Source organism: Anoplopoma fimbria, chromosome 12 (assembly GCF_027596085.1).
Source record: "Anoplopoma fimbria isolate UVic2021 breed Golden Eagle Sablefish chromosome 12, Afim_UVic_2022, whole genome shotgun sequence".
In the NCBI taxonomy this organism is placed as follows: domain Eukaryota; kingdom Metazoa; phylum Chordata; class Actinopteri; order Perciformes; family Anoplopomatidae; genus Anoplopoma; species Anoplopoma fimbria.
Window position 1 is genome coordinate 5377538 of NC_072460.1, and position 576716 is coordinate 5954253.

Consider the following 576716-nt stretch of genomic DNA (forward strand, 5'->3'; position numbering starts at 1 on the left):
AAATATAAAACATATTCTGGTTTGTTGAGCATTTGTTTGTTTACCACATGATTCCACATGTGTTCCTTCATAGTTTGGATGTCTTCAATATTAATCTACAATGTAGAAAAAAATAAAAATAAAAATAAAGAAAAACCATTGAATGAGAAGGTGTGTCCAAACTTTTGACTGGTACTGTATGTGGGCAGGTAAAGGACCAGCATGCACCGGGGTGGGCCTATGGTTTTTACCATGGCAGGAGAGGTGGCGATAGGATTTCTTTGTTCTTTGGTTCCTCGTCTGTTTTGTTTTGCTAAATAAATCATAAGAAAAACAGAATCCCGTATGGACAATGTACTCTTTTGCCTGATTAAACCACAAACCCATGGTGCGGCAGTGGCCCTTTCATTTATGCTTCCTTTAGATTTTCCTGACAAATGGCCCCTTCAATACACAGCTGTTTCTATACATTGACAGACAACAAACAATGAATATTGCTACACATTAGTTTATTTTATCCAGCTCTGTCAATCAGCAATAACAGGTGTACATCTATTTATTCATACATCTCCAGTTGAATTTTAAAACATTTTCATTAAGTGTGATAAAAATGTACATCATATATATCATTGATATGAAAATACTGACAATCTTCTTTACAAATCTATACCATTGGATTTATCTGGCAAGCAAAAATCATTGCTTGGTCACTTTAAAAAAACAAAATCGTACTCGAAGCAAAACAAGTAGCCTGTTTTGAGGTTGTGCTAATACAACGGTTTCTCTCCCACATAATAATATAGATAATTCACAGTATGGGGAAAAACTAAAAAAATAGTAGTTTCACGTGGGCAGACTCTCCTGTTGCTTTAGCCAGAACAGTAGAATCACCTACTGAAATCATCTCCTATTGGGCTATAACATCTACTGAGAGATTTACGACCAAAACAACAATCACAGAAAAAACATATCAGTTATAAAAATAAAGTCATTAAATGTGTACAAAGGAAGAAAAAAAAAATGCAGACGCATGATTAGAGAATAAATAACAATGTTGCCGTGGTTACAATCCCAGTGTCCGTGTGGTAAAGATAGAAATTAAGAAAATAAATTAACATTGATTTCTAAAAGTCTTCCATTCAGAGTACCATTCATAACTGTTTCATGTTGGGAATGAAAGAAGACAGAATCCCATCAGCACTCTTGTGTACCATAAAACACAGTACCTTATACAAATAGCTTGAAATACAATAGCGGGAGCACATTACGTTGGTTTCCAGTCATCAATATTCACTGTTTGATAAGATCAGAGGATATTCAAGCAATAAACAGAACTACAAAAGGATGGACGTTAGCGTGATGGGGATCTGTGTGAATGTACTGTGTCTCATTACAAGTGCACATGGGTTCAGATAGAGCCAATAAACATTACTCAGTGTGTGTGCGTCCACCATGTTTCAGCCAGTGAGATAAAAGCCATGCTTAAGTCAATGGTATCACTTTTAACAAGAGAGCAAGTAAGGTTATATATATAAATATATATATATATATATATATATATATAAATATAAATATATATAACCTTACTTGCAGTTAGGTGACAGATGACTGAAAGCTTGTCTAAATAGCATCTGGTGTAGACAGGAAAGCTTTGGATGGGAATACCAAATACAGATCCGAGCCAAGACATACTGCACATAAGAGTGCCCTGCCTCGCCTTTTTCAAACACAGTATGGGAACAAAATTCCCATACTGTGTTTGTGTGACCAGTGCACCTGCATGTGTTTTATTGTTTAAACATGACTCAATCTGAACAGGGCATACTTTGAGATACAGGCGGTTTCTCTCTTGTCACTGAATGCATCACTAACTAATTTGTGTGGTTGTGTTTGCGAATAGCGTTACAGTCCAGCTATTGATCCGCCGTTTAGGCCCAAAGTCAATATTTAGTAGCATTGATGAATACAGTGGTTGCGTTACATTCTCTTCTAGTGCGTCATTGATTGAATTCAGTGAGAATGAAGATACAAGAAGGAAGTGGTGCAGAGAACACTTTTCATATGCAAATGTCTCGTGTCACATCCAAGTGGACTCTGGGCCTGGCGAGAGAGATGAGTGTATTGTACAGTGCTGAGATGAGATATATTGAGTCATGGTCCGGAGAGAATGGAGAGGGAGAGAACTGAAATATTAAAATCACGTTCACATTTTGTCATTTTGTATACATGCAGCAGGGGAAATAGCCCTTGTCGTGGCAAAGTAGAGGGAGTGCAATATGAAGGAAACATGAGAGGGAGATTCATTCCGAGTCGTCCCATTCCCAGTGAGACGCGAGTGACTCGCAACCTCCCGTTGGTCGGATGGAAACTGGTCATACAGTCACTTGTGAGGTACAAGTATTGTGTAAAAGAAAAGAGGAAGAAACAGAAACAAAATGCTCAAATAATATAAAACACAGGCCTGATGGTAAAGAGATTTTCAAAAGACAAGTTAACCCCAAAGAATTATAAAAAGTCGTCAAGCTTTCATTATCAGTCATTCATTATCACGGCAGGTAAAAGAGGGGAAATAAAACAGCTAATAAGAGCGGTTAAAAGCATCCGAGTCAACACAAAGACCACAGACTTCTTTTCTTCTTGTTGTTTTTTTCTAGGTGTTTTTTCCTCGTATAAAAACTACATTATTATTGCAGATCTCAGCACTCGGACGATTGCGCGGGGGAAAAAACCGCAACTGTTTACCGGTCACATGCTGTGGTCACCAGGGGGAAGGGGGGAGGTCAAAGTGGGGTGACAAGGCAAAAATAAAGGAAGAAAAAAAAAAAAAAAAACAGCTACAGATTGTCAACAAATGCTTGAGCTAACATCCTACTTCCGTGTGTGTTTGTTATGATGGGGGTGGAATGAACCTGTTGACCATCTATTCATGGGACTGATGATGAGGATGTGGTGTCTCATCTCTGCCCTCTAGGGGAAGCTCAGCGGAACAACGGTTTCCAGGTGCAAAACAAGTGCTTGTAGTGGTTTAGAAAGGAAGTGGAGGATGAGGGGCATCAGATTACACTTCTTCTACACTTTTTGTGCCTGCAGAACTGGGTGGATGGGTGGGTGGGGGTCACCACTATGGCACGCATGCGTGGTTATTGGCATGTAGAGGATAAAAGTGTTTGACGCGTAAATGTTAGGATGTACAAACATGTTGTGTGTCAGTGTCGTGTGATTTAATGAGTACACATTGTGCTTCTCAGGTGCAGTCGTTGTATGATGGTGCAGGGTGTTCCCGTGTTTGATTAGCGGATCACCATGACTACCCCAGGTGTGAGTAGAAGTTTGTCTCTCTGGTTTCCAGTGTTTCGTAGTGTGCGAGCGCCCGTCCTAGAGAGTAATGACAGTGCCGTCCTCCTCCAGACTCCGCCTCTCAGTTGCTCTGTCTGGTGACGGCGTGGTCGAAGAGGGGTTGGTGTTGCTTAGTGATCCGCTGCTGCCGCTGGCCTGCAGGGTTCCGTTGGTGTTGATGGAGAGGGTGGAGGCGGAGGCGGTGCGGAGGTTGAGGTGCGGCTCGTAGCGGGGCAGCGAGGGCATGCTGTAGTTGGACGGGTCGCGCCTGAGGGGCACGGCCTCGCCTCCCACCTCGATCACCAGGTCCTCGTCGTCCTCGTCGCTCTCCAGCTCCCCGACGGGGAAGTTCTGGATGATGTGCGACGGCGCTGACGCCGCGGCACCGACCCCACCGTGTGATGAGTAGCCGTAGTAGCTGGCGCCGCTGTCCGAGGAGCGTCCCGAGCTACCGGACGCAGTGCCGCCGCCTCCTCCTCCTCCTCCACTGCGAACGACATTGTTCCGCTGGTTGGCGGGCTTGACGGTGATGATGAGGTTGTGACTGTTGGCGATCATCATGTCCGTCACCTGGTCCAAAGACTTCCCAGCCACCTCGATGCCGTTCACCTCAAGCACCTCGTCGTTGACTGCCAGCAGGCCTGTGCTCTCCGCCAGCCCGCCGGGCACCATGCGGGAGATGAATATCCCCGGGACCTTCTCCAGGCCCTGAGGGGTGACCCGCACACTGGAGCCGTCCCGGATGTAGAAACCCAGCGGCTTCTCCTGGCCGTGCTTGTACAGGCGCACGCGTCGGTGCGTCTCAGGGAGGATGTCCACATCGATGATGGAGGAGACGGGGCGGAAGTCCCTCGGGAGGCTGATGATCACCGGTGGTTTCTTCCTGTTGGCGTCGGGCCGCAGGAGAACGGCCGAGAGCACCGTGTTCTTCTTCCTGGTCAGCGAGTTGGTACCAAACGTGTAGTCGGCTTCCTCTGCAGAGCACACGATAGAGGAAGTAGAAGAAAGAGAAGTAGGGAAGAGGAAGCAGAAGAGGGGACAAAGATGTTGCATGGAGACAGAAAGAAAAAGGGAAGAGAGAAACAAAGAGGATATAAATAAAACAAAAGCTGGTTAATTCTCTATTAACATCACACCAGGCTGATTACACATCAAGGCTGACACTCCGTTGCATCATGTCGTTTTCAGGAGAATGAATAATGCTTTGCGATGGATCAGCTCTCAGCCTGAGGCGTCCCTGCAGGGAGTCTGTGCTGAACACACACAAGTCTACGTTGATCCCCAGAACCCCCCCTCAGGTCACACTGATGCAAAACGCCCCACCAGCCAACTGCAAGCCATTCACCGGCGCTCTTTGACAAATAACCATCACATGGTAACGAGTTAGTTGGAGATCTTAAGAAGTGCTGGTGGGCAGATCTGTTACCCTGTTGTCTTAAAGTCTTAATGCTAAGCTAAGCTAAGCATCCTCCCGGCCGTAGCTCCATGTTAACGGACGGATGTGAGAGTGGTGTCGATCTTCTCAGCACGCTCCCCCCAAATATCCAACTGGTCATTTAAAGATATTTTGGAATCTCTGTCACAGGTGAGAGTTGGATAACAAAAAGGTCAAACCAAGAAAATAATGGTTACATTTTAGCTGTGTGAGTCACTGTATGCCCCCTTTTTTTATGTGCGTTTTGTGGAGTGTGTACACTGTCACACTGCTGTATACTTTAACCCAGCTTGGCTGATATTAACACTAGACAAGGGAGAACTTAGACCTTGGTCTCACTAATAGTTAACCAGTATAATACAAGCAGCTAAACATTAACATCTTTGTGACTTTCATTCTCTTTTTCAGCCTGCTAATCTTAGATTTTTGTCTATTTCTGGTGTTATTTTCAACATCTTTTCTTCTGAATATGTCCTCAACTTTTTCACCTTTTCTATACTCCTAACTTTTTGCAGTTTTCACAGCACTTTGTGAACTCTATTTTTAGATGAAAGCGCTCTATAAATAAAGCTCTGGCAATCTTCACTGAACACTTCTCAGCTCGCTGTTTGTCTCTCCCTTCTGAGTGTGAATGAGTAATCTGGGAAAACATCCCTTCGGGTGGCTGAGAAAGATTCCCGGCTCTCAGGTTCTGACGGGTACGCGCCCCACCACTCCCCTCTCCATCTTTAAAACCAAAACAAAGGATCAACTGTCCCGAGAACGAGCGACGGTCTCGCATTTCGGTTCCCATGAGGCACGAGTCTAGTGTATACACACACTCACTTACTCTATACCAGACCTGACCTTAGGGGGGCAACTCACCATGAGTGGAGAGAAAAAAAGATATAGCAACAATAGCTTCATAAGAACCTGAGAGGTGAAAAAAATGCTAAAACACAAGTTTCTTCCTCCGCGCTCTGTTCCTGTTCTGCATGACTCACCCCTGTCATGACCGTAAACACTGCCATAAAGAGGAGCATTATGCAAAAAAAAAAGGGCGTACAGGTGGATGTTTCTCATACACACAAACACACACATAAGGCTCCCTTCTTAGCCTGGTTGTTTGTGCAGTGCAATGTAATGCATGGGACGAGGCGACGCTCCGCAACGCACGTCGCTCTATCTAGACTCCTTTTCCATCCAAACCATCCCTCCATGTCCAGCATATGAAAGGCCAGACCTGACAATAGAGTTATAGTTGAGCAAAGAGAGTAGGAACGCCCCCAAGGGTCACTCACCGGCACACACACACACACACACACACACACACACACACACAAACAAATGGCCCAAGCAGGCATCTTCCTGACCACCATGTGGTCCCAGCAAACTTGCGGAAACAACATATGTGAGCACACAGAAGCAGGTGTTCATTCACACACACACACACACACACACACACACACACACACACACACACACACACACACACACACACACACACACACACACACACACACACACACACACACACACACACACACACACACACACACACACACACACACACACACACACACACACTATGAGGTTGATCTCTGGTTAGCGATGATGCCTGAACACTAATGAACAGCAGCCCTCAGTAAAGCCACAGCTACATTATAGCTCATTAGAGCACCGAAGCAGAACTCTCTATCTCTCTAGTCTAATTGGCTACAAAGGCCTATAGGGGAGCCACAATACAAACGCACACTGTTCCTCATTTGGTACAGTAAAAATGACCCTATTTTGTGTCCACACAGGGCTCGAGAAAAACACTAGCCCACTTGTCCCAGCGACACTAAAAATAAAACGCTAGACGACATAAACGTTAATATTTTTGTTGCAAAACAGACAACCGAATTTGCTGTAAATGGCAGGTACATAGCAAAGAAAATGTTTATTTTTTGATGATGGAAGGAATTTACTAGCAATTGTATTAATTGTTTACTAGTGCATTCCATAAGAAACTTTCAAAGCACACTGCGGGAAAAATCTTGTTTTAATATTATAAATCATTTTATATTATATTAAAAAGCTAACAAAAGTGTGCAGTCAAGTTATTGAAACTTCTCATTTTATATAAATATGATTTCGGAAGTATGATCTGGTTTTCTACATAATTGGAATATAACAGATAATCATAGTCATAGTACAGCAAGTTGAAAAAAGGTTGTTATAAAGTCATAGTAGAGTATGTCGAAAAAAGTCATAAAAAATAATTATTATCGCAGTTTGAAAACATTCATAATATAGTTTGTCCAAAAAATGTATAAAAAAATCTATAAAAAAGTCAAGGGATGGTATAGCATGACAACAAATGTCATAAAATAGTCATAAATAAGTCATGGTATAGTATGTTAAAAAAGGCATAAAAAGTCATTAAACAGTAGGTCAAAAAAAGTAATACAAAATTAGATAATGTCTGTCTGGAAACGTGAAGCCCATCAACCTTTTTGTAGGATTGGCAGGGGAACAAATCAGGTCAGTGTTTCTTTTTTATTTATTCATTCATCATTGGCGCAACCAACCAGCAAAACTCTTGTTTTCCCCCTTAAAGGGACGTGGTGATAAAAAGACTACTCTGAATGAAGTATTGCAGGTCTCATGATTCTACAGAGTCTTCACACTTTAATCTGCCACTTTAACTACCGCAGACTAACTCTACATACAGTAGCTCTGTTGGCTACCTTTGCCAAAAGCTTCTCCTCTCCTCAGACGATAGCTATGATATGATGTATACACCTGCAGTGTATCAGGAGAAGTCACAAACCTTGAATAAAAAAAACACCTTAACCCCAGCCCTGCGCTTGCCATGGCTCTGCACAGCTTAGGCATTCCAACTATGCAGAGGCTGCTTTGATTTCCCACACTTTGAATGGAGTCAGCGAGGAGCAAAGGAAGCGGGGCAATGGAGGAGAAAACGACGACCCAGCGCACATCGTCACAGGCGAGGACACACGCAGCGATGCTTAGTCATTCCTCTATGTAGTATGTGACACACACACACACACACACACACACACACACGCACACGCACACGCACACACACACACACACACGCTGGACAACTAATGCATCTCTATACGCGACTCCTCTGCCTAAGGAGAGGAAAGCACTTGCTCAGACTGGTGTGCATCGGCTGAGCACATCATCTTTCTCTGTGCTCTATTCTTCACACACTCTTTGATGCATCACTCTGGACTTTGGCTTTTTTAAAAAAGGAGCCAACATTAATGGCTCAGAATAAAAAAATAAAAAAAAGGCACAGCTATTTCAATGTGACACCACCTACTTATCTGGAACAAAGAATAAAAGCGAAAATATGTTTTTTTTTAACTAATAGAAAATAAAAATAAAAAAGTTGTGCAGAGTCGTACATTTTTTAGCACCACTGACTCATGCGTGCATCTGCTCCGGAGCTCTTGTTACACCCACTACATCAGCAACAGCTACTCTCCTCCTGATTACATGGCATTACAATAACAATGATGCAGGAGAACAAGGGCCCGGCCTTTCCCTGAAATATAATGATCCCTGACGACAGCGATGACACAAACCATCCATTACTTCCTGGTACTTGTCCTGCCCGGTGCTGAGTCACGGACACCTGACACTGTGTCCAGGTGAAGGAGCTACATGACGTGTCATAAGTTCTGCCACTATCGCTTCTACGAATGCTACCGTTACTGTCAAGCACCACTGACTCTACAATTACATTTCAGGGACTTACGCACAGCTGCTCTTGGAGTGATAAAACAAATGTGAATCTTTCATTGTGTGACACAATAACTCACCAATACTGTGAGTAATACAATTACAGCTAGAGACGTATGGAGCATTAGAAACAAGGCCACAGCACACGGCTGTATTTATCTCTGAAATAAATTGTATAAAATGTTGTCCAGAGACATGCCGGAGTAGAGCTCTAGCTAAAAGCTTCCTGAAAAAGGGTTTTATTTGTTTGTAAAGAATAATAACTGCTGTCTTCAGTATCCAAACATGACACATGTCTCCAGTTTGAAAAACGCAAAGAAAACGCTGAGCCGCTGAAAGGTTGCGGTGTTCTGGAAACAGTCAGGTTTGTTGATGAAAGGCACTGGACGTTTACCACACAGCCGGTGCCACGGCGTTCCTGACACAGAGCGATACAAGGAGAAGGGAGGAGGGGTGGGGTGGGGGGGGAGGAAAGGGGGAGTGTAAGTGTGTGTCAATGTGTCGATGAGAAAAACCAGGGGCAATTTGAAACAAAACAAAAAAAATACTTGAAACCCGCAGGAGAGACAGATATACAGATATACAGCAAATACAAACAGTGGAGGGAGAGGGAGAGAGAGAGAGAGAGAGGGGAAAGAGGAGGAGGGATAAAAAATAAAAAAAAGAACTTTCAAAGGAGGAAATTCCCGGAGGGTTGCTATTCCTGGTGTGGTGAGCATACCTCCCCGGCACAGCCCAGATAAAAAGTGCCTTAATGCTCGCTGATAAGACGGAGGGGAACGATACGGGAGGAAGGAGGGAGCTCAAAGGGAGAGTGCTGAGAGGAAAGGACGCAATAAGGACAATAAGGAAAACAGAGGCAGTGTTTGGGAGATGATCTGAGCGGTGTGAGTCCAGCCGGAGAGAAAAGACAAAGCCTCGGCGTGAGAACGAGCTGACAATTTGAGGAATTGCTTATTAAATCCATAATTCAAAAAGACCTCAGACGTGAACATTAGCCTGCTTCTAAGCCTCCTCATGTAATCTCACTCATGAATTCTCTATTACACTCATGTGTCCTGCTTTACTATTCTGTCTTGGCAGGAGCCATTTATCAAAAAAAAAAAAAAACTGAAACTTATCTCCACTGTAGGGGAAATGGCTGTTAATGTAGCGGTATGCGGTGCACAAAGTAACACAGCTTACGAATGGGGTTGAAGCAGAATGATAAGACTTTATTTGCCCGTCTACACACACTCTACAGCACTCGTCTGCATTATGAAGCCATTCCATCAATTTCTTTGGTGCTGACATAAGCTCGTCTCTCCTTCCTGCATTGACTCCTCACCCTCCCATTTTTCTCCTTTGTGTCCTTCAATCAATCTGTCCCTCAGTGTCTTTGGTCCACCTCAAAGCACGGGCCTTTTTCTTTTTGTCTGTCTCTCTTGGTCTTGCAGATTCTGCTACAGCTAGAGGCCAGCATACGGTCAAAAGATGTAGCACCTGGAAACGAGGGTTAGTCTAGGACAGTGAAAGGCTGCCCAGGACTGGGACTGGTAAGAACAGTATGGACTTGATGGGGGACTGAGACATGTGAGGAGTCGGTATGGGGCATGTAGACTGGAGCGGGTACGTGCCTTGGGCTGAGGCTGGATCTGCGCTTGGGACAGGGCAGGGTAAGGGACAGGGACGGGTCACTCTGGGATGTATGTTTCAGTACCGGGTAACGGGGAGGAGTCCGGGGTGAGGACACTAGATCTAGGTCTGATAAACCGAGCCTTCTACGCAGCCCCGCTGTGTACGTCCTCCAGGGGGAGGGAGAGGAAGGACTAGATGACGGGGAAGACGGCGGAGAAGAAGGGAGGGAGGAGCAGCCTGGTGGGCCGGGGGAACCCAAGTCTAGTCTCACAAGCCTGTCGCTCATGCGTCTGAACAGGGACTTTACAGGGGAGGGACGAGCGGGGGGACTCTGAGCTTCTGGCTCTGTCCTGCCGTCAGCATCCGGCTCTGGAAGACAACACAGCCAACCTGCAGTTAGATCAGGCCACTGGGGCAAATTTTCTCACGGCCAAGATGAACTTCATCTTGGCCGACTGCAACGTAGCTAGAGCAATGAAAGACTTAATAGCATTATTACATCATTAAGAAAATGCAGCAGTTCAATTAAAACCATACTGATTTGCCCATATGTACATTGGTATGAAGTCCACTAAGTATGCGAAGCATTGATTCTCCCGCTCGGCCCATAGACTTTATATTGTAATGAGGTTACAGATCTTTAAAAAAAAAATAAAAAAAAAAAAAAAAAAAATCGCTTTTTTCAGCTAAAGTAAAAGTTTATAACAGAAAGAGTCACTAGTTTTCAGTTTCAGAAAAAAATTGGAAGCAGGGCTAAGCGGCAGAGCATCTTATCCAGTTATTATTAAACAGCCAAGTCAGTGTAGCATGAAAGCATGGTGGAATTAGCAAGCTAACGTTAGCTAGCTTACTAGCCAGGCGCTAAACAACTTAATGCTTCATCTACACACAGCACAGAAAAGCTATTTAATATTGCTAGATAGTAAGTCCTCAACACTGATCTCCTAGATGTTGTAATGTGCTGATAGCTACATTTCCAGTCCACAGAAAGGAGAGAACAGGTTTGTGCTGTGCTGGGATTGTGTTGCTACACAGAAAGTAAAAACGAAAGACTGTGTGGGGAGAGCTGAGGGGGGGGGGGGGGGGTTGATCAGTGGCATTAATATTCTTTTATTCTTGACGTAGATTAGTACCTACCTATCTCAGAATTTGCCTTGAAAGATTAGGGCCGATTTAAAACTGGAGATGGCACTTTAAGCCATTTTCAACCATGGAATGCAAATTGTATAAATCTGGCAAGAAATGTCATTATTAACACCAGATGATTGCGTTTCATCAAAGTACAGTCATATCCATTAGTTTACAGCTTAAGAAACATGTTTGAGTCTGCAGTACTTCTTTAATGGTCACCCTCCATACTGACCTAAGTTCTATACATGTTTTAGAACTTTGTTAAAAGGGTCTGAATGTCTGAATGTAGAGAGGATAAGGAGCAGATAAACTACAGTGACCGTAGTTAGGCAACAGTGTTTGGGAGCTGCATGTCAAAGCCTGCTGACTACTCGCCGTCAGGGTGAATACAGTGGAATGAGGCGCTGGAAGAAATTCACAGATAAGCCTTTCAGTTATCGTGCTTCGTATCAATATCGCTGTAGCACCGAGCCCAGGGGAAAGAAAGAACGCTTTTTAATTAAAACATCTGCAAGAAATACATCTGTTTGCCCGCAAGTCAAAATCAAAAAGATACCACTGATTATTTATGTTTTCCAATGCGTCTTTACATTTGGGCGGAAACCAAGTCCTTTCTTTGGGTGAATTTAATTTGTTTGAACTTTCAGTGTACATCCATGATTTTAATTTTAAATACAAATGAATGACTATATCCTCCTCTCTTTGTTCAGAAGAATCTACCATCCTTGGTCTTGCACAGCATTTTCAAAACCAGTGACATGAACTAAAATGACCAAAAACAAGGCTCAACGTTGGGAGGCAACATATGAGCTAGCAATTTATGACACGTCTTTGAGTCCCAAGTGTACAAAGTTCTACATTCTCTGTTAAAGCACGTCACACATTCCCCTGACACAATCAGTGTACACTCCTTCTTTTCCTCAGCTGCATTTATAGACCCTTTCACAGCTTGTAAACAATGATGACGTACGAAAGCGTGCACACGTAGTTAGCAACAGAAGTACGGCAGAGTGCAATAGCTTATCAAGCTATATAAGGGCATTAACCACCAAGGACGGCGAATGCAACCTTAACAAATTGACTTTCCAGATCAGTGTGATATCAGTGAGTGGGTGGGTAGAATACATTAGCATGTGACCCATATTTAGTGGGCCAGATATGCATATGTAATTGTTGGAGAAACCTAGTGGGTGACGCAAGAAATTATGAGCATGTAAGACACCAGATGACTAAAACTATTATATCTGTGGTCATGTACAGAACAACACATACCATGACATATAGAATCAGAGGTCTGACTTTATAGAGTCTTAAAACTGGCGCTACAAACACAAGCATTTTGGATCAGTCCAGCGGTAGTCAACACGTTTGATAGCTTGCAGCAGGTGTTTGGGTTGAACAAGTGACTGTGTTTACTGGTGACTCTCAGACATGTAAAAAAAAAAAAACTGAATAGAACATGTAGGTGGCCTTGGATCAGTTCTAAATACATACTTACCCGTGTTTATTATCTACGCCAATAGTTTATGTTAGTTACTACAAGCAACCACGGAAGCATTCGGCTGAAAGTCACCTGTTAACACGGTCACATGTTAAACTGGAACACCTGTCGCTTACAGCTCGACTCGTCTGAATGGCTGGGGGAAATGCCCCTTCTGTTACCAACATACGCAAACAAATATTTTGGATGACATCTGTGGTAAAAAAGGGTCGACATAGCTCGCCTCCTTTCCAACTTTCCCTCCCTCCCCCCCCGGCCATCTTTCTTGTATTTCCAGTCTCTCTTTATGATTTGCAGTGGTCAACAGACCCACCAGTTTGCCCACTGCCTCAGCCTCCCCTTTTTCAATGCTCACCCTGTGTCCTTCCCTCCCTCTATCCATTCATCTTCCCTCAACAACTCTGTTATAGAGACTGTCAGAATTTCTCAGCTCAGAGAGACTGGGCTCCCCGTGCTCCCCCCCCCCCCCACCTACTCTTCTTCCATCTAAGCCACCCTCCCTCCATCTTCTCGCAGCCTGTATAAAGTCTCATCTAGCTAGGTTTCAAATGGAAGAGAGTAAGGCTTTTTAGCTTCCAAGGCTGTGTGCTCTCGCTTGTTTTTAAATTCTTTCGCTCATTCTCTTTCGCATCTCTTTTTGCATCCCCCCCCCCCCCCCCCCCTAGTTGACGGAGCCAGGCTCTGGAGCTAAGGGTCCAGTCCGGCCTCCTGTCCTGTCTAATCTAGCCAGCAGACGTGATCAGAGGCTGGCCACATTCCACCCAAAATGCCCCCTCCCTCCATCTCTCTCTTTATTTCTTTCTCTCTCTCTCTCCCACCCTCCCCAGCTTGGGCCTCACTCTGCATTCCTCCCTCACTAATGCTATTCCCACTATCCTCCTCTCTCTCTCTCTCTCTCTCTCGCTGCATTCCTATCACACTTACACTACTCCCTCTCCTTTCCACCACATCTCTAATTACATGACTTGCCTTCACAATGCCTTATACATTACTCCCTCTTTAATAAGGTTTACTCTGTCTCCCTTTCATCCCTCCACCTCTCTTATTAGGCCTAAGATATGTTCCTCCTCCACACATTCTTCCTCCATCGCTTTGAATCAATCGTTTCCTCGCAGCATCTTAGGGAACGATTCTCTGTGGAAAACTTGAGATCTATACCAGCGGTGGGGGATTTCTATTATTCTTACACGTCGTGCTACTAAACTTCTCCTGTGCTTCCTCCATTACACCTGCCAGCACTTTGTCTCTCTCTCGCTTTAATCCTTTTATCTCAAGCTTGCAGTTTAAATCTCTCCCTCTTTGCATGTTGTGACGTCCTCACTTATTCTGATTGTTTAATGCCGTGTTTCTTACATCCAAATATGTTTCCCTCCACCACACCGTCTTCCTGGTTTCATCTGGCTCTTTTTGACGGCCCCATTCTCACCTGATCTCTTCCACTGTGCATCTACCTCCCCTCCATTACTTACCAGACTCGGTACATTGCTTATCACACCTAAGAGTTGCTGCTGTTATCCTGCTCTAATGCTTGCTTTGCAGGGTGTGTAGACTTTGTCCGTGTTGTACTTTCAACACTGTACATCACCTGTTCCCTGGCTGTATGAGTCATGGGCTGGTTACTAATTACAAAGGCAGTCCCTGCTCGGATACGCAAATACAAGCATTCCTGTCCCTCTCCATACCTTTCTTTCCTCTACCATACAGGGGAAGAGTTACAGGCCGTTCAGGACTGATACTGTGTGAGCGATGAGCAACATGACAAAACAAACCCACGCCCTGAGAGAGATTGCTTGAAAAGCTGCTACCGCTACATGGGTGACAACCATAGAAACTCTGTGTACGTTGTGTACCAGTGCTAACGTTCTGGATGACTGGTGCAGGCAAACATGACATCACTTCTGACAACTATGTTTACAGCCAATCGAACACAAACCTGGGCATCGCTCAGTTTCTCAAATGCTAATATGACATGAGGAACTTTTAAATTGTTATGTAAATGTCTTTGTTTAATACTGATGCTTATAGGGAACAAGAAAATTGGTTATTTTCTATATAGTTTATCTTAACGCGTGTTATCGGCGCCACTTGGTCGGATTCTGCGGTAAATCTGGCGGAATCAAGCAGGTTCCCCAGATCTCCGTCAGCTCAAACTCCTGCCTCCAGCAGCAACCAGCCCTCCTCGGACCAACCCAGATCCAGCTTAGCCCCGGCGGGAGGAATCCTCTTCCGACTAGGAGCAGACTAGGCGCTGACTGTCAGACCCTGCTGCAGTACAATAAGAGGTTTCCTACAGGACTCTTGTGCTTGGAAACAATACAGCATTTGTCCGCATGGGCCGAAAAAAATCGGAACAAGACGAAAGTTCCTCGTAGAAGCTTTAAAAAGAAACTAACATCGACATTATTCAGTTGACCACTTTGTCTACAACAGCTGACTAATGACCACAACAGTCTCCATTTACACAGAGCTTAGCAAAAACAGTGAGGACCAGGAAGTAGCTCTTAAAAACTATCATCTAATGTGCTGCCTGGACTAGGTGTCATTTACATTTTATTGATTCTGGTTCAGATGGTTTGTGTAGTGTCTCTGACACATACACAACGTAAAGTAGCTACAACTACATGAGGATATCAGACACATCCAAATGACAGATTAAGTTACAAAAAGACCTTTAAAAAAGGGACAGTTCACCCCAAAATCAAAAATATATATTTTTACTCTCTTTTACTCGTCCATGAGTAGATGCATGCTTCCTTCCGTGCACCGATATGGTTGGAAGGTATAGTTTGGTAGAAAGAAGTTCCTACACGAAGCTGCTCACAACAAGACCTGTGGTATTCTTAAATAATAATCGGGTCATGATTTCTCAAAAGAGACCCGACTGTTGAGTTTTTTCAAATGTATGTTTTGGGTGATTTGAGCACCACAAGCCAAGTGACATTTAGTCCCATTATATTGCTGAGAAGTCCGACATCTATACAACCAATATCTTCTAACTCACACCCAAAACAATCTAGATTGATAAATAGCACAACAGGTAAGAGGAAAAATATGTTTTTCTTATTTTTGGGTGAACTGTCCCTTTAAGACAGTCTGTGTTCTCAAACGCTAGCAATACTGCTCCCAGCATGCTTTGCAGCTCCCATCAAGCCTCATGCAATGTTAATCCAACTATGAACAGGCCTCTTCACTGCTGCCATGACAACCGGTAAACAGTGGACACCTCACTGCCAGCTCAATAATCATCAACACTTTGCTCACAGATGGGGGCTGTGGGGTGTAAGGGATCCCCCGGTGCTGTCGAGTTACATTGGTGTGTGTTGAAGCAATTTTTTTTTTTTTTTTTTTTTTTTAATAACTTGGTCCATACTTAGTCCACAGACAGGCACAAACAGTTACTCCATTGGTGAGCAGTGAACAATACGCCGTTAATGTCCGGTCAGTGATGCATAAACAACAACAATGTGGGCATTATTCAAGAACCACATCACAACAGTACGACAACAGACACTCACAGCCTAACATCCATCCCTCTATCCATCCATCAAACCATCCGCCACCTAGTCTAGGATATACGTAGGATTTAAGACTTCCAGACAAAATAAAACCACACTAGACACGCATGGAATGAACCGTGCCGGGAATTGACAACCACACACAAATTATGTCAATGGAAATTGTCTGTCGGAAACCTGGTTGCAATCACTGAGCCTGGAGATTTAGTGTTGTTTTCATTAGCACCAAACACATTTCCCAGATATCTGTGTAATAAGATTGTACCGCACTGTTCCATGAAGGCCAAGTTGTGTCAAACTTCAGCACACACACACACACACACACCGCTGCCTTGTCTGAAGTCTTGCTATTATGCAATAATGAGCGATCCTATCCCATCTGACCACCCAAGACATTTACATAATCGCTCAGTTCTCATAGGACATAGCAGTAGTCTAATGGCTACTGGATCATAAGCCAGTTTGTTACCGTAGGACTGAAGCGCTGTGCTGCACTAAACACAAACTGGTGTAAAGCAGAAAACTCTGGTAGGGTTGCACTGGGGTGACAAAGTGTGAAAAAATGAAGGACCACTTTTGGTGTAGGGTCATCCATGCTGATGACAACAAACAAGATCGTGGAGGACTTATTATAGCTTGTCATCCACTGTCAATTCAAACATCATGTTGCCAAGAGTGCAGATTGCAAAGATGTGAGATACTTTCCACGTACACAAACAGAGCCATCGCTAGAGATAATAACTACAGAAATATAATGAATGATCTATAAGCTGACAATTTGCTGCATCTGCACAGTGCAGAGTCTTTAAAGCCGCGACCAACTGGAGCTCAGCATTGGGGTGAAGGGGGGGTGGGTAAATCAGGAGGGAAACCGGGGAGTGCAAGGGGGTCTACAGGAGGCTGTGGCTGCATTACTGTGTGTGTGTGTGTGTGTGTGTGTGTCTTCTGTCTTTGTGCAATCTTGCTGTGTGTGAGTGCCTGACTGATGTGTGATGCCTGCTTGCCTGCATGACCGTGTGTTTCCATGTGTTTTGTTTGTGTGTGTGTGTGTGTGTGTGTGTGTATTTGAGAGCAGCAGCGAGCCCAGCGTGGGGCTAGCGTCTGGGGCTTGTAATTGAAACACGGTCCCATGCGGCGCTGCACGGTGACCCCACTAATCTCCTCCTGACAAAGTGGCTTAGCTTCTATAGGGTCATATGGCACAGCGAGACAGCTTAAACACAACAGAGCACACGGCCCGACCTGCCCCGGGGCCAGCACAGCCCGGGGGTCCTCCCTGCATTCAACAGGTCACACTCTGCAACTCATTATGCACACGCCAAACATCATTTTAAACCAATCATATTTCTGTTGTCCGATATTAACAGGTTTATGCTAATCCCTAAACACGTGCAAACAACATCTAGCAAACTAACAGTCATGAGCAAATATTACAGCAGCCAAACAGTCTAGGTAACCAGCCAAAGAAACAGGATATCCTAATAGGACAAGGACCTGCTGAGATGTTTGACTAACAGTGGTCAGGGAGAAGTTCTGAGAAAAACACTGAAAATATTCATCTGCTCTTTAAGTTGATTTGACTTTTTGTTTTGTCCAGCCCTTGCAGGGAGATTGCCTTTTGAATTAAACACTGCTTCTCAGTAAGGTCGCTGACCTTTAGCTATGTGGGTCAGAAAGGGACACCAGAAGAAATAGCTAGAGAACAGGGGTGATGACAGCTCAATGAGGACAAAATACACAAGCAGCTAGGAGCCTGAAAAACTGAAAAGGTAATGCGATACCATGGTCTTTCAAAACTTTATCTTTTTGATTATCTTGATGAAATACACAAAGCGTAACAGCAAAATTTCCCGTTCAATGGCCTGTCTTGTATTTCTGGGCCAAACTATTCAGAGATAACATAAAACTTCTGTTTGTGTACCCATCAGAAAGCAGATCTGCCCTAACAAACAGGCGGAAACTAACACTCTCTGTCCAAACGCTCCCTCTTTGCTTACCTATCCTCTGCAGGAACAGTCTGAGCAGAGGGCTGGCAGTGGAGATGGCTTTGTGGTAGTTATCGTCATTGTTGATGGGCAGCAGGTCGCCGTGGACGTCGGCGTAGCCAACCAGCAAGTCCACGTTGGGGATGCGATGCACGTGCTGCAGGAGGCCGTAGAACTCATCGAAGCGGCCCGGCTTCGACCGATCCAGTGAGAACCGACGAAACTCAGCACCAAACTGTGATGGAGCAGACAGGCATACACATGTGAGCGCACGTTGATATGAGATCGATTGAGAAATTGATTAACACAAGGCCAAAGAAACAGCAACGTAGCTGATATGTAGTAAAAAGCCAATGAACGCAAGCGTGATCAAGAAGCACTGAAGGGGTCTGAGATGTGAGGCTGTGTTCGATAAGTGCACACTGTATTTCAAAACCACTGTAAGCTTTATGCAAGAGTCTGTCATCCATGTGCACAAGCCAACACGACCACATGGAATGAATTATTAATGCAGACTTTGTGATACAGTATGTATGTGTGTGTGTGTGTGTGTGTGTGTGTGTGTGTGTGTGTGTGTGTGTGTGTGTGTGTGTGTGTCTCTCTATGTTTCTGCAATCTGTTCCTGACTGACCAGCATTGTCTGATCAAGCTGCCTGACTGAATGTTTGGTGTTGTAAGAAACACTGTGTTTACAGCACACACACACACACACACACACACACACACACACACACACATACATACATATATATACATATACATATATATATTCCCACAATGCTGGTTTATGAGCAACGTGGTGATCAGTGCAGTCTGTCTGCAGATGCATACTGTTGAAGCAACTGTTTGCCTGAGTGTTGATGTAGAAGCACCACGTGTTGTGGTCACTGTTGCCCCACTATTCACTCGTCACCCCGGACACACCCCCCACCCCCCCCTCCCCCCTCTCAGGGAGTGTGGGGCATTAAAGTGGAGGTGCAGGCTCTGCAGGTTCTTGAACTTGACTTAAAACTTTGAGTCAACAGCGTCAGAGGAGGCTGTGACAGCTGCACCTCCGCCTGCACCACCTCCTCCTCCTCTACCCAACTCCACGCAGACCCGACTGAGAGCCCACATGACGTCACTGTGGAGGCTGAAGTTTCCCGGTGGAGAGGTTAACCTTCACGGTGCATGCGTTTCATTCGTACCTTGCTCTTCACCTCCACGGCACTCAGGGATCGGTTGCTCGGTACTCGGTGGTTTTTGTTCATGTTTCGCCTGCAGCGGGACCGCCGCGGAAGCACTGGTACTCTCTCTATGTCTCTCTCTCTCTCTCTCTCTCTCTCTCTCTCTCTCTGCTCCGTATCCACCGGTTATTCCGGTAACGAGGTCCCCGTGACTTCTTCTCCTCCTCCGCCGGGTTGCGTCGCTTCTCCAAGAATATGCGACACCGGCCCAGCTCACCCAGGAAACTTATCTCATACTTGCCGCTGCCAATGAAGCGACACCACTACTACGTACTGTCTCTCTCTCTCTCTCTCTCTCTCTCTCTCTCTCTCTCTCTGTTTGCCTGGAGAGCTGGCGACGCGAGACTTCAAAATAAAAGCCTCGGTGTTTCGCCCACCCTTGACTTCACAATAAGAGTCCTTTATTTCCCAGCTAACTCCATACTAAACACTTTAACATTTATTATATGATACCAACCAGAAAGTTGTTTGAGCTCACGACAAAACATAATTATTAAGTGAAAATAAAATTGAATTTGGCATTTTAACCTATTATACCATGTGTGTAATTGTTGTACAGTACCAGTCAAAAGTTTGGACACACCTTCTCATTCAATGGTTTTTATTTATTTTTCATTTTTTTCTACATTGTAGATTAATATTGAAGACATCCAAACTATGAAGGAACACATATGGAATTATGTGGTAAACAAACAAACCAGAATATGTTTTATTTTATTTTTTCTATTTTCTTCAAAGTAGTTGAATGAGAAGGTTTGTCCAAACTTTTGACTGGTACTGTACATTGTTTACACATGGTGTAGGGGGAACCTGTTGTAAAATAATCATTATTAGGTTAAATACAGTTATAACATTTATGTGGGAGTAAATGTTATGGGAAGCGAATTATTTCTTATTGCACAGTGACATCTTCTGGCCGAAAGCCATAAAGGCCCCCTGCTGTTGGCCACCTGCCCAGCAGTGTACGCACACACTTATATATGTTTACAATGAAGCTATAAAGCAATAAAGCACTCCTATCCATAAAAATCAGTTCAGTTTTCTCAACAAAAACATTCTGTTGAACATTTTTATCTCATACTATAAAATGAATCAGATTTACGGCGGCCAGTCAAATGTAAGTGCATAAATAGATGGTTAACCTGGGAAGCTTATCATTATCTATAAGCATTGGCAGCTGTCCCCAAACTTCATGTAAGGGCCAGTAACATTACTGTAATGGGACAACACTCCAGCCAACTCCATACCCATTCATCCTCTTTTCTGCTCTGTTTTCCCTGCCACACTTTTAAATAACATGCTCTTCTCTCTGTAATGCATCTGATTTAACACCTTGTCATCGATTTAGCCTTTACACACATTCCAACTTGATAACATTCCGTTGGGCGGCATAATCAGGCCCAGAAACATATGATAAAAGGACATTCTTGTTTCATTAGGCAAGGGATTTTGGATTTGGGACAACTTTGGTTTGATATTGAAAAAAAGCTATTGCTGTATGGTTTAGGTGAACAGTTCCTAAAATGGGTTTAGCATACATGTATGTCTCTTCAAACCAAAGTTGGGATTAGACATGGTACAAACCACTTACAATCTCTAAATAAGTCATTCAAATGTGTGTATTTATTGTTCATATGTATAAGAAGAACTTGAACCATGACATTACAAAAAAGAAAAAACAGCTGCATTTATAAAGCACTTTTCAAACTACTATTTTCCTCACATGGTGGCAGAGTTTACATGCAAGGCACTGGTCTGACCATCTGGAGCAACTTGGGGAATCAACGTGCTGCTCAAAGACCTTGTTATTAAAGGACGACCCGCTCCACCTCCTGAGCTAAAGTGACCCCTTTTATTTTTTATACTTATTATCCTCAAAGCTGGCACAGCGTGTTGAGAAAATGGTGACAGCAGGTAATTTACCTGACAAAAAGCTTAATCTACCAATTTTTTTGAAAACGTTCGGGGCATTTAGTTCCAGATAGAATTAGGATTGGTCAGACCCCTCTTGGGCCAGTTTATCTCCTTACTTTACCCTTACTATTTTTATTAACTCTGCCAGGAGGATCATGTGATTGGTCTCGTGTGTGCATGCGTGTATCTAGCTGTGAGTGAGTGTGCAGCTCTGTTTCTGTCCACGGCTTCTCTCACATTCCGCTTCAGCAAACTGCATTATATTTTCGATGCCCAGTAATGGCTGCACGCTCTGTAACCTCTCGTGGCTGGAGTGACACATGCCTTTTTCAAAACACCTTTTCTTGCCTGTTTCATACTTCCATTGACTCTCTGCTACTCTTTACCCACCCCTTACCATCTGCTCCTCTGCGCCCAAAGACACATGGGGATTTTATCTTTTTTATTGTTTTTGCCAATGTGTTTGGCTAACAGCTAATGTAAACACCAGTACATACACTGCTAAGTACCTTTCAGCTAGTCATCCACTGCTAATCGGGCAGACAGCTTGGTGAGTTTAATTTTGTTTTTGCCAAGACTGTATGACGTGACTTAAACAACAACTTAGAGCCGGGAAAAAGGTCTATTTCTACTCCATTGACCCACCAGACATATTTTAATTTCCTTTTTCAGTCATTCAACAAGGTACAGGATTCGTTGTGATTAAAATGTATTTTTTCCCCAAGGCAGCTGGCAGAGAGAGCATTATAAAACACTGCTACAACAACAACTAAACAGGGAGGCAGAATTTTAAGAGCTTTATTGCCCAACGCTGTCCTCACCTGGGGTACCAACATCTGTATATCACTGTGAGGATGCCGGGCATATTGGTTTTTATTTGTACACATATTGTGAACACAGGTAAGGAGGAACCAGCCCAGGGAGATATTTGCGTATGAAGGTCAATCAGTAGGGTATTTTACAAATATCACAGCAAAACTACATATGAAAGCTTTGGTACAATGATCACTAATAATAATAATAATAATAATAAACTTTGTTTGTATAGAACCTTTCATACAAGAAATGCAGAACAAAGTGCATTCCCATCAGGGAATAAAGACATAGAATAGAGTAAACATAAAAACAGGGAATATAAGATGGAAAAAATTATTATTATTATTATTATTATTATTATTATTACAGGACCAGTGCACCTATTTCCACAATGCACATCAATAAACACTGTAGCAGCATCTAAAGGCGTTTATTCTGTTCTTTCCTTTCCTACATCAGTGGAGGAGATTTGAATTTTTAAGATGAAAATTCAGAAAGTATTTCGCCTCCAGTGCACTCTGCCAACCGGCACCGTGAAGACAGCTGAATGGTCATTATAGTGACTTTTTTCTTTTTGAGACAATGAAAAGCCATCTATGTCATATTATTAGAAAGCCAAATCATACATATTTAATAATATCCGTTTAGGACTCAGGAAGAGTATTAAAGAGGATTAAGAGCTCCCCCATATAAAGAGCGGGGTTTTAGGGTCAAATGATTCTCTGAAATCTTAATCCTACCGAGGCCGCAGTGGCATATGCTAATGAAGCATGCTAGCAGAAGACAACGCTCCAACACTAGCATAGAAACAATGAAGAACACTATCCACACTAAAGTGAGACTACATAACCTTTGCAGAACAAGAGGGCCAAGAGTGTTAACGAGCTGCAACATAATGGCGCACGCTGAATTTTGCCTTAATTTACACAGATGTTCATGATACAAGTGTGAGTGTGTGTGTGTGCGTGTTTCATAATTAGTAACTGCCATGCACTCGATGAAACTACCTTTTGCAACCGTACCTGTTGTTCCATCACTGTGAGAGACCTCTTTTAGATACAATTAGTCATGTGATCCATTATAGTAGTTTAAATGTCAGTTACCCAGCATCTGTCTAATGCTGGCTTACATTAGCCACCAGAACTTGTCTGGTCACACTGCATAGGACCAGTTAGTACGACCAGTATAACAACAGTGGTTCCAGTACTGGTGTTCAGCAGCATCAACCATCGGTTTGATGAAATGAACAACGGTGCATTCTGTAAGCAAAATATTGTGTTGTTTCTTTTTTCTCATATGTTACATAGTCTGGTTTTAAAGCAAAAATGATTTCACAGAAGCGCAAACTGACATTATTTTGTACCTCTAATTGTGATATCAAATCCATCACCAACGTGCGATAACCATTGACTTTCTCCCCTTTCTCTCCTACCCACACAGCTGTTGCTTTCCATTAATGTACCGGTAGGTGCCTTGTCTGAGATCCAACACAGAAAACATCCCTTTAATATTTAAAAAAAATAATAGCAATTCAGTGTCAATTTGTAGATTATTATTTAATTCAAAATCACTGTATGTATAAAAAACACTAAGTAGAAGCTGTTCATGAGTTCGATGTTATGTCATGCAGAACTCCCACTGACCCCGCAGAAAGAGCCGAAACATCTCAGAGGGAAGAGAAACAAAATATACAGAGGACACTGTCCTTCAGCTGGACAGAACAGGTTCAGGTACAGTGCTGGCAGACATCCCTTAACCTGAAGTGTTCTTGAACGAGACTCTGCTCCAGAGCCGCTGTTTGGTTTCAAAACTTGACCTCTGACCTACGGTAGTTTCTTTTCTGTGCACAGACATGTCTCACCCCTCCCACCACGTTCAATGTGATGCAGCAGACTTCCTCTTTACGCCTACGAGGGGTGCCAGTAGCTGCCTCGTCCTTTCCACGGAAGTATTAGCCTCCCAGACACACACACACACACACACACACACACACACACACACACACACACACACACACACACACACACACACACACACACACACACACATGCCCCCATTCTGCTTCTTCTACCCTTAGTGCACACACTGTTGCAGAGGAGGCCCTGATGATGATGATGATGATGATGATGATGATGATGATGATGATGATGATGTCAGCAGCTGGGTTTCTGCAGCTCTATTCATGCAACATCCAGGAAAGTTTGATTCACATTTGACACAGGCAAATTGGAGTCTATTTGCAACATGTGTTGGCTAAAGGTAAAGGTAAAAAAAATGAGCCACTCTCCGTCCCCAATGTAAAAAACCACCCACTGTAAGTTTGTCCAGTAAGAAAATAAAGACATTTCCCAAATTGTTATCCTATTTAAAAAAAAAAAAAAAAGATATACTCTATTCTTTGACCTTGACTGATACTTTTGGCCTCTGACCTTGATGAGATAACGTGAGAATTGCAAGATAAATTATCACACAAAAATCCATCTTGTCAGGCTTCAAGGTATTGCATTTGTGTCCAGTGAGCCAGAGCACGGACCAATCGGCGTCCTTTAAAGAGCTACTGGCAGCTATGGGCGTGGCTTAGGTGTGTGAGCGATGACACAGATCAACAGTTGGCGAAAAAGAACACCATCTGATTGGCAGTCTGATTGACAGATAGTTCTTTTTTTTTTTTTTTAAGTGCCTGCCCTTTTTAAACAGTTTAAAGGACGGCTTCTCTTTGTAACAAACCCTGTGGCGGGTCAGGTAAGTCCCGATTAGAGAGGGGGGTCAAAGGCCAAAAGTAGAGTAGAGGGTTCGGGGACAGCGGTAGGGTTGCTAAAATATTTGAATCTTTCATGACTTTAGTCAGAGTGACCTCTGTACTGACCTTCGACCCTGACCTTGTCGATGTCCTATCAAGAGGATAATGCCACTATGTATTTCCACCAAAATGGGACTTCTTTTCACCTCTTTCTCCCTCCTTGTGATTTCCTCTCCTCCTTCATGTCTCCTCCTTATTCCTGTGCCATCTCCCCTCTCACGTATCATCCTCCTCTCAGTCTCACCACCATCGCAAATGACTTCCCTCTGTGAGCAGCCGGCCACAGGTCTCCCTCCTCTTTTCCTTCATTAGCTCGCTCTTCTCTGTCTAATGAATCATTCAATTTCATCACATTTTTTTCCCATTAATCATTTTTGCACTTGCCTGCAGCGAGGCCGTTTGAACTGCAGGAGGCGCTAGCAGTGGGATAGGTGTGCAGTCCATCTCTCTCTGTTACCCCCCCCCCCCCCCCCATCTCTCTCTCTCTCTATCTCTCCAGTCCACCCTTCCCACCCTCCTCTTCCTCCACTCCCCCCCATCACCCAGCACTGCAGAAGAGGCCTCTTGTCTACCCCGCAGTCTGCGAGGCCATTCTTTAGGCTCCACCCCCCCCCCACCACCACCACCACCACCACCTCCACCTCCTCGCCATCCTCTCTCATCCTCTGTCTCTGTGCTGGTGTCGTTGTCCCAGTTTGTGTGGCACCCTGATCCAGATGACCTCCAGCGACATGCAATATTCAGAGGATGAGGAGGACATGATCATTATTTGTAGCCACGACATCGTGAGGTCCACATCCGCCGGCACACACTTGTACAAATTTTTTTTCATTATTATTTACCCCCCCTTTAGCTGAAGGGAATATCATGGAGGTTCCTGCCAGTTTCCAACGGGGGCGCCACCAGCTACTCCAACGCAGCCGCTATGTCGTTGCAAACTGCGCACGACCCCCTCTATGTGTCCCCTCTCCTCTTTCCTCACCCCACCTCCCCCTCTCTCACTCTCCACCTGTTCTCAACCTCCTCTCTCGTGTCCTGATCCTCGTGCGATCCCAGCTCAGGTGGACGCGGGCCGCGGGTCAGCTGGGGGCCAATGCTAAACTGACCTGAGGCCAGTTCAACCAATCAGCCTCCCCACTGTGAAGTGCAAGTAGGGCTGCTCTGTCTCGGCAGCCTTTTGTGTCTGTCAGGACGCACACAAACACACACACACACACACACACACACACACACACACACACACACACACACACACACACACACACACACACACACACACACACACACACACACACACAAACAAACAAACCAGGGCCTCTCGGTGTCTCTCCTCCGGCTACAGGGGGCGCCAGTCTCTACACCACAACCACCCATCACCTCCCCTCCCCCACTCCTCCTCCTCTCCTCTCCCTTCCCTCCATCTCTCCTCCTCCCTCTCCCTCACCCCGAGCACCCCTCCTCGATCTGCCCCTGCCACCTCCTCCCCCTTTTTCTTCTCTCCTCTCCTCTCTGCTCACCCTCCCTCGCGCTCCCATCCCTCTCTGACTCCCCTTTTTCCTCACCTTCCCTCCCCCAAGCTCCTTTCCCCACCCCTTCCTTTTTGCCTCCCTCCCTCTCTTGTCTCCCCTGCCCTCCCCCTCCCCCTTTAAAGGCTGTTAAGCGTTCCTTCTGCACACAGTACTGCAGATGAGGCCTCCGCCTCCCCCACAGTCTGCCAGGCCTCTCTCTCTCTCTCTCTCCCTCTCCTTTAGCCTCCCCCACCACTCCCTCCCTCCCTCTCTCTCACTCCTTACAACAGCATAGCAACACTGACTAGCCAGCCAAGGAGAGTCTTGCCTCTCTCCCTCTTGCACTGGGGTAATTTCCCTCCATTTTAGATTCCTCCTCCCAGGGCGGCACAGGATGGCAATTTAATTAAAACACCCAGAGGATAAAATATATAAAGCTAAAGTACACATCTGACCTCACTCAATTCACCTGGGTTGGTAGTCAGTCCGGTCTGATTGATCCCTACTGTGAAGGTGCCATTCATCCAGCGGTGCACCTCTGCAAAGGGGTTAATAATGTAGCGTTCCATCTCCAACCAAAGGCTTTTCAATATCCTATCTTTGATAACATGCACACAGGCTCCAATTTTTGTTATAGCTGTGTAACCAGACCACATACTGTATCTCTTTGAAAAAAAAAACCCCCACATCTATTCCGTTTCATATTTTCTCGAAAAAACACCAAGAATTAAGGGACGTTCAAACAAGGTTTACTTCAAACGTTTAGCTCATCGCAGGCAACCAACTGGTTATGGGCACTGGACAGCAGTGGTATAAACAGTGGGTGAGGTTTTACACAGGTGTATTTTGAGGCACAGTTCTTTTTCAATTACCTACTCCCTCACCTGTCATTTCTAGGGTCAAAAAATGACGAGGCTCTATCTGCAGAATCATCCCCAAGCACAGTTAATGGCTGTAAAACTCTCCTTTTCAGTTACACCTGAACACCTCTCTGATGTTGTGAGGCTAAATTGGTGGGCATCTTAATCCTGGTTACCAAGCAATGCTGGATATTACTGGAACTATTTTTGGCTGCCCATGGATAAAACATCAGCATCCTTTATGCTAAGATGGAAGGATATTTTTTTTTTACGCCACTGTATCAAAAAATGACAAAGCAATGTAAAATATCATTAAGATGTGCTGATCGATATTGATGTGTAGAGACGTGTCAGGCCTGATCGGTAGAGGAAATCTTGCAATTGGCTAATTCTCACAGTTCCTTACTTTCAATACATTTTGGGGGAAGGATCACTTTCATAGCTGGAGATTGCTTTGGTTTTGAGCACAACAAATGAGAACACCATCCCATTATGTCACTTATAGACGGTCAATAAAGGGCTGTAACCTACAAAAACTTCAATTCAAAGAAATTGAAAAAACACGACAGCCATGTCTTGTGGCAATGTAACCATTTAAGATCCATTGTCCTTGAGCTAATAGTTTAGCTTTAAGAAAAAAAATGATTTATTTAGGTAAAAAACTATATGGCTCTTTAAAAATCATACTTTTCTATTCACTTTGGATGCTCAGTGTATATACATACTTTAAATTAAAATTTAAATGTAAAATGGATTTTTTTTTTTCAATTCTTGCGTTGCTTTGATGAACCTGATCACTGTACTTGTGTACTAACAGGCATTTTTGACAGTCTCGACCTGCTGCCCTCCAACAGTATTTTTATTTTTTTATTTTTCATATGTCCCTGATGTCCCATTGGTTAACACTTTTGAATGATCCCTCCGTCCATACAACATTGCCTATTCAATGAAAAAAAAAGTTTTTCTAGTTGCGCAATTGGTTTCATCATTGAGCCTCGTCACGGGTTGTGTCCTTAGTGTCAGAGTGGGCAGGACGTTTAGAGGCCTGAAACCCAGCCGTCAATGCACCGCAGCAATACAACCTTTATCCTCCGCTGACAAGTCCTCTATAGCCCCTTTTCACTTCATTTAATGGTGTAATAGTTAACTAATACAACACTTTGAAACTGCAAATAAAACAATACTTACAATACTTATTATCTAAAAGAAATATGTCATCCTTTTTCTAACTACTGCTTGTGCATCAGGAAGCATTTTCACTGCTGTCCCTAACTTTGAACAAATAAACTGGCGTGGCCATTAGTTCCGTGAGAAGCACAATTACAGCACTTTATTGTTCATAAATGCTTAAGTGGAAAATGAAAACATAAAACAAATACACACAATTCAAAGAACACAAATTGAACTCTCTCTTTTTTGAAAAAAAAAAAAAAAAAAAAAAAAAAAAAAAAAAAGAAAAAAGAAATGCTTTCACTTTTGTGGATGTCAGTGTGGTGGTTACTGTCCAGTCTTGTGGGGGCAAAGAAACATCATCAAGTTAAAAACTGTGAAAACAGAAAGCAAGTAGAGTAAAGGCTAATGAGCATAAAGGCTGCAAAGGGTTGATGAAATGCTCCTTTAAAACTGAAAAAGAATAAGAACGAATCGGCACCACTATTCTTTCAGAACAGAAATCATAAAAAAAAAAAAAAAAAAAAAGAAGAGGAAATTAAAAAAATAAAATCTAAATCAAGTTTAAAGCAAAAAACAAAATCAATTCTGTTATTTCATTTATATATAGATATATTATTTTGCAAAAAAACTAGGTTTTCGTTAAAAAATAAACTTAAACGTACGAGAAAATACCAGCCACCAAAGCGACAACTATCGTTAAGCATACCGATGTAGAACATATGAGGCTACCTTACATACAGGTAATAGCAAATATTTAAGGGTACATGTACGGCAACGTCTGTCCAAACATGTCTAAAAGACTGTACAAATTTACACTACCCATGTCGGATATAACTACATGAAAAATGGTGGATTATCTGGTCAGCTTAAAAAGCTTTACCTCACGACAACTCAATATTTTAAACCACATTCACAAGTTCAGTGGCTAAATCAACAGTAATAACTCCTTATCTCAATGTAATAAAGTATACAGAAGGCAAAAAAAAAAAAAAAAAAAAGTGTTTTGTATTGTTTGGTGTGACTTCTCTGTCGTCCTCCCATTCGGGGGAGGAAACATTAAAACTTTGTTCACAAATCTTTACATGGATCCTAGCTGCTCGTTGAGTCCTGCCTTTAGAAGTCACTGGATGGCTTGTTTTTGAGTTCTCTCCGTATCGCTCCCTCTTCCGCAGATACCCAATGGAACTGGGCCGTGTCCTTCGGTTCAGGCGAGGCAGATTTGTTGGCGTGGATCAAATCTAAAGCGTCTCTCGGACTGTTTGAGTCTTTTGGGTTTCTATCAGTTAGACCTGCTGCTTGCCCAGCTGGGCCCCGTCTCTCCTGCTTCTTGCAGACGACGGTACGAATTTGGGAATAATGATGGGATGAGCGTCTCTTGCTTTAGCAGTCTGCATTCCTGGACCCTCTGTTGGCCCAAAGCCATTCTCCACATGTGCCTCTTCGTCTTCATCCTCGTCGTCGTCGTCATCCTCGTCGTCGTCATCGTCAGACGTATCCTGTAGATTTGAAACGATCTTAGGCTCTGTCTCCAGCTCCATTCCCTCCTTGGCTCCAGTAAGCAGTTGGTTGCCATGGAGATGTACCTCTCCCTCTCCCTCTCCCTCTCGTTCCTCGTAATCCTTCGGCTGCTCTTCCTCATCACTGTCAGAGTCAATGGCGATGGGCTCTGAAAGGTCTAGAGGTATTTTCTGTGGTAAGGTGCTGTTGATTGTCTTGGTTTGGTCTTCGCTGGCACTGTTGTGTTTTGGGGTGGATGGCGGTGCTTTAGTACCTACCATAGTCCCCCTTGGCTTTCCCCTCAGTGGCGGCGCCACGCCACCATTGGCAGCCACGAGCTCCCTGTGTTTCCGGAGCGCCTGCTCTGACACGCCTATGTGCGTCCTGGATGTCCGCCTCTTGCCGTGTCGGCCCTCGTACGCGCCGTCAGGGACAAACGCCAGCTCGTGACTCACTTTGCTAAGCTCGTGCATGCTGAACCCGAGCAACACGCTGGCGTTCTGGGTTTCGCATTCCTGCACGCATTTTCTCCTCTTGTTGCCAAAGTGGCTGGAGATGTCCGACTTCCACAGCCACAGACTAGCGGCCAGCTTCTCTACCTCCCGCCGAGTGGGATACGGCGCCTGATTGAAATACTGTGTTAGAAACGCCTTCCTCGACTCGTACGACTCGTTCTCCTGTCCTTTGGGGTCGAGAGCCAGAACTACGGGCTCATCAGGATTCTCTATGAACGCCGATGGACCGTTGATATCCCGCGGGTTGGCCCTTTCCCCGGGCGGCCTCCTTCGTTTCGGTGCACTAGTGTCAGAGCTATCGAAGCTGGCCCGTTTGAGAGCACCGCTCTGGGCCTGGCCGACCCGAGGAGAATGAGTCGCCCGGCTGTCCTGCCCGTTTTGGGATTTCCCCACACCTCGACAGTGCACCAAGTGTAGTGTGATGGTGGAGGCCGTCATGTTACTCGTGTAAACCCCCAAGCAGTGAATGCACTTGTAGGTCAGTTTCTTTTCTACAGGGTGGACCGTCTGTATCACCTGGTGCCTCTCTCTCAGGTGGTGGGCCAGTGAGTCTGAGATTGGGCCCTTGAGAATAGAGAAGCAAAGAGGACACAGCGTCTTGCCCACGTCCCTCTTGTAGGGCACAGACGCCTGTGGAGCGTTCTTGGCTGTCGCACCGTCAGCAGCCCCCGAGGGCGTTTTAGGCGGATGCTGCGGCACTAGCCTCTTGCCTGATATGAGGGAGGCATTCAAGGCTGATGACGCGGAGGTGTTGTTGTTCTGAGCGTGAAACGCCACCGACTCCTCCGGCGCGTCCCTCATGTTGTACGTCGTGACGATCAACTGAACATTCTTGGGATTGCCCTGCTGCAGAGTGAGGTCAAATGTCAAGGGAGAATCTGTGCGCGGGCCGACACTCTCGTCCGGGTGAGACAGCCGCATGTGGGCCACCATCTTCTCAACGTCATTGAAGGTGGCCCGGCAGTGTGGGCAAGACAGGCCGTGGATCAGCATGTGGTTCAGCAGCGTGTCGCTGGGGAGATAGCGGTTGCAGTACAGACACTTGCTGGTGAAGTTGTGGATCTTCATGATGTAGTTGGCGACGGCGGGCACCTTCTCCGCTTTATGCTCCTTCTCAAAGTGGGCGCTGTACACGTTCTCCGGGAAGAGCTCGTTGCAGATGGTGCAGATCTTCCACTTCTGGGTGTAGGATGTGCCGAGGACTGAGGAGCCTTTTTTGGCCGTGACGGAGGCGACAGTGGTGGCTGCCGCCTGGACACGCGACCCCAGAGGGTTGGATTTAAGTGAAGAGGAGGCGTTGACCACAACTTGACTCCGCAGGCTGCCCCCGGAAATAAGCTGCTTTGCTGCGTGTGAATGCTGGGGCACAGAAACCTGGGCGTTTCCAGGTAAAGTAACCCTCACCTGCTGGCCCCCAATAGAGAACGACTGGGTGGTGCCGGCCTTTAACCGTACTCCGTCGTGTTTCATCCCGGACAGGAAGCTTTGAGCGTTGAACCCCGTCTTTGAGGAGACGATAACCCGACCCAGCTGCTGTGAGCCGGGAGACCTGGTCGTGGCCATTACCGCGCCTTTAGGGCCCATCCCGATGATGGTCTTGTCCCCCTGGGTTTTGGGGGGATCATGATGATGGGTTTGGGACGGGGTACTATCACGCTGGTGTGCCCGATCATGGCTGTCACCTGGTAGCCGATCCTCTCGTGGTCCTCTATGACGTGTTGGACCAGTGCCTCGTACGTCCTTGGGACAAACAGACACTTCTTGCAGTGAATCTGGTTACTGTTCACATTGTTTGTGTTATTGCTCTCTGTGGCTCCGGCTGAGCCACCGTTCTGAGTCTTCTCCCCTGGTTTCACAATATAGGGCTGGGCCACTTGCTGGAAGTGTTCCCGGTAGATGTGCTTTCGCACCACATTGTACAAAGGGTCCCTGTAGGTGCACTTCTTGCAGTAGTACACCGCCTGTTCCACGCTGTCCCCGGTCCGTTTCAGCACCCCGTCCTTCATCATGAGCCCGCCGGCACCCGCCACCATCCCACCGGGGCCTTGCCGCACAGTGCTGTTGGGCATGTGGAACAGCTTGATGTGTGTTTCCAGAGTCTTTTTGTTGCCATTGTAAGTGCAGTAGGGGCAGTTGAGCAGAATGTTGTTCTCAAAGTCCTCGCTGTGGACGTTGCGGAAATGGCTCTTGTATGCAGAGAAGTACTTGGAGGAAAAGAGGCAGCCAGTGCAGCAGAAGGGCTTGGATCTGTAGTCCTGGAGACACAGGTGAGAAAAAGAAAAAAGCTTAAGACGTTTGAAGTTCTTTATCTGAGAGAACAACAAATGACTAGCTTTATACATTTTCTGTGTTCAGACACAATCGATTCAAATATCAGAGTTGCAGAAAAAGGACATTTATGTGAGAATTCATATACATTTGAGTGCGTCACACACCTGGAGTTTGGTATGTGATGGTTCCCACATGCACACATCTTCCCAGGAAGTGTGCTTTATGTACACCTCTGGAGGAATAAAGTCTTTGTAGTCCTGAACAAAAAAGGAAATTAATGTTAGAGACACAATCACAACAAGCTCTTTGTCCTGGATGGAAAAATATTACTATATTTATAACAGGTATTAGACCAGAGGAAAATGAACACAAGACTCACAAGATTTGGAGACATATATGTTTAGAATGATGTTAATAATGATTAAAAAGGCTATTAACAGAAACCGGAGAGAAATGTATATCGCAAATCAGATCAGACTGTATATGAAAAGGTGTGTAAATATGAGAATCCCCTGGTTCATCGTTACGGATGTTGAAATGTTATTTTACTTGTTGTACTGGCCGTCTCTATCTCTTGTTAGTTAAAAGGAGGGGGGGTATTTTTAAAGTGTTTTCTTGTTTGTTTTTCTTTGGATCACTTAAAAGACTGATTGAAAATGTGAGGAAGGATATGCGAGTACAGGTGTGTATGTTTATGTATGTGTGTAGGTGTGTGTAAGTACACACATGGGTATATGCTTGTAAAAGGGGAAATATGGAGAGAAATTAAATATTGACATGCAGATGTATGTTCGTGAATAGGATCCTGAAACTACTGTTTTTATTTTATTCTTCGTGTTATTTTACATGTTTACATAAGAATTACCTTGTTATTGAGTAAGATGATACAATATTTGCTCATCTTAATCAATAACAAGGTAATAAAAAAAATAAACTATCAGAAAGGAAAATATATGTAATCCAAATGTTAAAAAAAACAAAACATTATTCAGAAATATGTTACATGGTTGAAATTGTGCTCTGTTCCCAGCTTTTCTTTTTGTAAATGAATGACAATGACATTATTAACCAAACCTGTCATTAGGAACACATTAGGAACTGTAACAGAAACCCCGTCTAACCCTAACATATCTGTAGATGCTTCAGTCTGTGCCTTGGCCTGGTCGCTGAATTATGTAAAGTCTTTAGTTTCTGCTTTTAAGCCTGAAGAGTTCATTTCTCCTACATTAAGTGAGATATAACAGAATGAGGGCAGAGTGTTGATGAGTGTAGAAAGACAGATCTGTAGGCCTATTTGTTTTGGTACATGAGTCCAGGTTATAGACTCCTGTCACCATACATCATCTACGTTTACGCAGCACTGTCAGACACACAATTTATGTTATACGCATCCCACACTGAGCCAAACGAAAGAGCATTTTCAAGTCCAAGCTGACCTTATTATTAAACCAAAACAAATTTCCCATATGTACACCAATGCTATAAATATCCAAAAAAGAACCATTCTCAAACCTCAGCTGGAGATGAAAATAATGGTTGGAATATGAATTTGAAGTCAATCAAAGTCAATTTTGAGAAAAATGCACGGGAATGCGTATTCTACATAAGGCAAAGCCATGACCACAAAGGAGACATGCAGAATGGTTGTCATCATCATCATCATCATCATCATCATCATCATCAAAACACCAAAGTCTGGGCCGGCTCACCTCTATGTGATCCCTACAGAACTCCAAGCCGATGTCTCCCAGTACCCTCTTGACATTTTTCCTCGCTTTCCGCAGACTGCTCAGGTTATTGACAGGGAGCTGGAACATTCTGCCCACCTGAATAGAAAAAGACATATAAACAGCAGTTATTAACAGGTGTTGGGTACAATTATGACGAATGTGTGTCAGCTGAACCAAAAGACACAGTTAGCTGTAAAGGACATTTAACTTGTCTGGTATGACGCGCATAAGGAAAGTCTTGATAACGGCGCCTTTCAGACATTAAATAAAAAACAGTGACGGCTTTAAATATGTCCGGTAATGTCATGGCTTTTTGACATTTAGACAAAGTGGTCTGTTTCAACCCACAATCCAAGACTTCAATGCTGAAGGGCCAATGGATCTTTGTTGGGAATCAGCACAAAGCTTCAGAACAACAGCGATTTTGTATATACCAGGAGTTGAGAGTGGACAGGATAACTGCTAACGCAAGAATCAGATAAAACACAAACTACAGAATTTGTTTTCTTTACTGTAATAACACTTTTATTCTTTCATGTTCCTTTTTTATTATAAAGCTGGCGTATGACTACTTACACATTAATTACAAAAAATATGAGCTCAAGCTAAAAATGAAAAGCAGATTTACAGTTTCGCCGACAAAAAGCAGGTGTTCTGCCCTTTTAAAAGTTACTGTTGAGCCCTGTTCAGATGTGGCCACTCGTCACATTTTAAGCAAGACTCATGACTATAAGAGATGAAGTCGTTCCCCAGTAGATTATCAATTCAAAGTGCACCCTCTAAACAGGTATTCAGAGCTGTTTTAGAGCAGGGGGCCGCCTGGTGGGAGCGTGTTGTTCAAGGTACCGATGAGACTATAAAGAACGTTCCAGGAGGTCCAGATACTCAACCAGGATTTTACAACTCTGTAAAGTTATCACAATGGCAACCATTTAATCTACAGCGGCACCCATTTATGCATGTGCACAAGGACGCACATGCACGAGGGCAACCGTGGAACCAATGGGATATCGGTCCGACGACAGTAAGCCTCTCGGGGCAAGGGGCTACATTTCTCAGGTTCCGGTGTATCCAGCGACTATCCGGGTCAAACTTTCAATCTCGTGCGCTGCTTGTTGTTAACTGTTGGATTAGCAATTTGAGATATGAGACTGGAGAAGGAGTTGAGAGGCGACGTGTACGACCGGATTGTTTTACAAGTAAGACAGTTTAGTAGCTCATTTTAAACCAATAAAAAGCTAAATCATCATCATCATCATCATCATCATAGCTGGAGGGTTTAGAGTGAATCTGGTTACTGTTCACATTGTTTGTGTTATTGCCCTCTTTTGTTCTCTACACGTACATACCATAATTCACTAGATAAACATCAAGCTGTGTTGAAGAAGACTTGAAACTAGAGCTTGAGACCATAAGCTTGTGTTTACAATGTTTACTGAGGGAATAAATCAAGAGAGAAGTAGAGTCATATTCTCAAAGACTTCCATACAATCGAATACTTCTTTTTGCAACGAAAGGAGTCGCCCCCTGCTGGTCGGAGAGAATTTAGGTTTTAAGACTTCCGTGTGGCGTCCATTGGCGGAACCACAGGTTGCCACCTGGATGTAACTCTCTACCAAAACACAGCAATGCACCAGCAGTGAGTTTCTGTGAGAAATACTGAATCTAAACATTCAAACATTAACAACTTTAATTTGTTTCAAAGTCAAATGGCCAGTGCTCAATGTGTTATTTGCGACAACTACAGTTTAGTTTTTGCATGGTCTGTACTTAAGCTAATACCATAATTATTATTTTTGTGACAGTCTATTCAAAGCTGTGTGGAGTAGAAGGAAAGGTTGCTCATTGTCAGACAGGCCCACTTGGTCCTGTACAAAATAAACCACCATCCAACCATTCATTTAGTGTTATTATCACTACCCTTAAGTTCAGCATGCGTAAAGTCACCTTTTAATGCGGGGCTGTTTGACTTACGGTTCAAAGTGGCTGCCTCTTTATGTTTCTATTCAGATCAGAGCTTCATGAAGTGGGGTCAAAGGTCACTGATGCACTTTGACATAAAAGGCAGCTCAATGACGACAAACAGCACGGTCCCCAACAATCCCTGTTAACAACTCAGCTTATTTCCCTTCTAGAAAACACCAAACGTAGACAGAGAACCGAGCGTGTGTGGTTCTACCAACTGTTGGCCTAGTGAGGAGCCGGGAGAACCGGAGACATCACTGCTTGTTCCTCTCACTGTTTTGCCCATCTGTCTGTCTGTCTGTCTGTCTGTCTGTCTGTCTGTCTGTCTGTCTACCATTCAGAAGTGTGCAAGTGCTGGAGTGAGTGAAAGAGACACACACCCGTGTCCACTTCCCCTCTCTGTCTCCCTTTCCTGCTTCCTCCCATTACTTGCAGATGGCGCTAGAGAGGAGCTCCATTATGTAAGCCTCCCTACACTCTCTGCCTGCCCCCTTTTTTCTCTCCCTGCCTCGCAATACCATCACAGAATGGCGCCTCCTATTGAGTCAGCAGCAGCCTCTACAATATGTCTGCAGTGGAGGGGGAGGGGGGGGGGGGGAGGGAGGGAGGGAGGGAGGGATGTTGGAAGGGAGGAAGGGGAGGGACAGAAGGAGCGAGAGATCAGTGAAGGGGGAGGGGAGTGCAAGAGAGGATGAGGTGGGGTGAGGGAGCTGGGAGGAAGGGGAGGGGGAGGGGGAGGGAGGGGGGAGGGGGAGGGAGAGAGAGGGGGGAGGGAGAGAGAGGAGGGAGAGAGAGAGGGGGGAGGGGAAGGAGGGAGAGAGAGAGGGGGGGGAGAGAGGAGGAGGAGAGAGAGAGAGGGGGAGGGAGGAGAGAGAGAGGGAGGGGGAGGGGGGGAGGGGGGAGGGAGAGCGAGAGGGGAGGGGAGGGAGAGCGAGAGGGGAGGGGAGAGAGCCAGCGAGCGAGGGGAGAGATGAGAGGAAAGGAGAGAGGACAGAGAGTGAGCGACGGAAGTGGAGTGGGGGGGAGGGAGGGAGGGAGGATGGGGAGGCAGGGAGGTCGGACAGACAGGCTCAGAGGAGAGGGGAGGGGGGTGAGGGAAGGAGGGGAAAAGGCTGGGGGTGTGGGGGGTGGGAGAAAATGGAAGAGGGTGAGAAGAAGAGGGGGGCGATGGATAGGCAGGGACGGGAGGGGGAGGGAGGAAGAAGGGGGAGAGAGAAGGGGGAAAAAAAGCCAAGGAGAGGCTGAGTAGGAGGGAAGGGAGGGAGAGAAGGAAGAGGTGAGGGAGGAGAGGCGATGGGAGGCTGCTCTGCTCTACTGAGGGCTGCTGGCAGAAAACAGGTTTCCCCCCCATTCACTGTGTTGTGAAAGAAAAAAAAAAAAAAAAAAAAAGGCCTACGAACCTTCAACCACAGATCTCATCAGCCCTCCACCGGGACATCATGACCTATGCTCTGCTTGACTGCTGCCGTTTACATTTGTTCAGCGAGGGGAGAAGCTCCTGGTGACACCCATGTACTCACTCCCATGTACTCACTCCCATGTACTCACACCGACACAAGGAAAAGTTTGGGATGCTTAAAATGCACCGGGGTTAGTTGTGACAGCACCTTCAACACCTGACTGAAGCCTCTGGACATAAAGGTGAGGGGGCTGTCTCTGGATCAGTGCGTGGGGTTGATGGCAGTGATTGTGAGCTGACATTTGCCCTGACCATGTGACAGCCCTGCTCACCCCCCTGGACCAAACAAGAGATGTTAGTGCATCACAACCCCCCCGGGGTCACCTGGCTGAACTCTGGTCACCTCTGAGGTTTTTTTTGTATTTTTCAGGCTACAAACATCCACAATCTAACAAAAGACTGGAAGACTCCTCAGTCTGTGTGTGGTCACGTGTCCCCAGGACAACAACACTCATTGTACAGTAATAGTGAGGAGGCTACACTTCCAATATTCGGAGAAATCGCCCGCATTTAAGAAAGAAAAAAAACACAACTTCCAAGATCTGCTGTGGGAGCTTCGGCCGGGGACGCGAACAAACATCGTGCGGCGAAGTGACGCGGTGGTCGGCGGCTCTGAGCTCTGATCAACATCTGGCCGCGTCCGGATCGATGGGTTCGGGCAGGGGGCTGCTGACAAAGAATGGGGGACTAAGTTAGCATGCTAGGCTAGCCCAACTCACACCAACAACACGGGCTGTTCGCTTTCAGTCTCCAGTCCCCCCACAAAGGATGTTCGTCCGCATTTCAACCCGGGGGGGGGCACCGTCACCTGGGTGGGGGTGGGGGGTCACGTTGATGTAATGTATATAATGTATATAATATAATGTATGTAATGTATGTAATATATGTCATGTAACCCCCCCTGGTTAGGTTATTGACAGCCAAGTTACCGTGGCTGTGCGGCGGGTTCGCGGACACCTATTCGCGGCGAACAGCGAACCTCCTTCGCTCTGACGGGCGACGCGGCGACAGACGAGTTTACCTGCTTTCACATCCAGGGAAATGTGTCAGAGCCGGAGTGTGTACGCTCCCCCGGTGGTGTCCGCTCAGGTGAGGACAGAGGAGACGACGAGCCTCCCCGGGACGTCGCTCGACCCTCCGAACCGGACTCTCGCTGGCCGAACTACCCTCGTCCCTCTGGTCGGCGAACGGGGAACAGAAAGCCTCCGAGCCGCATCAGAGAGCCACAGCGTGCGGTCCCCGGGGTGGAGGAGGCAGACACATGTCCTACCGTCGGGAACAGCTACTCCTCCGACAGACAGCCTCGGGTCTGCCTATGATCGCCGGGCGGCCGACAGCGTTGAGCCCATTCTTCTCCCTGACAGACAATACACACATCCAGCCTGGAAACTGCCCGATCCAAAATGGCGCAAATAAAAGGGGCGGAAGTGACGTCGACCTCATTAGCATAAATCATCTCATTGTGAGAGAGCTCTGGGTCGGGCTCGTCAAAACCCTCATGATTGGTCCATCGATCAATTTGGCCAATTAAGCGAACGTCAATTGAAAAAAATTATTTAATTAATTAATTAAATAAATAAATGACCTACCTCGTGCCTGAAACTGAGCGCGGGCCTTTGGTGCTCGAGTCTGTGAGGTAAACAACCCGACACAGTAGTGGCGGGAACTGGCCGGCAGCGGGCGTCCTCCTGGAGTGGGCTTTCTACCATTACTGCGCATGCGCGGTGTGGCTACATCTGGCCTCCCCTCGGATGCACACAGTGCCTCAGCACTCATCTGGAGTGGCATCAACAGTTAGGCCAACGGCAGGTGGCGCTGTACTACACTACTGTTAGTAAATGCCCAATTCTGCCAAACTGACCGGGACTACTTTCCTGCACATTGCCTGGGGAAGGGCAAGAACTATACTTATTGTAGTGTGAACCTGCGTTTCAATGGTTAAACTCATGGTGAAATGTTTACATCAGCTGAGATTCATTCTTGCCCCATTAACCCCCTTCATCATCTGTTTTTTTTCACTTATTGCACTGTTTTGCTGCCTTGTCTGTCGAAGCATAAATAAAGTTATTATTATTATTATTATTACTCATCAAATAGTACCGACCATTCATTGGTGAAAGGAGTAGTTACAGCAGGATGTTAATTGTCACTATTCTTTCAGGTTTGATCTTGGCAGCTGGTTGCTCTCCATAACCCATTTAAGGTTTTGACTAATTGTGTAAAAAAAAATAAATTAAAAAAAAGAACACAATCAGAAAATAACTGAGCCAACAATACAAACTGTTTAATTTTTTACAAACAATCACAAGTGTAGCAGTATACTTTTTCCCATCTGACAACCGTGTTGAATGTAGAGTTCAGTCATCTGTCTGGACTGGGAATGATGAGATACTGTGCTATGTTCAGGGGTCGATGGGAATGTAAAGCACTGTGTTCCTTCAGTATTTGGGACGACTACTGACAGCGAATTACTTTATATTTACTGCTAACGGGGGAAGACTCCGTTGTCGTTAGCCGTCATGTCACAGTCTGACCATCAGCAAGTGGAGCGTTTCCCCTTCTGTTTAGTTTCTGATACTACTGTATTAAAGACAGCGACTTTAAGACTGAAAAGTGCACTATATGACTGAGGGTCGTCCCAACTGATTACATTGCTGATCATGTCGTGGCGAAGAGTGTGATCAGTCCTTTCACGAATGACACAATCTCGTTCCCTCCGAGTTTGGACTCTCCATAAACTCGATCCACGAAGGAAATGGGTACCTGTTGTTTTGGAAGAAGAAGAGAGAATTGGTTTTTTTCCAGTATCCATCCAAAATCTCGGCTGCATGGTCACAACGCTGGCTTCAGATTTAGAGCTTGAGGGGTTAAGCTAAACTGAAACGTAATATCGTGACCAGATTGAGAATCATAGTGAAAGCCATCACAGTTAAAAAAAACACCGTCATTAGACCAGTTCTTTCTTAAGTTTTAGAAAAGTCAAGGACATTTCTTTTCCACAGACACCAGTATAATAATGTTTAAGTTTAGCAGGGTGACGTCTGACTCCAACCGGAGTTGCAGATTGACATTTTTGATGATATGGAAATATTCTCAACGTCAGGTCTCCACTTGGACTGGTAAGTCACACGACATGGTTTGAAAAAGACCTTGGGGCCCGTTCCATCAAGTGCCTTAAGCCAGGCTTATTTCAGTAAACCTGACTCCTTTTAAGTTTAATCTGTTCCCTGAAGCAAATTCAACATAGTTCAAGCTTAGTTACTATGGCAACTTATTTGGGGAAACTAAACAGGTCCAAAGCAGGCAATCTGTCAAGTTATAAGCCTGAGTTCCTGTAAAAATGACCTGTTGGAAAAGCAATGATTTTCCCACTGGCTGTCTGGAGTGATGCCATATCATTTGACTTTATTAACTACTATCAGTCCAAAAAGTTAAAGTTTAGAGAAAAACTTAAATTTATGATAAATTAAATACAGAAAATATACAACAAGAACTGATAAGATATATAATACACTTTATTCTAAATTACCCCAATAAAATGATAATAGCATCATAAATAGTTAATATATATATTTACCAGAAATTTTAGTAACTGAATCCTCTATTTGGCAGATAGGAAACATTTTTAAAATGTATTGTTTGATGTACTGCTTTAACTTTAGTTTATGTTAAGGCTTTACTCAATTTCTTTTTTTAAATAGATTTTTTTTAGATAGATATTTTAACCTACAGGTTTTCTGTTCCTATAGTTTGACTGTACTGTACTGTTTTAATGTATTGTGCTTAAGATTTAATTAGGTTGTATAAATACGTTATTACATTTCAACCCGTTTAAATACCGACTGCTCTAATGGACATAACTTTTCTACGATGTCTATATTATTATATTTCTATGATTACTGTACCTGACTCCACCCAAATCCACAAACCTATTTGATTTGATATCTGTAAGCCAATCACAGGGTTCTACGTCATCTAAAGTCTTTTCTCATCTTTAGCCCTGACTGATTTGTAAGGTTTATTCAAGTCATGTTTTGGACTTTAAGACACTTTTTTTTTTTTTTTTTTTTTTTTTCTTAGCTTGCTTTATGGAACAGGCCCGTTGACCCGCCACAATTGGGTTAACTTGACATTGGTCTCGGTAGTTTTCCAATGCTGGAGAGCAGGGCGTCTGGGTAAAACATTATTTCCCCAAAACCCAACAACAAAATTGTGGCTGGTGAGCAAAAAGTTAATGTCAAGCCGTGCCTACAAGTCATGTGACAACACAAGACAGCTCTTTCAGGTCATATTCCCCAACAGCCAAAGTTTATAATTAATTTAAGTTAAGAAAAATGTGGGTAATCTTGTTTCAAAAAGAGTCTGGTCATAAAAATCTGCCTCCGAGTCATGGAAATGTCTTGGTAAAAATGTGTAAAAACCCTGCAAGGACTTGAGTCTATTCATTATTCTCACACAGATTTAATTGTTTATGTGTAGTGGGTTTTAAGATAGACCAAGACTAATGTGGCATGGATGCAGAAAAAGCAGTGAAATCCCCTTTTCTTTTAATAAAAAATTTGAAAGTGGGTTTAAAAACGGATTCATACTATTTGTTCACATCCATAAGTGGGGTAAAAACAGAGAATCTCGAGAAATATCATCACTCCATAACTTTATGTGTACTAGCTAAATATTCTTCCCCCCAAAAAACATAAATACATTAAATAATTAATTAAGGCCTCACTTCTCCAATTGTGTAGTTGAGCTGTCTGGCGCGGATGATCATCTCCATCTGAAAGACGTACCCCTTGGACACGCACCGCTCTACCAGACTCTCCAACACCGCCTTCTTATACAACCTGACACCAGTGAGAAAACAACAGTGGGTGTGTGAGAAAACACATCATGTTGAAAAATCAGTGGCACTCATTTCACAACACTCGCACCACTTACCTGAAGCTGCCTGTGAGGTCTGAAGCACCGGGTCTAAGCAACACTTGAGTCAAAAAGTTGGCTCCCCGACTGTGAACCAGAGAAGGAGACAAAAGACAGAGAGGAAAATCAAACCTCAGCCTCTTGTCTCTCTTAAGATTGAAGACCAAAGCGCTGTTGATGACGTGCAGCTACCTGATGAGTTTCCTGCGCAGGTCCCAGCCGTACACGCCCCCGTTCCCTTGGTAACGAGTACCAGATACCAGGTCGTAATTACCTTCCTTCTGCTTACTTACAAACAACACAAAACGGTTTTGAATATAACATTTCCGCACAATTTTTCTTCCAACTGTCATTTGTGGCACCATAGCTAAATGCTATTGTTTATATATTCAGAAATTCATATTCTGTATATAAATTCAAATATGGTAAAAAAAAGAATATATATATATATATTCAAATATATAATATATATATATATATATATATATATATATATAACATCACATTATAGGAAATGGAAATTAAGTAACACTTACTTAATAAATTCTGGGATGAATTTGGGCTGAAAAAAAAAGACAAAGAACGATCAAACAATATTCTGTCCAAAATGAAATCAGTTATATTTCACATAATAATGAAATTACATTAAAGAGTATTTAAATGTTTAGGGATGATAGAGATGAGAGTGTTGATAAAGAAAATAGAGCAGATAAACTCACATCTCCGATCCAAATACTAACCCTATTGCAATTCAGTTAACCAGACAAAGAATCAGCTGGGGCTAAAATGATAAGCTGGTTAATGGATTTTGTCGTTTGAATTAGACGACACACAATTGAACAAGCTCCACTCACATGATGGGAAAGGTCTGCGTCCATGATGATGACAAAGTTCCCAGTGGCATGTTTAACGCCGTGTATGTACGCAGTGCCTTATGAAGGAAGCAAAAGAGCTCGTCAGTAGTTGGCAAAGCTGAATAGAACGAATACAGTTTGTTTTTTTTACAGTTTTGAACTTACCAAGGCCTAATTTTTTCGCTCTTGGTCGTAGAAGCTGAACCACAGAAGAAAAAAAAGATTAAGAGTCTGCATAAAGATCCCATGCACCATTCTTTTACTAGAACCATTGGTTATTGACAGAGACAAGCTCTACATTAAACATTTTAAATAATGAATTAGTTGTTGTCTCTATGAAGATGTTACAACAGGTTAATCAATTTAAATAAATTACAAAATTGTATGAAATGCATTGTTTGGTTCCTCACAGAGGAGGGGTCATCACTGTAGGGCGGGGCTGTCTTAACTTACTATTTTGTCCTCTCCATAGATTTTCTGCAACTGCTTCGCCACCTCCAGTGTCCCATCTGGGCTTCCGTCGTCTATGACAATTATCTCGTAGTTAAAGCCACTGTAAACACAACACATTCATTGTTGTGCCTTTAATACAACGACACACACACAAAGTCAATCAAAAACTACAAAAGTGAGCTGGTTAACTTGAAAGTAAAGATTCTTCCTAAACACAACACATCTCTCTGGTTAGTGACAGCTCATCACTAGCATTAGCGTTAGCTCACCAACACAACAGGTACTGTAGCTAGCTATAGCTGGACGGCTCCTCCTCACCTTTCACCGAAGTATTTCACCAACAGCCACACTATCAAGGGCAGGTTTTCCCTTTCGTTGTAAGTAGGTAACAGTATTGAGTATTTGTCCTCACTGTCCCGGGTTGGGTGCGGAGTTTTTCGGCTTGCCATAGCGACATGAATCTACCCACACGGCGGAACTTAAAACGTCCTTTAGCATCAAGTTTATAGTTTTCAAAATAAAATGACGCTATGACCTCGCAGCCATGATAATAGAAAAATACGTATCAGTGATGCCCTCACAGGCTCATTTCTACTAGCCTAACTTGTTTGTTGTCCAAGAAGCTATTCGCCATTGATTTAGGGCAGTGACTAAACATGGTTGCCTTTATTTTGAAAAGTAAACTAAAACCTCTGACCAAACCGGAAACTGAATGTCCCACTGAGGCTGACTTAACGAAGCCACCGGGGAAGGAACCGGAACTTCCGTTGTGCTCTTCAAAATAGTCCCGACTGGAAACAATTCTCTCTTCGCTGCCGTTCCGACAAACGACTACGGCATTATCATTATTAATTCCTGCAAGCTATTTTATTGTATTCTTGCCCTCCACAGGAAGGTTGGAGGTCACGTTAAGCCTCAGAACAGCAACCCTTGCACGGATTCAGTGTCTTACTAAAGGACAATTTAGCAAGACAGGCTTGCTGTCCTGCAGGAATAGAATTTTACTAAACTAAAGTAATCTGTCTCAGTATAGACACGTTTAGAAATAAAACAGACTTAATTAGAGAAATATTAAGGACATTTTATTAACAGGATAAAATATTTTCTCTCACACACACACACACACACACACACACACACACACACACACACACACACACACACACACACACACACACACACACACCATGTATTGTATATCACCTAAACCCCATTGAAACCAGAAAATGTAAACATGAATTTTCAATACAAAAAGTTTCAGTATAAAATATCATAAATGAATAACTGTATACAGTAAATATAATAAACAATAAACAAATCATCATAAACAAGACAACAGACATTCTCACAGTATCGTTTATACCACAGAACAAAATGAGGCTTTTACACCATGGATTATGCATTTTCATTAAGATTGAGGCAGTTAAGGTTAGAATGCCAAAAGAAATATGTAGAAATGTAACACAAATGGCTAAACTACTTGGCATTGACACAGTGCATGGATACATAAACATAGTAGTACAAAGTTTCAGTGCGAATATGGTGTATAAGACAACATTTGACTGATCCCCCCAAAAATATTTCCTTTATGATGCTATCTGTATCTATCTGAACACTATTCTATATTAGAAAGCTTCCTACTTATTCTTGGTTCATTTCTGTCATTTTAAAATCACACAAGGACCAACAGAAATCCTTCCTCTTTAGTTTCCTTTTCCATGATGAAGCTTGTCAAGCTTCCGCATCAGTCAGTGGCCAGTTCATCACGGCAAACCTCTTCAGTGGAGCGTTTTTTCCGCTCCAGTCCTCGTTTGCCATTCAGTTCCAAAGGAACCATAGTCATTTCAAACCAACCTCAATCACCTTAGCGTTGCTGCCTGCTTGTTAATATCCACTCAGGGCTGGTAGCCATAATAAGGATCTTCTGTGTGAAGAGAGCACACAAAAAGAGAGTCAATGTGTAAGTCCACTTACATAATGTACTTGGCAGTGTTGGCAAATTGTTGTAAAAATAAATGAATAAGACATAATACACATGGTTTTAACAAACACAGGGTTACGCCAATAAGATACATTTTAAACTACTCTAATTCACTTAACCATAACTTTAAAGCTGCTTTAATCAATAGTTTCATATTAACAATAACTATGAGTAATGTAAAAGTGGTCGCTTGTAGTGACGAACCAACAGAGATTTATCACCTGAGTTTGCCGTTACCCTCAGCCAATCAGAGCTTTTTAAGCATCTCATTGCTTTTGGCTTGTGCGACAATTTTTACAACTTTTATTCACTTTCACTCTCTCATAGCGTCATTTTGGGGATTTGGTCACTATGAAGGCCAAAAACACCATCTTAGACTACCTGCTCAGAACCAAACAGCAGACAGAAACAGTTAGCGACTAGCCGGTAAACGTACAGGATTGTTTAGCTACTAAAGAGCCAGATATTTCCCTCAGGAGTTGGTGGAGACCAAAAATTCATCAGGTGCACACAAACACTACTCCAGTGAATGCTAATGTTTCTCTGTGTCTGCTGGAAATTGTAATTAGGCAATTGTTTGCTAACAATTTCACCGTTATAAAACTGTATAAGGTCAATGTCAATGTTGCATTTACAGCTTGTTGTGCTGCCCCAAAGTGCCCAAAAAAATCTACTGTCTGCCTGTTATGAAAAAAACAAAAACAATAGTAAATCTAAAAGTAATGGTTTGTTCTAGAAAATGGACCCCATGGGCCGTCCAAGACGTCTGACGTAAATGTTGAGCAGTTTTCCAACAAAGTTCTTGCTTCGACTGTATTATAATTATACAATACAGAAACCTTTTTAACCACCCTCTGCTAATACCTTCTATTGGACACACCAGTGCAAGGCTCCTGGACCTGGATCCTCATATCTTAATATTACCAGGTGTGTCATTTGAGCTCCTGGTAGCTAACCTGTTTGCTGGGGAACCCGCTGGCAGCCTCCACTGCTGTCACACGCACCCGGTGGTCCGCCCTCGCCTGGCTGTCCAAGAGGTCCGGGGATCCCTGGGGGTCCCTGCGTACCGTCGTCTCCTTTGGAACCGTTGCTCCCCAGCTTGGACTCACCTGGAGGACCTGCAGACACAAATAGTACACAATGTACATAAGTACAGGGTTGTGTGCTGGTGATTCACGATGGATGCATTATATTACAGTGATATAAATACAAATGACTCATAGAGAGGTACCTGCAAATCCTTTGACCCCTATGGGCCCCTGGACATTGGGCCCTGCATCACCTTTCCCCCCTGGCATACCTCTTCTTCCTGCAGAGAAAGACGAGACAAATCCGCATAGTCAAAGCTTATAATAACATTACACTGGAGGCTAAAAATCGGACAGTTTATAAATGCCCAGACTTTTGTTAAACAGTTGCTTAACAAACAATGAGAACTTACCTTGTTCTCCTGGATATCCACCCCTGCCGAGATTCCCCCTTGTGCCGACACGACCCTGGGTACCCCTGTCGCCCGGTGGGCCCCTGGGCCCCGGTATACCAGGTTCCCCGGGGGGCCCCACCGGCTCCTCAATAGGTGCAGGCTTACGACTCATCTCGGTAATGAACATGTCGAGCTTCAACACCTCATCTGAAAAACAGACACGACTGGGGATGAAATATGTTTGCATTCCCGTCCCTTTAACAGTCACAATGAGTGAGTTAAATATACAGATAGCAGTGCTGGTTAAACAGAGGACCTACTATGCACTAGCTGCTCACAGGCCTGTGTGACCAGTTGGTAGATCATGGCCATAGACTGAGGTTCCCCCTGTTAAACATCAGCAGATTTAAACGTGAACCAACTTATTTTATGAAATGTAACTTATGTACATACAGACAAAAAAGCAATGACAAAATGTCGCCCACTGTAGTGAGAAGACTTACTTTACAATAAGCAATTTTTTTTTACAGCTATAACCCACCTTCTCTCCTCGCTCTCCTTTACCTCCTGGCAGACCCTGTGAAGCAACAGATACACGAGTATGAAGATGATGAGCAGTGCTTCTCCCTGATCTCTCACTCCTCTCACACACACCAGCGACCCACAGGATGCTGGTGTGTGTGTGTGTGTGTGTGTGTGTGTGTGTGTGTGTGTGTGTGTGTGTGTGTGTGTGTGTGTGTGTGTGTGTGTGTGTGTGTGTGTGTGTGTGTGTGTGTAAGAGGAGGACAACATCTGACATTGGATGATTACTTTTTTGTAAATTTCCCCGCTGCGGGACTAATAAAGGATTATCTTCCAGCTTCAAAAGCCCTGCATGGCTCCGGGCCTCTGCCATAAAACCAAGTACTAGAGGCTCATCATGTCCAGAACCTTCATTAAACATAGAATGGTTCATGTATATTTGTACGTAATCATATTTGAAGAGCTGTAGGGTCCTAGACTCTAGTCTGTTTGTGCTCATTATGTGTGTAAATATTGTCCTGACTCTTTTGTGAATGTACATTTTTTCTTTGAAGTTCCCAAGAACTAAAAGAGTTACTTAGTGTCTGGGAATATTTTGCATAAATATTTTGAGACTGACATGATTTGTCCCTCTGGTCTTACCGTAGGTCCCACAGGTCCTGAGAAGCCCCTGTCCCCTAAAGGCCCCGGGTGTCCGGGCATTCCCTGGAAACCCTGGAAAATACAAATAGATGGATGATTAGAACACAAAGACAAATGAGAAAAACATGACATACAGTCATAAATAACGTTTCCTGAGCTCCCGAGACAATTGTGATAAAGGAATTATCAATTCCAATATTAATCGTCTGTACAGTCCTCTGTAGGTTTTGACCCCTCTGGAGTTCCATACTGTGTTCTACGGGGCAGTGCAGCTCAGAGAATCTCTGCTATAGACACTGTTACTGCTGGGGAAAACAATACAGACTTCATTGGTCAGAACACATTGACTACCTTAAAAAGCCACGCCAGTAGGTTGTCACAGCAGACAATACAAGAGTGGACAACATAAAGACCATTCTGAGAGCCTTTGCCAGCAGTGGTGCTCAATGCAAAGCTTATTGTTGTTTGGAACTACAATAACATTGTGTGTATTACATGTCAGGTTTGATCTCTCTCCAGAAATCTTGTAAACTCATCATGGGTCCAGTAATGCCGGGTTTAGCCTGAGGGTGGTGCTAGAGGAAAGCTCAAAACCTGACCAATATGGAACGGCTTGTCAACTTTAAGTAAATTGAATGTGTCCACATATCCACAGTAGATTTCATGGCCATTAAAACATAACTTGTTCAGATTCCATGTCCTGGACCAAAATGTCAGTCATGTTGAAATATTGACACATAGTTGCTCTAAAATGATATCCAATCTCACCCGGGGTCCAGTAACGCCGGGTCCACCGATGTTTCCCTCGAGCCCCCTAATGCCCTGTAAGCACACATCAAAGAGACATGAGGACAAATGAAAAGGGTCGGAAGGTCACTGCTGACATGTGCTGTTTCAAGCAGCTCACCTGAGGGCCTGGAATCCCCCCCTCTCCTTTTGGACCTGGAGGTCCTGGTAAACCCTGCAGAGGAGACAACAGCGAGGTTTGAGAGAGGGCAATAAGAGGCAGATGAATGCGTTTAGACAAAACAGTACGAGAAAGAGGAAGATTAAAAATGTTCTCTCTTCTATTTCTGTGTTTCGGTGACTCAGCTTAGACTCACCTGGACCCCTGGTCGCCCAGGATCTCCCTTTACCCCTCTTGCACCAGGTGGACCCTAAAAAGGGAAATTAGAAAACAAACATTTCATACAACATATGAAATGTTTCATAAGTCCATAAGACCATGGTTAATAACACATATTCAAAGCTATGAAGGTTACTCACCGCTTTACCCTGCACGGCTATGCCTCGGGGCCCTATGCTGCCCAGGGGTCCAAGACCTCCCTCAAATCCAGGCTTTCCTGAAGGACCCACCTCCCCCTGAAACACAGAGAAACTTAATTGAAGTCATCAATTTGGAGCTCCAATGCATGCACGTAACTAAACCATGAAAACAACCAGAGGATTTAACTGTTAAATCAGCGATCACACTCATGTGGATGGTGTTGTTGCTAATAATCACACTGGTGATTGTATTGTGATGCACGGATCAATCTGCAGTAGATGAAAGAATAACCTATTGCAAATTCAAATTCATTTTGTGCCAAAGTGAAAACCAAAGTTGAGCTGTGCCCCAAAAACACGTCCCCAGCTGCTCCTCTGCTCCCGCGCTGCTGCAAACACGTTTGTTTGGTGCGTTGGAGGAAAACTGCTTCTAAGGAGAACCTTTCTCACCCCTTATACCCCGACATACAAACTTTTTTACCAAAACTAAACTAACTAATTAACTAAAATGAACTTAAATAAACTAAACTATACTAAACTAAACAAATCAAAAGTAAATTAAACTGAACTCAAATAATAAACTTAACTAAACTAAATTGAAAAACTAGGCTAAATTTATCCAAACTAAAACAAATCAAACTAAAGTAAACAAAAAAAATAAAACAAACTAAAACAAATCAAAACTAGACTGAACTAATAAATATAAACCAACTAAACAAAAAAACTAACTAAACTAAACTAATCTAAACTAAACCAAATCCACTAAACTGAACTGAACTCATAAACAAAGCTAAACTAAATTAAATCAAACTAAACTAAACTGAACTAAAAAACTAAACTAAACCTGTGTTTACTCTTGTGCTGGCTTTGCAGCTAAAGGAAAATAAGAGCCCTAACCATTGCCCTCCAACGTTCTAGTTTCTAAATCTAACTAAGCCTGAAGAAATATTTTCATCTCACCTTTTGGCCTTGCTCTCCCTTGTTGCCTTTCTCTCCCCGAGGACCTGGCTTTCCCTGGGGGAAAAAAAGCAAGAAACTTAAAGTCAACACGTTACCAAACAACGGGATCACACATAAAATGAGATCTCGTGGTGACGTACAGTTGGTCCAGGGGAACCGGAGGCTCCGGGGACGTCGGAGGAGCAGGTGCAGGCGTACGCCGGGGCGGGACAGCTCTCCTCATCGCTCTGACACACACAGACAGACATCAATCACAAAGGAGCATCGGTCGAGATCTCCTTTGTTACACTCGACGTTAAGTTGGCCTTCTTATAGAGCGCGGTTCTCAATAGAAGCAAATGACTAAATTTAAAGATTAATGGGCAACTTATTGAACAGAAAAATATTTCAGCCCACCTCAAATTTGAGAAGCACGCTAAAATGGTGAGCAAAAGGCTAACTGTTCAGTGACCTTGTGGTTCCTCCAGAGCTTCGGGCACAGTGAAACATGGAGCATCCAATGGGAATAGTAAGGGGCTCCTGGGCAAATCCCCATTGGGACAAACAAGCATATTCTATTCAGGTAATCAACACGTGGAATTCCTTACCTTCAGAACTCCAGCTTGCTCCTGACTGAGATCATTTAAAGCCAAAACTGAAACAGTTTTCAGTCATGGGGCCATGAATGAACTGGTGTTTCTGGTTTTATGCTGTTTTAATGTATTATAGTTGGGTTTTTTTGATGGATCTCTCTGTATTTTCTTGTTGAGTTCTGAGTTTTGTACACAATCATGGTTGAGTTTGTGTTTAGCATTGTCTCTTGTGTTCTTGTTGTGGAGCTTTGTGTATTTTTTTAGGACCCATCTAGGGACAGGCATTGCAAATAAGCTGCGGGTTTAAATGCTGTGTTGTGTGGCATCAGTTTATGCTACATACTGGTCCCTATACAAACAGACATTAAATAAATAGAAATTGGTTAAAACACAGCATCAATTCTCAATATGCCTGTACGAAGATAGAGCGGAATAAATGTAAATATAAATGGCAACAGACTGACCACTCCGGGCAGGTCACAGCAGGTGTCCTCTGAAGCCCAGGTGGTGTTGCAGACGATCTCAAAGGACTGCAGCTGGAACTGGAGACGATGAAGAACACAGGGTGAAGGTTGAGATCAGGACAGAAGAAAGACCACCATTGTTTTTTTAAATTATATATATATATATATATTTATGTCGAATCAAACAGAATGAAACATACCGGTGCTGATCCACTACTGGGTCCTCTGGTCTTCACCAGTTTTCCCAGCATCTCAAAGCCGTCTGTTGGCAGGCTGCCTAGCGGGCGGGCAGGTCTCTCACCCACACGCTGGCAGTCCACAGACAGGGAAACACTCACCTGGCTGACCGACAGGTGTACCTGCCAATCACAGTTATTATATTACAACCAGGTAGTCAGACTCAATAGGCAGGGGTTCCCCTCTGCCCCAGAGCCCCTCGTTCCTCCTGTCATACCTCTTTGTCTTACTTTGATTCGGGTTTGGGATCAGAAATAATTTCTCCTGTAAGTCGCACTGAATCTAAAAATACGAGTGTCTGTGTGTTCGGATTTGACTGAGCTATGACTCAGAGAAAGTTCTGACTCAACTGCTGATCATGTTAATGAGAGGGAACAAATCAGCAGGACGAACTACGAATATAACTTCTTCTTGTTTTTAAAACTCAGACAAAGACATGCCATTTTCACCTTGCACTCTGCCTCACTTCTCTTGCTATTTCCTTTTTTGCAGTTAGTCTATATTACATTATTTATTTTCCTCAGCCCCTCCTGGAACAGCTGCTGAGATTATACTGTGTGCAGAGTCCATCTCAAAAACTCTCTTTTATGCATTTCCAAAATGGTCTTTCCTATTATTTCACGTCTTGACATTTCTGTATTATTTGAGGGTGCATAAAGATGACAAGATAGCTAGATGGAAATAAGTTCCTAAAAAAACATGAAAACATGAAATCTATGTCAATTTTTTGGGCTGAATGACGGTTACTGTCTTATTGTCCTCACAGGCTTGCTCAGTGTTTGTTATCTCACCTTGTGAAAACTGCCATAGAACAGCCGGTGGACCTGCTGCTGGTCAAAGGTCAGCTCCTGCACTTCTCCCCTGTAGTCCAGACTGAAGTACATCAGATGCTTGGTGGTAGCTGTGGAAAGCACAGCAATAAAGGAAGATCAACCTCTTAACTTAACATGATGTCGTGCATAAACCACAGGGACTCCAAAGGAAGCTAAGTCTGCAGCAAGTTGTTTGATCTGGCTGGGTGTGAGGAAGAGACATAGATCATTAAGACATAATCCCACATACACCGTCCTACTGATGGAAAAACTGAGTACTGCGACAAATATGTATTAAATAGTCCCCAACAAATCCAGTATTTTATTTATCAATCTATTTATCAATCTAGATTGTTTTGGTGTGAGCTGCTGAGTGTTTGAGATATCGGCCTTAGAGATGTCTAACTTCTCTCCAATTATAATGGATCTTGATGTCACTCGTGGTCAAAAGGGCCCAAAAAATACATTTGAAAAACTCAACTGTAATGTGTCTGTTCAGAAACCATGACCCGGTTATTCAAGATACTCCACAGACCTTGTTGTGAGCAGTTTCATAAAGAAAGTGCTTTATTTCTACCAAACTACACTCACCAACCGTATCACTGCGCAGAAGGGAAGCTTCCAAAAGATAATTATCTTATTGTTACATTCCACATAGAAAAGCAGCTAATCCATAAAATTGAGAAGCTGGGAACGTTTGGTTATTTTGCTTAAAAAAAACAAAACGTAAGCAACCAATATCAAAATACAATGTAGATTATTTTTAAATTGATTACTAATCAATTCTTCGTTTAATTGCTTCAGCTCTATATAAAACCATAAACCATTCTCAAACAATAACAAAAAGTCAGGTCTCTGAGAAGAAGTAATGAGAGTTGGTCCAGTTTCTAGAGGCCCTGATGACAAATGAAGATCTTGTGACAGAATATGAGACTAAATGGATCATGAAGTTGCTCGCTAGTTTGGGAGACGGAGGGATGCAGAGATGGAACTCACGGTCGAGCACCACCCCCATCTTGGGCTGGAAGTCGTTGTCAGTGAGCTGCCAGAGGGCGAAGGGCTCTCGGGGAGTATCCTGTAGAACCCGGAAGGCGATGCTGATGGTGTGTTCTGGAGAAAAACCTGCAGGGTGGATGAACCTGGAAGGGGAGAGGGGAATAAAAGGTAAAGGGACCTGCTCCTGATTATTCTTTTAAAGATGCAGTAAACATGTTTGCATTCGCTGGTGGAAGATGTTGAACAAGTTCACGTCAGTAAATTGCACTCATGTGCCGTTTAATATTTGGTCAGCTGATGTGATCTGCAGAGTGATCCTCGTTGGAGGATCATGTGTCAAACAACATCAGCTTAATTTTTTATTATTTCCTGAATAACTTAATAACTGGAGTGACCGAGGTTGTTTCATTTCCTAAATACAATTCCATTGAGAAGCATGTGGGTGTATAAATGCACCCACAAATAATAAAAGAAGCAGAGAGGGAATCAGAAGCAGCAGGAGCGATGATCTCACTTGGTGCTCTGTGTCAGCTGGACGTCTCTGTACAGAGTGTAGGTGGGGAGGGTGTTGAAAACAAAGGACTCGGCCGCCACGCCCTCCACAGACGAGTGAGCTCTCTTAGTCAGCCCGAAGGCTTCCATCATGTCAAATCCTGAGACGATGACAGAAATAAAATGAGGTGAAACTTTTAGGGGACAGTTTTTCATTTTTCTAACACTGATGATTTCAATTGTTCAAAAGTAGCCTTTCAGTTTGACAGTTTTTGTGTGAGGACAGCTTGTCTCACCTTTAACAATGTTGTTTCTGATGGTGACTTCAGGGCAGACTGTAACACAATAGGGCAGCGTTGAATCGTGATGAAAAAGGCAGGTAAACTGCATTTTCAGTCCAGAAAAATGAATTTCCCTCACATCACCAAAACCACTCTCTAAATGTGTTGATGTCCAGGGCTGGGCACTCAGGCCATGAACAGAAAAACAATATTTTGCAATTTCTGTCTGTTTCAAATTTACTTATTATTAGATGATTTACACTGATCATAAGCAGACACTTTGGCCATGCACTGTATTACAAATTAAATGTGTTGAAATAATTTAGATTAAATTTGAAGGCAGCAGATACAGAATTACTTTTTGTTTTATGTGGGAATACCAATAAATAAATGTAATATCAAATCTAAAACACAAATTTTCTTACAGTGTAATTGGTTCAAAACTACACATTTAGCACGATTGGCCAGTGACTCATTACATTTTTCTGTATATGGCCCACAAATTAAGAACATCTGCTACCCCTGGTCTAGAGGATGAACGAAATATTTAAAACAAATTTGTCCTCAGGACTGCTGTGGTCGTCTAAGAACCCTGCTGGGAATTTCTGGACTCAAGAATATATCAAGTCCACAAATAATTAATGTGCTAATCAGACTGATTTCTACGGAGGAATATAACTGCAATATGACCATGATTCACCTTCGTTGTGGATGGGGTACATCCAGGGATGGATGGGAATTCTGACAGGAGCTGTGGCTGTAAAAGGAAATCCAATTATGACATATTTAATAAACAACTCGAATGTTAAGAATTTTGAATATATATATTTGTTCAAGGATCATGTATCAAGGTTTAGTATTAATCTATGACTACAATTACTTCTGAGTAAATTCATCACATTCAGAAGGGAAGCACTCCCATATTTTTTGTTTTCTTTATTAAACTAGGGAATTTATAATAAGCAGGTGTTGGCCTTTGAGGTAAGCCAACTTAAACACATCGTCAGCGTAACTGTGACCGGTCCGGACCTGTTGGGTGGAGAATGGAGACGGCGGCGCCCTCTGCTGAGCCGAGAAGAGAGTGCACGCTGATGCGATACAAAGTCTCTGGTTCCAGATCAGTGAAGCAGTGACTGCTGCTGGACTCATCCACAGTTTCTTCCTTTGCTTGCTTGTCTATACACAATGCACACATAGACAGGTCATCAACACACCAATGAGTTGTTTTTGAGATTTAGATTACTTATAACTATATTGTCGTTGCATAGAGTACAGGTACTGAAACAACAAAATGCAGTTTTGCATCTAACCAGAAGTGCAAAAAGTAGTACACAGTGATGTAGAGATTATATTTAGAATAATATCTAAAATAAAGAGAATGTCCTTTTTTATTCCCTAGCTTTTCCTACAAGGGGATGACTCTAATGCATTTACAGTACAAACTGTACAGGCACAAGCGATGTGTCTCACTTCTGTAGGAGTTTTGTCTCCTCTTTGTCTCTCCTGAATACTCATGTATATGTAACCACACTCAGTATAGGTTTTTAAAATAGATTATGACCTTTGACGGACTGGATGACAATATGATATCCATCAACAGCAGACACGGGCCTCCAAGACACACAGATACTGGAGTGGTCTGACCTGACCACACTCACACTGCTGACCCGCAGACTTGCTGGAGAGAGAAAGAGAGAGAGTAAGACAGATAGGTGAAATGGAGAGCCGATAAACAGAAAGGCGGACACCCTCATTTAACATTTGAGTTTAAGATATTCACCAAAATGGTCCAAAGAATGGTCTGAAACTTTGACTTATGAGTAAAAAAAGAATCGTAGCTGTGTGTATTCTTTCAGTGTGTATGACTCACTGGTTTTGCCCTGAGCAGAACCGCTGCCTCCTTCTCTGTTGCGGTACTCTGCGGTGACCAGGATGCTGTAACGAGTATCTGGCTGCAACGCCTCTAGCAACACCCGCTTTTCACCACCTGGGACCAACACCTGTAGACAACAAACCCATCTTTAGGGTCACGCTTTTAAGTTAAACATATGTGTGTCTTCACAGTGAGAAGCACTATCATTTACTATCCGGCAGGATGAAAGACAAAGAGAAAGAGAATGTGACAATTACAGCCCACTCACAGTGTTGTCCTGGGATTCAGCTGCAGTCAGTGCAGTGTAGGTAACGCGATACTGGAGCACGTGAGCGTTCGGAGGTACCCAGCTGACCACCAGGCTGACGGCTGTCTCCTCGGTGACTGATATGCTGGATGGGCCTCCACCAGACACTACAGGGACAAAATACAAAAAACAAGGAGACTTATGAGCCACCAACAATCCAACACTCACTTTGAAGGAGCTTCAGAGTTCAGTGACTGAAAGTGAAGTTAAGTTGCAACAGCCTACTTTTCATAAAACTGGCCTGTATTGGAGGATGGCTGGAAACAAGTCACTACTCGAGACAAAAACACATCCGAGCATGTCTGGAGAAAAGATGAGAGCTATGCAGCTAAGACGTCCAACATGGTTTTAAGGTCAGATAAGAGACCAAAATAGAGAGCTTTTTTGGCCAAAATTCAAAGGGCTACAGCATGTTTGGTGCAAACATAGAACTGCCTCTGCTTCTCCTCAGCAGGGACTGGGCCTCTTGTTAGAACTGTCTTCAGTCTGCCAAAGAAACTAGGGGCCTGGGAAAAAGTTTACTTTTCAGCAGTACAACGACCTCAAGCACAAGGCCAGCTCAACACAGGAGTGGATAAACAACCAAAACGTGAATGTGCAACAATGGCCAAGTCAAAGTCCAGGTCTGAAAACCATCAAGAATCTGTGGCAGTTTGAAAATTGCAGTCGACGAGCAAAAGTGATAAAGTAACACAGCGAATGACATACCTTATTACTTTTGATACCAAGTAATGAATAAAGTAATATCATTACTTTCTAAATGAGTATGAATTAAAGAAGTAAAAGTCACTGATTGAAAAGATACTTTTAAAAACATATGGGTTTGCAATAAAAATACTAAATGAAAAGATATGTGAAGGTCATCATTTGTAATCCAAACCTATCTGATCACTGTTAGCCACTGTAGCTCTCCACCTTTTCCACTTCTTGCCCTATAACAATGGTCTGACAAGATGGATGTCATGTTTTTTCTGAAGTCAATAACCTTATCTTTGGTTAGAGAACTACAATATTACGAAGCACATTTACTTCAGTACAAATATTAAGTACAATTATGAGGTACTTTACTTTAGTGTTTCCATTTTAATGCTACTTTACACTTCTACTTCACTACATTTCAGAGGGAAAATTTGTACTTTTTACTTCAATACGTGTATCTCACAGCTTAAGTTATTTCAATATTAGGATTTCAAGTTAAAAAATATTATCAAAATAAGGTGCAAGATCGATAAAACGACCAAAAGAGCATGTAAACTTTAGCTCAACTCATTATAAACAAAGTTCCCAATAGTATATGAGAAATTCTACTCAGTTATTCTTTTGAGACTTCAAGTATCTACGGCTTTCCTGTCTTAATTGTAGAACATATACAACACACACAGCAACCCTGTTGGAAAGTCCACAAACCCACCTGGAAATATTAAAAGAAAAATAATTCAAACAAAGTCTTGTTTTTGAGCGTTTTTTCCCCCAAGTTCATATTTAGCGACAGAAATGACTCTCCAGTGCAGCTTTTAGTGCGTGGGTGTGATGTGACTCACAAGTGCTATAGCGTGTGGCCACAGCTTCACTCTGAGCTCCATCTCCATAAAGCGCAGACAAAGAGATCTGGTATTCCTTATCGTCCTCCACCCCCTCCAGGATCGCCCCTACACTCTCACCACTCGCCCTCAGCTAAAACAAAACAGACAGAGGGAGAAAAGACTTGTTTGTTAATCATTATAACACAATATACATTCTGCCCGTCCTTTAATCCATCCCCACCTGTCTCAGGTCTCCTCCACTGAGGGAGATCCACTTGATGAGGTAAGAGACGACATCATCAGCTGCAGCCTCCCAGCGCACGGTGATGTCACTGCCTGAGAAATTAGTCACCCTGAGGTCTGATGGGGAAGGCACCTTCACTAGGAGAGAAGGAGAATGTGTCAGGAGAGGGAAACAAAAGAGAATTTAGCCTGATTGGATATGATTTCATTCACATTTAATTAAAATGTTTCTTCTCACTGCTTAGCTGTTACACAAGTAACATCATCAAATGTTGCCTTAAAGCACTAAAGAAGCGTGCGTGTGTGTGTTTGTGTGTATGTGTGTGTCTTACGTGTGGTGACGTTACTGGTGAGTGCTGCAGACAGGCCCAGTGGGTAGTGAGACTGGATTGAAACCAGGTATCTGGAGAGGGAAGAGAGGTTCTGCACCACCACTGAGCTCAGTCCTGCTACCTCCACCTGGAAAGAGATTTAATATGAATGACTGACTGACTGTGGCTGCAGGGATCTCAAAACATACTGGCTATCGGTCTGACGTCAGACAAACCTCTGGAGGCGACGGAAACATATTTCTGGGGTTCCAATGCGGTCATTTGAAATTAAGGTCAAGACTTCCTCTTTTGTTCGCCTCTCGTTGTTGTTTGAAAGTGATTGTTTGAAAGTGGCCAGTTTACACTCGGTTAACATTTTAAACTTTAGCTAATAAAAAGCTAAACATCGTCAGAAGATAGCTGGTGGGTTCCCAGATTGCATTTCCAAAAAATGTATAAAACGTATTAAAGAATAACTTTGGTCCACTACTACTGGTAGGCAGCTTTGACTTATCTCAAATGGTTGATCAAAGAAAGTAATTAGAAATTCCAAATGCAAGGGATTGGATAGCTCAATCTGCTTGTGGAATGTGACATGTTCAATCCTCAGCCAATGAAGGTTTTCATGCACATTTGCATGTTAATTGATCTCTAGTGGTACTGAACCCACTGAGAGACAAACTCTGCAGCTCTACTTTCTTTTTTCTAGTCTGCACATGGATTGTCTGGAGCGTCAATGTTCTCATTTGCTCTTTGTTTCTCTGTGTCGGTCCCCTTGTTCTCAAAAAGGGCCTCATACAGCTGTAAAAAGCCTCACTCTATTTGACTATTAATGATGAAAATCTAAAACTATGAAAAGTTAAATCTAAAACCGGACACACATTGTAAGTATGTCCTTTTAGTTTTAATAGTAAATTGTCTGCTACTACCACTATTATTATGAGTCACTTTACTATTACTATTCCCTATACCATAACTGCTCTTATTGTTATTAATAGTCTTCATTATTTTCCATCATTATTCAGCTTACTACTCTTAATATAAGAATCATTTATGTCATATACATTGAATGTGTTGTATCTCTGTTATGCTGTTCATTCTGTACACATGATATCTATTGCATTCTGTCCATCCTGGGAGAATTTTTTCCTGTGCCGATGTGAGGGTTCCGGGACAGAGGATGTCGCATGTGTACAGATTGTAAAGCCCTCTGAGGAAAACTTGATTTGTGTTTTGGGCTATACAAAATAAATTGAATTGAATTGCTCAAAAGAATTAAGCGTATATGTCTCTATTTTAAAATAAAGATGCATTCTCAGTTCTGGAGATGGTTTTGGAAACAGAAGGCTTGCAATTTGACACAGGTTGGTTTACCTGCTTGACGTCACTGCCGTGGTTGGTGCTGTAGGTGATTCTGTGGCCAGGGACATCCACAGCTCCGGGCACCCAGCTCACCCTCATCATACTGTGGGTGACCACCGGGAACTGAACGCTCGCTGGCGGTGGGAGATGTACTGGTAGGGTGGGAGGACGGTAGAATAAAAAGAGAAGGAAGAAGAAGATAAATGTGGTGAAAGATAAATGATTATTCAGCGTTATGAAGTAATTGATTTTTTTCATTGCCATTCAGAAGTTACTGTGTGAGAGGTGTTTATAAAAGAGACGGAGGAGGAAGTAGTGAGTAAGAAAGATCTGTAGGAAATGAAGAGAAGGAGAAAAAGTGACTCTCAGGAAAAGGTGGAGTAAGATAAAAGAGATAAAGAGTGAAGGGGACGGAGGAGGGAAAAGTTACTAATAAGGGGTGGGAACATTGTGGGGAATGTCTTACATGTGGTGGCGACAGCAGTGACAGGGTCGCTGGGATCCTCATCATACAGAGCATAAAGAGTGACGGAGTAGTCTGTTGCCGGCAGTAACCCTGCCAGCTCCACCGCCGTCTGGTCTGCACTGAATTTCTCCTGCAGCAACACAGAAACAAAACGCAAATGTCCAGTTCTTACTGTAAATGTACATCACAATGAGTAACGGGAGAGCAGCGCTTACATACAACAGTATCAAAAGAGAAAGAATAAACGGCACATGTTAAACTACATTTTAGATCATGTTGGCTCTTTGTTTGCATCTAAGACATGGACATGATGTAAGGAAAGAGGAACTGAGTTAAATACTTATATACATCATCAATGTATAGTGCAGATAAGATTTCATTTTTAAAAACCTTTCTAAAGTGTAAAGAAGACAACTAGCGATACAAATAATTTTACTTGATTTTCAAGAGAAAATTATTATTATTAGTGATCAATAACGTATCTAGGGCGTTTGATTAATCTCAAAACCTGCACACGTAAAAACCAGGCAGGTGCACAAGCGCACAGAACTGAATCTGCGAGTGGAAAAAAGCATCCTCGCAAGGGAGCATGTCAACACAAACACGGTCCGCCAAGCATTAGGCAGTGAAGAGCAAACCTCCCTGTGCACTCGCATCGGCAACACTCGCTGACTCGTCAAGTTGACCTTGGAGACTTTTGTGCATGTGGAACAGAAATGCTTCCTGTCAAGGATGCTTCCCAGCTTGTGGATGCAATTAAAACTCTGCACAGAGAGAAAGAGTGATCCACTTCTCACCTCCTTGGCGTCATCAGGCTCCCCGTGGTTGAGTGCTGAGTACAGGATCATGTACTGTGTTGCACCGGTAGCTGTGTCCCAACTCACCCTCAGCCTGCTGTAAGAGGAAGGAGTCACCTCCAGGTTGGCGGGCATGGCCAGGGGCACTGAGTGAGGGGTGAGGAGAGTAGAGAGATCTCAGAGGTGGTTTGTGGTACACAAACATGGTTTAAAAAAAAACAGCCTGTGAACTTGTGACAGGCACGTTGAGTACATCTCCGTGATTTACTGATGACTCTTTAGACAACTTGTGTACTCAATATAGTGGAAGTTTAGTCACCAACATGAGCATGATATGTCCCCTTTAATATTTGCCTCTTTTTAGTACCACAGTGATTGAGGGCTTGATGGAGGCAGGGCTTCAGTGTCAAGCCATGCTTCCATTAATATATTGTGCTGAACAACACAAATCTATTTGTAGGCGCAATACAAACTGTCATAAGGACGGAATACAAAAGCCCTGCTGAGTCACAAACGAGCTCTCTCATGAGCATGCTTTCCTTTGCTCACCTCGCCTGATTAGCTGATTATTTCCTCTAAGCCGATATTTTTGATAAATATAGTAAGAACCATGCCAAATGTAAATTGGAAAACACTTCAAAAATAGGATTGACTCACAATACAGCCAACACTGTAGTGAAAAGGGCGATTGAAATAAAAATGTGATGCTGTTTTGTTCAGATACAATTGTAGCAGGTCTCCAATTTAGAATTTGGATCACGCATTAACCTTTCAAGCTAAAATGTAAAAAATAATGATAAACACATATTAGTGAACAGAGCCCGGACTGATGTCAGTTACTTAGCCTGACCAGGACTCAAGAAACACAAAAAGCAAAAAGCATGCAACAGACCAATTGCATCTGTGAAACTGTAACCAACACATTTTAAGAGGGAAACAGTTATTTTGGTATTGTCAAATAATCCCAGACCAAAACTAACAATGTATTCCCCAGCAAATCCCAAGTGAAGCTGCAAATCTTTGAAACAGGTTATGATAAATCCTTTCATTTAGAAAATGGAAAGAGTGCATTTGTTAGGGACTATTTTCAGCTAAAGATTTTGATGGAATAGTGAGTATTTAAAGCAGCAGGACGGTACAGTGGAGACAGTCTATATAATCTACAGCATGTGATTTCATTGTAATGTTATTGATGTGTTTTAATAGTTTTTGGACAACAATGTAGCTTATGACAGTGATCTTTGACCTCTAAATTCTAATCAGTTCATGCTGGTCCAAGTTCCTGAGATATGCGTTCACGACAATGAGCAGGACGGACGGACATGAGATCCTTGACCCTTGACCCTTGACACTGACAAACAAAAACCTGTGACATGTGTGAGCGGTAAACAAACAAATGAATCTCTTGAAACATAATATTTAGCAGTGATGTCAATCTTACATGTAGTGACAGTTCCTCTAAGCGCCAGGCCAATATTGTCTTCATACACAGGGAAGATGGACACGTGGTACAGTGTCTGAGAGGACAGGCCTTCCAGCAGCACAGTGGACTCTGAGCCGGCCAATACCACCTAGTGACAAAGCATCAACAATCAGACCCAAACATGCACAAAACACTTGTATTTTGACATAAGGATATTCTGTAAAAATATGTATTACTTCATGTAACATTTTGGCTACTATGTCCTTTCTCTGGAAATGCAAAAGCTGCTGAAATCTGCCTGTCTTCATGGTAGGGGTCTTACTCTGCTTATATAACTGTGCGTATGTCTCAAACCTGCTGGGTAATAATTCACAAGAGGGAGGAGGTTGCGTTCTGACCTCCTGTGGACTCTGACCCTCGGCGCTGTGGTAGACAACTCTGTGCTGTTGGACTGGCTTCGCGGGATTGGTCCAGTGGAGCTTGACTTCTCTGGAGCCCAGTTCAGAGAAGCGGAGATCAGTGGGACTTGGGTAGGAGAGGGCTGGGTCAGCTGTGGGCCCAGGCTCCATTCCTGGAGACGCAGCAACGAGGAATAAGCACATTCAATCCCAACAAGATATTTATAATTTCCAAAATTTAATGCCTGCCATTTAAAAAAAATGTAAGGCTGTTTCCGAAAACATTCACTCATTCCCTACTCACTATATCGAGGACTATATAGAGAGGTCATAGGCCCGATGAAAAAGCACTTTTGGGCACATTTTCTCTGCACTGCTAATCACGTCACTGCTGTGGCGCAATAAAAACGTGCCGGATCAATGTCAGCTGGTGGACCATCCATGATAAATACTGCCACGCATTCTTGTGTTGAATACTTATGGTAAGCTGTTTTGTTGTGTTGCCGCTTGGTGAAATGCTCTGTTTTAAGATCCTGATGGTAAGCAGTGATGCAGCATATACTGTATGTCTGGGGCTTTTATTGTGAAAGGTAAGAAGGGACGAATAAAGCAGTTAGTGCTGCCATGAAATGGAGGTTATTGTTATATTTTCCTAAGTTAATAAATACAAAGTATTGTTTGTGTTGTGATGTGCACATCACATATATTATTTTTCGCGCTACAACTCATGGATTTGTGACAATCATGCTGCTCCACTCCTCAATCAGCCATTTTTCCTTCAGTGCAATGCATGATGGTATATACTGCTAAGTTAATGACCATCGGTTGCATAATGCTTTTCAAGATGCATTGTTGGAAACTCTGATTCCAGTATATAGGGTATAATAAATCTCACTTTCCATCTGGACAGCACTACAACATACTACATAGCGATTAGTCAGAGATTTTTCGTTTTTTGTGTCTGAAGAGAAGACAGAGAGCTAAATATCTAGACAGATAGATGGGTTACGTTTTGAGATGCCACGGTCCTGTATCCTCCCACACAGGATGTGAACCAGTCGTGCCACCAGTTTGCTGAGCAGAGGGAAGTCGTTGACATTGTAGACGTTCAGATCCACCGGCTCCGACGCCACTTGTCTCAACTCGGCCTCATCGGCATTCTTTACACCTGAATAATACAGAGTTATAAAAATAGTTCAATCCATATTGCAGGAAACACATTTAGCGATTAGAACAAAATGCCTCTGAGAGCCTAACAACATGAACATAGCAGAAACTGCCTAATAACCATTAGGCCACATCAGACTGTGATTACACTACATGGTGCAGAGGAATGCAGGAGATGAATGACAAACTGCTAAAAGTTTTGATTCTCTATGCGACCTCTCTCCTTCTATTATTTCCAGTCTCACCTACAGCGATGATTTCCACGCCGGCACTCTTCAGTCGGTTTGCTGCGGCAATGGCGTCATCCTGAGATTTCCCATCGGTCAACAAGACCAGGAAAAAGGGTGCGCCCGACCTCGCGCCTGCCTCAGCCATCATGTTCTCCTCCATGACATGGAGCAGCGCCTGGCCTGGGACACGGCTGCATGGTTACCCACTGACAGACTTACGGTACATGTACTCTACTGTGTATGTATCGTTAAGCATCATGTGCATATATTCTAGAGACAGATGTTGGGGCTCGAACACGTGACAACTAACAGTGTCCAAGGTGACGTGCGTTTACCTGTAAATGTGTTTCCTCCCTTATATCTGAAATTCCTCACTGCTTCCAGCAGCTGGTCTTTTGTAGTGAAGTTGTTGAGCTGCCACTCTGTGCGGGGGTCTCCGCTGTACTGGGTCAGACCTGGGACAAAAACACACCATTCAACAGGGTTTTATTTTTTTTTTTTTTGTGGGACAGGCCATTAGGAAAGTTTTTGGTTGCTAAAGATCTGTTTAAAACCAAAAGCAGACAGTATCTGTAAAAGCTTTAGAAAGGCTATATCTTGATTATATTAAATCAGTTTCTTAGTGTAGCAAAATGAGCATTTATTAACAAGCAAACAATGCAGATCATTTCTTAGGAAATAAAAAAGCTGAGAACAGAGAACATTGGATCAAGTATTGCTGTAAAAGCTGTGAATGAAGGTGTGTGTCTGAGTGCATGTGAGCAGCCATGTGAGTGTGGTAACCGATAACTCCCCACAGGAGGACCAATCAGCAGAAATTAAATAATTCGTCAATAAATTCACATGTAGCTAAGCAGTTTAAAAGTCATAATAATTGCTGTTGTCTAAAAAAACGTAAACAATCTGCACCCCTGAAACATCCACTTCCATGAACACACACTCTGATCCTCACCGATCTGAACGTGGTCCGGCCCGATGTGGAAGGGTGTCATCAGGCCCTCCAGGAAGTCTCTGACCCGTCTGAAGTTGGTGCGTCCGATGCTCCAGGAGCCGTCCACCAACAACATGATGTCTGCCGCTGCATCGCTGTCACACTCAAATGGTTTCCTTGGAGACGTACCTTCATAAAAAGGAAGCAAATATACTTGATCAGAGGTCCAGAGACTTTAGCCAAAGAGCACTAAAGCTGTTCTGGGGGCTCATGGTGGACAAACGCTTTACTCACGCCTCTCTGTATTTAATAACCCATTGGCATATATGCTAAACACATTCGTACCGGTTTATACCTACTTATATCACTTTATAGTGTTTCTTCCTTTCATTTGTCACCCATCTGTTTATAACAAGGTTAAATCAGGAAACAGATGGCTCTATAGTTACAGGCAGGCAAAAGGTAGGTGTAGGTGTTAAAATGTAGGCGTAAATACCGTGTGTACATGTGTCGACGTGGCGCATACGTGAAAAAGAGTGAGTTTACATGCACGTGAAATGTGTGTGTGTTGCTTTGGCTTATGAGGGAGAGAGGAGTACACATGTGCCCTGCAGCCGAAGGAGACGGCCTGTCATTATCCTTTCCTTTGCATGTCCCTCCCTTGTGTAAACACTGTCATCCCATTTCAAACACTGCTCTTAAGCCTCTTGTTCCTTAACTCTTAAGAAGAGCCAATGATGGCGGTGGCCAGACGTTCTTTAAGATATCCTGCTGAACTTCCTGCTTAGAAGCTAGTTGCCCGAATCGGTTCCATCATGTTTTGGTACTGGGGAGCACAGGTTACCTGTCACCGGTTGGGTAGTGAAGGGTGTCTTTCGGGGTTTCTCCTCGGCTGCTTTGCCCTGTGTTGTCCCCTGCTCCTCCTTATTCTCCACTTTAGAACGATCCCGCTCTTTTTCCTTCTTCCTCTTCCTCTTGGTGGTTTTCTCTTTGGCTTCATCAGGGGGCTGAGAGGGGGTTTCTGTTGCTGGGGGCTCTGGAGGAAAGAGCACATGGGTGGGGTTAGAGTAAAATAAGCAGAGACTGTTTAATGGACCAGTTGAGGCTGTAAGTGTCACATCGTATGCAGTAACATCTATTTATTTGCTTGATGGATAAAACATCAACCACTTCTAAAATCCCCCAGGCCCACCTTCTTTATCCTCCTTGCATCTTGTTCCAGCTTTTGTTTCCTGTGTTACACCCACTGTAGCTGGGCTGTCATTATTGTGTGTGTGTTTTTCTCAAAGCACTTTGCTGTAGGCATGTGTAAATACAATATACTATACTTACAGTACGAGTGTGTACTAGCTTGCTTGTATGTGTGTTTGGTCAACATTTCGCTGCCTTGCACCCTCTCAGGTCAAATAGCGTTATAATGACAGAGGCCGTGGAAGATCCGAGCAGAGAGATCAACCTGTTTTAATGTACTATACCAAACAGACTAAAACAGTGGGAGGGTCACTTTTTGGAACAGCCTATCCTATCATTCAAACAGAAAAATCTTAGTTTAAATTGATTCATTCACATCATCAACTGTAGAGATACATTTTCTTGGGCTCCGGGGCTTCGGTAGTAATGAACAGTGAATATTGAATTAATATATTGTAAACAAGCATTTCTTTTTTTTTTTCAATTCAAACCAAATGTATTTTTATTTTAGAGAGTAGGGTTAAAAAAAAATGTTCATATCGATTCTCATTATCTACCCAAGATTTTCCACATTGTGTGGAATAAAATTTGACACCAAAGAATGGTATACATTTTGTACTACCTTGTCATTTGCAAGCGCCTTAACCTTTTCAAGTGTTAACTGTAAAAACAAATGTTATCTTTATCCACAATTAGCTTTTATCATCATTATCATTATGATTTGATGATGATTTTTATGATTATACTGTTGCTAGCAGATCTGCCTCACCTGTTTCTCCAGGAAATCTTCGTTACATCACAAATATGTCACATTCAAAGATATTTGAAATATACGTTTTTTGACCCAAGTCATCAAACTGAAATAATTGTGTTTGTATTTGGATATAATGTTTTTATCACTAGCAAAACTACCTGTAATAGCAGCAGCAGCGGTGGTGGGGTCCGGATACAGAATCGTCGGCAGGCCCAACAGAGCCTCGTCCAGTTCTCCTGACCCTGACCCGCCTGGCAACGTCTTCTTCTTCTGCTCTCGACTACCGCTGCGGATCGTTTCCTCTTCCCGCAGACCCTCCACTGGAAGAGGGAATCACATATGAGTTATGAATATCAATTCATGTTAAAGTCAATAACATCACTGCACACGAGTGCAGGAAATGTGAGGGTCCAATCTACTAAAAAGAAGCTCCATCAAAATGCCTATGCATGTTTCAAAACCAACTGAAGATATACCAATATACTGCAACTATGAAACACTTTTACCATCCTATAATCACGACATAATACACAGAAAAAAACAATCCCTCTACATCTGGTAGAACTTTAAGCCGAGGTTTACAACACAGGCCAGGACTAGAGCTGAAGCTATGACAAGATTAAACAAACATCACCAATTTCTATAGTTAAAGCTCATTTATTTGATATATAGAGGTTACTTCTCTACATTTATCTGGTAACTTCAGCTACATTTCAGATTCAGATTTATTCTACAAATCATAATTTTGATGTATGATTATTATCATTTATCCATTTCTGGGGGAAAATTCACAAGCTACTGTACCCAACAGTATATGAAGTATTTAAACGCTCACCTTAACCAGCTTTAACATTTAACTGATGCTTCATAATTAATGCATCAATAATAATAATTCCACTGATGTGATGTACAAGATATTTCCAATTGGATCATTATGCATAATGAGTACTTTTACTTTTGGTACTTAAATGTAATATTTTGATGCTAATGTTTATGTACCTTTATTTAAGTAAAATAAATGTATATTTCTTCCACTGCTAGTAATTAATGTTTATAAATTTGTCACAAAGTTACATCACCATCGGTAGAAATATTGTGCCAGCAGCATTTTATCAGATACCTGCCAGTAGGGCTGCAACCAGGCGGCAACCTCCAGTTCTGCCGAGTGAGGCCAATGCGGAAGTTTCTTAAAATTTGCATTCTATCTACTGACCATAAGGGGGCGACTCATCCGGTTGCAAAAAGAAGTCTATGAGAAAATGACTCTACTTCTCTCTTGATTTATTCCCTCAGTAAACATTGTAAACATGAGTTTATGGTCTCAATCTCTAGTTTCAAGTCTTCTTCAATACAGCATGATGTTCATTTAGTAAATGATGCTCCATTTAGAGTCAAATAGATCATAAAGTGGAGTATGCTTTGGGTCGGGCTTACTGTGATTGACAGATGGCTGTCTTTGCCAGAGCCGTATAGGGCGTCCCCACGCCACTCGTCTGCATTCCAAATAGGTAACTTTCGTTAACCGGTTGTAAAAAAAAAAAGTCAACATGGCGACGGCCGTTAATCAAGATGGCGTCAGCCAAATCGCCAGGCTCAAGGCTTCAAAACCGCAGTCCACAAACCAATGGGTGACATCACAATGACTACGTCCACTTCTTCTAAACAGTCTACGGCTGATACTAACGAGCCATTTTCATTATCCATTTATCTGAGGATTATTTTTAAGATACATTTTTTGGTCTCTAAATTGTCAGAAAATTGTAAAAAAAAAAATGATGTCCATCCCAGTTTTTCAAACTTCAAGGTGATGTCTTTAAATGTCTTGTTTTGTCAGTCCAAAACCCAAACATATTCAGTTTGATACGGTATAAAACAGAGAAGCAGGGAGACTCATTGTTATGTAAATACTTACTTCAAAAAACTTATGACCACAGTGAACACAGAATATAAAGTGGTGCCCTTGTATGAATCTTTGTGGAGACAATCTTTTGCAGATATGTCCATTAAATCCAATAATCGATTAGTAGACAAAAATCGTATGAGTGTAAGTCGACTAAGAAGTCCTTCAAGGTCAGCTGTAGACTAATTGTTGCATCTCTACCTGCAAAGAGGACGTATAAATAAATGGGTCATTCTTACTATCATTTCTGTTAGCCCCTGTTCCATTTGAGATCAGCGAGGTAACAGTGAACATTCTAGAGATAAGAAGATAAAGTTGTTTGTGTTGTATGTTAAATTACCCCTCTGGGTTATCTGGTTCACCAGATCCTGTTGCCAAATCCTTGCCTGGAGTTAACATACAAAGTCAACACCAGCAAATTAAGGGTGAAATTTTCAAGGGAGGAGATAAGTACTGGGCCCTGAGGGCGTTGAAGAACATGGGAAATGCGACGCATCAGGAAGGAATTCCCAGACTGCCATCATTCCAGAGAGACAGCCGGTGTTGCACATTTTCCAAGTTAACATGTTTTTCAGACCTGCCTGGACACGCTCGTCTCGACACAGTAACCTACTATCACTTTGCGGACATCCACATAGGAAAGTATCAATCAGAGTACCACAACAAAATGTCAAATGTGAGAGGGGCTCACAGATCAGGGGGGGGATCAACGGACACAGAGCCGTGATGGGATTCATCTTCACTGCCGTAGGAAATAACAGCGTTGGAGACAGAGACGGAGATGTCTGAAACGACCTGAGGGACAATAGGTCTGATGGTAATTCCCACACGTTTTTCTCCTCGGAAATAACTGGTAAACTCTCCTCTCTGCAAGCTGCTAGTCCTATAAACACAGTCACACAGTGTGGGTAGAAAGCCATTGTTGACTGTGTTATTAAACTGGTAAGGTTGCCTTTGTGAGAGCCAGAGGAGCAAGAGTTGGTGGGCAGATTTAGTACCCAGGAACACGCTAAACTCAAGTAAGTATACACAGCAACTTCAAACAAAGCCCACTTTCAGCCTGTAATATAGCTAGAGTAGTATTTATACCCAGTCGCTGTGTGTGTGTGTGTGTGTGTGTGTTTGTACTCGGTCTGATGGGGTGGAGACTTCGGGGGAATCACTGCACACTCCAAGAAAGTGCAAGAATGTCAAAAATGCAACACTTCCTACAATATGGCCTTTGCTGTCTTCCCAAAAGTTATCTCACAGTTACCAACTGAGTCAACAGCATTTCTTTTCTTCTCTGGTCAATGTTTTGAATCACATCATGCCTGTGGATTAGGTCGGTTGTTCAATCCCACAAAGAACTGCAGCTTGTTTTTGTGCATTCCGGTTTATCAGAATGAACATTTTTAAAGATTAAAATAGAAATCTTACACTTTATCATATAAAATGGCCTTAGTTCGCTCATACACGCACACACACAAACAGCCTACCGCATGTCTCTTTATCACTCAACACCTTGTGTGGTCTAGTTCTTTTTCCAATACTTCCTGTCTGTCTATATCTCTGCCTGCTCACTATACAAACCAGCCTCTTACTTTTTACTGCAAAATCTTTCTTGCATATCTTAGGATTTCTTACTTTGATATTATTATTGTTCGAAATATGACGTTGGAAGAATGTTTATGGTCGGAAATAAATGGCAAATCAATAATGGACAGTTGAAAAATCTTCCTAATTTCTTCCATCCTGCTTGCTGTGTTTCTTACTGGTGAATCGTCGTTTTGCGAGAACTTTCTCTGTCGTCCCATTGAGCACGAGGACTTGGAGGGCGTATTCCTGACTGGAGTCCAGTCCTGCCACCGTCGCCCTGCCCCGTGTGGTGGTCAGCATCAGCTCTGGCTGTGGCACCTCTGGAAAAAGACAAGCATTTTGGTTGAGAAATGACATAGGGTTAAGTCTAAAGGCAAAGTCAGGCTTCCTGACATCACCTAAGGTATTGCCGCTGAAGTATTCAGATTAAGCAAGAGGGAGTCTATATTTTAGTTTTCAGTTGAGCTAATTTAACTTTATTGCCATTACTACATAACTCATAATGCAGAAAAGACAAGACAACAATCGTTTGCATAAAAGATAATATACACAGAATATCGTGAATTTAGAAAAAAGTGAAACTGAAGTTACAGCATCTTTAGCTTCTATACTGTGTGGGTATTAAAATCGGTTGGTACTATCTTACCTAAGCACACTTCATGTTTAGTTTTTTCTGTAAGCCTTTTTAATGCAGCAAAAAGTTGGTCAAAACTTAAAGAGTAATTCAAATTCCATTGTTAAATGGTATAGTTTATAAACACAATTGGCCAATTACCAATATCCGACCTTGGTGCATCCCTACTACGTAAAAAATTCTAATTCTTTCATATTTTCTACAGGTTTGCCAGCGATTTCAAGAGGTCGTTTCCCACATTTGCCTTTCCTGTAATCTATGATCATCTCTTTAGTTTCTCCACTATTGAGCTGAAGGCTATCACCGCTGCACCATCTTACAAGATCAGACACCTTCCTCCTAAATGCTGATTCATCTGATTATGTTCCTAACCCAAACACTGTGCTATCGTCAGCAAATTTACTGATTTCAACTGAGTCAAATAAAGCAGTGGAGAGAAGCTGGCTGGTTCCTATATTCATCGATATAAAGATAAAGCATGTTTAACACAAGGACCGCTATAGCCATGACATATCATAAACAATGATGGAATAATTGGAATTACTCCGTCATTGTGTTGTATATGTTTCCCCTCTGCCTCAACTTTTCCAATATACCTATTCTGCACATGCCTGTGTCGACATAATCGTGGACGAACATTTAAAAAACTCAGCTTCATTCTTTCCATTGTAAAAGTAAATATCATTTTTTGTAATAGAATATTTAAAAACACTACCACATTGTTATTAATAAAGCACTGAGCTTCATCCCTCTCCAGTTCACAGTCTACTGGTCTTGGATGTCTGGGTCAGATCCGCTTCACATTACCTCAAGAGTTAAAGTTGCAAAAGTCAGCATGTAAGCAATAAATAAGTGAACAAAAAAGTCTAAATGTTCCAGCATCAGTCTGCAGGTCTAACTGAAGTTAATGGAGTAATATTTCCCACTGTGAGAGACAATAAACCTGCTCCAACAGCCGCTGAAATACTAAATGTTGAAATACATTTTCAAGGATTTTACTTCCTTCCCTCTTTAATCCCATCTACACCACCTTTTCATCCTTTTACTGCCCCGTCCATCCCCCCCTTGCAGACCCTACCCCTCAAGTCTTGTGTTGGACTGAATTCTTCTTCTAAGCCCCCCCCCACTCCGTCTCTCTTTTAGACGTGCCTGGGCTTAGCTGCCCAGTTCGGAATGGGAGCGAAAACAATGTTGAGGAAGAAGTTTGGCAGAAAGAATGGCAGAAAGAATAACAGATGTGGAGGAGGAGGTGAGGAGGGAGGGAGCTGTGTTCTTATCCAAACCATCACCTGTGAACCAAGAGGGCTGACACATTCATGGCAGCCTGGATTACAGTGAGCAGAAACACTCTTTTTCGCCACAGTTATATGCTGTTTCAAACTAGAGAGGAGGGAATCAAAGGACTGATATAAACAAGTTAATTATCAGAATGGGATTGGATTTTTGCCAATCCATTCTATGATATTTTTCTATAAATGGAAAAAGAATAAACAGCTTTAATGACTTACACAACGTATCTCTTCTGTAAAGTAGGGCTAGGTGATATCTGAATATGATAATGTATTGTCCTTCAATGGAATCGTATTGTGGTGAAATTATATATTTTGAGATATGATTAGGCCTTCAAAATTGATAATAACCATAGACTGTATAAGAAGTGGACATAGTCATTGTAACGTCACCCGTTGGTTTGTGGACTGTTATGAAGCCTCGAGTTCGGCGATTTGTCCGTCGCCATCTTTGATTACTGCCATCGCAATGTAGTTGTTTTTTTAACCGCTGAACAGAAATGACCATATTTGGAATGCGGAGGAGTGACGTAGATCACAGTAGGCCCGCCCCAAAGCATACTCTGCTTTATGGTCTATTTGACTCTAAATGGACCATAATTTACTAAATGAACATCATGCTGTATTGAGGAGACTTGACACATACGATTGAGACCATAAACTCATGTTTACAATGTTTACTGAGGGAATAAATCAAGCGAGAAGTAGAGTCATTTTCTCATAGACTTCTATACAATCTAACTTCTTTTTGCAACCAGAGGAGTCGCCCCCTGATGGTCAATAGAGAAAATGCAAGTTTAAAGACACTTCCGCATTGGCTTCACTTGGCAGAACCGGAGGTTGCCGCCTGATAAAGACGAGCACTTATTAACTCGAATTTCTCAGAAAATCTGATGTGAAATATTTTGAGAGAATAACATTATTATTCATTTTAAATTAACTTTTTAATTACTGACAAAGCGTTGTGCATTACGGCTACGCAAGTAGTACTCAAATAGTTAGGGGTTAGGGGTTAGGGGTTGGATAGGGTTGAGATCATTGCTCTATGAGTGCCAGGTTCTTAGTACGCAGTGTCATTGTCATGTCGAAAGAGGAAAGGGCCCTCAACAAACGGTTGTCACAAAGATGGAAGTGACTAACTACCTTCAACACAGCGAGGAAAGTCTCACCTGAGATGGTTTTCACTCGGACCTTGTAGCCCTGGACGGGTCCGTCAGCCTCCTTCCATTTCATCTGCAGTCTGTCCTCAGACAGCACCGTCAGCTTAAGACGACCTTGAAATTCACAGAGACAAAAGGAAAAAAACAAAAGAAAAATCAGGTTTTCATAATGTACGTGTGTGCATGTGGTCTAGTTGAGAATTTGGGTCAAGAGAAAGTGGACAGCATTTCAGTTGCAGGCTTTGCAAAGATCAAAGAAACAAGCTGTGAAGCCTTCTTCATTCCTCTCCAAGACGGCCTTCTCCCCAAATAAAATCTGTCTCTTGTTTCCACTTCATCTACATAATTTCCAGCAGGGGCTTCCCAACAAGCAGTGTCTTTCATGTCTCCATCCATCCATCCCTCTCTCCAGCTGCCCCTTCATCCATCAAAGCATGCCCTGTCCCCCCGTCTGGTATAGAAACAGGAACAGGACGCTGGTTGGGGACTGGAGGATCAAAGGTCATGTCAGAGGAACAGCACAGAGTTACAGTCTGTCAGGGTTTAGTATGTACTATGTGGCAGGGAAATGGATGGAGAGGAAGATGAGGGGAAGGGGAAGGGGGGGGGCGGAAGCAAAGAAGACAGAGGAGCATCGACATGAACAGCATGAATCACAGAACTTTGTCTTCATCGCTTCTGTGGACGTATGACCCTCAGCACTCAACAGATTGTTCTCTGACCACCATGTATGCGTGTTTGTGTATAACTGTGTGTGTGTGTGTATGACTGTGTGTTGGGTCCAGGGGCCTCTGGGGGGCCCTCATCTTCTTGGGGGCCTGGCAGCAGATCAGATAGGGTCTGACAGGGATTTAGAGAGACTGAGGTCAAGGTCTTACAGAGCCACTAACAACAACAACAACCTTTCCACACAGGCGAGCAGATATGCAGACGAGTAGAGTGGCTGTTTTGTACTCACTGGTGAGTAGGACGGGAGCAGCTGGCTGTGGCCATCGTTCTTTAGTTTGGTACTGAAATAATAAGCCCTTTGAGTCTCGCCAAGTGTTTCTTTTACGGAATGTAGCATTAAGTAAGCAGTAAATAAATATAAGAATTGCAAATTTTAATAATCAACTCAAAATTGTTGCAAAGCACTTCACTGTGATGTATGGATATTAGCATTTTAGCTGTTAAGCATATTAACTAAATAGGTGTCATTGATTACATTACAAAAATCCCATCTTCATGATGATGAAAACGTTTCAGTAGCCAAATAGTATAGCCTGTGCATCAGTGATTGTTTCACTATTTGTTAATATCTAAATTACCTCTTTACAGTAGAGCTTAGAACACTCACTGTTTTCTTTGAGGTTTTTCTCAAACGAGGAGCTCAATTCCCTCTCACAAAACTCTCTAAACTGCACAAACTTGTTGATAATTGCTTGTTTGATCCTAAGCATAACTGATCTAAAATTGACATGTGCGGCTGCCAGTTTTGCTTTTTATGTGGGCGATGGTCTTTCACAAAGAAGTTATGAGCAAGTGAAAAGCTAAATTCTACTGCTGTCGTAAATCAGCATACAAAAACAGTGTCAGCAGGGTCAGTATAGTAGTACTGAAACAGCAAGATAATATGAATAGCCCAGCTGCCAACAATGTGTCATCGGAGCAGAGCTGTGCTGTGACAAAGAGGGAATGGTTTGACATGAAGTTAGAGGCCAAAAAATGTCTTTCCAAAGCAAAGCGGTCCATGACTAATGGTACTCAAGAGGATGTGACAGTCACATGGATAATGTATTTTCCTAGCAAATACTGAAAAGTTTTAGTTGCCTTGCTTTTTTTGGCAAACTACATGTCACTCTAGGATGATGAACTACTGTACACAACATAATAAAATAAATAGTAAACATGCATTAACTATTGAGGGGAAAAATACACCATAACAAATGGCGAGGCTTGTATTACACTTCATCAAATGATCGATGTTATGACAGAATCTATGCTAACGATATTGGTTACAGTCATTTATATTTTCTTTTAGGATTTAGGTAGCTAACAAGCTAGCATTGCCAGCATTTCTTAGAGATATTTGCCACCCAAGGCTAGCGTTAACTACAATAACACAACACAGATTTTTTTCGAGACCCCAGCATCATCTTTATTGGTGTATGGGACATACTCTCGTGTTAGTAGTAATCAAATGGTTATACATTTGGTCTTAAGAGGCAGAATACCTTGTGCATGGACCCCTGAGGACAGCAGCAGGAAGACACTGACCAGGAAACACAGCATTAGCCCGAAAGATGATGATGATGACGATGCAAGAAAGTGAGGAGACATGAGTGGAGCCTAGGGACATGAAAAACAATGAACATTTTTACATACTTATTTATTTATTTATTTATTATAAATATAGTAGTTATTTTACCCAGTTGAGTAAAATAATCTGCATTAAATAGCTCAAATATTAAGTAAAAAGAAACAATACTCTCAATAGACATAATCTTAAAAACACTTTTTTGGACTGCTAAAGAGGGAATTAGAATTTGTCAATTTGCAGGATTATTCATGATATTTTGATATATTGAAACCAAATCATTAATAAAATAAATAATCAGCAGATTAAGTGATCATGAAAATAATAAAATTGTCTGGCATTGCGTATTTCTAAAATGGTTCACTGGGTTTTGAAAAGGTTTCATGCCAGTTTTTTGAATTTTTTTATTTTACCTGGAACCAACAAATGTAACGTGTCACCCTTTCCCATGGGAACTCTTTTATGGCTGACCCAGACCACAGGTGCTTCAGTGCTGGTCCCTATTAGAGACCTTAAACTTCACACAGCTAATGACACACACAAGGCTGTAATATTAACAGACACGCAGTACTTTCAGAGGCCATAAAACTAACACGCCTCACTCTGAGAGCTCGCACATCTACACTGAATGCCTGCAACTAATTCTGCATCCTTTGATTGCATTTAGTACATCATTAGAACGTTTGGTGCTTATTCTATCATTAAAACAGAATATTTGCAATCTTGGGGTTGTATATACTTTATAAACAGTTGTTTAGAACCATTTTTTTTAAAACAATTTTATAACATTTGTTGAATGTGAAATAATATATTGTTACTTCTGCTGGAAGTCAAGTTAAAACATAATATAACATATTAAATCTGACCTATCAATCAAAGCTTTTTTTTTTATGTGGAATCTATGTCATTTCCCATTTTCTGCTTTAATAATTTGCTTTAAATGACATTTCCATCAGTCCAAGCCTTACTACTTATATTTAAGACAGGCCCCCACTGAAGTGAGAAACTTCAAGCCTGCCTTAAAGCTTTTCAGACTCCCTGATATCCAGCAGTCATGTCCAGTATGTGACATGGTAAATGGTAAATGGACTGGACTTGTATAGCGCTTTTCTAGTCTTCTGACCACTCAAAGCACTTTTACATTACTAATCATTCACCCCTTCATACCCATTCATACACTGATGACAGGGGCTACCATGCAAGGTGCCACCTGCCCATCAGGGTCTCTCTAATCATTCACACCCATTCATACACCGATGGCACAGCCTTCGGGAGCAACTCAGGGTTAAGTGTCTTGCCCAAGGACACATCGACATGGACTGCCGGAGCCAGGGATCGAACCGCCCATCCTCTGAGCCACAGCAGCCGACCTAACTATAGAGCTCTTGTTTGTATATTTTCTCATGTTTCACATGTACCGGCTCGCCCTGAATGTTGCCAACTCTGACTTTATACTGTGCCTGAGCCGCATGTCGCACATATCTGTCTCCCGGCCCGTCAGACTGAGACGAAAAGATGGGCTATGTTTTGCAATGTCTTTTTTGAAAGAGAACGTTTTTCCTCTGTGCACTGGTAAAAAAAAAAAAAAAAGATAATTATAAACTTTTATTTCTAACACTTGTGGATGTTTCCATGTGAGAATTACCATATCCAGTGTGAAAGACATTGTATTAGTTATTAACTAATACAATAACACTGATGTTTGTTCGGTTATCCCACACTGGGAACCAAAGTGCTCTCCAGTCAACGCCATCATTTATTTATTGTGCCTTTAGGCTACTAGAGTGCCCTTGGAGTGACCTCACCAGGAAAAAATGACATCACCACAAGAGGAACTCTAATGAACCTTGCCAGTACCAAAGCAGATGAAGGAACACAGTAAAATGTGAAACATTTATTAGACTTTTACTTTTGACTAAATACTGCCACCTATTTTTTTTATTTTTTATATGTATATATTAAAAATAGAGGTAGCATATAAACTAAGCCCCCTTCCTCAGGTGGGCTATTTTACAACAGTTTCGAACAATAGACGGCAACTAAACTCTGCAGCAGTAGTTCACCTGAGAACACGAGAAGAGAAGAACCGCGAGAATTCTGCAAACAGCCTTTTTCACGCCTCGTCTTAGGAGCACAGGTGAGGTCTTACCTGGCGGTTGGGTGAGACCACGTTATCCCTTCAGAGAAGCCTCCACACGGGCATACCAGAGCTGTGGGAATGTCAACAAGCACCAGTTCCGCTAAAACTGTGAGCCAGTGCTATCCTGCTACATCAGCTTGTATCCGAGCTGAACTTCTCCGGGTGAAATCCGAGAAGCAGGGCCCTCCTGCCGCTCCGGGCTGGGCGTGGCACCCCGGAGAAGAACAGAAACACACCCGTCTGTCTACGCAGCACACAGGGCCGCTGCTAGTGAAAGCACACTGGGTTTGTGATCATAGAACTTCTGCTGCAGGACATTCTGGACACTCCATTAATGGGTGGAAAGGTTTTTGATTTGATTTGATTTGATTTAAATTTATTTCGAACATGTAAAAGAAAACAAAAAATATATATCATACACAAATTATTGATGTTAAACAAAATAGAAAGCATAATTCGATACATAAATGATAAATACTTGATAATTGTAACATGTTCGAAAAGGGGTGGGAAGAAGTTTACACTTATTTAATCCCATCCCTTCTCCGTAATTCATTGAAATTAACATTCCTTAGTCATAATAATTATTAACATTTTCATTTATTAATAAATATATATATATATATATATATATATATACACATATATATATATATATATATATATATATATATATATATATATACATACTATTCCGTAACGTATCCAAACATATATATTATTATTATTATATCTTTTTTTTTTTTTTAAATAAAATGTGTAACTTATATGTTCATATCAGATATATACTATAATTTCTTACACATTTGTCAAAAAAAAATAAAAATTAATAAATAAATTAACAAAATAAACAAAACAAAAAAAAACATTCATGAAAATATATAGATATTATCTCACTCAAAGGTCACTGGTCTATCTCATACACTTACTTTTCCTGCAAGACAAACAGATGTGTTGGAACTTGACCATCCCTCTTAAAGCTAAACCACAGGAATAGGCCGGCAGGGTTGGTAATTCAGCATTTATTGATGAAAAGCATGGCTGTCTAATCATAGCATAGATAACCACCTCTAAGTGATGAAACATTTACTATAATCCAAGATTTATTCTGAAATGAAACATGACTTCTTAAACAGGCTTAAATATCAAGTACTTCAGCTTCATAATCAGAGATTCAATTATGATGGATTTTGAAAAATAGCCCTTTAACGTAGACTTCTCGACTGCTGTGACGTAAAAAATAGGCACATTAAGGTATTTATAGTACTGATAATAATTACATATAGCCATTTCACATCTTCTTTAAATAACACAAAGCACTGGCTGGAGCCAATTCAAGTTGAGATTGTGTGAACAGTCTCCAGCCCTGAAGCGTGCACTTGAATTAAAGCTGGGGTTGGTAAACATTTTTTGCTACATTTGTTAAAATTCTCTTCACATTCGGACAACAATCAATGAATCAAATGCTCTGACACAAAATAAAAGTCCTGTATCTTTGGCTGTCATAGGACTGTAATAACCCCGTCCAATCATTCAGTTCGTTACCTGCCTGCCCTTGAACTCACTGTGAGTCACCAGACTTCCAAATACTGCTAACTTATGATCATTTTGGGGGAGTGGCTTTAGAGGGAGGTAGTGCTAGTTTCTCAGGATAACCAGTGAGCAGAGCTAAAATGAAATTGGACTAAAAATGACACTACACTACACTATAAAATCCCACTCAAACGGCGTTTCTGCCGCCAAACCTCCTATTAATTAATTAAACTTTAAAATTAATCAGCAATAATTTGGTAATCAATTTATCTTTAAAGTGATTTTTCAAGCAAAAGGGCTAAACATTCTCTTATTTACTTGCTTCTAAAAAAATGTGAGGGTTTGCTGCTTTCTTTGTCTTAATGTGATAATACCTGAATATCTTTGGGCTTTGGACTATTGGTTGAACAAAACCTGCAACCTGAAGACCTGAACTTAGGGTTTAGAAAAATGTGATGGGCACTGTATTAAATGGGAGCCCATAAAGAAGAGCAGCAAAGCCGTTTGCACAAAATAGGAATCTGAAGAACTATATTACACATCTACTATTAATCCAGTTTTTACAGGCTACATATTTCAGGAAGAGAAATGATGTAATCAGAAGGTATGGCAGGGTTACCGTGACACTTTAAATTCTAGTCAGTTTTTCCTAAACCAGATTAGTCTTTAAACTGTTTCTACATTTGGCAGCTTATTCTGCAAAGGCCTGTGTCACTTTACAGAAAGCTATAAACACACATATAAATATTGGCATATATAACAAAGTGTGAAGATAGTCCCACTGTGTGACAAGTCCCTAGCCAAGACAAATGACCCACTACAATTCAAGGTGTCAAAGTGTCCCTTTAACACCCTCTCTCTCCCCATACATCATACTTGGTTGACACTTGGATGCGTTAGTTACATTTTCTTAGCTCCCTTAAGGCAAAAGATCATAACTTGTGTCAAGTCCAGAGTTAACGTACAGCTACATAATGAGGCCCAGGCCTGGCCCGAAGACATGGTCGGTGGAAGAAAAGAGGAAGAGCTGAGGAGGCTTTTCCCTCTTCTGGTGGCAGTTCAAACGTTGCAGTTCAAACCATATGGTAGAACAGTTGTAAAGGAGCGAGTATTGTGAAGACAGTCTTTTAGTGACGCGTATCCTTAGTGCATGGTGATTTCCTGTTTCTCGTCTTCAGAAGCCGAATCGTCTCTGTCGTCTCCGTTCTGACGCAGTAATGGCAGCTCAAGCTCTGGGCTCTTGCTGTTGAGCTGCCTTAAAGACGGTCCCTTATCTGATGGAAAATATCACAAAAACAGACAGCAGTCAGCATTTCTGATCTAATGAAACATATTTGCTTATGGTGACTTGATTTGGGTGTTCTGGCATAATTTTGCGTAACCATGTAGGTGCAAAGTTTGACAACAGAACAACATTTATCTGATGAGGGGGGGAAAGTTTCTCCGTTCACCTTAAATCTGATTTTTAAGATTTGATAGTACGAACGGGATTCTGAGACATTGCAACGAGTTTGGAAGCCAATCATCCTCCTGTATGCAACTTACACAGGTGTGATGTGGGAATGTGAAGCCTGAGAAGCACAGTCGTAGACATCATGTGTCAAACAGTTAAACTTTTGAAATTAAAAAATATTCCACCCTCAATTTAGAAAAATGCAAAAATATGGGCATGTGGTTGAGAGGCTGCGGCCACTTCTGTATGTCAAAAGCCCGGACGCAGCATCAACTAACATGACAGCCACAGCTGATGACAGCTACCTACAGTAGCTTGGAAAAAGCGATATGGCATGGGGCAATGAATTTGATGAATTGATGGTCTGTTCAAGATGTTTACAACATTAAATGGCATTTAGAGCCATTTTCAGTCATGAAATGCCAATTTTCATAAATCTGTTAAGAAATGTTTACATTAACACCAGCATTGATGGGTTTTATCACAGCACAGTCCTATCATTTAGTTTACAGCTTTAAAAGAAAACATGTTTTATTATGCAGTTACTCTTTAATATTAGATTTGACTGATTTGACTTGATATATTATTGCCAATAGAAAGTTTAAGAGTATTGTGATTGAAAACAATAAAAAGAACACTTACTTTTGGAATAATATGTCTTGATTCCTACATGCAGTGAAATGCCACACAGACACATGGTGAATCCCAGCCAATTAAGCAAGCTCATTTTGTCTCCCATCAGAGCTGCTGCCAAAAGCAGAGTACACACCTCCTACAGGAAGACAAAACAATACATGGAATGAAAGAAAGGGTCTGTTAGAGAAGTCTGAACAAGTAGAACACTGCAGTCACAGTCAGCAAAAAAACAAGGTGGTTGGAAAAGCAGAGCTGCTAACATTTCAAAGCATGTCCAACTGGATTGTTTAAATGTGTGTATAGCGTCCCAAAAGAATCAAAAACTCACTTCTTAAACTCAGGTGTGTTATGTTCTTTAGCTTTGCAGCATCGTTTGACTGACTGATTCTTAAAGAAAGTCATATTACGCACGATTACAAAGTACCTTAAAGATCCCTGATATGGATAACGTGAGGCTGGAGGTCCGGGAGACGAGCAGGAACTCCGAGAAGCCCAAACCGAAGGCCAGTAAGCCGCCGATGCTCAGTGTGACGATGGAATACATTAGAGGATAGAGCTCCTTTGCCCGGAATAACTTCTCTGAGGTACTGAGGCTCAGCCCTGGAAACAAGACAGAAATCTACAATGATGTTTCCATGGGTTGGTTACGTGTCATTTATATCCATTCTATACCAGGATAAACCTAATTGACGAGCTTATTATACAGTAAGACAGACACCGCAAGCACTGCTTGAAACGGTCACGGTTTACATGTAAACTTACATTGGAAAGGAAAGATGCTGAGAGAGGCATCTTACGAATGTGAGATCTTTAGCAAGCAATGTTTAGCTGATGGAACGCCGTTTGTGTCAACAGTAGTCTGATATCGTATCATAGCTGGATTAACGTGTTCATAGGATTCCCTTTTGGTAGTGTGACTAAAATGACACTACCCCAACATATTTGTATGGTTCTGTCCTCTTTATTACTATGAACATAATCGCATTAACACAGTCAGGGTATGATGCTCACTTGGGCTCGGCCTCACTAAAGTAACGGCCGTGAAATCACGTTATGCACATTACGATTATTAGAGTGCAAAAAAATGTAGCTAAGAAATGATCAGCTTGGAAAGCAAGAGTAAAGAAATGTAAGTAAATGACATTTATTGCAACTATGGCTCTGTCTCAATACCAACACTTGGTAGGAGTAGTGGGTAGTTTGGTCACACCTCTGAAAAAATGCCTACATGCATTAGACTGAACCCACACATGATGCAACCTACATTTTGACTTTTGACAGGAAAAGCACTAGTGTTACTGATAATATTAACCGTGGCTCTGTTCTGCCATAGTGTCCCTATGAGCCCACATAAACCAGCAGCAAGGAGTAGCGCATGGAGTAATTTAAGGCTGCTCTCACACCGGCAGTTCGCTTCATTTGGTCCGGATCAAGGGAAACAAACTGACACATTGTTGCATTTTAGTTCTGATCCTGGACCTGTTCACGCTGATTTTTAATAAAAAAGGGACCAAGAGGAGTAAACATGAAGTTATACAGACTCACAGGTAGTTGAGTGGTAATGGAAGTTTATGCAACAACGCAATGCTTCTGTGTGTTTATGTTCGTTGGTGTAACAAGTAGCTCACGAAGACATCGCTGAATATAGGCAGCAATGATTAGACTGCAAGTGTTATGAATAATGGCTGATAAGACGAAAAACAGCATGTTCTAGTATGCTCTGATAAAACACTTGGGAGCTGTTGGCAATTACTGGCAATACAACACACAGGAAGACCCTTGACTATTTGCATATACCGTATTTTCCGCACTGATAAAACACTTGGGAGCTGTTGGCAATTACTGGCAATACAACACACAGGAAGATCCCTAGTTTGACTATTTGCAATTATTGTTTTCGTAGTAATTTGCCTGCACTATATTTTGCTCTGGTTTATGCTTTGAGATGCTTGTTTAAGAAAGGAGATGCTTATGACTTCTGGTTAAAAGCCTTTAATTTTCTCTTTGGATAAAAAACTAAATGACTGTAATGTAATGTAATTATAATCCGGAGCGCCTTATATATGGATTAATTCTGGTTGTGTTTACTGACCTCGAAGCGATTTTGTGTGGTACACGGCGCTCTGTCAAAATGTTTTAGTACGACTTTGGTAAACTACAAAGCCGCACCGCTTGCAGCATTACGGCGGAGTAATACATACTGTGCTTCACCATAATATTACAGTGTGTGTGTATAAGGACCCAACATGGCACCTGTCAAGAGACACGCTTACGACGCGGACTTCAAACTCAAGGCTGTCAGTCACGCAGGAGAACATGGGAATAGAGCAGCTGCGAGAGAATTCAACATTAATGAATCAATGGTACGGAAGTGGAGGAAGTTTGACTGACTGACTGTTTTGTTAATGCGCCTTATAGTCCGGTGCGCCTTATATATGAAAAAAGATCGAAAATAGACCATTCATTGACAGTGCGCCTTATAATCCAGTGCGCCCTATAGTGCGGAAAATACGGTAATGTAGTTGTGATAATTGGGACAGACCTTGTTTTTATAAAGACAATGAGAAACAGTCTCAGATTGAGACTAAACTCACCTTCATTATATAGGAAGAGGGGAAAGAGGCCGATGAACATGAGGGGCTGTAGGTGGAACAAAGCGTCTATTGGGTTCTGAAGGCCTGGTGGGGAGCACAGCACACAAAAGCAACTTTAAGAAGAGGAACATGTGGTTATAAACTTGCAGACTTTCTATCTCGGCGACATTAAACAACGTATTCATTTTTTAATTTGTATTCTATGGAGCATCTTTGGAAGGTTTCCCAGTAAGCTATCAATTCATTTTTATTCAGAATTGCCTCTGTTTTAAAAGAAGTGGTTAGTTCTTTTGTTCAACTTTTTTGAATAATTGTGAGTTGATTTCCGCAGGTGTGGGGAAGCAAAATTGTCATATTTGAATTTAGCTGTTTATGTGTCTAAAATGACATCAAGCAAAGCAACTATAACAGGACTGCTCCACACATATTCATGACCGAACACTGACCCAGCTCTGCTTTCTGCATGAGGACCTGAGTGAGGGTCCAGCGGATCCCGCCTATGAAGGACGCCAGCAGCACCAAGATGAAGCCCTCGAGGTTGAACTGGGTCGACTCGAATGTAAACATAAACAGACCACTGGAGATCAGCAGGACCACCAGGATCAGGAATGGGTTCTGGTAGGTAAGGTAAGGGACAGAAGAGAGAGAGAGAGAGAAAGAGACGGTGAGACACAGCAGAGAAAATAATGGAAGATGACAAAATGACAAGAAATCGAGAAAAAAAGACGGATAGAAAACAACATGTGAATGAAAAAAATAATAATAAAAAAGGTAAAAAGCACACCGATGTATAGAAATAATAAAGTTAAAGATGTACAGTACCAGTCAAAAGTTTGGACACACCTTCTCATTCAATGGTTTTTCTTTATTTTTATTTTTTTCTACATTGTAGATTAATATTGAAGACATCCAAACTATGAAGGAACACATATGGAATTATGTGGTAAACAAACAAATGCTCAACAAACCAGAATATGTTTTATATTTTAGATTCTTCAAAGTAGTTGAATGAGAAGGTGTGTCCAAACGTTTGACTGGTACTGTATGTCCTGTAGCGTCCTGTTTAACTAGATATTTCAGATATTAAATGTGACCATATTTGTGACTATCATATACACTTTTAATTATACTACATGCATTAAGATTTATTTTTACATAAAAGATTTGGAGCAGGGTTTTCATTGATGTATCACGTCTTCTGGCTGCCATGTTGCCGTTCCTTAGCTCTCTCGTGTCCATGACCGTAACTGAATTTGCCACTAATGATGTAATCAGTTTAACTTGTATCAGCTGTCCACGCTTTGCTGCTTGTGTTTACACTATAATCTAGTGGTAATATAACATCTATTAACTAATTAGCTAAACATCCTACACATGTTTGCAGTTCCTTCTTAAGACCCTTTTATGTTAAATGAATGTGTAACTTTTAACATTACTCAAATTACAGACTGCGAAAGGAACCATTACTTGAGCTGTGTACTTCGTCTTCTCATAAAAAAGTTAAAAATTAAACATTTTACCTTCAAAAAGTATGCTACCAGTGATGAAGGAGTCCTATTTCTCCCCTCACTGAACAATTTGCGCTTATTTCAGCTATCCAACTATATTTTATATTAAGAATACCACAAATATCTATACCTAATCTGTATGAATTTAAGAGGCGGCCAGAAGCTACATCAGTAAGAGAAAAAGAAACTTCAATCCATGATGATTACAGTCAATACTGCTGTTCACACAGTCTTTATACAGACAAAAGAAAATTAAATCCATGATGATTACAGTCAATAATGCTGTTCAGTCTTTATACAGACAAAAGAAAATCACAGGCTCCCTCGTAGAACCATTAGAAAGGTGCTCACAGCAGTAAATTACGCAGAAAATGTTCCTAATGGTCCCCATTACTTGAGGTACTGTAATGGCAGCAAAAGGATGTATTTTAAACTAGCTTACCTGTTGCGCTTTTGATTACGACTTCAGAGCTTGCGGCGACCAACTGTTAAGGTTGAGTTCATTAATGCTAAATAAGATCAATAGCCCTACTTATAGCTCACAAATGGAAGGTTCTATATTACCTGATACAAATTAGCAAGCTGTGCACAGTTAGGTGTGATTGGAGTAACGCTGAAATCAATTTTACTGACCACGAGAGCAGAGCAAAGTTTTTATCACACTTTGCATTTGATCACAAATGCCAGTTCCTCTGTAACTTGCATTATGCATTTCCTCAAAGTTGCAGGGACAGAATTATTTCACTATAAAGATTGGTTTAGTTTGGGCATTGTGTTGTCAACACATTATTGTGTAGAAGTTTTGGGTCACTCACCGGTTCTTCTAGTTTAAAAACCAGGGAGAAAAATAGGATAAAGAGAACCGCTGAAGACTTGGTCATGGTGTACCTGGAATGAAAAGAATGGAACAATCCACTAGCTGGGTAAATACAATACTGATATCCTTAAGTCTGTCAGTTCATATTGAAGTGGTATCCTCTTATCCGAGCGATAAACTTACAAGCTAATGGTGATGAAAAGGAAGCTCCAGTTGGAAAGTCCAATATCCAGTGCTGTTGCCAAGGCTGGGGACAGAATTTAGGACTTTTAGCAGAAAAAAAGACCTTGTAATTAATTATGTTCTTGTATCACTATGTTGCAAAAATTGATTGTTAATAAGAAGATAGCATTTCAAAAGGTGAAAAGAGATGTTCAAAATATCACATTTTGATATAATAGTGAAAAATATCACATTTGATATAATAACAGTGAAACCTACTCATTTTAGGCATAATGGCTGGAGAGCTACATTGGGATATTTACTGATTAAACAATACAGAAAATGGATAATCCAATCCAAAGTGTCTAGAATCTTCAACTATCCCCTCTGGTGTGATTAAATGTTTCTATCAATATGGACTTAAGTCAAAGTACACTTCACTGTGAGTGAAGGTGATAAGAGCTGACTATCAGTCCCATTTTCTCATTCTCTGTTCTCTGAAGACTCTGTTTTGCCTTCAGTTAGGTAAAACTCTCCACTACGATCTCACCTGTAGGAGCCACTTTACGGAGGTAGTCCTTCCAACCCAGAATGATGCGGGGTTTCCCTGTACTGCACTGCATGACCCGTCGCGTCAGAGCCGACAGGCAGAAGTTGATGGTGAGGTGAACCAACGTCATGAAGAGGGGATAGTGAAAGTCCTAAAAGAGATAAACGGACAGGGTCACCTAGGATGGCCTAACAAGGCCAGATGGTCCGGTGTCTCAGGGTTCTCTCAGGACCCTGAACCCCGAGACACCCGGAGAGATGACCAACCTAATACCTCCCCCAAGACACAACACTATATAGGTCACACATCCATGCGTTAAGACACCCTTCACTTACCTTCATCAGCCATTTGTTATAGAAGGTGATGCCTATAGAGAAGACATAGTAGAGGAGAACTAATCCAAAAGTGCGAAGCCCCCGGCAGAAGAACTGGACAGGGCACGCCATAGAGGGCTGCCAGCCAGGGTCAGCGGTCCAGAGAAGACAGCTACCATGGAGAGGTCAGCTCCAAACTGAATCTGCACCTCTTCCTAACACCCATAGCTGAGAGAGAGAGAGACACAAGGTTAGGTTTGGTTTCACTTCTGCAAAGTCAGTATACAGCCGAATAGTCACAAACGAGTTAAAGACAAAGTCAGCTGCCATGTAAGCTTAGTTCCACCAATAGTGTCAGCAATATCTCTCATGTTAACCAACAAATGAGTCACATCGTTATTTACACTGAGCTCACAGGCCAGCAGCAGAGGTATGGGTGGAAGTCACCAGCTGGTTGTTTGCTCCAAGCCTGACAGCTCCACATATGTATCTGCAGTAACTGTACGTGTCATATCCCTATGCTGACACCCATGTGCCAAAAGCTGTCTTTAAGTCGGCATCACCCTATTGCATTTACAATGGACACTGGCGTTAGCTGGACGGTGAGCGACAGAGTTCAATTGTCACCTTTTTTGATGTGACTTTGGCCTTTCCTCGTCTCCAAATGTCATGCGCGTACCTGCAGCAAAACAAAGCGAAAGCGCGTATCCGCTCCTGGATCCAGCTACCGTCAGAGGAGCGGGTCAGCGCGGCTCTGCGCCGGACTGTGAGGGACGTGTAACGGGCTGCAGGAGGGACTCGCAGGGGGGCAGTATTTCCTCCACAGACTACTCTTACTTCAAATTACTTCCGCAGTCGAGGAAACAGAGGCGGAAGTCAACAAAAGACCGCACAGCCTGTTGTGTTCCTGCGCCGAGAGGACAGGTACACTCCTCTGTTCATACCAGGTTGTTTCTGCACTTATTGTATTTATATTAGTTTGTTTATGCTTATTGTATTTATATAGTTTGTTTCTGCACTTATTGTATTTATATTTGTTTCTGCACTTATTGTATTTATATTAGGTTGTTTCTGCACTTATTGTATTTATATTAGTTTGTTTCTGCACTTATTGTATTTATATTAGTTTGTTTCTGCACTTATTGTATTTATATTATTGTATTTATATTAGTTTGTTTCTGCACTTATTGTATTTATATTATCCAAAGCGACTTACAATAAGTGTATTCAACATAGGTATTCAAGAGAACTACTAGTCACCAGAAGTCATAAGTGCATCTCCTTTCTTAAACAAGCATCTTAAAGCATAAATCAGAGCAAAAGTATAGTATACGAATACAATAAGTGCTACAAACTACTTTCAAATACGAATACAATAAGTGCACTTAGTTTGTTTCTTATTGTATTTATATTAGTGTTTTGAACACTCATTGTATTTATATGAGTTTGTTTCTGCACTTATTGTATATTAATTTGTTTCTGCACTTATTGTATTTATATTAGTTTGTTTCTGCACTTATTGTATTTATATTAGTTTGTTTCTGCATTAGTTTGTTTCTGCACTTATTGTATTTATATTAGTTTGTTTCTGCACTTATTGTATTTATATTAGTTTGTTTCTGCACTTATTGTATTTATATTAGTTTGTTTCTGCACTTATTGTATTTATATTAGTTTGTTTATGCACTTATTGTATTTATATTTGTTTTCTTATTGTATTTATATTTGTTTCTGCACTGTACTTTTGCTCTGGTTGATGCTCTTATGACTTCTGGTGACTAGTAGTTCTCTTGAATATGTTGAACACACTTCTTGTAAGTCGTTTTGGATAAAAAAAAGCGTCTGCTAAATGACTGTAATGTAATAATGTAATGTAACACATTCTGCTCAGAAGAAAGTAGTCCGTCTAACTTTCACGTTGTCCCACTTGTATTGTTTGTTGTGTTTTTCCAGCAGAATGGCGGACGAGGAGGACGATGCCGGGTACGACGAGGAGCTGGATGACGGGTCGGGCGGAGGGGACGGCGGCGGCCACGGGAAGAGGAAGAGGCTCTTCTCCAAGGAGCTCCGGTGCATGATGTACGGCTTCGGGGACGACCAGAACCCGTACACGGAGTCCGTGGACATCCTGGAGGACCTGGTGATCGAGTTCATCACGGAGATGACCCACAAGGCCATGTCCATCGGGCGCCAGGGCCGCGTCCAGGTGGAGGACATCGTTTTCCTCATCCGAAAGGACCCCAGGAAGTTCGCCAGAGTCAAAGACTTGCTGACCATGAACGAAGAGCTGAAGAGAGCCCGCAAAGCTTTCGACGAGGCCAATTATGGCTCATAAACCCACATGTGTTCAAAGCTACATCAAATTTCCTTTGATTACACTTGAGTCAGTTATTTTGTGATGTTTATTATCTTGTGTGTGTGTCAAAGTGTTGCACAGATGCCTGGGTAATGGTGTCTGGGACTGTCTCAATAAAGAAACTTACATTTTGGTTGAACATGCCCAGTCTCTCATGTCTATTTTCAGTACCAGAGTAGGTTAACGTTACCCGGACAGTGATATTTACAGTCTCAAAGTTGGTTGATCAAACCATAGCTCTTCAGTTGTACATGAAGTCTAGACAGTGTCTTACCTCAACTTGGTTACAGTGTTTTTGAGAGAGAAAAAATAGTTAAATTCTCTTCTTCCAGCTGTTTTTAATGCAAATGTTTGCTGTTTTCCCTATTCTTCTATGATTGCAAAACTGAATATTGAGTGTTAAAGACGTCACCTTTGACAACGGATGGAAAGATTTGACTCTTTTCTGACATTTTTATAGATAGCATGAGTAACTGATTGATCAATAAAGTAATCTGGCCATCATATGATACTGATACTGAATTCAAGAGGCGGCCAGAAGCTACATCAATAAGAGAAAAAGAAAATTCAATCCATGATGATTACAGTCAATACTGCTGTTCACACAGTCTTTATACAGACAAAAGAAAATTCAATCCATGATGATTACAGTCAATACTGCTGTTCAGTCTTTATACAGACAAAAGAAAATCACAGGCTCCCTCGTAGAACCATTAGAAAGGTGCTCACAGCAGTAAATTATGCAGAAAATGTTCCTAATGGTCCCCATTACTTGAGGTACTGTAATGGCAGCAAAAGGATGTATTTTAAACTAGCTTACCTGTTGCGCTTTTGATTACGACTTCAGAGCTTGCGGCGACCAACTGTTAAGGTTGAGTTCATTAATGCTAAATAAGATCAATAGCCCTACTTATAGCTCACAAATGGAAAGTTCTATATTACCTGATACACTTTTAGGAAATTAGCAAGCTGTGCACAGTTAGGTGTGATTGGAGTAACGCTGAAATCAATTTTACTGACCACGAGAGCAGAGCAAAGTTTTTATCACACTTTGCATTTGATCACAAATGCCAGTTCCTCTGTAACTTGCATTATGCATTTCCTCAAAGTTGCAGGGACAGAATTATTTCACTATAAAGATTGGTTTAGTTTGGGCATTGTGTTGTCAACACATTATTGTGTAGAAGTTTTGGGTCACTCACCGGTTCTTCTAGTTTAAAAACCAGGGAGAAAAATAGGATAAAGAGAACCGCTGAAGACTTGGTCATGGTGTACCTGGAATGAAAAGAATGGAACAATCCACTAGCTGGGTAAATACAATACTGACATCCTTAAGTCTGTCAGTTCATATTGAAGTGGTATCCTCTTATCCGAGCGATAAACTTAAAAGCTAATGGTGATGAAAAGGAAGCTCCAGTTGGAAAGTCCAATATCCAGTGCTGTTGCCAAGGCTGGGGACAGAATTTAGGACTTTTAGCAGAAAAAAAAGACCTTGTAATTAATTATGTTCCTGTATCACTATGTTGCAAAAAATTATTGTTAATAAGAAGATAGCATTTCAAAGGTGAAAAGAGATGCTTTTGTAATAGTTCAAAATATCACATTTAACTGATATAATAACAGTGAAACCTACTCATTTTAGGCATAATGGCTGGAGAGCTACATTGGGATATTTACTGATTAAACAATTCCTTCAAATTACTTCCGCAGTCGAGGAAACAGAGGCGGAAGTCAACAAAGACCACACAGCCTGTTGTGTTCCTGCGCCGAGCGGACAGGTACACTCCTCTATTCATATGAGTTTGTTTCTGCACTTATTGTATTCATATGAGTTTGTTTCTGCACTTATTGTATTCATATTAGTTTGTTTCTGCACTTATTGTATTTATATTAGTTTGTTTCTGCACTGTACTTTTGCTCTGGTTGATGCTCTTATGACTTCTGGTGACTAGTAGTTCTCTTGAATATGTTGAACACACTTCTTGTAAGTCGTTTTGGATGTGTGTTCAAAACTGCATCAAATGTCCTTTGATTACACTTAATTATCTTTATTATCTTGTGTGTGTGTCAAAGTGTTGCACAGATGCCTGGGTAATGGTGTCTGGGACTGTCTCAATAAAGAAACTTACATTTTGGTTGAACATGCCCAGTCTCTCATGTCTATTTTCAGTACCAGAGTAGGTTAACGTTACCCGGACAGTGATATTTACAGCCTCAAAGTTGGTTGATCAAACCATAGCTCTTCAATTGTACATGAAGTCTAGACAGTGTCTTACCTCAACTTGGTTACAGTGTTTTGAGAGAGAAAAAATAGCTAAATTATCTTCTTCCAGTTATTTTTAATGCAAATGTTTGCTGTTTTCCCTATTCTTCTATGATTGCAAAACTGAATATTGAGTGTTAAAGACGTCACCTTTGACAACGGATGGAAAGATTTGACTCTTTTCTGACATTTTTATAGATAGCATGAGTAACTGATTGATCAATAAAGTAATCTGGCCATCATATGATACTGAAAACAACATGACATTTGAAAATAGTTCATTCTGAGAAGCATACATGCTTAAACGCGTATTAAATTACATGATGGCATTACTTAACCAAACTCAGGGGAGCTAGACAGGAATTCCGTGCCTGAAAAAAAGTTTGGTCCTTTTATTTTAAAAAAATAAGTATATTTTTCAAAAAAGATGGACAAAAAGAAGAAACAAACAGATTTTATTGATATTCCTCAAAACAACTTTTTTTTTTTTTTTTTTTTTTACATAGACCATAAATATGATAGACCAACTACAAGTGAGCATGTGTTAATTAATTTATTCTGTTCAAGCAAGTTACTTCTTTGTACAGTGAAGTGGTTGACTGAATTGGTCTAAGCAGCAGGTAACAGGCTGCCGTTCTATCAAGATCTACATCTAGATCAGATCTTTACCAGCGTGGGGGGGGGGCTCACTGGTGACGGGGTACGGTGTCAGCTAAGCATCCATGGGCTGTTTGCATTCCCAAGAGAGCGAGTGAGTTTAGCCTCCCCCCAGCGACCCACGACGGGCGCCCTAGCTGTCTGTTGAGGATGTCTATGAGGATGGAGAGGAGCGGCAGTGAACCAGGTGGACAGGAGGGAGTGTGTGTGGGGGAGGAGTGGGGTGGGGGGTGGGGCAGTTTGAGTGGTTTAGTGGGGAGTCGGATGCATTCAGAATTGGGGTTCACAGGGACGAGGAGGACGAGGAGGAGGAATGTCCATGAGTCTTTCTGGTTTTACTGCACATTCTCCATCATCTTGAGGAATTCTGGGAAAGAGAAGCGAGATGGGACGGTGTCATTGAGACGGGAAGTTCAAGTTACAAACTGCACATTATCTTTACAAATACTTGCTGATTTTCATAAATTTCCAGAACAGAAATCTGAACATTGTATAATGCCAGGTTCAAAATCCTTTTGTTGACATATTAGATAGAAAACAAATGCTTTTTACAGAGGGCATTTTGGATATCTCTTTATATCACTTAATAAATCTGGAAAAAAAAACCTCAACAGCCACAAATACTACAAAAATAGTATGATTTTCTATAAATACGGCTATGAATGATACATGAACACAGCCTTCTGTTAAAAACCTTCATAATATAGATAAGAATGAAACTGGAAAGCTGTGTGTATGGAAGAGCCATATTCACTTCCTAAGACCTTAATGAGAAAACAAAAAAAAACTGGTAACGTAACACCTTCCATCATCATCATCATCATCATCATCATCCCACACGTACCGTCAAAGTCCAGCATGCCGTCGGTGTTCTTGTCTCCATCCTTCATCAGCTCATCGATCTCATCCTCTGAGATGGGCTCGCCGGTGCTGCGGATGATGAGGGCGAACTCCTCTCTGTCGATGTATCCATCGCCGTTCCTGCGCAACAACACACAAACGCACAGGATTGCAAACACGGGCAAATACTATCACACAAGAACATGATCATTACTGCTTGAACCACGCTCTGTACACAGTGACGTCGTGACGTACTTGTCGAACACACGGAAGCACTCCGCCAACTCTTCCTCGCTCTTGCCGGCCTGGTCCTCCTTTAGCAGCCTCACCATCATGACCAAGAACTCCTCGAAGTCGATGGTACCGCTACCTGAGGGGTTACAAAGGAGCCATGTGACCGATTAACAAAAGGCCCAAATGCCCTGCGCTCCTTTGCGACACACCACATGTGCGACAGGTTTTACGCACAGTTTTACGCACGAACAGTAAAAGGGAACACATGGATATAAGTGATTCCCGATCATTATCATATATTCCTTTTTAAGTTTTCAAGTGTTGCAGCAGCTCAACTACACAGACACAGACAATAAATACACATACTAAATACAACTACACACTATACAACTACACAGACAATAAATACACATACTATACAACTACACAGACAATAAATACACATACTATACAACTACACAGACAATAAATACACATACTATACAACTACACAGACAATAAATACACATACTATACAACTACACAGACAATAAATACACATACTATACAACTACACAGACAATAAATACACATACTATACAACTACACAGACAATAAATACACATACTATACAACTACACAGACAATAAATACACATACTATACAACTAAATACACATACTATACAACTACACAGACAATAAATACACATACTATACAACTACACAGACAATAAATACACATACTATACAACTACACAGACAATAAATACACATACTATACAATACACAGACAATAAATACACATACTATACAACAAAATAAAGATAGAATATAATGATTTGTATAATTCAAAGCAAGACCAAGACGAATTGTCAGCTGATGGGGGTCAATATTCTCTCTTTGCACATGTGTGCCTATAACCAGATGTGGAGCACCTAGAACAGCTGTAATTGCGCACTAAGTTGCCGTCACGCTGCGTTATCCGTGGCTCACCGTCCTCATCGACCTCCTCGATGATCTCATCCAGCTCCTCTCTCGTCGGGTTCTGGCCCAGCATCCTCATCACGGTGCCCAACTCCTTGGTGCTGATATCACCGCCACCGTCGGTGTCGAACATGTCGAAGGCGGCCTTGAACTCTGGAGCAAAAACAGATGAAAAACTGTGGCTCATCACTCGAAATATTATATGATATTATCACCACGGTCATAATGTTTCTAATCACTGCTCTTAATGATCAGGAGTTGTGGAATAAGAGGTGAGGTAGCTGAAAAAAACTATAGGCCTTTTGTCATTTGATTATTACTCAGTTACATTACAAGTACTAAAGTAACGCGTTACTGTAGCCTGTACTCACCAGCCAGCATTTCCTCGCTCAGGTAGGAGCGGGCCTCTTGTTGGGCGTCAGTCTGGAAGAGAAACAGATCACACCTTCACTACACAGGCCTCATTATCAATCCACTTAAAACCATTCACACTGAGCCAATATAAAAAGGAATATTACTAACAGCATGTGTAAGTGTTTAAAACATAACCAAAGCTCAAAGGAATGGTGCAGTTCCAGATAAGATAAGATAAGATAAGATAAGATAAGATAAGATAAGATAAGATAATCCTTTATTAGTAAAGTGCACACAAGAGACATAGTAGAAGAAGACAAGCTAAAAATACAAAAAATAATAAAAAATGAAAAATAAAAATAAAATAAAACAAGTATTATAAATAAGCAATAAAAAAAAACAGTAGAAAAAACAACAATAACTGAAATATTATATTTACAGACAGAGAAAAAAAAACTATTTTAACTATTTTTAACTTTTTTATTTTAACTATTATTGCACAGTGTAATGTGTAAAATATAACATAGGAATATTATTTACTGTATGATAAGTGTCGGTGATGACGACATGCTTTCACCAGAGGACGGCTATTTTCAGGCTCAACACATTAAGCTCGCTCTATATGGCCTGCAGACACCTAATCCTTGAGAAATCTGTCGCCTCAGCACAATCCGCACCTCCCCAGCTGACCCCCACCCAGATCCCCGTCTCCACTTACCACCACCTCCCAGTAATGTATTTGCAGCAGATGACTGACTTTAATCTTTTTATTTTATTATGAATTATATTCAAGTAAAATATGTATGCATATATCAGGTGTTTACAATAAAAAAAATTATTATTTGGTGGAGAAAAAAAAAGTCAAGCGATTTGAAGAGAAGCCAACAGATTCACACCCAGTGGATCTGTTGGCAGAAGGAAACATGCTTCCCAACAACTCAGCTGATTTGTTTTGTAAGACTTTCATATGTCTTGATTACCCCACTCAATAATCATCATTATTGCTTAATATCGAACGGCTGGTAGAGCGACAGAATTTGAAAAAAAAAAAAAATTGGTTCAATTGGTCAATTTGCTGTTCTTACCATGTTTGTGAATTTGCTTTTTCCCTCCTCAGTTATCCAAGGAAACAGAAAAAAAAGCCCAAAAGGAGTGGTCAATCCGTGTGCACCCCAACAGAGAGACTAGACGCAAAGTGAAGATTCAGAGACACTTTAAACGGGACGGACAGGTCCCGCCCCCCGCCTCTCCCAGGCCTCCAGATTTAGTATCCTGAACTTTTAGGGTTCTGGGGCTACTGCAAGCCAATCACACTTTGGAGAGGAAAAGCACCTTGTTTCTTTGAGTTGCTTGTGGTTGGAAAAGTAAAAGTTGTAAACTCTGAGTTTGTTTTTTTCTGTCTGACCCTGGTCAAGGTACAGGAATCTACAGGAAACAATGGAGATGCAGCTTTTGAGGAGAATGCAAAGAGAATATTTCACTGCCTGTCTTGTGGTTTTGTTAGGACTGAGATGATCAGGAGGTGGGGCGTGAGGAAGAAGTGTGACATTCTGTGAAAGAATCCACATTGAACAGCAGAATACATTCACAAAAATCCAATGAATGCCTTATGTTTCTCCCTATATGGCCTCTATATCTCCTAAAAGAACCAACATTTAAAAAGATATAACACTTAAACTAAAGGTCTTAGGCCTTGTAAATATGAGACATTGGTCGGGGAGCATCAGATTTTAAAGCAGGCGATGGGTTTTGTTATGATGGCGTTTCAATCTAGGCGTGTAATCCAAAACCGGGTCAAACCCCCCTTCTCTCTCTCCCTCCACTCCCTTTCGCTGTGAATAGCAGGCAGATTTTTAGGCTGAGAGGGTGTACAGGAACAAGCACTCGCTCATCCCGATGCAACATTGCCCGATGAACTCAACCCGATGCTCCTTATACGGTGGCCGCTTCCTGGAGGGAGGGGCCCGAGGCAAGACACATCAAAGGAGGATAGGATGCTGAGGAGGGGAGCAGCCATGAAGGAAGGGGAGGGATGTTGGCTTTTTGAGATGTGTGGTGGGGGGCCTGCAGGCTATATACCCAGAGGGAGACCTGCATGTTCCAAAGGGAGAATCAGTTCTGTGACCGCAAAGAGCCTCTAATGCTGGCCGGCTGCTTGGCTTCACCTCCGGCAGTGGGGATGAGCCACTGGCGGCCTTCATTTCTGAGCTGGGAGACCACGAGAAGATTGATGACAGACGGAAAACAAGTTGGGAGGCTATACATTTAAACTACATGACTGAAAATGTCCTCCGATCTGACAGGGAGATGGGACACAGCCCTGTCTATGCAAAAAGAGGCAGCTCAGAGCGCAGCGTGGAGGCTGGTTTGAAGTTTAGGACTGGAATAGGGAGATAAGACCAAGAATCTGTGTATGGAAAGGTAGAATGTTGGCGGGTGTAGAAAGTGCATGTGCTTGTGTGTAGGTGTGTGTGTGATCCCTTCATGTGTGGTTGTGTATTTGAGAGTCCTAAGGACAGACAGACAAGCTTTTAAGAAAATAATGAAAAACAGACACAAATCGATAAGATGTGTCGGGCGTGCACGGCAGAATAACTGGCAAAGATGTACAAGGAGAAAGTGGATTTATTTAGAAAGCACAGATCAGGGTGGAGCAGGTATTAAGTTTGGAGGAGGAGGAAGGTGGGGGTGGGGTTAAGCTAAGTGGTGTAGCATTTCTGGAGAAGCAGCAGCTGCAAAAGGGACAGCTGGCTCAACGGAGGCGAGTCTTCGTCTTCGTCTTAAAAGGATGGAACGGATATTTATAGAATTCCTCACCGAGCCACTTGGTTTCATATGAGAAGAGGATGGGGGGGGGGGGGGGGATTTATAGCATTTAGTTTTCTCCAAGCAGTTTCTAGTCAATCAGCGTGCTTTGTATTCTCTCTGAGGGAGGGTGACCAAGGAATGTAGAGTTAGCCCTCGCTACTGGACGTTCTCCATCATCTTCAGGAACTCTGGGGAGAAAAAGTTCAACGGTCAATCAACCCACAACCCACCAATCCATCACATGATCTAAACCACTGAACAGATGAACTGTACGCTGCAAAGTGTGTGTGTGTGTGTGTGTGTGTGTGTGTGTGTGTGTGTGTGTGTGTGTGTGTGTGTGTGTGTGTGTGTGTGTGTGTGTGTGTGTGTGTGTGTGTGTGCGTGGACAAAACCTCTGTGTGAGCTTTTGGGTTGAATTGAAATCATAGAGAACCCGTGATTGCGATGCATAAATACTATATATATATATATATATATATATATATATATATATATATATGTTTATTTTCCAGAATGCAACAGTAGAAATATTCATTTTATTATACAAGTCCCTGTAAATAAAATAGTTTTTGGTTGCCTCAATATTTAATATAAATGCCTCTTATCAGAGGAATGTTTAGAGTCTGATATTACAACCATCAAATATAATTTTCTTTCCTATTTAGAGGAACTTTAACCTTGATTTATTATAATTATCTGTGCTGTTACAAAGCAGAATGATTGTGTGATTCACCTTTCATTAATCTAAAAAACAATTCCAGCTTCCTCACAAAATTATGGACTACGGTTCAAACCGTCACACGTGGACAGATTCCTCGTATGTGTGTGTATATATAGATATATATATATATATATATATATATATATATATATTTGTGTCCTAGCAGAAGTGAGATGTAAAAGTGAGAGATTGACACCACTGCCACTCTAAAAATCTGACTGTTGATTATAAAGCAGCTGGTTATCTTAAGATTTACAATAAAATAGGAAACAGAGGGAAACATTTGTCGACCTTCTCATCTAACTCTGAGAAAGAGAGTAAATAAGTATCAAACGCTCCTTTTAAAACACTAGAGTCAAGTGCAGACAACGTTTCTAGCGATCAAATTAGGCGTGCGTTTAAATACAAAAATATACATGCAAAAATATTATCTCTAACTGAAAATGTTGGGATACAGATGGGATGTCCAGTCTCTCCTTATGATAATATTGCAAACATTATGGAAGACGCTGGTAGTCCACAGGATAAATGGCTCGATAAATAGCTTAATCTTACCATCAAAATCAATCTTTCCGTCTTTGTTTGTGTCCCCTTCACCAAACATCTCATCAATATCCTCCTCCACCACTGGCTCTCCAGTGAGATGGAGGATTTCTCCAAACTCCTCCCGGTCAACGAAACCATCTCCATTCCTGGGGATAAAAAGCAATATCAAATGAATACGTGTGTAAACTCAGATCTCACCTCCCTTCTCTCCTACATAACCACACAAACAAACACTGGACATATTCAGCAAAAACAGGTTTCATTTATTTTTAAAGTTCAGGCCAGTTTTCATCAATACTGTGGCTTAACTAAGCCCAACGGAACTGGACTTTTGAGGCTGATACGGTAGGGAACTTTCCGGGTTGACAAAGTCAGATGACAATAGTTTTCCGGATATGGCTTTTTAAAAATAAATGCATAACATCAACAACATAAGGATCCCTTAAATTTGTTTGCTAAAGAACTGTGACCAATATCCTTAGCAGGACATTTTTGCAGTTATAAAACGTCAGTGCCAGAAAAAAATCTATAATGGTGTCACAAGTTATAAATGGCCTCTTTCTGTGCTGCAATTTACTTGTAATCAGCCAACGTATCCGCTTATACAATATATCTGAAATGAGATAAGATTGACCGACGTATTGGCCCAGATGCTACATTGATCAGGCTCTAGTCCAATCTGTTATTATACTGATGGGTCAGTCCTAGCTCACATTTTGGACTTGTTGCCATGGTGAACATGTGTTCATATTTACACATCCAGCACATACAGAGCATGGATTAAATTTGAGTTGTGTTTGTGGTCCCCTGGGGAATGTCAGTCCCCTTACAATCAATGTACTCCTTCAAATTATAGCTGTTTATTTGTCTTTTTAAAAAAAAGAAGAGCTAGCTTATTTGAAAAACAATAAATCGCCTAACACATTTATACACATTTCCATAACACATAAAAAAACACGACTGTTGTGGAACTCAAAACGTAACTGTACCGGTATTAGCCTATGCACATCGCATAATTTGTGACATTACTGTATTAAAAAAAGAAGAATAACTAGCCAACTATGAGTTGTCAGTGAGATGTTCACAATGAAAAAACTGTTATTGCAGGTTTAAGGATCAGAATCCCTTTTGTTTGCTACTAAATTTGTAATTGTAACAATTAGCCAACAATGTTGAGATACACTTTTTTCAAAGTGTTCAAAAAGATTCTGCAGGCCATTAAAATGTTGCCTATTTCATAAAAAAAAAATCTAATTTATGGGCTTTTCAATTCAGCCACAGCACAAACTGACGGACACTGACTGCTGTTACACGTGGTAGTTTGTTTTTGTCTTTGTATCAGTATTGCGAGTCGTACTTGTCAAAAATACGGAAGCATTCTGAAAGCTCTTCTTCACTCTTTCCAGCCTGGTCCTCCTTTAGCTGTTGCACCATCATGACCAAGAACTCCTCGAAGTCAATTGTACCGCTGCCTGAGAAGGGGGGGAGAGGGGGGGTTATTAAGTGAGCCATCTCCACTCTTGATTGTTTGATCATATCATCCCCTATAGCATCCATTTTAAAAACGTATCAAATTCAAGCAAGTGGTTTAAGATATGCAACGTCAAGTATTTCTTGCCTCCTCCCTGTCTTATCTATTCCACTTGTTAATTTACTTTTACTATATCCCCTCTTCCCCAGACAGCCGATGATAAACCTTGCTTAAAGGGCACTGCACCAATTTTACACTTAAATGTTTACTTGTCAATAGGATTCCTCCTCTGCCTTTGAAAACCACTGCGTGCCGTCTTTTCTATCTCTGGAGGTAGTCTGAAAATAACTCTGATGATGTCAGCACGGTAATGGTTGAGACTTCCAAAATTTGACAGATGATCAGCGTCAATAACTGCCGACAAGTTCAAAGATGAGGGTATTTAACAGGCAGGTAGAACCTAATCATAATGCTATTGAAATGCATTATGGGAATGGTAATATACAATGTTTCTGACTAATTCTGGGGACTAAAAGTCAGGATATCTAAGCCTCTGCTGCTTTGATTTTTTCTGTTCTCTCTTACAAGGACCTAATATTGGTGTATGGAGAGTCATAAAACACTGTTTTTTGTCATGGCTGCCTTGCTGCATGGAACTGAGGCCAGAGTGAGTGGAGGAATAAGTCATTATGCCACTTCTGAACTGAAAAAACACACAACCCCCCTAAAGAACCAGTGAAAATTCAAGCTAGAAGCTTGGTCCCTTCCACCATCCGTGAATGTCTATGCATTGAGATGCCTCTCTATTTGTTCATCACACAATGATCTCACCGTCCTCATCGACCTCCTCAATGATGGCATCCAGCTCCTCCCTTGACGGGTTCTGGCCCAGCATCCTCATCACGGTGCCCAACTCCTTGGTGCTGATGTCACCGCCACCGTCGGTGTCGAACATGTCGAAGGCGGCCTTGAACTCTGGACGAGAGACATTAACAGATAACTGGCAAAACCAATAGTTCTGGATCTTGTGTTTGAATGTTAGGTAGGAAGGTTAAAAAAAAGGGCCAAATGGAACAATCCATCGATGGAATTTCAAAGAAAAACTTTCAGAAAACCAATTTTAGAGCTGCTCATTGATCTGCCACTCATCTCGGAACCAGCTGTAGTAGAGGAAACAATGTGTAATACACTAACTAAATGAATTAATGAAGAGTTACTTAAGGACTGACCTGCAATCATCTCCTCGGTCAGGAAGGAGCGGGCATCACTTTGTGCATCGGTGGGCTTCAGAGAGGTGAATGGAAAAAGGTGGAAGATTGACAAGAGCGGTGATTAGAGAGGGAGAAGTTATTAACCCTAACAGTTGTATTCCCTGGCAGCTGCATAAAGACATGTCATTATTAAAACATAATTGTGGTAGAGTATAAGAAGATATTAACCCTAACACTAACCCTATTAGCATTCAACCACTCACACAATCACAGACATTTGGATTCTGCTATAGGTGCTATCATTTACAAACTGACGGCCAAGGACTGGAAATAGCCTCGTGTCAGGTAAGAAGCCATGTTTAATCCTCTGCCAGCTGTCTGGACTTGTTGAATCATGGTTCTTAAAGGGGAAAGACACTCCCTTTACACATTTAGGTCTTGATCAGAAACACGTGGGAAATGTTGATTGGTTTTATTCTCTGCTGTTGCCGTCTGATCCAACTTCATTCCCACTGGTTGTTGTTCTCTCATTTTTACCATCTTTACCAGTTTGTTCTTATATCCAGACATGATGCTTGATGAAATCACAACTTAACATTGCACTGTAGGACCTACATCCAATAGGAATCTTTCTTAACGGGGCTAGAATTGAATTTCAATTTGGAAACAGCAAGAACCCCCATCAGTGCTTGTACCAAGCATTGTTGAAAATGTTGACTGGAGTTGATCAAAGCATTACACTGCTTAAACTTACTAGGATGAGCTTTCAACTTGGGTTGAATTGTTTTAATTTAAATTAGTATATTTTGGGAGTCAGATCTGAATCTGCAACGTAACTAGTGACATTTCTCTGTCATTCAAAAGTATTAGTAACATGTTTTCCTCTGAAGTACTAGTACACAGTAAGTAGCAGGCTAAACACGTTTAGGTGCTTTCTGGGCCTTTGGTAAGTTATTTCCAATGAGTTAGAATAGTAGTAACATGATTCAAAATATTTTATACTAACCATCATAATATATCTATAGCTGTTCGGGGCCCTTTTAGTTGTGCGCCCAAGGGACCAGGTTGCATACCTTGCCTAACGGTAAAGTCTAACCCTGGTTCTGAATGAACGAATGTCATGGCAGGTGTATCGCTGAGGACCCAGGACAGGTGACGTAGTATAATAAGCAAAAACGTCCACATAGGGAAAAGAATCAAGGTGGATGGGCGGGTTTAAAAACACCTGACTTTCACCCAAGAGACCACTGTCCGAGTCCTGAGTGAAACAAGAAGTCAATGTTGACTTATTCGTCAAATAACTTCCATACTTGAGTAATGCCACTTCCAAAGTAATTTAACCACAATCTTTTCCTGAACCTAACCAAGTAGTTTTGTCACCTAAACAGGTTCTGCACTGCAGGGACTTATGCAAGTTCACTGATCGCAAGTGTCAATGGACATTTCCTAGGTAACGCTCCAAAAAACCTTACTTAACCCTTTGTAATAAATCATACGAAGTGTTGTAGGAGAATATGTTGTTGGCTTAAATTGAGTTGTATTCCCGATTAAATGCTGTTTAGACCCTTGGTCCACGGTAGTCCAAGAGGACAGTAAATTATTTTCCCTCTGTCCCTATCTGCTTGACAGAACCTCATCAATATCCGCAATGAATCAAAGGTCACACAAACCAGGCCATTAGTTCACTATACAGCTATTTGGGAGAGGATTAGAGAGGGATTTTCTCAAGGTGAATGTCCTAAATCAGGACACTGAGAGAAGGCAGCGGGTCTACTCAGTTTACTCAGCTGCGTGCTTCCTATCTTTAGTAACTCAATTCTAAATATCAAACAAAATCACATTAGTCTGTAAACAAAACAGCAAAGAGAAGGTAAAAGAAGTTGGACAAGTAAACGGTTGTCCCCAACAGCAGGTTACAAGTAAGGTAAATCTGTCCGTCTGTAGCAAGCATCATAAAACAGACAAAAGAATGCCTCAAATTAAGTCCCCCTCCAAAAAAAATCCAGAATTCCAAGTGATGAAACACCATTTGTAAAGAAATCCATCTGATAACCCAGCTGTGCGGCAGGTGAGGACTTGGTACAGGGTGTAGTTTGTTTTTTGCTTCAGATAATGATATCCATCTTCTGCCGTCTGTCTTTTATCCTCATCAGTTGGCAAATGAAGCCAAATCCTCAAAGATTCTTAAAAACTACATTGCCATTCCGTTTCCCGTTTACCTCCTTCACAGTATTTGGTTTCTTACCATGGCGGCTGGCTTTGTTGAACAACAGACACCAGTAGAAAACGGCAGACGTCGGGGAAAGTCTCTCTGCAACACAGTTCAGGCGGCTTTACTCCCCTCCATAAGTACCCTCTCATCCCGCTACACTTTTAGTGAAAATGATCAGGATTGGGCAAGGGGCCCCCCTCCTCAGACAAGAGACAACCAATCAAATCTGACTTTAGTTTGTGCCCCCTTACAGTCCCCTGATGGACACCCCCTTGTGTGGCACTCTCCCCAATCCCCCATATTTAGATAACAGGCAAGCTTAGTGACATTTATTAAAAAAAAGAAAAGAAAACAGTGCAGGCATCAGGCAGCTGGAAGCTATTTTGGCAGAGGATCAACTGAGCATCTCAGTGCAGACGGACAGTTGATTTCACATGCTGCGCGAGATCAGGAGTGCACGCTCACACACATCACATGCACTAACACACACACACACAGATTAACACCTCACAGCATGCACAGATTCTCTGATCCATTCGCAGTGTCCGTTAACACATCTATCTGGCTGTCTCTCTGTCTTCACTGCTGCAGACTTGCCCTTGCACTTAAGACATCTGTAACTCAAGAGGTGTGCAAATGTACTTGTGATCTCACACAGCTGTACTCCCTTCTTTAACTATTTTACCTGTTGGTTTCTCTCCCTGTCAACAGGTAAACAAACAAAACCCTCTTATATTTGTTTAGACCAGGGGTTCCCAAACTTTTTTATGCGACAGCCCCCTAAACAGCATTTTGAGATAAGTCTTTTGAGATAAGTCTTTACAAATCCCTTAACTTCCATTAGATTCACTATTTCTTTTTTCCATTATAAGCATAGTTTGTCAGTTTAGTGTAACGACATTCAACATGCATTGTGTGTGCGTCTGTGTGTTTTTGTCTGCTTGTCAGGTCTAAAAAAAAAATACATTTTTTGGGAGTTAGCATTAGCTAGCTAGATGCTTGCAACTAACTTAACAGAAGCAGTTTACATTTCAATTACAAGGGAAACGTATTTTCTGCCTGATTACGGTCTTAAACACAGGGGTTTAAATTGTAACAGAACACAACAGAAACGCACCAAAACTACTTGGTTATGTTTAGGGAACAAAACCATTTTGTTTGGTTAAATTGGCTTATTTTAAGTATGTTTGTTATGTTATTTCAGTTAAGGAAGTGAGTTATGCAGCCGCTGCGTCAGGAAGGGCATCCGGCGTAAAATGTCACAAATTTTGCAAAAACTGCAATGTTGACTCAATGATGGCACTAGATGGAGATCTGAAGGATCCCTTACGTTTTTACTATTCTTTTTGAGGGATACATGAATGTCTGAGCCAAAGTTTATGGACTTCCATGGAGTAGTGGGTGAGACACTTTAGTTAGAACCAAAGTGGTGAACTGACCAACATCCCTTGTGTGGGCCACAAAACAAACACGATAAAAAAACAAGAATGAGACGTTTTATTTGTAGGTTAAAGCACTCTAGTATCAAATGCACCCTCGCAAGGATTCCTTTTTCCACTATAGACCACCAGGTCAGCTGACAGACGTGTCAATCCGGGAGTCTCTGCTGTTCTATGTTCCACACTCTGGAATTTTAAGCAGTAAGGCTCTGCAGTTTCCCAATTCTTTCTCTGGAAATCTATTTATGCCCTGCAAACTGTCTCATTGGCATGGAAACAAGAGCAGCTGTGGTATAGCCGTCATACTGAAGAGAAAGTCGGCCTTTTGGCAAGAGCTCCAGAAGGCCTACCCCTAGCATTGAAAAGTACCCAATGCAGTTCTGTACAAACTGCAAGAGTACATTATTGGCTGCGCACAGTGGAAGTGCCTGATATAAAGGATCATATTAAAATGGCCAGATAGCAATATGCAGTAGCTGGCAGACAATGTGTCAAAGTCCGCCATAAGGCCGGCAGCCTGCACTTGTGCGCACTGACAACCTTGCATTTAGTTCCTAAAAGGTATCTGACAACCAATAAATATGTTATATTACCGCAATGCAGTCCTTGTGTTTTGTGTTTACTAGTGTTGTTGTACACTTTTTTGAATAAACTATGCTTTGGTGGATATTGGGAGACAAACCTGAATTTTTCTGAGGCTCTGTCCATGGCGTTGAAATAACAGTCATCCATCCTGGTGAACCCAGGAAAACGCTTATTGCTAAATGATATATCTCGTTGGGTTACTAAGCTAGTGGAATAGAGGCTAGCTCGGATGTAATGTCAGCACTTTGGTTCTGTATGTAAATAACAATATGATTAATATGAATAACATAAATTCCTTAATTGTCATCTGGAAATAATCAAATTAAAGTGGCAGTTTAATGCAGTTGCAGTTTAATGGTCACTAGAGAACGGAAAGGTGTTAAAATAAGGTGAAAGAACCACCAAATCACAATGTTCAATATCACAATCTTAAATATCTAGCGGACACAGAACAACATTGGCATTTATTTGGAATCTGTCTCGGCCATCTAGTGAACGAAAGTCACCATCCTTTTAGCCCCATTTTACTCATCACCAGAAGAAAATATATTTTGTTTTAAGCTGCAGAATGCTCTAACTTTTACACTGATAAAGGGAAGTTCAATCTGTTTTAATCTTGTAGAATTCAATTAATCTTGAGGGAGGGATGTATAGTCCATTAGTCTCAAACATGTTGAGAGGAATGAAATAAGTTGCATTTTGTTAAAGAAGTTATTTTTTAAGCATAGCACTCCAGGTATTTATACAGTACCAGTCAAAAGTTTGGACACACCTTCTCATTCAACTACTTTGAAGAATCTAAAATATAAAACATATTCTGGTTTGTTGAGCATTTGTTTGTTTACCACATAATTCCATATGTGTTCCTTCATAGTTTGGATGTCTTCAATATTAATCTACAATGTAGAAAAAAATAAAAATAAAAATAAAGAAAAACCATTGAATGAGAAGGTGTGTCCAAACTTTTGACTGGTACTGTAGATAGGTAGGGCCAGAATTAACGTTCAGGGGAGCAGTTCATAACTAGAACCCAGAAATATCTGACGCCTTATTTATGTGAACAGTTATTAGTGGTACAATCAATTGGTACCAAATCACACAATCCAAACCGTCCGAAACAAATAAATTAAATATTAGAAAACAAGTATTTTTTCATATTACGTACAATAGATCATTTTCAACTTTCTCTTTCAGTTGACTCAGTTCTAAGTTCTCATTTTAACTCAGTTAGGCCTTTTCAAGAGTTTAGTTCGTCCTTCTCGATAGAATTTACAGTAACACAAACCATTTGCATTATCAATCATCACAAAATAAATAGAAAAATAAAATAAATTCACTATTGAATCATTACATTACAGTCATTTAGCAGACGCTTTTATCCAAAGCGACTTACAATCAGTAGTATATTACATATCATTCACCCATTCACACACTGATGACAGGCTACCATCAAGGTGCCACCATCAGACTCTAACTAACATTCATTCAACATCCAGTCCACACCGATGGCAAGCCTTCAGGAGCAACTTAGGGTTAAGTATCTTGCCCAAGGACACATCGACTGCTGAAGCCGGGTATCAAACCACCGACCCTCTGGAGAACTACCTTGCTCTCCACTACGCCACAGCCACCCATCAAGGCCCAAAACCCTGAATTAGATGACTATATTATCAATAAACTTCAATTTTACAACTCGGCGTGTAATCAGTCCCTTTGTTAAGCCCTTTATAAGTCCCAAAGAGCTCCAATTTGGGTTGCATCAAAATACTGAAGGTTAAGTCGCACCACAGTCCAGGCGTGTAACAAAATGACGTGACGATGACTGGCGCCTGATTACAGGTTAATTGAATTTGAACCGCACCCTAAAAAATCAAATGTACAGGAAAATATATGGCATTTAATTCAGTCCGTAAACCAAATGGCAGCAAAATATCTAAAACCTTACTTAAATTTGATATAGAATTATTGTACTAATTTGAGGCTTAATTTGATTAGTCTGCTAATGTCTTTAAAGATAGTGGTGTTTTTTTGTGATTGTTACTCGTCATTTTTAGTTTTTTTGCAATGACGATAAAAGCATTCTATTCTATAGCTGTTCAGTTCTACAGAGATGCTAGCATGGATTTTTAGTCTTTAGTGTGGAACAGCAAAGGGATGTTTTACTTTTCCTCATGTGTGCGTGATATGGGGCAAGGCAGTGCATAAGGCATTCAATGCATTATTTATTTAATTAAAAATAAATACAGTGGCGCAATTATTTGAGTAAGTATGACAAATCTGGTCTCTAACCGTTTCAGTGTGGCTATCCGCCATAACAGAAAAACCCAAGACCAGTTAATCATTCATTAAGAAAATACACATTAATGCACCAGTGGGGTTTACCTGCTCTCAGCATTTAGTTTCTAATAACACACATGTTCTTCTATTCACTTCCTTTCCCCTCCCCTTTCACTTTCCTCCCTTGTCCCATTATATCCATCACACTCTACACCTTTTATTCCTGCCCCTCTACACAACACTCCTTTTTTTATCACCCTTCCACTGTTCTACCCGTTTTGATCCTCACCATCTCCTCTTTCCATCTTAACCTCCTCTCACCCCTCTCTGTCATCACCCCTGCCTTCCCCCTTAGGGCCACAGAGTGAGTTCAGCTTCCATGGCGTCCAACTTGTATCACTGCCTTCATTGAGTGACAGCACCAGCTGATGCTCTGCCCGGCTCAAGAGTTTTCTCCGGTTAGATGAGAGAAACATGTTTGAAGTGTGACGCAACTTTGGTTTGCCGAGATCAAAATGAAAGACCAGGAGGAAATCTCTTGTCCTCCTTCTACTATTTTAATTTTTTCTCTTTCTTTCTTCTCCTCTTTCCACCTTCTTTTCCTCTATACCCCCTTCTATTCCTGGACATTCCCTGGAGGAGCAGCTGAGCCATGTAGACAAACACACCCTATATAAGGCTGGGGGTATGCAATCACTCCTCCCCCTCCGACCATCTATCCCTCTATCCTGATCCCTCCTTCGCTCCTCTCATGCCTCTCGCTGCCCTTCTTCTGTCCCCTCCAGCTCCATTATGCCAACAAACATGTCATTCTAAGTCAAACAATGTTAAATGTTGAAGCCGGTGGTCCTGCGCCTCTTTTATAAGCGTTAATGTTCAGCGGTATTTATTATTAAAATTGCAAAACATTAATTCACTTATAAGAATAGAGAAAGATATTGTTGTGGTTTGTCCTCTTATAATGCAAAAAATATCTGGTTGTTGTACCCAGTACAGCAGAAAAGCAGTGGATTTTTCAAGATAGACAATCTTATAGCACTTAATGATGGTGATAGATCTAATGTGAATAAGGTGAACAGTGTGTGTGTGTGTGTGTGTGTGTGTGTGTGTGTGTGTGTGTGTGTGTGTGTGTGTGTGTGTGTGTGTGTGTGTGTGTGTGTGTGTGTGTGTGTGTGCGTGCGTGTGTTTCCAGTTGAACTGTGTACTTGTGTGTATTGCGTTGGAGAGAGAGGCGAGTGTGCTGTGTGGCCTCCAACGGGAACTTCTTAATGCACTCAGATGTACGTTGTGAACTCAACTGTTGTGGTGAAGTACCCTACTGCCAGCCAGTGGACCTTATTTTTGTTAAAAAATGTATTTAACCATCTGGACTTAGTGCTGCACTGCTCCCCACAAAGCTTGGACTCCAGGGTGATCCCCCTCCGCCTCTCTGAGTGTCCCCCATACCAAGCCAGAAACGAAAAGGCGAGGAGGCTCACTATATGGCAGATGTGAAAGCTGGGGAGGATGGGAGGGTCAATGTTCAGGTTTTGCAGTGGTTTGTGTGTTGCCGTTGAAAGTCAGGAACGCAGTTGATGGTGGACCAGAGGTACTTGTAGGTGCTAACCCTTTCCACAGCCTCTTTTTTGTGCGTTATCTTGTTGGATAAGGCATGAAGGTCTAAAAATCGTATTTTGAAAATCATTTAAATTGGGTTTTCATTTTTGGTCTTTTTGTTGTATTCTTTGAAACATATGAATAAGGCATAATTCCTGCTGTCTCTGGGGCAGGGGTAGAGGCTGGAACCCTTGCACTGCATTTACCAGTCTTTAACACCAGGTGTCAGTCTGACCCTGTTAGTCACTCGGTAAAGAGATACTGACTTGTTCAGATGAAAAAAACAACTCCAGGGCTCCTGTTCCTCAAAGCAGGCTCAGTGAGTTAAATAACCCCAAGATGAGGTCAACTTTAAGTTCCAGAAAGAGCCGTAACTTAAACTCTGGGTCGGTTGCCGGGGTAACTGACTCTGTGAACCTAACCTTTCTTACAGAGACAGGGACACTGTTCTTTTTCCTAATTTATTTAGTCTTTATCAAAGGTTTGCTGTATGTCAGAATCTAAATCCAGGTTCACACTCAGCTCAGAATAAAACTTCTGCATGTCCTCCTTTTTGCAAGGGGGAGTTCATCTTTTATTATCATTTTTGACGCTGTGCCTTTGTGCACACAGTTGATGTCAGCTGTCACCAATGGCTCACAACTCCTATAATGTGGGAGATTTCTATTTCTGAGTGAAAAGGACCAAGATCCAAATAGATGTCTACAATTTAAAAATCCACTGTATTTTAACCTTTAAATCACCAAACACATTATGACTGGATCAGATTATGAGTTTACAGTCATGTGACTATTTCTTTGTAATTTTCATCTTTAGAGTGCTTCTGTGTTTTGTCCTTGTCAGATTAAAGCTGAACAAATATATTTAATATGTTATGTAGGCTACATCCTTATACAATGTCAGATTCCACCACTTTATCGTCCATTAAGGTAATATAAGTACGAAAGATACAGATTCAAATGTATTGACTCTTTCCTCGCTCTGACTCAAGCTGTTTTTTAAAGTCCCTATATAGCCTTGATGCATTAACAGCTCAACCGACTCAAATGGATTAAAATGGAGGCCCCGCCTTTTACTTATCTGTTGCCATGGTGAATCGGAACACCAGGGCTCCATTGATGGTGGCTTTTTACATTGAAACTCAGAGTTGACTGAACAAAATTTGATCAACTGTTCTGGAAGTTTACCATCTCTGGTTTAGTCAACGCAAATTTCAGAGTTCCAATTTTTTTCTTCTGCCTGTGAACTTTTTCCCCTGCAGGAAAATCAGACAAACGCACTCTGAATGTTGTTTCTATATGACATGGAAAAAGGGAAAAGAAGGGAGTCACGACAACCATACTAACAAGTGTGTCCCAATTCCAGAATTGTATACTCTATATACTAACTTACTTAGTATACTGTTTCTACTGTTAGTATGCATAAGAAATATGCATACTCAGTAGATGTACTGATGCAATTTTGACTTTTCAATGTCACTGCCAATTAAATTATTAGAATCAATACAAATTACCCGCCACAAACTATAGGTGTGCTGGTCTCAACTTTTCTCAGCATTCCATGAAGTGGTGGAGCAACATTAAATGTCCTAAGCCATTTTTAAGTGCTCATTAACGACATAACTATACTTTCTTTTTTTAAAGAAAACAAAACGAAAATATGGAGGAAATATGTGTAATATTGTTTGAGAAAAATAACTGGACATGATTTTTTTTTGACATTTCTGATTTATGCTGAAACTAAGGTGACTAGAGGAATACAAAGAGTATATACAGAGAGAGAGCATTGCACACAACCTGCAGCCTCAAGGTCCTGAACTGGAGTTATGTTGTGTGCTGTCAAGCATCATCTACAGAGTGACATGATAAAGAATAAAGCTGTAAAAGAAAGAAAATGTGAAATAAATAATAAAAGAGAAATAAATAAAAGAATATATAAGATAAAAAATAACAATGCACAGGATTATGTATATATGCACTGAATGAATTTGTAAGACATAACACTACAATATTAATGTTTTCGCAAGATGCATCTAAAGCTTTTGACCGAATCATGCACAAGCGTCACTTAAAACATTGTTTATTAATAACATAAATTATAAATCGGTGTATTAGTAGGCGTGCAAGTGAGCCGTAATGTACAATACACACAAAGGAACCCTAGATCATCAATGAAAATATTTTAGATTATGAAATTCAGAAGGGAAAAAAAGAGTAGAGCTGACACCAGAAGACAGAATGCAATCTGTGACCAATCAGTGGTCACTCCAACTATTTAGGATTTTTTAAAAGAAAACAAAACGAAAATATGGAGGAAATATGTGTAATATTGTTTGAGAAAAATAACTGGACATGATTTTTTTTTTTTTTTTTTTTTTTTACATTTCTGATTTATGCTGAAACAAAGGTGACTAGACATCCAACTGTTTCATTTATTTGTGTTGAGTGAATAAAGTTTTGCAGAAAACAATCCTTTACATTTTTATTTTTAAAAGAAAAAAGATGATTATATTGATAAATCCAGGATCTTTTTCCCTCCTCATGGTATCTAACGAAGTAATATATCACATGGACCAAGGAGCTTGTGGTGGACTACCAGAGGAACAGAAGCCCCCCTGTCCCTGTTTTCATTCAGGGAGGGGAAGTGGAGAGGGTTGAGTCCTACAAGTACCTTGGAGTCCCCCCCCCCATGTGGATATACTGTACATTTTTTATTTGTATTCTTATTTTTTATTTTATTCTATTTTTATTTTATTGTATAATATGTGTATTTATTATCTGTTTCTGTGTAGTTGAGCTGCTGCAACACTTGAATTTCCCCCATGGGGATCAATAAAGGAATATAATAATAAAAGAATGTTATTCATCATTCAAATTCATAGCCTATATTCCACAGGTGCGTAATGAAGCTCCACATAGGTCGTGGTTCCACATCTGGAACTTCATGGAACACCTGGATGACAACTTCGATCATGCGTAAAATGTAGAGGTAGTAACGGAGAAGTGTGTGTGTGTGTGGGGGGGGGGGTCATATATGGTGAAGTCATATATGGTGGAGGCACATGCTGGAGGATGACCAGTCACTCAGATCAAAATGCCAACAGCACCTGTGTTGACCACCGGGCAGTGCGACTGGTCCAGCGGGGACAACCTGACCGAGCCTCGCGTCACGGAGCAGCTGGACTACGCCGGCTGCCTCTTCCTGTCCATACTTCCCCACGGACAGGCAGTGACCATGCTGGTGTGGATCTTTGTGTTGCTGACCCTCTCCTCGTTTCTGGTCAATGGCTTCACCCTGTTCGGACTCGGGCGGTCCGAGGACCTCTCCTGGGAGCCGCGCGTTGCTTTATTCAAGAACCTGATCGTGAGCGACCTCCTGCAGACCATCACCTTCGGCCCGGCGGTCATCCACTCGCTCGTCCAGCGCCGGACGATGGCGTTCAGCACCTGGTGCAACGTCCAGTACTTCGTGGGGACCGTGAGCATCTTCTCCGTCCTCCTCACCATCACCTGCATGGCGTTTGAGCGCTACCTGTACGTGTGCCACGCCATCCACTACCTGGTCATCCTCACCCAGACGCGCCGGCGGCTGGCCCTGGCCCTCATCTGGGTCTACTCCATCTCCGTCGGCACCGTCAACTTGATGCTGTTGCACAAGGGGACCGGGCAGAAGAACGAGCAGGCCACCCGTGGGCTGCTGTGCGAGCCGGACATGGTGGAGCAGTACATGGGCTTCCCCCGGGCCTCCGCCGTGTTCCGCAAGCTGATGGGCTCCGTCACGCTGCTGGTCTGCCTGCTGGTCTACGCCTTCTCCTACCTGAGGATGTACCAGGACGCCCGCAACGCGATGATGCCGTTCAACACGGTCAACACCACCGCGCGTAAAACCGTGTCCTTCTACTGCGGGATGCTCCTCCTGCAGCTGCTGCCGCTGCTGCTCAAGGTGGCGTCGGACGCGTTGTGGGAGGTGGAGGGCACCGCGGCCATGGTGTCGCTGCTGGAGCCGACCCCCTCGGACACGGCGGTGGTGTTGCACATGTCTTTGTTGGTGATGCTTCTGGTTCCGCCGTTCATCAACCCGGTGGTGTACGGGCTGAGGAACGCGGAGATGAGGAAGGCGATGCTCGGCCGGTTAGGGATCCGGACGGGGAGGAGAGGAGCGGAGGAGATGAGACTGGAATACATTGTGCCTCAAAACAGAGCTCAGTGACCAGGGTGATCAGGGGCGCCGAAAAGGGGGGGTAAAGGAGACGGATTCTAGGGGCCCATGATGGAGGGGGGCCCAGAGAGGCCCCTAATGATGATGAAATTATAATACAGAAAAAATAATGACACTAAGTTATTAACTAACATATAATCACACATGTTTTTTCACTGTCATGCTGTTCTTCTTTCACAAATATGGTAATGATAGTCAAAAATACCATTAAAATGCATAATTGTATGTAAAATAGCATCAAAAAATTTTGCCGCTGTGTTGGGGGCCCTGTAAAGATTCTTTTCATGGGGCCCAAAATCCCTAGCGGCGCCCCTGACCAGGGTGATGTTGACATTGATGAATGTGACTCAGATGATAAAAGCAAAAGTAAAAGTAAGGTTAAAGCTACTTTGAAAATCTGCAGAGGCTGGTAGTGTCCAGAGAGGAATACAAAGAGTATATACATTACATTACATTACATTACAGTCATTTAGCAGACGCTTTTATCCACTACTTACAATCAGTAGTATATTACATATCATTCACCCATTCACACACTGATGACAGGCTACCATGCAAGGTGCCACCATCAGACTCTAACTAACATTCATGCAACATCCAGTCCACACCGATGGCAAGCCTTCAGGAGCAACTTGGGGTTAAGTGTCTTGCCCAAGGACACATCGACTGCCGAGGCCGGGTATCGAACCACCGACCCTCTGATTGGAGAACTACCTTACTCTCCACTACACCACAGCCGCCCCCATATACAGAGAGAGAGCATTGCACACAACCTGCAGCCTCAAGGTCCTGAACTGGAGTTATGTTGTGTGCTGTCAAGCATCATCTACAGAGTGACATGATAAAGAATAAAGCTGTAAAAGAAAAAAATGTGAAATACATAATAAAAGAGAAATAAATAAAATAATATATAAGATAAAAAATAACAATGCACAGGATTATGTAATTTGTAAGACATAACACTACAATATTAATGTTTTCGCAAGATGCATCTAAAGCTTTTGACCGAACCAATCATTGTAAATTGTATGTCTAACTATAAGAGCAAGGGGTAAATCCATGTTTGATAAGCATTTAGGAATTTTGGTATTCGCATCAAACCATGAAAGCTAGATGGGGTAAGAGTGTATCTGCACCCTTCCTACCGACCAATGGCGTTTGACAAGGTGGGATATTGTCACCTGTTCTTTTCAATCTATATATATTGATGATTTTTTACAAAGTTAAAAGAAAGTCTTATTAACCATCTGATCTATGCTGATGACTTAGTGGTCCTGTGTCCTTATAGCACTGGTTTACAGCAACTGCTCAGAGTCTTATCAAGTTATTGTCTGCAGTATGGCATTAAATCCATCTATAAAAAGAGAGCTAAAACCAAAGAGGATCAGAAGCTAAATTCTGTGGTGCAGTTATAGGAAGGCAAAAATGAAAAACACTCAGGTGACATTTAATGATGCTTTTCGAATCTTGCTCAAGCTCCCAAGATAGACAAGTGCAAGTCATATGTTTGTGTCTAGTAATGTTCCCACCTTTCTTGCTGTGTTGAGGAATTGTATGTACAAATTTAAGTGTTGATTGTATTTGTATTTGTATTTTCATATTTTATGTATGTGTCAAAAACTACGTTAAATATAATATATATACTTAAATAAAAAAAATGTGGAAAACTAAAGAGGAATTTAAAAAAAGAATACATAAGTGGATAGAATTGTAGAAATATAAAGATGATAAATCCACGCAGACCCTTTCCATCCTGGACACAACCTGTTACAGCTTCTCCCCTCTGGCAGGCGCTAAAAGACACTGTACGGCAAAACAACCAGATACAAGAAAAGTTTCTTCCTGCAGACCGTCACTCTGATGAACAGTTACCACAATCATTAACCCCCTAACACAAAAATATCCACTGCTGCAGTTATTGATTATCATTTTACAGTGTTTAATGCACAATTTGCTTTTTAATACGTGTCTGCACTGTCAATATAAATCCTACACACTGTATACAGTTTATAGACATCTTTACATGTAAATACTGTACATTTTCATACAGCCTTTTCTTTGTATGTGCATGCAAACTTGGCAAAATAAAGCAGATTATTTTATGACTTACTTGTTCATTTATTTCTCTGTCTATATATATATGAATAATATTTTTCTGTATTTTTTTATTGTATTTGTTATTTATTTATTTTAATCTATTTGTTATCTCTCACTCTTTTCGCTATTGCTTTAGCTATGGACCCCTTTTTTCTGTTATACATGATCACCTTCTTTTGTGGACCGAGCGTAAGTGGAGGCAAAATAGTTCTCTGAAAGTGGCCCTATTATGCTTTTCCACTTTTTCCCTCTTCTTTAGTGTGTTATATATATTATTAAATGTAAAAAGTGTAAAACCTGAAGTCCACGCCTAAAAGGTGTTACCCTCCCCCTCAGAAGCTCATGAGCTGCCTGAAACGGCTCCATTGAATTCTCTCCTTCACTTCTGTAACTTTATGAGGTCATAATGTAACTTTATGAGGTCATAATGTAACTTTATGAGGTCATAATGTTACAGAAGTGACGTAAAACTCCTTCCGGCTAGTTTGGCCCTCAAACAACATAAGAGAGAGACGGAGCTGGAGCTCCGGAGGAAATCTTTTTGAAATGTGAAATGTTGACCAATCACAACAGAGCGGGCTAGCTGACCAATCAGGGCAGACTTTGCTTTCTGGAGGGAGGAGCAAGCGCTACAATGGAGCATTTCAGAGAGAGGGTGAGAAGTGTCAGTACCCGATCCGTTCCAGTTGCCCGATCCGTTCTGCTCATGCGCGTACTTATTCCTGCCCGATTTGTACGTGTATGTGTGAACATTTGAAGGAGTTCTTTTTCTGAGTTGTTTTACGTTCATCGGCATCCATAAATCCTGACATGGATCACCACGAACTCCTGAACTAAAATTTACACATATGTGGTAAAGTTAGCCAGGTTATATATATACTGTATATATATATACACACATATATATATATGTGTGTATAACCTGGATAACTTTACCTTTTAGGATGTTGTTAGAAGCCACCAGGGTTAATTTTCTTTCGCGCAACCTTCTCAATTATAGATTTTATTTTACGATCCCTTAGATACTGCCGGAGGGCTGCATAGAACACACTGAATTGATCAGACATAGCTTCAAATTCGATCGCCAAAAAAAAGTATTAAACAGTCCGTTTTTTGTCGGTCCGGTCCATAGGGTCGGTCCAGGTCCGGTCCTTCTCAGTCACAACCAACTATAACTCAAAGCAAATAAAAATAACGTTAATATTTTAGGCATGCGTGGAACGGATCAGACAGTGTCACAAAATAAGCATGCATTGACTTTTACGCATGCGCAGAACGGATCGGGTACTGACAAGAAGAGGTGCTGCATGACAGCCAGGATGAGAAAAACATGGCGGATTATGAGCATTAACGCATGTAAACATGTTGTAACTGTAACTTGAGATAAAAATATGCACCCAGAAAATAGCATTATAGGGCCTGTTTAAGATTTTAGTTAAAGTTGGCTAGCAAATTTTATCGGCTTTATTTTTATTTTTATAATGCCTGAAGAAAAATTTCTCTCAATATGTGCAGTCCCTCACTCTCCAGGACGCCGTGTTTTACTTGAAAGTTGACATTTCTAGTGTCTTCATTCAGTTCTTTGTGATAGTAACCTTTGTGTCTCCTCAAAACCTTTTTTTCACAAAGAGAATTACAGGCATCATTTGATTTAAGCTGTTATTATTGTTCTTTTTGAATCCATTTACTGTATATTCTGCTGTATAACATCTCAATGATTCAAACACAACCCAGTAGATGCTCGGCTATCTCGATATACCACGCTACTAGAATTCAGGTGTACAGAGACACAGGAACTGGCCAGTGTCAAACTTTGAAATTATGCAAAGAGATTGAAGGTCCTGTGCCTGTCTTTTGATGATATTGCTGCTGAATAATTCAAAGCAGAACTGCAGTACTTCCTATTCTAGGTTATGCTTCTATAAATATATATATATATATACATACAAGTTTACAGCACAAATTCTCCAGTACACTCTACTTCCCTTTGATGACACAAAGGCAACGATTATTGTGAATGTTGTATTGAACTATTGCAAATGAATGTTTCACGTCAATGTTTACTGACGACATATTTCACTTGATTTCTCTACAGTGTTTCTACAGTAACTAAAGCATGAATAAACTTCTTTATGGCTACTATTAAGCTCTTACAGCAAAGAATGCTGCAGGAATGCGTCCTCAAACCCAGAAACGAGTCAGCATTATTGCACATCTTGGTCTCCAGGTCTAAATCTTTTTTTTTTTTTTTTTATTGTGTTATGGAATGATGCCTTAGAAAAGTTATTTTTTTATCAAAAGATCACTAGAACAATAGATTTTTATATTTTATTCAACAATACCGTGCCGTACAAGAACATAGCACTTCATTCCCTGGACAAAAAAACACACCCCACAACCAACATTCTGGCAACAACTGACTTGCTAAATACATTAATAATGTAAAATTGTAATTTTGCCTGTGCAATAAAATAATCTGAAGAGGGTAATGGGGTAATGTTGGGTTCAATGTTCATGCTGGAAACAATGATCTCTTTCATTTAAAATCCAAACATCAGTCCTCCGATTTACACCATTTAGATTTTTGAACAGTCATTTTTTTCTTTTGTACATGTTGGTTTTCTGGTTGTACTAATCACAGTGGTAGATTGTAAATCAGAGGTAAACCACTAAGGCTGTATGTTTGAATAGGTTTTGATTGTTAATTTTGATCTTGTGTTAGGCCCTTTGTCATAAATTATTGCTTCACATGCCTTTTTGTTACCTTTCAACCCCTGTCACACGGAAAGTGCTGTACTGATTATTTTCAATAGTGTAGTTGTGTACCGCAGAGAGCTTAGTGTTCAGAGACCTAACATCAGCTGTAGAGGTCAAATTAAATTGTCAGGCTGTCATAAGAACAACTTAAATCCCCACTGATCCATTGTGGCACCTGAGTCCAAAGACCCAGTAATAAGATTTATTCCAACTTTCATCTCAATTGAAGGTGCATCCATAATCCATTCTACAGTGCCTCAGCAGAAGGGCAAGTCAAACCACCCAAACAGGTTTGGTGCATTCCTGCGAGACATTAGCACTATTCCCATTTGACACACTGTTGTCATTGTGGTTTTTTTTTTAACAAACGTTGACTGGTAAACAAAGAGAAACACTTTTCATTTTTAATACAGTTTGTTTTAAAGTGGAACACTGTAAAAAGTACCCGGCCTGTTAACTGTGAACATGTCAGAAAGTGTTGACTCCAATTTGTTATCTAAGTGCAAAAAGGGAACAAGACAAGTCAACATGTTCAGTGTCAGTCAAGTGTTTTGTTGGTATTCATGTCTACGTGTTTGAGAACTGTGGTATAAAAGAATGAGGAAGTCCCCGAGCAATCACAAAAAAAAAGGAAACACACCAGTCCCACACAGTCAAACAGGTAACACACTCACACGGACTGCACCCTAGGATCTTTAGAAAGCAGCACCTGTACATGTAAGAAATCTTTTTCTTTCTTAATGATTTCCTTCATTTGCGCGCTGCGTCTGCAATGCCTTACTAACAACCTGTGAACCACAATGCAGAGATGGATCTGGTAATCAGTAAGATTCAGAGGTCTTAAAAAACTGTTTTTAAGTTTGTGTTTTTCTCTCCTAAGTATCGATGGATGCCTCATTGCTCTTGAATCCAGCTGTCAGTCCTCATGCTGTGGACTCTTTATCTGCGTTGCCAACTCAGGGCGGCTCTGAGAACAACCTAAAATTCATCTGTGAGTTTAAGCATGGGCCCTGTCCAACGCAGGCGTCTGGCGATGAGGACTACAATGTCAATATGGCTTGCGAGTCAGTGTCGGTCATCCTCCCTGCGCAGTGCAGCGTCCACCAGCTGCGGCTACGCATCTGCATTCAGGTAGGCAAAACCCTTATGGATCGTCTCTTGTTTTAAAAAATGTATATACTTTATGCACTTGTGAGTGTTTTATGCACTTTTTTTTCAATATATGCACACATATTGACCATTAGTTCAGGTGGTGCTAGTGGTGGTGACTGAGGGTTAGAAATGGAAAGCAGACAGGGTCAGGAAAAGTCCTAAAATGTCTCAACAAGCAGTGATGGAAGTATTCAGATCCTTAACTTACTTAAAGTACTTATACAACACTGTGAAAAAACAAAACCTTACTTAAGCTAAGTATGTAAGTTTATTATCAGCAAAATGTACTTAAAAGTACCAAAAGTAAAAATGTTCCAGTCTGTGCTTACTACTAGATATGTTTCTGGATTACAATCACTGCCTCATTAATATGTATGTTGCAATTTACTGCTTTAGAGTTTTTTTATTCCTTTTTCTACTGTTGGCAAGTTTTATCTACAGTAATGCATCATATTCTCTTGTGTTTGTGGCGTCCCTGTCCTGTGAGATCCACATATCTCTGAAAAGAGAAACAGCCCTGTTTGTTTCGATGCATTTTCCAGCTGATCCAATAGGCTTTTCTAAGAATTTATTTTGCTTAAGTAGTAGGAGAATTTTCTCAAAACTTAAAAGGAACACTTCATCCTCCAGTTTTTATCAGAAACAATCAAGATATGTGGTTTTCACTGTTCAGGAAGGATATGGATATATATCCGAAAAAGCAACTAAAGCTTTCAGATAAATGAGGTGCAGTAAAAAGTATAATATTCGTCTCTGAGACGCTGTGGAGTAAAGCCTAAAATGGAAATACTCAAGGAAAGTACCTCAATTTGGTTTCACACATTCATGTTCCTCTCAGGATGAGTTGAAACTGCGGTGATGCTACAACTTTTTATTTAGTCCGTTATCAGGTCAAAATTTGTATTCGTCTAATACTACACCAACTACCTGCAGAGCTAAATAAATGCCTATAACACGCTAAACTAAGTGGAGAACATTAAAAACATGTAACACTGCTACACATCATCATGTCAGCATTGTTCTTTTAAGTATGTTAGCATGATGACAATAGCGTTTAGCTTAAACCAGCACTGTGCTACATGCTATCTACAGTTTATGACATAACCACACAGAGCTGCTGGTGTGGCTGCTGAATTTTGGTTCAAAAATATATAATCAAGCTGCGACCATCAACAATTTTCCAAAAATCTTTGTCTCTTTGCCTTCAGGCACAGGAACAAAATTGCCACCCAGACCCACTTGCATTACTGGACCCGGAGAAATACACTCTGCTGTATGCCAGGGAGGACGACTGGTACGAGGCCTACGACGACTGTCAGGTCATCAGGACGTTGGACATCCCTTGGTCATGTGACGACGCTGGCCGTCTGTCGGCTCACATAGTGGTAAAACCGCTGATGGCAGTCGATTCGGAAGAGAAAAAGAAGCAACAGCAGCATCTGGCTTACCTGATCGGACACGACCTGGAGAGAGAAGCCTCTGACAGACTCGGCGAGCTCATGTTCACCCGCCGGAAACTGGCATCTCCGAGAAGACAAGAGCTAAAGGATCGGGATGACAAGTTATATGCCACAGAACCTTGGATAACGAGTGCCCCCATTCCAAATGACCTTGAGGACCAGCTGAACAGAAAGCTCCCCGTCACCCTCCATTACATGAGCAAGATCAGCTTCAGCATACAGGTGGACTTTAGTGCGACACCAAGTGTTCTTCTCACATTTTTTAGAAGGGTGGCGGCAGACCAGGGGCTTGATTATGACACTTCGGATAGTTTGGTGTTGAAAGTCTCGGGGAGGGAGGAGTTTTTATCTGGAGACCACCCCTTGAGCAGTTTCCTCTGGGTTCGACAGTGCTTGAAAACAAACCAAGACTTCCACCTCTCCGTGGTCCCTGTGTCGCAGCTCGTCGACGAGACTGTCAAGTTCGTGGACTGGCCTCTCGTTGACAGTTCCAGTGGCCAGTTCAGCTCCCATGACGATCTTCGCCTCGAAGGGAAGGATTTGGACGACATCTTCATGATATCCTTGTGGGACTGCAACAGGAGGCTCCGAGTGAAATTGCTTGGCTTCGACATCCCAAACCTTCCGAGCAAATGCCCTCAGTCAGTTTACGTAAAAGCCTCCATACTCTACGGAAACAAGGTTCTCTCTTCGGTGTCCTCCCTCCCAAAGACCTTTGCAGAAGAAGTGCTGTGGAATGAGTGGCTTGACTTTGACGTTCTCCTCAGCGATCTGCCACGTGGAGCCAAGCTGGGTTTCACTATTAATGCTAGTGGTGGTGAAATCCCCCCAGTAACCAAAGACCCCAAATCTTCAGTAACCAGAGACTCAAAGCCGCAACCATCTTCAGTCATTAAAGCACCCAACCTGCAGAAAGGGAAAGGAAAGGTGCTCTACTTTGTCAATCTTCTCCTCATTGACCACAGGTTGGGTTTTTAACATAATTCTTACATAAAATTCCTCTGCTTATCAAAAAGCGCCTTGGTTGGAATTTCCTACTGAATTTTTTACGTCCGATTTTATGGAAACTATGCTTTTAGCAGAAATTTTGAAGATACAGTTGGTGCTCGTATCAATTTTATTTACATTAATATTAATATTAATATTAAAGCAGAAAGGGAACAATTTAGGAACATCCATTTAATCATTGTAATGGCAATGATGCAGAAATAATCATTTCTGCCAGGAGAGTCATGAATATAGTGAGTCTATAAGTGAGTCTCAGTATTGTTCACTTGTTTGTCCCTGCAGGTCCCTCCTAAGCCAGGGCCCCTACACCATGCACATGTGGTCATACCCAGACGTGGATGAAGAGGCCATCACCTACCAGGCGGACAAGCTGTCATCTGCCACCAACCCAGACATAGCAGACTCCATGGCTATCAGCTTCCTTCTGGACCGCTACAGCTTCCCTGTGGTTCTACCAAATAGCTTCAGCGCCTCTGAATGCTCCGGCATTCCGTCCTCCAGCCTCCCCCAAACCAAATCCGCCGCCTCCTCTAATGCAGCCTCCCCCTCCTCACCCCCTTCCACCTTACCCAACACAGATTCTCCCTCTCTGCATGTGAAAGATGGCCAGGACTCATCGACAGACAATGTGACTCTCAGAAACCCATCCTCGGTCACCAACACAAACCAGGCTTGCCTCAAAAGGTTCCGGGAGGAGAGCATCCGCTACGCCTCAAATCTACCCCATTATCTGCGAAATGTTGATTGGATGAACCGCAGAGTGGTGGAGGATGTCCACTGGCTACTGGGAAACTGGGATCCTGGAGAGCTGGATGTGACGGTGGCCCTGGAGCTGCTAAGCATGGACTTTGCTGACGGGACGGTCAGGAGACTGGCAGTCCAGAGATTGGAGAGCCTGTCAAACGATGATGTATTGATGTATTTGTTGCAGCTGGTGCAGGTATGTGTTTGTAGAATATGGCGAAAGTGTGTGTTGTTGAACTGAAAAAGAATCCAGCCACATACAAAGCGTGTGTGTAGAGGAACTGGGACAATAACAAAATATTTGACCATACTTTGCTATTGGAAGCCCCTAGCAATATTATCCACTCCAATGCAAAAAAATTGTAATCTAAGTGCAAAAAGGGAAAATCCTAAACCTATTATAAATATAATATAAATTTATAATCCTAAACCTATTATTCCTAAACTAAACAATTGGTTCCAGACCCCCTGGGGCCCCTAAAAGCTCCAGATCCACTGCTTCATATTGTGTTAAAGACTGAGGCTAATGGCCCTTTCAGACATAATGTGGTCTGGGCTTTATTCTTATTGTTCATATTGTGTTTAAAGAATATATTTGACATTTGCATTTAATAAAATATATATTTTATACTTAATACCACCACTACAAAATAACATGAAAACCTGTTGCCTGGTGGTATTCCAGGAAAGGAATGCTGTGTCTCATATATGTGCTCTGCTCTCCATGGCACACTAAACCACAGTCAGAAAATGGTATGACGGAGGTGGTCGAGTTGCACTGCATTATATTGCAGATGTTGATGTTCCAGTTTGGAAACATTCAGTATGACGCAAAACCTTTTAGCCTAGCCATTAACCTTTTTTAAAAAAATTTCTCTTTCCTGTTTACTCATACAGACCCTAAAAGTGGAACCTTACCATGACAGTTTCCTTGCTCGGTACCTCATCCAAAGAGCTCTGCGGGTGAGTCAAGCAGCATCTTAATATTTGTAAGCAACACAACACATGCCTATATTATATTTGGATTAATAAAGAAAAATGTTAGTGGTACATCTTTCTTTTTGCGTTTTTGCTGCTGCTACAAAGAGGCTTGTTTATTCAAAGTGTTTTAATATTGAACAGGTATGCTACCTCAAATTTAAAAAAAGCACTCAATGGGGTTCCCAACAGCACTCCCGCCAGTTCGGATCGGAGGAGTTCTTAATATATACAAAGGACAGACAGACAGCGATTTCCTGCTTTGTAGTTCATCCATCCATCCATTTTCCCTAACCTGCTTATCCAGTTAAGGGTCGCGGGGGTGCTGGAGCCGATCCCAGCTGTCAATGGGCGAAGGCAGGGTTCACCCTGGACAGGTCGCCAGTCCGTCACTGGGCTGACATATATAGACAAACAACCATTCACACTCACATCCACACCTACGGGCAATTTAGAGTCTTCAATGCACCTAAGCTGCATGTCTTTGGACTGTGGGAGGAAGCCGGAGAACCCGGAGAGAACCCACGCTGACACGGGGAGAACATGCAAACTCCACACAGAAGGTTGTCCAGCCCGGGAGTATCAGTTTCACACAGCTGGGAAGATTACAGACTGAGCATCATGTACAAATTGGGAAAAACATTTATTTGCCGGTCACAAAAAGAATTCTCCTAAAAATAGCACATCATAAAATCAACTAACTTACACAGTTAACTTACATTTAACTGTAAGTCTGCGAGAGGTGATACACTGTATTTATGGAATCATACGTTTGTGAAGGCTCCCAGGGGAGGCAGACAGACGAGCAGATGGTCATGAGGCAGAGGGGGCAAGAGCAGTTTTAATTGTGTCCATGGCAACATGAGGAAAACACAAAACCTGCTGAGGCCAGTAACTGCGACAATAATCTGGCTATGGCTGGGAGAAATTGCAGGGCTGAGGACAGGTGTGTGCAGAGCAGGGAGAGGTGACAAATTGGTTTGATGGCAGGTGTGTAGGTACACTGGGCCTAGATTGACTGAAGGACACACTAATGATTTGCGTCACGCAGCTTTTCGCGCCCCCACCCTTTTACCGCTCCCGTCTCCTAGCAACCAGCTAGTCATAAAAGACGTAAAGCTGAGTTAAAATATTAAAATGGACGAGCTGCTATCGGTAGCGTCAGCTGGTTAGTTAATAGTGTCACGTAAATTAACCGTTCATTTTAACATAAGTGTGATCTGATCAGGTGCCTTGTTTTTAGTTTTAACACTTGTATCTGTAGATATTCACTTGAGTTAAAACCCAATAATTGCATTTAAATGTGAATTCTCCCGTTGCTGGTCCACTAGTCGCCATGTCATAAAAAAAAAAATCAACTTCACCGGCACGCAATGAATCTTGGGATATGTTGGGCCGCGAAGGATCCATCAGTTGTATCCTCCGAATCTGGGAAAAGTGGGCTGCATTTGTCGGCCGCATTAGAAGGAGTCGTTGAAATGGGACGTAATCGGTCTACAAATACACCCTCCGAAGGATGCAGCCGCTGGATTGGGACACAGCTATTCACACACACTGAATATAAAGAGTGATTTGGGCAAAAGGACTTTCCAAAAGTCTGTCAAACCATGGTTTAAAACTCATCATAGTACCACGCTTATTTTTATTACAAGCTGGCAAATACTCAGGGAAAAAGTTTCACTGAGTGTGCGCCACTTCCGAACTTTCTTCCTGGACTCCTACTTTAATCACGTACAGTAGATCAACACTGTTTAAGGGTAAATGTCAATGTGTATGGTCTCAGCAGAGGAAGAGGTGTGATTTTATGTCAAAAGAACATGTCTGAACGGACACCGTCTCTGTGACAGATAGAGGCTCATTAAAACAGTGAATCTTTTTTCCCTGACCTGCCTCACTGGAGCTACATCTGCATCTGTATTCTTAACTCACCTCACCTCCATTGTCTCCCCCTCCACCGCAGAGCAAGAGAATTGGCTACTTCTTCTTCTGGTATGTCCGCAGTGAGGTGGCAGGGTGTCTCTACTTCCGTCAGCGCATGGCTGTGATCTTGGAGGCCTACCTGCTGGGCTGTGGTCAGGCCATGCTCGACAACTTCGCCCAGCAGGTCCAGGCTGTAGAGGCTCTGCAGGAGGTTGCTTTAACCATTAAAAAACTCTGTGACAAGTCTGACTTGCCTCCTACAGGTGAGACACATCTAAGAAAGATATTACAGTGGATAAGTATACTATAGATATACTTTTACAGAATGCTGGAACAAAGTCAAAATCCATCCACCAAACGGGTGGAAACGGGTGGAATCAGCCAAGAATGAGCTGCAGCGTCTTTATAACAGTGTCTTTATGTTTCTGTTGCTTTAGCATCCCTCAAGCTTCAAGAGCTCCTTAAAAACAGTAATCTACCGGATGAGTTTCTGGTGCCCTTTGACCCCCGGATCAAAGCTGGAAGGATCCTGGTAAGCCTATCTAATGCTGCTCTTTTATGTGTATAATTTGGGATTGTGTTGCTGTTGAATAAAACATGTTATTCAAGTTTTTCTTGGTCTTTGTTAGCCATGTTTAGTCTTGTGTGAGTTGTTCCTCCTAATGGCCCAACCTCCCAGTGGTACATTGTTGAACACATACAGTGATAACACACTTATATTCATTCTCCGGTTAGCTTTAAAAATCTGGCCTATTATCTACTAAGTGCTCCTCTATGTCCATCAGCTAGGAGCTTACTTTTTCTGTTGCTGTTTGGGACTGAGCCGGTTGTGCCAATGGTGTATAAGAACATTGTAAATGATATGATAAAAGGATTTGGCAGCACAGTGAGTGCAAATAACTATTTGACACTGCTGGATTTGTAGTAATCACCCGGTCAGTGTCTGTTTCTGTCTCTCTCTCTCTTTGATTCGGTCTCGCTCAATTCCTCGTCCCTCACATTCACGTTTTTTTAAATCTCCATCTTCTCTTTCTCTCATCTCTCTGTGAGCTTGTCATGCCTTGTCTCTCCTCCCTTCCACTTTGCTCATCTTTTCCCTTCCATTTCTTCCTCTTAAATTCAAATATCTGCCCATCATTTTTCATTTTCTACTGTCCAATCCAGCTACTCTGACCTGCAATAGTCAGAATGTGAAATGAACGCTCGGTTAAACTTTTTCCTTGTTAGAGCGTGTGGTTACTACATTACATCCTACAAAGATGCCAATAAACATTTGACAGTTAGTGATATTAAACTACCCAAACTAATTACGACTTAAATATTTTGTGTGCAGGCCTATGTGCTCAGATGGATGGATCTGAGAAGGACGACACATTTAAAAATATCTATTAAAATAATCCAACTTTAACAGTTTTAAGGCTTTAGTCCATGTCAGACCTTAAATAAAACCCATTTCCTATAAACTGTCAAGCTCATCATAAACAAATCAATTCTCTTTGTATTCCTCTCGTCCAGCTGGACAAATGCAAGGTGATGGCCTCCAAGAAGAAGCCACTGTGGCTGGAGTTCACTCCCATGCCGTCGCCCACCTCTGCTACACCTGTAGGAATAATCTTCAAAGAGGGAGACGACCTCCGACAGGACATGCTGGTCATTCAGGTCGAAGAGAATTACTTTTATCGTTAATCATTCATCTCACTGCAAAATAAAGATTGTTGGTATTTTATGTTGGTGAATATATTCTTTCCTTTTGGATAAAGTGACACCTGACTCCTTGCATCTTCCTGTTCAGACGCTGGTGGTGATGGACTCTATCTGGCAGGAGAAATCTCAGGACCTTAACCTTGTTCCGTATGGCTGCATCTCCACAGGACACAACATAGGTCATTTTCAAATTTGTTTTCGATTGATTCAGTTAGCCGTTTAAGTGTGTTATCTGAAAGTTCCTTTTGCATATCAGCAACTGCTTATAAAGTCATTTGACTAATTAAACCCTGCTTAGAGTAATGAAGAGTGTTGTCTACATTTTCCCTATTGTTTTTACCGGATTACATAGTTTTCTTCAGCCAATCTCTTGTAAAATATAGACCCGTATATAAAGCGTTACCGTTTTATTTACAACATGAAGGTCTAAAATAAATGTTGTTTGAAGGTCCGAAGGCTTGAATTGAACCCAGGATGTTGCGGTTATTTGTGGCATGCCCTTTACTCAGCTAAGCGCATCTGGAATCATGCCACTGACGTAGAAAAGAAAAGAACAGAGTAGAGGACAATAGAGACTTTTTGATGCTGCTACGGTGTTTATTGATTTGCATGCTGGAAACATGGCTACTGGTGCTAATAATTTGATTGTTGTTATTAGTAGGTAGGTTTTTTATTTTCCTTTTTCTGTTATGAATACGTATTCATTTCATCTTATTTATATCTAATTTTAATTTTGTTTTTGAGTTATTGAGGACAATAAGCTCTGTGGCTCTGTGGCAAAGATAATTTGCTGAATTTTGTTCAGCAAGATAATCTTTACAAATGAACACCCCCTTTATGATTTTCGAAGCGTGTAAGCAAGCAGCAGAAGTAAAAAGCGACTTTATGTCACCACTGCTAAGCTAAAGGGGGACATTGTTCAACATGATGAGGTTTTGTAGGCACATTTAGACAAAATCTCTTAACCAAAGACCTTATTTCAGGCTTACCAAAATCACATGAAGAGAAAACATGACTTTGAGATGAGTGTCCAAAGACTCATTTCCATGGTTTAAGACTCATTCCTACAGCTCTATTCTGGATTAGTGTGACATGGGGTGTGTTTGGTCTTAAGATATTTTTTTGTCTGTTGCTATGAGTCAAAAGTCCCTGGCAGGGTTTGTTTTCCCTCTTTTTTTGTCAGTTGTATGTTGGAATGTAATTAAGAGATAAAGAAGAACTAAATAGGCTAGAAAAAAAAGCATGTGTAAAACACTTTTCAACACTGTTCTTTAAACGTATATGTGTAATTTACAGAACCCAGGACACAATCAGGGTGTCCCATGGAAAGTGACATGAACAAAAAACAACAACAACAACAACAAAAAAGAGTGAATTTAATCAAGTTTCTCCTCGACAGGTATGATTGAGATTGTGAGAAATGCAGCGACCATCGCTGCCGTCCAATGGAGCCAGGGAGGAACGTCGGCAGCCTTCAGGAACGATGCTCTATTTGATTGGCTCAAATCCAAAGGTCCACTCCAGGAAATAGTAAGTTAAAGGCGGGGGGTTTTCGACAAGATGTGAAAAGGCCTGCTCCAGCCAATATTGGCTTAATGACAGGATGTCCCTTTGGCTGACCACTTTCAACCCAGAAAAACCAATCTTTTTTTTTTTTTTTTTTCAGTGGACACATCTTGTCACTAGATGTCCTGTCTTTACTATACTTTCATGTTTACCTACCAATGAAACCTTTATAAAGCTTGTCTAAATTAAGAGTGCAGACCAGTTGACTTTTATTCCTTTTATTTCACATATATTGTTTGTATAGTATACATAGTTGGTATCGGCCGCACGCTACCGATTATGTTACTGCACTGCTGTGATCTCATTTAACCACAGCACTACAAGACCGTGGAGAGATTTGTGAAGTCCTGTGCCGGTTACTGTGTGGCCACCTATGTTTTGGGTATAGGAGATCGACACAACGACAACATCATGATCACAGACCAAGGTATGTGCCACTTGTTTGGTTCACATCGCACAAGCTGTTAATTGACCTTAGCTGAGTAAACCTGTCTACATTTGTGCAAATATAAACAATCCAGATAATGTTAATCTCACTGAGAGTGACAGAGTGATGGAAAAGATGAACAAATGAACAAATCACTGAGTTGTGAAACCAACATGAGTTGATTGACAGACTGATTTAAATGCTTTCGTATTTCCCGGGCCTCTCAGGGAACCTGTTTCACATCGACTTCGGTCACATCCTGGGCAACAGGAAGCACTTCCTTGGCGTGAGCAGAGAGCGCGTACCATTCGTCCTCACACCTGACTTCCTGTATGTCATGGGAAGGGGCAAAGGGCGCAACAGCCTCTACTTTCAGCGGTTCAGGGTGAGAAGCCCTTATTCTGTGCATGTGTGAACAAAGGGAATAGGCATACACATACTTTTTTGTAGGATCTTTGATGGTTTTGGTCTTTTCATGGGATATTTTGACATTTTAAAAAAATAAAGAATAATGCCAGTGTAATCCTTTAAGCAATTTACAGGCAAACTTTTGAAATATTTCAAAATGTGCCTCTATTGAAGTGACCTTCAGTAGTTAAACTTCTCACTTGGCTGCAGTGATGCACAGGCAGGATCATATTTCTAATCTAGTTCTGAATTTTTTTTTTCCTCACCTGCCACTCGTTAATGTTACTGGAGGCGGCCTGACATTTTAACCTGCTATGGCCAACAACTACCCTGTATTTGGCAGGTGGCAGCAGCTTATTTTATCTAAACTAACCAATGACGCGGGGTGTAGTCCGAGTTGGCTTAAATCTTTCAACCAGGAAGTGCAGCAAAACACTGCCTGGTGTTAAGTTGAAATAGCAGTGAATACATGCGTTAAGTTCTAAGCAGTGGCGGACTCATTCTGTCTGAGGGGCAGCCAGGTGGGAAGAAAAGGGGGCCAGCTGCTTGCATCTTCTCTACTGGAAGGTCCCCCAAAATAGCACTCTGAGTCCACACAGTAAAATGGTTACATGCCAATTAATATATGATCACTCGCTGAAAGAGAAAGGAATAAGCACATCATTTTGTGACCAAACTTTTTTAATTTTTTGGGTCACATCTTTCTTTAAATAGTAACTTCTATGGTATGGATGATTATGTCTGTGTGCATAAGTTAATGTACAACGGGATCCACAGTGCCTGTGTATGTGCTCATATGTAAATGTGCTGTATATATTTGTCAGATATTGTTTCCGATTTAATATTATCTTTGGTCCGTATTTCCTTATGTTCCTTCTCTCGTCTTTCTCACCTACCCATATTAGGACACCTGCATCCAAGCATACCTCTCCCTGCGCTCGCACTCCCGTCTGCTGGTCACTCTTTTCTCCCTCATGCTGCTGACGGGCATCCCTGAGCTGAGTGCTGCAGAGGACATGCGCTACCTGCGGGAGGCGCTCCAGGAGGAACAGGGTGAGGCAGAGGCCAAGGAGCATTTCCTCCAGCAAATCACTTTGTGTGAGCAGCAGGGCTGGACCGTGCAGGCCAACTGGTGGATCCACATGGTTGCAGGCATCAAGTAGATTGTTGTTGGGATTTGAAGTTTTGAATCATGCTGCCTCATGTGGGGATATATATATATATTAACGTCTATATGTTATGTTGTTTTGTTTTTTTTGGTTGTTTTCATTGTATATTTTTAGGTATTATTTCTATATTCATGTACTTCCTCATCGATTTACTCTAAAGGTAAGGTGAAATTAGCCTTCCATGCAACCAAAATGAATAACCTGCAGGTGATAGTTAATTTTATATATATATACATATACATATACATTTATAGCAAATATAGTGTACGGTAACGTGAAAGGGGATATCAACAGATTTTACATATCAAGATTTTAAGGTGTTGGAAACTGCATAACTAAAAAAAGTTGTATAAACCTTATCTGTGCCTGTGCTGCGAACTGTTGGAGGTCCAGTTGCATTGTGGGTAATGTAGGCACATGGTTTTGACAAGGAAGAAGAATGTGTGGGATAAAAAAAGACCAATACTCTGCTTTTTTAAAACCCTTTTTCTAAACTGTCACTGTGAGTCAGAGTGCAACATTGCTAAATTGAGTACTCTTTAATGGTAGAACGCACCTAACACAGCCAGCCGGGTAGAGCTGCCCGCTTCCATTCATTACATTACATTACATTACATTACAGTCATTTAGCAGACGCTTTTATCCAAAGCGACTTACAGGAAGTGTATTCAACATAGGTATTCAAGAGAACTACTAGTCACCAGAAGTCATAAGTGCATCTCCTTTCTTAAACAAGCATCTTAAAGCATAAACCAGAGCAAAAGTATAGTGCAGAAGCAAATTACTACAAAAACAATAATTGCAACAGACTAATCCGAATATAGTGAGTGCTACAAACTACTACGAATAGGATAAGTGCAGTAAACAAATACAAATTCAATAAGTGCAGCGAACTGATACAAATACAGTAAGTGCAACAACTAATACGAATGCAATAAGTGCTACGAGGAAGGCTCAGGGTAGTACTTCTTGAAGAGGTGAGTTTTCAGCCTGCGCCTAAAGATGGGCAGCGACTCTGCTGTCCTGACGTCGGTGGGGAGTTCATTCCACCACTGAGGGGCCAGGACAGAATTTCTAAGAGAAGCAGCAAATCCCTCTTGGGGAGCATGAAACGCGGCAGCATTCAAATAAATGAACAGGTCTTTTTTTACCACAACCGTGTGGATTTTTGGCGTAAGTCTGGACAGAGTTGCTCAGGCTCTATGTGCACATGAATGGGAAATGTCATGTAAGTTGTAATCTTTTTGATTATGTAGCACTAATCAAAGAACCCAGAGTTTCATCCGGTTCCCAGGCAACTCATATCCCACAATGGATTTTTACATTCATGCGTTAAACAAGAGTGATAGACACTGATTGACACTGAGTCAGCCCTAATTTACAAGAATGAGGACATGTGACTTGACTGCCTTGCAATATAAAAGGTTGATTAAAAAAATTAACCATATTTATAAGAATAATTTTGAATAAAAATGTGGAGACTAAGAAGGGTGACGTCCACAACGGCACGCTCCTTGTCTTGTTAAACCACTTTATTTATCCACGGCTGCTGTAATGAGGCTGCGTGAACATTTTATACATCATAAAACTACTCCACATCGTGACTTGAGCACTGAATTGTTCATAAAACCAGATTTTATTTTTTACTTTAAACTTGTATTTTTATCCAAAATGTGTAATGTATGTGTAAGGGGTTTGCAAGTTCAAATGGGCTCTCCCAGGGGCAAGTCATTTCACTTGTGATGAAGAGAAGTGCTCTGCCTGTGAAACTAAGTGGTGGAGGGTCTCATGAAAAGATGCTTTTGAGTTGCATCATGGGAAATGTTAGATTCAGAATTTTGGAAGTATTTTATTCTGCATCTCACTAGTACCCCAACTGCCGATGGAGGTAAAATGCTAAAACACTTGAGTGCCCTTTTAATTTTTTTTTGCAAAGCATGTGGAAGGTGACTAGGAAGAGTCTGACTTCATTTGTCTTCATATCCTCAGAAGTTGTACTGCATTGAATAAACACCTCAAATACGTAATAGGTCTTCTTTAACATTTTCTCATCTCGTTACTGCAGACCTTGTGGTTTCACAACAACTCTCATCCTGATGCAAGTAAAACACATACTGTACATGCATGCATGCATAGTACTGGTGCAGAGAAAAAGTACATGGCGAGAAATGTAGTGGAGAGGAGGGAGCAGGGGTCGTGGTGGGCTTCAGGGTGGACAGACAGACGGACAGCGGCAGTACCATGGCCATCCATGTGGTCCCCCTTCACGGATTGCTTTGCTTACTGTTGCCTTTCCACCCTGTCTGTCTCCCCAATGGTCTGCTCTCTTATCTGTTGGTCAATTGTCTTTCTCTTGTCAAAACCATGATGATTCATTTGTCTTTCGCCTTTAATTATAATTAGTTGATAAGACCCAAAGACAAGGCAACCCACACAAAACCAATATACAAAATCGGTTCCAGGTGCATGAAAACAAAAGGGCTGAGGAAAGCATCGCTAAAAAAAGATGGAGAGAGGGCTCATGATAGATACTCAAAACACACACAAAGACGCTGTTTTAACACTGGAAGGGAGAGTATGTTGAGTGGCAGGGAAACAATGAGTGAAAGGTCAATTAAGCAGGGACATGGCATCTGTACCAGAGGAGATTTTGAAGCTGATCCCCTTGAAGAAGCTGGATAATGAAATTGCACACTCCTTTCCAAATAAGAACAATTCGTAGAACTGGATCTACTTTGGAGCTTGGTAAATCTTTAGGCCTCTTTCATTCGTATGTCATTATGAATCAACTTGGTGAGTATATGCTACTTATGCTGGACATGTCTTGACTGACTGGAACTTAATTATCTATTCCTCTTTTTAAGTGTGTAGGCAGGGTCCATTTGTAGAGATGAGGATTTACCAATCCAACAACCAGCAAGGAGGAAATAAAAAAATCTTGTATATCGAAGCCCAGTATGTTTTTTGTTTTTTTTTGTCTGTTATTTATGTATTATTTTTCAGTTCAAACTTCATGGTGGGTCTTGGTTGCATCCTGTGTCAAATAAAACATGCCCACAGCCTCAAATGTTGGTTTTACAAAAAACAACGTAAAGATAAAGTCCCTGTTTCGGCATCCAGAACTGGTCGGGATGCACAGTGAAGAGTTTGTGTTGCCTTCAGGGCCAAAGCAACGGTCAATGGGGAAACTCCAATTCGACCAGCGAAGGGTGTAACTTCATCACTCACTCACTCACTCACTCACTCACTCACTCACTCACTCACTCACTCGCTCACTCACTCACTCACTCACTCGGTGACATCCAGGTGAAGCAGGACTGACCAGTGATGTGAAAAAGAAAAAGGGAAGGGTTGAAAATTGAACATTTTCACCTTCTTGTATGGGTGAAATGTTCACCCATACATGATTTGAACTTGTGTGAAACTTTAAAAAATAAAAACATTACATAGTGCTGACGAAGGTCATTTTGATCATTTTAAACACATTACCACGTAACAAATAAAGGCACAATCATTTTGCAAAACCCTTTTGATATTTTTTAAAGGAGACTTACATGTTATTCTCTATTGAGACCATATTCCACCCATGCAATAAGTCCTTCACAAGATTGAGTAATTACGTAATTTAATATTCCAGAAGCAAATGGGCTCTTTGGGGGCAACTGCAACAGTAGAGCTGTTTTCTCACTAGAGGGCAGACCTTCACCATCATTATGCCTAAATACAAAAGGAATACTCAGGCTGAAGTAACATCTGTGGTGTAACTCTGAGGTACATCTTCAAATAATGTGGATGCTTCAGTCATTACTCTGCAAGCATGTTGACAAGACCTCAAATCAACTTCTACAAAAAGCAGTCTTTATGTCAGGAATCCAAAGTAAATGCTGAATTATTTATTTTGTCTCAAAGGGTTTTTTGTATGTCACTTTTTTGTTAATGTCAGAACTTTTGCATTACATACTGTAGCAGAAAAAAAATGTTTACAGGTCGAATTTGAAAACACTTAGAAGAATTGATTCGCAGAAATGGAAAATGATTTTCATAAATATGTTTTCATTAGTGTATAATCACCTAAAACTAATAAACGTTGCGTATCGGTCACTTTTGATAACCTGATTTACACTCTTTTTTGATCCACTGTTGGTATACCCAGTGTTTACAGTATACAGGATTAAAAGATGGAATGAATTACTCACTGCTGGTGACTGTGACTCATAGACATCAGCTCAGGCTACAGATTTCAGCCAGCTGGCAGCCTGTCAAACTCAAATGAACCGAAGTAAACGAGGCCGGTTAACAGTAACATTTTTAAACCACAAGACTGCATTAAAAAAAAAAAGGTTTTGACTTTTGACACTGTAACGCTTCCCTCTCCTCTCAGACTAATGTTGGGTAACTTGAACCAGTAAAACTGATCGGACCTTCAAACGAAAACACACATGCATGCACACTCACTCAGCAAATTACATGAAAGCACGTGTAGAATGACAAGCAGAGGGTAACCCGGCTTTTTCAACTGTTCATTTTCGCTTTCTGAGCGTATGTAGCAATCAGCTAAAACACCTCCTCCAGGTGTTTTCCCGTTCAAAGAGTATCACTCTGAACAAATTACAGCCTTCGCTTCCAACCAGAACTCTTCTTAAACTTTGTCTCTGCTGTTCTGTCACAGTTTTTCAGGCCAATCTATAAGTTGCCTTCTCTCTCTCTTTTCCTTATATTTCTTTCGCTGAACCACTGCTTAAATGTTGTGTGTTTTCGTTGATCACTGTCCTCAGTGCTTGCTTATACAGCACTGTACAACAGGCCTCTATTCACCTTTAAATGTGCAGGTTTTGTACTTGCTGTTTACTTTCATGTTTGTATTACAGGAGAATACTTCTGCACGGAATTGTTGATAATTATGGATTCCAGCCATTCCTGGGCTACACCTTGCCCAACCTGCACACTCCTGACCGCATACTTTACTGCTATGCCGCTGTCTCTCTTTTTCTCCCTCACACTCTGCCTCCTTTTAGTTTAGTTCAACCCAGTCCCAGTGTGTGAACACATTATTTTGAACAAAGTGTATGCCCTTTTCGTTTCCATTTCTCATTTCATTAACAACTTACTTTATTGGTCACATGCTCAAAGATCCCATCAGACCTTGACACAAACACACACACACACACACACGCACACACACACAATCACACACATAGACCTCTTGTAAAGGAGCCTGTCTTCGTATTAGGCGTCTGCTGGTTGGGGATATGTGATACGTATCGGTTCACTTGGCTGGCACCACATAATGAGCTTGGCGATGGAGATTGTCATCATCTCTTGATAATTCCCATGGTACAAATCCTGTCAGCGATGAGTTCTCTCACTATCTTCCCCCCATGAAGCAAAACAGGGCTGCACGATATTTTGCTATATATTCTTTGCTGCCACTTCAAAATGGGAAGGAAATCACATGGGTCAATAGATGTAAAAGAAACCAAAAACAACAACAGTCAATCACATGGGCTCATCATGGACAGGAAAAAAAAAATTCTATATTAGTTAACCAGTGGGTCACGCTCACATGCATGTACATGCACGTACATGCACTTAGGCCCAGCTATGTCAACTATTTTTTTAAGAAATGACCATGTGCAATGTATAATCAGAAATTAAACTTGGGATACCAGTGTAAAAGAACGCGAGGCCAATGGCACAACTTCTAGAAATATAAATTAAGGTTACAGCCGCGTGCTGTGTAAGTAAAAAGTGTGTGCTGCATGTTTAATAGACAGGATTATGATTTAAAAAAACACAGGCGTAGCTTACGAAATGAATCACTACTTCAGGGTTCAGGGTCCTTGTATTGTTCATGCCGACACTATTACTTACTGGGACAATTCAGCAGAACTGATCCTTAATGTCCTCATTAATATATTTAGTAACACCTTTGCTTCTCACAATGGCAAATCCAAATGTCTTCTGTGAAAAGGCTTCTATTCTCGTCATACAGCTTTTCTTTCACCTTTATGCTTTTAACCTAAAATCCTCTGTCTTGCTTCCAGGTGAAAAGTGATGGAAAAAAACTGAGATTCCAAAAAGAACGTGCATGTAAGTTGAGTGTGGTATTTTTTCTTTTTCTATCCATCAAATTGAAATGTACAGTACCAGTCAAAAGTTTGGACACACCTTCTCATTCAACTACTTTGAAGAATCTAAAATATAAAACATATTCTGGTTTGTTGAGCATTTGTTTGTTTACCACATAATTCCATATGTGTTCCTTCATAGTTTGGATGTCTTCAATATTAATCTACAATGTAGAAAAAAATAAAAATAAATATAAAGAAAAACCATTGAATGAGAAGGTGTGTCCAAACTTTTGACTGGTACTGTAAGTTCAGTGTGGTATTTTTTCTTTTTCTATCCATCAAATTAAAATGTATGTTAAAGCTTTTTCATTGAAGTTTGAATTCTAAAACCTGAAAGGACAGCATGTATGAATCAGTGGGTAATCTTTAACTGGAGCAGTGGGATTGGCCTGGTATAACTGGGTGGGGTCCAGCAGGGTGGATGGGACCTACCTGCTCCTGTTCTCAGTCACAGACCAGCGTTAAACCCGCCGGTGACACTCGGGCTCCACCTCCTCGCCGGGTTGAGCACCGTTCTGTAGCCGACCGCTGCGCACCGGAGAGCGGGCTCATTCAGAGGGAGAAGCCGCTGCGGGACGTCGTGTGTGTGTGTGTGTGTGTGACGAGGAGAGAGAGAGAGAGAGAGAGAGAGAGAGAAAGATTGATAAAGTGTGTGTGTGTGTGTGTGTGTGGGACAGAGAGAGAGAGAGAGAGAGAGGAGTCGAAGAACACTGTGAACAGGTGAGCTCCATCGTCTCCTTCCTTCTTTATTCTCAAGAACACAAAGTCAGTTAAGAACAATTACGCAACAACAAAAAAACACCATTGTAAAGTATATTACCATGATATTCCGACAGGGGCAGCGAATGTGTTTCTGAAGTGCAATATGAACCATTATTACATTACATTACATTACAGTGATTTAGCAGACGCTTTTATCCAAAGTCAGTAGTATATTACCTATCATTCACACACTGATGACAGGCTACCATGCAAGGTGCCACCATCAGACTCTAACTAACATTCATGCAACATCGACACATCGACTGCTGAAGCCGGGTATCGAACCACCGACCTTCTGATTGGAGAACTACCTTGCTCGCCACTACGTAGCCACCATTATCAGTGACGTAGAAATGTGAGTTTTGAGGGACTTTGTGGGTGGATCACTTGTTAGGTTAAATAGTTTGTTGGTGAGTTGCAATACTTTAGTCAAAATGAATACATAAATACATATGTGAGTATATATATATATAAGCTGTTTAATCTTAATTTGCTGCAGTAAGACAGTTTTATTAGGTTAACCTTTCAGAGTTGATGTGTATTAGGATTTTGTGCCATTACAACTACTTGGAAGCCAATCGTGAATCCAATATGCAAATTGTGAAATATGAAACATTGTGACATCCTAATCTAGTTGTCAAATTTCTTTTAATGAAACAAGTTTGCATTAAGACTTGGATAAATTTGTTTTTACCTAGTATTTCAACTTCTGTGGGGAAAAAAGACATAACAGAGAGAAATTCATATTATATGTCTGGATGGCACACATTTTAGACCAAAGAAAAGAAAAGAGTAAGAAAATAAAATATAGCTCTACCAAAAGTTTTGTCTATCTACAACTGAGGTGAAGAGTTGAAGCTGGGATACTTGAATGATGAATGTGTGTGTTTGTGTGGACCTGCTCTGTCACTGACACCAGTGGGTCTCTCATGGCTGGGAGGCAGATTTCTGACACACATTCCTACCAGATTAACCAACAGCAGAGATTAATGGAGAGCAGAGCTCAGATTCACAACCTCAAATAGTTTGAATGGTATTTTTTCGCTGCAGGTGAAGAACAGGCAGCATCATTGAGACAGTAGTGTGATGTTTCTTCATCACTGTCCGCTCACTCTTAGCAGCAATAAAGATCTATAGGCGTGACCTTGGAAAGCATGTTTCCCTGTGGGGCTTTTTTAGGTGTGGGTCATTCCTAGGAATGTGGACGGCTTTATGTTTTACATTCAGTGGGGTAAAGTTTTTAGGATTCTCATTATTTACCCACTGAATGTCTTTTCACTTGTCAGGGTATTTAGACGTGTGTGCTTGGAGGTGCATGTTCCCATGGCTCTTAGTCTTGCTTTAATCAGCTCAAGGACCTGGCCTCTCGCCCTGCTGCTGAGATCAACTCTAACCTGAAAGGTTAAGAGGATCCACGAGGCCGCTCAGCCTGGTAGAACTGGCCATGTGGGAGAGAGGGACTGTGTTTCCTCTTTTTTAATTTTCTTTGGATTGACCAATATTTGGACCTTGCTGTTTACCTGCACTCTTTTGTAACTGTCACTACTTTGCAGAGTTACTTCATTGTGAATTGCTTTTTGTTTGCCGAGTTTGATGTAGAGGAATTTTGTGTATTTTTTTTCGTTGTTGTGAAGCACAATTTTAAATTCCTATTGAGGTAGCAAGTTTTTATTCAATAGCTTTTGAATAAAAAGCTGCTTGGCAGCCGAATGGCAATGCTCTCTTGAAAGACCTTGACTTCAGCACTTTAATACACCACCAGGAGGGATTAAGGGATCAGTCTGCCATTTTATTGCTATTAAAACTCTACAATTAAGTAACTTTAATGGCAACCAGTGCAGGCATGTGTTTTTGGATGACAGATGGTTTTCAGTAATGAAAATTGTAAGCAAAACCACTGGTATGGCCCTTCACTTGTCAGGTGTGAGTGCTCAGCTGCTTACGTGATAGAGCCACTGATGTTTTTGTATGTGATGGCAGTTCTCAGATGCTCCATTGTTGTTTTAGAAGAATAATTGATTAAGTCAGAGCTTCTTTAGGGTCTGTACCGGAAAGAGACCAAGATCCAGCTTTTCTGCCACTTTAGACCTGCAGTCAGAGCTCTGGTGGGAGGAGAGCGCTGTGCTTTGGTGGCAGCGTGACCTCCTCATACCAGGAGCTGCTTTGCTCCTGGTATGAGGAGTTTTTTAAATGGACTCTGATGCTCGGAAACAATACCGCTATTATCCACAGGGACCGGCAAAATCCTCGTAGTAGCTTTAAATAGTTGCACAATAAGACTGGGGGATGCAATCTAAAAGGGTTGAAAGGCATCTTTCATTTCCTCTGGACTTTAACTGTTATTTCACTGGTGATTTGCGCTGAATAGACGGCCAAAGGCAGAGATCATGTTGGAGTGTGTGCTTCAGTGTAAGCGCTGTGTTTGTGTCCCTGTGCTTGGATCTTCTGTGTATCAGGAGGCCTCTCCAAAGATCTCTGGCTGCCATCGGCCGCCTCGCGCTCTGTGTGTCTTTGATATCTGAGCCTCTGTCAGGGTCTCTGCAGGCTGAGACGCTCATAATCATGTCCCCTGATACAAATCAACCCCTTGTTTGCAGCACACTGACAAGACAGACAGATTACCGCTGCACATCCTTTTCATCTCTGTCTCTTCTGCTCCTTATTACCTGCCTCAAAGTTGTGTCTGGGGAATAGTCAAGCTAACTTAATTCAGACTCAGAGTGTCTACAACTAATGATTGTTTTCATCATTAGGCGATATATAGATATTTTGTTTAATGATTTATTATTAACTACAGACAATTTTTAACTTAAATGTGCCTTAATGGAGTTTTTATTTTATTTTATTTACTTGGAGTCCATTTATAGCCCTCATGTATTTGTCTTAAATATCAAGAACAGTCAGTTATCATCAATATGATACATTTTTCTGTTGATTGACCAAACAGTCCACTAATAGTTTTAGCATATAGTAAGTAGTTGCATAACTTGGTCATTTGTACTGTCAGTGGGTAGAATTTTTTAGTTTGGGATTAATTAAAATGCAATGCATCCGAATCTCTTTATAAAACTTAAACTTCTGCATATTATCTTTTCTCTCTCTCTCTCTCTCTCTCTCTCTCTCTCTCTCTCTCTCTCTCTCTCTCTCTCTCTTTCTCTTTTTCTGACCATACACAGTACACTTAGACACTCATTTAACATCCAAACACCTTAAGTCAAGAAAGCATGGGACTGAACTTGTTTTTTATATCTGTCAGCCAGATTTTGTCTTTTATATCTGTCAGCCAGTCTGGTGAGCTGCAATCATTGCAGGTAAATCAGGATGTAAATCTATAGGTGTCTCTTTTCCCCTCTCCTGCACACACGAACAGACACATGCACATACACAGAGGGGGGTTTGTACTGGAAACAGCTGACTGCATGCAAATCACACCCCAGATGTCTTATTAATAACAGGAAATGCCATTTCCTTCACTGAAAAAGTTGATATATAGACAGGAAACCTCTCCCAGTACTGTTTGCCCCTCTGCTTTTTCGATAACATGTCCTATCACTTTTGGTAAAGTGCCATTGTTACACTTTCACTTTCTGCAGTGATTTGGAGTTTGGCCTCAGCCTGTACTGACCTCTCCTCTACAGGACTTAATGCTGAGCAACAAACTCAGAGGTGCCCTGCTCACCTCCACCTCTCGCCTACTGCCTCTCTGGCTTTCTAGTACCAACATGTACTTGGTGATTGTGTTGGCCGGCGTGTGTCGGCCGGTGTGTGTCTGCGCTGAATATAATCACCTTAAAGGCCCGGCTTCAGTCTGGTCATGCCCTTGCATGAGCTTTTTTTGTCCGAATCTCGGGTGTATCCCTCTGTGTTGAGCTCAAGGTTAATTTAGTTTGATACAGAGTGTTGTTGGGTTGAATAAGAGGGTATAACATAGCTAAAGAAACTGTTCTGGTTGTGTATTAACAGGTATGCACATAGACAATTTCCATTGTGTGTGTGTGTGTACATAGGTGCAAAGGCTACAGAAAGTAATGCCAGCGGTAGATGGTATTAGGTGCGCTTTATTTGAGGTCTGGGTCAACAGCAGTGAAAATCTGCAGTGCGTCTCACTCTGAGGGATTAAACTCTCTCTGCAAACCTGAAATGGAGAATTATCTTTGATGGCAATCTTTGCTGTACTCTTAAAATGCCGGCAGAAATGAGGTAAAAATCCAGACAGTATTATGAGATTTCCTTCGGCTCCACAGGTGATTATCTGACGATGGATGTAGTGGATTAGGACGTTGTTTGAAGGGAAGCTGTTTCCTTGTTTGACACTATGGTTAAATGAAATCCCTTTGGTTAAAGGTTGCGTTTGGGTGGTCTGTTTCCGTCAAGTCAAACAGATGGTTGAATTGTAGAATGGTAAGGTGCCAATTGTTAACTTTTTGCTTTTATAATATTAGCTTTTGTCTACCAGTAATATCAACTCAGAAGTGTTTCTTAAAGCTCTAGGTGTAGACCAGGGCAACCTTCTCCATCAGAGTGCACGACTTAAAAAAAAAGAAAAATCAATGTTGAAAAGAAGGGCACAATTTGCCTTGATGATTTCTCTCTCCATATCATTTCATAAAGATCATAAACAATTTTCCCTCAGTCTACTTTAGGCAGACGCACTAATTGTGGCTTCAAGGAATGTTACAATGATTTACGGCTGCTTTGGGGTTTTTTTTGCAACACGGCACAAATGTGCAATAATGTATGTAGAGTGTCAAAAGAACTGAGTCATTCTGATCCGGTTGGCAAAAATGATCTCATTACCGTATATTCATATCTTTAAAATAGACAAAGAGAGAGTAAAAGAGAGTATTTGCAGCTTGTGCAAAAAGCTTGTCGATGTGTTCGTGGACACAAGAACTCAATGAAAGAGGCAAGCATTCGAATTTCTTTACATAGTCAGACCAGCATCTAATTCAGATCTGCTTTTATGAGTGAAAGGATCAACACTATGTCTTTGACATGGAAAAAAAAGAAGTGTTCCCGGTACCTACATACTGCTATAATTACACAGCTGGTTTATTGGAGGCAGCTGAAAGCCAAAAGTTGCTTATAGCAAAAAATTCACACCAATGTGTGGGTGACTGCAACGTGTAATCAAATTGGAAAATGAACCCTGAAGATGCAGCATTGATTTATGTGTTCTCAATAATACAACATGTAATGTGACACATCTCTCTGTTGTGCGTAATTTGACAGTTTGCCCAGGTTTGTTGAGCAGTCAGTAAGAGTTTGACTGTGCGGTACTTTCTTTGGGTTCTGTCTGAGCGTTTCTTTGTTTTTTACTATTCAATTGTGTAATTGTCTACTGTAAATTACTGTAGATATTTCCCCCTCACAGTGGTACAGGTAGTAGCAGCTCTAAATATTGAGTCACCTGCCTGTAAAAGGGAAGCCAACTTCCTCCATGAGCTCACCTGAATGGTCTGATCCCATTCCAAGCCTTAAGCAGCAGTGTTTCAAGCTGCAGCGTGTGGAGTGGTGCAGGAATGACTTTTAATACTTGTAGATCAGTCATTTTTGAATTACTGGTTCCCTCGTCTCCAAAGTCAGTGTTTTTTTGTTTTTTTTATAGGTTTTTGGCTTACAATGCCTGAGACTATGTGTCTTTCAAAATATGCTCTATAGTTAGACTAGTCCACCCTTACAGCCTGATTGTATGTACTTGCGGTTATGCAACTGTTGTGTTGTTTGTTCCAGGTGGCAACCACGGGTTCTGAAAAGTGAATCTTATGATGAAGTACCTCAAATTTGCATTCTTTCTAATGGCCATCAGGGGGCGACTCCTCTGGTTGCACTAGAAGTGAAATTGTAAAGAGGTCTATGAGAAAATGACTCTACTTCTCATTTGATTTATTACATCAGTAAACATTGTTAACATAAGTTTATGGTCTCAATCTCTAGTTTCAAGTCTTCTTCAATACAGCATGATGGTCATTTAGTAAATGATGGTCCATTTAGAGAAAAATAGACCATAAAGCAGAGTATGCTTTAGGACGGGGCTACCTTGTGATAGACAGGTTGCTACCATGGTGTTGTATTGTCTAGGTGATGTTTGCGTTTTTGTCTTACAATTTTAACCCTTTCACAGTGTGTTTTCAGTTCATGATGATAATTTATACATTTTGGAAGCCTAAAAATGTCTTAATAAGCGTTAGGTTGCACTCCACCCTCTCGTGTCACTTTTTGTTAAGAAAAGCCAAACTGGGGACGACCAAAGTTCAAGATCGCGACGGCAAAAATGCTGAAGTCGAGGCTTGAAAACAGCAGTCCAATGAGTGACGTCAGAGTGACTATGTCCACTTCTTATACAGTCTATGGTTCGTTTATAGACTACTATAGTTAACTTTTTACTTCTGCCAATTGCATTCATGCTTCAAAAATCTTAAAAGTGGTTTTCATTATGTGAAGATTATCCTGTTGAACAAAATGTGTTAGTATCATACAGATTTGTCTGCCACATATATTATACATCCCATTATACATCCCATTGGCCAATTTCCAGGTTTGGCCTTCAAAAATACATCATCCCTGCAGCACTTTATTGGCAGTGTTTTCGGTAGCTCTGTCTGAAGCCCGTTATTTGATGTGTACACACACACAGAGTCAGGCTTATCGTGTTATTGTGTTCAAGGATATGGGAGCCTGGGATTGTTTGGACTAGTGTCTTGAGATTTCTTAGCTTTGTCTGACAGCTGTATAGCGGTGGCACTGAACTTTCTACAGGTTTTACTCTTATCTTGGTGTTTGTGTGCGTGTGTGGTTACGTCAAAGTCGTTGCCCAAAGGTCTAGGCTAACTAGGTTCAGTCTGACTTTTCTCTTCTGATTTATTCTACTTGTACAGTAATTGTGTGGACATGGTTGCCTGAAAAAAAAGATACATTTTAAAATATTTGAAATTCTTCATTGCTCAGGCTTTTTCTCTTTAGGTCACATATAGCAGTACTTTTGATGAAGGTAGTACATTTATTCACCAGGAGGACTGCATTGTCCATCCAGCCTGAAACTTGCACCAACAGCTCTGCCGGCCCTCTTCAGTGGCCGCCGTGTGACATGTTGAGTCAGCCTCTCCATCTCCCTCTTTAGCAGAGGTCAAAGGTCACAATCACCAGAGAGCTGTGAATGTGAATGCTGCTTTGTTCTCTCCTGCAGTTTTTTAGTTTAGTCCATCCTGAATCACACACATGCATGCACATAACCCACACATGCATATATCTTACAGGCACAGGCACAAACACACACCCACCCACTCCCTTCTTTTTCTCTCTTCTCTAATCCAGTTTTTGCACCAGTTGCTTCAACCTTTTGAATTTTTTCAATAGGGTTGACCTCCATGGCCCCGGTCTTATAGCTCAACCCAGTTGATTTGTCACATCTTTTGTTTTTTAGTCTTACTGGAGGTGACAAAGACGGAACAACACCAACTTCACATGGTGAACTTGAATGAAATTGTAAAAGCGCACTCCACCAAATTTCTCCACCATATACAGTTCCACACTTTAGGGAATACACCCATTTTTTCGCGGCGAGTTAGATTAGAAGATCGATACCACTCATGTCTATACACTAAATATGAAACTGCTGCTAGCTTAGTGCAAAAAAACAATATACACGTTATTTGTTTAATTTGTACAAAACTATAAGTGTAAAAAGTGTAGAAATGCCCAGTCGTTTAACAGTGGAGCTCATGTATTGGTTGATAGCCTACCGCACTGTAGGACAAACTCAGTCTTTGTGCTAAGCTAAGCTAACCGGCAGCTCGAATTCAGCTCAGCGAGCTCAGCCGTTTTTTTGATTAAAAGTAGAGGGTAGTTTCACTTTTAAGAGAATACCTGCAGCCAATAAGTAATCAAAGTCCTGTGACTCCTGTGACACGTTGACCTTTGTTACAAAGAATTCCTCCTTCCTGAAACACTTGACAACGCCTCCTTGGTCGCAGGAAAGTGTAATTATTGCCAGTCTACTTTGCTGCTGCTCGGAGTGTTTCCAGCCTAACTCTCCACAAGAAAGCAAATAACTGTTTTTCCAAAAATGTCCATTAAAGCTCAGACTTGGTGCTTTTGGACAATTAGATTGTATTATTTATTATTCATCACAGTTTCAGCCAGAGAGCCACAGATAAGTTGGGGCTCCTCTTCTGGTTTTAGGGCGGTTGCATCCAGCTTATTGGTGCATTTCCACCAAAGAGGAGTTGGGGTTTGTTTGGAGTAGAGGTGAAGCTTTGATCCATTATGCTGCTCCTCTTGCTAAGTGCCGTGAAAGTGGTGTTGTGTGGTTGTGCGGTGGAGTGGCCGCTGGTGGTGCTGCACTGAAGCACTTTGGCCTAGTTTAGCCCAAAATGTCTCTCCATCCCTTCCTTTCTTTCCTTCTTCCCTCATCCCTTTTTTCCAATAAATGTTCTCCTTCTTCCATCCATCTCTCCTCTCGTTCTCTCTCTCTCTCTCTCTTTTCTCTGGTCTGCTCTCTAGCCCTTCACTCTCCCTCTGTGTCCAGAAAAAAGAGGGGTGGTGCATTCCAAAAGCTTGGAGACCGTTCCCCTCTTTCAGCCAGTGGCCCACAGAGTGACAGAGGCATTAGAATAAGAATAGCTGTCCATTCACCCCGGTGCCCCAGTGACGAGCTGGAGGGAGTGAGGGAGCCGGAGGGAGGAGAGGAGTGAAGGGGGGGTCCCTCACAATGGGTTCCCATTGGCCGGCGGTGTTCCCTCTGTTTTTACATCGCTGCCGTCAGTTGCGCTTTCAAGTTTGTTTTACACATTCTGGCGCACATACACGCCACACATGTGCATGCACGCGTAAATATACACATTTGGGGTTCAGGGCCCACACAAATGCATGCTCGGATACGGGAATCTGCACACACACAAACACACGCACACACACTGTCAGACGAAATTGCCAACGGAGACAGAGTGAGTGATTCTGACCACGCAGTGCAGAGGAGAGTGAGGTGACCTGTGGCTGTGTGAGTATTAAACTTGAATCAGTTTTTGCTGCTAATGAATATTACAATTTTACTTCATGGTTTTTTACTGTTTAACACGTTTTGTTTGACATCATCTAAAACTCTCTCTATATTATTGTGTTTTTAGTCGATAAGTTCCTTGTGGAAGATTTTTGATGAAAATGTGACCTTGTGCTGTCACCACCTCTGTAGGTTGCATTTGGCTAAACTGTAAGCTATTGTAACTATGTAGCAGTTCAAATGTGACAAGGCTGTTGTGGTCAAGTGGTTGTTTAATTTCTTGGGAATGTTAATGGCTTTTGGCATATGCATTCATTAAAAAAAAAAAAAGTAAGTTATTGTTTTAAGTTATTATTTAAGATAACATAGGATTGTAGTATTCAATTTTCCAAGTCTCAATGCTTTGGTGATCTCTCCACCCTGTAGTAGTAAAAGAGGGTGGGTTTACCACCCTACCTTATCTTAACTACTCTATTACGAGCCAACGAGGGCTGTAATGGATGGAGAGATGGACCCATTACCCTCTATCTCAAAAAACAGTCTCCATACACAACAAGATAAGCAGAACAAGAATACATACGCATAATAACATTTACTTGACTGTTAGTGTTAGTTGTTTATTAAGATACCTGGCAATCATTTTATAGCTGGGTCCAATTTTGCGTTTTGAATTTGGATTAAGGATTAAGTTTAAGGATTCTCTTTTCTTTTCCCCTTTGATTTTGCATCCTACATTATTTCCTCACTCGTGTCTCCTCTCTCCTTCGCGCTCTAGAAATTTTAAATGCCTCTGTTTTGGAAATCTGACAGTGCGTGTGCAGCACTTTAAATCGTGTTATAATATTTACAGCAGTTGTAGATTAACAACTTAATCTAATGTGTTTGGGAATAAAAGCGATGGATTTCACATTCATCAAGCTACAATTAACCAGCAACAAGCAAGATAAACAAGCCGGCCTGCTCCCAGGTCTCACTTTGATTTGACAATAGGAATGTTATAGTAGAAAAGCATGAACAACTACATCTACAGAAGTGATTTGTAGCATTCTCATAATTAGTTCATGTTTTAGGGAAGATTGTGTTTTGCACATTTTGAAAACCACATAAAAACTCAAAAAGAAAAATTTTGGAATCATTAAAAGCCTGGTTTTCCTTGGTCAGCAATAGTACGTTTGTATTCTTTCATATCCTGCTCATTTACTACATCACTTTAATGTGAGTATGCATGAACGGCCTAGTCCGAATATTAGCATGAACCACACGCAAAACAAATTCAGTTTGATAATGAAGTAACAGGTATTGTCATCCCTCAAGGTTAAAGGTGATATTAGCACAAAGCAGCTGCTTTACACAGGAAGTTGCTATCAGAGGTTTTCCGATATTGCTAACAGTATCCCCGGAATGCCCCGATCCAGAATGCTGAATCTGTTATTGTCTATGCACCGATCTGATAGCTAATTTACGATACTTAGGAACAACAACTTGCTACCAGATCCGTAATTCCTGCTCCAATCAGTACTCGGTATAGGCCAATACGTAAGTTCAGTGACTTGAATCGGTTTTGGAAAGGAAAAAAATGGTCTTATAAGATCTCTAGTGGGGATACAGGGTTTTTCAGGCTGTTATATATCGAGAAAAAAAACACCTTATTGTTATGGATGCAGTGAACAACTTAACACACATGTTAATCCGTTGAACTGAGTGTTTAAGACGTTGTGGGGTACCTCCTCTGAGCCTCTGCCTTTGACAGTGTGAGTGTGGGGCCACATCGACCTCTTATTGCCAAGCTGGGTGTGACCACTGCTTTCCAACAGAGTACAGCTTAAGGGCCCAAACCTGGATTAGTGAGTAAGGTCAGGCTATTTGAGAAAACTCTTTAAGATTGAAGACATTTGATTTGTCGGACAACAAAGCACAGTCCTTTCATTAAGCCTGTCCTCTTGCCTTCCTGTAACCACCTTTGTTTGTCTCTGAGGCCAGATCGGTTTAGTACGTGACACAAGCAATGTGTGTTCTCACCTGTCAACGTGTGTGCCGACACACGCATACATGGCGGTCCGTCCTATTCATTGAGCAGATGTCTATGTTTGCGGAGCCTAAGTATACAAGTGATTTTTTTCTCTTTTCAGTGTGGAAACATAATCAAGATCCCTACTACCACACTGGAAACCCTTGAACTACAATAAGGCAGTGTTTTATCCTTTAAAGCTGCTTTGTGTAGCCCTGTAGCACCAGCCATTACCACAGCACTATGGAGGCATAATACTATTAATATTAACTGTAAATGAACATGACAATTGTTAAGGCTTGTATCAAATCTGACATTGGCAAATAATGAATCGCATTTAAGGTTAATGGAAAAAAAAAACACACACACATCCAGTTTCTGATCATTTTGCAGTCAATATTCAGAAACAAATGCACAAACAATATCTCTGCTGTGAGACTGCCAACTGTGATGACCCGAGGTGTAAACGAGGGTATTATACTGAATGAAGCTTCTTAAGATGTTTTATTGATTTCTACGTACACACTCTCAAATTCGTTTGTGTCTGTTTGTTACAGCCAGAGAGACAGCCTGGTGTCCATGCGTCCACCAATCAAGATGCCCTTCATGGCCGTGCATCTGAGCCTCCTCATGCTGGGTGAGTAGAAGATCAGTTTTGTTTTTGTCTGTTCCGGGATGCTTTCACGTCCAATTTAGGCCAAGGCTGCCATGAAAGAAGGCTTTGGTTTGGTTCCAATATGACTCTGGTGCCGTTTGATTGTGGTGTGAAAGCAAAGCAGAGCAACCACAGAATGTTGTTATAGCAAATACAGTACTATGTAAAAAAGCTAGATTATTTGGTAACCCTGGTAACACATATAGGCATCAGCAAATTATGGTGGGGACTCGATCGATCAGAAAGTGAAAAAGATCTAAAACAGCAGTGTGTTTTGGCCTACTCCATCTTAATAAAAGCAGGTGAAACATAGTGAAAGCTGTCCGTCATTATTTATTTATTACTTTACTTTATTATTTATGAGGCCCAGTTACAGTCTAGCCTAATAATGCTCCTAACTAATGTCCTATTGTTTATTAATGAGCTCATAAATACACACACATGGTATAGTTAAGAAATGGATGACCTGTTGTCAAGTCGATATGTGAGCTGGTATTGGTGTTTGATACCGAAATGCTCGTACAGAAATGCCAAACTACGTTTAAGGTAATGTAGAGATAGCAGGGCTGGGTGATGAAATGATTTAAAAAATGTTCACAATAAAATCTTACCATGATAACGATGTTAGATTTATATTTATTTTTGATAGTTATTTTTGAATCTATTTCCTCAACCTACTAAAACACTAGTCGAACAGCCTAGTCGAATACGGCGTAGCCTACTTCGTAGCCTAGTCCGTCGCTACTGTTGTGGCTGTAAAACGATGGATACATTGTTTTATTTCACCATCAACATTTAATCAATTCGGTCTGATAACGTTTGGCAAGTGTAGAAGAGTTGCACAATTAAAAAAGGTTATAATGTTGCTGCATGGATATTATGCTCGAAACATAGCTTAACTTAGGCTTTGCTAAATTTATGTGTATAATTATCTTCCCAGTAATCACAAAGAGCTCACAAAGAAATAACTGTTTATTACTAGTATTTGCTTTGTTTGTCTTGTTGCTAATCAACGTTGTTATATGAACAGGTAGGTAGAGACCAAAAAGAGGTGCCTTTCAGAGCAACATTATGGGGTGTTTACTGTAGGATTACTATGTCACACACCTTTTGAACTGCCATAGACTAAGAAGACAGGCACAACACACCACAAATTAAACTGCTCGGTTTCGGCTGTTGAGTCCTCTTCTGAGTTTGATTGAATGAACCTCACCAAAAAGGGCAAACTCTCTGGAACCACTCAGTTCTCACAGCAATCCAAGAAACTGAGCTGACAAGTGATGACACGTTTTTTATATTGCACAGAGGACAAAACTAAAGAACAAGAAAAATAGTGTTTGATGTCTGGCCATATCTGAAGCTGCCTTGTCCTTTTGATGTGAAATATTAAACACACTATAAATAGTTAAGACAGACAAGCCTGAGCTTTTATGACGTTTGTGATAACTCTGTGTTAAAAGTGTGAACAAGCCTCATAGCAGTCTTGTTATTCAGACCCATGTCGGGTGTCATGTCACACACCAGACAATTCCTCCTCAGCAGTGCAGCAGCAGCAGGGCAGCATGTTAAATGTAGTTATTATTACGGAAAGCGTTCTGATCATACAGTACATGTATGTCCTCTCCTTCTGAGCCTACAATTCCATCATATGTGTTTGTTTTTGCTTCAGTAGACTCCAAACAGCCAAAGGAAATCCTCACAGACTCATACTCTCCCTGCACATTGTTATTAGGTCTAATCCATCATTATTTCATACGCGCTAATCACAGGATTGAGCTTTGTCACGCAGCTGTTTGTACGGGCTTGCATTTATGTCGCCTTTCAGTCCAGTAAAAAAGGACCAGTAGGCAGAACTCTAAATGATCATAATTTTGTCATACCTGATTCGCCACCATATAGAGAAGAATACCAGTGCATTGCCTGTTTGAGTACCTTAAGGTTGCTTACTGTAATCACACCTCCTGTGAGCTGTTTTATTTGTTATACAAACATAATAAGCAAAGCAAAAACCCTTTAATATTGTAGCGAGGTATCTCTTAATCAAAGTGAAGATATTAATTGGCTCCTAAACTGGGTGTGAGTGGTGCAGAGTAGGACCAGAGTACCATGGAGTGGCTTTTCTTTTGAAAGTTTCACTGTCAGTGTTCTCTCTCACTTGAAGAAAACGAGCAAGCTGCATCTAGTTACAAAGTGAAATTAACGTTCAGCTGGCTTTGACCGCTGGCTTTGTAGTCTCTATCTTTTGGCCACAGTAGCCAATGGGTGAGTCTCCTACTGACTGACCGACTGACTGACCGACTGACTTACCGACTGACTGACCAAAAACGACCCTCTCCTGTCTGCTCCTTTCTCTGTGCAAGTGGTATAACATTTTCAATTCAAGTAGATGTGTCTTCGCCTCAGTCCATAGAGCAAATCTGGTTCTGTTAGTCCCAGATGGCCCCATTGACTTTATCATGCTGCCTATAAATATTGCTTCATTACCCCATGGGATTTATCCATGTTTTCGTCTTACAACTTTCACTCTTTCACATTGTTTTGGAGTTTATGACAGTAAATTGCAACATTTTGGTCACTTAAAAATGTTTCATTCAGCGTTCGGTTGTACTTAACTTCACCATCTGGTGTCACTTCTGGTTGCAAAAAAACCCAAATGCCAAACTTAAGGCTTCAAAACATTAGTCCACAAACCAACAGTTGATGTCACTCTGTCCACGTCTACTTCTTATATACAGTCTATGGTTTGGAGACTGTTAGTCCAAATAAATTATGACAAGTGTTGTTTATGCCTTTATCTTTGGTGAAAATGCTGGCGATATTCTAGATTATATTTTCATTTCTCATGAAGAGACCAAAACCCGAAAATGTGTTAGTTAGTCCATCTCCCAACAACGGCCCGGTCTGTGGTTCCCCCAGTGGTTTGAAATCAAACCGTGCCTTCTTCTCTCATTGGCTGTAGCTCCCGGACAGATCATCTGACAGGTCCAGACATTTAGCCCGCTAGATATCTAGAATGTGCCTGCGATGTTTTGCTGATCAATTCTTTGTTGGTTTTGGTCTTTTTGTGGGATTTTTTGACAATAAGAAAAATATGTAGAAATATCACCAGAGTAATCCTTAAATAAGTACATTCTAAATTTGTGTACTTATTCAGTTAAAAAGGGTCATGCAGGAGAGTCAAGATCCCCACCAGGTGGGTCTGCAACCACCCTGCTGTACTTGGTGATTGAATGAATATAGCCTACAGTTGGCTAACCCCCCATCTAGATACCAATGGGCTGTAAGGCGTCTTAAAACTGACTTCATTCAAACTCAAAAACAAGTGGCAGTGTGTATGCACTCTGATAAGATTATAAGATTTGTACTTTGTGACTGTCCCACTATCATCAGTAAATGTCGCCTAATTAGCCAAAGAAGCCTCCACGCCTAGTTTACAGCGCGGGCAGCTCCAACTCCATCAAACTCATGATGTTAAAGCTCCCGTTGCCATGCAAACCCAGGTTTATTGGGACAGCTTGTAGGATTGGGAAAGACTTTTAGAATGGGATATTTGTGGAATGTGTAGTAAATTATGGGCTACTGACAGCAGCGCTAGATTTGAGGCAGAATGGGCTCCCGCAGGGTCAATTTGTGACTGGGGGCACACACACACACACACACACACACACACACACACACACACACACACACACACACACACACACACACACACACACACACACACACACACACACACACACACACACACACACACACAAAGTGCACTGTTAAATGGGCTTTAACTTGTCCCCTGATCACCTATGTTTCTGTGTTTGGGTTTATCAGAAGATTTAACAGTGATTCTATCAAAGTTAAAGAGAAACTCTTCACTCTGACTCAAGCCATCCGCACACTTTGAAATTGAGACCGATTCATGGCATTGCACTTGCTCCTCCCAACTTTCCTCCTCACAGGTATCTGGGTCAGTCCGTGTTACTTATTAACTGGAGGAAGACTGTACTTGTATGTGTGAGGGGGAGCAAACTGCCTTCTGAGGTTGAGGTTGGCTTTGGCCCTTCTATTAATGAATGAATGAAAGAATGAATGGTTAACTGAAAGAATGAATGAGCAATGGTAAGCTAGTATGAATGACTTCCCTTGACATGTCAGCATTTAACATGAAAAAACATCAGGTTGTGTTAAATTCTGTTGAATTTAGGTTAATTGATGGATCGGGAGAACAGCAAAGAAGAAACACAGAAAACATTATTTTCTTCAGCACAGTGTTGAGTATTACATGCCTTTGTTGTTGTTGTGATGAAATTAGTGCTTTGGAAATTAATGTTTACCATGTGAGTTAGGAAGTTAGAGCTACAGGTTTTTCCACCCAAAAATGTTTTTAAGCTGCCCTTGAATTACTTGAGTTGAAAGTATTAACAACTTAAACTTTTATCTGCTCCTCTTAATTAATTATTGATAAAGCTAAGCTGTCTCAGTGCGTAATGGTAAGAATGTGAGATTAACTGGTTGGTTAGCAGTATCGATGAACAATTCGAAGCATTGCTTGACAGAAATAGAAGATAATGTCATCTGCAAAACATTGAATTTCATTTAAATGACATTCAGACATTTGAGCCCTAAGGATAGCAGTGCAGAGACATCACTTTGTCACCAAGACAAAGCAAAAAAAAAAACTTGGATCTTAGAGCTCGCCACCAGTTACTGAATGTGAAAATAGTCACCATCAGATTTTGTTGACATTCCTGCCTCCTCCTGCACTGCTGTTGCACTTCCAACAGAACATAGATTTAAGATGGGGAATTTAGTGACATTTGTGCCTTTGAAGGCCTATTGACTGGCCTTTAGTTGAAAGAAAGTGTGTGGACAGGTCCTTACATACTCTTTGCATGTATCTTTGCAGAACCAAGCCTACGTTTGCGACTACAACGCTGACACCTGGAATGTTTTCTTAATGAATACCATTTTCCTCTCCGTCCCCCGCATTCCTTCCATAGTGCTGGATACAGGAGGGAGATGCCCCAGGCTGTGTTTACCTCTTCCCCTTTGTGTATCTGCTTTGTGCGCATGTGAGTGTACGTTACATTGCCACGCGCTACGCTCTAATCACACACTGGTAAACCAGCTGGTGTCAAACAACATCTGCCCAACTGGCTTTACTTCAAGTCACACTCATGCATCTCTGCCTTGCTTTCTTTTTTTGACATTCGGTAGTCTCGCGCGAAGAACACAGTAACTATTCTTGCGTTCTTTTAGTTTAAAAGATTCCCACCAGATTTCACCCTTTTACCAGACAGCTACATTCTCAGTGTGGAATAGAGCATCTTAATTAGGGCTGTCAAAAATGGCAGTAAACTTCCCAATACTTGACTTCTCGAGATGCACCCATTGATCCGCAGCAGTTCAAGGCCGTTTTTCCAGCTAATCGGATGACCAGCGTCCGCCTGATCAGTCTAATGTCTCACACACATGTGCCGCAGGAGAGTTTTATGTCGGCACACAGCATCACAGACAGTAATGTCAAAGTCACACACACCAACACACAGCTTGACATCTTCGAGGAAACGCTTTGCCGTGAGTGGAGAAGACATAAAGTTTGCAATTTGTCATAACTTCAAGTCCACAATAAGCTTTGGAGGACAACCCTTAAACAAATGTTTAACAATAAACTTAATCAGACACTTATTATATTAATAAACATTCCCATCATGCGGCTTAAAGTAATCACAGTGACTGGTAATCCCAGTCTGGAAGTGCCTTGCTGAATCGCACTTTTGAGAGTCATCTAATAGATTGATTTTTAAATTGATCTTTTTATTTCGAACATGAACACACAAAACAAGAACGATTAAATAAACTTAAAACTAACTAAATAAATACATTTCATTATTATTACGTTTGAAAAGAAATAGGCAGAAATAAACACTTAACATTCATTCTTAACAACCTAGCCTCAAAATGGAAACTAGTCACTTCAGCATCTTCTCCCCTCTGATCTTACATGATCCTTATTGTTGAGCTGTATTGTCATTTCTGCAATCAAATATGTTGGTTTTAAAGTTTAAAAATATCCCACAAACACACTCTAATTGCAAAACACACATCTATACAATATATGAATGGACTTAGTGTGGAAATGCATTAACAAACCCAAAAACAGTCACAAACTAAATACTGTAAACAATGACATCAGTCTGTCACGGCACGCACCACTAAAGTAGTACAATGCACGCATGCTAATACACATTCTGTCGTTCCCCATGCTAGTCGGGGCAGGTGGGAACCAAGTAAAGGACATGTTTCCAACAGCCCACACAGAGAGGGGGGCCAACACCACTGTCACGCCTCAGATGTCAGTAGCATCGTTTGAAAATGAAAGCCCTTTCACATGCAAGAGTGTGCCTAGATGATGGCGATGCCGTGTAATTAGCAACACAAACACCATTCTTTTCTGTTTCAGCACAGTCCGACCACTTTGGAGAAAGCCATTAGACGGAGAGAGCGCTTTGTGAATGGCATTTATTCCATTAGCAACATTCCATGCATGTGTGGTCTGATTTTTAAAACACAAGTCACAGTCATTAATTAAAACTGAGGGTAAATTATGACTTCTGAGGGGATACGTGCCCAGACAGAGTGTCGGGAGAGGATGTCATAACACATCTGGATGTTACTTCTATCACTCTCTCTGAAACTATAACTCTAGTGTGATTAACTGTGACGACACACAGACTGGGTAGATCAAAAAGTGAGGTAAAGACAAAGGCAACAAATGGGCTTTTTCATTTCAATAAGTTTGGTGTTTTCCCCCTTAAAGTATCTTTTACTCTGACATTTCTGAAGTCTTGAAGAAAATGCTATCATCAGAAAATATCAATTGGTTCTGTTTGTTATTATTTGGTCTAAATATTTTGAGATAAAAAGAAAAAAGTCATAAAGTTTCCATGATAAAAATGGCAGACAAGCAATGATACAAATTATAACGGTTTAAAAGTTTCACAACGTTGAGAAAAAGGAGTTACATATGAAAGAAAAAAAACCCCAATATTGCCTAATGAAATTAATCAACAAAGTTAAGAGGGTGCCTTTGTTTATTATTGGGTATTGAGAAGTGTCTTGACAGGTAAAATGTAAGTGCAGGCCACAAACCTTGTGACAGCACACTTTAAATGAATAAATGTATGATTTAAGAGGGATTAAAAAGAGGATAAAAAGCTCTCTTGTCTGATCTCCTCAGGGAGGTTGTGGTTTTTGATACTCTGTCATAACAAACACATAATATTGGAGACCCACAATTTTGCACACATCCTGTAACTTGAAGTGCATATTAAATATTTTCAACAAGAAGATCAAACGTTTCTTTACAAATCAGCTGCTTTTCTATGACCCAGGGTAAGGTACACAGTTAATACTACTGACCTTGGTCATTTAACCAAGGTGGTTGAATGACAACTCATGTGACTAATTTAGCAACCCACTGGATTGGGCTACTGGTTTGGCTGGTCATTAGAAGCCACCAATGCAAAACTGTGCTAACGGCAGCCACCATCTGATTGGTGGCAAAGTGTTATTATGGACACTGTGACGAGGATATAGCCTCCGCCGACTTCTCGGTAGTCTTAATTTTATCCCTTACCCTGAGCGCCATACTTTTTCTCATTACTGATCTGCAAAGATGGAGGAGGAGAATCAATCCAAATCCAGATGAAGTACAAACACTGTTGTTTTTTGCTCACTGCAGGAAGATTTCCATGTATTTCACTGTGCCCCATCTAGGGAAGTGAGTATTTGACCAGTGAGTGAAGCCATTGTGTAATGTCATACCTGTACAGTGAGGTCAGGTGAAACCCATTGACAGCTCAGTTTCTATGGTTCTGTATTCTTGAAGGGGTTTGTTTGAGTAGAGGGTTGGGACCAATGGGTGTTATTTTCGGCTTTCAGAAAAACACATTTGGACACGTTTATTTTGCTTCACAAAAAATGACTTTACTTTACTAGGAAATGCATTCTTCAATTTACCTTAATTAAATTTTCTTTAATGCCATTCTCTTTCACGCAAAGCCTTGCGTCTGTCTGTTATATCCGTTTCCGTATTGCAGCACTGCCTTGTGTTTTATGTTTGGTTAGGGTGTGTTTGATCTTTATCTACAGTCCACAGGATTGTCTTCTAACCCATTTATGAGCAACGCAGCATGTGCACACCTGCCTGTGCAGCATGTGTTTAAAAAAAAAGTGTCTCATTTTTACTGCAATCTTTCTTTACATTTGCTATTTCGTATATCCACTCGGTGGAGTAACATTGCAGGCTGATTGTGAGGTGTATTTTTGGCTTTATCAGTAGTATTGCTAACGGTGTCAGCCAGGCGTTGTTACTGCCTCACAGGAATTCAGAAAATCTGCTCAGTTAAATCTTTGACTTGAACTGGAGCCAAGAAATTTATACACACATAGACATTGTGTTAGTGTGTGTGTGTGTGTGTGTGTGTGTGTGTGTGTGTGTGTGTGTGTGTGTGTGTGTGTGTGTGTGTGTGTGTGTGTGTGTGTGTGTACACACAGGACTGGAGGTGTGTGTGTGTGTGTTTTTTAGCATTTAAGATTTAAGATTTTTCATTAAATGATTTACAGTAGTTAATTGTAGTAGTACAAAAAATGTTTAAAGTAATATATAATATATATACAGTACCAGTCAAAAGTTTGGACACACCTTCTCATTTAATGGTTTCTCTTTATTTTTATTTTTTTCTACATTGTAGATTAATATTGAAGACATCCAAACTATGAAGGAACACATATGGAATTATGTGGTAAACAAACAAATGCTCAACAAACCAGAATATGTTTTATATTTTAGATTATTCAAAGTAGTTGAATGAGAAGGTGTGTCCAAACTTTTGACTGGTACTGAATATAATATTATTAAATAAATCAATTTAATTTCAAAATCATTAAATGGTTCAGACAGTGGGATTATGTATTTTGTCTCCTTCAAGGGTGACTTGACACAAACACATCTGCCTTTTACTGTTGAATATGAAAACGTCATTCTTGGAGATATGGACAGCTCCATACAAAGGTAGCCTCATCACTACACTATACCAAGGAAACTCGACTGAAATATATTCCTCTCCTCTAAAATTTGGTCTGGCCAATTCCATAGACTTTTTTGTCCGGGGATAGTCCCCTTACTGTGGTGAGGAGGCCTATCAATTAGCTCTCTCCAAAACCGGTGTTTAAAATGAAACCCATTTATTTTAACAATGACCTACACCACACAGGCTCATATCGTTTAAAACAGCATTCTGAAATACCGACAGCTCCTTGTGACTGATCTTACCACTTCAAGGGTCCACCTTTGTTGGTAGCCTACAAGCAGTCGAGAGTTCGTATCGTACGTATGAAACAGAATCCTGCTGGCGCCTTTGTACAGAAGGAGCACCGAGTTGTAGCGTTTATCTGATCCCTGATCAGTTCAATCACTGTACGATCTTGGTGAAGCAGCAGTGTCCAATAGAGCATGCAAACACGTTTGCCTGGGTGGGCAGCATCAATGAATTTAAACTGTGGGACGGAGCACCAGAGCATGCATGCCCAGGTGAATTTCACTTGATAATCCAAAGATTACATTTTAACAAGCTAACACAATCATTAGTGGCATATATCCACCATCAGGAAACAATTACAGCAGCAAATAAGCAAATATTACAATCATACATTGATAGTGTTTAAGATTTCTCCACCATCAGAAAGTCGTCTGTTAAATGCGGATATGCCATTTTTTTGTGCAGAGGATGCTTATGATTCCAACTCCAACCAGCCTGCCTTTCCAATCATGCCTCAACTTGTCGCTGCTCTGTTGCTTTCTGTAAATCAACAGGATGAAAGACCCTCAGATATCTCTCTCAACATCTCTCATCCCCTATCACCTGGTGTTCTGCTTTTTCAGGCAGGCACAGAAGTCTTAAGTGGTCCATAAATTTGTTTTTAATTTTCATATTTTTATCAGCATACAACATCAACACATTTTTCTCCTTCAGACTCCACATTCTTTCTCATGCAGCTATATACATTTATTTTATTTTCATATGGTTTCATGTTCATTCAACTCTGGTGGTTGGTTTGTAAGCTCAGGGACAGTGTGTGTCAATGTAAACATCCTGACTGTAGTGTCTCCACCATGTCTTAAACGGCTACTGGTACTTCTGAAATTGGTGCGTCCACATAGTATTTCTTTCCATGTTTCATTCACTTCTTTAACATAATTTTGTCTCTTGTCTCTCTCTGCCCAACCCCCCTTACTCTTGTAGTCTGTGTCTCCCACATATCCTAGATGACGCCTGTTATTCAGACTCAGTGATGCAGAGATAGTGTTTACACGGGTGAGGGAGAGAGTTGGAGGGAACATGACCAGAACATTTTTAGAGAGTTACAGTTTATGTGCTTCTTCTTAGCTCATTAAGGTAATTACTTTCCGGGATGTCAGGCAGTGTCTAAAAAAGAGAAATGACAATAATCATCTTACTTTTTATAATCTACTATAGGAAGTACTACAGTACTTCATATACTTCCTTTCTACTTCCTCTTGTTTTTTGCTACGTTGTGTAAAATCAGGGTTTCACCACAAAGAGCATATATTTGTATTTCCTACATAGAATATTGTTGTTTTTTTGTTTTTTTATATATATATAGCCCGCCATTGTTTTTTTTTTTTTTTTTATATATATAGCCCACCATTGTTGTTTTTTGTTTTTTTATATATATAGCCCGCCATTGTTGTTTTTTGTTTTTTTATATATATAGCCCGCCACCACAGAGGAGCCAAAACAATGTTACACAACCCGTGGTGCAGACTATTTACTATTGGAGTTGGGAACATCTACAAGGTCTTCTTCTTATCTTAATCTCCAGACACCCGGAACGAAGCCTCCCAACTTAAAGCATGCCAAGGGTGAAGCATTTTAAAAAAGCCTCTTTGTTAACCATGAAAGCACATATTATTTTCCAGCAGTGGACAAAACATGTAAAGGTGACGCTACAAATGACCTCAAACATGTCTTATTTATAGGCTGACTTATTCTCTATGCCAAGAAAATACATCTGTAATAAACTAATGTATAGCGTATTTGACTGGCTGATTTGTCATTTTAGGGAACATTTTACATTTTTATCAGCTCTTGTTTCATAGTGGCAAGTGCTGGGAATCACACTTAAATGAAGTGCAGTCGGCATATGAGCTGCAAGTAGATGCTGTGGTTACCTGTAATATAATCTCTTTTACAGATTTAAAGTGTTACCAAAGGCAGAACAATACCTTGAATACAGAGCCAATTAAAGAGAGAGCCCCGTCAGCGGAAGTTCAAAATGCTTGATCGTGACGTGACTCGTGTAGACCTCAGATAGTTCCAAGAAGTACTTTTTTGTATTTATATGATTTTGTTAAGTTCATTAGTTTATTTACATCTGTGACCATGAACAAAAATACATTATTCTCAAAAAAGAGAAGAGATGTTGTACTGGATTTAGCTACAAGCTGATTTCAATCTGCAGTCCCTGGTCAGGTGAAAGGAAACAATACAACATAGAGCAAAAACCCTACATGTCCACTACAGCTGGACCAGCAATGCACACACACACACACACACACACACACACACACACACACACACACACACACACACACACACACACACACACACACACACACACACACACACACACACACACATAGCCACCCACTTCATAGGAATAAACATTACACACAATACAGGTAAGAAAGCATTCCATACACATGTCATACAAAGTCAAATGTCAGATGTCAAATATTACATATTGGTTAGAGTTGTGAAAATGTCAAGTCAATGCTCGCAAAAGTGGTTGCTTAAAATAAAAAAAATTAAACTCCTGGGAAAAAACACAGAAATCTGGGCAGGTTTTCAGATTGACGGGTCATTGGGTTTATTTGGTTTTTTTTAAGTAAAAGGGAAAGGCTTGCAAAACCCAGGGAGCTGTTGGTTGTTGTCTCCATTGAATTCTGTGATTCATCTGCTGAATCTTTGATCTTTTCTCAGAGAAAATGACAGGATAAAGGGCCAGACATACCTTTAAAGTTCAGACAGGGAATCACCTTGGGAAATGAGGCGTGGACTTTGTTCCCCAACTTAATTTATGGCACTTAATTAGTTCATCAAAAGTTTAACATTACTTGTTTAGTTTTTTACATCACCGCAGCACTCCTGACATGTGGCATAACTTCAGTATGATTCCTTATGATGATATGTTGGACATAATCAGTAATACAACTTATAGAATAAATATAAATATGAAATAAGACAAAATTGCTGGTCTATTTTAAACTTCAATCTCACATGGTCCTCCAACTTACTTATCCCATATCCATCAATCAAAAATCAGCTGAGCTGCAACATGATATAGACACATAATAGTCAACATGCCAAAAAAAATCCTGAAGATAACTCAACCATATGTCACTTCTTGTTTAGTATTTAGAAGTCTCAAATATACACTCTAAATCCATACCAGTAGCACAGTATCACAAAAATATCTCTCTTCTTTATTATATATTTAGATTATACTTATTATAATGGCTCATATTCAAAAGTTGATATGCTCATTCCATCACCTACATCAACAACTCTACAATCCCACGCCCCAATGTTATATTTAGCTAATAAAATCAATAAAGTCAAATGGGACCCTTGATAGAGATGGGAAAGATTGCTATAGTTCAAACTTGTGAGCGCTTGCATGGAGCTCTGATGGGCAGGTGCATAGTGTATGAATGGCTCATGTAGCATTGAAGCGCTTTGAGTGGTCGGAAGACTAGAAAACTGCTATGCAAGTACAAGTCCATTTACCTTTTACCATTTTACTTCCAGCTCTCAGCGCATTTGGGCAGGAGCTCCCATCAGGCCCTCACGGCTGCACGGAGGGAAGTTGTTACCCTGCGACAGGAAACCTTCTGATTGGACGAGCCATTAACCTAACCGCCACCTCTACTTGCGGCTTGAACGGGCCGGAGCAGTACTGCATCGTCAGCCACCTTCAGGTCAGAACACGCATGAACACAGGGCGAAATGAAAATGAAGGCTGATTAGCACCTTCCAGCTATTGACAGCTTAATCATACACATTAATTTGTTCCCTCATCTACACCCATCACATTGTGTGCTGAGATTCACATTTCTTTCCACAATTTTCAGTCTTTCAGGTATGATAAAAAGTCATAAACTCTCAACTTGACTCTCCCACTTGCCTGTTTCCATCTCTGTCACACACACCCTTTAAATACATCACACCCTGTCGTAAATGGAAAGGTTGGTGTTGTTTGTTTACTCTTCCATGAACTCATCCATCCTCATCCTTCAGTCTCCCCTCTTCCATCTTCATTTGTTCATCTGTCTGTTTGTTTGGAGCAAGGTTTCCATGAGCAAGCCACTCCCCCAACGCTACCCAGCCTTTCAATATCTAGCCCAGGTGTAGACACATGTTAAACACACCTTAAACACACAGCTCTCTCACCTCATCTCTTTCTCTCTCACTGTCTCTCACCTGGCTGTTTTTTACCTTGTATAGTGTTCTCTTTTACAAAAATATGATTTTGGTAATATCCATCATTAAGGGGGTTTCCTTCATTCTAAGGCAACACAGATAGTTTGGCAAGTGTGTTTAGGACTTTAATCTCTTGACTTCTGATGCAGTCGGGATGTTTGTGTTTTGTTAATGGGCGTTTCAGTTTGACATCACACAGGAGAATGATTTTCAAACTCTAGGCTTAGAAACAAAGGTGTGTTTAAATTTTGATATTCAGAAGAGTATAATTTTTCATCAGATTTGCAGGATAACACTGACCGGTGCACCCAGGTGTTGTTTTTACCCATCCAATGGGAAAATGATAATCTGAAGTTAGGTTCTGTCTTAAAAGTACATACAAGGTGGCCATGATTCTTTTTCAGATCTTTGTTTAGAGCCTTTATTTCTTTTCATAGACACTTCAAATCCCGTTATTGTCATCTGAGCCTCCTCCCATTATAGACACAACTTTCAGATTTCCAGTCAAATTCATGCAAAATGGTTTCTCGTTTCACAATTAATTTCCACCTGGACCACTAACAGTTCCACAGCTTTGTCACTCAGGCTTTGCCTCGTTTGCACTGCGTTGTTGGGTTCGACTCAACTCAACTCACCTTTTAAAGTCGGGGTCTATAGGTATAAAAAATTGTCTTCACGATTCTCTCTGACCAATCAGTGATCTGAAATGTTTTTGGCTCGCTCTCGCTTGGAACCGTGAGCGAGGTGGTACAAAAAAGACAGAGTGGAGTTGAGTGGAGCCATGCTGTACGATACAGTGGAAATGCTGCATCGGACTCAGTTTCGACTTTTCTTCTCTTTTTTTTAGAGTTGGGGTTTTGGCAAAAATCCTCCTACATTAATCCAAATTTTCATATTTTTGTAATATTACCAGACACTTACAGCTATAGATACAGATAATAGCTCTGCATTACACCCATACTTCATCAAGACAAAATGCTGTTACATTCTCTTCTTCACCTCTACAGAATGCAGCTCGTACTTGTTTATGCTCTTATGTGACACAATGTCCACCATCACGTTGACGTTTGACTTCCTCTCTACACTACATGTATTTCTGTGCATCTACGTGTTTGTGCCTGCACCTCCATTGCCTCAGGGCAGGAATATTCAACAGTGTCAACTTCCTGGTGAACATGATTGACACTGTCTGATTGGTGAGAGGCCCTCTGCTATAGAACGGGGTAGGATATGGTGACAGCCTGTTGTAACATAAATCCAGGTGAGCACCACTGTTGCTCTGTCAGGAGCTACTTAAGAGGCCCACACCAAACATTTAAATGGCCAGAAGTTCATCAATCATTTGTGAAAGTTCCGAGGTTGTTTTTCAGACTGCATAGTTTTCATGCCCATTTGTATCCCAGGAAAGGCGGTGCGTTTAGGGAGCAGCTGCTAAACTAATTGTGTTGAAGACCTTTTAAAGGGTTCCCGGTTTGGCTCTTAGACAGACTTGGTGGATTGGAATTCAAACTGTACATTGCAAGTAGAAGGCACAAGAAAAGTGAAGAAGGAGATGGGAAAGCAGGGAAATGGAAAATGAAGAAAAAAGAAAGGGAGGATTCCAGGGATGTCAGAGACACAGAGGCTGAGAAAAAAAGCAAAAAGAGGGGCAGGCAAATGAGAAGTGATATAGTGTATTAAAGTCTGGGAGATATCCGTTTCAGAGTCGTAACTGAGGTGAAAAGCAAACTGAATGAGGGTGGTGGGGTGAACCGCCATCGTAGTGTGACAAAGAATGATTTTAAAATCAACATCAGACTTACATCAGTGCATTGTGGGAGCAGAAAGCCTTATAGTTGAGCTGACCAGGCTTGACTAATGCGAGATAAATAAGAGCTCAGAGGAGGGCGGGAGGTTCTTAAAGCCACCCAAGCTTATACCAAGCACCAACTGACATTGAAACTACAGTTTCCTTGAAAGAGAAGAATCAACCTTATTTTACTCGTGTGTCCTGTACATCCAACCTTAAACTTTTTTTAACAAAAATTGTAAAGCCTTAACCCTATTCATAGGGGGAAAAAAATGCCTAAAATAACATACCCAAAATTTATCAGGAGTAGCACCACAACTATAAGGCATATTTGCATTACTAGTAGTGTCCTTTGGAAGGTAAGACGCTAAGGAATATGGATACATTGAAAGAAAACCTTTTACCATTACAGAGTAAATAGAGATGCAAGAAAGGAAAAAAATAATATTTTTATCCTTGCGTCGTATATAATCTAAATTTCAAAGACAATATCATCATCATAACCATAATCAAATGCATAATCATGCAACTGAATTTCTTTTACTACTCTTTACTACAACTGGGACCGTGAATCTGATGAAAATACACTCAAATACAACATTGATGATACAATTTATAAAGATATATAGGAGGCCTCCGTGTTTTGTCCATGTTGACTGTTTGCTGGGAGTTTTACTTCAAAATACTATTTATATCCTGTTAGCTATGCTACAAATAACTATCATCTTCCCAAAACATGGAAATAGTAATAAACACAATGAACATTGATCAATATTCATGTATGCCTGAAGAGCTCCATGCTATACAGTCAGAGAAAAATAAATTGTCGTAAAGAAATTCCCTTTAAAGGATACCTGAAATGTTGCTCTTGGATCTTAATACTGCTGTTACACAGAGGCTTTCTAATGATGACACTTTGGGGTTGGATGTCTGTGCTACTGTGTAGAAAGGAATGTCCTTTTTTCAGCAGCCGGGCTCTGGGATGAAGGCTTGGGCAGATTTATGCCGGGATTAGGGAGGGTAGTGGAAAAACCACACACACATTCACCGACTCATGTACAAGTGGGCGTATGTGCACCCGTGGTCACTCACATCCCCATACCTGCACACACAAGCACACACACTCACCACTTCTAGCACACTTTAGGCATTTCTTTTCAATTCCGGTCCGAGTCTCTTTAACAGCCGTGTTGTTGTTAGCAGCTTAATCACCCTTGACAACAACCTAATTAAGAACTGCTGCCCTGGAATCCACTGGTTCTCTGTGCCAACTTACCCTCATCTGCCTGTTTAGCCCTCTTTCCCCCTCGCTGCTCCCCCCTCCCTTTATGGCTCCCTCTCAAATGCAACCCCCTTTTACCCTCTCTCAGCATCTCCCTCCCTCTCTGCCGGCCCCCTTCTTTGTCCTACACCCCTGCTGTGCTGTTTGAGACCCCTCTCTGCTGTATACCCACTTCTCTCACCTGCACTTTCCCTTCTCTAACAACTCTTTCAAACTTGTTTTGTTTTTCTAGTACTCCCCTCAAGATGATCTTGGCCTAGGTGCCCTGAATTCTTGTATCTTTCCCATGATCTCAGCCTTTCGTGCTCCTCCTCCCCGTCCTCTGCCCTCTGCCTCCTCAATGTCATCAGCTAACTGCATATTCCCTTCATTCGTCCCTTCATCTTCCCCATCCAATCATGTCTTTGCCTTACCATGCCCTTTTTTGCATCACTCTCATATTCATGGAAGTATTTTGTCAACAAAAGACTTGAGAGAGCCAAAAACAAAATTCTGAGCGCTGCTCGGTCTGCAAGTCAACATTTGAGATCGCACAAGCACAGACTTGAAAGAGCTGAATCAGATTAAAGCGTGCAATCCCAAAAGCAGTGCAGCCATGGCGTTAACATTTTGGGTTTTAGTGAAATACCTCAAAAACTGTTAAATGAATTGCCTTAAAATGTGGTATTCAAGGTCCCCTAAGGATGAATTGCAGTAACTGTGGTGATAACGAGACAATTAATCTATCGGGTCAAAGTTTTTACTTTTCCAGAAATATATCTCAACATCCACTAGATGGATCAGACCAAGATGTTGTACACACATTTTTGGTCCAAAAAGGATGGAGCCTGATGACTCTGGTGATCCTGTGACATTTCTTTTTGCGCCAACACAGGGTTGAATTAGTTTTTCTATTTTTATTAAAATGTCTCAACAAATATTGGATGGATTGCCATGAAACTTGGCACCGACGTTCATGTTCCCCTCAGGATGAAATGTAGGAACATTGATGATCCTCTGACTTTCTATACAGCCTCATCCTCAGGTTTATTTTTCGAATACTTTGGTTGAAGGCCAAATACCTGCCCAACTAATATACTTTAGATAATCCCATCAGCCACAGCTGTGGTTTGTTTTGTGCTAATTAGTAAATGTTAGCATTTTGCTTAAAGCACTGCTGTGTCTAAGTGCAGCCTCACTGAGCTGCTAGGATCTTTTTTCTCCCTTGATCCTTATCCTCACATTTACCTCCGTCTCCCCTGCTGTCTGTCTTCCTCTCATGTGCTTCTCCTTTCTCCCTCTACTCATTTTACTCCTTGCTTCCCTCCCTCCAACCATTCTTCTGTTTTAATCTGTTGACCCAGTGGAGACAAAATCCAGTCCCCTCCGGCTTTCAGTCCCATTCACACACAGGGACACATTACCCGCATTATTACAGCTTGGCAGATGAAATCCCTAATTCTGAGGAAACAGCTCTATCACTGCGACTTGACTGACACTGTACATTTGTCCAAGTGCCAGAATTTTTCAAACCGCCTTCCTGAATTCATTAATATTCTGCTGGTGGGATGGGAAACCCCCAGTTTACAATCATTGCTACAACATGTACGAGACACAGCCTGCACACGCACTGTCCATTTTTAAAGAATTGTTTCATATGTAGTACAACATACACACTAAAAATGCTAAAATAATTTTTTTAAAAATCAGCATGACTGCTAATCATTTCCATTACAAGTCTAATGCTTCTCCATCACCATAAACAAAACTTGTGAGGAAACTTCTCATGACAATAGCAAACGTGTGCTTTCTGCTTCAACAGGAGTCAGACAAGTGCTTCGAGTGTAACTCCCAGCATCACTACCACCCGGACCGCCACAGAAACAGCCACCGCATCGAAAACGTGATCTACTTAATGGACAACAATGGAGACACCTGGTGGCAGTCTGTAAACGGTGTGTGTGTGTGTGTGTGTGTGTGTGTGTGTGTGTGTGTGTGTGTGTGTGTGTGTGTGTGTGTGTGTGTGTGTGTGTGTGTGTGTGTGTGTGTGTGTGTGTGTGTGTGTGTGTGTGTGTGTGTGTGTGTGTGTGTGTGTGTGTGTGTATTTGCTCTATAACATACCCCAAAAAAATGCTCAGTCTGTCTATTTTGCTCATCACCCCATTCCTCCTACATGTTGTTGTTGTTGTTCTTTGTTGTTTTGTTGTTGTACGTAATTCCTGATGGTAAAGAACTTATACACATCACAAAATAATGAAGTCAATATAAAAACACCTGAGAATGCTGTTGAGACGCAGTGACATGAGACCTAGCATAAACGTATGATGACAAAAATGCAAAGTACGATGATTTCTGTTGTTATGACACTGAGTGACGGCTGTTTCCTCCACAGGAGAGGAGAATGTCAGCATCAGACTGAACCTGGAGGCTGAATTCCACTTCACTCATCTCATCATGAAGTTCAAGGTATGAACACTAATTTGCACGTTTGTCGTTTGTTGGTGTTGGTGTGTTTGCACAAACTTCTGCTTAAGCCTGTCAGAGTGCTTGACTAAGTGTGTTTGTAAAAAAAGGACTGATTTCTGGTTTTTGCTCCTCAGACGTTCCGACCTGCAGCCATGATCATCGAGCGTTCGTCTGATTTTGGCCGCACGTGGCGCCCCTACCGCTACTTTGCCTCAAACTGCACCAAGACCTTTCCTGGCATCTCAGCCAAAGGACTGCACCACATCAACGACGTCATCTGTGAGGAGCGCTACTCCGACATCGAACCCTCAACTAAAGGAGAGGTAGGAAGTAGAGGAGGCGCTGGTATCAGTAATAGTAGAGACAATTTGGACTGGGAGTGTTTTGTTCACAGTCAAAACTTAAGGCTGGTAATAAAACTAAATATTTACTGTTTTTAACAATCAAATCCCACAAAAAGACCAAAACCAACAATGCATCGGTCCGCCTTTTAATTCTTTGTGACTTCCCCATCCTGTTTGTGACACACAAGCCCAAATGGACTTTGTCACAAAACTGTCTGACACTGATGGGACATGCACACAAAAGGTGGCGAATCTTCACTTTAATGAAAATATTTTAGGATTATAACTTTGAAGAATACATTGTAAAAAGATAACTGTCTCACTAGAATGAATAGATGAAGTCACCACAAAGGAAACAGAATTGTAAATATGTATTTAAAATAATTGCAAAGTGACTATGGGAATGTGACTCTGATTTGCTCATTATAACATACATTTATTAACTGAAGCTCAAATAACCGATTCCTTTCCAGCTCAGACCAGATGTGTTACTTTTTACACAGAATCTAATGGGAATATTCTCTTGTGTATTCAAGGTCATTTACAAGGTTTTGGATCCTGCCATTCATGTGAAAGACCCCTACAGCTTGGACATTCAAGGTCAGTGGAGACTTTAAATTCACAAACATTGTTATTAGCAACACACAATAGAGTTTTTTGAGAAGGTGACACAAAATGCTTAGCTTCAAAGACAGAAGTATTGACAGCAGTACTGCTTTTAAAGTCATTAAAAACATGTTTGCTTAATAATGAAATTCCACTTATTTTCAAGAAATAGGTTAACTTCACAAATCAACCCTAATCTCGAATCCATTTGTTCTCCTTTACAGAACTTCTGCGCATCACCAACCTGCGCATCAACTTCACCAAGCTTAACACTCTGGGAGACGACCTGCTGGACCGACGCTTTGACGTGCTGCAGAAATACTACTACGCCATCTATGAGCTGGTGGTGAGAGGGAGCTGCTTCTGTTACGGACACGCCTCAGAGTGCGCCCCGGTACCGGGGGTGGACGCCCGGGAGAATGGCATGGTGAGCTAGTGGGCCACCACAAGAACAAATTATTCCAAGAATCCTGTTATCTGTTATCATCACCACATGTGACGAAGACTTAAGTGAAAAATGTTGCATAAAAGACTAACTTTAACTCGTCTAATCTTTTCAGTACACATTATCATGCGGTCACTATTGACAATGCCTTCATTAACCCTTCTGCTAATCATTTTGCTGCATTGTGATTGACCAGATCCACGGTCGCTGTGTATGCAAACATAATACAGAGGGCCTAAACTGCGAGCGCTGCCGACATTTCCACCACGACCTGCCATGGAGACCAGCCGAAGCAGAGAACCCACACACCTGCAGAGGTGCACACACACACACACACACACACACACACACACACACACACACACACACACACACACACACACACACACACACACACACACACACACACACACACACACACACACACACACACATGCTGTCTGACAAACATTCTGATGTGAGCATGCAACCATTAATGCAGATGAGGATTGTTGCCTGTTAGTAGCTGCAAAGATTATTTGAAGGATTAATTTCTACAATTATACAATTTATTTTTGAGACCTTATTGCACAATGACACACACACATTGCAAGTGTAGTAATCCTCCAGTTATTGATTAATTAAGAAAGCAAAGTTTAAGCCAAGCCTGATGTTGCCTTGCACATAAAGAATAATCCCAGTCACTTCCACACAGTGAGGCATACAGCTTATAATTTAACACTGGTATTGGATCGGTACTCGATATCGGCCGATAACCAAAGCACAGGTATTGCAGGACAGAAAAAGTCAGATCAGTGAATCCCCATTACTGCTGCAATTAATCTTAGAGGAACTGTAGATTATTGCCTCCTGTAGAAAAGCAGTTTCCCTTCACAAAAGAAACGTTTAAAGTGTTGAGGAGAAGAAAAGCTGATGTGATGGGCAACAACTGCTAGAGAGGAAATTGTGGTTACCTCGTACAGTCAAGGTAATGTTCCACGTGAGTCTAATTAGTCTTTATACGTTCAATTTCTCGCTTGTGTCTCCAGAGTGCAACTGCAACAGCCACTCGAACCAGTGCCACTTTGACATGGCGGTGTATTTGGCCACGGGTAACATCAGCGGAGGAGTGTGTGACGACTGTGAGCACAACACCATGGGACGCAACTGTGAGACGTGCCAGCCCTTCTACTACCAAGACCCCGTTAGGGATATAAGGGACCCTCGAGTCTGTGTTGGTGAGTGTTTTCCTGTTTTGAACGAAATGTTTTTCATCCGTTATGTGGAAATGTCCACTGCAGAAATGCAATAAATGGCATCTTAAATAACCCAAGAATTGAGTGGAACATTGTATTTTTCCTAAAACATTAAGTAAAATTCTGCCAGCCACTGAGTTGAGGATATTTTGCTTGTTTGATACTTTAAAATTACTTTAAAAAATGAATATGAACACTGTAACCAACCAGAAAGGTGCCGATCTCCACCAGGTGTGTTAAATGACCACTGCTGTAATGTTTGATTGAACTCCTACCCCCCATCTAGACTGCAAGCATTTTTTCACTCAAATGTCTCCACATGAAAAGATTCACTGTCATTTTCTTAAGTGTCAGTTTGCAGATCTTACGTTAATCTTGAAGCTAAAACCTTCTCTTCTTCTCTGTCTTTTTAAAGTTTCCCATTTGGTAAACAAACAAATGCTCAACAAACATGTAGTTGAATAGACTGTATGTGTCATTGTAGATTAATGTCGATTCGTTTTACATTTTTTTTCAAAGTAGTTGAATGAGAAGGTGTTCTTTTGCCTCATTCTTCCCCTCTTAACTTACGCTCTCTTCATCCGACCTCTGACCTCCAGCCTGTGACTGTGACCCAGTCGGATCGATGGAGGGAGGAGTGTGTGACAGTCACACCGACCTGGACATGGGGATGATCGCGGGCCAGTGTCGCTGCAAAGCTCACGTCAAAGGCACCCGCTGCGACGACTGCAAGGAGGGTTACTACGGACTCAGCCAGAACGACCCGCTGGGCTGTCAGCGTACGTACGAGTGTGTTTGTCTGCCACTGGAAACGCCTTATGTTTGAACAGGGATGAAAATGGATTCCCTGTCTTTTGTAATACAAAACCACATAATCTGCATCAAGATCTGTAAATAGCACATCAGCCACTTCTTATTCTACGTGTGTGTGTGTGTGTGTGTGTGTGTGTGTGTGTGTGTGTGTGTGTGTGTGTGTGTGTGTGTGTGTGTGTGTGTGTGTGTGTGTGTGTGTGTGTGTGTGTGTGTGTGTGTGTGTGTGTGTGTGTGTGTGTGTGTGTGTGTGTGTGTGTGTGTGTGTCTCATCAGCTTGCAACTGTGACCCTCGCGGCATCATCATGATGGGGGCTCCTTGCGACCAGATCAGCGGGGACTGCTCCTGTAAAAGATACGTCACTGGTCGTTACTGTAACAAGTGTCTGGTTAGTAACTGTTCCTTTCTTAAAATAATATTTTGCTACTTACAATCAAAGTCAAAGCTCAGTTTTGAAGAGGTGGTTCTCTTTTAATCAGCCAAAGGTTGCATTTAAATATCTTGTGTCATTGATTAAGGAGCATTTTACAAAGTAACGACTATATAAGATGTACAAGGACGACAGAGCTTAAGACACAGTGTGTAGAAAAGAGTGGAAAAGAGTGTTATACCGACACACTTGAAATCCAAATATTGAGATTTATGTATCATCCCTGTAGCCTGAGTACTGGGGGCTGAGTAACGACCTGGCCGGCTGCAGATCATGTGACTGTGACTTTGGTGGAGCCTTGAACAACAGGTATAGATTTTTTAAATGTCTAAATGCTTTTGAGTAAGAGAAGTCTCTTGCTTTACAAGTCTAAAGTTTTCCTCTGTCTACTTCAGGTGTGTGATGGAGAACGGCCAGTGTGACTGCAGGAGGCATCTGATTGGCCGACAGTGTTCAGAGGTTCAGCCCGGTTATTTCTGCGCTCCGCTCGACTACTACAAATACGAGGCTGAGGACGCCACTGGACACTCCCCCGGTGACTCTGCTCTGCCGGTGAGCGCACCGCTGTGATTCAGTGTAGCTTGCATATTCACATTAAGGTTACTATGATCCAGACTCATAACAGATCTCCAGCAAGAGAGTGTAAGCCGCTCCTCCACAGGGCACTGGGGAGGAGGTGAAATATAATCCTGTAAGATTTGTCTGAAGGAACTTTAGAATCAGACACAAACACATCCAAAAAAGTTATTTCTCTCTGAGAGTTAGATTAAAAGATCAATACCACCCTCATGCCCAACTCGATCCACGTCCTTTAATAATCGGTATCTACTTTTTTTTAATTTATTTATTGGGTTTTGCATGAACATACAATTGTGTCATCAGGCCAGTCATAAAAAGTAAGGTGTATATTACCTTTATACAGAGACATTGTAAAAAGTGACATATTGCAAAACAGATAAAAAGAAAGTAAAAAAACAAAAACAATAAGAAAGATTGAGAAAAAACAACATCAAAAAACAAAACAATAGCAATAACAAAAAAAAATGGTAAACAGGTTCCTTAATAGACGATTTAATATGTTTCTGACAATGAAATAACAGCTGTAACGACTACATTTTCTTCTTTGCGAGAGGAGATGCATCACTCTATAGGAGTAGGAAGTACAGAAACAATCTTTACCACTCTTAGAGATAATATGAGCCTGTGTTTCTTTCATCTATGTCCTCCTCCAAGGCCCTTTGCAACATTAACCTTTGATTATTTTGAATCATTTTTTAACAGTTTGTCTAAACTGAGGCTGTGCGTGTTATTTAACCTGTGAAGCCAGTAAAGGGATTTTTATTTAAAACATTGAATCTATTAGTATTCTCATTAAGGTCACCCGATCCAGCCTGTTACAGCTAAGAGAATGCCACAGGCCTGTTCCTGCTGTCACTGACTCATCTCATCAGTCTACTGATCAGTATTTATCTTTCCTCGACCATCTCCGGCCACCCCGCTTTCTCACATTCTTTACTGCCTCTGTCAGTCTACTTCACCGCCCTCCACCTACCTCAGTCCTCTCCACTCTTAAGGATACCCCCTGCCCCCTCCACTTCCCCATTCAGCCCTTCGGGCAAGCTTAGACAATCCACTTACACTTACACACTTACATAGTGATGGCTGCAGGAATGTCAGGAAAAAAAGGCAACTTCAGAATGTTATGAGAAAAAAGACACTGGGCGAGAGGAGATTGTGTCTTTGACAAATGAGGCTGTTGTCTTTTGGGGTTGTTTGAATGTTTAACCGACGCTGGAAATTGAGTGTCCAGTACAGATTATGCAGGATGAAGTAAAAATCCTGCATTTCTGTACAGGATTCAAACTCTACAGCTGAAGTGACCCATAAAACACCAGACAGTGGCACAGACACCAAACTGTCAGAACTAGTTATTGCTGCGCAGTACACACACTTACTAACACAAGTACAACACACACACACAGGAAAACACACTCTCAGCCTCACATTCTTTGTTTCCTTTTGTCACGCTCCATCAGGTTTAGTGTTGTTCTCACTTTTCTGAAGGAGAAAGCTTGGCAGGATGAACCCCTCTGTGTGTAGTCAGAAGTGTTGCTGTTCAAAGTGTTGTCTCCTAGTCTCTCCTGTCCTCTCCTTTCCTCTTGTTTCCTCTCCTCTCCACTCCTCTCTTCTCCTGTCGTCTCCTCACCCCTTGGTTCTTCTCCGCTCCTTTCCTGTCATCTCCTATCCTCTTGTTTCCTCTCCACGCCTCTCTTGTCGTTTCTTCTGATCTCCTGTCTTCTCCTCTCATCTTGTTTCCTCTCTCCTATCCTCTCCTGTCGACTCCTCACCTCTCGTTTCCTCTACTCGCCTCTCCTGTCGTCTCCTCTCCTCTCCTGTCATCTTCTCTCCTCCCCTCTTCTCTCATCTCCTCTCACATCTTCTTCTCTACTATTGTCTCCTCCCCTCTTGTCTCCTACTCTATCGTTTCATATCATCTCCTCTTGTCTCCTACTCTATCGTTTCATATCCTCTCCTGTTGTCTCCTCTCCTCTCATCTCCTATCCTCTTGTTTCTTCTCCTCGCCTCTCTTGTCGTTTCTTCTGATCTCCTGTCTTCTCCTCTCATTTTGTTTCCTCTCTCCTACCCTCTCCTGTCGTCTCCTCTCCTCTCGTTTCCTCTACTCGCCTCTCCTGTCGTCTCCTCTCCTCCCCTGTCATCTTCTCTCCTCTCCTCTTGTTTCCTGTCCTTCCCTCCCCTCTTCTCTCGTCTCCTCTCACACCTTCTTCTCTACTATTGTCTCCTCTCCTCTTGTCTCCTACTCTATCGTTTCATATCCTCTTCTGTTGTCTCCTCTCCTCTCCTGTCGTCTCCTCTCGTCGTCTCCTTTACTCTTGTTTCCTCTCCTTCCCTCCCCTCTCCTCTCATCTCCTCTCACATCTTCTCCTCTCCTTTTGTCTCCTCTCCTGAACGTCTTCTCTCCTCTCTTCTTGTCTCCTATTCTATTGTTTCATCTCCTCTCCTGTTGTCTCCTCTCCTCTTAGGGCAAAGTTCGTCCTCAGGCAGAGACTGACTGTGTTCAGCACCTCAGCAACCAGTTGAGGAGGCACCGCCGTCACCGTCGCACCTCCAACTCACAGCAACATCGGGCAGCACTGAGACGCATCCGCCAGCTTCAACAGACAGTAGGATATTTGTTTTGATTGACTTTACGTTTATATTCATGGTTTGACAAGATATCAATGAATCCAAGGGTTATTAGCATAGCAACTGGGTTGAATAAAGTATCCCGAAATGTTAGTTGATAAAAGTAATTGAAGTTAACTGAATCTGTCAGCTAGCAGTAGTTTATCGAGGTATCATAGGAGCCAAACACCTGAGCAACTGTGAGAGGTGAATTTGCAGTAATAGAAAATAGTCACACATGTGTATAAGCAAATTTGAAGTTACAGAGAAAAATGTTTGAGTAGTTGTATGCAAACAGAAAACAACAGTTACAACTTCTCAAATTCTTCATTGCAGCTGCACAAAACTTATTCTACAAATCACACATTCAGAAACTCACGCTCACATTTTTGCTACCTTTACCGCAGTGAATATGGTGCAAAACACATTCACACACCTGTGTCAAAAATAGTACGAATCTATCTTCAAATTTAAAGTTGTTAAACTCTATTCACTCTTTTAAGTTGAATTACTGATGAAATAAAAGCAGCCCTAGTCTTCATAAAAGCTGCTTCATTAGACTCTCTTATTTCAAAGAACCTCTATAAAGTATAAAGTGGTGCTGGTGAGAATAAAGAAAATGATTCTTGGTGACATGTCCTTCTCTCGTAGCCGGATGTGAGGACCGTTCACAGAGAGCGCTCTCCCAACCACATGGTGACGTGGACAGGACCCGGATTTGCCCGTGTCAAAGACGCCGCCGGCCTGGTTCTGACTATCGACAACATCCCCTACGCCATGGAGTACGACATCATGATCCGCTACGAACCTGAGGTGTGTGAGCACGTGGGTATCGTTGAGACCTGCAAGATACATGTAAAAGAAAAACTAAGCCTGGTGTGTGTGTGTGTGTGTGTGTGTGTGTGTGTGTGTGTGTTTAGTCCACAGAGGACTGGGAGGCTATAGTGAGTATTACATCTGTACAGCTGCCGTCCAGTCTCCGGTGTGGAAACCTCCTACCAACTGAACAGCTCTACACAGTGACTCTGCCTCATCGGAACAGGTATCAAAACTTGTATCTAAGTGTGTGTCCGTGTGTGTGTGTGTGTGTGTGTGTGTGTTTGTGTGTTTGTGTATGAGAGAGAAAGGCCATTGTAGCCAGTACAGTATTTTCGTTGAAGGGTTTCTTGAAGAAGCCCAGGTGTTAATAGGGTTTGTGTTTCATTGCTAAGAAAGAATTGCATCATCACATTGTTGTCCGTTGAACCTGCCTTGGCTTGTACGCTCCGTACTCTCAGGCCTGTATTTGTACTCTAATTTCACAGTGCCCTGCGGTATTTGTTATTATTGATGCAGTGATAGGAAGGCAGACATACCTGAAAGCTTGTGCACGACGGTGATGTGGAAGGAAGGCAGCCTCTTTGTTTACTGTAATTTTAGAGAGGGGAACAATGAGGAAACCTGTTGGAGATGAGCAGAGACTGGTACAGTCTGGCAGAGAGGTTGCATATCCAACCTCAAACACCTGATCCTGGTTCATTGGACCTTTCCCTTATCTTTAGAGGATCAAATCCTCCTTCAGTGTTACACTGAACCACAACATTTTTTAGTTAAGAATTCCCCCATAAATTCCTGTTATTTTCCATGGAAACGTTCTACCTTGAACATTCCATTTTTAATTTGAGTCACAATAACTTATGACTGTTCTTATGTTGCTCTCCAAAGGCTCGTCATTTTATCTTCCTAAACAGTAAGATCATTAAAAGCAGGAAATCGTTACAGCGCCTTATTTATATCACGTTGAACTTCTGTTATGAAAAGCTTATTGCACTGATGCAAAGTCAACACCTCAGACAGATTACTGCTGATTTGATTAAGTATTAATTACTCTTAATATTCTTGAAATCGAGGAAGCAAAAAGACATGGGGAGAAGCTTAACACTGAGACTGTTTAGGTTCAATCAGCTGAAAAGCCTTTCAGAGTCCTAACTGATCTGGAACTAAGCGGTCAGACCCGTCCCGGATCCGGCTCTCAGCGGACCGTGGTTTGCCTTCCGTTCTCTGCTGGGCTTGGTCCATCAGCCAAAACCAATTAGCAAAGTGAGCCCAAAACACAGAGAGAGGGGTTGAAGCTAAACACAGGTAGAGGGTGGGTCTAGCTGCCTCTGGTGAACAGTGGGTGCTTTAGAAGTCAGATATGGAAGTAGGAAATAACCTCCCACCAAAAACCTCAGAGTCAACAGATACCGAGTTGAAATGTACTTTTTCAATCCACTTAAAAATTCAATGTTTAATTTAGCAAAATCAGAAAAGATAAATAAAATGTTATTGTCTTTTTTACAATGTATTTCTCTTGTCAAACATATTTTCATATCTTAGATTTTCTAAAACTTAATATATGCTGTCATAACAATGTTACTTCGGACATTTCGGCAAAAGTTATGCTTGGCATAAGTTAAATTCTGCTTTTGTGTTTGTTGAACTATTCCATTTCTTTGTCTATTTGTGGAACTTTTTCCTTTTGTGTTTGTGAAACTTTTATAGAAATAAAAATATATATATATAATTGACCATGTACCTGTTGACAAAACAAGGCTGTATTTTTAACCCTTTCTCCCTATAAAATGAGCAACATTGAGGATGTGTGAAGAAAGGACTTTAGACTACTTTGCTTAGCCTGCTGCTTACGTGACACTGCCCCCCAACACTAGGGCACAATATCTACTACTTTTCCACTTCATAAGCCCTGTGATTATCTTTGACTTTGCCATGTATGAATATATATTTCTAAGTGTTTCTGTATATATTATGTTTGTCCAGATACATCCTGATGCCCAGGCCATTCTGTTTCGAGCCCAGTAATCGTTACGTGGTCTCAATCAGGTTCCAGCGCCATGGCGTCTCACACAGACACCTCACTGCCTTCATTCTCGTTGACTCGGTGAGCTAACCGTCAACCTGCCATCCTCATTATCAGCCTCTATCTGTCTCTATCTGTCTGTTTGAAAGGCTGCAGTAGTGGTGGAATGTAACTACTACATTTACTCAAGAACTGCACTTCGGTACAAATGTAAGGCACTTGTACTTTCCTTGAGTATTTTCTTTTCATGTCACTTTATACTTCTACTCCACTACATTTCAAAGGGAAATATACTTTCTACTTTACTTCGATTATGTGACAGGTTTAGTTACCAGTTACTTTACAAGTCAAGATTTTTGCATATAAAACATACATAAAGAATATGAGCAGTACCAACAAAATACACAAGTGCAACTCAAACTATAAGTCGAATAATCGATCAGTCTGTTGAAAGAAAATGAATTGGCATCTATCTTATATGTCATTTTACATGTAAAAAAATCTCATGTTTTCAGCTTTTTCTTTATTATTAAAATTATTTTAAAATTGATTTTTTAATTGTTTTGAACTTTTCATTGGTTGGATGTTGTGAAGGTGTCACTTTGGGCCCTGAGAACATTTATCCCTATTTTCACCAAACAATCAATTGATTGATGGAGAAAATGATCATCAGATTAATCTATGATGAAAATAATCTTTTGTGGCAGTCTGATAAGACTACAGCAGTTAAATCTTGCTTTTAAATGAATGCATGAGTAGTGATAGTCAGGTGATATAATAACACAGCCACATTCCTCTGCATTGAGTGATTTTACTTCTAGTTCAGGTAGATTTTTCAGATTTTGCTTTTAGTAAAGTAACATTCTCAATGCAGGACTTTCACTTGTTACAGTGTGGTTTTAGTAGTCTGATTTAAGTTAAGACTCTGAATAATTCCTGGGATAGCAGTAGTCTTTTTAACATCACCATGTCTTTAGTGAGTTATCTGCCTTCACTCTGGCTCCATGAGTGTAGCTGTCACAAGTAAAAGATCTGAAGAGCTAAACCACGAGGTTTCCCCCTAGTGGTTAGAAAATACAAATGTAGAATTAATTTAGGCTTTGGATCGGCTTTGTAAATAAATAAATAAAAGTCCCTTTAAAGCACCTTTAAATACATTAAAGTTAATTCTTTAAACATTAAACAGATTTTGGCAGGGCAGAATGTATCTGTCCTTCTTTAAGTCAATATCATTTCCTGTCAGTATAAAGCACATTTCTAGAAAAGACCCAGCTTTTTTATATCCTATAACTCGAGTTTATCCTTTCCTTTTTTGAACCTTTGCCCTTTTCCCCCCCTTCAATAGCTGGTTCTGATCCCCAAATACACTGAGCTTCCTGGTTTCCAAGGTGCCGAACCAGAGGCAGAGCAGCGTCGGGAGGAGATGATTCGATACATGTGTCTGGATTCCTTCATGATAACACCGATGCCCGTCCTAGCAGAGATGTGCTCCAAACTCATCTGTAGCATTTCATCCATCATTCATGATGGCGCTCTGTGTGAGTAGATACAGAAACACACAAAACAAGCACAGATTCAGACAGCACGCGTCCAAACCCACTGGTATTTAAAATCATTGGTGGCTTTTTAGATAATAGTGATTGTCTGATGTTTTCTTTCTTGCGTTTTATTATGCAGCCTGTCAGTGTGACCCTCAGGGCTCGCTCAGAGGTGAGTGCCATAAGGTGGGAGGTCAGTGTCATTGTAAACCCAACGTGATGGGTCGGCATTGTGACCAGTGTGCCCCGGGAACCTACGGCTTCGGAGTGAACGGCTGCACTGGTGAGTCTGCTCTCTGATCAGCAAAGTCTGTCACATGATAACACCTTCACCCAACCCTATTTGTCCGAACAAGGTCAAAACAAAAGTCAAATTTTGTTGCGGACGTCCTTTGTTGATATCTCAATTCTGTAAACCAGATTCTCCCTGAAATGTATTTACATTAATAGCCTGACTCTGGTTTTGAAGTAGAGTCCGACACAACGTGTTGTCTCAATACAAAGCTGATATCATCAGCTGAATCCACCACAGCTTCTCTAACATCCACACACTCAGACAAAATGGCTTGTTAGGGTACAAGCCTTCTATCTAGAGGAATAGTGTGTATGATTTGAATTGCCTGCATAAAGTGCCGCTTGTTCTTTTTGAGTTTGAGGAAAGTGTGTTTTTCTACGACTTAATGCCCCAGTGGGTGTGCCAATTTTGGGTTGTACTCATTCGATCACACAATACAGCAATAAAATCTTTCTAGTTTATATATGAATTACTCACCCTGTTTTTTTTTGCTTGCATCTCTCCATGGTGAACAAAGAATCCAAAAATGGAGAAAATTCTGGATGAATTTCAATACAGCCTTCAACACTTGTACTGTATCAAATAGTAAGGTTTTAGCTAAGAAGCATGTGCTTTGGAAGTAGTGAGTATACGACTGGATCAACAAGACTTGGATTATACTGCATCATTTGTGTGAAAATTTGTACACAGATGTTTTGATATAGTTCTGCTGTTGTTAAACGCGGCCGCCATTTACTTCAGTTCATCAAGAGTTTTCTCGGTTTTTGGATTCTTCGTTTACTCTGGGAGAAAAACAAAGTTTTCTTCAAGCATTCAAGGTAGCATGGGGTGAGTAATTCAAATGATAATTTGGGGGCACAATTGTTCCTTTAATGATATATATTGCACTTGATATTTTCTTTGGTGGAGCGCGTATCTGCATGTTTTCAGTCCCTTAAACTGTGGCAAATTTCTGATGTGGCCTTGTAAGATGCAGAAAGTTATCGGCTCCCCTCCTCTTAATGTCCCATTTCCCCCAAAGAGAAGTCAAAGTGCTGCGTGCAGTTTAAAGCCAAAAGAGCGGATTGGTTTGGTTTATAATGATAAAAACAGTAGTCACCACATTGACCACGTTTTTCCAGGTAAAACTAGTCCCTTACCGAGTTCAGTATTTTCTTTGTTTCTGATTGTTCCTAACAATAAAAAAAAACACTGAATAAATCCTAATAATGTCCCGTTTAGCCTGTGACTGCCACTCAGAGGGCTCATCGAGCCACCAGTGTGACCCAGTTTCAGGCCAGTGCCAGTGCAGGCCGGGAGCCACTGGGCGTCAGTGCGCAGACTGCCAACCAGGCCAGTGGGGCTTCCCCAGCTGCAGCCCCTGCCAGTGTAACGGCCACGCAGACATCTGTGACCCCCGCACCGGGGAGTGCCGAGACTGCAGGGACTACACAGCAGGACACCTCTGTGACCGGTAAGGGTCACTCCATGTCAGACTTTACTTACCCGGTCCCTCACTGGTTATCAAACTGACGGTAAATGTCTCCCTCGTTCGTTCCAGCTGTGTTGATGGGTTCTTTGGAAACCCGGTGCTTGGTTCAGGGGAGCACTGTCGACCCTGCCCCTGTCCCGGTAACCCTGGCACAGACCACTTTAACGGGGAATCCTGTCAAGCTGACCTCACCTCCAACCAGATCATCTGCAACTGCAAACAAGGCTACACTGGTGAGTTATCACACTACAGTGAAATACACATTGTCTGATATTTATTGATCGCTTTTTACTCCTCTGTGTGTCAGCTGTCTTTGTTTAAATAACAGTGTGCAAAATCATAGAAACTGTGGTTGATTCTGCATTGAAATATTCAATAATTACTGGTTTCACATCGGTGAATAGCAGTCTTGTCGCTAACTGCCATATTCTCCCTTTTCTCCCCTAGGGCCCCGCTGTGACCAGTGTGCCCCTGGTCACTATGGCAACCCAGAGCAACCCGGCGGGCAGTGCCTCCCCTGCAAGTGCAACGGAAACATCGACACCCAGGACTCTGAGTCATGTGACCCCAGGACCGGCCAATGCCTCAAGTGCCAGTACCACACCGACGGACCGTCCTGTGCTCACTGTCAACACGGTTACTTTGGCAACGCTTTGGTCCACGACTGCAGACGTGAGTGTTATTAGTAGTACATGTGTATATATATGTATATGGATATACTAAAGCCACCTATGCTTTCTTCAAAGCCACCAGACTACATGTACAAAAATAGTAATTTCATCTCTCAGAACAAGACGTCTAGCACTGCCTGGATTGATAAGTAATGTGATAATGTTATTGTTGGACTTTGGTGAATCAACAATAATCCTTTAAAACACCAAAGTCACTCAACAACACAAACAAACTGGTCGATGCAGAAGTACACTCTGGTACTCTCCTGAAGTACTCTGGTGTACTTCAGGGGAAAACTTTTTGTGGCTCCACACCAGTACATCGCTTTGCTCCCGCGTTCCCAGCTTGTTTAAAGACAAAAAAAAAAACATCCACAAACAGTCAGTCTTATTCAAAAAGTTCTGCGTCCATATGTTACAGTGCCGTGGAACATATGTCACATACTGTATCCACACATAGAGCCGTACTGTCTTCTCTCCGACTGAACATGGAACATATATGTTTATTTTCTCAGGCTGCACCTGTGTGACTGCCGGCACCGTCCAGTCCGCTTGCAGTGAAGGACAATGTCACTGTGACCGGGAGACTGGAGCCTGCACTTGCAGGGAGAACGTGGCCGGACATAACTGTGACCAGTGTTCTCCCAACCACTGGAACTACGGTCAGGACCGAGGCTGTGAGCCCTGCGGCTGTGACTCGCAACACGCCGATGGGAGTCACTGCAACATGGTGAGGGAGCACAAAGGCCTCCAAAAGAATTGAAATGGATCACGCAAAAGTGAACTGGAGAAAAAATTTATTTTGTATTCTTATTCGCCAGATATTCTTATCTGTCTGTCTTTCAATTGTTGTCAATCTGTGTTCTACAGTTCACTGGACATTGCCACTGTCATCCAGGCTTCGGAGGTAAACACTGCACTGAGTGTGAGCAGTTCCACTGGGGAGACCCGCAGGTGCAGTGTCAAGGTAACTCATCTTGTGACAAACACTAGTCAACAAATACCGCTTGGATCACAAGAACGGACACTCGTTTTTTTACGTTATGGTTCATATTTTTACGACAGTCATGAGTGAGTTCTCTATTTAGTATTATGCAGAAACATTTAGTGATGCTGTCCATCAGTGTATCATGTCAAAACACAGCAGAACACACACAGCGTCAGTCTACAGCCTTTGTTCACACAGAGGCCTGACCTCTTTCAATGAATAACATAATACAACTTAAATATTTTGTCTTTGGACCTGCCGACCATCTTTTCAGTTTCTTTCCACTGTGCCCTCCCCCCTGTCTGTCTTCCCTCCCCTCCTCCCACTCAGAGTGTAACTGTCATCCGCTGGGCTCGGAGATGGCCCAGTGCAACCAGTCAACGGGGGCGTGCGAGTGCAGGGAGGGCGCGGCGGGGAAGCACTGCGACGAATGCGCTCGCGGTTTCACTGGCGACTTCCCCAAGTGTGTCCAGTGTCACCCTTGCTTCCAGCTGTGGGACGATGCGGTGTGCCAGATCAAACGGGACCTGGAACACATCCAGTACACCGCACAGAAGATCCTGGAGAGCGGGGCCACGCCGGTAGTCGGGGACACGCGCATCAGAGAGCTGGAGAGGAAGCTGAAGGAAGTGCAAGATCTGATCAGCATGGAGGACAGAAACAAGATCCACCAGCTGATCGGACAGATCATCGATGACCTCAGGTGATGATGTCACACAGTGGTTGGATGTTTGTTGACGTTGGTCAGGAGGATTTGTCACCTGACCCCAACTGCTTGGATATTAAAATAAATATCCCCCTCTGTGTGTGTGTGTTCCAGGGCTGAGATCGCCCTGACCGACGGGCGTCTGATGGCCGTCGGCCAAGAGCTAAATACAACCGCAGTAGAAGAAGAGGCACTGAGACGCACTCTGACTGTCCTAGAGAGAGAGCTGAGGGACATCAACACAACTGTGGCTAACAAAACAAACCTGCTGGATGACTACCTCACCTCAGGATTTGGAGGTAGCAAACTCGATAAAGAAAACTCATATGGCAGTATAGTCTGTGTAAACACAGCAAAAGCTAATGTGATACAAAGTCTAAGGCCAGTGAGAAAACTCAATTCTGGTGATCCATTTTCTAAGTCTGATCTGAAGTTTTTGTTGTTTGTTGGGAATGTTATCACTAAAAACATTCATGCTTCCTTTCAGGTAGGTGTTCAATTTTATAATTTGCCATCACACATAAATGTACCCGGTGTTTTGAGTGCATGGAGAAATTAACCCTCTGAACCCCAAGCAGTTACGAGGCGTTTTTTCCCTCCTGTCATATTTCTCTCTCTGTTCTGCACCTCTAGAGAAACAGCACATGCACCGGTAGAAGTAGAGAGAACTCAAAATGTATTTTGTGCCATATAACAGAGTAACAATGTCATAAATCATAACAAGTTCAATTTCTTTCATCATTTGGTTTACAAATTTGGCAAACAATGGAATCATATATCCAACATTGTTCCTAGTGTTATCAGGTGTTATCATTCTTGGGGGGAAAAAATGGTTAAAACTGATAGTGGTGCACTTTAGCCTCTTGTGGAATTGAGAATTACAACAATAAAGAAATACATATATTTCTTTCCACCTGGCAAAACTTTTTTTTTTCCTAAAACATTATGTAAATAACTTTTTTTAAATTAACCTGGTGAAAGCCTTTTTCTTTACTGTTATTAATACATGAACACAAGAGAGAAAACTATTTTGATCAGACTTAATTCTCAATTGCCTCTCGAGCTTCAGTGAAAACCTCGGGAATGCAAACAAAACCAAGACAAAAAGTTATAAAGATGCCTTCAGATTTAGAGAAACCTCAATCAAACAACTCCAAAATATTGTGAAAGAGATTCTGATATAAGGTATTATACATAAAACTACCCCTGTGCCTGCTTCCTCACAGATCAGTTTGATAAAGTGAAGAAATACTATCAGGAGTCAGTGAAGGCCGAGGAGAAATGCAACGCTTCAATGTCCGGTCCCCTCAGTCCTTTGGAACAGTCCAAAAAGACCCGCGCTGTCACTGAGGACCTGCTGGACGCCACTAAAGATAACTTCCTCCGTGCTCTGGCTGCTCAGAACAAATCATTAAACGAGCTGCAACAGAAATCCCACGACCTGGACAAGAAGGTCCATCACCTCAGCCATAAGGTAGGACGCGCTGGGGGTTTCCTTTCTCTGTCTTCATCTTGAGGTGGATAATGTAATAAACAAGGCATTATGTAGAATCTGTGCAGAATCAAACAAAATATTTGAGAATAAATTGAAATTGCTGATTATTTTTTATTAAGGAAGTCTTACATATATATGTGTATCACCTTTAATATAGTTGATATTGCATATTTTTTAATTACATTAATAATATTTATACCAACTACAACTATACATGAATTGTTATAGTCCCAGTTTGCAATGGAAAAGATTTATAAGATATAGGAAGTATATATATTTTAGTACTCTTTATGTCTTTTATTTTCTGTATACTTTCTCTATAAAAGTACTTTCAGTAGCTGACACAAAATCTTTATTATATTTAGTGTATTTCTTTCATTTCATGTGAATGACAATGCATCCTCACTCCCTCCAGGTATGTGGTGGGCACAGCAATGCCAGTGTCAACGGCAGTTGCCCAGACAGCCAATGCGGCGGCGCCGGTTGCCGTGACAACCAGGGCAATCCTGTGTGTGGAGGGCAGGGATGCAACGGGACAGTGAGCGCTTCCGTCGGAGCGCTGAATCTCGCAAAGAACGCCACCGACAGTCTGAACGCTGCCAACGAGGAGCTGCAGGGCGTGGCCAGAAAGGTCATTTTTATTGAATAGAAGTTATCTGACATGACAGGAGACCATAAAGTATAAGCTCCTCTGTTGACATCTCTGTTTCCCCCGTGTCCAGCTCCAGGACATAGCCTCTCTGACACAGGATGTGAAGAACCAGGCGAAGAACACGCTGGAGAAAGCGCAGAAGAAGAAGGAGGACTTTGAAAACAACAACAAGAAGCTCAAAGATTTCATCAAGAAGATCAGAGACTTCCTCACCGGTATGTTGATGTTGGAACTGGTAATATTTGCTTTGCATTAAGGGAATGTCTGCTTCCAACTTTAGTTAGACTTTAGATAGACTTGCCGTGGCAGAAATGATTTTCAGGTATGTAATGTGTTGTTTGTTCCTGCATTTATTGTCTCTCCGTCCTCCCTCTCGCTGTCCAGAGGAGGGAGCAGATCCAGAGAGCATAGAGAAGGTGGCTCTGCATGTGTTGGCGATCACCCTGCCGGTCAACAGGACCACTCTGGACAAAATGGTCAAGCAGATAAAAGACAGCCTTTCCAGCCTCACCAACGTCGAGGGGATCGTCAACCAAACCGCACAGCACATCAGCAAAGCCAAGGAGCTCCTCGACAAAGCTAAAGAAGCCAAGTAAGTTACGCTTCTGTCGTTTTTACATTTCCCACAAACCATCTTGATTCAAGATTGCTTGTTTTGTTTACTGACAGTATTGTTAAAGTATCTGTGACTTTGTGTTAGTGTAGAAATGCTACATATGTACCATTAATTAAGTTCAATCTTAGGTCTATTACAACACAAACTCGTTACTAAGGACTGTAACAACAACCTGTTGTATCTGTCTAATAAAGATAAGATAATCCTTTACTAATTACTGGTGTGATTGTGCAGGAGCCGAGCAGAGGGTGTGAAAGACATAGCCAATAATACCAAGCAGGCGCTGGACATGTCTGAGAAGGCCATAAAGAAAGCAAGTACAGCCCTGAAGGAGGCCCAAGACAACCTGAACATCACCAGGAATGCTACAGTCGCGGTACGGATGTGTGTTCCAGAACTTGTTTACCCTTTCTCTACTTCCATGTTTGGGTTTCAGGCGCTTTATTTTAGGTGCTGGTTTGTGTTCTTTCTCCCATATTTGTCCATTGTGACTTTTTTTTTACATTTTATTCATTTCTAGGTGGATGAGAGGCTGACGGAGCTGGAGGAAAAGCAGAAGGATGTCATGATGCGTTTAATCAACCTCCACAGGGAGGTGGAAGCTCTGAGGAACAAGACGGAGCAGAACAGACTGATGGCAAAGGACGCCAAAGCGCAGGCTGACAACGCCACACAACTAGCATCCTCACTGGAGCGGGTAAGCAGTGGGCGGAAAGTGAAACAAAGTGAAGGAAGCAAATGTAGTGGACGATACCAAGTGTTTCTTTATGGTAGCTAACTATTGTGTCTTCTCACTCTCAGAGCCTCAACAACACAGAGGAACAGTACCGGGATCTGCAGATGAAGGTGGACTCTCTTGGCGGGCAGGCTGGAGGTCTGAACAGCATCAAGCAGAAAGCAGAGGACATCAAGAAGGAGGCAGTAGACCTCCTCGGCAAAGCCAGCAAAGGGATGGAGCAACTCAGGAGTGAGTACATGAGTATCAAGAATATAGTGATAAGAGCTGCATAAATGAGATAATGTATCAAGGAAAGTGGACTGAGTTGTAGTTATTCAGTGGTTATCTGGCACAGCCTTAGATATTCTCTTAAAGGAATAATATGCCACTTTTTCATATTTAAATGTCTAAAAACGACTAGACCTATGTTCTATATTTTTACGAGTTGTGAATTAGCTCTTCATCCAGAAGCAGCCCTGACAAAATATTTGTTAATATTTTTCAGCAGCACTTCATATTCTTAATGGTTTAATAAGGAAACAGGAAACAAACTGAGACACAGCCCTCATGGAGAAAAGAATAAAGAAAGGGTGTTCTGGGAATAACTCATGCTGCTCTGGAGACCAGTTTTAGTTTTGATGGACCTGCATCGAAGCTCACACTGATCTGTACCTCGATGTGTGCGCATTCTCAGACAGAAATTCTATCATAGAAATTCTGTAGATTGTGTCATCTGATGTATAAACCTCCAGGTACTTAACGATTCCTGTGGATACTTGCTGACTACTCTCTTACTCTCTGTCTTTGCAGAATTGGAGAAAAAGTTCAAGAGTAACGAGCAGCGGATGCAGAAGCAGCGCATGGAGCTGGACGAGCTGAAGGAAAACGCCACTCTGGTGCGGGATCAGATCCGGGAACAAGTGCAGAAGTACAGCAGCTGCGTGTGAGGACAGAAACGGTTCCCCGTTTTACCATTTGCTGCTGTAGTCCAGAGCAGAGCTGCATGACTAATGCTGTGACCGGGACAGAAAAAACTACATCGCCCATGAGGATAAAGCGCTGCTCTGGTACTCCCATTCTTTCACTGGAACATCAAGTTTCACACATTACCCGTCAAGTGTTATATCACAGAAATGCCTTCCTCTGTCAAAGTACTGAACCAATTTTAAACTCTTTGATACAAACACTGTCCTGTGTGGCGTTTGTGTCCTTAAGCTATTACAACAAGTGGATGAGAGAGTATTTGTGTCAATGCATAGTCCATGATAATCGATTTTTATGAATAATAAACAGAAGAAATATATCAGAATATGCTATCAGAAACGTGTTTATTTTGACCAAAAGTGCTTTTATGATGTGTGTGTTCACTGTAATTTGACCACATTAGTACGATATTTACAATATGACATTCCTATTAAGAGATATGTGGGGAAAGTTTGTAATAAAATGCTGTTTATTATTTTTATTACAAAAGAAACTATTTGATCGAATACATATATGAATGCATACGTGAGTATTCTTATAAGGAAAAAAATATTCTGAGGTGCGATGGTGGAGATATAATAAATTTGATACCGTTAATGTACAATTCGCCATGTCCTGTTTGTGTGAGAACTTGAGGGCAAAGTTCAACTCATTTGTGAAGAGCATGTTGTTTCAGTTCACTGTCACAAGGGGGCGCCGTATACTCAGCAAGACATCATTAACGTTACCAGTTGCAGCTGTGTATTTCCTGCTCTGACAGCCAATTAAAAACCCTTAAGGAACCCACACAGGTGTTTTCACTTCATTTGATTGATTAGCCTGTGTGGCCATGGACAGACTGCGCTTTGTGGACATTTCTCCTGTTCTCTGTGAAAGTAACATATTTATATTAACAGGTGCATCTGTACTGACCACTGACTGTATTTATATATATATATATAGTAGGAGTGATTCACTCTCTGTATGTCTGCTCCCATGCACCTCAGTATGAAGGAGCTCTTGGCTTCTGGCGCTGTAACAAAGAGAGGCTGTCCTCCAGCCGCACAGGGAATGTGTAATATGACAGATTTACAGCAGGCTTTGTCTCTGGAGGACACGCAGCACCTGCACACATCTGACACCAGGCTCATGGGCAACGGTGTGATTAAATGCACTAACTATGTGATGGATTGCATGTCGTTTGTTTAGTCAAAAAGCAACATGAAGGTCTGTTGACTGCATGAGTGTGTGTCCTAATGGACATCAGGTCTGATGTTATGAGGCTGTGACCTGTGCGCGGCCACGGGTTGCTCATTGGTTGTAATCAAAGGGAATCTAATCCGTCCAGCAGGGAGCGCGCATTCCTTTCTGCAGACACTGGGGCTCGATGGAAAACATGGATAGGGATCAGCTTCTGTTTATTTTTTATTTTTTGTGGAACAGAATGCAAATATTGCCATGGAATACACCGTTTTTATATAATAAATTGTATGTAAAAAATTGTGTATAACAGATTTATTGGCCATTTAAATATATTTTTAAATGAAAATACAGCCACCATGGATATTCACTGCTCAACTTGTCAAGAATAATGCGCCAAAGTTGTAGCTATAAACCTACTCACTGAATACTCAGTTATTCTTGTAATACATGATTAGTTAGTGGTGGTTTTGTAGAAAAACACTAGAAAATGAACCATTTGGGCCCCAAAAAACTGTTCTAGTTCTACAAAGATTGCACAGCACATAATATAGCTTTTGTTATTTTTTATTTGAGCTTCCATTATTTTAAGATTTGATGTCTTATTTTTGACAACAACGTGCTTTTTAATAACTTTATTTTAACCCAACATGAGGTCTTATATGGGGGTAGATCTAGACAGGTTGGTGGGAGTGCATTTGTGCTGTTAATAACAGGCTCATAATAAAAAAAAAAAACAACAACAGGGGAAAAAATGTCTATTATCTGTGTTTGTAGCCCACTTCATCCTTCATCCATCAAAAGAAAAACACAACAATCCTCATGGGTGTACAGCTCGTACCCTCCCACCTAGCGCTGTTCCGCTCCGCTCCGGGAGTCCAGCACGGGGTTTCCAGCAGAGAGCCGCAGGAGCCGAGGACTCTTCAACACTGGCTCAGCCTCGCATCCGTCCGGCTACTCCGCAGCAAGTGGACCGACCCGGGGAGACTGTTACCGCAACACAGACACTCACACCCAGAACAGAACGGTGAGTGGAGCTATGTGATCAAACACAGTCCGAGAACGAGACCCATTCACTGGGGGGAAAAAACAAACTTCACTTAAAGTCTGCTCTCTTCTGCGTGGACAACAACTTATATTCTATACATGTCTATCTTTCTGTGCATGTTGACTGTCTCTGTGTTAAAGCACTTGTTGTCTGATTCTCTATCTGTTGCCTGCTGCAGGTTGTTGATGAGCGCGCAGAGATGCACGCCTCACTGGTAGCGCTCCTTTGCGGTAAGTGGAACCCTTCAAAGTCAGCCCATGTTCTCTGCTCCATCAATACACATCGTCAGAAGTGATTCAGTGAACTGACGGCTGTCTCCAGGTCACCGGGCTTCTCTTTGATTAGTCTCTGGAAAATACGGAGATCATGGATCCACCTTAAGCCCCCTGGATGCTGATGAAGTCTCATTTCACTTAAAAAAACAAGTGTAACTACTGAGGTGATTCAATTGAATCCGTATTAGTTAGTTATTTAATGTCTTCAAGATCCTGAAACCCTGAGAAGAGGTTTATCTCATCCCCACTGGCAGCAATGATCACTTGTTTTAAAGATAATATGGGTTTTTTACAATGGGTAAGAGGTTACTTTGGTCTTAACATTGTTTCAGTGAAGTGGTTTGGGGTACAGAACAATTGCTTCACATCTTACCTTTGCGAATCTTAATCAAAACTACAGTTTTTTTTTTTTGTCCTATACAAAACTGCCCTTACACTTCCATGTATTTAACTTTTTCTGATGTAAAGAAAAAGAGTGAATTATATAGTCCAAGTAGATGCCAAAAGAACATCATATTAATTAAGTACGCTTCAAATAGTAGGGCTACGACAGTGTTTGCCAGGTTGCCACTGGCAATCGTTTGGAGAAATCTGCAGCCAATTCTTGGCTTTTTTTTTTTTTTTTTTTAAATGCAGAAAAAATACAGATCATGGAAACAGAGCAAAACATGCATGCCACAATAAATTAATATTTTTAACATTAGTGATATTTATATCTTACTCTTACAGTAAGAACCTGAACAATGCAGCGTTGCACATATATTGGTGCATTTACTCGTGCGCACAGGCATCTGTGGGGACTAAAAATGGCAAGCATATTTTCCGTTTCAGCAACCAACTGCTGATGCCTCGTCGGTGTTGAGCCCTGGTTCGTCACACTGACTTCCAGAGCAGACCTTATTTTAACATCTCTTATTCTCTGTCAACATACAGAACAGTCTCCCATTTAACAGAGTAAAGGACAAATCTAAACCTTGTGGTTGGAAACAGTAGCATGAGCATGTTGGACGTGAGGATGAGGGAAGTGTTGGCCCCCATGCTAAGAGATAAGATAGCTGATGTGTCTTTTTTAGGGCCCCACGGTCTCTGGGGTTGTCCCGGTCTCTCGATCTCGCTCTGTGGGTGGTGTCTCTCTGTTTATGGGCCTCTTAAAACAGCCCAGCTGAATCCGCAAATAGAAGACACCCACTCCACACCTACCTCTTCCGGCACTGTTTGAGACCCCTCTGGATGTGTGCTGCTCGTCAAGCGCCTGTGTGTGTGTGTGTGTGTGTGTGTGTGTGTGTGTGTGTGTGTGTGTGTGTGTGTGTGTGTGTGTGTGTGTTTGTGTTTTGTTTGTCAGGGATGAAGAAAGGCTGAGAAATGAACTAATTCAAAGAAAACACAGTAAATGGTGTTTTTTAACCAAATTTAAAGCCATAAAATCACACCAGAAAGTTCTTAAAAATCATCAGTATTGCTGTCTTAGCACCTGCACTAGTCAAAGCAAAGTGGACATGGGCTCAATACAGTCAGTTAGCTTAAGATTTATCAGAGTAATGACCCTCAATAAAACGCCTCCCAATGCTGTGTTCCCTGTGGCCGAAGACAATGGGCTCGTTGCTCCAGTTAAAGTCTATTAGTGTCTGCTGTAAGCACCCAGGGTGTCCCCTCACTTACACTATATACCATAGAAGTGCTGCTCTTTACGACGGCTGTGGCAGTTCTTCGGGACACACAGCCCCCTTGACAGCTTTTTCTTCAGTTTTTTTAAGTCACGTTTCCTTCCATAGATCAAGAGGAAAGACTTTGTAGAGAAACAGAAAAACACGTACACATTTAAAGGCCTCGAAAATGATGCTTTTTAGCTCGAGTGATGGCGTCCTCTTAAATTCAAACAGATTGGGGGATTTCCCGTTCTGTATTTGAGTTAATTCTCTGTTTAAAGGACGCAGGGCTGAGCAGAGCGATTTAAAAAAAACTCTTTGTCATTGGATCTGGTTTTCATCTTGTACCTGAGCCTTTAACTCAGGATCCCATTCATCTCTAAGATCAGTATTTACAGTATCCTATAGATGTGAGAGAACGGCCTCTGAGCGGTCTGGAGAGGAAATAAGTAAAAGGAGCTACAGAGAGAGAGAGATAGGATCAGCTGAGAGCATATTAGAGGGGAAATCAGAGGAGGAAACGGGGGAAGAGCATGTGTTTCAGGGCAGAAAGGTGAACAAGTGTGTGTGTGTGTGTGTGTCTATGAACCTAACACACCGTAATTATAGAGACAGGGAGCTGTCCATTCAGTCTCCTGACGCCTCTGAGGACATGCTCCAAGGTCAAGGGTCGCGTTCAAAACCCCCCAGGGCAGAGACGGGGTTAATTGGCGTGTGTGTGTGTGAGTGAGAGAGAGAGAGAGAGAGAGAGTGTGAAAGGACTCAGGCTGATCACAGGGGACAAAAGAGCCAGCAGGGCCTCCTCTCTTCTCTTTCTCTTTTCACTTTCTATTTCTGTTCTTCTTCTCTGGGGGGTGGGTGGGTGTGGAAGGAAGACCTGTAGGAAGCTGGTTGTGTGTGTGAAAAGGTCGCCGTTCATTTAAATTTTTTTAGCATTTACCATAATATAACAGCTACTTATTTTTTATTAATTGCTTTTTTATTTAGCAAATTACTTTTCATGACGTTATTAATTTCAACTGGGGCAAGGAGTACCTCATTATTATTTGAGAAGAAGGAAGGAAGGCAGGGAGGATTCTAACAATTAGGAGGGAAGCAAGGAAGGGAATCTTAACATGAAAGAGGATGGAGGTAAATCCTCTGTAATTCACCTTGCTTTGAGGTTTTTGTACGGAGGAGCAGGTTTGAAGTACTGACGTTCATCTCAGATGTGTGTATGGGTGTGTGTGTATGTTAGTGTGTGTGTGGGCAGGTGAGGCCTGGCATTAGGCAGCAGTGGGAGTGAGAGCGTGTGTTTCCCGAAGCCTTTGTAAGCGACAGCCTCCGGAAATGTGCGGATGCCAGAACAATGGTGCGGTAAAGCCTACAAACCACCAGCACGAGAGAAAGAGAGGGAGAGAGGCTGATAAATTGGAGGAGGGGGGGGGGGGCTGAAAGAATCAGGACAAAGAGAAAATACTTTAGGCACAGGGGGGAAGGGGTGAGGGAGAGCGGAGAGGGAACAGGTTTGTTTCTTTGAAAGGACGGTGAGTTAGGTTTCCCCGTCCTGTTGGCATGCCAGGGCCTCTTCTGGATGAAAAGAGGAGGTGGAGACGGAGGAGGAGGACTTGAGGGGGAGGATGAAGGGGCATGGAGAGGAGGAATAGGAAATGGAGATGATCTCATTGAAAACAGTGGGTTGGGTGGCTGGTACAGTGGTGAACCCGAGTATCTGCCATGTGCTTAATTTGTTGAGCCAAACATGCGTGTTGGTAAACCACCAGAAAACCACACTGAGAGCATTTTCACTTTTGGGTGTAGTGTGTGTTATTCAGGTGGCAACCTCCAGCTCCAGATCCCGAAGTGTGTTAAAACTGGCATTATCGTTACTGACCAGCAGGGGGCGACTCCTCCAGTTGCAAAAATAAATCAGATTGTATGGAATTCTATGAGAAAATGACCCTACTACTTAATTTCCCTGCTGTGGGACTAAGAAAGGATTATCTTATTTTATCTTATCTTATTTATTCCCTCAGTAAACATTGTAAACATGAGTTTATGGTCTCAATCTCTAGTTTCAACTCTTCTTCAATACAGCATGATGTTCATTTAGTAAGTCATGGTCCCATTGAGTACAATAGACCTTAAAGTGGAGTATGCTTTAGGACGCTTTAATTTCGCTTTAATTAGCCAACATTACATAGACGATGTCTTTATACCCATTGATGAAACAAACATTAAAACAATCACAGCAATAGACCTTTTCACCGAGGACTCTTTAACTGTTAAAGAGTCCTCGGTGAAAAGGTCTATTGCTGTGATTGTTTTAATGTTAAAGTTTAACACATCACAGTAAGAGAAGCCAGGGGTGGAAATGATAAAAAGAATAATGGCTGAATTCCATTTAGCTGCTTCAGCTCCAGGGTCCTGGTACTGTGCATGCTGGCTCACTGTCCGTCACACCAAGTGCGTTTTCCATCCAGCTATTTGTATTTGCACATTCAATTTGAAATATTGAAAAAGAAACGTGCACACATTTGCATTTTCAGGAGTTTCTTCCAGTTTGTAAGACTGTGGTTCCATGTTTGAACACACTAAGTATACAGACAGAAATGTCTCCATGTCACAAGTCTGCCCTCTTTACCTCTGACATGTTTTTCTTGTGATTCTTTTATTGCCACAGGGCACAGGCCAAATCTAATAACAGGTTGTGTTGTGCAGCTTGTGAAAACGCACTCTGACACCTCTAATTATCTAATAGCAGCAATTAAAGTGTGATACTACAGGAGGGAAGGAGAAATAAGGAAGGAAGGATAGATCGATGGATAGAAGGCAGGAAGATAAGAAGGAAGGCAGAGACAGAGAGAGTAAGGAAGGAAGTAGGGGAGTATACAGTTAATGTGATGGTTATTTTCTGGAGATATTCAGATGGTGTTGTCATGGAAGATTCCCTGACCTCTAGCCACAATGTGTAGTGGTGTCATCCTGTAGCCCTGTAATTACACATGTATAAACACAACGGTCTAATACAACCTTGTAAACGTAGGCCAGTTGTCTCGTGTTTCAGGTCACCTGTATTTGAGTGATATTGACTTGAGAAGAGCCTGCATTTGTTGTTAACTGCATGTGTAGCGTATCATTAAGAAAAAGAGAAGAGGAAATAAGACTGGAAGTACTGTGTTTCATTTACTTCAAATCACTTACACATACTGTATTATTATATAAAATGTAGTTTCATTTTGTCGCACCCGAACTCTGGTTCCCCCGCAGCCAAACACTGTTAGCTCTGTCAGCACTTTTGTCATAGTTTGCAATGTTTTTTCGCTGTTAGCACCTTAAGGTGCTAGCCATTAGCTCCGTCGTCACCATGTTGAGAGCCGTATGGAGGCAATAGAAATGTTTTGAATTCTGTATTGAGCACCTTTAAGTGCTCAGACTCGACAAGGCTCCTGCAGAGCAATAAAATATTTTCTCAATTTAGCTAGTTTGGGCTGAGCGTCACTTGAAGATGTGGACTGACTCAAATATTTCTCAAAGCTCTCCAGCTAGCTAGCTGGCTAATAAGCTAAGCTAAGCGGCAGCAGGAACGGTTCGTTGTGCTTTAAGTGAAGTAAATGATTAATGACAAATTAACGTGATGCGTCACAAGCATTTCAGAGTCCCTGTTGGACCTAAGCTAACGTGGGTGGGCGTGGTGGACACAATGTAGTTGTTTCATTGGCACAAATGGTCCCCAACTGTATATTTGTATTTTGTAACTATTCAGCACCATTTTATCATTATAGCAAATTATTACACGGACCGTCTGACGGAGTGTCACGGATTGCTCGGAGAAGTTGGAAAAAATGTATACATCATGGTTTGATCTGCTGATACTGAACAATGAGACAAACAAGAGACCTTTTTAAGCATTGTTTGGTAGATTAGTTTTCTCCCACTCTATTTCCCCTGGCTCCTACCATAGGGTCATCACCAGTTCAAATCTAAGGCTGGAAAATGACTTTACGAACAAACACACATGCAGTACTCCCCTGTGTATTCTAAATTATACTCAGAGTATGTGGCCTTTGGCCACATCGAGGTCACCCTCCTGTCTCCTACACAGGAAATTATTATGTTATTATGCTCATAGGTTTGCATACAAGCATGCTGGAGAACAAAAAATGCCCTTAGATGCACATACAGTTAGAGAAAACACAGGCACACAATCATGAGCCAGATCAGCACACGGCTCCAACAGGTCACCATCAACACACACATGCAAACACACTTAGCTGCTTGCCTCAACTAATGACTCGTGTGCTGTAGTTTTCTCGGCACTTTCCCTCTAAGTGGAGCCAGACTTTCTTCACCAGAGGCTCTGATTAGCACCTACAGTGAGCACATCTGCACTCCGCTCAGCGCTACAAGTCTCCCAGAGCAGCTGCCAAGCACCAGGGCAAAAACACGCATCACTGTAATCACTAACCAAACCCACAGCAACCGGCTCTCTTCGGATGAGTGGCTGATAGACAAGCTGGTTGACCGACACGCTGCACCCAACATCTGCTGACCGTGTGTGGGCTTCAGGCAGCATGGTAGGCACTTTGTTGCCAGTAGCTGAGAATCTTACAGATAGGTTCATTGTAATCATCTTAGCCCCACTGTACTTTTTGTGTGCTGTGGCTGCACTATTGTAGTTTTTTCAAAATATGGTCTGTGGATACAAACTTGCAACCTTCTAATCATAATCCTGCATTTTCCCAGGGTGAGCATAGAGGTCAGACAGAAAACGCTGTTTCACATTGATCTCTTTTAGAATGATAGCGACTCATCAGTTACTGCAGACATGTGGGAACGACGGCTGGTCAGGGGGCAGGATGGGCAGTGAATGTGCTTGGCGTGTTTGTCGAGTTTCCATCCAGCCCCACGCTCCACTGTCCACCTGTTGCTGATAATATTCCATGTTTCCTCTCCAACATGGAGTGATTCAGACGTCTCCGGGACGGGACAGGAATGTGAATGTTTCCTCCAGTGGGACCAGCTGTCTCTCAGTGCCATGCCTTGTTAATCTAACAGTCTGTGTAATGGTCAGCGTCTGGCCGCACTCACTGAAACCCTCTGTCTGTTACACAGCCAGGCCGTCAGTGACAGAAACAGCTGAGGGAGATTCAAAGACCATGTCAGACCAAGACAATATATATTATAAAGTAATATTATGTAATGAATGCAGTCCAAATACATCATCAATGACAGGTTGCTGCAAATAGGCTCTGCTCTCTGGGTTTTTTTAATACAAATCCTTTTCAAATTCAAATTTAAACATATCTGGGTCATCAAGTTCTTTATATATGAATTTAGAATTTAATACAAATCCTCATAAGCCAGAGAACTCATATTTCTTAGGTAGATTTATTTATACATTTTAAATTGGTTCAGTTTAGGATTATTAAAAACACCAACATCACGTCAACTTTTTTCAAAAGAGACAAGGAAAAGTCAAGGGGAGCAAATTGAGTGGAGATAGAACAGAATTATCTTTTTGATGAGATGATTGTTGAATACACTTATTGTAAGTCGCTTTGGATAACAGCGTCTGCTAAATGACTGTAATGTAATGTAATGAGATCCACCTTTACAGTACAGAGGTCAGTTTTGTATTTGGGGGAATCCTTCTTACTGTGTTTTGAAACGGGTGTAGATGTGTGTAGGAAGGCCTCTGAACAGAGTGTAACAGAAGAGACTTTGATGAATTGAGGTTGTCTATTTTGGCCTTTTCCTTGTTATCTAATTTCTCCTTCTTTAATGAAGAAATGTTTGAGCCATCCAATTATAAACAATGTGCAAGAATAAAAGATAAAGCGCTGTGATGGATACAAAATGGTTAGGAATGGATAGATGGTTTTCAGTTGATAGATGGCAGCGTGTACAAACAAAAAACAATAGGGCCCAGGACTAAACCATGGGGCACATCTCAAGAAATAGTGACAAAAACCCTGGAGAACCTTTGTGTTTTATGTATACATTTAAGCCTATAGTCAAGCCACCGGTGGTAGTAGTTATAACCACTCTCTGTGATATATCAAATGCTAAAATTGCTTTTGTCATCTCCCAAAGTAAGAATGTTATGTGGAACAGACCTGGGCACTTCTTGATATTTTATGTTATTCCTCTCCAGCTGTGCGTCTGGAACCTTGTCCCCGCCTTTCACACCATTAGCCTTCATATTCTTAAATAATACATGACATTAAGGTTAGCGATAATTTTTGATAAGCAAGGCTCTCAGCGCTGGAAGGAAGGAAGCAGAGAAGGTGAACAGCAGGGCAGAGAGTGGAGTCAGCATTAGACACTATAAGAGAAGAGAGACGGGTAGGGAGAGCGGAGAATAATAAAGAGGCGAGGAGGGAGGAGAACAGCTGGATGTTTGGCCGTGGGAGTTCACCATCTATCAGCTAAGTGCAGAGCAAAGAGAGGACGGAGGCTGCAGAGGGGAGAATGTAAACTAATTAGCTAGGGGGAGTTGAAAACAAAATATATCTGTACTGCCTTCTAGTCCCACACTCACTGAGGTCAGATGTCTGCAAATGATGCTATTCTTGTCTGCTCACTGCTGTTGGCGAGCTGATATTGGATCTGTCCATGCTGTCATTTTAATATTCTTGGCAGCATGTTTTGTTTAACTTTAAACCATCCTGCTGTCTGAGTAAATGTGTGTGTATGCGTGTCCACAGTGTCCATGTGTGCTTTGTTGTCCCATTTGTTTGTCTGTTATTCATTGTTTACGCTGGTAGATGTGACAGCAAACTGTGTCTCGCCAGCCAGTCCCAGTGGAATGTGACATGTGAATGCCAATCCCCCCACCCACCCCAACCCGCACCCCCCAAACACATAGAGTTGGAGGAGTTAATGACAAATCAAAGGTAACGCCGTCCTTAAATCACTAAGATATTGAGCCACCACAAGCCTCCAGAACAGCTTCAGCTCATCATCATTGATTATATCCTTATTCCTACTGCATGAAGGAACACCTTTCTTCCAAACTATATTTCCTCAGAGGTTCTTTTGATGGTGGTGGTGGAGAATGCTATCTAACACATTGGTCCAAAATGACATCCTGGATATATCCCTCAAATGCTTCAATGTTATAGAACTTTCTGTCTGCTTCACTTGGAAATTTTTTTTTTTTCTCAAATGTTAGATAATATTTATACAGGGATTGCAGTTAGTGACAGTGTGGGCTCCATGGAAGCTCTGACAGCTTGACTGAGTAGGAGCAAGGGGCGGGGCTTAGCAAAGAGTCAATTGCTAAACTGTTTGGAGAGGGGTTTAGCAATTCAACTACTGAGATGCTGTAATTGCGAAGGCCACAGAATCTGTATGATTCACACCATAATAATAATTTAACCATTCAGTGACTCCTTGTTTATAGAACATAGACTGTATATAAGAAGTGAACTTAGCAAGTTTAAGACACTTGCGCATTGGCTTCCATCTTTAGAACCTGAGGTTGCAGCCTGGTATAGAAGCATATGGATTCATTGTGTTTCCTCCACTCTTTTATAAATAAAACCCTCACATTTTTAACCTGTGTGAAGCTAAAGTAGATACAACAACAGTACACATCGAATGGAAACTGGTTACATAATAAAAATCCTCTTATTGCCATCTACACAGTATGATCCGAACAAACAAAGCGACCAGGCCTGGTCTGTCTGAGATTTTATTATGCTGCATCACATGAAGTAGCCCTTTTATTTAAAAGCAAGGGGATTCTTTGTAGATGCTGGCAACAGAGGAACATTTTATAAAGCTTTGTGAAGGCCACTCTTGGCCACTCGTGAACTGTACTTTCTGTTTACTGACTGGTTGAGAGCAGAGAGGAAATCAAAGGCAGGGATGAAAGACCAGGATTAAAGGCAGAGCTCACCTGGGGGAGACGGGTCAGATCTGGAATTCATCTGTGCTACTGAAGCTTGGATGCCCTGCAGACTGCACCCTTCGTTCTGTATCGCTGCCTCTGACAGTTAAAGCATTGCCTCATGGGAACAGGTTGGTGGATAGTTTCTCACCTGCTTGATGTCATAAGCAGCGTGACTGCTGCCACAGTAGTAATTGACATCTGCAGAAACAGCTGTCTTTGTGTTGTTATATGAAGATTTGTCACATATATGATACGAAAAGCAGCTCAATGATAAACCCTCATGTGGTGAGACTTACAATTGCCTAAACAAGCTGAGTAGAGCAGAATATGGTGCAGGGCATAGCCTGCTGTTCGAGGCTAATGGCTGGTTGAACAACAGTGCTTTGTGAGCTGAGAGAACCCCCCCTCACACACACACACACACACACCCCACCCACACACACACCAGCAGCACCACCACAGCCCCCTTGTCTTTTCTCAGCTGTCGGCCTGCATTCCTTCCTACTTCACCATTTATGGCTACAGAGGAACGAAGAAGTGAGAGAAACTGACACCTTATCAACAACAGCATGTTAGCTGTCCTCCAAGCTACAACATTAACTTCTCACTTAGAGGTTAACAGCATCTCTGTCAGAGTCCTGACTATTTCCTCAGGGTTGACAACATTGCCCATATTCAGCATCTTGTGATTTAAAGGACTAGTACAATCCAGAGCGCTAGCCTCCCTGTACCGCTGCTTGCAGCATTGTCATGTGGCGTGCACGTTCAGGACGCGTTTGTCCCGAACGCGTACCCTAAAGTGAAAAAGAAGTCGTGATAACGTTGTTGTTGTTTTTTACCCGCATCCAGCAGCAAAGCAAACTGCTGTTAATGAGCAACGGCCTGATTAGGGCACACTGAGCCCTGAAGCTCCTCCCCCACCGCTTCACAAAGTGCTTTCCCTTGTTTATTGATATTGAACGCGTTGCATGTCCAAATTGCACCAACGTTGACACAGCACGTCTTACACACACACACACACACACACACACACACACACACACACACACACACACACACACACACACACGCTCGGTAGTTCATGAGTGCTGCACTTACACATCTATAAAGCCTCTGCCCTAAAATTATGTTTTTGCTCACTGCACTGTAAATTGCCTTGCATAGTGTCAACCAAATGATAGATATCCCTCCACTGAGCCTCCGTCCCTGGTTTACATCAAGGCTGCAGAGGCCTGATCACCGTCAGCTACTGGACCCATGACGTCACCCTGTCAGACTTATTTGTTACAGCCTCTTTGTGCAATGCTATGTCATTATCGTTTGATGTTCGGACTGATGAAGTTGTTCTGGATTGTAGTACACGGGGGGGGGAAAAAAGTGTGTTTTTAAAGGTGAAAATGCATAAATCCAATCATAATACATTTGTGTGTAATTATTAGTGATACGCAAATCATTGTTTGTATATCTTGTTTTCATGAGGCCGTAGTGCTGTCAGGCCGACTCGTGTTAATCCTGTGTAGATTTTCACACACAAACAGAAACACGGAGATAAAAGACGACAAGAAACCTGTGATTATACGACACATCAGACGTCTGCTTCGCTCCACCGCCCTCCCTGGTTTTTCTCTCTCACACTCACACACACACACACACACACACACACACACACACACACACACACACACACACACACACACACACACACACACAGACCTTTGAATGCATGCCAATGGTTTCCAGAATATACAGTATATCAAGTTGTGTCTAGATGGGTCTTCCCACTGTCTGTACCAAGACTCTGCACTGTGTCACTCTTTCACCATTCTGACCCTCTGTGTTTGTGTTTTCACTCTCTCCTCCTTGGTGTTAGAGTCAGATAAAGGATAACAACCTCAGGTCCTTTTTTTTGTTATCACGGGCCATTATGTCAGTCAGTGTCCTCGCTGATAGTGATAAATGTGAAGCAGCTCAGATTGTTACCTGATACCCGAAACAAATCCTCTAATAGGTTTTTTTTGTTTTGTATGTTCACCTACTTGACGCCAACATTGGCTTGGATATTGTAGCATCAGTACAATGTTTTGTATTGTTCAGGTTTGAGTGTCAACTATGAATGAGTGGGTCTGTGTCTCAGTATAGATGCACAGGCGCACATAGTGTAGGCGTGCGTTTGGGACCTACAGTGGGCTTGTTGCTCACTTGGCTGGCACCAACCTGAGACTTGTCCAGATGCCAGGCAAACACAGGTTTCCTCTAGAGTGAGTGTGTGTCCATGTGAAATCCTCCTCTGCACTGTTCCCAGCAGGCTGCCTATCTACAGCTGGCCTCATAGCAGTGTCAGGCTGTGATAAAGCACCGTCTCTGTGAGTGTAGACCTGCACAGCGCATGCAGACACTACCGGCCACAACAAACCTGTCTCGAGGGCCGCAAATATAAATTAATTTTAGAAATCAAGTATTCGACCGATTATTCCATCAAGTGGATGGATAAAGAATACTTTTGCTTTGTTAAGGACCATAGAAATAAACAAAAGACAAAACAACTGAACAACTAATTGTAGTAGTAGTTTTATTTGTGTATTTTTAAGATGCTAGTGTCAGGAAGATAAACAGATCATGATTCCATCTCTAATTCTCATTTTATATTGGAGGAAAAACTTCTCCAAACAACCATATTCCACTAATTTGTAGTGTTGTGAAATTGCGCATATGAATATATGAATATTACATTTTTTTCTTTAGTCGCTGTGCTTCTCTCTTACAACAACTTAACCGCTTTCCCCATGATAAACCTCTCGTCCAACGTGTTTCCATCTATAGAGAAATAGGGCCGTGGTGTTTTGCTGAACGCAAATAGCCGGCACGCAGCTCTCAATTTAGAATGATTCTGATTCAATAACATGCTTTTGTAAGAACATCTCTATGCACGTATTAGTGAATGAGGCCCATTATGTTTACCAGGGCAACAAAAATGTGTTGTGCTACTTTGTAAAATTACCATTTACCAGATTAGATTTTAAAGGGTTGCTAAGCAAACTAAATTGAAGATAAATTATCACACAAGTAACAAGCAATACAAAAATGAATTTAGTGCTCAATTAATGCATATGCATGTTCAGATAAGCACACAATTACCTTTCAATTTCAAATGATCTATGCAGGCTCACTGCACAGAGCGGCATGTTAAGAGAACACAATGAGTGAAACTGAGAGAGAAGGGGTATTACAAATACATCTGCCGAGAACGGAACAGACTGACGTTTGCTCAAATTTAATGCGAAATAGTAATTTCTCTACAAGAAAAATAAATGTGTTGGCAAACTGTCCCTTTAGCTGCTGCAGCAAGTTCCCTGGAGTAAGGCATGAAGCCCCCAGATGCTCAGCTGAAGCTGTGAATAGAGACTTTGTTGTCCACCGTTGGTCACCAAATGTTACCTTTGGTCTCACCAGATGCAATTGTTCATCTTGTCATCTGTTGGGTAATTGGAATATAAACCTTTCTTCCAAAGTTTGTGGAATCTCCCCCACAGTGTAGGAGTGTTTTGTTGAGAAGTTACATGTTGCCGTGTAGTCTGCGTGCGTATGGAGGGAGGATTAGAAACACCTGTTGTGGACAGACCACAGATTGACAGCCGGACCTCTGGGTCTCTGCTCTTCTGACTCCCGTCTCCTCACAGACCACAGCTTCCCAGAGACATGTAGGAAAAACTCACGTGGTGATGTCCGGTGGAATGTGTGGCGGTGGCTGCTGGTTGTCATGAAAGTTTATAAGGTTTATTTTAACTCCCACACATAGCACGGCTATTCAGTCACACCAAGGCTCCAGTGCCGTATCGCAGAATGACACACTATCTGTCCACTCTGTGGTTCTACATTTACACCAAGTCTATGAGCTTTCCTGTTTGATATTTTCAGTAAATATTCATTCATCTTTTTCAAAATGACGTACTTTGTCTTAGTTGACCTCTGTATGACCTGCATTGGTTGGTTCTCAGATTTAGCCTGTAGCTGGAGCCTCTTGTCAGGCACTCCTGTGGGACTCCTGCAGACAGCAGAGCCTGTTAACGTGCCATGGTAGCCTGCAGATTATCCCCCTCCCACTGGATGTTGTCTCAACATTGAATCGGCTCTTGATCAAGCAGTAGCTGTCTAGTTGCAGGGGGGGCAGGTTCCAGCTCAATAAGCAAGAATTTTGTGGGGGGGGTTTTTGTATAACAGATGTTTTTTGTTTTTTTTGTTTTCACGCGAGCTATGACAAATTAGATTACCAAAATGTGCCTTTTGATGACCCCAAAAACGCTAACATACAAATACAGCTTTTTCTAGTTTCTGTGTTTCCTTTTTAAATCTCTAGGAGGTCAAACTGAAATGGCTCACATGTGATCTCACATCAAACAACAACAAGCTGCACCATGTGGCAACAGGGAGGAACCATCTTTTCCAAAAAGATTGTTCACTGTAGTGAAGTCTGTATTCTTCCAGCCCCTTAACATAACCTTCCACCCAACCATAGTGCCATATCTTAACTAGTGGGTAACCTAATAAATGCAATTTCGGATTAAAAATTGTCTAATTTATAGGAAGAAAAAAACCCAAGTTTAGCTAATTTTAGTTTACTCTTTTTTTCCATCTTTACATCCTGGAGTCTGTCCTCTAAAGTAAGCGATAAGAATGCTTGATGTTTTCTCTTTTTTTAAGACGGAAAGAAGGGTACTGATTTCAAGATGTTTATTTGCCAACACAAGCTTGTGAATGGGTGCTGTAATGGGAGACGATGCCCCTCTGCACTTCTGTTTCCTGTTAATTGTAATCTATTTCCTGTTTCCCTCCCTTTAGTCCTGGCTGCTGCCGTTGGCCAGGAGCCTGACCACAGCTATGGCTGTGCCCAAGGCAGCTGTTACCCGGCAACGGGGGACTTGCTGGTTGGACGAGAGAAGAAACTGAAGGCCTCGTCCACATGCGGGATGAGGAAAAAACAGCCCTACTGCATTGTCAGTCATCTGCAGGTCAGTATATGTGTGTGTGATAGTAAGTCAAATTAGAATTAAAATATTTTGTGTTTGCCCATCTCTGTTCTCTACTTCCTGTCTGTGGTTATGGGTTTCTCATTGATCCCTGGAAGGCCTTTACCTTTGACCACGTAACACTGGCCTTTTATTGTCCTGCCACAGGATGAGAAGAAGTGTTTCGACTGTGACTCTAGACGACCATACGACCCAGTGTACAACACCATCAATCACCGGATAGAGAACGTTATCACCACCTTCAAACCCCACCGCAAGAAGTCCTGGTGGCAGTCAGAGAATGGTGAGGAGACTTTATGCTCACTCTTGTCCCGCATTTAAAATAAGTACTTATTATTGTTTTTGACTTCTAACTTGTCCACATCCATCTGTACCTGTCTCTCCCTGGTGGACTTTTAATAGTATGATCAGCAAAACCCAACAACATCAGAACAATATCTTATGAGACTTTCTTATTAGGGACACTTTATAAAGAGTTTATAAACGGTAAATAGAAGCTTTATTACTGGCTAATAATCCATTTACTAATACTGTATATGTTATTGATAAGCCAAAATAAAAAGTGTATAAGTAAAGAGCAAAAAAAGCTATATCATTTTTCACGACCTTGCAAGCCAGAAGTTATAATAATCTGTGATGCATTAGTAAATTATCTGTTATCATTAATAAATCCATTAGTTACAATGTTTAAACTCTTTATGTGTATATGTATATTTATATATATATATGTGTATATATATATGTATGTATATATATATAAAACTGTGGGAAATTAAGGTCTTTAGCGAACATAGGTACCCTTGGATGGGAGAGGAAAAACTCTAGTTGCTCCAGTCAGGTTCACATTTATGCATTTACAAACTATCTTGCAAGAGTATACGGTTATATTGATATATATATATATATATATATATATATATATATATATACAACCTAAATGTGTTTTGATTTTAACCTTCCCCTTAATGACTACAAATTTGCACCAAACCTTTACTTAAAGCTAGAATAATTGCTTTGAATTGGTCCTAAAAGCCTTTACTCATAAGATCTCTTTAAGAAACTGCTCATGCTGTTTTAAATCGCTCCTGTACTCTCACAAAGTAGGTTATGTGACAGACTAAATACAGCCTGTACTTAATCGTGCTGGTATATGATTAAAGTTATAAATATTTGGGAGAAGAATGGAGGGTGGCGAGATAGAGGGGAGAAAATGAAGGGATATTTAAAAAATGAGATAGTGGATATTTTGAAGCAGAAATAATTCAATTAAAACGAGGAAAATAATTGGAAAAGGAATAAGATCCTAAAAGTTCACTGACACCACTAGCATTAAGAAAGTGGTAGCTATGGAGAATTTTAAAAGCAGTATTGCATTTGCACACTCACACACACACACACACACACACAAACACACCCTCTGACCAGCTACAGATGGGCCTAATAACAGAGTTGGCCCTGCTCTGGCATCTCAACAGAGAGAGAGAAAGGGGCATGACAGGGTAAGGAGAAAAGTACTAGCTCTGATGGCAAGATGCAAGAGAAAGTTGGGGGGAGTATTCCAGACTAAATGAGAGACAGTAGCAAGGACAGGGAGAGGGAACCGGTGTATTTCCACTCACAGTGACAATGAACACTGTGAAGGCTTATTTCAGCTGTGTGTGAGCCATGTCTCTGTAACAGAGTGCTGTTGATGACAGCACTGTGCAGCAGCGTCAGACCCAGAATAGAAGAGAGAGAAACAGAAGAAGAAGAGGGACAGGAAGTATTCTGGCTATTTTTACTCCTGGTTGCTACTGCTTTTCCATGCCATCTCTGTGGCATGTCCACGATGGTGGTGGTCACACAGTACGTCCATTTGATATGTATAACAGATGTTTGATTGTTAGGACTTATTAATTGAAATTACAATTTCATGGGATTGCGTGCATAAATGCAGGCATTATGAGGCACCGCAAGAAGGGTCTTTTCCATTACAAATGACTTGCACAACAAACTTCTCTGTCAGCAAGACTTAAGATTCACCCTTTGAAATGTCCTCTCTCCCTCTCTTTTCCCATCCGCCGTAGCTGTGTCACACCCCTCCTCCTCTTTCTTTTCCATCTATTCCTGTGCTTTGTCAGCTTTTGATTTGTGGTTGAAGATTGAGGATTTTTGTGTCAATGTTTGTGTGTATTTGTTGTTCTAGTTTGGTCAAATTCAACCACTGCTTATCTAAACCCTTTAAAGAAATGATCTAAAAGTGTAATGCCTATCCTTTTAAAGGGACCCCAAAATTCAAACAAATAATAATTTGTCCTCTTACCTGTAGTGCTATTTATCAGTCTATTTTGGTATGAGTTGCCGAGTGTTGGAGATATCAGCCGTAGAGATGTCGGCCTTCTCTCCAATATAATGGAACCACATGTCACTCGGTTTGAGGTGCTCAAAGTGCCCCAAAAAAACATTAGAAAAACTCAACCTTAATGTCTCTTTCTAGAAATCATGACCCAGTTACTCAAGATAATCCACAGACCTTGCTGTAAGTAGTTTCACGTAGGAACTATTTTCTTTCTACTGCCAAGGGTATCACAGCGCAGAAGGAAGTGTACATCTATTCACGCATAGCTCAGTGGTGCTAGGTGAGCTAGCAGTATCGGTAAGCTATAAGCCTTTTGTCCATGAGTGAGGCACGCTTCCTTCTGGGCGGTGATACGGTTGGCGGATGTAGTTCGCTCGAAAGAAAATAGTTACCGGATAACCGAGGGTTAATTTCAACGAACAACACATTTTACATTATAGTTATTTGAGCCCTTCGCTTCCTAATACTCTCCAGCTCTCCAACATGCCTCAGGGAAGAACTGTGTTCCACACCACACACATTCACACTGTCATTACCTGGGAGTTATGAATGTTAAAAAGGTGATTCCCCAGGATACATGAATGTGTGTAGTCACATGCGTTTTTGCAAAACATGTAACTGAGTAGGCGTCAAATATATTTTTCCTTTTGCATGTGTGTATTACAAAGCTGTGCCATGGGTTTGTCTTCAAATCACCAGTTTTAAGCTTGGTAGGCAACATCAGAGAAACCAGCAAGAGTACACTATCCAGCCAAATAACCCAGCCCAGTGTTGCGACAAAAGTTGCCAAATCAAGTCGGCAACATTGGAGAATGTTGCCGACTTGATGTTCATAATGAACATAAAAACAATCTTGGCTAATGTTAATACTTACAGCTGTCAAGCTAGCAGCCATTCTTATTATTTGGGCCAAAATAAATGTTTGGACGAGCGCTTATTAGAGTCCTGTGACAGCCACATATACCAGATTTTAATTTGTTTTATTGATTGATTTCTGTCGGGAGCTAAAGAGAATTTCTATCCTAGCTTTAAAAGTTATCTTTAAAAGTTATCTTGAGTGTCTAGTTGTAAAACACAAAAGTCTTGTGGTGCCACATAATATGTTTTAGTATTAGAATGGAAAAGTCCTCTTGGCTCTGTGCTGTACGTTATTCATGACCCAGGAGAGTGAAAGTGGTCCTAAGGAAGTGCGTGGGCCTTTCCGACATGCTCTCTACATTTCTCCTGCCAAGACTGAACGCCTTTTCCTGTCAAGATGCCATTCCTCAAGCCAAAAGCACGGTCGCTACTTCACTTACTGCCCCCAGCCATTATTCTCTGTCATCCATCTGTCAGAGTGCAAGCAGTTTATAAATGATCAATGCAATCTAAGTGACGGTCGTCAGCTGTAAAGTTAAATGTATGCATTATGTAAACATCTTTCTCTCTGTCACTTTCTCTCCCAGGAAAGTCGGATGTCTTTATCCAGCTGGATCTGGAAGCAGAGTTTCATTTCACTCACCTGATTATGACCTTCAAGGTAGGAGAAAACTGGACCCCCACGTAGCTGAAAGAAAAAGTGACTCAGAGCTCCATTTGTATCGTGCAAGCAAATACATTGCTTCATTTTTGTCAACTACATTCTTCTCTTGCAGACCTTCCGTCCGGCGGCCATGCTGATCGAACACTCTGCAGATTTCGGTCGCACCTGGCAGATCTACCGCTACTTTTCCCATGACTGCGCTACAACCTTTCCCGGAGTCTCCCAGGGACCATTGCGTAACATTAATGATGTCATCTGTGAGTCGCGTTACTCTGACATTGAACCGTCAACGGAGGGAGAGGTGAGCGATTGGTTTAAAGAATAGGAAGAGTCAAATAAGTAGATCAAGATAAACATTAGAACGTATTATATTTTAGAGGATAAAATACAAATTTGACACATAAGTTGTATAATTTCAGAATAAGTGTTTTTTGTTGTAAAAGTAAAGTGTTTAAATTTTTTGGGAGCTAAACTTTCTGATGGCCGTTGCCACACAAATGATCCCAAGGATTAATTCTCTTTTTGTAATCAATGCTTTTTCAAAGAATGAGAAAAATCATTGGATAGGCCAGCTACAGTACAAAGTCTGACTCATGCTGCATATGTTGCTGCTTATTTTATTGCTGTTTCAAGTTTCAGATAGTTCAAATATGTAATGTGTGTGCATAATATGTGTGTCTTGGTCTAGATCATCTACAGAGTGTTGGAGCCAGCTATCAGGATTGAGGATCCATACAGCCCGAGCATCCAGAGTAAGTCACGCTCATATTTTCATCAGCATTTTGATTGTGTATAACATTAATAATCACCGAAATGTTTTATAGGAGCCATGTTAGTGTGTTAATGTTGATTTTCACTCAGAAGGCTCTTTTATGTAAGGGGTTATAAAAGCTCGACAACCAACTGAAGTACAGCACATGTTGGAAACAATAAGCTTATATGACAAATATGTCATAAAATACATAACACTAACAATGACAGTAAACAAGCCATAATATATGAAATACTACATAAAGAAATAGTTAAAGTTAAAGTTTGTTGAGGAATCAGAATATAAATCCTGTGTACTTATTTGGTCAAAATGATAATAATAATATGTAGGCCTTGGTTCAGACAGACAATGAGGGTACTTTAATCCATACCATTAAGTAATGCACCAGGTGTTGAGGTTACATGGCTTCCTGCTCCTGTACATTTTAACAGTCTAATCTTGTGCTGTACCCCCATCTGGACCGGACGTTGACAGCATGTCTCCTAGCAACGGCGGCCCTCAGGTGCCAGTCAACCGCTTCCATGAGAAAAGCCCACCCAGAGGCTCGAGGCTAGGATGCCCTTTCCACAATTATTATCTTTAGGAAAAAAAGAAAAAGAAGCACAATAGCTCCAGAATAATTATACTTTCAATACAAAAACTTAAATGTATGGAAAAACTTATGGAAATGAAAAAATGTACACTAAGTCAGACACAAACACAGCAGTTTCATCAGCTTGTCACCTATAAATTATGGAAAATACCTGCCCTGAAGTACACATATGTTGATTTGCCTAAATAGGTTATATAGCTGATCTGTGTATATACAGATCAACAGATCGCATCTTGAACAGATTTCACAATCAGCAGATGGATTTATTAGTTGTTTTAGATTTTGAAATTGTGCTAAAATCACAAATCTGCTGCCATATAATCCTGTGGTTTGGCTTGTGTGCTCTCAAAATCAGAACCACATCAGAGTCCACTTAGAACGGACCGAGACTCACCTTTCCGAGCGGTCTTGTTTGTTGTTTGGTCCGCACCAGGGTTCAACAGACTCCTTTCACATCAACCGTACCAACCTCACAAACGGACCTGAGTTTGTTTCAAACGAACCAGACGGGTCAAGTGTGCAAGCTTGTCATCCTTTCCCTTTACGAGCTATAATCACATTTGTCATCACATATCAGACTTGGGCCGACACAATTAGGTGCGGTGATCCAGCTATGACACGTTACGGACTGTAACAGCCCCTCTCTCTGGGGCGTGAAACATGGCCCGCTGAGTGGAAGACCTGTAGAGATGTGAAAAGCAGCTGTTCCTCTCCCACACAGCCTCACTGTCCTAGCCCTCGTGTTTAGACTGGCAGGACATGAGAGCTCTTCCCAGAAACCCGAGCTCGCTCTCCAATGCAGCAGCAGAGGTTGTCTTGTTCTTGTTGTTTAATATCTCACTGCAACCGGCCCACATGGAGACCCCTGACCTCCTCACAGCTGAGCAATCCATATTTACTGTCTGCTGTTTTTAACACAATGAATCTATTCCTGCTGGCTTGCTTTTTTATTTCATTCTGCATCAATTCTCTGTACATGTTCTTCCTTTTTGATTGGTGGACCTTAACTAAAATCATAGCCCTGACTTTTACCTCAGCCATCAATAAACTAAAGCATTTGTCTGGTAGAGCCTTTTGGGGATAATATACAGCCTCACAGGCAGCATGTTTAGGAGGCTGTGTTGAGAGCAAAGAGTCGTGAAGAATCATCTTCTGTCCGACTGATTCTCTGTGTTACAAAACTATTCTTTGTATCTTACCACCAGCATTTCCCCAAACTTGGTATTTAAACCAGTAAGTTATCCGGTGATGGTTGTCTGTACATCCGTGGGTGTACTGCGAACAGGAACTGCTGTTGGCTAAAGTTGCCCATCTGGAGAGAGGAGAAGGAGACGGTGTGTTAGTGGAGCTGGAGGGATTAGCTCTTGTCTGTCAGAGAGGGATTCTATTACTGCAGATAAAGTCAGCGGGGCAGGGTCAGAGCATGGACGAAAATAAAGCCTCCCATAAAACATTTCATCCATCTTATTGAAGCGCTGCCGCTTCAGCTCCAGCAGGATTTGAAAAATGACAGGAAATTCAGAGAGCTGGATGTTATGTCCTTTTTTGAGCTTGTAAAGAGGACTCAACGCAGGCTGCAGCTGCTCTGGTGTGAAATTATAAATCTTCATAAGCCTTATAATAATATTCATCATGTTGATAAGGACGGTGATACAAGTTTAAAACTAAAATTTCCGATATCATTTATCAACCCCAACCCAGACTGTAACAGCGGAGGATGTTCTGACCACGGCTGTTCCGGCAGATTGACAGGGTGAAAAGACAGACAAACCTCTACGGAGATGAGTTATCTTTCTCTCTAATAGGATCTCTCTTCAAATAGTTTGAGAGGATAAAGAGGCAGGATGTGTCTAGAACCATTTCAACACCACATTCCACTTTTATTTTGGGATTTTTTTCCCCTGCTTGGAAATGTACTTAAATTGTACAAATTACATTTGGATGGTGTCAGTTGAATGAGGACATTTGGCTTTAAAGTATGGAGACACTGCTCAGTTCAGCCATAGACACCTAGAATTGACTATTTATAGCAAATAGTTGTACAGTGACATTTTTAGAAGTGGCTCTCTAACCATTTAAGAAGCAACAAGGATACTGCTGGAGAGCTAATCCTCAATAACCAAACATGAACATTAAAGTTTTAGCTAATACCAATATCAAAACAATTTGCACATAAGGATGGAGTTGCCCATATGATGGAAATAGCTCTACATGTCATCGGTTTGATGACGTGTTCAACCCCCGTTCACAGTATCCACAAATTGACTTGAAACTCAGAGGACTAACTAATCCTCTGACCATCCAGATCATTAGCCGTTGTTCACCCATCATGCTTTGCTACACACTCCTCCTGCCTTGACTCGTTTTTGTTAGTATTTGTTTTTTTTTAGCATTTTTTTTTTTTAAGCTTATGTCCTTCATCGTATAGCTTACCTTACTTGTGTCACACCATCCATCATCAGACAACCAGTCTTCATATAACAGAGAACTCAACTAAAGAACAGAGCCTTATTATGAATACATTAACCCCTCACATATTCTCTTCATGTCCTCTCTCCAACAGACCAGCTGAAGATCACCAACTTGAGAGTGAACTTCACCAAGCTTCACACACTGGGAGACAACTTGCTGGACCCCAGAGCTGAAATCAAAGAGAAGTACTACTACGCCATGTACGAGCTCGTCGTACGCGGAAACTGCTTCTGCTATGGCCACGCCGCGGAGTGCGCCCCCATCGACGGCATCAGGGACGACATAGAAGGAATGGTGAGTGTTGAGGCTTCAGTTATAGTACAGACGTTTAATTAGCACTCTTCCTCCTATAATTTGCTCTCATAATTGTAAAGCATTTGATTCCTCTACCCATATACGATTGCTTCAACTCCCCCTCCCGTTTCCTTTCAAGGTTCACGGCAGGTGTGTGTGCAACCACAATACCAAAGGTTTGAACTGCGAGCGGTGTGACGACTTCCACAACGACCTGCCCTGGAGACCAGCCGAGGGACGCAGCACCAACGCCTGCAAGAGTGAGTACAGAGGAGGAAGGAAATGCCTGTGGATAGCAAACACTTGGTGAAAGTAAAAAAAACAAACTACTGAATAGCAACGCGTCAGCAATGACTAATTTGTCTGAAATGCACGTCTCGTTTTCTAGAGTGCAACTGTAACAGCCATTCGAGCCAGTGCCACTTTGACATGGCGGTGTATTTGGCCATGGGCAACCTCAGCGGAGGAGTTTGTGACGACTGTGAGCACAACACCATGGGACGCAACTGTGAGATGTGCAAACCCTTCTACTACAAAGACCCTATCAAGGACATCAGAGACCCACGAGTCTGCATAGGTGAGTGTGTGTTTGTACACTGTGGTTTTGGCACAGATTAGTCAATCTAACTTTTCAGCAGAAAGCCAATGAGAATTTTCTTCAAATGTCAAACTACTCTTCTAAACTAATATTAACTAAACTTATATTTGTACTGTAGTACCACCTATAGGTGACATGCCATCAAATTGTGCACATTTCCCAAGTTTGGCTTCAATTGCATGTTGAAATGTACTGCAGTACTTGCCCCTGAGGCTAGGTCTACTAAATGTTGGCAACCATTTATGAAAAACAGTATGGAATATGGAATATGATAGTCACACTGCAACGTACCATAAACCCCAACCCCAAAAGAAACTCACCTGGCACCCGTGTCTCCCGTAGCTTGCGACTGCGACCCGGATGGCTCTCTGAACGGAGGGATGTGCGACACCCACACCGACCCCTCCCTCGGCATGATGGGAGGTCAGTGCCGCTGCAAAGCCAATGTGGAGGGGCCGCGCTGTGACAAGTGTAAGACTGGCTTCTTTGGCCTGAGCGCCGACAACCCTCAGGGCTGCCAACGTGAGTACAGTCTCAATTCAATTCAAACATTAAAAAAAATATATATATATACACACGTCATTTTGGATGCATTTAAATAAATCGTCATCCAACAAATACAAATATATCATCCTCTTCACAGTAATACTATCATACAAAAAAATGCTGTGTACATTGTTTGTATTAATGCAGCTCTAACCCTATAACCATCTACTTTATGAGTTATAGAGACCTGATGCTATATGATAAATAATTTAGCTAATAAAGCTATATAAAAAATGAGAGGAGCCAAAGAGGATGGGGCAAAACACTGAGCAAGAAAAGTCAAAAGATGACTCTCCAGTGCTCATGAAGTTGAAAGCAACTCTACTCTCCTATCTGGATTCTGTGACTGAACAGAAATACTTTTTTTTTGTCTTTTCGATTTTAGTTAATCACACAAACAATGTAAAAGAGGTGTTGTAGAGGAATGGGAACAGTTTCCTTTGCCCACTAGGCTTTATTATAATCGATCTGACCATCAAGTCCACAAATAAACTGATTTAGGATTTTTTTTGACAGTGGTGGTAGTTTGTTTTTCAATTTAAAATACCCTGCTTGTCAGCGCTCTACAGTAACTAATAATCTATCTTTGAGAAACCTCATTCATTTTGCCCTCCACTGTGTGCCACCAGCCTGCCGGTGTGACAACAGGGGAACAGTGTCAGGCAGCTCCCAGTGTGACCCAGTCAGCGGAGACTGCTTCTGCAAGCGTCTCGTCACTGGACGCAGCTGTGACCAGTGTTTGGTAAGACAGTGCATAAACAAAAATGTTGGCTTGAAAGGAAAATATCTATATCTGTCTTTTTCTCTTTCACTCCCTACCACTCACTCTGTGTTCCTGTCAACAAGCCCTGTTGGTGGTAATGTGACGGTTTACAAAAATAACTTCAGATATATTTTATATTTCCCTTGCTGACTTTTTTTCCTTACCCCTGGATAACACTGTCTCATCCTTTTGTCTCTTAGTGTTATAGACCACTTCTGTCACTTTATCGTCCTATGTTTGACCCTTAACATGATACAATTACATTTTTAAGCGTTGAATCTCATTCCCTTACATTTTACTCCATGACTTTATATTTCCTTCTCTTTATTTTCCTTTTCACTTCTTAATTAGTTCTACTGATTTTCTTTGTTCTCCCTTCCACTCCCTCTGCCCAGAATACCAAGTTATTAGTTGGTGATCAGCTTCCTGTTATGATTCATCCTCTTGTCCCAAAGCTACTCAGCCAGGAATAGTGTAGGCAGGAATGTGAGCTCCTGCCTGGGCCCTGTGTCTACATTTAGCCAGGGGATTTGATGCTTGTCCAGTTGGTGTGGGTTACAGCAGGCCTAAAATGGTCAGGGCCTGGACCTGGTCCGAAAGTTGATCCTGTCTCTTGATGAGATGAGCCCTGTGGAGCCTCATTTTAGTAGCAAGAGTGTAATGTTAACATTGGATAAGAAATCCTCCAGAAAGGATCTTCCTGTCACTGTGCTGAGAGTGCATTTGAAACAAAAAAAAAAATATCAGTATAAGTACCCGCTCACACACAAAAGAAGCCGCCTCGCCAAAGCACATTAATGTCATTATAATGACATTAACCTCATAATGTCATGCCTCAGAGTTTCTTTTGTTAGCTTTCCAAATAGCTGTCAAGGCTAAGAGGCTTGTAGTAAAACAACCAGACCACAGACTGGTGTTACTGGATGAATGATAAAGTTTTGTCCACAAACTTGAACGGGATTGATGTAGATACATGGTGACCATTAAGGGAGAAACCACAACATTTAGCAAATTACAAATACCTCAGCCAAAACATACATAAAATAAAATGTCAAATTGCTGACTGCAAAAATATCCAGTAGTCACATTACCAAGTCAGCTCTTTTTGAAAGATCTGAACATCTCACAGTGTAAATGTAAAAAGAATGGAGCAGTTATAGTATGCCCCAGAGCTATGAATGTGTTTTATTGGATTAGACAGACTTCTGACAGTCAAACCGCCCTGGAGTTCCCCTCTCACTCTGTAATATCACGGTGGGTGATGCATCTTGTCTGGAGCCAGACGTTCAGCTGTCTGTCTGTTGTGTGCTGCTCTGTCCTCCTCTGTTTCTGTCCGTCAGTCACTCTGCCCTCTGTCTGTCCTTCTGTGCTTCTAGCCAGAACACTGGGCTCTGAGCCACGACCTGAACGGCTGCCGAGGCTGCGAGTGTGATATCGGAGGAGCCCTGGACAACCAGTGAGTGACGCTGTAGCTTTAATCCCGAGTCACAGGTCACTAATGAAGTATGAGGCTGATACAGATGAGATGATAATACTCCATAATAGCAGCATAAGCTTTGTGTGTGCGCTCAGATTCATTAGCCTCCATCTTTACCCTGGGAACAATCATTTTACAGCTGTTGTCATATCAATTCATTAGTGGATTCCATTTCTGTGCCAGTAGAGGTTGATATCCTCCATTCAAACATCATACACTAAGTCCCCCGATGGTAATGGAACATTCACATTTGTCACTTTTTTTGATTTGTATAGTCACCCAGTCAAGCACTTTGGTCCAGACTGAAATATCTCAGCAACTGTAAGATCAATTGTTGTGGAATTTTATACAGATATTAATGGTACCCAGAGGATGAAGCCTACTGACTTTGTTGATCCCCTGACTTTTCCTCTAGCGCCCCCATGAGGTTGACATTTCAGGTTTTGGATGGACATTTGCTTCATTCTTTAACGTTTTCCCCAACACCCTAGAGATGCGCCGATCGATCTTTGGTCTCTTATTTCTGAACGTTTTTTTGGACATTAACACATGTGTAATCTTGTAAAATGTTGTTTTTGGTGAGAGACTTGAATAAACACAGTTGTATGAAGGAGATGTTTTCACAGCAATATAAAATAGATATTAAAGAATTAATTATGACCTGTTTAACTTCCTAACATAAGCTCTAAGCGGCTTATAATACATCATTAAACTACTAATGCCCCAAAAATGTTTTGCTCAAAGAAATTATTTAAATAAAAGAACAATCATATATTTCTTAATTGCAAATAAACTGTTTAGATTTCAATAACAAAGTAAAGGATAAAATTTAGATATTTTCCTCTCTAGCAACCAGCTCATCATTTTAAAATGTTCAATACATTTGTTAACCATAAAACATGCTGTGCTAAAATGGTGAACATGGTAAAAATAGTTTGCGTTGTCATTGTGAGCATGATGATGTCAGCATTTAGCTAAAAGCACCCAACAATGGCATCCAAGCCATATAATATCAACTGTAGCTGTGAAATAACAAAGCTATTTATGTCTCCTCTGTAGCTGCTCCATGGAGAGCGGTCAGTGTCGCTGCCGCAGTCACATGACAGGGCGCCAGTGTACGCAGGTGGAGTCCAGATATTTCTTCATGGCTCTGGATCACTTCCTGCATGAGGCTGAGTTCGCCAAAATGGGGCAGGTGAGCGCACAATTATTCTTCATCAGCACACATTTAATTATTGTTAAGTCATTCTGTGGCTTTACTATGGAACTATATTTAGGAAAACATCTGAATACATGTGTATATTCCCAGGGCTGTACATTGGAGACCAGGGAGCACCAGCCGGGTCGCCCTGCCACATGGACGGGCATCGGATTCGCTCGGGTACCTGAGGGCGGCACCCTGGAGTTCCTCATCAGTAACGTCCCCTACTCCATGGAATATGACCTGCTCATCCGCTATGAGACACAGGTCTTTGAATTTATAACCTCTGCTTGTAGTACACTGCTAAGACCAGAATAAATACCTTAAAGCTCTCTCTCTTCCTGAGCTTCTAATGAGAAGACTGGGCCTAATTCACCAATGTCTTCTTAAGTTTGTTCTTAATTTATTTTTAAGAACAGTTGGTGAATGAGGCCAATTGATACCACTGTCATATCTTTTATTGGGGCTTCTATTTCTTGACAAACTCACAGACAACTCCAGAAAGTCACTGCGACCAGCCAGGAAATAGTTCCGCACATCTTCTCACAGTATATTTACTCCGGGTTGCGTAGATATAATGTGACAATATGTAATTGTGTTAATTAGGGATTGAGAGTTGCTGGTTGGCAGATTCAGAGAGAACCTGGCTTTCTGTTTCCAATCTTTATGCTAATCTAACTCTGAGTCTCCTGACTCTAGCTTCATATTTGACGGTTATAGAAAGTGGTATTGATCTTTACTTTGACAAGAAAGCGAATAAGCAGCACTGTGCAGCCTTCCCTGTACTGACGAATGTCCACTTACTATAAAAGTAAAGAAACGTGTTGGTGGCTTTGCGTGTTTCAGCCCTTTGTCCAGGTTTAATTTACATTGTAATCATTTTCCAAAGCATTTGTGATTGACTTCCCTTCATCTAGGAAGCCCTTACTTTGTGACTGTCATTCTCCCCTTTTATAAAACTCATCGTGACTATGCTTTTGACTGCATATTAACCAAAAAACACTATTGACACTCTCTATACCCAGATGCCACGAGACTGGGAGGAGGTGCGAATAACAGTAATCCGTCCAGGGCCGATTCCGACAAGCAGCCCCTGTGGAAACACCATCCCGGATGATGACAGACTCACTGTCTCCCTGCCGGCTGGAGCCAGGTCTGTGGCTCAAACACACTCACACACACACACACACACACACACACACACACACACTCACACACACACACACACACACACACACTCAGACACAAACAGTCACACATACACTATCGCTGATATTTACTGTGTGCTGCTGACTGTGTTTGCTCCAGGTTTGTGGTCCCTCCTAAAGCTGTGTGTCTGGAGAGAGGTGTGACCTACACCCTCCGCTTTGAGTTCAAACGCTATCAGGACGCCAACAGTATCCTCAACGGAGCGGCCAACGCTGTCCTCCTTGTTGACTCTGTGAGAAATATTTAATTTTTTGGCCCTTTTTAATAATAATAATAATCTGACTCATGAAGAAGTTGCTCTATTAATTCCATGCACAAACATCTCCCTCCCTCTCCTTCTCATAAATCCCCATTCTCTGCACCAGATTGCCTTGATGCCACGCCATTCCTCTATGGACATGTTCAACGCAGGCGACCCAGCCTCCAACAACAGGAAGCAGACTTATGAGCGATACCGCTGCCATGAGGCGGCGAAGAGTGTAACACGCCCACTGATGAGTGACACCTGTGCCAAACTAATCACCAGCATGTCGGCCATCGTAAATGACGGGGCTCTGGGTGAGTGAAAAATGCCTCATTGTGCCTTGTTTTAATGATGTTTACAATGCAGTAGGTTACATGACCTTTACCCTGACCTCTGAATTCCCTGTGGAGGAAAAGAAAACAGCCTCATTGTTGGGAGCAGTGAAGTTAACGTTATTAATTAAACATTTTGAAGTGTGGAATTTCCTAATTGGTAAAAATGTATTTAGATTTTTCTCAACTTATTGTCTACTTCACTTTTTCCTTACGCAAAGTTCAAGAGTTACATATTTGGGTGACTTTAAAAACGTATGCATAGTAACATTAGCCTGACTTCAGCTTTTGTTCCCAGAATGCAATATGCTGTTCCCATATATAAGGGTTCGGTGACCTCATGCCTGTTTCTTCTCTGTCCTCCAACAGCTTGTAATTGCGATCCTCAGGGGTCCATCAGCTCCATGTGTGACGTCCGCGGGGGCCAATGTCAGTGCAGGCCCAATGTGATTGGTCGACGCTGTGACCAGTGTGCTCCGGGAACTTACGGCTTTGGACCCTCAGGCTGCATAGGTGAGAAACTCTTTTCTTTTCATAGAAGAGCAGACCTATTTATGGAGGATATGGTTTATATTTTACACCCCTAATCCAGTTGGATTTTTTCCATATAATGTTTAAACTTTGCTAGGAAGTGCTTAGTAGGGCTTTAAGGTGCAGACGCTGCAACAGCTAATAAAGCAGTTACACTGGAAAAGTTCAATTGAAGCTCTTGGATCTCACACAATACAACAATTCGCATTGTGTTATTTTATTCTATTTGGTTATAGTGACAAAGGCCTGCAGAGAAAGTCAAACTTTATGTGTAGTGCCTTTGATAAATGACATGCTATGCTGCTAGCGCCCTCTAGTGCCTCTCAGTGCACAAACAAATCAGAAGCCCCTTTAACTTCCCAAACCCTCTTTTCCCCTTCTCTCTATGATTCCTTCTCCTCTCCTCTCCACTTATTCCTATCATCCCCCTTCCTGAACACTTCTCCTTGTCCTTTTTCTCCCTCGGTCCAGCCTGCGGTTGCAGCTTGGAAGGCTCTGTTACCCGACTTTGCGACAAGTTAACCGGTCAGTGCCAGTGCCGTCCAGGAGCGTTTGGTCAGCGCTGCGACGGATGCCAGGCGGGTCACTGGGGCTTCCCCAGCTGCCGACCCTGCCAGTGTAACGGACACGCAGACCAGTGCGACCAGAGGACCGGAGCCTGCGTCAGCTGCAGGGACAACACAGGAGGAGACAAGTGTGACAGGTGATGTTTCGCTGTGGAGGTTACCACGCTGCATGAGATCAGGTTCAAATCAAGCATAGAATAGGATAGGATAGGGATAAAGAAAGGGATGATTAAAAGACAAAAAAAGTACAAAGAATGATTCATGATATGAATATGACAACTGAAATTGGTATATATATATATATTTATATATGCATACTTATTCTTTGTTGCTGCAGGTAACAGTTCACAGGATTTTTCGACTTTGTTATTCCTGTAGGTGTGCCAATGGTTACTATGGTAACCCAATTTTGGGCAAAGCATCCAGTGCTCAGTGTCGCCCATGCCCCTGTCCAGACGGCCCCAACAGCGGACGCCACTTTGCTGCGTCTTGTTACCAGGACAACCGTAACAGACAAATTATCTGCAACTGTAACCAGGGCTACACAGGTAAAACTAAGACGCTGCTTGTAGCCTAATGTGCATGTATATTTCTTCTTTTGTACTTTCTGTCCCATCAGTCCTTGCTTTGTGCTCCGTGTCTCCTCCTCATCCTCAGCAAGTGATGCCAATGACATCATCGCGAGTCCAGATGTGTGTGTGCGGGTGGTTCAATTTCTATAGCACGAGTGATGGTGTGCAAACCTGTTGAAACTGTTGCACACCTGAACTGTATAGCACTTTGTGTCAGTGTTTGAGTTTTCAAACATCACTGCAAACCTCGTCTGTGGTGCTATTATGTGTTGTGATGTATTTTATCAAGTCAAATGCACCTCAGAGGATCACTTTGAGCTGTAAGATACCTTATACCTTACTTAGAGAAACTGAATAGTAATATTTCATCTCACGAAGTTTCAGTGCATCATTATTCATGTTTGTAGCTAACTGGAGTTTTGTCCAAAGAGGAGCTGATGTTACAGTATAGATGAACCTTAAACCAAGATTTAGAGTCTCTAGTGGCTAGTGGCTCTGGACTCGGGCACAGCGGTGCTTTGACCTAAATGCGTTGCAAGCACCCAACTTAACTATTGTCCTGTACAGCCTGCACAAACATCAGCTACGCTTAATTTGCATACAATAATACATTGACAATCACTCGTGACTGCAGTTTAATTTTATATTTTGGCACCAAGAAACAAGTAATAAAAAACAAATCATTGTATAATCAATCCTCAGTGAAGGACACATATACAAAAGGTATACTAAAGGTAGAGGCCAGCTCACTGTAGGCCAATATCCATCTTTCTCTCACACAGAAACATATGCAAATGCTTACAATTAAATTAAAACAAACATTCCTCCCAAGCCTTTTATGTCATCGTTGTAAGCCAGTGCATTAAAACGGCGGTGCGACTGATATTGCAAACTACAGCTTTACTTGTGTTTGGTGCTAATTAGAAAATGAAAAACAAAGATAGCAAACACGTTAAACATGAAATCTCCTAAACATCAGCATGTTAGCATTGTCATAGTTTCCATGTTAGCATGTTGACATTGGCATTTAGCTCAAAGCACTTCTGTTTCTAGATGCAGCTGCACAGAGTTGCTAGCATGACTCTAGACTCTTGTTTTCCATGGAACAAAAGGTTGTTCAAAGGGAAATGTTTGGCCTGATGGTGATGCTGGAGGAAAGGTCAGGGGGGTCATCAGAAACACAAGGAGTGACCCACTGGGGACCACGGATATTCATACCTATTATCAAGTGAGCCAAGCAGAGTCCATCGTTATTGACTTCTTGTGTCAACCACTGAGGTTCTCCTCCTCCAGAGCAGCTCTGTTAGTAATACAAATCCATGTTTTTTCCTTAAGTGACAAAGGAAAGGATTTAGCTCAAATGAGGAGAGAACAATGTTTGTCAGTTGTCTATGGTGAATGGTAACCTGTAATTTCCTTCTTCCCCTGTTTTACTGGCACAGGGATTGTTAAACGCTCTGGGGCGACCATTTTTAAGCGTGAGTAATGGTGGTTGACCCCGGTCCCTTCCAGTCCTCCTCCTTTATTTTACACCAACACTCCACTTCACCATGCATGGCTTCAGTACCCTTCCCATCAACGGTGCTGTGCCACAGTGCACTCCTGCCCATGTGTGAGACCTGGCTCAAAGAATAATGTCAAACCCTTTCCATGGCTTTTCTGTTGCTGCCCATGTTTTAAACGACACTGTAGGAACAAATAAGTGTCCCTAAAATTATAATAAAAGAATATTATAAGAGGTAAAATATTTTTTTAAACAAGATTTGAACAAAGTCTGTGTAAATGTTTCTAATACAAGGACCTGGCCCAGAATCATTATATTTCAGTGATTGTGTCAAAAGTGTGGTTTCCCAATCATAAAAAATGACCCTTCAAGATAAAAAGGAGAGAGTGTTTATACAAACGTGTTGCTTTATTCTGAGTCTGGGTTAGCTTCTGTCTCTTGTGTTTAAACTGGTCATGTTCATCTGTGTATGAAAATAGTTTGGGAAGTGGTTGCACAGTCATTTCCAAAATATGAGCTGAAATAATACAATAGTATAGAGACAGAGAGTCACACTGTGAATACTTTGAAAATACAGTTGATGCCACATTTATTTTAGCTGTGTGTTAGCCAAGGCACTTGCAAACATAATACTGCATTTCTTTCTGACTAATCAACAATTTGCATACTGTTAAAATGCTTTAGCCTAACTTTCAGAAAAGATAGTTACCCAGTTTTCCCATTCTTCCTACTGATGCCTCAACTTTGTTTTGGGTTCTTTACCCTGTTGGTAGTGCTTCCCACCAGGCATGTTTCTGTTGTTTTCTAGCAGACAAAGTGACAGGCACCTTCACGCGATACAAAGTCAATGGAGAGCGAAGATTTATTTTCCCCTCCGGTGTGGGCACGACTTAAGTACACTCCATCTCTATGGCCATACAGCCAGGATAGGCTGATGCTTTTTCTGTTTTCTTTTTTTTTAACCAGCCAGGCTTTTCTGATAATGCACAACAGAGAAGGCTACTGACCATCGGATGCTCACTGTATAACTATGACCTGTCTGTTAGATTAAGCAGGACAGTTTAATGACTTTTATAAGTACAGGAAGAGAGAAGAAGTGGACCTGAAAAGCTCACAGATATTTTAGCTGATAAACTCAATACTCTCAACTCATTGATGAAATGATTTGAAAACATGTTTTTGGCTGTCTCTCGAGAATTCATGTGCTAATTATGACACAAATGTCTACATTTTGAACAGAAATGGATGTAACCTGCAACTTGACTGGTTGGCGGAGGCATACAACCGCGAGGAGTAATTCTAGTAGTTACACTATTGTGCAAACCAGGATGTGTCCTTAGAGGTTACATCTGTCGGGGGTTTCTTGAAGCCATTATGGAAAAATCAAAGAATGTAAAAGACTGCTGTGTAATATTCTAGTCTATTATGTAATCAAGTTTAGTAATATGCTTCATAATCTTGTGTGATGACAAAGACTCTCAACTAACCCGACCCCATTGAGTGATGATGCATTCACTAAACTGGAACTAAATTCTAGTAGCGTACTGTACTAATATGATAACGTTCATAAGGGTCAGAATAAGAAGGTCTATCAAAACAAGTATCCACTGAAAACATTTCAGTCGCAGTCCAGGCAATAACTAGGAGGGTCCACTCCTCTTGATTAGTTAAAAGAAGACTACCTGTTGACTGTGCTGCTGTAGTTTCCTGCTTCCTGTTGTTTTTATACATCCTGAAAAATTGCTTGGGAAATCCTGTAGAGCGCTTCACCCTTTCTAATTGCAAATATATTTCAGTAAAAATGAAAGTCTCAATTACCATATCTCCTGCCACGCTCTTTTCTTATTTGAACTCTTCTCTTTCCTTTTATCCTTTTTTTCCCAATGCAGGAGCCCGATGTGAGGAATGCGCTCCGGGTTATTATGGCAACCCCTCTCAGCCTGGAGGGCGCTGTCAGCCGTGCCAGTGCAACAACAACATAGACATGTCAGACATGGAGTCTTGCGACAGGCAGACCGGACAGTGCCGGAAATGCCTTTACAACACCGAGGGCCCCAGCTGTGGCATCTGCAAGAGCAGCTATTTCGGCGACGCTTCCCGACGCAACTGCAGGAGTGAGTGACATGTTCATTAAAAAACAATCTTGTGTTTTAATGTAATAAAGAAAAGCAATATCATGATGATGCGTGACTGTTTTTGCCCCTCAGAGTGCACATGTAACTTCCTGGGTACTGACCGTGGCCAGTGCATGGAGCGTGAGGACTGTGTGTGCCAGCGAGCAACAGGGCAGTGCCAGTGTCTTCCAAACGTCATAGGTCTGACATGTGACCACTGCGCCCCCAACCACTGGAACCTGGCCAGCGGGACAGACTGTGAACCCTGCGGCTGTGATCTCAACAACTCGGTCACCTCCTCATGTAATGAGGTAGGGCACACTTGGGGCCTGAACATGTTCAGATGAGCCCGTCTCATGATGCTGTACAAATGTGATGTGTGTTCACATTCATTCACACTTCTCTCTGCTGTGCAGTTTACTGGGCAGTGTCAGTGCCGTGATGGCTTCGGCGGGAAGACCTGCACCGACTGTCAGGAGAACTACTGGGGAGACCCCAGGACACAGTGCAGAGGTTAGATACATAAAGCACAGTGCAAAAATACCTTCAGCTCATTTCGGCTAACCCGCACAAAGGCTAATAACCATAGACTGTATGTATGAAGTGGACGTAGTCACTGTGGTTTGAGAGCCTTGTACTCATAATCAAATAAATGCAAATAACGTAGATACGCACGTGTAAACAAATGAGATTATCTCATAACAAGCTAGGTCCTGATTTTCCATATTCACTTCACCCTCCCTCCTTCCCTTTCTCTCTCTCTTTTTCTAGCTTGCGACTGTGACTGGCGGGGCATCGAGACCTCTCAGTGCAACAGGTTGACCGGCCACTGTGTTTGCCAGCAGGGGGTGTCAGGTGTCCGCTGTGACCAGTGTGCCAGAGGCTTCTCTGGCCAGTTCCCTAACTGTCAGCCCTGTCACAAGTGCTTCGGGGACTGGGATCGCATCGTGCAGGTGCAGTTTCATGCAAAAGAGCTTAAGGGGTTGAATCCTCAGTCAGCAGAAGCCGAATGTGAAATATTGAATAACTGATTATGAGTCAGCCACAATCTTTCTCTTCACAATTTCGTCTCATTACTAGGACCTGGCAGTGCGCACCAAGACTCTGGCAGAGCGGGCCCATGATATTCAGACCACTGGGCTTACTGGGGCCTATGAGAAGGCCTTCAGGGATCTGGAGGAGAAACTGGCACAAGCTCGGGGAATTGTCGACGGACGCAACGCCACTGCTGCAGCTGTCGCTACCCTAATGGAACTTATTGAAGAGCTTAGGTACAGCTGGTACATGCCACTGCATTTTAAGAGTTACCCAGGTGTAGTGTTAAGATAACAATACTTGATTTAGGAACTGTTTTTGAAAGGAAAATTCAAGAAAATTCTCTTAAACCCATCAGCAGATTTATTCAATTTGTCTTAGACAGTATATTTATAGTCATAGCAGGATTACAATTTACATCCCAAAACAACTGCTTGTTTTACCTTGCAGAGAGCAGATCGGTGACACCACTGACACCCTGAACCGTCTGGAAGGAGAACTAACCAACGTCCAGGACAGCAACTCTGAGGCAAGCAAGGAGCTGAGTGCTCTGGAGAGAGAAGCTAAAGAGCTAAACCTCACTTCAGAGCAGCTACACCGCCAACTAGATATCCTGAAAAACTCCAACTTCCTAGGTGAGAACAAGTGGCAATGTATTTTTAAACCATTCACTGCCTTACCTCAAACGTTCTGCTCCTGACTGCTTTAACTGTCCACACTCTTTTCCTACTCAGGATCCCTCACATGCAGCATCATTATTCCTGAATCCTTTTCTACTTTTAATCTTTGAGTCTAGAATCTAAAATCCCTAATAATCCTCAAATTGACTCCAGCCTCAGTGAGATTAATCTGAAGTGTGGTTTCGTCCAGGTGCGTACGACAGCATCCGTACCTCCTACAACAAGTCTCGTGATGCAGAGCGCCGTGCCAATGAATCGACAACCACCAGGCCCAGCACTGTCAGCCAGTCTGCAGACACCCGCCGCCGAACCGAGCGCCTCATCACCGCCAAGAAGGACGACTTCAACCGTAAAAATGCAGCTAACAAGCGGGCGCTTTCAGACCTCAACACCTGGTCACAGGGACTGGACTTGAAGAAGATCAATGATAAGGTTTGATCACATTCTTCATGATTTGAAGCAGCTGTTGGCTCTGATAAAGTGAGACAGTATTTATGTTTAAAGACATATAGAAAGAAAAGTAACTACAGAAGCAGTAAAATTGTGAAAAACAGCACATAAAGTTGGTTCCTCCTCCCTGGTTATGGTGCTCCCCAGCAGTTGGCGTCTCTCCTCGCTATATTTCTATTTTTCTGCACTATGTCTGCCACTTTGGTAGCTTCCTCTTGGATGTCTGCTTATGATCTGGCCCCCGGTTGCTGTGTTTTTATGGTTGAACCCCAGAAATATCTCAAACACAGCTAAGTGAATAGAAAAAAGAAGACACTGCCACACACTTCTAATGGGTCATAAGTGATGATTGACAGGGTTTATTTGTGTATATCAGTCTACACTATTGTTTTTTAGGAAAATCTACTACTAAAAAATGTTTTCTTATTATTTATTTTCATTGTTCATTGGAATTAAAATGTATCTCTATCTCTTTGCGTCTTTTCGATCTGCCCACTTTATATTGAACGCCACAGTATAGTTATCTTCAACATGACATGACAGTCCAACAGTCCAAGGCTGAGATGGAAGGAACTGCTCCTCAATTAAGCTAGTTATATTTTCCATGATTGATTTTAGCAACTGCTTAATTTCATGGAAAACAGAAATGAGGATGTTGGTTGTTCAAATTGATTATTTTCTATATGACAAACAACAGATAAGTAACTTTAGTTTTAGATTTGTCTCACTGGCTTTCTACTTGTTTGTCTTTTTGTGACAATTTCACAGAAATGATACATTTGTATGGGGTAATATATTAATTTATATGATAAACATTGGAAAAAGTCACTTTTAGTCTTGACCAACACAAATAAAAGAACATGTTAACATTTTCCCAACAGGTTTGCGGCGCCCCAGGTGATGCCCCCTGTGGGGAAAGTCCTTGTGGGGGTGCGGGTTGCCGCGACGATGAAGGGAACCGTCACTGTGGAGGCCTAAACTGTAACGGCGCTGTAGCAGTAGCTGACAACGCCCTGGAGAGAGCCAAACACGCAGAGAAGGAGCTGAACAAAGCCATGGGAGAGGTAGAGGGACTCTTTACCAAGGTACAGAGTTCAGCTGTTTGACAGATATAACATCACATCTGTTAGGCTCATATGGATGTTTGGGTTTTTGTTCCAACATATTTCTAGAGCCAAATATTATACAGGGGAAGAGGCAAAATGGCTTTTTTTCCTCTTGTCACTACTCGAGCTGAATCCAATTTGCAAGTGTTATATGTCCCTTCTCTTATCCACTTTAAGGGAAATTCCCTGCAATCATTTCTTTTAATTATACTTTTGACACTGTGTGCAGTTCTTATGGGGTGGGGTTGTGAATATGAAGCTTTCAGAATGAAGTGAGCTCTTAGACTCAGACGTCTGTTTTGAATAAGCAATGCAGCTGCTTTCTGGGAAGTATGTGCACTCAGACCAAACAGGTTTGAGTGAAAGTGGGTGCATAATAACTAAGAAGAAAAAAAAAAGACTATAAGGGTGCTTATCATCCCTATGCACATGACACCCAGATTTATTTAGCACTCTCACTGAACGACTACGGTCCTATAGACTCACTATGTCTTCGCCTTGAGACAGTAAACAATTGGATACAACATGATGTCCTTCAATTGAGTAAAGAAAAAAACTAAAACAAAGGAAGGATGGCGCTTACTGATTTCCTTGATTCAAGAGGACTACAAACTAACGAAGAAGTTTTACATTTCAGTAGCCACATTCAAGCGATAACACAATCATAATTTAATCACCATCATCTTAATAACATCATCATCTTAATAACATATCTAGAAAACTAGAAAATGTATGTCAAAGTAAGATTCAGAAAAGATCATTCACACTTTTATTTCTTGTGAGTGGTCTGCTGTAATGCACTCCCTAATATGACCATGCAGACACTCCATGCACTGGCTCCCAGTTAGATATAGAATTATTTCTAAGACCCTACTTACGGATATGTTTAATGAGTACAGGCGTAGCCAAAATGAAAGTAGTTTATAACATAAAAAATTCTGGGAAAATGCCATTTAGTAACCACAGTAATTGTTAGTAACTGCCAGCCTTTTGGGTCCTCTATAATCATATCTGCCTTTCATTCAGGTGGCAGATGCCAAGACCAAGGCAGAGGAGGCCAAGGGTAAAGCCCAAGCAGCTCTGGACAAAGCCACCGCCACCAAGAACAAAGTGGAGCGCTCCAACAATGACCTGAGAGACCTCATCAAACAGATCAGAGACTTCCTCACTCGTGAGTCTGACAGACTGTGCAATCTGTACATAATACTATGTTGTACATTTACATTTAGCCAAACCAAAAACATGTAGAATGGTTATGTTTCCTGTGATTCAACCCTCCTACTTCTTATTTCTCAGAGGAAGGTGCAGACCCGGACAGCATCGAGGCAGTGGCAAACCGCGTGTTGGAGCTCTCCATCCCCGCTTCGCCCCTCCAAATCAGACATCTTGCTGATGAAATCAAGGAGCGCGTTCGCAGCCTTTCCAACGTGGACGCCATCTTGCAGCAGACACAGGAAGATGTCCGCAAGGCAGAGCAGCTGCTGCTGGATGCCAAGAGGGCAAGGTAATCTGAGAAGAGTCAGACTAAAAACAAACGAACAAAGAGCATTACATATTTATGCATCCTCTCGTCTTTGTTCAGGCACAGTGCTGAGGAGGTGAAGAACACAGCAGAGACAGTGAAACAGGCTCTGGTGGGTGCTAAGACTGCACAGACATCAGCAGAGAAGGCCATCGCGAGAGCCAAGGTGGACATTGGGGAGACTGAAGCCCGACTGGCACAGGTAACCAACCCCCCAAAAAACTAGAAAAATGTTAAACTGTAATAGTGGTTAACTGGGCAATAGGTAAGATTTTGAATGCCGCATACAACAAATAACCATATCTGTACAGGTTATTGGGGTTATTTATTAATGCCAGTCACTCAGTGATTGGCCAGGAGAGGCATATATTTAAAGTTGGACTATTGTTACAAAAAATTGGGTTCACCAGCCCAAGAAAATAACAGTCAATGTTTTATATTGTTTATTGTTTAGTTACTCCTTCTGGGGCCCTGAAAATAGAAACACAGTACATGCAGACAATAACAGTACAAACAACTGAAGATATATACAAATCTGCAAGCTAAGCAGATAATCAAATGAGATAAAGTAAGGATGTAGTAGTAACAGTCTAAGCAGTACAATTATACATGAAACAGAGAGAGACAGACACTTAACAGAAAGTGATACTGCTGCTGTTGAACTAAGGATGAAGAAAATGTGTTCTTGGAGCCGGGGGGCATGGTGTGATCAAAGGCTGCAACCTTGTTACATCTTGTGCTGTAGCCATGCTCAGAGGCCATATGATCTGGTGAGCCGAGCCGGACAAGTTGTTGGTATGAATGTCTCTCTGCAGTAATATAGGAGACCCAAAGACATTATTCTGTTCCAGCATTTACTTTAAAGGTGATAACATGTCAGTGTTGTGTTGCGGCTTTTTTTTTCTACTGTTCCCAAGTGGCAAAAAAAACCTTTTAATGCAGGTTTAATTCATAGATCCATCATAATTTATAGTTGGATGAAAATTATTTTGACTTCTCTCCTCAGATTGAGTCGGAAACATCCAACAGTGAGAAGGACCTGAATGAGGCCATGGACCGCCTGGGCACACTGGGACAGGAGATCACTGCCCTGAAGACCAAACGGGCCAACAACAGCATGGCAGCAGCCCGAGCCGAAGAGACAGCCACCATGGCACGAGACAAGGCAAACGAAGCCAAGCAGGTGTGTGTGTGTGCGTGCGCACTTTTCCTCATAAGAAGCGTACAGAGCTGTTAAAGAAAAACCTCTCCTGTCTTGATGCTAAGATTCTAGACGGCCAGCTGACGGATAAATACCATGAGGTGCAGCAGCGGGTTGACACAAAGGCCAAGGCTGTGCAGGATGCCAAGAAAAGAGCAGAGAGCCTCAGAGATGAAGCAAAGGGACTACTGAGAGATGCCCAGAACAAGCTAAAGAGGCTAGCAGGTGCTTATTCATTCATATTTTATCTCTGTATGTGCCTGTGTGTATGTAGATGAGCATATATATATACATATTTCATAAAAAGATTCAGATAAAGATTTACAAAAATGTTACTATTTGTTTACTATTCACATTAACTATTTAAGACTTATTTAGAGTTAAAATTATTTAATATGAGACAGAGGGTCCAGATTACATAATTATTTGTATAGATATTCATACAGGTTAGTGCAATTCAAAGTACTTTACAGCTGACTGACATGCTAATAATAAAAAAGTACGCATGTAATCTCACTGAGACTAATGCAGACACATAAGTGGCAAGACCATAATGTGCTTTGTAAAAAAAGTAAAATAATTCTAAAATAAATACAGACATAAGTATCCATTGTTTTAAATACTTGTGTGTGAATTAAATACACAGTATATTCTCAGTTAATTCATAACTTTATTAATGGTGGACAAACTGCTCCAGAGTTCCAAGTCAAAGGGTTCCCTCTGTCTATTTAAAAAAATGTGATCATTAGTGCCATGATCAATAACTCAAGAATGACAAATGCTGCCTGGCTGTGTAACCATTCCTGACACTCCTGCTGCCCACAGAGCTGGAGAAAAACTATGAGGAGAACCAGAGGAGGTTGGAGGGGAAAGCTCGTCAGCTGGACGGTTTGGAGGACAAGATGAAAGCCATCCTCAGTGACATCAACAAACAAATCCAGATCTACAACACATGCCAGTAACTCACGACTCCATGTCCTAAAAAACAGGTGCACCATAGTCTTGGTCTGGCATTTTTTCCAGACACAGAAACTGTACGATAGACTTTTAAGAAACAGTTAAAGAAGACATGGCTTGGGTGGTGATTTTCACACCCTGCAAGGCATTTGCATATTTGGTGTGCAAACTGTCTTTAGGTAAGAATTTGAAAACGGTATCACAATTATATATAAGTATATAAACATACCCATAACTGATCATATCGGATATCACATATTATATTTGGATTTTAATTTGTGCACATTATTTTTGTTTGGGATTTTCAAAATAATCTGGAAATGTATCTGCGTTTAAATTTGTGTTTTGAACATGAAAATTATATTTTTGAATATGTCAATAACACTCAGATTTAGGAGAAAATAATGCATTGCAAACCATCTGTAGTTTTGCTGAGACTTTGTAAGTCAGTTTTATAATCAGCGGGTCGATATCATTTTCTCCCCTTTATCAATGAAGTCTCTGTTACTACTGGATTTATATTCGGAGCTGTGCTCATCGCAAGAGGACTTAATTTAAACTGCATTGGACAGTGTCTTCTTTCAGTACGAAACACATAAAATCCGATGTCTGTTTAAAGTTAACTGTTAATTCTTTTTTGGGTAAAAAATAAAACTCTTAATTAATTATGGTTAGGCAGTAATCTTTTTTTTATATTTTCAAATAAGCCAAAACATTGGAGACAAGGGTATAGTCACCACTGCTGTAGATCTTTGTCCCTGTGAAGTTTTAAGGACATCTATTTTCAGGAGAATGGAGAGATGGACAGAGTTGTTGCATTCATGTGGGTTTTAAATGTATTTGTACCAATTGTGGTGCTAGGAATGTCATTTTTTGTATTGTGTCTACCTTTTTACAAATGACCATTTTTACCTGAAAATAAAATCAACTTCTTGACTTTGCTAAACCAATAGATATAACAAGCCCAGAAGTCACCTCTGCCTGGAGTAAGAGGATTTCTGTACACCAATACTATACAGGAATAATGTAATAAGGAGAGCAGTGTGAATGGCATTCCCTCTGGAACCACCCTCATAACAAACTTCTCTTTTTTTTACACAGCATATTGTTTTAGCCCTGGTCCAAGAGTTGCCCCCCTTTCACACACACATTGTTAACACAGGTTTAACCTGAGCCCAGGGCTATACTATTCACACTGCACTTCTACTAGCCTGGGGTAGTCTTAGTTGCTCTCTTGCTGAAAGTAAGATGAGAGGATTGATACAAAACTGTACGATGAATATGACACTACTGCCAGGCAACCAGTGGAGACTACAGCAAGTCTCTACCACTGCCAAAAAAATAAGTCATAATGATATTCTCGGCAAGAAAGCAAATAAGTGTAAGTCCCTAAATGTTGAACTAGAATTCATTTTTATGGATGCCAAACTTGTGGTGCACAGCTTTTGAATGTTTGAATCAAATATGGTTTCATGGAATAAGATGGATGCCTCACTGTAGGGATATAGGACTCTATACTTTCAGTCTATCATATGTACAGTCTTTAATCGTGCCTTATTGTATGCCAGTGTCTTGGACATTTATGATATATACTATTTGCATGACAATTTGTGTTTAAGTAATTTGTACACATATTTCCCTCAGTCCGTCTATCAACTGACAGCCACGTGGTTTTGATAAGTAAATGCCAAAGCAAAAAATACCAAAAGAAGTTTGTGTAAAGTTTAACAGTGTACAGTTTTGTGAATAAAGGTTGGATAACTTAACATTTCTCTGGGTCGAAGTAGCTTGTTTGACCATCATATTACTGTATCCATGCTGGACACTCCCAATTTATAACCTTGCTGTTTTGTGGCCTGAATGTGCATGCGTTCACACCAGCGTCTGCAAGAGTGTTAAGATATCCTGTTTCTATTTTGGTGTTGTGCAGGGAGACTATTGAATGCTTTCATTAGTCCTTCATGTACCCTTTGTCAAAGTCTGGGCCGTTGCAGACTTTACAGCTGTCTCTTAGCAGAGCCTTTAAGGAATGTCTGATCACTGTAAATGGCAGCATTAACAGTTTTGGCTATAAAATATTGTCTTGCTTTGATGATGTTTGGAACCTCAGTATATTTTATCTTTCAAATTTTGGAAATAATTTAAAATACATATTTATACATCTCAATGATTAGGGTGATAACGATTAACAGTGTCCACCTTCAATTATTAGATTTTATATATTTTTTACTCCCATGTAAATTTGGGGAAATCATGCAAGTAAACACTGATGAGGCCAGATATAAAGAATCTTTATGTAGAAAGTAAACAATATTTGCAATCTGGTGCTTCTGATACAATACAAGACAGTGATCTCTTTTTGGGATGCTCGTAGCCTGCAGTCATGTTCCACCACAGGGGTTGCACAGGTTTGCATCATCACTGTCGACATCATTGTAGTTCAAACTTAGAGGATGACACAGGGCCCAGGGTGCCATTCTGGACAAGGCCTCTGTCTATAAATAGTAGGTTCTTTGATGTTTTATGGCCATGGACCTGCCAGCCCCCTCCTTATATAGTTAAACAAAATATCTGTGGGAACATGGGACATTTTAAATAGTCGACATATGAGCACATTGAATGTTGACTGGAGGATCTGGGATGGTCTTCAGCTAAAGCAGAGGTTCCCCCAGTTCATTCTGGCCAGAGCTCCAGAAACCAACCCTACACTTGAGTCCTATCCTGCCAAGGTTTGCTGTACTGTTGGTATTTGGTGATAATTTAAATAAAAACTGTATTCACATATATGTTCCATATGCTGCATCCTCCATTCCACTATCAAATGAGATGTAACCGATTAGTCCCTAATGAGGAGAGGGACTCAAGATCGGGTAGAATGCAGAAACCACTACAAGGCCCTCTTTATTTCAGCTTTTGTTTATGTGGTGCTGCATATTTCCCCCGGCCCTTTTATCCCTGTTAAATGAGCCATAGCAAAATATCATATAAGGTAATATTGGAACATGTGTGCAAACAAAACAATTTCAGGATTAATTAACCCTTTCATGCATGAATTATGACAACCTCAGTCAGGATTTTTTTACCAAGTGTTTTTATTGCTCTTTATGCATGAAAAACAAGATTTGAACTTTAGTTGTTTTTTTTAATCCATCTTTTTCAAAGAGATTGAGATTACATGTCCACTTAGGTGGACAGCATGCGTTTTTGTTTTCAACTGAAGAAATATGTATTTAACAAAGAAATGAATATAATGATATATAAAGATGTGAAAACTATAAAATAATATATGTACATACAAAGAAAATGTGCAGACTATCTTTTATGATAATCGGCAAAGCAGCCAGGGTCCAAAGCCACAAGACACTGCATGCAGATGTACTTGGTCCTTCGTGTGCATGCAGCATCATGGCATCTGTTTGCATTTGTTTTGCTTCAGTGAGCTGGGGCCAGTGGCTTCCAGAACCAAACCTGATCTCAGGGGGAGCCTTGGATGTGCAACTATGCCATCAAAACCCATGCATATTCAAGAAAACAACATTTGAATAGATAAGATAAGATAAGATTACATTACATTACAGTCATTTAGCAGACGCTTTTATCCAAAGCGACTTACAATCAGTAGTATATTACATATCATTCACCCATTCACACACTGATGACAGGCTACCATGCAAGGTGCCACCATCAGACTCTAACTAACATTCATTACATTACATTACAGTCATTTAGCAGACGCTTTTATCCAAAGCGACTTACAATAAGTGTATTCAACATAGGTATTCAAGAGAACTACTAGTCACCAGAAGTCATAAGTGCATCTCCTTTCTTAAACAAGCATCTTAAAGCATAAACCAGAGATAGTCCTTTATTAATTTACAGGATTACAGCAGCATAGAGTATAGTGCAAAACAAGAGACATAGTAAAAGAAAAACAAGATTAAAATAAAATGAAATAAAAAACAAGTATTATAAATAAGCAATAAAAAAAAATCCACAATAACTGAAATATTGTCCACTGTAGTGTGTGTGTGTGTGTGTGTGTGTGTGTGTGTGTGTGTGTGTGTGTGTGTGTGTGTGTGTGTGTGTGTGTGTGTGTGTGTGAGAAGTAAAGGAAAGGAAAGGCTACAGATCACGTGAACGCGCCAGCCAGGAAGTGGACTATGCGCGCACTCGCTTCACGTTCGGCGGCGTAATTTGTTCCAAACAAAGTAGGAACCACCGCGGAGGCCGGATGACACCAGCACGCCGCACCGCGTCCCGCACCGCCGCAGTCCGCCTGGTCGTCCGAGCTCAATAGTCACCAGAACATGGGTCCAGGATAAAGGAGAGAATATCCCAGAAGCCGTGGACTGCGGGGGTGTTTGGAGGCCCGCGGAGCAGCCGGCCTTTGTGCGGCAGGAGCGGAACCGGAGAGAAGCCCCGTAAGTCTCCCGTTATCACGACGACACGAAGGCGGGGGGGGGGTGTGTGTGTGTCAGGGGTGACATGTTGTTTTAGTGCGAAACAGATGACGTTACTCGTGTCCGCTAGCGTTAGCTTCGTGCTAATGACGTTAGCTTCTCCAGGAGAGGAGGAGCGCTTGGTTGTGCCACCGGCGCCGCGCCGCTCAGAGGGTCGGACGCCTGCTGCGGGGAGCGGTAACGTGATTGTCTGATGATATGTTGTCAGTGGAGCTAAGGCGGCTCGTTCACTTTAATCACCGTGGCGTCACTGTGTCCCCGCACACGTGCGACAAACACGGACAGGCACGTGACGGCCCGCAACACGTGTGAGGTGAAACAAGCGAACCTCTGCAGTCGGCTTGGCTAACCCCACCAGCGAGACCGAGATAACTCCTCCAGAGACGGAGAGCTGCGGTGTTGAGCCAGCTAGCACCGCCCGTGTAAGATGGCTGATGGAGCTGGTGTCCTTTGTTTGTCAATGGACTGTCCACGTTAGCAGCTCGATGGTGCTATGCTAAGGAAACGAGGCAAGAAGTCCCAATGTCGGGCTGACGTGATGGGATTATATAAATGTGTGTGTGTGTGTGTGTGTGTGTGTGTGTGTGTGTGTGTGTGTGTGTGTAAGACACCATGTCCATGTCTCCTTCAGCATGGTTGTAGTTATATGAAATGTGCCTCAGAGTAGTTTTAAATAGTGAAGCAGTCTCCCTTCCTCTGTGTGTGTGTGTGTGTGTGTGTGTGTGTGTGTGTGTGTGTGTGTGTGTGTGTGTGTGTGTGTGTGTGTGTGTGTGTGTGTGTGAGAGAGAGAGAGATACAAACACAGTACAGGCAGATTGTCATAAGTTATATAGACTTTACAAATACCACATATTGATGTCAGACAATAATGGACATTACTACTTGTTGTTGTTTCTCCATTTGACTGTTAAATGTCTCTTATGTCCTTTTTGCCTCAGGTCCCCCATCCCTAACCAGCTTTCCTGATTCTATTCTGGGAGAGTTCAGACCAGTATCATCGCCAAGATAGCTGGGCCAGGCAGGAAGAGGCACACCTCAGATCCAGACCCCAGCAGCGGTAGTGATTCGGGCGACGGGCGGCCTGTCAGTGCCAAGTGCCCGAAGATGGCCAGCAGCGGTGGAAGCGGCGAGGCAGTGGGCCGTCGCGGAGGGGCTCAGCAAAAAGGGGCCAGCGGCAGGGACAACAGCTCGGACCTGGCCTCGAGTACCAGTAAGAAGAAGCAGAAGGACAGGGCCAACCAGGAGAGCAGAGAAGCCAAGAGGGCAGCCGCTGCAGCAGTGGACGGGGTTATAGCAGAAGTCAAGAAAGGTGAGTAGGACTAAAGGTGTTGTGCAAGTTAGTTTGATGTCAACAATGCACAATGTGTGTAGTTTATATTCACTAGGATGAGCGAGAAACTAATGGCGGAAAAGTGTTGTGCACCATACAAAGTGGTCAAAATATCAAGTGCATGACCAGTAGTAGTGCTATGTAGCATTGTTTTCCAGAGTGGGTAAAACGTAAGGTTGCTTATAACATGCACAGGCATGCAGGCGACCCCATTAACACCCTCTGCCAGTGGCATGCTTTTCCACTGGTCAACAAAAGGCAAGGAGGAAGGAATAGACTTTAGGAAGGAAATGGATTTAACACTTTCTTGAAAAAACTTACAATGATTTTGGGTGAGAAACACTGAATGCAAAAATCACTTTTTTTTTTTGAAAACTCAACAGGGCACCTTTTATTAAACATTTTTTTTTTATCCTCACCGTTTGACCAGCAACAGCTAGTACTAGTTACCTGCTTGAGGAATAACCTGATTTATTGCTCTTCACATGCAATCGCATATAGCATAGCAAACCAGGCATTGTCACATTACATTTGTGTGTACATTTTACACATGTAGTATTGTTTTGAATTTGTTATACAGACTCTGAATTTATTCTCACCGTTGTTGTGCTTTTACATTGTTGTATGTGATTGTATGACACATAACGCATAAAACATCACTCAGGAGTTGCCCTGCCTGGACAAGCCAACATTGTTTTTATTTTATTTCAGGTGTCGTCACCATTCTATAATAAAAAGCCTCTTATGTAGTGGCAATGTTGTCCTTTTGCTGTTAATTGAATTCCTTTGTTGCAGTTCATACCTCTGCCTGAAGGCCTTTTGTATGAGCTGAACATTCTGTACATATTGTACTTTCCATTTATTGTGGTGTGTGTGTGTCTCAGTGGAAGTATTTTTTTCTGTCTGCAAATTAACATGCACATGTTGATGTGGATGACTGCTTCCTACACACACAAAACATTTGACATAAAGAACCTTTTTGTGGTTTCTACCTACACTTCTAGTGGTAGTACTCAGGAAACCCTCCTGTGTTGTTTTTAAAGATACAGGGAATATCTTTACAGCTGTAAATTATAAAGAACAAATCTTCTTTTTTTGTTGAGTATAAAAATAAAGGGAAATGTTGGTTGTCATGCTTGACCAGTGATGTATTTATTGTTAAATTATTCAGCATAATTAGATTTGTGTTTTCCCTTTGCTCCAGGTATCTATCTTTGTATATTCTCTGAGTTGTGTTCCTTAAGTAGGAGAAATCTCCTTGCTGATCCTTGTAGGTGTTCAAAAGAAAAACAAACACAGGAATCATTGAAATATTGAAATAGCATTCATGTGATGGATACGCCTGACGGGTTCATCCCTAGAGGTAGAAATGCTGATGAAAGGAATACCACATTCCCCATAAGCCCTTGACCAAAGAGCCATGCTAATTCACAACCCTATCTCATACAAGTATAAAGTCAGTGAAGATACAAGTCACTCAAACAATGCAAAGCTGTGCTCCCTAAATTATTCTGCCACATAACTGGTTTAATAAATGAGGAGGATCTGCCAATACTGAACACTAATCCAGGGTTGTTAAGTTAACCATAGTGTTTTAATACTTAAAGTAAAGCACAGATCAGTTTACTGACTGTTAGGTAATGCTGGAAAGTTGTGTATCTAACACTTTGTGTTTATATTTCTTGAACTGACATTTATTCCAAGTGCTGCTTAAATGTGTAGTAATATAAAAAGGTCAGCGGCCAAATTTAAGGCTTAAGTAATTGATCTTATGTTGATGTCAGCACATAGCTGATAGGGCACTTGATAATAAACCAGGAGTAGTTCCAGTATGGATACTTGATATTGGATCTATACATTATTTTATAGAGGCTCCATCATGATGGATTTGCTGTATGTTTTCTGTATTCCCTTTCTGAATATCACAAGAAGGCATTATGAACAAACAATAGACCAGGCCAGTTAAGAAGTGAACAAAGGAACATGAGAAGAATAGAATAGGCTTGTTGTGTTTGGATTGGTTGATGCTATGTATTGCTAGTGGATACACGTTATTTAGCTGGCACTTTGTTTGGGGTTTATCAACAGTATGCCTCATTATGCTGTTTATGTTTGTTATTTATATTCTGGTCATGCTGAAGTGCTGTATTTTTAGCTGAGAGTGTCAGCCCCTTATCTGGGAGACTTTATCTGGTTTGTCAAAGTCATGAGAATGTCCTTACTCTGTCTTTCTCTACCTCTCTCTAGTCTGTCTTCTTCAATACCTGCCAGAACTAACATAAGGCCCTATGAAATCCATTTTTATATCCAAGTAATCCAAGTAATCTGCGAACGCAACGCAAGCTGTCATGAATCTAATCTTTTTCTCAAGCTTGTTCGTTTCTCAAGCATGCCCCGGACCCCCCTAGGGGGTTCGGATCCTTGTCACCTTTTTCATCCCTGATGAGTTTGCACCCCTGAGTTATAAAACAAAGCACTCAACAAATACAGTCTTTTAAATTTAGCTGTAGGTGTCTACTGACTGAGAAGCTCCAGTGTGCCTGTAAATGAAACCTAAACATGATGTCATACTTTTCATTAGGCTTAGCTTTAGGATAACCCCTGATTTCATAGATCGCATCCACGTTTTGGCAAATTCCCCAATCGTCCAGGAATAAGCGCCAGGCTAATTAATCACCCAGAGCGATATATCTGCAGGTTTTGGTCATGCAGATATATTGGTATTTGCATTTCACCCAATAAGTAACAAGAAATTGCAGAACAGAAATGGGTTATAAGTCAAAAGTGTCACCGTTACAAAGTTTGCCCACCAACGCGCACTGACGAGCTCAGCTTGTATGCTGGTCTTTTATTTTATTTTATTTTATGAGCTTTTTTTATTGAAGATTTGACAAAGCATTGGAATCAGGATTGTTTATATCTTGTATATGAAAATATTTTTTTTCTTTTTTAATATATATATATATAGATATAACGTTATCAGGATTTCCAGATCATTATTGTCTTCGAATATCAATGGAAATATACAGGTATTATTATTCATCTGAAAGGCTGTGGTACTTTTGAAGTGTAATTGATGAGGCTGACTAGAGACACAAGGAAATGTTATTGTGTAGGGCTTTATAGAGCACTGTATTTTTAATTGAGATGCAGTTATATTTCTTATCCTCATTTTTATTATTTTACCTTCAGGTGCAGATAGCAACAGCAAGTCCATTGTAGTAGCATCGATTATGTTAACCTATAAAAAGGTCCATTGCATTTATGCTGTTATCATATTATGAATGTCAGTGTGGCGTTTAACCTAACCATGAGAGTACACTGTGGTGTAGCTCCACTAGAAATGCTTCTGTCACCAGCTGGAAGGGATTGGGTGTTGCTGTTGACCTTTCTAGAACGATTAAGTGTGAGAGAGGGGTCGAGAGAGTGAAGTAGTCGACGCCCTCGGTCGAGGCTCGCTAGTTGTTGAAGACTAAATCGAAGTAGGAGTGTATGTAAGATCTATACATGACTTATTTGCCAGCAGGGAAACTGGTGCTCACTGTATTTCTGGGATGAGATCTTTTTTTTTTCATTCACTGCTTCGACTTTGAGGTCACCATGAAAAATGGTACGTGTTTGTTTTACTTTTGCCATATTTTGCCAAAGTTTCCTCTCTTCCATTCTACCTTGTGTGTATGGCTCGGTGGCGTGTTTCCTAAATAAGTCGATCATTTGCTTTAACGCCGTCGTTTTGCTTGGTATGCAGTTTGTGTGGCACAGACGATTTTAGATGTCCCATCTGTGGTCTCCGAGTTCACTGTGCTGTCACATACTGTTACAGTCTGTGCCTGAACCCCCCCGGCCTGACCCACTTGAGCACATGAGTGAGATGGTATGCTGTGTGAATTTGCCAGCAGGTGCAATTCAATGTGTGTGTCTATATTCTCTCAGGGAAGTAGAGATACACTATGTTCACCAGCGGTTACTTCTAAAGTTGGTTTGGAATTTTGCGGTTGTGCTTGTGTTTTTAAATTTTTATTCTCAATGTCCACATTTGCCAAATGCAATTGACTGCTTTATCTAATATTAGATTTTATGCAATGGAGAACCATTTTGGCTGAGGCCTGTGACTAATATTTTTGAATGCATTGTAATGATAAGGATGGAAAAGGGAAGAGTTTTTTTTTTTTGTTTTTTTCACAAATATACAAGTTCCTTCTCCGGTTTAACATTTATGCGACTGTCCGTTCCTTTGTGTTTTTCAGATGTGTTTGTGGACTGGAAGCAGAATGTCAATGAAGTGACTGTCAGACTGCGCTGTGGGGAGGGGGTGCTGAGGATAGAGGATATCAACACAACCTTCACTGATACACACTGCCATGTGTGCTTCCCAGGTAAGTCATCGTAAAGCATGTAACATAAAAACAAACTACTATGGTGTGTATATATCTATATCTCTCTGCCACAAAAGAAGAACAGGCACATTTGGGTTGGGGTTAGGCCTTGTTGAACTTTGAACCTGTCTGCCAGAGTTTGCCGCAGGTTTTAATTTAGATATACTGCACGTTGACTCGTATATTTTGTCTTTACTGTCGAGTCCCGTTCTGCTCTAATAACACCTGTGTATATATGTTTTCATTTTTCAGATGGACGCGAGTGGAGCTGCCAGTTGCAGGAGGAAATAGAGGCTTCATGTAGCAGAGTGCAGTACAAGGAGAAGGGAGGCTTCCTGCATGTCATCATGCACAAGAAGATTCCCTTTCACATCTGGCCTTCGCTTAAGGTGAGTCAACTAAGATAAGATGGGGGGGTTTTTTGTGGTACTTCCAGGAGTGGATTTGTATTTTTATCTGCACTGGTACATGTAGCATTTTGTCATAATATTTAGTGTTTCATGAAAATGTGACCAAAGTTAGTTATGAGTGACACCTTAGTGGCATTCCCGCTGTAAATGCCATCTTCAGCTCAGTCTGCTTTTCATTAAATATTCAAATGTTTTTGCCTCTGTATTCTCTGCTTCAGTCCAACAAGAAGGAGAAGGAGGTAGTACCTACAGAGACCAAAAAGGACAAAGAGCCTGAGATGAAGCCTGTTGCCTTGGAGTCATTAGAGAAACCCAAACTGACCTCCTCGCAGCAAAAGCCCCAGCCCCCCTCCCCACCTGCACCCAGCGAGGCAAAACGCAGTGGCGGCAAAGCCGATCGGGGTGTCAAGCGCGGCCTGAAAAACAAACCAGCGTGTGACAAGGCCTCCACAGGCTCCGTAGGGGTTAAATGTGGAGCTGGAGACGGCTCAACCACCACCAGCAAGCCTGTTCGAGTCACGCAAGGCGAGCCTCAGGAACCCAGTGCCAAGCGCACCATTGGACAGCCGCCCACAACCACCAAGGAGGCCACGTCACCGGCTGACAGGGACAAGCATTCTGTCAAGTCCACAGCCGGTGTTAAAGCTCCACACACACACCTGCCCGCTGGTCGGAGCCCGCAGACACAACGCAGAGATGGAGACAACAGAGAAGAGAGACTAGGCAGCGTCAAGGAACAGAAACTAGGAGCTGCTGTTGCTGCTGGCAGCCAAACCAACAAAACTCAGGTGAGGATAGTTGTGTTATCTTTGTCGCTTATATGAGCACTTCAGCTGTACTTAATTATTAATAGTTAGCATTTTTTTGTTTCAATTTTGGATATGGCCACTGAATATTTGTGCCTGAATAATAGCCATGCTGTAATGTGCCACCATACAGTGCACCATATAGTTCTCAAACATTAAAAACATAGAGAAGTCTGCGAGGCTAACGTTGGCTTTAGCATCTGGCGTGCAGAGCTGTCAACAGTAATATTCTGCAACTCAATGATTTATTTTTGTGACCAATTGACTCGAAAATGCAAAGATATCCAGACTCACAAGTGTGAGAAAACCCCTGTTTCATTTTGTTCTGTCCTAAACCAATATACACCAGTATCACCTTACAATTTGACTGGTCATGAAGCCATTTTTTGAGTTTCTTAATTATAATTGAATATTATTGATGTTTGATTATTGTATATTGGCATCACATCTTATTTCAAACCACGTAGACCAAAACTTCAGGACTGTAGTTTAGTTAATAGAAATCAGATTACAGCCAATAACACCATCTGGACTGTCTGGGCTCTGCCTTGTCAAGAGCTTGGAAGAGACTCATTTTCTTAAACATTTATTATTTATTTATTATTATTACAAACACAGCTTCTGAAAATGAACTCGATGCTATTTACAGTTTGTTCACACAACAGCTCGCGTGATGAAGAGGAGTGAACCAGATGAGATAACGGTTCTGTGTATAGTGTCTGTAGTGTAGTAAGGTGTCTTTACAGCATCTGGTGTCAAAAAAAGTCAACTTTACAGATGGTTCAGCTCTCATGGAAGAATGAACTGACTGATATTTATACAGTACATTGCATCGGTCGAAACTGAAATGAAGTTGTCAGCTGTCCTCTTGATAATTGCAGCAATGACAGTGAGGAATGGAGTTGTTGAGACAAGTGGTGTAACGGACCCCGGCCCATCCGTGATCCGCATGGAACCCCCCCTTGTGGTTTGGCACGCACGTGTACCGCTGATTAATTACAAAGCTTAACGTTAACCATCACAGTGTGAAATAAAGTTTTACTGACGTTGTCCTTCGCTATTCAGTAAAATATGCAATCAGGTCATTGGCATTTATGTTTTCTAGTTGCCGATCTCTGATAATGTTACATGTAAACAATTCCTCTGTGTTTAAATTGGCTCTGTTCAGTAAAAATTAGTATTGGGCAAAGGTAAATTATAACATTTTCATGATGTGTTCACATATAATCTCGTAAAATATAGTTGTTGGTGAGAAACTTGAATAAATCCAGTTGTATGGATTTTCCAAAAATAGATATTAGAGATAGATTATGAGCTGTTTACACTACCTCTAAGCAGCTTACAATACATAAAGCTACTAATGACAAAACATTTTAAAATCTTTTATTTCATTTACTTTTGAATTGTCATTTTTGATGAGGGAAAAACACTATAGGTAGAGTAAAAGGATAACATTTAGAATTTTTGAAGGTTGGATTTTTGGGATAGGCCCAATAAATGAGTCAGGAGCCTTTTAGACCAGCTGCCATAATCAAACAACAATATAGATCAGCGAAGATCGGCAGTTAGTCATTTGTGGCAATAAAACGTGATCAGGGATCTCTTAAAGGTTATATTTACTCCCTTTTGTGCTGATCCGATCCGTGACTGATCCGTTATACAATCCGAACCAGAGTTGATGATCCGTTACACCACTCGTTGAAGCTCTACCGCAGATGAAGAATTCCTTGTTCCTAGATATTTACTTGGTCTCCAGTGCCTTCAAGGACTTAGAGAGCGTGAATTGTGTTCTGTAGGATTTGTGGTTTATTTCCTGGTGCTTCTCTGATTCAGGTGGCAGACAAGCCAAACCAGTCGTCAGACGGGTGTGGAGCAACAGCACATGGCAGCGATGGCCAACCAGCAGCTCCAGTCAGCGCCAGCGTCTGCCTGGAACCTGTCAGCTTCAACGACGAAGTGGCCTCCGCCGCTTCTCCAGAAACGCAGGGAGATCGAACTGACTCAAAGCCAGAGACTAAGCCGATTGAGCAGGAAGCGGAGCTGGATACTCCCATCTGCCAGCAGCTTGAATCAAGAGAGGCGTGTTCGATGCCAGCTGTTGGCGTGGCTGCCATAAGAGGCCAGTCACCCGGTCTCACCCAGAGGCAGGGCAGCTGTGACGGGGAGGAGAAGCGGGACCAGTCGAAGGAGGAGCCTTCTCTGGAAATACAACAACAGGAAGGTTAGTTCAGAAGGTTCTGGGAATACAGGGGTTCTTACAATTGATCTTTAAATCAATTCAGTATAAACAATGGATGTAAATCAATGTAGCAAAAACAAGGTATTGTATGTATACAGTCAGGTTTGTTGCTCTTTATTTTTCAGCAATTCAATATGAGTCTATTGTTCTTTACTCCCCGCAGTCCCAGAGCCGATGGTTAACTTGCAATCTGTGAAGAATGATTCGTACGAGAAGGGCACTGACCTGATGGTGGTTAATGTTTACATGAAGGGGATCTGCAGGGACACGGCCAGGGTCATCTTCAGGGAACAGGACTTCACCCTCATCTTTCAGACAAGGTAGCAAATGGAAATATGCTACCATCAAAGGGATGGTTATGCCATTTGGGAATGCTTCAATTGTCTTTAAACAACAACCAGCTAATGATCTTTCTTTGTCATCCTTTCACAGTGATACTAACCTTCTGAGGCTTCATTCAGACTGTGGACCAAACACAGTATTCAAGTGGCAAGTCAAACTCAGGTAATTGTTGCAGTCACTGTTGTCAGTCATGTGTTTTTTTTTTGTTTTTTTTTATCCTTCAAACGCATATTGGAGACCCTTCTGTCCGTTTCTCTCTGATGTCCCTTTTTGTTTTATCCCGAAAATGAGATGATATTTATACAGGCAGTGAGGTTAGTGACAGTGTGGGCTGTGTAGCGTCAGGGGGCGAAGGTTCAATTGAGATGTTTTAATGTCTTTTAAATCATTCAGAATGTTAGAATAAAAAAATCAACCTCAACCTTAGCGGTTTCAACTCTGACCCTTTCCATCTCTCTCTCTCCCTCTCTCTCTCCCGTGCCTTAGGAACCTGATCCAGCCTGAGCAGTGCAGCTACTCCTTCACCCCGTCTCGACTGGACATCACCCTGAAGAAGAGGCACAGCCAGCGCTGGGGGGGCCTGGAGGCCCCCGCCCCACAAGGTCTGATGCCAGGCTTCTAACACTATGGGGTTATATATTTTTTATGATGTCGCAAGTGTGGTGAAATTTTATTCTCTTGTTGTTGGTAACGGCAACCACTTACTACACAAATTTGAAATCCCGTGATCTGAAAATCAATGTCAAAATCAAATCTTTAAACAATTTACTTAAAGTAGGATTTAAAGAGTAGGTTTTATATCTATGTTGACTTGTTTTTCTCATACAGGCAGGTGGCCTGTATACCTTTGTTTGCATAAGAAGTCATACATGGTTTTTCGTTATTTATATATGCGTGTTTTTACTGTATGCGAACCCTGTTCTTTAGGGTAGCTCTCACCGACAGGAATTTGAACTCTGTAACTTAAGCTAGTAAGTAGATAGGGCCTCAGTCTATCCTGCTAGCCTTATGTGGCCTGCAGACTGTGTGACACCCAACGCTGGGTGCCCTTGAGAGCCCATGGAATGGTTCCAAATGGGAATACAGAAGATTTAAGCGACAGTTTCAAACTGCTTTCCAATAAGTTTCTTGGAAGTGTAGTTGGCTTCTAATTCCCCCAAAAATAGAGAGTGTCCAATTGGTACACACAGGTCAGCTGGACATGTAAAGATATATGTAGTAGCAACATTTAATTCAAAATATATGGATAATAAAATTTCCTAGAATATATTAATATTGGTTATAGTTTATGTATAGATATGTATTTTAATATTATTATTAAAATACTATATGTTATATTTTTTGAATAATATTTCCCTCTGGAAATTAACGGGTAACATTTCTCTATTAAGTAAATGTAATACTACAATATTTTCCTCTTAAGTAGAAGTACACAGAAAGTACTAGATGAGTTTCTTATTTTTGTATGTGCTTTTGTGGCCTTTATTAAGTTATTTCAGGGTAAAATTAGTTAGAATAGTAACATGATTGAATATTTTACATATCTAAACATCTTAAGAAATCTATAGCTGTGTGGGCCCTTTTAGTTTGGGGGCCCAGCAAAGTCTGCCCCTGTTGTTTTTTCCCATGGATTATTCCACTGGTGTCTCTGACCACGAGTAGCTGCGGTTTTGGGTGACTGATGCAACTATGTAATGGCTGGTTTATTGCTCAGGACCAAAGGTGTTGAGTGTGAAGTCGTTTGACATTGTGATGTGTCACCACTGTTATATCAAGTAAACAATAATGATTGGTAGTGGCTTTAATTCTATGATAAGATTTCAAATAATGGGAAAGTAGTTTTTCAAAAGTATGCCTATGAAAAGGCCTAACATTCTTTGTTATACAGTTTACAAATATTCCTGTCCGGTGCTATCCACTTACGTGTTGTAGACCTTCATCTTCTATACACAAGCCCCATTCTCCTCTGTTTAAGGTGCAGTGGGTGGCGCCAAGGTCGCTGTGCCCTCCAGCCCTTCCTGCATGGAAAAGAGCCAGCCAGGCAGCAGCCAGCACAGCCTGCCAGCCAAGGATGAGTCTCCGAGGGTCGGGGAGGAGAAACCCAAGCCCCCTAAGGCCTCAACCAGAGTGGAGGATGGCGGTCTGGATACTGTGGCTCCTCGGACTGTCTCTGAGCATGTTGCTATCACAAAGCCAGAGCCCACCGTTACCGCGGTGAGCAGAAAGATTAATAACCACCAAACTGAAGAGATGAGGCAAAGGAAAGTACGCTGGTCTGTCTGGCAACATAGCAGAAGAGATATAGACAATATCAACCGTTTGGATAGTTGTGTAACAAAGCAAATTTAAATAAGATCAATATTGCAATGTAGGCCAATAACAAGAGATCCAAAACTGAATTGTTGTAATTAGTAGAATTGATGTGCATGTGTGTACATCTTTCCTTTCTCAGCCTAAACCGACTTGTATGGTGCAGCCCATGACCCATGCACCACCTGCCAGCAACGAGCGCCATGAGGAAGAGGAGGAGAAGAAGGTGTGCCTGCCTGGTTTTACAGGATTGGTGAACCTTGGAAACACCTGCTTCATGAACAGTGTCATCCAATCCCTGTCCAACACCAGAGAACTCAGGGATTACTTTCATGGTAAATAGGGTCTAATTTGTTTGGGTCAGACCTATATCATCAATAAATTCAAATTAGTCCAGGTTACATTGTAATGCCATTCTGATTTTTTTATATTTTTTTTAAAGTTGTTGAATGAGGTCTCTGTAACTTTCTGTAGTTTATCTGAACATACCCACACAACTGATGTGGAAGCATTTAAAACATTTCAATAATTGCTGCCAGATCTAGGTCACTGGTAAGACAGTGTATTAGGGCCATTGTAGGTTAAAAAAAACATTATACAACGACAAAAAATATTTAATATAAATGAATAATAAATAAGATTTTCCATGTGTCCATGCTTGTCGGATTTAAGCTCCCAGTGACTGATGTGATGTCTGGCGCCATTATCTCATGGATGTTTCTGTGCCCCTGCAGATCGAGCTTTCGAGGCAGAAATCAACTGCAATAATCCGCTGGGCACAGGAGGCAGGCTCGCCATTGGCTTTGCTGTGCTGCTCAGGGCCCTTTGGAAAGGAACACATCATGCCTTCCAACCCTCTAAACTCAAGGTATAAAACAAGCACCTGGAGATTTCTCTGCAGCCTTTGACTGCATGGATCACAATTGTAAATTTTTCCCGAATGTTTAATCTCCCTTCTTTGTCGTTTGTTTGCAACCTTACAGGCAATTGTGGCCAGTAAAGCCAGTCAGTTTACAGGTTACGCCCAGCACGATGCCCAGGAGTTCATGGCTTTCTTGCTAGACGGGCTCCACGAGGACTTGAACCGCATCCAGAATAAACCTTACACGGAGACGGTTGACTCTGACGGGCGGCTCGATGAGGTGGGTGTTTTTCTAACGGGGATTTTCTTTTATTGAAATAACAAACTTCCGCTCCTCCTACAGTGCAGTCAAGCCCTGGCCTTATGATGTGTTTTGTCTGTCGGTGCAGGTGGTGGCTGAGGAGGCATGGCAGAGGCACAAGATGAGAAATGATTCCTTTATAGTGGACCTCTTCCAAGGCCAGTTCAAATCCAAGCTTGTCTGCCCCACGTGCTCCAAGGTAACACGCACAAAACAACTTTACACAAAATTTTAAATGTTTGCGTTGTTTAGGTCATGACTAACCTACTTAGTCTAACCTTCACCTTTCTTCTCACTCTTCTTCAGGTGTCGATCACCTTTGACCCTTTCCTCTACCTGCCCGTGCCCTTGCCCCAGAAACAAAAGGTGCTCTCAGTTTTCTACTTCGCCAAGGAGCCTCATAAAAAACCCATCAAGGTAAGATGAAGCAACCAGTCTCCACCTAAACAGTTAAACTACTCACAGTGTCAATCAACGATGTAATGCAGAAATGTGGCTTTGCTTTGTTTTGAGAAAATGTAAAGATATCTTCAATGTGACCCACTTTAAAGCTTTATGTATATGTATGTCTCAGTTTCTAGTGAGTGTGAGCAAGGAGAACTCAAGCACCGCTGAAGTCCTCGAATCCATCTCCAGGAATGTCAGGGTCAAACCAGAGAACCTCAGACTGGCAGAGGTTTGTCAGGATTTCTTTCTCTGACAGAGATTTCTTAAAAGTTTCACATGTTCCCTGTATTCATTATAGACGCAGTTCTGAATAGTTCTAAGCTTTGAGGCTTTATTCCTAATGTTGACATTCAGATTCTAAATCAACTTCATTCTATTTGAATTAGATGTTTATGCATAGTTGGAGATAAAGATCAGGCTACACTGGTCAGTGCTTCATTCTGCAGTTGCACAATAATGACCGCTGCCGCGAAATTGTCACACGGTCATTAATATCCTCTGCTCTCGTGTTTCATTGAGTGTGAGGCTTAGCCACCACAGACGGACCGGAGCAGAGGAGAGACGGATGAAGTGAAGATGAAGTTGTCTGTACCGGCTACAAACAGTCCTAGTAGTTAGTAGTATAATAATATTTGTAGAATTAAATTCCGTAGGACTGTTTCTGACGAGTGTGATCCAAACCTGTCCAATAACTCCCGACCGTTCTGTAGGTTCAAAGGTCAAAAATCATTGAGAAATGATAGATGTAATCATTTCCAAAATTCACAACATGTTTTAATATAACCTAATTATTCAGCTTTAATCCATATTCATTAGTGTTTAACCTTTTCACTGCAGTCAAAAAAGTGGTTGCTCTCCTGCTCGCCCACACAAAGGGAGGCTAGCAGTGACGAGGCATATTCATAAAAGGAAGTTGATTAAAAAAAGACTGACTCATTTAATCAGATGAATCACCTTATTTAACCTTCATTAGAAAACCTCAATAGAAGCTTTGAATGTATACCAACGACATTCGGTACAGCCCTAACTCATCTTGTAGTCGTAGAACTCAGTAGAATCCTGATAGCTTTAGAGCAGTGACGAGCGGTGGTAGTCAATGAACACTGTTCACTTGCAGAAACAATTCGAGACGGCTCACTTGAGGACACATCTGCACTTGTTTGTTTCCTCTCAGGTGGGGAAGAACCGCTTCCACCGCATGTTCTTGCCGTCCCATTCCTTGGACACAGTGTCCTCCTCTGACATGTTGTTCTGCTTTGAGGTGCTTTCTAAAGACATGGCCAAAGAGAGAGTGGTATTGCTCCGAGTGCAACAGGTATTTAAAACAAAAGTCCTATTTTTACATTTTGACAGCGTATTAAATAAGTCAGTGTTTACAGATATTAAGAGGGGTTTCTTTGCCCTCTGCTTTCCCTACAGAGACTCCAGGTCCCCAACATCCCCATCTCAAAGTGTGCCGCCTGCCTGAAGCCTCCAGTGTCTGAGGAAGACAAGCTGAAGCGCTGCACTCGCTGCTACCGTGTGGGCTACTGCAATCAGTGAGTTCTAGTAAACGCTGTCTCAGCACTGCTCAAAATTACACATGAAGATTGTTAGAAACCAATTTGTAGGAGGGTGGGGAGGATGTTTTTAAATGTACACTGAGGCATCTGTTGTTTTATTCTTCAATTAAATCCATTAACTTTTCTATGAACATGTTAACTCCCTTCCCAGAGTGTGTCAGAAGACTCACTGGCCTCATCACAAGGGTCTGTGTCGACCCAACTCAGAGAATGTGGGCCTGCCCTTCCTGGTCAGCGTCCCGGAGTCCCGGCTCTCTTATGCCCGTCTCAGCCAGCTACTAGAAGGTTACTCCAGGTACACTGTCTAATTTACACTCCTGTGTTCATCGTCATTTAGAATATAACATGGCCCACACATATTATCATTATGTGCCTAGTGAGATGTAAAAAAGAAGCCAGCAATGTCACTGATTTCATATCGAAACACTTGATTGTTTTTTTCTTTCACCTCCATTTTAAAAGACAGGAAATCCCAAAACACAACTCATTCTATTAATATCTGTTTTAAAGTGTGCCATGTATAACAACATGAAAAAAAATATTCAAGCAATGCTTCTATCAGCAATTGATTATGTTGATATTTTATACATGCGTGCAAGTTAATCGTCTTTGAAAACATGAGATTCGGTATATCATGCTGCGTTACGATTGGTCTCTAATTCGTGTTTCCGTAAAGATCATTGCAGTTTGTATGAAAAAGTCTGTAGTCCTCACAGAAAACAGACATTGGTATATTTTTCTGCATCAGGCCATCTTACACGCACTGCCTTCTTACGTATGTTCTCTACTGTGCAGGTTTTCCGTCAACGTGTTCCAGCCTCCTTTCCAGTCAGGCAGGACATCCCCCGAAACATCCCAGTGCCGGGTTGACCTCCCCCCAATGCCAGCAGGCACCCCTGAGGGTCTTGGTCCAGGAGAAGAGGCCATGGGTGGTAGCGGTACTGTTGGAGCAGGTGATCCGGAGCTGGAGAGTCCCTCCCTGCTGCCTGAATCCCAAGAAGAGTATGCTCAGGCCTCGGCCCTCCACTCTGGGGAATCCGATTCCCTCTCCTCCTCCCAGACCTCACTCTCCACCACGCGAACTGCAGATTCAGGATTTTCTGAGCCGACCACCACCACCACCACCTCCTGCTGTTCTCTGGACCCTCATGCAGAAAAAGAGACGTCCTGTGAGAAGGCAGTGCGACCAGAAGGTAATGTCATATCTGCTAATGGACAGATGCTTCAGTGTTTCTGATGGTTATTGTTTGTCTCTACATCCCTTAATTCCTTATTCATTGCAGCTGCAGTAACGGGGTATCAGCATCCAAGTGAATCAGCATCAGGTCATGCCAGTCAGTTCTACATAGCTCTGTTGGACTCCAACAACAAGGAACAGAGGCTGGATGAGAGAGGTACGGACAGAATAATCCTAAACACTGATATTCAGTTGGATTCCTAGTCATCCAGTTTTCGATGCTCAAAATTGCGAGCACATTTTTAATAGACTTTAACTGTCGGAGAGTTGTTGATCTGATGTTACTCTATAATAATGTTAACGGCAAAAGTTTGGAGTGTATTCCACTATGTAACAAGATGTAGAGAGGTTATCTCATAACTGGGTAGGCTAAAAGCTTTTTTGCTGTGCGTAAGTCAAGTTTATAAATACAGCAAGTTTCAGCAACAAGGCAATTTGAAAATGCTTTACATAAAACATCAAAAGACAAAGTGCAAAAGAAAGGCATTATAGAAGGACTTTTAAATACAATTAAAAACACTCCTTGCTTTATAAACCAACAGTTGTATTTTCAAAACCATTCTTAGCCCAACAGGAAGTCGGTGTAAAGACCTCAGACCTGATTAGATGTTGTACACTTTCTTGATCTTAGTGAAGACTTGAGCAGCAGCAATATGAATCAGCTGCAGATGTCTAATACATTTCGTAGCAAACTACTGTGCCACAAAGTCCCACCAGTACTGTTTTTTAAGATTGTACTAAAGGAAAGAAATGAAGTCTAACACAACAACGCACTGTTTTTTCCCCGTCCCTCCCTCTCCCCCTCTGCAGAGGACCTTCTGGCGGACCTCCCTGAAGACACAAAGCTGGAGCTGGTTTGGAAAAACAACGAGCGTCTGAAGGAGTACGTCCTGGTGAGCTCCAAGGAGCTGGAGTATGAGGAGGACCCCGGCTCTCTGAGTGAGACAGCCAGAGCAGGACACTTCACCCTGGAGCAGTGCCTCAATCTCTTCACAAAGCCAGAGGTGCTGGCACCAGAGGAGGCATGGTAAGGAGCTTTAGTTTGTGATAAGAATTTAAAAGAATGCAGCATTTTCTCTGTCCTGTCTTTATCTTTCTGGTTTCTTACTTATTGCCTGTTTTAAGGTTGCATTCGCACCAACATTTTTGTTGTAATATATTAAAACTTCAGATAATTTCATACATTTATGGCCAGATGGCCAAACACTGATAGCATTGGGACTCTGCTAATTTCTAAATAATAATACAGAAACTCGTTTTCCTCTAAAATGACCTCCAGAGGAGTCCTCGATATGTGAGATGACAAAATATGAACCAACTATAGGAAATGAGCCCAAAATGGAGACTGTGGTGACATCTGATAGCAGGCAGGCTGGTAGTTGCTCATGAGGATGAGACTAACTGAAAGAATGAAGACTAACTGTACTCTGGACTCATGTTGATATTGCCACTGAAATTAACTTTTTTTTATTTAACAATCAGTGACTCTCCCGATTATTTTCTTGGTCTGAGAAAGGTCATCATAACTTCTTAAACCATTAGTGGACATCTTCAAATTGCTTGTTTTGTCCACCCAAAGCTCAGATATTCATACAATACAATGATATAGAACAGAGAAGCAGTAACGCCTCTCTAAAAGAAACCAAATACACTGGCAATATTAGATAATTAATATAATATATCATATAGTTAATAATATTCTTATTTTTCTCCAGCTTGAAGATAATAGATATAAAATATAAGTTATTCTGTGGTTGGTTAAAAACTTAATATGTTCATGTTCTATGTTTTGCCCTTAAGGTTGTAAGTGAATTGCAGATAACAGGACCTAAACTAGGCGACAATTTATTGTTTGGGAATGAGGTGGAAAATGATTTGTTGTGAATGGTTTTGGTGCAGACAAAGAACCTGTCCGTATGTTTTTAGGTACTGTCCAAAGTGCCAGCAGCACCGAGAGGCCTCCAAGCAACTGCTGCTGTGGCGTCTGCCCAACGTTTTGATCATCCAGCTCAAACGCTTCTCCTTCAGGAGCTTCATCTGGAGAGATAAGATCAACGACATGGTTGACTTTCCCGTCAGGTAAATGCACAGTAAAAAAGTCGACCTTCCGCCCCATATCAATCTGCACCACATCACTTATTTAGAATTACTTTAAAGGAACAGTGCGTATGATTTAGTGGCATCTAGTGGTTTGTGTAAGTACCCCTTTGCTCAGTCCCTCCCTTTCCAAGCGTGTTGGAGAAACTACGGTGGCCTGCAGGTAGGGAGAGTTATCTTTAGGATTTTAGGAGGAGCTACTCTGTCAACTCGAGTTATCTTGACTTCACCTTTTTCACTTCACCAGTGTGTAGTTGGAGGAGCTCAGCCCGACAAAGAGGCTGCAGCATGATAATTACTTACATCAAAACATTAAAAAGTACTAATGAAAACACCGATAACGGCTTATAAATACTACAATCTTTAATTATTTAGCACCGGGGCCCGTTTTAATACCGGGTTTTGGAACGCATCCCTACCTTCAGATAACGTAAAAACACGAAAGACTCTCCCTGGAGCCTGTGGCTGATCTGGACTGCTTTAAAAACATGGCGGTGCAAGAGGCGGATATAAATAGCTTTTTCTAAGTTAAAACAAAACACCACGATCCTTAGTTTCAGGTCATTCTACACTGATGAAAACATAGTTTGCATATTGTAATCCATTTCTGCCAGTTATTCCCCCCCAAATGTTACACACTGTTCCTGTAATGTTGAAAGATGTGATATTTTTTACTTGCAAAACATTAAACCCTCATGCAGTACCTACAGCGCCGTGTCCTCCCAATTATAATAACACAATCTCTTTATATAATCCTGTCTTGTAGGAATCTGGATCTAAGTAAGTTCTGTATTGGCCAGAAGGAGGAGATGCAACAACCCCCTATCTACGATTTATATGCCGTCATCAACCACTATGGAGGAATGATAGGAGGCCACTACACGGCCTACGCTCGGCTGCCAAGTGACAAGAACAGCCAGCGCAGTGATGTTGGTGAGTCAGCCAGGTTTATTCCCACCTGTATATGTAGTTCTGACACAGGTTTTTCTTGTATTTTTCAACCACCCTGTCTCCAACCTCTCTTCCCTTCCTCCTCCATCCCCCCTGCCCCCCCTGTCCCACAGGCTGGCGTCTGTTCGATGACAGTACGGTGACCATGGTGGAGGAGAGTCAGGTAGTGACGCGCTACGCCTACGTTCTTTTCTACCGACGGAGAAACTCACCAGTGGAGAGGCCCCCGCGCTTCCTCAGACCCGTAGGAGCCGAGTCACCCACTTCTGCAGGAGCTACTGCCAGCCAGGTGAGGGCGCTACAACACTAAGACACAGAGGATTGCACCCATAGGAGGCCTTTTCACATTGAGATGTAATAGCCAGGGTTAAGATTTTATCCAAGGTTATAATATCTTGGCTAATTCACATTCACATTTTTTTGTCAGGCTTTAAGTGAGAAGTAAATCCCTGATAATCGTTTTTAATTTTCATAATTTCACCCTGTACAAACATCATGTTCTGCTCGCAGCATTTCTGGTGAACAGAATCCAATTTACCAGGTCATTAAAAAGCAACACTAGCTTTTTTTATAATGTACTAGTGCAAAGAGTGGAAGTGTAGTCCAGGCTGAAACGGATTAGCTTGGGTATGAAGTGTTTCGGGAAAATAACCAAACTGCAGCATCGCAGTTCACACAATGCAAGTTTTTCTCACCTGTGCAAATGGAATTGAAATAGTTTGAGGCATCCCAGTAAAGTTTTGCCGTCACATGTGTTTGTTCATCATGATAAAGAGTCAGATTGTGCCTGCTATGTTGAAAAATGATTCCAGATACTTCACCAGACATTGTGCATTTTAATCGGATGAAAGTATGTACTTGAATGCAACAAAAACTCCAAAGTGTTGAAACCCACCTGTCATGGGGTTTGGGAAGATGCTAAATGTTACAGCAGGCATAATCAGGAATATGCAGTACTTGGCGAGTCTTATGAGAGAAGCCTAAGTGTCACCATTCAATTAGTCTTGACAGGAGCTCCTGCTGTGAGATGGTTTAATAACTGCAGCTCAGTGGGTTCATAATTGAAAGATCCTTCACTCAACAGCTCAACAACACTTAGCTGTCAGGCAGCATTAGCGTCTTCAGACATTTCCTTTTTTGTCGCTCTAGCGGAGTGCAATGCTTCAACGTTAATCGAATGTAAGGATTTCTGTTCAGTTGATGAGTGCTAGAGAGCTGTGGAAGGTCCTCAACGTTTGCTCATCCATATGGAGTCCAAATTGCAGAGCATGATCGCTTTCACTCTGGATGTCTCCATTTTCTGACTTCTGTCTCTCTGAAGATGCACTTTAATTTCTGTAACCAGATGAGATCTCTACCAAAGTCACACAAATTCTGTGTTCAGTTTTTTTTTTTGTGTTTTTTTTAAATATGTTTTTATCACATAGGTTGTCACGTGCTGATATTGACCTGAGTCTGTCAGTTTGCAGCTAATGTATTTAATTCCACACAGTCAACTTACGCCTTAACAATTTTTTCTGATATGGATCATGGTGGTGTAGCATGTTTGGATAAAAGCTACATTGTACCATTGGATTTGGCAGGAAAGGGCTTGAGGAGAACAGCTAAGATTTTCATGAACTCAACTGTGTGTTTTGTCCCTAAACTATCAACAGAGGAGGCATGTCATTAGCATGTTACAAGTCACCGTTGATCTGAACTGTGGGGTAGACTGGCTGAATGTTTCTAAATGTGATCATAGCAGTTGTTAGACATCGCCTGTTCCCAGAAGCTGACACCGGTTTCCGCCAATCGCAGGCCTCTCTAATATGGCGGGAACTGGAGGAAGAAGAGGAGGGGCTTGACGAAGGCCCCCGCGGACTGTTCCGCTCTGCGCCGCGGAGGCGTCAAGCGTCCAGGAACCAACATGTGGAAGACGACAGAACGGATGGATCGGTGCGACAGCACCGCAGGCAGCGGATGTCGGACTTCCCCGACGACGACTATGTGCGCTATTTTGTTCTGGGCACTTTGGCGGCTGTGTTTGCCCTGTTTGTTAACTTGGTCTACCCTCTCTTTAACAAATCCAACTGGACCTGAGCAGTGACTCGGGTGTGAACGGCCGCAGCATTCAGAAGTATGAATGAGGTTGGTCAGTTTGATAGGGAAATCTGGAAGAGGCAGTTAAAGTTTTAATGCCTAACTGTCCTCTTGTGGAAGAAACAACTCAGCGAGTACAATGATTCTACCTACAACACTTGAAGAGTTTGAATAACTTTACATGACTCACCCCTTTAAAATACTTTGGGCACTACTAGTGATTCACCAGTCAGACCTTTTCAGTCCCGATACCGAGTACGGATCCGATACCAGGGTTCTTTGTGTTCTTTATGCCTCACTGTATGGAAGAGACTGGGATCATTCTTCTATGTGCATGGCAACATCAGGCTGAAATTAAACATTGATATCCTAACTTTGTAAAACAAAATGTAACGGATAAATGCATAGATATAAATGTATTGAATTTTTCTTAAAACGATAAATTCTACATAAACCGTTGAAAAAAAAGAAAAAAAAGCAACAAATTGGTCAAGTATCGGTATCGTAGCATCCCTACACACTACATCACACATTAGAAGACACTGAGGTGGCTGAAAAATATGAGAAAAGGTCTGTTAAAGCTGCAGTAGAGTGATGCTACCAGCACACGGTACAGCAGCATCGAGTGTAAACTATTCACTTCATTGCGTCTATGCATTGAATTGAATTGCTTCCAATATATGTGTGCTTTCCAACAACTTTGCAGTTTTTAGTGTCACATTTTTAAAAAATAGTTCCCATATGATCTTACAGTTTGATTTATTTGAAGAGGGGTTGCATGAGGTTCTTATCCATAGTCGGGGTATTACCACACACGGGCATGGAAGCAACACAATGTGCTGCTTTGGATGTGGGCAGCAGCAAAACGTATGTATGCCACCAGTTGAAGTGTTCATTATATTTAGAATATTTACAGCCCAATCAGTTGGGGAACTGAAGCCGTTGTATCCATCTACGCTCTCGTCAAAGCCACCAGACTCCTTTGGCATAAACAGTCATTTTACTTTGTACAACAGTTAGTTAATTCACATCTGCCTCAATCTGTTCGTTTGTTGTTGTGTGACTTTGTTGAATAAGAACTAACCCTTTAAAAAAAAGAAAGTCACACAGTAACACAATCTAGCTAACCTATCGGGTCGCGTTACACCGGCAACTATAGAGCTCTTTGAGGTAAAATAACTGTTGTCAAAGGAGTCCTGTGGCTTTGAATGGAGCATGGAGAACACCTTCAGTTACGTTTAGCTGCTGCTCCTGTCCACAGCAGTACGTTGCTACTTCTGTCTGCTTCTTCAAACTGTGGACATGCTGACTGTCATCTACTGTTGATACTACACAGACTATAGATAAGTACCTCATACAACCCCACTTCAAATATTGCAAACTATCCCTTTAATCCCCTACACTGGTATGTCACCATGGAGCTGTATTATTCTTCACTTTGGAAACAGTAGTTTAACAAAATTAAATAAATCATAACTCTGGGTGTGGGTGAAAGCTCTGGAAGGCTAATAAATGGGCCAATTTAGTCAAGACATCCCCCCCCCGAAAGAAACTAAGGTTGTACAGTAATGTATCTGAGAAATGACGATGTATTACAAAAGGAAACGATGAAGCCGCTGTCAAAGGCCTCCTTTTGTTTTTATTGCACTACACTTGTGAGAGAGTGATATAGTTAGGACTACACACTGAATGGAGTATATATATCATGTTGCATCATGAAGAAAAGACAACTCTAGATTTTGTGTATGACCAATTGCTGTTGACTATTTATGTCTTTTAAATTGAACAGAAAGTGATTTATGGGCCTTTTTTAAAATTTCTGTTTGCCTGCATCCACCCCCATGTTTTTAAATGGTCTCTTTGAGCAATATGTACTGCAGTTCACTGTAATGTGTTTGGGGTTTTTTTGTCTTTATTTTCCATGATGTTTTTATTGAAATGCCTGTTAAAGTCAGTGATTTTAGTTGCTATTTATGTTACATGTCGAAGCCATAGTGCAGGTGAGGATTTAGAATTCTCAGGATAGAATGTTGTGAGCAAATTGTACTATATTTTTAAAGTCCTACATAATAAGATGAGTGATGTACCGTCAATACCGTGTTGTCAGAGCCGAGTTAAACTAGGAGAGTTATTGATTGAGGAATTACCGTCCACCTCTGAATGTAATGGTTTTAACCTGGTTCTCTGTTTTGAGTGGAAAGCTATTGATTATGGACCGATATGGAGCTCTAAAACATAAGCTTCAACATTATTTTATATTGCTCAAATAATTTGCTAATGTTTGTTCAATCTCAATGGACCTATTCTTTATTAATGGCATAAATGCTGCGGATGATTTTATTGATCAGCAGTTTGAAACAAGTTAAAACAACTTCAGACTTTAGGTCTTAAACATTTCCTGGGCCTCCAAACTGTCTATAGAGCATTTGTTTTCTGTGCTGCTGCAGTGATTGTGTGTGTGTGTGTGTGAGTGAGTGAGTGTGTGTCTGCATGTGTGTGTGTGTGTGTCTCAGGGAAATCCTCCTGGCAGAGCAGAGCGACCTGTGTTAGCCTTAAATGCTCTGCAAAGCTCAGATCGCCGTCAGACTGTGTATACTTGACTTAGGTATATGCAAGGTTCGATATAAGATAGAGATTGTACTCAACATACACTGCTTCTTAAACTGTGAAACCTCACAGTCCCCAACACAAACGGTAGTAGTGGAACCAACTCACTCAAAGGGGTTTACGGCTCAAGCTGCTCTGTGTTAAACATTTAAATGCTGTCGGGGTTTTGTTGAAATGTAAATGGAACGGACTGAAGAATGAAACGGTGTGTCTAGGCTGCTATGAAATGTCAATGACTTGTTATTTAATCAGGAAATGATTTAAGGTCTCTGTAATGTACTTTGAATCACTGAGCTATTGATAATTGCAAGTGCTTTATTTAGAATAACATTAAAATTTCCCTGCAATAATGTATCTAGATACCTCCATCTAAGTGCTGCTTTCTAATCTACATAACTCATTGTAACCCTTTTGGAAATAAAGTCTCGATCTGTTTCTAGTCTTAATGCATGTTATTTATCACTTCCTCCAAACAGAAACTCTCCCAGAAGAATAACCCAGAGACAGTTATTATGGTTAACACTGGTTTATTTTTTAAACAGGCCTCTAGCCAGTCGCTGTTTGGGACCGACCTGGATCCTGAAGGTCCGCCAACGCTGACCCAGGAGGTCCCCTCCGACCTCTTTGCCCACTCAGGAGAGTGCGCCGCACCATCCTACAGCAACATGGAGGAGGTGGACTAGTGGCGGAGAGAACCGAAGGGGACCCAGAGCCTAGTGATCCAGGGAAGCTCCTCCTCTGCTAAAGACACGTTGGTGCTCGCTAATACCAGTCATCAGAGTGGGACCGGTGCAAAGCTGGAAGATCCGGAGGTGGTCTTTGAGGAATTCTACTGCGCTCACTTGTGAAAGAGCTTCAGATGCACATAGGAGTGAACTAACTAGACACACACACCATTGATATACTCACATAAATATACTTACCCATTGATACACACTTAATAAGCTAGTTATACTCATTTGGTGTACATAGTGACACACACACACACACACACACACACACACACACACACACACACACACACACACACACACAGAAGCAAACGGATTTATGTGATCTCTGAGCTCCAGTGAGCAGCTCATTATAAATTACTGCTGAGACAGCAATTCATCCACAACCACCTCCACCCAAGAGGAGATCAGTGGAGCGGCTGCCGGGCTCCCACACACCAACACACCTTGTGGTCTGGAGACTAAAAAGCTCACTGCTAACCTTGACAGACCTGCTAATCCCTGGCTAAAGCTACAGTCGATTCTTAAAGTATGTTTGGGGAGTAAAGATCGTTGTAATGTGTGTACATTTTTTGTTTGTTATTATTTTGAGGGTATTACCCGGGTTGTTTTGTTTGTGGCAGGGTATTCTGTAACCTGGATTGGAATTGTAGCAACTGATGTAAAGACAACACAATGAGACGGGTGCTGACCTGCTACTTTTTTTCTTTATTTTTTTTTTTTTACATTGAGGGCACATCGCTTCTGTCTTTTGTGGCTCTATAAACTTCCTTTGGCTTCTGTTGCTGTAGCGTATTCTTTTGTTTTTTTTACTCGTTTAGGTATTCGATCCTGTGGATGCAATTGTCAAAGGCTTCAGTATAAACTGAAACGTGCATGACTGCATGTTCATACAGGCTGTAACCCAAGCCCCTGTTGATTATCAGCTCTCCCCCAGAAACTTTTCATTTTATTATTTCTGTTTTGCGTGACTTGTCCCGTCTCACCCCTCCTCTCCTTTGTAATAGACTGCGTATATAATGTGGGGCTCGTTAAGAATGCTGCTGTGGATACATATAAATGGTTAATATAAATAAAAACAATTTTGAGAACTGCTTACATAGGTGGGTTTGTTCCTTTTTTTTAATAAATAAGAATACATGAAATAAATGTATAACATTTTCTCATAGTATAGGTTTGTCACACAATGCCTGCCAAGTTATTTTTTTCTCTCTTTTTGCCATAATTCTATATCTGTGGATTATATAGTAGACAAACATGTTCTAGTATTACACAGGTATTTTCAGTTATTGTACCTGTTTTGGTCTTTCCCCAGAACCCAAAGGCACCAGATTTTGGCAATTGGTTTGTGGTCATTTGGTTTATCTCAAATGTGTTTGGTAAAATGTACAACTAAGGATCATTCAAGATCTAATTTAAACTCATTCAATATTTCACTATATGGAAAATAAATGTGCGTTTTAATCAAATGATCACAAACTAACTTGGCTAGGTGGTCCTCCATCGTAGCAGTACGATGAATCTAATAAACTGATGCACCGATGAACAGTGAATTGTCCTCAGGCTACGGGGCCCTGTGACGGTTACTTCTCACCATTTTCAAAAATTTCATACAAGGAACAATTGAGAGGAAAAAAGTAAGCAACATTAACCAAAAACAATCAACTGCTGTTCCTCATTGTTACTTAAAGACAGCAGAACACATCCACAGAGGAGAGGAGCAGGGAGGCCAGTCAGGGCTCCATATTGCTAAATATCATTAGGAAACATGTCATTTCCCCCCAAAAAGATCGACAGTTTATCAACCTGAGGGTCTAATCTGACGTAATAACTCAAATATACTGTATATATCTTGCATCTCATATCTACTGTTCATACTGTTTATACTCTCATACTGTTATTTTTCTTTTTTTAAATTATTATTTATCTTATTTATACTGTTATTTATCCAGCACATTGCACTGCACCTTCTTTTGCACTTCTGGTTAGATGCTAAAACTGCATTTCGTTGTACTAGTACTTGTACTCTGTGCAATGACAATAAAGTTTAATCTAATCTAATCTAATCTAATCTAATACACCTGTGTGGATAAAACGTCACCTGACGCTACTTTGACGTCACGACTCTAAATACCTCTCATCACCGGGAGAGGGCGCTCTTTCCTCCGTCTGGTGGAATAACGAGCCACTATTGAGCCGCAGAAGAAGAAGAAGAAAAAAGGAGGAGGCAGCATGGAGGAACGAGGAAGTAACTCACCGGTAAATCACAATGGCAACTGAGCCGGTCAGGGGGCAAGTTTTTAGTTGAAATATTCACAAACCAATAACCGTCGTCAATGGCGGAGTCCGGGGAGAACAGCGGCCGCGAAGCTGAAGAGCATGCCGGGAGAGACGGCGGACACGTCACCGAGCCCGTGTTCGGGACCGCAGGTGACCCCGCGGGGACCCCGAACCACCACCAGAGGAAGAAGCTGGTGCTGCACATCGACCTGAACAACACCGTGCTGGTGTCGGACACCGTGACGGGCCAGGGGCCGGCGGCTGCCCTGGACTACTTCCTCTCTACTGTCACCTGGGGAGGATGAGCAGACAGGGTAAAGCGGGAGATTACTGGATAGTAACGTTACTTTAACATTTAACATTTAACACAAAGACACGAAGTCTCTGTGGTCTGTGTTGTGTGTTTGATCCATCAGCCAAGGTAACAAAAATGAGATAATGTTGGGATTTATTAAACACACATATGCCTAAGGATAAATAAAGCCTGACAGCTATTTCTCAGTTATTAGTTCAGTCTCTAGTGTTTGTGCAGGTCATGTTCTTTATTCTAATGTGGAAGTAAATATATATATTATTTATATATATATATATTATATATATTTATATATATATATATATATATATATATTATATATATATATTATATATAATATATATATATATTTATCCACATTAGAATAAAGATTATATAGTAACGTTACTTTATTTAACACTTTAACATTTAACACAAAGACACGAGGACTCTGTGTTGTGTGTTTGATCCATCAGCCAAGGTTAACAAAAATAAGATAATGTTGGGATTTATTGAAATGGAATTGGAATGACACATATGCCTAAGGGCAGGTCATGTTCTTTATTCTAATGTGGAAGTAAATATATACCTATATACATTAGAATAAAGATAATATATGGATATATTTACGTTATATATTAGAATAACATTTAACATTAAATAGTAACGTTACTTTAACATTTAACACGAGGACTCTGTGTTCTGTGTTGTGTGTTTGATCCATCAGCCAAGTTAACGAAAAAATAAGATAATGTTGGGATTTATTGAAATGGAATTGGAATGACACATATGCCTAAGGGCAGGTCATGTTCTTTATTCTAATGTGGAAGTATAATTTATATATATATATATATATATATATATATATATATATATTATATAATCACCTTATAGTTCATCTCATATCGATATAACTACCTGCCTTAATATCACCATACAGCAGGTTTTGTGGTTATTCAATAAAATGTATTTAATCCTGTTTGAATTAATTATTTGACAAGAACATATTTTCTCAATTAATTATGAATGTAAGTACAAAAATAAGAACAAAATGAGTACGTGGTTGTTATTATCCATTTAGACGACATTATTGAGTATTACGATATCGTCATGTATGATTTCATCATGATGAGATTCCATTGACAGGCGATAAATCCTCATATTGAATATTGGCCCAGTCTTAGTCTAGGGCCATTCATTAGAGCCTTCATCTGTTTGTTGGAGCATATTAATGTCCCTATGTATGCGTGTGTCAGGCTGCCAAGAAGTCATCAGAGACAATGAAAACCATGAATGCCAATGACTAGACATGTCCTTTCCTGCTGCACTACTGAATTTTTATCCTATAAGAGATTTTGAATTGCTCTGAGAGCCACAGAACAACCTTGGGAGCCAGGATACTGCCCTTCCATCGTCCATAAAGTATGTGATGTTTTATGATTCACACAAAACACCTTCTTCTCCTCACCCTCCATGCAGGACAGTGGGAATGGCTGAGCGACTCGACCTCCCTGCTCCCGCCGTGCAACGGTGCTGTAAGTTACTACTCTCAATTTGGACGGACGCCGGGTTTTACATCCGCTGCGGGGCAACGTTTCCGCAAGATTCTGGATGAGCATCTGGACCTGTTCCGCTGGCCCGAGGGCACCAAGGCAAGCATCATATAAGAGATGGAAAGTGTCTGTATAAAGTTCAACAACTGATCTCAGAAATCATTTCTTCTGTTCCTCATATTCTTTATTGTTTAAACCAATGTATCCTCCCTGATCCCTGATGTAAGTACGTGTCACTGACCTGTCTGACTCTGCTCCCTGCAGGCGGACAGAGAGCTGTCTGTAAAAGACGAGGGAGGACGACTGTACCACTGGATCCTCCCCTCCTTCTTCCAGCTGCTCAAAGACCTGGTTCAGGAGGGGAGGGAGTTCGCCGTCGTGTTCCGTACGTTTGGAGCTGACCTACCTCGTGTGCTGAGTGCCGTATCCAGAGCACTGAACGAAGGGGCTCATCCACTGTTCCCTGATCTGCCCGATCTCAAGGTAGAAGTAGGATCACACTTATTTATTATTATGCCACAAGTGAAATACAGTGGTGTACCATGTTTTTTTTCTTCTAAGTTAAAGGGTCAGTTCTTTTAACAACACACTAAAGTCTAGCGGATGGTTTAGTGTAAATAAACAGGGATAAGGTAATGTCTGGTTTACATTTACAGTATTGCCCGTCGACACACACACACACACACACTGCCTGAGTGGACTTTACAGCAACTCTATATAACGCTGTCTTAAAGGGACAGTTTGGATGGTTTGAAGTGGTGTTGTATGAGTTACTTATCCATAGTCAAGTGTTTTACCTACGCTATATTTAGAACATATTTATCTCTTTACCTCATCATCAGACAGCCCTTTTGTGTGTGTGTGTGTGTGTGTGTGTGTGTGTGTTCGTGTGTGTGTGTGTGTGTGTGTGTGTGTGTGTGTGTGTGTGTGTGTGTGTGTGTGTGTGTGTGTGTGTGTGTGTGTGTGTGTGTGCGTGTGTGTGTTCGTGTGTGTGTGTGTGTGTGTGTGTGTGTGTTCTATTCAAAGCCACAAGACTCCTTTGACAAATACAGTAATTTTAATAGCTTGTTGACTTAGTTATATTGTTAAAGAGCACTAGGAACTGGCTAACTGCGTTTTTTTTGTGTGGAAGAAACAGAACAAGGTGATTGATTAATGCTTCACTGCGTCATTGGAGCGCTGAAAAAAAGACCCGCTCCACTCCCTGAGTTGTAGCGCGTCATCAGTAGCGTCTGGCGTCCGTTTGTAGCTTCGTGTCAACGGCTCCCAATGAAAACGACTTCTGGAATGGTGCTGTGTCACTCAAAGTGTTCACAGCACTCCATTGTTAGACAAGCTTCAGTGTCTGGTTAGGGCTGTGTGACGGCAACAAAGCAGTGAAAATATTCTGAATAGTATGTCAGAGAAAAAGCCTATAATTACCATGAACTTTGTCCTGGTCTTTGTTTACAACCGTGCCTTATTTGCTCCAGAAAAGTCTCTTGATGTACATCAGTGTGCATCAGTGCGACATTGTCAATCTAAAGGACTCTTTTGCTCTTAAATGCATAGAAGCATAGAAAGTACTCAAAGTGTAACTTCACCCTCAGGTCTCAGCATAACTCCATGCAACGCATCATTTAGAAAAATGCAAAAAAAAATAATACAAAGTTTGGCAAGGGGCTGAGGAAGGAAAGGGCAGTGCATGGATTTATGAGAAGGAGTTTCTTAGTTTTCTCTTTTTTTTAATATACATTTTATGATCTAGATTAGTTCCGACCAGTCAACATTGCCTGCAAGGTCCATAGCTGATTTAAAGAGTAGATGGCGTGTTGAGACATTCTAAACCCATGAACTACAGATTTTATACTTTTGGAAAGAAATGTCAGTGTTAACACTGATGTGTTTCATCACAGTGCAGTCATATATTTACAGCTCAAAAAACCCATTTAAGTGTGCTGTACCTCTTTACTGTGACACAACATTGTGTTTGCAACCTAACTGCAGTAATAAGAACAATAGTGTGCTATAAACTGTTCACTTTTTTTATTTTTGGATGGGCTGTAGGGTTCTGCAGTGAATGTTTGTGCACTGGTGTGTTTGGGTGACTGGGAAGATGTTTTCTGAACAGCAGGGCTGTCTTTGCCTTTTAACAAAGACCCTCCCAAGATTTGATACCCAGACTTGTTAGCGCACTGGAGTAGAACACTTTGATTCTCAGCGGCGAGTGGGATGGACGGATGCTGGGAGGTGGAAGAGATGTCAGAAAGTGAGGCTGTCGGGCAAAGTGAGCTGTCTAGTGAAGAGCATGGAGGCAATCTTATTCAAACAGACTCCTGTCACATCATGCTCTTCATATATTGCTTCAGACAGACAGAGCGGACGTAACTCACAGGACATAATGTGAGTTTATTTGCAGATATTGAATATAATATTCATAGCCATGTTTTAATCACCCCGGAACTATGAGTCTTTATGTTTTCCATCGCTTAGAAATAGCCATTCATATAGAGAGCGGTTCCTCTACCATGTTGTACTGCCATGTCTCTACAGCAGCCCAGAACAGACACATTCAGATGCTACACGCTGTACATACCGTTCATATACATGTACATACTGTGTTACCAATACATGTATATAAAGGATTTATTTCTTTGCACTTTTTGTAAAGCTTACGACCTACAGAACACTTGACTTGTATATTATGTTTTATTCAAATTTTTGTTTTGGTCATTGGTACTATTTATCTATTTATATAATATTTATATACACATCTATTTTTTCATATACTTGTACTTGTTTTTCCAGAAAGATGTATCCCTTCCCTAAAGACACAGAATGCCAGAGTTGTATTTTATGTAGCTGGCACATCCTTTTTTTTTTTATTGTTTTTTTTTTTATGTCTGAGAAAGTTTGGCTCTGATATCACAATGAATCTGGGTCATGTCTGCCAGAGGCCATTCATTAATTATAAAAAAGTTAGTCTTGCTTTTAGAGTTGAGAGTGATCCTCCCTCTCTGTTTCTCTCTCTCTGACTCTGTCTTCCTGTCACTCCCGGCTCAGTTAAATGTGAATATGACTCCGGGCAAGATCCGCTGCAGCAAGAAGGGAACCGTCCTGAGCCGAGCCGAGGAGCGCCTGTCCACTCGCGATGGAGACAGAGGCCTGTACCAGTACCTGAGCTCAGTCCAGGACCTGGGGGGCTTTCAGGACCACTTTGACTGGTATGTAATGCACTCAGCCAAGCCATCACGGACGTGGGTTTAGTGATGTCCATCCTCTATCTATATGGGCCTGTTTCTCGTTCAGGTGGGCCAGTAATACCTTCTCCATCCGTGGGGGGAAGCCGCTGTGGGTCGACCCCTTTGATCAACATGTTCAGCACATCTTCATAGACGACAACATCCGACAGAACGACGAGGACACCATCGTTCATCCCAAGGTAATGTCACGTCTTCTACGTCGGGTCATTATAGAATACATCAAGCACTACTGGCAATCATTATTGTCGTTACTGCATTCACAGGTTTGTAGCACATCTCAAATTGACTCCAAACAAATGACGAGTGCTATTTCCACTCTGAAAATGATTCAGTGTTTATATTGGAGCCGTGTAAACACGTGTTAGTAGCACTGCTGTGTCATTTCATTTCATGCTCTGAGAGCGAAATCCCAGCGCTCTGTTACATAACCGTTGAGTCCGTGTTGAGACCTGCAGCTAGAAGAAACCTTCACACAGATCCCGTCATTTTGTTCGACTAGCTGCAGTGGATGTGGTGTTTCTTTCTTGTCGTCTACAGCTGTTTTTAAAGGAACCCCATCTGTCAGTGGATAAAAGCAGGCAGTGGAACTCTTTTAGCATCACACTGGCTCTGTGTATAATGAGCTAGAATTGCAACTTGGTTTATAATGAATGAACCCCCCCGATGCCCCACCCTTTCTCTTTGCTGTAATTATGCGTTTTTGCTTTTTTGTCTTTCTAACTCTTTGACAGTGCAGCCTGATTTGTCTGATGCTCTACAGTTATCAAAGAAGTGATCAGCTGCAGGAGCAAAAGTCATTTGTATCCTCATTATTTTCCAGTTTGGCTCCTCCTCACAGAATTGATAAAACGACTGTATTCATATCAAATTATCCTGTCCGTATTTCAAAATAGATCTACTTACTTGCTCTAGACGTCCTTTATTCCCTGATGATGAAGTTATGTTCTGAATGTTGTCTGTATTTTGTTTTATGTCTCTACATCATTCAATTATTTAGTGAAGGACCCTATCTATCTATTTTCATATAAGTTTTACATGTCATAGTAGGGAAAGCACAAGTGTTATGCACACTTGATAATATGAACGATGGCTCCATTCCATTCAAATGTCCTTGTAAAACAAGACCGTGTCCTGTTCAAGGACCCTGCACCTGGAGCAGCGAAATGGAACTCAATTCAATATATACATGATATACATGATCAATATGAACACTTAAGAGTCACTGCAGGTTGCTCTTGAGTATTACACATAACTTACTTTTAAGCTTCTTTAACCAAAGATTGTAAGAGCTATTTCTCACTAAGACCTTTTCAACTTTTGGGAATCATCTTGTGTGTGTCAAAACCAACCATCATCTCCAAGCATGCACTCTGTGCAATGTTTGCTTACAATTCTCAACTATTGTGTGTGTGTGTATATGTATCTGTTGTCAGTGTGTTGTTCATGCTATGGTCTCTTTAGATACTATTATGTGTATTATAAGGTTTTTGGTACTTTTTTATGCAGCTATGTCACAGTAAAGTAGCTCTGACAGACGCAGTGTTGGCAAGACTACAGTTGGTCCAGAAAGCTAACCTGATGTCCCCCTCTCTCCTTTCCTTTGGTTTCTCCCTTTCTCTCTGTGTGTGTCTCAGGTTTTCCTGGACCCAGGTGGCGCTGAGACTCGCACAGCCAGCACCTCTGAGCTGTATGACCTCGCGCTGGTCCAGACCAACCTCCTCCAGGCCATTTCTCAGCCGGACTACTTCACTCAGCGCGTCCACATCTGCCTGGAAAACTACGAGAGGAATCTCCAGCAGGGGGCAGGCTAGAACACAGTTCACCTGTATGTCTGCACCATCAACCTCCAGTGTAGGGTTCCATTAACCCAGACTCCACAATCCCAGTAGCCATGTAGGTTGGGCTATTAAACACAAAGGCTGATGACGTACTGAAGGACCGGAGGTCATCGGACCACTAATGGAAGAAGTTTTCATATGGAGGAAGGTAACAGGAATAAATAGGCAGATAAAGAAGGATCAGTTATTATGGAACAATGGCAGCTAGATGAGCAGTTTCATCTCACACTGTTCATCACTAGCATTGTATCTCCTCCAGGGGAGCAGTCAAAGGATGTCAGATTAAACACAGGGCACTTCACAAATAGATTGTACTTGTCTACTGTCCTGAGGTGAACCACCACAAAAAAGTGTTATTGGCTTGATTAAGCACTTAAGTGGCCAGACCAGAGTCTTTGATTGCATCAAAGACTCAGCTACTAATCACGCCACGGGATAATTGCCCCAACTCTCTGACATTTGTGTCAGACAGCATAATTGGGGTCAGGTATGGTGGAAAAAAAAAACCTTCAAGTCTTGCGTTCTTGGCTAGCCAGTAGAATCTTCGTATGCCATCCTCAGGGTGTGATGCTCTCCTGTAGCTTCTCCCTTTAGATGGTTTCAATTTAGTGTTGATCATCGTCTGCATTGTTTACATCCGTTTAGAACTGAAAGGTTATACTTGAACACGCCTCGATGACTGAAAAAGTATGTTTTCTAACAAAAGGGTATTACCTCAATGCCCACTATAAACACATTCTAAAGACATTGCATCAGATACCGACTTCAACTGTAATCTAATGTGACTGTATTTCTGGTGGGAATAACAAAAGACACCTTATTGGATACATAATTATTTCCTGATGTGATCAGGTTAGAGTAATCCATATCCATGATGGATTAGTCAGAGCAGTTCATACAGTATGTATAGAGTGATCTATAGACATATCATTAGGTTGAACGTGGGTTTTGGATGTGTTTTTAATAAAAACATCCTTGGGTTACACATTAAATAAGTTGAATGTGTGTGTAGCTTATGGTTATCTTTTGCTTTTAAGGGTTTTTAGATTTATTTATTGTTAAGCTTTCAGGGAGATTTTTAATATCCATTTCTTTCCTCAGGTCAAAATGTAGAGAGACAGATGAATGGAAACGATATAAATAAGTTGAGGAAAATACTCTAATGCAGGTTTAAAAGTGGAGTGATGATATCAGTGATGTACCTTTTCATTACATGGATTACCGTTAATGGAGAAGATGCAAGTGAATACATTAATAAGACTAGAAAGGAGCACTCCGTAGAGTTCAGACCTCTGGCAGTGCCAGGTGTGTCTGCAAAGACCACTGCTGTGTTGTGTAATTGAATGAGTACAACCTTAAAATCCTAATGATACCTGTCCCTATTGATCATGCAGCCATAACCTGGCACCCAAAAATATATAATGCAGTTTGCTGAAGCAGAATGCGAGATAAGCTGACTCACACAAAATGAAAACATCTGTAATAAAGTATGCAATACACCACGCAGTAGGTTTGTCACAGCATCACAACATTGACTTTGTAATATTGATTTTATATTGCCATGCTTTATGGTCTGTAGGCTTGGTAATAACCACTGAAGCTAATCATCACTATGTTTATATGAGCTCGCAGGAGGACTGAGTTTTGCACTGGATATGTTAGGACGCCATTTAGTTGTCAGCCAGCTTGGCTCTGCCCATGAAGAGTTTTGCACACTCAACTGTACTGAAGCAATCTCAAATACTTTGATATTGTGCACTGAAGTGTCATCACATCATGTGGTTACCATGGATTCTGATGCTGCCACGAATTTGAATGCGCATTGCATAAAAAAAACTTGAAAACTGTCATTTATTTATTTTTCTGATGCTAAATGTTTCCCTTCACTGTTAAATAAATTGCTGTGTTTTCTGATGAACTGTTTGTTTTTTTGCATAATGACAACTAAAGCCTGACGTGTGTGTGTGTGTGTGTGTGTGTCCACTTGGGTTTAATTAAAGACATTACAAAGTGTGGTCAGTGCTTTAATTAGTGTGCTTTGGCATGTTGTAATGAACATTAAAAACATCTGTTTAACCTTCCAGCTGTTATAAAGCAAATATCCAACACGTCTAATCAACACCCTGATACAAAACTGTTCTGGTTCTCTCCTCAAGCATTCGAGTAATTGACTGCTTCATTACAACGAGGTCAAACACATTATGGTCTGTCCCAGGCTGATTGAGATTGACGATAGCAGCGCTGCTGGCAATTAACTGAGCATTTGATGGTTTACTAACAAAGATGAGTCAACAGTGGCAGCTGAGACGAACAGAATGAGGACGAGAAGAATATTACTTCTGTTATGTTCTACTTTGCTCTGATCTGTCAATCTTCAGTATTGACAGTGATACCACAGAGTTGCATGTATGATAAACGCATCACAGTCACACACACACACTTATATAAACACACACACTCTTACAGGTGCTTTATCCCATCGGTCATCTTTGCTTTCCTATTTAGAATTTGAATTACTGCTGTAGTCTACTGTGCTTCTTCCCACCTGTTCCTCCAGTGTGAAACAAGACTTCTTTTATTTAATACATCGATCATACAAGACATGCAGCACAAATTAGGCAAAATACAAATAGTAAAAAATGCACATTAAACATATTGAAAGTAAAACACACTTGATAAAAAAAAGACAAAATATAAAAAATATATGTAGAATGCATAACATAAAATGAAAACTAAAACCCACTGGATAATATTAATACTATTAAAGCCTGTGAAGAACCTGTGGTTCCGTTGTGTTTGTGTGGTGGTCAGTGTGGTCCCCTCAGACCGCACGAGGGCAGCAGCGCAGCTCCGTCACCTCCGTCACCTCAGAGGCAGCAGCCTCACCCTGCAGGTGAGCGCGGACTCACCTGATACCGCCGGGGACGCGCGAGCACCTCAACACATCACAACACTAAAGCAGCAGCGCGTGCATGTAACACGTTGGAGTCAGAGGGGTGATGATGATGATGATGATGATGATGATGATGATGATGAGGGTGATGATGATGAGGGTGACTGGTGATGGTGATGAGGTGATGATGAGGGTGAGGGTGACTGGTGATGAGGATGATGATGATGATGATGAGGGTGATGATGATGAAGGTGATGGTGATGAGGGTGATGATGATGAGGGTGATGGTGATGAGGGTGATGATGATGAGGTGATGATGATGAGGGTGATGATGAGGGTGATGATGATGATGAGGTGATGATGATGAGGGTGATGATGATGAGGGTGACTGGTGATGAGGGTGATGGGTGATGATGATGAGGGTGATGATGATGATGAGGTGATGATGATGAGGGTGGGTGACTGGTGATGATGATGGTGTGATGATGATGGTGGATGATGAAGGGTGATGATGAGGTGATGATGATGATGAGGGTGATGATGATGAGGGTGACTGGTGATGATGATGATGAGGGTGATGATGATGATGAGGGTGATGATGATGAGGGTGATGGTGATGAGGGTGATGGTGATGAGGGTGACTGGTGATGATGATGATGAGGGTGATGATGATGATGAGGGTGATGATGATGAGGGTGATGAGGGTGATGATGATGATGATGATGATGAGGGTGATGATGGTGATGAGGGTGATGATGATGGTGATGAGGGTGATGAAGGTGATGAGGGTGACTGGTGGTGTCACCTGAGCATGGTGGAGGGACAAGCTGGCACTGCGACTGTTTCTGGGTTGTTTATATGCGCGCTGGTGAGAGAGAGAGAGAGAGAGAGAGAGAGAGAGAGAGAGAGAGGGGAGGAGACGAGAGGAGGAGGAGGAGGAGGTGTGGGGGGAGTACCGTTGAGCCAGTGGTTGGGAGGACGGAGGTAACTGTTGGTTCCGTCACTGATCGGGAGCCATCGGGAGCGGCATCTCCACCGCTCACCGCTCACCGCTCCGTGTCCAAACGTTTACGCGGAGCCGCTCCGACGCACCGCCGACCCCCCGCGGACATAAACAAGGTAAGACCCCCTCTGGGTCTCACGTGTGACTTTTATTGTTTTTAAACCTGGTTTGTCCTCGGAGGACTTCGCATGCGGGAGGTCAACGCGGTGCGCCTCACCTCTCCTCCGTGCGCGCACATGTGGTGGTGGGGGGGGGGGCTGCTAATGGCCATCAGCTGAGGTGCGAACAGGTGTGCGTCCTAAGTTTGATGACGCGGATGGAGCGCAACAGCGGCGGAAATCAGTTTAGTATTAAGATACAATAATCCTTTTATTAGAGCCTCAACAGCGGCAATAAAGAGTGTAACAGCAGGTACAACACACAAGTAAACAAGGAAAGTGATGCCATATCCATGTCAATAATAATAATAATAATAATAATAATAATGCAGAGCTTTTTGCAAGTTTGGATGGCTGAAGTGACGGTGCCACGGTGTTGTGCCGCTGTAGTTGGAGGTTGCAGGGGGTGGGGGTGGGGGGGGGGGGTTGTACATCCAGCTGTTTGATGAGATGCTCTTTTCCTAGAGGAGCCCGATGCCATCTGCTGCTGCATGGACAACATCTGGATGCAGCTGTGAGTCACCACCGGTAGATCGGCCTGGAGTCTTTATTCCGGTTTTTGGAGCAACTTTTTTTAACTGAGTGGAGTCTCCAGGTGTTGTGGTTGCTTCACCCTCCCTCCCTCCCCTCCCTCCCTCCCTCCCCCCTCCTCCATCCCTCCAACCATCCATAACGCTCCCCGTACTGTCTGCTGCATGCTGCTGTCAGGTCTGCTTAAAGAGATGTTGCTCTCCTCTAAATCAGATTCCAACTTGTCCCCTGCCTCCCTCCTCTCCCTCTGCCTCTGTAGCTTGTTGCTATAAACTGTTCCCACCAGACCTGCAGTGATTGCTCCTAACTTGGTGTCAGTCCATTTGCATAATGAGGATTACAGCTGACGTGCGGCGTCTGGGCCTGTCTCTCTGGATCCGGCGGAGAGGCGTAGTGCTGCGTGGCAGCTCTCATTGTGAACACCAGGACTCAGCGGGGAGGCTGCTCTGCCTCTCTGCCGTCCCCGGGGTGAGGGACAGTGAGGGACAGTGAGGGACAGTGAGGGACAATGGCAGAAGGACTGTCGGAGGATAGAATTATCCATGTATGAAATTAGCTGTTGATGTTGTAGCCGGCACAATGGCTTGTTAGATATGGATTAATTAAAGTGCAAAACGTTTATTTTCCCTTCCCCACACGATGTAAGCAGTTTAAATTGAATTGCTTCATCTATTTATAGCTTTAAGCAGCGTCAGTTCCATCTGGAGGAGGAGATAAAATTCTTCTTGTTAGTGTTTGTTGATTGTTAATAAAATCTTGCTTTATTTCGCTGCATAAACGATTGAGCCGCAAACTTTGCAGCGGAATTTATACTAAAGTTCAAACCACGGGTCAGAGACCACAAGAGGACACAGTTTTCTTTAACGAAGCCGTTTCCCTGGACGAACGACTGCATTTCACATCTGTTCTGCCCGTTTTGTATGCCTTCTCTGCTCCACCTCCCGCTGCTCTCTTGTAACCATCATCTTCTGGTCATTTCATGGTGATCTACTGGAAGCAGTGTGGCTGTTGTCCTTAAATGACCCGCTCGGTGTTATTTGTGATGGTAGCCTGGGGCCTCATCCATCAACCATGCCTGTATGCACAGTTCAGTGCATAAACCATGCTGAGCTCTTGTGGCCCCGCATTCATTAAGAGAACCTGTTAATTATATTCAATCATCATTCATTTGCCATAATGAACTATTACAGTTTGGTACCACTGATTTAAAGTGATGCAACTAAACCATTTCTGTTGTGCTGTATTTAAAAAGCACTTTGTAATCTATGGATCCAACTGAAGTTGTGCTGTGCTTGATTTCCTGTTTTCAGGCTGTTCTCATACATTTGTTTGTACTTGTACGAAAAGTAATGCACTGTAATAAGTATATTACCCTCGTAATCATGAGCCAGGACGTGTGAGGCTCCCTCTAAGGAAGTCGGCTCGTAGTAACTGACACTTATCTGTTGCCCCGGTGCATGCTGGGAAGCTGATACAGTATCTAAACTGCAAAAAGTCCTGATCATCCAATCATTTTTCCCGTAAACTTGATGAGGTGCAGATGCTTCATGCAGTGTCGCTATGGCGATCAGCTGAGAATCATGCCACACGGAGGGGGTTACAAGCTGCCACACACACACACACACACACACACACACACACACACACACACACACACACACACACCAGCACACCAGCCAGCTACAGACATTAACCGCGCGGATGAGTGTGGAACTGAGCCAATATTCCCATCAGAGGATTAGTGGGAAGCTTACAGTGGACAGTTTGGACATCCTTCTTGCCAACTCAGGGCACAGAGGATGGCCTGGGTGAGATGTCTGAGTGGGGGACAGAGAGAGAGTTTGAGAGATGGAGAAAGAACCGGTGGTGCATGTAGGGAAAATAACAATTAACCTGTTAAAGCCGGCAGAAAAGGATTTAGTAGAAATAGTTTGACGTTTTTGCGAGAGTATGCCTATAACAGTCTGATACCACGCTCACGTCTCTGTGCTAAATATGACGCTACCGCCAGCGGTCGGTTAGCTTTGCTTAGCTTAGCATAAAGACAGCAGGCAACAGTTTTCAAAAAAATCTCCCTCCAAGCTAACACATTATATGTCATTTGTTTAGTCCATCAAACGTATGCTAACATGCTAACAGGTTAGCTAGTCGGCAGTAGGTTAATATTTAATATAGTGTGGTGTCAATCTTCTCGGCGAACTCTCAGCGAGAAAGCCAATCATTTTATGTCCCAAAATGTTAAACTATTCCTTTAATGGTCCTATTTTCAGTTTGATATGAGACAGAGATAAAGTGAGAAAAAAAAAAAAAAAAAGTGATGACCTCATGTCTGTGTTTGTTCCCTCCACCTGTGAAGATGTCGACGTATCACAGCGTGGGAGCCCGATTCTCCTCGAGGCCGGTCCAAATGTCAGCAGGACGCCGCCATGTTGAATCAAACGAGTTAGGATGATTTCGAGTGCACACAGTAGCTCAGGCAAACAGGTTTGTGTGTTTATGTGTGGGTGTGTGTCTGTGTGTCCCAGCAGCTGTTTTATCGTTTATTACCTTTTATTGTTTACATGATTGTCCTTGATCGGCCCGTTGACCCAGTGGGGCTGGTGGGACTACAGAGAAGGTGGAGGACTGTGGAGTTCTGGGAAGCTGGGTTTGCATGTTGTAGTTTTAATGTCCCATTCATCTATTTGGCAACAATTGGTCCTCTTGGGATAAAGCCAGTGCCTTGTTTCCAGCAGCAGTGTGTTCGTAATAACAAGCACAAGCGCACATTTGGATGATTGCTCATTCCCAGCTTAGTGCAGCAAATTGTAGAATTGGAGCAGGGTGGTATCATCAAAACCATGTTTGTAAGTTTATGACGACATGCACTATGTTGGTGTAAAATTCTGTTTATAATGAGAGTTTTTTTTTTTTAGGTTTTCTTCAGATGATGAGGCATAATTGACCTTTTTCTCTTGGGGGCATTTTGACATGTCACATCAGGAACATTTCAGGTGGCTTAATAACATTTAATGATGGCTGAATTCTATTCGCTTCAGATGGTTTCTGGGCCGTATTGAGCAGGATGGCTTCCTGTCACAGCTTACTAGGCAGTTAGATTGAATGATTGTTAATGTTATTAGTTACACCTGTTCATTCTCTGCTCAGACATGTCTAAATGTCTGCTGTGGAAAAAAGGTCTATAACATGGAATCAGGATCTGGCTGAATGGCTGAATGGCACTGCAATGCTCAGCCCCACCTCCCTCTCTTACAGTCTCACACACACACACACACACACACACACACACACACACACACACACACACACACACACACACACACACACACACACACACACACACACACACACACTCTCGGAGCATGTGGAAGTGGCACTGCATGCTGCAGTACTTCACTGATTCAGCATTGCAGTCGTATAACATTGTAGGACTCACAACATGCAGCTTCTTTTTTTTTTTTTTTTTTTTTACAAAATGATCAAAATTGTTGCAGCAGAAGCAGAGAAATCTTTCTTCTTTTTAAAATTCCAGACATTTTCCTCTTCTTCCCCATCGAAACCTGGTGTCTACATTACCCACAGTGGAACCCCACCGCTGACTGTTTGGTCAGAGATTTGGGTGTGTTACGCCGATAGCAGATAGCCTCAAGCAGAGATAAGGAGCAGGCTGCAGAGGTCTAAGCTCCTTTTTTTCTAAATCAACACACCAGTGTTTTTTGTTTTTTTCAGACTTCGTCCCCTGAGGACATTTATCAGGCTTCACACAGCTTCCTGTTCAGCCACGAAATTATTCATACAACTTTTATGCCTCCTGGCAGTTTTTGTTCGTCCGTCCAGTCATTTAACGTGAACGTGATATCTCAGGAAACGCCTGGAGGGAATTTAGTCAAATTTTGACGCAAACATCCACTTGGAATCAAGGATGAGCTGATTACAATCTGGTGGTCAAAAATCACTGTGACCTCACAAATACATTTTTGTCCTTAATTCAAGGATTCATTTGCTATGATGATTTCACCCAATTGTCTAATAGTATAAAATGATGAAGTGATGACAATGTGGACGACATTTTTAACTGCCACATGACTGGTTGGCGGATGCATAAAATTGTGGTTCAAATATGCAGTAGTACTCCCAAACTTCTTTAAACAGACTTAGAAATGTTGGCGTTCCCCTTTATCCACGCTTCCCCACTCCTACCCCTCTACATCCGGCGCCCTTGGTCTGACTACACCCATAACTCATTTTGATCTCAACCACACTGCTGTGAAAGATTCTGACTGCATCTTGCACGGCTGTGTTAAAAGAAAGAAGTATAAACACCTGGTCAGTTACTCAAATCTGCCTAGTTCCTACTACAGTAGGCGTCTCCACGACGACATTTTTGCCATGAAGACTCTAGAAAATGAGAACAATTCCAGTCACACGCTGTCACTGCTCGTAACAAAGCAGATTGATCATTGTCAACCAAATTAAAAACAGTAGCAGTGAAACCTGGACAGCTATCAGCACTTAGCGCCAACCATGCAGAAGATTCATTAATTACTGGAATGGCTTAAAGTTTTATTTCAGCCCTGAGACAATCCAGTTCAGTAGCATACAGCTATTTGACTATTTGCTATGATTGCTTTCCACTTTTAGAATTGCCAGAAGCACAGACTTCCGACTGGAGGGAAACAAATCGCTGTATGATTGCTTTGTGTGACGGCTGCCACATAGAACAGTGAGGATTATTTCAAGTTTGGCACAGATATACATCAGCTGATGGAAGCTGATTGCTCTTTGATCGCTTCATGAGATTGCTGCCACCAGAAACATTGGCTCTGATACAAGCTGGGGAGGTGTAGTGAAAAGTTGACACAATGGCTTAAACCCTTCCACCCAGGAGAAAGCAGAGATTCATCTTGTACACACTAGGCACGTCAACTATGGCTGCAAATGATTATTTTCATTAATCTTCTCTTTTAGTAGAGTTATAAAGGTCAAGCCATCGCGATGTGACAGAATGCTATTTTCAAATAGCAACAGCTGCTGATAATGTTACACATAAAAAGAAGATAAAAGCAAAAGAAAATATTATTTATATTGTAGAGTAGGATCTGGATGAGGGGCTGATGGCAGGAAATGGGAATATTGTGGCAGCAGTGAAGAATGGAGCTAATATAGAGCAGAGCTGACAGTCAAGGTTGTTTCAGACCGAAACACGACTCATTTCTACGAATAAATCACTCGGCAATTTCAAATATGTCACGCGACAAATAGATTTTCTCAGATGTCAGTGTCATAATTCTGTTCATACCATCACACAACAATATAGGTATGGATCGCCGCAAATCAGTGTACTCTTCGACGAACAAAGGAAAGATTTAAGAAAATAACAAACATAAAATAACAAATCTGGGGAACTAAAGCAGTTGAACTTGCTTGTAATGGTGAGAACGTAGCCTACAAAAGAGGTGAGCCAGAGAGCAAACTGTTTTTTTATAACAGTTTAATGTTTTTGAAAGGCTAAATGCCAACAAATATTGATTGAAGCAGAATATTTTGTTGGATAAAAACATGTCGGGAATATATACATATATATACCTCTCTAATATTTTTTTTTATACTGCTGTGATTCTTTTTTTTTCATGTGTCTCAGTGCATAGACTTGCATACTTGGCGATACCCGATCCAGCGTTTTAGGTCGTATTGGAGACATTTACGATGTTGATACCGGTATCGAAACACAACTCTAAATCAGACCCTGATATGACCCGTCGTATCCCACTACAGAGAACACGCCGTCTTTCATTGTAATGATTGTAATGCAGATGTCATAATTAACTGCAGATTAACTGACACTGCAAAGAAGTGTGAGGAGAAAATCTCGGCCCTGGAACCGCTCTGTATGCAGCTAACAAAGTTCTGGTTTCAACACTTTCCTGAAGACTTTTTCGGTATCTGTGATTCCTTGGCCTTACTCTACCTCTCTCTGCTTATTTTGCTCTCTTACTCATTATGTCCATGTCCTCTTGACACTTCATTACTGGCTCCTCAGGTCCTATTCTTTCCCACTTGTTGGGGGCTGATTGGGTCTGATATGGAGGGCCAGGAAAAAAAGGAAGCAGGGAAACAAGGATATATATAACAGCTTCAGTGTTTGATGATTCTTCAGCTGTGTTTTGGCCTTAATTGCATGACTGCTTTTATTTGCCTTTTTTTTTTTATTGTTTGCAATGACACAGTTTTAATAAGTCCCTTGCCAAGAAATCTGTAGACTCTACACCAACATATAGTCATATTTGATACATTTTTAATTTGATTTAATTCATTATTATAATTCAAAAGTAAATCTAGCACCAAATGAAAGATGAACAATGCAGATAACCACAGGCTCCTGTTAACTTTTCTGTTATTATATTTAAACAAACCCTTTGTCTTTGAGTGAGCTCCAGCCAGCACACAGCTATCAATCGCTGCAGGCGCTAGCTTTCCGTCATGCTGTTTTGTGGAGGCCTCAACTCCAAAAAATCTATTTTCTTAAAACTGCCAATATTCTCAAATCACACGGTTGAATTCTCCCCTCAAACGTTCTCAGAAGAAGTGAATTTCATGATGAAATAGTTTGAAGCGCCGGTTAGCATCATAGCTCTCCTTAACGTTGGCATTCAGCAGCCAGTAGCCAATCAGAGGCAGAGAAGGGTACATACTGGGTAGCTGGGGTGGATCAGGATCTTATGTGCAACAATTTATGACTCCAACCTTGCCATCAACCCCTCATTCCTTCTGTTCCACCATTCACAATAAAAACCCCTGGACACATGGACACAATAGACTACACTTGGACACATAGACTAAAACTTCCCCTGGACACATAGACTACACTTCAGAATAAAACCCCTGGACACATAGACTACACTTCAGAATAAAGAGTAGATTAGACCAGAGTAGACTTTGTAGTTCAAACAACTCCAACAGAGTTATACATCTTCTCTGGTAAAACTGTCATCTGATAGCAAACCTAATAGTTTATAATCAGGACTTTCAGTATCTGGATCGGTGTGAGTCTCCTCAGACCCTCTGAGCTCTCACTCCTTTTCCTAATCGTGCTTGAAGAAATTAAACATAGCGGGGCTCATTGGTGTCAGGCACTCACGTAATTGCAATCTTAGCTCTACATTTATATAACGAGTCCCCGTGGCTGAGCACATCGCTAACTTTATCACCCTTTTTCTTCTGCTTTTTGCTTTCTCATTCTCCATCTTGTCTCATCTCTAAACGTCGCTGCTCTTTCTGGGCTCACATTAGTCTCTTCATTACATTGTGCTTTTGCTGCCACGGTACACATTAGTCAACATAACTGTCCAGCTGGATATATTTTTGCATTTTTGCACTGCCCTATAGCCCACTCATTCCGCTCTTGTTGTTTTTTCCAGCTCTTCTTATTTTAGTCTTAGCCTTCACCCTCACTGGCTTTTTCCTTGTTTATTCTTTCTCTCTTCCACCATCTACTCTCCCTCCCTCCCTCCCTCTGTCCCTCCCTCCCTCCGCTGCTTCTTCTCTTAATTCGGCCCTACATCCTATCTATTTAAGGAAGAAAGCAGCATCTGCTGGGAGATTGCTGCGCTGGGCGGGGGGATTTAGCTGAACGGCACAGCAAGTCCCCAGATGCCCTGTTGTGGCTCACGCTGCAGTGGATGAAGGGGAAAAATGAGATGGAGATGGACTGAGGCAGATCGACAGATATGGACGGGGCAACAGATCATATAATAGACAACGGAAGAAGTAATTCTTTTTTTTTAACTTTCATTTGGGCCCTTTAAGGAGCAGCGGATAATTTACTGACCCAACAGTTCAACTTTGACCTTCTGTACTTGTCCTAGTGGTGCGCACGCAGTCTTCCTGTGCCAAATAAATAATTTAAGGTGCATTCTCTTTCATTTTTACTTCCTAAAGAAAGGGTTCAGATAACCTTGGTGTTGTAGAATTGTCACCTCGTTCCCAGAATACTTTTGGTAGATATGTTGTTATCATATACCCGAATAAATATGATGGCAATGCAACGTCCGTGCTCCAATGAAGCTTTCTGCCTTTATGTGTACGTGTGTGAGAGACAACAGCCTCGGAGAGGGAAATCAAAATCAGATAGCAGCAGGAGGCAATTACGAAATAAATTTGTGCGCTCCAAGGGAGGTCACAACGGCGCCAGTCGTGTCAGGCGGGTGGGGTTTACGCGAATCATTTAGATTCTGTACACGTGATGTTGTGTAGCCAAACAACAGAGATTGGATAAAATACAGATCATTCATGTGGGTTTGGTTCTGCAAGCTCTTTTTATACTTCTGAGATGAGTCAATCAAAATGGGAAATTATTGTTCTGATTGGGGGCGTGACTTTGAAATCACAATTTGAATAAGACCACAGAGCTTAACACCTCACATAACTTAGTGTTTTAACAAGCTGTAGCAGTCAAGTCACAGTATCAGCTGGCAACTGTTGATTTTCTGGCTTTAAAGACAACTGTCACCAGCAGAGTCACTCAGCTGTAGCTAATGAACATTTAGTGTGTGAGTTGGCAGAACAACAGAAGTTACACTCTTGGCTCTGGGCCTTTTAATTATGGTCTCTGCTGTCTGTACATTTACGCTTGGCCAACTCACTTGTCATGTCTTATGTTTTTGATCCCAAACAATAAAGAGTGGTCTGTGTTGGTTATTCATGAGCAGCGAGACAACCCAGGGTGATTGGCTCTCATCAACTTCAAACTGATAGCTCACGATGGCTTTGAAGTTGTCAAGAATAAATGACATACAGCTGGGGAAAAGAGTTGTAGGAATCTTCCGTATAACATTTCATATCATCATTCTAAAATCTTCAAAGCTCTGAATTAGGCATGGGATGATAGGATATATTTCATGTCACAATTATACTGGCCAGAATACTTGCAATTATTGCAACTATTTTAACTCTAAAAGCGGCACTAAAACATAATGGAATCACTTTCTTACATTGAGTTAAGAAGCAAACAGTTATATTGCATCACACATAGGACACAGATCTTTTTAAGTGAGTATCATTTTTAGTAAAGAGCCAACGATCAACCAATCTTAAATAAGATTACCGTGAATCATACAGATAAAATCATCATCGTGAATCATACAGATAAAATCATCATCGTGAATCATACAGATAAAATCATCATCGTGAATCATACAGATTGTATTTTTTCACTCTTCTAGCATCATAGCAAGCTTTATAGATTTTTCAAGTGACTCGTGACGATAATCACGATTATCCAAAAGCGAATAGTTTTTTTTATTGCAATGTGCGATAGTGCGCTATATCGTCCCATCCCTACTCTGAATTGAGAGGCTGCAGATTTAAGTGATAATTTAAAAATAAATACATTCACAATAAGAAAGGGATGTTTTCTTTTGACCGTTTACCAAAAACAAGAAAGCTTCTCCTGGCTTTACCTCTTATCAGTACCTGATAAGAGGTAAAGCCAGGAGAAGCGTCTCGTCCCCAAAACGAGAACAGCTCTTCCACCTTAAAGGTCAGTCGACCTTAAGTGAGCCTGGGCTGTCGCTATCTTCGGGGCTAACCGCTCTTCGCTTTAATCAGCAGGTGGCAAGCAAGACATGAGAACTTGTCTTGGATCTTGAGGAGTTGTAAAAATGATTCACCGATAAATGAGCTTGGGCCTTGGGGTTTTGCAGTACACTGGTGGAAACCCTTACAGTTTATGCTAGGTAGACACACAGCTGACAACCTCTCAGAGAAACTAACAGGGAAAGTGGCTGCAATGTGTCCAAGACAAGGCAAGCAACATCGTGGTTCTTAACTCTCCCGTACGAGTGAACTGGGAGCCAGTGGTTTTGGGAATACACTGCAGCTGGTGGTAAATGATGAATACAACCGCTTTGTGAATGCTGTCCTTGTTGCAAGTGAACAGCTTGTTCGATACCATTCCCACAGCACCCTGCACACAAGGCACTGTTTAACAGTTAATGATCAGGTAACGAGAGTCGGCCATTGGTCAGAAAAAAAAAGAATCTAAATTTAGCCTACAGGTAGATATTTTTCTAACTTCTTTACAGCCCTAGTTTTGATTCAGGCTTTCAAATTGCACCTGCAGAAGACCTTTAGCCTTGGTTTTAAAGATGCTCTAACTGGCTTATTAATATGAATTATCTTTTGTCCTCCTCAATATGCAGTATTCAGTCTCACTACCTGCAGCAGTTTGACCATCAGTTGAAAAGCTTTCACACCATTTAATTTATTTTTTCCACCCTTGCTGCTACACAGCATGCTGTATGCCAGGAAAGGTTGAGCTGAGTGCATACACTGGAGGTGTGTGACAATCAGAGGGGCATTCATGGCCATAAAGGTGGTGAACAGTTACCAAAGGTACGTGCCCCACATACTGTCTGTCTACAGCGTCATATCTAACAATGTAGAAAGCCCCTCTTTGTTATTCTGAAGAGCTCATTGCCGTTCTCTCCTCGTTTCTTACTTGTTTGAGTCTTGTTTCCAGGCAACCCTTCCCCAGAGGAAGGAAAAAAGCTGTCAGTGTCAGCTCCTAAATCTGCCGATATATCTCCGTTCATGTAAACACCAGGCCTGTTCTCCCGCTGTTCATGTGTCCACCTGTCTTCTCTCTTCTCCTCATCCCACCGCCCCAAACTTTCTTCAATTTTATTAGCAATCTGACCCACTTCATGATTTCCCTTGGTCGCTTCGAGGAGGAGGTTTTCTCCCCCCTTTCACTTGGTTTTTCATTTCAGAGCGATGCTCCTGCGTCTCTTAAGTCAGAAGAGTACACTGCTGTGTTCTCAGAAAACTTCACATGCAATATGAGCTAAGGGCTCCGCTCTCTCTCCTCCCTGCAGGAAGGCGCACCACTCAATACCACTGCAGGGCGAGACAGTCACAATGAATTAAATAACAAAAGCCTGCCCGTCATTGTGAGCTTCAAATTATACCCAGAAGAGTCGGAGAAGTAGAGATTAAAGGGTGTCAAGTGTCATGAATAATTTGAATATCAATCATATTTTTGATTTCAAATGAATATTTTCATCTTGCTCTACACAGTAATGCTGCTTGCATATATTCATTGTGAGAATTGTGAAGTGCACAGCTGCAGGATGAAGACACTGTACCGTCCGAGCCGAGGGATTTGAAGAAAAGTCAAACACACCCAGTATTCATCCTGTTCCAATTAAACCAGTCAAGCATTGGTATTATAGCCAGCTCAGTGTGTGTGTGTGTGTGTGTGTGTGTGTGTGTGTGTGTGTGTGTGTGTGTGTGTGTGTGTGTGTGTGTGTGTGTGTGTGTGTGTGTGTGTGTGTGTGTGTGTGTGTGTGTGTGTGTGTGTGGGTGTGTTTTACCCGTGTTGTGAGGACAACCATCTGTTGCCTCAGTCACATTGTGGGGACTTTTCTTATTATGGGGACAAAATGCCTCATAGTCATTACATTTAAGGGTGAAGACTTGGTTTAAGGTTAGGTTTGGGTTAAGGTTAGGGTTAGGATAAGTCTACAGGAAATTAATATAAGTCAATGTAATGTCCCCAAAAGTCAGGAAAACACCACTGTGTGTGTGTGCGTGTGTGTGTGTGTGTGTGTGTGTGTGTGTGTGTGTGTGTGCGTGTGTGTGAGAACTATGACCTCAACCCAGTTGCAGATTAAAACTCAAGGCTGGCATTATCAAATAAACAGATGGACTTGGAGCATGTCATGCTGGTGTAGCGTGCACCCATCGCTATGATGGTGTGTTACATCAAACATCATTTTAAACACTAGAAGCCACCCGCACAGCTGTCGAATACAAACACATTCAAGCCACATTTGAGTGCAAACCACATAGCCAACAAACTACGTTGTAGAAAATAAGGTTTTATTCATTTGCACATACCGTAGTGGTTGCTATGTAATGGCAGTTGCTATGGAACATACACAAGACATAGGCTGCAGAGCCTTGAAGCCCCGCTACATCACAGAATGACGTCCCTGATTTATTCCTGGTTTTATTACAACATGGTTAATAACATTTCCAAACTAGTTCCTCTCCGAAGTGGAGAACACTTTAAATGACTTATTTCTCACGACATGGTACCATTGAGAACAATTGGCTGCAGTATTATGAGCTCAGTTGTAGCCTATTCTCAGTAGTCCATGAGGCCAATTGGACTCAGTTGGTCTCCTCAGACTAGGGCCTCTGGGTATTAATTAGAACATTAGTCAGAACTCACTCTAGTCAGGAAAAGGTCATGGTGGTTAGTGCAAGTTAGTTGGAGACATCAGTGCTGAGGAGTTTTCCGCGTTGATGCTGATGGATGACACCGGTGGTGGAGACACGGCACTGATGGGAAAACTGACAGCTTATACGGGTATGAGGCAGGGTTAATAGGAGTGGAGCTAGGTGTAGGTCATAGAGTGTGTGTGTGTGTGTGTGTGTGTGTGTGTGGGGGGGGTTTAATGGGTGTGTATTGCTCATGGCGGTAAATCCCACGAGAGGCAGCTGGGGTAAAAACCTGTGTTGGTAGAACTCTTATTAATGCTCTCAGGAACTGTTACACTGCAGTGTTTAAAAGATGAACACATTTTTGTTATTGTCTGTAGGAGACTTTCATTTTATTTGAGTTTCGAGCTTTCCTAGCGGCTATTATCCATCAGCTGTTACAGGGAGGGGAGAAAAAGAACGTGAAAGCTGGACAAAGAGGATTACAGAAGATTAAATGTTACAGATTGAGGTGAAACAAGCAACGCAGCACTGGCGGTCTTGTACGCTCCCCATGGGGTCACGACACCGGTGACGTGGCTGTTAGCCGTGCGCTACTGGCCTTCACCCCCCCCCCCCCAGCCCCCACTTCCCGCGATGATGTCATCGAGGCTGTCTCCGTGGAGACGGGTAGCGGAGCGTTTGATCTGACAGTTAACCTCAGGGGCATTTGTGCCAACTGGGCCTGCTGTGCCTCTTAGTGGGACTGATTGGGAATGTGCGCCGGAGAGAAACGCCCTCATTTAGCCGACAGCGTGCGTTGGTATAACTCCCATGCAAACATATTTTTCTTCGCTGTTATGTGCCTCATGGACTGTGACCGTCCTCTCTCTCTGCTTTCTGTGTCCCTCATTCCTTTTGTTCCATCTTCTTTTATCTTTTTCTGTCATGCAAATTGCAACTAGTTTGCATTTGGTGTTCTCCCTCCTCCACTGTTCTCCTCTCTCTCTGCTCGTCTTCTTCTTGCATGCATGTGTCTCTATACCGTCCACCGGTTGACCTGATCTGTATTGAAATCCACCACCTCCTGTTTACAGTCACTGGTTCCAGTATTGAATCCTCGTCTAGAGGTGACTCAAGCTTTATGAGGAATCGGATGACTGAGCCAGAACCCATTCACATTTCAATACACACCATTAAAGTCGCTTCAAGGGCAGGCTTTTTTTTATACTGCTCATATTGACTGGTAAAGGATGACACACTGCCAGCCTTTCTGCCTTCGTCATTCATGCCTCGTTTTAGCCATTTTTAAGTTAATTTGCCCTGCCATAGTTTTACGTATGTATCGCCTGCATATAACTGACAACTGCAACAGCAACAGGCGCACACACACACACACACACTCATACACACATGCACACACACCGAATATATATATATATATAGGTGCTGAGAAAAACCAGGCGGATTATGAGCATTAACACATGTAAACATATTGTAACTATAACTTGAGATAGAAATATGCACCCGGAAAATAGCATAATAGGGCCTGTTTAACGCACTTTCACACTGTCCTCATCTTTCTCTTCTGGCAGCAGCTGCTTGATACAGATGTAATTGGTTTTAGATATTCACATCACGTTTGTTTTGCGCTGATGTTAGAAGAAACAACTTTTATCCAACAGATTATGCCAGAACATTATGTCTTGTTCTGTTATTGCTCAGACTCTATTGCAGGAGTACCACAGAGGGTATCAATTCCGTTCCACTCGGCATCCACAATATTGCTTCAGAAAAGCATTTATTGCCATTCTGCTTGAGCCAGATCAGAACGGAGGTATTATTGTATCAGTACACTATTGGAACACACTGAAAAAAGAATTGTGTTTTCTTAGAGCGATGCAAATAGCTGCAGTGACAATCCTAAAAAATGCAGCCCTCTATCAAACCGCCCGGTGGTGTTACAGGGATGATTCACAGCGTAACGTTGGGATCCAATTTAACACTTCAGAGGGTATTAACAGCTCGACACAAACGTTTTCAACTAGGCCCCGCAGGAAATAAGTTTCCGAGTTTTCTAGAGGCTTCTAGGCAGTTTACATTTCTGTGTAGTTTCCACGTGAAGAAGCTGACTTCAGCTGCACAGGCTGTTGGCTGCAGCTGGTCCTAAACAACATTTATCTTCTTGTACATGGCAGCGCATTGTCCTAGGATGACAGCTATACACACACCCAACTGTGCTAGTATACTGTTGAGATGTGCATTAGCTATATTATGCCGAAATGTGAATTATATGTGAAAAGGAAATGTCTATGCAAGAGTAGCATACGGCTGAGCCGAGCTAGATGGCATAATCCTGTTGACTAGCCTTGATGGAAATGCCCGTCAAGCCTGTCACCGTAACAGTGAAGGCCCATTGCTTCGGGCTTTTGGGTAATTACGATAATTCAACTCATTTTGTGACACATAGGATTTGATGGCTGTAAAAAACAGTGTTTGTGTTTGTCCCAAGGCAATAAAAAACCAAACGGACTTGCTTTTGATAAAAACCTGTATACCTGCAGTGCCTTGAAATGGTGAAAGGAAGAAAGAAACTCACTTTAACTTCACCAAACCAGGGATGTCAGCGCCCATGTGACACACTCATTATGTTTAAATCATCTGAAGAAGATACATGCAATTTCTTAATGTCAGTGAGCACGCTATTTTCATAACTGATGCAAACAAATAAATAAACGAAGACTGTTAGTTTAATAAAATGTGCACGAGTTATTGGACACGCTGAACAGCATTGCTGTTGAGGTGCTTAAAAACCCTGAGCTGTTAGTGCCGCGTCAGCCACCTGTTTATTAGGAACGATTGGACTGTTTAATACACATATTCGTGTTCCCCTCGAAGTTGTTAAAACTTTTGTGATCCCCAAATGCTTCATTCATCAGGTCAACTTTCACATTTTTCCAATACTTTGCTTTATGACTGAATACAATGCAAAAACGATGATATTCCCTTCAGCCTCAGATGGACTTTGGAAACGTTAGCGTGCTAACACGCTAAACTAAGCTGGTCAACACACCTGCTAAACGTCAGTGTGTTAGCATTGTTAGCATGCTAGTTTCAGCATCTAGCTTAAAGCATTACCCACTTGTTAATTTAGATGTTTGTTCATTCTTGGTAAAGAGTAGAGCTTTGATTCTCTACCCTAACCTGGTCGGGTCGGCTGAGATATCATTTCTCAAATTCCCTCTGACTTGAATCGGGTCTGGTTTGTGCTAATTTCCCGGGTCAAAAAAAAAATTCAGACCCTATGGTCTGTGATACGACATATGTTTATCCACTGAGCTGAACACTGGTAGGATAAGGTGCATATGGGAAAATGTTTTCCTTTACAGCACTGAAAAGACTTAAGTTGACTTAAGCTTGTAACTCATTTTTTTTATGTATTTATTTTTACTGTTGAAATTCAGGTTTTCAATCTGGCCTAAAACTGGCGTGGTTCGGGCTCGGTCGGGCTTGGTCAGAAACTAGAAACTACACAAGTTCATGTAGGGTTTAGCCAGATTTCTTTGGGGACCCTGTCATCAGCTCTAATGGCTGTGGCGTAGTGGAGAGCAAGGTAGCTCTCCAATCAGAGGATCGGTAGTTCGATACCCGGCTTCGGCAGTCGATTTGTCCTTGGGCAAGACACTTAACCCTAAGTTGCTCCCGAATGCTTGCCATCGGTGTGGACTGGATGTTGAATGCATGAATGTTAGTTAGAGTCTGATGGTGGCACCTTGCATGGTAGCCTGTCATCAGTGTGTGAATGGGTGAATGATATGTAATATACTACTGATTGTAAGTTGCTTTGGATAAAAGTGTCTGCTAAATGACTGTAATGTAATGTAATGAAGAAATCTAATTTTCAGGGAACTTAGCTCCTGTTTTGTTGATGTGGTTGCCATGGTCACTATGTGAGCTGTGGCAGCAAGTAAAAAAATAAAGCTAGTTCATCAACCAGACTACAGCAGCCAGATACAATCAATGAAGTACATTGCCATAAAATACATTGTTTTCCTCATCCACAAAAGAGTTTTACTTAGAACCAGAACACAATTCAGGCAGACAGAGACACAGACTGAGCCTCCGCAGCCATCCGCTGTGGAGATGCTCAGACCCGGCTAGATGTGTGTGAGCTGAAATGTTATTCTGTCCGTCTCATTTGGTCAAACATCACTTTGATCAAAGATCCTGCAGCCTGGGAGGACTCACTCTACTCAGCTTCCTGAACAATTTGTGCACTGCGAGAAGCAAACACAAACTGAAGGCTTGCTCGAGTTGTTATATCAAAGACTGGAATTTAAATCTGTAATGAAGCGCATCATTTACACCATGCTCACTGGCCCTGATCTGCCGGGAGTATTTTGGGCTAAACAGCACTGTGAATACAACATCTCATTAGATCCCATCTCATGCTTGTACTGCTCTCTAAATGTGTGTGTTTACATGAGGTAGATGGGCCCCTTCCCAATTCCTACCCCTGTACTTCCGGCGCACTTGCTCGGACCACACCTATCTTCAAACTCGGTCTTTGTTTTGATCTCAACTACACGCCTCCAAAATTTCGCGACTGCATTCTGAACGGTGTTGACGCTATCGCAGTGACAAAATCTGTCCACAGACAGAAAGACAGACAGAAAAATAAACACCTAAAAACGGCCTCTGCAGTAGTTCGTGCTGCAGTGCTGCAGTAGGGGACTTCAGCACCACATTTTGCTATGATGAGATGCACACAGACTAAAGGAGAAAAAAAGGACCAGCCACATGCTGTCTTTGTTAGTCAAAATCACAGGCACCAATTTATTAAGAAAGACAAGTACTTTTAGCTCCCTTACATACATAAATACTCCAAAACAAATCAACCAACTGACCTTCCTCTAAACCCGTTCCCCAAACACTGATTATCCAATTATATGTTAGTCATAACCAGGCAGGCCAAGCTTTGGATTTCTCCACTCTCATTACAGTGAAAGTGGGGCTGTAGTAAGAGTCACACTCAAAAGTATATATCTGAGTTTTTTCTTCTCGGAAGGACAGAGGATGTCCATAGCTGTAAAGATTGTAAAGCCCCTTGAGGCACATTTTTTAAATGGGCTGTATGAATAAAATGACTACAACATTTTACATATGCTAGTGCGATAGATTACTAAGGCTAACTTGCTCCTTTGAAAAAAACTAAAACTGTAAACTGTCATAAAACTGCTGATTTATTTCTATTCCATATTGAGACGTGTAACCAGCTCCAGTCTGATTGACATTATGTATGTCGCCATGTAAGACCCTTTTTACAGGGTTACAGGGTCAGCCGTAGACATTTCCAGCAAACACGTGGAGTTAACTGCTAACGTTAATTAGCTAATTTCAGCTGGCCGCATTTTAAATACAATATTCAGTCGTAATTTTAGTCGACAAAATTGACGGTTGCCAGCATGAAAATAAGAGGCTGCTGTTGTTCTGTTTTATAATCAGGGGTTTGGTTTTTTCAAAATGACTTCAGGATTTCAAGGTGCTAATCCAACACTGTGAATTTGCATATGTGCCATGCAAGACTGGGAAACTGACTAGGCATAACAAATGTAACTAAGAGTCTAGCAAAGAGACAAATATAATATACACCTACAGAGTTTGCCATGATAAGGATTTATTAAATAATAAATCAGTAAAACTCAGTAAAGCTCTTTTACTATCAGCTTCCAGTTTCAGTGCAATGTGCCATCACGACACATTGCACTGAAACTAGAAGCTGATAGTAAAAGAGCTGAGGAATAGCAAGAGGAGGAGGAAATCTCATGGGAGTAATGAACCAAGGGAGGAGGATGTGGAAGTGGGAAACCAGAACACAATGTCATGTTTAAATTATGAATGACAAGCAGCATCAAACTTTCAGACTGAATGTGGGATGCAGCAAGCAGCAGGGATGCAGGAGGAGAGGAGGAGAGGAGGAGAGAGGGGGAGGAGGGCACAGTGAAAAGCTGTCATGTACTATTTTGGGTTTTGGGGTGGACTTGGATTTTCAGCGTGTTAGAAAAACAGCAATCACGATGGAACAGCGGAGAGGAAATTAAAAAAGGCTTTTAAGCGCTAGCAGAAGAGCAATCTGCTGTGATGAAGTGCCCGTCTCAGCGCTCTTCAAGGTTTCTGCAGGGAGAGTCTCTCCAGCTCTGAGTTGTGGGAAGTGAAACACAAACATACTTGACCTTTTTGTTGCGCAAGATGTCTCAAGACACATTGGCACAAATCCTGTTCAGAGCCGAGATCTGCTGGCACGACTCAGCTTATAAGTCGACTGACTTATAGTTTCAACTCTGCATATGTGATTTCAGGTGTTATTATATCTGGTGCGTCTGTTTTGACCACATAGGAAATATTTTACCCAGTGCAGCTGTAGAGCTGAGGAACATAACTTAATTGTACCCAAAATAATATTATGTGATCTGTCTGTTTCTGATCATAAATGTGTTCTTACCCCACACATATGTTGTATATTTCGCTCTGCGTGTAGCAAGATAACGTATCTTCAAACAACTGAAGTGAAGTTACTAAAGGCCTTTACGCACTGGAGGCGTTTTCTTTTTTTTCTTTTTCTTGCAATTCATTTGCAAGTAGATATATATTTTCGAACTGCTGTTTTTGTCATGAGTACTTTTTTATTTTTTATTGGAACAAGGTAGGTTTTTCTCAGCGGTAAAGCTTCAACCAATCACGTTGTGCGGAATGGACACATTTAAAACTTACACTTGGAGGGGCGTGGTCCGAACCAACAGGGATCAACCGTTATCACTCTCTTCAACCTTGACAAAGACAGCACAGACCGGATCAACCCCTTCCGTCCTTACCTTTCAAAATAAAAGCCGTAGACATATACACTGTATAACTGTCTACCAGAGGGAACTTAAAACATTTTGCTTAAAGGGAGGTCAATTATATAGCTTGCAGTAGATTATGCTGTACAACAATTTTCATTGAAAAGTGAATGGGTTTGCAGAAATCGCGAAAAGAAAAATCTTCAAAGCCTTGTAGTTCGCAACTTTGAGTTTTTATTCGTCAGGGCCACAGTGTGTAAAGGCCTTTTAAGTACAGAAGTTATGTGACAAATTAGTAAAGTTTGGGTCAAAATAACTATGAAAGTGGTGTGACAGATGAGCGACAATACATGGAAACAGTTTAATTTGCCGTTTTTTTTGTCACTTGAATATATTAACATTGATGAGATGTTAAAAGAATCTTTCATCCTCCTTTTAATGTTGTTATCGTCAGCTTACAAGCTTGAATAAATGAGCATTCATTTGTTCAAATTAATTTGAACACAACCCATGTAACACTGAAGGCACTGAGGCAGACATGGTGTTGCACTTAATTATATAAACAAAAAGTGCCTGAAGTGATTGTGTGAAGAGTGAAGAAAGAGCTTGAGAGAGAAGCTCAAATCCTCAACCTCTTTTTGGATGACTTATACTCACATCCTGTAACGCGTAAATGCAATATTCTGTTTGATAACCATGTCGTTCCTGTCAGAAATTCTCCCGTCTCCTTTTTTGTTTTGAGAAAGAATTCCAAAACAGCCAAGTTTTAATTGTCTTCTTTTACTTTGGCATCCTGTCTTAAAACCGTCACCTGGTCCTCCTATGTTATATTAAATCACAGAAAAGTTCATGAGCACTTCTTTTAATCGCTAAACCCTGTTCCGTATCCTGATGCTGGTGCAGTACTCTGCCTTTACCAGGGTTTTTGCGTAAATTTGCGTACTTTGTTCTCTTTCATGTAAAAAGGCGTTGGCAGTTGAAAAAAAAAAATGGAACACTGTGAACAGCCCGTAAACTGGCAAAGGATTATTAGTTTCTGAAGATCCAGGTGTAGGGAGATTTGATCATTTGGCCCTCAATGTGACTTCGGGACAGTAGAGAACTTGAATGCCGTTAATGAAAGAGTCCCACAAATGCATCATCCCTCCGTATCATGTAGAACAAATAGGCTATGCAGAACATGGAGGGACGTGTGACTTTTTCCACTGTGATTGGATGTTTCTTTAAGTCTTTAAATTTACAGGCTTGTGTTTTACACATTATTTTTTATCAAAGAACCAGATATTTTCTAACGCAATTTGTCTAATTGTGTTAACTCTGAAAGTTTAAATGACCAAGTTTTCCAAAGGTGTGTCATGTAACGTCAAAATAAATAACTTACTTTAAGGTTAAGCTTGTAAGGATGAAAACATAGAAACATAGCAGAAAGGCAGTAAAGAGCAAACGAAGAAACGTAAAAGACATACACACTCAAGGCAGGCTTGCTAAATTGGTAGATACATGTCACGATGTCGTGCTTCATTATTCTTTTACTGTATCTCTAGAAAACAAAAGACGCATCTGTCATCTGTGCTGCTGTGTGACTGATATCCATATCTTAAATATACAAGCCTTGTTCTTTTGTTTTCTTTATTGATATCAACTGACAAGAAGCCAACGCTCCCTCAAATTGAAATACCATTTGATGAATTTGAAATGAGATTATGTATAAATGTGACATTCGGTACTGATGCATTGTCAGCATTTGAGGCTTAAAGCGTTCACAGTATTATTTCAGAATTAAGTCACTCTGTGATTCATATTCACATCATTCACTAGGCAGTAATTAAAGATTCACCCTGATCTCCATTAGAATGTGAGGAAATGAAATTTGAGGACATGACAGGGGTAACGATACCAGTGGAGCCACTGGGAGCATTGTTCACCAGCATTTTGATTTGAAGCAATTCTAATCCCTCATTATCTCTCTGCACCTACCTTCATCATCACCTCTACAACTTCATCCTCCATTACTTTGGCTGTTAATTAAATGCTAGTGTCATAAACATCTATTACTACTTAAAGACAATAAAAGCACATTTCTACATTAACATGAATCAGTGGGATTTTCATTACCACTGTCACATCTTCTGTCGAGGGAAATCCACTTGTTTCAGAGTGTGATCACAAACTCATCCTCTTGAATATGTAGGCTACACATTAGCAAGACAGATCTCTCTCGCTGTGAGCCATTCCCACGATGTGAATATGCATAAAAGCAAATGTGTGCTGTTAGCATATTCCTCGACAGATTAAAAAGTTTGCCGACATCACTGGAGACTGGAAACAGCCATGATCGTTTTGATTGTGAGGGACATAAGGGACAGAAAAATAGACGATTTTGTTCTTGTTGGTCGACTTGCAAAGGTTTCCAAACGGCAGTGGAGTCTCTTATTTTGTCTGATTAGCAGCCAGCTGCTTTTGCCTCAGTAAATGCTATATCCAGTTTGTTAATTGTTATTTAAATTAAATGGCAAAACACAGCGCCAAGCACTTCATGGCTACCAACCGTGTCCCTGGTGATTGTACCATATGGAGAATGAAGAAAAGAATCACTTGGCAGATGTTGCACAAGAGGGATTTTTCATTTCTTTGTTTTTTTTTTCAACCATATTTTCAACTAAAATCCTACTAAATCATTTATAGCTCTTTATCACTGCTCTGTTTTATTGTTATTCCAAGAAAGACAACTGGAACAAACAGGCATACTGACGTGATGCTGTTCTTGCCAGATTGTGTTGCTTAAGTTGATAAAACAAGTGCATTTTCTATACAGTTAACTAGTGCAGCTCTAATTAAAAGACACTCTTGCCATGTATGTCAACAACCCAGTCATAATGTGATTAAAACAGTGATGTGAGCCCATGTTACAAGCATACTTCTGTCATGTTAATGTATTTATGCTCATCATAGGAGTAGTCATAATCACAAAAAGATTTCGAGAGTACTTTTATTTAAGTGGCACAATTTCATCCAGACACATTAATCTCTCTGATCTCTTCACCACATTTTCCTTGACACAGAATTTTGAGAACTAAGTATAACATTGTTTGGTAAACAAATTTAAGACGATGTTTGATCAGCACTGAGAGAGGGATAATGGTTGCCAAGCTTTTATTGAAAGAAGTTGTTGAAGTGAAGGTCACACAGACAATTTCTTGAAAGTTGCAACAGCATACACATCATTTAGTTCCAGTTGCACTTTTATTCTAAGGGTTCAACTTTAGATCTCTTAAATAATAAAGTAAATTGCTGGGTGATGTCTCAAAGCACAATACTGCCAAATATTTTACACTGGAAAGAAATAAACTCAACAATTCAATTTCAGGACAAAGACATTTTTATTTGTTTTCAAAATGATGAGAAGAAAATACATTATTTATTTTGTACATTTAGAGTTAAACTACTACATGTGTGATATGTTCTTATGGACCGATGACATATATATTTAAATAAAAAATCTCTCTCTCTCTCTCTATATATATATATATATATATATATGTATATATGTATGTATATATATATGTATGTATAATGTGCTTATGTAGTACGGACAGTGTTGTGTGTACATACTGTTAATACCTATGTCTTTTGAAATAAAGCAATGGAATAAAAGTTATTCCACCTAACCTGACTGAGGCTCTGAACCCCTGCTAATTTGAGCGGGTCACCCCAAACGTTTTGACCATGTGGCCATGACCCAATGCCATTCTTTTACCCTGTGGTAGAGGGTCTGTGGTGTACTGGTAAGCTCAATTAAAATACTTCCATACATTTATTTTTGCGACGAAAGTGCATTTTTCTTTACTTTTTAATATAAATGGCTTTTAACTACCACCTAAATGTTTGTGTGACTATGTTGGCCATGTGTTGGGGAGTCCCTTATGGAGCACACCACACTATTAGTGACTTTGCTAGCTTAATAGGTTTAATTTCTTAGGTAACTCTGTGCTAGCTGAATTATTTATATTAGCCTATTGTTATCATTTTGGAAGGTGTTACAACTGTTCCTAATGTTAGCTAGCTCACTAGCTAACATTAGGAACATGTGCTGACAGTTGGTTTTTATTTTAAATTAGACATTACCAGTCAAATGTACCGTTTATGCTTTATCTGTCCTTATCAGGAAACACAACTTCTGATGGTTTTGTTCTTCGTTCATTAACTTTACATTTCACAATAGATCTGTTGGTCTCTGGTCTCGGTTGGATTCTGATCTAGGCCAAGTTGTGAAAAATTAAAAAACTCTCTTCACTCTCTTATGCTTCTCAACTTATTGTACAAAGTTGTGTTTGCGGTTCTAAAGCAAATCTCCAAACTTTGGCGCTCTGTATAATGAAACAATAATAATAATAATAATAATTTAAAATACATTCTGTTGTATCAGCGGGAATATAAAAGGGAACTTGCAGTTTATGTACGTGTAAAATGATTTAAATAGATCTGATCTGTGTAAAATGATCAAGGTCCAGCTTCTATAAGTGACTATGGTCTAATAAAATACTATTGAACCTCAACTCAAGGAAGTAGTGTTATCCAATTTCAGGATCTACTCCAAAATGCTTGTCATGGAATTACATCTAGGTATTTGTCTGTGGCATATCTGTGCCAGCCAGACCTCATAAAGGATTTCCGAAAAAACACAAAAGTCTTATAATTCCATTTCTTTGTCAAAATGTGTAGACTTCTGTAAGGTTGATTAGATTGAGGTCTGGCTATGTGACATTGATACATCGCAAACAAACACTCCTCGCCAAACTAGATCAGAAACCTTTTCATGCACAAACATCTGCACTGTAAGTCACTTTCTGGCTAGAGGCTGAACTTAAATTAGGTCTGATTTATCATGAGTCAGTGTTTTTATTAGCCAGAAGTTCTAGCTAGAAGATTAATTTGAAAACCTCAATAGAAGCTACGAATTACAAACAAAACAAAAAACATTCTGTGCAGCCGTACAACTTATTGATTTCAGCATGTCTTTAAAATAGACCTTACTACCATAATGTTGTATGACGTTTTTCAGAAAGCAAAACTGTCATTAGGGAAATATTAATATAGCCAAACCCTAATGTTAGTTAAGGTTTCTGTGGTTATTGTCTTTCTTCATTTCAAAAGAAGCTCTGTAAACTCCTTTAAAACATATTGAGTGCAAAATGAGAAATAAAAAGTTTCTGTTATAAAGGCTAAAATAAGATAAGCCATTTAGATGCAGTTGCTTCATATTTAGCTAGTTGGTGAATATTGTGGAGTAAGTAACCAGTCTCTTGCTGTTCATTATCACAAACATGTTTGTATTGACTTGGATTTAGTCTACACATGGAGGAATTTGGTTTGAATAGTCTTAATATTTAATCGATACAGGATATTGGCTGCCCGCCAGATCTGATCCCCTGATCTCCCAGAGACTGATTGGAGAACAGGGTCGTCCTCCAATCAGAGAATAGGCAGTTTGATCCCGGCCCGGGCAGTCCATGTCGATGTGGATTAGAATAGCGCTATACAAGTATAATACATTTACTTATATTACTTATTGTAAATCAGCAGTTCCAGCAGTCCCTACCACCATCAGCTGTATCGGCTCAATAACTTTTGGAAGCATATTCTGAAAGTATTCCCGGGAGGGTTTTGGCAGTTTGCCGCTGACCTTCCTGTTGTCTCCCGGGATGACTCCCAGATGATGATTATATTTCCTATCTTAGTAAAGACCCTGGGGCCAACTTCTGCAAAGTCCCTCCCTCACAGTTATGCTCTTTATTACAGGAGCAAAGTCCCAGGATGAGTAAAAGTAAAAGTCCTATTTTGGTTTTATGCTAAGAAAAGATTTAGGAGTGCCTGGTGTAGTCTTTGTTGATGGCACTTTGTGATGCAGAAGACTGCTTGTCTGGTTACTTAAATGCACATTCTGATCAGTTGTGCATCTCAAAATCCATTAGCCTGTCTTCCACCCTCATTTCTCGTACAAAACAAAATACCCTTGTGACTGTATCACTGATTGATGAAATGGCTGTTTTTAGTATCTCAGACTAATTTACCAGTATTTAGTTGCCACTGTTTCTTGTTAGCAAGGACAGACCAGGGCCCTGCAGGGTTTTGATAAGAACTATAGAAACCAGAAAGCCTTTCTATAGACCTTTATTGTATTCCCATGCTAGTGTGGGGAATTAGATTCTATAAGACTTCTTGATTGTTTACAGTTTTCATCAAGCGTTCATTATATGTAAGGCTGCTGCAGGCAAGATTTGGATGTAAACATAAACCCATATTCAGGCTCCAAATAGGACACATTTTTAGCTCAAGAGTGTCATGGTGCAAACTATGCTACATAAACGCACCTCTTCTAGTGAAGCTGTACTAGGCAGTGTTGATTATGCATTAAGTTGGTTGTTTTGTAAAACGTTTTCACCAAAAGTAAAAATCGGAAGTTCAGGATCTGGGAAGAGCCATACTGCTGTAAACGTTTTTTTAAACTCCATCTTGACTTCGTGTTTTTGGCTCACTGTATTAGGCTGTCTGCATGTGTTACTAGTAGGGACACAGCACCCGAGGGAGTCTCGGTCATTGTCACATCTGCCACGCACGCTCTAACACGACACCGTTTACAGCTGAGAGTATGATAATGTCTAGCAGCTGAGCATTGGGAGAACGTTGCGTACTCTTTAGCCTACTGGTGTTTGTACAACGAGACGCTCAGTTAGATCCTTAAATGAAACACCTTAAAGTGGGTGCAACACAAGCAATTAAACTTAATTTTGGCCTTTAAGTCACCCGTTTTTGGCATCATCACGCACACAGCCTAAGGGCAGAGAGATATAAAGACTGAGAGTGAGAGGAGAGAGAGAGATGATATTTTCCAGTAATGAACTGTGAACCAAATAAGACACATTTGCATCATTTTGAGCTTGCTAATCTCTCTGGTAGACTCACTGGAAGTAAGAGGGATCCACAGGAAGGACTGATGTTCTTGGAGGTTGTGAGGAGGTGGGTGCATAGCATTTATGATATGACAAGCTTCAGATGTTACATTTAGCAGCCAGACTTAACCTGCATATTGTACATCAAATGTTACCAAGCTGCCATGAATATTTCCCTATCTTTTAGAGTATGTTTGTGGCAGAATCCTTACATTGTAACAAAGCATCAGAACACTGATTAATAATATAAGAAGAACTAAAAACGTTTTTATGTAGTTGTCTTCATAGGCATTGCAATGCTGATGCACAACAAATACTCTTCAAAGACATCACATGGTGGCAACAGTATTCATACAATTTCTTGAGATATTGACAGAACACAAACCCTACACATTTTTAGTTCTTCATTGGGGCCTTTAGCCTAAAAAGCTTGGTAAAATCATTGTTTTGTGCACCATAGAACATGAGGGATTATTCACTTTCTTGCTGAGAGTTCGATGAAAAGATCAACACTTCTCATGTCTGTATTGTGAGTATGGAGCTAGAGGCAGGAGGCCATTAGCTTAGCTTACAGTAAAGACTAGACACAGGGGGAAACAGAAATATAAACATTTCAAGTTGTTGTGTTGGAGGGAGCTACATGTTGAATTATTATTATTATTATTATTATTATTATTATTATTATTATTAACTTAAAGAAACATTACATTCCACTTTCTCTTTCCCTCTATCTCCCTCTAATATTACATCGGGAAAAAAACATCAGAAAAAGTTTAAAGAAGCACTACTTTATGGTAATCTAGGTTAATTGTCTGTTGGCTCTTTATGTTAGGTAAGTTCTTATCTAACCCTTGACAAGTGAATTGAAGTGTAAATTTGTTTTTGGATCAATTTGAGGTCAGCTTTTAGTTATTGCAATCTAACAGTTATCAATCCGAGAGGAATAACAAGTAATTCAAATTAAGTAAATTTCAATCAAGGGTACATCTATATATATGATTGGCTTTATAGTGGGTTGCTTATGTTAAGATCAAATATGTAACAATATTTTAGAACAAATACAAACTTCCTCATGTGTTTATGAGAAAACACTTTTTTTTTTTATTATATTTTTGTTCTATTGATATCAAACAGGAAAAAGGATTAGCCAAATCCAAAACGTAGTGCATAATAGTGTAAATGGTTTTGTGAAATTGTTCCCTGGTTAGCAGTTATCCATCTTTTATTTGTTCACAGCCGTATTATGTCTGTACACAAATGACTAATAATGGCTAATAATGGCAAGTACATGAATGGTGCCAGAAATGGTTGCTAGGAGATTTGCGGTGCAGTCGCAGTGTGTTCCCTGCATCAGATGTCTGTATCAGATTACATAATGCCTTTTGTTTTTGGTGTTCAACCCACAGTCGGGGACTCATCATAAGGGGATTACTGTATACTGGTCGGTCATCCACATTCACAGTCTCACATCTTTGATTTGCCTTTATTGTCTTGCCACCAGCATACAGTTCATTCAGCCCAATCACACGAGGGAGAAGCTGAAGATAGAGGCATTGACTGGAGACGCGTATGTTGCAATATCCATAAGTGGGCACATTGTAAGCACTATTTTACACAATGAGCATGCTGGGATCAATTAATCAGATCAATCAACTGGTAGTAACTGCTCTTGTACAGTCTCACCTTTTGACTGTCGCGTTTCTATTCATTTGCAAAAGCCCCGATGATTGAGGGTTGATTGGTCACGGTGATGGGAATAATTCATACCGGTGTATTTCCATACCTTCCACCTGCTGCTAAATGTCATTGCTTCTCCTAACAATCCTCGGGTCACAGTGCCTGTCAGCCTCCTGCTGTGTCTCTGCCGGACACACACACACACAGAGACGCATGCATGCACACTTTGAGAGTTAGAATCAAATTTGATAACTCAAAATTGACCGAATTTATTCTGCGACTCATTGAATTCTTGTATCAAGTGGATATGATTCAAGTAACATAAAGGCATTCCTCTATATAAGATATTTCAATACTTAGTCAGTGATTAGCACAATTAGTTTCTATTTGATAAGTTGTTTGATTAGCTGAGCGACGCTGCTCTCCTGAGTTTGCGTATCAAGTTGTTGAAAGCTACTGTGTTGTGTCTTGTAAAAATACAGATTATGGCTGAAACATTGCTTTAAAGAAAGGTTCAGATTTTGTCGAAATACAATAATCGCCACCATTCTGTATTATCTGATCTGTTAAACCTTTAAATTCATGGATCTTTTACTCAAACAGGACTTTCTGGATTGTATTTTTTGCACCCCACACCAACGCAGCCTCTTGCCTTGTTTTAACGCCGGGTGGTTTTTCCATTTGCTTCCTTAGTAGTTAGTATATATAGCCCAAGAAAAGAAAAAGACATATAATCGTTTGTGATTCTAGCTCTTAATTTATACTCCAATTCCTCATCTAACTCTGTGCTGTCTTTTCTTACAGGTTTGGCCCCACCAAGGGACCCTCATCCTCTCCAAAGCTACTAGGAAGCTGCGAAGCACACAGTTCACAGGGCCCTGTGCCTGACAGCGAGTCAATCCTGGTTTAATTAAGAGAAGAATTAGTATTGCAGTTATTAAACTCCAGTAGAGTTTTCATTTAAAGACTTTAGTTCCTTTATTTTAGTTTTTTTTTTCACTCTAGGCTCTATCACCAGGGTGCAGATAGAACTGCAGAGCTGCAGCTGAGGGGGACTGATAGCCCTGGATAAGTTCCTTTTGTTTGAAGGTATAACATTCTCTGCCGTAAAGGCTTTCCCTTGGATTAACAGGGCAATAGTGAAGGTCAGTGTTCCTTCACTCCCTCCTCCAGCGTCTTTGATCCAGTGCCATCTCCCTACTGGTTCATTTTTTTCTCTTTTTCCACTCTTCCACTCTTGACGTTGAGGGTTTTCTGGGATTAAGTATTAAGCCCTAGGACACCCTTTTCAAGAATCTTTTTATTTTTTCCTTCTCCCAGGAATTTACTCAAGCCAAAACTTTAACCAAAATACCCTCCAGACAGGATGCAGTGAAGGAGAGAAGAGAGCCGGAGAGAAAGGAATAGAGGGGGACTGAAGGGCAGATGGCTTCGCTGCTCGTGAAACACCAACAGCCGGATGAATAAAACATTTGAATAGAGAGGGAGTCGTGACATCTGGTTGAGGAGCGAGTTAGACATTCTCCTCATTCCCTCTCTTTCTTTTACCTGTTCTGTCCACTCTTTCACTCACTCGCATCCCTATCCTCTTCGTCCACTCTTCTTCTATCCATCTTTTACTTTCCCTCGTCTCTGTCCCTCTGTGGAGACGAGGGTTCAGGGGGTCAGTCAAACAGACAGAAGCAAGCTTGTGCCTCCACTAGTTTCTTCTGCTCTCGCTCAGTTTGGTTCCACCTTTGCGAGCACCGTAACACAACCCCCTCCCTCTACCCTCTTCCTCCTCCCCGACGCGGTGTGTGATGGTGTGTCCCCTCCTCTCTGTCCTGGAGACATGCCTGTGCAGGAGATGGCGGTGAGTCCTGTCAAGTCCCTGTACTGGGAGCAGTTCCCCCCCATGTCGCAGCGCCGCGTCTACAGCACTCCCGTCTACCACGAAGGCCTGCTCTACGTGCTGGGGGGCTGCAACGAGACCGGCACCCCTCTGGACAGCGTTGAAGCCCTGGATGTAGAGAGCCAGACGTGGAGCCAGCTGCCGCCGCTGCCCACTGCTCGGGCGGGGGCCTCGGCTGTGGCATTAGGGGGCCAGGTGATGGTGCTTGGGGGCATGAACCAGCAGCAGACCCCGCTGGCCTCAGTGGAGATGTACCACCCCGACGAGGGCAAATGGGAGACGAGGGCCAGCCTGAGTCAGCCATCCATGGGAGTCACCACTTTGGAGAAAGGTAAGAAAGTGGACTGCATGCGTGTAACACGGCTTTTCATCCCAAATGTGCAAGTGCAACGTTGTTCTCAGAGAGCAGCTACGCTCACCTGAAAACGGGGAGACACATTACCCCTGTTGAGCTGGTTATTGATATGATTTGGGTGTGACGACTGACTGGATTTGCATTGCATATAAACGATGCCCGCTGCTGGTTATTATGTTTGGTTTTTTTGTTACAAGAACATGCAACAGATGGCGTTCTTGCAGGATTTGCTGTGTTGTCTGACACCAGAATTCCAGTCGTTAATGACTAGTCTTTCAGTGTATTGTCTAGTCATAAAATGCTGTTTCCTGACCGTCAAAGCCTAAAATATATGTGTTAGTTTGTGAAATAAGTCTTAATGTGGTCTTTGTGGGATTCAACTTTAGGTTTGTCCAGATGTAGGGGGATGTGGTTCAGTGGAGAGCAGGGTCGTCCTCCAATCAGAGGATCGGCGGTTCGATCCTTGGCTCCGGCAGTCCATGCCGATGTGTCCTTGGGCAAGACACTTAACCCCAAATTGCTCCCGCAGGCTGTTCCTGCGGTGTATGTATGTGTATGAATGTTAGTTAGGGTCCTGATGGGCAGGTGGCACCTTGCATGGTAGCCCCTGTCATCAGTGTATGAATGGGTGTGAATGGGTGAATGATTAGTAATGTAAAAACACTTTGAGTGGTCGGAAGACTAGAAAAGCGCTATACAAGTACAGTCCATTACCATTACCATGTAGTGGTGTACACAGATATTCCAACTTTAGACTTTAAACCCAAATCCACTCCATAATGGGAGTCCATTGTTCACGCATTTACAGAATGAAACTATGAAAAACTAACAAACAATTTCCATTTCTTAAACATCTCCCCCAAGCATCAATGTCCAATCAAAGCTGGGCAACTGTGACCGGCAACAGCAGGTTTTGGAATTCGTGCACATGTAGTAGGAGCAATATTTGGCATGTTAGGAGTTTGGATGGTTGGCTAACTGGTTACCTACAGTGCCACCATAGCGTTACTCCAAGGGACAGTCCCAGGAGTTAGTTATTTGGTTACATTATAAAAAGCCCCATTGAGGACCTTAACTTAAACTATTGAAGTTTAAGGAAAGGCAGCAACTGCTCTGATCTGCTCTTATTTGGATTTGGGAAAGTTATTCTCAAGATGACTTTGCCGAACTCTGTAGAAATCAAATGCATATTTGATTAACCTGGAAACTAAATAAGTCAGCTGGCGATTTAAAGTTGAAGTTTTTAACCCACTCTAGCTAGCTCGCTAGCTAGCTACAGATGATAAACTGTCTGACGAAGAATGAACAGAGACGCTCAAGTCTTAAGTCAAGATGCCATTGTAGAAAACAATAGAGGCAGATTTCATTTTGGACATTCCTGAACTTTCAATATCATACTTCTGTTTAGGTAGAAGGATAGGTAGGGCTTCCATTCTTTATGTCGGCCTGAATATTTGCTTTTCCTTGGATGACTGGTAGATTGTTGATGTTTGTGAGTAACGAGTTGCTCTCTAGCATTCCTTAATATTAATCATCCACATCCACATTAAATGTATACAGTTTTTGTTTGACAGGTTTACGTGATCGCAGTGCACTCATTCCATTTCCGCTCTGATATTGTGAATTTGTCAGCGCTGGACTACTGTTCCTTCACCCCCATCAATTACTGCCAAAAACTTTATGCAGGCTCATTAAGAGCGGATTATGAAGCTGCTTTGACATATCCGCAAGACTTTGAAACAACAACAGCAACAACAAACTCATTCATCTGAAGCGGCTGAAGTTAGCTAATTAGCTGTTCATTTTGGAAGAGGCCCCTCCAGGCTTCTTAGTGACTGTGGAGCTGTTAAAGTGCCTCTCCAGTTGAAGCTGCTTGTGATTAAAGCTGAATGGTGTTGAGGTCGATGGCTACTCTCCAAAATCGTGAAGCCGGTGCTCAACTCAGGTTAAGGAAATATTGGAGTGAGGCAGTCCCAAGATTTTGCCGATGTAACCGGTCGATAGGTTGTATGTGTGCGTTTTTGTTTTTTTTCTACTGCGATATCTCTGTCTGTGTATGTGCTACCTCATGTGCTTTAGCCAAATGTCAAACATAGCTCGGGTGGAGGAGGCTGGCGTCACGCAGTCTACCTCCACTGCATAAACATACTGGACTTAATGCTCATTCCCCAGGCGTGTGCAGGCTGTCAGAGGTTGTGTATGTTGGCACAGAGGAAAGAAGAGAGTCGTGAGAAAGCGAGGAAGAGAGAAGAGTGGGACGAAAGTAAATGAAGTGATCACAGGCCTTAATATGGGAAAAGAAATACCGAGAGATTGAAAATATTGCATTGACACAGAGAGAGAACAGAAGTGTGATACGCTTGTTGAAATTCTTCCCCGCTGCAGTTTCCTGTGTTTACGTCTCAGGCAGCATGCCGTCGAATGCTGCCGTGATAAACCGGGGAATCAATTTGACCTTTCAAGGTAATAGAGACAGAGTGACATCACTTCCCACATTTATGGGATGTTGTATTCAGTGCAAAGCAAGCATTGTATCTTGGATTAAAGGGGTATAAAAAAAGGTAAGAAACCACAAATCTTTAAAACTGCTTTTTTCAGTGACAAGGTTAAGTGTCAACCAATCATATGGATTTGCTTCACCATGCCCCGTTCCTTCTCAAAAAAAAAAAAAAAAAAATAACAACATCAGCCAGTTTTCCAGTGCTATTAAATGACATAACTAACCCTTGAGCAACACTCAAGTGTGTCAACAGCTTGCTTACTGCTGACAGGCCAGATTCTGGACTGGAACGGCCACTTGAACTGTCCAGAATGCCACTATGCTCTATCACAGGTTGCCTACCCTGCAATACGAGAACAATGCTGCTCCTTTAATTTCATGTATTATACATGGATCAGATAGATAGATTTGCCGGCTTTTTTGCCAGAGACATGTAGCTCAGGCCTCAGTCTTTTACCACGGTATCATTTATGTGTGTATACTTACCAAACAGAGCAGTGCTTTTGTCAAACCATCAGCGTGCAGTCAGCGCTGCATCGTAATGAGCACGGAGACGGGACGTGCTTTCGTTCTACAAAGCTAGTGCTGCAGAAGAGCTCTGCTCTAAAGCCCTGCAGTCAAAACACTTGCCGAATTGGATGTTGTCACACTCATTAAAGAAAAACTCCCCTTAAAGAAAAGCTTAGAATGAACAGCTCAGGCGCTCGTGTTTTCATGTTCGGTGAGTGCTGCAGAGGAGATACACCGGAGCGGAGTCTTAGCAGCTGTAGTACGAACTGGAAACAATATAAGAAACAAACATTGGACAGGGTCTTCATACTATTCATTTACAACGATTTGCTTCATACTTACTGTTGTCAGGGATTATGGAAGGAAGAAGATATTTGATGTAGTGGATAATCAACACCACAAGGAAATCCTATGGAATGTATCAATCTGAGCCAGTCCAGGTCCCAGTGTTAATCTATTAGGAATTTGTCTGCGCGTGTGCATGTTGATCTTTAATTGACGTAACCTAATTGTTTATTACTTCAGGAAATCTCTGCAGCCAACTACATGACAACAGTATCTGTGTGTGCTATGTGTGTAAAGCCTACATCTGCATGTGTGGCGCCTAGGAAGCTGTATGCTGGCCGATAGCTATTGGGCACCAACGGCTGTTAGTGTAAACAGAAGAGAAACGTGATTTAATTGGATACTGGTCTTGATTGTTGCGGCTGCAGTCCAGAGTAGAAAAGTAATATACGGTTTCTTACTCGTTTTAAGAAAGAGAAGAAGGGTTCCTCAGCTAGATCCTAACCAAAGAAGTTTTCTTGTTATGTGTGGCAGACTACTGATCCAGCAGAACACCCTCAGCACCTATAGTGTTTACATCCTCCTACCAGTCCTGTCAAGCTTTCAGGACTTGTATCTTTTTATGAATGTCTGTATGAAGACACAGAGTTTTATACACTATCCTGTGAGCCTGGGATAATGTTTATATCCAGTTTAAATGGAAAGGTCTCCCGTAACTCCATGGAAAATGGAATGATAATCATCAGAAGTTCATCGTCTGCTTACCAAAAGGTTGACATAGCATTATTTAGAAGAGACCGAATCATCACTGCAAGTTAAGATTTTACTTCACTATGAAAAAGACGCCAACTAAGAATTTAAATCCCTTACGCAAAAATTCAAAATAAACATTATAACATTTAGGCCTTTTGTGTGGTGATTGCACAGTCTTTATGACCTAGTCATCAGTACTATCATCACCTTCCACACATCACAGAGTGGATCGGATAGAGCCAATAGCGCTCTCCTGAATTATGTCATTTTTTTTTTTTACAATCAAATCATAAATTTATGTATTTGAAGGAAAGTAATACACTACATGTGTTTGTATCATTTTTGTGTGCGCCGCAGCAAGCGGGAGAGTTTTTTTGGCTGCTGTGAAAATGTTTTTTTTTTTAAAGGCTAAACGCCAACAAATATGGATTGAAGCAAAATATTTGTTAGATATAAACATGTTGTGAATTTTGAAAATGATTGCATCTTTTTTGAATGAATCTGGACCTTTGGACGTAGGACTGACTGAGACATTAACAGAGATGTGGAGGCATCGTAGCGCTGGCTTGGCGCTAGAAAGAGAATGCTATGTAGACACTCAGCCTAAATTATTAATAATAATTTGAATGTCAATGTTATTAATGAAGCTTTGACACATTTGGTACAGCCCTACAAGACACACAACATTATTCCAACAGGGGAAAGGACATGCAACTATAAAGAGACAGAAAGTGAACGTGAAAGGGGCCACACTTTTTGGGGCTGTTGAGTTAAAAAATAAACAATCTTTCTCCATAATTGCTCTCCATCCCTCGTTGGGCTCTGTGCAAGAACAATGTTAAAAATGAAACTGGTCCGCAGTGCAAAGGTGGGGAGGGGGCTCAAGTTGCTCCCATCTTCTCTGACATATTGAATAGTTCTGTACCTTGTCTAGCAAAAGATGAACCAGCCCTCAACCTATCTTTACATAAGGAACTAGGTTTTTTTGGCAGGATTAACAGCAGCAAATGTGTAACTAATGGTGGCTAAGTTGTTTTTGTCCTGTTGCTTCGTTTTTTCCTTTTGTTCCTGCAGCCAAGAGGCATAGGTGTAAAAAAATGTTTAAAAATACATAAGCTCTGTGTCCGTGTGTTGGTGTGTGTGTCTGTGTGTGTGACAAACAGAAAAAAAACTGTGTGTGTGTGTTTCAGATGGTGGTCTGATGATTGACATGTCTTGGCCAACACTGCAGCCCTAGAGCCTCCTCTCCTCTCCTTCTGCTCTCTCCTCTCTTCTGTTTTTCTCTTCTCCTCTCCTCTCCTGTTTTATATTCTTCTTTTCTGTTTTCTCCTCTCTTCTTCTGTTTTCTCCTCTCTTCTTCTGTTTTCCCCTCTCCTCTCCTGTTCTCTCCTCTCCTCTTCTATTTTCTCCTCTTCTGTTTCTGCTCTCCTCCTCTGTTGTCTCCTCTCCTCTCCTGTTCTCCTCTCACCAGTTGCCCCCCTAGCTGTTTCTCTGTCTGTTCCCTGACTTTCTCGACTGATCAAGCGAGCGTTGCTGTTCCTTGGTAACATGTGTGCGACTGCCATGTTTGCTTTTAGACTAATCAAAGGGAGCAAGCCGATTAGTTGTAAATGTTGGTATTTTTGTGTCAGGCAGAGCTACAGACAGAGCGTTTGTTTGAATTATTTCTGTATTCCTATATTGACAGAACATGCATATATGTGTGTGTGCGTGTGTGCATATGTGTGCATACTTGTGGTGCATTTTGCTGCCTCTACTGAGGTGAACACCATGCATGTGTTTGGATTTTTCTCTCTTATCCTTCACTTCTTTCTGTCTCTTCATCATTAATCCAAAATGCTGCTGTATTGAAATCCCCGATCCCTCCGTTCAATCCTTAGACCACTTTTTGTTTTTCTTTTGAGTTTTGGTCTTTTTTCCCAGGGGTGTGAATCTGTCACTCTCAAGACGATTCGAAACATATTTCAATTCATGGCCTGTGATAAAATACGGAAACGATTCATTTTATAATGTAACGAGTCAATACAGTTCTAAATGGCGCTGCTTCGATCCAATTCAGGTTAGACTGAGTCAATTGAACTTCTTTTGTAGTATTCTCGTATCAAATACAGTATTTCCTGTACCAATATGGCTCTGCAGCTCATTGGCCATTGTTGTAATTTAATGGTATAACATTTAATTTCAACGGTTGTTTGCCTTATATATGAAATGATGATGTGATAGACCACTATTATTATTATTATTAAAAATGATCTTTTTATTCACAGGCGATTTACCGATTCCCCTCAAAATCTTTATCTAAGACTCTAAGGACAGCTTTTCCAATATGTATCAGTTAATATTTACACCCCTAATTTGGCATTTTATATTGTTTTCCCCCCTCTCACCTCTTTTACTTCATGGATCAGCTAACTGTGAAACATTTATCTTGTTCCTCTAGCTTAGCACAGTTTGCACAGAGACATGAAACATGGTGTATAATAAATGCAGCCCCCCCATTGCTCCCTCAGAACATCTAGACTATAGTCCCCTTCATGCAGAGCCAACTTTTTAATTGCTGCTGTAGTGTGACTCAAAAGTGTCATACTCCCACTGCACTGATGAGTATAATTTCCTTTTTTCCCTCACTCTGTGATTAACCGCCGCTGCCCTCTCCTCAGTCAACAGTCCCTCTCTGCGGCTGAAAAAGAAGTGTTCCAAAGTGCTGTCAAGCCCCTGAAGGATATGAAGTATGTTTCTACCAGCAGGAAGATAAAGGCATGCTGTCATGGCTTCAAAGTGGTGGAGGAGGTGTGAAGTCAGTTACAAACAAAATCCCAGGAAAGACTTCACTCTCTCTTCTTACGAGAGAGAAGACGGTTTGAAGGCAGCCGAGCTGCAATGTGCTTTTTCAAATTATTAACAGGACACTAGTCGCCTGGATTTTTTGAATTTAACTAAATATGTATGTTTCTGGGGCTGCACGGTGGTGTAGTGGTTAGCACTGTCGCCTCACAGCAAGAGGGGCCCGGGTTCAATTCCCGGGCCAGACAACCTTCTGTGTGGAGTTTGCATGTTCTCCCCCCGTGTCAGCGTGGGTTCTCTCCGGGTTCTCCGGCTTCCTCCCACAGTCCAAAGACACTGAATTTCAGACTCTGAAATTGCCCGTAGGTGTGAATGTGAGCGTGAGTGGTTGTCTGTCTATATATGTCTGCCCTGTGATAGGCTGGCGACCTGTCCAGGGTGTACCCTGCAGCGTGAATCGCCCATTGACAGCTGGGATCGGCTCCAGCACCCCCGCGACCCTTAACTGGATAAGCGGTAACGGAAGATGGATGGATGGATGTATGTTTCTCATTCTTTGTGCTTCAAAACTTCCTATAGCAACATCTTTTTCTCTGGCTTGCTTTTCTTGAATAACCTGCGATCGACCTGGTTTTTGGGCTCCTGGAGCCTCAGAATGCATTATGCAAGAGTCTGTTTCATTCTGTTACAAGCACGGTGCTGTGATGTTCTCTGTGAGATGGTGATACGCTTTGGGTCAGTTTGGTCATGTTGTGTATTTGTGATTTGGTAAAAAACTAACTTTCAAATATGGAAGTGGTAACATAGTGTATGGATAATAAAATAATAATAATCTCCGTAATCCGCGCCAAGATGGACACAACTTTATTCCCTTCACAAGTCACACATTTTTCTTCCTCTCCTTCCGTTCTAACTTTCACAATAAAAGCTCCAGACATATATAATGGAACACTGTTTCCTAGAACGATCTTGAGGTAATTCAGAACCTTCCCTTAGCAACTAACAAAATAGCTTACAATAGCCTTGCAAATGGTAAACAGCAAAGGAATAAATATCTTCAGGGGTCGGGGCCTTACGTTGACTTTCTTATTGCACCTATCACTGATGCTACAGTAGTTGAACGTTTTCTAGCAGCGTAAATGTATCAAGTAAGTCCACTGTAGTTTGAGACTATTAGGAGGTCGCGGAGTATACAAAAGTACAGTTTAAAAAGTCATTTTTAATTACCTTTTAAAGGAATATAGTCCTAAAAAAGAAAATGCAGACATTGTTTTAAATACAGGCCTATGTATTGATGCTGGAAGAAGGGCTACTGAGGGGGTCGCAACAGTCTCACACCAATGCATCCAATAGCTTGGCCAGTGCTCTTTGACATCAAGCTATGACGCTCTACGTACCCCTAGAGCAGACGTGACTTAAAAACTTTCTTTGACCTCGAAGCTCAGTGTTAATCAACGGTTCTGAAGTTCATGAACTACACTGCAGGCGGATACTCTAGTGGGACACAGGGTGACGGCTGATGCCTAATTTATAGTTTTGCGAAGACCTTGCAAAGAAGAAGCTCGCTGAGAGCTGCAAACACACAACTGGCATCCTACATTTTTTTACCACATGCCAGGCACCGCGGACTCTGCAGAAGTTTGATTGGACATTGTTAAACTATTCAATCATGCCTATTGAATAAACCAAAGACCGCCTGACAAAGGATTTGAAAACCACCGGTCCAAATCAAAAAGAAATGGCGTGCTACACGCAATCCACTGAAGTACCATTTTTACCCCAGAGTTGCCCGCACAGAATGCGTAGGCCCACAGCCGCAGGACTATAAATCAGGCAGGACTCAAAAGAACGGCTCCAGTGGGGTTGAATGCTTATCAGCACGTCCGCAGTATATAACATCCGGTGTGTGAAATGGCTCTACTGTCACCGCTCTGCCTTTTTTATAGAATAAAATAAAATGATCATCTGCCCTTATGTCACATCTCTCGCCCACGTCCAGGCGCTGTCTCACTCCCTCTGCCTGAGTTGCGACTCTCGTACTTCACTGAAGTAACATCCACAACTAATCATTTTCTTCTGTGATTCTATTTCATTTTTTTGGATGGAGGGGTAGAGATGAATGGGACCTGCAATTTAATGCTCGATAGTCTACAGAAACCAAGTAGAATGGCGATAAAAAACAAAACTCCTTGGAGGAGGAGGTGGGAGAAGAGACACCTTTCCAGGGTTTTGAGAGCTTTCTTTTATCAACACTGATGCCAATTCAGAGTCTGTCTCTACATTTCTGTGTTAACAAGATAAAGCCGTGCCAGAGGCCACAGCAGAACACATTGCTCAGCCGTTTCTGTGAATAAAACAGTTGCTCTTGAAATTCGGGTAGCTTTTGTGCAGGGTTATCTATAAAAGCCGTCAGTGTTTCCTCTCAAAGGTTTTTGGTTGCGGTCGGTTACATTCCTGAAGTTTGTTTCAAGACCTGTTCTGCTGATCACCTCCTGTGACTGTTGTGCATTTAAAATGGATATTAGTTGTAGTGGTATGAAAAGGAAACTTTCCTCATGCCTTCTGTGTGCATCCTGTGTGGAGCCACAACTGTGTAGTGCAACACAACATTCAAGTTTCTTTCAACCAACTCATGAACCATGTTTTCTTTGTCAGTTAATTACACCATAATTTCCTGTGTTATCATATATAAGCAGATGACTGTAAGAGGCTTTCAAAGAATTGCAGTTATCAAACTTTTTCCCTTTTATCTGCTCTTTTTCTCTGTCAGACAGAGACCATCTATATCCAGTTAACTTAACCACCCATATTTGTTTCATTTTGTTTTTCAGTGGAGTGAATGGTTTGACACACAGTGTACTGGAGTAAGCTATCCTAATCACATTAAATATTAAATAAAGAGATTCTCAAAGATTGCCACTCCTAACGACAGTATTGGTCCACCCTTGGGTCGTCTGTCCCACCCGATGTTGAGCTAGTTTTTAGCGGCTCCATTAGCAACAGTGAACGGTGGGCTTGATTGAATGCTAACGCGTCCAATAATGGATTGAGAAAATTGCTTGACATTCGCAGCCCTAATATGTTGTGACCAATGACACCAATAGGCATGTGACTTGTAGAGGCAACTGCAGTCACAGATAAGTGGAACATGAATTGAGTGAGTGAGTGACATTAATCCATTTGAAAAGGAGTACACAAACCTTTGGTGGCCATTAAGATTAGGAAATGGATTCGTCCCGCTCAGGTTTATTTTTTATGTTTTATATCTGTTAAGTGCTACTGTGCACATTTTACAACAAGATAAGCTAAGAAGTCCTGTTGGATCCAGAATTATAGAACATTATCATGAAAATCCGAATAAAGCTGGGACTCATTTTAATCATGTTCCCACCTGGAAGACTTTTGCAGAGCCATTCTCACACACATGGTCATCGCTGTAGAGGTTTAGTTTTGTACTTTTGCTTGTACTTAAACAAGAGCTGTGTGTGTGTACTTTTCCCCTGTTTTGGTGACATGTACTGTTTGTCTTCTTTAAATATAACGCCTGTGTTTCAACCCCTACAAAGCAACACACCGCCATTGAGACTATCTTGAAACGCTATTCGGATAATACTCTAAGCAGCTTGTTCACATCAAGTAACTCAGCATAAAAACCCCCCCAAAAAACGAACAGTTATTTTTTAAAGCCATGCGTTGTTTGTGCAAACATGAACGGTCCTCTTTTTAAAAGGGATTTCTTCAGAGAGGTTTATATTCATGAGAGCAGAAAAGCCTGAGATGATGACATCAAAGTGTCATTTCACTGTGGGACTTTGCACTCATACTCAGTCTGTTTTGCTCAACATTGCTTTTTGTTTCAGCTTTGTGGACTTTAAAGCCTAAAGCTTGTGGACTTTAAAGCCTAAAACTTTTTCGGTTTCCATGCACCTTAGTAAAGCCCTCAACTCACAGCGCTGAGCGAAGTGGTTTCTATTCTAGGTGTGAGTCTCAGATGATAGAAGCCTCTGATCGTGTGGCCCCACTGAACTGAAACTGAGATATTCTGCTGCAGGGCACAAGCTGGAGTTTCTGCATATTAATCTCTCACCCAATACTGTATCACTTATTACCAGAGCCGCGCAGCTGAGAAAAACATCTGCATTTACCTTCCACTCACCAACTCTTATCTTCTGTGTTAGTCCAATCCTGATTTGCTTCTCTCTGTTCTGCCAGAGCAGCTTGGTAACAAAGATAATCAAGGAAAACTACCGGGAAACGCAAGCAAAACTGATGAATGATGAAACATAACAGTATTCCTCTACAAATTGAAAGTTGAATTTATAACATCTCAACCCTGCTTGGTCTTGTATGACCACAAACTTGGCTAGCGTCAAACTTTCTATAGATATTTCTGTATAACTGATGTTACTGATTCAGTTCACTGACATAAGGATGTTTCTCTTTCTACATAGGGTTGTTTAAATTGTGCTATATATAATAATTTGAGCACAAATGCTAAACACACCATTTGCTCTCTTTACCATGAATAAAACTAGAAGATATACCGAGTACTTAATAATATCATGACAGTTATAATAATAACTTTGTTGCTGTCATTTTAACATTCAGGATGGTGTTTTCATGATACCAACAGAGCGCAGTGTGGATGCTAATCATTTACTGTCAAACTGTTGAACAGTTCAAATAAATATATATATAAAAAAAAAAGAGCAAAAATCACACATAAAGCTAGAGTTATTTCTAACTTTGGGGCTAATCCACGTGCATTTAGCTTCGGCCTCCTCAAACTGTACACACACAGCACTGACACGTTCACAGCTGTAACATTACTGCTGTCTTCACACTCATCGTCACACACACACACACACACACACACACACACACACACACACACACACACACACACACACACACACACACACTCTCTTTACAGTACACTTGCTAATGTTATGACGGACTTCCTATATGGCAGTGGGGTCTGACTGTTTGTGCATCAGGTAATTGAAGCAGCTTGGCGGTTTATTACGCTTAACTGACGTGAGGTTAACATCACACTGCCGCCGCGTTATCTGGTGCGCTTGTATCTGTGTAGTTTAGCGGCTACGAGCATGTGAGCACCGTATCAGGTACTTTGGAATTTTGAGGTCTGTCCATGGATAGCTCAACAAGTGTAGATGTTACACAAAATTGACAACATATTGAATATGTTAGATAGGAGGAAAACTCTGGGGTTAGTCACATCGAAAAATAAGAAAATTGTTATTTCTGGACTCGTACTCTTGAGAGCAATACACTTCTTAGCACAGCTCGCTATCTTTTGCTCAACTGGAAAGACACCTTCACGCTTAATGCTTCAAGTGTGATTGCTCTCACCTTCACAGACTGACTGCAAAACATTCTGTCAAAAGACACACACAGTAATGTACGAATGTCAAAGCAGAGGTAGATAGAGCAGTAGATCAAAAGGGGATGCGGCTTAAAAAAAGTAAAAAGTGGAGATAAAATAACTCCTGGAAGTGCAGTGAACGTGACAGGATGATGATGCATAACCGCTGTAGATTATCTGAGAGTGCTGTAGCCTTAAAAAGGAAACAAGGTGAGGGCCTTTGGCAGTGAAAACATCATATTCTGTGATCCCAGCAGAGCCATAAGTCTAGACTTCAGGGGCTTTGGCCAAAGACTGGGTGCTGACTCTTAAATGTTGAAGCCTGGTGTCTGATGATACTCCGTAGACGCTAGAGGCGGCATCCCTTCCCCCCCAGTGAAAGCGCTTTATCAGGGGAAGCCCGGAGCCCTGCTGAGGCTGTCATTAGAAGCTCAGAGAGGAGCATGATTACCGATGAAGACCTACACAAACAAGAGCCGGCTTCCTGACAGTGTTGAAATCTGATGGCATAAAACAACAACATTCTCTTGTGGGATTCAGGAGAAACGGGATGGATGACAGTGATTGAGAGAAATGAGAAAGATGTAGGCCTTAGGCAGACATTCATAATAACATATGAGATTGTTATGATGGAAATCAATTACTTCAGTGGGCGCTGCAGTCTCCAGCAACACGCTGGCGGGAAGCGTTTAAAAGAATGAGAATAAGCCCAGAGGTTAAAAAAACAGACGTCAGTGGACTTTGTAGGGTGCTGCAATTTTGAGCCCACACTGTGCTTCATACTGTAAGTTTTGATAATGGAACAGCTTTACGTTGGCAAGTAAAGCACTTCTATCAGTTTCTACATTCAGACTGAGTTCATGTTTTTGCTCTTATTACACTGCAAAAACTGGTCTCATTACCAGTTGCAGGCTTTCTGAAAGCCAAATACATGTCAACATGGAGCTTGGTTTTAAGGGTGATTGTACTTATTGTACAAGAACATGCTACTTTATACTTGCTACTTTATACATGTTGCATTTTTCCCAACTTGTAATTCTAAGGCCCAACACTGACTCAAGTGACATTACTCCGGAGTCACAAAAAGCTTTATTTTTCACATGTGTAGCAGTTCTCCCCAATCGGAGGACGGGGCTGAGCTCACAGTTTTACCTGATATTGATGCATTTCTCTTTTAAAGCTACAAAAAACAATCACATTTCCAGTCAAATTCATAAACCAGAGTTGCAACAGGAATGAACTAAATTAACTCCAAAATACATAACTTTACTGCATTTGTACTGCTGTCCTAAACAGAAGTCAATACGTCCACACAAAACAGGTTAGAGAGAGAGAGAGAGAGAGAGAGAGACCTGTAGCTGAGAGGCCTCTGAAAAACAGAAAGGTTTAGGAGACCTGAGGGAGAACCTCCTGTACTTCTGGAGACAGTGGGTCCTGACAGGCTGATATGGCCACAGGCAGTAACACACTGTACCATCACATTTCTCACTCTCACTCTCACTCTCACTCTCCGTCTGACCTTCTCACTGTACCACATTTTGGCTACGTTGATACCACCCGATTTTAATGACTTATGCTTCAGGCTAGCATTCGTTTGTATGTGAGAGTGAAAAATAAATCGTCAGCATTGTTTTTTTGCAGTTAAGAATGACAAGTAATTCCTCAGTTATACTTTGTCACTGCTGTTTACTGGAATATTACATCAGAGTATCCTGGCTGATTTATTTTTGGCTCAGTGCTGCTCTTCGGTCCCAACAGGCACATTGACAGACAGACGCACTGCTGGAAGGCTTGTCCTGTGCACACCAGGAAACTTTCTCTCCTATGTGGTGTCACTTTGTGTTTTGCAGCTATTTCCCTGCAGTCGTTCATCATCCTGTCGGCACAACGCAGACTATCGACGGCTCCATCACTGGCTGTCAATGCACACCCGGTGGTGTTGCAGCAACAGGGGGGGGATGTGAAAGTTCAGCTTTACATCACAGAGGCATAAGGACACACAACAGCGGTGGTCATCATTGTCTCCAATTCCTCCTGTCACATTTCATTTAATGAGACGTTCTTAACGTTGTCAAAAAAAGTAGTTTCAAACTTAAAAATCTGTGTGTGACAACTTAAAGGTCTGAAATGTAGAAAAGTAAAGTACAGAATGCCATTTACTGTTAGATCCTCCTCGTTACTGGCTCTGTGATAGCTACAGGTAACAACTGTATGCAACAAACAAAACTTCAGTAGGCCTTTTAAATGTCATGGCAGTCCTGGATTACATGACTTGAGGAGATATTATTGGTGAGTCTCATCACACTTACTTGTTACAAACTCTGCCTAAACCGCATTAAAAGATGTACTTTTGTGGACATTTAAATTTGTGATGAATGTGAAATTGTAGTGCAAAGTGAGATCCCCCAAATATACCTGCAATTATCACATATCACCACAGGTGCCGTCAAAGAGAATGAAACGGAAACCTTAAAGATTATAATTTTAAGTAATGAGATAAAACTTGTAATTTAGTCATCTTTAGAAGCGTTGGTAGACAAAACATTTGTCAGGCTATTGGTTTTCCCTTTGCTTCTCATGCTAAACCAGGCTAACCAAGTCCTGACAGCAGCTGTGTTGATGCTGCATCCACACAATGTCAGCAGAATCAACCTCGGAGTGTTCACACATTATTCAAATGGGTTACCTCCGCTGCTAGCCTTGCAGTCACACCATTTAAATCAGCAGATTTTGCTGTGTTATGTGTTTGTAACGCTGCATTGACAGGTGAATCGAGATGTTGGCAGAAAATCGGTGGCACTAGTTTACAGAAATTGGCTTGGTGTGTAAGTGCACATGCTCACTGTGTGGATATAATGAGCCTGATGGACTGTAGGGGAGCCTTCATCTTATCCATCGTATCCCAGATAACTATGGCAGCTTGGATACAGTAACAGTCAAAAGTTTGGACACACCTTCTCATTCAACTACTTTGAAGAATCTAAAATATAAAACATATTCTGGTTTGTTGAGCGTTTGTTTGTTTACCACATAATTCCATATGTGTTCCTTCATAGTTTGGATGTCTTCAATATTAATCTACAATGTAGATTTTTGACTGGTACTGTATGTTACTTCCTTGTTAAAAGCATGATAAAATACTGAAAAAACCTTAGAAACATCACGATGTGATAACTGTAAATATTAGGCTTCTGAGCTGTTAACCTTGTGCACAGTGATTGTATAGGCTAGTTTTGTACTGAAGGTAACAGCTTGAACCTGCAACAGACTGAACGTATAACTGAACTGAAGCCAGTCAGAATCAGTGCTGTTGATAAAGTATATCTGAGCGGTGATGTCTTCACTTGTTGTTGTATGTGCAAGAGTTTATTTCAACGCTTAGGCGTTCACTTGCTGTTTTTGAAGTCTCTCTGAATGGTGATGCGTTCACTTCCTGTTGTACGAACTGTACAACGGCAGTTTTGTTGGTAGGAATGTACAAATAAGAGAGAGGGGAAGGGAAGGGGTGGGAGAAGAAACCGAGTTCAGTAGAGAAGTGGAAGAACACAAAAATAAAGACACAAGCATTCAGCCACATGAAGAGACTTATAGTACAGAGGAAATAAACAAGGCCAAAAGATTTGATAACAGCCTTCATTATCCAGTGAGTCAGTGAACCACACACTCAATACTTGACCCCACAGTTGTTTTTTATGTAAATAGAGATCGATGTGTTCCTCGGTTATGCACCATTAGATATTGTAATGACGGGGAAGCAAGGCCGTGGGTTAAATACATGCGGGGCACATCCACATACACACACATTTTACATTTTCACTTTAGCTGCTTGGCTGATGCTGTCACATGAATGTTTTGATGTTTCATTTAGGTGTTTTCCAGGAGTGCTCTTCCAGGAAGCACATTGAGTATTGCAGGAACCAAAGTCGACATTGTTTCAATCATTTTCTTTTACCGCTGGTCTGTCATGCTGCCAGGTTTAATTGTTACTATTAACTACCGGCTACCAGACTTGTCTCCTCATTTTCCAACACATTCTTGTGTTGTGGTTTGGGAGTTGTTTTCAGTAATTGGATCAAATTGGGTTTTTCACTTCTAATGAGCCTCACTGCACAACTAAAAGATGAGAATTCTCCTGTTTAAACAAAGTGTGTGTGTGTGTGTGTGTGTGTGTGTGTGTGTGTGTGTGTGTGTGTGTGTGTGTGTGTGTGTGTGTGTGTGTGTGTGTGTGTGTGTGTGTGTGTGTGTGTGTGTGTGTGTGTGTGTGTGTGTGTGTGTGTGTGTGTGTGTGTGTGTGGCTGTGACTGAACCCTGTAAAGCAAAGTCCAATTCTGCTCATCCAAATTTGATTGTCCGACACATGTCCTCTGTCCAATAAATGTTCATCTTTTTTTCTGCTGTTCCTAAGTTTCTTCCTCTTGATCCTTTCCCCTTTCCTTTTCTCTCTCTCTTTCTAATTAAACATTCTCACTTTTATTATTGTTCATGCCATCTCTTCTCCTGCGTCTGCCTCTGGCCATTGCTGCATGTCCACTGGCACTCCATGCATAATAATAGAGAGCTGAATAACAGAGTATCAGTGTTATCTTGATGACACGGTCTGAATATGGATGAGTCATTATTGCTCAGGGTGGGTCGGGGGACAGATAACGATGATTACATTGAGAATGATGAACACTCGTCTGAGAATAAGCTCTAATTTAATCGGCCTAACCTGATTCAAGGTCTGTACAATAACTGAGGTCAGGACAACAACAAAAACAGTTTCTTTGACCACGGTGACATGCAGGTGGAAAAAGAAAAAGGGAAACATGCTGAAAGATGTAGAGCATTAATGTTAATCCCTGTAGAGGTTGTTTACTTTCGCAAAGCAATGACTCATAACTGCAATGGACGTCCTAAAGCAAACCAAAATATACCCTGTTAAGATAAGATACAAGTTTATTGACCCATTCGGGGAAATAGAAGCATTATATGAGCACTAGTGGAAAATCTATGAGACAAACTCAAACACAGAACAAAAGCACTTGCAGCAGGGTCATATAAACATGCACATACTGATCTCAAGCTTAAAAATGAATATGGACAATCAAACAAAGTTTATGGACACGCAGGCATCACACCCATATGTGCTTTATATATATCAACTGCCACTCTTCTACAGATCTTTTCCACCTAATTTTGGATCCTGTCTGCAGGGATCTCCTCCCATTATTTACTTAATTAATGAGGTTGGCCACTGATGCCAGGGGATAAGGTCTGGCTCATGGTCAGGTTTCCAATGAGGGTGCAAGTAGCAGCTATTCTTTTCAGCATGTTAATTAACCAGCAGATTATATTTTGAGTAGTTGTTTTGACCATGAAATGTCAGAAAACAGCAAAACATGTCAATCAACAGCCACAGACATCAAATTATAATTATGATTTTTTTTGTCAGAGCATTTGATTTATCGATTGCTGTCGGGATGTAATGAGAATTTCGACAAATATAACAGAAAAGAATGTTACCAACCCCAGCTGTGAGGAATGACCAATGTCTCAGGGGAGTATGACGTGTAACAATGATGGCTGTAACAAATATCATGGGTAACCATCTAAAACTGTTTAGACCTTTACTTCAAAACCAAAAATGTCAACCTGCTGGTGGCGCTAGAGGAGAAGTCAGGGGATCACCAAAGTCATTAGGATTCCTCCTCTGACTCAAGCGAATGTCATGGCAATCATCTAATTATTGAGGAGATATTTCAGTCTAAACTTAACTGACCAACTGGCATTGCCAACCCTATAGAGCCCTGGCGCCAGCGTGGCTAAATAGAACCCAAAGTATTAATTGATAATTAAAACAGTTGTTTCAGCTTGTTACACTCAGAATCACTGACCTGTGAGAGCATAATTTCATCTAAAATACTATTGGTGTTAAACTACATGTTGACATGGGCTACTTCACATGACAACGCCTCCAGATTAGGTAAAAATGCAGGAGCCACCTTAAATCCCATTTTAACGTATATTGTACATTAGGGGTCCATATTACCCATAGACTATATATAAGAAGTGGACGTAGTCACTGCGACGTAAAACGTTTGTTTGTTGACTACGCTTCTGAAGCCTTGAGTTTGGCATCTGGGCCGTCGCCATCTTGGTTTATGGCAACCAGAAGTGACACGAGAGGGCGGAGTTAAGTACAAGCGAACGATGAATACGACTTTTTAGGCGACTGAAAAAGTTTCAATTAACTTAAACGAACGGAAAACGATCTGTGTAAGGGTTAAAGTTGTACGACGAAAACACGGACAACTCCTAGACCAGACGCGCTGTGGTAGTGTCCTGTCAATCACAAGGTAGCCACTCCCTAAAGCATACACTGCTTTATGATGAATTTACGCTAATCTGGACCATCATTTACACAATGAACATCATGCTTTTTTTTTAGCTCCTGCTGGCTATTTGAAAGAATGCAAGTTTGTCGCACTTCCGCACTGGCTCCACTTTTCAGAGGTGGAGGTTACCACATAGTGAAGCTGGGTCTTCACCTTTACCACACCTTCCTCACCTCAACTACCTGCCTGACGGCTCTACTTCATCTTGGCTTCACCTCGTTTCAACTCTCTGCAGCACCTACCACTTAAACTCATTATTTTGCCCTTAACCACTTTTCTCAACAGCATTCTCAATATCTCATCAACTTGTTAGAGATGTGACTTCATGAGTGCCTTTTCTGACCAACTACTCATCCAAACCTCTGTGGACAGCAGGAGTCATTTGCTTTTGCACGTAGCCTTTTTATGTTTTTACATAAAATACATCCAATCTCACACACAATCCTGCATATTCTGAATAGTACGTGCCCAACAGCACATGCAGAAGTGGTGTTGTCCTCTCTTTTTGCCGTGCTATGATGGTCGGTCATTACTATATTCAGAGCAGAGTCTGAAATTGCAAAAACACCTGCAAAGCAGCAAATGCGAGTACAGTTTTAATTTGACAATTAAATCAGTGAAGGCTATCAGCCACAGTATCATGGAAAAATATCCCATAGAGGTCGTCTGCATTTATGGGCATAGAATTTCACTGGTGTTGGTATTGGCTATTCAATTATTGATATTGACACCCCTAGTCCCGAGCGCTCCTACTTTAGCAGCGCGCTACATTTCGGCTGGTGAAAGATATACTTATATACGCTGCTGGATTATTCCTGTTTATACTTCAAAAAATGTAGCCATCGATTAGTTGGGTATGCGTTATGAAACATGACACTCTCGCTGTGACAAAGTCTCCATGGGGACAGTAAGCCAGCCAATGCAGCGACTTCTGATGCTCGAGCGCTAAATTACAGGAAAGGACGGCGTCTCCTGGCGTCGTTTCGTTTCTAGAGTAAACATTTGCAAAACGTTGGAGGCAGAAAGTGACGATACAGCGGAGAAAAGCAGGGTCGAGTTACAATGAGCTGCAGTTAAGCTGCACGTTGTGGTGCATACTGCAGCATAGATAGAAATCACAGCATTTCTGTTGCATGAGATGTGCATGTGACATTGCAGTAGTTGTGGGTTCAGACACACCTTGCAGAGATCTGAACCCTGCACTGAGTGTACCTATTCACAGTTTGTATTTCCTTACACAAAGAGTGAGGGGAATTCAAATTTTAGTTGGATTAAATATATTTTAATATGTGTACTTATGTTTAGCTTTTAAGCAGTTTCATTAGTCATTCAGCCCACGTGTTCTCTGGCTTCCCAAACACGCCTCTCTCTCCCTCTCTCAAATCACCTATTAAGTGGCCAAGGACCCATAGAGGTAGGACGATATATTCTACTCTCATCCACACACACACATCTGCTACTGTCCCTCTCTTAATGCCGTCTGTACTCTTTCTGCCACAATGACTGATTTTTTCTCATCTTAAACTCTTCTCCCCCTTGTTTTTCTGTGGGCTGTTCCATCTTCACCATCCTCCCACCTGTATTACCTGAATTCCTTTATTATTCAGATATTGGTTAAATCCAGTTTTCCCTCTAAGGGCTGACGGCAATGTCAGAGTGTGAAAACCAATAGAAGGCTCTCAGGTAGCCTACTGGAGATCTGTGACTCTGGGGTAACATTAGCTATGGAGCACTAACTGCATTTTTAAATGCACTGCATGACTTGGACATCTCCTCAAATAACATATGCATGATTCCTTTTGTTGGATTTGACAGATCAATAACTCTACTGATGGAGGTGATTATTGGGATGATGCATTAAAAACCCCATTGACTTCAAAACAAGTGAATCAAGAGTGCCAAAATGCTGACTCATTTTGGGGTTTTGGACTTATTCCTGCAGCACTCTATTGTCATGTGTGGAGAGCTGGTCGGCCTGGTGGGAGCTGGTCTAGTGCTGGTCTCCTTCATTCTGCTCCATTCTGTCAACCCCCCCCAGTGCTGGTGGCATCCTTCCAATCATTTAATGATCCAGATATTTAAAAGCCATTACGTGGAAACCTGGAAGAAAATCAATTAGGATCAATGTTTTTCTGTTCCATGACTGAACTTGCCAAAAAGCAGTGCAATAATAAATTACTGGCATATATCTATAATGGTAGGACTCCGCGGCGGATCCGCCGCGGAGGTATATTAGATGGTGGAGGTCTGTCTGGATGGAGTGTATGAGGACATTTTTCAATTTTCTGAACAGCAGCTATGTATCAACTAGAAACTGTGTAACCCTTTGGATGGCAGTCCGGAGCTTCCGGAACGGACCCGCGAAACGGACCCGTATCGGAGTTCACTTGCACTCAGGGACGGATCCGCTACGAAGGCGGATCGCGGAATGGTGACTGCAATTTTATACAACCTAAAAAGCTCATGGAAAACTTCACAGCATGGCTCAAGGAATTTTGTCACATCTAATATACTCAAGGGCTTTTCCAAGCCTGCTTGGATTTTTCGATCCAATATCCGCCTGAACTGGTGTAATTCATGACGGATATCATCTGTATTGCAGTCATAAAGTTCTGCAAACGGAAGCAACGCTTCCTCATTACAGAAGTGATCACTTTTGGGATTTAAGGCCTCAATGCCGCGCATGACATCACAATTTGCCCTAGAAAACCTTCGTTCAATTTCACTCAACATCACATCGATGGTTTTGTAAAATATCTGGCTTCGGAACACGTCTTTGTTTTTTTCTGAACGACCACCTAGTGTGGACATCACATGTGAATTATCTAGCCTTTTGCTCAGTAGTGTTCTTCTTTGGCTGGGCTGGACTTCGATGTTGCACTGTTGTGCTGTATCAATGACTTTATTCCATAACCCATCGAAGTACTCTTCATTTCTGAAAGTTTTGAGATTATGGACCAGTGCCTCAACCAAGTCTATAGCTAGACCAAGGTCTATGTTTTGACTCTGGAGTGCCTCTGATAAGCATTTCACCTCCCCAAAAAGCTTGGTGAGCATTACCAGGAGTACCACAAACTCCAGGTCAAATAAGGCCAAAAGGCTCCGTGCCTCAACTGAACGGTCACCACTTTCACTGACATCTATCTCCTCAAGTACACAAATGATGGCTGGAAGCCTATCAAGGATGGTTTGGCATGCCTTCTGCCGACAGGCCCAACGTGTGTCACTCAATTTTTGTAGCTCCTTAGGAGGTGCTCCTTCATACAAACGTTTCTGTGTATCCAGCCACTTTGAGTGAACGTATGACCCGGACATGAAATTGTACAATTTCTGTACAGCAGAAAAGAAGTTTTCAACCTCAGGGACAATCTTTACAGTGTCTACAAGCACTAAATTCAGACAATGTGCATTACAATGCACATAGAAGGCTTTACTTGCCAGCTCCTTCATGCGAGCCTGAACGCCACTGTTCTTTCCGCGCATGACTGACGCCCCATCATATGCCTGTCCAACAAGATTTTGTTTATATTCCAGGCCATACCGCTCTAGTATGTTAACTATTCTCTGAGTCAACGCAGCAGCATCGAGTTCTTTTAATGCCTCAAAGTGAAGAAAGCTCTCTTTCACTTCTCCACGATAATAGTATCGTAGCACAAATGACATCTGTTCCTTCTTACCAATGTCTTTGGTTTCGTCTGCCATAAGGGCAAAGACCTGGGACTCTTTCACTTCTTTGATGATGGTGGATCGCACCATCTCAGCCAACGTATCCAAAACCTCGTTTTGGATTTGATGGCTGGTGTATTTTGCATTTCGCACGGCGTTCATTTTCTTTTCAACTACGGGGTCATGATTGGCAAGAAGCTCCAATATTGCAAGAAAGTTCCCCCTGTTGTCAACTTCCTCACTTTCCCTATGGCCTCTTTGGGCAATGTTTTGTGTGGCGGTTAACAATAACACCTCTGCAACACTTTTAATGTAATGACGATTTTCTTGGACGAGTTTTGAGTGGTCCTGCGACAATATGTTCAACAGAGAGGTGTTCTCTTGTCCAGCCTTCTCAAAATCTCTCCAAGCCAACACTGCATTGCTGTGTGCCTCTGATTTTGCATGGGCAGCAAAGCCCCCATCCTTGTACATGGCCTTTTTCCAATTTCTAAACCCTATACCAGTGAAGGTAATTTCAGAATTTGGAAGGCCAAAGTGCCTACAGGCGTAACAAAACACAGCATCCTTGCACACAGAGTATTCAATCCATGAGTGTTGCGCATACCATGAGGCATTGAAATTTCTTCTCCTATCACCAAATGGGGTCCTAGGAAAGTCTTTGAGCTGTGGCTGGACGGGGCCATCCACTCTCGATCTAGAAATGTCTAAGACAAGAACAAGATCTATAAGCCATCAACCATGTCACCAATTATCTCTATATTCAACATGCACAACATGCACACATATGAATGTGATTTATATACCCGAAGGAGCCTCTTCCACCACAGGATTAGTCATCTTGTCCTGTTGATCATCCAGGCACGGTCTGATGACACCTGTCGGTGTAACCACAAGATAAAGATATAGCTGCGAGCAGCAATGTGGGTGTCAAGCAGACTAGGACTCCATAAACTTATTTTGGTGGACAGACATAATCGGTTAGGGGGCTACATGATGACCGTCTCAGTAATTTCACCTACAATGAAAGCTATTGAAAAATGGTTATCACAATGAAAATACATTGAAGTTGCTTTCTAAGGGCCGGAATAGACTTGCTGCGAACAACGCCCCCCCAAGGCGTTGATGCCCAATTATCATCGGGCATCACCAGGATAGGGTCATAAGCAGTGTGAAATGTTATGCACAATGGGTAACAACATGGGCATACTATTTACCTTGTGAAGTGCTAGGCATGGGCTGTGTTGCAGCATCATTGTCAATGTCTGAAACATACAGTTGTCATGGTAAGTCAACGGTCATCATGGCAAGTCTTAGTGTTTTTATACAGGTATTTTAAGTACATCAAGCACAATAATATATCATATAACACATATTGTCTGTGGAAGACAGAATTCTGCACACATGGAGGGCTTACAGTCAGAGTGAGTTGTACCTGTAGGTTTGTTTCCTTGAGAAATTAGGAAGTCTGACTCGCTCTCACTCTCAGGCTGCACCTCCCTCTCAGTGTCTCTCTCCCTCACTCTCAACCTCTTACTCTCGTCCTGTCTTGCCACATCACTGTCCCTTGTTTCCTTACTTGGCTTTTTGCTAAAGTATGAGGTAATTTTTCTTTTCATTCTGCCTGACAGGTGAAGAGAGCAGATATATATCAACCACATTATTGGGGTTTAGATCATGCCCACAGGCAGCTTGCAAGTTAACATACATCATTTCATCTTGGAACAAAACACTGATGCTACTTCTGTTGGCCACTCAATGATACTTTTTGTAACAAATAAACAAACGAACAGAAATATTCATTCTATGATACAATTGTGAGGCAACAGATATAATGAATCAATACATGGGTATTATTCTCAGAGCCTTATCTAGACACACAACATGGCGATTTGTAAACCAATAGTTTTTGCTTAGCATGCTAGCGCTAGTGAGCTTAATTACATTGCTAATTTAAGCAAAATCTTTCAACACCGTCGTTTTCAAAAGAATGAGCTTACATATACTTACCTCACACTCTGGGTGGAAACCTCCTCCACACGTGTTAGATAGCCTCTAGAGTTGCATCCATCCATGTGGGATCCCGCACACACGCATTGGAAGCTCCCGTTTTGTGTTGCAGTAAAATGCGTCCTCAAGGGAACGACAGCTATGCGAAAATAGCGTTCCGATTTTTTTTTTTTTGGCCCGGTCTTAGGGGTGGCCAGCGTGGTGGCCGAAGTTTGACCAGGGGTGGCCACGGCCACCCCTGGCCACCACGTGGCTCCGCCACTGCATGTACTTGGCTCACATCCTCATGGACCTGTGCCACCTTTACACACAATGTCAAACCAGGGAGATTGTCACTCACTGACTGTCCACTCGGAAAAGGCGGTTCAGGACAGGCCTGTTCAGGGCTGCTTAAATAGAATATTTGCAATAATCATGGGCAATCAATAAACCTAATGGCACCATTCAGATTAAGTAAGAAAACTCACCACTCTCTGTCGAGCTGGGCCATTTGACGGTTCCTTTAAAAACATTTCAAATGCCTCCACTGCCTCCAATTGTTCCAGGGGAAACTGAAAGCTGTCTGGCATCTCCGCATCTGGCCCCGGGGTGCTGTTCATCCTACTGGTGAGCAGGTTCACCTTAGCCACAAGCTGGTCGTTTTGCTGTTTGATGGTTTCCAGCAAGCTAAGGATTTGGAACTCGGCCGCTGTTGACAAACATGAAATATAGCTAAAATGTAGTGTATCAAATATATCACGTTTCAGTGTTTATCCTCATTACTCATAATACCGACATTAGCTATTGACATTATTAATTAATGACAAAAGTTATAGACAAAGTTTGAGGAAAATATGTGATGGTTGTCAGAATTTTTTCCAAAATCTGTGGCACAGAATGACCCTCCAGTATTTGTCGGTTATTGCTCACCAGAGCAGGGAATGGTATCGGCCATTCTTCCCCCTCGCCATGTTGGTCTGTAGGCCAGGCTTGAAGAAGGCTCCATGTTGAGGGCTGGTGCCGGGGGTGGAGGGAGTTGAGGAGGGACTGCAGTTCCTGGCCCATAGTGAGGTGGGCGGTGTGCGAGAGTCATCTGTTAACCATGACTGATAATACCAATAGGGCCTTTCTATTCACTAATATTTCAGATTTCAATATATCAGTCCTTACCTTGAGTAACTCTCTGCATGCTCAATGCGGGTGCAGGGTGATGCAGTCCTGCCCCATGGTGAGATGCTAAGGGAGATAAATTGGTATTAAATGTTTGTGATCTGTTAACCATGGTAGGCTGCGAGCTACAGGGCCAAACAATGGCAAACAAAAAATCTCCATTGCGATACAGCCACCGTAAACAGAGCGCATGGTACTGTGGCTACAAGCTGCTCAGGGCCACACCCCCACCCCCCTCCTTGACCTGCCTTGACACGCCCACCGAAACAGCGCATTTGGGGGAAGCTCAATGTGCGACTGGTTCGGAGTGGCTGTAACTGCACCACGGCTGAATTTCGGGGACGTCTTTGAATACTGGGTTTGTGGCCCACTAATACCTATATTAAAGCATCCATAAAATAGCATGGCATGGGATCTTTAACCATATCTCTAATATTAATGTTATGATTTTGTTATTTAGATGTTAAGAGATTATTCCTTACTCTGCCAGGGAAATTGGCTTGGGCTTGGAAGCACTGGTAGTGCTTCCAACTGAGACACTACATCTTCCACATCTTCTTCGCTCTGGTCAGAGTCTCCGAAACGATGGCTGTTAAGTAACCTTATCATTAGGGTTATTGCAATCTCACAATTGCCAAATATACATTTAGTACAAGGATCTCTGGTCTATTTTTAAATAACCTTCCTATCACTACAAAAACATAAACAAGACAGAACACACTTACACTGGCCTCCTTTGCCTCTTATCTGGTGGCCCACACTCCTGCTCTGCCTCAGACTGTAGGTCAGAGGTGTTGCAGCCGGTCTGATACTGCTCCATAATCCTACAGGCATCTTTGTAGTTGTCTAAAATATAATATGTTAAAATTATCATAAGGTTGAAATTAGCTGTAGACCTACACAGAATGTTAATATTATTACTAAAGATATGAAAACTAGGCACAGAAAGTAAGGAAACTTGTTTGGTTGATTTTTTCATTGCTGTAAAAATGCTTTTTAGCAAGAAAACTTATATCGTTGGAAAGCCTGAAGCCTCCCCTTTTAAATGATACCACATTTGTAAGGAACATGCATTTGTGGTATGCGCAGCAGAGCTGAGTATGTAGATTGTGGCCAAGAAAAATGTGCCAAACAGCACTCTGCCATTGACTCTTATTTTGAGCTTTTGGTACTCCAAAAGTGCAGGGGTATCACAGACTACCGTGTGAAGCTGAATCTTAAGGTTCTTATCTCCAAAACAAAACCCAGCCTCTAGCTCCTGCAGTTCTCTGACAAAATCAAATAGGAACTCTGTGGCCGAACTAGGTTTTTTTGGTCCACAGTAAGCCCCAATGACCACAGGTTCCTTCATGGGGACGCTAACCAGTAAGCCAAGGATGGGCCACAGCTGTACAGTGGAACTTTTAAATAAAGGTAGACCATCGATATTAATCTGCAGCCCCAATGTCATGCCCTCTGCCAGTGTTTTGGCATATTTGCTTAGGGTGGACTTCAAGGAGGAAAGGATGCCAAAGTGATGGTAGTTCCCCCCAGCCTTCTCCTGAATAGCATAATGCATTTTTGTCTTGAGAAGGGTCCTACCATCCTTCGGCAGATTGGGATGGGTTATATGGAGTATACTCAACAGTGCAGTCAGGGCAACCATGGAAATGCCAAAACTCACTGCCCAGTTGGCAATGTTATCAGAAAGTGATGTTGGGTCATCATCATTTTCAGAATCTGAACCTGATGTCCCATCCCCATCACATCCATCCCAATGCACATCATCAAAATCTGCCTCAAATTCCATGTCCTCTTCAGTAAGAACTTGCACCTCTGGCATTGCATGTGCACCTGAAGAGGGTTGGGCAGTGTTCTCAGAAAGAACTCTGTCATCTGCCCCTATTCCTGTCATGTCAGTCATGTCTGTCCTAATTTGATTAAGCCTTTTTTGAACGTCTGCACGTGTCCTTCGTCTTAAGGCTGATAAGGAGACAGGCACAGTCTTTCTATTCATTTTTGTTCTAAAAGACATTTCAGAAAAAAAGAAAAGAAAGTAAAATGTATCATTAATCATTGTTTCTAATGTTGTATTTAAATAAACACATTGTTGAATGGTGGTGTTGTCTGTTTCATTGCTACAAACTAGACAAGAACATAGAAATGTGCCATTTTCTGCAGGAAATGCATTGTGTAGTTATTATTAGTAGTAGTAGCAGTAGTAGTATCATTATTTGTTCTGTGGCCAACTGCTCCAACTGCTAGAAAATGTATAAGCAACATTACATTTTAAGAAACCAGAAAGTATCTTACTTGATCAAGCGAACCCAGCAGAGGAAATTGTAGCAACAGTCAAATCCAGAACGGGCAACAGTCAAATCCAGATGCTGCAGAAAACACAAAATAGAAGATGGGGACCAAGTTCCATACAGTAGCATAACAGTGATTAAAATGGCAAATTTTCATTATAAAGAGGATGGCAGATAACCACTACATATGAGACCAAACTTGCCAAAATGTTAACTTGCTGCGATCTATTTGTATGGTACGCATGCCTGGAATTTCGTGATATGAGGGGCAAGGCCACTTGGCCTGCAGCGGGGCAATTTTTTTGAGGGCACAAAGGCCACATGCCAGGGCATCAAGGCCATAACATGATTTTGATTTCACTAATAGACAAATGCATTTCTCAAAGCATTAACGCCTTGTTAATAAACAGTCTAACACTTCTCACTTCTGCATCTTGAAGAGCACTTTTGTGATAATTCTTCAAATCTTTTTCTTATTGTCTATAAGATTAGAATTAGAATTAAGTAATATATATTTTTTAATTACACATAATTAACATTATTTCAAAATGATAATAACTCTCCCTCTGCCGTCATGGGGGTCGCCAGTGTTGCAAGATTCCGGCCCAATCTAGCAACACTGGGGGACAAGCAGTTTTATTTGTTCAGAAATGCTTGAAAAAATGTAACTTTTATGGAGATACCGCATTAGGCCTACTTGGTCAATAAAAGAGCTAAGCTACTCAAAAGCTATTTTATTCAGAAACGCTTACGATCTTAAGTATAATTGACCGCTGTCAAGGACAGGGGATCTTTTTTTTTTTTTATCCCAGCGTACTCGGTGACCCAAGCGTACTCGGTTGCTAGGCGACGCCAAAGACGTTGGTGTTTGGCGGACTATTTCTCTGCTAATCAACACTACGAATGCTGGTAACAGATAAATTGTAAAAAGACACACCGTGTGAAGTTATTTTTTTCGTTTTGGCAAGTAGCCATGTAATAAGCGGGATAATGTATAGAACGTCGCCGGTCATTATCGAAAATAAGCCACCAGCACCACCTTCAGGGTGAAGCAAGCCGGTTCGCCCTGTCGGGGCTTATTTTCCCGATGACCGGCGTTTTATACATAACAGCGACACATTAAAACAGAACAGACCAACCCTAACCCTAACCCAATGAAGGATAACTTAACTTAACTACCATAACATATTCTGCCGTAATTGCTATTCCATTTTAAATCAAATAGGCTACAGACTGACATGATTATCGCCTCTCAGCTAACAATAGCCTGGTGCAAAAAATGATAGCCTAACTGAAAAATTATTTAGGCCTACTGCTAGTCCTAATATCAAACAACGTCATTACAATCATACGTAGTCTAAATGATGATTACAAAAACACAAAGGCCAATGTTTACTGTGAATGTCGCAATATAGGCCTATCAATAAATAATTAGGCCTACATAAATCAAAATCAATAATAAATCATGCTTACGTAACGCAACCGTGTTCCAGCAAAGAAAGAAAGTCTCAACTGAATGATCTGCTCTTTATAGGCTTTCAACGTGTTGGCGCGTCCGCGTTCGCGGATCAGACACGGGTCCGACACGGGTCCGCTCAGGATCCACGACAATATATCAACAAATAAATCAAATAATAATAATAAATCAATAATAAATCATACTTACGCAACCGTGTTCCAGCAAAGAAAATCTCAAATGATATGATCGTCTCGGCTCTTGGTGATAGGCTTTCAAACGTTATGGCGCGTCCGCGTTCGCGGATCCGACACGGGTCCTCTAGGCGGCGCCAAAACGGATGTGACAGTAACGCGGGTTTGGTGACTCCTATGCGGATCCGCATAGGAGTCTACTGCTGTGTGGGAAGGTTGGTAAAACAAGGTGGAAACAAAAGGCAGAACCTAGAACCCTGTTACAGGTTCTAGGTTTTGGGTTGTGAAGTTCCAACAGGAGAAAAAGACCCGTCCTTTCACACGTATTACAAAACCACATTTCTTTTTAGATCATGCTTTGTGATATTTAGCAATGCAAGTTCTTTGATTTGGCAAGGGTTGAGATCTTAGCCAATAACACTCTCCGTTACCATTTGTTGATGGGCATAATTATTTTGGACACATTCCTATCTTTTATTGTAGTTTTGTGGACACTACAGTTCAATATAAAAACTCAGACATATTTCATCAAAAAAATAAATAAAATAATGTTATTAGCTGGTGTTCTGTTGCAACATTGTCCGCAGCGACTTTTGGGCTTTGTTTGGGTTTTGTTTGGGTTTTGTTTGGGCTTTGTTTGGGTTTTGTTTGGGCTTTGTTTGGGCTTTGTTTGGGTTTTGAGTTGTGGGGCATCAGCAATCCTGGTTGATTCTTCACATTTAAGATAATGTGTCCACATAGAGTGCCAGGGTCTTTTTTCAATTGTTCCTTAGGACCTGAACTTTTCCGTGCTGCTGCTCCGAGCTCTTCAAGTGGAAAATCTCTGAACTTTTGTGAAAGGCAGATGACATCACTGTAGAAAAATGGAGGAGAAGCTTGTTTGACAGACACTATTATAACAAAGACTGAAAAGCCAGGTTGTTGGAGTAGACCGGCCTGGCGGACACAGATCGTTGCTGGTGATTGTATGCTTTTTTTCGCAGTACACGTTGTCGTCCTCCTAGCGTAATAGCTGTCAGATGGAGCAGAGACACGCTCATCCATACAAAGTACGATGGCAATCAGCCTCCGGTTGGTGCTCATGGTGAAAAAACAGTCAAACAAATAGATAGTAGCCTAAATAGATAATGAAAAGCAAAGACCAAGAGAGAGTTTATCATAAAATGGTTTGGGTGGTGATATTTGCTAAACATTGTTGTAATAGAAACTCTTAAGCTCTGAGTGCTAATTTGATGAAACGGCGCCCTAATGGCACTTTTCTGACAAAAGATCGGCTCACAGGCACAAGCAACAAACTTCCCTTTCAGGAATGACATGGTCTGTTTTCTTGTGTCTGCCTGTAAAATAGATAAAAACAACACTATTTTGTGATGTTGATATTAACCTAAATTGAATAGCAAGCCTCTCAACCAAAGCATGCCCTGGCAAAATCCTCTTTGGTTTGGTTTACATCTAAAAGTTTTAACCTGCATCCAGATGAGGTCAAGTACATCTTTGTATCTACCATACATGAACTGGAGCCAGCGTGGCGATCACTATATTTGGAGTAATATTCCCAGCGCTCACACCTCCCCCTCCATCTATGTTAGCTCCAAGCATGTTCAACAGAGATGGCACGAGAAAGTAGGACCCAGTGAGTCAGTCGGTGTATGTGTGTGTCAGATGAGTAGGGAGATTAGAGGCTGTTAATGCCGCTGCTCTGCTCCAGTACGGTCATGTGTGTTAGAGGAGGTGTGCACGTTTGTGCATGCATGTAAAAAAAATGACAGTATCTTATATAATATTTTGCATTCCATGAAGCCCTTAGGTGATGTGGCGGTGCAACTCTCTTCACAGCCTCCACAAATAATTTACTTATGAAAGCGAGTCTCACACACACACACACACACACACACACACACACACACACACACACACACACACACACACACACACTATTTATAGCCGCACAATGGGATGCTCTGAGCGCAATGATATCATGTTATTTTCTACTAACTTCAGTTTTGATATCACAGTATGCCATTTTCTATAGCCCTCTATCATCATCTGTCTTTCACACTGTGGTACGTGCACAGTTTGCAATGAGATGTATCTTTAAAACAACACTTACATTTCAAATCTGGTAATTCCGACAAGACCTAGAAGGTCTTTACTGGCAGGGTGTTTAGACAGAGAAAGCCTGGAAAGACAGGAGTTCTATACAGGAGGAAAAGTTTCAGCAAAGCAGAAACATGAGTTGATGTGGTGTTCACTAGCTATATTGTCGACATAGGCGTATGCTTTGTTAATGGCTTAGGTGAAATAGCTGAAGATCATTGTTTTGGATTATTTGGGGGACTCAGGCAGCAGACCAGTTAGCTTAACAAGATATCAGCATGCTAGTTAGTCTTGCACTGGTGGTTGTTGACTATAATCGTGTTTGGTGTTGCCATAAGCAGGTGAGACTGTAACAGGAGTGTATGATCTGCTGCTTAATGGGTTGAGCAGGTTGCTGCCGATGATAGCGACATGCTAGTTAGCTTGGTACCTTGTTAGCTGCTTATTGTAGCCAGCATGCTAACTGACGATGTTAGCTGGTGATGTTGTGGAACATAGACTACATATAAAGATGGACGACATGTTAGATTCCCAAAAGTAGGGGCGAAAATAACATGTTTCATCCCAATATGATATGATATTGATGTATTTGGACTTGGATGTGATATTTGCTGATATCACAAAGTCTGCTACGATACGATTTCAATTCAGGGTCCTGCGATTAATATGATGCACTATCATAAGCCCATTCAGCACTATCAGTTACATGTATATCAACTTACAGATAGATATATTATGGCGGCCAGTTGTGAGCTCAGAGAGACGATCTGCGCATCACTTGTGTGAGTGCAGGGAAAGAGGGGTGTGGTTCTGGGAAGCTGGAACATACTGTTAGGCCTTCTCTCAGGAACTCAACAAAACAACTGTTTTTGAGAGGGCACAATGTAGATTTGAGGTTGACTCAAGATGTTGAATATCTGCTCTTTGCTTGGATGGGAGAAGAATATATAGGCGACTTAAAGGGCGGTTGGGACAGAGATAGAGAATGGTGTCGACTGTCAGAGGGCTCAGTGAAGTTATGACAGCAGAGCCAGATAACACTGCAGGGCCCAATGAAAGGTCAAAACATCATTTAACATGACTAAGCTTATTGGGCTTCCATAGGAACGCATATCTGACTTTTGACACATTTTACTGTGTTTAACTATGAGAGAAGTGTGAACATGGATGGGGTATCTCAGAGAGGAGCATAAGTGCCTGTATGTTTGGATGTGGATAAATGTGTATCGTTGTGTGTGAACATCCTTGGTTTATATGCCACCACAGTAGACTAGGCATCAATACAGGAAGTATTCAAAGTTGTGTTTCTGCCAATGTCATGTAGATGAATGAGTTGTCATGAAGCTGAACCAAACCAAAATAACTTGATATAAAGTCTTGTAGCTGTTACACAACTGAGGTGTAGCTGAAAGCTTGGCTGGTCTCAGATCTGTTTCCGACAAGCTGAGGCACAAAAGTCAGAGCCCAGTTCTTGAGCTGAAACCTTATGGGGCTGCTGCCAGCTGGATTTCCCTCAGTGAACCCACATTGGACCATTGCCCCCGCTGTTATATGAAGCTGGCCTGACCTGGCCTCGCAGCTTATCTGATCCCATCGCAAGATGATCCCTACGTTTTTTTTGTTCTTGTTTCTCATATGTCATTGAGGTTGACGAAAATGTACAAAAATAATAGTTCACCTGACAAGGCAAGTTAATTATCAGCCGCGGCAGCTTGTTACCTCGGCCTGGCTTTAAGGAACCCAAGGGTGCTGTGATTCTCACTTCTGGGAACGGTTGAATTAGAGGCAGAAGATGAGAGAGGAAGACACAGCGCTTGTCTGTGTGACAAATGAGTCTACCTACAGTAGAACCCGAAAAAACTTGTCATCTTGTGGTTTCCGACACATACTGTAGAAACAAAGTCTGATGTACTTGCTGGAGTTTAGAGGCAACTTCTGTAACTTTATTTTTCCATAAAGCTTACCTTAGTTTCTGTTGCCAAGACTGACAGTTGAGAACTTTTTATCCCAACACTTGGTATGCTGTGCTCAAGCTACAGTGAGATCAGCCCTTCTGATAGTGTGATACTGCTTTAGATCAGAGACTCTTCCTCCTTTTTATATGAACGTATTCCCAAGATTGTGCAGTGACAGCTGCTCTACATGCTGAGATATCAGAATTACAGGGTGAACGTTTGAAGACACCCACCACTTTTCTCCTCAGGGGGTCTACGTTTTCCTTTTGCAGTGCTCATTCATTGCATTTAGATCATCGCACACTAAAGGGTTTCATGTCCTTTTTTATTTTTTAGATCGGGGAACAAGTTAAGGGTTTGACCTGTGTCAAAGTTGACAAGGTGACGAGCTCTTCTGTCCATTTTTCTTCTTGCTATCATGCTGTTTCTGCCGGCGTCTGAAGAAATCGCTTTATTTGAACGCTGTAACACATTTTTACGGTTTAACAAGATCTGTAAATTGTGTGTCTGACAAAAACTGACATGAATTTGAAAACCAGTGGGTTACAACACTGCAGGGCTGCAGGGATGTGATGTTGTTTGTTTACACTTATTCAACTACTTAAAGGCAAAAAAACAGCTTGTTTTGATAGTTTGCATACATATATATACATACCTTATTTTTTTTATCTAACTTGCGCGTAACGGCTTGTACTTCAGTTGCGTATCAAACTTACTTATTCCAGGTAACAACCATTCTTATTTTACCATTCTTACCTAAACCCTAATGTTTTCCTAAGCCTAACCAAGTAGTTGTTACCTAAACTAACCTAAGCCTAAAAACTTAGTAAACATATGTTGGTAGTTTACTTTGAAAATGCACCGTATCTATGTTAGGAGCGAAAACTGAATCGCCGTCCCTGACGGAACTGACACTAGAGGGGTACTCGGGCATCATAGTTGGAACTCGAGGGCTACTGAATAAAAAAAGCTCCTTTTTACAATGACCATGAGCTCTCTCAAACCTTTGTTTCTAAACTCAACCAAACCATAACAACAGAGCTTGCCTGTCAGAAAACACTCACATAGAAAATGACAAACAATTTTAGAAATGATTACACCTACCGTTTTCTTTTTTTTCTTCTTTCCTGTGGAGCTCTGGAGTTATTGGAAATGTTCGAAAGATACGGAAACAACACAGCCACCACTTAATGCTATGATTCTCTCTTTTACAAAACTTTCCCCCTTTCTCCATGATGGACCCTTTTAGCAAATGACATTAGCAGAATGCTAATGCGAAAAGTGGGCAGAATGATTCTGATTCCCTAACATACGTACAGGGGTACACAAAGCTGGCCGCTGCGTACATGTCATGAATCTGACAATAATTTCGCGTGTGCACTTATTCTGTGCGCAAAGTAAGAGCATTCCTACGCACACATTAGTGAATTAGGCCCATTGTATACACAGTGCTTGACATTGACTCGTACACATAGAGGATAACAGACTGATATGAATATCAGGCAACAGAAACTCAGATCAGTTTCGTCCTTCTTGCCCTGATGTCCTCAACTGTGTGTAATGTGATCATTACCATTACTATGCTGTTCATCAAGAAAAAAGCTTACACGTCTTTGAGGGATGACCCTTGTGGACCCTACAAACCATAAAATCTTAATGAAATGTACACATGGTAACAAGGGCCACGGAGGGAGCTTGACTTTGTCTTCATCATGCAAACGATCAAATCATTTTAGGAAGCCTCTGTGAGGACATTATCAATCATCCTGTCAACAGACACTACTTGTATTTGAGATAGAGAAGTTGACCTCTTGAACCTGCTCGTTGCCACTTTATCTCACCTTCATTTTCCAAATCGATCCATCATAGTTAGCTTCCACTATTGCACCAACGTGTTCTAATGTTTAATGCAATGCTGCCACACGTCACAGCGAGGCATCAGGTGTTGCCTTACCTCTCTGCTCTCCACTCATTTGAATTGCAAATTTTCTGATAGGTAGAAACTGGAGGGGGGGGCTGGACAAAGCTTGGTGAGAATAGACAGAGATTATTGCAGGTAAAACCACCCATGCAGTTCACTTATAGAACACAGAAGGCACACAGGCTCACATACAGAATATGCAAGTGCAATGAAAACAGACATACACACACAAACAACACACACATGATTTAAACTGCTTGTTGTAGAAATGGAAGGATGGGGGAACACAGGACAGAAAAAGGAAAGGTGGTTGTATAGAGATGATTCCTATTTCTCATCAGGACAGTAGCACTGGCAGATTTCCCATGGTGCCTTCTTCAAACAACTCCGCTGTAATACATTTGAAAACTAAAGATTTTGAATATTCATAGCGCAAGATGGTGCAGGCCGTGAGATGTTGCAAGTCTTGAATTTAGAAGTAATGTGTATTTAAGAATGTTTTTTACAGCGTGTCCTTGCGCACTGCCTGCAGAACTGGTACAGCTGAAACCACTGTGTGGTTGTGTGTGAGTGTTAGCAAGTCGGTGAGGAGTGCTGTTTGACTGATGTCAACAACTTGACCCATCCAAAAACTTACATAACGCCATTAAATCAATTCTTTGATTTGATCAAAAGAAGACAATGTGTAAATACCTTAAACTTGCATTCTTTCTAATGGCCAGCAGGGGCTGATTGTATAGAAGTCTACTATAGTTAGTTTATGTCTCAATCTCTAGTTGTGTCATAAAGTCTTTTCAATACAGCATGATGTTCATTTAGTAAATGATGGTCCATTGAGAGTAAAATAGACCATAAAGCAGGGGGTGGGACTACCTTGTGATTGACAGGTCGCTACCACAGGTATCAGTCTGTGAGTTGTCAGTGTTTTCTCCTTAACCCTTTCACGTTGTGTTTTCAGTTCATGAAAGTTAATTGTAACATTTTTGTTGCCTAAAAATGTATTATTCAGCGTTTTGGTTGTATCAAGCGCCACCCTCTACTGTCACTTCTGGTAGCAGAAATACAAGATGCCAAACTCCAGGCTCTAAATCCGTAGTCCACAAGCCAATGGGTGACTATGTCCCACAGTGACTAGGTCCTCTTCTTATGTACAGTCCATGGTTTTGGTAGTTGTTGAGGTTATGTCACTCTTTCATTTCAAATTCAGAGCTGCAGTACAGAACTAAAACAATAGTGCCATCGTCAGATACCTATCCACCGCTCTATTAAATGTTATGAATTCCATCAACAAAGGAGCAGCAGAATTGTCAGACCCAATTTAATTGTATGAAGTAATTTATTTCTCTCAAGGCTGAAATTAACAGTTAAACAGTTGTGAGTCTCTGTCTCTGACAGATAAATTCTTATTATACGACGAAGTCAGAGCCCAGCAATTCAGACAATTATTTCTTGATCTATAACTCTCCTTTTCCTGTGCTGATTAACATTCTATATTTCTCAGTTCCAAAACCAAAGCAAGAGACTCCCCCCCCCCCCCCCACCTCTGCTTCCACACAAAATGATTAAGGAGACCTTTTTAATGGGATGGAAACCAATCCCCTTTTGAATTCATCACATTTTTCATTGTATGTCTCTTTATGGTAGTTTTTAATGTCATTGTAGTCAATTTGTGTCTCTTTGTATTCATTGTGTGTATTTGTAGTAATTGTAGAAATCAGTTTGTGCCTCTTTGTAATCAGCTTGTGTCTCTTTGTAGTCATAATGTGTCTCTTTGTAGTCATTATGTGTCTCTTTGTTATCAGTTTGTGTCTCTTTGTAGTCATAATGTGTCTCTTTGTATTCAGTTCGTGTCTCTTTTTAGTCATAATGTGTCTCTTTGTATTCAGTTTGTGTCTCTTTGTAGTCATAATGTGTCTCTTTGTAGTCAATTTGTGTCTCTTTGTAGTCATAATGTGTCTCTTTGTAGTCATAATGTGTCTCTTTGTAGTCTATTTGTGTCTCTTTTTAATCAGTTTGTGTCTCTTTGTAGTCATAATGTGTCTCTTTGTAGTCTATTTGTGTCTCTTTTTAATCAGTTTGTGTCTCTTTGTAGTCAGTTTGTGTCTCTTTGTAATCAGTTTGTTCCTCTTTGTAGTTGGTTTGTGTCTGTATTTGTTTTGAGAGTCTCTGTTGTCATTTCGGGTCTCTTCATGGTCAGTTCGTGTCTCTTTGTAGTTGAGGGGCAAACGAGAAAGGAGTGCTGTTAGATGTGGGAAGTTATCGGCAGAGGATGGACGGGGAGTGTTCTAGAGGGAAGATAGGAAGTCAAGGAAAGAGAGAGTTGGTAGAAATGAGGGGGGAGGGAGGGGATTTCACATTTTGCTGCATTGATGACCTGCTGTGCCTGCACCACTACACTCCTTCTTTTAGTCACTGAATTTTTTAATGTCTGTGACTGGGCTAGAAGTCCTCAGATTGTTTTTTACTTTCAGCTCATCTGTCACCATTTCTTTTTGATCAATATCTTGTGTTTTATTGATAGGATTAGAGTCATCTGCTTTATTTATCTCGCCAAAAGAGAATTATTCAGACTGCATATGCTGGTTGACAAACTGACTCTGAAGGAGAGTTGAGGCGACAGGAGAGACGTGAGGCAAAGATGCTGCGTGAGTAGAAAGATGTGGGTGTGTGCTGGCGTTCTAGGATATTGTAGCCTGGCCGCTCATTTGGACCGCTCACAAACAGTCAGCAGTGGATGTGACACACAGATCAAGGAGGCCATTAAGGTATTTTAAAACACACATACATGATACATACATTTTTAGGATAAGTGTGACTTACTCTTTCTGAGGATATTATTGTGAATAAATATCAGAGAATCTGCCTGTTTTTAGGCTTTCTTCAGTATTAGTAATCCATTGATAGTTGTATGTACATAACAGACCGCTCTCGCGCCCAAGTCGGAAGATACACTAGCTTGGTCATTGTGGCCTCAAACGATGCAATGTTTGCAGGACTCTCACACACCCAGACCACAGTGTTGGCGTCACCACGGCATCATCAATGGTGATGGACAGGTCTCGGTGGGCAACCCTTCCCCGGGAGGAAGAGTAGCTCGGTTTTGTCCAGGTTCAGCTTCAGGTGGTGTGTCGCCATCCACTTCGAGATGTCAGCCAAGCACGCAGCAATTGCCTCCACTTGGGTGTCACGGGAGGAAATGACAAGACCAGCTGGGTGTCATCGGCATAACAATGGTAGGGAAGTCATGGGACACTAGCAGAGATGTTGGTCATTGTGGCCCAGAACTCTTGTGGAAACGTCAGGACTCTCACCCAGCAGACCGGTGTTCGTGTCCTGTGTGAAATTTGACTTCTCTTAAGTCACGTTTAGGTTGAGTAACGTTACGTAGGTCATGTAACGTAGCCTACTTAACTACGTAACAAACATACTTATTTTAACCCAAACCACAATCTTTTACCCAGTAGTTTGCCTGAACCTAACAAAGTTGTCTCCTGTGAAAATGTACATTTATTTTGAAAAGACAGTGTGTGCATGTAACTGGGTCATCCTAAACTGACACTAAAGGGGTTCCTAGAATTCCTAGTCTAAAGTGAATGGCACCTGACAAAGCTGCCGTAGTTGTTGATTTGGGAGTGAGAACACGTTGTACAATAAAAGGTCAATTTCAAACAAGAACTAACAGATAAGTCGGCAAAAATGAAATGGTAGCAGTTTTCCAAAATGTAAACAATTCTGGGCTAAAAACACAGGACTTAATAGTATCCCAAAACTAACTCACTGATTCAATGGCAACATGGCATCATCAAACCCATCAGTATTAATATTTTTTTCGCTTTAGTTAAATCAGCATGGTTCTTGTATTCCGGGAAGACTGGTGGTCTCCATATCCATTCATATACAGATATCTGCCTTGTGTTGAGAACAAGCAGACAATAAAAAACAAGCAATAAGAATAAATGACAATGGCCTCTTGTGGGCCGTTTAGGGGCAATAGATATAATTACATTATTTATATTGTCCAATATACCATATCAGTCCTGAGCATGGGGTGTGACTGTGTGGCAAATGGTCCATAGTCAGGTTCTGTGGCCATGTTAGCAACATTTTGCTCCCCACAGGGAGTCCAGAGGGTTTCATTGTTCCCATCTCCATCACATCACTTACACCTCATCTCTGCCTGTCCTTCCTCTCATTCTTCCCTGCTGCCTTTCCTGTTTCTCACCTGTCTCTGATCTGCTCCTTCCTCAACACCCTTTACATCACCTCTTTGCTCTCTGTCTCTCTCTGTGTGTCTCCCCCCTCCTTAGGTCTCACACGGGTACGTCAGGATTGATCATACAGCCTCTGGCTGCCAAGCTGTTACCGGAGCCAGCAAACACATAATGGTCTCCCACTGAACCCTTAAAAACGCCCACGGCATTAAAACAAGAAGGGGGAACGTGATTGTTTGTGTGCGATCCATGAAGTCTGCTTGCCCTCTTTCCACTTCCTCTTACTTTTTTTAAGAACTTCAAACCACACACGCACACGCACTCACACAAAGACAGGTGTTAAGCCGTTCATAAACACATGAAGCTGCAGTTGCCATAGTTCACCATTCACAGTACTAATGCAAAGGTAAAAACAGGCTACTACTAATTCTCTCTTTAGCTCTTCTTTACTATTGTTTTCTGCTACGTCACGGCCTTGTAGCATTATAGTATGCATTTCACAGAAGGCTTTGTGTTGTAATTTCATTTAACACAGGCTCCCTTCATTCCAGTGCTTAGGATCATTATAGAGCGTTGGCTTAGGACTGCTAGAGCTCAGCATGTGAAGATAAACAACTGTAACGTTCTGGCTGCCTGGCTCAGGGATGCCTGCTTAAATAGGCCGAACACAAACACAACGGCATGAGAGGAAAATCAAACGCACACCCACACTAATGCAAATTCACATGCTGGAGTGCACTCTACCAAAAAAAAGGGGAGCACACACACATATATACATCAATAAACAAACTCACACACATACACAAGTGCATGCCTGAACACACCTGCTCATACAAATAACTGGAGCACAATGACAATGCTGTGTTTTGAAGATGTATCTGGATGTTCTTCCAGCATCACGGTGAGCTGCCAAATATGAAGGTTGACAGCTTTGGCTGCAGGCATTAAGTTTTTCCGGTTGTCCGTCCTTACTCACATATGTCCAGTCCATGCTTGTGAACAAGATATCTCATGAACAGCTAGAAGAAAAGGGTTTAAACTTGGAAACAAACGTTCACCTTGACTAAGAGATGACCTGATTAGACTTTGGAGGTCAAAAGTCACAGTGACCTAACGGATCCATCCCATATTTGTGATGTCTTGGGACTGCTTAGCGCGAATGTCTTCAAATGTGGCACAAACGTTCACTCGCTCCCAAGGATGAAGTGATTTATATATACTTTGATGGACAAAGGTCACTGTGTACTCACAAAACACTTCTTTGGCCATAACTCAAGAAGGCATACGCTAATTATGACAATTGCACACGGACGTCTCATTGTATAAAATGATGAAGTGTTGACATTTTGGACAGATTTTGTAAGCTGCAAGGCGGTGATTTTTAGTTTGGCATTTCTGCTTTATTCTGATGGTAAGAGAGAGCGAGACAGTCAGGAAAGGCAGGGGAGAGAGAGAGAGGATGATGCAGCAAAGGGCCCCATGCCAGATGAACCCAGTCCCCTGAGTTAAGGACTCTTATCTGTGGGTGCTCTAACCGGTGAGCTACCTGTTCCTTTTGAATTGCATGCATATAAGTCCAGTGTAAAGACTCCCTGTATTCCTCAATGACGTGGAAAAGTTTGCCTTCTCAAAGTTGTTGGCTGGCTCTGTAGGTCAGGACAAATGCAGAGGAGTTGATGACGTCATTGCGTGCTACACAATGACAGTGATATCATTTACTTAAAGTTAATACCGCTCCACCATTGCAATCATAAACACTGATTAATTATGAATACATTAAATCATGGTAGGCTTATCAAGCAGCTCTTTAGATGTACCGCAAATCAGTCAACTTTATTCAAATCATGATATGAATAAATTTCTCTATCCGTTTATCCGAGATTACCTAAAAGGAAAAGGCTGGTGGTATTCAAATTTTTTCTATTTTCAATAAATCACATGAAAAGTCTCAGTCTGTCTCTCAATACTTTTTAGACTTCAGACGGAAGCTCATTAATTCATATTTAAGATGAGAACCTTTTGGAAGACGATACAGTTTTTTTATTTTTACTTAGAAAATGAAAACAGTTGGGCACTGTTGTTTTAAGCAAATGTTACTCAAACAGGGGTACAGTGTAATTATGTTGGGGACTATTTTCAGCCGCAGATTTGATGCGTCACACAGTATTTATGGTAACAGGACGGCTCTATTAGACAGAGGAATAAGATACATGTCACTGTGGACACACACACACACACACACACACACACACACACACACACACACACACACACACACACACACACACACACACTACAGTATTTATTAGCAGGATCGATTTATTCATGGTATTAGAAATAAATAAAATATTTAAAAGTAAATATTTATTGAAATAACCGACAATTTTCTGTCTTGTCAGTAGGGCTGCTCCTCCTTAGTTGGTTAGTTGACCAGTCGGTTGTTTTGGTTTTAGTTGACAAAGATGTCTTTAGTCACAAGAGTTTAGTTAGGCTCTTTCTTGGGGCTCATCTCCTTGTGAATAAATCAGTTTTACAGATCTCTCGATTAAATTAACTAGTCAATTAGTCAACAATATTGTATGAGTGTAAGTCGACTAAGCATTTCTTTAGTCAAGGACAGCCCCAGTTGTCGGTATGAATGAATAATCCAAAATGCTCATATCTTGGTAAGCCATCAGTTGAAATCCTTCATTTTCAAAGGTACATGTCGGCACCGTGTCTTTCATCATATGGAAAACAACAGCGTGTATGATGTAATGTGTCCATTAACGCTGGGAAACGTATAGTGATAATAGAAATGTTGCAGCTTGTTGCTGTGGTGTCTCTCTGACTGCCTCACTACTCATTCCAGGTGATCGAGCCTGTAATACGTTTCACTCTTGAGCGCTTTTATGTTTCAGGTGATGCACATCTTTGTCGGAAGACTTCACACAAACCCTTACGTACACAGTCAGCATCATGTGACTCGTGAGCTTCCACTTAAGTTGCCTGTGAAGTAGTACTCATCTCTAACAATCCACTTTAGATACTAAAACAACAACATGTGACGTTTTTAGCTACCAGCCAAACCTACTGTGCCTGTTATGGGAGGTGGGCTGTCCATTCTTAAAATACTGCCATACGATTGGCAAAAAACAACTTGTTTTGTTATATTTTACATTGTCAAGCAATGTAACTAATCAACAGTAAGTTTAAAATGTCTTGTCAAGGGTACTTTCTACCCCAAATCAATGTTTATATAGTTTATGTGACATTATTTACAGTTTAACTACATGAAAGGCAATGGAAATACACAGAAGCGACACGTCTCTTTTTCTAAACATTCCTTTTCATAGATGAGCCAGAAACTGACCAGTTTTCCCTAAAATATACTTCCTACTGTGATCTCTGGATGGAGTAACAGGGACATTGTTTCTGCAAAAAGAGTGTGATAACCTATGGGGTTTTCTAAGAAATGGTGGAGCAGAGTTCAGGTCTTGGGTTTAGTTGGGTCTGCAGTGTTCTGCTTGGCCATGAGAGATTCTCCCAAAAACGTTTGACAGAACAGTTAAAATGGTCCAGCATGTCATCCTATTAACACTGAGGAGAATGTTTCATTTCCCCGGATGAGCGATTTGCAAAAACAAAATATTCAGCACACAAACACGCCACAGCACACGAAGGCTGACCCAATATAAAAACACCCAATTAACCAGATATCTGTACTGAAACAAAGATTACACTGTTGCCCAACTGCTGCAGCCCACAGGAAATGAGATGCACTGATTTTATCTCTGTATTTGTCACGCCGATTTTAGAACAGACTTTTGAATGGAGACGCCCGGGACTCGGCAGAGCTTTTAATTGGCTTACATCATCTGCAGGTCCTCGTAGGAAACTAGAAACACAGGCTTAATGCTTTAGCATAGAGCACGAGGACTAGACAGATCAGATGCAGCCTCTATCTATGCAGATGAGAGAAACACATCTGAAGATGAAATAAGTCGACAAGCGAGAGGCTGCATTGTCGTGTGTGTGTGTGTGTGTGTGTGTGTGTGTGTGTGTGTGTGTGTGTGTGTGTGTGTGTGTGTGTGTGTGTGTGTGTGTGTGTGTGTGTGTGTGTGTGTGTGTGTGTGTGTGTGTGTGTCAGTTCCGGGATTATCCCCTGTGGGTACTGAATGTGTGCGGGTGTGAAGTGAGAAAGGTTTGACCCTGAATCTCCTTTTCTATCAACACAGCTTTATCTCCCCCTCCCTATTCAGTGTAGACATCTCTGGCTGCCTCAATCCCTTTTTGTCTCTTTTGTTCACCCTCACCCCTCCATCCATACACAGACCAGAGAGATCTGCGTTATATAACCAAGTCCCTGCTGTTTTATGTGCTCTAATGAGGCAGACTTGTTTGCAGTGGAAAAGAGAAATAGTGAAATATGAGAGCAACAAGCTCTGATCCCCGGAGACTGGCTTTGTATTCCTACCTGCATATGTTAATGGTCGTCTGCCTCTTTTCTGCGCTGAGGACCAACTTCAGTGCTTCGTCTTTTTTGGAGGTCATCAGTGGTGCACATTAATAAATAACTCACGCAGCCTCAACGGAATATAGAAAAACAAAGAAATACAGTCCAATGACGCACATTGTTATATGTGTTTTCTTTAAAGTTTGCATTAACCTTTTTCTTTGTTTTCTTTGTTGATTTTAATGTGATATGAAAAATTCATGCAATCATTCAGTTATAAAAAAAAAAGCACACATTAGAAAATGTAACTTGAATTCATTGTTTGACTTTTCTTTAGTCTTTCTACCATTCCCTATAAACCAAAGTGCACACACGCTATATCACAGAGAACCAGGTGTGCTGGTCACTTATGGATTAATAATATCCTTATTCCAGAGTCAAAGCTAGCTGTCTGCTTCATGAATAAATAATCTGTTCCAGGGAACCCAGCCTGGGATCGCATGTGTATTTACATCATCACAGATTTGCATTAAATATAAATAGGGGCATCCGGAGTGTTAGCACGAGGGGAAACACACAGAGCTGCCTGGCATGGAAATGTAGGCCAGCATTCAGAATGCATATGGAATAAACGTATCATATATATACTTAGTGCTATCTCTACTTTCTGTTTTTTAGTTTGTTCTCTCTCTGCCGTCTCTGGGTGCCAGATCAAGCTGCAGGCAGCAGCTGAGAGAGAAAACCGGCACTGAAGGAATGTTTATTTATAAGCTGGTGCACCTATGCATGCTGCAACACGCTTCTTACAGGAAAGAAAAACATATGTGTACACCTATGAATATTTATATATATGATTGCAGCTGCGGTGTGTGTGTCTGTTAGATCCGTTTTTTTGATTGCTGCCAATTCTTGGACTTTTTCTGTGTGTGTGTGCATGCCATGTACTGTGTGTGTTTGTGTGTGGTGTGTGACTGGTGAGCCTCCAGCTGGGTGGGTGTGGATGTCTGTCAGCACCAGAGAGAGACAGACAGAGAGAGAGAGATCTCAGCTCTAATGAGGATTGTGATGTAAGGTGTCCTATGGGACTCAATATGGCACTTCCACTCTCTCCCTTCCTGCACCATGTGCTAACAGATAGCAGAGGGGAGGCAGGCCGGTGAGAGAGACCAGAGAGGCTGGTTGCCAGCGCAACACGCTTTTATGTCGCCGATCATACTCAGCTGGCTAGTTGCTGTTAGCCTGGGAACGCGGTGTCGTTGGGAAAGAGGAGACCAGAAACCAGAGCAGTCGGATGATCAGAGCAGATCAGCCGCCCAGAAGAAACAAATGTCGACTGCAGTGAATACAGACAATGTTTTACTTTAAAGAACCCACACTGCATGTGCCGCTACAGGGCTCAGAGAAGAACCAGCCAATTTATCAGTCCCCATGAAGCAGAAAATCTGACTCAAAAACACAAGCACATTTTCCCCCTAAAGTCATAACAGCACCATGTCTAAGAACTTAACTGTGACTGACAGCTGTAGAACGTCTCACTGAAATACTTCATAAGGTTACACAGAACCTGATACTTCTCAATGATCCTTGATCACAACAAACAAATGAACACAGTCACACGCTGTCATACCTTAGACTTGACTTGTTTTCTCTACAGATGCACCTATTGCAATTCTCTTGGCCTATACCGATTTTTGCTGACTCCAGTTTTCTTACTATGAACCAGGAATGACACCAAGGCTCCAGACTAACTTTCTTCACCATTGTCCCCCAAAAATGATTTTGAACCGTCCCAAATTCAGTGTAAAACAGTCACAAATACTTAATGTTATCCTTTTACTTTGATATTGTCATCTTTAGTGGTTATTTGCAAATATATATTTCATATTGCTGTGAAAACATCTCCTTCAAACAACTATATTTATCATTTATTCAAGTTTCCTACAAAAACTACATTTTGCAAGTTTACATTTTTAAACTTCATGATAGGGTTATAATTTACCTTTGCCCAATACTCAGTTTTACTGAGCGGAGCTTGAATGCATCATAATGCAAGTTAGTTAGCTGTTTGGCTCTGTGCTGTCACTGTGATCGCTCTGAGCAGCGTGATGGGAATGAATAACAACACCAGTAGCTGATTAAGTTGGTCGTTCCAAATGTTTTTAAGGCTGTTCCTCCACGGCTTATTTCCACGAGCTTTACTTCTTCACTCACACTAAATGAAATATGAGTCTGATCGGCTTTTCAGTTATAAAACATGAGTCTGATTGGCAGCCGATCAATGAGTGCATCCCCAGTGTTCTCACCTTCTCCTGGGCATTTGTGATATTGAAATCCAGGTCTGATTCCTTGTTCATGTTACAAACCCAGAGCCCTGATTCCCCGATAACAATATTAGAAGTTTAGAGTGCACATGCATTCCATGAAGGCTCCTTAATTTCATCTAACGGTGATGCTGGGGATAATGTTAAAGTGAACACATCATTCTAATTAATAATTTACCTTCGCCTAATACTCATTTTCACTGAACGGAGCCTGAACGCATCATAATGTACCTGAACCGAACCTTTCTTTGTTAGCCGTTAGCGGTGCTGCCATGGTAACTAGCTCTCCTCCTGTCAATTTAAACACGGATTAGTTGTTTACGATGTAAAATGATCAGAGATCGGCGACTAGAAAAGAATAAATACTGATGACCTGACTGCAGACGTTAAACTGTGTAATTAATCCAATGAATCTATTGTTGAATTTACATGTGTGTGTTTGGTAGCTTCCTGTTTTCTACTTTAAACATAATCACACGCTACTCACTTATTCAAACATAATTTAACATAAAACCTGAGTGTTCATTCTAGCATAGAATGAACACTGAACAGTTATGAACCAGATATTTCCTTTAACCTTCAGCTGCAGCTCGTACAAAAGAGCAGGAAGAAAAGGAGAGACAGTGCGAGCGACTGGGCCAATGTGTCAAAGCTCCGAAAAGGTTATAATCTAATGTTATGTTTGTGCTCGCTGTCATTCAGTCTCACTGTGGATTAAAGAGTTGTTCTCTGCTGTTACACACAGAGCAATGGTGTGGATGACGGCAGAGTTCAGAGCTCATTTCATGGCTGTCATTATGAGTGGCACTGATGCATCATCCACCTCGCCATTCGTCTACTCATCACTTAAACTCCTGGAACTCTGGTGATTACGTGTAGTAACAGAGTTTTCAGTTTGTCTGTCCGTACATCCTCATGAACACGATCTCTCAAGAACAGCTGGAGGGAATTTTTTCAGATTTAATTTTTATTTATGTAGATATGGCTGGTATAATTCAACGACAGATGGTTCTCTTAATTCCCTTGTATTTATTTTTGAGCTGTGTTTGGAAGTTCTATATTCATCACGTTTTTAAAAAAAATGACAAATCATCATCTCCTCATTAAATAACATGCCACATATATGCCAGACAATGCTCCCTGTCTGTATGTCTCAAGGGTGAGCAATTATTTTTTATATATTCATATTATAATATCATGTATACCAATATGTAAATACCTCAATATGTAAATAACTAATCCCATGAGTAAATATTTCTTTCATTAGTTTTCATCTTTGCTTGTTGTCCCCTGTATACTTTATTTGGAATATTAAACATCAAATCGTGTGCATGTGCATAGTAGAATAATAGTGTCAAATGTTTGAGGCTAATTAGAAGATAATGCTGCAATGTTCATAATGAATTACAAATACAGGTGTGGTCACTTCTTCACTTTGACATGAAGAAGGCCATCTGTGGTTAAAACGAAGTATCAGTCATGTCCACATGAAATAAAAGCATTGTCTTTTTTTTCACCTGCATAATTTGGTGTCACAAAGCATTATTATTTAAATCCACATCATTTGTATATTTACATCACAGCGGAAAGTGTAGTAGTTGTGGTAGTTTTGGAGCATGCAATACTGCGTGTATATGTTATATAGGCGTGGCTGCAGTATGGATAACAGAGCGCCGGCAGACATGGGATCATCTGACCACCTGCCTCTTAACGGATAATAAATGCATAAAATAATGGATAAAAGTAGCATGATGATTGCATCCAACAACATCCAACGGAGTTTTTTTAAAATGCATTAAAATTTCTCTGACAAGCACAATTCATTCAAAAAAATTACTTGAGTACATGTAGCCGAGTAAATGGAACTCTGCTCAAGAACTTTTGTGCTAATTATGACAATTTCACACAAATGTAGATGGATTAGGATGAAATGACAAAGTGATGACATTTCGGACGGACGTGGCTGTAAACTGCAACGTGACTGGTTGGCGGAGGGATACAGCTGCTCGGGGTTAGTTCTAGTTTCTCTGTACTGTTTGAGGTTTGTAGAGAAGATTTTTTTTTTTTGGAAGCGTGACATTTTGAATCATGTAACAGCGGAGATGACAAAGGTTGCCCCTTCTATTTTGGAGCAGCACCAATGTGCCCTTTGGCATGGCACTGAATAGCGGACAGCTCTGTGGAAGTGTGCTGCTGACTTGTGAATGTGATGCAGCATGACGTAGCAACAGAGCCCTTCACAGTAAAAAACCCTTTGGACAAATTAAAGGTTAACAAATGCACACAATATGGCCTCCTCCATGAGCCAATTAAGCCACGGTTCAAACAACTGCTGCCACTCACTGCCACTGCTATTAATCTTCCATACGGCTGCTTGGGTTTATCCAACACTAAAGTCTAGGGTTTTCAGTGTTTGAGTCCTTGCAATGCTCAATATAAGCTCACAAAAGAGATAAAAGACTCAGGCGTGACGAAGAAATCAAGGCCAAAATCAATAAAGAAACCCAGCACACGAGATACAGCAGTTGCTCTCTCAGTGAAAAGTGGATGCTCGTGTCATGCTGGATCACGTCCCGAAGGACTTGTGGAGGAGCTTATAGAAGTCTTTCATTGCAGGAGGAAGGAAAAAAAGGAAGTGTGTGTGCAGGTCAGTTTCTCTCCACAGCCCTTTGTCAGGTTCTGTATTGAGTTATCCATCACAATAATATCTCTGGATCTACGTGAGGCCTGAGCCGTTTGATCTTCGCTCCCGTCTTTTACCTTCACGCTTGACCTGTCTCTTTCTTGATCTAAAAGACTTTTCCCCATGCTTATAACCGAGCTACAAGGGGCGGGATTGAAGGATTTTGGGGCTCTCTCTCTGGTCTTTGAACCGGTCTGCTTGGCTTTCTGGTTAGTGAGAATAATTAATAATGAGAGTGTTTCATTCAATAATGAATCATGTTAAGACCCGATATTCATCTTTCTTACAACTGCAATAGTAGTTGTAATGGGTTTTACTCTGATGTTGGAGCGATTATTGTAAAAGAGAAAAAGGCTGAAATCTAATTTTAGAAAATAACTTGATTTAATTGACTGTATAATCTTATAAATGCTCATTATGGGCTGCGTAAAATGTGACATCAGTTGACCTACAGCTGTCTGCCTATCTTCTACACAACTGTCCCTTAAACTTTCATTTTTTAACAAAGATTAAGGCTTTTGACCTATTGTGGTAATATATGATTTAAGGTCCCTACTAACTGGATCTAGATGCTTTTAACACGTCTGCATCTCAAGATTCTTCCACGTCATATTTACAGAATAAAACATAATCTTCGAGAAGGCGAATGAATGTTTGGGCAGATTTGGGTGCAATAACTTATTAGCTTTGCAAGTATTATGCAAATACTTTGTATTTGCAGGTTAATGTTGGTACTGTAGTTATACATGTACTACTGGTACCCGAAATAACAGCCTCACCAACGCAGCATAACAACGATGGCTCTGTTCTATTCAAGTGTCCCGGTTAGAGTGACAATGAGCCAGCGTGCATAATACCTGAAATCAAAGCAGCTAAATGGAATTCAGCGGGTATTGATTTCATAATTTACACTTGTGCTTTTCCGACTGTGACAACACTGGTTATTGTGAACCTGGATGTCATTGCACAATCGAGCCTGGTAGGAGAGCGTTGGTGTACAGGCACTAAATGAACACCTATTCTGTGCCGGCAGCTCACTCTGGTAACATGGAATTATTCTGCCTGCCTTCAGACACAGATGCAACATTATTTAAATTAGATCTCTGAATCTGATTTTGTCTTTCTGATTCTGTTGTTATCAACTACCCCGATGCGCAGAGTGCGATATTTCTGGTATTTTGTTGGGGGAAAAACAGGCGACTGAACTAGTCAATGTCAGACATTGTGTGACGGGTGAACAGAGAACGGGTTTGGGATGCCAAAATTCACCATTGAGCCCTCTGCTAGCATCGTGGGCTAAACTGACTGAAGTATCAGTGACAGGAGCTGCCCACTCTGCAACCTCAATAATCTAGCAGCTCTCACCCACCCTACTCCCTTTATGACAGCCAGTCCAGGCTTTATTATTGGATTTGAGTGCCATATAATCGTCCTTCACTTTGAAATCAGTTCATTTCCTTAATCACATCCCACCTGTGTGAGACAATTCGTCTACTATTCTGAAATAGTTTAGGTTTATGGGATGTAAAAGGACACCCTTCTCTCACATGTACAAGCATGGTTTTCCCCTAACTCACCCTCTGAGAACATGCCCTGTATTGGACTTGGTCTGTAAATAACACCAGTGTGGAAAGACCAGTAACCTCCCTGCTCATGCTTTATTGTCCACTTCTCTGTCCTCGCTGATTTGGAGGGAAACTCTGAATCAGAACAGACCCAGGGTTGTTGCTGTTGACCGTGTGGGAGCAATGTTGCCACATGGTCACCTACCTGCGTTTCTACCAATTATATCATTCAGTTATCTGCAGATAAAAAGACCCAATTTGTTACATTTCCCATAGCCTTCAGAGGAGAAATGTTTACTGTTCCCCATCTTAGTTCCCGCGGGGGATTGGAAATGTACTGGTTTTTGCAGGTATTTTTGCATAAATATTTTATCTGGGCCTGATGATGGTGCCAGTTGAAAAGTCAGATGATCATCAAAGTCAGTTGGATTCAAAATCTGGGCACCATAAATTATTCTACCAAATTTTCATTGACATCCATTCAGTTCTTGATGAAATATTTCAGTCTGGAAATAGAGTGTGGTGAGATGACATCACAGAGCCGCTCCACTACCAGGGCGAAAAACTTCACAGAAAGGCAAATTCGGTTATCACATTGCTGGTTAAGAAAATGACAAAGTAGGCAAAAAAACCAGGTAGTATATATGGCAATGAAAAAGGGGCGAGTGAAGAGGAATTGTCAATAGTTTTCTGTTGGAATGTGGATATTTTAGATCAATTTGAGGATTGCATATGGTTTACATTTTACTTTGAAAGTGTGTCGTGCAGTGTGGGACTCGCACTGGTCTGGTCTTTGTCTTGATTTGGCCTCAATACACTGGTCTTGGTCACGACTTGGTCTTGGTTTAGGTGGTCTTGACTACAACACTGCTGGAACCGATTTCCAAGAGGCAAAAGGGCATAGACCAAAATGCCTCTGGACACATTTGGAAAGACATACAACCAATTAAAGCGATGTAAAATGTGATGTAAAGCTGAGCTACGGAAAAATGTAAACAGACTGCAGCTTGCAGAGATGAACTGTGTTGGTGTAGAATCAGTATGTCTGTGAACTACTGTTGCCGTATTTGCCAACAGAATTTGAAGATAAAATGCTTTTTTCCCCCTTAGCTAAAATATTTGAAACAACGGGACGGCCAAGCGATGGCATCAACATAAGTGATGATAATTTTGATTTAGATTTCTCTTTCTGACTGAGTTATTATTGGTCCGTCAGATCACAACTTGCTGAAAATCTGTCTAGGCGTGTAAAACATCAGCTCGCAGATTTGTCTGGTTCCTGGGGACAAATAGGGGAAGGCTAAATGGGTAAAACTGCTGACTCTGCCAGAGTCGGTTTTCTCTCAATCAACCTCTACCAACCACTCAAACATGCTCAGTCTGCCGAAACAGCTACCAATTGAGGTCAATAACAGCCGACTCTGCCAGAGTCGGTTTTCTCTCAATCAACCTCTACCAACCACTCAAACATGCTCAGTCTGCCGAAACAGCTACCAATTGAGGTCAATAACAGCCGATAGTGCTAGACACACAGGAACAACTATGGCTGATTATTGGCCTGATGGCTCCTGGTATGATACCGTTGGCTTGGTGTGTCAGGGCCCTTAATCTGGTTGATTTGGAATATTCCATGTAATAAATTATAATTTAAACACAGAAGCTGTTCAACCAGATATCTGACACCTGATTAAGTTCAATAAGAAAAATGAAAAACAGTTTTGCAGGGCAGACATCTAGTCCTGCTGAGTCCAGCGAAGACTTTTCTGACAACACTTTTCTGACAAATGACTCAGACCTCCCCCGAGCAAACAGAGCTGGCAGCCAATGAATTCATAACAGCGTGTCGTCCTCCACTAATGGCCTATTGTCAAGAAGCACATCACCATAATGGAGAATAATTTGTTCTCTCCCAAATTGCTACCTGTTATAGTGTCTTGCTGTAGTGTGTTATATGAGGCAGTTGTCTGTTTTCGATTTTGTGCTTGTGCCTGTGTGTGTACTTGTGTACTCTAATTTAATTATCAGAATTAAACATAATGTGTGCCCTGTAATAGGACTTCTTTGAGAGGAGCGAAAGGAGCGGCTCTGTAACATCAAACTGGGACATCATCGTGGGCTGAAGACAGCAGCTGCCTTGTCCGCAACCTGCTCTGCTGTTGGGGGAGAACAAGAGTTACATGTATAACTAGAACGTTTCGCAAGAAATGTTGACTGTGTGGCTGCTACTGCCCGAAGACGATGGATAACAGTTAAGACAGCTGTATCATTGAGGTTGATTTAGGGTTAGTTTGGGGTTCATTTGAGGTTAATGTGAAAAAAAACGTGAGTCCAATCGCCAAAATGTTATTATCAACAGAGAGAAAAGACTCTGCCTAACGCGTTGATGTAACAGTGACCATGAGGAGCTATCGCTTCTCTCATCTCTGTATTTGAGATTCATTGGTTGGAGTTCATTTTGCTTTCAGGCTCAAAGAGTCAAATGTGTAAGTCTGTTGGATTCCATATACACATGTCTACCACGAGCACAACATCTCCTACGTCTGGAGGAGAAAATGGTGGAATTGTGGAAATAATTACAGAATATTTTTCAAACTGTTCATCACTCTGGCGATGAAATCCCCCACTCTAGGTTTGAACATTCTATTATAACAGTACACATTATAAAATCTGAAATGGTCCCAAAATGTTCCTAGAACTTAAACAGTGACTGCCCATTTGGCCCATTAAAGTCCAGAGTAGTATCAAAGTTGAGTGTTTTTATAGCTATCTTCACGCCAAAAACGCTTTCATGTTTATGAGGAAATTTCTCGCAGTTTTTCACGTTTTCTATGGAAACCACTAGGAGAATCTCAGAGAAAAGTCATAGCACACGATTCCCGATCAGGCCGCACGTTTTGATGACGTGCCCCTGAACCATCCTGGTACCAACGCTAAACATCTGGCTCACTGATCTGCCAGAAAAAAGCTCTTGGAGAGCAGCTGCAGCAGGAGCTTCATACTGCCCCCGACGTGTTAAAGCTAAAGCTATCTGAACAGCTGGCTTAATTGTGGCATGGCCAGCCTCTGATCCATGTAAAGACCCACCATCAGATGCCTGGGAGGCTGTCTCTATCATCGTCCTGCCCCTCATCTGTTAACAAACTGCAGAAGGCAGCAGTTGTTAATATGTCATCCTCTTGACAAGACGAGTCCCTTGTGGCAGAGTCACCACGGGGAGCTGACCCCCTATCATCAGGCTGATCATGGCCATCCTCTGTGCGGAGGGGGGCCAATCAGGAGTTAACATGTGCGAGTTCAACGTGTCATGAAGTAGGTCATTCTTACTGTCACTGACTAGATGATTAACAAAAACAGTACACAGCCAATACTAAGCTGTTACTTTTAAGAAACTGTGTTCAAACTCAACAAAAAATGTCTCAAATATCTACAACGCTAGACGGCCGTCACAAGGTTACCCCACGTAACCTACCAACTAACGATGTACACGCCGCTGTTGTTGTGTCCCTTGGAGAGTAGAGAGCATACAGCACAACATTACAAAACACACCCGTTTAAGTTTAGCAATGAACTCGGCGAGCCGCAGTCCGTCTGAAAGAAAACAGATGACTAAGCTTGAAAACGAAGCAGCTTGCTGCAGCCTCTGGTGGGCGAAAAAACGAAGCACCAACCCTCAGGTTACCAAGAATCGAGCCAAATTGACCCTCTCTCTGTTTCATCGATTGTGAGAAGATCAAAGAACAGATTGCGTGATGACATGATGGCATTGTAATGGGGCGTGTGCCCTACAACATTGCATGGTCACAAGTGAAGTTGTTGGTAAAATGACTCGACCTGCGCATACTTGAGATGGAGATATCTGGTGCTAAAGCAGTGCCATCCGGCAGTCAGGAAGAATGAAAAAGAACTTCACTTTCTGTTAGCTCCACTCTATACAGGAGTAATCTGATATATACCAAGGTGGCTGTCAAACCATTTATCATTTTAATAAGGCGGAGGTGGTTCTGGGGCCCTGAGTTGCTTTTCTCTCTTCGCTGCCATCTCCAGGGTGATTCTAAGACAGTTCAACGCTCCAGTTTCTGGGCACTATGAAAGATTACTAGTGCTGCTAAAAAAACCTCATCTCACTCAACCATTTTCTTCGCATTTTATTAATATCACATTTTAAGAAAACATCTGTTTTTCATGTTTTACATTAATACAGACTGCTGTGTACACACTGCGGCAAAACATTTTATCGTTAGGTTGAGAAGTCGCGAGCGGCGGGACGAGTGCATATTCAGTCAGAGTTTGAGGTGCGTTCAGGGCTGTACAAGACGACTGGTAAAGGTGCAACATTCATTAAACTATTAAATGGCATGCTGTCGAGCCTGCAGTGGGAGATAAATATATACATAATACATAATAAATGTACAGCTAGGCAACATGGGGTCATCCAGAAATATCCTTTAACTTAAAAGTAATGATTTACTTACAAAAAAAGATAACACAGTGGGCTGCAACGTAAGATCACTTTCACTGATCACTCTGTCTATCAAGTATGTCATTTAATTTTAATATTGCTGCATATCTGATCAACAGGGGAAATCTCCTAAAAGAGCAGAGAAAATCTGCAAATTACTCCATTTGAGAATGTTTAATGAGCAAATGTTGAATTGTAGTTTTAAAGAAAAAACTTTGATTTCTTTTTTTGATTCATCGATTATCGCTACAATAGCTACATTTAACTAATCAGTTAATCATTTTGGCTCTAATGCCATTTTAATATGAGAAGTTCATGGGGATGTTGTATTCACTCCTCTTAAATATTCTATATTCTATATTAGTCTTAATACTGTGTCAAATGAATTAATTAATTTGAGCATATAATCTAATGTTAATTCCTTAAGCGAACAAGTTTTAGTTTGGTTGAAAGTCTAAATACATTTTGCACTCATTCCTATTGAAACACAAAAGATAAACTTCTGAAATATCTCTTCAACCAATGCGTTTATGATTTAATTATTTACTAGAGCACTAAGTCCTTTACAAGAGCACACTGTTCTTCAAAGATTTAGCCTATTCATTTTGTTATCAAAGTGCACCAGATTGCTGCATTTAACTTTTAAGTGTACCAAATTTTTCTAACTAAATATATGATGTTAGTAATAGCGATCTCAATGTTGACCAAAATAATGGTGATTATGATTTGGTATTATTCATGTCATCTCATCAGTTTATTTCTCATTTTTTCTTTTTTTTTTTTATCAGCTCTTTGTCCACGATAGAACAAAGGCCGACAGGGCGGGAATGAAATCATTCAACTGTTACTTTAACTTCCTTACCAATTAGGGGTTCTCTCTTCCTGATAATCCAGACACGTAATTACCCATTGATGAAATAAGATTTCATAATATAGGGTCCTTTTTGCCCTGGGAATATGCACAAACATTATTGATTTGTAAGAGTGGCATTTAACAATGTAACAGACGCTTTGGGGGGAGACACATTAGAGAAAAACATTGTGTGGAACCTGCACTTTACAAATGTAACTTTATGAATTATGGGTTTATTTCGCCAAATTGTTGGAACATTTGGAAGAAGACGGTGTTGGTGAGTTTAATTTTGCTTATGTCCATTTTGAATGAAGTGTATGTTATGTGGCTGAGCTTCTTCAACACATCTCCCAGCCGGAACTTCAGAGGCGTCGAGCCGCAGAAACTCACAAAAATATAAAAATAAATATATATATGACTTTAAAGACAAGATGATAGTTGCATACACTATTCAACTTTTCTTTAAATAATTAAATGACTTTTTGAAAGTTCCCAAAACCACGGCCCATCCCTTCTTGTTATTACTTTAAGTTTGATGTTCAGTTCCAGATTTGTCAGATTTATGTAGGCTATTCATGTTGGTATTTATTACTTTGAGTGATGCTGATCTGTTTATTTAAGCATTATTACTTTTACTAAGATGTTCAACAGTTATCAAGTTTGTACACTCTGTATCAGAGTAAAAGATATATCATTTTCTCATTCACACTGATTGTTTTTTTTTTCTGCTTGGAATTATTGGCTGATTAATTGGCTTCCCCTTCTCCAACCTATCGTTATCATATCGGCCCTTAAAAATCCACTATCGGTCGACCTATATTTTAAACCCCTGTGTATTCCTGAGGCCTCTGTTGTCATCTAACACAGACCAAAGGCTAATTCTTCCTTTATTTACCGATTCCAAAGAGGGATGTCATTTGCCAGCTTCCTATTCATTTCTCTTGTTATATATGCATTGTGGTTAGCAGTGTGCTTGCTGGGTTTTCGAGAACGAAGCACTTCACATTGACTTTCTGTACATTTGCATAAAATAAGGGTCCAGTCTAATTAATGCAAATCGGGCAGGATATAAAAATGACATATGACGTGAAACTCAGACCTCTTATTCAAAAGCTATAGTTACCATACAGATTTGGCAATATACAAGTCCACATCTGTCTTTCTTTTTCAGAGTCAGGAAATGCTGAATGACTTTCCTTTCTACCTTTAAAGAGCTGCTCAATCCCATGTTTTTTTTTTAGCTCCTACTTTAAAGGATCATTTCCTTTCTATGGAACCGCCACTGTGGGATAACGTGTATTCCTGGGGTGTGTCTCTGTGTATTGTGGGGGGGTTGTGTAGGAGCTCCTGTGGTTTGTAAGAATCCTAGCCATCTGTCTGGTTACGCTCCGCTGTACCGGCAGAGCTGTGTTACCTCGGTGAAATCCTCAGCGGTGTATTAGCTAACGATCCCATCAAAACGTGCATTGCCACCGAGCTTACCCGAGATTACAAACCGCAGAGCACACCAGAGGAGCGCAATACACCGTCACACACGGTGAAATAACACACCAAGGAGAATGGTGTTGACAACCTACAAGCATACCCCCCCCCCACCCCCACCCCCATAGACAACATTGAGTGGGCTTCTATATTCCCCAAGAGATCGGCAAGGTTTTTCGATAGATGTTTTGGGTGATAGCATCGGGAATTTGGTTTGATTTATGTGACTGATGCATTCTGCAATTTCTTCCTGTCAGGGTTGTAGAGGGACCGAGCAGGCATCCATTGGTCAAGAAGGCAAGGACAGTCTGTTTCTGGGCCAACAATATCACATCAATGAGCCATTTGAAGGCTCCAATTTGTCTGATCTGCCCTCTCCATAGGCTGTTTCCCTTATATCTTTGAGCCATTGCGCTAACTACTGTGCTAAACTGTGCCGCCTCCATCCATTTATCTCATCTTTTACTGCACACTTTTCTTTAAAGAGAAAGAAATCTCTTAAAGCTGACTTTCTCAGATTGCTGAACATGGGGCCTGGCAACGCTTTAGAAGGAAACAAACCACGAGTGATTACAGTAGATTAAGGAAATCTTCAATTCCTCAGAGGGGACATGAAGGGGACGTGAGGAGGCAGCGATCCAATTCCAAGACTGGCAGAAACAAAAGTTAGAGCGAGAAACTACAGCCCTATCGCGAGGTAATTAGTGTGTGACACCCCTCTGTGTCGTAGATGAAAAAACAGAATACAACTTGGCAGCTGAATGTGAGTCAGACCACTGAGGTTCTCAGGCCGTCGTCCCTGAAGAAATATCAGTAACAACAACCAAACTGTCAATTAGTGAACTGTGTTTGGGGGATTTTGAGCTATTTTTTGAAACACAGTGACGTTCATCCCCATAGTAACCAATTGCAGGGCTGGTTGGTGAACTGCTGCAGTTGCCAAGCGAAATCCTAACCCAGAGGTCATGGTCTAATATTAGTCCCGTCCAAATCAGCATTGGCTGTGATGTGGGATAGAAGTTTTGACACCATTTTGGGTGCCAATTCAGGAGGCTCATCTTGAAAACCCACTCGCTCTAGAGCAAGAGCTCTTTGTGAGTGTAAACATAGAAAGCCTCATTAAATATAGCAATGTTAAATATAAATAACATTTGGAATTCATTTAGGTTTTTTTTTAAATAAGCGTATGATAAACAGAGCCTTGACATCCTACCCGGGGATAATGTCTGTAAATTCAATTAAAACACAGATCCCGTGTGAGTGCGCTGCACTAAACACAGAGGTGTGGGGGTGTAATTTTGAAATCACATGAGGTCCCCTGGTAATACTAGTCCCGTAGGAATAATGCTAAAACCACCACACACAGAACTCCATTTACCTCCATTGCATTGTGGTTTAACAGGAACCTCAGAAACTGATACCTTAAAATCTGAGCAAAGCATTTTTGAGTTTAGGTGAACTGATCCGTTAAAATGAACAGATTGTATCCTACACACTCGTCTTAGTGAGTTTGTACTTTGTTAATGTTTCTGATATGCCAAAGAAAGAAAACAAATCTTCTCAGTAGTCCTCAGCGAGACATTAACGCGCACAGGCGGCGTTTGTTTTGCAGTCAGAGGAGACGTGCCGCCTGCCGCCTGTTTGTGCCAGTGTTGACGCTCGCAGAGTGACGGGTAAAGTTGTGGTGTTGTCACTGCCTTTGAACCTTGCGAGGCAAAAGCCTGCCACCACGGCTCGCTTTGTCGCAGCCCTGTCATCAGCCAGCTCAGCTCAGGCAACATGACAACAAAACCCCATCGCTGCTGGCACATCTGCAGAACGGGACAGATCAGAGAAATCAGAGGCTGTGTCATTATGCGTATGTCATCAAGAGCAAGACGGGGAAAGAGGAAGATGAATGCAGCCGCTGACTGATGGAGAGCGTCCGGGAAAAAGAGCATGTGTCACTGGCGTGTCGTGTGCTGCAAGTCGACAAAGCTGTCACTTTTGATTTATGGCCGCCACAAAGAAGGACTAGCCTGCACCAACATCACAACTGGCTTTTCTCTTCATCTCATCATCATCATCATCATCTCACATACACACACTGTCTCACAAACATGTACGCAGTTGTCTCTCGCTCATGTACACACACACACACACACACACACACACACACACACACACACACACACACACACACACACACACACACAAATGAGCACGGTGAGGTTTACTCAGAAGTGTGAGGGCAGTGTTTGCATTGATCACATAGTTACTTCACCACCATCAAGGCCAAACCTGAAATGTTCTAGCACACTAATTATTACTGGGTACAAACAAGGCTTTTAGCATTGGTTTAGAAAAACACTCAAATAATTGTCACAATTGTAAACTGCCATTCTCTCCGGTGTAGCCTGACAAAAAAAAAAAAAAAAAAGCTGTCCTCATTCTGTTGCTGAATACACAGACTCCGTGCTCGGCTTTGTACAAGGCTCCCAAATTAAAACAGCGGTTAACAAACAGGCACGCTCATTACAGTTGCTCCCAATCATTGCAACAGTGGCTTTACAGGAAATGTGATTAGTGCGGTGTGCAGAAGGAAGCAGCGACCGCAGACTGCGGAGAGGTAGAGAGAGACTGCGGAGAGGTAGAGAGAGACTGCGGAGAGGTAGAGAGAGACTGCGGAGAGGTAGAGAGAGACTGTGAAGAGGTAGAGAGAGACTGAAGAGGTAGAGAGAGACTGTGGAGAGAGATCAGCTGCTCTGGAGGATTAGCATCCAAATGGAAAGGTGCTTTCTGGTGTTAATGACAGAGAGAAGTTTCTCTTGTGAAACAGCAGGATCGTGCATTTCAATCAGACTTATAACAGGATGTGTACGATGTGTAAGAGCAGCACACACACGGAAATACAGGGAGCATGTTTATGTATACAAGAGAGAAACTAAAAATCAGTGACGTTGGGCCTCATGCAAGAACATTTTTTTTTTTACTTTATCCGAAACCAAATTTAGCAAACTTGTTGTAAATTGATTGTTGTAACTTGATGAAAGCCATCTGTTCACTAGCAGCTGCACGCTTATGAGATTTAACAATTGATCATAATCCAAAAATTAAGCTTTCCGTTTTGCTTCAGTTGTGTTCGAGGTCTATTGAAAAAAATGTAACTCAAGAGTAAAACAAAAACAAAACACTTCAGCCTTAAGTACTGTTGTTTTACATAAAAAAAAACAAAAAACATTTAGTAATGTCAGGAATCATAAAGGCGACCTGAAGAATTGACAAATTAAAGCTGCAGCTGTGATGTAATCGCATAAGAGATGTTATACTTTTGGGTGTTATAACAGTCAGCGAACTGCATAGACTAAGTTGAAACAGTTTAAATATGAAAATGTTTCAAAAACTTTAAGAACTGATTAAGCTGTCATGCAAAACCCCTCATTCCAATAAAGCAATAAAAAAAGTAATCTCAGAAAAATTGACCAGCCACGATGCACATCACGTTGATATGGGGAACGGAATGTTCCTTTTATAATAAGTTGTGTTTTTCATTTTTATTTGAGCAGATTTTAAAACCAATATCCTGCAGGTTAAAGGTCCGGTCACAGTGAAGTTCATCCACGTGACCTTGGGAAATAAGTAGCGCTATAAATGCTTTGTAACTGGCAGAGCTAGCTGGTGAACCGCTGTAGCTTGCGAGCTAACGGCCGATGGAAGAGTGGTGGCACTAGTCAGAATGAAAGAACTCTCCAAGTTTCTTTTGCTTTACCCTGTACGATGCTGTTCACTCCTCCCTGACATTTTGTTTTCAGTATCATACATCATTTCATTCAATAAAGAGGCCCAATAAACCCTGAATAGCTTCCTCCATTTTGGACTTTCCAACTGTCCTTCGACTCGCAATACAGCATTCCTGCTGATAGTTTAGCTGTTGCAATAAATCACTTGTACGTGATATTAAAAAAATAATTTGTTCTTACGAATTTTTTTTTGCACGAGGCACGTCGTAGTTAAACCTTAATTTGTACTGTTATTTAACCAGGGAGGTTATTTAGCCAACTGAACTGCAAGATCCCACAGGTATCCTGCACTGTTGCCGATCAATCAGGTGCTCTGGACCCTGTAGGAGGGGACATTAGGGGTATCTCTTGAAGGAGGGGAAGAGCTTTTTCTGTCTACCTTTATTAACCTTCACAGTCTCAACAACAAGTGAGGTGTAAGCGCCTTGCTCATGGCTGCAACAAGTCAAAAGCATGAGGGACTACAACAGATTCACCAACCTTGTCTCACGTTTTCCACTCAGCTCCTACTTAGCACAACGCTAACTGAATGTGCAGAGCAGTATGTGCAGAGCAGTGAACGTCACAGCACAGTGGGGAGTATCAGGACGCAGATCAGGGAACTGAATGTTCTGGGTGCGTTTATCTGCAGAGAGGCGAGGCTGCTGCCAGATCATCAACGTCAACCAATATATCCTTGACTTGTGAGCTGATAGATGCTTCATTGTGAACGTAAAGAGGGTTTGGGATCACGAGAATAAATCTTTTCTTGTTTGCTGACAGTGTACCTTCAGTCTTCAAAGACAAAGTTTTCACATAGCGCTGCAGTTTTACTTTGGAAACACCTTATATAGGTAGTGGCGGTTTGAGTCTTTAACATTCATAGTGATTCATACTCACTATGAATAGTCTGTTTTTTTTTGGTTTTTTTTACTTTTTTTTTTATCCAGGATTCTATTCCCTTTCTTTCTGTGTCTGCAAAAAAGTTCAAGAAGCATAGATCTTATGCTGTTCACCCTGTGAATTTCTTATCTTTATCTTTTGTTTTAGTGCTTCAATTATTTACAGTACCAGTCAAAAGTTTGGACACACCTTCTCATTCAATGGTTTTTCTTTATTTATTTTAACAGTCTGCTGAGTGCATCACTTTACTGTAATGTAGCCATTAAAACCGTGCAATAGAAAACACTTTTGCCTTATTATGATATTTTATACAGTACCAGTCAAAAGTTTGGACACACCTTCTCATTCAATGGTTTTTCTTTATTTTAATTTTTTTCTACATTGAAGATTAATATTGAAGACATCCAAACTATGAAGGTCGTAAACAAACAAACGCTCAACAAACCAGAATTTTATATTTTAGATTATTCAAAGTAGTTGAATGAGAAGGTGTGTCCAAACCTTTGACTGGTACTGTATTTGACATAAATTCTCTTTTAATTGTAATACGAACATGTAAAATGATGACGTTAGTTTAAAACATATTTCACTGGACCCCTCAGCCTGAACTCGTACACTAATGTGATACTTCTGAGGTTTTTTAGTCCATTTAGCTTTTTCACAGCTCTTTAACCAATTTGGTTCAGTTACTTTAGGACCCGGACTCTGTCAAGTGAATAACACTGAAACCAGAAAGCCAGAGTAGTAATGGCTGTAAAATTACACTTCAAAACTGACACATTCGTTTTTAAACTCTGAATGACTTTCCAGCCCTGCCTCCTGTGAAATAAAGCTCTTATTTAGCTCTTATTTAGCATTTTGCTGTGATAGGTGCAGCCTGTCAGAACTGCTAGCATGACTGCAGAATTTCAGCTTTAAAAAAAAGAATTAAGCATTGAAAGACTATTTTCAAGGTGAAATAAACAATGCAAAGATGAAAACAAAAAAGATGATTATTAATAAAAAAGGAGGAATAATCTATAGACTATAAACATTTTCATGGGGCCCTGTTGTTGTCATCATTTGAGTATGATGGCATCGGATATTAATCAAATAGATGTGATCAGCTCTCATGGGATACTAACGTTATAATCAAGCTTGTATTTGTTGGAACTTGTGAAAAGACTCAAATAGAAGCCAAAGAATCGTTGCACATTTACACACAAAAATTGCTGCCAGTTATTGATGGGATTTTCCAGTCTGATGCAGTAATTTTACGGATTTTTCAGGAAGCACTGATCCTGTTAAGCTACACTGGAAGGGCAGTGTTCAATCATCTATAAACATTGTACAGTAGGACTTAATGGGGTAACGGATCCGTACAGATCTCCAATCAGACAGAAAGCACAGGTTTTATGATTTAAGTCGAATCATTTCAAAACGTCAAGCACAATTCTTTCATTTCAGTGTTACAGCAGCAGTAATTAACACAGCCTTTCTCCAGCTAGCACTCTTTGATTCCTGTCAAACCGGATATAATCTCTACTCAGCCCCTCTTTGAACCACAGTGCAAATTGAATACTTTGCTATTAACTTTTATACTGCGCTTCAAATCATAAAGCTAATTTCCTGAGTGCCTGATTTCCTCCACCACAGTTTGAAGTGTACAGAGAACATTGGCTCACTGCTGCCAGGTCCCTTACATAACAAGTGCAGTAAAACAGCCTCATTGAGTCTGCTAATTATGACTTTATTTAATTTATGTCAAGAAGACCCTTAAATGTCAGTAAAAGTAATGGGTAAAGTGGAAAGAAAAGCTTTTGTGCTGCAAGATAGTGAGTTAAGTAGAAGAGAGAGCAAGACAGCTGTGAAGGAAAGGAAAGGTCAGGAGAGAGAAGCTTCCTCTCCGTTGATTAGTCTGGAGGAGACTCCTGAGAGGACTGAAGTTGCAACTTGAGAGTTGTTTGTTTGGAACAGTAACTGCTCTTTAACGCTCTGCCCTCCCTTTTGGTGCTCTCGACAAAGCCTCACCACCTCCAACTGCTCTTGTTATTAGCTTTAGATGTCCTTGTATGGGTCAGTTCCTCGGTGGTTAGGAACTGACGGACATCGCTCCATCGTATTGGATTAAGGAAATGTGTTAGCTTTGGTCTCAGAGCATAGAGGATTTTTTTCTTTGTTTTCTGCTACAGGGCCGAATAGTAACCGCCTTCCCTTCACTCAGCAGTTGGCAAGAAAGACCCGGAGACTCGTCTTGGGTCTTGAGGAGCTGTAGCATTTATAAAACTGTGGCCTAAACTGCACATTCACTGCTACATTGACAGCTTTCCCGCTAACAACGCCACAGGACACACCAACCCTGTCCACCATTTTCACCATATATTCATATCATATACTCACTTATGTGTGTCAGCTTCTTGAGCCGTGTCTTGCAGAGAAACATGTCGTAGTGGTGCCTTACAGTCCTGCAAGCTGGATGTGTTAGCTTCCGTTACTTTGCTTATAAGTTATGGAAGAAAACTTCTCACAGCTAATTATGTTTGTTTATTTCAATTTTTGATTTGCTCCCAAGTCTGCTTCATATCTCCGGGACTGCAGCTGAAGGAATGAGGCTAAAATAATGTCATACACGCCATAGGAATACATCTAAGCAACACATTCGTTAAACTGAATACATGCATGTGATTTTAGTCATATCTGTTGTGGCCGAGATGAAGCAGTGATATTATACATCTATTATTTACTTTAACTTGAACATGTGAAAAATGGAGAAATGTTTTCACTATATGACTTTACTTCTCCATCTGCATTTAATTTATTCATTAAATGCAAAAAAAACAACCCACTGTTGTTATGCAGCTAGTTGAGTGGGAAAGGTCATAATTAACATTTTTCTTTTCTAATTAAAACTTGGTTACTTCTTCTGCCCAAGAACAATTCACCTGTGACTCAAACACTAATTAAACAACATAAATCTTACAAATAAAGGTTTATATACTCATTTTGTGTTTTCAGGGAAGCAAAATTGCTGTTGCAAAAGTAAATGCTTTTTTTTTTCGGCACAGTTTAGGTACAAGAACAGCTTGAATAGGGAAACAATCATGTTTTGCGTTAAAACAAGAACTACCTTGAGGTTAGACGACCTTCGTCATCATGTTCGAAATGCTGAGTACTTTATCAAGGTTAGGGAACCGTTGTGTTCATGGTTAAAATAAACAAGCATTGACTGTTGGTAGAGGAAGGGAAAACATCCCACATCAGAGTCCAATGTTTTGCCTATTGCTCTACAATGGCACACCATTTCGTCATTTGCTACCAACCCTCATCATTTCTATGGACACTATATTTGTCACTCGAGCTTGTTGAGCTGATCATAATAATGTGCGGGGACACACATCATTCTTTACTCATGGAAATGACCTTGGCAGATTGCCCTTGTAGTTGCAACAGCTGATGCTGCCGTTTTTTCCTTGGAAGTACATTTCCATTGACCTAATGCATTTAGACTCTTTCTAGCCATCTAGTAGTTGTAATGAGTGCATCACAGTTGAGTTTGCCCCTCGCGTTGATGGATCATGTGGTCACTGTTATCCCCCACATTCTGTAAGTGGGCGTCGTGCTAAAGCAATTTATACCGTAGCAGTAGCATGGACTATTTTTGGACTGACCTTCAGTGTCCACCCACGCTCTTAGCTTTTGACCACTTACCAACAATGCACCACTGGCATTCAGCTTATGTTGTGTGTGTCTCAGCGTGTGATGGTTTGGCGCTGTATTAGGCCAAATGAGAAGTGGGGCCAGCTGCAATATAGTTTTACATGTTAGTGTTTTTTTTTCTAATTAATCATCAGTAATTGATAGTAGTAGTGGATAAAATGACTGAGTGGGTAAAGAATATTAATAGAAAACTAGAACAGTCTGCTGAGTGCATCACTTTACTGTAATGTAGCCATTAAAACCGTGCAATAGAAAACACTTTTGCCTTATTATGATATTTTATACAGTACCAGTCAAAAGTTTGGACACACCTTCTCATTCAATGGTTTTTCTTTATTTTAATTTTTTTCTACATTGTAGATTAATATTGAAGACATCCAAACTATGAAGGAACACATATGGAATTATGTGGTAAACAAACAAATGCTCAACAAACCAGAATATGTTTTATATTTTAGATTCTTCAAAGTAGTTGAATGAGAAGGTGTGTCCAGACTTTTGACTGGTACTGTATATCCAACATGTTGGACTATATCTGGTCTCATACCACGACATCGAAACAATATTGATGTATCGCAGAGCCCTAAACTATTCTTTGTTTTATTAATAACTTCATTATCTGTGTTTAGAAGAAGTGTATTTAAAATCTATTTCTGTCAAGTCAATATGGGGCATGCAGAGATAGACTAAACACTTAAACTTTTACTGCAGGTCTGTGTTCTCTCCATTTACATGGCCAGCTGAAATATACATATCAGTACAAATCTGAACTCTTTTGCAGCTGGTATTTGTGTTTCTTGTCCTCTGTTATGGGTCTGTTTCTTTCAATTTAATGACCCCTTTTGATCTTTTACTTCCTCAAGGTCTTCACATGAAGGTTCTGGCGGGCTTTTGGATTGACCCTTTGCCTCACTATTGCCCCCTCTGTTAGACTGTGTGTCAGGGAGTGTGAGCGTTACACTAAGCCCACAGTACCATTACATTCTGCCTAACACCTGTCCCTGAATTGAGATCGTTGAACAGTTTTGCTCATCTGGAAGAAACTGTGAAATAAAAAAAAGAATCAAAAAGAAATAAGCAGAGAAAGTAAGAAATATGGAAAGTAAAGAAATAAAGAGAAGAATAAAATGCGGAAGGAAAAAGTGACATAAAGATAGAAGAAAGGGAAGAAGGTAAAGATCAAAACAAGAAAAAATACACCCTAGGCTGGTTACTGGGCCCACTGTAGGGAGAAATAAAATGAGAGGTTTTCTAAAGGGATGTGAAAATGAGGTAGTGCATGGTTTCTAAAGGTTTTTATTGATTCAGCATTGACAAGTGTTCATTAAGAGGAACACTGTGCCCTTTAAACTTCACTGTGGGAGGTCGTCTTCCCTCTATCACAGCAGTCAGGGCTGACTTAACAGGAGCATGGGACTTTGTCCCTGCCGGGTGTTTCCAGAAGTGAAATGTAACATCTTGCTCTTGCAGGGCTGGAGATGCAAAGCTTTTTTGTGCACATTGTAGAGCGCATCCCCCAGGTTCAGAAACTGTGAAATGGACTTTTGAATAAGAACTACACCTTTACACAAGGAGCTTTACAAAATCTAACCATAACACTCTTTTTGTGTAACGTAATAAGCCGGGGCTTAAAGGATTTGTGTTTTCAAGATGTCCCTCCGTACATGCCTGTAGATGGCAGACATCTGTCTGTCCATAAGGACGTCTGTCTGTCATCTGGGCCATACTTGTTAACACCTCGATGGAATTTCTTCGAAATTTGGCACAAACGTCTACCTTGGCTTTAGGATGAACTGATTAGAATTTCGGGGGTCAAAGGTCACTGTGACCGCACATCCTTCCCATCCTTGTGAACACTGTATCTCGAGAACACGTGGAGGTCGTCCACCTGGACTCAAGGGTGAACAGAAATACTCTATGACAAAGATGATGCATTCCAAGCTCCGCAAATGGTTTCAAATGGTATACACTGCCAATGGAATTATATTTGCATAATTTATTTATATTTTCTTTAATATTAGCTATTAACGCAGTCATATTTAGCATTACGAAAATTGGTTTGCATGGCGTTTCTGAATGTTTTTTTCCCCAGATCTTCCGTGAGTGCCTTGCTGAGACAGCGATGAGTCTTGAACAGTTAGTTAACTTTCTTCTGTTTAGCCTGTCCAAAAATATTCCACTTTAGTTTCAGAGTTTTTGGAAGAAGTTTGGCTTGTGAGAAAAGGGTTCAATATGTATGTACTGGGACAAAAGAATCGGTCATATCTGTGCTCACAGTCAATATCTCAGGAACACCTTTTTAGTAATGTCTTAAGATTTGGCACAAACATCCAATTGGACTCAAGGATGAGCTGATTAGAATGTGGTGGTCAAAGGTCACAGCGACCTCACAAATCACATCTTAGCTCATTGTCCTTGATAACATTTTGGACAGGCATGGATGAAAACTGCAACTTGACTGGTTGGCGGAGGAATACAAGTATGAAGTGGAAGCAATCAGGCAGCAATCACATTTCCTCCAAAGTGTATTCTAAAATGCAAATCAGTAGTATATAAAATAAGTTTCTCTCCTATTTAACTTTTTCCATCTTCTTTCTTGCTCTAAATGTGTTTAATCCAGCCTCAGCCTGGATTCAGGAGGCCTCTAAAAATAGAAGCACTGGTCTGAGGATTCATCACTGGTCAGGTTATTATTATATAAGCGCTCCACTAACCTCACTAGAACTCAAGAGGCCAACGGGTTGCCAGTAAACAAATGTTTCAAAACAAAGTGAGCTGAGCATCTAGAAAAATGATTTAAAGACAAAATGAATGAGTTACTACTAATGATGAGAAAGGGCTAAACTGTGTCATGTACTCCAACGTATGCATCAAAATGAAATCTCGCAGGTAATAAATGTACTTTTTTTAATTATGTTTTTTTATATATTATGAAGCTGGTCTTAGAGCTCTGCATTAAGGAGTCAGAAAAGCCAAATGTGACAATTCTAAGAAAGAAGCGTAAAAGAAAGACTGAAAGAATAAATATTAATCATGAATAAATTTGACTCACATATTGATAATCCTCCTTATAGTTTAACTGTAGCTTCCTCGCTTTTTTCTCCCAGTAGAACAACTAGAGTTACTTTAGTAGAAACATTATTTAATGCAGCATGCAAATGATTCATTTTCGAAGCAAAAACACACTTAGATTCATACTGCGATGACTGGCTGTAACAATTAATAATATATATCCCAAATGAATCTTGATCTCGCCGGAGTTACCCCAGCAGAGGGTACCATACCATACCAGGGCTGGATGCTGAGTCCAGGAGGCTGAAAATGGTTAGGGAGTTAAAAAACCCCAAAAAAGAGATAGAGAGAGAGAGAGAGAGAGAGAGATAAAATAATATAATGATAGCCAAGAGAAGGAAGAGGGTGACAAGAGACAGATGGAATCTGAAAGAAAAATGATGAAAAGTAAAGTGCTAGTAGCAAAATTGATGAGGGGACAGGCAGCGAGGTATCAACTATAGAGGAACACAGACACGCAGTGATGAAAGATGTTGTGCTGTGGAGGAGACCCAGTTTGTACATCAGAGTTATGGCAGAGAAGGACAAACGTATAAAGCATAATTATGGATAATAAGTCACATACATCTACTTTGTCTTAAATGTCCGCCGTCCCGTCGGTGCGTCATCGTTTGTTGATGATTTGCATATGTTCAGTACGGAGCGTTATGCACACATTTTCTTTTTGTTATCTCTTGGCTCCAGGTAGTGACTCAGCGGTCAGGCTTTGAGTGGTGACAGATTCTTTGCTCCGAGAGAGCCAAACAGCCACCCCATAATAACAGTCGCTGCGGTTGCCATGGAGTCTCCCTGGGTGACTGGCAGAGAATAGAGCACGGTTTCTGTAATTAGAGGAGATTGCGTATGATTAGGCGACGGCCGGGCTAAAAAGACGAGAGCGCGCACGCACACACACACACACACACACACACACACACACACACACACACACACACACACACACACACACACACACGGTTATGGTGAGATGCTGCAGGTCACAGGTAACCGTGTGGGCGGACAGTTGAATGTCAAGCATGTCAAGTCAGTTTTATTTAGCTCAATATCACAAATCACAAATTTGCCTCTGGGGGCTTTAGAATCTGTCCTTAAAAAGCTGGCTGCAGTTAAGACAAAAAAAACCTCCCCAAACAAACTTACTTAAACTATGAAGAAATGGAAGAATCCTGAGGAGGAATCCCTCTCCCAGAATAGACCAAAACAAATGATAAAATTACAATCTAGACGATCCAAATGATAAAAATGGTGCATGGAATGTGTACATGTATGAAAACGATGGATCCAGGAGGCTTTAGAGAAGCTTCCATGTGACCAAACAGCTGGAGCCTGAGCCACATGAACTCCTCACCACCATATAACCTAGAAAGAGGACAAGCTATACAAACGGAAGCACACTGTTCACACAGATAGGACTGCAACCTCCGGTTCTGAAGTCAGTTCACACGGTTTGCGTATCCGTACAACTTGCAGCGTTTCTTTATTTGAAATTTGTTTTATTCACAGTCACGTGACTGATGTGTAGTCAAAGTGGTGGTGATGTTTTCCTCGTCTGTTTGCTTGTGTTCTTCACAAACTGCCGTTGAACTCTGTCAGCCTCCGTACTTTTGACATTAGATGGAAACTACAATCCTGTCCCTTTAATCTATGTTACATCATTTTTATCTAGATCATTATGTTTTCAGGTTGTTCGTGTTGTGAACAAGTTATCCCAGGAAGGCCAACAAATTAGGCAAAAAACATTGATTCAATGGATTCAAAGAGGTCAAAGGTCATTGTGACCTCAGAAAACACGTTTTTGGCCATACCTCAAGAATTCATGTGCTAATTATGACAATTTCCCACAGAAGCCAAAGAGGATGAAATGAAACGTTGACATTTTGGATAAACAGAACTGCAACACGACTTGTTTGGCGCAGGCATAAAAAGGCAAGGCGTCTATTTTTAAGTCAATAAAGTTTTACTCTAGTGATCTCTTTGGATTACAATATCACTTTGATCCTCTGTGCAAACGTGTACCCCTTTGTGAACTGGGAACATAATCATATGATTCATTAGTGTTAATTATGCACTAGGTGGAAACTGGGATGGGAAAATCTGCCTTGGTGATTCAAATATATTTCTTTTTTTACCTTGATAATTATGGATGTGAAGTTTTATAAATAATTATTATTAATAATAATAATAATAATAATACATATTATTTATAGAGCACTTTTTTAAAGTTTTCATTAAAAGAAGAGAAAACTTTAACCTGTCTTTTCCTGAACATTTTTGGACAAATGTGTCAGATCAGTATTAACATGCCACATCTTGTGATTTATTGCCTGATAGAAACCCACGTAGAACAAGCTGAAAAACTTTTTCAGGCTCTCCTCTCAGCATGTAAATGCTACATTTAATCAGTGAAAACAGCTTCCCATTTCATTGTACATGGGAAAGCTTGCCCTACTGCTGTGACAAAGGAGCGTTTGGAAGTGTAAAAGCTCAATTAAAAGCAATTTAGTCTGACAGACGTTTTGACAGTTATTTCCTTTGTGAGGTTTTGAATTGGCACAGACACGCATCCCGCATGTTAAATAATTATGGACACTTACTGATACGTACACACTGTTATCTCTCCTATTTTCCCTTTTGACTCACACACACACACACACACACACACACCAGCTCACACACACACACACACACACACACACACACACACACACACACACACACACACACACACACACACACACACACACACACACACACACACAGGAGTGGACAGGAATGCAAAACGCTTTCAATTGTCACTGTTTTTTTGCCCATTACACGATAAAGTGGTGATTAAGAAGATTATCATTCAAAATTCAAATAAGTAATGTTGTTCAAATTTAAGTGCACATCTGTCCATCATTTAAGGCTGTGAAGTGCAAATGATGAAAGCTATTTAAAAGTTGGCTGAAAGCCGATGAGGAGAACATCCCTCTGGGCCATTCGAGAAAACTGCAAAGTTGCCAACACCCATTGACATTTAGAACGACACCCATGAAACGAGAATACCTTTGCATTTAATGTGCTCAATATGGAATTCAGAGCATATCTAGTGCCTTCACATGGATCTCGACGTGGACACAGCGCCCATCAGCTAAGCAGAGAGAATCACATGCACTAAAAGACTTCATCGTCTGCTCAGGTACATCGCTCCACTATATCTGACATAGGTCATAATTGTTTGCTGCTCTATTGATCTGAATATGCAATTTTAAAACTTTAAGCTGTGCACTAAATGTTCTCACAGACATTTATGATCTCCATGAGACGGAGCCTCCTGACTATGGTGATCCCCTTCATTTTCTTCCATGAGGTTGACATCATTTGTTTCGGATTGAAATGTTCAACGTCGACTTACACGTCATTCTATGGATTCCCCACTGGTGTAAATACAAATGAGGCTCAATTAGCTCATTACAGCACCAGACGTGCTTACATTTTAATAAGTGTGGCCTTTTGCAATTACAGTATTAGCGTTCTGCTAACCCACTGTGCTCCCTGAAGATTTGAATGGAAAAAAAAAAAAGAAGTTTTTACAAGCCGTGAAGTGTGTGAATATTTCCCTCCGTTCCCGGCACGCTGCTGCTCCTCTCCACGCGGATGCACTCAGACAAGCTTTATGGGATGAAAGTGTCCTTGCGCCGTCATTTACTTTTATGTACAACAGCTACATTTGATTTGCCGCCATATCTGCTGAAGTGTGCGGCAATCACACACACTGGTGTTGAGCTGCGTTCAGAGTGACAGATTTATTATCGCTCTATTCTTCACAGCTTGAGTCACACTTTGTGGATCTGGGTGACTGAGGCGCTCGCTATCTCCCTGTCTCACCCTCGTCTTCTTTCGCTACATGTCTCTCAGTTCCTCTCTCTCTCTCTTTCTCTCTCTGTTCCTCTCTCTGTTCCTCTCTTTCTCCCTCAGATTTAAGATGCCACAACTTTCAGAGAGCTAATAGGCTGTTCACCTCTCCCCCCGTCTCCTCTCTTGTCCTCTCCTCTCCTCTTCTCCTCTGCTAATGTTTCCTCTCGTCTTCTCTCACATTCCTTTCACACACACACACATCTCCTCCCCCCCCCAGTAATTCAGCAGGAGTGCCGTGTTTGCTCGCTCAGCACTTTTCCCCTCCTCTTTCCCTCACTTACCCTGTATATTGTAAGGACACTGCAGTGGTGATGTTTGCGGTGTCCTTGTGAAAATGTTCTTCAAAGGGTTCCAAGGAGTTTCTCAGACTCGGGGCATAAATATTTCAAGTTGTTTGGATGACTGTGGATGGCTGGGACAGATAGCAGACATGACAGCTGGATTAGAAATGGTCGGACAAAAAGGTTTCTGCGATGCGTCACCTACTCTGGTTGTTTGAGAACTGAACCTTTCCTCACCTTGCTTTGACAACAAGCTTGTGAGCAAATGTCTATTGACTACCTCGTTGCACCAAGAGAGTAAATTATACCAAGCTCTTGGAAAGCTGCTAATATACGCTGCGCCTCCCTTGTGTGTGTCTGTGCAGATGGAAAGGTGTATGCGTTGGGAGGAATGGGAGCCGACACAACGCCACAGGCCCTGGTGAGGGTGTACGAGGCGGAGAAGGACCAATGGCAGCCGGTGACCGCCATGCCCACGCCGCGGTACGGAGCCACGCCCTTCGTAAGAGGAAACAAAATCTTTATGATGGGTAAGAAATGAGATCTGGATCATCTAATTTCTCTTTTTTTTTTATCTTGTTTAATTCACCAACACTGGCCTTTTCTATCCCAGTGTTTTCTATCCCAGTGTTTCTATCCCAGTGTTTCTATCCCATGGCACCCCTTTTAAGTGGCTGTCCCCCCCTCCCCCTCCTGTTGAAAGTGAAGATGTATCAGCATTTGCTTTAACTCTATCCACAGTGACACATTTGTCCACCTTTTGTTCTGACAGTTAATATTTCCGACCACTGTGTTCCAAGAAAATTCATGTTCCAGAAAGCTTTTTGTGTTACTATGACGACCGTTACGGTGCATTGACCTCACTCCACTTAGCTGTGGCAAAACCCCATATTCTGTGAGGTTTTTAGTGCTAAGTCAAGCTTTATTGATTTTATAGCACCTTACATCCAGGTTAGTGCAGGTAGGAGTGCGTCATAGATGACTGATAAGACAGCACAAGTGTGGACCGTAAAAACAACAGAAAAGGCAAAAGTTATTTATTTTTACAATTGGAGACCAATGCACACAAGATAATACAAATATAAAAAGGTCAAAGTCAAACAGTCAAAGTAATAAAACAGTGTGAAACGAAAACTAGTTTAATGAAATAAAAAAGGACACAACTTAAGTACAATTAAATATTTTTTTTCAACTACAATGCAATAAGAGAGGTGAATTAAATGTAAAAAAAAAAAGACTACAAACCATTCTTAATCAAGGGCCTGGCTGAGTAGGTACGTTTTAAAGTTAACCGTTGAAGACTTCGGCCCTCCAGCAGCTCTCAGATCCTCAGGTTGTTCCAGTGGCATAACAGCTAAAACTTGATTCACCAAAGGTTTTAGTCAACTAACAGATCTGTGCCAGATGACCTCCGGGGGGCCAAACCATTTCTTACTTACTTTAAGCATGTCAGACTATATGCTTGTGTACAACCATGACGTCCTTTAAAAACAAGTAAAACATTTAAAAATCAATCCGTAAAGTGACTCCTTCTGGTCCCGGCTGCAGAGTTCTGAATCAGCCGGAGCTGATTTATAACTTTTGTTGGATAAACCAACATCCTGTCACACTTCAGTACCGGTATTTTGATGCTCATTGCTTCATGGCGTAACTTAATGTCACCTTGGTAAAATCTTGTTAAACATGTTTGGTTAAAATGGAAATGAACAAATCAGCACCCTTGGCACGTTTTCTCAAAGCACCCTTGGGAACCACTATTTTATCCCACTAATTATGTCTCCCTCCTTCCTCTCACGCTTAGTTTAGGGATTCAGATGAGCGAGGAGGGCCGGTTCAGTCACCATCTCAAGGACATCTTTAGCTGAGGACATATTTGAAGTGGCTCAATCCTCTGGCTCTGGTGTTTTGGGACCATTTTCTACCTGGAGGATACTTTAATGCACATTCACTGCTTAGAGAGGGCAGATAAAGGGATTGTCACTGTTAGTCTGCCCAAAAAGTCTCCCTAAAAGTTGTGGCTGTACATAGTCCAGTCTGTCTCAATCACTTAGCGGTGTCTCTCTGTTTTACACTGTGTGCTTTCACCACGGTGACCTCTTCTGCCTGGCGGTTTTAGAGCTGTGAAAGAAACTGATGGAAAGTCAAAAAAATGTGTCTCTCAGGTCAGAAGAGTCTCACAGTCTGGGTACAATATTGATCAGAAGGACAGAGTTTGAGGTAAAAGTTGCTCTGTAGGAGAGAAAAAAGGAATGTGTGTGTACGCACCGCAGTACGGATGCTGTGTTTTGTTTGTCTGTCACGCTCTCCTTTCCCATCCACGATCAGAGGTTACATTTGCTCTCACTGTGCCTCTTTCGGGGGCTTTTATTGCTCATTGACACTTGGTCAAAATTTCTCATCGCTGCTGAGAGAGAAATTGGAATCCAACCAGGCCAGGTGCGATCATTTCATCTCGCCACAGAAGCGCTTTGCAAAACAGATGAATTCATTTCGCTACACGCTACCGGCAACAACACAGTCGTCATTCAGCACAAAGTAGCCGTGCCCTCTTGAGAGCAGGAGCAGAGAGCGGTGCTTTGTTTCTCCCACGCGCCGCCAGAGGGGTGAAATAACTCATTGCTTATATGCAGAGTCTGAAAGAGCTCGACACACCGTGGACACTCAACACAAGCGGTCGAAGGAAACATATTCAACAATTTGGCAACAGGCTTTTAAAAAATACTGCAAATATTGAAAATATGAGCTAGTTGAAATGTTGAGGTTCATGTTTGTTACCGGAGTGTTTTTATTCTACTTTATCCACATTAAGTGAAATATTGTACTATGTACTGAATTTCTTTAACAACTGACACAGGGAGTTGCAAACTTTGCAGAAAAAAGATTTAACATTAAGTGAAAAAAACTGAATTTACAACTAGGAGTTTCTTTGCAGAAAAAGATTTAACAAAAACATTTAATAAGTTAATAAAATATGATTCATTGATATAGACTGAAATACCAAATGCTATAAAGTTGTTTGAATTAGCATAATTTCCTCCAGCTGCAACATGATAAGGCAGTTTTCTCACTAAAAAAAAGATTTTGGGATGAAGCTTCAGTACACTACCGGCTGAACATCAAACAGACGGTGAGAGAACACTGTGGGGCGTTTAGCAGCTAAAGAGATAATTAGCTCAGGAGTTGGTAGAGACAAAAAACTGAGCCAAAAGTGGACTGATTATTGGACATCAGGACTGAAACTGAAACATAACACATGTTGCTTCCTATTTGTTTGATGTGTTAACAGGTAAATCTTTTCTAAGATGTTTGCTTCATGAACTTTACTGGTGATAATATGTCGACCTTTGACCCCTAAGTGAGTTAATGCAGGATTAAGTAAAATCTGAATGCTTCTTCTGAGAAACACTTCCATAAATATACACAAACTGTAAATAGAACAAAACATGTAAACACATACAATACCGTTATTCTGTATTACTCCTTTTGTTTTTCCCTTTCGCAGTTCAAATTTATGGCAAGAATAAGTGGAAAAATAAGACTTTATCTGTCAATCAAAAACGTATCTGTCCACATAAGGGCAATTGGTTATTCAGCAGTGGGATACCTACATTTAGAATAAACGGGGGGTGGATAAATACAACACTAAGATCAAAAAGAAAAGAAATACACAGAGAGATACAAAAAAAAAAGCCAATTATAAATATTACCATTTTTTTGTAGTTGTACTTTGATGATACAATGAAATGTATTTGCCATGTAGAGTTTAGGTGGGAATTGACATCAGGGAGTGTTTGAATTTATTGGTTTTGAGTCTGAGCAGCCCCTGGCGTCACTATAATGAAGCACTGTCACTATAATGAAGCACTGTGTGTCTTGCCCCAGAATTGACAGAAAATGGCTGTTAGGTTCAGGTGATCTATTTGTAGTGTCAGAAAAAAATCATGGTTTGGCTTCAAATAAGTACGGTTAACGTTATATCATGACTCAGTGACAGTTGACATTGACAGAAAATGTATCTTGCCCCAGAAGGGTCCAATGTGTGAAATGTTAGGTTCAGGCAATAAATCTATTTGGTTAGTGTCAGAAAAAGCATCATGGTTTGGCTTCAAATAAGTACGGTTATAATGTTATGTAAGTTACGGACCTAATGACGATTGGGGACAACAGGTTTTGAAATCGGTCCAGTATTGAGTGAGAGCGCTGTAACCAGCCGCCGCCCAACGAGCTGCGAGGGCATTTAATAAAACGGTACATTCACAAAAAAAAGTGTGGTTTTTTTGTCACTGACAGGCTGATTTGTATTATTAGTGTCTGACAACATTGTGGAAAGGACCCTACAGAAAAATAAAAAAATAAAAGCGTCTTACCGGTAGCTTGATCCGGTCTGTTTGTTGTTGTGATCCCACTCAAGAAATGTGAGTATCAGGCAGCAACAAGTTTTCTTCCTCTGGGGTTATAAGGTCGCAGCACCCACAGGAACACCACCTGAACTTCTCCTGAGCTTCCCCACCTTGCAGCAGCTGGTTCGCCCTCCCCTGCCTGTTGACCCTCACTCATTCTCTTCGTTCACTCTCCCAGTTTGTAGGAGCTCTTCATCCGCACGCTCTGACTCAAATACATACAAGCAGCAATCGAATACAAGGACATTAATAAAGGATTAATATTCAAATAAAGGATTATCTTATCTTATCCTATCTTATCTTATTGTCTCTCTCTGCCCGGCTACAATATTACGAATCTAACCACGTTGAAGACATGACCCGCCCTACTGTTTTATACCCTGATATTCCCATAGTAACCCGTCGGTATCAAGATGCAGAGGGCCACTCAAGCTTGGTATTTGACGCCCTCTGAGCGAGACCAGGCCGCTTGTGAAGATTTTGCAAGACTTTCCTGTACCAGTGCCGGTTATTTTGCTGCAGCCATTGACCACTTTATTGAGAACATTTTTGTGTTTGACCTTGAGAGAATGATGCCAGCGCATAAAAAAGAAAGTGAGCACAGGCTCGATAGAAATTTTGCTAAAATATTTGTCATCAGGACACTGTCAACTTGATCTTTCTGGGTACAAAAGGAGACACTGCTTGCTTTTTCTTGTGCAGCATGTCATCATTACACTCAAATGTCAGTTTATTGTATTGTTCCCAAATAATTCCACTATTTCTGTATTTTTTGCCATCAATCACCGTACCATCAGAAGAGGGCTGAGAATGGCTAAAATCAATGCACGTCCTCGTCTTTGACACATTCAGCACGGAGAAGATTCACAACATCAGTTTGGGAAACTGTCAACAACAGGACCAGGAGAAATGACTTCTCTGTATATCAGACTTATCAGAAATCTTCAAGATGTGATGGTTTTCATACATGCTGCTGCCGTCATTAATGTACAATGTGTACACTAGAGGAAAGAGGACGCGTCCCTGGTGAGAGCCAGTAGATGTTACAGACAGTCAAGAAGACCCACGAACATTAGTTAAATATTAAAGGAACAGGTCACCCACTAACAATATAAATTGTACATAGTACTTATCTCCATTAACGAATGGTTTACCATTGACAAAAGCTGTGAATAGTACTTGGTACCTGGTCATCCTTTTGGTATCGCCTCCATCCAGGTTAAAACACTGCATAGGGTCAGAGAGTATCGTCTCCAGAACCCTCCATTTTAAAATAACAAACTACAGTCAATAGTGACGCATATTTTTTAATCACTTGACTGAGATTCCAAAAAAATGACAACCTGCTCCGTGATTATTTGGCGAGGTGCTGACGGGGCTCTGTCTGGTTGTCGATGTGAGTGTATCAAAAGTTAGTGAAGTAATGTTGAGTTGAGCTGCACCCCGCAGTGGAAAAGAGGCATATATTGATTTTGAATGAAGTATTCCTTTAAACCTTCAAAAAATCAAAGAGTCTCTGAAATGTAAAACTTTGATTTAAATGCAACAGTGTAAAAAAACAAAATATGATTTACTTTGTATTATATACAGAGAGCCAGTCCAGGGTGGTCCCATTTGACCAGGTTAAAAATGTAGAGTTGAATAAAAATGAAATTATTTTGATTATTTTGGAACAATTAACAAACTAGTGCTCTATTTCTAGAAAGAGTAACAATACAGGCAAACAATCAATAGTTTAGCTACTAATATTTTAGTAGCATATTACTTGAAACGTTTTATGTACAGGTACATGTATGTGAAAACACTACTGTAAATATGAATGTATTTGTACAGTGCACTAACATTTAGAGCCCTATCACTGCAGGAAAAAACATTGGCGGGTTCTTCAATTCAGCCATTACATTCCAAACGTTATATGTCAGCCTCCTTCTCATCCTTAAGTACTAATGCCACAAACCTACAGAGTACTAATACCACACACTGCTGTCATTGGACCTGCAGCTTGGTTAAATCCTAAGGCCTGAAAAAAAGACTTTAACTTGTACTTCTATAATCCACTGTATCCAATATATCTGTTATCTCTAATGAAGACTATTAATAGCAGCCCGTCTGATTATTACAAAGAATTTGTGATACTAAAACATAGACATGGGTCTTCTCAGATGAGAGAAGTTTGCTATTTTATTTGTTATACTGATTTTGTTGTTTGCTCTTCTCTTAAACACAAATATATGTTGAAATGTACATATTATTTTTTTACCAAATCATAATTTCAAACATTTGAAATTAGCTGAACTACTCCATATGCTTTTCAAAGATACCCGTGGTTTGGGGCCACAAGTTGATTTAACAATTTTTGTTGTTAAAGACTAATATTGCCCCTCTTTTTCTATTAACTTATTTTGGGAAATGCGCTCATTCGCTTTCTGTCAGAGTTCGATGAGAAGATTGACTCTGAGCAGTTGCTAGGCAACCAGCGGGGACACCAGGAAGTTAATATTCCCAACCCCTCAAAACGGCAAATTGTTGTTTTTCATTGGTGAGCTTAAGGTGCTGCTCGGTGGATTTTACTGTTGGACAGAGCCAGGCCACTGTACGTGTTTCCCATTTGTTTCCAGTCTTTGTGCTAAGCTAAGCTAATCGTCTGTTGGCTGTAGCCATATGATATAATACTATTCCTTTAAGAATCAGACACACAAACAAACATTTGGCTTCAAACACACATCAGCTGAGCCTTTGCACTTTTGATTTATAAGCACATGTCAAGTCTGCAACTGAAAGATTTAAGTGGTGCTTTTTCTGGCTACTTCAGACAGTCAAATGAAAATCTCATGGACTGACACAATGCAATGAAATAATTAAATAAAACGTGTCTTTTTTGATTGTAGTTCAACACCAACATAAAAATATAACATGAAGCAGTGAAAGAAAAAGTGATTCCCCCCACAATTGAATGCAGCCTAGCACGCTGAATTACAAGAGTGTGTGAAAGACACAGCACGCACACACATACACATATGGGAGTTCAATAGTAGGATGTCACATATGGATTCAGAGTTACGAGTCATGTGCAAACAGAATGATGTGATACTGGTGCTTATAACTGGAAATCCAGGTCATTATTTATTCATCCCTTCATACCTTGTTAATTCAAGCCGTTTCTCATTCCACGGCTGTGTTTGGATCAGTTGGTTTAAATGCTGTGTGTTCCCAGGCAGCAGCAGATTTACCGGCATATGACGTCACTCATCAAGGTTCATTCTCTTTTTTAAATTCTTTTGTACAAAATTTGAATCGAGGATTTCGGTGCGGTGCCAGGGCCGGTAATCAGCACACAAGCGCAGCTGAAACGAGGCCGTAAACCAATCAAGGCTGATCAGAAATCATTGTGTGTAACAAAATGATTTGGGTCTAAACGCACATCCTGTTCAGCTTTTATTGCGTGAGTATCTTATTGGGTGTTCTTGAATGAGCGAATGGGATTATACTGTACATTGAGACTACAGCAACCTGCTGCAGCTGCAAAATCAGATAAGGAATTAGCACAAAGACAAATCACAGCTCACTCTCTGCAACTCTTATACTACTGAAGCTATGTGTCAGGTAACAGCATAAATCAGAAATGATGTGTTTGTACCAGCCAGCATCGTGTACCTTCATCTGCAAGGACAATCTCATTCACACAAAGCAGGAACAGCAGGTATAGTATTGTACCAAAAAAGCAGCCTGTAAGAACACAAACCATGTTTTCAAACAGGATTTTGCCTGCTTACTTTCTTCTTTTGCTGTAGCAAAAATAGCATATGGATTCAAGGGTTAGGGTAACAAATAAAAAATAAAAAAAGTAAACCACTTTTTAAGCCCTCCTGGTTCTGTTTAGGAGGGGATGGTGAGATGGGAGAAAGACCCATGCAGATATATACATCTTTGCCTTGTTCAGAAACATAAAGAAGACACAATAGACACATGAATACATAAAAAAAAGGGCTGCGCTACACGTTTCTTGAAACACCTGAAATACTTAAAAAATGACAACAACACATGAAATGTAAAGAAACGCACTCTTCAGGTTGTTTACAGAGAAAGTGTTTATCAAAGAGTGTCCAATCAGATTGCAGTAAAACAAAATAGCTTAAACATGAAATACATGTCTTTTGGTTTACAAATACACAATATTACTCCAATTTGAAAATAAACGTGTATTAACTTTTCTTGAGCGTGTATATTTGAGTCAGTTATACAAATTAGACGGATGACTTATCAGTGATGAGCTGAGTTTTGGATACTGACTTATAAGTCAATTATTACAGTCAATGCTGCTGCACAGTTTCTTTTATTTTTGAATGGTAGTGTCTCTGGAGTATTGTGGTAACACTCAATGACTACCTTTACATGCACACTGATATTCCACTATTATTCTGAATATGACATTAGTCTGAATTTGATATGGTTCATGTAAACATCATATTCCATTTGGATATATATTCCGTGATAGCCCGGTCGAACAAGTCCGTTACCAGTGGAAAACTGAAGCAAGAAGTTAAATGGCACAGTTCCACTTTTCCATAGTTTGACCTGATAAACGACATGTTAGGGCATCGACCTGTCAAACACAGCAGAGAGGGGCGTCGAATTGGTTATTCCCTATCCCCGATGATGAGGATGCATCACGGGGTCGTTTTACGTTAATCGGAATATGCACAGCTGGATGTAAATGAAAATATTAGTGGAATTTTTTTTTTTATTATCCATGTAAACAGCCTATTAGGAATATTGTCTTTTTGGGAATAAGGGCAAACACATTAATGTTTGGTGCATGTAAAAGTAGTCAATGTGAACTATCCAATCCCACAGGAAATCCTATACAGAATAAACATACGGCCTATTTTAATTATATTTGACTGTGTTTTTTAGTGCCTCTGTATACTGAACATTTATATTCTAATCAACACATCTTTTAGCTCCAAAACGTCCTCCTTTCTCTCCCGCCTCTCCGCCTCTCGTGCTTCCCACTCAGTTGGACTCTTTGTCTCGCTGCTGTCATCGATCTCCGTGCCACCCGGCCCACTCCAGCTGACCCTCTTCCACTTTCTTCTCTCACTCCTCCGCACTCTCCTCTCTTCCGTGGATTACATCTTTCACAATGTCTCTTGTGTCATTGTCTCATTCTCCCATCTTGCACCTCACTCCGCCTCTTTCTTCTCAATCATCTGTTTCTGTATTCTTCTCTCCTTCCAGTTCTCCTTCCCTCCCCTTGTTTTTCTCATGTTTTTTTTACCCTCAACACCCCTCTCACATGGTCAAGCATCCGCCTCAACCTCCCTCCTTTTCTCCATCATTCACATTCTGGGGAGCCCCCCCCCCTACTGCACTCTGCTTCCAGTCTGAAATGAGATGTGGTCCCAGCACTGGCCTGCCCGCTCGCCAGACTTTGACGTAAATGCCAAGGAAACTTAGTGACAGGAGCAGGGGATTAAAAGCAATGAAAAGAAAACAGGACGCGGGAAGCAAGGACCAACCGTGTCACACAGAAAATCTGAATTTGCAACTCTCTGGCTGTACTCATATAAATGCTAATATTTCAGGGAATATATCCCATATAGATGATGGATCTTTATCATAATACAGAAGTTATTTGTTAATGATGATGTTGAAGGTTGTAGCTGTAAACAGGGCTGCGTCTATCAACTAAATCAAGTGATCCAGCAGTTTATTACAGCCTCATATTACCATTAATATTATCATTAATGCACCTGAATTTGAATATTCTCCTGCCTCCTCCAGGCGGTCGTCAGGGAAAGATGCCGGTGACGGCGCTGGAGGCCTTCGACCTGGAGACCAAGAGCTGGACACGTTACCCCTGCATCCCCAGCCGGAGGGCCTTTTCCTGCTGCGCCACCAATGAGCGGAGCCTCTTCAGCCTGGGGGGGCTCCAGCAACCGGGGCCACACAACTTCTACTCCAGACCTCACTTTGTCAGCACCATGGAGGAGTACGATCTGGATCAAGGTGAGCGGTGACTTTGCTATACATCAAACTAATACTTTTAAGGCAGGACTCGAGGGCGGAGCTTTCATCTGGAGTATCTGGAGCTTAACAAGTTGTGCTGGGATGGGAAAGAAAACAACCTCTCTGACACACACAGTGTTAGTAACAGTCTGCCTCTTTACTGCTTGTCTTTAAACAACCTCACATAAACACTAATGGGGCTAGTCGTTGGCGGTCACTGACTCACTGAAGTTGAAATCCCAAGAAGTAGAAGAAACTCAATGCTGAAAAATGTCTAGTGAATGCATTTAGCGTCGCTGGTGGCAGCATGAGGGGCCGTAGGAGTGGCTGAGTGAATTCAAGATCATTGAGGGTTTTAGCTAAAGTTGTGGTTGATATTCCAATATTCTAAATTACCAAAGTATTAACTCAAAGTATTTTGTCTGGGATTTGTATGTATAACTATCACTTAGCAAACGACAAACCGAACCCAGTGCTGACTACATGTCGGCAGGAGGAGAGCTACTTAGCTGTTAGCAGTCGATGGGCAGCAGAGTCCTGGGATGGGATTGGCTAACAGAGCTCACAGCGGATGGAACTAAACACACAGCATGACTGCCAGTCAACATGAAGTGTTACACAGTGAATAGAATAATAGAATAGGTGTCGACACAAAACAAAGGAAAACACAGGTCATACTTGCAATCATCATTTTTCTGTATTGTGCTTTACTTTGCCATCACTTTTATTATCTATCTTTTCTTTTTTTATTGTAACGTAAAAATGATGCAATAAATTCATCACATAAATTACAGCGATAGCCCAAAAAAAAAAAAAAAAAAAAAAAAAAAAGGTTTTGCTCATAGGTCTATGAACAGATGTATATAAATATACTGTAGCATATGCCAACACAAAGGCGTCCAATAAAATACCTGGCTTTATTCAAACTGCCTCTCTCTCAAACCAGGACAGCAACCAAACGACACGCATGCACCCTCTACACAAAACAACCAGTGCTATCCATATGAGGATAACTCACAATAAATAACCTTAAAGCATAATGAATAATATAAGATTACTTCTTTTTATTTGATGTGCTATTCGGGACTTACTGGGACTTTTCTATTTTAAAAAAACAATTCATTAGAATACTTATTTATACGATCGATTTCCATGGCAAGCCTTCAAGCCTTCAAAGCTTCAAAGCTTCAAAGCGTTTGGATCCGCCGTAATATTTAGAGAGTTAAATCCTTCTTAATTTGATTCTTTTGGATTCACAGGAAGAGAGAAGCTGTTTTGTATGCAGCCCAAAATAATAGTTTGGTTCATCAGAGTGCATGCACTTCCACCCTGTAGCACTTTGAATAAATCTGTTCTGTGCACATGAAACAGTCAGATCTTATCAAAGCTGATGGTGATGCTGATGGAGAAAATCATTTCCTGCACCAGATTCCTCACCAGTAAAAGAAATGAGCAAAAGCTCCAACAGGGCTTTTTGAAATATGAGTTATGGCTCACATGAAATGTAGCTGCATAAAACAATAACTGAACGAATGTTTAAATGCATTGTGGGTAATATGCCTGTCGATTTAGAAGAGGGAAACACATCAGTTGCTGTAACTCTGTGAATGATTTTAACTGGATGCTATACTCATACCTCCTACTTAAAGGCAGCGTTTTGCTGCACTGTGAAGGTTTAAGCACCTGGAACAAAATGAATCATTGTGGAGAACAGGATGATTTGGGCTATGATGAGCTTTAATATTCACTGCTATTTTCTGCAAATCCCATTTTAACCACCTCAGAATACAGAACAAAATGCATTCATCATGCTGAATTTATGTCTGCTATTAACAAGGAGACATCTGATACTCCAGATGGATTTCAGCAGCTCTCTGAAAAAGTATAATCTTTTTGAGAACGATGGAGGCGTATCCTGTCCCTCTCGGTGCTCTGAAAATGTAAGTGAATTTTAGGGGATTATCATTGTTTATCTTTACGTAACTCAGCAAGTGGGCAGCTGGCTAAAGGGTGAATCAACACCGGAGCCTCTAGTGTGATAGCAAAAGGGTTAACCTTGCTTTTGTTCACAGCAGCAGTATTGATACATATAAACATGTAGATATATTTAACAGTGAGTTTATGGTATCAGCATAATGTTGTAGCGTGTCTGATGCTTGAATTTTATTGCAATTTATGTGGCCAAGCCTGACAAGTGCGTCATGTCCAGAAGTCCTGTAAATGATAGGAATTGAATTAGTTTGCCAGTTTGCTGTCGCAGATGGTGAGGCAAAAGTCAGCCTGGAAAGCTGTCATTAGACAATTCATAATGGCCCATTTACACATGGCAGTTCTGAGAAAAACAACCGTTGATCGTCAGTCAAAAGCAACAGTTGAGGATCGTTCTGTGAGACACTAACCGGTGGCTGATCTGGAGCTTGTGCATGCAAACACATCCATCTATCCATCCATCCATCCATCCATCTACTTTCCTCATCTTATCTGGGCCGGGTCAACGAGGAATGATGTTTTAAAAATTGCATTTTGCATTGCACTACAATAACACTGTGGGAATGTTACTATCAATCGTGAGTAAAGATCAAAACGGTCGTCTAACCGGAGATAAAAATATATATATTTTCAAAACCTTGTGTCTAAATGCAAAACGGCATTTGGAGCAGTTTTTACACACTTTTTTATGATAACCTTGGAGTACAAGCTCCTACATGAATAAGCTCCCGATAATATAAATTTAGAATGTGTGGGCATGCAGCAAAATACTGTGTGTGAGTGCACACTTCAAGGTCAGTGTGAAGTATTCACGTAGGATGAATGAAAAACAGGGTCCGTCTACTTGAACATACATGACTGAGCGTTGTCGTCTGTGTATTTGTCATTTAATGTAGCTTCTCACACAAAATTGTTTCTTTCCCCCAGAGCCTAAATGCTGTGGGATTCAGTCAATGACTAAAAATATTACTGAAACCGTGATGATTCATAGTCTTATAGATGCTCGGATAAATAAATGGCCTTTGTTTAAAGCTCTGTGCAGTGAGTCGTGATTTGATGCAGCTTGAGTGCAATTAAGAGTTGAGGAAAGACAGTTGGACTTGAAGAAAAACACGAGGAGAATCCAGGTCCCGGAGCTCCTCTACCAGGACTGTAGCTAATGGTTGTTTTGAGCCCATTTATCTAAGGAGCAAGGTGTGTGAAGTGCAGTGAAGTGTGCCAAGCCCAGGGCTTGCCAACACTCTTTTGATAATGTCATAACCAGAGGCACCTGGTGCGCCCAGATACGGGGTAGGATCAGAAAGAATACCTGATCACACATTGTGGTGGGTGTTTTAGAGGCTGGGACAATCCTGGCCAATCACATTCGCTGCTTTCATCCGCTTAGAAACACGGGGCTGACATCCTGACAGTTTGAAAATCCTGCTGTTGTTGTCTTAAGAGGAACCTTTTCCCTCATACAGCTGCTCGTCTTTCTTCTGGCTGCCATGAATGCCATGAATGGAACAAAACTGTAGGTGTGATCTGGTGTGGGTCGGAGGAAGAATGCAGAGTAAAATGACGGGGGTTTGTGGGATCTTAGAGAGATGTCAGAGGAGATATTTCATGAATCTTTTTGCTTCCCTAGAGTCCTTGGCAAGTAGGAGTCAGCGAATCCATATTTAAAAATATCTCAACATCTACCGTGTGCATTGGCAAAAAGGTTGTCCAGACATTCACGGTTCCCAGATGATGAATCCTTCTGATTCCCTGACTTCTCCTACGAGGTTGACAATTGTACTTTTGAGAGAAATGTCTCCGTGAAATTTGGCACAGACATTCTATTCCTCGTCACGATGAATTATAATCACTTTGGTGATCCTCCGACTTTTCCCAGTGGCGTAATCAGTTCAAATTCTGTATCTTAGGTTTATGACCAAATGTTTGCAAAACAATAACTTTCCCGCCAGCCTCAGTTGCACATATTGTTTGGTGCTAATTAGCAAATGATAGCATGCTAACACGCTAGGTTTAACATGTTAGCATCGTCATTGTGAACATGTTTCTATTTAGTACAGCCTCACAGAGCCGCTAGCTCGGCTCTAGATTCTTGAGGCCTTCAATCAATTCACTGTTTTTTGTTTTTTTTCACGAGTACTTTTACGCAGAATTTGAATATTGCTGCTGTGGGTCAATAGGGATCTTGGTAGTTGGTTCATCTGCCTGCTATGAAACTATTCAACCTTGATTGAAAATGTGTTGCAACTGCTGCAAATTTGCGTTGCTGCAGGTTCGATGCGACATATATTCGCAGGCGAGTTGTTTTGCATTTTCGTGTAGTTTATGCGTTACACCCCTGGAATGTTAAGGCCTAAAATCTTGTGTATTTCTATTAGTGAAGGCAGAAAAAATGAATCGACCAGCTTAAAAAATGAAAGCTCCACTGAGCTCTCATTTTCTGGGAACATTTGTTAAGACTTGGAAACTGCAAATGTCTTGAATTTGTACATCCATCAATAATGCAAGTCATTCAAACATTTAACATTGTGACTCCCGGTCCTTCGGTGTGTGTGTGTGTGTGTGTGTGTGTGTGTGTGTGTGTGTGTGTGTGTGTGTGTGTGTGTGTGTGTGTGTGTGTGTGTGTGTGTGTGTGTGTGTGTGTGTGTGTGTGTGTGTGTACATCTATATGTATTTGTATAAAAAATGAAGCCCAAGAACGGGAAGTGTTTCAGTGTGTGCAGACATGTTGATCTTTTGGTTGCTCTCTCGTTAAAAAGATCTCCCCCTCTGAGTGTACACTTCTGCATTTACACGTGCATTTAGGTGTAAAATCAAGCGAGTCTAACCTCCAGCCAACCATATTAACAAAACATCCTTTACACACACACACACACACACACACACACACACACACACACACACACACACACACACACACACACACCCCCCTGTGAATCCTTCCAGTCAGGTTTAATGTGTTTGGCCTTAAAGGATAATGGCCCTCTTCTGTACTATCAGGTCTCATTCTCACTTCGCCCTTTAAGAGGAAGCCCAGACCTGAAAGAGAAGTGATTGCGACCTGTGTGTGGTTTAGTTGTGAGCGCATGTGTGTATATGTAGTAACACAGTGAGTTAACTACTACTAATGATGTCATCAGGGTTATCTCGATTTGTGCTTCAGGATTTCCAAAGTTTTAACAAATTGCTAATGAAAGTCTGCCTTTTAAACTGGGAGCATGATGTTTGAAAGGCTGTTCACTAGGCTGGGAGAGTCTGAGGAAAAGATGCTACTGCTTGCATTGTGGGAAATGTAGGATCCAGCGATTGTTCCCTTTAACTCTTTCTCTTTCCCCTGACTTAAATCTGCATTAATTGATCACCTTGGCCACTCGGGGACAGTGCAACAATCTGGAAACTCAATATGAACATATTATCAGTTTATAAAGTGTCCATGGAAAATGTGTTGGAAAGCCAGCAGGTACTTTACAGTGGATTGATCTGAAAACGATGATGATGAGAGGGAGTCATGTGACCCATTCTTAACTATATTAAAAATATTGATTAAAGCAACTTTAAATGCAAGAAAAATAGGCTTTAAACGTTTTAATTAAAAGCCATGAGCATGTTAACAGTCTGGGACAGTATTTGTCATTATAAGTGATGGACAGTTGGCAGCTGGTTGGGACATATCACATAATCATATAAATGTTTATTAAAGGATGAACTGGACTCTTTCCCGCTAGTTTGGTTGAAGACTTTGTGTGTTTACCAGACAAAAGGCCATAGCAGTCGTCCAATCTGGTTGATTAAAGAGCATGGAAAAGATTCAGCAAAGGAGAGGAAAATGTGATATAAAAGCTGGATTCCAAACGTGACTGCTGTGATTCTTGTAAGCCAAAACGTGTTCCTGTTTTAGCTTCAGTTAATTCGAAGATGTCCTCTAGATAAAGTGAGAGTACGCTGAGAATGTACTTTAATGTACGTTCAACACCAAGTATGATCTCTGTGTTGTGTTTGTTCATGTGTGTGCGCTTTGTGCATGATTCATTTCCCCATATCACAGTTGTTGCTCTGTTGCTCCCTCTTTACATTTCTGCTCCTTTTGAGCGTGTCTTGCCAATGTCCTTTGAGGGGGGGGGTAACCGGCTGCATGGAAGCACTGTGATGGACACATGGGAGCAGATAAACAATCGAGCTATTAAAGCAACAACAAATACAGCAACCGTGTCCTCCTGACAGGTGACACATCAGATACAGATAGAACCACAGACTAGAAACGAGGAATGAAAAGGACAAGGGAACATGAAAGGGCGAACCCCCTTGCAAGTAGATTTAGTGGCACAATGAAGTGTTTGCTCAAATGTGTCCAGAGGACAATCATAAGCTCGAATGTGAAAGAGAGCTGCTCTGTGATTATGCTCCTTAATAGAGGTTATGACCCTCTGGGCCTTTAGCTAATACCAAGCAGGTTCATTACCTGTTCATTTTTGAACAGTCAGAACATTTTAATCAAGCTGATTTGAATTTTAAATGTTCCCCACATCAGCTCACAGCGCTGAGGAGAAGCAGAGCGGCACGCGGGGTTAATGGCTGTACCGGCGTTCACTACGAGTGGTTGCTGTGTGGCAGACAGTGTCTTCTACTAAAAGAAGCCAAAGAAAGCTGTAGCTTTCTTAATGAAGAGCATTCTTGTTTGAACGATTAGGATATAACCAAGCTTAAGTGCATGCAGCCTTGTTTTGGGTCAACATGAGCTGTAAACATGGGAAAGGTATTAGAGCAACTGGATGAATATTAATTAGGACAGACGGGCTAAAATGTTTGGCTTGTTCTGACGTTAAACCTGTGTGTAACCAGCTCACTCTTTTCACTTTTGGGTTGACGGACAAACTTTAACCAGAGCTTTCTTCCACATTTTGTGGGGTTTCCGTAGTGGATGCAGTTTGCTCAGTTGGTTAAGTTCTTATGAGGTAACCTAAGTGTTGGTCTATAAGTATGACTACACAGTATAGCCTAATGTTGGCTACCAATACAGTAGAGATGCACTTTTCAATTTTCTCGGCAGATTTCTTTATTTCTTAATTTCTTTTAATCTGATTTCTTTTTTTAACAACTAGAAATTGACAGCAAGGATCCACCATCGCACCGAAAGCAGTCAGTGCAAACGGTCAACATTTCTAAATGTCATCCTCTCATGTTGATTAAAGAGGCTAAATTGGTACAGAGGTGCCCAATGAATCAAGCTGCAGTCCTTGTAGCAGAAGCACTGGTTCAAATCTGTTGCTCAGTGGTAAAGCAGGGTCGTCCCTCAATCAGAGCGTTGGCGGTTTGATCCCCGGCTCAGCTAGTCCATGTCGATGTGTCCTTGGGCAAGAACTCCAAATTGCTCATGCAGGCTGTTCGGTTTATTATTTTCTCACCCTCGATAAGAAAAATGAATTGTAAGCACAAGATGGTATTCACACGGACTGTGTGGGCGTCTCCATGCACCTTCTGTTTTGGTTCATGTATGCGCAGCGGCGCAACGTTCAAAGCAGCTGGTTGAAGGTGAATATCGATCGGCAGGTGTGGTTATTATTAAACACTCTCAGCCAGTTGCATTACTGGTCTCGTAGTTGGAAAATAGGCATGTAACCTGAAGTCTGAATATGGAGATAACAGGCTAATGTGTGTAAAGGTCTCTATGGTTATACTGTGCTAGCCAGGCGTCGTTTCCAGACCATTTCATGAAGGTAAACACAGTGAACGTCTGCGTGTAACGGCTCTGCAGATTCATCAACACGTCTCTGCTACCTTCAGATGCTGCATGCATTTCATGAACCCAAGGAGAAGCCTTTCATCCAATGTAAAGCAGCAGATACTGCAGACTGATATACTGATTGGATTACTTTAAATACAAAGTAAAAAGTAAAGTAATATTACTTTTTAAAGAACCAAGTAAAAAAAATACACTTCCTGAGTAACTTGTCCAACACTGTCCCCTGTCCCTTATTTACTAGTTTATAAAACATTTTTAGTACCTGTCCCATCCGGCTCTGATTATTATAGCCCTGATTATTATAGGCCACTAACTACAAAGAAAAGGACACAACATCTGTCTATACAGTAATTAAAAATCTAATTAAATAGATAAATTCGGACATTGTTACATGGACATGAATAATGAAAGGCAATCCCCTAATATGTTCTCACTGGAGCATAGCAGCACAATATACTGTGACATTTAACAGAATCATTGGTGTACATTTACTGCTTAATTGTTGTTTAAGTGCCGTTATAATAAGGATTATCAAGTACCTACTTTTCCTTTCTATAAATTCGCAGGTAATCATGTAAGGAGTTAATGATGCATTTAACTTGCCCATATTTTCCAAATGCTCTCCGTCTCCTTTGTCTGTTTCTTGTTCTCTTTAAGCTGCGTCACAATTCACTGAGCACCTGAAGGTGGTCCGCTGCCGTCCCCGGCTTAAAAATATCCTGCTCCTGTCTCTGACATCTGAACCAGGTCACCGGGTTCATTTGATATTTTCCATCCGTCTACTTTCCCGGCCTTAAAGTCTCACAGGGTTGTTCGGCTGAAATTCATGATAAAGTCAATGTGGATTTTTAAAGTTCACGCAGGCGATGAAGCTCGAACCCTACATGCCTACAGATCCCCTCCCCAGAAATGACACGCCAATAAAGGACACCCGCTCCTCGGAGGGTTAGGATGCAGGGCTTTGAGCCGCCAACAGATTGCTTATTATATATCAACCCGTTCATCTAAGATTCCTTTCCTCTTCCTAGTCCCTCACTTCCCTTTCTTCCTTCCTCCCCTCGCCTCCAATCATACTGATGAATCTAGATTCAGATTCCTGAGAATTTTTGCACTGATTATACATGGATCATTTATTGATTTGCATGTTAAGATGAGATAAGAGCTTCATACATAGCATTGACAAACAGGATGTACAGGATAACCTTAGACTGTAGATAAGAAGTGGATGTAGTCATCGTGTCGTCACCTATTGGATGGTGGACTGAAGCCTAAAGTTGGCCGATTTTGCCATTGCAATCTTGGGATATGGCCGCCACCATCTTTGCTTTTTTGCATCTGATGAACGGAAGTTACCATATTTGTTATGTGGAGGAGTGACGTAGTGACACCTTCTACGGCTCTGGTAGTGGCAGGGTACCTGTCAATCATAGCAAACCCACCCTAGAGCATACTCAGCTTTATGGTCTGTTTGACTCTAAATGGAGCATCATTTACTAAATGAACATCATGCTGTATTGAAGAAGACTTGAAACTAGAGATTGAGACCATAAACTCATGTTTACAACGTTTACTGAGGGAATAAATCAAGAGAGAAGTAGAGTCATTCTCACATAGACTTCCATACAATCTGAGTCGCCCCCTGCTGGTTTCTTAGCTGACATGATAACTGTTTTTAGCAGATTGTATAAATTCTAGCTAGCCAGCTAATGTTGCTCATGTAACTCCATGAATTGCTAGAAACTATTTTTTTCATGTATCAAGCTGACTTGTTGACGGCCACATATGTGATATGGTGGTAACAGGCTAAAGTATCTCTCATACTACAGCACCACTAAGTTACTAGCTATGACTTGACGATCGCTGTCAATCGTCCTACACTTGAGTCGTATCCAGAGAGATTGAGTGAATTTGAAGATTAGTTCGGCCTTTCAAAAAGTCTTCCAATAGTCTTCCCAGCCATTTCCTTTCAGCTTTTTGCTCTCTCATTCTGTCCTTTCACACAATCCACCTCTTCTCATTTCACCTCCTCGTCCAACTCCCCTGGCCTCTCACCTTTTTTTGTCCTAGCTGTCCATGTCATTGAACTCACAATTTCCTCTCACCGCTGTCGTCTGTGGCCCTGCTCTGGTCACACTTCTTCCACACTCTCATCCTTTCGGGTGTACACCTACTCAGGAAGCAGAGACACTGACCACAGTGGATCTCAGTGGAAACTGCTCTCAGTGAAACTTCAGTCCATGTCAAATCACTTTTATTGGATGATTTTTAACCAGATTTGTTACTTTTTGTTTTTCTTTATTTCTCAAGCAGATTACCTTTGACTTTACAGTTGTATATTCATTACGTAAAGAAATGGAACGGACAGCTTCGCTATTTACCGGCGGTGCACGCTGCTGAACGGAGCCCTTTTTGGCGCCGAACACTTTGCTTATTTTTTGCCAGCGCGTGAGCACGGAGCTCTGGGCAAATGAATGAAAAAATGCCACTGCAGCACTGGCATCACATGCAGATGAACGGCGCCTGCCTCCCTCATTAGTGCCAGCGCCGCAGTGGCATTTTTTTCATTCATTTGTTTCCTTTAGACTACACAAGGTAGCCTGAGGAACACCAGGTTTAGCTGCTGCCTCTCGTTGGCAGTTTGTCATAAGCTTCGAGGAGACTGCCGTTCTCGTTGAGAGAAAATGGCTTTCTTTTTACTCGTCATTATCCCAATGTTCACGCAGCATCAGCCTCAGGCCACCAGCCGATAAGCAGATGGGCTCGGCGAGGCAAAGTATCAACGCAGTCAAGTAAAAGAAAAAAAGAAAACATTATGCACCTCTTGTACTTTTGCACCTCTTGTGCATCTTTCTAGTTATATAACCTATATGTTTATATATTTACCACAGTTTAAACAATTTTTTGCCCCATATTTTGTCACGTATAAAAGAGCAAAAATGAACACTGTTAGCATTCTACATGATCCTATAAAAACAGCATTTTTATGGGAATGATTCTGTCCCAAGCTGAGAAGCAGTTGATTACTGTAGCCGTGATCGCTATGAGCAGTTTTCACTGTATAAACATTTTATATTCCCTAAAAGCACGCTTATAGAAAAGAGCAGGGGAGACGTTGGAAGGTCCTACTGCCCTAATCTGAGTTCTCCCTTACTGTATAGCAAGATAAATACACTAAACCCATCAATACAAACAATCATTTCACAAACCATTTCACTACCCGCAGCGTTATTTATAACTGATCCACGTTTCACTGCTCTGTGTCGACACTGATTACCAGACAATTACACAGTAATCAGCTCAGTTGACATTAGTGCTTTTTTTCTTAAGGGTGCCTGTTGATTAGGATTTCAGCTTGTGAAATGTCAAAGAAGCCAATCTAAATGTGGTGTTTCTTTTTTATAAATTCTGTTTTCCTTACCTTCTCTTGCTCTCTAACATCTGTGTCACTCTCTTTCCACCACATCCCCCTCTCTCTACTGATGCTGATAATGAGTTTCATTTCTAAAAGAGTCCCTCCAGCGATTGATTGGGGGAATATAGCGCAGGTGAAAATGCAACAGGTCATCGCGCTCATTAGGTTTTTCCCCCTCCTGCGTGTTTAGTCACAGCGCAGCAGGGCAGCAAAGACGTGGCGCCGTAGAAAGATCGCTACGCAGCCCATTGGCTTTATGGTAATTTAATTCCTGCATATTTAACTGATCTCCTAACCGACGGGCGCCGCAAACAACTGTAATTATATTAAGTGTGAAGCCGAGTAGGTGTCGCATATCTGTTGACTAAGTATGTGATTAAAAGACCGGCTTCCTGCTCAGACTCTTATTGGTTAGGACATGCTGCCTATAAATAGACCCAAGGGAGTGCTGGTGATGACGGTGTGTGTGTGTGTGTGTGTGTGTGTGTGTGTGTGTGTGTGTGTGTGTGTGTGTGTGTGTGTGTGTGTGTGTGTGTGTGTGTGTGTGTTTGTGGTGTGTGAGCTTTATGTTAACAAGATGATTGCAAAGGTGTGAAGATGTTTTGAGGGGACAGGCAGCTCGGGCAGATAAACAATAGATTTCTTAGCCAAGCGATGACATAAATCTTCCTTGTTTCTTATTATTTGTAGATTCCCAGCTGTGGTCAGATGTCGCCGGAGAGAGGAAGGGGGAAATAGATTCATTATGTGGTGCTGTATGTCAATGCCAAGGAGCCTGAAACCAAAGCTTGTCTCACCATAATGCACAGAACATGTCGTCTGTGCTGGTGGTGGAAGCTGACCCTTTGCTGCAGTGACATTCATTTCAAATTCATGTCAGGCTTTTCATAGGCTTGTTTTCAACTAAGCGCTTCTATGCTTGTGAGTGCCACCCTGTGTATGGTTGTTTGCATTCTTAGACGTTAATGCTATGTGCCCGCACTACCCAACAGTCAGGGCAATACATCAGGATGTGAAGTAACCAACGACAACACAGTGTTCTGAGGAGAAAACAATATGGCTCTCCAGTTTTGTTGCTTTTTCTGCAATGATCTGAGCATTATCGTTACAACAACTTCCATGAGTTTCGACATGTTTAGTTACATTTATGTTGTTCAGAAGTCCTGAAGGATGATATGCTTTTTAATCCTACAGTGTATGTCCGCACCTCAGGATTTATGTCCAACAAGCAAAGTTTTGCAGAATCATCCAACACAAATGTAATTCCAAAGAAAGTAGGTAACACGCCTCAAAATTGACCAGTTTGTACAAAGTGTTGTTTGACTACGTTTAAAGGCAATAGCATTTATACGTGTTTTGAACCACTACAAGATGCAAAATAGTTTAAATGGGTATTCATAGTGCACACTATTGGACAGTTTTTCTTCAAAGTCAGCCATGGAGAAGTGACAGAAGCAGTTGTGTGAACAGGGAAGTTCAAATCAGTCTTTTCAACTTTCTCCCTTACACACATCTTTAGAGTTGCTGTGTGAAGCGGATGTCCTTGAATCACTAACTTTTCGATGATCCGACAAGACTTTTATTTGAAGCACACTGACTTGATATGCTTCCTCATTTTATCCTCATCTACAGCTTCTCAAGAATGAAATATTAAAAAATGTTATGAATATCTACTGAGCTGGTACCAAACTGGTAGCAGCCCCTCTGTCGTTCAGCTATGAGGATGTGTTGAGTTCTGTGGATTTTGACGGGAAATGTATTTGGGATAAATCAGAAACGTATGTAATCCAGTAGAAAACAATGCAGTTGTTTCAAATGAGAAGTAATTATTTGGAGACCAGGCTGCTACATGAAGGGCACCATGGTCCGGTTCTTTCCTCACCCGCCACTGTGGAAGGTCAATGAACATTCCTACCCGCCACTTAATATTCATTTCTGAAATCTATATAGAACGTTAATTGTAAACACTGAGTCAGTGGTACCAGACTGTAGGAATCGAAAAAAATGTATCCTTTTTGAAAATATTTATTTTCTAAATATAAGGAGAACCAATCTAGCCTTGTGGCAGGTGACCTGAATTTTGTACCTTCCAGAGCCAACATTTACCTGTATTTGGCAGGCGGCAGATGCTAATTTCATTCCCTGAAGGGCACACAACTTATCCACACAAACATCAGGCATCCAATAAATAAACCTCAAGATGTTCAACCTGGAAATAGATAAGGTGTCTAATCAGGACCTGGCATTTGAAGTAGTCATCACTTCAATCAAACATAGCAATGCATAATAGCACGAGAGCCAGAAGCACCACCTTCATAATCACATAAAAAGCTAAATGCAGTGATTTTGTGATGCAATGTTATTTTGAACACTGTACGCTAACATGGCGCTCTAATCACTGAGTCACTAACTTATATGACCTTAGGGACATGAATCCCATCTTATTAAGCTTCCGCACCGTTGACAACCACGGCCGGAGGGACTATGTCTTTGGGTTGTCCGTCCAGTCCAATCTCGTAAATGCCATATCTCAGTAACGAAAACGGGAAAAGGGTGAGCTGATTATAATTTGGTGGCAAAACACGTTTTTTGGCCGTTACTCAGAATTAATATACTAAACATGACAGTTACATTACATTACATTACAGTTCAAATGTCTAACAGGATAAAATGGAGGTATACAACCACACGTTGGTAAAATGCATTGAAAAATCCAGAATTCATCTTTTGGCGGCATAAACACAATGCCTAAGTTCTTTTGACAGCAACTTAGACAGAAATACTTGGAATGACCATATTCCATTTAGTGTCAGACTTTTCATTCTTTTTGGTAAAATACTTTACTCATATCAAAGCCAACATTTCCGCGTTGAATTAAAATTTAAATTATGAGTTATTGACCACAGTTGGTTCAAGGCAAAACTATAGAGTGATTATATCACCTGTCAAGGTTTTATCAAGAGGTTTGGAGACACACTTGACACGCCCCACTGCCCCAAGCACTCATTCAAAGAAGCACACCAAGGATCACACATTGGATTGAACATGGCCTCGTAAAAATTCTTGAAAACAACCTTGTCAGGGTGAAGCCATTTGCCCCGGCGGTGTGTCCTCTACAGTATGCGTGTTTAACAGACCATCAATGCACCTCCAGGCTCCGGTTCTGCAGGAATATGACTGACACCGTCGGCTCTCTGACCCTCTGCTTCTGTGGATGTCCTTTTTCGACCCAATCTCTGTCTGTGACAGAAACAGACACACTGAGAAAAAAATTCTGACTACTTCTTTATCACTTTAAAGTTCCATTTCACCTAAATAACAAAACAAGATGAATCTTATTGGATCGTCTCGGCATTGTATGTGTATCCAAAGCCTGATATATGTTATTCCTCTGTGCCATAGACCTCCATTGTTGTCCAAAAACTCTTAAAATGAGCCACAGGTACAGGTGACATTTTCCTTCACTGTGGGCATTGTACCTTATTTTAGGTCATTACCACTTAAACCATCTTCATGTCTTGGATTGTCACTAGAGAACTGTAATTATGGCTGAAAATAGTCCACAACCATGTCCTTATTCTTGCCTGTTTGAGTAACATTTTAGAAGATAAAGTGCAAATCAGTGATACTCTGCCTTGCCGGGGGTAGAGAGGAGACCGTAGAGATGTTGAACGATGACTAAAAAACCTGTCAGAGATATCTGTGTACCTGTCTTTTGTTGGCGTTTTGCCTTTATTTGATAGCGACAGCAGAGATACAGAAAGAGAAGTGTATGACATGCAACAACCAGCCCCGGCTGGACTCAAACTGGAACTCAACGCAGTCACATGGTATGCATTTCAATGACCAGGCCATCAGACGCCCAGCTGTGACCTTTTTTTTTTTAAAAAGATGGATGGAGGCAGTCTTCCCAAGAAAAATCTGTAATTGTCAAATCAGTCATTTCAGAAATTGCCCCATAATGACATGTTGAGTTCATAGGATAAAGTCCTCAAGCGGCCTTAGAAATGATGACTCTTGGGCATTGGGAGCAAATAAGGAAATAGTGGGACATTGTAGTTCACAAACGAAGGTCCTGTTGGATGGATTGGTCAGTAAAATGTTGGACCCAAACAATGGTCTTTCTATTCAAAGTCCTTGTTTCTGCAGTACACTAACCAAACCTTATACACATCTGTGTCAGATCAGAAAATTAAAAAAATAAATTGTTCTTGAAAGTTTGTTATAAATGAAGAAACTAATCGACTTGAGCCTGGATGCTGCAAACTCTTGCATCTGCTAGCCAGATGCCACCAGGAGTATGTGAGACTAGATGTTTTGTAATGTGGTAGAAGCTGTGTTTCTCTCTGACTCATACACGCTACAGTATGTCTCATATCTGACTTGAGCTCACACACATGCTGAGAGGATATTGGACATGGACTCTGGTCTCAACTGCCCCCTGTGGGCTTCTGGCCGCACATTAATTGAGCTGCCTTCAGCTTTATCCACATTTGTTGGTGGAAAATAGAGTGGCAGATAGAAGAGTGAACCTTTTTATGTGACCGACCTACAAAAAAACAGAATCGGTCAGATGAGCGAGCGTATTTAAGTTGGAAAGAGTGGAATGGAGACAAAAAGAGGTAGAGAGACAGAATAATATTGTTTCCGTTTGTGCCTTTCAGCCCACGGTGGCCTTCAAGCAGCAGCTGTCATCTCCGCTCTTGTTATTCTGCCGGTGCTAAAGCTGATAGACTATCACAGGATAAATAGGTTTGTTAAGCCTCCCACTGATTACTTCTCTTTAAAGCACTATTCACAGAATAATTACAACGTGCAAATCAGTGATACTCTGCCTTGCCGGGGGTTGAGAGGAGACCGTAGAGATGCTGAATGATGACTAAAAAACCTGTCAGAGATATCTGTGTACCTGTCTTTTGTTGGCGTTTTGCCTTTATTTGATAGTGACAGCAGAGATACAGAAAGAGAAGTGTATGACATGCAACAACCAGCCCCGGCTGGACTCAGCCGCTGCCAGACCTTCCAAAAATCAAAACCTGTTGTAGTTTTCCCCTCTCTGAATCATCTCTCTCATGTTTACAGCCTCCACTCTGTGTCATCTCTCTGCTACTCTACGAGCAGATTTCAAGATTTGATGTTCGGATATTGAATGTTACATTCTTTACTACACTTTTTTTTTTTTCCCCTGCTGTTTTGGAAGCTGCGCGCTCTCACTAAGCTCTTTCCTTTCAGTATGTTTTGCTTCACTCTTTTGATCCCTTTTACCAGGCAGCGCCGTGCAGAAAGGTGATAGTCAAGAGGTGGCAGTGAAAGAGAGCGGATCCACAGCTTGTGACCCTTGATGGAGCTCCCTTGACTGTTTTTTGTAGTCTCGATCTCATTGTGAAAACATTCTTTGAAAAATAGTCATTTTTTGTATGCAAGCTAAAACAATGACCTTATGGATCCTGACAACCGACAACCTGTCGAGTTCCTTAACCCTGCAGATATCAGCTAGGTTGACCTCCACACCACTATGCCTATAAATGATATGCCTCACTTCCGCTGCATGGTTTGGCACTCGATTCTACTCGACTTAATTTTGGTGCCAAGTGCTTTTCTTCAATTTAATTTTCCATAGCAGATAAGTACCCTGTCAGTGTAGGTGGAAACCTGAGCCGATCGTCATAGCAACAACACACGAAACTGCCGTGACATCATCTTAAACCAAACCCAGCTCTTGCTGGATCCTTTTATTGGCAACCAAACAGAGGAATGGCTGCACCCCGTCAATTAACAGCGGCACAGTTTAGAGGGCTTAAAATAAAAAGTGAATGTGATTTTTAAAAATTGTTTGTGCAGGATGTCCTGCTGCTCTCTCTGACCAATCAGTGGTCTACATTGCTCTCACTCCACCTTTTGATACCGACTAAGCTCGCTTGGAACCACGACCGAGTTGCTACCAAAACAAGTTCCATGCTAAAGAGAACAGCTGTTTAGTCAGATCTGATTTGCTCTGCTGTATTTTATTTGGAGTTAAAAATATTAGTTATGTGTTGATGTTATTCCACATATGAACATATTTGCATTCATTTCAATTCAACTATTAATAAATGTACAGCTTATTATTGCCAAGAACCAGGGGCTTTACATTTTTAATTCTCTGAATCCTTGCCACATTCTGGCCTTTCCAACTCAAACGATTCTAGATCCGCCATCGGTTGAGTCACACGCATTGAGACGTGATGAACTTGCAGTTGCTCTGTTACGTACCGTCCTCTCACTACCTGCTGCAATGAAGTCTTTTTAGAGTCCAAGATTGAGCAATCTCTAGCACCCACAAGGTTTCTGGATGAGTGCTCTTCATCTTCACGTAGGCGTGGTTGATGAGTGCATCCACTTGCGCTCTGCTTTCAGTGGGCGAATGTTCACATGCCGTCCAGCAGCTGGCTGACTGATCGATTGTTTTCTACATGTTTGCATACTGGAAGGTCATTCAGAGTATGCTTTATTTTTGTCTCCACACACCAACCACCTGAGCAAAAGGGGAATTTCTAAGAATCAGAGCGGAACATTGATATATCTGTCAGTAGTTCAGAGATGTCAGGGTATGGCCGTAAAAGTCCAACTCATTAGAGCCCACACTTACGTTCATGCCCACGCACTGAGCATGAATATTTATAGGATTGCTGAGAGGCAGAGGAAACTCATTAATGTCCGTAGTAGAGACTTGCAGTTTGCATTTTCTGCCCCTCCACCACTTTGCCCCTTAAAGCCCCGCTGGATCAGACTGAGCCGCAATAATCGGTTTTGTCCAGGATCATCTCCAAAATGAGTTGGGTAATAACTCCCCTCATTCATCAGATCCTCATTCAGCTCAGGCAGCTGTCGTCCCTCTGTTGGTGGAGCTGTCCGATGTACTGAACTCGTGCATACTTCATGTTATGAATGAACAAAAACTCTTATCTCTCGCAGGACGTTTGCTGTATGGTGCATTGTTTTTCCCGATTGCTTTGCACATCCCCTCAATCCTCATAAGACGTGGATTAGTGCATTGATCTTGTAATCAATAGTTGAGCGCTATTAATCAAACCCTGCATTGCAGAAAGTGCTGCAAGCTGTAGTAGATTCACTAGTGTGTGTGTGGTGGTGGTGGTGTTTTTTTGGGGGGGGCTCTGTGAGTGGATGTGATTATCTGTCCTTCCAGGATGCAAATCCAGTTGGGGAATAAATACTCACTATCAGAGATCCAGATAAAGAGATGCAGAGAGGGACTGAGCCCTCCAAAGGCTTTGTGTTGCTCCAGCAGAAAACCTGGTTAGGTGGAGAAAGGACAGGCGGACAAAAATAGTTTGGAAGGAGAAAGAGAGAAAAATGTGGACAAATGTATTTCTTAACAGTTTTTAGTACCTATGGGGAGTCATATTTACCATATTGACCATCCCAGTAAAGCATGCTAGCATGCTAACATTTGCTAATTACCACTAAACCCAGCTGAGGCTGATGGAGATGTCATTATTTGTGCAGGTATTTGGTCATTAAGTAAAGTTTTAGGATGTAAAATTGGAGAAATTAAAATTTTCAACCGATGATGTATTAAATAGAAACTCAAGTCATGGAATGTCATCGGCGGTTTTTCCTGCGTAGAATATTACAAGGCATCCGCCTCGTCAAATTCCATCCCCGCTTCCAGTCCTCAACAAAACTCGAGTGTCTTCATGGAAAACAGTATTGTTTAACGGGTGTTGCCCTTTTTAATTCTATTCTAAAAGTTGTTGATAAATTACAGTCTGGACCAAAGTGGTGGACCGACGGACCGATAAACCCAGAGGTTCTTTTTTATTTTTTAAATCAGCCTAGGAACCCTCACAAGATACAGAATACATCATGTATGTCTCAAAAAAATATTTGACTTAACACATTTTTTACAATCATAAAGTCTTACTTATGTGAATGTATGTAAAACAATTTAAATGTATTAGAAAAATATAAGTCATGTGTTATAAGATTTGTTAGATTAGAACTTATCAGTTAACTATTATTATAGATTCAAAAAATATATATATTTCATTGAACTGAATGCATATATATGTCAAATATATCTATATAACGTGTATATATATTTTTTTTTTGACATAGAGATGGCTCAATATGGTACAACCAACTATTGAACACTCATCATGTGCAGTATCAAACAGTGGAGGAACTGAATGGTGAAGAAAAACCTGCATTCCTCTGCATCTGCATTCCTCTGATACAGATGCATTAGTTTTGCCAATTGATATGCAGCCCTGCTCCGCTTGCAGCAATCTGACTGGAATTTGAAACACTGCATTACTTCTTCTTTTCCTGCACGACAGCCTGTATCAGTTCATTATCAGCAGCAGCTTGTATGCCGCAGCATTCAGTGTGGTTTCAGCTGGCTTGTTGCTGTCTGAATGACTGCCAGAACCTCAGAAGCAGCTCACGCCTTTCTACATCACACCGATGAAATCTCATCCCACCTGCCTGTACAGGTCGCTGTGGATTCACCAGCAGCCTTCTCAGACAACAGATGCAGATGTGCTCGACCACATGTAGTCAGCTGGGTCTACCATACACATTGTAGACCTTGATGTATCTCAGTTGAGTGTGTTGCACAACATGCTTATTTTTCAGCACCTTGGAGATATTAAGGTAATTTCTCTTCATTCTGCCAACACATTTCAGCGATGATTCAGATGCTGTGATGTGTTGCGTGAAGTGTTGAGTGTGTCTGGGTGGTTGTGGAATACCTAAACGGTTATATATTGCATTCCAGGTTAGATAATGTGAAATTGTATCCTCTTAAAGTGGATCATTTTTCAAATCAGCTTGGTTGGAATTTTTCACAAATGGAATTTACGAGATGTAAGATGGATATGTGTTCTGTAATAGGGGCAAGCTTCACCAGATAGCTTTTCATTATAAAGGTTATCTTCATGGCAGCTTTTATTTCCAAATGATAGATGTTCTATTTTTAGCTATGCACAGTGGTGTGGTGGCTAACACTGTTACCCCACAGTTAAAGTGGGCCTGGGTTCGATTCCGGAGCTGGACTGCCCTTCTGTGTGGATTTTGCACGTTCCCCTTGTGTCAGCGTGGGTCTTCCCACATTCGATAAGCATGCAGCCTAGATTAATTGACTACTCTAAATTGACCGTATGTGTGATTGGTTGTCTGTCTCTACGTGTCGGCCCTGAGATAGTCTGGCGACCTGTCCAGGTTGAACCCTGCCTTCGCCCAATGTCAGGTGGGACAGGCTCCAGCCCCCCCCTGTGACCCTGAACAGGATAAGTGGCTACAGATAATGGATGGATAAGAAGGGTGTTCTTTCAAGTCTCTAGTTGTTTGAACTGGTTCGTTTAAGATAAGAAACTGTATTGAGTGTATCTCAATTTTGCTGATTAACCGTGTAGCTACCTGTTTGGACAACAAAAGTACTTGGTCTTGAAAAGATTGTGGTTTAGGTTAAAATAACTTTGTTGTTATGTAAATTAAGCATTTGTTATGTACCTAGCGTAACAAAAGTAAGGTGAAATAAGTCAAGGTTGACTTTTTGTTTCACATGGACGACAAGTAACGCTCTCCTGGGCGAAAGTCCTGTGTTTGTTTGACCCATCCACCCACCCAGACCTTCATGCATCATGTTGCTCTTTATTCTCCGTCACCTGAACTCCTCAGAGGCAGCCCTGCGCGCCTTGCTCTCACTTATATGTTGGTTATATATGAATGAAAGGGCTTTATTTGCTTAGGTATAAGTACAAACAGTGAATGGAAGTGGTGAAGGTAACTAGGTGCAGTGGGTACAAATTCAAGGTGCTTTTCTAAAGCCCTTCAAATTCATGCTACTTCATACTTCTACTCCACAGTGTGTTTTAGATCAAACTACCCAACAGCATATAAACTACTTATTAGAACTATGTCAACAACTTACAACAGCAAAATCCCACTTGCACATTCTTTTGTTCAAGTAATACAAACATGAAATGAAACAATATACAATAGTCGATATGATATAAGACTCTCAGGGAATACTTTTTGAATTGAGTGTTTTTAAATGTAATATTTTAAGTACATTTTGCTCATAATTTTCACATTATTTTACCTTCCGAACATTTTGGATGCCTCCTGTAATGGATTATTGGAGTATTGTTGCTTTTTCTTAAAGGATCTGAATACTTCCGCGACCGCTTTTTCCGAGTAAGAGACTGCAGTAAAAAATGCAATGCAATGAAATGACACATTTGCACGGCATAATACTTTTATTTGTTGCAATAAGTAACAGTAGTTTTTAGTTGCTGCACTTTGGCTTTAATGTGATGACATTTGGAATTGGGGGTAGTTGGGGTGTAACTGTATTCTTTCAGTGAGTGGATGTTGCCTGTGCATGTGCAAGTGTGCTCACAGAGAGTGAAAGATTTTTTTCTATGCATGGGTGACATTGTGCATATAAAAGTGTCCACATCTGCCTACATACTTTTAGAATCTACTCATTTGTGTCTTGGTGTGCATGTGCATCTGTTTGAATGCTTTTGTTTCAACGTGTGTGTGTGTGTGTGTGTGTGTGTGTGTGTGTGTGTGTGTGTGTGTGTGTGTGTGTGTGTGTGTGTGTGTGTGTGTGTGTGTGTGTGTGTGTGTGTGTGTGTGTGTGTGTGTTCAATCTCTTGAATGTGTGTTTGTCTTATTGAGCTCGGCGATAGGCATAGAGTGAAGTGCTGGTGTATGGGAGGGCGAAACAGGAGAGGGAAGGGGATTGATTCTGAGCTTTAAATAACACTCTCCTCTCCTCCAGCTGAGTCCACCAGACACAGATCTGCCCTACACCACTCAACTCACGGCGTGTGTGTGTGTGTGTGTGTGTGTGTGTGTGTGTGTGTGTGTGTGTGTGTGTGTGTGTGTGTGTGTGTGTGTGTGTGTGTGTGTGTGTGTGTGTGTGTGTGTGTGTGTGTGTGTGTGTGTGTGCGCTAATCTGTCTGTGTGTGCAGCCAATTGGATTGGATCATTCCTTTTAGTTGCCCAGGGCAAAAGAAAGAACCATTTGTGCTGATGAATGGCAGCATTCCTTCCTCAAAGCGGCTCAGTTGTCCTCTTAATAGGTTGATGCCGTAGTGAGAAAATGTTGCACAGGATGTTTCCTTTTTGTATGAGAGGTGGGTTCGCTCTGTCTCTTGGTAGCTTTCTGCTTGACAAGCTCCGGGAGAGGCTGTGTGTCAGAATACACATGTGAAAAGCACACAACATTTCTCTCTTACTTTCTCATTTGATAGAGTTGATGTGGCCGAGGCAGTTTTTCTGGATATTAAAAGGACATGTAAAAGCACTATGGCTGTATCATAGCTTTTTCCACATTTATAAACTCTTCAAATGTAACCATTCTGATAAAACTCTACAACAGTTCAGTCTGCTCTTTGTAACTTAGAGCGTTGTCATCATGAGGTGTCCTCTTTTGTAGACAGTGAGGGCTGAGGTTTGTAGAAAGTGACAACCGACTATTTCTTCAAGCTAAAGTGCTTGTTGCTGTTCTAAATGGCCACACTGGAAGGCAGGGTGAAAAGCTGATTTTCACAGAAAGACACGAGACGCAATAATCATTTAAATATTTGGATGACAGTGTACACTTTAAGTCTCTCCTTGAAGACGTTTGTAGTATTGTAATCTTTTGTACACATGGGAAGTGACAGAAGAATTTACTCAAAGAAAGAAGGCCTAAGGGCAAAGTTCAAAGATTTAGGTCGAGGTATGCTGGCACTCTAAACAGGAATGCCTCAGGGTTCTGTCTTTGGCCCACCTTTCTACAGTTTATAAATAAGTGAACTACAGGATTATTTTATGGAGCAGCACTGTTTAATGGACGATGTATTTCACCGGTTTAAAAAGTAAAATGTCTTGGTCTTACTAACTAGGGTTGGGTATCATTAGGATTTTATCCATATTACTACTGTTATCGGCACTCCTTATCGGTTCTTTATCGATTCTCATTAAAAGGTTATTTTTAATAACTAAATAATTTATTTTAAAATACATATATTATTTTTCAAAAGAAATTATTTTGTTTACATATCCATGCTTGTTGAACCATTCTATTGCGAAAATATTGGCTTTTTACTTTTGTATGTACTATTGCACAGTAGCATCTTCAAATGGTTCATTTCCTCCATGCTCACTGACTTGCTTCCAATGTGTGTGTTTGTGTCTATGTGTGTGTGTAGTTGGAGGAGCTCAGCCCCGACAGAGAGAGCAGAGGACATGTGATAGTATATTAGCCTATACACCAAAACGTTAAAAAGTACCAATAAAAGAACCGATAATGTATCAATAGCTTATCAATACCCACATCTTAAATTATTTTATTTTGGTTGTGTATTTTCATGGACTTGGAATCTACCGTAGGCTGTATATGCTATAGTATGTGGCAACTGTGCACGCTATATATGCTTGTTCATGTGAAAATAAACATTAACTAATAAACACACACACATTATCAGTCAATCAGAGAAGTGCAGAGGCTGCACTGAGCACAGACAACAACACTGTCATGGCCATTTCTGCAAATTTATCTAAAACCAGCGCCGGTGAGAAGAAGCCTGCATTCCTGTTTGAAAACTCAACTCCTCACTCCTCCCGTATATCTGCACCACATTTGCATGTTATCTGGCCCTTCCATTTTCCACGGCTGAATAGCTGATCTGTTGCAGCCGGCATATCTGTGAGTGAGCTGCTGGTGGCTCTGCCTTCCCCTCCTCTCACTCAGAGATTACCATTTAGCTGCTTTCCCTACAGCCAGCACTACAGCAGCTCTGATACCCATTTGTGTTATCTCACAGATACGCCTCTCCTCTCCTCTGTCCTCTCCTCTGTCCTCTCCTCTTTCTTTTCCTCGGCCCTCTCTTTTCCTCTCCTCTATCCTCTCCTTTCCTTTTCCTCTGTCCTCTCTTCTTCTCTCCTCTGTCCAGCCTCTCTCTTCTCCTCTCCTCTGTCCTCTCTTCTTCTCTCCTCTGTCCAGCCTCTCTCTTCTCCTCTCCTCTGTCCTCTCTACTCCTCTACCGTCTCCTCTGTCCTCTTTACTCCTCTCGTCTCCTCTGTCCTCTTTACTCCTCTCGTCTCCTTTCCTTTCCTCTCCTCTCAACTCCTCTCCTCGTCACCTCTCCTTATCTCTCCACTCATCTGTCATCCCCTCTCCTCTTGTCTCCTCTCCTCTCCTCTCCTCTCCTTTCCTCTCCTGTCTTTCCCTCTCTTCTCCTCTGTCCTCTTGTGTCCTCTCCTCTCCCCTCTCTGTCATTGTGTGCAGGAAACAAATTTACTAACTGTCTCTAATTTCTGAAAATCTTTGATAATGTGTCGATCCCGTCATTTTTATTAGTGCATATTCTATGTATCCCGCTAGGCTTCTCCGTCATTATTGCTGACTAACAGAAAGAATCATTTTTACACCAAAGTGTCTTTTTCTTTGAATTCTCTCGGGCAATTTTTAACAGTGGTTCAGATATTGTTGTAACGGAACAGTATCTGCAATATGTATGCATGCAAGTTCAGAAAACAGCACCCGCCTTTTAAAACTACATTTTTGTAAAAGTATTGGTAATTGGTGCTTTTTCTGTGGCCAGTGTCGCGCTCAGTGGTTGGTGCAAAGAGGAAATTGTCAGTCCGTTTGGTTTCCCAGTGCTGGGAGACTTGGCTTCAGCAGAAGTGCACTTACAAACACACATCTCTCTGTTGGGTGAGATAACTGCTCTCTGGTGACCATTTAGTGCCCTGCACCTGTGAGACAATGTGAAACTAAGCTCCTGACGCCACCAAATTACAATTCACTAGTTCACCGATCCATCTTTCCACTGATCAATACCTCCATCATGCTGCTTATGGTGGCAGGGAGAAAAGAGTAGAAATCCCTCTAACCCCCAGCAATGTCCTCCACTATTTTCTTTAGAGTGCCTCTGGGATTTTGTGCTCTTCTTTCAGTGAAGAAAAATACTCTCCTGTTCCGATGGAGCTGATGCCATTGCATCATCTACGCTAAGCTCTTTAGGAGCCACCATTGTTTTAACAGCCATCCCCTCTCTGTGTCGTTTGGCGCACACCTAAGCCACGGCCATAGCTGCCACTAGCTAGCCTGAAGTAGAAGCCTGACAGGATTTTCGTGTGATATGTGACCCGGGATTCTCGCATGATCTCCTGACATCGCGAGAATCAAGCTGCCGTGCAAGGTAGGACCCCCTGACCTCTCCTCTAGAGCCATCATGAGGTCAAAATGTACTTTGGGTTAAGTCTTAATGCCTGCAAAAACATCCCCATCAACCCCAGCCGTGCCTGGTGTTAGTGCTGATCAAAAGGAGCAGTGCATCGATTTAGCATTGCAATTCTATCTTATTGTCTGATTGACAAAAAAGATGCAGCAGAACCAGAGATGAGGTCTTTATAATACATGACACAATATTAATGCTAATGTTAGCATGCTACACGCTAAGGTTAGATGGGTAGCACTTTATCATTCAGCTCAGTGGACAGGAACAGCCCGACAGCACGCCTGGAGACATCATTTCTGGTTTGTCTAGATCTGATAAAAACAAAGACTCATTTCAGGAAAGCTGTTCAATCCTACAACACTCAGTCCTGTTGGGCCTGATTTCCACATGTGATGAGGGGGGGGGCGGAAAGGCCCCCGTCATCTTTCAAAATCCATACTTATTAACCACGAATGATTAACTACAATCTGAGACTTTTAAGCTGCAGCATTGCAGGGAAGAAAAACTACTGCTTATGGGTACTAAATATCTGATCATTTGTAGCATTCTGCATTCATTTGCATTACGTCTACGCAGCACATTTTTTTATTACTTGTTCTGTGGTGTATTTTGTTGCATTTTCCTATATTTTGCAGCTCATGTCCCTTGCTGATGATCACTGCAGCACAGACGCGGAGGAGTGCGAAAGGGTGATGTGTCACTGCGTATCACTGTCCCAAATGTAATCTGCTGTTGGGTAGTGGGGTTCAAGCCAAAAACAAAAGGAGGAGGGAGTGTGGAGAGTGAGGGAGGTCCTGAGGCAGACCTTGTTGTGCTGTCAAATACAGATGAACTCCATTTATTTCTCTATTTCATGTCTGGATGTGACATGATGTGTTTTTATGTACACTTTTTAAGTTTGCCAATGAAACCAAGGACACATTTCTGCCTTTTGTGAAATAGACAACGTATTTTATGTTCCATTTATTTTTCTCTCTGTGCTTAGCAGTGACCTTCTCTGTTATTCGCATCCTGTTGATTTGTCATTATTTTAGGTTGTGTCCAAAAACAAAGACTAATACAGGCAAAGCAGGGATTGTGAACTCTTTATATTCTGGGAGCTGTAGAGACGAGGTTAAGAGTAGGAAGTGAAAAGTCAGCAGGCAGTCAATGGCAGTATAGAACAGGTAATTAAAGGTGTTTTAAGAAAGCTTAAGTCCACACAACCACGAGAGCCCCGTGAGCATTCAGCCATAACCGGGCACCCAAAATATGAGGCAGTTTGCTGGATCAGAGTGCTTGGGTGTACTTTTGGTCTCAGGCTGCTTTTTCACAGTTTGGGTTTCTGCTTTTAACGGTTTGGGTCTTTGGCTCGAACAAAGGGCCATCTTGATGCTACAACACACAGTGATAACTTTGGTCAATATGTCTTTTTTGAGTATTTTTTATTATCATTTTAATCTGTCTCTCATGAATATATATTTTTTTGGAATCACTGTTTGGTATTGTTCTTGTTGGATTCAGCTTATTTTGTAAAAAACAAAAACACATTTGTCAGCCAAATGTTAAACTTGACAATGAATGAATGAATACATTTAACAAGAAAAAAAAGAAACTCTGACCTCGGCCACATCAAACACATTACATTACATTACAGTCATTTAGCAGACGCTTTTATCCAAAGCGACTTACACACCGATGGCAAATCCTTCAGGAGCAACTTGAGGTTAAGTGTCTTGCCCAAGGACACATCGACTTCCGAAGCCGGGTATCGAACCACCGATCCTCTGACTGGAGAACTACCCTGCTCTCCACTACGCCACAGTCGCCACAAACACCTCTTGAGATGAACTGGAGCACCGACTCTAAGCCGGCCCTGATCACCCAACATCAGTGCTGGACCTCATTAATGCTCATGTGGGTGAAAAGCCTGAAACCAGAAGGGTTCAGGCTTTACAGCAGCAGATGAATGCCCATTTGGTTTTGGAATTCAATGTTTAATAATGTTATAAAGCTACTGTTTGGTAATCAGCTGTTTTTGTGCTCCTCTTTAAAATGCTTTGGTAATGGGGGACTTCTGTTTTCTGTTGTGGTTGACTGCTCTGGTCCGAGTTGACTGACAGTATCTCGTGTCCTCTCACCTCTGGCAGGTATCTGGATCAAACCCAGCCGAACGTCCAGGATGAGGGAGAAGAGGGCCGACTTTGTGGCAGGATGCCTGGGAGGAAGGGTGATTGCAGCCGGTGGTCTAGGTCAGCACCTCCCTTCCTATACCTCGTTCCTGTGTTATTTTCTGTCCATTAGATACAGCGCTGTGCTTTGACCCAAAAAGAAAAAGAGAGGGAATCGAAACAGAACAACAGACCGGGTCATCCTGTGATTGATTTCCAATGTTGCAGCACCCTTTTGTCTGTTAATGGACAAAACCTTACAATGGGCTGTGTGATGTATTAGAGTAATCTGATCAGTGTTCAGGTTAAGTGTTTCACCTCAGCAGGAGCAAAACAATGTGATACTTTCTGACTCTAGCATGTGATTTGAAGGAAAACCTTCTAGAATGACACTGATTGTTAAACTTTTTTCATGTTATTCTCCACTACTCTGGAGGTAAGTAAAAAAAAAAAAGTAAAAATCAATGTTGCAAAGGCCTAGAAATCCTGATATTTAATCTCTAGTATTGACAAGCTCCAAAAAGGCTGGATTGTGCATTTCCCATTCCTTAACTCAATGACTTCTTTAATTGGGAGCCTCTTGACAGGCCACTACAACCTTTAGGGCACCGGTCACGTGACTTTTGGAAAAATGTCAGTATGCTAGTTTTCCATAGCAATTCATCCTCGCTAGCTTATCACTGGAAGAGGGTAAACAGTGAAGAAGCAACAGTACTGTCCTCAACAACAAAGAGGAAACATTGTCAACCTGCTGCGTTTTCTTTCTTAAAGTTTAGTTGTCTTTTTTTAATATCAAAACTTCCGGTGCCCTTGCTCAGACCACACACATCCTCGACCTCGTTTTTTTTTTGTGGCGGCATCTTGCACAGTTGTGTCGCTAACACCGGATAAAATCTGTGCACAGACAGACATGTAAACACCTGCCAAAGTCCTCAAAACCATCTCTGTGGTAGTTCCACCTACAGTAGGTGTCTCCGAGACCACATTCTGACACAATGACACACACAGACTCACAAGGGGGAAACAACAACAGCGTTGCTGTACAGGACAGATTTCAAGATCCCCCTCAAAATGTTCACAACTCTGTTATCTGTTCATTTTCTTTAGATTTTGAGGATAGCTTAAGACTTCTAGCAGCTCAGTTCAGAACTACTAGAATAATATCAGTTGATGAAGCTGACACACTTCAATGCCATTTTAATGATAAGACAACGATAAGTAATTTTACATTTTTAATTTCCTTGAAAATGATGTCTATTGAACTGCTTTTTTCTAATAAGTACTAACAGTAAAAACCCGACAGCCATTGTGGTCTGTGAGAAATCATTTAACAGTTTGCATAGTCGATGACAGGCTGTCAACTTGTAAACTAGCAGATTAGCTAACTAACGGTAGTGCTACCATTAGGTACCACTAAGTTACTCTAAATATTTTGCTCCTTAGTGTTTTTTGTTGATTTAAGAAATGACCCCAAAACAGTTGGATTCATCTGATAATAAAAAGCCTCACCACTTACAAACAGGGAAGTTATTAGTGCCGACTTCACTGCCCACAGCAAATCAAACACTGCAACTGTGATTCATCACACACACACACGCACACGCACACACACACACACACACACACACACACACACACACACACACACACACACACACACACACACACAGACACTAGGACAACCAAATTCATTTTCCATTAACTTTATATTTTCTGCTCGACCGAGCTACAAGTAAATATAGCGTGAAGAGAGACTGAGCATTGCTACAAATGAATCAAAGGTCAGCTTTTGTCCTCGATGACATGCTTGTTAAGCAGATATTGATTTCCGTTTCCGTGCACTTGCATGCATCAGCAAAATTACACACTTTACAGATATATATATATACACACACACAACAAACATGTGTAGTAGTCTGGAAGATTCAAAAGCCTTGTATTCCTGCAAGAGTGTCTCTCTGCACATACCCACACTAACAGTGGCCATGCTAGATGTACAACAGAATGAATAGGAATCGTTTTACCATCAGAGTCGATACGTGCTGTTTTTTTGTTTTTATATATATATATATATATATATAATATATAATATATAAATCAATTCAATTTTAAGCTAGTGTAGAATAATATGAGACCATTTCAGAGATTTAAAGCAGTTTAGGCATTATTTAAGGTGCAATCTGTTGCATTTCAAGTGTTATAGAGATGTTTTAAAAAAGCCACACCTTTACATAGTGATTTATTCATTTAAACCTTATTCGTTGGATAGTTTCTTTACACACTCCCATGTAGGCGTAATACACTTTTTTCTCTGTCTACAGCTGTGTGTGTGTGTGTGTGTGTGTGTGTGTGTGTGTGTGTGTGTGTGTGTGTGTGTGTGTGTGTGTGTGTGTGTGTGTGTGTGTGTGTGTGTGTGTGCGCGCCCATGTGTTTGCTAAATTGAAAATGACAGTGAGAGTGAAAGGAAAAGAGGGAGATATGTTGTATTTTGTCTCCATGCGAGTGTCAGCTGTGAGTCCGGCTCACCATCTAATCCATGGGGATATTTTGGGTTTGTGAGTCATAGCTGGTTTATAACACATTCCCAACCCTCTGCCTTTTGACTTGGGGGCATATGAATAATTAAATGTATACAGTACAGGGTAGGATGAAGGGTTAGAGTAGTCCCTGCATCGTTTTCCATATGTACGCATTATGCTGTGTATAAATTAACTAACACCCAACAGCATTTTTAAGAGCAGTAGTGGGGTTTGTAAAGTATTGTCTAGAGGTGGCCACTAGAGATGTTATATATCTTTAGGCAGCAATATTCTCCTAATAAATGGCTAAAACATAAATGAATAGGCTACCTGCATGGTCAGTCTCCTATTTTGCAGAACCTTCAAGTATGCTAACAATAACAACAGTAGTATACATACATTATGGAATATGCTGATAGAATAAGACAATTAGCCTGGACGTTTTTTGGATATCGAATCAAAAACAGGTTCTGACCATATTTAAAGACGTTAAGGTCTTTGTTCTGTCAAACAAACTGCAAGGTGTTGGGTGACTCCTGTCATGGCAAACCAACATATACAACCCTTTCACAGGCTTGTTCTAATCTGAGGATACTAGCATGAAGTGACTGGATAAGTAAAATGGGTTATTGTGTGATGTCATATTTTGAACAAAGCAACTGTGTGTGTCACCATCTTCAGGTTCCTCAGATTTGTTCTAAATGATACAAGTCGTTGTGCTTTCGTTACCTTAAAATGAGCCGTTTATATCCAGATGCGGAGCAGGCGTCTTCCCGTAGCCGGCCGCCATGTTTCTACAGTAGCCCAGAACAACAAACCAACCTGCTTCAGCTTCACGACTGTGTTTGGAAAAGACAAGGGGGAACAACATTGTTTTAGTTTCCAAGGCCAAAATACAAAACGGGGGAAACCTGTGTTGGTCTTTAAGAGCTGCAGCATGTCTTTCTGCACAAACTGCAGCTTCCACCGTACATTCCACTTGAACTCCTCACCGCTAAGCTTTTTCGCTTCTGCCCGGCAGCCAACTCTTTCACTCACGCACATTCGCTGCAGCTCTCTCCCTCTCTTGCTTCACCACTCACTTCCCACTACACACACACACTGACCTTGGCTATTCTCCAAATGACCTACGCTGCTCTTACAATAACTGGCTCTTGATAAGGCCATTCAGGTTTCCAGGTTTTGATGTTGGCCACCATACTCCTCCTACACGCTTGGCACACAGGATGAATTTAAACTGGTTTCAATCTGCAACCTCAGCACTAGATGAGGGCCAAATCCTAAAGACTGCACCTTTAAGGATAAAATGGCATCCACCATACAGGCACAACCAAACATGCTGGCCTGACCAGCTTAATGTTCATGATAGCCGTTGCCCTTTAAATAAGTGTGTTCTAATTGTTAGCGCTTATATAAGGTACTTCTTTTGTATGAAAGTTTTTTTTGGTAGCGAAATACTGCACATGACATTACAAATTCAGAAGGTAACATAGGGAATGCAAGCCGATGCCATAACCTATAAGTATGGCTTTCAGAAGTGCTTTTTTCCCCCTCATAGCTCTTCTGTGCTCAAGTATGTTGGTCGAAAAAACATTGAAACCATTCAAAAAATGTCACCCACATGAAGAAGCTACTCAGTGATTGTCAATTTGTGTCCATGTGCACTTCTCCGTGATGTGTTTACAAGAGTGACACTTGAACACCTCCACCTACACACCCTGTATCAGTCCATCTCTTCTTCATGGCCACTGTATTTGTGCTCCACCGTGTCTGTAGTTCATGATGAGCGCCCGGCAACTTGATATCTGCGTGTTAATTGCAATTAGATGCAACTCGTCAGAAGAAAGAAAGATTTTAGGTGCAATTATGTGCACAGCCATATCATTTCATTATCCGATTTGCCAGAAACGTACACACACACACACACACACACACACACACACACACACACACACACACACACACACACACACACACACACACACAGAGACAGGCATATGCAAATGCAGCACTAAAATATACTTTATGTTTCCTTCCTGCCTCTCAATGTTTTGAATGTGTATTTACATCATCATCTTTGACACCTCTTTCAGCCTATTACATTGGATTATATTATTAAAGGTGCCTAAACTTCAAGCCAGAAATAACACAATGACAGAGACATATAATGATTCATAATGTGGCTTAAACAAAAAAATAAATAAATAAAATGAGCCAGCAACTAACTTCTGTGTCATTTTGCGATTCTGCGTCAATGCAAAGTGCCATGGCAACGTTCACAGATAACATTATGGTATGACAGGCTAATGAAACACAAAACACAATTTATAAATTTTAGTTTGGAATTAACTACATTGTAGTTATTCAAAGGACCCGGCCGACGTAGACCACGAAGGCTGGGTCCTCCGAAGGCTGCAGCCGCTGGATTGGGACACAGCTAATGATACTGAATGATACTTTCAAAAGCCTATTTTATAATAATAGAAACAATAATATAGCCCTTTAAAAACAGTTTACAAAGTGTGTTGACTGACAAAGCACGGCAAAAGCAAGGCAATATTACAACAGAAAGCTCAACAGTGAGACCCAACAAAAGCAAGACAAACTAAGGCAAACATTTCAACCATGATAGAACAGTAGAATAGATGAAACAATAATAATTCAATTCAATTCAGTTTATGTGGTAAAGCACAGAGGGCTTTACAATCTGTACACATGCGACATCCTCTGTCCTTCCCTCACATCGGCACAGGAAAAACTCCCCCAAAAAAAACCCTTTAACAGGGAGAAAAAAGGAAGAAACCTCTGGGAGAACGACAGAGGAGGGATCCTTCTCCCAGGATGGACAGAATGCAATAGATGTCATGTGTACAGAATGAACAGCATAACAGAGATACAACACATTCAGTGTATATGACATAAATGATTCATATAATAACAGGAAGCAAAGCTAGTATGCGTAATGGTACAGTGAATAATAATAGTAATGTGACTAATAATGATAGTGGTAGTAGTAGTGGGTGTCAGCAGGGCCACAGCAGGTGGCACGATGACAGTCCAGATATAACCCCCGATTCCTGGGAACCTGCGAGGCGGGAAAGTACAAGGACTCCGGGGAAGAAGCAAAGTCAGTAATTTGCATAAATAGGAGATTAATACATAAAGATGGAGGGAGAGAAGAGGAGGGAGGAGCTCAGCGTATCCTAGGTAGTCCCCCGGCTGTCTAGGCATATAGCAGCATATCTAGGGGCTGGACCAAGGCGAACCTGAGCCAGCCCTAACTATAAGCGCTATCAAAAAGGAAGGTCTTAAGCCTGCTCTTAAAAGTGGTGAGTGTGTCTGCCCCCCGGACTGACAGAAGAGGAGCCTGATAACTGAAGGCTCTGGCTCCCATCCTACTTTTATATACTCAGCTTTACGCAGCTTTCTAGTTGGGTAATATGGAACTATAAGTTCCTTAAGATAAGACGGTGCCTGGCCAGTTAGAGCTTTGTAGGTGAGTAGAAGAATTTTAAATTCTATTCTTGATTAAACAGGGAGCCAGTGCAGAGAAGCTAATACTGGAGTAATATGATCTCTTTTCTTAGTTTTTGTTAGAACACGTGCTGCAGCATTCTGGATCAACTGTAGAGATTTAAGAGACCTATTAGAGCAGCCTGATAATAACGAATTGCAGTAATCTACTCTAGAGTTTCAAGTTTTCAAGACCTAATGCATGTTTCAGGTCTCATATGAAAGGTAAGAAGCTGAGGAATATGAATCCATTCCAGAGTGAATGGAAGAAAAAAATTAGCTGTTTTTCCTTGCGTAGTATAATATCTAAAGGCAAGATCATATCATTATAACAAAGATGTATAGATAATGAAGCAACTGAATGTCTTCTCCTACTTTAACTGTTACTATACATTTGATGAGATTACACTAAAATACAACATTTAAGATAGAATTTTAAAAGATATTCTCAGGTGGTCTCTTATGTTTTGGCAATGTTTACTGATTTCATGTTGACTATTTACTGGGACTTTTATTTCATAACACTATTTGCATTCCATATAGCATTGTTGCAAATAACACAAATCCACCAAAAACATTAAGCAATAAACACAATGCATACTGATCAATATTCACATATTACCGAAGAGCTCCATGCTATAAGGAGAATAAATAGAGAATGCAAAGGCCCATCCGTCTGGAACAGATATGATTAGAACCCTCTGGCTCAGGGAAGTACAATAATAACACATTTGTTGCTGTCTGTCTCCATCTGGGGGCTGTATCTATAAGTACTGAGAGCAAGGCTCACTTGGAGCAGAGTTGCAGTCAGAGTCAATATGGCGGCCTGTCTGTCTCTCCAAGACAAAATCTGTGACTCTCTGGATGTTTATCATTGCTGCAGACATTTAAGTAGCCAACTCTACTGTTTTTGTCAAAGATCACATAGTCCTTGGTGAAATACTTATGTCAGTGTGATGGTAAAATGTGAGGTTTGACTGCTTTGTTTCGGCCGCTGTGTGTTTGTGGATGTAAGGTTTGTTCAGATGCATTAGAAAGTTTTCAGCAATACAGAGCATGTCATTGTAGCCACGCGAAAAAACGATACCGGATCCTTTGAACACAACCTACTCATATTTTTACAAAGTGGCTAAATCTTTACGACTTTATTGTTTAAATGCTTGGTGATAAGACACAGTTTGGACAACACACAACTGGTTTACAGATTCTGAAAGTTGAAGACTATCTTTTCAAATCAGTATAACATGCATATCTTCTATATATAGACAACTTCCATCACATTTTTGTCTTATTGTGTCTCTAACCAGTGTTTATAGCTACCCCTTCCATGCCGTGATGAGTCATGGTGACCATGTTGAGCTGCCATTGGACCAGTGAAAACATATCTTTCTTTTACTACACAAACATTAGTCACAAAGAACAGGAGGAAGCAAGTAAAGAGGTCAAGGATGAGTGCTGAGAATTACCTGCTAAAATATGATAATTGCTGTAAAGAGGGGCAGGTATTGATGCTGTGTACATTTGAAACATTACCACAAACTCCTCTGCAGGTTTGCTGTGGCTTCCTTTTGACCTTAAGTGCTTGTGTCACAGTCTGAAAACAGAAGCAACGGGAAGTCACAGAGAGGTGAACAGAAAAGACAGAAAATAAACACTTGTGAGCTTCTGAAAGGGTAACGCTGAAGAATAGAGAAACGGTAGAGGACGAAATAGATATTAGAGCTGAAAATGCCCAAAAATACAAATACAGATTTTTTGTATTTTTAAGCAGCTGCAACAGGACTTGCCCAGCCTTGCAACCATACATATCTATATGTTTACATGTGTTGAAAACATAATGGAAAATCTGTCTTTCTCAGTGATAATTGCTTATGCGTGGGCTATCTTAGTATTCTAGCTTTCAATTATCTTAAAGTCTGTTCCCAGCTTTACAGGTTGACTGATACAAGCAGGCCTCTAATAGATCTTGGACTCTTGAGACTCCAATGTAACATGTGATAGTATGTGAGTTTCCTTCAAGATGAGAATTCAATCAAGAATACATCTTGAATCTCTCCATACAAAAGAGCAGTAAAGATTATTCTGATTCGTGAACTACAGTAATGTATCAATAAATATCACTCCTTTAACACACAATCAACAGATGGTGAGATCCAACACTGTTGAAGCTAAATGTTAGCTTGACTCTAAGGGAGAGTAAGAGAGGCGGACATTGTGAAAGAGTAGTTGGGCTGAATGGAGCATGAGGAGCACAGATAAGTCTGAGTTAAGTCAAAGTAAAAGAAAATAGTTTCTAAGAAAGGACTTGAAATAGGTAAGAAGAGAAGAAATAAGAAAGATGAGCAATTGAATAAAGAAAAGACAGGAAAGAATGAGCTTAACAGAGAAAGGCAAGAAAAGCCAAAAGGGATTACTGCAAAAAAATGATGGAAGTAAAGAGGAGAGGAGGAATGGAGGTCAGGAGGAGAGAGAGGCAGCAGAACGGAGGACAAGAGGAGCGGCTGGATGAGCGGCAGGCGAATTGACATGACGTCTGTGGGCCGTGAATCAAAGCAACGACAGGAAGCCTTTGAGCTCCAAGAGTGGCTGTTTCTGTGTGTGTGTGTGTGTGTGTGTGTGTGCGTGTGCGTGTGCGTGTGTGTGTGCGTGTCACAGATTTGGGTACGCATGTGTGTCTTCATTTAAAAAAAAAAAAAAAGGATAAATGAGCCGAGGCTCATTCCTTGCTTTGAAAAGGCCGACACGGCACTGCCACTTTGTTCTTCCAACAAAACGATGATAATAGCCTTCCTCGGACACACACGCAAACACCACTCACCCTGCAGTCCATATCATTCGGGGACTCGCTGTGATGTGGGTCTCCATGGCGACGGCAACAACTTAGCGTCGGCTGATTTATAATGACAGTGAGCGTTGCACCTGAGGTGAGAGGGAGGGGGAGGGAAAGAGAGCCAGAGCGACAGCAGACCTCAGAGAGGAGAGGAACCAAGTGAGACTCAACATGGGTAGATAATATTACTGCCACACTCTTAAATAAGCTTTCAAAACTGTTACTGCTATTTTAATTCTAAATGACGTGGAAGAACAGTAATTAAACTGTTTTAGAGTAATCTTTTCTTAATAACCCGGAGGTTTACAAGAAAAATACAGCATTTTTCTTGAACAGACATTATTGCTTTGGTAAATATCTGAGTTAGCAGACAGGTATAGTTGATAATAAGTCGCAGACAACAATTCCAAATAAGGAATCTCAAATGTCCTGACTATGGAACATATAGAAGATAATTAATGCCACAAAGCTGAAAAGTCTACCTCGATCACAGTATACCCGTTTCAAATTGGTAGTTATCAAACTGTGTCCATAAATGAGTGTGTGTGTGTGTGTGTGTGTGTGTGTGTGTGTGTGTGTGTGTGTGTGTGTGTGTGTGTGTGTGCGTGTGCGTGTGTGTATGAGCACAGACTGAAGAAGTCTGGCTGCACTATCATGGACCTACAGTATGTTAATTGTTAATTATCATAGGACATTATTATGAAAACAAATACTGTTAAAGCCCTAATTTAAATATGAAATGGATACATTTATGCATTCATGGATTTTTTTATGTTTCCACGCCGGCGACAGTCGTGGCTGGAGGAATTATGTGGTAATAATTCTGGCTGCCAGTCCATTCCAACGAGATACCTCAGGAACGCCAGGAGGGGACTGCTTTAAATGCGGCACAAACCTCCACCTGGACTCAAAGATGAACTGATTAAAAATTTTAAGGTCAAAGGTCACTCTGATCTCACAAAAAACGCTTTTGGCCGTAACTCAATAATTCATATCCTAATTGTGACAGTGTCACATAAATGTCTAGTTAGATAAAATGATGAGGTGATGACATGTTGGACAGACATGGATGTAAACTGCAACATGACTGGTTAGCAGAGGCATAACACCGGGAGGCAGTGATTGTAGTTCATGTTACAACTGCAACTGCATCATTCGTGCTTGTTGCGGGTGGGTGGTGACATGTCGTTAATGAGACATGAATACACACTCATAATGTTGAAGTGACACATTTAATGTTGTATGTGTGACCACTGTGGAAGCAAAAAAATGGCCATGAAGATTTGAATCTTATGATCAACCGGAACGTAATTACTATTGAATGTTTTAACACCATTGAATTCATCGCTCTGACTTGTTTAACTGAATCCATATGAATGAATGAGCTGTTGTCTGACTTCCCACTCTTTCAAATGTCAGCAGTAATCAGGAATATTGAAAAATGCATTCAAATAAATACGCTCAATTTGGATCTAAAATCTGTTTGTTTAAATTGGCTTTGTCTAGTTCAAACAGTAAATTCAAGCCATGAATATTTGTATGTTTGCAACTGTTTTCCAAACTGAATGAAATACCCGGCTGATGGTGCATGTAAAACATAATTGCTGTCATTAACATGTTCCTCTTTCATTTCACAGGTAATGAACCGACGCCGCTGGGCACGGTGGAGAGCTACAACCCGGTGAAGCGGCGCTGGGAGTACGTGGCGCCCATGCCCACCGCCCGCTGCTCCTCTGCACTCCTGCAAACAGCCAACATGCTCTTTGTCATCGGCGGAGTCGCCCAGGGACCCAGTAGTGCTGTGGAAGCCCTCTGCTTACCGGAAACGGTGTGACACACGCAAACGCAAACACAAAAACACACAAGCAGGAGCTCAAACCGGCATCGATATTTTATTCATGTGCAGTAAGTCAGACGAAATGGATCCGCGGATTGCACTTCAACTTTTCTATCTTTATGTCCATCTGATGGATTCCTCGTGCACGCTGGGATTTAAGAAAACCTTTTGACGCTCAACAAGCATTTTCAGCTGCAGAGACAGTTTGTGACAGAGCTGGACGAATACAAGATGAAGGACGTTCACGCCGCCTGCTGTGACTGGCAATGACAGAAAACTGAAAGCTTTTCTACGCTGGGGAAATCAGAGGAAGAGGAATATGAGCAAAAAAAAAAAACCAACAGACACACACATGTCTGGAGAAGCAACACGCCTTTGAACTGTTGAGCATTTTCCAGAATAAAAGCAGGGTACTTTTCTGGATATTAAAGGAAGATAGGGCCATATCTGTATCTCTTTTTTGCCGTAGCGTCGCTCTGCATCAGTGAGCTCGGACACTTTTCTATGACCTTTAGAAACAACAGCTTTTTAGAGTTTAGAGTTTTAGACAGTAACGTTCTAGGTATGTGAATGTCTGTTTCGGTTCTTCTCCTTTTTTTGTCGTATATGTGTGAAAGTAAGCACTGCTAGCAAGCGCTGACGCCGTGTCAACAACAGTGTCCCTTAACGTGTTCACACCGCTTGCATCTTAAGCAACTGCTTGTCAGAAGATCGACCATTTTCTACTAAGAGTGAAGCGTTGGCTTACGTTGACCACAGTCACTGTGTTTCCTTTGTTCCTCGTTGCAGAAAAGCTGACTGTGGTCGAACTTACCGGCCCCTCGCTCTGGCATCCATCTGTCCACCTCTGCGAGCACCACAGCCATCAATCCCAATGGATCACCAATGCTCAAACGGCCAGTCACACTGTAGCACAAGGATGTAGTTGCTCGAGGAGCGAATGCAGAGTCACTCATAGCTGCTGCACTGAAGCATCCACACACATAAATGATAATCCGAACAGCCTCCTGACATGTTCTATTCCCCCTGAGTTTTGAGTGATAGCATTACATTCTATTATTTACCTCGACTTGATGTATTGAAGCCAGATATTAGAGGATTTTAAGGTGCTGATACCTGGGCAACAATTTGAGCAATATTGTTACTCTGGGTTTTAGCAAGGAGGATTTAAAAAAGGTTTTCCATATGTATAGATTTGAGTTGATGATTTTGCTTGAAATGACACGTCCAGCTCTCACACTAAGCTAACATGTAACACAGCAGTCTGTCCACTGAAGGCATGCGACTCAGCTCACGTAAGCTCCCTGTCTAACTTCTGTTCATTTCGTAAACAAGTTGACCTCCAAATTATCAAAGACACTTTAACTAGGATAAGTATTTATATTTAATTATAATCCCTTACACTTACACGCAATTGTAACTGGTACTGTAATTTAACCCTAACGCATCATTAGGAAACTACTGCCCGACACTGTAAGCCATGTTTCTTAAAAACTGAACTTACAGACAACTGTTTGTGAAGAATTAAGCTGGGAGTAGTTTGAGAAGTTCCCATGGATGTTTTGACCTGTTTTTAACACAACTCTGGGTCGCTATTGGAATCCATTGTAACTGCTGTGGACCCAAGGCCGCCAACAATCATCGTGAACCATGATTGCTGCACCACACCAGTCTCATGGGGTCCAAGACGGATGGACGTGGTTCCCTTGGCCTCAGGTTGAACTAAAGCCATGGTTAGGGTGGAGAAAGATCTATTGAATGTGAAAAGGAATAGGTAATGGTAAGGGTAGGTTCTAGATGAAACCTTTGAATGTTTAAGGGATCTCGGTAGAACCCCCTGAGTGGGTTCTTGTTTGTACCCTTAGAAGGCAGTGAGGTTGTATGGGACCATTACCCGATAAAACATTTCCTGTAGAATTTCTCAGGGGTTCTAGGTGGAGCCTTTCACATATGGATATACATATAACCCTTTATGTTGGGTTATAAAAGGTTCTACCAGGAACCAAGAAAAGGTTCTGCGAGGGACAAGCCGAAGAACCCTACATTGTTCTAGTTTATTTCCAAGAGTGTTCAGGAGGTGAGCAGCTGACACTCAAAAGACTTTTTGTGGAGGGTTAGTTTGTTCTGGCTGAGGTCAGGCTGAGCGTACATGAGTTGGTGATTGAAGATGACAGAGGGAGCGGCAGTGCAGAATGTTTGTGACAGATCCAGTGACTTATGGACAGCAGGCGAGGCAGGGCAGAAAACAAAGGAATCACCTCGTGCATTTTCTTACTGTGTGGCAAGCAGCCTCTGTCGTTCTTTCTTATATTGCCATTCTGGTAGCAGTTTTGCAATCAGCTCCTCCCATCAGATTATATAGAATAAACTGTAACTCTAGAGTCCACCTGGTCCCAGATGGCGGTACGATGAGTCCCTGTTCATTTGAAATGTTCTATTGACATACTTCAGTGTAAAACTTCAAATGAAATCTATTTAGTGTATGAAAGGCATTTTTCAATTGTAACTAAAGTAGTCAAAGCACTTAGTTGTGCTTTGACTGAAGAGATACACGCCTGCAGCCTCATAGCACGGTGCATCGTTTAGAGACGGCATTCATCTGCAACATTCACGCTATTTTTAAGAACTGGTTTGAAAATGATGGAATTGATTTTATTATGTCTCTCAATACAGGAGTCATATGCATCATGGATACAGAGAGGAGAGAGAGAAAAAGACTGGAGATAAGTCAGAGACACACAGGAAGAGGGAGCTATCTCTGACCCCCAGTACACGCCTTGTATCTTACACACACACACACACACACACACACACACACACACACACACACACACACACACACACACACAGATATTCGTATCTTTTTACCTGTCATGCCCCGTTTGGTACACGTGTCTGGTCTGCACCATCTGGTCAGCCCTCGTTAACAGAGTCAGACTTCTGTCGGTGTGAGGGAGCACTGAAGCTGCTGGGGCTCAGATGAGATGCCAGGTGGGAGCTGGCTATTTCTGGTGCTGCCTTGTGTTCATCTAATTGAGTGCGTTAGGTACAAGCCATTCACAGGTGTACGCGTGCACACACACACACACACACACACACACACAAACAAACACACCCTTTGTGTTGTTTGTGTGCAGAGCCAAGAGCAGACCTGTAAGTCGGAGTGCAGGAATGCGGTCAATCACTTGCAGGTCTATCTGGCAACAATCACAAAAGATGGGAGAGAACACGGGAGATCATTCTGTCTGTTAACAGCTCTGCTGGTTGGGGACTGCTGCCCTCTCCATTCAATGCGCATCAGTCTACTTCAATACACTGCGGTTTGTGAGAGTGTGTGTGTTTATGGGAGTTGAAAAATCATATCTTATTTTTCTGTCGTGATGATTTTTATGTTTTTTTTATAGATGCCTCTTTAATGGGGCCACAGAAAAGAATTGGCAACATAGCTGACTTTGCTACAGTAGACATTATAGCTCTATTAGCTGAGTTCTTGTTGGCCCCTCAGGGGCAGCAGCCGTAGACTCACCATGAACCTATTATCACCTAAGTTGATAGGACGATAAATTGTTAGCAAACAGTTGCTTAGCACAATTAATAGACCAGGACCAACTTTCATTTGGAGTTGGGTTTCTAATATTCTAATATTCACTCTCGTAAAGCTGAAGTGAACTCGCATATCACAAAGTAATTTCATTCATGGTGCAGCTTTAAAGCCGCACTCATTTTTTTGCCACTTTACGACAAGCTGAAATGTGTGAGATATATCATATTAAATGTGCAGCTTAGCGTGTGTCTACATCCATGGTTGTATGTGTGTTTGTGACTGCGTGTGGGCGCATGTGAGCATGATTATTATTATGCTTGTGTGAGAGTGTGTGCATTTGTGTGTGTGTGTGCGTGTGTGTGTGTGCTTGTCCCGATTTCTGACACCAAGCCACGCACACTCACCATCTATTCTCGAGCTGTCTGGAGGATTCACAATGTCTTCTCTGCCATCTTTCTGTGTCTCCGGCTCTTTGATACACTTTACATGCCACACTGCAGTACCCAAGGAATTCTGGGACTAAGCCAGAGCCAGCTCTCTCTTTTGGTTGTTTGCTTAATAAAGCATCTTTTTTTCGCTTTTGTGATATGACGTACATGTCAGGCTCTTGATTCATTGGAGTGATATCCCTCTGCTGCTTCTGATGGCAGGGTGAGAAACAACGGACAAAAAGTACGGGTCGCAGCTAATTTCAACGTTGTACTTTTGAAGGCCGTGAGCGGATGATGCACAAGCGTGTGTAAATGTGTTCTCACAAAATGGGTTGAAAGACAAAATGCATTGTGGAGCTGCTTTACACGACAAAAGCGTCAATGGTTTTAATTAGCTTCTTTTTTTTCAAACTGGAGTCTGAACAATCTGAAGAACCTGAGGCACAGGGCAATTTTACAAGCAATAAAGCGCCCAAGATGTTATTGACACAGGTCTTTAACACCACAAAGTGTAGAGCACTGCAAACTGGCAACAAGTACAACAATCTCTTTCAGGCACGTGTTTATTATCAGGAGCAAACAGACTCTAAAAGTTGCCTTGTGCATCATTACCTCTCAAACATTTGTAGATACACTATGTCCAAGACACATCTAGGGCCCCGTTTAAGTTTAGGCACACTGTGCGTGGCACGCTCTGTGCCTTAATTCACAAAAAAGAATAATAAGCCCCACAGTCTCAGGCTGTGACTAAACCACGGGGGTGCATACAGCACAGTGCGAAGACGGGGCTGGAAGATGCTGAATTTACACTGTTTTCAGTTTATTAATCATTGCAGAGCTGTGTCGTGTATTTGACAAATAAAAGCCTCTCCAGCTTTTGTTTTTTCCCCCTCTGTGCAGGCAAACTTAACACAGTTTCCTGGGTAACAGGGAACAGTGTCAACACCTGCAGGTAGCATAAATGTGTTCCTCTCACATTAGCATACGCATGTGTTCTCGCGTTTTGTTTCCTATTTTGACCTGTAGTTGAAAAATATATCAGACGTCCTCTCCATTATTGTTGATTGGGTTACCAGGATTAGGTATAATTTTTTTTTTTTTGTTGTTGTCGATAATTGTGCGTGTTTGTTCATTATCTTTGCCCTCCAGTTGTTCATGTTGTGGATCGAGGTTGTGAGGTGACTGGTGTCTCGTGGTGTCGTCCACATCAGAGCTGGGTTCCCTAAAGTGTTGGCCACTAGTCCTGTGTTCTAGCAAAGCTTCGCTTGGTTGGATGTTGCTGCAAATATATTTTTAATAGAATTATATACAGACATATGTTTATTTTCACCATGTTGCTCAGATGAGACACATAGGAGCACAGTTTGTATAATACTTGGGGTGAGTATTATCTAAAGGTTTGGATGTTTTATTTGTATTTTTTATCTGTTGAGTGATTTATGACCTTCTGGGTGTTCACATTTAAATGGTCATCAGCAAAATAAAAATAGAAATTCATTTCAACAAAGAATTATTATACATTAAATCCTTCTAATAATCCAAGATGCTTCAAATCTCAAAACCCGCGCAGCTTGAGAACCAGCGGCCCTCGGTGCCGTCTGTCATTTCAACTGACGAGCGCTAAAGTGAAACTAGGTTGTACAGATATTTTGGGAAACACATACCCAGAATCCCTCTCCTGTTCTAATCCCTCGCTGTGCTGTGCTGTTCCCCTAACAGTGAGTGACATGGTAGAAACCTGGTAAACTGCTTTGTGGTCTCAGTGGATCAGTATCGCCATGTGCTCTGTACTGTATGTGCAAATTTGAATCGGGAGGTTTTACTGAACTCACCCAGACGGTGTGTGTGTGTGTGTGCGTGTGTGTGAAATACTAAAAAGTTAAATATATCTTTATTTGTGTTATAATGCTTTACACTTTGTATTTTTAGCCATATGACTGTAAACATTTGGTTGTAGAAACACTTGCAGTCAAATAGACTCACCCACACAGAGTAACTTCTGCCACTTCCACTATGCACCTACAGTACATCAAGGCCATGTGACGCTAACAATGACAGTCAGATATGACCCCAGTTTAACAGAACTGAGAACATATGTATATATATATATTAGTATATGTATATATATATATTAGTATATATAAATATATATATATTTTTCAAATATTATAGCATAAATATAAAAAATAAAACAACACAAATTTAAATAAGTATACATACAGTTTAACACAAATGTTTATTGCAATGAGATCATGTCCAAAGATACAAATACAATTGTGCTTCAGTTACAGCAATATTGGACATTCCTTTCTAACAATTTATTAAAGGTGCCCTCCACCAATTTCACACATGAAGATCAGTTGTATAACATCCTCTGTTAAACATATGGCTAACCTGCCTTCATGGAAGTGCAGTACTCAATTGCTGGAGTACCCCTTTGAACAATAACATCACAAAAATGTGACAGAGGTTCAAACCATGTGCTGATCACTTGTTAATGGCAGTCACATCCTTTACATTTAATTGAAATAATTACACAGATATTCAATTGTATCATAAAGTTATAACTTTATTCAATTACATACTTACCTGTTTGCTACCTCTGAAACATGGTGTTTTATCTTAATGAGGCCAAGAGACTATTTCTAACTTTAAAGTAAATTTTACATAATTCTAGGAATCAATATTTCCTGACAAATGATATATGATTAACATTTCACTGAGTAGTTTGACATGATGGTAATCTAGGAATCAATATTTCCTGATCTATGATATATATATATATATATATATATATGTTTATATTATATATAGACTATTATATATGTTTTACAATAATAATGTTTATTCTCTTTCTTTGAGAGTAAGATGAAATCAATACCACTCTCATGTCGGTGCTTTAGTATAGAGTTAGAGTCTGGAGGCAATTAGCTTAGCTTAGCATAACGCCTGGAAGCAGGGAAAACTTAGTTTTGAAGACATAACCTGCTGTAACTATTTTTTGAAAACAACTTATCCAGCTGCCTAGTTCATATCTCTGCTGATTGCCTGGTAACCTCAGTGTCACTACACTATTCCAGGAAGTCAATGAGCCTAGCTGTTAATTGTTAATAATTGTTAACTTCCCCTTAAACCACAAACTGTCATTGCGTATATCTGGTCCTGTAGGAATTATAGAGTTGCAGTATATTCATTTGTTTAACTTGGAGGACCTGGTAGGGAGAGAGCCAGGCTACCAGTCTTTATGCTAAGCTAACTGTCTTCCAACTCTAGCTTCATACACACAGACATGAGAGGTACTCACATTTTGTGAATGTGCTGACTGTGACTGGGGTCATACATACTGTAGGTGGGCGTATGAGAAACCAAGGCAAACTAGAAACAACGGCACACGTTTCTTGACTTGTGCGGTCAGATCTGACCCCCGCTGGTCACTAGATTGTAAGGCATCGCTAATTAAACAGAAGAAGCAACTCGTTGTGTTGCAGATTGTGTGAATGTGAGGTACTTATTTTGCTCCACAGATGTACAAAGTTATCATCACATGACTTGTGCTAATCGATGATCCCTGCTAAGAAATGACATAATAACGTTTCCTATTTCATTACCTGCTCGCACAGACAAAGAGAGCGAAACAATACGGAAAATGTCGTCAATGGCGTTACTTTTGTTATTAAAACTCTTATTATATTGACAATAGTCATCACGAAGATATGAGTTGTGATTGTTGTTGGAACTGATCAATGTGACACTGCAGTGTGTCTATAAACTGTTGGTTGAGATGAGACGTTCAGAAGAACAAGAGATGTATCAGGATGTATTCAACGAGTCTAGGAAAAGGCAAAACTGTATTAGTTGAAAGATGTGTTTGGGTGATGTATTGTACACATTGAAAGGCCGCCTCCCCCCACCGAAGCCTGCCAGTCACATAGCTACGCCAATGAATCATTGGGTTTTCAAAATGATAAGAAGGGTTCATGTTTGGTTGAGGTTTCATCAAAGGCAGGTATGTGATGATGATGATGATAATGTAGTATTATTATAACAATGATAACCATCCTGCCTCCTCACTAGAATAAACCAGATAATAGGAGAAAAGTAAGACAATTAACAGACATCCCCCTCTGGACAATAAGTTGCGTTTATCGGCAGACGGGCGAGTTTCAACCTATGGCAGACTCGCCCGTCTTCTCCACTCAGCCATTCTCGTTGCATAATGTACTCCATGCAAACTTGCATTCAAATATCAAAGCTGAATAAAGCTCAGCAGATACAACTGCAACAGAAAAGCTTGCGCTTTCCTCACTGAAGGTAGACGTTTCAAAGTGAATGTGGAAGTAATTAGGCATTTCTTTGCCATACCCAGCATGCACCTGTTGGTCACGCAACATGTGAGTGTGTTTGATTTCGGTCACGATGCCAGATGGGCGGTGTGTTAAATCAGATGAGCTAAGGTAGGCTAGTTGCAGTAAATTGCTTACCTATGAAGAGGCACTGTCCCGCCCCTTCCGGTTGACCTTGTTTTGGAAAAAAATATGTATGGTGGTCAATGACGAGAGACAAATAACAATTTAATCCCATTAGAATTGTGCCATGAATTACATATATAATGTTTGTCAATTTGAAAGATAATTTTGCACGTCAGGAAAGATGCATTTTGTGGCTTGTATGGAGTATAAGACTGTGAGAAGACTGCACACCCAAAAGCTGTGTTATTGTCTTCTCTTGATGAAGCTACGGTGCCTGTGTGTTTCCTACCAGGATGTACTCACACATGAACAACGGGTCTTGCTCGTTTCTTTTGCTTCCCGGCTGATAAAAAGTGTTAAAACACATCAGATGAGATAACGTTCCATTTGTGCTTGGAACATCGCTAACTTACCTACAGTACCAGTCAAACGTTTGGACACACCTTCTCATTCAATGGTTTTTCTTTATTTTTATTTTTTTCTACATTGTAGATTAATATTGAAGACATCCAAACTATGAAGGAACACATATGGAATTATGTGGTAAACAAACAAATGCTCAACAAACCAGAATATGTTTTATATTTTAGATTCTTCAAAGTAGTTGAATGAGAAGGTGTGTCCAGACTTTTGACTGGTACTGTAGCTAGGTAACCAGCCAAAGTAACCGACGTGTTGGTGACGTACATTGTGCGAGACAGGACGTGGAGTTCGGTTTCACATTAAACTATATCATACTACGTCAAATCTATGAGAAATTGAGACTTGCAAAATTGTCTTTTAAATTGAAACACTTCATATGTGTATGGCACAATTGAAACGGGATCAAAACGTTATTTGTCTTTCCCCGTTCATTACTGTACATATTTCTTTCCAAAATAAGGTCCCATAGAGGACACAGAAATGAGTGTCAAAGTCGAGTCACAATAATGCTAACATTGACTGCAACTCATAATGAAGTTAACCTTGTAAGGGTTACTTATTGTAACTGCACCCGTCCTTCTGCTGACACTGAACCAGCCAACATTTACATTTAGAACATGCTTCATGTTCAGAGTGTCACCTCTCTCATGCGGCCGCAGACACCAGCAGCTTCTTCACTGCTGATTTGCATTTTCCTTTTTTTCCGCGCTCTGTATCGGATGCAACTTGAAATGTAGCGAAGTGAGACACTTAAGATTAAAAATACTAAAGTTAAATACAATTCTTAAATACTAGTAGTTACAAAAGCTCTTTTAAAGTACTCCAAAAAGTACAAAAAAATGTACAAATGTTACTTCCACTGCTGCTGAATAGGATAATAATAATGATAATTTATGTATTTGTAAAAAAAAAAAAATACATAAAAGGAAGCATAAAACCTTCTTAGCTGCATTTTATTAAGATAGCACATTGTAATATATCAGAGTCTTGGTTGGCTGGGGGTCAGTCAGGATGATGACATGTTGTGGCCAGCGTCAACGTGGCTGGCAGGCTTTGGTTTTCAGACCGAGTGGTGGCTGTGACTCCAGTGCAGTAGTTCAGTGCCTATACTAAATGTGAGGTAGTGCCTCGACTATGAATCCTGTTCTACAATAAACTATTTTGACTTGTTGTCTGATTCTATATGTCCTGTGTTCTCTTCTTTATTTGTATTTTTTTCCCCCCTGTCTGGGCACCTTCTCGTGGGGGAAAAGTGGAGAAGAAAAAACAGAGAACAGAGAATGACAGAGAAGAGCATACTGGAGTCTATTTCCATGTGCCTATCTCCATGCCAGCCTCTTAAGAGGCGTATAGGAAAACAGTACAGAAAAATATCACCAGATCCATTATAGATGAAGCTTTAAACATCAAAATCCACTTCAAACGCAGCGCATGGATGGAATGCTCCCACAGAGAAGTGAAGAGTGAGCATTGCTCTTCCCACTGTGGAAATAACTGGATTAATGACTCCTTGGTCAGAGTCTTGGCCTAATGAATCTCCTCTCTTCTTCATCTGTCACACAAAATATTTTTTCATATAAAAAACAAAAACAAGCTGGAATCGTCGCACACGTGCTGTAATGAGTGCGGTGATGCTTTCAGTGTTTCATACATATTTAGATGATCACAAAGCATTTCAGCGTGTTAAGTGGCAAGGAACTGGTTGCAGATAAACCTCAGCCTCGTCAGCATCACGTTGTTGTGCTAATTGAAGTTGGAACAACAAAGTGATGCTTGGACTGCAGTCCTTCATCAGATGAAGGCTTCTTGAAGCAAAAAACATTATTTGGAGTAGGATTAAAAGGGCAGGAGGATGCAAAGCAGCATTAATTGACCGTTCACTAAGCCCCGTCCCCGTTAGTTACTGTTGCTACGCCTGTAGAGCTTTCCCATCTCCCTATAAGAGATGAACAAAAGTAGGATTCCCATTTCTCGCTGTGGGTAACTAGCTATCTGGAAACCATGTCTTCAGCTGAATTTACAGCTATCTCGTTTTAAAATGACAATCTTGTAAATGAGGTGTTGTTTAGTTAGTTGTTTTGGTGCTGAAACACTGTTGCTAAAGTGTCCGTGTCCATGGCAAAACACAGCATCACCTCCAGTTGTTGATCCATGTAGAAGACTTAGAAACAAAGGATCAGCATTGTTCTTGTGGCATACTGCAGAACAATACAAGCTAAATACTCTTAGCAATGCAATAGTAGTAGTTCTTAGTTGGTAAATCTGCATACCAGATTGACTTGATGCACATGCACTCAGATTTAAGGATGTTGGTGGTGAGCAGGTGGAGGTTTGCACCACTAGGTGGCAGAAACAGACAACCGCTTGGAATTGTATCAACTGACAGTAACAGAGGAAGCACTGTAGACGTCAATTATTTAAAAAGGAACAAATAAAAGACAAATTTAGTGGAGACAAGTATATAAATGACAAAAGGGGGTGCTGTAAAAGTCTTGTTTCTTCTTAATGTGGAAGCAGAGTGACTGCACTGTTTGGTTTGTACCTGCCAGCTAAGATGGCGTCACTTCATTTCTGTCACCTCCTGCCATTAACTGCTTTTCTTAATGTCATTTCCCTAGCCTTTTATTTGACCCTGGCTTCATGTGAACCTCGTTAAACACAGAGAGAGGACTCATGGAGACCAGAGAGAACGGGAGTTGGTGAAAGTCAAAGCGACCTCCTGATCGACCTCCTGATCGACCTCCGGCCCTAATGGAGACGGAGCGGAGCAGGCAGAGCAGTGGAGGGCAGCCTTGTTCTTGCTGGTTCTATAAACGGTACCTGTATTAGTCATGTCCATGTTCCCAGCAGAAACAAAAGCTTCAAAACATACCACACACACACACACACACACATCCACACCTCAAAAAAACATATTTTCTAAGGTTTCTGTCACAACACCTGCAGGGTTCAAGATGATTTTGCCTGTACAGTCCAGATGTGGTGCTCCGGGTTGGGGAGGGTTTGAGCTGCTGCGCTGCTCGTCATCCTACTCACTTGAGCACTCACGGGTCATGGACTTAATGTTCCCACCCAATAAAACGCAACGTACCATTTCTCATTTCCTTTGGGCACTAATGACAATGAACACGTTTTCTTTATTCTTTTTATTTTTCTGTGGGTTGAGATGCCTGTTTACATTAAAAGTCCACTTTTAACACTCTGCATATGGACACCCAAAATGTTCAATATAAAATAAATAAAACATTATTAAATAGGTAAATGTATGAATGAATAGTTCCAAATAATAGTATCATTTTCATAATAACTGAATCTAATTGGATATCGTTTTTATTTTATTAAAGACATTGTATTTCTAAATTACACTTTTAAAAGTAAGTCATATTTGAACCCAGGCCCTTGCTTGGAAATGACATTTCTAAAATAATTAGTGTTTCTATGCAGCTACAAGGTCTATTTGAATATTCTTGGTATTATTATAAAGGAAACACTTGTGCACCATTGTGCGTGGCCTCAGAGATCAGCAGTGTCACCTACACATCCTCTGATATGATGCCAACAAATGCACCATGGGCGGTTATTACAGCATCAGATATGATAGTCTCGGGAGGTGTTTATAACACTTAATGATGTATATTACAGACCATAATAATTTCATTAATGAAAGAAGTCCATAACTAAGATACAAAGACCAGTACATTTATAATGTTTTATGTTCTCAGTATTCAACAGACTGAACACAATGCAGCTGGTAATGAGATACAAAACATCTTGGGTCAGAGTTTCAGCACAGAGATGATGATTGTCGGCAAAAAAACCTGCCTGTATTAACATGCAACACATCTGGTTAAAGGTAAAGTATCAATCATGCATACAGAGTCATGTAATCTACATCTAAAATAAAATTATGAGAATTTTGCGTTGTATTTATTTGACTTAAGTAAATTGTGGCTTTTTCACTTTTTTTTTGCCTTCCTTTTACTCATTAAGACATTCCATACTGCGGCTTTTACTGACTGTTTAGTATAATTATTTAGGGCTTTTTAAGACATATGACTTTTCAGGACTTTTTTCAAATAACTTAACCATGGCATTATGTTTTTTTGACAAACTCTACTATGTTTTTTATTCAATACATTTTTTGGGACTAATTTAAAGATACTCATCTATGACTTCATTACTTTTGTGGTGTACTATACTAGGACTCAATCTGATTACTATATCCAAATATCATTACATGTTATGTAATGATGAGGATAAACCTGAAGATGATTATTTAGATCTCAACAGGGCAGATGAAAGACGGATGATGCAGAAAAATAAGATGGAGCACAAGAAGGAATTTGGCCTGAAGATAATAGTGTCGCATTAAACAGCACTCTAATATGATCTGGGATCTGCTGAACTAGAATAATGAGGCTTATTTCTCATGGGACACACGCACACTGACTTTGGTAGCTGTCTGGTAAATGTAACCTTAATATTTTTTGCCGAGGCAGAGAAAACAAATATATAAGTTAAGTATAAAGTATAAATAAAGTACAAGTACTGGTTGCGACAATGCTCCTTTGGGAGTGGTTTGTGATATAATTGTATTGTAATTATTAATGCATCATTTATCTAGTTTTAATTATGTGGCTGGTGGTGGTGGGTTTGATTTGAATTATTGTATACTTTGTGGGCAGTTTAATCCTAAACAACGCATCATATTTTTACAAGTTGTTCACAAGTTTTGTATGATCACAGCGGAAGACAGAATTTACTTTTTAATACTACTATAACAGTTTTTACACTTTTTATGGCAGACCAAACTTTGACATTTTATGACAAACTGACATTTTTATGGCTGTTTTAATGACATGCTATACTATGGTTTTTCATTTTTATGATATACTGAGAGTTTTACGTTTGTCTTCACCAACTACAACTAGTAACCCTTTCTAATAATTAATATTTAGGCTACCGCATATTGGAATGGACAGAAATGTACATTGTTGACACACATATATACTGTATATATATATATATATATATATATATATAGTTGTTATTTTCCTACAAGTTTGGCTCTATGACAACAAAATATATTTTTATACTAAAGGGCAGGTGTGTGGCATTTAGGGGGATGTTTTTTGTCAGAAATCGAATATAATATTAATTATTTTAGTGTACAATCAACCAATAATAACAATCGTGTTTTCTTTGTCTTAAAATTGGCCGGTTAAAGCTACATAAGGATCGGGTCCTTTTACAAAGCGGGGCCTCGTGTTTCTACAGTAGCCCAGAACGGACAAACCAAACCCTGGCTCTGGATTGGGACATTGATGTTTTTGAATTTTTGTGTTTTGCGTCAGCCATCGAAGTTACTCTACACACTTGGCACGCAGGAGAAGTTTCAGTTGGTTGGAATCTGAAGCCTCACAGCTAGATGCCGTCAAATCAATAAAAGGGAAAATAAATAAAAATAAGAAATCTCAATGACGCTTCCCACATTTATTTTCTTATATTACAAGTTTTCTGAAATTGTTTAAAATTACAAATGAAGCATTATCTTATTAAATATGTGCTAATTTGCATACATTTCCAGAACAGTAAACTTGATTGGATAAAGCCAGGCTCCATGAATCAGAAAATGCTGTCAACAGCCATAAAAAATGTCTTTCTCCATGTTTTTAAGTAAGAAAATGTTAAATACTAAATCAGGCTATGAATGATTTAATAACAAACCCCTTTGTAAAAACCTTCAGAATATGGATATGGATAACTGGATGTTTCATTCATAGTTTGGTTTATGTAAGTGCTACTGAAGTTGAGATTTCTGAGAAAAAACTTGGCATTTACAGATATGAATTGTTAAATTTCATACATTTTGACACTACAGGTGAATAAGGTAAAACATGAAACTATTAGATATCAACATGAACCTTCCCCAGTGGATTACTTACATTAAGACAATTGTATTGTATTTGTATTACAAGTTCTCTGAAATATTATGTTTAAAATGTAAATGAGGCATTATCTAATGGTATCTTTTGGTGAATTTAGCAGAAATCTACAGACTTAATAGACAAACTAGTAAAAATAAACACTAAATGTGTATGTTGAAAGTTTTCTTTCCACTTGACTGAAGGAAGACATTACATTACATTACATTACAGTCATTTAGCAGACGCTTTTATCCAAAGCGACTTACAGGAAGACATGTTACAGGAGAAAAAAAATCTCAAAATCTCAAAATCTACCAGTGCATAAAAAATAGAAACCTTTCGTGTCTCGTCTTAAAGTAAAACCTCCACTTTCCCTCTTCCCCCTTTGCAATAACAAGTAACGCCTCCCCTCACCTCTTTCACCACAGACACACACACACACACACACACACACACACACACACACACACACACACACACACACACACACGTGTGATAAGGCATTTCCTATAAGATCCCCTATTGATTATACAAAGCGGTTCTCTTTCTCTTGCAGAAATGGGGATCTTAAAGTGAGATATAAAACAAATACTTTCATTTAATTTATATATAATACAAAATATATACAAAAATGTAATTAAATTAAGAGAGGAACCTTTGCACATTGTATTAACAAGAGCGGGTAGTCATTTTCTTTAAGATTACTGGCCTTACAAATTATTTTATAATTTTGAAAGAGAATTTAACTGAGTGTTGGTTCAGTGGAGAATTTTACTTTCCGTTATTCCTCCAGAGGATCCCTAAACCGGAGACAATTATTTATTGTCTTTTTGGACAATATTCATATTTAAAAAACACAAAAAAGCAAAGTGGTAATCATTCTTTACATACTTTAAGACTTCCCCACTCTGTCTGTGGCTCTCAGCTCCATGCCCACTAGTTATAACTAGAGGCGTCAAACTATGGGTCAAAAATATACAATACACATTTAATCTCCAGATTGTTTGATAACTTTTATACCTTTTATTTAATGATGATAAGAATATGGAGAATTTGTAGGACGCTTATTGAAGTTAAATTAGAATATTCATAAGTGACAAAACATAAAAAAAACCAAGTCAAAGAAAATAGCAAAGCTACGAATATAAATTTCCTACTAGTTTCATCTAGAGAAAAATAATTTATATATATACACATATAAATATATATATATATATATATATATATATATATATATACATATATACATGAAATGACGTATTTTATTTATTATTTAACATGTACTGCAGCAATCTCCTATTTAAAGACTAAATGTAGCTTTTTAGTAAATTTTCAGCCATTTCTGTTCCAAATCATCTCTGTTGGCAACAAGACGAAAACACAACCACTTCATTTGTTTTACGGTTTTATGTTTTTATTTAAGGAGGTAATTATAACATGAATGAACAAACTCGGTCACGACCGGCTTGTTTTAACTCTGTGGTAGTAAATGAACAGCCGGTGAAAAATTCTGAAAGACGTCTTTTGGTCTGTGCACTACATTTCTATTTTTTGTTCAAATAAACTCTAATAAGCACAGTTCAGAGCGGATCATTTCAAGTTTCCTGAGAATACATCTGATGCAGAAGCGAGTGTGTGATCGCAATTTCCTGCCGAGATAGACGATTTGTTCACACACAACCCCCAAGGTTTGTGGCTTCATTTCTGCTAAGCTAGCTCCGCTCACAAGCCAGTGGTTGAGTCAGTTATGCTTAATCTCAGATCGCTTTGCTGATAAATTTAGAGTGCGCGGTCAAAACTCCTCTGCATGAGTCATACGTAACATTCAGAATGTTCTGCCGTAATATTGAACTGGAAATTACAGCTATCAATATGACTATTCTTATGCATGTTTGAACAAGACAGCAAATCATCTAAAAAAATGTTTGTTCACTAGTTGATAAGGAAGAATAGTTTCAATCAGTGCATGCATGTATACATACAAACACTGTAGATTGTTTAACCCTGAGCTAAACTGGACATCTTTATCTTGAATTTGTGATTAAAATTAGGAATAAAAAACTTTTAAAAAGAAATAAAAAAAACCTTGCACAGCAGCAAATTTCCCCGCTGCGTGACTAATAAAGGATTATCTTATCTTATCTTATCTTAAAAGAATCATTCACTGTCAATGGCAATTATAGCAGTCAGAATGCCGGTTATAAGGTGGAATCATTGATCATTACACCTAAAAAAATGACTTAATCAATAAACAATCTGCAAACACTCGAAACAATAAAACAAACATGTATTTGATATTAACAAAACAACACACATGTCTCTTGTACACTTTGTTTTTTTTTACATTTTTTTGGAATTCTTTTAAATTCTTCTATTGTATTAAAGGTTTTTTAAATTGATTGTTTAATCATTTTACCGAATGCATATAGGTTGATTATTTTTTAGTTTTAAAGACAAGAATATGGAGTATTAATAGGACATAAACATTTTAAACGAGCCAAAGTAAAAGGCGTTTTGAAAGTATTTTAAAGGAAGACACTGTTATCTCATCTTGTAGGCGAAAGGCTGTGATGACAAAAAGTACATTGATATGCATCAAACAAGCATTTATCTAGTTGTAGATGTAAGAGCATTTTGAATGCTTATTAATGTGAAAGACTTGTCATCAATTATGTTTTATATTATTGCAAATATGTCACTAAGTATTTGATCATATAAACCAGCCTTCACTTATGGGGGCCCACAGGAGGAGTAACAGTCGTTCACAAATACATTCATTTAACACTTTTGTTATAAACCATTTACTTAATGTTCTTCTTATATATGCAACATTTATTTGACAGTTACTTGAAAAATTATGATTTTACAGATTAAAGATAGTATATGAGTTCATAGACTGTGATGAATTGTTATAGTTTTGACTACAAAACTGTATTCAAATGGTTAAAAATTTGCCCCACCTTGACGATGGCAACAGATAAACGCTGCTTACCGAAACATGAATAATTATGATATAATATGTAGTGGTACTCACTGTGGTAGGTTTTTGGTTTTTGGTTTTTGAATCAGGTGATCTGTGTTACAGTTTCCTATAAAAGCTATTTTTATTCAGAAAATCAACCTAGCCTCCATGTTTGAAGAAGTGACTCAGCTCAAAACAAAATAAAAAACAGTTAACATGATGTCTGATGTCACTGAGCTGGCCTCAAATACAGTTTAGGATTCAATTCGAGATCCTCCTGCTCAACTAGCATGCTCCAGTGTTTTAGTGAAATACTATTACCCTTGCCTCCAGTAGCCCCCTTAGGCCCTCTGAACAAGTGTAGTAATATGTAGTGGTACTCACTGTGGTAGGTTTTTGGTTTTAGGGGATTTAACATTGGCCACTATAAGTGAATTCTGCTTATAAAGTTTAGGTACTTTTAGTAAAGTAACATTTTCAATGCTGGGCTTCGGTGTACTTCAGTAAAGGATCTGAATACTTCCTCCACCGCTGAGAAACGCTCACGGCTGCTTTTTCTGTTGCCCTGCAAAAACAAGCTAAAGTCACGTAAGAGTAGTTTTGGTTTTGCACAGCAAAGTGGGGTTTAATACCTACTTACTGGTGTGTTTTAGCTCTGGAGGGTCTGAAACCACACAGCCACAGCCATTTTATTCAGTTTGCACCTGGAACCACGGTCCACATCCAGGCAGCATGCACATGTAAGATCTGACCACGGGCACAAGAAGCTTTCAGGGAAGGGAGTTTGTTTCTGGGCTGCGACTTTGTAGATTTTTTTTTTTATCATTGTGACATTTTAACTAAATGCATCACTAATGGTTTTACAGAAGTGTTTATATATTTACGTCTTTCTACAAATTAAACTTTGTATAGTGATCATTAGTGGTGGAGCAAGAACTCCGATACTTTAATTGTACTTTAAACCAGTGTTTCCTAAACCTTTTTTGTGGGGACCATTGCGACCAAATTCCCAACAGGCCTTATCTATAAATTTAATTAAATTAAATTCATTTTATTTTATATAGCCCAAAATCACATATTTGCCTCAGAGGATTTTTTAGGGGGAAAAAAAAACTCCCCTAAAAAAACACTTGAACAGGGAGACAAAAAGGAAGAAACCTATGGGAGAGCGACAGAGGAGGGATCCTTCTCCCAGGATGGACAGAATGCAATAGATGTCATGTGTACAGAATGAACAGCATAACAGAGTTACAAAATATTCAATGCATATGACATAAATTATTCTTATATTAAGAGTAGTAAGCAGAGCAACGAACGAAAAAAAAAATAAGACTACTTATAATAACAGCAGCAATGACTATAGTAGAATTATAATAATGATACAGGGAATAATAATAATAATAATGTGACTAATAATAATAATGGTAGTAGCAGTGGGTGTCAGCAGGACAGCATGAGGCACGAATACGGTCCATGTACAGCCACGATTTATGGAAACCTGCAAGGCGAGAAAACACAAAGACTCCAGGGTAGAAGCAAAGCCAATAAGCGTAATAGTTCAGGGAATAATAATAGTAATGTGACTAATAATAATAATGGTAGTAGCAGTGGGTGTCAGCAGTAGAAGCAAAGCCAATAAGCGTAATAGTTCAGGGAATAATAATAGTAATGTGACTAATAATAATAATGGTAGTAGCAGTGGGTGTCAGCAGGACAGCAAGAGGCACGACCACAGTCCAGGTACCACAATGATTAATGGAAACCTGTGAGGCGAGAAAGCAAAAGGGCTTCAGGGTGGAAGCAAAGTCAGTAATGTGCATAAATAGAAAACTTTAAAAAATGTTCTCCTCCCTGCTGCTGTCAGTTGTCATTTCAGCACGATCAGATGCGATCCTCCTCCACCCCAGTCGGCATCACAGTCATGCTCCTCATTCATCATCGGATGCAACGACTCAATACACCACCACCACCACCAGTGTCTGGACTCCAGGGGGGTTGTGCCTGTCTGACCTCAGCATCAATGCCCCTCTGTGAGACGGTTTCGCTATGGAGTCCGATCGCCAAAGACTTTGCATTATTCATTTCTTATGTGTAATAAATGATTGTTACATTTTATTGAAGTCTCTCCTGATTGAAATATTATTATACATGATCACTATTGGATAGTTATTAGTTGTTATTATTTTAATATAGAGTTGCATAGTTTAATCATCGACTCCTGATTCAGGGGGTTTGGGCCCTCGCCAAAGATGAATCTAAGAGCTTGTGAGAATAAGAAGAAAAAGTTTTGCTTCAGACACTTTTCTCTAATCTTTGCTTTTTTGGGTGAAATATTGGATACTCTTGGAGAGGTCAAGTATCTCAAAAAATTGTACTCAAGCAAAGTACTTGAGTAAATGGACTTAGTGACTTTCCATCACTGGGGATCATTCTTTAATTTCAAATAGTTTGTTGAATCAGGTAATCTGTGTTACAGTTTTCTATTAAAGCTATTTTTATTCAGAAAATCAACCTAGCCTCCATGTTTGAAGAAGTGACTCAGCTCAAAATAAAATAAAAAAACAGTTAACATGATGTCTGATGTCACTGAGCTGGCCTCAAATACAGTTTAGGATTCAATTCGAGATCCTCCTGCTCAACTAGCATGCTCCAGTGTTTTAGTGAAATACTATTGCCCTTGCCTCCAGTAGCCCCCTTAGGTCCTCTGAACAAGGCCTGCTGGTTGTACCTCGCCGAAGACAAAAATAAAATAAGGGACTGTGCGTTTGCAGTTATTTAGCTAACGTTTCCTCATGTGAGCTGACGCAAATTTGATCAATTTTTGAGATGGAAAAGTTATAGTGGGAGACAAGATTGTGTTTAGGAAATATGATTCTGGCGTGACACTGGACACATTACATTTGGATTCGTAATGGCTGGCAGGGTGGGCTGAATATGTATTTTGGTCAACGGAGCTGACAGAGGCATAACACATATTAACAGCCCACTTTATTTTTCATTTTTTTTTAATGTTTTTTTTATTTGGGGAGGTGGACTTTTTAGACAATAAGTAGTGGCCTTACAAAATATTGAGCACCCCGAGTTTCAGTCTGTTTGCTAATAGTTTTTTAGTTTGAATAGCTGTTTTTGTTTTTATTGAGCTTTTTTCATCTGTTGTAATACTCTGTGTTGACTTTTTAACCTGGGTATTTCAAGAAGCTCTGTATAACATTTTACATGAATCCTTGTATGCCCATGTTCTCAAAGTGTGTCCAGGTTGAGTTGCATCTGAGTTATCGATATTCATTATTTAATTTTTTTGTCATTCTAGCTCAAGAAATGTCAAAATAAATCAAATTACCCATTTCCATCGTGTTATGGTTAAGTCTCTATGTCTCTGTTGAGGAAGCCAGACATTTTTTTTCATCACTGTCTGAGGTTTTTATAGTTTTCAAGATAATAGGGAGCAGGATGTGGGTCGCTTTTCTTTCCTTTTTCTTCTTCGTAAAAAACAATTTGTTTCCAAGAATATTAATAGCTTGACATTTCTCTGGTGTAAGTTGACATTTGTCCCCCTTGATGACTGCAGAGTGTGTTGCTTCTTAAAGCTCAGTCTTTGTATTTAAGAAATTATTCTCAGATGTCAGAATTGGTTGAAGAGGTTCATACATTTGACAGACGCTCCGAAAAGTTTTCATATATTAACGACGCCGGGATTGATTTTAGGACAACCGTAAGACATGTTGTCTGCTATTGGTAATGCCAGTGATTGAGGTCTCAATTCAAATAAAACAAAAGGTTTTTAAGTTTTATAATCATTCAATCTCATTTCTTACTTAGAGAATATTGTCCGTTTAGTTTGTTTAAGGATTGTTTAGGACAAAAACATTGTTTGGATACAGATTGTAAAGCCCTCTGAGGCAAATTTGTAATTTGTGATTCTGGGCTATACAAAATAAACTGAATTGAATTGAATTGAATATTCTAACAATGTAACTTTAGGCTAAGCGTTCATATCATTTAAAAATTTGATTTTTAGACATTTAGATTTTAGTTTTAAAGCAACTATTGACATAAATGAACTATTATTATTAATAACAAATTATGATGATGATGTGATTAAAGAATTAACATTCATCTGTGTTGCCGTGATATATCTATGATGTAACTTGGAAAAAAAGACATCAGACTTTGTTAATTACAAATTCCTTATAATGTCTTTTTCTCCCCCAGTTGAGGTAGATATTAGGAAAATATAAATGGATTTGATAGCGTGTACATTCAAGCCTCAATTATAATTGAAAGTGTACATCGCAGAGTGTAAACGCAAGAAAAATACATTGCAGTCTTTGCTAGAGGACAAATGCACATTTTTAAAGATGCCTAATGCAAATCAGTTGTAGAACTTAAAAATGCTGCATTTTAAATCACCTCACAATTTATCAAACAACATGAATTTAAAAATCTCACAAAATCTGAAGTGGGTCAAAAGTATTTCTTATGGTCAATGCTTTTGCGCATTAATGTTTTTTGCACTTGTGTGTCTACAATTATGTCCTATTTATTATTGTAGTGAATCTAGTGTTCACATATTTAATCTACACAAATATAAGTATGTAAAATATTTTATAAGTTGTCTATTATTGTAGCCTTCACTCACTGATTTATTCAGATCATTTGGACACATATCACGTTTTTTTAAAATAATGTTTTATATTCTGTTTTCCGCTGCAGATCCTCCATATCAATAAGCTATTCAGTTTTTATTTCATGAAGCAATATTTGGGAGTCTAACCAACTCTCATGCACCACATATATGTAACAGCTCATGTCCGTCTTCGGTTGGCACATCCTTGGCAATATAAAGCTGAGCCGATCACTCGTCTGCCTCACTCTCATGTCATGAGCTGTAGCGATGATGTGGTTCCTCCTTCTCCTCCTCTACACAGCTCAAAGTCAGCCGGTGATCACTCAAGGTAAGTTACAACTATTCTTTGTATTCAACTCTCTGTATCTGTGACCATTTCAAAAGTATATATCAGTCAGACATAGTGATTTTGGAAGGCAAACACATGCAGGTGCTGCAGGAAATGTCTTGCTGAATCTAAAAAATAAATATGTTTTTATTATTTCCTGAAGATAAAGGCTCCAATGAAAAGATAAGGGGTTGTGTGAGAAGCACAGGAAGAATTATACCTGTTTGCAGCAACATAGCAACTAAGTTCCAGTATAGCAGTTTAGATATGAAGGAAAAAAATCTGACTCATTAAGAGTTCATATTGAAACAATTCATCCTCTCTATTTTTTCAAGATTTGAAAATGTAAATGCCGCAGTCAGAAAATAAATATTCTTAAAGGTTTTGTCAGCCTTAATTAAGTGACGCTGACTGACTTGGCGCATTTTGATGTCAGGTTAAAAGCTGAATAGTAAAATATAAATAATAATTTATCATTTTATTTGACGTTTCTTAATGTGTAGAAATAAATGCCATGCATCATGTACATTTCTAATTTGTGCCAATTTCCAAATCTTTCATAAAAATGTATGAATGAATGACCAAAAGTCTTAGCGCGCTTCCTCTGTATGATAAATTAATTCTTATCATGTAAGTGCTAATGCAAGTGTCTTGATATAGAAGTTACATCAGGACACTTTTGTCTTTTGGCTAAAATTGTCATACATTAGTATAGTCAGTCAATGTGGGTGATATCTAAATTAATTCTAAAGTAATATTCCATAGTTTTGGATTAAATCATTAAAAACTGGTTGAATGAAAGATTCTTCAAATATTTATTTTAACTCTCGAACGTTTCATGAAAACAAAGCTCATTCAACATTTTTAATAACCAAAAACAAAAAATGATTTGATCAAACTAAAATAACCTATTACTTTTTACTATATATATATATATATATATATATATATATATATATATATATATATATATATATATATATATATATATTATATTGTAAAATGCATTTAAATAGAGTTTTTTTGACAAGGATACACCTAAAAAGATATTCCTGGAAATAATTCAGAATTGACAGATTTGTAAAATAAAATGTTTATTTACTCTATTACATAGTTTCTTAAATTTGCACGTTAAAGTTGCGTTGAAGATTTTCTACTAATAGCAACACATGATAGGGTAAGAAAAAGGGTCAGAAAAAAAGTGTTTGTAAAATTCCATTCAATTAAAAGCACATTTTGTCACAGCATTTGTGTAGAGCACTGCAAAATATGTTTGGATCACTTAAAAAAGAAAATGAATACATGAAGTCCACAAAATGGACACTTATACACTTGTGTATATTTACACACTTCTTTAAACCTCCTGTGATGTGACCAGGTCAGGACAGGATCATTCTAAAGGATGGGAACAACCCATGCAAAGGCTACATCGGCATATACCACGATAGCAAACTGGGTTACGTTGGGCACAGTGTTTGGAGCAACAACACAGAAAAAGTGGTGTGCAGAAGCACTCACTGTGGGGAACCCAAGCATAGCACGACAATGACCCCGCCCTGGCCCATCGACAAAGTCTGGATCAATGACGTGGAATGCAAAGGAAGCGAGCATCGTCTGTGGGACTGTACATTTCCTGGCTGGGACCTCAGCCATTTCCAAAAGGGCTCTTTGAAAAAGATTGAATGTTCACGTAAGAGCTGAGTTTTCTACACTTGTTGAGACACAAAACGTGCTGCTGAAAGTAATCCAAAACAAAGAAAAATAACATGATAATAATGATGATGGAATTTGATTACCTGTTTTTGCTCCTCCAGATACAATCAAAATAGCCCTGGATGGATTTAAGTGTGCGGGAGCTGTCAAGTACTCCACAGACGGGGGTGTAACGTATCCGGGTTACTTTTGTGATGACAACTGGGGTAAGAGTTAGCATCATGAATACAGTGCACTTCAACAGCATTCAGTCTTTACTCAGTGTGGAGAAGACGTACTCAGTGCAACAACATAAGAATAGTCCACTACAGGTAAAAAGTTCTGCACTCAAAATTCTACTTCGGTAAATGTTTATATTTATTAACAGCTGTACGAACTTAAAAGATCAAGTCAAATTTGAAAAGTGGGCCTGTTATGCAGAAATGTGTATTCTACTGCTGATCGAGGTGAAGGTGCAGTAGTTTCATCCACTTTGTACAAAGTCAGGTAGTTCTATCCTGTGGTTTTCAACCTTGTGGTCCAGCCCCCATCCCAGTCCCATCCTCATAGTAACTTGAAACGAAACCACCTGAGAATTGTAGAGGCGAAAGCAGTGTTCGTTGGGACAACTTATAACTAAACTTTTTTATTTCTATATTTTAAAGCTCAAACCAGTTTTTACTGTTTGTTTTTGGCTTTGTAATACATGTAAATGGTTTTGTTTGGGTTAGGTGTCAGGTGTTGTGACATGTTTAGTAGTATGATGATGATTACTCAACACTGTACATGTGATTCCTCTCACATAAAAGGAAAGATGGAAGCCGATCTATTGTGCCAAACCCTCGGATGCGACACGTCCAAGGAGATTCCTAAACAGCGATGGAAGGTTATAAAGAGATTCGGTGATTCAAAGAAGATGAAGATCAAGTGTTCGGGACTTCAAAATGTCACTCATCTGTGGCAGTGCGCTGTGGAGGAAAGTTCATGCAATAACCCTGCTTTAGTCATATGCACAGGTAACACACACACCAACACACACCAACACACACACACACACACACACACACACACACACACACACACACACACACACACACACACACACACACACACACACACACACAGTCACTAAGTTTATTCGAGTGTTGCAGAGAATTAAGAAAATGGTTTGTGAACAGGTCATGAGAGACTGCAGCTCAAAGGAGAAGCATCAAATGTCTGTTCCGGGCGGCTGCAAAAAGAGGAAAATGAAGAGTGGAAACCTGTTTTGCGGAACACAAGCAATCCTGATTTGTGCCAGCATATGTACTGTGGCACCAGAAACAATGACAGTCATGATGAGCTTGGCACACTTCTGACGTGTTCAGGTATTTCTACTTTTTGACCATGACCTTTTTTTTTGTTTTTTTCTTATATTTTATTTACTTGGGAAAAAGAAATCATGATGTCAAAAACACTTTCCTTTTGTTTTAATTTTTTTTTACTCTTTCACAGACAATGTTAAAGTGGTTCTGAAGGACAAAAACCTAGTGAAAAAAAAGTGCTACGGTGTAGTTCATATTGAAGTGAATAAGACAAGTCAACCCGTGTGCGCCTCCAACTGGAACGACGACGAGGCTAAAGTGGTTTGCTCGGAGCTGAACTGTGGGAGTGTGAGTCTTTTTTTTAATCATAAGTTCAGTAGCCGTGTTTACATGTTACATTCACATTGATGCGCATTTGATAAAACCTCTAAGGGAACGGTACAGTTCGCACAGAAACTTCCTCAATTGACTTATGGCAACGCATTTGCCCAATGAGTTACAACAACTTAAACTCACGTGACTGAACAGCGGTTTCTGAAGTCTGCGTCTTCCCGGATATTCATATCACGTGCCCACGCTCGACTTCGACTCCTGACAGTTTGAAACATGAATATTGTTTGCTGACATGCCCTGACAAAAACTATTAAAACTTGCCCAATTGAAAGAAATTGCTCTTTCTGTATAATGGCGGTTAACAACCATACAGCCTATAGTTCCAACTTCTGACCAAACTTTGTTGTAGCCAAGTTTATTCGCTCTAAACCAGATGATGGAAAACGTGCCAACTAGCATTTATTTTTTGTGACATTTTAAAAAGTGTTTCCCTTCAATTGTCGAGCATATTTTAATATGCTTGACAATTGAAGGGAAACACGGCTAGCGGCACTTCTTATATAAATGTTTTATTTTGCAAGCCCATGTAATATGGCTTAATAGCAGCCAACATGGCCAGTTGTTCTTTTTCATTGCGCATTGTGTTTTAAATATTTATCATTCTATATTTAACTTTTCATTTTTAAAAAGGAGAGTATGTTTTTTCTTTTCTCTCTTTTCTTCTTTTTACAAAAGTTACCTAGTCCCGCTTTAAATGTGTAAAGAAATACATTTTTTGGGAAATAAGCTAATTCATTAGCTTGCTGAGAGTTCCAACAGAGGATCAATACGTGTCCCATGTCTTTCCCTAAAACATGAAACTAGGAGATGATTAGCTTAGCTTAGCGGCAAGACTGGAAACTAACAGGGAGGGCTTTTTAATTTTAGGTAATAATAACAATAATAATAATAATAATAATAATAATAATTATTATTATTATTATTATTATTATTATTATTATTACCTAAAATTAAATAATAATAATAATAATAATAATAATAATTATTATTATTATTATTATTATTATTATTATTATTATTATTATTATTATTATTATTATTATTATTATCAGTAGTAGTAGTAGTAGTAGCAATCTCATTCCAGTAACTTTCACTGTTCTGTTGAGTCAATCAACATCGTCTGATGTCGCTGCAGAGTCGCTGCCCATCTTTAGGCGCAGGCTGAAAACTCACCTCTTCAAGAAGCACTACCCTGAGCCTTCCTCGTAGCACTTATTGCACTCGTATTAGTTGCTGCACTTACTGTATTCGTATCAGTTCGCTGCACTTATTTGTATTTGTTTACTGCACTTATCCTATTCGTAGTAGTTTGTAGCACTTACTATATTCGGATTAGTCTGTTGCAATTATTGTTTTCGTAGTAATCTGCCTCTGCACTATACTTTTGTTCTGGTTTATGCTTTGAGATGCTTGTTTAAGAAAGGAGATGCACTTATGACTTCTGGTGACTAGTAGTTCTCTTGAATACCTATGTTGAATACACTTCCTGTAAGTCGCTTTGGATAAAAGCGTCTGCTAAATGACTGTAATGTAATGTAATGTAATGTCTGTTTGGCACAAACGAATAATATGATATTCAGATTATCAGTACGGCTTCCTTCTAGGTGTTTCGTAAACGTCAAAGCAAAGAGAGAAAGCAGGGGATAATGGACAACGTGAAGTGCTCTGGCAACGAATCATCACTGTGGTACTGCAGAGCCAAGCGTGACCACAACCACAACCCTTTTACATGTGATTCCACCGCCCACGTAGTCTGCACAGGTGAGATATGGTGATAGTCATATTCTGATAGTCTCTTCCTGTTATTTTTAACTTTGACATGATGGTGGAAGCAAAACAATTTGTGATGTCATGTTGTGTTTCATGTTTGACAATTCTCTCGCTGTCATGGAGCAGATAGTATGAGCGTGAGATTGATGGACGGTCCTGGGAAGTGTGCCGGGAGAGTGGAGATCGAGCATGAGGGCAAATGGAAAAGGGTTGACCAAAAAGATTGGAAAGACACAAACTCAGATATTGTCTGCAGACTATTGGGCTGTGGGAATAAAGGAAGTGTGGGAATATTCAGCCAGGGTTCAGGTGTATTTCTGGCTTATAATGTAGAATGCAACGAAAAGACCACACACATATCTGAGTGTCTTAAAGATGAACAAAACAACAAAGTCGACGGGACGAAAGCAATCGGAATAACCTGTTCGGGTGAGTGTGTGTTTTTTTTTTTTTCATTTGTCTGTTTTTGACTGACTGTCATTCACCAATTCCAACCCGTCAGTTCCAGCTGACATGGAGCAACATTAGCATCAAAGTCCTGTTTTAGGATACCTGAAACATTTCCAGTCCAATATTCGCTCTCTTATAGCACCAACTCCTGAGAGAAATATATGGTCAAATTTAAATGGTAAAAATCTCCGATATGTTCACAAGCTAGTCACTAACTTAGTGCGGTTGATGATGTTGCTGAGGCTGAATAATAACAGTCAAAAACAGTGAAGTTGCAGAATAAACAACCAACCCAAATAGCTGTGAGGTGCTAAACTGCTCTTTGGAGCCAAGGGGAACTGAAGGGTTGGGTGACAATGCTCTGTCTCTTTTTCTTCTTTCATTATATGTTGTTACTATCCTCGGAACATGAGTACTACAACAAATTTCAAACAAGATATCAAATAACTAATCACCAGACCATTAAAAGCTTAGGGAGGATAATTTCGTAAATTTTCCGTATGCACATATGTATATTTAGATTTTCATGGCTGAAAACAACATATCTTCATTGTTTAAGTTTAAAACTACATCTCACCATTTTAACAATTTATAAACTAAAGTACCCCTATTAAGACTATTTTGTGAACACGTTAATACTAACGGCCTGTCTTTCTTTTGTCCCTGTCAGGCCACAAAGTGGTTTTTCTGAAGGCAAATAAGTCCTGTTCTGGCATGGTGGGGTTACAGTACGGCATCCAAATCTACTGGCTCTCCGGCTCTAACAGGACATGGAACCAAGAGTCTGCAAACACTGTGTGTCAGCAGAATAACTGTGGGAACGCCTCAAGTTATAACTCCATCCGTAATACAAATATGAATTATTCCATTTGGCCTGAATCTTACAACTGCTTATCCAGCCCCAAATCTCTGTTTGACTGTGAAAATACACCAACACCAACATCTGACCACAACGATACTATTGCCACTGTGAATTGCTCAGGTAATGTGAAATTACATTTTTGAATTGAAAAACAACGTCTTTTATGCGTCATGGCCATTATCTATTACATTACAGGTAGTCCTGTGTTCCAGTTTAAAAATACATATGAATGGAGACAAATGGTTTTGTTTTGAAATAAATCTGCTGGTGCCAGTATGTGGAAAACATCTTTTTTTGCTGTTTGGTTACCACAACAGGGAACATTAAAGTGGACCTGGCCAATAAGTGTTGGGGCAATGTCAAGGTTTGTTTGGACGAGAAGTGCGGAGAAGTGTGTGCTGACACCTGGACAAAGGAAAAGTCGGAAATGCTTTGTAAAAAACTGAAGTGCGGGTATCCAGTCGAATCCAAACCCACTACCGAGCATCAAAAAAAGAATGTGACCTTTATAAGTTTGCACTCCACGAAGGAGACGACAGACCTGTCCCAGTGCAATTTTGTCAAAGGTGACGCCAGCTGTGTCCCAGCCTATGTTGTCTGCTCAGGTAATTGATAGTTTTTTATACTTTATTTTCAAAATGATATGTATATCCTTTTGGTCATCTTAAATGCCTCATGGATTTCTACCACCTTAAATTTCAGTTGATTCTTGTCCTTATATCCTTCGCATAGGAGGTGATATTTTCATTGATTTTTTTTTCCTTCAGTTAATCTGTTTGTTAGGCAGTTATACCTGAACATCTCACAGATTACAGTGAAATCTGGAAGGAAGTTAAACCTAAGACCAACTAATTTGTTACAGCCTTAACATTTTAAGTCGAAACAAGTTGCCCTCCACATGGGCAAAATACTTCCTCACTCCCAACTCGTCAAATACTGATGCTTGATCAGTGGCTCTACAATTCAAGCTATGACGCTATAGGTACCCAACTACCACCAGGGAACCAAACCCCCTGACCTCCCTTAGTGGACTTCCTCATTTCTTATACTAACTCAGTTGATGTGACCGTCTAATAATGACGCAGATGAGTTTACATTGGAGTTAGCTGAAAGCCTTTTGCGTCTCATACGACAAGAGACGCTGACCAAGCGCCTCTATTTGACAAGTTGAGATTGAGTACAGGTTGGGAAAAACCAACAACCGATTGTTTATTTCTCTGTCTTTGAGCAAATGGTCAGGGTTCTAACTCTTGAACTGTTGTGTTGCAGGTAGCATCAAGGCCAAATTAAATGCTTCAAGAGATAAATGTTATGGAAATGTGGAGGTGGATTATGAAGGCCAGTCGCTCCCAGTTTGCAAAGAAGCTCTCAAAGATTCCAAAACACAAAACGCTATCTGTGAGAAGCTGGGCTGTGGTCCGACTATCATGCAGATCGCCTCCTTCGGTCCTATAGCAGCAGGGCGTCGTGTCATTTCACAAATCCAGTGTGATACTTCACAAAAGTCACTAGAAAAATGTACTGTCACTGCTGCCCTGGACGCCTGCGAACTTGGTGGCCTCCAATGCTCCGGTATGTCTACAGAATTTGTCTCAGATTGATCACTTTCAACATGTCTTTCTTAATCCTATCTTTGTTGAATTCCAGCTCAAGTCTTTTCGTATTTTCTCCGTATAGGCTAAACCTCTTCATGCTGGAAGAGTAAGGATGTGTAGGTCAGAATAGTGCATGGGCAATTCTTAATTTTTCTTCTAGCATTCCAAGGAATAGTTGTTTTTTGGGGAAAGATATATGCCAAGTCCCTTTCTTGCACAGAATAAGATGAAAAGATGGAAACCACTCTTGTTTGTATGACAAATATGAAGCTACCAACAGGAGACTGTTAGCTTAACTTAGAACAAAGACTGTAGTGGAAAAGCTAGCTTGGCTCCATTCAATGATAATAAAAAAAAAAGAAGAAGCCGGTTTTGAAGTCTTGAAGTGGCTGTCACAGTCTTTGTACCATGCTAAATGAAATGGCTGCTAGCTGTAGCTTCCTTTTTGATAAAAGATCTGAAAGTGGTATTGATTTTTTTATCTTAACTCTCAGCAAGGAAGCAAATAAGCAGATATTTCCCCAAAAACACTGAACCATTCCTTTAAACAACAACGCACACAGCTTTAATTAAGGATATATATTTTTTCCCAACAGTTAGAAATATATTAGCTAATCTTTAGGCATTTCCATCATGTGGTAGTTCCAGGGGCGCCGCTAGGGATTTTGGGCCCCATGAAAAGAATCTTTACAGGGCCCCCAACACAGCGGCAAATTTTTTTTATGCTATTTTACATACAATTATGCATTTTAATGGTATTTTTGACTATCATTACCATATTTGTGAAAGAAGAACAGCATGACAGTTGACATGTACAGTAGGGGAAGAACTGAGCACTCTGAATACTAACTCACTAACTCTGAATTTTTTCTGTATTATAATTTCATCATCATTAGGGGCCCCCTCCATCATGGGCCCCTAGAATCCGTCTCCTTTACCCCCCCTTTTCGGCGCCCCTGGGTAGTTCTATTGGCAAAATGGCAGAGGATCACAGTGTTAGCTTATTATTACATGTAATCTGAATCTTTGAGTTTTTGCTACATACAAGTTTTGTGAGTTTTGCATTTCCTGAACTTATCTCACCTCTGCCTGGAATGCTTTTATTTTAGGCTGGAGCAAGATAGCGCTGACTACCAAAACGTCATGTAGCGGAGCTGCATTTCTTCACTGGCATCAGGATAATAGTAGTGCTATTTCCAGAGAGGGCCTGACTACAACTTGGGGGGGGAGACTTTGCCAGAGTTTGGGATGCGGCAAGCTCAAGTCCATGACCACAACCACATCGGATTCTCCCTTGACCACACGCATCACATGTACCGGGAAAGAGGAAAACATCTGGGGCTGTGTCAGGGAGACAACGAGTAACCAATCAAAGCAGCAGCTCTTTCTTGAATGTGAAGGTAAAATACATTTTCTGCAGGATTGTCTTCGCAAATGATCATAAAATCTTTGCAAAGAAAAACTACTATTACTATAGCTGTTTTCTTTTTATAGATGCTACTTCACAATCATTCCGATTGGTCATTAATGGTGTAGACTTGAAATTTTAGGAAATATGATTATTTGCTTTCTTGCCAAGTCTTAGATGACAATATTGACATACCACTCTCATGTTGGTACGCTAAATATGAAGAACTACAACAAGTAGACGGATAACTTAGTGTAGCTTAGCGTAGCAAAGCACAAAGACAGAGGAAGCATGAGAAAACAGCTTGCCTGGTTATATCCAAAGGTAAAATAAACCCTCTAAAGCTCACTAACTCACTAATAATAATTTTCAGGGGTTTACAAGTTCAGCTATTTCTAGATATATATTCCAGCATATATCCCTCCAGAAAACCACAACTTGTCGTTGCTCCGTTAATATTTGATCTTGTTGCTTTATTGCTTCTCTTCCTAGATGAACCCAATGTCACCCTTTCAGAGAGATGCTACGGTGCAGTGAAGATAAATGGCATTGAGGTGTGCAACAGTAACTGGAAGGATGACTACTCACATCTCATTTGCCAAGAGCAGAAATGTGGCAACGCCATTCCCGGCCACTTTCCTGGTCTTCAGTCTAGTTCAAATAAGAAGTACCACCATGTTCGTTGTGAGGACAACCACTATCATTTCGGCCAGTGCAAGAGATTCAAGGGAAAGTGTGACGGAAGATTGGTGTCCATTTACTGTGTTAGTAAGTATGTATGTATGTATGTATGTATGTTTGTGCTTTTTGTCGAAAATGCAGAGTTTTCATCTGATCTCCCTGTCACCTTGTCTGAAGAAATGTTGTTAATACTATTTTAAATGTCCAAAATATGTCACCAATGAGCCAAATTAAGTTTCTAGGGCCCTCACACCTTCTTTGTCTTATCACGTTATTCTTGATGCTTCTATTTTATCAGAAAATATAAGCATCTACTTGTTTTCACATTTTACATAAAATACAAGATTCCTCTGTTGATGCCTTGAAACTGTCCTCCTTAGTGACATTATTTTTCTGAACTTTGCAGCTGAAGTCGTGAATCCATTCAAATACAGAATGAAATACAGTACAAAAATATTTTTCCATTTTTCTTACTTACTCTTTGCTCTTTTAGCCGAGATCCATGTTAAAAATATTGATGCAACTCTCATGTCCACTTTAGCCAGGAGACAATTAGCCTAGCTTAGCATAAAGATGAGGAGCAGTGGGGAACTAGCCTGGCTGTCTCTGTCCAAACTTTTAACCGAAATAAAAGCCTATTCAGCACCTCCAATACTTTCAAATGATTATGTTATATCAACGTATTTATTTTATGAAAAATAATGTTGAAAACTGCAACTTATCGTTTTTACTCTTTGGTTTTAATACCTTTGTACAGAGAAGGGCTAAATGTTTCCCCCTACTCCCAGTCTTGATGCTCAGCTTAGCTCACCGTCTCCTGAATCCAGCTTCATATTTACCAGACAGATATACAAGAGCGTTATGGTTCTTTCAATCAAACTCCCGGCAAGAAAGGGAACAAGCAAAAATGGCAACACGTAACAACGTAATCCTTTTTCGCATTCTTATAATTTTTCAGACAGTGTCCAGTTCAACACCACAGCATACTGTGGAGGTCAAATTGAAGTCAAATATGGGAACAAGTCGGAAAAAGTGTGTGCCCCGAAGTTTACCCCGGAACATTCTGATATGCTTTGTAAGCAGCTCAAATGTGAAGGCCACAATGATAGCATAAAGATCACTAACAAGGAAAACCTGGTAAATCTTTTTTGTTTCTTTCCATTAATTAATCATCACTGGATCTTCTGTATCACTATATGCTGTTTTTTATAGTATATTCAGCCCTCAATTGTAGCTGTCAAACTTTCCATTATTTTGTATGGCTGCATTTAAAGGTATCACTCTAAAGACAGACACATTTTAATTTCAAGGTCACCTTGGGAGACACACTGAACTGCACCGATGATCACCTGGACATCAGATACTGCTTGAGCCACAAGTCTTGTGGTGGTAAAGTCAAACCTGCTGAGATCTACTGTAAAGGTAACCAAAACCACAAATCCTTTTCCATTAAGTCAAAAAAAATTCTGATTTGATTAATAAGGCTAAGAATATCTAGAATAATCCAGCATCCCCGCTCTGTGAGTAAAATGCAGAATAGAAAAAGATGGCTGTGTTTCATTTCAGGATATAAGGCGCCGACAAGCAACTCTCCTGAGGCCACCAAGACCTCTTTAACGCTTATATTGCTGGTGGTAGGATTCACTCTGGTTCTAGTGATATTGATTGTCGTATTCATACGAATCTTTATCGTCAAGAAAGCCAAAGAAAGGCAGAACGTCCCGCGTGAGTATCAGTTACAATTGAGTATTGGTCATTTGTTTCACATTTAATGTCATGAAAAAGTGTACCATTCTAACCGACGTAATGAAGGAGGTGTACTGGAGCCTTCTGCCACAAGAGGCCACTCTCTCTGCATGCTGACTTAATCCTTACTGCTGTATGCTGCTGTATAAGATCATTCAAAATAACAGCTGCTTTTGTTCAGCTGTCATTTCTGATAGCTGAACAGCTCTAACATCTACAAATTGAAATAACAGCACATCACTGTTACCCATCAATGCTAACTTGAAAGCGGATTAAAGTACAGCACTGGAGCAAAAATCTGACTTTAAAAAGAGTTTTAATATATACGCATGTGTACTGTACTAACTGTTTTTGTGCTGTCCTGACCAGTAGACGTCTGATGCTCTTTTTTTGGTGTAGCAGGAATGTTTTCAAAAAAAGAAGTGGAGTTTGAAAGTGGCGAATATGACGACGTGTTGAGCAAAGCAAATGAAATGGAAGAATTCAGTCGTGGCGGTGAGTGTCAAGACATGAACATTCTTTTGTTTTACTTGTATTTTTGGGGGGAATTTCCTAAACAATTCGTAGAATAGTGTAGCCTATAAACAGGCTGTTCCTCAGTTATATCTCACTAGTGTATACATTTGTGTTGTAACGTAAGTGTGGTAACATGAGATAAGAAAAGATAAGGTAATATAGAACTTTATGAATCCCAAAGGAGATTCATAAATTTTAACTAAAATAAATACAACAATATAAGAATAAAAAACAGAAAGTGTATCACAAATAATGCTTATATTAGTGCCTAATAGAATAAAAATAACAGTTAGTAACCTTGAGCAAAATAAGTAAACTAAAATAGAAAAGTACCATGGCGCACAGTAATGAGAGAACATTGCCGCTGATATTGTAAAAAGTATTGAATTTGAATATTATTGAACAATTTATTAACAGGCAAAAGCAATATTTCACAGGATATAGATATCATTGTTCATATAGCAGCATTTCATTGTACATTGCATTATGTGGGCATCTCAGCTATATTGCTATCATTGTGCTTTTATATTTTTATGATTATATTTATGTTATTGTATAATATTATCTTCAAATTATTATATCCTGTCTTTATAGGGGTTTATATTCCAATATACTTCAATATACAGTATATATTAAATTTTAACACAAATTATTAACACTTTTAATGTCACCTTTTTTTAATCCCCATTTTATTTTCCTTTTATTTCATTCACATAGTTATTTTTTCTTGTCTTACCTCTTAGTGTGTCTCTTTTTTGCTGTAACATGGGAAATCTCTCCTTTTGGATGAATTAAGTTTCAATTTAATATTCACACTTGATGTCAAAGTAAAAATAAGCACAAACTTGGAACATGGCAGAACATACCTTTCATGGCCGAGTCCATTTGGATGGTTTGAATTTTCTCATAATGGGAATCGCTCTTTAGTGTGATTTTGTGTAGGATGTTGTGAACAAGGAATTTGTGAAAGCGCCTCGTCGCTGTTGTTCATGCAGGATTCAGATCTGAGGCCGAAGTCATCACGGAGAACGACGCACGGAGCACTTCCTCGTTTCCTTACGATGACATCGACGACGTGGCTGTCGCACGACCGCTGACCTCTGGGGCCGCCACTGCCTGTGCCACAGGGGACGACCGCATCCACGAGGGTGCCCCGGAGCAAAGCCCTGGAAAGTTCCCAACCAGCTTGAATGCATTTTTTTCCAGCTTTGACAAAGTCTCGCATTGTCAGAAATCAGCAATTTTAACAGGCAACTAATTGTTTTCACAGATGAGGTGTCCTACGAAGTGGACGACCCGCAAGATAATTACGACGACATCGAGGCCAGCCCTTTAATCACTCAGACTGAAGCTGAGGTCCATGATAGCACCCAAACCACACCTGAGAGCGACGCAGCGGCCCCTCTAGGATTGGAAAAGGGGGATGAGGACTACCTAGTGCCTACACCGGTGAGCCAAAACTGAGTTTGGCTAAGTAAAGCAGATCACCCCAAAAACCCAGCTCCAATAAACTCTGCCATAAATGTACCAAAAAAAAGGCAGAAATTTGCTTCTCTAGATGAAACAAAGTGAATCATCCATACTCTGAAATACTGATGATTTCAGCTAAGACAATATTGTATAGATTATAATTAGAAAAAAAGAGTCTAAGACATTTCCTGTATATACAGAAAACCCAATCTAAGTGCATATTATCAATAATCACAAACAAAGTGTAAGCCATCCAATCACAGGTGAGGAAAAATGCCCTTTCTCTTCAAATGTACAAGATGAAAGTGAACTAAATAAGTTTGCATCACTTAATACGCATTGTTAATAAGCATAGATGCAATAACAGCTTTCTGTTTTTTTTACTTAATGTTGTTGATGACATTTTTTTTATAAAATGTGCTCAGGATGGTTTAGAATCATATCTGATTTTCTGATTTGTTTATTAAATCTGATATATTAGTAGTTGTTGTGTGCAAAGCTTCAATGATTTAAACAATATTTTATGAGAAATTAGTTTTGCAGTAGTTTTTAAATTTGATTTCTATAAAAACATGTGAATAATAGTAGTGGGAAAAAAAGAAAAAAAAAAAAGAAAAGGCAAACGCTTAATAAATTGTATAACACAGCTGATACAGTAAACTCATTTTACCGCAGGATTATATTGTATATTTCTGTGCAAGTTTATAGTTGTAAGATTTTACTGTCACTTTTTAAAAAAATGTATTGAATAGTTTCTTAGAGTTCTATAACAATGTCTGTACGGTGAATATGGAGATACAGCCAGCGGATGGTTAGCTTAGCTAAGCATAAAGACTGGAAGCAGGTGAAAACAGCTGACCTGGGTCTGTCCGCAAGTAAAAGAAAGCCACTCAGTAGTTTTATTTGTACCTTTTTTCTGGCAACCAGAAAAATCCAATTGCATGACTTTTTGTAATGAATTCCAACACATTAACATGGTCAAATGCGCTCGATGTACTTTTTTGACAAAAGATTGTCTTTACTATAGAATAATGAGAAGAGAGTTAGGCGGGTTTTTGTTATCTTTTGGACGAAGTGTGGCTAGTCGTTTTACCCTGCTTCGAGTCTTTATGCTAGGCTCTACTTCAGATTTAATGTACAGACATGAGTCTTATGAATCTTCAAATCTAACGCACCGCAAGAAAGCAAATGTACATATTTCCAAATTCAAAGTGTTCCTTAACGTGTCCTATAAAACATGAATATAACGTTCAGTCAGCCCTGAATGTCGTCATTTATTGCTTAAGTGGCTTCAACAACAATGTGTGTGTTGTCAAATTACTTTTAACTGGTAAAAAATGACTTTCATTGTATTTGTTGCATTATTTTTTATTCTTGTAAAGTTGCCGCATATATCTTGCCACACCTTGTACACAGTCCACAATTCAGTCAGTGCATCATGGCATTAGCTCTGAAGCAATCACTGTATCTCGTTGCGAGGCACCATTGTGTTAGCCTTGTGTTAAAAGCAGCTTTGTCCAGCACAACATTAAATTCTTTGCCAAGACTTTGTGTGTTTTGTGTTACCACTTTTAGGTTTTTCACTTGCATCAGGAGATGCCTCAAGGTTCAGAGCGTTTTTGGAAATGGCTCAGATGTTGAGTATCAAACTGTATGTTGTATAAGTCATATATAGTTTGATACACAGCACAATAAGCCATTTCCTTCACCAGACTTCGTCTGAAGATTCTGCCTGAAATTCACTGCTGCTCTCATCTTTAACAATATCTTATGCTGCTCTCCTGTTATTTAAATTTGATGTTTTTTTTCAATTTTTAGTTGTGATTTTGCAAGGCATAACAGTTACCCCTGACGACAAAAAAAAAAAAAAGATCCAAACACTCTTGCTCTGCTAATAACATTTCGAATACAGTTTCATCCCCCTGCAATTTAACATTCTCTATAATCACTTAAACATTCCCCCCCCCCAGTAGTGGTGACACAGAGAGAAAACAGCTGCTCGCTACAAATGTTAACACGAGTAGTGCCATTCGTTAGGGACCGTCAGACACACTGGTGCTGCTTTCAAGAGATTGACAGAACCCCGCTAGAGCCTCAATGTTTAGTCAGGAGTTAGCCAAGGGCCTACGAGATCACAGAGACAGCGATACACCCAAAGGGACTAATTTGAAAGCAGCAGCCTATCGTGTGATATGTAAACATCACGCCCAGCTTCGATGTCAGGGGCCTTGCTGAGGGATCACCATGGGGGATTAAGTCTGCTGTGTGGCCGAGGCTGAAATAGAAACAGCGGAGACAAAGTGGTCTGTAAGCGAAAGCCGTAACGTTTCATTCAGTCTCAGTAAGCATTCAGTCGAATTTGTGAGATTTTAATAAGTAATCCTCTTTGTTTAAAACAGAACTGATCTCTTAACAACTCTGGTCTCTGTTATCTTATGACCCTGTTCCCATCTGGTGTCGTACTGGTGTTTTTTAGCCCGTAATATCATGTAAAATGTATAATTTCCCAAAGAATACCATTGTTCTTAGAAAATGACAATGTCAGCTGGCCCACTACTTTGTTCCAGACTGAAATATCATTGACAAGTATTGGATGGATTGCCAGACATTCATGGTCTCCAGAGGATGCATCCTGACTGACCCCGGCAACTGAGACCGGAGAGATTTGAGACCATCACCCAAGTCAGTTTAGCTGAAATGTTTTGGGCTCTGCACATGCACACAATTTATTGATAAAATATGATGCTGCAGTACTGTGCACAGCAATATTTTAATTGTTAGAACTTATTGTGCTAACCATCACAGATGGATTAATTATCAGGGATAATAAAGTCCATTAGATAAGAGAGGGTTTTTTATAGAGGACCTTTGACAAAGTTTCAGCCTTTGTCATATTTTCAGACTGTCCCAAGAGTTCTTTTGCATCACCGTCACATCTTTTAAATGGAACCTTTAGTGTTTTGAAAGAAAAAAGAACCGTGCATCTTGAAATGAGCACCCAAATGTTCCTATAACCTCATGTTTCAAGTATGCATCCGGGACACTCTGATGTGTCTCCTCGTAGTCCTCACTTGGACTAATCAGTGTTGTTAAAAGTTTCCTCGGACACCTCACGGTGGCTTTTTTACGGTAATAGACAGCAGACGAGCCATCCGCTGAGAGAAAGGCCCCAGTTGTGGTGATTTTCCATAACAAACAATATAGTATTATTAATAGTGCTCCCCATACAGTGTCATCCAGAATGCCTGGATGTGTGTGTGTGTGTGTGTGTGTGTGTGTGTGTGTGTGTGTGTGTGTGTGTGTGTGTGTGTGTGTGTGTGTGTGTGTGTGTGTGTGTGTGTGTGTGTGTGTGTTTGTGACAAGAACAGTGACAAATGGAAGCGGCTGGCTGCTTGACTTAATCCAAACTGGAAAAACACATGACTTCTCCGTCTTTTGATTCAACGTATGCTGTAGCAACAGACTGTAACAGTAGCAAAGCATATGATGTGCCAAAGAGAAGGAAAATCATTTTGTTATTTTTAATCTTAAGAATCCTATAAAACAAGTGGGCACTCTAAGCTGTATAATGTAGGAAAAAAGAAACATAATTAAAATCAATATAGGATAAAAAAAACGTGTGGATGTCAGATTGTGGTAATACTTCAATCCATACAGGAATGACTGGGAAATTGAATTCACTTGGGTTTGTGGTAAACAGAGGTGTAAGTATTTTAATAAAATATAATATGAGAAAATATAATATATGGTTAAGGCTGAGCTGTCACTAGTGACTTCATTGACGGTTTATAAGTGGCTAGGTTGTGAAAAATACCTTTAAATAATTTTGTTCAATTTATTGGCTTCATTTTATTTTAACTCAACATTTAACAATTTAGTTCATAACATTATAATGTGGTTGTAGGCAGGTATAACTCCTTTTGTGGTCACCCATAGGTGGAGGTTGATGTATAAACACATAAATAGTGAGAATATAGTCAAACTTCAACATGCTATTAGTAAAATGTTACCAGTCTATTCTGTTCCATTTGGATAGGACGCATTTATTAATGTTGGCAACATTAATATATGCTAATGGTTCTATCATTGTATAATAAGGCAGTTGTAAAAAAATGGAACCAAATCATAAATAAAGGATAATTAGATAAGAGTTGTATTAACCTGGCAACAAAAGTTGTAGATATAGTATGTCGAGTCAATTATGTATATCATGACTTGTACATTTTCATACAAGGACAGCTACTCCACAATTGAAGGTATACCCCCTGTTAACTCCAAAAGCACCCCTGGGGTGCACCAAAGGGGCCAGAATAGGCCCTTTATATGTATCACAGTGGAAGATGATATACCAACGTGCCGTTTAAGTACTGGAGTATCAGAAACGTGTCAGCCTCGTAGATAAGAAAAAGGGGAAAGTCCACGACCACAGCGGCCTTTCATAACTGCACGGAACAATTTTTAATTGGCCAGCAAAGGAAACCATGTTACGATAAGATGTTTGAAGTTTCTTGGAAACTTTGCTCATCTGCTTCATCTACCAATAAGAGTTCCGGCCGTTAAATTCAGCAGGAAAGCATAATCTCTCCATCATATGCGAAAAAAAGCAGCGTTGAAACACATAAGAATATATATTTTGAGTCTCTTTGTGAGACGAGATATTTAATAAATCCATAAGCACTGGTTGTAATGCTGTGTTACACTGAACAGGCATGCAAAACAATGTTTTATCAAACACTTGGTCTGTTTCTGAATGTGAGTGAACGCCAGCACAGAGGGCTTTGTGGTCAGTTTGACTTGGCTGTATAAGTGTTTGCATGACAGGCCTGGATGTTTACAGTTGGGCCCAGGGGTCAGCTGAAAGATGACCCTGGTTAGTGTAACGCCCTAAATATGCTGTAAAGCACGAGGGAGGGGGGGTATCAGTGGTCCAGCCCCAGGGCGCTGTCCTGAAAGCACCCCAGAGATTTTTGAATGTGAAGGGGCTGAAGAAGGTCAGTGAAGTAGGTGGGGGGGGGGGGACGACGACTGGGTGACAAGGAGACACTCAAACATCTCACATGGGTCGTGGTTCTCACTTCAAATAGTGTAATGTGATATCTGCCCAAGAGAGGGGATGAAAAGAGCGAGATTAAGTGGATGGATGCATGGGTTTTTGTTCATGCTGTCACTGTGGGACAACAGCAACAGACACGTCAACTGTTCGGGGGGATGGCATGGTAAGAACCGTTTACGGAAAGAAATAAGTCGTCACCTGTGCACACTGCACAATGCTTTTTGATACATCTATTATATTGTAATGTTTTTTTATTGTTGCGTTATGATTTATTAGTATACCCACCTTTTTTTGACTTTTGAAATGACATATTTAGTTACACAATCTATAGAAAAATAACAAAATATAACAAAAAGTTCAGTGCCTTAATGGTTTTAACATTTAGGAACGTGTAAACTATGAAAATATTGATAAATATACAATAGATTGTCATGCATCCTGCATCTACTGTCAGATATGTTGCAGTTGAGGGCATTTATCAGTGAACTGTCATCATTTAGAAGATTTTATTCTAGTTGACCTTCATTTAATTTGGAAGAGCATGCTAATTCCACACGTTAAATAATACATCCTACATATATGTATAGGCTATAAAGCTGCTTTTGAAAATTGATCTCGATAAACCATCCACGTTAAAACTCTGCTTTTCCTTAGGGCGCTATGTGATAACTTGACACAACAGCGCCACCTCGCTCAAAAGGTCTGAATATGTAATAGCAGTCTGTTGCACTCCACACGACGTCGGCAGTTAATGAGCATCTGCTGCCTGTTGCTTGCAGATCACCTCTTTTACTCTCACGAGTGCCATATTAAAAAATAAATATGTGAAATAAAAAAAATCAATGTGAAAATATAGAAAACAATAAACGAAACAATAATATAAAAAAAAAACATATACGAAAATTAAAAAATAGTAAAACATTTAAAAAATACATAAGTGAATACAAAAATGTGGATAAATAAAGAAAAACAAATAAAAACAAAAATATGTAAACAAAACCAAAAGTGGCAATATAAAGACCAATAACAAACGAATACTTTCAAACACTTATTTATGTTAATTATATTTCATTAATAAAAAAAAACATAGTTATTATTTTTTTATGTGGTGGATTGTAGACGGAACACAGACTTCCACATATGCAGTGTGAATGTTGGTAGTGGTCCGAATCTGGGAAGGAAACATCATGTCAGAAGAAGAAGAAAGAAGAAGAAAAAGAAATATGTGCTGTATATGTAATTAATAATAATTATTATTCTTTTATATATTCTTTTTCTTTATATATCCACATTTATTGATTATTTTATTAATTTCCCTTTTTATTTCTGCATTCATTTTCTTATTCTTTTACAGAATTATTCTTTATTATGGCACTCCAATGACAATATAGGTTTATGTTGTCATGCAGTACATAACATTTCTATGGTTAAAACCGTGCAATACTATATTGCACTTACTATAGCACTTCAACTTCAACATACACAGAGTAGGAGCTGACACTGGAATCAAGTTGCACAGTCTTGAGCAGAACATTTTACTGGTGAACAACTATAACAAAAACAAAGCAAATTTGCAAAAATAAAGAAACTATTTCATAAAAACAAAAAAACATAGCTAAAGCACAATGATGCATCAAAGTTTTCTTCGATTTTTTAAGAAATTCTATACCTAATAATATATTAATATCAACAGTGATTGAAAATACCTAAGTGAATATTCTGGTATTGTATTCTTAAAGGGGTAGGCCAGTATTTAAGTATTGCACTCCAACAAAGGGGGACAAGAATGGAGTAGCAGAGGTGACAAGACTTCTGGTGTCAAGACATCTGGTCTCTAGTATGGATCACTGGATCTTATGTTCCCCAAAATGCAAGTCTGTTAAAAAAACGTGGTTTAAAGCCCAATGAAAGATAACCCTAATCAAATCACCGAAAGTATGGAAAATCTTTCATGTGCCTCTTTAAGTCTACTACAGTATTTACAATTAATGCCCCTTGATACTTATTGCCCACTACAGTTTAGAAAGAAATATTGTACATTTTACTCTATTACATATATCTGACAGTTCTAGTTTAATTGCAGATCAATATTTTACAATCAAGACATATGATGTATAAATTGTGATGCATTCTCATGGGTCAAAATACCCAAGTGGGATTGACCTGTTGCTCCCCTCCTCCAATAGACCATGAGACCAACCAGTACTCCTACAGTGGAGCACAACTTGGTCCCATTTGAGTGCAGCATAAACTAACATTCTGTCTTAAAATTTGATTTTGAAACAAGGTCCCTCTACAAGACAGGGCCGCAAAGATAAGGTAACAATGCACTACTGTACTTTTGTATCCCACATTTTTATTGAAAGCATCAGTTATAACAAACATTTATAAAATACATTTTATACAGTTTTTTTTTTACTTTAATTTTCTTAGCTATACCTAGGAAACATAATGCATTGTAGGTATGCCACTTAATCAGGAACGAGGAAGTCTGAAGATCGCAAAAGACCGCAACTACCCACACACGGATCACTCACCCAGGAGGCCGCTGTTTGTTCCCTATGTGAAATGAGAAGAATACAACGTTGATTTATCACGTACTTGAGTACTTCAGGACCGGCACTTATTCTCACCCCTAACGATGATCTATTCCTAAACCAAACAAGCAGTTTTGTAGCCTAAACCTAACTTAGTATTTTACAATCTTTTCCCTGAACCTTGTCAAGGAATTTTTGTTGCCTGTGATCAATAATCAACTGACACGTGATGCTGGCTTTCGTAGGAGTGACTTTTCATAAGAAAACATACAAACCGTAGTATTAAGGATACTAAGCATTAGGGTGTACCTCCACCTGGCCATACCCAGGATTTTTTCCGGAGGCACTGACTTTTTCTGCTGTCTGCTGCTGCCCGATCCCATTTACCTTTTTAAGCCAGTCCTTCTCCACATACGCTCTTACTTCCCCCACTGTACATCTCTTTCCTACATCCAGGGCCAGGAGCTTTCCGAACATCTCCATGGCCTCTGGAGTGAACCTTTTCCACAAAGGAGGAACGTCCTCCTCAGTGGTGGGTCTCTCCTCCATTCGGCACCAGTCCGCGAACTCCTGGTAGAAGTCGTCCGCGTCCATGCAGCACTCCCAGGGGAAGTAGCCCGTAAGGATGCAAAAGATAACCACCCCGAAGGCCCAGGTGTCCAGGCTCGGCTCCACGCTGAGTGGAGAGGCGGTCACTTCTTTCTGGCCCTCCTTCAAGGCCATGGTACAGAGCTCCGGGGCCATGTAGGGCAAGGTTCCTGTGATGAAGCGTATCAGAGTGCCTCTCTTCTGGGCCAGTCCGAAGTCCGCCAGCTTGACCTGGCAGCAGCGATTGTCCAACAGGAGGATGTTTTCAGGTTTGACATCACGATGGACCAGGCCGTGGCTGTGGATGAACTCCAGAGCGCTTGCAATCTGGAGGACACAGCGTTTTACCGAGGATTCTGGGATACCCACCTAGAAAAAAATGGACAAAGGAGCGATGAGACTCTTTGAGTCATTTTCAAAGGAGCCAGAATAAAAAAGCGAGCGCTCGTCAGAAAGCGAGAAAGGCAGGATCTGAAAGTCCAGCTTCATTCTTTTCTTGGCGAAAGAAAAGCCTGTAGAGAATCCACGTGGGCCCACATACGGATTCTCCCTTTCCCCTTCCTTAAATTGCAAGTGATGCGCATTTCATGACGTGATCAGCGAACGCAACCAATTCTTGGTGAATTCACCCGGCAGTCTCTTAAGTCTTGTTTTTGACAATGTTTGACTCACCTTTGGCTGGATGACAGCAAACAGGTCCCTCCCAATGACAAGCTCCTGGGCGAAGCAGTAGTGCTCATTGGACTGGAAGGCGATGCCGAAGAGGCCCACGATACAGGGGTGGCAGGACAGGTGTAAGGAGATGCAGTACTCCCGAAGAAAGCCCTGCAGCTTAGTCGAGGCTTTGGGCATCACTTTCAAGGCCATGGGAGTCCCTGCAGATCATACTTTACGTTATTAATATCACTATCCATGCACAGCTGCTTTGTCTCACTAAAGAAACTGAGTCAGTATTATGACCTCTTCAGTCAAACTGTGCTGTGTACTATAACCATTATCTAATATATAATTTGATATCTGTTCTACAACCTTAAACTTCACCCAGGTCCCCCCACACACACCCGAATCCCCCATTCCAATGCTTTTCAAATTCAAAGCCAGCAGGCCTCGAGCCAGCCAGCCTCTTGCCAGCTCGCGCTCTGCATTCTGCTCCCTCCTTTTGTCTACACAGAGCCGGTCATTGCTCCACTTTGGCTCGTCTAGAGTTTGAGGTTCCTGTCAGAAGAGAGAAGTCACTTCATCCTATCTTTGTTTTAACATTAAGTACTTGTCCCACCTCTCTTTTGTTCAGTGTGATAGATCCATAAAGGTCGGTTCTTCTCACTTCTCAGCTCACTCTCCAGTTCAACTTGGTGTGCTATGAATAACATCAAATTTGCATCGGCTGGAGAGTCTGCTCGCTCATTTTGGGGGATTTTCAGCTAACCAACGTAAAATTGTAACAGGGCTTACAATTACAAAAAAAAAGAAGATAAATTCAACAAAGATTTGTTCAGTTTCTGACAACTCTCGGCTAACATGTGGGCATCCACTATATCCTTTTGGTTTTGTTCTACTTTCACCCCAGGCCACCTAGGTGACTAATGCTGGATTCATAAAACACATCAACTCCTTGCCTTCTTCTGTGAGAAAAAGAGGAACTTCGGCTGAACAAATGTAAAATATTCCATTAACATCATTAAATCACTGTAATTGGTCATAGAAAAGACAGAAATTACTACAAGCTTATTCTCAGCTGAAAGAGGTTAGAAGTCAAACTGCTGTCATACCTCTGAAGCGATGTGTGACCAATAGCACTTTGCCGTATTTCCCCCGGCCGATCTCCTTGATGATGTTAAAATGTTCCTGGATCTCAAGCTGACCGAGGCTCTGTGCCGTCAGCTCTATCAGCTCATCGATCAGGCTGCCGTCGGCGAGGCCCAGCTCAATCATCTCTGCACACACACGGACGGTACAAAAACAATCATTTCACAAATCTTAGGGGTATGAACACACGCGGAATTTAGACTGCCATACGGTGCATACTCATTGGAATACGATATGCAAAAAAAAAGCATTTATAGATAACTTTAACCTGTCAGTTGCTTTGCATATATAAAAAACGGTAACTAAATAAAGAACTATGTGTCATAAACTCTGGCACCCTGAATCTTAAACGACATCGGCTTCACACAACCATCTTCCAGCGCGTCTGTTCCGAACAAGTTAACACTTTTGATTTTAGGCATGGTGAGAAAAAGTACAAACTAGTACTGTTGGAGCATAGCCCAACCCTAAGAACAGCTATACTAGTGTGTTTATCCCTATATGTATCTAAATAACAAAATTGTAATAGTATGTCATTATTAATGTCTCCAATTACACAGACAGTTTATTTGATTTTTGCTAATAGAAGAACAATTTATGTCTTAGATGTACTTTAAGTTTCTGTTATGTTATTTAAAAGATTTGGTGACAAGTGATTTCATTATCTTATTTGACAATGAAAGCACCATTAATTGGTCCTGGTCCTGGTGGCCCAGAGGAGAAGAAGTGTAACATCTAACCACGGAATTTCTTGGATCGATTCTGGCCGAGGACTAAGGATGAAGAAAAGCATTAAAGTTATAAGTGTATTTCCATTATTGCATTCTGTTTTCCTCTCTTTATTTCAGTTTTGTTTCTATGATTTGGCAAAACTCAAGTCAAACACAGAGACTCAGAAAAACCTCTTTCCACAGGGCATTAGGTTGTTGAACTCTTTCCTCTGACCTCTGTTTAATCTTGGCGTTTTTCTAGAATATCTGCTAATTAAATTCGTTAACTTTTCATTACATTTTTACATATTTATATTTTCTTAACTTCCAATTTTTCCTCTTTGACCCTACATTTTTAATTTTAGCACTAGTCTGTTAGTGCAGACTTAATAGGTATGCCACAAATACACATAGCGCTAATGCATATGGCAAATAAAACCTTGAATCCTTAAATTCTTGAATAATAATGAAAACAAAGTGTATTTAAGAATTTTAGTACAGATTTGACTAGTGTTAATTTGTCCATAATTGCTAAGAAAACATGCATATTATAATATATTATAGTATATAATAATAATATCCATTTTGTATTACATTATAATATATTATAATATAATATATTATAATATATTATAATAACATTATTATTATATAAGTATGAACATTGAGTAATAGAAGTATTGGACATTGCGTCATATTAATCATGATAGAATATTGATCAGTTTCACATCTTACCTCTTTTCAATTGGTTCCCAATATTGTCACTGGAGTCTGAAAACAGGCAAAACCAAACATACAAAATGACTCACACCACGATGCTATCACGTGGCAAAATCCAGTTTATCAGTACGTTGTAGAAGTGTCGGTTGAACGTCTGTTCTGTCTGTCCTTCACCTTCGCTGCTGCTGCACAGATCAGCATGCAGATTGGACCTGGGAGCTTTTCACTGCCCAACACACAGCTCTGCCCTCAACTGCTGCGTGGGGACAGAGCCCACTTTGACAGCTGATTACAAACTGCCTCTGCATAGGGCAGACGCGCACACACACACACACACACACACATACACACTGGCCTACATACAGTATAATCAGCTGCACACATGCAGATGTAAGTATATGTAATGCACATGAATATGTAAAGCATAGGTGTAAACTTTGACACAGATAACAACTGTCACTCAAATGTCATGTGTCTGTCACCACGACGTAATAAGCTCATGTGCACAAACACACACACGAACACAGATGTTTTTTTAAAAATATGGATTAAATTGATAAAACACTACTATAAATACTGTAGGGAAATATTTGCTCCTAAAATTGAGCAAATATGTTATATTTTTTTTCTGTGTATTCTATTTAATCATTGACACACATAAAACATTTTACAATTAAGCTTTTTCCGTTGTGAAATGTAACATTAATTCAAGTTCTTGGTACAAATTCTAGGTAATTGTACTTTACTTGAGTGTTTCATCTCAAGCTACACTATGACAATTATACACGTTACTTTATAATTTAGAAAAAGATGATCTCATGAATTCCACCAGAGTGCACCCATGTAAAGACAGTTCTTACCTTGGTAAGTTTGCATACACCAGTCAACTATAACAGACCACACGATCAAATGCTGGACCCTCATCATATTAAGGCTACCAGCAACTTTTAAAGTGAAATATTTTCTTGCATGTTACTTAGTATATGGGTTGACGTTGTGAATCAATCGACTTTCAACTTAAATGTCAACATGACATTTCTTTTATTGTCTGTCTTGCATGACATACACTTTGGTGACAACTGGATATGACTTTTAACCAGATATTCCTCAAAAAAAAAGTTGGCCAGGTATCGTTTTGTTGTGCTCCGGCAGCATTCCGCCTATGAGTTAAATGCTTATTTTTGATACTTATAATACCACTACTCTAATTAGATACTGTATTTTCAATACAACACCTAATTATTATATTGATCTGTTTACATTGTTTAAATTCTACTTTGACTTACTTTTACTCCTCCATTACTCCTCCATTTCCCCCCCGCTGACCTCTTTGCAGGGTGCCACTTTGCTATTATTATATTCCTTTTATTGATCCCCATGGGGGAAATTCAAGTGTTGCAGCAGCTCAACTACACAGACACAGACAATAAATACACATACTATACAACAAAATAAAAAATAGAACAGGTGCTACCACCGAGCTGAGCTCTGAGGTCAAAGTAAATACATGATACAACACATGAGTCTTATGCTCTGATTAGATTACACGTCACGCTCAAACATACTAACAATGATCCACACAGATGAACACACACATCTTGTAAGGGTCCTGCCACGCCGGGGTTTGGTCCGTATATGGGAACACTTGTGAGTGATCAGTATTTGCAAGAGAGCGATCCACCATAATGTTGAATCCTATACACTGGTACTGTAATACTGCTGCCATCCCACATTTGGTCAGACTCATGTCCTACAGTTGTGACGCTGTGGCTTAATAATTTTTGGATGTTGTGAAAGAAATAATAGAATATGAGTGTTTCTGAAGAGCACAACACTTTTAGAAGGGAAGAAAATAAAATAGAAGTTGCTGTAGAAGTAAATATAATATACTATCCTCAACAAGTCTTAGGCTATGTCATTCTGTCCATCAGTACACCACTTTGATCCACCACTTCAGTCCACCACCACTTAGGTCCATTGGATGGATTGCCTTGAAATTTGTTAATAATGTTCATTGTCCCCAGAGGATGAATCCTATTACTACTACTACTTTCTTCAAAGAGCCACCACAAAGTTGGTATTGTTTTTTATTGAAATATTTCAAAAACAATTGGATGGATTGAACTTTGGTATAGATATCTATGGTGCCCAGAGGATGAATCCTAAGGAATTTGGTGATACTCTGACTTTTCCTCTATCAGCCCCATCACGTCAAAATGTCATGGTATCGAATACTTTGGTTAATGACCAAAACCGTTTGACCAAAGCACTCCAATCATTGTCAGCTGTCATTTCTGTTTCGTGTTAATTAGCATATTCTGGCATACTTGCATGCCAAACTAAGATGAACATGGTAAACATTACACCTGCTAAACATCAGAATTAGCACTGTCAAAGATGGACTTTCATTTATATAGCTCCTTTCTAGTCCTCTGACCAATAAAAAAAGTTTGTACTACATGTCAACATTTCCCCATTCCCACAAACATACTGTTCAAAGGAAACAACTTTCGAAGTCATTAGATCGCTTTGCTGTTCACACTGCACAACTTGCTGTCTTGTAATCGTTGATGTACTTGTGGTTTTCACACTACATGACTGACTGGTGACATGGGGTCACACAATACAAGATCTTTCATCCAGGGAAATCCCTTTCCTTGTATTTATGCTGGTTGATGTTATCCCTGACACATATGTTCACAAAATAGCCTGTTTTCACTCATACATCAATAGTTATCACACGTCTCTACTATTTTGTCTAGGTGCAACAACAACTTTGGTCCGTGTTGCAAATTTAACACGTACAGTAAAGTTCGTAATGTTACAGGCAACCCCTTCCCCAATTATTTAACCTGCTAGATATCCGGGATGCGTCTGGGAACAATTCACATAAATAGCGCCTATTTGCCTCTGATCTCAGACCTTTGTTGGGAAGCTCCAAAAACTGTCTGCTATTGGAAAATCAGGGCTAAAGTTGTGTAGTGTGAAGTAGGCATCACAGAGCTGTTAGCATAAATGAGACTTCTTGTCTATTTTTTTGTGGGGTACTTCTGAATAGCATCATCTCATCTGCAAACAAATTAAAATTAAGGAGGAATGCGTGACAGAATCAAAAGCGCAGGCTTGTTGTGAGATTTTCCGACATTTCTTTAAAGTCTGTCTTTGGAAGAGCCGGACTCTGTATGCTATTTCAATTTCATGCCAACCTTCTGGCATCATGCTCATAACATTGATCATCTACACGGTGACAGGAAATTGCACAAAAGGCTATTCAGTAAATGTAACACTGATTATATAACATCAAATGTTTGTTGATTAGAACTTTCCACTTCAACAAATGGCCCTGATCTGGAAGCCATGAATGCACTCAAGCTGTGGCACTCATACAGACAAATCCCCCAAGGTGTCGCCCGCAACTCGGGCATGCCTAATGGGGTGTTGTTGTCTGCACCTGTGTGCGACTAAGTGTGTTGTTGTCTGTGAGTGTGTGTGTGTGTGTGTGTGTGTGTGTGTGTGTGTGTGTGTGTGTGTGTGTGTGTGTGTGTGTGTGTGTGTGTGTGTGTGTGTGTGTGTGTGTGTGTGTGTGTGTGTTGGCCTGTGTTTCATTTACGATGGACTCACTCAACACTGTGACCTCTGCTAGTTATTCTGGGGGCAACAAGCGCCCACATGAGCAGGACCAACGGTACAAAGAAACGGATACTTTGGTGTATCTGCAGGGCTGTGGTTGGTTAATCAGGTGTCAGTCACTGCAGTCCAGGGCTGTTGGCTTTCACTGAAGCTACAAAGGTCATTTTGTTGGAAATAACTGGTATAAAGCTTAGATTATTTTGGGTGACCCAATCTAAGGAAAGTGATCAGGCAATAACATGGATTGAGGTTCTGAATTTTCAAATCAGCTCATTATAGTCTGAGACAAAGTATAAATGCACCTTTATGTATCTATTTTCTTCTACGACTTGGATTCTAAAAGCATCCTGTTATGCTCTGTAGCAGTCCATCAACATCATAGCAACCCTCCCCAGTGCTCAGTCAGGCTGTGTGAGGCTGCCCTGAATAAAGTTATGCTGTGGAGCATGTTTTGAAGTTTATGATCATCATGTTACGCTGTCACCACAGACATGGGGTCATGTCATATTTGCAGGGTGGTGCAGAGTAGTCTTCAAGGCGCCAGACGGGGTCCTCATCCCAACTTCCAGTCCCATCACGGTACCAGTTCTTGCAGTTCCTTTGGCAAACATTTTGAGATCAATTTGAAGAAGAGTCAGTTCAGGGATATCAGTGAGCTTGCTCCCGTGTCCACATCGTGGAAAGTTCATCAAGAGCAATGGGGTCAATGTTTCTAAAATATTAACTGTTTCAGATGACATACCTTTGTAGACCTTGTGCCTAATTAATCAGCTCGGGTGTCTTCAAAGTTATAGTGGCCACTGTTCTCTAATGAAATCAGTGAGAATTTTACAGGGACACTTTGACATTTGGGAAAGTGTGCTTGTTTGCAATCCTACACAGAGTCAGCTCAGAAGATCAGTATCAGTTTCCTCTCTGTGTGTCCAGAACACAACATTGTTCTGTGGCGTGACAAACGTTGCCTAGCTCAAAGCCTTGGAGCAAGGGAAACTGGCTCAGCTGCATAAACAGTGAAGGAGAACACCTTGCAAAAACTCAACTGTTTTACTTACATGGTGCGTCCTGTGTTTTTAACAGGTGATGAACTAGATAAGACATTGTGTTTTTTTGTGGAGCATTCATATTGTTTGTCCTGCTTCCAATCTCAATAAGAATAAAAACCAAAAAAAGGCTATGGATATAATTACAATGTTTGCCATGACAACTACATGAACTGTAGGTTAAACAGCGAAAGCGTAGTTCTACACGCGTAGACAGAGTGCTCTGATGAATATTTTGCTACCCTGTTGAAGAGGACAAATTACTTTATCAGCTGGATTTTCGCAATTTCACAAGATCATGCAAGAATCGTGGGATCACATATCACACTAAAATCCATCTTATCATGGTGGCTCCTTAAGAGGTTAGCGTAGATGCTACAGTTATTTTTTGAAAGTGCCTGCCTTTTCCCAAACAGTTCCCAGTAACGACTTCCCAGATGATTCTATCTAAACAAACCATCCAGCATGTCAATTTACAAGTTAATAGCCGAGGCACATTCAGCAAAATTCAGCAACTATGTGGCTGAGCTCGTAGTACCATGGTTACCACGTGTTACCATTGTTCTATTTCTCATATCCTATACGTCCTATAATGGTCTTTACACAGCCCCATAGTTGTACTTCTGCCAGAGAGTATTGACATCACTAGTGGCATCACGCTTGTCATTATCATGTAACAAGCTCAGATTGATTAAAGTAAGTTCATTTGAGAGGGAATCGTTGGACATTTGCACTCTACTACATTGAATGGCAAAAGTTACTAATAATTATTCAGTAATCCATTATTTCCATGATAAATATGTATAAAAAAATGTGAGTAGAACAGGCAGCAAGTGTTATGAACGGGGAATTCCTTAAAAACTGCATATCTCACACAGCTGTTATGAACAATAGCCAAATAAACAGGAGGCTGGATGAAATATGAGGTTTAGGTTGAGGCTTGAACGCTAAGACTGAGAAATTAAGCCCTGTGTGAAATTACATTAACATGTCATCATTTCCAAAAGGGCCGCCCGCGCTTATCACAGCCCATATCTGACAGCTGTTCAGAACACCGGCCAGGCCATTAATGCGAGCGTGTGACTTCACTCTTTGTACGTGCACAAATCGCTCTGGACACCATGTTTCAGTCGTTTGGCTAGTTCACAGGCACTTTTCATGTGGCATGTGTGTCGGTGTGCAAGAGTGGTTTTTTGCCCATCTTACGAGATTGAAATGCTTGACCCCAGCACACATTGAACTATAGACGTGGCCGGACACTCGGCGTGTTAGCACCTGCTGTGGGAGAAAAGATTTATTAATCACCGGTAATGATTCGGGGTATAGGGTTCTTGGGCGTGAGAAACTGCATCTTCGCCGTCCAAATCTTGCTTCGTCTTGTACATCAATCACACACACACACACACACACACACACACACACACACACACACACACACACACACACACACACACACACACACACACACACACACACACACACACACACACACAAATGTGCGCAAGGCATGCACACCAGCCACACACACATTAGTACATACACAACTTCAACATTACATATTACATTCTTCAGCTGCTGCTTTAAGATCTAAAGGTTACTGATTCTTGCACCCTCCAGAATGATCATCCATATAACTTTTTGTATCGGTAATCATTGATGGTTTATTTAGTATCCATAATTACAAAACTATTACCCTTAATAAGCAGTTTATAGTCACTTAATATGGTTTGTGACACAGTATAAAGAAACTGTAAGCAGATGTAAGGACATTTTAAGAGGTTTTTAATGTATTAATAAACAACTTTACTTCTCCCATAAAGTATTCATAACTGTTGAATATCAGTAACCATATTTTACAATATATATGCATACAAATAACATACATATGATGAACAAATCCTAACAAATGTGTCTTTAATACATAATAAAATGCACAGACTTAGTGACTGTAGTAGACTTATTATAGACACTGAATATGGTTTGTTACGCAGTATAAAGTAAAAGGGCGGATGTAAGGACTTATTAAGAGGTTATCATTGTATTTAACAACAACTTCTACTTTTCCATAATATATTCATAACTCGTGAATATCAGTTAATTCAATTCAATTCAATTCAATTCAGTTTATTTTGTATAGCCCAGAATCACAAATTTGCCTCAGAGGGCTTTACAATCTGTACACATGCGACATCCTCTGTCCTTCCCTCACATCGGCACAGGAAAAACTCCCCTAAAAAACCCCTTTAACAGGGAGAAAAAAGGAAGAAACCTATGGGAGAGCGACAGAGGAGGGATCCTTCTCCCAGGATGGACAGAATGCAATAGATGTCATGTGTACAGAATGAACAGCATAACAGAGATACAACACATTCAATGTATATGACATAAATGATTCATATAATAAGACTACTTATAATAACAGCAGCAATTATTACAGTAGAATTATAGTTATGAAAATAGGGATAGTAATGTGAATGCATATTAAACAATAAATATGCATTCAAATTACATAATTATGATCAAAAACTCATAACAATCTTTAATACACAATAAAATGCACAGACTTAGTGACTGTAGATTCATCGTATGTGCGTTATAAATAGTAATTAGAGCTTAACAAGTAGTGCATGTGTAAAGTACTACAGAATACCTCTGATGCAATATGCATGTACAGCACTCTGATGGTCAAACAAGGGGAGGGGGTCAGGGGGCCTTAAAATAGAAAGGTTAATAGATGGATGGAGTGAAGGGATGAGACTTACAGCAGTGCTAGTGTTGATGGAGTGGGTGAAGACAGGCTGCTGAGATACGGTTACAGACTGACAGGAGGTTTCACGGTTAGAGCTTTCTGCCCAAGAGAGCTCTGAACTCAGTTTTCCAGTTCGTCAGCTGAATTTCCCAACAAATGTATCGCGTTTCCAATTGTATTCTTTAGTGACAGATAGAGGTGCAATTATTAATTTGTTGATTGACAAAAGAAAATAATTAATTATATTTTCAATAATCAAAAAATAATTTGGTCATTGACTAACATGTAACACATTTGATGATTGATAACTTTATCATGTCATTGAAAATGTATTACCCTTAGGTCTGTAGGTTCTTTATTTTGGGCTCTAGCAACTTACAATGGTAGTTTTTGTTATTCTTTAAGCTATTATATGAGACTAAACAATGAGACCCAGTGACAAATTAAATCCTGGGTTAACAAGGAATGATGGAATAAAAAAAAGAACTTCCAGACCCTCCTGTTGTTGTAACCCTTTAAATAAAGGCCACTACCCGATGTGTGCTTTACTCCGCGGGACCTTTGGGACCTGTCCTCTCTTTGATGATGTAAAGGGAGTCAGTAAGTCCCTAAGTCATGGACACAAGTAGATATAGTTAAAATGAGGAAGTATTTCACATCTGAATGGTCCAAACATTTCTAAATGCAAAACGTGAAAGACATAAATGACTGCATAATACTACCACAAAAACCCAAAGGCTGTAGTTGAAAAAAGTAGCTTGGTCCAGCTGTGTCCGGGGTCTGACAACCAACCGGTTCTGCTACATGGACTCTTAAGTTATTGTTTGAGATTTTCTTCATTTTCAGCCTGATTTTCTTGATTTCGAGCAAGTCTTGGTTCACTGTTGTGTAACAGTGAAACACTCGTTACCTGGAGATAAAGAGAAATATATTTCTAGAATAATACGTTTTTTTCTCTAAACCTGTGGAGCTTAGTACGTTAGCACATAATTTACTAGCGCTAGCACTTGATGCTGTATACATGTGCTGTTTTTGCTTTTTAATGATTACAACAGTCAATAAAGAACTTCCCAGCTTTACAGTTAGCTATGTCTTTGTCTTCTTATTTGTTTTTGCTGCTGAATCAGTTTGACATCTTGGATATACTGTATACATTAAATGCATATTGAAGACCCTACTGTCCGTTTCTCTCTGAAATCGCTTTTTCCACAAATTTGATCATATTTATTTTAGGATGTTGTGGGCTCCTCGTTAGTCCGACTCCTCCGTTTGAATAAATAAGTCAGATTGAATGGAAGTCAATGAGAAAATAACTTTTCTTCTCTCTTGATTTATTCCCTCAGCAAACATTGTAAACATGAGTTTATGGTCTCAATCTCTAGTTCCAAGTCTTCTTCAATACAGCATGATGTACATTTAGTAAATTAAGGTCCATTCAGAGTTAAATAGACCATAAAGCAGGGTATGCTTTAGGGCGGGGCTAACTTGTGATTGACAGGTCCCTACAGCTACCTGAGCCATATACGGTGTCTCTTTGTCACAACTCCACATTCCAAATATGGTAACTTCTGTTCATTGGCTGCAAAAAAACAACATGGCAAAAGCCATAATCCAAGATGGCGACTGCAAAATTGCCAATCTCGAGGCTTCATAACGGCAGTCCACAAAGCCATTGGTCCACTTCTGGTTTACAGTCTATGGTTGTTATGGTTTGTCTCTGTCTGTGGTTGCCCTCTTAATGCAAGAGTATAAATCCAGCCTTACTCTTGTTAAATGTTGATGATTCTTTGGTACCTACCGGCTCTACGGGGCTGTATGTCCCATCTAATCTCAGTATTTCTAGGGGAAAAAACTCTCCAAAAACCTGACTGGGACGAATGACAGATTGAGCTGTGATAGCAGCACAGGTGGCTGGAGGGAGAAAGAAACACGATGACTGGTGGGCTACGTCCTGGGTGGTGTACAGAAGTTATGTTCAGGATGCATGTTTGGAGGCCTCCTGGGCCTGCCAAGGCAAATATCAAACTACGGAATGAAGCAACAACCATCGCGATCACACCAGAGTCACGTTACAACCTCAACTCTTTTCTTTTTTTTTTTCCATCTGATGAATCCAGAACAGCACCCATACAATGCTGTTTCACTCGGGCCTTAAGCAGGCCCCGTGGCTGGTGCTAATTGAGATAATTATGTGGTATGAGGCTGAGCCATCGCTATGCCGGTCCACTTATTCCTATCATGGGGTAACACGGTGGCACGCAGATTCCGTAGAGTTTGTTACAGGGAGCAGAGAATTGGAAATTTATCCCAGCACAGCACGTATGCCGTAATCCCCCCTGAGGTTTTCCAAGTTGCTGGATACGGTGGGTTGTGTTGTATCAACAACTACTGTTATAGCAGAGCTGTGTCTGGTCTGGTATGGTGAATCTCTAAGAATAGCCTCAATGGTAGCTTATATTCCGTCAACTTGGCCGGTAGGAGTGTGGCAATGCTCAGAGGGAGGTGGCAATATCAGCAAAGGTCTCAGTCACTGAATCTATGTTTATAGTGTCCCATGAAAATATAGCCGAAAATAATCTACTTAATAAGAGCAGAGCAGCACATCGAAACACAAACACAAAGTACTTTGTATTTATTAATTTGAAGAGCTTATTACCTCCACATTACAGCAGTTCACACTGCTTAACTTCTTCCGTTCTTACCTTTCACAATAAAAGCCCTAGACATACAGTATACGCTGCATCACTGCCTACCATGGGCACTAAGTGATCACTTGTGAATAACTGATGATTTTTGGATACAGCCTGTGTGATACAGTTAAAAAGTTCCAAAAAAAAGCAATTGAATTTATTTATTTTGTCAGTCTTAGTGAAGATGATGTTAAGATTAATTAGGGCAAGCGCCAATAGTAAATATGATCTTGCATTTGTTTTAAAGGAGGAAGGGGTTTCACTTTCTTGTGCCAATGTTTTGGTCCTGAAGAAAAAAACTATGAACAGACAGGGTCTAAATTTCATAGGTTTTCACTTAAATAAATGTCTGTTAAGTCTCTATCTATTGACAAAGGAGGGAACACAATGCTGATTGAGGTTATGGTCCACTGCTGAAAGTATTGCAATATTTGCTGTAGTACTAAAAACAGCTGTATTAACGCACGGTCAGACATGAGTGAAATCAGTTTTTGCCTCCTGTTCACTTCCATTCTATGCGAGGGAAGGGGCGGGAAAAACAAATCAGCTTCCGGTGGTCGAAAGCAAATTCACATCCCTGCATTTGTGCCTAGTTCCACTTTGCTGAACTTTTGCCTGGAGATGGTCAATCGCCCATATTCGCACACGTGTGACAGTGCCTTTACAGGTTTTCTTCATGGTAGGCTACATGCATTAAGAAAATGGAACTAGTACAAGTTCTGAAAACTAAAAGCTCATGGACCAGCAAAAAAGACTCCAGGCTTACTCCAATTGTTTTAACTCTAATATAAATGTTATAAGAACCAGGACTAAAATCTTAAGGAATTCTATTTAGTTTTAATTTAACAATGGACGGTTTTAACATCTGAAGCTCCGTGAGGACTAAATCTGCTGATGAAGACAGTGCAATACTGTCAAAGGCTCCAGAACCAGCAACAAGTAAATTGACCTTGAGTTCAGAATGTTTTGTCAACATCTAACATTGATCAAGGATTAAATTAAGTGAATTTGTTTTGTTTTTCTACGTTTATGACATTTCATTTCAAGATAATTTATCCCAAAAAATCTGCACCCTGACAAGCTGCTTGATTTTTTTAAAATCCCAAATAAAAATGCTGTCAAAATAAAATACTGAATGCTCAGTGATATCACCTGGCTGAAAACTAATTGTGTCTTTGACATTTTCCCCAACGACACTCAGTTTAATTTGGAGATTCTGTTGTGTCACTTCACCAGCACCCCCACCCCTCTTCCACCCCTTTTATAGGGCCAAACATTTGAAAGCTTTGTAAGGTGTTAGTCCACTGTTTATGATATATAATATTTATAAAAGGGGCTTCTGGTTTATGAGCTCTGGCAGTGAAGAGTAAAGAGAAAACTGACCTCCTCGCTGTGATGACACCACGAAGGATTTGGAATTTACGGGGTTAGATTCCTCCCTTTATCTTCTCTTTGTCACGTGCTGCTAGATGCCACTGATGATATCTGGAATTATGGCCTACAGCACACACACACACACACACACACACACACACACACACACACACACACACACACACACACACACACACACACACACACACACACACACACACACACACACACAGCTACACGGTCCTCGGACACAAGGGAAGCCAAGCCATCGGCATCAATGAAGTATTTGACCATGAAAAAGAAAACAAAGACAATGGCGCCCTCTTGTGTCGCTTAAGGCAAACACACTGTCTACCTCGTACAATCTAAAACATTCATGCAGGCCTGATGAATATTAAAAAAATTGATGCTCTTTTTGTCTTTTAATAGTGTAGATTAACTTTGCACTACATTCAACACGATCCCTGCCAAGCAGTCAGCGTTGCTATTCTGGCTGCATCTCCATGTTTTGACATACCGGGAGAGAGAAACCGGATAGCTGACCGGATACCTCGCCGGGATTCTTCACGTTCTGGGCACATTAACATCTCACCTTGCGAAACAGACTTGGCCTGAATGTAACCAGATCACTGACGTCACCTTAGGCTCACATTGCCACAACCGGATTCCGTAAAGTGCATGCGAATACTTACATGTGGTGTGAGGAGTGTGTGTGTGAGGGGAACTGTACAGTGTTACAGAACTAATTTAAGACATTATATTAAGTGTGTGTATTGATGTTGTGTGTCAAAAGATAAGCTGTGTTATTTCACTATGTGTTCAATGTGACACGTTCATTTGAAATGACCCATTTGCAAGACGTGATCTACAGGCAGCACTGCTACAATATAAGAACAGAACATTGTGTATTTATATGTGAAGGGGGGCAGATATTTTATCCACCCAATTTAAGTCAATTGCACATACGAATTTGCTATCAACATTTGTGTCACTGCGTCAATATTTTCCTATTCTTAAACGTTCATATTTCCCCTCATTAGTTTGTAGTTTTCTGTTACAAAGCGGTCTCCTGGCTATGAATGCTGGATGAACTGACTAAAATATCTCAACAAGTATTCAGTGGATTGTCCAGGCTTTTCGTACAGACATTCATCTACCCCTCAGGATGAACTGTTATTACTCTGGCCATTCCCCGACTTTTTCATCTGGCGCCACCATCAGGTCAAAAATGAAATTTGTCTAATTGGTTTAAGAAAAAAGCTAAATTAATCACATTCCCATCAGCCTCAGCTATCCTTTGTGTTGAATGCTAATTAGCAAATGTTAGCAAACGCTAAGTAGTTTTCCATTACGAACGTGCGCTTGTATAACAATGTTGATGTTGTGCTTGGTTATAACAAAGAAAAAATATTCAACTTTTATAGAAAAATCTTTTAAACAAAATGAATGCAAAAGTAGGACAAAATTCATGCAAACAAATGTAAAAAGAATTATAATAATTAGATCATAATGATAATAATAATATTATTATCATTATGGGGGGTCCCACGGTCCAAGGCCCTGACCACCTTAAAATGCTTTACTGCTGTTTGTTAAGAGTGTGTGTGTGTGTGTGTGTGTGTGTGTGTGTGTGTGTGTGTGTGTGTGTGTGTGTGTGTGTGTGTGTGTGTGTGTGTGTGTGTGTGTGTGTACATGGATTTGTCTTTCACAATCTCAGAGATGGCTAGCAGAGCAGAGAAATTGAATTGACAGGACCTGCTGCGTAAAATGCTCGCGCACACACACAAACCCACAGTCCACCACTTTAGAGGACAATATCACATTGACTTACATGACTTCCTGGAGAAATATAGCACTACTTGACTTCCAAAAGGAAGGCGAGTCCCCACAATGTCTCAAACTTAATTTTAGTTAATGGGCCACATGCAGCCCAATTTGATCTCAAGTGGGCCAGTAAAACCATTGCATGACAACTCATAACAGCACCTCAAAATGTTTTCCTCTCTTTTAGTGTAAAGAAGTATGTATTCTAAAAAAGTTCAATTTATGAACGATTCATTTACAAAACAGATGAACAGAGTGAGATGTCTCTTGGCTACGACTAAAAATAGACTTTATTTATCTTTTCTGTTCTCAGTTGTCCTTGAAAGTTCTTGTATTTTTCGCCATAAAGAGTCTGATAGCGGCGCCTTATTTTGTACTCCTTGAGGACTGAGAGGTTATTTGAACACAGCAAGCACACTGGCTTCCCGTTTACCTACTATTGGATATAGGAACTGATAGATTCTTATTGGAAAAACTGGACTCTCTGTGTCCAAGACATTTTCCACCGGCAGCTCCTGCATGAACTGCAGCCAACACTTGACAAAGTTGTGTTAGGAACACCTGTAAGTAAGCACAATGGATCCATAATAGCATATCCAGCACAGGGCCTGCTACTCTCACTGGGACAGCCCCCCCAGTGGACGAATAAGAATAGCATTTTATTGAAAAGTTTGAATTAATTACTTTTCTGCAATTTTCACACCACTGTCCTCGGGCCGCATGTTTGAAGTCCCTTGAGTAAACAGAATTATATCCTCATTACATGAGTAATCACTCTCTGACAGCTCCACTGGACATTGTGGCTCTTTGACAGTCGTCTCATCGCTTTCTCTTTGAGCGTCAACTCTTAGTACATCTTCATAGGTCAAACTTACACACAGTGCTCAGCCCCTGTCAAATGTCAATAAAATGTCCTCTGAGGGTTAGTTAGTTAAATCATTATTGGTCTATAAAAATATGAACACCTATTTCTTATATTTAAATGTAAAATCAGTTAACAAATAAATAAATGTATGCAATAATACTAACTAATAACTGCAAAAACTGAATTCCCCTTCTATATCGGTTCACAAGGAGGGAAATTCCAACGTACACGCGTGTACTGTCTGTCCGAGGGACCCCCATTGGCCACGTCAGACTGTCAGCTCCGTTAACAGCCACAGAGTGGGGTGAAGCTCAGAGTGACAGCTCCACAAAGACAAACAAAGCCAGCACCGTCACCTTCACCACACATCAGGTCTCCACCTCTATCTCGGCTTAGCGTTTGATTGTCGTGTGTGCAGAGGGGTCAGGTGTGTGCGGTCATTCCGAATCTGGAAGTGTGTGTGTGTGTGTGTGTGTGTGTGTGATGGGGTGGGTGGGGGGTGGTGGTATGTTGTGTGAACTTATTCATAGGCCTGTTGACTGACACAAAAAAACAGGAAGAGGACTGTTTTGAAAGTGAAATGCGGCAGCGATTGACTTCTACAGAAAGAGGAAATGCTGTGTGGGGTTACTGGAAAGGGGCCTCCTCTTTCCCACATGTACCTTCCTTTTTTTAAAAATACCATTTAGATATATGCAGCTTAACTGCTTCCAAATTAAAAATTCATGACAAAAGAGAATCTATAATAAATACTCCAAAACTATCAAAACCCCACAAAAGAAGAGATAAAAAAAAGGGGCAAAAGGTTAGTTACTGCACGCATTCCATTAAGCTTGCGTGTTCTCTCAAAATGTTTTTTTCTCAGACACTGAGCCAGATATCTCTGCTTCATTCTTTTCTATATTCTTTAATCTTTTAAAGATCATTCATAGCCTGATTAAAACAACATTTTATGCCTTTTTTTTATGGCTGTGGACAGAATTGTCTTATTTATGGAATGATGAAAAGCGATATCCCAAATTCCCTCTGTAAATTCTTTTGGGACTGTAATATGTCAAGAAAATTAAACAAGAATTCTGACCCTGGCTTTATTGAATGTTTAGATTTCTGTTATGGAAATTCAATTCAATTCAATTCAGTTTATTTTGTATAGCCCAGAATCACAAATTACAAATTTGCCTCAGAGGGCTTTACAATCTGTGCACATGCGACATCCTCTGTCCTTCCCTCACATCGGCACAGGAAAAACTCCCCTAAAAAACCCCTTTAACAGGGAGAAAAAAGGAAGAAACCTATGGGAGAACGACAGAGGAGGGATCCTTCTCCCAGGATGGACAGAATGCAATAGATGTCATGTGTACAGAATGAAATGCTTACATTTAAGCACATATTAAATAAGAGAATTTGTATTATTCAAACAAACATTTTTAAAAAAACCTAATACTACTCCTGTTGTGTTTCCATTTAAAGACTGGACCAAACGGTCAGTAATATCAAACCAGGAGAGGGCGCTCTGATACAAGTAAACAGAGGACTGCAAAGCATGAATATGAATATGCTCTTATCATGATGTGCTAACACTAAAACCATCCATGAGCAACACTCCATGAGGACCAATGATGTAAATAAACAGGAGAGATAAGCTTCAAATTTCAAAATATGGAAATGACACGAATAAAATCGTCAGGTGGAAAGCAGAATAGAGAACAGACAGTGCTTATCTCTCCAATCCAGAAGGTTACGTGGTCACTGCTGCTTCTTATTCAGTCTCGTCATGTGGTTCCTTCCTTCCTCTTTCGTCCGACCAAAGCGTTCGGTTTCTAAGAACTCAATCTGCGGCCTTCAAGACTGAAACGCTCACTTCTCAGTCAGTCACTTTTCCCCGAAACACTGTCAAGTGTGTGACAGTAAACTGTCCATTCTGTGTCAGCACCGTTGGTTTGCACTGCACATGAGGATATGTAGTCCTCCTGCCATGTGTGTCGGAACACGACAGAGCGAGATGGAAGTGATGCTGCACCGGCTGCAGAAATCTGGAAGAATTGCATCCATTTAGCTTTAATTCTGATTTGATACTCACTTTGAGCATGGATGTTTAATCTCACATTATGTTGCATAAGCACATAGACATATTTATACATGGAGGCCAATCCAATGTTCCTGAATTAAAAAATCTTAAAGGCATGATACTCTAAAAGTGCCAGGTCAGTCACTAACTAATTCCTAAGCAGCCCATGAGGATTTCATAATGATATTAATAATCCTTGTCCTTTACTTTCCAAATCCTCTGCTTCATAGAACAGAAAAGACGTCCAACCAAGATTGACTCAAAGTTTTTGGAGATTGTTACCTTTATTATTGACGACTACATTTTCCAGTATAAGAGATTCATTAAAGGGACTGTTCAACCCAAAATAAAAAAATGATATTTCATCTAATTTTCGTCTTGTTAACATTGCTGAAGGTTACAGTGTGAAAGTCTTCTTTTGGTGTGTGTACATCAACGTATGTGTGTGTGTGTGTGTGTGTGTGTGTGTGTGTGTGTGTGTGTGTGTGTGTGTGTGTGTGTGTGTGTGTGTGTGTGTGTGTGTGTGTGTGTGTGTGAACTCCACACTGATGCATACTTCAGCTCTGTGATGAAGGGCCGCAGTGATCTCGCCCTGGCTGCTGAAAAAAAGGCCAAAAACTGTTAAATTGGATCGCTCCCCTCGCATTGCTTGGCTGCAGCGTGTTTCCTTGGTTACGGGGGGGGTTTGGTCGGCAGCCAGACCCTGCAGTGTGGAGTCCCACCGCATCGCAAGGCCAGCCTAAATATACACCCATTTTCTCTCGCTCACTCACTCCCTCTCATGTGTCCACACACACACACACACTCTCTTGACTACAGAGACAGACACCGTGCATCAATTCTCAACACAGGCCGTGCCCACATATGGGCATGCGGCCCTTACTGCGGCACGCTTGTGGTGCAGAAAACACACATCCACCCTCTTCCAACCTGTTTCTGACAGTTTCTCTCCCCCCGACTCCCCCCTTTATGCAATCGCAGCCTGATGCACACGAGTCTAACCTCTCTCTCTCTCCAGGTGCTCCGGTGGATAATGAGCTAATATACTGTAGAGGAGTGAGTGTGTGTGTACGGCTTTGTGCCTGCTGACAAGTGTTAATTGTAATTATATAATAATGAGCACATCTGTGGGGCAGTGTAGGCTAGTTTGCGGGTGAATGTGTGTGTTGTGTGTGTGTGTGTGTGTGTATGCTGTAAAAAGGAGTTAGTGTGTCACTAGGCCAGCCCGGGTCAGGCAGCTTTGATGTCACAGTGTTCTGATTAATCTGCTCTTATCACAAATAAAGCTGCTTTGGCAGTTTCCTGCCTTTTCCCCAGAATCGATACATATGATGTTGTGCTAAATCTTTTCCTCCTTAAGCTGAGTATTCAATGTCACAGAGTAGTTTATCATCTGTGGGTCATGAAATCATGGCGTCTTTATTATTGCCATTAAAGGGCAAGCCAATACACTTCTAATGCCTTGGTAAAAAAGAAGAATTGAATATGTTCGATATGTGAACAAATACAGGGACTTACAATGGATTCCTGGACACAATTTGAGAAATCAACCAGTTTTTGTAAAATCTTTTTGAATTTGGATTTTCTTCCAGTCATTACATTACATTACATTACATTACAGTCATTTAGCAGACGCTTTTATCCAAAGCGACTTACAGGAAGTGTATTCAACATAGGTAGTCATGCAAAGACTTTTTCGTATTTCTATCAAAACCTTTATATAAGAAGTTGACCGAGTCGTTGTTACGCTACCCACTGTTTTTTTGGACTGCCGTTTTAAAGCCTTGAGTCCATCTTGGAATACGGCCGTCGCCATGTTGTTGTTTTTTGCAACCAGTGAAAGGAAGTGATTTTATTTGGACTGCGGAGGAGGGACGCCTTGGTAGAGACGGCGCTTACATCGCAAGAAAGACCACCCCCCTGCTTTATTTTCAATTTTATTGTATATGGGACCATTATTTAATAAATGGATTGAGACAATCATCAAATGTTTACTGAGATACAAGCGAGATTTCGATACAATCGCACTTCTTTTTGTAACCAGAGGAGTCTCCCCCTGATGGTCAGAAGAGAGAATGTCAGTTTAAGGCACTGCTGTAATTGTTTAACTTTTCAGAACCAGAGGTCGCCACTTGATTCTTATCCTAAACCTTCTGTTTCTTTTCTGTGAGGCTTGCTCATACAAGTGTGTTGCTGTGTAGGCCCCAATCAGAGTTTGGAGTTAAAACATTTTTTAACTCAGGACCAAATTGGAGAGCTTCTTGAGATTTGGTTAAGTTGTTTTCATTAATTTGAACTGTACTTGTAACTATTCAATTGATGGTTTGTGTTTAACGTTAGACACATTCTGTGGTTGCCTACCAACCATTACAAAAGAAAGACACAGAAAACTGCAAAAAAAATTAGAGGGTCTTTACCAATTTGAATACCACTTGAGGCTTTTTCTTTGTATTATTTTTCTCTGATTTTTTCTCTGCATGGTAAAAACAAATGTTATGCTAGGGAGTCTTAAACAATAAAAAGGGCAGTGCCATGCACCTGGTATTTTAAACCTGAAAAATGCCCCCCAGCTAAGACCAGCTCTAAAAAGAATAATTTCAAAATGAGCTCAGGTGTTTGGCAAATCAGGACTAAACAAAATAACAAAATGAAAAATATTACTACAGCTTTCACAACAATATGGAAGGAAAGATATGACATGGCATTAGATGCTTTAAATCTGTTTGTACAGGTTGCACCTCATGTCTTCGATAATGTCTATAAATTACATGTTTGAAGTGCTTTGGTAGCCAAGCGCATGCCATTACCTTCTCTTCCCCCATTTACAATCTCTGCTTTAAAAAAACTCAAATAAAAAAGGCAAAAATTCAACCCAAATAATCTAAACAAAGAAAGTTTACAGAGTCAGATTAAAACACTTGTGTCCTATACCTCTAAAATATGAAATTAAATGGAATGTGACAGTATTGTACAACATTATTTCTGCTCATAGAAACCTACCACTGACACATCTGCATTGTATTGAATGGTCAAACATTTACAACTGCCCTAAGGCAATGGCTACCAACAACAGCATGTGGCCGTTTGCTCCATTTTACAAGAATACCCAGATAAGTAGCCACTTGAAAACCACCTATAAAAGTGTCCGTCACATCTCTGCAAATGAATTGTTTTTCTGGGTGAAAACAAAAAACCCTGGGGTTTTGGTTTCTTTTTTTTCTTTTTTTGGAAAATCCATCTTTTCATGGAAATGCTTTGTCTTCCTGAGCTTCTTGAAGTTCACCCCCCGTGGTTATCCTCAGTGTGGAGGAGGAGGAGTGAACAAGAGGGGTGTGGCTTGGAAGGAGGAAAGGGAGGAGAAAAGAGGAGGAGGATTTGAGAAAAAGAAGGCCACATGGTCGAACTCACGTGCACTTCGAAGCCCCCAAGTTCCAACGTCAACCTGAGGCACATGTTGACGGAGGTCTCCGATGGGATTCGCCTCAGCAACCGCTATGCTTTCATGAGGCTGTGTTTGGGCGAGGCACAATGAGTTGCGAGAGGTACCTGCAGCCATTGACATGCGTGACTTTAAGCATCAAAATAAGTAGCTCCAGAATTGTAGATTACATTTTAGTAAATTACCCAAAGTATAGCTGAATAAAGTAAGGTATACAAGTAGCGAATGAACCAGGAACTATGAGAAAAATATTTGGATTATAATCTATAATACTAGACACCATCTTGCGATGGGATCACACTGGCCGCAAAGCTATATCAGTCCAGGGTGCAATGGCCCATTCCTACTTCCCACCCATAGACTGTATAAAAGAAGTGGACACCCATCGGTTTGGGGACTGCCATTTTAAAGCCTTGAGTCCTCCGATTATGCGGTTGCCATCTTGGAATACGGCCGTCGCCATGTTTGGTTTTTTTTTGCAACGGATGAACGGGCAGAGACCTGTCCATCACAGTAAGCCCGCCCTAAAGCATACTCTGTTTTATGGTCTATTTGACTCTAAATGGACCATAATTTACTGAAGAACATCAGGCTCTATTGAAGAAGACTTGAAACCAGCGATTGAGACCATAAACTGGCTAAATCTTGCCCGGTCAAATTAGATCCATGTAAATTTGTCATATCAAGGTCAACTTTGATTACGTTAAATTTGCAATTTGCTCCTTGACATTGCTAACCGTTGAGAGACAAAAACAGAGGAAGCAATCGTAGCTTATTGGCTGAGTTGCACCATTAACTTTTATTTTACCCCCTCTGTTAGAGTACACACTGCCCATTCAACTGCTTAAAACTCTGAATGTATTGTAAATATTTGTTAGCTTGGTTGCTAACAAATTCTAGTATAACTCTTGAACATTTTCCTCCTTCAATAATTTTTTGCTGCAGCGGAATAGACAACAGGGTACAGAAGAAAAAAGCTTGGAAAAACTATTGGGACTTGCTTAGCTCTGCCATGTTTTCGTTTTGCTGTGCCACTTTCTGGTTTGACTGGGCCTTCCATCCGTAGTGTGCAAACTTAGCAGCATTCTGTAGCGGTGCTTTACATTTTTAGCATTTCTTCATGCATCATTTCCAAATTTCTAGGGCATTTAGTCAGCTTCACATCTTCTTTGAAAATATTAGAGGCTGTTGAAAAGATCATTTTGCCGACTCCTCTTCTTCATGGCCCCTGAATTTGAGGTGCCTCTTGGACAGAGAGACAAAAAGGTCTGCGCTCTACGAGACACCCCATAACCTAATGGCACCTTATCACGTTCCTTCAAATTCACTTTGACCCCCGATTTCATCATGCCCTTCTAGTTCTCTTTGGGAGCTGTGCGTCAGCGGTAATGGGATTTGACGGATGTTTGAGGGCAGTACTGTGTGAGAACAGGACCCGGTGGAGGTTCTGCGTCTGTAGGGACCATGGGAAGAGGAATGGGGTCCAGCCTACAAGCCTCCCTCCGCCTTCTCTCTCATGCATACCTCCTCTTTCATATCTTCCCGTTTTGCAGATGCTCTCTCTGCTTCTCCCAACCCTTGTTCCATCTCCCGCTCTAACCCGTCATCTCCCTTTCTCCTCCCTCCCTCCCTCCCTCGTCTTTCATGTCTTTGCCTCCCCTGGTCTTTGCGATGCTTTTGTTTCTGCCGATCTGCCGGAGTCTGAGCCGTGGAATGCTGATGGCAGCCTCAATCCCTCCTCCTCCTCCTCCTCCTCCTCCTCCTCGCATTCCCATGCTGGGGCATTCTGGGTGGGATTGAACGAGCAGAAGGTCACAGCCAAGGAAGTGAACTAGGAAGTTTTCCCAAGAGGATGGAGGAACGTGTTCATCGCATTCATCCACCTTTTCCCCGTCCCCAGGCCTCCAAAGATTAATTTGAGCAACAGATAAGTTTGCATGTAACAAATCATTTGTTCCATTCCTGGAATTTGGGAGTGCCACATTTGGCTATACCTAGGCCAAAATCCAGATTTAAGCTCATACTTAGTTAAAAAAGTAACTCAGAAGTGAAACAATGGTGAGGTGTTTCCACCGCCTAAAGGTTAAGATGCATTTTTTGGGGGGGCGCCTGCATCCCCATCTCATTTTATAACTCACAATTTATTACCTCCGCCAAGTAGGTTTGTTTTTGGTTGTTGGTTTGTATATCTGTTCGTCGGCCTGATTACGGAAAAACTATTTGCCCAATTTTAATGAAACTTGGCTGAACGCTATATCATGGGCCAAGGAAGAACTCATTCGATTTTGAAGAGATTCTGAGTCACGGAGCGGATGAATGCATTATTTTATTTTTTTCTTAAAGGAAACGGCCTGGTTGGACGTATGTGCTCTCCGAGGGCCCTTTCTAGTTTGATAGAACTTTAGAACTAAAGTTGCTGGTAACAAATCACCTGCCTGCTATTGTCAGCCAACTATACACAGGCATGAGTGTCAAACGCGGTTAGGTTTAAACAAACTTTGCACGCTAACATTATGTAACAGCATTGGGCAGAGGATTTGGGGAAAAAAAGTGCCAGTACAGCAATTAAAGCCAGTTCACAGCGTTTTTATATACCCTAAACCAAGGTTTTGCAAACAAAACAGAAAATCTAGCTCCTTCGGGTCCCTTAGGAAACCAAAAAACACCTCAGCCGGGCCGCTTGTCGGGTTTAGAATACGCCAAAAGTGCAGCGTGAGACTGAGAGCTCGTCACATTCAGCAAGTGCCACACTAAAAATGAACTATGATGAGGAGATCAGCTCCAGGTGTGTGTCTTCCCACACCTGCTTCCAATACTGTCACATGGTAGTGGGTGGAGCCACCTGGCAGGAATGTAGATGCCTCCAATTGATCCTTTCTCTTTCTCTCATCCAATAATCTTATTAGAAAAAGTGGATATTTATTTGCTAGCATACATAAACCAAGTGTACTGATAAGCTATGTGTCTAATCTAAACTATGATACATATACTACATACATTTTCTGTAAGTGAATAATTCATAATAGAACTTTTCAGTTAATTTAGAAATGATAGTGTCTTTTGATTTGTGCATGATGAGCATTTCCTAGAAACACTTGCTGTCTTCCAGATCAATGACCTTCTGCTATGTTCGCTGGTCACATTCCTTTGGGGTTTAATGTGGGAAGGAGAAGCCTTATATTACATGAGGTGGGGGTCTACACACACACACACACACACACACACACACACATTAGGGGAGAGTGAGCTCTGGGCTCCAACGGCCAGCTCCAGTGAAAAGGATCTGTGTGTGGCGGTCGCGGCGATTCTGGGGGCCTTTTCTCCTCAGGAGCCTTTGTGTCTCATCCAAGGAGAGCAAGTTCACAGAGACACAAAGAGACTGGAAAAAGGAGGGAAAGTGAGGGTGGACAGTTTTCTTTCCACTCTTTCTCACTAAGGCCTCTTTCTCTTCTTGACTTCAAAGGCCACTCATGCCCATCATGATTCACTTTCGGCCAATTTCCAAAAAAAAGGCTTGGCTTTGTTGCCACGCACACTTTGCTTTGGAGGCTTGATGAGGAGATGCAGGTGATGCAGACTGAGATGCAAGATTCATGAACTTCTGTTTAAACATGATTTGACAGAAGTGCGTCACACTGTGGGGTTTTGTGCTTTGCGATACAGCGGGTTTTAAGTGTCTGTATTGCAGCAGGTCATTTTAGGTGAGCACAGGCGGTTTCATCCTCACTTTAATCTCGTTGACGATGGATCATTTTAAAAATCATCCAATCAGCTCTTCCGCTCTTCCCTTGCTGCTATCCGGTTACATAGAAAATAAATAACTACTTCCCTCTGTGGGAAAGAAACTCCACTAAAATACACATCCCATCTGCTAATGCTTTCCAAGAAAGTGGACCATCTTGGAATAGAAACACCAAGAGGATGGCTCCGTGTTTGCATTATCGTCCGGCTGAGTGGTGTAAGTGTCTCCTATCGAATATGCCCCCCATTAGTAGCTACTGTTAGTGTGAGCTTCCTCGCATGCACTCTCATAAAAACATGCAGGGAGGAAAACACATGCATCTGCATACACATCTTTCAAGTGCTCGCGCACACTCACACTCCGGCCTCCATGGTGTTTAACGAGCATTTTGGCCTACACTTGTTGCTAATGAGTGGTCGTGAGATGGGAGGCATTTCCTCCCTGGCTTTTTGTTTCCACAGTGGCCCCATTAAGCACCTCATCAATCATTGGATCACAGGCTGAAACCCTCTTCTGGGGCCGATGGCATGGCGTTGGATCTAAAGCACCTCTCTCCTCCTGAGGCCAATTTTGTTCCTGGCCATTCCCCAAGTGTCTTGAGAGCCAAAGTCCCAGGTCTGGGTACATTTATTGTAATGCACTTTGAAGAGTTATTCAGTCATGTTCTTTTTGTCATAATTTTCATGTACTAGATACAAGTTAATGTTATCTGTACTCTACAGTGATTCTGAAAGTGGGGTCCGGTGAACCCCAGTGCTCCGTCATACGCTGCCAGGGGGTCTGCAAAATGATTTGCTTTATATAATAGAATTGTGCTGTAACATTAAAAAGTTGGGAACCATGTTCTCCAATAAAACAAACATATTGTGTCCATTACTTCCAGCCATGTAAGCTTAAGCCCCAAAACAGTGCAAGAACCGTCCCCGCTGCGGCTTTGCTTGGCCTATTAGCATGCTGGCTTGTCTACGAGCATGGAGTTATAGCAAGAGACGCTCGGCACCAAACTAGCTAAATTGAGAAAATACTATCTATTCAGTTGAATTCTATGTTTATATAACCAATACATTAAATACTGGAATTTAAATCTTGTTTAACTTTTGACCAATTGGTGGCTGCGTTACAACATTTTACATTTGAACTGACTTTTTTCTGCCAAGGTGTATGATTTATTTTTTTAATGGTAAATAACAATTCAGAAAATTGATGTCTATGTTTTTATTTATAACATTTTGTTTTTAAAAAGTTAGGTAATCAAAGTTTAAGTGAAATCTGATCATGCCTTAACACATAAAAGAGGGATCCCAGTCTCTTTCACAAAGTGAGGCATAAAACGTATTAATTAAACTCTGGTACGGTCTCAGTACTCAGTATCGGCCGATACCCAAAGCCCAGGTATTGCTGTCAGGACTGAAAAAGTCATGTCAGTGCCCTTCTTTTTACCCTTGAATTTACTACTGCCTTTAACCCTTTGGGTCTATTTGACTCCATCAATTTAAACCTCCAGAAAATGTTAATTAAAATTATTACCCAACTTTATGTGTCTCTTTAACTAAAAACCCCTTTGCATTCGTTCATCACTAAGCTTATGACACGGGAGAAAATATGGAAGTCTTCAGAGACAAGGTGACAAGAAATACTGCTCTTCCTTTGTCAGCACTGTGGAAGCTCGCCTTTGCCTCACCTTTCTGACTTCCAGCTGACCCCATACAGTTCTGGTCGGGAGAGGGATCACAACTATCCATTTTTTAAGATAGAACTGAATCTGATGGCAGCTGTGTTGTATACATGACCCCAAAAGGTCTCATGTACATGGGAATGGGATGTTGTAACCAGGGTCCATGATGTAGGGTCTATGTCCTATACTTTCACTGTAAAAGAGCTGTGAACCTCATTGGCAGAAAAAAACCTTTGTTTAGAGGTTATTTTCAATCGAGAGAGAGTGTAAAGAAAGAGCATCCAGAGCAGCGGTAGGAATAATTGAGAAATCTGCAGAACCTTTTTTCTTTAGAAAGCCACAATGTTGTATATGTTTGTTCCTCCTGGCTGTTGTGTAAACTACCAGTGTCCTCACAGGAACCATATTTCCTCCGCTGCACGCCGCGAACTAGTACAGGCACAGTTATGGCCGGATGAAGATTATAAAATGAAAACGATCTCAAAACACCCTAAATAAATGTACGCAAAATGTTCATATTTACAGCTAAGACAGCGTGGGTAACATTGATGCGTACAGGACATCTAAAATATGTAATTATGTAAATGTTTAAGTTTAGTTGTTTAGGCAAAAAAAGTAGCACTTTTTTAGAGATGTTAAGAGTCACAACTGACACACAGTGCATTGCATCATTATCTCTACAGATGGAAAGATTTACCTTTAAGTTCTCCTTTTACATTCACAAAAAACACAAGAAGACAGTAACTGCGGTTAGAGACAGATACAGGCAGGGTAAGATGGAGGAAGCCCCCCCCCCCCCCCAAAAAAAAAAACACCTACACCTAGATTTTATAAATTAAGTCTAATTTCTGTGATGTTTAAGACAAAAGTACCATGATATCTGACAAAAACATTATTATATTTTTCAATGAAAATACATTAAATCAATCATTCTCTGATTAAAGCCACTAGCTTATTCGCCTAGAGAGCGAGATCTAATTGCTGACTAAGTGCCAACCCATCATTTTTTACAAATTAATTGTAGAATGGTGATGGAATTAAAAAAGGTTTTATTTGAAGCATGAGCCCTTTAAAGACAAGCCTTTGTTAAACATTTTATCATAGACTTCTATACAATCTAACTTCAGACAGAATGCAAGTTTTTAGACACTTCCACATTGGCTTCACTCTACAGACCAGAGGTTGCCGCCTCTGGTCAAATCAAAACTACAACTGGTGGTGGCCCCCGATTTTTTTAAAATTTTATTTATATATATTTTTTTTGCTAAAACTACATTTAATGCCAACAAACTACCCCCCAACTGGGTTTTATAGGTGAACGGATAAGGATGCTCAAATTATATTCAGACAACCTTTTATCCGGTCAGTAGATAGAGAATGTTCTTAAAGTGGGCGTTGTCCCCTTTGCAACACTCATGCCACATGGCTTTGGGTTGGTTACAGTTCTCATGTTAGAATCCCATCCTCTCTCTGATCCTCCTCTCTCCCCCTGCGCTCATCTTGGTCTTTTTCCTCCCCATCTTCCGCTCTCTTCCTCCTCATTCACATCTCTCTCTCACTCTCTTTCTCTCTTTTGTACATCCTCTCATTCTCAACCACTCAGTCGCCTCGCGTTTCTTCATCCGTCAGTGTCACCGCCCATCGTCTCTTCTCTGGTCCACCCTCCCTTCTCTGCATCACGGGGTTCCTGCCACTTCGGTTTTCCAATCTTGTTTCACGGCAACTGGCTCTCAATGAGGGGCTGCAGTTGTGCCGATGAAGCAGGTGGGGTGAGGTGGGGTGAGGGTTGAGAGGAGGAGTTGCTCCCTTTAGAGTGGAGAATATCTGCATTATATGGGGACAGAATGTTCTAGTAACGCTACACATGTTCAATACAGGAGCGACACAGCAACAGACTATGAGTCATTTTTCAACGGAAACCGGTGACTCAAAGCTAAAAAAATGCGACCCAATCTGGTCTCGACTGTTTCATTTTGGGTGTCAATTTCACGGCAAAGCAACCTATCATACGTTTTTGTTTCAAGCGCTTCCGTTCCATCTAAAAAAATGCCAACATCGTCGAGTGAACTGGCAAAATAAGTCCCCATGAAGATTGAACCATTCAGGTTTGCTATGTGATAATATTGAATTCTGACTGATCAGTCTGATCAGTCAGGTGGCAAAACAAAATAAAAAACTCTGAGAGGTTTTCCTGTCTGGTGTGACATTTTTAGTCAGCTAAACTTGCCAAAACTTTATCAAAGGTGTCAATGTTTTCAATTTCATCCTCATATAGCAATTTGTATGATATCCTATGTAAAGTTACTTCTCATTTTTTGTGCTTTTCCTAAAAAACTTCAGCAACACATGCTAATATCTGCTTATTACATGCATACGTTATTTTCAAAATAAACTTCTGTTTTCACAGGAAACAACTAAGTTCAGTTTAGGGATAGATCGTGAAATACTTGGTTCTGTTTAAGAAAAGAACGTAAAATACAATACTGTACTATATTTTTTATCAACGAGTTCTGGATGAGAAGAGCCTGATGTTATCCAAAGGGCTCAAACTCATTCCCACAGGTTTATTACACTGCCGGTGGGAAAGGCCTCTCAGATGGTTCTTCAGCTGTGATTTATTCTGTGTAATGTGTAATGTATTCTGTAGCAAATACACTGACATGACAGTTTTACCCTTGTTTGCACTGGATGGGACATTTCATTTGAGGAGCTGTCCAACTCACCCATGAGCACAATAAACGGTTAATGAAGGCTACTGATACAATATGGATTTTTTTCGAGTGATGTCTATAAAGGCATTGATTATTTACATTAGTTTGCTCTTCGGTGAGAAAATAAAAAATATCACCTGATAAAAGTGAAACACGGTCGCAGACGCACATGCATGTTATAAAACACTGATTGTTTGACAGCTAAATGGGGCTTTACAGCTTCCTCCCGCTGCATTTTGATAAGACCCAGCCTGTGTGTGTTACCGCTGACCAACCCACTGCAACCCCATGACCCCAGAGACGGAATGACTGCATGTTAAAGAGCTTTCCCCTCCATGAACCCTCCTTCTACCTCCCAGTAAGTCTGTGTGGGAGGGTATAGTAATTCACATTTGAGTGTGCTTTTAGATGTGCGTTTATGGCCCTGTGTTTTTATGTTTTTTTTCTTCCATCATGGTCTCATGTAGGCTATTAATTTGTGCAAAACTAATAACCGATATATTACTTGTCATGTGTTGTGAGTTAAATTTGAGTGGTGGTGCTCTTGTGGGTAAAGTCAATGAAAAGATGAGATGCAAAGAGAAGTTTAATCAAAACGCTGAGACTTAGATGTATGCTAAATATGAAGCTATAAAAACTCTGAGAGGTTATAGCCTTTAAATAGATGAGATTCGTCCTCCAGCACCTACTCTGTCACATATCTTGTTTACTTAATCCATTTAAAAATCTAAATGTAAAAAACGATTATTTGCGGTTGGCTTGTACTATTTCTTGGCCGGGCCAGCTAAGCTAGCACTCTAAATAGAGATTTTTAGGTCTACGGTGTAGCATGTCAGCCAGGTCCCATAACAATGACATTCCCAAACAACATAACTGTTGCTAACATAACTGTTTAATTCCGTTTGAAAGGAGAACTTTATTTCACCTTGATCACACAATAATGTTTCTAATCAAAAATCTGTGGAAGTCTGCATAAAAAGATGTTTGTTTTGACGGACGGGTCAAAGAAAGACGCGCGTGACTTTCACCACGGAAACCGCTGTAGATGTCTTGTCTCAAACCAAAAGTCAAAGTCGTCTTATTCAATCTGTTACAGTTGGTAACTTGAATAATCTAACAAATGTAATTATTTTAAGCATTACCATAATAATTTACTAGACCCGACAAAGTAATTTGGTTGCCTAGACATAACAAATTTGTTTTGTTGCGTTTTTCTTTGGTTTCAATTTACGTTAACATTGTAGATCTTAACATGTTTTAATGTGTTTTTTAAAGGGGGGGGACGACATTTCCCTTGAAACGTTATTGAAAATGAAGTATAGTTGTATGAGAACGTCATTTTGTCGGGGACAGGGTTGGCCAGATGCGGATAGCTAGTTGGTATATTAACTTTTTGTGTTACATGTGCACGGACCGCACAAAACACTCACAAAAAGAGCAGAGGTTGTGTAGCATTAGTGTGCACATGAATCCTTGTCATCTATCATGGTGTGCATTCAGATAATCAAATAGAAATGTGTGCACATGTCTCTGCAGCCGCTGTATTTCATTATCTAAGGAGACATACGTACATACATTATGTATCCATATTGAGACATGTGAGCGTGTGGTGACATACGCTCACATGTGAGGGAATGGTGTTTCTTAGTATGTGTGTGTGTAGAGATGTGGAGGTAAAATGAGAATGGGGGGGGGGGGGGTTCACAGATCACCCAACTGAACGCATTAACTCGTAACAATGTGTGAGCGCAGTGCTTAAACCCAGACGGAGGCCTGTTTGTGGGCGTTCTTGTTAGTGAAATAAATCAAACCTTAAGAGGCGCACGCTGACAGCGGGTCCGGCCACAGAACAATCAGTTAAGGGCTCAGTAAGTGTGAAAGGGACAAGGTCAGGGAGCTGACCCCCTAAAAAAGATGTGAGGGCAAAGTGAGGAAACGAAAGAGGTAGAGAGAGCTGGGTCTTTTGCTTCTTTCGGGAGGGAGAACTGGGAGAGAAGGAAGAGGCACAAGATGAGGCGGGAGAAGAAAAGGTGCAGGTTAACCCCATGCCCTTGTCTTGAGGGGGAGAGGAGAGAGGAGAGACTGGAATCACAGCAGGGAGGGGGGGGGGGGGGGGGCAATGACCCTGGGGACGACCTCTCTTTAGATAGCAGTTAACACCAGAAAAGTCCTCGTGTTCAGAAATAGAGAATGGGCACTTAGCGGTAAATCTTAATTGCAGGTTTATGTGCGAGCAAAGGTGGAAACGAGATAAAAAAAAAGAAAATGGGTCTGCGTTTTCCTTATATTACTTTACTTTATGTGGTAGGCTAGAGCACACACCTGCATGAATTACTAAAAAACATCTGGGAAAGGACCTAAGGACAGTCCTGATAAACAGACTCAAACAGAGATATCCCACACAAACATATATTATTGGGGATATTGACACAGACCTGGGCAACCAAATGGTACCCAACCCAACCCAATTGGGTACTGATGATTGTTTCGACAGCCCGTTATTTAGAAACCACAAAGGTCTGAAAAATGTCCTATTGAACCAAGAATCCTATTTGTTCATCGGCCCATTATCCTAAGATCAAAAGCCTATTGTTCCAAAAGTCTGGAAGTCATTCTGCATAAAAATGATCAAAGTGCTTCTCTTTGTTGCAAGAAGAGTTTGTATTTTCGGAGCAATGTGACTTTATAACGGGCTGGCATGACCCAGGTCCTTTCGATTGTTTTTTTTTATTATTTCACACGTTTCAACGTCTTTCTTATTTGTTCACAATGGAATAAGTTTTTTGGCATCATTATTTAAGAATTGCAGTGATAAAATCGCACTAATTATTTTTTTTATCTGCAAAACAGGAAACAATATTGCAAGCCTTTCTTTCCACCTCCTTGTGCATGCAATGATTTATCCATTATTTATTTTCATTATTCTGATCGCACGCAATTATTCACACATTCGTATTTTAAAATGATGCATTTCTAAAGGGCAGCCACACGAGAAAGCAATCCCACTTGCACAATAAATCCAATTACGTTATCTCAGCTGATCAAAGATAACCGTTTTTTAAAATCCGCAAAAATTAATTTCTTGTTGCCTGCCTCATTGATATTTTTACAAGCATATATATATATTTATTTCATGAATTGATGACTTGGTAATTGGGTTGGGATGAGTGCTGCTGAGTATTTAATGTGTGTACATGTAAAATGGAAATCCATAGGACTAAACACGTGCTTGTGTTTCTTTCGCCTGAGGGCCGTGCTAATGATGATGCTGCAGGTTTTCACTCTGCTGCCAATTTCAGGCCTGCTGTCCACCGTGTAGTTCTCTGGTAGTTAATGCCCATGTGGTTAATGAGCTTAGGGGTTCGGTAATGAAATGAGAGCACTGTGCATGGGTTTGTATGTTCATGGAGGCGTGGGGGGGGCGTCACCGTGTGCGTCCGCACATGTAGGGGTTGGATAGAAGATGGGGAATTAGTGGGGCGGGGGAAGGGGTGCAGAAGTGATGAAGATGGAGAGGAGCCCTTCTGTCTTTGTGCCGAGTTCCACCCTGGTGCGAGCTGCCGACTACACAGCACCTAAGATGACTGACATGTTAACTCACACACACTGTGACCTTCCACCCCTTCGCCAGTGGGTTACAGTTGATGGGTCCTTGTTAACCACTGCGAGGGCAACGTCAGCAAGCTCTCAAAAGGATGCTGTTGCTGACCAGGCAAGACGCACACACGTCGCACTCGAGGAATACACCCCCGAGATACAGTTTATTCCAGAGCGAACAATCCTCCTCGCTTCCCCCCACATCGCCCCTAAAACCGCCCATGTGCCCCCCTCCTCTAAACGCCCTCGTTGAACCCACGAGTGTGCGTGCAAGGCCCCGCCTTCTCAACGGCTATAACAATGTCTGCGGATCAGCCGAGGGGTCTTGCTGGGGTCTTGGAGGGGGGATCGAGTGGGGGGGGGGGGGGTCTGTGAGAGAAAGAAAGATAGAAACAAAGAGAGAAAAAACAACATCAACCTAATGCTAAACCTAATTAATAGAAATAAGCGCTTTACAAGATATATATATATATTTTTTTTATTTTTTTCAGAATATATTTATATTTATTTATTTATTTCCAACTGATAATTTGACACAATTTTTGTGATGTTCCATATTTTCCTGCCTTTCTCCATGAAGGTCAGAGGTCAGACTTACGCATGGTGCGTGCTTCCCAACATGAAGGTCCTCAAGTTGAAGGACTAAACGTGACCACCAATCCCAGGCTCCAAAAATACAAACTCTGCCTGTATTAAACGAGCTCATGGCTGATTTTTATGCAGAATGACCTTCACAAACTTTGTTCCTCCTACTGCTGAGGCAGTTGCCTTTGTTGGTTGGGTTGGTTAGGTTTAGGCATGAGGACTGATACGTTAGGTTAAGGGTAAGAAAATCACTAATCAATACAACATAATTGTAACACTGCATCCCTGCATAAAGGGAAAGGGGATGTGTATTTCACGAGGCAGCACATTTATATCCGAATGAAAGTGAAAATAGGTGTAACAATCCTGTTTTTGTTTTTATTACACTTCTGTTTTTAGGATAAAAAAGTGTTAACCCAAGTGTTCTTCAATAAACTATTATCTGAGGTTACTTTCTATGTACTGCTGCCAGTGGATTTTGTTTGCAAGGGAAAAGTAAATTCGCACAACTCACTCATCCAGTTCAACCTTGGTGATCAAGTAGTGTACGTCAGTCTCCGTGGTTTATGAGGGGAATAAAAAAAGTCAGTATACGTCTGTAGTAGTGCACGTGCATTGTTTTTCTGATTTAATATGTTGACATTTGTTACTGCTGATGGAAACACACAGTCACTTTCATATACAGAAGGTCCAAAGAGCTCCGCCAGCAGCCGTTCATGTCTTGATTAACTAATTGTAATCTATGACTGCTGACATTCATGACTGGTTACATTCGCGCCATTCATCATGATATGGACCTGCACGCAATAAAAATGGCTTTCAGTGAGCGCTGACAGACGTGACTAATCTGTCACTGCTTTTCATGTCCCCCGTCGCCCAATGTATCCTCTGTAGAGCACGTGGTGTAAGGTGTGTGTGTGTTTGTGTGTATGGGGCGTGAGAGACAGATTGTATGTAGGAAGTGCACAGCATCACAGTTTGGAAGCAGCCTTGGGGAGCGGGGGAAGGGATTGGGGATGGGAGGTCACGTGTTTTAGGAGATTGTCCTTCGACTTGAGGTCGCGGATTTTAACCTTCATGTTGGGAAGCACCCACCATGCGCAAGAGTCCCTGAACAGTGTAAAGTATCTGACCCTGACCTCTGAACTTCGTGGAGAAAGGCAGGAAAAAATGGAACATCCCCCAAAAATTCTCAAATTATTGAATAAATAATTTAGGAAAAAAAGCTTTAATCTTTAATCCCACCGTGAAGCATCTTCTCTCTACTTTGCCCTTGATATCTCAGCAGTATATCAATCATCCTTCCCTGACGTTAATTGTAATTGAATAATAAACAGGGGCAGGCAAAGAGGAGGAGAGGAGCAGTGGAGCAGCTTAATTAAAGACTTGAGCTAGACCTGAGTTCAAGCTTAACTGGTCTGTGGATGGACCAAACCATATCGAGTCACTGCCAGTTTACTTCTTTGATAAAATGCTAATAGATGCTGAGCTACACCTGAAAGGCTGTTGTACTCTGGTTCTTGTCTTGAAATATATATATATTTATTTATTATATCCGACTAATCTCTGTCTCAAGGGTGTTTTGTTGGACACCCCAGTGTGAATGCCACTGAGAAATTTAAGCCAACAAAAAAAAAGTCTGTAAAATGTACTCATTCTTCTGATAATTGATGTGAGATTAGTGCTGTAGATGCTACTGAAGCATGGAGTTTGGTATTTTGTCCGTAGGTTACTTCTTTATTTTCAACCAGAATTGATATGAGATGGTGGACCTCAGTACAACCAAACACTGAAAAATTGTTTTTTTTAAGCGACCAGAACAGTAAGAATTAACTTTCATGAACCGAAAACACAATTTGAAAGGGTTCATGTTTTAATACGAAAACAAGGACAACTCGCAAACCGCTCAACGCCATAGTAGTTACCTGTCAATCACTGTGTAGCCCCGCCCTAAAGCATCTATTTGACTCTAAATGGATCATAATTTACTAAATGAGCAGCATGCTGTATTGAAGAAGACTTCAATACAATAATACAATATATTATAATACATAATTGAAGAAAACTAGAGATTGAGACCATAAACTCCTGTTTACAATGTTTTCTGAGTCATTTTCTCATAGACTTCTTTACAATCTGACTTATTTTTGTAATCAGAGGAGTTGTCCCCATGACAGCCATTAGAAAAACTGCAAGTTTAACTCACCTCCGCTTTGGATGTTACTGTCTGACTTGGAATGAAGGATTTACAGACCACCAGAATTTGGTGGTCAAAAGGTATTTTTGGCCATTTCTTAAGAATTCATGTTCTTATTATGACAACTTCAAACACATTTCTAACAGGAAAATATGATGACATTTTGGAACGACATGGTTGTTTGCAATCTAGCTGGTTGGCGGAGGCAAACAGATGTAAGGCGCTTATTTTAGTTTTTCCATAAGAAACGCTCAATTGAAAATTCTAAAGATATTTGACTTCTATGCTTCTGAACATCGTACAAGTATATTCCATGTCTAAAACAATATAAACATCTATCAGATTGAATGGGCACTCGTTCTGACACTATCTTGACTTGATCTGTGCTCTAGGAATTGAGAGACTCCATTGACTGCACACCTTTGTAACTGTAACTGATTCTCCAACTGGCCTTATGATAAAAGAGTGAGTTTACAATGAGAGGATGAAGAGGAATTGAGAAGAATAGGTCAAGGAGAGTGGGATGTCAGATGGAGGTGGAGAAGCACACTGAAAATGGTCGGTTGAGACGATGAAAGAGAACAGATTAAAGGAGAAAGGCTATAGTACGTTTGATGATGTTTGACTCCAAAGCTACATCAAACACAATTAACACTGTGTAAAGTTTACTCAGTACTCCAAAATGATTTCAGGGGATATTTGGTCTCTCGGGGCAACCAGGACGTACTATTCGTTTGACGTTCATCAGCCATTTGCCTCATTATGTGTTTGTTCTTGCAGACCGGGTTTGCATACACGTGAAAAGACATAATTGCCTGTCTAGGCGAGTATGAAACTGAGATAATCATTCAGGGGAAGGGTTAATAGAATAACCAGGTAGCCATGGAAACGGAACAGATAGGTGTGTGTGTGTGTGTGTGTGTGTGTGTGTGTGTGTGTGTGTGTGTGTGTGTGTGTGTGTGTGTGTGTGTGTGTGTGTGTGTGTGTGTGTGTGTTTTCATGCATATTTACAGAGGATACCCTCTATGCCACAGATATGTTTAGCAAATTACACAGCTGGAGATTTGTCATTTCAGTGGCAACAAATGGCAATTACATGGTGGGAGGCAGAAAATGATTTTATATACAGATGATGATGATAAAAAAACTGTTTGTGTTAATGGTTTCAAATTGCTTCATGTCAATGTGTGGAAGTCTTCATTAACAAATTACCATGTGGTCTTTCCTATCCATTCATAGAAGCTCTACAAACAATACACAAACATAATTTGCATGTACTACTGTCTCAGCCCAATGGACAATACTTCATCACTTCTGTCCTATATATGATCTGAAATAAAGTGCAGTTGGTTGAGATCCTACAGACAAAGTCATGTTTAAAAATATCATGCAATATACTCAATTATCCCCCCAAAGCTGCTGCACAAAATCTGACACATATGCAGAATATATAGAGCACAGATGCATAATTAACATGTATTCTGCATGCGATCAACATATGGCATGCACATAAGTCAGCATAATGCATAAACAAATGCCCCGCCCTTCCTCTGTCAAGCACATCTCTGATTAGCTGATGCTGACATGTGCAAAACGTTGGAATGTTCATAAAAGACACAAGTAATTTAAAATCTGATCTAGTTAGCACCACAACAGTTGTAGCACAGATCTTTTTTTTTTCTTCTTTTAGTGTAATTTGAATAATGATTCGGATGAAACAGTGATTCCATTAAGGACAAGGTTAGCAGTATTCTTTATTTTTGTTACAGACAATAAATCTCATAAAAAGACCCAAACCAACAATGTGTAAGTCCCTCACTACCTTCTCTGTATGACTCAGATCCAATATGATTTGTAGCTACTCAGAATATAATTACTTCAGATACTTATATATTACTTTCATACTAAAAAAGACTTAATAACTTAAACAGGTAATTCTGTAATAATGATCCCCAAAGGATGAATCCGCCCAATTTTGGCGACCAATCATCTTGCTCTATTGCCATCATCAATTAATTTGTCCAAAACTTTGTCTTTAGTTTTGCCAGAATCTGTTTATAGTATGAATAGATTGTGTACAAACTGAATAAATCTATTGTCAAGGGCAATGGCCTGACTGCAGAAAGTAGCTGGGGTCAGCTACAAAACACATCCCTTTCTATAAATAGGGGCTCAGGGAGTCAGCTGATCACTTTTCTTATCTAATCGATGGCCTGGCCACCGTCACCTGATGGCCGGGCAAGCAAACACACACGCATCATTGTAATCATCTGACCTAAACCAGCAAAACTGGTCTCACATGTTTCACCCGGGCTGACGGGATCCACGTGTCTCTCACATTGGGTTCCTCAAACATTCCTCACATTCCTCACGGAATAACATTCGCGGTGTGGCTGTGCCGCCGGCTCCCTTACAGTTCACGGCACCACGCAGAGCCACAACGCACCCACCCCCTAACCCTTCATGTGACTCTCTCTCTCTCTCTCTCTCTCTCTCTCTCTCTCTCTCTCTCTCAGAGCAGCTTTGGAAACGACGACAGGCTTGCACCGAATGCATGCTGCTGCTAAAGGGGAAGAGCGAGAGAATGTAAGCGCACGAGAGAGTGTAAGCGCACACGGAGAGAGAGAGAGTGAGAGTGTCCAGGCCTTTTTAGTGGAGGGTCAGCCTGACACTGATGTCATCCGTGACCGTTGGGCATGAGATAACTCCACAAAGCCCCCCCCCCTTGCCTCCATGGCTCCTTCGCCATATATGGACGTCTCCATTCATATCACGGCTCAGTTATTATTAGTAGGGCAGCAGTGCAGTTGGCTTTCCAGTGCGGGAAAGGCAAACTGCACACATTCACATCACTGTTGTGTATTTGTTTGACAACAAGGGCCAAAATAAATACCAATGAATTAAAAAATATATAATAAACAAACGATCATTTTGTTTTTAGCGTGAGACGTGGCTTGTTGTGTCACATGACTTACTCTTTCTAGCGATGCCACTCGATGAATGAAGACGACGGATGGATGAACTTGTTTTTATTCAATAATGAGACTATAGAATCCGACATTAGAAGTGCCTTAAACTTGCATTCTCTCTAATGGCCATCAGGGGGCCAAAAGAAGTCTGATTGTATGGATGTCTATGAGAAAACTTCTCTCTTGATTTATTCCCTCATTAAGAATTTTAAACATGAGTTTATGGTCTCAATCTCTAGTTTCAAGTCTTCTTCAATACAGCATGATGTTCATTTAGTGAATGATGGTCCATTTAGAGTCAAATAGACCATAAAGCAGGGTGTGCTTTAGGGCGGGGCTACACAGTGATTGACAGGTCCCTACCAAAGGGACCCTTTTGCAGTCTGTTTTTCTGTTCATGATAATTGTAACCGTTTTGGCTGCCTAACAATGTCTTGTTCAACATTAGGTTGTACTTAGATCCGTCCTGTCACGTCGCTTCTGGTAGCAAAAAACAAAATGGCGACGGCCATATCCAGGCTTCAAAACCGATGTCCGCAAACCAATTGGTGCCGTGGTGGTGACTACACTTCTCATACACAGCCTACGCTAGCAGGAGACTCTGCTGTCCCACCACGTCCTTCCTCATCCATCGTCAGTGTCCCTCTGCTACGACGCCTTGTCTCACTGTGATCAATGACCTTCAGCAGTGTTATTTGATCAGAGCGCCTGACACCCTCATCCTTTCATTGGATTCTTCCCAAATGGCACAGATTAGATATTAAAGGTCGGCGTGCCCCTCTCAGCGTCTGTGTTCGTCCCTGTGACACACACACACACACACACACACACACACACACACACACACACACACACACACACACACACACACACACACACACACACACACACACACACATTCCCTCACAACACATGACTGGAAACAGTTCCCTCTCCTGATCCACTAGGGGCTCCCTCATGCCGACTTTGGTGCCATTGCACACAAACACAGGCACTCAGTGCATCAGTAGTGAAACCCGAGCTGACGTGTGCACTCGACAGCTGCATCCCAGTGTGGCTCCTTTTACCCTGTGAAGGCATAACTATGCATAACCATCAGCGCTAAACCCGAAACCTCCCTATTAATAACACACTGGTGGGAATCTCACTTTGGCAGATACGTATCACCGAACTCCTTTCGGCAAAGGTAAAATCAGGTGAAACTTAAAAAAAAACAAAGCTCAGATACGCCACAAAAACACCCCATCATATCCGGAGGGCAGCACATCCAAACCTGGTTGTGGCGTGAATAATTTAATAACGATGTGTAACTGAAAACGGGACGTGTGGTGAAGAACAAGACGGAGGGATTCCTGTGTGTGTGTGTGTGTGTGTGTGTGTGCGTGTGTGTAGGTGGGTGGTTGGTTGGTTTTGTGTGTGCGTGTGAGTCGTGCTAAGCGGGGAAGACCCGCTCCCCCCCCCCCCCCACCCCCACCCCGTTTCTGCCTCTGCAGTGGGCCTCACCCATCCAACAGCCAATCGGATCACAGCTAGCGGAGAGCAGCGAAGTGATGGAGGGGGAAAAGCCATGCTGGGGATGGTGCTTGCCCGCATTGATGGCCGTAGGTGTCTGTGTACGTGTGCGAAATGCTTATGTAAAAATATTTATTTTGCATGTGTATGCCACAAATATGATGGGGGATAATATATGATATGATAAATGAAGTGTTTATTTCAAACATTTTAGCTTCTACCCATGTTGAACAGCATGTGAAATGAAAACTAATTTTGAGCTATATTTCACTAGTATAAGGGAGTGCTGTGTGTCATTAAAGGCCTGTCATGCTCAGAGTACTATTTTTCAACAAGATATTAAAAAACAAATCCCTAAAACTCACTGAAATGTTAGTAATTGGCTGAATGTTTCTTATACTAAATGTTATGAGATATTTTGACTAGAAATATATTTGGTAAGAGTTTACCATTTTGCTCTGTAGATTCAATAAAATGCAGAGATGAAAGTCTCATGTTCCATGTTCCATACAAATGAAGTACAAATGTACATTTGCAATACATTAAAAAAATATATTAAAAAAATCGTGATCAAAACATAAAATATAATCTTACTAACTGAAATTCTTCAACCCTGTTGCTAGCTAACTATGAAAGTATACCTTCCACACGTTTGTGCATGAAACTAACACTCTAAAATGAAGATGCCTGGTGGTGGCATGACGAAGACAAACCATGGAAAATGCGCACCTTCTTCTACGAGACCATGCAAAACTGAAACAGAGTCTACAGTCCCACTATCTACTGATACTATTACTACTGTCACGCTGTACCGCTATCATGTGCACAATAATAATGCTTACACTCATAAGTTTAAAAGGTCACATGTTTACCATGTTCAGTGTCTTAGCTTAGCTTGGCGGCCTGCTACAGTTTCCTAATAAGAACAAAACACTAAGTCCAGCCGATGGGAATGGCATTAGTTTTGCAGGTTTTTTGTCATAAACCAATGATTTGAAAACATTTGGACCTAATGATGGTGCTAGCCGGAAAGTGAAGAGGTTGAAAAAGTTATTGCAAATCATCCTGAGAGGTGCATGAATGTCTGAACCAAATCTCATGGATATTCATTCGACTGCTGACATTTTACGAGTACTTTAACGTCATGGTGACGCTTAAGCAAAAGCTGGAGAATTACCAAAGTCAGTAGGGTTCATCCTCTGGGGACCATAAATGTCTTTAGAAAATTATATGGCAATCCATTGTATAGTTATTGAGATAATTCAGCTTGGACCAAAGTGGTGGACCGAATGGTTGCAGAACGATATTGCCATTCCTAGCCGTACTATGCTAGCATGGCTAATAAACCACAGGGACTCATTCGAGACCGAAGACCGTTATAGGCGAGACCAACTGCCAAGACTGAGACTGGCCTACTGCCCTGTCACTTTATTTATGTTACCCTCCATCCCTGTCCGTACCCTGACTGCCAGCCATCCAGCATTCCTCCCAATCTCTGCTGTCGTATTTCAGCATGAAAGTCTATAAACAATCAAAGCTGTGTGAAACTCTCAACCGTCTCTCTTAAATTGGCCGTACACTGGTGATCCGTGTCATTTTGCAGGTCAGAAGGTCAGTCAAATGACTGTGGGAGAAACAGGAAGCGAATGCATCTTGACCCCCTTCTTCTCTCAAATGATTGGGGACTGACTTTTGGTGTGACCATGGCAATACTCTTCTTTTTGCCCCTAATGGAATTGCCAATGTTTTAATGCTTTGTTGGCTTAAATTGCTCAACATTTTTGGCTCTGTGCTTGCACGAATGAGCTGTGATCCGATGAAGTGCAAAAAACATCCATTCCCAAAATTTCCAAGACAGTGATCTCGCTGATGGGATAGCTGTATAAGAGCACCACAATCCTCCACTACAGCCCTCAAATTATCGTTGGTATCTCACATCCCACCCAGATCCACTCGCTCAGGATTAGTCCACACACCAAATTACCAGGCAATAGCAAATTGCTGTAACGAGGCACCGCAGCTCCTGAATGCCACATTAAGTGAGCTGAATTATGGCCTTTTAAGGGCTGACATAGAAATAACAATTACACTTCTATTTAGGTATTACGTCTTTTGTTGAAAATAGAAACATTGGAGCAGTGGGCCCTCTTGGGAAATGTGGAGATAATCAGTGAACTCCAGACCTGCTGGGCTCTGCCTCTCTTCATACGTCTCCGGAGACCAGGACCTGTCAGTGTGTGTGTGTGTGTGTGTGTGTGTGTGTGTGTGTGTGTGTGTGTGTGTGTGTGTGTGTGTGTGTGTGTGTGTGTGTGTGTGTGTGTGTGTGTATGTGTGTGTGAATATGTATGTGTCAGGGCTGGGCAATGGGGGAGGGGTCAGCCCTCGATTAAATCCTTATTATCTCCTTCAGAACCAAATTACGAAAATTACTTAAGTGCCCTTTGAGGAGAGACGGGCATGACCACAGGCAGCTAAGGACCAGAGGTTAGGGTTCAAAGGTCAAACTGGTGACCTGCAGGGCTGCTGTTTCGAGCATGCTTCTCCCTTGTGCTCTCCATTCTCACCTCATACCCGGCATACTGCCAAACTTTAGCCTAACTTATCTTTAGATTTTTATTGAAATAAATGAGTTGAGCTTCACAGCTCTCTTCAAAGACTGTTTTGTACGCTTCATTCACATGATCTGGCCACAGACAAAGTGTTTTTTTTTGTGGTTGTGGTGTGTTTGGCTTGAAACTGTGCCTCCCCGTGGAAAAATACACCATAATCACTTCCTCACAACCATGAAAGCTTTCGATCACATGTGAGAAGCAGCTGGCTGGCACAGTTATGACAGAAACAGAAAAAGCTACTAATCTAACTACAAAATGCAAGGAATCTCTGAGTGTCTGTGTGTCCTTTGCATATCTCGAGACCTGTTCATCCGATCTACTTCGCACTTAGGTGTATGGCTGGGGGCCTAATGGAGTGCTGAGTTGAATTTAAAGCAATTTGGACATGGGACATGCTCAATATTAATAAACTTTGGATAAACAAGCAAACAACACTCCGTGCAGCAGCAGGGGGCGGGGCTTCAGGGCTCCGTACACTAAGTTTAGCATGTTGTCTGGAGCGGGCTGTTGGATATACAGACGTTACAACTCAAGTCTTCCTTACTTCCCTCGACTCAATGAGCGATGAGTGGTTCTCGACCAAACTGCAAGCAGCACTTCCAGGGGGCCAAGCAATCGTCCCTGTTCCTTTTCCGAACGGTAGCACGCTCTGAACGGGCACTGATCTGCTTCGGCTAAAGGCTGGAAGATGCTGCTATGCATTCGTCATCAGGAAAGTTTATTGCTGTTAATTCAGAATCAGAATTAATAATCAAACATATAAACAGCTCCTCATTGGATCTTAAGGAGAACAGTTGCTGATTTCTAACCAGCTTTGTACAGTTGTAATCTGCGCACTATGTGTAAATGAACTCATCTGAAGGCGGAGGGTCCGCCAGATGACACCAAGTGTAGTTATAGTCAGAGAGACTAAATAAAACATTCACACATCACAAAACTGTTGCAAAGATTTCAGCAGGAAATCTTTCATATACTTGCAAGTTAGTGGGCCATGTACATGTTCTAGTCCATGTAGTGTGCAGATTCAAAGTGTCAGTTCAAATGTGTCTTTTTTTTGGACCACTTTTGAGATTTGAACACTTCTGTCCAAGATAATTTAAGGGAAGACTACCCAGTCTAATAGTGTGCCATTAATTAACTAATAGATATTGCCATGGAACATCCCCAGTTGAGAAAATTGTATTTTTGTAATGCAAGTTTTCTGAAATGTTATATTTACATATGCAAATGAGGCATTGTCTTATTAAATATGTGCTAATTAGCATAACTTGCTAGAACAGAAGTCTGAACATTGAATGAAGCAAGTTTCAAACTCTTGTATCATTTAGAGGCAAATGTTTTTTTACAGAGGGAATTTTTTAAATCTCTTTTTATCACTCCATAATGCAGAAGATACTGTCAACAGCCAGAAAAAAAATATCAATTTCGACATGTTGTTAGGAATAAAATAAAAGAAAGTTCTCTGTATGTAAGTTCTACTGTAGTTGAGATTTATAGATTAGAGTCTGAGAGAAAATGTTATTAGAAAATTACATCTATTTTACACAGGTGACCAGGGTAACACATAAAAACAGATATCTCCATGAAACTCACCCAGATAGTTACATAACTACAATACATTTTTTTATATTAAAGGTTTCTCAAATTGAATGTAGAAATCGACAGACGCAAATAGACAAAGTACTAAAATAAACACTTAAATATAGTATATTTCAAAGGTATGCCACTGCCACATTTGTTTGTCCTCAATGATACAAACAATTTGTTTTATGAGTAACACTGTTAACAGAAACTTTGTTAGTTTCTACCTTTTACTGCTAGACATTTTCCTTTTTCCAAATTATACTTCTTCTTGCTATTGTCTACGTCAGTTACATCACTGTCACTGGGGGGCCGATGTGGGGGCAGGCTTGGGGTGATAGGAAGTGGGTCACGAGGCCTTGCAGCCCCCGGGCCCATCTCCTCGCCTCTCTCTGCCCACTGTGAATGCCTGGGAACTGGGTGAGGGATATAATGCAGCAGAGAGCTTGCCAGGGCAGGGCGTGGTCCTGTTACTGGGCCAGGGGGTTGCTGGGCAGGAGTCAGATCTATAGGGGAGGAACTCGGTGACCCTGGCTCGGCAGATGTAGCTGGCACACATTGGTGTCTGCCTGTAATGATTTATTAATGGGGGCCATTAGAAACTGTCATGAATCCGAAGTAAGGGAGGGAGCATCAATCAGTCACAGAGTGCAACGGTTCGAGTGCACCCGTGGGGTCTACACCCTATGGCTGCTTCAGGCGTCGCCATGAGGTTAACGGGCGACATAAAAGCAAATTATTACCTCCTCACTTCCATAAGATAGAGCCCATCATTCCAGCATTTTTCTTGATTCGCACTCTCTGTCTCTTTCCCTCCACTTCTCTCTTTCTCTCCCACTGCGGAGAACTCTCTGACACAAGCAGAGCCTTGGATCTGCATGACAGGCACGTTCAGCGTGAAAGAGGGTGTCTGCGTCATCGCTGCCTCTCAGAGCCAGCAGCAGCTCCACTTCTGCATCTGTGTCTCCTCTCTCTCTCTCTCTCTCTCTCTCTCTCTCTCTCTCTCTCTCTTTATACGTGAAACTACCTATGGAGTTTTTACTCATGATCCATACTCCCCTCTTGGATAGGACTGATTTCCAAGCCTCTGCTGCCTCAGGAAAGAGAATATAGGGAATGAATGAATGGAATGGGATGGAGGATGCACGGGAGAGGCGTGCTGCTCTCACCCATCGCCTCTGGATCAGCGCAGCGCTCTCTGACGTTAAGCACAAGCCCCTCTACCGCGTCATAAGACAGAGCTCACAGACACATTCCTCTCCTCTCTCTTTCTTGTCATCCTCTGTAGCTGACTTGTGAGCATTGAGCCTGAATAGCTTTCTTTTGACACACTGGAACGGACATGTTTTACACACACACACACACACGACTGTGTTAGATACATGTCCTTAAGCACTTTAATAAGGAGGTAAAGCTGCATTATCTCTTGTATATGAAACACAAATACACAGCCAAGTGTCAGTTTCATCAACCGGTAAATAATCGCATCATTATTAAGAAGAAAAACCAACATGACTTGTTTTACTCCGGCGCTCCGTTGCCTGAGCTTTGGTGACAATATGTATCCATCCAGTTTTTATGTTTTTTTGTTGTCAATGTCTTACCTATTGTTTTATTTTCTGTTGGCTTTGCTGAAGTTTATTCCTGTGTGTTGATCAGGTCAAGGTTGAGGCCTCGGATCAATCGGCCAGCAATCCTCATCATCTGATGCTCAACACTCACGGCAGTCTGTGCAATAGTCACGAAATGCAATCTATTAGTGCCGTGTTCAGGGACACAAATTGTCTGTATATTTTATCTGGCTAAGAGGGACTTTCTTTCGGAACGACATTAAGTTAGAAACAATAGTTAGGTTCAGGCAACAAAACCACTTTGCTAAATTTTGGAAAAACATTATGGTTGGACTTAAAATAACTGTTCTAGGTGACTAAAGGAACATTAGGTTCAGGCAGCAGATCAACGTAATTAAGTTTAGGAAAACTGTCATGAACGTTAGGTTTAGGCACCAAAACAAAAACCACAACACATTGTCCAACGCCAGTTTCTTGGTTGAAAGTCCTGTGTTTGTTTGATCCATCCACTTCCCTACCCTCACACTGGAAGTTGTCTTTTTTGATATGAAATACTACACATGACATGCGTCACTTGTCAAAAATGTCCTTTGTTGTTAACTGATTAACGCTTAACTGTAGACATCTATAGTCTTCGAGCAAATAGACATTGCGGCACAAAATACAGTATTATTATATCTGATCCTTCACTCATCTGTCAGATTTAATGAATTTCATACAAACAGCCCTAAAACCACATGCCATTTGAGAAACATATTAATCCATCCTAGAGTCACACCGAAATATGTTCTCTAGTCACGTTATGATCAATGATCAACTCCATGGGATGAATCAGGATGAGGCTCACATTTGTGGACACAGTTCTCGTCTTCCACACGTGGATTGAACACACGGTGCCTCTCCTGCAACCTTGATGGTGTGGCATTGAAAGTATCGATTGCATCACATTAAGCTTTGCTTCTTACATTGCCGCTTTCCATATGCTGCACCAGGTGGGTCATATATACAGGCTATGGACCCTGTATATGACTTGTCACAGCTGTCTTTGTTGGAGAGGACATGAATGTCTCTCTCTCTCTCTGTATGTGTGTGTGTGTATGTGTGTATTCAGCTCACCAGCCCAGAGAGGAAGATCAGCTGTAACTCTGGCCATGCACACAGGATGTTCCCAGCATGCCCTGGGCTCCCTGGAGGTTACAAAGGTCACACAAGACTGTCCTCAGTAAATAATGAATGATGAATAAAGGACGGACGTGCGCAGGAAGAAAAGGAATCCCAATCTGAATGACTTACATACTAATTCTAGAGATAATAATGATTGTTTTGTGTGTGCAGTGCTTTTTAAACACACTTATCCAAAGCAAGGAGGAAGAGCTTGAGGCCAATTATGTTACAACCCTAGCTAACGGGAAGAAGCAAAGGATGTGGGTCGAGCTTGAGAAGGTTTCTAGAGATATTGGGATGATGGAGGGAGTTCAAGGCTACCTGCAAAATCCAAGATCCAGAGCAACTTTGGACATGAAGACATTTTTTATTAGCCAAAAGCACCCCCATATCTGTCTGCTAAATATGGAGCCGAGAAGGACTTCTCAACACCCAACCAACTGAAATTAGAGGAGTTACGTGCTGGATCACTTTATTTTCTGGTCACAGGAATGTGTGGGCGGGGTTGTACTTGCCGTGAGGACAGTCGCGCGGACACAAGCTGACATGGGATCATGACAAGGAAACGATTGGAAACAATCTTCTCAAAGCTTCTTTTTGGGCTTTTGCTAAGCTAAGCTAAATCCCCCCGCTGACTATAGCTTTTTATTTTGACTACAGAAATGCAAGTTGTATTGGTATCTCCCTCCCATTGTTAAGGAGAAACAGTGTTAGCTGCCCTGATCCCAGACAAGTCATCATAAGTTTAGATGTCAAACAGCAAAGGACTTGTAACCCCACAAAGTCAGTCACCTTTGCTTATTAATTGCAACCTTCAAGTCAGGCATCAACCATAACCGCAAACTAATAATACAAACTAGGCATGTAAGTCAGCACATGAAAAAGACCTCTGTGACCTCTGTTTCAAAACGCTAAAAAAAATGTTTTTGGTGCATACTAGCTTCAGAATGTAATTGTTTCTAGGTTTATTGGAGGTTTTTTGGGAGATATCAAGTCAAAGATGCAAGGAGCAGAGGAGGGGAGGCCAAGGTGGCAACGGGTGAGGAGGTTAAATAGAGAAGGGAAGGACAGTGAGAGTGTAAGAGGGCTTTATAGGAGGTGGAGGGTCATAGAGGATGGGGCGATGAAGGATGAAGAAAAAAAAGGGATTAAGGGAAATGGCTCCGTTGAGCATCCATCCATCAGAGCAGGAGGGGGGAAGGGGAGGGTTGTATCGCAAAGAAGTGAGGGTGGGGGTGGGTTGCATTGGTATGACTCGTGCACCGCAGCCGATAGGGTTGACGCAATGCGTGCGCAGCAGGGAGGGGAAGCAAAGGGAGTTTCCCGAAGTAACAGGCGGTCACCGGGGAGAGCCGGATGTATCGCCGAAGACAGGGAGGGAAATGTGTGAATGAAGCATGAAAAAAGACTGCTCCAGGCAAGGATATGTGGTCACAGAGGGACTCGCACTGTTAACGCTCCTCTCAATGGCTGGCTGAATATCACAGGAGCACTGTGATGTCAATATGACTGTAAAATAATAAATCAGGCACACTGGTAGTCTTGACTGGGTCAAAGCTAATTAATTCACCATGGATTTACAAACACAGTGAGCACACAGATAAGATCTTGCATTGCGTTCGAATACCATTCCCTAAACTGCGGGCCGGAGATTTGATTTATTCACTGTGGACTTTGGAGAGGGGTAAAGCTGTTTTTTTTGTGCGCTAATTGTTGATCCTCAGGTGAGCAGCATGGTCATTAAAAAGAGCCCTTAAGGCAATGTTAAAGTGCCTCTAATCTTTTGTGTGTATAGCGTTACAGCTGGGAATAAAAGTTCAGCAAGTTCACATTCTTTATAAATGAAATATGGCTCGTTGACCCGTCCACGTTCCCCTTACCCAAAGTCCATTTGGGGTTGCTAAACAAAGTCCAAATTAACATAAAGCGATTTCCAGCGCTGTAAATCGCTCACAATAGTTTCACTGCTAGATTTGTCCATGTCAGTTTGGCTGATCTCTCAACCGGATGTTGTAACGTCCTTGGACGGCAAAAGTGAAGCATGTAAAAAAAGTCATTGGGACAGTTGGTAACGCTCTGGGTAGCTCTGCACTAAACCGATTAACTTCAATATAACAATTTTTATGTATATACTTATATTATTATTATTATATTATAGTCTACCACTATTTTTAGATTGTATTATTAATTATTAAAGGTGCAATTTTGAAGATCGGGCCTAGATTTTATCCAAAAAATATATATATAAATTGATCCTGTACATTCAACGTGGTTTACAAGCCCTTGAGTCATAGTAGCAGACTGGATGCTACGGTGACACGCTATCGCCTCTCCTAGTGCATGTGGTATTACAAGATTGGACGGGCCGCGGCTAGCTGATTAGCATGCTAATTTCAGCAGATATCTCTGTGACACAATACAGAAACGTGGCGTCAAAGCTGTAACCTCTTCACGTTCTGTTGATAACATTAGTTTATTTTACGAATGTTTTAATCTAAAATTCTGGCCAGATGTTACATGTTGCACCTCTAAGGGCTTGGGTTTTTTTCTTTTAACTTCCCAGTGCTTCAGCTTCAGCATGGCTGCCACCATTGACTGTATATAAAGAGTGGACGTCGAGTTTGGGGCATATCGCTGTCGCCATCTTGGATTACAGTCGTCGCCATGTTGTTTTTTGGGCAACCAATGAACAGAAGTTACCATATTTGGAATGCTCATGATTAAGAGGAGCTAATCCTCTTTTCTCAATTTCCTTTAGGCTTCTGCTTTTGCCCCCCTCCCTCCCCCTTTTTTAAATACATTTTTCTATTAAGACTCTCACACTGACTCTCTGTATCTGTCTGACCAGTGGAATGGACTGGTATAAATTGGATCCCTTGGTGGTTTGCCGTTCCTAGATCGTGCTCTCTGCTGGTTCAGGACCAGGTGTGACCGGCGGAATGCAATTGCCTTCATTCCTATACGTTCAATCATTCAAAAAGGTAATTCCAGTAACTGTGAAAAGGTCCACATTGACAAATAGCTCTTCAGATGACAGACATTTGTGAGGCATGTGCGAGCGTGACACTAGCTCTGTCCCTCTCTCTCTTCTTGCCACCGGCCACAGAACGTGTGACGGCTGCTGCATTAAACCGACGCCGCCAGCCATCGCTCTTGCCCCCGACCCCCCAACCAGTGCGCAAAGACACACGCAGAAACGTAATGAGCTGAGACCTATTAAAAATCAATTTTAAAGCTGCTCTCCCCGCTTTCTTTATGTTCCACTCTAACAGCAAAGCCATTGCCAAAATTGCCCCAAAGCATGAGAAGGGGAGGGGAGAGAGGCCCTTGATGGACATTTACAGGTCAGGAGCAGAATGCATGTGTGTGTGTGTGTGTGTGTGTGTGTGTGTGTGTGTGTGTGTGTGTGTGTGTGTGTGTGTGTGTGTGTGTGTGTGTTTGTGTGTGTGTGGTTGGATGACTTATACAACTCAAGATATAACAGTCCAACTGTTGACTCTTGGTTTGAACAAAAATACTTTTTCTTTCCCACAGAAAGCAAATCATCGTTTGATTTCAACATTGATACATTTATGTGAGGGCTTTTTCAAAAATATCAGATTTGACCAAATTTCAAACTAACTAATTGAGCTAAATTCATTTGAATTACAGTAATTCCACAGCAACTCCCATAGACAATGGGAGTGGTTACACCACATTTTGCTCCCTGTTCATCTCTATGAAGAGCGGGGGCATTGATGTATTCGGTTCATGTTCACCACCATGCTTCCTGTTCATGTTCCAGGCTGCTGTTTTTATTTTAGCTTGGGCACATGAATTGATTTCCATATCATGTCCAGTTCATTCGCAGTGCGTCCGTTGCCCAACGACGCTACGAGACAGTTGTGTTTTACAAAGTCAGCAAAAAGACTGACAGCGCATTGTAGAAAACACCCCCAGGACTTTGAAGGGCAATGTTGTGTTTTTTCTGCATTGATTGACTTTCAAAAGGAAAACACGGTCGTTAAAAAGAGCCCTATAGGGACTAGTAAAGCGATGCTTCACTTTTTTATGTAGTTTGTGCATTTCTGCGTAAAATTGAGCTCTGTTTAAGTAAAATCGATCCATATTCCATTTGCTGTCAAAGGAAAGTTGTGGTTCATTGCATTGTTCATTTCCTCAACAAAAACTAGGGCCGAAAAAAACATTTGTTCTAATGTCCTAACATTTGTTCTAATGTTCTAACATTTGTTCTAATGTTCTAACATTTGTTCTAATGTTCTAACATTTGTTCTAATAAAAGTGACAGCCCTACTATATGTCTTAGTGCTGTAGTTTAGCATATGTGGTAAATATTGATGCAAATGATCACAATTAGAAAGAACGTAATCTCCAATATGGAGCCAGCAACAGTGGCTTTCTCATTATCTGACAGCAGAAACCTGACTGAATATCATCTTAAAGGCAGCAAACTAGTATAACACACCATTATGAGTTGTTGTTTTTTTGTCTGTGGAAAAAGGTTGGAAGGTGGGGGTGTATCTTAAATTGTACCTTTGCACAGTGTTGTGATCAAATACCTGATTCGGTTACAAGCCTTCTCTCTGAGCCTTTTGACTTTAGTGTATAAAGAGATGAAGGCAACCCAGTCAGTAGTAAAAAATGTTGGGATTGTACGTTCCTGCAAACCACGATGAGTTGAATGTCGAAGTTTCTGAAACAAAAGTATGTTTCATAAATACAACTCACATCAGCACCCTGTTGCGCTAACCGAAACGTACATTGCGACGTGGTTAACTTTGTAAAAACTACTTAGTTAAGGTTAGAAAAAAGATCATGGTTTGTGTTGAAATCATTATATAACAACGTTACCTAACAGCCGTAACAACATAACTATAATAGAGTTACTGCTATGACAACGCAACTACCGTAACAACTTAACTACCAATATATGTAACAACTTTACAATGTAAATAAATAACAACCGCTCTTTGCAGACTTTCAACTCCACGATACAACCTTAAAGTCAACATTCATTTTTTTGTTTTAACACGGGACACAACCATCGGTCTGCTGGGTTAAGGTCCCGTATGTAACTTTCAATAATGGTCGTTCTAGGTCTCTAAGTCTGAGCGCCGTTAGTCGTACTGCATAACACGCTCGCACTGCATTCAAACATGTTCAATGTATCTGTTGTTTGCTGAAACGTACAATGCTAACATTTTTTCATGGAGACTGGGCTGCTGAAGGAGAGTTACAGTGCGTCTACTGGGCGGTGAGGGATTAGTGCTGGATAGATGGCTGGACGTACAGATGGATGGATGGCTGGACATACAGATGGATGGATGGATGGACGGATGGATGGATGGATGGATGGATGGATGGATGGATGGATGGATGGATGCTACAGGGTCTCTCCTGTGCCTCTCACCCATTTATTTTCCATCCTCGCTATGAAAACCAATCCCACTTCAGTAGGCTTAAGGGTCCACTCATTCACACAAAGTCCATACAACATGCGCTTGCTGGCTTCTAATAATAAAAACTGCATGTCCACAAAGATGAGGGTTCTTCATGTTGGAGATTATTGAGTCGACCAGATAACAATAACACAATTTGCATGGTCCAAGATGTATCCTACAGGGCTCAGAGATGTCAAGCACCACCCTGCCCTTATCTGTGGACAAAAATTCTGCCTCAGCCTTGTTGAAAATATTCAATTTGGTGGGGCACTGTTGTATTGATCCACGCTCTTCCCTTTTTTGTCTGACAAGCTATGATGTGTAGTAACAGCTCAGCCCTGGGGGAGTCTTCTTGATTTCAGCTGAGTGAGACGGGGCCATGAACCAAACCTCCACAGATCTGCTTGATGGATTTGACCGTCCATGTGCGGTCAGCTTTCTTTGCCCACTCACAGGAAATGTTCTATCAACCCCACTCTCCTGATCTGAGGGGGTCAGGTCACAATCTGCAATGTGGAGACTCTAAAGCTAATGTACTGTATCTGCTCAGTTCATGAAAGAACCCTGGTATATGACCAACTAACAATATATCACAACGAAAAAAAACATGTAAAATTGAAAGCTAGAACCTAAGAATTGCATTCATACTAGACATTTCCACAGGCACAATTTGCATCCATTGCCATTGCGTATGAAGTGGTGTGCCCTTTATGTGGAGAGACCCAGTTAAGGTTCAGTCACACCAGCATTAGCAGCAAAATCAATTCAATGGAAAATAATTGCTGTGATGATTTGCTCATCTGGGCAAAGTAAATCTGTGGACATTTTTTCACTTTCATGAGGTCTCTTATCAGTGTTAACCATTGACACTTAGCCAGACAATGGAGACAATGGAGGAAAACTATCTTAGCTTGCACCATCCACTCTTATTTAACCCTCCTCTACCAGAGTATAAACTGCTAAATAAAAGAGGCGTGGTTTGTAGACACTGCTATTTAAAAGAGGCATGAGCTATAGCTAATTTGTTAACCGACAGTTAGCAAACTAGCTATAGCTCAGAGAGCTGTGAACAAAAATCGCGACTGACTACATGTAGTATGTTCCTAGGTGGCTAACGTGCTAGCTGTTTGCTTGCCAGCTACTGTAGTTAATCAACTGACCCTGCTAGTCCTTACGTCGCAAATCTATTCACACTACCTAGTTCACAAGGACACAGGAACTGTGTGCCATTTCAGCGGTGACTCTCCATTAAATCGTCTCTAACAAAAAAATTGTTATACTTTTTTAAATTCTCCTTACATTCTGATAGCAATCAATAAAACAAATGCTCTGACCCAAAAAAGAAAAATATCCAGTTTCTGGTTTTGTTTGACTGGCTTAGAAAGGAGGCGTCAAGGGATGGGCTTTCAGTGTTGCCGACTGTGGGGTCAAGTACTGTTGGCTTATTTAAAAGGTGCTATATTGAGAGCATTTCTATTGCCAAAGGCTTTTACCATCACCACCATCTTTCCCTGAGCCAGGTGTTGGAGTTGCCTCAACTTTTATTTGCCTTAATCACAAAATTTCTCTAACCTTAGCAACACTGTAGTTACCATGCACAAATATTGTAAAAACAAATAAGTATAAAAAAAAATAATTAACAACAATGTCGTACATTACAACAACTCATAGATATACAATCACATCTGCTGGATCACATGAAGATGAATATCACGTTTCTTCTGGCCCGACGGTGATGAATGCCATCCTCTTTTCTGTGAAGCAGTCTTCAAATTTGAACTGCGATATAAAAATATCGCAGTTCAAATGCCATCTTTCATCCCTGTCTTGCTTTGTTTTGCAAAAAAAAAAGGAGATGGAGATGAAGAATTACTTTCTCAATACGTGATGCATTTTTTGAAACATTAGCGAGCCCTCCACAGATGGCCGGGAAAGACTCGATCCCCTCAGCCCGCTGAGTGCTGCTCGCAGATCAAACGGCGGAGTGTGTCTTTAACCGCACGTCCTGGTGGGTGTGTGTGTATCGATTGTGGAGGAGGCATTAGTTCTCTGGTTATTAATAGCCCGAGGAGGGAGCCTAATGGGAGCTCTACTTCCTCCAACTGGTTTATTCATAGCAGGATCATTACTACCATAATTGACCCTCTTCCTGCTTGTCTCTCTGACTGATGGAGTGTGTGAGTGTGTGTGTGTGTGTGTGTGTGTGTGTGTGTGTGTGTGTGTGTGTGTGTGTGTGTGTGTGTGTGTGTGTGTGTGTGTGTGTGTAAGTCCTGTCTCTATGTACCTGTCTCTCGCTCCATTTATCTGTCTCTTTCTCTCACACACACACACACACACACACACACACACACACACACACACACACACACACACACACACACACACACACACACACACACAAGAACATAAATGGATCGATGCTGCACACACTACTTAGCCTTTACATGTGCTAAAAAGTATATAACACCGTATGCAATCTACATTACATTGTACAAGGTGCATTTTTGCATGTAATTGTTAGTTTTTTTTCTCTGTCTTCTCTATGCATGGCTCTTTCTGCTCTTTTCCATATCCAATATTCTGATATAGGCTTCTCCGATCACCTCCCCACGCCCCCCTGGTACACAAGCCCCTTGAGGCGACAAATTATTCATAAACTATTTCCTATCAGTATAGATATGCTTTCAAAAAGCTTTTCCTTGTCCACCATTTAAGCTGCATTAAGGGTGAGCAGCGAGTGCACGCATACACGTGTGTGCATGCAGAGTCTCTGGCTGCCTGAGAGAGAGCGAGCGTCTTGGCTGAAGCACAGTCCTCGCCTCCGGCTTACATCTCGCAGTAGCTGTGTGCATCTCTTTCCTACTCTCATAGTCCACTGCCCTACAACTCCACGCTTCCCTATATAGCAGAAAAGGATGCAGCAAATAAGCAAGAGGTCGCATCGGTAAGAGGAGCAGGATGTGACAGAATTCTACATTTCTTTGGTTTTTGCATTCCATTTGCTTGAATCTTAATTTTTGTCTATTTATATCAGCAGATGAAACTGTTATTTTATCAATAATGGATATCCACTTCCATCTGCCCCCATGCAGGTCCATCTACTCTGCCCACACATGTCCTGTTGTAAAGCTCAATATCCAACAGCTTCCTGGCCCGAGGCGCAGCTTGTGTACTGTGGTGAACAGCTGTTTAACAATTCAGAGTGCATGTGTTGATTTAAAAAAATATATGTATATGGTTGTTTGTTCTATGAATTAAAGGTATTAAGAACAGTGTTGGTCTGAGGTGTCACATCACAATGAAGGTGTTAAAGCGTGGGTTGGTCATTTTAAGAAACCAGCGGAAAGAGCAAAACAGAAAAAAGAGAAATCTCTTTAGTTAAATAACAAAAATTGTTCAGGCTTTGATTAAAAAAGACTGTGTGGTGTAGGACTCAACCACTCATAGTCATAAGAAGATGATTGAGGGGTTTTTTCCCAGGACCTTTAAAATAAATTACTGAATACAAATTTGGCGGCCTCCCTTGTGTCAATGTTTGGGAAATTATTTAACATTTAATTTAAAAGAAAGTGTCTATTTGCCATCTCTAACATGAAGATTAAATGGTGATAGTAGGGCAAGTCCCATTTTCAGTTTTAGAAACTGTTATTTCAGAAAGATTGATATAACAAACTGATGCATGTTGCAGCTGCAACAGACAGAATTTTGGCATTTTAATATGTATTTTTAAAATGATAGAGTGTACATGTGCATGAATAAATATATATTTAATATAATGCATTTGTGTTCATGGTATGAGTGTGGTAGTAACCTTTCAATCACAAGGTAGCCATGTCCTAAAGCATACTCTGCTTTGTGGTCTATTTGACTCTAAATGGACCATAAATTACTAAATGAGCATGTTGCTGTATTGAAGAAGACCTAAAACTATAGATTGAGACCATAAACTCATGTTTACAATGTTTACTGAGGTAATAAATCAAGAGAGAAGTCATTTTCTCATAGTCTTCTATACAACCAGAGGAATCGCCCCCAAGTTTAAGTCACTATTGCATTGTCTTTACTTTTCAGACCCGGAAGTTTCGGCCTGAATATTTGTTTTAAAGCTTGACGCTCTTCCTGGGTGATTGGCCCTACTTCTCGCCCTGTAGATATTAATCCTTCCTGTAAGGAACAAGGAACATGTTTTTTTTTCTTGAAGCTATTTGTTCAACAATGTTTGCCCTCTGTCACCGACTTACGTAATGGATTAACACATACACACACATGCTGGCCGGAACAGCAAGGAAACAGGATTTGTTTTTTCCAGTTTTCAGCGAGGAGTTCCCCCGCGGAGGCCTTCCTGATCTGGATTGTAAGAGTATGTAAACACACTCGCTCAAAGATGCATAAACATGGAAACAAAGCTGCGCATGATGCTTCCCCATGCTCAGAGGAGCAGGTGGGCAGACGCCCACGCAAACACACAGATGTTCACACTAAACAAATACGCACACCGTCTTTCCCACTGAGTTAACAAGTTGGTGGGGACTTTTGTGTTGATGAAGGGGAAAAAAAACAAAAAACTGTCGATTTCCCCTCCAGCTTCCTCTCAGGATGTGACAGCGGATTGAGCGTTTCCCTGTGGACCCGCAAAGACAATGTCAGCATGAGTAGCCATTAACCTCTGAGCCACATTCATAAAAAACACAGCAGCTCTCCTTCCACAACATGTTTATCTAACGAGAGGTTACAGGATGTATTTCAGCGGCAAACACAAGTCATGCCTTCTGGACCGCTTCCCCTCCTCAAGTGGAGTAAACAGATGAGGCAGCGGGGTTACAGAGTTCTTAGTTTGATGGCTATTGAATACCTCCACTGAAGTTATTAATGCATCTTTATTTCTTTTAAATAATAATGTTGTAGTCATGTTGTTGAATTGAAATAAACGGAAATACTTTCGCTAATATAATAAGTATTAAACAATGTCAGTTTTGGACGTTCAGGTATCGTGCACCATTTTCTTATCATATTTGTATACAACATATATCTCAATATCTTCATATCTCCTCTGCAAGCATGAGAATTCTAGTTAACTAATCTAAGCACTCTTTGGAAATTTATTTTTAAATTTGATTAATTATTCATACAATTGGAATTCACTTTTTCTCTGAAATACAGTTTGCAAGAGTTGTTTTATTTGTTTCTATGATCACTTGTTTGTTTTTTTACTATGTACCTTGTTTGCACTATATCTATGCTGCTGTAATCCTGTAAATTTGCGGGACTAATAAAAGGATTATCTTATCTTATCTTATTAATTTAATTTATTATTTAATAATATCTATACATTTTGTTTTATTTAATTATATATATGTTTTATGACAAACTGACTCACTTTCTTATGGAATGAATGAGAAGTTACCTATCACATTCACAGGAAGATCACTTTTAATCTACGTCAGTTCTTGGTTGCTTTTATTTTGAAGTCAGTATACAGGTACGTGCGAACCTTGATTAATTAGCTGATGGGAATGTCATCAGTTTTGCAGGTATTTGGTCTTAAAAAAAGTACTGGACAAAGTTAAGTTCTGACCTGATGATAATGCTACATCAGATGTTAAAGGATCACTAAAGTAATTACAGTTCAGCGGGGGGGGGACCATGAATGTACAAAATGTAACAGTGGACAAATCACAAATGTGATCGACATTAGGCATAATTCGGCTGCATTAAGACCGGAAGCGGTTTGAAGCGAATTCGCGACAATAGTCTACAAGGGGTTATTGGTTGCATAAAAAACAACCACCAAATCGCAAAACTCAAGGCTTCAAAAGTCCTTAAATCAATGGTTGACGTCACAACTGACTACGTCCTCTTCCTATACACAGTCTCTGGTTGAAGACGTTGAACAAACAGCTGTCTCCTACTTGGGTGTTGCTTTTTACTTCCATTTTGGTGTCTAAATCTCCTTTCTGCTTACGTAGCTTGGTAAAAGTTTAGTCGGAACACAGCGGTTGTCTTTCCTTAATGAATTCTCCTTCATGTCTTTCCTTGACCCCATGACCTTTACCATGGAGGTCATGAAAAGTGGTTAGGAATAGACGTAGGACATAGGTCATTTTTAGACTTTTCGACCGCAGCCCAGATATCCTCTTTAGTCTTTGCTGACAATCCCTAATTTTGGGAAATAACCAGTAATGTTCATTTAAAAGCCCCTTAACCACATCCATCCATTACAAGGTCAAGTGTGTGACCTTGCACCACACATTGCATCACCATCAGCGCCTCAGTCGCGTGTACGTCATTCGGAACAGGTGCGCCCGGTCGGATCCTCTGCCATGCAAAGTGTGATGCAGGCTTTAACCTTTCCTCTGCCCTCCCTTTTTTTCCCTCCACATATATATAACGGTCCTGCTCGCCCAATTTCTGCTCCCCCTCCTAGCACCTGAAGCTGTAAGCTCAGTGGGCAGAACACGAGAAGGGAGGAGATGTGGAGGGGTTGGGGGTGTTAAAATTTACAGCTAGTGCAGAAAAGTGGGGGGGGGGGGGTGAGAGGGAGTATTGGGAGTATGTTTCTGTCTGTGAGAGAGAGAGAGAGAGAGAGAGAGAGAGAGAGAAAGAGAGAGAGAGAGAGAGAGAGAGAGAGAGAGAGAAAAAGAGACACAGCATGAAAGCATGGAGCAGAGCTATTTTTAACTTGCTCAGTCAGCCTGATAGGGCAGGTCTATATATAGTGAGGTAGAGGCAGCTCGGATAACCGTGTGTGTGTGTGTGTGTGTGTGTGTGTGTGTGTGTGTGTGTGTGTGTGTGTGTGTGTGTGTGTGTGTGTGTGTGTGTGTGCGAGTGTGTGTGTGTTTGTGTGCTCCATTCAGGGTGATTGTGACGCTGTGACTCTCCAGCTGTTACCAGGATACCCCCCCAAACTACACACACACATACACACTAATGATGGTCCCGCTGCTGGTCACAAGCTCTTGTTTAATCCAATCACTCAACTCATCAAGGCAGTCTCATGCTGCCTCTTCTGAACCTAAATGAACGCAGGGCTCAAAAAGCCAAGTGTAAACCTGAGCCGACTGTCCCAGAAAGGCAAAAAAGTGTTTGTGATGGGATCCGATCTGATCCAATAATTCACGGAGGTGGAGTCGCTGCTAATAACCAACATATTGCTTTCTTTAGCATTTTAACTTTAACGTTCCTCTGGATTTCTACCGGGCCAACACGGCCGTCCTGCCTTTTTTCTTTTTGTCACATTCAGTGACTAATGTTTAGCTTGTTAAAAAAAAATGTTTGTGTATAAAAACATCTGGCCACATCACACGGGATCGAGTACCAAAGCATATTTTAAGAAGCAGTCACACACATTGTTGTTCTGAGTTTATTTGATGAGGGTTTTTGATAGAGAAGATATTTATTTCTCCACATAGTTCTTGCACTTTTATTTCAAATATTATTTGGAAAACCTTATGAAGGAAATCTCACTTTGCCATTGAACTCCTCTTTGAAATTTTCTTCTTACTTTTAAACTCTGGTATAGAAATCTATTTGTTTATAATTGTTCTAAACTTCAAAAGTATTGAAGGAGTTGCCATTGCTTCGCTCCAACACCGGTTTGTATGTGAAGCCTACCTATCCTACGGTTCAAATCAATTTCTTTGGAATAAATTTAGATTTGTTCAAAAATTGAAAGGCAATGCAAATTTTCATGCAGCTTTGTTATCAGAAATGTATCGGTATTGGCAGATTCATGTATCAGAGTGCTGAAAAAAGGCGTGGTTGCTATAAGTTGAATTTGCTTCACGGAACAGAATCGCCTGAAAATGAGTCAGTTTTACGTAAATAAGCCTGGCTAACTGGGTAAATTGTCCACATTGAACTGGGCCTCCGGTCCCTCGGGTCTGCTAAGAGATGCGTCAGTGACGTCTACTGCTGGTTTTTATAGCACTGACACAACTGACAGGTGTCTGTGAATGTGTGCACGTCCACATACAAATAGCAGAGGGGGTTAGCCTCGGGGCAGCTGCTGCTGTGGTCATTTGTTGTTTCAGGTGTATCGACGGGCAGACGGCGAAAGCATCAAGGAGCAGCTGAACATTTGTGTGGGCACATCAAGGCCAGCTCATACTACTGTATTAGCTCAGCTGCAACTATAATACACACACACACACACACACACACACACACACACACACACACACACACACACACACACACACACACACACACACACACACACACACACACACCATGAAGCAGAGCAAAGAGTCAACAGGAAAACATAGAGCACTTAAGCCACCATTTTGTCATTGCTTTTTTGGGTGCTCTGATGTCATTGTCAAGGAAAGATATATTTCCTGTAGAAAGCTTCTCTCGTCTGATTAGTCCATACGTCCCCAATATTATAGCTGGAGCAGCAAGAGTCAATATTTACGATGGGTGAAATCATATGTCTATTGTACCTGTCAAGCCAACAACAGCATGAATTATTGAAGAAAATATTTGAGAAAATGGGACAATTTTCTTTCATATACCAGATGGCGAATGCCAATTTAAACCCATTTGCATGATTGTTAAACGGTCAGAGTGACAAACGTAGTATAAATAGTGAGAAACTCCACTCAGGTCAGGTGGGGTTGGAGGATGAATGGGTCAGACAAACACATGACGTTCACCCAGGACACTGCTGTTCTTGTGAAAACAAGTCAGAATTGACTTATTTTACTGTAGTTTTGTTACGTAACGTCCGTACTATACTAAAACCAGTTAGTGTAGTTATTTTATGTAACAAAACATTCTTATTTTAACCCAAACCACGATCTTTTGTTGTTTTGTTGCTTACTGTAAGTAAACCTAAGAAAGGAAGTAAATCCATGTTGGAAGTTTTATTCTGAAAAGATAGCATGTAACGAGAGGAAACTGTACATGCGTGTTTCTTTTGAACAAAGAAAGTTTAATTTAAAAAGACTTAAAGGGGGGGCTTAAGATGACAATGTAGACTTAATATTTGACAGACAGCCACCATTAGTATTGTTTGCAAGTTATTTGAGAGAAATGAAAAAAGTCACCACGTCAAGGTCTCCGTTAAGCTTTACATGAATCAGACAGGAGGTGCAAAAGAGACTCTCTGCAGGAAACAGAGTATTAGCAAGAGGTTTAATGTCAACCTCTCTGTTTTAAGATACACACTTTCAACTTGACGTGGAGACTAGAGCATTAATCATTCAGCAGATGGTCACTGTGTGTGTATGTGTGTGTGTGCAGCAAATGAAAATGCCATGGCTGAATATCAAATAACAGTCCTCCTGACCCTGGCCTTTTTACATGAGGTCCAAAGGTCTCATCCCCTCTGCATTATCACACCCCCTATTACTTATTCATCACCAGGAGACTTGTAGATGGTTGCCTGTATGACTCTGCTCACATAAGAACATTTAGTATATATAAATATGTATGGAATAGACTGGGGCAAAGTACCTTATTAAGCCATCCGTGACCTTATGTTACACACAGATTTGGGAAAATGGATTGGGTTAATATCCAATAGGGAATTTGTATCGGCAGATACCCTGAAATGAGGTTTCAGAAACAGTATCGGCATAGGAAAATGGGATTGTGTCATTAGAATCTACTGTATACGCTTCATAGAATTTTCAGCAATCCATCACAGCAATCGACAATCAATCCTTAAGATCTTCTTTTGCCGTCTCAGTCAACATGATTGGTTTATCCAAATAAAAGACTTAAAGGTTGTATCTATGGCATTTATGCAATGTAATGATATAGTGGAGTAATGTCTACCTGACTACAGAATGAAGTCGCACCCTCTCCAAGCTTTATTTACGTAGCCGCCATAGACGGCACATGTTGGGTTTTTTTTGCAACCGATGAACAAAAGTTACCATATTTGGAATGTTGATGAGTGACGTAGAGACATCGTATTCAGCTCTGGTAGCTGCAGCGACCTGTCAATCCCAGTAAGCCCGCCCTGTATTGAATATATATTCAATACAGCATTAAAAAAAAAAAAAACTGAATTGAAGATTAAAATTACAAAGTTATTCATCATTTATCTTTTTAAAGTGTTGCCATTGTTTGCAATGAATTTGCTGCTAGCATTATTAGCTGCTTGCATCTGGCCCATTTTGAGAGCTGCGTTGAGTCAATAGATTTTTTTTCTTTCAATTACGTATCGACAAATGATGTATTGGTAACATAAATTATCAAGATGTTTCCTATGAACATGTACAATTCAACACTGACATACTAAACCTAAGGCTCTATAGCCAGCAGTCTTTTGGGCTGTTCATGCTGCGTTCCAGACAACTCAGAACTCGAACGTTTTGGAACCTACTAGAAAAGTACAATGAAACGCCACTCATAGTCGGAGTTCCTACTTGGGACAAACCAATCTACCCCGACTTCGAAGAAACAGTTGTCTGACGTTACATGACAATGGAAACACAGTAAATGGTAAACCAGTCAGTATCTTTTTTTTGTTTGGCGTCATGCACCTGGAATTCTTTGAGGGTGGAAGTTGGACATTTTAGTTATTTCAGCAGAGGATCACCAAAGTGACTTCATTCATCCTAAAAAGGGAAGATGAACCAAATTGCATGGCGATCCATTCAAAAGTTAGTTATATGTCAGTCTGGACCAAAGCGTTGGACCAATTTTCATCGCCATCCCTAGAAACACGTGGCCAAAAAAGGGTATTAGTTCACGGAGAACAAAAGCAGTTTATCCATCCTTATCAACCCCAAACATTTCAGGTTTTCAAAGTTGATGCGGGCAGCTGAATCAGCATCAGTCCTATGTTAAAGCGTTAATGTAATGTAATGTGCTTTGCACAGCAACATGCTAACTGGGATGATCTGCAAACTGAAGGGGTTTTACAGCTTTCTCAGAGTAGACAAAAGTCTATAATCCTGCACCGAGAAGTACTTTTGAGACAATTTCTAGATTATTTTGTGTGCTATTTTGTGTGAAAAAACTGTCTAAATGCCACCATTAAACGCTGCTGAATAAAACCAGCGCTTGATTATCTCCTCCCTAGCTCAGCGCATCTCAGCAAGTCACGATATCATGTTCTGAGCCCCCTTAACCGTAACATCTGGCTGAATTCAGGTCGCCATAGCATGAAGCAGAAGCGCTACGGGGCCGGCTGATCCGCTGCTCCTCCTGCATTGTGCACCGCGTGTGATATGGGTGCCGTCCAGCTGAGTGGCCAAAGAGATAAGCTCCCCTCTCACACACACACACACACACACACACACACACACACACACACACACACACACACACACACACACACACACACACCTACTGTCGACGCAGGCTTGCACAGATAGACATAGAAAGAGGTGGAGAAATACATCTGTACAAGATAGATAAGACCACTACTGAACAAGAGCCACTTGCGCCCATGCACATGAACCCCCGCCCCAAACGCCTCCCTCTCTCTCTTTTCACTTTCAAAACACACGCCACACTGAAATTTCCACCTGCATCAAACTCAGTGCCTCAAAAGTCTCCTGCTGATTTTCCCCTTGCGAGCACTCTTTAATGTTCAAATGAAAACTTGCACAGCGAGGACGTTCACATTTCTCATGTTTGCTTTGTTACTGTTCTTGAGGGTTCAATGTGAACGTGGGTGAGATCAGAACATGTGTGAAATATGTGTAAAATACATAAGAAAAGCCATGTGACACTTCCTCCCAAAGCTTTTTTGAAGCTCCCCTGTGGCGCTGCACATTGAGCCCCTCCGTTTTGTGCGGTATGCCCACCTCGTATTTAACCGCACGCTAGCACGGGTGCCCCTCACCAACACCCGAGGCACTCGCAGCGGTCGGCCCAGGAGAGCGACTTGCGTTGCATGCAAGCAGCTCCTTTAACATGAGGAGTTCGGCTCACCTTTGCCCCTCAATTTTCTCTGCATGCATGCAAAACCACGAAATGGTGCACTTACACATTCAGGCAGCAGCACAAATGTGCACGTGATGATTAAGTATGCATTTACATGCAAACACAAACATGCATGCATGACTATGATCCGCTGAATTGGGTTCACCCTAGAATGTGTGTAGAGCACTCTCTCAATCAGGGATAGTGACAACAGGTTTGCATCATCATGTCCTCTTAGCAGGGAGGGGCTGGGCTCTGCTGGGATGTAGGAAGATAAGTCCAAGTACGACTATATATATGAAATAGTGGAGATATCCGTCGACTCTTTTCCAATGAAAGTAGCTATAGCAGCACTAGCTCCAGGAGTCACTCCATCTAGCAAACCCTGACGGACCGCCCCTTCAGGCCTCCCTCCAAAGCCGCTCCCCACAAATTACCATTATGAATTTAATTAAGAGATCATGGTTATCGTTAGCATTCACAGCTGTTAAGATAGCAGATTGTGGAAGGCTGGTGGTGTGCAATGAGTGCACGCAGGTAGACAGGTAGACAGGTATTTGGCTAAATGAAATGATTGGACGGCCTTATTACAGTCCAGCCACAGTTACCAGATTATTTATTTTTTATCAGATCATTTGATTTATTGATTGCTGTCAGGACGTAAAGGAATTACAACAGCTATAACAAAAGAAAGATTACCAACCATAGCTTTATATGGTTATAATTCTCAAGCCTGACATCATTTCACTGTAAAAAATCCTGCATATGTTACAGCGTGAAATTTAAGATGTAAAGCATTGCTTTTTTTCGAACATAGATATGGAGATTTTTTGATGAAAAGGTTACAAAATGGTATTTGCCATGTTTGAAGTAAATCCGTCAAGAATATGTGGATATTTGTTTTATTTTAATTAATTTAACCTTCGGTGTACTCTTTTCAGAGGTGGCTTGAAAAATGAGCACATTTGCTTTTTTTTTCCTTCTTCAGCAATGCAGCGATGCCTCACACTCATTTAATTACACAAGACCAGCCAATATTTATTACATGCACTAAAAACCTTCCCGGATTGTGGATGTGAGGCAGCTTATTTTAATAAACCTGAGCATTTGCATAAGCAAATATCCTCAGAACATAAAACATCTTTAAAGCGTCAAAGCTCTTTCTTTGCCCAGGGCCCCTTAGCAATCACACTGAATAACACGCTACGCAGCCATCACACACCAGGGAATTGTGTGTGTGTGTGTGTGTGTGTGTGTGTGTGTGTGTGTGTGTGTGTGTGTGTGTGTGTGTGTGTGTGTGTGTGTGTGTGCATCCATGTGTCCACATATGAACGTGCACAGTTTAATTTGTTTGTGTGCGTCTGTGTGGATGCGTTTCCCGTTACCTCGGTGCTCATGGTCTATGGTGGGAAAACCTGAAGTGCTTCCTCAGTGAATGAAGGGAGAAAGGGGAACCATAGCGCCATCGTTGTTTCAGAGAGATAGAGAGGGGGGAGGGGAGAGTGAAGAGAGTGAGGAAAAGATGAATTACAGGAGAATTTTTTTTTACATTTTACCCATAGACTATGAATAAGAAGCGGTCGTAGTCATCATGACATCACTCATTTGTTTGTTGATTGAATTCTGTGATTCCGCCATCGCCAATCTTGGAAAGCGACCGTCGCCATGTTGGTTTTTTTGCAACCAATGAACAGAAGTTACCATATTTGAAATGCGGAGGAGTGACGTAGAGACGGCGTATACAGCTCTGGTAGTGGCAGCAACCTGTCAATCCCAGTAAGCCCACCTTACCGTTACCGTTGTATACAGGGATACATTGAGCAGTTGTAGGCTACAGCCTAACCTCTCCTGAACACAGAACCACACCGAGTTCGTTAGCACTCACAGGTAGTGTGAAGGTACACTAGACAAAGTGTCAAAGGGGGTCTGGTTCATTATTCATTTCAGTTGATTTAATAAATGATTAATCAGGTAAGATTAATAACACACATTTGTTTAATTACTTTGTTTTCATTGTTTCATTTGACTATGATCTGCTGAATAGTGTTGCTGGTGCAGAGTAGAGCACTCTCTCAATCAGGGATAGTGACAACAGGTTTGCATCATCATGTCCTCTTAGCAGGGAGGGGCTGGGCTCTTCTGGGATGTAGGAAGTGATGTAACTGTGAATGACATTCTATTAAATGTAGTACTCTCATCTGTATGTGTGCGTGCCATTAGGTCAATTTTAGTTTTTATTATTATTATTTGTATGATCTGCTGTCTTTTTCTTCTCTATTTTTTTGTTATCTTTTTCTTTAGCTTGATTTAGATAAGTTGAAGCTCCGTTTGTTTGCCTCTGTTTCAGTAATCTACGAGAATTTTATTTTCTTCTCTCTGAAAAATGACAAGTGAATCATGCTACACTGAAAACTCTAAACACACATCAAACCGAAGCGTTGAAACACACAGTAACAGTGTGCTTTATTACCAATGAGCAGTTTTTTTTCTCACCTTCTCTGCACAACTATCCAACACCTTATTGACATGATATATATATAAGACATTGTTTTCCTTTTTCAAGGGAAACATATTTTCTCCAGGATTACGGTTGCAGTTTTAAACATTTTTAAACATTCAAATAAGTGATGTTGACTTTTGGTTTTCAAAAAACAAACGTAACTCCACTTATTTAAGAAGGGGCTGGTACTTCTCATGATTACATGGCTCAGAAACCTGCCCATTGTGGATTACAATTCCATGCATGAAATGACTGTGAATGACTGGAGTAGAATGAGCAGAAGCAAAAGTATAAAAGAGTTGTTACAGCTCCCATGATATATGATTCAAGAACATCTTGGAACAAGTTCATTTTGATCTGATACCCGGAGTTATCATCAGTACTTAACACCACTGCAGGATAAACGTAGTGAAAAGGGGGGGAAAAAGTAAAATAATAGGTGGAAGAAGAGGAGAATATGGAGGCTAGAAGACGGGTAAGAGCAACGAGGGATGGGTGAGTCGAGGGGGAGCGTGTAGGAGGAAGACAGAGGGGCGGAAAAGTGGAGGTTGTTGGGGGGATGGGGACGAGCAGAGAATGTTCTCAATTAGCTGATAGGGCTGCCACGGCAACAGCGTTTGAGTGCGTTGCCGTGGCGACCCGGGGCGGCGTCTTCCCCAAAGGGGCAGGGTGGGGGGGTGGGGGGGCTGATGATGGTGATGATGATGTTGATGGTGCTATGTGATGAAGGGCTTTAGTGAGAGCGGGAAGACCGGTTGAAACGGTGCACTTTATCAAAGAGCAAAGATGGAGACAGAAGGATGGGTGGAGTAATGAATAAGAGGGGAGTCGGTGATGGGGAGATGGAAGGAGAAGAGAAAATAATTGCATAGTGATGAAGAAACAACCTCAAAACGGTTGAAGGAGTGAATGAGGGCTGGAGTGATTATTGTCTTATTGATAACGATGAAAGAGCCAGAATACAGAGGGAGAGAATAGACTAGGTATAAAAGCCGGTGGCTAAAGGAATGGGGTGATGGTGACAGGAAGAGGAGAAAAGAGATGGCAAAGGGGAAATCAATCAGAGAGAAATGGAGCCAAATGAAGCAAAAGAGGAGATCTGGAGAATGATGAAAAGACTGATTTGGAATGAAAGTGATGAGAAGTTAAGAGGGAGGAGAAGAAGAATCTGATTCTGGCCGGAGATGCCAGTCAATAGTGTGGGCCTTGATACAAAGGGGAAATGGGTGGGGATTGATTGAGTTAGAGGATTGAAGATGCAGTTGGTGGTGTGAAGGCAGACGATGTGAGGAGAGAGTCGAAGAATAGGATGAAAATTGAGATATATGTAAAGATGCCGTGATGGTTGGAGGCGTCGGGTGGGTGGAGGGACGCGGGGGCCTGGAGGACAATGTAGCGGAAGTTCTTTGTTATCAGGCTTCCTTTATTTCCCTCCGTGTGAAAAGGCAGGGGTTTGATGGAAAACGTCTCATCAATAACACAATGCCGATATCTTGTTTTTTCTGCTCGTAAAAAAGGAACTTCTTGGGCTTTCTGACAAAACGACGTGCTGTAGGCTTTCATTATTGAACAACCGCTAAACGTCTGAAAGGTTATTCTAATAATTGCACTCCTACATTTTAAGTTTTGCAATTGGTACTTTAAAAACTCTATGAAAATCATTGACTGTATATAAGGTGGCGATGAATGGGTGTGAATGGTTACATAGTCCTGATGGCAGGTGGTACCTTGCATGGTATTCCCTGCAATCAGTGTATGAATGGGTGAATGATGAACTTTGAACTATGTAGTGTTAAAGAACTTTGAGTGATTGTAAGACTAGAAAAGCGCTATACAAGTCCAGTCCATTTACCATTTACCATAAGAAGTGGACGTATTCATTGTGATTTCAACCATTGGTTTGTGGACTGCCGTTTTAAAGCCTTTAGTCCGGCGATTTTGCTGTCACCGTGTTGTAATTCTTCTGTCGCAATGTTGTTTTTTTTCGCAACCAATGAACTGAAGTTACCATATTTGGAATGTGGGGGTGTGACATAGTGACGCCGTATCTGGTAGCGGCAGCGACCTGTCAATCACAGTAAGCCTGGGTGGGATTGATTGAATACCAGTAATACCAACAACAGGTTCAAAAAACGTTTTTGACATTTATATGCAGCCAAAGCATTTCAGTAGCAAATGTTATTGGATTAATGTTAAATGTGGAAAATAAACCTAACATGTACTCAAATTGGGTGGCATTCGTTTGGATAAGAAAAATGAAGGCCATACTTTATTAACAACATTTGTAAATATAGTAGATCATGAATTTGTCAGTACTATTGAGACTCATTTCATATCAAACATTTTTTTATGAAGTGAGAGGTAGCATTTAAAGTATTAGTTTACCTTCCCTTTCTTGATTATATATAGCGGTATCTAGCCATGGAGATCGATCGTTAAATGACAGCCACGCTCAAGGCTCCATGGGACTGCACATAATCACTGCAGCTTTGAGCTAAATGCTAACATTAATCAGTGCCACTGGTACTCTGGATAACTCACAGAGCTCATTGGGATGTTTTCCATTGGGAAGAAAAAAGGAGGATGTCGTCTGAACAATGAAATTTGCAAGCGTCCAAAAGTCTTTATGAATATATTTCAACCTCCGGGGCATGCGTCGGCACATCTAAACTTTTTTTATATAACACCTTTTCATACGATCCTGCAGCCCATAGTGCTTCACAGAGCAGGATTAAAACCATACAGACAGAGAAATAAACATTAATACAGAGAATCTTGGAAGACTAAAAATTCCAACAATAAAAAGTTAGAATACAAAAACCCACTTAGTTAAATAAGCTCAAAAGATAGAAATAGTGTTACAGCTAGAACACCAGTGGTTTCCCCTCAGACCCTCAGGCGGACTGATCCAGAAACTGAGGCCACAATGGTTAAACGCTGACTAATAACTGAAGAAAATAGGCTAACAGGGCCTCTATCTCTGGAGAGACATATTGTTTCTCAAACAAAATTCCATTCACCTCCGTTGTACAGGGGTGAAGGTCGAACTCTCTCGATGAAACCAGTCCAAATAAAACCGATACAAGCAGCGGAACATGACAAGAAGTATATGTTTTTTCTGATTTGTGTCAACCATCCCCATCTTCAGGGTAAAAAATTCCACTACTTTAGAAAGCAGAGGACAGGGAGGTGAAGGGGGTATGGGTGTTGAGGTCTTGACGGTTCAGCTACTTGGCTCGCTGCTCTCCTGTGTGTGATTGGCTAACCGTAACCCCGCGGTCAGAAGCCCCCCGAAGGGAGCAATCTGTCACTCTCCCCCGAACTGCCGGAAGATGGATGTTGCGGGCCACACCGGCAGCTGTGGTGCGAGTGTGAGCGCCAGCTCGGGCGTGTGAACGCTGCCGAGTGTGTTCCTCCAGTCCAATCTCTCTCCATCTCTGCCCTTCCTCACACACACATTGTCTGCAAATAATGCATGTCCAAGTGCGCACATCTGCACACGTGTGTGTGTGTTTATACGTACGTACCTATCCGCAATCAAACAGCGGGTGTGCCACCAATGGCGTCGCTTAATCACTTAATCTTCAACCATGTCAGCGCGAGCAGACTTGAGATGGGGAGTTGGCAAAGATGCACACGGTCCTTCCATATATATTCATGAAAGGCCATCTTTCTTCAGCAGACGGGGTCTTTCGCTCTGTTAGTCGCGTGATTTATCGTCCCGCCACGCCTGAGGGTTTATATATGTGTGTGTGTGTGTGTGTGTGTGTGTGTGTGTGTGTGTGTGTGTGTGTGTGTGTGTGTGTGTGTGTGTGTGTGTGTGTCTGGGGACGGGCCGGGAGGGAGCGGGGCGCATACCGCTGAGCGGGCGTATACTCACGGAGAACTCCTAAGCTGTGTGTGTGTGTGTGTGTGTGTGTGCCAGTAACGGATGCACGCATCATGTGCCACACCCAACACTAGTCAGTTTAATGTACCCCCCCTCAGTCTGACAGCTCACACAGATATAATTCAGCCTCAATATCCTCCTCAGACTGATAGCACCACACCAAAACTGTGTGCGTTTTTCACTGGGTGATCGCTGTGACAGGTGTTATGGCGCAGATCAGGTGTTCACATATTCGCCTGATGCCTGTCACGCCCTCATGCCGATGCTCCGCCAATCAAACTCCACGTGCTCCTGATACGGCCCACCCACCCCCATGTTTCATCCCCCCACACCACACACATAAAAATGTCACGCGACGCTAAAGGGGCTCGATTACAGCAACGCCGCCCGTGCTCCAGCACACAAATCACATGCACGTACCAAGAGCACTGTCAAGTACTTGACATCGAACTGGGATTTCATGTGGGAGATCTCGAAGCCATGAGTCCCTTCATGATTCAATATGCAATTTGATGAAGCCACATTGAATAATGGGCTTGTCATGAATATGCAGTACAGTCATCAAATGCAGTAAATAATGAATCTTTGCAGGGTTCTTTCTGCTGCCTTCACGGCCTTCAAAAGTTGCATTAAGGGCCTTGTAAAACTGGTCTCAACATGCATCGTTTCCATTATATTCACTTCGCAATAGAGGTGAAGATTCTGAAAAGACAAGCATGTTAACTTGTTACGCATTGAAGTCTGAGTAACCCGGGTTTGGACATTTATTTCCAAGGCAGCGGGAGGGCGAGAGCAAGGTCAAACCAGAGAGTCCATCTTCTGTTATTTTGTTTCACCAGAAAAACTGTTGGGGAGAGTAACAATTTTATCTCACTGAAAATATATAAAGCTGCGTGGAAGGGTACAAAGTTTTCATGACATTCCTGAAAGACTCGTGGCAAAAAGCTCTTTGTGGCAGATCTTGACGGGAAGAGTTGAAGGTGAAAAGACGTTTTTTGGAGCTGTATTCTGGCAAGATGCATAGATGCAGAAAATAGGTTGCCAAATTGAAATCTTAGGTGGTTTGCGTAAAAGGTTCGAGGACTTTGGAATTTTAAAAAATGTACTCCACAATCAAAAGTTGTATTTAAAGGTCATCAAGTGGCAGTAATGTATGTAGGTCTGTGTGTTTATGCTAATATCAAGGACAAGATGAATGTTAGGTTCAAGACTAAAGCAAAAGTATTTGTTAGAACGACATCATTAAATTATATACATGTGTTTTTTGTGAATGTAATTATTAACATTGTGAAAAAAATATATTTATATATATTAAAAATAGCCTCAGTACAAACGATAACAACATCAATCACTGGTGCTAGAACACAGCGTCACAACAGACTGCACTATTGTAACTGTCAACTTATTTCTACATTAAGCTAGTAAGTCAAGACAACATTACTCTTGACTTACTAGCTTAAGATATATTATATATATAAAATATATTCTCCAATTGACTGGCTTGATACCTTGTTTTCTGGTAAAGCAATCGCAATAATGAAATTGTACAGAAGAAATCACAAGACAAAAAGAATGCCACAGAAGTAACAATCAATCACAAAGAGTTACTGGAGTCAGCGATGCTATTACTTAGTGTGTCCATGAAATATTGAACTATCGTAGAGGCTGCTGTGTTTCATCTGTTAGAAAAAAAAAGAGGCCATTCCGCTCCGACCTCCTCAGTTTGTTTTATAAAAACCATGACTCTGCCCTCTGTCCATGTCTTTCAGGATCTTTCCGCGGCACGTGACTCGAGAGAAGCGCCGCTGACACCTCCATCTTCAGAGCGCGCCTAAATGGGGAACGACTGGCCATGAATCGCCTTCATCTTCTATTAATTATCATCAATAACGCCTCCCTGCCCATTCCTCTCCCGCACGCACCCGCTAACCACTTCTACTGATCGCCCCAACCCCCCTGTCACACACCACCCATCCCCCCATCATACACACACACATCCATGCACATCATAAACACGCCAACCCCCGTTTCTCCCATGCTAATATCTTCTTCAATCCCCCCTCCCCCCCTCCCTTCTCCATCACCACACCCTCCCATTCTTCCTTTACCTCGCCCATTCACCACTTTCTTCTCCTCAGCCCCCGACCCATTCAACTTCTCCATCACCACCACCACCACCTTCATTGGCACTTGTATCAAACCCAAATCTGGCAACCCCCGGCATGATTAACATTGCGTTGTCCAAGGAGGACAAGAGCAAGGGAAGCGAGGATCTCCTTGGAAGCCATCCCACAGAAATGCTGACTGAAAAAAAAAAATCAAAAGCCGTTTCTCTTTGGAATCCGTTCAAAGCGTTTATTGGTAGCTGTCAGCTTATTCAGAATTCCTACCCAATCAAATTTAAGTATGACCTGTGGTCTCTCAAGGTTGCCTGATCTGCACAAGGCATGTGGGGGTTGTCATCTGTTTTTGGTGCACCATTAGAACGAGCAATCTTTTTAATAACAGCTAGGTTAAAGTTGACACTTACCAAGACTCTTATTTATGCAAAATTTTAAAATGTTATTCTGTTTTGCACCTCTGATGCATTAGAAAGATTGCTTTTTGGAAAATGTTGAAAAATGACTTTTAGGAGGTTTCTGCAAAATTAGGTGTGTTCTCCGAAAAGATGAGCTTCTGTCAGCAAAGAGGTTGGATCCTTGTGTGTCTTCAGGTATTATGGATGAGCATCCAGGTCATTTTTATCTTGTAAATTTTGCTCTACAAAATGACTTGCTTATGTGTAGGTAACAACACTACTTGGTTAGATTGAGCAAAACATTATGGTGCAGCTTAAAATAAAATTGTTGTTTCAATTAAAATAAGTCAACGTCGACTTTTGGTTTCAAACAGGACACAAACAGTGGTCTTCTGTGTAAAAGTCCTGTGTTTCTTTGACCCAACTAATTGCAGACTTTGATCACAGATGCATTTGTGACAAAACAAAGGTTTTTTAAAACGCAACTGACAATGGAGTTTCGACAACAATACTTCAAAAAAGGAAAATCCATAATTATATTAAACACAATAGGAAATATTATGAACCTTTAGAAATAAAATGAAACACTAAACTTGACTAAACATTTGATGTGTGAGTTTTAACGTGTCCATTCTTTGATGAGGAAGAAGAAGCTTTATTTTTTCTTCTCTGCTTCCTTCCTATTCTCTCTAGCCCTGAAGGCCTTCTTGACTTTCCGAATCTGTTCTTGGCAGCCTTCAGCTTCTTCTCAAGCAGGCTGAGGCTGACAAGCACCTTCTGGTAGTTGAGGAAGCTCTGCTGCATCCTGCTTATTTTCTGGTGTCTGTTGAGGCAGCACAAACACAGAACGCACATCAAGTGTCTCGATAGGGGTTCGGCACCAAACAATACAGCCCAAGGCGGTACAGTTCATGTCTTACTCCCACATTCAGCGCTCCGGACAGAGTCCTCTTCGTCCTCTTGTTGGCCCCCCCTCATGCGCCTCCAGGTCCAGGGCACTCACCAAGGGGATGGCTGGTATGGTCGCCCAAAGGGGAGTCCCAGAGGGCGATGATCCTCCTCGCCTGGCTTAGCTCACTGTGGCTACCGACTGGGTTAACAGCCGGTGTAAGCCTTGTCCAGTTTTGGGTTGAAGATATAAGACAACAATTTTGCCATTTGGAACCACTCTGTCCCAAGTGTCACCAGGTTTCCCAGCCGCACAAGAAGGAAAATAGTGGCACACTAATGGCAGATGACAAAAAATTGCCATTAAAGGAATTGCCATTGTCAGCTGCATGGACACTGGTCAGTTTTTGGCAATGGCAATTAACTACCAGTCATTTATTTCCTGACAATCGGACTGTATCCGATCCCGCAACATTTTCGGAACAATCCACCTCATCCTACATAGTGGAATATGATATTAACTCATCAGAAAAACCCTGCACTTTCTATCATATCCAACTCTTTTTTACACTGAAGACAGCTTATTTCCATGAGATGTGCTATAGAGGATGAGGATAAGCAAATCGCTCTAACATTTCTCTGCACCCGACGACACACACACACACAAATACAAGCAAACAAAACATGGATGAAGCGTGACAGCAGTCTGTGAATTAGGAGTTAGCAGGTGGCTGCCCCCCCCTGTAGAGCTGACACATAGAAAAAGAACATCACTTAGGCATAACACACACACACACACACACAGACACACACACAGAAACACATGCACATGCATGCATGCTCACAGAGACTCCTTGATACCCACCGGGGGTACGAGCGTTCAAGCCTCTGCTAAAGCCCCAGCTGTCAGATTCCCACCCCCTCATTCTCTCTACCTCTTCATTTTATCTCTGCGTACTCTCGCTCTTTACCTCCACCTCTCCCTCTCTCTCGCCCACACACACCCATGTGTGTGCAAACACATAGTCGAAAATGCCCACACACTTGGCGTAGCTTCAATGCAGGCATCGTAGCCTCTAGCATGCATAGTCTTTGAGCTAAAGAGCTATATTAACTTCTCCGTCTTTTTTTTTTTCTTGGCCTTAATCTACTCACTGCAATAGCAGTGGCTACACCGCATGCAGCGGGGCAAAAGGTTCGCCTCGGGGCAGCTTCCTCGGCTTTGCTTTGGTCCACGCCGATTGGCTTCCTTTGCCAACGGAGCGCGCGTGTTGATGCATCTCTGCACGTACATGTGCTCGCGTTTCTATGTTTATACATGTTCAAGGTTATCTCCCGCTTATTAGTGCCGTCTATGGACATGCATTGAGGACATGTGAGTGTGTTTCTGCACACCAACAGGTAACGTTTCATTAATCTCCTCCACAGGACATGGAGCACGGAGAACAAGCTGGCAGATTAGCGCTGGGGTTGACTGGAAGGAGGTGTGAGACAGAGAGAGGAGCAGGTGAGAGTGTTGACTTTCTCGAACGGTACACCGGGGCCTACATCACATCTGAGCTACGCTGGCTAAATCTGAAAACACATTTTTCTCTGTTTTGTGTTTCTGGACATTAAACTAGTGATATGTCCAAAACTGAGTTTTTTGAAACAGTGGAATTAATGAAAACTCTGTTGAATAAAAAGCGTTGAATAAACTCTGCTGCATCCTACAAGAAGTACAGGTTGTGAACCGGAAACAAAACAGGTCGCCTCTGTCCATCTACGAGAGAAAATTAAAGGGAGGTCTTCACAAATTTATTTCAGTTTGAATAGTTTTTTCATGTCAGTAGTGTTGTCCATTTTTCATGGTCTGAATAAATAAATAAATATATCCAGGGAGATACTGAGAGCGGGAATAGCTGTCATGTTGGTAAAATGTTCGCTACATCAGAACTTATTCAATAGAGGCGTTTCCATATTCAATTAAGACCATCAACTCTTTTCTCGACAAATGCAAACACCACCTCAAGTGAGCGTAAACATTTTTGTTGCGCTGTTGAGGAAATCCTATCAAATTTTTCATACAGCTTTTTCCAAAACTTCAAAAAAGTGCAAAGACATATGTAAGTGTAAACACAGCTACTGTTCTCCTTGGTTGATTAGTAGCATTCAGCCATAATCAAACTACTGTTTTAAGCTTGTTGAGTATTATTAGCGCAGAAAAAAACAAAACATGCTCTATTAAAACACAAAGCAAGGTTCAGTATGGACTTAATCCATTTGAAGGAGGATAATGATCATCGAAGCTTCATGATTTGATAAAGTGGCTAGAACCCTTTTGCTTTTATTGTTATTTGGGAACCATTAAACCAGTAAATGGAGTTCACTAATTTATTCTTCTTCCCAAGAAATGGATGTAATTAACACAAATGCTCATTAGGTGCTGAGAGACCGGCGCCGTAGTCTTTCTGATTGGCCTCTGGTGAAAAACGCTGCGTGCTAGATGCTCATATTCCCCAACATATTTCATGTATGTACTCCATCAGGAATCCCTGTGTGGAGAGAGCGGTGTTCAGGAAAGATCAAGTGCCAGCATTTCTTCTTTCTCCTCCTCTGCAGGTGATGCTCATGTGTATAGCTCAGGGCAATTAACCCCGCAGTGTGTAAATGGATTTACATAGATGTCGGAAGGATTTCCTTCCGTCAAGCAGGTGGGTTTTTTTCCTTTTTTCTTTTTCACTTTACAGCCTGTTTCTTATCATTATTCAGTTTGCTTGGGGCTGTGGAGGTCTCAGAGGGAGCTTCTAAAGAGCAGTGATGACTGGAAGGAAGAAGATTTTGCGCTTATGGTTGAATTCCTACTGAAGTCAGACTATTCTAAATTGGGGAGTCAGTTGTTGCTTAATAATTTTGATTTTAATGTGTTATGAAACAGATTAAATTGTTGAATTCAGACCGTATTTTGTAACCCGTAAGCTGATTTCATACCAATTTTCTGGCTTTTGAAGTGTTGCTTTGAAGCTCCTGCAAAGGAATTCTCCAGATTTTAAAGTCGATGATGTCAACATTCATCAAAGCTCCCCATTCCCCCTCTGAATGAAAGCCTGAAACAGTGATTCTACCAGGGCTATGCATTCATGAGAAAAAGTCAAGATGCTTTTACCTAGCGAAGCCGATTAAAAGAAGGGGCTGCACCAAATATTTGAATGAGATTTGATTAAGCGATTCATTGTTTTGGTCCACAACGTGTTAGATAATAACGACAAACGCCTATCCAAGTATTCCAAAAACCCTGGTGACATCTTCAAATTTCTTGTTTTGTTCAACCTATCCCTAAATTGTACTTCACAATAACCAGGGCAAAGAGAAGCAGCAAATTGTCACATATGAGAAGCAGGAACCAGAAAATAGTTGGCACTTTTGCTTGGAACAATTCATCCATTTTTAAATAGTTGAATATTCATTTTCTGCAGATAAACAAACTGATAATTGCAGTTATAATTAAAAGCTCATTCTTATTGGATTAACAGCCTGGCTTGCTTCTGTCTTGCATTTGTTTTATGTTATCAGTCTTCAACCTGTTTAAATTCAAACAAGCCCACCTGACAGGCCTGTAACATGGCTACATACATCTTGAACTGTAAATGCTGCAGAGCTGTTGGGGATGCTTCCCCAGTGGATCTCCTTTTGCTTACATACATGAATAACCCCTGACACGCCACATGTCTGAAGATACATAATTCATAGATGCAGGATCAACCCCTGATCTCTGAGGACCGCAGATGGTATCGGGTCAAACTTGTGCACAAGGATTAGAAGATGAAATTTCCCCACGTTTAAGTAGCAGCACTTTGATTCGGTCTCCGCAGAGAACATGGGAAGAAAAAAAAGAGAGTAAAGTCGTTGCTGCAAGCTGCTTGGCTTTGAACCACTTTGAAGGGTGAGGCGAGCCAAAGAGAGGACAGTGAGGAGAGGCCCTGGTTTTTATAAGGGCTTAGAGAGCAAGAAAGGTTCCATTAACACTGCTGAATCCCAAACATGTGCTCATATCTATCCATCATTTTTTGGTACATTGCAATTGCTTTGTTTTTGTTTTCTCCAGGTGTCCTTAATTGCCCTAATCTGCTGTCTTGTTGATATATTTGGCTAGGGAGTTCTGCAAGAATGGGTCCTAAACCAGTAAATGAGTCAGCATATTTGCACTTCCTGTTCTCTCATCTTAAAGTCAATGGCTTTTTAAATGGCTTTTTGGTTAGGTGCCTGAAATAAGGCCTATGGTTACCTCTTTAGTGAGTTCCAAAGCTTTTATGTGTCTTAAAAAAGACGGTTGTTAACAAGTGGCAAATTTAGACTAAAAAACGTAATCACGCCAACTAGTCCACCTTCTAAGCCTTGCTCACGCTCATGTGACTCATGTAGTTCTTTTATAGCCTAATGTTAGCTTTTTACTATTGCATTCACGCTTAAAAAATCATATAAGTGGTGTTCATTTTAAGATTATCTTGCTGAACAAAACCTGTTAGTATCATAAACTTGTGTTTGAGCCTTTTTCCTGCTATAATCCAAACTCCAGTAGAAAAACCCTATCGGCTTAATGTCGAGGGAGCCAGTGTGAGGCTAACTTGGGGGTTGGCCTATAAAAATACATCATCCCCTGCAGCGCTCTATACTGGCAGAAAGATTGAGAGGAAGTGTGTCTCTGTTGTCTGTACACTAACACATTTTGCATTGTATCTTTCAACTTTTTGGCTTTGCCATAGAGCATCTCCCTTCCCAAAGTGGATTTCGGTAAAAACATTTCCATCTCTCAGAGAACAGTCGTTACAATGTAACCTACTGTTTCAAATGGCTTTTAACAAAAATCTCTAAAGAAGCTGCTCCAATTTTTTAAAACCTCAAGGTCTATGCTTGCTAAACTTCCTCAGCAAGTCTGCATTCATTTTTTCAAAAACACTGTTAGTAAAAGCATGAATTGATTCACTCATTATAATGTCAGACCTTGAGACACTGACTCTCTCTTTCTTTCTAACACAGATACAGACACACAAGGTCGAGCGTGCACATTCTGCACATATTCTTAGTAAAAGCACCCATCCCACACTATCACGGAGGCCGTGTGAGGAAGCCATCCTTGATTCTGAAGCAAGAGAGAAAAGATATTCAGAGAGCTACGGCACAGTGCTGAATTACTCAAGTTCATTCAAGTTAGAGTTTATTCACAACATTCTTTTTGTATTTTCTTCATTCATTCTCTCCATTCATTCAGTGAAGTTCTGGGAAATGTATCTATTTAAATACTTAAGCTAACTCTAGCCAATAAGTTGCATGAAACATGCTTCCACAAACCACCATACAGTCACCCGGCAACAACCACCATGAGTGAACTTTGTGTCATATTCCATCCACAGCCATGCCAGAGACAGGTCATATTAACCTAATCGCCATTGTAGCTTAGCGTGTTAGCATGCTACTGTTTAGTAATCAATGTGAAACACATAGTACAGCTGATGCTCATGGAAATGTCATTGGTTTTGCAGGTATTTAATGTATGACCGCAGCATTGGAAACATTTCATGTTTGACCCAGTGATAAACTAAATAGGAAGCCAGGGGACTATCAAAGGGAATTTAGTTCATCCTGTAGGGAGCATGAATGTAACAGATCCCAAAACATCAGGTATTTGTTGGGGCATTTCACCACACCGCCAAGGTGGCACCAGAGGAATAGTCAGGAGATCAGCAATGGGATACAGCAACTATCATCTTTTATTATTCCCTCACGAGATCTTTATGATTTCTGGGAAGTTAAATAAAAAACAATATTCATCTCCTCACATGGATCCATGACGCAAGAATGGATGACGTCACCAAAACTATTCTAGACGAACAGGAAAGTGGCGAGAAGACCGGATCTTTTACGTAACCCCCGGCTCCAGCGAACCGACTCTCCAACGACACTTTGGTTCGAGTACAACTGCAAGAAGTTGGAATTTTAAACTCATTCGTCTGAAGAAAAAAGAAAGATTTGCAGCGGAGCTTACATCACCAGAACGGGAACTAAAATGTAAATGCTTGCTGAGGGGGGAGTTATTCCCGCTGAGAAACAACAGTGATTCAATTCTTTCAGACTGCATGGTTAATCTCAACTGTCACATTTGAGACATGCATATATGTGTACACACACAGTTTCTCACATGTGCACACAAACACACATAGTACACATATATAACACATATATATTCGGTCTGGATCATTTAGCGTCAACTTCCTCTTTGGTGCATTATTTATGTTTGGTGAATCAACTACAGGAAGGAGCATGCCTTAAGGATACGCTGTCCTCAACCGACTCAGGATTCTGTTTGTATGCGTGCATGTTTAGCCTATGTGAGTATAAACGTGCATATAAGAGCGAATGACCCAACATGCCATCTGCACAAATCCGATTATAGAAATGCTGGCAATAGGCAAGAACCAATAAAAGCCAGGGCATTATTAAGGGACGATATCATCATGGGAATAGAAATAGAAACATAAAAAATGTAGGTAAAAACACCTCTTCCTGCCCGCATGTGACTGTGGCATCAATGGGACATCATGGGTTAAATTTTTTGGGGAAAAAAATACTGAATAAGGCTGGAATAAAGCACATACATGCACATTTGCACACTTAAACACACACATGCACCCTCATAAAACAAATAAATGATTCCTTTTACTTCATACAATCTATTCTGATTAGTGATTTACACAGCGTGACTGATTTATGTTTGTGTTTTTCTGTTTCTCTAGGCCTCAGCTTTTTATTAGCCGTAGCTAGCATGACAGTTTGATCTTGCCAGAGTCTACGGCTTTGTTTCTCCCATACCCCGGATTGTCTGTCAGAGGGTGATTTACCATGAAAGACCTGTGATTTAAATTGGAAACAGACAGTGATGGAGAATTTTCATGTTGCATCCATTTTATCAGCATCCTCACACGGAGGAGTCCTTTTGAATATGTATATGTTCTCTCCTGTGCTTTTGTTATATTTTTTTGTGGGGACCCGGTTTGAGTTTTTCTTGAGATTGAGAGAATTTTTTTTTTCACTTTGGAGGCAACAGCTATTTCTAAGCAATAATGCCAATGCAGCATTAAACACAAAGCGCCTAACTGCTTGCCACACAAACATGCTGTGCGGAGTTTACTGACATCATCTCACAGGATTCCAGTGTGTTTATGTTTAATTTCCTAGATGCTCTCAAGAGAGAAAAAGCTTGGAAAGGAAAAGTCGCTCTTTCTCAATCTTTGCTTCATTCTGTCCTGCCTCGTCCCTTGCTCCCCTCATCCATCGTCATCCATTGTCTTCCTTTGTCATTTCTATCAAAAGGTTAAAGGAGGATTATTCTCAGTATCTTAAGCCCCGGACTTGGCATGGTCCCTGACATTATAGTTAGATGAAGCACATCAGAATAATACTCCCAGGCTGGGTTGACCTTAATTTACTCTGTGTGTGTGTGTGTGTGTGTGTGTGTGTGTGTGTGTGTGTGTGTGTGTGTGTGTGTGTGTGTGTGTGTGTGTGTGTGTGTGTGTGTGTGTGTAGGCATGATGACAGTTCAAAGGTTAAATATCTAACATGATTGTGAGTATTGATTCAGTAACAAAAGATGCAAAGGTTCAGGGCTATTATCCCGAGCTTCCAAAAACGTTCACGCAATATTGGACTTTAAATATTATTTTTACTTTTTACGGAAATATATTGATACTGTAGGTATAGTGCAAAATTTCCCCCCAAAAAAAGAATAAAATCTTTTTTAATAGCTTTAATGTGAAAACACATAAGTTTCACAGGTCTGTGTGGGCATTTCTCCTGACGTGAAGCACTTTTAGATATACTAAAACCTTGAATCAAAGTTTGTCATTTCAAAGGTATATGCGATGAAATTTTAAGTTTGAAGGCGATTTGTGTTTGCATCAAGTCTCTCCCCTGTTTTATAATCATGACCCCGGCACTTAAACGGACTATGCTGTTAGGAGTTTCAGCCGTCTGTCCTTTACCGTGGATAGAATCACATGACGGACTAACAAAAGTGTGGATTCACAGAGCAGTGTTGTCAGATCAGGTTAACAGTTTCTAGCCCAGTCACAAATTAGAAAATTCAATAAAAAAACATCTGCCCTGCGATGGACTGGCGACCTGTCCAGTGAGTACCCTGCCTTCGCCCATTGACAGCTGAGATCGGCTCCAGCACCCCTGCGACCCTTAACTGGATAAGCAGGTTACGGAAAATGAATGAATGAATGAATGAATAAAAAAACAGCCCAAGCCTTAATCCTTAACTTTGGCAGAAACCTATGTTAAACCATAAAACATTCACAATAGGAATACACAAATGCCCAAATACACAATTCAATGTCAATGTTGATGAAGTCAAGGTAAGTAGGTCATGAATTTTGTGTCTGTTTTTCTGAATATATAATGATAATTTTGGTTATGTTGTTTTCACAATATTTCTCCCAACCAAATGCTGAGAAAAGCAGCTGAAATTCCATCTACTATTCCATCCAACCCAACGCTATTTCCCCCTACTCAACTTAATCAAAAGTAGTAGGAAACCATCCCAACCTGGCAACGCTGTCACAGAGTAACGTGGGGAGTGCTTAAATGACAGCAATACCAACCCTTCAGCTTAATATATTTTGGAACTGAAGTGATAATACAAACCATGTTGAGTGTCCAGACCCACAGATCATCAATCAAATCAACATACATAGTATGGAGGCCATGTGTGTGCATGTATAAGAGACACGCACGAACGTATACCAGTCCCTGCTGTTACCACTGAGATTTCATTATTCACAGTGCACTCCACTCATAAAAGGAAAGCAATTATGATGGAGCAGCCCAGCTTTTGATGTTGCAAAATAAGCGCTGGAACATTATTTTACGCTCACGGTAGTGTGTGGAGGGCTATACGTCCGCGATGGGGGGAGGTGTATCTAATGCATTGAGTCATTCAATTGTGATTCCGCCGTATGCATCTGTATTTCACTCCATACTTACGGCACATGTGCGCATTTATCATTTCACATGCATGTATGATGTGCCCATCACAGCGCGGCTGTTAAAAATGTAAATTCAATGCTGCCTTCGTATACCCTTCCCCTTACAGTGTCTCATTACCTGCGCATAGTAAATCAGCAGAGTGATTAATTCCATATAGTATTTTCATAAGGAACGGCATGCAGACCTCTTAGGCCCCTGCACGCGTCAAACCCACAGTGCAATTTACAGCCGACATGAACCACACCCTAAAATATTCATCAAAGTCGGTGCATCTTGAGACGGAGAGACGGAGACAATGAATACGAATGGCCCTTCGACTGGACGCAGCTAAGAGATAAAGGGTGGATTTTTTTCTTAAATGAAAAGACTCTATGGAGTTCAATTGTATTATTAATTTATTTGTTTACATTTCTACATGCAGCCACAAGGGATACAGTTCGCTGTAGTGGGATCGCTAAGGGGCCTTTACAGCTCCCAATAGTAGCATAAACCCAAGTAATCCACGATGAAGGGGTAAAATTGACGCATGCATTACAAGATCGTGGTTTTTTTTATCCCTCGCAGCTGTGCATTTATCAATAGGGGGGGGGGGGAGAATGAAACCCAAGGGGGCTTTCAGGGGTGTGATAAACCCCAAGTAATCAATGCGTTGGGTTGAAATATGCATATTTTTTTTTTTATCCAATTTCCACCAAGCCTGGGATGTGCTAACCTTTGCATTTGCATGAGAGTTTAAAAATTGCATGGGGAAATTGCAATGATAGTGATCCAAATGATCCATGTAGAGTGTGTGGACTCAACACTTATCCCGCTGACTCTCCCCCACCCCCTCTATCTGTTTCCCAGAGAGCTCTGCATGTATGAGCGTATGAGTCTCTATGCATTTGTACATGTGTGTGTATTTGGGCATTCACAACTGCTGCATCTAAGATGTCGCTGGAGATACTATCTTTTTTTTTTTTTTTCACACCCACTCATTCATTCTCGTCAAAAAGGTCAAAAAGTTGTCAAATACAACAAGTAAAACCAAAAACAATTCTGTGAAACCCTGGGTGTGTGTGCGTGTGTGTGGTTTGATGTGCCATCTCTGTTGGCCTGTGCACATCACAGCTTTTGCTGCTTCTGCGAATGACTTCCTGGAAAGCAACTCCGACTAATCTGGCCACCCAAACAGTAACAACAACAACACGCCTGAGGGATGACCTCCAACCACAGCGAGGATATCACACTCACACACACACACACACACACACACACACACACACACACACACACACACACACACACACACACAGGACGCACATTTGTCTGCTGCCTCACTGTCTTCCTCTCATCCGCGGGCCATCTGGCTTAGACAATAATGATAATATGATCACGAAGGATTAGATATCGTTATTGGATTATCTAAAGGTCACTATGTCACATTCGTGGTGTCGCAGCTTTCGAATCCCCGCTGCTGATATGCACAGGAGCCTTGTGTTTACCTTTCGGTTTCATCTGCCTAAATTACTAGAAATAACACACACAAACACAAATGATGTAGCTACATGTTTCAGCAAAACACGCCAGGTCGTAAACACTCAGTTGTTTCATTTAGTATCCATGTCTTCTCCTGTATTTGTGTTGAGAAGAATGAAACGGGGCTTCTTTTACATGCCTGTGATTTCTGTTTAAACAGTGGAATGAAGGTCATGGCCGGACGGAGACAGGATTACCTGGGATTAACACTAGCCAAGCTAATGAGGGCCAGAGGTTTCCTCCCTTGCTCCATGCCTCTGGTGCCAGCGCCAGGGTATAAATAGTGTTTAAACCTGCCACACTAATCCATGCTACATGCAATTTAACCTAATCCATTTTGTTCATTCTTCATTGGGACCATTTTGTCTCATTTGTAGTGGGGGATCTGTTTGGATGCTAGCTAATTATGGCTTTATTACTCGTGTAGCTAATAAAACAGCCAAGTGGGTAAAGCATGGAGGGCCTGGGCTAACGGGCGGTGTATTGCTCAGCTGTCTGGCTGCCCTAATTCAGTACAACTCAGCCTGTTAAACAGTTGAGCTTTGAGTTCTTGGAGCTTGACTAGTATGCGGGACAAAAAGTCTGAATATGTCTGCTGCTGTGATTTTGACCACCTTTTGTCTCTTTAAATCAAATTAAAGCTAAATACTAAACTTCAGCTAGAATTGATCTTTTTTAAATTGTGTTTTGGGGTTAAATCCTCCAAATGGACCGCTTGGCAGACAGTTTTACTATCACAGTGTAAGAGTTCACTCTAATGCAGAATGCACTAAAAGAAGTCCAAACCATACAGTTTTGCGCCTGCTGTGCTCTTCCCTTTGAACTAAAACAGAATAAAAAACAATCCGGTTTTGCTGTCTCTGCTTTTTTTTCTTCGCACGAAAGGATCGCCAAACATGCCATGTGGTCCTGGAAGCCGTCTACTGCAATTTTATTCTTCCTGTGTGAGCCTAGATGGGCAAAATAAAATGCAAAAGCAGCACAGTAAAGAAAGCTTCACTTTTCAATTCTGAAAAGATTTGCATCTTGTTACAATTAGAAATTCTGAATTAGCAGCCGTATTGTGGCATTTCATTGGTTTCTCTTCTGCACACTGCTTAAAAATGTTCAACATATTCATCGTAACTTTCTGTCATTTTACATCTTTGAGTAAAGATTAGAGCTGAGGTGTCCCCTCATTTTGGATGTCAGTTTTGTTTCATCTTATAAAACACCCTGAGTTCTAGGAAGGATCATTGCTCACTTTTGAAACATTAGACTGTAACTGAAAGGGTGTCTAAATGCTGCACCAAATGGAGAAGTTGCACAGCTGTTTACAACCACTCCCGCCCCAACATATTTCTCAGGCAGAGTCACCGACAGCCTGTTTGTGCCAAGTCTTTGTAGACAGAATTTTTGTGGTTTCAAGACCAAGTAGCAACACATCGTTTTCCACCGCTGCTGGTGGTTTTTCTGAGTCTGTCTGAAAAACCACGTCTGGCCCTGCATGTCACATCATCCTGACCCACATCCATCCCTCCTCTGTTTCTCCTCCTCTCCCTCCATCTTCCTGTCTGCGAGCGTTCTCATGTGTTGAGGGAATGAGTTCATTCTCTGACCACGAGACAATACCTCACCCTTCCAAATCCGGCCCTCTATCTGAATCACAGGCCGAGAGGAGGTGGAAAACAACTCGGTCTCCCAACCTCTCCGCAGTCCAAAACAAACAGCTGTGGCTCAGAGTGAGTGTGTTTCTGTGAATCAGCAGATCAGGCCTGCGGCGCTCTGATAGGTTTCCAGTAGCCTGCTGTCAGGTAGCCCATGCAGAGAGAGCTCCACTGGTGTCTCTGTGGAACAAATGGTTAACACGGACTGACAGCCTGAATGACTGGCTGACCGATTGGTTTATAATATGAAAGGGTTGATGGTTAAGTTCATTTGATGTTCATTTGACATTTTCCCTGATGAACAACACCTCTCACCCCATGCAGGACACCCTGGCAGCTCTGTACAGCTCCTTCAGCCACCGGCTGCTTCACCCCCGGTGTGTGAAGGAGAGGTACCGCAGGTCCTTCCTTCCTGCTGCTGTCAGGCTGCACAACCAGCTCTGCTCCCAGCAGACCACATGACCACATGACAATAATAACATGACAATAAAAACCTGTGCAATACATTACACATTACACTGTGCAATAATAGTTAAAAAAGTTAAAATAGTTAAAATAGTTGGGGGGGGTTTTCTGTCTGTAAATATAATATTTCAGTTATTGTTGTTTTTTCTACTGTTTTTTTTTATTGCTTATTTATAATACTTGTTTTATTTTATTTTTTATTTTTCATTTTTTATCTTGTCTTCTTCTACTATGTCTCTTGTGTGCACTTTACTCTACGCTGTTGTAAGCCTGCAAATTTCCCCGCTGCGGGACTAATAAAGGATTATCTTATCTTATCTCTTATCTTATCTTATTTAATGCCCCCACCTCTACTGAATTACTGAATAACTGACTTGTTAAGACAGCGTGGAGTGGAAATATTACTGTCTTTAAGTGGATGTAGTCACCGTGACGTTCACCCACTGGTTTGTTGAGTACGGTTTTGAAGCCTTGAATTCAGCATTTTGCTGTCACCATCTTAACTTTTTGGCCGTCACCATTCAAGTTTTTGGCCATCACCATCTGGGTCTATTGCAGTTGCCATTTTGCTGTCTCCATCTTTGTTGTTGCCTCCATCTTGGTTTTTGTCCGACGCTATCTTGACCGTCGCCATCTTGGTTTTTGTCCGTCACCATCTTGTTTTTTGGCAGTTGCATTCTTGGTTTTTGTCCATCACCATCTGGATTTTTGGCCATCACTGTTTGGGTTTATGCCTGTTGCCATCTGGATTTTACAACTGCCATCTTCATTTTGGCGTTGCCATCTTGGTTTTTGCCTGTTGCCATCTTGGTTTCGGGCTGTCAACATCTTGGTTTTTGGCTGTTGCCGTCTTGGTTTGTGGCCATTACCATCTTTGCTTTGTCCATCACCATTTAGGTTTTTGGCCGTTGCAATCCTAGTTTTGGGCTGTCAACATCTTGTTTTTTCAAACAGAGGTGACAAGTGGTACAACTGAACGCTGAATAAGGAATTTTTAGGCAACAAGAATGTTACAATCAACTTTCGTGAACTATAAACACCCTGTGAAATTATTCATTTGTAAGACGAAAACAAACACAACTCTCAGACAATGTCTTGGTAGCAACCTTCCAGCACCAATCTGTGTTGATGTGGACACACGTTATAACTTCCTTGTTACCTGCTTGCTAAATGGCTGAATGGATGTCTTGCTGGTACGCTGGGATGTTTATTTGTATTTTCAATGATTGAATAATTGATTTGTTTGTTTTGTCTAAATGGCTGACTAAAAAGCTGAGATAAATTAATCCTTGGCCAGACTTGGAAGGAGGCATCTGTACTGAGCAAGGAGTCTGAGAACAACAGGATGTGAGAAAGGAGATGTGAAGCAGGTGGGGAGGCTGAGAAGAGGAAGACAAATGAGGTGCACGAGTGAGTGAGTGAGTGAGTGAGAGAGAGAATAGAGTTCTGAGAATCCAATATAGTTCTATTAGGGGTGATTAGGTTTTGATGACGGCTCTGAGCCGTAGAGATTACAGGTTGAGCTACAGCTTTGATGTTGACCTCAGATTAACTGGAATGCTTCTGTAACCCATTGGCCCATGGTCTCTGATCATTGTGGTTCGTGTTAACTTTTCAAAGAGATCTGCTTTACATGTGTATTTGTTCAGATTAACGCAGCCTTTGATGAATTTCTACTTTCGTTATCAATCAACCGTCACCTCATTGATTCTCTTTGACGCTTTATCAGATGCGTTTAGGGAAATCCTGCAGTGTTGATGCAGGATATATGATAAATGGTACAATTGTAGAGTGGAACCCCTGTGCAGCTTGTCTCTCTCCTGAAATCAGAATACAGGTTTTTTTTGCTAGAAATAAAAACGATGAAGTGTTTTGTCGTGCTGCCCGCTTTGTAGATAAAATATTGCTCACTATTTGAAATGTTGACCATTGACCATATCGACAGTTCCTGGGGAAATTAAGTCAAGCTTTGAGCATGCCCAACACTGTCCAAGCATTATCCAGTTTACATGTCCAAATGCAGGCAAGGCTGCAAGAATATCAACTCCCTTTTGAAACACAATATCAACAATGACCCGTTGCATGCTGTGCCACAATTTAGCTCCAAGAACATGTCCCCAAAGTAATGGAAATACAGTAGAACCCCTTAAAAGGTAACTTTAGTATTTATTCCAACCTGGATCCTTTAGACCCTGTCCCCGTTTTTCATGTTTTGGTGTCTAAGTGACTAATTGCTCAGACAATTTTGGAAAATAGTTTTGAGTGCTCCACTTGTTGAACCTTTATTTTGCAAGGCACTGACAAACAACGCCATCCTTCTGATATGGGCGCCAATAAAAGTAAATACGTCTAATGTTTCGTGTTTAGTATAGCTGAAATGCACAAACCTTGCATGGGTTTTCTATAGAATCCTTTGAGCTGGTATGTGATAGCGGCATTAAACGGCTAAAATGTGAAAATCTCCCAGGCTTCTCTAACAGAGAGGCTTTGACATGAAACCAAGCGCCGTAAAATCAAGGGTATTTGCAGCTAATGCTTAAAACCGAGCCAACCGCTCACTCTCAATGGCTCTGGCCCTGAGCGGAGAGCTAAATCTGTTCAGGGAATCTGTTGCCGTGGCTCCCGATGCTGTACTGCTGCCATGCTGGCTCCTGGCCCACTACTATCCTCTCCTCTTCCAGGAAGCAGCAGGGAAAACTTTGGGAACCATGGCAACGCCGGTATGCCAAATCAGGAGTCATATTTAAGCGTCATTAAGATATTGTGTCCGTTTCTCCATTCAATGTTAATTTCAGGATTCTCCCTTCAGATGACAAACAGGTTTTTATTATGATTGTGTGTCTTTGTGTTTGTTTGAAGGTGTTTGTAAGAGCCAAGCAGCCACACAGCATCATAATTACAAGGCCCCAAAGCCAAAAGCGTATTTGCTAGTCAGGGAGCATTATAGTAGCTGCTTTACAAACTGCTGCAGTACTTTGGTCACCTTCTGTAGAGAAAAACAATCTACATCTGAGTTTTGACTTATTTTTACACCTTTTTTTTTTTAATTCGGGTGCATACTATCATACTCTCTAGTGTAATATGCTGTGTTGTTTTCTAAGTGTTTGATTAGGGCTGGAGGTTATGTTTAAGCAGAACTGTTTACGTGGTTGATGTTATCTTTGCTGCGATAGATGGGTTCCTGTGTGGTTTCATAGTCGCAGGGGTTAATCTGGGTGATTCTCTTGGCGGGGGGGTGGATCCACTCGTCAATAATGCAGGTCTCGGAATGCATAGCATCTGTAAAATGTCTCCAGCCGTACGCTATTAACCTCATCCAAACTCCAAGGCTCTGGGCATGCCCGCCCAATGACACATGCTTGTAGCTTTCCCTAAACATGCATGTTTAAAATCAATGTCTGCTTGAATTCATTTCAAAGCGATGGGTGTGCATAAAAGTTGCTCTTAGAAATGCTTGCTATACGAAATAAAAAAGAAAAAAAGAAAGGAAAGCAGATGGTGATGGAATCCTGACTACTAGCAGATGGAGACAGAAGAGAGAGACGGAGTCATTTAGGGACAGCGTGAGGGATCAGAGTGAGACGAGAAGAGGCAGAGCGAACAAGCAGACGAGTGTGTTAAAAAAACGCTCAGCCGCTTTAGACAGCTTGAGAGAAAGAAAAAAACACCACGGAAACCCATAGCGGGGTTCATCTCAGGTAACTGCTGCTGTTTTCATCCCTACAGCTAATAATAATAATAAGACAGCAGCGCAGTAGGAAGCACGGGCCGTTAGCGGTTGGTTGTTATTCGCAGAAGATCATCATCTCTAGAACTGTCAAATGAGGCCAACCAAGTCTTTGTCATCTGTTGTCTTCTAATTCAATATCTGTCAGTTGTTTGTTCTGATTGCGTTCTGATTCCAGGAGACTGAATTCTTCTCATTTTACTCAGAAAGCAAATTAGAGTAAGAAAACATTGAACTTTATTTGTTTCACTGAATAATAAAGATGGCACTGAAAATGTTAATAAAACACTAAGCAACACTTGGACACAGCTGCAAGAGACTTTCCAGCTGCCGTCTACATCATTAAAGTTTGTCCTTCTTTGGAAACACATACACACACACACACACACATTTCCCAGTGCTTTTGTCTTTGTGAGTACCGTCATTGGCATACATTTACCGAATTCTAACCTGAATCGTAAAAAAAAACCACATCTCCAACAGGCCCTTTGAAGAAATGAGACTGGCCAAAATGTCCTCACTTCCCAAAAATGGCCTCACTCTGTTAAAAACTTGCTTCAGTCCTCATTGTGTTGCAAATACAAGAATACACACACACACACACACACACACACACACACACTTACTCGAGAGATAAAACGGCAGCTGCCTGAATTTCTGCTGAGCATGGATGGTTACTATATCATCGAAAGAGTAAAAGTGACAGACTTCAAGTCATCACAGAAGTTTTTTTTTCCCCAATGCTTGCAGCTGCACCGTTTGTTTAGAAAAAGCCTGGAGTAGTAATCTAGCACAGAGGCGTTGTGGGGACTCTATAAGATGTACCCTACCCTGCCTTGCCTCGAGCTTTCCAGGGCTCATTTGCATCTGGCAGTGTGTGCATATCGGGTGGTCTAACCCATCAGGGGGAGCACAGTCAGAGTGAAAGTAAGTGCTGAATCATTTTGACTCTCTTGAGTTTCACAATGACTGAGAGAGAAAACAAGCAGCGAGCCTTTGATGGGAACTTGTGTCATCTTTTTATCAGAAACAGCTTTTGCTTGGCTTAAGCTTTTCCTTCACATTACCAATTAAGTTCTGTTGCTCAAGAAGCAGCCAAATACAGTCAATTAATTGTCTTTCTTTCTATCTACCGTCAACATTAACAGTGAAACTGAGTAATGGGGTTTCCATGGATTTCGTTCAGACTCAAGTCTGGCCTGAGATCAGCGCCGCAGCTGTTTTCATCACCTCACTAAATTCTGGGAAGAGACGAGGGGAATCAGCTGCCAAGGGGTCAGTGAGTGTGTGAGAGAGAGAGAGAATATCAACTGTACAGTAAAAAAGAGGTCACTGAGTTGGTGGAAGGGGAGAGGAAAAACTGCTCTGTGTCCCCCCGCATGTGTGTCTCTTTGTTTGTGTGTGTTTGAATGGGCTGTGTGTGGAGTCATTGGGGCCTAAATGAGGGTGAAACGAAGCAGAGCAGCAGACACACTGCTCTGGAGATGATGCGTCTTCCTGGAAAGAATGCGACCTGTAGCAACATGCCTCTAACTGTCCGTCCTGCACTAAACACCAAAGCTTTCACTCTTCTTTTATTGTCGATAATCCACTGCAAGGTTTATCAAAGTCTTAGCCTTGTGTTCAGAAAGATTGATCGGGCCTATCTTTGACAACTTTGTGAAATATTTACTTCCAGGTGTTTTGTAACAAATTACTAATCACAGGACAGGCTCACTGCTAACACGCCATGGTAGCGCTACACAAGCTTCTCTCTGTTTTCTCATCACAACATTTGTCATGTTGTTTTGTTCTCAGAAATGTACAACATTTCATAAACAATGCAGAGTTATTGAAGAGGGGCAGAAGCTGAACCGAGCTAACGAGCTTGCTAATGGACAGTTAGCTCGCCAGACTGCTAGCAAGACATACTGTATGTTGCGTTTCATTTGAGCTAGGAAGTTGTTATTTTTGCTCAAAAGTAACAAAGGCTGTAGAAATATGCTATTTATTAGGACTTTAAACTGTTCTACTTGTGTCTCTGGTGATGAGATTTGGAGTGTTGGTTTGGTTTGGTTTGAAAACCAAGCATGTTGCAGTTCATGATTTGAATCTTAACCCAATGGCCTCCAGGTCGCCCTAAGGTGGTAATTATTTATAGAAATATTGATGAATCATGGGTAATAATATAACCCTGGGAAACAACTTAAAGGCCAGGTCCATTCTGTAGCTTCCCAGTGGTGTTCATAATGTATTCGAATCCATAGGCCCTAGAATCCTCAGATAAAAAAAATAAAAAAACTAATTCTATAAATAAAATTAAATAAAATTTAAAATGACGCCGACTTGTTTCTGTTGTTTTCCGTCCATGCTTCGCGTTTTTTTCCATTTTCTGTTGGAAATAAATGCAACCAATCAGATATTTTTCTCTACGTGTCTCTGGGTAGAATATCCTCCATCCGGGGTATTCTATTTCCTTGATAGAATGCCCTGACAATTGAACGTAATGAGAGCATACGTTTGGATTGACAATTTGATCAACCAATCATATTTGTATTTGTAGCCAATGGGCGTATTCTCTCAGAATTTTCCCGACTCCAGGGTATTCTAGAAGACCTGCTCACGAAACCTAGCTTAGTGCTAATTAGCTATTGATAGCCGACTCTGAAAATGGTGGAGATAATATTCACGCAGCCGGTGGAGAGGATATCGTCGCAGGTGGAGATGATATTATTTGTAGGGAGGTATAGAAGGGCCCGTTCTGATAGTTATGATTTGCCACTGATATATATACATATAGCCTTATCCATAGTCAGTGTAAACAAGCCATGATTGCTCTCTTCAGAGCCACAACACTCCAATGGCAAGGGAGTATACTTGTACCCCATTTAAAAAAAACCAAAAAAACCTTTCAGTTATTCCCAATTTTAGCAAGGCTAACGCCGCCCCAGCAAGCGCTAGCGTTCACATCATTGATAACCTTTATAGGCTTACTTTGGTAACCTACGTTATTGCTTTATGCAATAGGCTGAGTGAGAGGCTTAATAAAATCCAGAAAAGAAAGCTTTGGAGTTGACCTTTAAATTGATGAAAATAAAGTTAAAAAAAAGGTTAGCATAGGTTGAGCTTTACCAATATAAATATTAACCAACAAACATTAATTTATATTTCATCTTATACTGCTGACAGTACAACTCATCTTTGTCATGAATGCAACAACTTCAACAGAATGTCATTTACCACAGCTTGACCGTGCCCATGTCACTCACTGCTGAGAGGACTTATTTATGCTCATCTGTTTTCACTAACTGATGAAGCAGCTGAAAGTACCCAACTCCTCAAACATACCACTGTAGGGCTGACACCTTTTAACAGATCATCACCCTCCTGGAACTCGAACTTAAACTACATAAGTTGAACGTATAATTTGTTAAACCAGACAGATCATTTTCCTGTTCAATTTCCATCAATCTTCCACTCTATTCCAGTAGATTTAAGAATCATTTTAAGATTTTGTTAATTACATTTGAAACAGTTCGAGACGGAAGTTTTAAAGTCATCGGGCAGTTTTGGTCAGGACCCCCTAAACCTTCCTGCACGTTTTGTTTTTTTGTCAGTGTTCTTGTTATTATCTGGAACTCTTTAAAAAAACATGTGTTTTTAGGGAGGATTCTGACTTTATTGCTGTGAGAAGTCCTTTTAAGCTCGCTGGTGTTGCCTGGAGAATGTCTCTGAAGCCTGAGGAATGCACTGACATCATTGTTTAGCATTTTGCCAGGACTGAAGGGTTGGGAGTAGTTAGATGTTAGAGTCTGACTGCATCTCCTCAGTGTCCTCCCCATGAAAGGTTATGGCATTCCCATCTGTTTTTTTTTTTTTAAAAGCACTGCAGAGTGTTTATATACGAGCACAGAGGAGGATTTTCTGTGGAAATTCTGTGGAAATTGTAGGATAAAGGTTTGACCTGATGAGTTTGTTTAGGGGAAATGTCTCAGGCATTTGGTGAAAATCATTAAATATTAATTTGATATGCACCTGCAGGGTCAAACAGGGTTCCAGACTGAAATCTCATCAACTGCTGGATAGATTGTGGTGAATTTTTTTCCAGACGTGCATTTTTTCCAGACCATAAAATCTACTTACTTTGGTGATACCCTAACCTTTCCTCCAGCACTACTTGCAGGTCAAAATATGACTTTGTTTAATGTTGCTTTATGACCAGGCGGCAACCTCCGGTTCTGCCAAGTGAAGCCAATGCAGAAGTGTCTTAAAACTTGCATTCTCTCTACTGACCAGCAGGGGCAACTCCTCCGGTTGACAAAATGAAGTCCCATTGTATAGAAGTCTATGAGAGAATAACTCTACTTCTCACAGATGTATTACCTCAGTAAACATTATAAACATGAGTTTATGGTCTCAATCACCGAACTCAAGGCTTCAAAACAGTCCACAAACCAATGGGTGACGTCACCATGACTACTTCCACTTCTTATATACAGTCTATGGTGCCAACACAGGACATAGTGTGCCCTTTCAGGGATGTGAAAAGTAAAGGATGGGTATTTAGTGTGTTTACCTGTCATGTAGAAAATTGAGGTTTGTTTTCTGTCACAAAGCTCGATTGATGTTTTCTTTTTTTTTTTTTTTTTAAAAAAAACGAATCCTCTTACTTTCTATCCTTTTCCTTTCCCATCTTTTTTTTTGTAACATCATACATTTTGAGTTCTCATAGTTGGAAAAGCACAGATGCTTGTAATAGCATTAACAAAGGCCCCTTTCTATCCAAGAGTCCCAATAAGATTGACAGTGTGACCGTAAGCCAGCCCTGTTAATTTATGATTTGCACCTGTGCTTTTGCTTCTTTGTTGAAATGTTTACTGAAAAAAATGGGTTTCCGTTTGACTAACCCTAAACATAACTCAACCGTATAGCTTAATTGCCATATCAACAATTTTTCCATAACCATGATGTAGTTGCCTCATGCAGATATGTATTTATAAACATGTTTATTATGCACTTATGGGAGAGAATCTTGTATCATAGGCCAACATTGATATCAATAACATATCTTGTAGTTTTAGATTTTTTTTTAAAGATTTGTTGATACCATCTACTACATCTTCTTTCTGCAGCTCTCATGAAATGATCCCCCAGCCCTTAAGTTTACACTGTACATACATAGTTCATGTTTACCTAAAGAGTGATTTGACTGTATGAGTCATACATCATAAAGAAATTACCCATTTCTTTTATTTTGAATTTTTAGGAAAAAGCCTCTGACTTGCCTCTGTTAATATTCGGGTTTAAATGGATTTTTCCTCACTTATGCATTATAGATGTAGACGTGCGACTGCTTAATCCCAAAAAATGTAATGGGGAGGGGGGTCTCGTCACTTTCAATCTAGCAAACATGCTGGTGCTTGCCTTGTGCCGAGGTGTCACAGGGGCTGTCGTGCTCATCCAGGGGAAAAAAAGTGCTCGCTGGCTTCAGGCAGCACCAGAACCAATGCTGCGATATTGTAAACAAACCTAGGAGGATGTGAAATATCAGTCGCCCACACCTCCCCCTCCCTCCCTGTGCACACACACACACACACACACACACACACACACACACACACACACACACACACACACACACACACACACACACACACACACACACATGGTATACACACGTCTCTCTGGTTCTGCTGAAGGCAGAGATAAGGATGGGCGGGGGCTTCCACAGAATAGGTAGGAGGCGGCCACATGACAGCCGAGAAGCAGAGAGAAGGTGCCAGGAGGGGCGTGTGTGTGCGTGTGTGTGTGTGTGTGTGTGTGTGTATGTGTGTGTGTGTGTGTGTGTGTGAGAAAGGGGGGGATGTGAGAACAAACCCCTCAAGGACCTGTTCTGGGTGAGTGACGGACAGTGTTTTTGCGGAATCGCATTTGACACCGTTTGCTGAGCACATGCAGATGAGTCACAGTGATGAAGCCAGTGGAAGAGTTTGCCTAGACGTTTAGTTTACAGTCACAGGATTTAATTGAATGCAGTATATAATGTGTGCATGTGTGTGTGTGTGTGTGTGTGTGTAACTACACTGCGTTGAGCTTAAAAGCAAATAAATCTGTCATGGGTTTAGTCTTGTTGCAGAGGTGACAGACTATACAATGAAATAAATGTGCAAGACAATGCATTTATGGATATAATATACTCTTTCAATCATCAAAGTGCATACAACAAATTTCAAGGCGGTAAAATGTGAACGCCCATTTTGCAGCCAACCACTCCCGTCATTTGAATGCTGCAGATCTACCGTTCCTGCTTATAGGAACGTTGTGTCTATTTACAACCCAGGTGTTATTGTTGTAGCCATCAATTATAAATCAGTTGTTACAACCGTTTACTCGCCACTCTAGTTCTGAGGATGTAGCAAAATGTCACTCAAGCACTCCAGCGAGAAAACAAGTCTCAGGTTATAAAAATACCTGAGTCATCCTCAGTTTAGTGTATTGTAGGTGTTTGTTTTGCTGTCACGATGCAGAAACATTTCTTGCGAGACTCAAGATTCAACTTAAAGCTACTGAGAGGAACTTTCCCTTTGGTGTTGATTATGGCGGTCCCTGTGGACAAAAGCGGTAGTGTTACCGAGCACCAGAGTCCCTTTAGAAAACCTCTCATTTTACTTCAGCAGGGGTCGGACCGTCTGCCCTGCACGGTTCCTGGGTTCTGGATCTCCCGTGCCTGCTTCTTGTGATTGTCTCGTTTACATATGTATATCATACAGAGGCAAAGTAACCAGTAAAAAAGTTCAAAACAGCCCCTTTAAAATGTGTTTTCAAAGCCACTTCTGAAAGGAAACTATTTTTACTGCTGATCTCACTGCATAGTTTTGTCATTCCTCATTCGTCATTTATTCATTACCTCCAGTCGTAGCTTCCATTCCCTCCCTCTAGCGGTATGTTACTTTGATTTTCATAACTGGTTGATAGTGTCATTAGGATGTGCTGTGTTTATTGTTTCATTTCTTTACCAAGTTCAAATTCACATACAAATGAACGGGTGCACTACACAAATACAAATAAGGCTTAATAACTTACACAAACACACACACTTTGTTTCATCAGCACAAGTAAAAACATTCCGCATTTGCAGCCTGTGGTAATGTCAGCGTGACAATTCTGTGGCACACACACGTCACACACACATACACTATACGTTCCCACCCAGAAAACTACTGCTGCTTCCACTCAGTATTACCTGATAACCTTTCGCTTGGGTTATTGGGTTCTTACAATATAAACAGAATTCTGTCATCTGGCTGAGAGTTAAAAAGGAGTGATTGCCCCATGGACGTCTTGTTAGAATGCAGAAAAATGCAGTAACTTCCTGGAGTCTTGTTGTCACCAGCTTCCTTCTCCTCGGAATGACTCTACGTGACCAGGAAATAGTCGGGCACATCAGCCCCGTTTCACTTTACACTTAGGAATTTGTACTAATGAACACGACAATTATTGAAATTCTAGGTCCTGCTGCAAGGAGTTTTGTAACCTTCAGACAGAGCCAGGCTATCTGTTTCCTCCTGTTATTTGTGCTAAGCTAAGCTAAGCTAAGCGGGGCTGCTGGTTGTAGCTTATTATTAAACAGACATATAAGAGCGGTGTCAATCTTCCCATTCAGCTTCCAACAAGAAAGTCAAATAACCACATTTGAAAATATTTTTGGGGAGCTTCCAAAAACATGTTGAGCTGTTTTACCACTAACTGGTCAAGTTCTATGAAGATTTTCCCTGCATATGACTTTAATACTTTTTTTTTTTATTTCTCAAGTTTTACATATTGGTCTTGCCTATAAAAAGATTTTTAACCTTTTTTCTGTTGGTGACCAAATAAACTAAGAATTCTTTTTTCTTGGTGGGACCATAACAGCGTTAAAAGTTCAGGATTTTATTTGGCTAAAGCTCTATATAGCACACTTAGCCCTTAGATTATGCCATAACTATTTCTTCTTCCAGAATTTCTAAATATTTATGATTGTATGAACATACCCCCATAATGCAGATCCACTCAAAACATCAAAGTGCACAAGTTTATCCTTTAACTGTGTCTGCAGGCGGAGCAGTGTGGACGATTTTGTTTTCATGCAGCGATGTGTGTGTGTGTGTGTGTGTGTGTGTGTGTGTGTGTGTGTGTGTGTGTGTGTGTGTGTGTGTGTGTTTGTGTGAACTACGATTAAGTCTTTTTCCAAATAATTGCACGAAAAAAACACTGACCTGACAAAAAAACTAAGCGTGTATGTAAATTATCAAAAAAATGTGGCACACCCTTTCTGTACGCTGACTCCTTCTCTTCTCACACTCCACCCATCCCACGCACTCACACACATGAAAACATACACACCCTAGGTAAGTTATCCATGGGAGTAACTCATGCCCTTTGTTTTTGTTTTTCAAATGTGGCGGCTCCATTGTTAACAGGTGCTTTACTTTCACACTCACACCGTGACTCATAGACAGAAAGAGGTGTGTGTGTGTTAGCCGTAGCTGTTTTGTTCTGAGTCACATCCCTCTTTGTTTTCACTATCTTTGAGTGGACGGTTGAGTTTTGTAGTTCAATTGATCTGTTTCTCTAAGTCTGTTTTTTCAAAAAAGCCTTTTCTGGATAAACAAAACAAATACATTTCTTCTGCTCACTTTTATTAGGGTGTATAAAAGCACACATCATGTTCTCTCTCTTTACCGCATAAAGAGCCATCATTTGTACATGCATGCTCACCTCCAGGCAACGTGGAAATGACACGATCATCCTTGACAATGAGGCGTTTGTTTTCACGCCACAAGCTTGTGTTCTGCACTCTTAATTGTGTCTAAAAGTCCAGATTAGTAAATGCCGGTGACAAAAATATATCAGAAGCTTGTTTATGCGGCCTTGGCTCCATAATGTTAAATAACAACCAGTTGTTGACGCTCCTGTGTTCATCTGGTCCGCATTTTGACCTCATCAGTGTCGCCACCTAATGATAATATTGACTTCCTTTTCAGCGACACAGCATGCTTCATTGTTGAACAAATGGAAACTGGGTTGAAAGAAATTCCCCCATTGACAACTGCTTTCCAGTTCCCTTCATCGCAATATTCAGAGTCACTTCCTCATGCCGGGGCCTTTTTGGACGGCCGCTGACCCAGACTGTTGACTGGGAGCTGGTCCGCATTCCCCCCCTTGAGTCACCACAACTTCTTCCCTGATGTGACGCACATGGAACCATAACTCAGTGTTTCGGATGCTCTTTGCATAAGACATGGCTTATAGATGCATTTATTGCTTTTTTGCGTGCTACAATACTTTAATGTTAGGGAGCACTTCCTACTGTGTTCCACTGAATTACAATGAATGAGTTTAATAGAATAGTGTGTGTGTGTGTGTGTGTGTGTGTGTGTGTGTGTGTGTGTGTGTGTGTGTGTGTGTGTGTGTGTGTGTGTGTGTGTGTAGAGGAACATACAGTGACATGTAACTGCTAGCACAATATAAAACAACTCCGGTTGTAAGGACATAAAGCATTACAGGCACCTGGATAACAATGTGTTTGAATGTATGCATACACAATGTGTGTTATAAATATGTCCTTTTTGTACTTTCACTTTCAATCAATTCTCCCCCAAGTGACAAACAACACATAATATTTATGTCCTCTCAGCGCTTTTTCTCTCTCGGATCCAAACACGCAATTTCCTTCAGCGGCACCGTCATTACACGATTGCCATTAAAGTAATTGTTGGAAAAAGCATCATTAATTGATGAGTTGAACAAGTGACCTGATTCCCAAGTGGTTAAACGAGCTCGGCAGGGTGACTGTGGCAGCCAGCGGCACTGGGGCTCCTGCAGAAGATCAGCATGGAGGCATTGTGGTGTTAACTGTCCTCGGCCCTCCCATTGTTGCTGAATGGCCGCTGCGACAATAGGTCGCATTCCAGTCCTGCTGGGCCCTGCAGCCCGACCAGCTACTGTATCTGCGCGGGGCAGATGCGGAATATGCGCGCACCCGTGTTTGCACATGCAGGGTAGGTTTTTTTGGGAGTCGGTGTCGTGGTTGCCTGTGTGTGGCCCGGCTATGTGCTGTTACCACGCTGTTACTGGAGGGGCCTTGTCAGATATTCACGTGGGCGAACTCGCCCTCGATGACACTGTAATGGCTCGGTGCTGGGGAGCCTCTTCATCTGCCGTCATGCTGGTGGGCCTCCATCGACCGCCCACATGGAGAACAGAGGAGAGGGGGGGCTGACTACAGACAAAAAAAAAACATCCATCCAAGTGGCGGCAGGAGAAAACAGAAATGTATTTAATAAACACACACTTCAGCAACAGGAAGCTTTTTTATTATTATATTATAGTCGGTTGTTGCTAGAGTTCCTGAGTCTCATATCTCGAGTCTCATAAAATAAACCTGAGGTACAATTGTTTTTGTGGCGACGCACATCATTTTAATTTAATACAAAAAACATTAAAATTGATCTTGGTACACAGCCTGAAAAACCATAACATAACAAGCCTGAAAACGTATATCACATAACCATTCATGTACACTGGGCATGAGCGTGCCGTTCAAAAAAGTGATCCGTTTCATTATGAAAAATTCATCCATCCATCCATTTCCTTCCGCTTATCCGGGGCCGGGTTGCGGGGGCAGCAAGCTAAGGAGGGTCATCCAGACGTCCTTCTCCCCAGCAACACTTTCCTGGGGAACCCCGAGGCGTTCCCAGGCCAGACGAGATATATAATCTCTCCAGCGTGTTCTGGGTCTACCCCGGGGCCTCTTACCAGTTGGACGTGCCTGGAAAACCTCTAAAGGGAGGCGTCCAGGAGGCATCCTGATCAGATGCCCGAGCCACCTCAGCTGGCCCCTTTCGACGCGAAGGAGCAGCGGCTCTACTCCGAGCTCCCTCCGGATGTCTGAGCTCCTCACCCTATCTCTAAGGCTTAGCCCAGCCACCCTACGAGGGAAGCTCATTTCGGTCGCTTGTATCCACGATCTCATTCTTTCGGTCACTACCCAAAGCTCATGACCATAGGTGAGGGTTGGAACGTAGATGGACTGGTAAATCGAGAGCCTTGCCTTTCGGCTCAGCTCCTTCTTCACCAAAACGGTCCGGTACAACGCCCGCATCACTGCTGACGCTGCACCGAACCGCCTGTCCATCTCCCGCTCCATTTTACCCTCACTCGTGAATAAGATCCCGAGGTACTTGAACTCCCTCGCTTGGGGCAGTGACTCACTCCCAACCCAGAGGGTGCAATCCGCCGTTTTCCGGAAGAGAACCATGGCCTCAGACTTGGAGGTACTGACTCTCATCCCGACCGCTTCACACTCGGCTGTGAACCG

At 41.2% G+C, this 576716-nt stretch overlaps 17 protein-coding genes and 1 long non-coding RNA gene across 28 annotated transcripts; 9 read left to right on the plus strand and 9 right to left on the minus strand.

The window, feature by feature from the left end:
• Positions 1 to 475: 475 nt before the first annotated feature.
• pard6b (par-6 partitioning defective 6 homolog beta (C. elegans)) lies at positions 476 to 19771 on the minus strand. Its single transcript, XM_054608953.1, has 3 exons — positions 19425 to 19771; positions 18250 to 18472; positions 476 to 4289 (listed from the first exon to the last, which is right to left on the minus strand). The coding sequence occupies exons 1-3, from the start codon at positions 19485 to 19487 to the stop codon at positions 3355 to 3357; spliced, it is 1221 nt and encodes a 406-aa protein (XP_054464928.1). The 5' UTR covers positions 19488 to 19771; the 3' UTR covers positions 476 to 3354.
• Positions 19772 to 28672: 8901 nt separating this feature from the next.
• On the minus strand, positions 28673 to 39399 carry adnpb (activity-dependent neuroprotector homeobox b). Its single transcript, XM_054609162.1, is given in 5 exon segments — positions 28673 to 32165; positions 32168 to 32801; positions 32982 to 33074; positions 34527 to 34643; positions 38993 to 39399. Coding segments are annotated over 4 exon segments (3183 nt in total). The 5' UTR covers positions 34635 to 34643; positions 38993 to 39399; the 3' UTR covers positions 28673 to 29817.
• Positions 39400 to 40239: 840 nt separating this feature from the next.
• On the minus strand, positions 40240 to 44699 carry dpm1 (dolichyl-phosphate mannosyltransferase subunit 1, catalytic). Its single transcript, XM_054609554.1, has 9 exons — positions 44514 to 44699; positions 44196 to 44295; positions 43908 to 43941; positions 43743 to 43819; positions 43425 to 43450; positions 43081 to 43176; positions 42907 to 42975; positions 42698 to 42812; positions 40240 to 40734 (listed from the first exon to the last, which is right to left on the minus strand). Exons 1-9 carry the CDS (start codon positions 44642 to 44644, stop codon positions 40630 to 40632), a joined length of 753 nt encoding a protein of 250 aa, XP_054465529.1. The 5' UTR covers positions 44645 to 44699; the 3' UTR covers positions 40240 to 40629.
• A 644-nt stretch (positions 44700 to 45343) lies between these two features.
• On the minus strand, positions 45344 to 78939 carry LOC129099537 (collagen alpha-1(XX) chain). Its single transcript, XM_054608792.1, has 42 exons — positions 78826 to 78939; positions 76594 to 76708; positions 74390 to 74494; positions 71474 to 71617; positions 67978 to 68139; positions 66719 to 66910; positions 65896 to 66063; positions 65279 to 65398; positions 64959 to 65123; positions 64556 to 64714; positions 63547 to 63719; positions 63167 to 63296; positions 61726 to 61871; positions 60929 to 61058; positions 60475 to 60614; positions 59122 to 59248; positions 58788 to 58927; positions 58565 to 58697; positions 56985 to 57130; positions 56714 to 56843; positions 56405 to 56521; positions 55873 to 56019; positions 55544 to 55600; positions 54859 to 54897; positions 54585 to 54723; positions 54071 to 54213; positions 53054 to 53163; positions 52226 to 52384; positions 52026 to 52103; positions 51130 to 51216; positions 50990 to 51043; positions 50030 to 50125; positions 49867 to 49920; positions 49671 to 49724; positions 49532 to 49585; positions 48764 to 48835; positions 48141 to 48176; positions 47920 to 47986; positions 47618 to 47806; positions 47408 to 47485; positions 47133 to 47294; positions 45344 to 46119 (listed from the first exon to the last, which is right to left on the minus strand). Exons 2-42 carry the CDS (start codon positions 76697 to 76699, stop codon positions 46091 to 46093), a joined length of 4737 nt encoding a protein of 1578 aa, XP_054464767.1. The 5' UTR covers positions 76700 to 76708; positions 78826 to 78939; the 3' UTR covers positions 45344 to 46090.
• Positions 78940 to 79789: 850 nt separating this feature from the next.
• Positions 79790 to 89122, minus strand: slc35c2 (solute carrier family 35 member C2). Of its 3 annotated transcripts, none has more exons than XM_054608796.1 (10): positions 89063 to 89122; positions 88405 to 88611; positions 88070 to 88220; positions 87541 to 87604; positions 87356 to 87428; positions 85479 to 85647; positions 85033 to 85116; positions 82863 to 83038; positions 82445 to 82574; positions 79790 to 81623 (listed from the first exon to the last, which is right to left on the minus strand). In XM_054608796.1, exons 2-10 carry the CDS (start codon positions 88513 to 88515, stop codon positions 81493 to 81495), a joined length of 1089 nt encoding a protein of 362 aa, XP_054464771.1. In that variant the 5' UTR covers positions 88516 to 88611; positions 89063 to 89122; the 3' UTR covers positions 79790 to 81492. The 3 variants fall into 3 exon arrangements, with proteins under 3 accessions (XP_054464771.1, XP_054464768.1, XP_054464770.1); XM_054608793.1 differs by having other exon boundaries at positions 89011 to 89100; XM_054608795.1 differs by lacking the exon at positions 89063 to 89122 and adding an exon at positions 88788 to 88997.
• A 113-nt stretch (positions 89123 to 89235) lies between these two features.
• On the plus strand, positions 89236 to 90878 carry taf13 (TATA-box binding protein associated factor 13). 4 transcript variants are annotated; one of them, XM_054608800.1, is made up of 2 exons: positions 89236 to 89307; positions 90337 to 90878. In XM_054608800.1, exon 2 carries the CDS (start codon positions 90341 to 90343, stop codon positions 90716 to 90718), a length of 378 nt encoding a protein of 125 aa, XP_054464775.1. In that variant the 5' UTR covers positions 89236 to 89307; positions 90337 to 90340; the 3' UTR covers positions 90719 to 90878. The 4 variants fall into 4 exon arrangements, with proteins under 4 accessions (XP_054464775.1, XP_054464776.1, XP_054464772.1 ...); XM_054608801.1 differs by having other exon boundaries at positions 89241 to 89307; positions 90340 to 90878; XM_054608797.1 differs by having other exon boundaries at positions 89251 to 89330.
• Positions 90879 to 93919: 3041 nt separating this feature from the next.
• On the minus strand, positions 93920 to 97213 carry tnnc2.2 (troponin C2, fast skeletal type, tandem duplicate 2). The gene is made up of 6 exons (XM_054609535.1): positions 97137 to 97213; positions 96069 to 96120; positions 95707 to 95850; positions 94755 to 94869; positions 94504 to 94640; positions 93920 to 94026 (listed from the first exon to the last, which is right to left on the minus strand). Exons 1-6 carry the CDS (start codon positions 97137 to 97139, stop codon positions 93995 to 93997), a joined length of 483 nt encoding a protein of 160 aa, XP_054465510.1. The 5' UTR covers positions 97140 to 97213; the 3' UTR covers positions 93920 to 93994.
• A 1802-nt stretch (positions 97214 to 99015) lies between these two features.
• Positions 99016 to 107191, minus strand: LOC129100006 (troponin C, skeletal muscle-like). Its single transcript, XM_054609501.1, has 6 exons — positions 107142 to 107191; positions 105871 to 105875; positions 102429 to 102572; positions 101484 to 101598; positions 100136 to 100272; positions 99016 to 99047 (listed from the first exon to the last, which is right to left on the minus strand). Exons 1-6 carry the CDS (start codon positions 107189 to 107191, stop codon positions 99016 to 99018), a joined length of 483 nt encoding a protein of 160 aa, XP_054465476.1.
• Positions 107192 to 114010: 6819 nt separating this feature from the next.
• Positions 114011 to 115126, plus strand: LOC129099397 (olfactory receptor 14I1). Its single transcript, XM_054608628.1, has one exon. It carries the CDS (start codon positions 114011 to 114013, stop codon positions 115124 to 115126), a length of 1116 nt encoding a protein of 371 aa, XP_054464603.1.
• Positions 115127 to 120874: 5748 nt separating this feature from the next.
• si:rp71-17i16.5 (phosphatidylinositol 4,5-bisphosphate 3-kinase catalytic subunit gamma isoform) lies at positions 120875 to 132519 on the plus strand. The gene is made up of 12 exons (XM_054609703.1): positions 120875 to 121120; positions 122350 to 123566; positions 123892 to 124549; positions 125251 to 125316; positions 127292 to 127514; positions 127689 to 127783; positions 128767 to 128910; positions 129044 to 129134; positions 130355 to 130485; positions 130837 to 130948; positions 131176 to 131333; positions 132262 to 132519. The coding sequence occupies exons 1-12, from the start codon at positions 120875 to 120877 to the stop codon at positions 132517 to 132519; spliced, it is 3399 nt and encodes a 1132-aa protein (XP_054465678.1).
• A 6578-nt stretch (positions 132520 to 139097) lies between these two features.
• On the plus strand, positions 139098 to 191014 carry lamb2l (laminin, beta 2-like). The gene is made up of 35 exons (XM_054609023.1): positions 139098 to 139376; positions 150982 to 151061; positions 163970 to 164139; positions 169514 to 169646; positions 170084 to 170157; positions 170292 to 170480; positions 171038 to 171101; positions 171332 to 171534; positions 171749 to 171869; positions 172581 to 172769; positions 173387 to 173566; positions 173874 to 173986; positions 174258 to 174337; positions 174424 to 174580; positions 177070 to 177210; positions 177863 to 178024; positions 178132 to 178253; positions 180011 to 180131; positions 181396 to 181588; positions 181728 to 181871; positions 183105 to 183336; positions 183424 to 183587; positions 183802 to 184026; positions 184541 to 184755; positions 184896 to 184992; positions 185344 to 185716; positions 185834 to 186018; positions 186946 to 187193; positions 187630 to 187845; positions 187937 to 188081; positions 188251 to 188458; positions 188717 to 188858; positions 189003 to 189179; positions 189284 to 189449; positions 190011 to 191014. Exons 2-35 carry the CDS (start codon positions 151004 to 151006, stop codon positions 190145 to 190147), a joined length of 5544 nt encoding a protein of 1847 aa, XP_054464998.1. The 5' UTR covers positions 139098 to 139376; positions 150982 to 151003; the 3' UTR covers positions 190148 to 191014.
• A 1301-nt stretch (positions 191015 to 192315) lies between these two features.
• On the plus strand, positions 192316 to 235642 carry lamb2 (laminin, beta 2 (laminin S)). The gene is made up of 35 exons (XM_054608740.1): positions 192316 to 192390; positions 192590 to 192641; positions 207048 to 207217; positions 207383 to 207518; positions 211019 to 211092; positions 211208 to 211396; positions 211784 to 211847; positions 215023 to 215225; positions 215365 to 215485; positions 215614 to 215802; positions 216166 to 216345; positions 216999 to 217111; positions 218509 to 218588; positions 219669 to 219804; positions 219919 to 220077; positions 220836 to 220963; positions 221119 to 221251; positions 221385 to 221577; positions 221965 to 222108; positions 222598 to 222829; positions 223071 to 223240; positions 226658 to 226882; positions 226976 to 227193; positions 227299 to 227395; positions 227654 to 227835; positions 227963 to 228153; positions 228368 to 228552; positions 228788 to 229029; positions 229929 to 230132; positions 231180 to 231324; positions 231450 to 231657; positions 231736 to 231877; positions 232682 to 232858; positions 232942 to 233101; positions 233702 to 235642. The coding sequence occupies exons 2-35, from the start codon at positions 192611 to 192613 to the stop codon at positions 233836 to 233838; spliced, it is 5358 nt and encodes a 1785-aa protein (XP_054464715.1). The 5' UTR covers positions 192316 to 192390; positions 192590 to 192610; the 3' UTR covers positions 233839 to 235642.
• A 2350-nt stretch (positions 235643 to 237992) lies between these two features.
• On the plus strand, positions 237993 to 264069 carry usp19 (ubiquitin specific peptidase 19). Of its 4 annotated transcripts, none has more exons than XM_054610047.1 (26): positions 237993 to 238254; positions 239232 to 239602; positions 243871 to 243999; positions 244252 to 244388; positions 244628 to 245197; positions 247049 to 247436; positions 247618 to 247774; positions 247887 to 247958; positions 248283 to 248398; positions 249772 to 250010; positions 250249 to 250441; positions 250841 to 250974; positions 251090 to 251248; positions 251358 to 251468; positions 251576 to 251686; positions 251844 to 251945; positions 252891 to 253031; positions 253136 to 253254; positions 253430 to 253573; positions 254074 to 254471; positions 254562 to 254672; positions 255326 to 255542; positions 256442 to 256594; positions 257379 to 257545; positions 257677 to 257852; positions 262792 to 264069. In XM_054610047.1, the coding sequence occupies exons 2-26, from the start codon at positions 239398 to 239400 to the stop codon at positions 262930 to 262932; spliced, it is 4590 nt and encodes a 1529-aa protein (XP_054466022.1). In that variant the 5' UTR covers positions 237993 to 238254; positions 239232 to 239397; the 3' UTR covers positions 262933 to 264069. The 4 variants fall into 4 exon arrangements, with proteins under 4 accessions (XP_054466022.1, XP_054466023.1, XP_054466020.1 ...); XM_054610048.1 differs by having other exon boundaries at positions 249778 to 250010; XM_054610045.1 differs by lacking the exon at positions 262792 to 264069 and adding an exon at positions 259361 to 262767.
• Positions 264070 to 265502: 1433 nt separating this feature from the next.
• Positions 265503 to 274135, plus strand: si:dkey-32e6.3 (uncharacterized). 2 transcript variants are annotated; one of them, XM_054609605.1, is made up of 6 exons: positions 265503 to 265574; positions 267032 to 267204; positions 267370 to 267594; positions 270148 to 270308; positions 270394 to 270526; positions 271982 to 274135. In XM_054609605.1, the coding sequence occupies exons 1-6, from the start codon at positions 265562 to 265564 to the stop codon at positions 272156 to 272158; spliced, it is 882 nt and encodes a 293-aa protein (XP_054465580.1). In that variant the 5' UTR covers positions 265503 to 265561; the 3' UTR covers positions 272159 to 274135. The 2 variants fall into 2 exon arrangements, with proteins under 2 accessions (XP_054465580.1, XP_054465581.1); XM_054609606.1 differs by having other exon boundaries at positions 267370 to 267588.
• Positions 274136 to 306199: 32064 nt separating this feature from the next.
• LOC129100178 (kelch domain-containing protein 8B-like) lies at positions 306200 to 428269 on the plus strand. The gene is made up of 5 exons (XM_054609740.1): positions 306200 to 306662; positions 379999 to 380163; positions 389818 to 390042; positions 417553 to 417654; positions 428073 to 428269. The coding sequence occupies exons 1-5, from the start codon at positions 306272 to 306274 to the stop codon at positions 428267 to 428269; spliced, it is 1080 nt and encodes a 359-aa protein (XP_054465715.1). The 5' UTR covers positions 306200 to 306271.
• Positions 329608 to 331064, minus strand: LOC129100180 (uncharacterized). Its single transcript, XR_008531658.1, has 4 exons — positions 330958 to 331064; positions 330165 to 330212; positions 329754 to 329825; positions 329608 to 329654 (listed from the first exon to the last, which is right to left on the minus strand). It is a non-coding gene; the product is annotated as an uncharacterized LOC129100180 (long non-coding RNA).
• Positions 428270 to 450922: 22653 nt separating the features above from the next.
• LOC129099829 (scavenger receptor cysteine-rich type 1 protein M130) lies at positions 450923 to 466409 on the plus strand. Of its 2 annotated transcripts, XM_054609225.1 has the most exons (19): positions 450923 to 450983; positions 452362 to 452673; positions 452798 to 452902; positions 453485 to 453691; positions 453854 to 454042; positions 454170 to 454327; positions 455977 to 456133; positions 456269 to 456571; positions 457263 to 457574; positions 457772 to 458059; positions 458724 to 459026; positions 460159 to 460449; positions 460950 to 461225; positions 462097 to 462275; positions 462449 to 462560; positions 462705 to 462863; positions 463284 to 463379; positions 464396 to 464573; positions 464651 to 466409. In XM_054609225.1, the coding sequence occupies exons 1-19, from the start codon at positions 450923 to 450925 to the stop codon at positions 464862 to 464864; spliced, it is 3900 nt and encodes a 1299-aa protein (XP_054465200.1). In that variant the 3' UTR covers positions 464865 to 466409. The 2 variants fall into 2 exon arrangements, with proteins under 2 accessions (XP_054465200.1, XP_054465198.1); XM_054609223.1 differs by having other exon boundaries at positions 463287 to 463379; positions 464396 to 466409.
• A 6043-nt stretch (positions 466410 to 472452) lies between these two features.
• Positions 472453 to 474980, minus strand: si:dkey-8e10.3 (serine/threonine-protein kinase SBK1). Its single transcript, XM_054608629.1, has 4 exons — positions 474818 to 474980; positions 473721 to 473923; positions 472770 to 473417; positions 472453 to 472482 (listed from the first exon to the last, which is right to left on the minus strand). Exons 1-4 carry the CDS (start codon positions 474978 to 474980, stop codon positions 472453 to 472455), a joined length of 1044 nt encoding a protein of 347 aa, XP_054464604.1.
• Between the last annotated feature and the right edge of the window lie 101736 nt (positions 474981 to 576716).

Coding starts and splice junctions, on each gene's coding strand:
- LOC129100178 (XM_054609740.1), top strand. CDS start 306,272: ATGCCTGTGCAGGAGATGGCGGTGAGTCCTGTCAAGTCCCTGTACTGG. Junction 390,043..417,552: donor GGAGTACGATCTGGATCAAG/GTGAGCGGTGAC, acceptor CACCTCTGGCAG/GTATCTGGATCAAACCCAGC. Junction 417,655..428,072: donor GATTGCAGCCGGTGGTCTAG/GTCAGCACCTCC, acceptor TTCATTTCACAG/GTAATGAACCGACGCCGCTG.
- pard6b (XM_054608953.1), bottom strand. CDS start 19,487: ATGAACAAAAACCACCGAGTACCGAGCAACCGATCCCTGAGTGCCGTG. Junction 18,473..19,424: donor CCGTGGAGGTGAAGAGCAAG/GTACGAATGAAA, acceptor GCTCCATCACAG/TTTGGTGCTGAGTTTCGTCG. Junction 4,290..18,249: donor ACTGTTCCTGCAGAGGATAG/GTAAGCAAAGAG, acceptor TGTGCTCTGCAG/AGGAAGCCGACTACACGTTT.
- lamb2 (XM_054608740.1), top strand. CDS start 192,611: ATGCACGCCTCACTGGTAGCGCTCCTTTGCG. Junction 227,194..227,298: donor TCACCTCCTCATGTAATGAG/GTAGGGCACACT, acceptor TCTGCTGTGCAG/TTTACTGGGCAGTGTCAGTG. Junction 228,154..228,367: donor GAACTTATTGAAGAGCTTAG/GTACAGCTGGTA, acceptor TTTACCTTGCAG/AGAGCAGATCGGTGACACCA.
- lamb2l (XM_054609023.1), top strand. CDS start 151,004: ATGCGTCCACCAATCAAGATGCCCTTCATGGCCGTGCATCTGAGCCTC. Junction 173,987..174,257: donor GTTACTGTAACAAGTGTCTG/GTTAGTAACTGT, acceptor TCATCCCTGTAG/CCTGAGTACTGGGGGCTGAG. Junction 183,337..183,423: donor GCAGGACACCTCTGTGACCG/GTAAGGGTCACT, acceptor CGTTCGTTCCAG/CTGTGTTGATGGGTTCTTTG.
- LOC129099397 (XM_054608628.1), top strand. CDS start 114,011: ATGCCAACAGCACCTGTGTTGACCACCGGGCAGTGCGACTGGTCCAGC.
- LOC129100006 (XM_054609501.1), bottom strand. CDS start 107,191: ATGGATGACTGTTATTTCAACGCCATGGACAGAGCCTCAGAAAAATTC. Junction 101,599..102,428: donor TGAGGAGGTCGATGAGGACG/GTGAGATCATTG, acceptor CCCCCTTCTCAG/GCAGCGGTACAATTGACTTC. Junction 99,048..100,135: donor CGGAAAGATTGATTTTGATG/GTAAGATTAAGC, acceptor TTTTCTCCCCAG/AGTTCCTGAAGATGATGGAG.
- tnnc2.2 (XM_054609535.1), bottom strand. Junction 94,641..94,754: donor TGCTTCCGTGTGTTCGACAA/GTACGTCACGAC, acceptor GTTGTTGCGCAG/GAACGGCGATGGATACATCG. Junction 94,027..94,503: donor CGGCATGCTGGACTTTGACG/GTACGTGTGGGA, acceptor TCTCTTTCCCAG/AATTCCTCAAGATGATGGAG.
- dpm1 (XM_054609554.1), bottom strand. CDS start 44,644: ATGGCAAGCCGAAAAACTCCGCACCCAACCCGGGACAGTGAGGACAAA. Junction 43,942..44,195: donor TCTATGGAGAGGACAAAATA/GTAAGTTAAGAC, acceptor TCTGTGGTTCAG/CTTCTACGACCAAGAGCGAA. Junction 42,976..43,080: donor CTGCGCAGGAAACTCATCAG/GTAGCTGCACGT, acceptor TCTGGTTCACAG/TCGGGGAGCCAACTTTTTGA.
- LOC129099537 (XM_054608792.1), bottom strand. CDS start 76,699: ATGTCTCCTCACTTTCTTGCATCGTCATCATCATCATCTTTCGGGCTA. Junction 74,495..76,593: donor CTCAGGGGTCCATGCACAAG/GTATTCTGCCTC, acceptor GTGAATTTCAAG/GTCGTCTTAAGCTGACGGTG. Junction 51,044..51,129: donor CCGGTTCCCCTGGACCAACT/GTACGTCACCAC, acceptor TTTTTCCCCCAG/GGAAAGCCAGGTCCTCGGGG.
- taf13 (XM_054608800.1), top strand. CDS start 90,341: ATGGCGGACGAGGAGGACGATGCCGGGTACGACGAGGAGCTGGATGAC.
- usp19 (XM_054610045.1), top strand. CDS start 239,398: ATGGCCAGCAGCGGTGGAAGCGGCGAGGCAGTGGGCCGTCGCGGAGGG. Junction 251,946..252,890: donor AGAACCTCAGACTGGCAGAG/GTTTGTCAGGAT, acceptor GTTTCCTCTCAG/GTGGGGAAGAACCGCTTCCA. Junction 253,255..253,429: donor CGTGTGGGCTACTGCAATCA/GTGAGTTCTAGT, acceptor CTCCCTTCCCAG/AGTGTGTCAGAAGACTCACT.
- LOC129099829 (XM_054609225.1), top strand. CDS start 450,923: ATGATGTGGTTCCTCCTTCTCCTCCTCTACACAGCTCAAAGTCAGCCG. Junction 453,692..453,853: donor TGCTTTAGTCATATGCACAG/GTAACACACACA, acceptor GTTTGTGAACAG/GTCATGAGAGACTGCAGCTC. Junction 459,027..460,158: donor TGGTGGCCTCCAATGCTCCG/GTATGTCTACAG, acceptor CTTTTATTTTAG/GCTGGAGCAAGATAGCGCTG.
- slc35c2 (XM_054608796.1), bottom strand. CDS start 88,515: ATGGCGTGCCCTGTCCAGTTCTTCTGCCGGGGGCTTCGCACTTTTGGA. Junction 88,221..88,404: donor ATAACAAATGGCTGATGAAG/GTAAGTGAAGGG, acceptor TATCTCTTTTAG/GACTTTCACTATCCCCTCTT. Junction 82,575..82,862: donor CCATATCAGGGATCTTTAAG/GTACTTTGTAAT, acceptor GTCTTCCTGTAG/GAGGTGTGTACTCTGCTTTT.
- si:rp71-17i16.5 (XM_054609703.1), top strand. CDS start 120,875: ATGGATGCCTCATTGCTCTTGAATCCAGCTGTCAGTCCTCATGCTGTG. Junction 129,135..130,354: donor CTCCACAGGACACAACATAG/GTCATTTTCAAA, acceptor TCTCCTCGACAG/GTATGATTGAGATTGTGAGA. Junction 130,949..131,175: donor CATCATGATCACAGACCAAG/GTATGTGCCACT, acceptor CGGGCCTCTCAG/GGAACCTGTTTCACATCGAC.
- si:dkey-32e6.3 (XM_054609605.1), top strand. Junction 267,205..267,369: donor GCTGGCCCGAGGGCACCAAG/GCAAGCATCATA, acceptor TGCTCCCTGCAG/GCGGACAGAGAGCTGTCTGT. Junction 270,527..271,981: donor ACACCATCGTTCATCCCAAG/GTAATGTCACGT, acceptor TGTGTGTCTCAG/GTTTTCCTGGACCCAGGTGG.
- si:dkey-8e10.3 (XM_054608629.1), bottom strand. CDS start 474,980: ATGATTGAGCTGGGCCTCGCCGACGGCAGCCTGATCGATGAGCTGATA. Junction 473,418..473,720: donor TTGCTGTCATCCAGCCAAAG/GTGAGTCAAACA, acceptor ATTTTTTTCTAG/GTGGGTATCCCAGAATCCTC. Junction 472,483..472,769: donor CTGGGTATGGCCAGGTGGAG/GTACACCCTAAT, acceptor CATTTCACATAG/GGAACAAACAGCGGCCTCCT.